The sequence below is a fragment of the Lissotriton helveticus genome, chromosome 2_1, assembly GCF_964261635.1.
Source record: "Lissotriton helveticus chromosome 2_1, aLisHel1.1, whole genome shotgun sequence".
NCBI classification, from domain to species: domain Eukaryota; kingdom Metazoa; phylum Chordata; class Amphibia; order Caudata; family Salamandridae; genus Lissotriton; species Lissotriton helveticus.
Genome location: NC_136059.1, coordinates 1,337,817,286 through 1,338,394,001, shown reverse-complemented (window position 1 = coordinate 1,338,394,001; position 576,716 = coordinate 1,337,817,286). Strand labels below are relative to the sequence as shown.

General features: G+C 44.8%; 1 protein-coding gene and 1 pseudogene across 3 annotated transcripts; both read left to right on the top strand.

The window, feature by feature from the left end:
• Positions 1-161,501: 161,501 nt before the first annotated feature.
• On the top strand, positions 161,502-531,905 carry LOC144818641 (UDP-glucuronosyltransferase 2A2-like). Of its 3 annotated transcripts, none has more exons than XM_078676264.1 (6): positions 161,502-162,243; positions 313,832-313,980; positions 392,545-392,676; positions 402,919-403,006; positions 516,323-516,542; positions 531,292-531,905. In XM_078676264.1, the coding sequence occupies exons 1-6, from the start codon at positions 161,502-161,504 to the stop codon at positions 531,566-531,568; spliced, it is 1,608 nt and encodes a 535-aa protein (XP_078532390.1). In that variant the 3' UTR covers positions 531,569-531,905. The 3 variants fall into 3 exon arrangements, with proteins under 3 accessions (XP_078532390.1, XP_078532391.1, XP_078532392.1); XM_078676265.1 differs by lacking the exon at positions 161,502-162,243 and adding an exon at positions 204,175-204,973; XM_078676266.1 differs by lacking the exon at positions 161,502-162,243 and adding an exon at positions 278,990-279,750.
• LOC144818642 (UDP-glucuronosyltransferase 2A3 pseudogene) lies at positions 279,012-279,572 on the top strand (annotated as a pseudogene).
• Positions 531,906-576,716: the final 44,811 nt, after the last annotated feature.

Sequence of the window (576,716 nt, the reverse complement as noted above, 5' to 3'; positions counted from 1 at the left end):
TCTGTAATAAACAGAATATCCAGTTTGTGTGCTGATATTAGTTCAGCCACATCTTCTCTATGTTTACACATAGATCTAGCGTTCACTAGTCCACATTTAGTGCGTGTGGCCTCATTACAAGATGCCCCTAGGATAAGTGGTGTCTGGGTAAGAGAGCGTATGAATTTAAAATTGCAATTTGGACAGGCGGTATGAATCAAGTTGGAACATTCTTCTAAGTTGAAGAGTGGGCATTCGTGCCGGGGCATGGTGTTGTTAATATCTAACAGATCGGAGGAAGAGTATTTGATTGACTTGCTAGGGTGGCATGGTAGCCGGTCAAGGGGTTGAGCGCAGGGCGCGGGTCCAGCGCGGACTGGCGCAGACTGGCACCCCTTTGGCGCGGCTTCGGCGCGGAGACGGCGCTCCCGCTGCGCTCTACCGCTGCGCTTCCGGGTGGCCATTTTATATCCTGAGCCCCGCCCCCAGCTGAGACACTAGCTCCGTTATGATTGGAGAGCCAGCGCTGAGGCGCAATGGAGCTGACCCTGCCCTCCACACAAACGGCACAGAGCCGCGATGGAACGGGGCTAAGGGTGGGAATAATACAACAAAAAGGGTGAGTAAAACGAGTGGTTTTAAAATATACAATTAGTTAATCAATTGCATAAGTGATAGGTACGTTTTTAAAAAGCAAATTCAGTCAAGCGTTTCACAGTGGCCAATAGTAGCGTACAGAGGAGGGTCCCCTCGCAATCTGCGCTAGCACAAACAAACCAGACAGAGAGCTGCCACCACCCTGCTAGTTAGTCGAGCGGCTCGATGTTGCTTCGACTTATATCCTGAGCCCCGCCCCCAGCTGAGACACTAGCTCCGTTATGATTGGAGAGCCAGCGCTGAGGCGCAATGGAGCTGACCCTGCCCTCCACACAAACGGCACAGAGCCGCGATGGAACGGGGCTAAGGGTGGGAATAATACAACAAAAAGGATGAGTAAAACGAGTGGTTTTAAAATATACAATTAGTTAATCAATTGCATAAGTGATAGGTACGTTTTTTAAAAAGCAAATTCAGTCAAGCGTTTCACAGTGGCCAATAGTAGCGTACAGAGGAGGGTCCCCTCGCAATCTGCGCTAGCACAAACAAACCAGACAGAGAGCTGCCACCACCCTGCTAGTTAGTTCAGTGCGGAAGGAACCACCGCTTGGTTAGGTGTTGAGGAGGCAGGGCGCGAGGAACACAGCAGGGGCACCGGACAGGTGCGTGAACATCTGGGCCTCCACAACAATCCCCGGGTGGTAGGGGTGGTAAGGAATTTCAGGGTCACGGGCCCAACAGCTTCTACACCACTTGGACTAACAGCTTTGGCGTCAGGGCCTGAGGAAGATGACAGTTTGCAAGCAGAGCAGGTCCTGTTGGAGAGTTTTGAAGAGGGGTTTTTCGTTGGGTTTAAAAGGGGCCTCAGCGGAGGCGGTGTCCAAACAATTTCGAAGTCAGCATTTTAACATATGGCAGGGGTGCATCACAAGTTGGACAAAGAAATCCGTGAGGGAGGGTTGGCAGGTCCTTTTGATGGCTGCCCAATGGATGATTTGATTGGATTCTTCGATTGGGAGGGGTGTTCCCAAAGAAGAATGGGGTCAGTATGGACTAAGATGACACCTATCGTGGCTTGAGGAGTTTTCAGTAAATATTTTCATGGATGAGGAGGCAGCCCCAGTGTCATATTTCCCAGTTTAAGTTGCTAGGTCATTGGTTGTGACCGCGGGCGCACCTACAGATATGGCGACAGGGTCGTAAAATCTGTATTTCACTTCCTTACCGTACATCCGGTTGATGGGGGTCTTCTTAGATTCCAGTTTGAAGGACGGTGGTATGTGGATCGGGCATTTCCGATGGGTTATTCAATGTCTTCTGCTTTGGGCTGTTCAATGTCTTCTGCTTTGTTTAAGTCTTTCAGCAACTTTTTTTGGGGGTATTTTACACAGCACACTGGTCCGAGGCTGGTAACACACTACTTAGATGTCTTCTTTTGTAGGTTCCCCGGGCTCCACGGAGGGCCAGGTAGCACTAGACCCTTTCCACGAGCTCTTGGGGGAGCTGGGGTTGGACCTTGGCACCGGAGGAACAATGGGGCCATGCTGACCATGTCATTCTTGGGCATGGAAATTGACTTATTAGGAATGCAAGCACGGGGGTCGATTGTTTAGAACCCAAAAATGTTGCTGTTGTTGGAAGGAAGGTGGGCACGCATAAATTAACACCTAAGGACATCCAGTTTTTGTGGGGCTATTTCAATGTTGCCTGTTGGGTAGTCAGGGCTGGCAGGATTTTTTGCAAGAGATTGGGTAGGGCGTTGTCAGGTCATTAGCTGCCTCTACACTATATCCACTTGTTGGCTGGTGTGTAGAGGGACATGCGCATGAGCTGGTCAATTTTGCATTCCTTTGACGGATTACTATGTTTTCGAAACAATGCCTTTCAGTAGGATGTTTCATATTTTCAGGACCGGCAGGTAGTGATGGGTGTGGTATATTCTGACATGGCATTTGGTTTTCGGGGTCGTGTCTGAGCGGTGGTATTTTGGTGGGAGGGGAGTTGACGTTTTTTAGCCTTTTTTCCTGTGCAGGTGGCTTTGTCGCCGAGGGGTGTGGAGGCGGCACTTTAGAAACTCTGGTTCAGGATTTACATCTTGGCAGCAGTGGAAATCCTATAAAAGGAGGCGGCTGTGGTTGTGCAGTTTGGGTTTTGGTTGCAGGTTTGTTCTTGGCTGCTGTAGGCTTTATATGGCGTTCCGGGCAATTTTTTATCCCTGGTGTGAACTGGGAATTTTGCTGCTGCTTGGTTTCATTCGCAGTGGAGGGGTTTTCTGTGTACTGGCTTTCTAGGTGGTTAGGATTCCGTCCGCAATTCCGGAACAGCTTTGGTGTGTATATAACGCAGGGTCTTTCCGCTGGTGGTAGGTTCTTTGTCAGCTCCTATCTTGCGCAGTTCTTTCTCTGGCCTGCGACAAAGGGAGGAGTCATGGGGGTGATCAGGGGTTGGTTTTTCAGTTTAGGGGCGTTGCCTGTATTTTGCAGGGAGGGTTTTTTGCAGTTCTCTTGTTTTATGAACAGACTTCTTTTCTTCTGGGGCCTTTTGGGTATACGAGCTCTTAGGTTATATTTTTCGCCTAGGTATATCCTGGCAGTAGGTTTTTCTTAGACTTGTTTCATATGTCTGGAAAGGGTTAGGTGGGGCTTCAGTTCGCAGGTATGTAGTTTTTGTTGGCTTGGGCTCTGGGACGTGTGTCTCTTCCCTGTGTGAAAGTTTTCTCTGGGCAGGGGTTTGTTCTGGTTCATTGGGGTGGCAAAGGGGTGAATTGGCCCTAGGTTAACCACGTTGTTGTTGTGGGGTTTGCTGTCACTCGAGGCATTGGAAGGCTGCCCATGGGTTCGGAGCATAGCAGGCATTAGATATTAGGCTTTTACTGTTGTTAGCAATGTGTTCTGGTCAGGGGGGGAAGCGTTTCTAGATACTTCATTTTCTCTACATAATTTTTGGCACATGGCTTTGTGAGGAGAGGGAGGCCTGGGGGGGGGTAGGTAGCTGCTACCCTCCTAAGACAAGTTGTTAGGATTTTACGTTCAGGTGAATCATTCCATCGGTTGAGCAACGGCCAGATGGGTTGTGGTCTGGCCATTTGGGACATAGGTTGGGTCGTTGCACCTGGCATTTGGAAGGGGTTTGTGCTGCCAGGTCTTCTCTTTTCGACGCTCATGTGGCTTGCATTATTCCTTAATAGTAGGTTGGTTTTTTAGGTTTTTAGTGGCCCCCCTTTTCTCGTCGGATTGGAGTGTTCGGTGCTGGTTTCTTTTGCAGAGTTTCGATTGGTTCCCCGTTTTTGGGGGGGAAGAAAAAAGGGGGAGTTTACCCCCCCCTTTTTCTGGGTGGCGGTTGGCTCTCATGTTGACATGTTTTTGCCAAGTTTATTTGTAATTGACAGAGGCAATCCAGGCTGAAAGGGTACGGGCAGACAAGTTCACGAGGTGGGCTCGTTAAGGTGCTTTAGGAAATTAGGTTAGTGGCAGGTTAATAGTCGTAAAGGTTAAGGTTGAAAGGTCAAAGGTAAAATGGTAAAGTTCAAAGGGAAAGGTTAAAAGGTCACACCAAAGGTTCAAAAGGCAAAGGTCAAAGTTCAAAGGTCAAAGTTCAAAGGCCAAAGTTCAAAAGGCCAAAGTTCAAAGGTCAAAGTTTAAAGTTCAAAGGGAAAGGCTGGAAGGTCACTCCTAGGGTAACGTTCAAAACTGAAAGGTCACAGTAGGTGGTACTGAATGGCAGGTTTTTAATGTTGTGTGGGAGAACCTTAGGGGTGGGGGTAGCGTAACATAGGTAACAGCATGTATAGTGAGGTTGTAGTTTTGTTAGGCATTAGGCCAAGGGCCTTGTAATTGTGATGTGCACCTGTTTCAATAAAAGCGGCCTTTTTCACACTATTTCGGTGTCAGTGTCTGTGTCGATCCCCATATTCCCCAAACAACCCATGGTCTGCGTCTGTACTGCACGCCATGTTCTTATCAGATCACTCACAGCTGAGGTGAGTAAATCAAACACATGCCAACACGGTGTCATCAAAGAGCTGGAAAACACCCAGAAATCAGCTAGGTGTCTCCCACTAGCGCCGTGTTGCAGGGTGGGCCACGTCAGGGTGAAGCAATTGCGAAATTATTTTGTAATGTTCAGGAAATTCATAACAGCTTGTACCTTTCACTCTGAGGCAATACAAATCTTTTCCTTTCAGTCTTGTGTGTAGTGGGTATGCCTCCATAAGGTGCTTCAAACCACTCAAAGCACGGTCAACACATAACAAAAGTGCAAAGAAGCTTCATTGCTACGATTTGTAGGCCTCGTAACTGCTCGACTTAAAGTACACTAGAAATACAGAAAACGGTCAATTCACCAATTATATCCTTACACGGCAAATGTCACAGAATTCACGCAAATCACAAAGGAGATTCCCAAATACGGCGGCGGTGGGGGTGTGTGGGGTGTCGGGTTGCACGGGGGTAGGGGGTGGACGTTAAAACAAAAATAAAATGAAAATTTACCTGACCCAGTCCACGCCGCCTCTGCGCCCGGCAGGGTCCGCGTCGCCCCTGTTGCTTCTGAACAGGAACAGGCATGCTCCCTAGTCCCTCCCTTCCTGTGAGCCAACCACAACGCTGCAATGACAGCGTTGTGATTGGTGGGGAGTTCCGGACAGCGCCCAGCCGGGCACCTGTAGGCAGGCCATTTTCTCCCCAGGGCCGACCAAACAGGGCACTCAGAGTGGTGCAAGCCACTCTTCCCCGACCCGTCCGCCCCACACCAGGCATACCCTCCCGCCTGCCTCCAACAAGGCACATACTCCTGCCTTCTGTTTTCTGGCAAACCAAAGGAACTCACTTAGGCAAATCAGTCATGATCCTGTGCCTCACGGGAACAGTCCAGCCCGAACTGCCAAGCCATGTCTTTCCTGGACCGGAATCAAGCATCCTGTGGAAAAGTAAATTTTGTCATGTTCTGTGTCCCTACGTGTCATCCATCATATGTTATATGTGCATGATTAAATATGCATATGTATTCCCTATGTTTGATTTAAAGACGCAATTATAGTTGTGTCCACCTCTAGTATGCCAGTTTCCAGTTCTCGTGAATACTACGAATATCAGGCCTATGTAAAGCTACGTTGCCACGTTTCTCAGTGTGCACGTTATTCCATTGTAAAGTTCCCGTTTCTAGGCCTCAAAAGGGCCTGGACACCAGATTCAGCTCCTGTCTCCTGTCTCCTGAAGCCCTCGCTGAGGAGCGATACAGCCCCCACCTGTATCCTCGACCCTTCACTTACTTCCTGCCTCGCAGTGCCCGGCTCAGCCTGGCTCTGCCTCTGAGTCTGCCAAGAGTATGTTATGATTCCAGTTATCAGTTCAGTCCTCCTTCTCTGCATTCCTAAAAGCTACTGAATCGCATCAATAGTTTCCGTCATTGTCTAGCCTTCACGTCTCCATGTAAGAGAAATACTGCATTTAATGGTCATTTAATATTCTTCATCACGCACTACATGTAGAATAATGCATGGTCCAGTCTTAGTGTCTGTTAGCCTTTCCCCTCCTGACTTCTAGTTTTATATCAACATGTTCTCTAAACATCAGATACTAGATACTGTTTAGGTACATGTCGCCCTGACTCTCCAGACTTCAGTCTCTGCTCCTAGCACAGAGTTCGAAGCCCCCAGCTTCTCCTAGTAACACGTCATTGCTAGTTTGCGCGCACCATCAGGTTAGAGGTCCCGGCTCCTCAGGTAGCCCCCTCCATGGTTTCCGCCCCATTCATGACATATTCTGTTACGTTTGCATCACATGTCTATGTATACGCCCTGTTACACCTCTTTTCACCCTTATCTTTCGCGACTACTACGCGTCACACCCTTTGCTCCACCCACTGCTACGCCTATTGCAATGTAATGCTATGTGTTTGCGTTATGTATATATGCTCATGTACTGTTATTAAAAGATTATTCCTTAGCGCGCTCATCCCAGATCCAGCCCCAGCAGCTGCTGGGCCCTGCCATCCTATTCCTATGCAGGTTGTCCTGTTCCTGTCCTTTATGCTGTAATAAACCTGCAAAACTCCTACTACCTCGAATCTTGACTCTTATTTATTGAGCTATCTGTTATTCATTTATTCATTCAAAAATAGGGTATTATTTATTTATTTACCACATAATGGCGCCCGAATAGGGACTTGCCCTTTCCCCACGCGTCGGTGAAGCCACGCCGACCCCCTGACCCTCTGCAGTCGTGACGGAACTCTTCTGCGCACCGGCAGATATTTCTGCTTCAAGTATCCCTCAGGCCCACGGAGGAGACGGAGGAGGCGGTCCAACATCCAGACGAGACGGTGGAGGAACGCGGCGAGTCCCGACCAGAGCCCAAGCCGAGAGTCCAAGGTTTGAGGTATCCGGAGGCCCACCCGTAACAGAAGTCCGAAGTTCGTCCGTCCGACGTCGAGGCAGTCCAGTCCAGTCTGAGGCCTTCCGTTCTTGCTGCCCGGTGAGTACCGTTACTGGGGTAGTATCTAGACAGGGTCAATCTGATTGACTCTGGTCCGTGGGTTGGTGGTACACAGACCCACAAACGAAGTGTCCACTTCGGTGGATGCGGGTCCTGACGTGTCTCTTTATGAGACCGGTAAGTTTCGTACTGTTTCAGCAGTGCATCTAGTTTCTGTTCCAGTCAGTTCTGTTCTCGAGAAAATTCATGTATTCTGTGTTCCGTATTCCAGGTAGTATTCTGTTCGAACTGTTATTTTTAAATGTTCTTCATGTATTTTAATGTCGTGGTATGAATGGGGAATAAGTATCGTGTTCATTGTGTATTGTATTGTGTCTAGATTACAGTCCAGTCATGCCCTTGTTTTCTAAGTTACGTCAGTTAAAAACTAGAAAGGGTCTGCTGGAAGCAGCAGTTCCAGTTCCGCCTAGGGACAGTCCAGGTCATTTTATGTATCAGAAGCATGGCATAAGTGCCATACTATATCTAGATTTATGGGTAGAGTATACCAAACAGTTAGAAGAAAAGTATAGATGGCCCGTATCGGGTACATGGGATGCCGAGTGCATCATGCGAGTAGAAGAGGCATTATGGAAAAAGAAAGCCAGACAGTCACAGAAAGATGCCATCGAGTTATGGCGCAAAGAAGCTCATAAAAGAACCGAAAAAGAAATCAGAAAGTCAGAATTAAGTAGAGAATCCTTAGAACGAGCACAAGAAAAAGAAATAATCGAGATAGGTGAACAAGTTAAAGCCGAACAGTCAGACAGACAGAGGCATGCTCTTATTAGGGGTATGTATACTCTCCTTGCCGAGGGCTTGCCAAAAGCGACCCCAGAGGCATCCAGTAATTTCCCGCCACCATTAGTTCCGACCAAGCTACGTCACAAACAGACCGCAGCTGATATTTTTATTTCGTCCTATTTGGACGACACAGTCCCAGAATATGCAAATCCTGTTCGCGCTCCACCAGTCCCTGTAAATCAGGCACTCCCTGCTTCTCCAGACACCGGGGTACCCCTTGCAGTACCTGCTACGGTCCCCCAGGTCCAGCCCGCCATACCAGTTCAGCCCGCATTTCAATTTCCTGCCACACTAGTACGAAGAGGATCAGTCGACGACTCTAGTTTAGGGGCCGCAGGGGGAGGTACTCCTCAAACCCCGCCGCCACACAAGCGTTTAACGACAGCCGAATTACATATGCAAGCGTCACAGCGTACGCCCAGACATCAGTCTGTAGCAGAAATAAGAAAAGCCCTTAATGAATGTGGCTATGATCCAGTCCCAGGAGAGGATAATATGGTTTTATATTCATTACGTGTAAGAAGGGTGGCCGAGTATCTAGTCACCCTACTGAATATGAAAGAAGATCTAGACAGAATATATCGTTTCATCCGTACAGGGGATGATCCAGAAAGCATTGGCGAAGTCATGTCTCAAAGAAAAGCTGAAGTCCAGCTCATGCTATTAAAGTTTCTGATTAATTGTCTAATACGAGAACAAGATTATCCGACCAAAGATCAAGCCGAAATGAGAACCCTGACAAAGTGGAGTGATAATATAGCCGAGGGTAAGCACAGAACCATCAGTGCTATGGAAAGTATGTACAAGAAAATCCGTAAAGAAATAATAAAGTTACACGAACAGCGTAAAGCAGCACAAGTAAGCGAGAAAGAAAGTAGCTCTGATCCTGAAGAGTTAGACGACGAGAATCCCGACAGAATAGCGTATGTAGGAAAATCTAGATTTCCAGATCGCCATTTACGCCTAGAACACAAGTCTATTTTTCATCATCCAGCACCAGAACAAGGTTCTCTAGAACAAGTGTTTCAAGCTACCGATCACATTCTGAAATCACGAATCGGTTACAGTGAGTTAAGTACCATGCATGAACAAGAACTAGCCCGATCGGCAGTCCGATGGACTACTGATTCTACCACTTTTCCAGACGAAATAGTGGCACAAATGTTTCTGAAAATGCCCCCAGCCGAGCAACGACTGGCGGGTATGTATATGATTCAGCACCTCATTACATTGTATGAGGGTCAACACTCTGATCCAGGCCCGTTACACGATATCCTGAACGAGTTACTCCAGTATAGATGGAAAGGTTTAGGTACCGATTTAATTAGTGTCATTCTAGAACAGCGTCACAAATATAGAACGTTTTTGAATCCGCATTTTGTTCATGTCTCACCCCCAGAAAGTAAACCATTTTACATGGAGAGACATAATCCGTTACGAGAAGTCCACCCAGTTAGAGGAACGGGTGGCGAACTAGAACGAGTGTTTGTTTACACTCCGATTACAAAGATGGAACTCCTAGAGATGAAGAAATTAATTCCCTGTCATGATAAAGATCCAGCAGGGTTCCATAGAGAATTAAAAGACATGCTCCGTATGGGAGAATACACGTACCCAGATATAATTAAAATGTTGAAAGTTCTGTTGCCCGCAGGGGTGTATGAAAAGCTCAAGGAAAAAGAATGGGAGGTGGGAGAGAAAAAGATCGATTGGGCAGTTCTAGAAGCCGAAGACAAGGCACGAGTACCAGGTACCGGTCTTGGAGCGAAATGTAAAGAATTACCGGAATTATTAATACAAGTTTTGCCTAGGTTATTGACAACTAGAAAAGAAGACTGGGATGCAATCTCAGCCTGTAAACAGAAACAAGACGAAGACATTAGTGATTTTTATTCCAGATTTGAGAAATGTTTTAGTATCAACAGTGGCCTCAAGACAAGTAGTGAGTCATACCCTCACCTTTTTGTTACTAAATTAGTCGAGAATTCAAGTCCACCAATTAAAAATCGAGTTTTGAAAGTCGAAAGTACCTGGCAAGCTAATACCCCGTCCCAGATGTTGCAGATGCTCCAATACCACCAGAATAGGATCAGGGAAGAACAAGAACACGAGAGAAAACGTATGAAAGACACGAAAATGAAAGTACTAGTTGCACAATCTGTTCCTCAAGATAGTCAGAAGAGGGGTCCGAATCAAGCCAGTCATCCTGCAGCTCCCGTTAAAGGGAACTGCAATTATTGTAAACAGCCAGGTCATTTTATAAACGAGTGTGCAGTTCTGAAACACAACATAGCCACTGGTAAGACTAAAGAAAGACCACGTCCGCCTAGGCACGAACAAGTTTCACAGACTCCTCAGCCACAGAATGCACAACAGACAGTTACTGTACCGCAGCCTATTGCTGCAACACAGCACGTTACACAGCAGATGTACCAGTATGCACAGTCTGAGTATCCAGAGTACCAGCCATATTCATGAAACAGCCTAGAGAGGGAGGTAGGCTTGCCTCTCATCGAGATACCTGTAGATCAAGAAGGTCCCTATGTTCACAGTCAAGTATTAGGGAAAGACAGAAAGTTTTTGATTGATACAGGGGCAAGTAGGACCACCATCAGTCACGCCGAAGTTCCAGGGGCTCCGCTCTCAGGCTCAAGAAATGTTTCCCTTGGATTTTCAGGAAAACCCATTGTAAATGAAATATCAAAGCCAGTTACTCTAGAAGTAGGTCCATTGTCCCGTACTACTGATTTGTTACTTACTAAGTCATGTCCAGAAAACCTATTAGGCATTAAAACACTGAAAGAGTTAGGTGCAGTTATATGCTGTTCCCCAGAGGGAATACGTCTGTTCCTACATGACTTTAAGGGTCACTATGTATTACGAGATTTTGATCCCAGATTGTCCAATGTTCCGCAGCATCTATGGGCGCAAGGTCCAACTGATGTTGGTTATATGCAAATCACACCCCATCGTGTGACTCTCAAGCCAGGTGTGGTGTTACCACGAATCAGACAGTACAGATTGCCACCTGAGGCTGTAGCAGCCTTATCCAAAATTATTGACGAGCTCATGGCTCAAGGAGTGGTTGTAGAAACTGACTCCAATGTATGCAATTCTCCGATCATTCCAGTCATGAAACGTACTGATCCAAATGCACCCCCAGTATATCGATTAGTGATTGACCTACGAGAACTTAATAAATGTATTATTCCTCAGTACCCAGTCGTTCCAGATATCTCTTCCCTATTGACAGCCATTGATTCCGAAGCCACGTTCTTTACTGTAATCGACCTCAAGAACGCGTTTTTCAGTGTCCCTATTCATCCAGACAGCCAGTTCCTTTTCGGATTTTGTTTAAATGGAAGGAGCTATATGTTCACACGAGCTCCTCAAGGTTTCACAGAAAGTCCTAGTATTTATAGTCAAGCACTTAAGAGACAACTAGACAACATTCACATGCCAACTGACACTGCCCTGCTCCAGTATGTCGATGATCTCCTGATCACAGCCCGTTCTGAACGTGCTTGCGAGCGAGCATCCCTTACAGTCTTGTATTTCCTAGCCGAGATGGGGCACAAGGTGTCCCCTTCTAAGCTTCAATTCTGTGTCCAGCAAGTGGTCTACTTAGGACACTTACTGTCCAAGAGGGGTAGGCAGTTGACACCAGACCGTATCCAGTTAATAGCGAGTCTTCCTCAGCCCAAGACCCAGAAGGAGGTACGTGCTTTTATCGGCCTCACTTCTTACTGCCGACAATGGATTCCTCAGTATGCATTTCTAGCCAAGCCACTGATACAGTTAACGACACAGGAGGCAGCCGTATCGACTGTACTCCCTTGGACATCTGAACATACACTTAGTTTCAATGAGTTAAAGAAAGCCCTATGCCAAGCTCCAGTTCTAGCGACACCGAACTACAGTAAGCCTTTTACACTTTTCGTCACTGAACGCGAAGGTACAGCATTATCTGTTCTCACACAAGATCAAGCAGGACAATACAAGCCATGTGCTTATTTTTCGAGCACATTAGATCCTGTAGCCCAGGCTCTGCCTGCATGCCTCAAGTCAGTAGCAGCCACAGCCCTAGCTATCAGACAAAGTGATTCCATAGTATTAGGACACTCCCTGACAGTACAAGTTCCACATTCCGTGGAAGTTCTTTTAAACCGAACACAGACTCAGCACTTGACAATTGCACGTTTAACAGGTTATGAATTGACACTGTTTCAGCCACACATAGAGATCAGACGCTGCAACGTTCTCAATCCTGCTACACTGTTACCATCAGTTACTTCGAATTCTGCCACACATGACTGTGTGGAAGTAGTTAACATTACGACAAAGCCAAGACAAGATCTGACAGATATTCCGTTACCAGACCCCGACCTGACACTTTATGTGGATGGTTCATGTATGAGAACAAGTGCAGGAGAACTAGTCGCCGCGTATGCAGTGACTACTGACACTGAAGTTATTGAAACACACCGTATTGACACCCTGTCCGCTCAAGCAGCAGAGCTAGTTGCTCTGACACAAGCCTGCATACACGCCAAGAACTTGAAAGTTAATGTTTACACAGATTCACGCTACGCATTTGGAGTTGTACACGACTTCGGAGTGCTCTGGCAGGAGAGAGGTTTCATGACTTCTCATGGAACCAAGATTCAGCATGGTCTCCTTATTCAAGCTCTGTTAGATGCCATACATTTACCGACATCTATCGCTATCATGAAGTGCAAAGCACATACGAAAGTTACTGACATTATTTCTCAAGGTAACGATCTAGCAGATCGCACAGCCAAGCTTACAGCACAGACTCCAGACATTCCAGTTAATCCGACACAGACACACACTCCAGATCCGACTACATGCATGACAGTTAAGGACCCTACACAAGATGTCATAGATATCCAGTTACATGCTACTCCTGAAGAAATCAAGAAATGGTCCGAACAAGGAGGGGTCCAGACAGATCAAGGATGGTTAACGAAGGGTAGAGCCACATGGTTTCTCCCCGACTCTATGGTTCAAGTCATTATTAATACTGCACATAGTCCAGCACATTTAGGAGAAAAAGCTATGTTAGACAGTATCCAGAACATTTGGTTCAACAAGAATTTACGAGCTGCAGCCAAGCAGAAAGTCCGTACCTGTATGATATGTTGCCAGTTTAATCCAGGTAAAAGTGTCCCGGTGGAACAAGGTGGATTCCAGCCCCCTGACCACCCTTTTGAAGTCCTCCAGATGGATTATATTCAGATGGAACGATGTCGAGGTTTCAAGTATGTCCTTGTAGTTGTATGCGCTTTGTCCAGGTGGACAGAAGCATATCCAGTCCCAGATTACACCGCCGCGACCACTGCCAAGCAGCTGGTTCGTGAGTTCTTCCCCCGCTATGGACTCCCTAGAGTCGTATATTCTGACAACGGCCAGCCATTCTCCTCAGAGTTAATGAAGCATGTTTCCCTTTTGTTAGGGTACCAGTGGAAGTTTCATTGTGTACGCCATCCTGAAGCAGCCGGTCTCGTAGAGAGACATAACCAGACTCTGAAAATTCGCATCGCCAAAGTATGTAAAGAGAAAGGTGTGGACTGGCTAGTAGCTCTGCCAGTCGCTTTGTTCTATATGCGCATGGTCGCACATTCCAGATCAGGTCTGTCCCCGTATGAGGTCGTATTCGGCCGCCCCCCTAACATGTGGGGTACTCCTAGACCCCGAAGTATTACCGATGTTTCAAGTAATATGCTGACAGATTACCTAGCTTCCTTGATGTCTGCCCTCAACTCTTGTCGTTCACAGGTTGCCGCCGCATTTCCAGACAATACCGAGGTGGCACCGCATGAAATCGTTCCAGGATCCATGGTTCTTGTCCGCAATTTTGACCGCTCAAGTCCGCTGGAGCCACGCTGGAAGGAGCCCCGACAGGTCCTCCTCGCCACCCGTACAGCCGTGAAGTTGGAGGGTCGCAAAGGCTGGGTGCACCTTTCGCACGTAAAGAAGTTTTATGGACTGAAACCCGTCTCAAAGAACATTTCCCAGGATTTGAAGGATTGCCAAAATATTGTTCTCAAGGACTGTCCCGCAAAAGACATTGCTACAAACCCTCCCCTGTTAGAGAAAACTCCGCAACAGGAGTATAAGTTGAAACTCCGGTCTAGTAAAATAAGTCAGCCAGTTTGATTGTCTAAGTCCTCCCCTAGGTGAAACGGTTAGACTGTTTCTGACATGTATAAAATAGACCCCCATAGTGAGAGAGTTAGTCAAAACTCAATTCGATGTATCGTTTTTCTATGTTTCATATTATTTCTCAGCATTATGATTTCCTGCACCAGTTACGCATTTTACCTGTATTTCCCAGTTCTTCATGTAAATAAGTCTGCTAATGCTACAGTAGAGCATACGTTTAGTGATCTACCTCCTCATGAGCTCTCTTACCGCCTCGCTATGCGAAATAATTCTTTCATCCGCATGTTACATTATTCACACCAGACCAGCAATGCCACTAATTGTTGGGTATGTGGTCGACTCCCCCCTTTCCAGACACCGAAGGGAGTTCTGCCACTTTTTCCTTATCCTTTTTCACATAATGGTTCGTGTGGAGCATGGTCCACGTTAACGTCATCCTCAACAGATATGTCTTTTCTTAACAGTACATGTTTTCCAGACAAGCAAGGTCTCCCCCATAGAACCGGGTTAGATCTAGAAAATGAAGTGTATAATTTAGGTAATTATTCTTCGAATTTCATGGTCCTGAATGTTCAGTCTGATACTACTCCAGACTTACCTGCTATTTCAGTACTGCCAGTCAAAGGCGAATTATGTGTCCGAAATAATGGTTCCGTACATGTAGGACATAGTGATTGTACTACTATTGTCAAGTATAGTGACAGTGGGAAATCTATTTTCAAAGCTTCACGTCATTCTTATTTTATTTGTGGTCAAACTGCATATGTTCGTCTGCCCCTCGATTGGGAGGGAACCTGTTACATTGCCTTCCTACTGCCACCAGTTTTCCTAGCCCCACCCGACTACCATAGGAATTCCCACCTAGTACATACAAGACCCAAGAGAAACCTCCCGATTGTCGATTATACTGAAACTACTCTAGAACAATATATAGATATCAATAAAGGTGTCTTTCCTTATTTAGGTACAGTTGTGAATAGTAAACTGATACGTAGATTAACCAGAACACTCGAAGCAGTAGTAATTGAGACTACTTCTGCTCTAAGTAATTTAACCGAAGAACAATCCTTTATGAGAATTGTCGTGCTCCAGAATCGTCTCGTCCTTGACGTCATATTGGCCGATAGGGGCGGGGCCTGTAGAGTCATCGGATCTAGTTGCTGCATTTTCATTCCAAATAACGCGCCGTCTGTTTATTCAGCTATAACCAGACTCCATAAAATTGCCCATCTGTTACACCAAAATCCAGGCACCTGGACATGGTCCGGTTGGTTCTGGAATACAATTTCCGCCTGGGGATGGAAAGTATTGTCCTTTCTAGGTATTGCAGTAGCGATCATATTCAGCTGCTGCCTCTGTATACAATGTGGCCCTGCGATTTGCGGCATTTGTGCTACCTCTTGTATTCCTAGTCCCAAGCCCCGTTCTAAATCCCGTTCCAGGATAATTCGAGACGAGCAAATGATACTGTATGAAATGATAGATGGTATCATGAATATTGATGTTTCCTGATGGAAACGTAGTGACAAGGAGGGAATGTGGAAAAGTAAATTTTGTCATGTTCTGTGTCCCTACGTGTCATCCATCATATGTTATATGTGCATGATTAAATATGCATATGTATTCCCTATGTTTGATTTAAAGACGCAATTATAGTTGTGTCCACCTCTAGTATGCCAGTTTCCAGTTCTCGTGAATACTACGAATATCAGGCCTATGTAAAGCTACGTTGCCACGTTTCTCAGTGTGCACGTTATTCCATTGTAAAGTTCCCGTTTCTAGGCCTCAAAAGGGCCTGGACACCAGATTCAGCTCCTGTCTCCTGTCTCCTGAAGCCCTCGCTGAGGAGCGATACAGCCCCCACCTGTATCCTCGACCCTTCACTTACTTCCTGCCTCGCAGTGCCCGGCTCAGCCTGGCTCTGCCTCTGAGTCTGCCAAGAGTATGTTATGATTCCAGTTATCAGTTCAGTCCTCCTTCTCTGCATTCCTAAAAGCTACTGAATCGCATCAATAGTTTCCGTCATTGTCTAGCCTTCACGTCTCCATGTAAGAGAAATACTGCATTTAATGGTCATTTAATATTCTTCATCACGCACTACATGTAGAATAATGCATGGTCCAGTCTTAGTGTCTGTTATCCTTTCCCCTCCTGACTTCTAGTTTTATATCAACATGTTCTCTAAACATCAGATACTAGATACTGTTTAGGTACATGTCGCCCTGACTCTCCAGACTTCAGTCTCTGCTCCTAGCACAGAGTTCGAAGCCCCCAGCTTCTCCTAGTAACACGTCATTGCTAGTTTGCGCGCACCATCAGGTTAGAGGTCCCGGCTCCTCAGGTAGCCCCCTCCATGGTTTCCGCCCCATTCATGACATATTCTGTTACGTTTGCATCACATGTCTATGTATACGCCCTGTTACACCTCTTTTCACCCTTATCTTTCGCGACTACTACGCGTCACACCCTTTGCTCCACCCACTGCTACGCCTATTGCAATGTAATGCTATGTGTTTGCGTTATGTATATATGCTCATGTACTGTTATTAAAAGATTATTCCTTAGCGCGCTCATCCCAGATCCAGCCCCAGCAGCTGCTGGGCCCTGCCATCCTATTCCTATGCAGGTTGTCCTGTTCCTGTCCTTTATGCTGTAATAAACCTGCAAAACTCCTACTACCTCGAATCTTGACTCTTATTTATTGAGCTATCTGTTATTCATTTATTCATTCAAAAATAGGGTATTATTTATTTATTTACCACAATCCTAGGACCAGTTTCTCGCTATCAGCAGTCTTCAGCCAGGATAGCTTGACTCCAGTGGCTTAGTGAGCAAGGGACCCACGTCTGGGGATAACCTTCCCACGTAGGGTGAACAGCAAAACACAAAAGATGATGGACGGAATTTTGCACAATGGCAAAGCATTCACCCCCAATCACAGATCTGGGTTTAATCCATCGTTATTTTGCTCACCAAGCCACCCCAGTTCAGACATAGCCAAATGGGCCTGCAGCACTGACTGTGCCACCCACAGAAGTAGCCTTTCAAACTTGTTTCAGACCTGTCACTTCAGGTTCTGTGTGTGCAGTTTACTGCAAATTTGATTTAGCATGGTAAACTACTTGCCAGGGCTTATACTCCCCTTTTATTACATATATCACCCCTAAGGTAGGCCCTAAGTAACCCTAAGGGCAGAGTGCTATGTGAGTAAAAGATAGGGCATGTACATTTCTGTTTTGCATGTCCTGGTAGCGTCAAACAACATATTTAGTTTTTCACTACTTTGAGGCCTACTCCTCTCATAGATTGGCATTGGGAATTCCCTTATACACTTTTAAGTGGTACTTTATGATCAGAGGGAAGAGCTTCTTCATGTTTCATATGTATAGAATGTTAATGATAAATTCCCCTTACTGGGGAAGTTGGATTGTACATTACTGTTTTCCAAATGCCACTTTTAGAAAGTGGACATTTCTCTGTGCTTATAACTCTTCATGCCTGTCTCCAAGACACATATGGGCTGAGTAACAACTACACTTTGTGCCTTCCCTCTAGACAGCCACAAACACAGGAAGGGCTGGGGGTGACAGATGACTCGTACATTCATCTGCATTCTTTTTAAAAAAAATATTTTTATTAGCATTTTCAGTGCAGAACAACAAAACAGGCATGTCAATATCTCTCCGAAGATCCAAACCCCGAGCCCCCCACCCCCCCCCGAGCCCCAATCCTCCACACATCAAGGAAAGTCTTAGCAACGCAAAGTCCACATCAATGTCTCTGGCAAAAGCGTATAGGACAGCACCCGCAAGTCCTTGTCCCACATGATCCCCCAACCCCCATCCCAGCAACTTTTCAGAGGCCTCCATCCAACCCATGATATTGGCGCCATTTCCCCCACACTCTCCCGAACTTCTTTGGACACCCCCGTGCCTTGTAAGTGACCCTCTCCGCAGCCATATGCAGGTCTAGGCCATCACGCCATTCTTCCAGTCTCGGGCATTCTGGGGCTCCCCACTTCCTGGCCACATCCCTCTTGGCCACCACTAAGGCCAGCACCAGGAAGATTAACTGTGGGCAGCTTACATCAACGTCGTTCGTCATTCCCAATAGGACCAATTTGGAATCCAGCTGAAGTGTGGTCTCCAGCACCGCTCCCAATTCTTGGAGTACTGCGTTCCAATAAGTCTGAATGGTTGGGCACGCCCAGATGGTGTGGAAGAAATCCCCTCTTTCAAACCCACAACGTAGACAACATGGATCTGGCGCCCTCCCCATTTTATGTAGTCTCACCCGATCAAAATAGGTCCTGTGGAGCACCTTGAGCTGTATCAGCCGCAGGCTGGATTTAATTGCCACTTCAGGTGGATGCATTAAAACAGTTCCCCAGTCCACCTCGTCCATTTCCCCCACCTCGCTTTCCCAGATTTGTCGCAGTTTTACTAGCCCGTTAGGTATGTTATTCATGAGTGTCTTGTATGTGAGGGAATGTGAGGGAGACCGCCTTTCGTGGTGGCGCGTACTCCGGAAGCGGGGCCGCCAGGACCGCCTCTGCCCTCCAAGCGTGCCTTAATTGCGTGTACCTGAAGGCTTGTGTGGGCCCAAGACCATATTCCCTCCTCAGCTCCGCAAACGTTTGCAATTCTCCCCTCTTTATCACATCGCCCAGGGTAGTAATCCCTATGGCGTCCCAGGCCCCAAAGCCCTTTAGTTTGTGCAGTTCCTTGAGCCAGGTACATTTCCATAGGGGTGTCTGACGAGTAGGCCTGCCCCGCCATCCTGTGACCCGTGTGGCGTGGCCCACGCCCCTAAGGTAATTTTTGTGGCTGGAAGCAGCCTGCCCCTACCCTTGCCGCCATACAGAAAGTGCATAAATGTATGTGTGCTCATCGTGTGTCTTTCCAGGGTGTACGTAGGGTGTTGTGCAGGAGCATGTATCCAGTCGTTTATTGGTGTGAGATGTTCCGCCCAGTAGTAGGCTTCTAGGTTGGGTAAAGATATACCCCCGTCATACTGGTGTCTCTGCAAGGTGGTCAGCGCAATTCGGGGCTGTTTCCCCAACCATAGGAACGTACGCAGCTCTGCGTGTATGTCGCTGAAAACCTGTCTCCTGAGGGGGAAATATTCATTCTGGAAGGCATATAGGAATTTCGGTAGAGTAATCATTTTAAACATGGCCGATCGGCCCAGGAGCGTCAACGGGAGGAGTCTCCAGCGTGCAGCATCCTCTGAGAAGCCGTTCACCACTCTCTGGATATTTCTGGCATATGAGAGGGAGCCGTCTGTGGTCATGAACACCCCCAGGTACTTAACGCCCTCCATTGTCGTCAGGAGCTTTTCGGGCAGGGCAGGCCAACTCTCCCTGACTCCAGGGTCATAGAGGACCGACTTATGCCAGTTTATCTGGTACCCTGCTCGGGCCCCGTATCTAGCCAGCTCCCCAAACAGCGCTGGAATCGTGCTATTCGGGCGTGTAACGTAGAGGAGGATATCGTCCGCGTACAAGGATATTTTCTCTTGTGCGGCGCCTCCCCCACCTATGCTAAACCCCGCAATGTCTACATTCTGTCGAATTGTACACGCAAGGACCTCTATTGTGAGCGCGAACAGCAGAGGGGATAACGGGCACCCCTGCCTAGTGCCTCGTTGTACCGGAAAGTCTTTAGACAGTACTCCGTTCACCCTGACTTGCGCTCTGGGGTCCGTGTAGAGCAGGTTCATCCATTTCCAAAATTTTGGACCAAACCCAAACTTAATCAAGACCCCCTCCAAGAATGGCCAGTGGACAGCATCAAATGACTTTTCGGCATCAAGGGATAAGAAAAGGTGGGGGTCCTCGTGGCCACAGACCTCCATCAGCCAATTATGTGTCCTCCTAAGGTTATATCGGGTGGCCCTGTCCGGCAGGAAGCCTGTCTGATCCAGTTGCACTAGGCCTGATATGACCCCCCGTAAGCGCAGTGCCAAGATCGTCGCCAGGAGTTTGACCTCCACATTCAGTAAGGAGATGGGCCTGTAAGACGCACAATCCTCTGGGGGTTTGCCTACTTTATAGATAGGCACAATTGTGGCTTGGTGGAGGTCCACTGGCAGCGTACCCTCCTCTAGGGCGTCGTCGAACAGGCCCAGCATGTGTTTAGCCAGCAGGTCCGCCGTTTTCTTAAAAAAGCCATTGGGACCCGGCGATTTCCCCACCCAGAGCCTGGACAGTGCCTTTCTGACCTCCTCTACAGTGAAGTTCACCTCCAGATCAGTGAGGTCCGCCTCCTCTAATTTTGGGAGGTCAATGGAAGCTATATAATGGAGCGCGTCCTCCGCCGTCCCCAACGGCCTGGCCTCATAGAAGGCGCGGTAGTAGGCTGCAAAAGCCTCCGCTATCCTTTCGTCCGTCTGTGCCCAGTTACCCAGCTCATCACGCACCTGTTCCACCCACCGTGCATCTCGTTCCTTCCTGCTGAGCCAGGCCAGTAGTCTGCTGGACTTGTCTCCGACATCATAAAGGCGGTGGAGCGTAGCCAGAGCCTGCGCCTTCGCCTCGTCTGTCACAAGATGCTTGTACTGACGTTGCATATCCAACAGTTGCCTGAGGACCTTCGAGTCACCCCCGGAGCGATACCGGCAGTCCAGCTCGCGGACCCGCCCCTCCAGCGCAGTCACCTCTTCCTCTGCCTTCCTTCTTTCGCCCGCTACTCTAGTTTGGGCCCTGTCTCGAAGGACCGCCTTGAGCGCTTCCCACAGTGTCACTCGGGATTCCACAGAGCCCACATTCTCCGCCAGGTACACCTTCACGTCTGCCCGAAGGCCACGGACTACGTCCGCATTTTGGAGATCTCAGGCTGCCAGTCTCCACGTATCAGACCTCGACTTCCTCGTCCCTACCCCAATAACAGCCATGAGGGGGGAGTGGTCCGAAATACCCCTTGCTTGGTAATCTATAGTGTCCGTGGCATGTAAAGTCCCCCGGGCCATAAAGATGTAATCTAGCCGGGAGTAAACCCTGTGTGCCCCTGAGAAGAAAGAAAACTCCGCCCTCTCGGGGTGTCGCCATCTCCACACATCCGTGAAGCCCAGTGCTACCATAGTCTTTGCTAGTAGTGTGGTTGTCGATGCCCTAGCCCCACCTCCCGTTCTATCCCTTGTGGGATAAATTACATCATTAAAGTCCCCCCATACTATTTGGATCGTGTCGGACGTTGCAATTAGTATATCTGCCACTGCTTTCAATGTGCCTGCTTGTAATTTAGGTGGAGCGTAGACCGAGATGAGCGTATAGTCTCCTCTCCTCCAGCGCCCCCTCACCCCTACGAACGACCCCTGTGGATCCACCCATGTCTGTGTAATGTGGAACGGAGTCTGTTTCCGGAAGAGGATTGCCACCCCCCTCGAGCCCGAGGTAAAGCCTGCATGTGCTAGCAGCCGATATTGCCCTCTAGCGAGGAAGTTACAACAGGTGCCCTGTAGGTGTGTATCCTGTAAGAGGACCGCATCTACTTTCAGTCTTTTAATGTAGTTATTTACCAGTCCCCTCTTTATTTTTTTGCCCAGGCCATTGACGTTCCACGTCAAAATCCTCAACCTCCCACTGGGTGTGTCATCTACTAACGGTGCCATCATCATCCCATCCCGTCAAAGTGTGGGCAGTGTCCCGGAGGTGCTATGGTACGAGCCCAGTGTGTCAGTACCCTCGGAGTAAAATGACATGCATACAACAATTCCCCCCTCAAACTCTCCCCCCTCCCAACGACATCAGCAATCAGTATCCCCCTCCATCCAACAAACCCAAAACTGGATGCAACTCCCCCCTGTCCTCCAACCCCCCACCCCACCACCTCCCCCCGTCAGTCCCCTTCCGGCCAGTGGGCACCAAAGGGACGTGCCCGGTGAGAAGGGTCTGTCGCCCACCCTCAAGAAACCCCCCCCTTTAGAACTCCAAACTCACAGAAAACTTGGAGACCCGAATTTCCTCCTCAAACAATCCCTCAAACCACCAGTCACTGTCCAACCCTCCAGAGTCAAAGTGATAGAAAAGAAAGAAGGAAGGAAATACAGGGACGGGTATGCCAACTTGCGTGCAGTCCGGTCTCGAGCCGGTATCAGCCATGTCTCATTAGTTCCCACTTCACGAATGTGAGTCTTGCAGATCACCTGAAGATGCAGCGGCCCCTCCGCTTGCTTCTTTCTCCAGCTCATTGATCGCCACCACCAGCGGATGTAGTGACGGTGTTTTAGCCCCTTCATCGCCAGAGGAGCGCCCACAGTTGTCCTCCTCTCCCTCAGATCTAGCATCCTGCAGGAGACAACTGAATCTGGAGCCGGTGCGTGTATTCCGTATCAGCGAAGACGAGTTTCTTCGGGGTCCTTGAGTTGTAGGATGGTCCGGGTAAGGAGTCGACTGTTGCCACCGCGTGCTGCGGGACCCCCTGGGCCTTTGGGATCTCTGTTGCCTCCATCTTGTATCCTCTGCTGGCCTGCTCGGTCCTGCCCTGCCGCCTGCCTCCGGATCTCGTCGCGGGGGACGCTCCTCCAGCCACTGCCAGGCGTCATCTGGATGTGTGAAGAAGTGTGATTTTCCCTGGTAAATTATCTTCAGCTTCGCAGGGAAGAGGAGCATATATTGCATCCGTAGGTCTCTGAGCCTCGCTTTTATTTGGTCAAAGGAGCGCCGTTGTCTCTGGACCTCCTGACTATAGTCCGGGAATATCATGATGGATACATTCTCCAGTCTGATTTCCCCAAGTCGGTGGGCCTCCCGGAGTATTGTGTCTCTATCCGCAAAGTTCAGGAAGCGGGCTATCACGTCTCGCGGCCGGGCCCCCTCCGGTGGTTTTGCAAGGAGTGCGCAGTGCGCTCTCTCTATGACGAAACAGTTAGAGAAGCGCGCAGTCGGGAAGGTTTTCAGTAGCCACGCATGTAGAAAGGCCTCCATGTTGTTCCCTTCGATTCCCTCTTTAAAGCCCACAAAATGAAGGTTGTTTCGTCGGGCCCTGTTTTCAGCATCGTCCACCTTCCACTGGAGGCTTTTATGTGATGCCCGGAGGTCCTCTACATCCTTCTGCAGTCCTCTGATTACATCTTCAGCATCTCCCACTCTTTTCTCCGCCACGGTCACTCTCTCCATCAGGTTACGAAAGTCCTGGCGCAGTAGCGTCACCTCGGAGCCCACCTCACCGATTTTAACCTCAAGTGCCGCACGGGAGGCCTGGATATCACTTCTAGAAGCCTGTATGGCTTCCATCAGTAGGGCTGTGTCCGAGCGTGGGGGGGACGCAGTGGCATCTGCAGCCGGCTGGCCTGTGGCGTACCTGTCGAGGGTTCCTTGCTTCTGGGTCCTGGCCGGCGCCTCCATTTTCCCCATCTTGTGTGTCGGTGAGGGGCCACCACCGTCCCCCACTCCTTCAGGCTGCAATCACCGGCCACTGCACACGAGGCACTCCACTTTACTCCACTCCCGGCCACCGTCGTGTACTCGAGGCCCGAGTCAATCGCCAGGGCCTCCGGGGGCAGTGGGCCCGAGTCGGTCCTCCACAGTCTACAGCTGGGGCCCCAGCAGATGACACCAACAGGGCCCCCGTTCTACAGCTAGGCCTCCCGCTTTGCGTCTAGGCCTTCGACGCACCACCAGACAGCACCTCCAATGGCCCGAGCCCCCAGGGTCCCCGCTGCACGCCCCTCCGGGGTGGGTTTGCCTGTCTCTCTGCCCCACTCACCGGGTCCGGTTCTGCTCCGGTTCCTTTGGCTGCAGGTGTGGAGTCCGCTCTCGGCCTTCTTCTGTGGCCGGTAGGCCTCACCGCCGCGGCCTCGATTTGCCTCTCCCAGCCCAAGCCGGGTCCACCTCGCTCTCCCGGCCGTGCGCTGCTGCTGGGAGTTAGCCCGGGAGCGCCGCTGGGCTGCTGGCGTTCACCGCCGGTTCCTCTGGCCAGATCCCCTCCGGGCGGGGAGAGGGGGCAGGTAGTGTGCTGGGGGCCGGTGAGCGCCCTTAGTGCCTCCTCTGCCTGGTGCCGGTACCCTCTTTGGCACGGATCGCGGCAGCTATCGCGTCGCGCCGTCCGGGGTCCTCTGGGCTTTTTTGATCGTAGTGCCATCGCTCTTCGGTTCCCTCAGCTGGCACGGGCTCAGGGACCCCCCCTTCACCCACCACCAGTCCGCTCCGTCGGCCTTTTAGGCAGTTGGACTCTCCGCGCTGCGATCGCGGGAAGGGGTCAGGCACAGGACCCTCGCCGGATCGTTTTCTATCTCTGGTGCAGCTAACCGGGTGGCACTCGGTTCGATTTCACCCCTCCAGCGTCCAGGAGCCACGAAGCGTGTTTGGCGGCTGTTACGGGACTTCTGGGCAAGTTAGAAGCAGTCGGATCAAAATCGGCTCGCCGTAGCTACCGGGAGAGTCGACCTAGTCGGCCATGTTGCTGGCCACGCCCATTCATCTGCATTCTTACAGCCTTCATGGGCAGGAAGGGGGAAAGGTGGCTCACACTTACATTTGAATAGGCTGTGTTCTGTTCTCACCCAAACCACGGATATGCCTCCGCCTCCCCTGGGTTAGCCTGGCAGACAGGACTCGGTTGAAATGCATCCTAGTGCGCTTCAGATAATTCTTTTGAAGTCAGCCCTGCATCAAAGGCACATTTAGGTATAAGTACTGGCTCCCTGGCCCTACCAAATCAGGCACTTCCGGACCTTTAAGTGAACCTCTGCCAGAAGGACTGCTGTGCTGCTTAAAGGATTCAACTGGACTGCTTTGCTGGAAGGACAGCTTTTCTGATTTTTGCCCTGCTGCTCCCTGACTCTGCTGGAAGATCTCTACCTTCCCTCCAATAGATCTCGAAAGATTGCTGGCTTCCCACCTGTTCTTCTGAAGCCTCAGTGACACAAAAGACTTATTACAATTCTGCTGGTGCTGCTGGACTTTGCTGTCTGTGAGTCCTCCCCTTGCCTGAGGCGCCCTCTCCAAATTCTGGGCCTCAGAAGTGGGTCAGCATCTGCTTTCTTCAAAAGTGATGCATCGTCACCACTGCACTGATTGGACCTGACACATCACCCTGCGATGCCAATACAGAGGCTGTTCGACTACAGTGGTTCTATAGCCTGCACGGCCGGATGACAGCACATTGCGCAGCTTGACGACGATGGATAGCCTTCACTTCAACGAAGCTCAACAATGTTGCAGTGACCCAACTCTGTGGAACAGTAAGACGCATCGAGCCCTCAGCGTTGACGCTTTGCTCCATGCAAAGTACTATGTCAGTGGGCTCTGCGTGGGTGCTGTAGCCGGCCTGCCCTCCATCGCGGTCAGCCTGAACTTTGGATTTGTACTGGTGTCTCCCGAACTCAAGTAACCTTTTGACCGCAAGTGACTTCTAGGCACCTTATAAAATTTAATCTTCAAAAAATAATATCTTGAAATTTACCTGATTGGATTTTTGTCATTCTGGTCTCATTTTGCTCAGATAAATATTCTCTATTTGTATAAACTTGTTATTGGAAAGTGGGTTATTGGTAGGAGCAAATGTGGGTCTGCCACTGGCAATAAGGCCACTAACACATGGGTCTAAGAAAATTATTCCTATGCTCAACCCTTGGTAACCTGGCTGGGAGCAGACAAGCTTAACTTCAAAAACAGGTATGTAAAGCATTTAAAAACACAATTTCAGTAAATAATTAAGACACAACACATAATAAAAATGCAACACCAATTTATAAAAATAGGTAATATGTTTAACTTTTAAATGACACTAAAATGAAAATAATGCACTCTAGGGAACCAGCGATATGAATTTTTAAAGATATATCACTGGGGGCGTGGCCAAGATGGCGACGGAGTAGGACGTGTTGTGTGTCCCCTCCGGCGCCCGGCCTAGCATAGCCTTGTTACAGCGGCAGCATCGGAGCCTCCTGTACCGGCAAATTGCACCCGGGCTCCCCCAGAGTGGGGTCTGGCGCTGGGGTGACCCCTGAGCTCCCCTGCACCGAGGGACACGAGCCTGTGTCGGCCGCACTACCCGGTGCCTGGGGTCGGCGCAGATCTCCGAGCTGAGAGCCCGCCTGAGGAGAGGAGCGTGGCGGAGCGGTTCGGCGACTGGTGTGCGGGGTGTTACCCGAGCTGCCCGGAAGGCGCCTTTGTGCATTCTTGACCGTCGGCGGCCGCCCGCCTAGCTCCGGACCTGGAGCCTCCGGATGGGGCGGAGCCTGGAGCCGCGTTGGCGTGCATGGAGGCGCGGCCGGAGGATCAACTGAGGCCGGGGATGGCGGCCTAGTCCGGAGGCGGGCGGCGTTGCTCCGGAGTCCCGTCCCTTGATCGGGGGCCGCTCCGCTGCTTCAGCAGGGGCGGACTTGCCCCCCCAGGTGAAGAGGTGACGCATACAAGCGGCGGTGCCGGTTTCAGCCTTCCTGGGCACCGGGGGACAGCCTGATCCGGTGGGGGCAGATAGACGGAGGGTGCGTCGGTACCCGAAACCCCTGCAGAGGCTTACTTATAGGCTCCTTGCCCAGCACCCACAGCACTGCAACGGGGGTCGCCTGGAGGAAGGGTGCGTCTGTTTGGAGGTGTGACTGCCTGGCGACCGGGCCCTGGAGGCGACGCTGATCCGGTGAGCGTTTGATATAAGGTGACCTGGACTGGAGCTGGTACTAGGCGGACTGGGGGGATAACGCTGCTTGATCTACGCGGCGATGGTGTAGCGGGACGGCATTACTGGACAACCGGCTCCCTTGGCGCTGCCACGCGTCCCCCCCCCCTGCGGTCCCCACTGGTGCACTGGACTGAAGGACGGCACTACCTAAGCATTTCTACATTTTGGCACGCGGGAAAGCGGCTGGTGGCTCTGTGAGTCTCCCTGGACAACCATTCCCGCCAATCCGTAGCGGAGCGCTATTCCGTCTCCTGGGGGCGAGAGGCTGAGGTAGTGATGGCCGCTAATGCTCGCAAGGGGAAAACTGGGAAAGAGGGGTCTGCTAAGGGCTCTCAAGCCCCGGCCTCCCCGGGCCAGAGTTCGTCGTCGGGGAGATCTGATGATGAGGCCCCAGCAACTAAGGCCTTCATGAAGGAGCTCTTTGCCTCCATCAAGGACGATATAACGGAGCTCCGCTCCCAGCTCACGTCGGATCTCCGCGAGGTGCGGAGGGATGTCGACAGTCTTGGGGACAGAGTGGTCACGTTGGAGGATCATGATCTTACTATGGCTAATGATGTCCACTTGCTGCAGCAGGACGTGCTCCGTCTCATGGAACAGAATATTGATCTGCAGGCCCACGCTGAGGACCTCGAGAACCGTTCCCGCCGGAACAACATTCGCATTAGGGCGGTGCCATGGGATGGTGAAGCGGGAGATCTCCGAGAGTATGTGCAGGGCCTCTTCCTCCAGATCCTGAATGAAGACGACATGCGTGAGATACAAATGGATCGTGTTCATAGAGTGGGCCTGCCCAGGCGGAACGGAGGTCCTCCTCCGGATATCCTCGTGTTTGTCCACGACTTCCAGGTCAAGGAAAGAATCCTAAGAAAGGCTTGGGACATCCCTTCTCTGCAGTTTTGCGATCATCGTCCTCAACTCTACCAGGACCTAGCTGCGTCAACACTCCAGAAGAGGCGCGAGTTCCGTCCCGTCACTGCCTATCTTCGGGAGCATGGTATCTCCTACTCCTGGGGCCACCCCTTCAGGATCATCTTTCGCTGGCAGAACAGGTTGGCGCAGATTCGCTCTCTCCGGGAAGCAAAGGCACTTTTGGGGATTGAGGAGGGGTCCCCGGCTTCGGGGCGTCGGAGTCCTTCGCCGAGGAGGAGGCGCCGTTCCTCGTCCTGGCACAGGGTGGGTCCGGAGAGCAACGGAGGGCCCGATCGCGCGGCTAGCCAGCAGGAAAGAGGGAACGTTGTGGCCTCTGTGGCCTCCGCCACGCTTCCGTCATCGCAACAAAGCTCTGGGGCTGCCTGAGCTTCAGCTGGTTTGGTTTGGGGCCGGAGGGGCACTGGCCTAAGGTACCGGGGTTCGTGTGTACTTTTCTGGAGAAGACACCCCGGTACGGGCCCTGGGGGTCGCCGGGATGGCGCCCCTGCCCCACTCCCAGTCCGGATGGGGCCTCTTGGAATATGACCCACTGGAACTGCTGTGTGACTTTGTCAGGTTCAGTGTCCTGAGTTCTTTTCTTATGTTGTTCTCTTGTTTACGGGGGAGGAAGGGGGGGGGGTCTTCTGGGGGGGAATTGTGCAGGGGGGCGTTGGTGGCGACATGCGAGAGCTGTGGTATGTGTGGTGTGTGTGGCCGGGCTGGAGGGGGGAGTCGGGGGGGTGCGTGGACCGGGCTGTGGGGCTGTTTGAGGTGCGGGAAGCATCCGGGTATGGAGCTGGCGCATGGGGAGAGGCATGGGGAGGAGGGATGGATCGTTGCCTCGGGCAATGCTTGTCGGGTGGCCTTCTGATTGTGGGGAGGGGTGTCCTGGAAAGCCTTCTGAAAGCTGTGTTTTTTTTGGTTCCACTATGCCGGTTAGTATAGGGACTTGGAATGTTAAAGGCTTGAATTCACCGCAGAAAAGACAGAAAATATGGAAGTATATCGTTGACCATCAGTTGGATGTGGTTGGGCTCCAAGAAACCCATCTGGCGCGCAAAGACGAACTGCGCCTGCGACACAAGGCTTATCCCCTGGTATACAGGGCATCTGCGGCTACGAAACATAGGGGGGTGGCGCTTCTGTTCCGCGCTGCTTTGCACTTCCAACCTATAGACATTCGCAATGACAAGGAGGGCCGCTGGTTAATGGTGAAGGGTCTGGTCTTGGGGCGGATGAGTACGTTTGTGGTGACGTATTTGCCTAATGCGGGCCAGAATCAGTATTTACAAGATTTATTGCAGAGAGTGGGTGATTTTGCTGAAGGCCACTTATTCCTTCTGGGGGACTTTAATCTGGTGTGGGATAGGGATGTAGATTGCTCTGGGTCTCATAGAGCTGGGGCGGGGGTGTTCTCTGCTTCCTCACAGCAGTTGGTGGGGGAGCTGGGACTGGTTGATGGCTGGCGCTTTTTCCACCCTACCACACGAGATTACACCTTCTTTTCACACGTACACCACTCCTACTCACGCTTGGATCATATTTTTCTTGGCCAGGCCCTCAGGGGGGACATTGTTGACGCCGCCATTCTTCCACTCTCGGTGTCTGACCACAGTTTGCTGGTGCTTAGTCTTCGCTGGTCGCCGTCCGATGGTGGGCATCGGAAATGGTATTTCCCGGCCTCGGTGTTAAGGGACGACGCCTCTTCCAAGGCGTTGCGGAAGGCCATCAGGGAGTTCTTTGACCTTAACCCCGTGTCCGACACCTCGGTGTACAATACGTGGGACGCCTTTAAGGCCTCTATCAGGGGTACGTGCTTGGGACTCAATGCGAACCTTAACCGGTTGCGGCGCAAGGAACGAGAGGACTTAGAACGCGAACTGACGCGTCTTGAACAGGCCCATAAGCTTAAACCCTCGCGGGTGACCCTCCGTCCCTTGACCGCGGTCCGGGGGAAATTGAGAGCGCACTACAACAATAGGGCTGAACTAACACTGTTGAGATTGGGCCGGCTATCCTACTCTAGTGGTAACAAGGTGGGAAGGCATCTGGCGCGACAGCTGAGGGACAGGCGGGAACGGGAATTTATCGGGGGTATTCGGGATGCTACGGGTGAGGAGCAACATAGGGACGAGACGAAGGCGGCCATCTTTGGCCGCTTTTATGCCGACCTCTACACAGGGGCCAGGCCGCGTGCGGAAGCACAGACGGAGTATTTGCGGAGTTTACCCCTTCCCCAGGTGTCCCAGGAGTGGAATGAGCTGCTGGGGGGGCCGATTGTCGGGGAGGAGGTTCTGGGGGCTATCAAGAACTTAAAACTACACAAGGCGCCCGGGCCGGACGGCTTTACTGCAGCTTTTTATAAAACGTACGCCGTTGATTTATGCGATTTTCTGGTGTCCCTTTTTAATGACATGGCAGAGTCTGGATCCTCAACTGGCTCGTTGACGGAAGCGGTGATCACGGTGCTGCCAAAGCCGGGGAAAGACCCCACTCAGTGTGCTTCATACCGCCCCATAGCGCTCCTCAACATCGATGCCAAACTATACTCCGCGATCCTAGCGCAACGGTTACAAGACTTGATGCCGGCGATTATTCAACCTGACCAGTCGGGCTTTATCAAGGGGCGTCAAACTCACGATAATACGCGCAGGGTGGTACATCTAATAGAAAAGGCTAATCGGTTCCGCATACCAGCGGTCCTGGTGGGGCTGGATGCCGAAAAGGCCTTCGACCGAGTGGACTGGGGCTTTCTGTTTCGTACAATGGTAGCCTTTGGCTTCTCGGAGAGGTTTATCACCATGGTAAGGGCTAACTTTTCCGACCCTCGGTCCCGCGTGACTGTCAATGGTCACATATCACTGTTTTTTCCGCATTCTAGGGGCACTAGACAGGGCTGCCCTCTTTCACCGCTCTTGTTCGCGCTTAGCATTGAACCCCTGGCTGTGGCGGTGCGGGAGCAGGAGGGGATTCGGGGCATACCGTTCACGGGAGAGCAACACAAAATCACGCTCTTCGCAGACGACATTCTCCTCTCCATAGCGGACCCAGAAGGCTCATTGCCTTGCGTCATGGAGACCTTGCGGCAGTATGAGGAGGTGGCCGGCTTCAAGGTAAACTATGGCAAATCCCATGTCTTGAACCTTACTCTCTCGGGGCCTGAGTTGGAACGCGTGCGCCCCCTGACGCCTCTGGCGTGGGCCGCGAGCTCCATTGTATACTTGGGGGTCCACCTGACTCCGACTGTAGGCGGGTTGTTCTCGGCCAACTTCCCGCAGGTGCTAGCGAAGATTCGAGCGGAACTGGAGAGATGGAAACCCAAGTTCCTGTCGTGGTTGGGTAGGATTCACGCGGTGAAGATGGTCCTCCTCCCTAAATTCCTATATCTATTTCAGGCCTTGCCTATTCCCCTGGACGGTGACTATTTTCGGCGCCTTAAGACGCAGATTCTGCGTTTCGTATGGCAAGGGGGTCGAGCACGTTTTTCTTTCTCGGTGTTGCGTTGTCCGAAATCCGAGGGTGGTGTGGGGCTGCCTGACCTACAGCTCTACTATAAAGCGGCGCAGTTGAGGGTACTGGTGGAATGGTCGCAACAACAGTCTGACAAACATTGGCTACATATGGACCGGAGCGTGGCGGGCAGGTCGATATGGGACTTGGCTTGGAAACCTAAGGGGGATCGACCTCTGAACGCTTATATTAGTACCCCCACGGGTACCACGCTTAAGGTGTGGGATACCCTCGCATCGGACGAACGCTGGACCACGTTCCCCTCGCCGTTTACACCGGTGCACTTTAACCCGGCTTTCCCCCCGGCAATTCAGGAGGGGCCCTTTGACGCTTGGAGAGAAGGTGGCTGCAGGGCAGTGACTCACTTATTCCACGGTCAGGATCCCCTCACATTTGATAACTGCATGAGGGATTATGGGATCCCCCAGTCTGATCGATATCGTCATGTTCAGCTGCTCCATTGGGCCACATCGCCGGGCATGCGGGAGGCAGCTACGAGACCGCCGTCTCCTTTCGAGGCCTTTATATTGCGAACGTCCGTCATGAAAGGAGTCATCTCCTTCCTGTATCAGCTCCTACTTCAATCAGCGATCTCGCCTAGGCCGAGATACATGGAGCACTGGGAAGGGATGATAGGTAGGGATATCTCCGACAGGGAGTGTTCGGCGTTATGGCGGGACCTGACAGCTTTTAACCACTCGCTCCAACTGCGGGAGGCCCACCTCAAGACCCTTATGCAATGGTATATGTGCCCTACTAGGCTCCACCGCATCTATCCCGCCACCTCTGACAAATGTTGGAGGGGATGTGGGCTCCTCGGGGACTTCCAGCATATCTGGTGGGACTGCCCAGTGATCCGGCCGTACTGGGAGGAAATCCTCTCGCACATCAGGGACATTCTTCAATTTCCCATTGAGGATTCTATGGCCTCTGTGCTGTTGGGCCTGCGAGACCCCGGTTTGGAACATCAGACGAGGGCAGATAAGAAAATCTTATGGCTTTGTATTGGCGCTGCCAAGATTACATTGGCTGCTGCATGGAAAAAGAAGGAGGCACCGGCAATCTCGCTGTGGCACGCTCGACTGTGGAGGCTGCTGGGCATGGAGAGAATGGCGGACATCTTCCTCGACAACTTCAAAAACTTCCAGTTTCAGTGGGGTCCTTTGGTCGCATTCCTCTCTAAGGGCCTGCCATCCGCTGTGTGCCCGGCTTCCCTACGGTCCCTGCATCTGTTTCAAGTTTAGTGATGTGCATGGAATGAGTGTTGAGATGCGTGAAGTCGCCACCACGGGGAGGGGTGGGAGGGAGGGGGGGGGGAGTTTTTCTTGTTCATGGTTTTAGGTTTGCTGAGGTACTTGCAGATGTAGCCATAGCTTGTGCGATTCTGATAGGAGGACTCGCGGGATGGAGGGACCCCTGCCTGACCTCCTCGATTCTAAGATACGCAGTCGGCCGCACTGACCTGGTCGTTGAGTCATGGGACTTGATGCTGGCTTCCGTTATGCTTATGTTGACTCATGAAACTTCTTTGCGCCCGTGTGGGCTCTGTATGGTGCCTCGGTACCCTATATGTGTTGTTTTGTTTCTCAAAAACTACAAATAAAAATTTTATAAAAAAAGATATATCACTTTATAGTGCTTAGAAACCAACAGTGCCCCTTTTAGTCATTTCGTTTTCTCTGACAGGGACACCATTATAAATTGGAGAATCTCACCAAATGTGCCACCTTCACTAGCAGGCGGGGTCCAGTTAGAACTCCTTCCTGAAGTTCTGCTTGCGGGTCCCAAAGTATCCAACACACAATCCAAGGTTCTGGAATCTCCAAGAGGGTCCTTGAAAGTGTGAAACTTCAATTGCGCAATCCACTTGAACAAAACCCCTTACAAATCCACTGGTACTCCAGGCTGGGAATTCTTTGTGGGGATGTCCAGGTGAGCTCTGTTAACCTGTAGCTTGCAGGGAGTCCACCCTTTAGTCCTTTTGCAGCACGGTAATCCACAGGGCTGCAGTTTCAGTTGGTGCAGTCTTCAGAGGCCAGGCCTTAGAAATCTTTGCACAGTAAAACTTCTCAGCACGGGCCTTCTTGCTTCAGTAAGTTTCAAGCAGCAGATCTGGAGGGCTCTGCCCCTCACAGATACTTATTCAAAATTCTCTGAGTCAAGCAGCAGCAGGTCACTTCTGACCAATGAGAGCAGGGTAACTCCTCATAGTTATGACAAACCCTGGACGTAGTTTGCGTAGTCGCGCTACGCAAAGCTACGCGAAGATGTAAAAGCTCTACGCGAGCTACGCATAGCTACGCAAGCGGGCGTAGTTGCATGTCGCGCCCTTTAGCGATGCGTTTTTCTTGTTCGGGAACGCATTTTGTGTGTTCGGGACACTGTTTGTGTGCTCATGCGATCGCCTATGTGCGCGGCCATCTTGTTTTTCAATTGTCCCCCTGTTCGCAATGCTTTATTTTCTGTTCCAGGTTGCGTATAGCGTGTTCGTGATGCGCATTTCATTTTCGGGAACGTGTTTTACTTGTTCGCAATGCTTTTTGCTTGCTCTGGGAAAAATATTGCGCGAACTTACCCACGCGGTCGCGACGGGCGCGGCCATCTTGTTTTTCACTCTATGCTATGGTTCTGGGCCTGCTTTTCTATACTCCCTCAATCTTTGCAATCCTTAGTTTTTTGCACAGTTTTTCTGATCATTTTTTATTTATTATCTATCCCTCTCTGTCCGTAAGTCTTTATTTTGCATTTTATTTCTACTTTTACTGCGTTTTTTTCACTTTTCTACTGTTTTATATTACTTCCTTCTTTAAGCTCCTACTTCTTCCCCTAATTTTATTTTTCCCTTCTAAATTTTTTTTTCCGCCTCCCACATAACACAGAACCATGGCTAAGGGTAGCACTACTGACTCCAAGGGCAAGGAGCCTGCACCCAAGATCCTCCTGCCTGCGGCAGACTGCACCCTGCAGGGGTGCAGGCACGGCAGCTTTTTTTGCGAGGCGAAAGTGGCCGTCCTTTTTTTTTTTGTGCAGCACCACCTCCCCTCGACTTTGGCAGCAGGCGGCAGGCGGAAGGCCAGGCTCCGGGCACCCTACCCAGGAGTGTCGCCGCCGGTGGGTGAAGGTGTGCCGGGCAGTGTTTCGCTGCTCAGTGGTCCGGTGCACCCATAACCAGCTGGCCCACCGGTGGTCACACATCTTGGACCGGGAGCAGGACCTGTTGGACCTGCTTGGTTTCGAGGTCATGGGGCTTGGTGAGTAGCTAATATATACTAGTAGTATAAGTATTGTGTATAATTTTTTTCCGAAAAGCAAGAATACTGCTGCTTACATTGCAGGTAAATTACATTTCAAAATCTTCTGTGATTGTAGGACACAGGTGCTCGGCGCTACTCTTACTTGTTTGCAACTTTGCGCTCGCTTGGGCTGATTATGTAAGAGTTTACTTTAGAGAACTTAAGTTAGGTAATGCTATTCCTAGAGAGACTCTAGTCCTTCCTTTGTCCTCCTGTCAAATAGACTTCATCTCATCCATGCATTTTTTAGGGCTAAAATAAATGCAGACTTAGTGAACAATTGGCCCGTCTGGAATAGGTGGGCTAGGTCAGGTGGTACTTAGGCTTAGTTAGTATTCTGGAATCAGAATGGAACACTGGATTAATGTTCATAAATAAGTAGATGGTCCGTGAATCCTGCAATAATACTACTAGTTGATCTGATTAGATAGGTCAATTTTATTGCGATTTTTGTTTCCTAAAATGTTTTGTTTTAGGAACATATTTTATTTGTTTCACAGCAGTCATTAATGTTTGTCTCTTGCTTTATCATATCTTTCACTTCCTAATTCTATTTTTTACAAAATCTCCTTTGATCTTGACTATCTGTTTCTAAATTCTTGTTATCCCTGCTTCTATGTTCTAACTGCCTCTGCTATGACTCTCTGTACTACTACTACTATTAGTCTGTCTGTAGCTAAGCTTGCCCAGTTGCCCACTCTTTACTTAAAAGGTTTTAAATAAAACTCAGATTGAACAATAGCTCAAGACACTGAGTCCAGTCCTTTGGGTTGTCCTCTTATAGTCTTCTTAATCTTGAGGCTTTGACAATTCCCACCAACAAAATGCCCAGCCAGATATTTGACTATTTTAATAGGATATAGTAAATACTACTACTGCTGTGGGGATTCTGCACAGCCACATACAGAACTATACACAAGAAAATAGGATGTTGGTGATGGGAGGTAGGACCTTCCTCACAACTCAGTCAGAACCCACAATCCCCTGACCGACTAGCTATAGTGTCTCATTAGGTCCCCCGAACCCCCACCCGAAGATACCCAATGATTACACAACTCAGAACATAACACCCTTTCGCTCACTCACTCGTGTAAGTCCACCACCACACCAAGAAATACCACAGAGTCTATGTGTAAGTTCAAAAGGTTTATTTTCAACTAACAAGCTCTGTACGTTGTTCTATAATTCAGTATACTACAGTCAGCTCCAACAGCAAAATGCATAAAATTAAAACAATAAACATTGTTACAAGTGCATAGAGAAGACATGAGTACTGTGCGAATTCTGGGAGACCCCTCGCCTTAGAACCTAGAAGTACTGGTTACATGTATCATAAGCTCTGCAAATCTCTGGTTTGTAGAAGGGAATCTTCCGCCTGTTATGAGAAAAATGGTGCACGTTAGATTGTATAATGCAATGCAAGCATTTCTCAGTCATGTCAAAAAGTGTAACATGTTATGGCTAAGCAATACGGACTAACCAGAACTCCATAACAAAGTGGCTTGTTTTTCGACCTCTTGTATGCAACGCTCAGACAGTAGCTGTATGAGCTCATGTGGGCTCAATGGCGTCTTACACAACAAGCTGCGAGCTAACGTGTGCAAAAGACATGAAGCTAAAATGGTTGCATGGCTCAGGCTAACTTTGCCCATAACACTACTAGTGTTTACTGACTCCACTCTAGTAGTACCAGATTTGGACTAGAGATGTATGTTGTATATGTATGTATTAACTTTTTCTTCAATCTTGCTAGTGAAAAAGAATAAATAGGGGGAGGTGTACAGGCATCTAAAAATGTGTAATGATTTTTCTAGACGTACCACCGACCACCAGTGCCGGAGCCAGTGGCAATGGTGATGCTGCCATTCCAGAGGGGGCAGGAGATGTGGCATCTGCAGGAGCTACAGGGGGTGAGCCAGCAGCAGTGGCGAGGGGTGGTAAGTTATATTCCTTACTTATTGACATTACACTAGCTGGAAGGGTGTTCACTTCACTCACTGTACTGTTGAGACTTAGTAAGTATGAAGTTGTAGTGAACATTATACAACGGTTGAAGAAGGTACCCTTCATTTAGAATTAGCAATAGCATTAGCAGTGTGAGTTGAGTAACCAATGGCCTCTTCTATCTGTCTCCCACTCAGCTGTGAAAGTTTTATGGAGAAGACTAAAAGTCAGATAAGATGACCTTGATGGATGTGTTGAACAACAATGAAAAGAAGGGTGGGAGGAGGAAGGGCGGGCGAGATGTAATATGACTGGCAGAAAAGGATACGTTGGAAGCATGCATAGGTGGCTGATAGGAATCAGATGCATGGGTTGTTGAAGGATGGGTGGAAGGTGAAAGAAAAGATGCCTGCCTGGGTGTGCGATACCGTATGGGTGGATACTGCATAGCAAGAATTGTCAGCGGTGTTTGGGTCAAACTCAAAGCCAAGGCAAGCAAGGAAGAATGCATGGGTGGTTGTTGGTGAAACAAACTAAGGTTTGTTGAGAGATTAGGAAGAATGATAGACATTTACTTTGAATGGATGGATGCCAGGATGTATTCATAATAGATAGCATAGGTGGAGACTGGCACTGGATGCAGAATCTTAGTTTGAAGGGAATGTAAAAGAAACCGCGCCAGAGTAGCAAAGCCGAGGGGAATATATGTTGTATGTTCCGAATACTCCCTTGACTCACAGTACTTTGCAAGGGTATACAACCTTTACCACGCAACTTTTACCACGACCTACCTTTACCACGCAATTTTTACAACGCAGGATCCATTACAACGAAGTACCATTACAACGCATGTATTTACAACGCAGTACCTTTACCACGCATACCATTACAACGTAAGTATTGGTAAGTATATAATTTTATCAAAAATATTATAAGTTTGGGTTTTTGGGTAAAGGGGTATTTTTAGGGTTTAGGGTCAGTTTTGTGTTTTTGGGTAAAGGGATGTTTTTAGGGTTCAGGGTCAGTTTTGGGTTTTTGGGTAAAGGGGTATTTTTAGGGTTCAGGGTCACTTTTCAGTTTTTGGGTAAAGGGGTATTTTTAGGGTTCAGGGTCAGTTTTCAGTTTTTGGGTAAAGGGGTATTTTTAGGGTTCAGGGTCAGTTTTCAGTTTTAGGGTAAAGGAGTATTTTTAGGGTTCAGGGTCAGTTTTCAGTTTTTGGGTAAAGGGGTATTTTTAGGGTTCAGGGTCAGTTTTGGGTTTTTGGGTAAAGGGGTATTTTTAGGGTTCAGGGTCAGTTTTCAGTTTTTGGGTAAAGGGCTATTTTTAGGGTTCAGGGTCAGTTTTCAGTTTTTGGGTAAAGGGGTATTTTTAGGGTTCAGGGTCAGTTTTTGGTTTTTGGGGTAAAGGGGTACAGGATAAATTAAATTAAATAATTAAATTAAATAAAAATAAATTAATTAAATTAATTAAAATAAATAATTAAATTAAATTGAATAAAAATAAATTAAATTACATTAATTAAATTAAAATAAATTAAATTACATTAATTAAATTAAATTACAATAAATTAAATTAATTAAATTAAATCAAATTAAATTAATTAAATTAAATTAAATTAATTTAATTAAATTACATTAAATTATAATAAAATAATTAAATTCAATTAAAATAAATTGATTATATTAAATTACATTAAATTAAATTAAATTACATTAATTAAATTAAATTAAAATAAATTAAATTCATTAAATTAAATTACATTAAATTAAATTACTTAAATTAAATTAAATTAAATTAATTTAATTAAATTACATTAAATTACATTAAATGTATTAAATTAAATTAAATTAAATTAATGAAAATAAATTAAATTAAATTAATTAAATGAAATTAAATTAATTTTAATTAATTTACATTTCAAAAAATATTATATACTTACTAATACTTACGTTGTAATGGTATGCGTGGTAAAGGTACTGCGTTGTAAATACATGCGTTGTAATGGTACTTCGTTGTAATGGATCCTGCGTGGTAAAAATTGCGTGGTAAAGGTAGTCGTGGTAAAAGTATGCGTTGTAACGTCATACATCCCTTTGCAAGCACATCATATATATATATATATTGTGTATGTATGTAGCTATCAAGCGCCTTCCTCCGACTCCGAGGACCACGCCCTACCTATGTAAATTTATTTTCGACTGTGTCAGCCAGCTTGCAAAGGGTGGCCTATCTGTTGGTTACACAATCAATCAAAACAAAGTACCTTATGTCGTCGTCCCATATATAAGCAATGATCATTGGATCAGATATATAATCTGACTTTTTGTAGTAGCCAGGGCAGGGTGAAAGTGAAATTGAGCAATTGCCCTTCATGTAACAGAGAGAGTATGGCCAGTGCCACCAATAGAAAAATATGAGCTTCCCCACCTGCAGATTGTAGTAAATAAAACTAACGTAAGTCTGCGTCATGACTCGTATGTTTGTCTTGGGCGCAAACTTAGCTGACTGAGCAGGCATGCCGGCTACCACAAGGTTAAGTAATTTCGCTAAACCAGAGATAAGAAGAAGACTGGTGTACTGGAGTCCATAGTGCTAGTATAATACCTGAAACTCCCACAAATGTTAGGGGCAGAGGAAGTGGGAGGGTGCTAGCTGCTATCCGGCCCGATCTCGGCAGCCCAGTAGTGATTGCCACCCGATTGGAATGAGTACCTCTGAATGGCAGAATGGATGTTCCATAACACAGGCCTCTCAAGTCTGGGGCTCTCTCCCTCTGTTTACCTGGAGTACCCTGAAGCTGCAGCTTTCACTTCACTGCCCCTTCCTAGCCAAAGCCTGCCCCTTGTGACCACTATACTCTGATCTTCTATCACAGCACTTCAATGGCATCGTGAGTAGTTTTCCACACTCTTTCTCTATCAAGACTTGCAATCCTGGAAATATCTCAAGCAATCTCGAGCAAAAGTCTAAAATGGTTACCGGCTGTTACTAACTCCAAGGTTAGAATCCCTGCCTAACCCCAAGATGGCTGCCACAGTTTTCCCTACCACCGGACTCCGACCAGGCCTTGAACACATCACCCATCGACCTAAATGGCAGCCCCAGCTCCTTCTCTGGTTTGTTTTTACTCCCTCCACCCCACCTCCTTCTTTTACCTCTATCCTCTAGTGGGGACATGCTCTTCCACTACTTGACTCTGTTACTGTAGCCCATGTATCTATTCAAAACGGTTTTTCCTGAACGTTGAGACCTGAGAAACGTGGCTGATGCCTGGTGGAGTTGCTAGACAGCTAATGAGGAGATTGGCCCTGGTTTCCCCCTTGACCGTCATCTACCCAGCCGGACATTGGGCACAGTTTCTCCTCATCTCCCTGCTTTTACTCCTTCCTCCCCTCCCTCCTACAACATTGTTTATGTGTACTGTACCTTACTATGCTCTTTTAACTGATGTAACTTTTAACGCAACAATCATAAATGTAGAGCGCTCTGATACCCTCTTGGGTCAAGTTCGCGCTATATAAAACTTTATAAATAAATAAATAAAGTAAATAAATAAAATAGATACTTACCACAAATGTTATGTACTGTGCTTGCTAGTGCTACTGTGCCACTGTGTGTTAAATTAATTTTGTGTTACTGTTTTGCTAAGAGTATTAGTTACAATATTTTTTCTTTCTTGATATAGATCCTCCTTCTCAAGAAAAACCAACAAGGAAGGAGTTTGCAGCCATGGCCCGGTGCCGGAAACTGGAGGCCATCTGCCAAGAGTACTGGCGGTTGGTGGCTCTGGAGGAGGAGGTGGCAGCAGCTGCAGCCTCCTCCAATGCCCCGGGCCCCAGCCAGGCCCCGCCTCCAGTGATACAGCGCCACAGTCAGGCAGGCGCCCGCTGACGCACTTTAACATCTAGCATTGCTGCCCCCCTCCCTGGATGTAACTGCAGGGCATTTCGCCGCCATATGCTCCTCCGAATGGCACGCCTAGAGGAGCACCTAGAGGAGCGGGTCAAGATCCTCGTGGACAAACACCTAAAATCCCGCCGTATCTAAGAACTATGACCCAGTGGATTACCCCTTTCTTATAATTTTTTTTGGTGGGTGGGAATTGGGCGCTGGGGTTTATTATTTATTATGGACATTGTTTGGACTTTTTTGTTTTGGACATTGGTTGGGGTTAGGCAGAGGGGTGGGTCAGGTAAATTATATTTATACTTAAACATACGATGTTAATGTTTTGTGGGGGGGTTACTGTTTTATGAATTTATGTCACATGGTTTCCTTGCTGCTGCAGGGCCGCAGCCAGTGTTTGATTTAAATAATCTGCTGATTTTGTAACACACAAACAGATAGATGCGGTACCCCTCACTGAGTTATTTGCCCTACTAGACTAGTACTGTCAGTCTCTCCTCCTAGTCCATTATACCTCCCCCAAACTTATCTTACCTGTGATTGATGATGATTAAGTTAGGCACTGCAATGGCTGCATGGTTTCCCAAGAGAATGGAGAAGATGCCACGGTTGTGGTGGTAGTAGTAGACACTGGCTGTAGCATTTACAAGAAAAAAGAAATGAGACAGTCACTTGCCTCAGAGAGACTGTGGGAGGAGTGGTAGAATGAAGTAAAGTACAGTACACAAGAAGACCGCCAAACAAACAATAATATTGCAAATGCTAAAGTAAAATAAAACATAATGTGGCGGGGACAGCCTAGTACAAGAAGTTACAAACTGTAGTTGTGTCGAGTCACTTAACACAATCGTAATTCATAACCTTTACTGCTGTGTGGTAGGATGTTGATGATGAATCCAATCAATGCCTGCAATTAATTATGATGTATTAGGTCTCTTTGGAAAAATAATTGACATGCACATAGACTGAGCATGGGTGGGCAAGCAGAGGAAGATCCTCACCCTGCCTTGAAATTGAATTAGTGTTGCTTTCAACACATCTGCCCCAGCAAGCGTGTGATCAATTGTTGGTGTACATTTAATGTATTCACACCTCCATATAAATCATACATTTTGATGAATGGATGGGAAGGGGGGTTTGGGGTAAGGTTTGGACACACAATAAAATCAAAACACAATCTTGGCAGACGACCATGATCTTATCCAATACATCTATACAGGGAGAAAAAGGAAATGCATGCATGATGAAGATAACTTGATGGTTAATGAGGAGTACTTACTAACTACTATTAGACAGTTCGAAAGTACAGGGCAGCAGTATATTAATATGCAATTTGCCTTGCCTGTCTGCCCTCAGAGAGACCCAAATTACATGATGTACCAGGCTTACTTTTGAAAATACCAAAGAAAATTAAAAAATAGTTGTAGAGATCAATTAGAAAATAAACAGCAACAACACACAGTCATAATGTTGGAAGAGAAAAAAGGAATCAAATTAATTAAAAGATGATGAGTGATACTAAAGTTATTGTATTCTCCTGGTCAAATTGTGGAAATAAATCTTTTCATTCCTCTTGGTCCTCCTTTCCATGGACGCTCCGTACATCAATCTTGGGTGCCACTGCCTGCCTGATGCAGATTGGTAAGGTAAGTGTGAGCTGTTTCTCTCAGTAGTATAGCACAGGGTAAAGGCCGGCCTGTAAGTGTAGATGGAAAAACAAAAGGGGTATTGAAAAATCAATGAATAAAAAAAAAGCATCAATTACGGTGGCGTGCAAGAAGAGAAGAGATAACACTTTCAGACTGAGGCGGCTTGGATACTTCGTGTCTACTCTGTTTACAGCATTAAGCTACAATAACAACAGGACAGAGCAGGCCTACGGCACCGGGCCGTGACCCAACCTCCATTTAGCTTAAATTTTGACAGAGCCAGACAAAGGCATATATAGCAACCTAGCAGTTTTAAAATTTTGACTAAATAAATGCACCGCTGTCATTCATACCACTACACTAGACTCCACCACTACACGGACATGTAGGTCTGCTGTGGTTATTGTTGAATTGTTGTGTCTGTTTACCTTTTATGCCACTTCATCAATCAATCAATCATCTCCGATCCTACTGACTGACTGCGAAGAGTATAGTATGTGGTCATCAATCATGATCATGGTGTCCAACTCAGTCTGTAGTGTACAGAGTGAGTCCAGAGTCCATATTCAAATATCCAATGGATCGCCCTGCAGTAGAAGTACAATTTTGTTATTAAACAATAAGTCTGTTTACAGCATTAACCTGAAACAGGACACATATACATCAACATAGTATTTTCCAAAGTAAGTAACTAAATCAATACATGGCTGTCAGTCATACCTCCACTACTACACTCGTGACTAGTACTACTCGACTCCACCACTACACAGACATGTAGGTCTGCTGTGGTTGTTGACTTATTTACCTTTTATGGCACTTGATTTGAAAATAAATGCCTGAAGTTATTATTCCATCAATCATCTCCGATCAAACTGACTGACTGCATGCAAAGATAGTATGGTCATCATCATGGTGTGGTACGTGTTGTCCAACAAAAGGATTCTATCAATGTGTGTTCGCTAGAGATTTATTTTTATTTTTATATTGTGGTTCTGTGATTGACTCTCTCTTAGGGTGGTAAAGATGAGAGCACAATGTGCTTGTTAAAATACCCCTCACACACTAAAAAAATCCAATAGTGTCATGCTTCATCATTGGGGTCTTCCCGTCCCTCTACGGGGCGGGGCGTGCTACGACCTGACGAACTACGCGGGAGCACTAGTGATGTGACAAGGCTATGTGATAGTGCAGGGTGGTAAGTGTCAGTGAAGTGTAGGGACCTAATAATATGTGAGATAAAAACAAAAGCTAAAAATCCTCTGGCTAGTGGAAAAAAACAATTTATTCACTTCCCTAGCTGGGGACGTTAAGAAGGGGGTTTTGGGGTAGAGCGATTAGCTACTACCTGGTCAACATGTTTCGTAAGCAGTCCCCTACTGCTTACTCATCAGGACCTTCTAGTGGCCCCTGGGACTTGTGGCGCTACTTATATGTCGTGTCTATAGATGAATCACAGTTACAATGGTAAAATTTGTGCTCTCCCTTTTTTTCCCTTTTCCCTTACAGAGACCTATTTAGGTCATCAATTTTGAGTTTTTACGCTTCCCCTGGGCCAGCTCATGCCCTGAAGCATAAAACTAACAGTTGATTTTTACTGCTAGTTTTTAGGACGACAGGCTTACTATACTTAGCAACTGAGCTAATTCTTTGTAGGGGCCACTAGAAGGTCCTGATGAGTAAGCAGTAGGGGACTGCTTACGAAGTGAATAAATTGTTTTTTTCCACTAGCCAGAGGATTTTTAGCTTTTGTTTTTATCTCACATATTATTAGGTCCCTACACTTCACTGACACTTACCACCCTGCACTATCACATAGCCTTGTCACATCACTAGTGCTCCCGCGTAGTTCGTCAGGTCGTAGCACGCCCCGCCCCGTAGAGGGACGGGAAGACCCCAATGATGAAGCATGACACTATTGGATTTTTTTAGTGTGTGAGGGGTATTTTAACAAGCACATTGTGCTCTCATCTTTACCACCCTAAGAGAGAGTCAATCACAGAACCACAATATAAAAATAAAAATAAATCTCTAGCGAACACACATTGATAGAATCCTTTTGTTTGTGCATATCTGATTGGAGGGTGATTCTATCAACACCTCTCTACTTCCTCCTGTGTTTTGGAACGTGTTGTCCAACTCCAACTCAGTCTGTAGCGACTCCGATGAATTCCATATCCCATATTAAAAAATTGCAACGGATATTGGCCTGCACCTGCAGTAGTAGGAGTACAATTTGGTTATTAAACAACAAGAAGTGAAACATTGACTGTCACTTGAGTCACTTTTAATTGGTAGATTAATTACTAGTAGAGTTCGACTTCATGCACAACATCAACACAAACAACAGAAATCGCTCAGAGTCAGCAAGCATCCAATGCATGCCATCATTCCCTTTCTTGTTCTTCTCTTTGGCTGTCAAATGCCTTGTTCTGACAGGTGTGTGTTTTTTCAACGAGGCAGTGGCCTCATTATTACACCGCATTCATTTTGAGTGTTAGGCGCTGTTTCGGGTTTTCTTCTTATTCATCTGTGGTACTTTGTCGCAGTTGAAGTTGGTTCACATGGTCTGCGCTGTGTTGATGGGCCTCAGCCTGGGTAGCGGTCATTGGTCAATTGAGATTGCAGAAAAGTCAGCAAGTTTCTTTGAAGAGTCTTGTCTTTCTCTGCCAAGTACCTTCTGTTCTGACAGTGGTGAGCTTTGGATGCATGTCGAGGCTGTAGCCTTCTGACAGTGATGAGGTCACTTTTGGATGCCTGCCGACTGGCTAAAGCCAAGTTCTGACAGTGAAGAGTTGTGGATGCCTGCAGAGGTGGTAGCCTTCGGACGTTGATGAGTTTCGGCTCGGAAATAAAAGGAGGATACCTACAGTCATGCGTCACTTCTTCTGGAGGGACTGTTAGAGGCAACATTTCTTGTACTATTCTCCAACCAATGTCTGGCTTGATGGAAATGTATTACTATTTAGGGTGAGTTAGGGAGATGGAGCAGGACTCTGAGGAGTGGAAAGTTAAATGCACAGAGGTGCAACTCCAATATGGAAATAAAAAGAGAAGACAGTGGTGATGGATTTGTTGTGATTTAATTTGAACCAGAAAGACAGATTCACACACAAATAAAGGAAGGAAGAAAGTAACAACTTGAAAGCCTAATTGTCAAGTGAGAGGAGCTTCTCCTCAAACCCTGGTAGTTCGACCAGAAGTAGGTAATCTAACACACTACTTTTGTCATCGAAGTCGCTCTCCTCTTCCTGCCGTGATTCAGGTATTTTGTACTCCGGTGGTATAAAGTTTTGATTCAGTTTGATCATGGTTAACCTCTCCACGCTTTTGGGCGAGAGACTGGTCCTTTTCTAAGTTACAATGGCACCAGCAGCACTGAAAACATGCTCAGAAGAGACACTTACGACAGGGGAAGCCATATACTTTATCACCAGCCTGCTGAGTACTGTCCATTGGCTTCTTTTCCCATACCAATACACAAATGTGTTTCGATCCATGAAGACCTCTGTTGGGTCATCCAGATAGGCCTGGACCGCCCACTCAATGCTCAGGGGTGTTCCGATGTGATCGGCCTCTTTTGCCTTTGCATCAGCACTGGACTTAACATACCCCTGCCGTAGAAACCAATCAGTTGCCGATTGTACTGTGGCTGATGTTCCTGTTCTTGCTGTTGTTGATGTTATTGGTGACTGCTGGGAGGCAAATGCACTGCCCTCAGGCTCGGAAGTAGAACTTGACTCCAGATGCCCTGTAGTACCTGTTCTGGCCTGGGGCGGGGGCCTCTAATTGCCAGCTGTTTGTTTTCAAAGTCAGTGGCTTGCTCAGCTATCAAAGTTTTGTACTTGGCAAAATCCACTTCTGAAAAAGGAATTACTGCCTTACCGTTCAGAAATACTTTGTACCGTGAATCCAAAATTGTGGCAATAATGTAATGTGGATGTGACATAATGTTATTTTGAATCCTTGTATTTTCACATAAGTGAACTGCTAAGGAGTCCACCAAATAATATGTGTCTTGTTTGTCATCCACATCTGCGTACATTTCAGACACCTCCTTCAGCTGTTGCATTAGCATATGCAAAAATGGGATAGCCTGGCCCATGGTACAGTCCTCCCTGCTGACTTCACGTGTGAGGACCTCAGAAGGAAGTAGCATCTCTGTCAGGCATTTAACGAGGTCCCATTGGCCCATCTCAACGGTCATGCCTCTCACAGTAGGATGCCCTAATCTTTGCATGACATAAGCATTGAGCGGTAAGTACTGCTCAAACAGACGATCAAGCATGTAATAAGTTGAGTTCCAATGTGTTGGCACCTCCTGGATGAGTGCTTTGACAGGCATTTTATGCTCATGTTGAATGACCCTCAGCTGCTACAGGGCTTTAAAAGAATGGCTGAAATGTGTGCATATTCTTATACAGGTGGCCAGTAAGTTGCTGACTTTGTATTCATTTTTCAGAAAGTCTTGAACAACAATGTTAATGCAGTGTGCCAAACATGGGACCCTGAAATAGCCACCATCTTTCATGGCCCAAACTACATTACTGCCAGTGTCTGTGGTGACAAAACCAATGTTAAGCCCTTTTGAGCACAGTCACACAAAGACCTTGCTGTTAAACTCATCCAAAATATTTGCAGCAGTATGATATTTCTCCATGGCAAACATGGCTACATTTGCATGTTTGCGAGTGGCCTGGAAAATCTCAGCAGCATCAACACCAGCAGATATCTGTTCTCTAACCCGCACAAAAGAGATCCAGTGTGCAGTGATGCACATGTAATCAGTGGCTTGGCAACTGGTCCACATGTCTGTTGTCAGGTTGATACTATGAACAGCACTCTGCTTCAAGGCTTTTCCAAGAAATTCCAGCAGGTCTTGATGTGGTGCTGGAACAGCAACCCTGACGAAATAGTAGCAGCTGGGAATCTGCCATTTTGGGCAGATCGCTGTCACCAATTCCAGAAAACCCACCCTTCAACAAAAAGGGAGAAGGTCCAGTGCTAACATTTTAGCCAGCTTCGCATTGTACAAACGTACTATTGGGTGGTTACATTTGTACTGCCCCTCCGCCCTAGTAAACATGCTGATAATGGTAGGCTGCATGGTTTTCCTTTCTGTTAGGCTCAACAACACACTTTTTTTCATTCCGGTTCTCCTTGGTGTCTCAGGCTGACTCTTACTCTTGTGCCACTGAGATGTTGGGGAGGATGTGGGTGGTACCACTGCACTGCTGGGGACCCGGCTACTTTGTGTACCACTTCCAGAGAGAATGTCTCCCTCTTCTTCCTCTCCCACTGTGATTGGATCTTCTACTCGTTTATCCCCACCAACAGCAATGGTTGCAGTTTTTATGCTGCGAAGATGGTCCTCCCAGTTGATCAAGTGGTGTTTTTTCAGATGAGTTATTTGGCCTCCGGTACCATAGTTTGTACCAAGCTTACCCCGACTAACAGAGGTATTACAAATGGAGCGTATAGCAATGTTCTCCTCCTTTTCGCGAACCATAAAGAAGTCCCAAACTGGGGAGATTAACTTTTGTCTCCAGCAGGAGGTGCTACTTCCAATGCTGGATGAACTGGAGGGTGTGCGTTGAATCTGTGCAGTACGAGTACCACTATCTACTTCAACTGAGGTGGTGGTTTTGCTGAATGTAGGTTGCTGCCGGACCTTTGCTAATGCAAATATGGAAGCTGTAGATGGTATTGGTGTTACCTGTGTAGGTGTTATCTGTGCCACATCCCTCACAGCAATTTGGGATGTGGCAATGTGGGTCTGCGCTGGGGAGGGAGTAATGTCCATGATGACTGGCTCATCATCATCCTGCTGTTGTACATCGACCTCCATAAGTGTAAGGCTTTCTGGATCCTTCCTTTTCCCTAGCCTGGTCTTGGGACGTGTCTCCCTCTAAGGCTCAGGTTGTGGCTTCCAAGTGGCATCTAGATCATCAGAAGAGATGCTTGGTGAAGAACTCGATGGACTAACACTCCTTTTCCTTGCTGGGGATGAGGAAGACAATGGATCTTCGTAATAAGTGGCTTCCTCTTTTTCTTCCACTGCATGAGGCTCGATTCCCTGAACTGCCCCACTTTGGGAGGATCAACTACTATTGTGGGCAGTGGTTGCGGCTGTTGTTGACCACTTATCTTTTGTGTTTCCTCCTGCGTTGATTGGGTACTACTTTGAGATACTGATAAGTTTATCTCAGGCTCAGCATCACTGGTTTGCACCATTGGGCTGGCTACCGCTTTCACACTCATGTGCTTGGGCCTGGGTTGGTGGGTTGGGCAGGGGTAATTTTGTTTTCCCAAAAAAGGTTTGGGGCGGAACACCCGACTTAAATGTTACTTCCTTCTTCTGTTCCTTCTTCTCAGCAACTTTCTTTGTCTTGGAGGACCTGGTACCTGCTTTCTTTGGGCCCATCTTCTTCAGATGTCAGCAGCACCCAGTTGCACAAGTTGCAGAGATGTCTGGTCAGTTCGCACGTCATGTCGTGTACAAAAGCAGGACATCTGTCTGGCAGTACAACGGCCGATGATGACAGACCCCTCCTCCTCAGTTTTTTGTGCACCTATAAGCAAAAAAATAGAAAAACATCTGTCAAACGTGGAATTTGTTGTGCTTAAATTACTACTAGTGTACTGTGTACACTCAGGAAGAATAAGAATAGCAAAGAACAACATCAAAAATACAAATGTAGTGGAACCTGTTTGGCCTTAATTTGTGCATCATGTGGGATAGATACATCATCAGGGACCTGCAGCTGGCAATGGGCATGGAAGCAGTAAGCCAAGAGGAACAATGGAAAGACACGCAGGCCTATGTGGCAAAAACAGCACACTACTAACTAATAACTACCACCACAAAATGGCCCCCAGCCACATGGTCACTCATCACAGGCACAAGGCCAGGAAAACAATGAACTCAAGCAGGCCTATATAACCAGACAAAGGATGCCTGTTAAACAACACAGCTTTAATGCAAAAACGAAAATCCACATGGCTAAAAAGGTTGGAAAGTTACACAACATTGACAACAACAACACATACACATGCAACAAAGTCATTTATTAAACACACACCCAAAAAGTGAACTACACCCCAAAAAACACATTTTGCAATTCAATCCAATGCCATCCATGCCATACTTTTTTTTTTTTTTTTTGGTGTAAGAAGTTTATTGCACATTTCATAGTACTTACAGACATGTTATCGCCTACAACCTCATCAGGCCGGCCATGTGGTTGTAACATCAGCAAATTAATTGTCCATGTACACAGCCCATCAGCCGACAGCCATGGGCTCGGCGGCGTTACATCAAACGTTGACTCAGTACTTAGAGTAGTGCTTATGCATACAGTTATTACGCTTGTCATCTTACTCTTCTCCTTTTTAGATTTTATCCACTCAGTAAACAGTCGAACCAAACACATAAAACTCTAAAGAAAACCTATACCCCTGTGTCACAGCATCCTTCCCCCTCTTTCAATACAGTATGTCTGCATTTCATTTCACTGATCTTGTTGTATACCATGCTATAAGTCATCAACAGTTTCTACCGACTCATGTTCTAATAAATAGGTGCGTAAATACATCCAATAATCTCTAGGACGTGATCTGGCTGGCAACTCTTCCTCATAAGTGACTAGCATATCTCGACAATATGTTAAATCTTCTAGCCAGTGTTTAGTCTTCGGTCCCATTTGGCTATTCCAATGCATCGATACCCTGCGCCTGGCCATCAACAGTGCTACCACGCAGAATTTACGCCTTTGTGCTCTCAGCTGTGGAATAATGCCTAACAAGCACATCTTGGCCTCGCATTGCAGTGACGTCCCAAGCATTTCACTAAGGGCCTGCATCACTTCCCCCCAAAAGCCTGCCACCCGGCGACAATTCCACGCCAGATGTAGGAAGTCAGCATTCTCCTGTCCACACCTTACGCAGCGTGAGTCATCCCGTAGGCCATATCTGAATAACCTCAGCGGGGTATAGTACATTTGGTGTAGATACTTGTAGTGAATGATCCTCAGATTCCCATTGGGTGTCAGCATACCCGTAAGTAGGCATGCCGTTAACCATTCGTCGTCTGTTAGTTGTGTGTCTAGTGCAGTATTCCATTTATCCCTCGCTTTCTCTGTGGTTCCTCCTACATCCCGCTGTAAGCTAGTGTACAATTTCGATACAATGTGAGAGGCCGATGGAGTGGTGAGTATTAACTGCAGGGACGCCAGAGTCTCAGGTTCATTTGGATAGTTCGGAAAATGTTCTTTCATCGCCCTCTGCACCCTGTAGTAGGTGAAGCTAAACAATAGTGTCGGGTTAGTGACATAGTCCAGTTTATCTAGTGTCTGAAATACCCCATCTTTGTATAAGTCGCCTAATTTATCTATCCCAGCGCATTTTAGTAGATCCATGCCAACCTTCTCCTGCGTTACTGAAAGTGCTGGATGGTGCGCTAGTGGAAGCGCAGGTGCATAAAGCGGCAAGCAGTTTGCAGCCTTTCCCATCAGTCTCCACGCTTCTGTGGTAGTGTTTACCGGGTTAATATCATGATCGTGTAGCCTAGGCCTTTTGTGTGTTAATATGCTTGTTAGTGGAATCGGGTCTGCATCACCTGCTTCCACCGCTACATGCGTCAGAAATGGTATTTCGTGGTACCAGTAATGCGCGAATTGCGCTTGAGCGCACAGGTAATAAAGATAAAAATCTGGGATCTTGAAACCTCCCTGAGCAAACGGTAGTGTCATAGTGTGTAATTCAAGCCTGGCCTGTTTTCCCGCCCAGAGTAGGTTAAGCACCAATTTCGTAATGTTGCGGAAGACCTCTGCAGATGGTTTTATTGGGATATTATTAAATAAATATAGGAACTTGGGTAGTAGTACCATTTTGACTATGGCTGCTCTATCCGCCAAAGATAGCGGCAGCTTATTCCATCTGGCGACTTTTTCTTCTAAGGACACGATAGTGTTACCATAATTAGTTCGTATGACCAGGTCCGGGTCTCTATGGAGCCATATCCCTAGATACTTGGTCGGTTCGTCAGACCACTCCAGAGGGTAGTCCAGTGTCGTGGGATGCGTGCTGTCTGTCAACGCTAATACTAGGGATTTAGACCAATTTATCTGCAACCCCGAGTGCTGGCCGAATTTGATATATTCTCTTAACAAGGGATTGAGGTGCTGTTCTGGATTTTTAACATACAACACTATATCATCCGCATATAGCGAGATGTGTATGGGCCGTGTCGGTAGTTGTATTGCCGAATAATGATGGTGTTGACGTATTTGGCAGGCCAGAGGTTCCAGTATCAACGCAAATAATAATGGTGAAAGGGGGCACCCCTGTCTGGTACCTCTACAGATCTTAATGGGTTCTGAGACATATTTGTTAATTCTTATTCGCGCTGTTAGGTTCATGTATAACATTGTAATCCACCCCAGAAAATGCCTGGGAAACCCATGCGTATCAGCACCGCATGTAGAAACGGCCAGTCTATGGTGTCGAACGCTTTGGCTGCGTCCAACAGCACCGCCACAGCCTTAATTTCTGGCGCCAAATAATGGGCTAGCGCGAATAGCGTTCGTGTGTTGTGCATGGTGGATCTATCCGGTATGAACCCGGATTGGTCCGGTCGTATTAACATGGGCATCAGTGGCTTAATTCTATCTGCCAATAAGCTTGCTATTATTTTCGTGTCGACATTGATGAGTGAGAGAGGGCGATAGGAATCACACTTATCCTCCTCTTTCCCAGGCTTCAACAGCGCAATAAGCATTGCCTCCAGCATTGATGCTGGTAGTGTCTGTGCCTCATGTGCCGCTCCATACAATCTCACTAAATGTGGGGCTAGCAAGTCCGCAAATTGTTTATAAAATTCCGCCACGAACCCATCTGGCCCCGGTGCCTTGCCATTCGGCAGTCTTTTAATAGTATCTGTGACTTCTTCAACAGTGACAGGGCGAGCTAGGTATTCTCGGTGTCCATCTGCCAGCCACGCAATTTCTACGTCTTCCATATATGACAATAATTCCTCTCGCGGTATCAAGGGGCGTGCTGCATATAGTGCACCATATGTGTCCATAAATTCCTTCTTTATTCCCGTAATGTCCCTGGTGACATGTCCCTCCCGGGTTCGTATAGCCGTGATATTTTGGGGCGTGCGACCTGAGCAAATCTTACCCGCTAGTGCTTTACCCGGCCTGCCTCCCTCCCCATACACTCTAGCATTTTTACGTTTGGATACATATTTAAGCTCGTCTGTTGCAAACTGGCGGTGTTCCACTAGTAATGTTTGTATGTCTCCCAACAATTTAGTATCTCCTGTTTGTGTGTATTTCTGTTCTAATTTGTGCATCTCGGTCTCACGTGTTTGCAGTTGTCGTCTAATGTCTCTCAATATGCCTGCGGAGTTACTTATGCTTACCCCGCGTATCGTGGCTTTGAATGCCTCCCACAGCAGACAAGGATCGTCCGTCGAGGGGCCATTCAGTTCAAAATATTCTACCATTGCTGTGTGTAGGGTGTCTACATATATGGTGTCTTGTAACGACGCAGCATTAAACCTCCAAGCGAATGGTGGCGGCTCATAGTGCGGGATAGTCATCTCAACCAGCACCGGGCTATGATCCGACAATGTTCTAGGCAGGTGCTTTATAGCAGCGGCCCATGTTGTCACTTCACGCGTTCCCAGCCAGTAGTCCAGTCTGGACCAGCTGTTGTGCACAGCGTTTATATGTGTCGCCACTTTCGCCTCCGGATGTTGAACCCTCCACACATCTGCCATGTTTAGGTCGGCTATGGCATCCTGTATCATCGCTCTTGCTCTGACATGTGGTTCTAGTGTGCCTGGGGTCCTATCAAGTCCGTCCCGTAGTGCTACATTAAAATCCCCCCCCCACAGCACGTGCTCTACCTGAAGGTCTGTAATGGTGTCCCACACTTTCCTAAAGAAACCTGGATCATCAATATTTGGGCCATATGTGTTAACCAGAGCCATCCGTCGTTGCCGCACGGTACCCACCACTACAACACATCTGCCTTCATGATCAGTGTGTGTGTAGTCTATCTTGAAATGTATCCCTTTGCGAACTAGGATGCTAACCCCTCTGGAGTATGATGAGTAATTCGAGTTGGTAACTGATTCTGCCCATCTAGCACCCAGATTAGAAGCATTGGTGGTTGCTATGTGCATTTCCTGCAGAAAGGCTACGTCAATATGCAATCTGTCGAAGTACGCAAACATTTGTCGGATTTTTTTGGGGTTACCCAGGCCCCTTACATTCCACATGATGAACGTTAAATCATGTGATCTAGTCATGTTGGTGTTATCGGTTGATGCCCTGATATGCCGGTGACCACCCTCATGTGCCGAGTGTCAGTATTTAGTCTCATCGCTAGATGCAAAAGGTTGAGGTTGAAATGCAGTATAATAGTCATTACATTGTGTTTCAGAAATATGGAGGTCGCCATGCCTCTCAGACACAGTGGTTGGATTCTAACAACTCCCAGTCCCCCCGTCCGCCCCCCTCCCACTTCAGCTCCCAAACTGTGCCAAAGCCTTCCCTTTATAACATTCAAAACAATTATAGAACTGGTATTGGGGCGCACCCTCTCGGGGGTGGCACCAGGTACACACATCTCCATCCACATAGTGGATGTGGACAGGAGGTAGCGGTCTAGTCAAAATATCGCATATATGTCCTTTTTCCCCATCTTCTCCATCTTTCAAATGACCTTTTTCTTATAATTCAACACCTCCATATTATTATTGCGATTGTCGTGCTTCAGTAGTCCAATTCACTTACTGATAGGTGTTCTAGACTATCTTTATCAATGCAACCAGTGGGATCTTGCAGCATTTGTCAACTGTTCATCCCTGCACTGTAAACCTGAGCCCATTTAGTCCTCATTCCACTAATTTCAGAATACCTTACCTAGGTTGGTGTCACCCAGCACCTCGCAATCTGGACCCATCTTCCCTTCACCCAGAAGTCCCATGCATGCTCAGTGTACTCACTGCGGGTGGCATCACCTCCAGCTCAGATAGCGGGCGCGGTCATGAATGTACTGCAAGGGGGTTCCTCCATACCGTGCGGTATCCGGATACAAGTACTGTCCATTGTCCCCTTATGTCCATAATGTCTGTCCGCACAAGCGCCAATCTGCAGCGTCCAATTGCGAATTTGTACTTCGTCCCGTCGCACATATTAGTTCTTAGTTCGTTCTCTCGAGGCTTCATTCGACATCGCTAGTATGCTCGTCTCGCTCTTGTGATTTCCTCCTTTTCCCTAGCTTCTTGATGTATTCCTGCGCCGCCTGTACCGTTGGGAGCACAACCGGTTTACCCGCATTCGTGATTTTGAGCTTTGCCGGGTAGAGCATTGCGTACTCCAATCCCAGGTCTCGCAATTTTTTCTTAACCGGGGCGAATTCTTTGCGTGCCATCTGCACTGCCATAGTGTGGTCTGGGTAGAATTCCAGTGTATTTCCGTGATGCGTGATTTTGCCCATTTCTCTGGCCAATCTGAGGACCGTGTCTCGGTCCCTGTAATTTAGCATGCAGGCTATAATCATGCGCGGGGCCATCCCTGGCTTAGGTGTCGGCGCCAATGAACGGTGGGCCCTTTCGACTAGGAAGACACTTGACAGTTTTTCGGCGCCAAAGATCTCTTTCAGCAATGTCTCGATGTAGGTCTCCATTTTGCCCGTGTTGGTGGATTCCGGCAGGCCAGAAATTCGTACATTATTGCGCCTAGATCTCGCTTCTTGGTCCTCCACCTTGGCTCGGAGGGTCTCCAACGTTTTATCAAATCCGCCACATGCTTTCAGTGCGTTCCTGGAGTCGTCTTCCACTTTAGAGATTCTCTGCTCCGCTTCTGCTAATCGTCCGTCATGTTGTTCTATTTTGGCCGCCATACTGTCTACACGTTGCACCACATTGTCAAGTTTACCATTCATCTCCTGGAGACTTTGCTGGATAGCTCTCAAGACTGCCTCCATGCCTGTATTGTCAGTCGCGCCCTGTTCGTCCTCTAGATCCGGGGTAGTCGCATTGTTCTTGGTCTGCTTCTTGGTTTCAAACGGTAACTTGGACTGCTGTTTATCCGGTTTACCCATATCACCTGAGCAAACTGGAGGACTATGCCTTAACGGGCTTACTGCTGTCTGGGCGCCCGTAGTGGATTGGTTCCGGCGGGCTGGTGGCCGTGATCCCGTTTGTGCAGCAGATCTACTCATCAGGTGGAGACTTGGTTCGCGTGTTCCTTCGTGCTGTTGCCTCCGGCAAAGAATAAAGGCAGCTTCAGTTCAGGCAATGATTTCCGGTGTTACAGCAGAGTAGCAGCGCCTGTTGGCAGATGCGTATTCAGCGTAGTGCTGTTTCGACCCAACTGCGCCTTATGGTCAGGGTGCCCTAATTGCCGCTTAGCTTCAGGGCCTTCTGAGCTTGAATAATGCAACTGGTTCGTAGTGCAGCAGCGGTCGTATCATGAATCAACAGTTACCCAGCGCTGCCGATGTGCTCCGAAGTGTAGTGTGCCTGCAGTAGAAGTTTCACCGTTTTAGTTGTCCAGGGTCACATCCCGTGCCCTCAGCTACATCTCCGGTCGATCCTCTGTCTAGCGCTGCCACTCATGCTGATGTTCATGCCATATGAGTTATGTATCTCCCTCAATTGCCTGCACCTCTCTTTCCTCTGCCCTCCGCTCCTCTGGTGTTTTAGTTCCCTCCTGTGTTTTGCGGGCCGACATGCGCTGCGTACTCCTCACTCGCTGTGCCCGCTGTGCGTTCCAGCGCCTCCGCCATTTTGGGTCCACTGGAACGCAAGTCTACTTTCGGCGTTCTCCCTGCTCCCCCGAGTTCACAGGCAGCGCGCTTACTTGTATGCCAGGGGGTCGCCTCGGCGGACCGCACATCAGGGCAGGGTGGTGCAGGGGAAGGCTGTCAGTCACCAGAGTCCGTGGCAGCTCCGATCGTCGGGCGCGGCCATTTTGTAATTCCGCTCGTCTTCGCCTCAATTTTCGCCGATATCTTCATCCGGCACCAGAAATACGTCCCTCCAGCACGCAATCATCGTGTGGGATGCATTCCGACGTTCATTTCGATCATTTTTCCAAAGTGTACCTTGCTCAATGGGGGTCAAAGGCCGCTATTTAACTCCCGTCCGGCGGAGCTGACTCTCTCAGCCAGCCATTCCGCAGTGCGCCCTCTAGCGCCCCCCATCCATGCCATACTTGATGTTTAAATTAAACAGATACCACAGAAACAGTTATTTCATGCACCCATGAGTACCTCTGGGCCTACTGGCTGAAAAGGCCTAACACACACCAATAAAGTGAACCCCCCCCCCAAAAAAAAACACATTTTGCAATTCAATCCAATGCCATCCATGCCCTAAATTATGTTTAAATTCGACTGACAACATAGAAACAGTTGTTTCATGTACCCATGATGAGTACACAAGCTTGGAGGCCTATGGCAAAAGCACAGTGGCTGGTCCCACAAAATGGATGCCACCACATGGCCAGGCCACCCACAACAACAAGAAAAGGAAGAGAAGACAGACAATGCAGGCCTATGGCAAAAGCACAATGCCTGGCATAACAAAATGGCCACCACCCACATGGCCAGGCCACCCACAATAACAAGAAAGGGAAGACAAAGGGCAGGAACAGGAAGTTGGAGACTCTGGGAAACTTCCTTCCTCTTTAAAAAAAATTTGTAAAAAAAGAAAAATGGTACTTGCTCCAAAAACTACAGTCAAATGACAAGCTGAGGAGTTTTTTGAGCAAAATGAGCAAAATCATCATTTTCAAGAAGGTTTTATGCTGCTCGAGAGATATTCTTCACCAGATTGCAAATTCTGCATGTTCGGCATCGCGATCTTCACGAAAAGTCGTTACTGTGCGTGCAACAACGCATATTGAGCGTGCGAGGAAGAAAAAAGTATAAGTCCGCGTTGTCGCACAGTGCGGACTTGCCAGAAGTCCGCGAGCTGAAAGCCCAGAGTTACCTACTGCCTGAATAGGCCTATTTATTTACAGAACACCATTGACTACAGGAACGAATGCCTCCGTTTACTAGCTGATGAAAGGAATTTCATCAACATAAAAGAAGACCTCACAGAACGATTACGTATTGACATCGCAATTCTCATTGAGGAATCAACGACAAATGATTGGCTAAGAAAAAAGGAAGCCAATTTCTTGGAGAACACCAATCCAGTTATCCCTTATTTCTACACGATTCCAAAAATCCACAAGTCTCTAGAAAAGCCTCCTGGAAGACCTATAGTGTCAGGGATAGGGTCTATCTTAGAGCCACTCTCTAAGTTTGTGGACGCCTTCTTACGTCCCATAATACAAAAAACAGACACCTATTTGCAAGACACAAAAGCGGTCCTCTGCTTACTAAAAGATCTCCCTTTTGACCCCACATCGAGCATACTCATTGGCCTAGATGTGGAGAGTCTTTATACTAGCCTCCCACATAAAGAAACACTCGAGATTCTAGAAGAGGTCCTTTTTGGGAACGATTGGACTTACCACACCCCAAGACATGTGGTCCTAGAATGTTGCAGACTGGCACTAACTAATAATTTCTTCAGGTTCCAAGAGAATCTATACCGCCAACAACATGGCACTAGTATGGGAAGCACTTTTGCGTCGAGCATGGCCAGGCTCTACGTGCACCACCTAGAAAAGCATAAGATACTGCATAACAACAACCCCCACATACAACATGTCCAATTGTGGAAAAGGTACATAGATGATGTACTATTGATCTGGAAGGGTAAAGAGATAGAAGCAACTGACTTCGTGGTTTGGCTGAACCAACAAGACCCATATCTAAAATTCACCTACACAATGAGCAGATCACACCTTGTCTTCCTTGATCTCAATATACTAGCACGAGAAGGAATTTTAGCTACCACTACCCATTTTAAGCCCACTTCCAGGAACTGTCTCCTCATCTATGCCAGCTTCCATCCTAGGCACCTAAAAGAAAACCTCCCATTCGTGCAATTTTTGCGCTTGAGGAGGAATTGCACCGACAAACAGGACTACAACTCACAGGCTAAAGATTTGAGTAAGAAACTGTTATGGCGTAATTACCCCAAACAATTGGTGTCCAAAGCAAAAGAGAGGGCCTCTAACAACAACAGAGGAGCCCTGCTAGAGCACAAAGCTAGAAACCCCACAGAAACAAAAAAAACTATTTGCATTACCACATTCAATGTTGTGTCGGATAAAGTGACAAAAATAGTCAAAAAATATTGGCACACACTTAACAGTGGGGGCCTGAACATACTGACGCCCATGTTCAGCCACAGGAGAGGGAAGAACCTTAAAAACCACTTGGTACACACTAGACCCATGGCCACTAATGAGGAAGAAGGGAGTGTACGAAGACTGCACCCACTTCCCCCAGGACATTACCCATGCAGCAACTGCAGTGTCTGCCACCTCACTTCAGTCACCAGGGTAGTGAATCTGAACTACAACACCACATGGGAATTGAGAAGTTTCACAAACTGCTACTCGACGGGGGTGGTGTACCTAATCACGTGTACGTATAACCTCCACTACGTGGGGATGACCACTAGGAAAGTCAATACCCGTATAGCGGAACATAGTAGTAACATACGCTGAAAACGTGCCACCACGAGAATGACCACACATTTTCTAGAGAGACAGCACACCCCTAATGACATGAGGTGGGTGGTACTTGAACATATAGAAAGTAAAGAGAACCTTGAAAAAAAGCTATAGGAAAAAGAACAGCGCTGGGTTTTCAGATTACGTACGGACACCCAGGGGTTAAATGACGAGATCCCCTGGGGCCAGTTCTGTTGAGCCTGTAACACCAATTGAGGCGACTGACCCAAAATGAACCCTTGACCCACAGAGCACTGAATAAAATCCATGCCCTTATGGTGGTACCTACATTGAAGGGCAATTAAGAACCAAATACCATTGAATCTCCAATGTGGTAATAACATTTGTACTGCAAAAAATCATGATCTATCGATCAACACTGTGCTTATGTACATCCATCGTACACTACATTCATCTTCCTAACTTTAAAGCGTAACAATTTACTACTGCAGATTCGCCACATACTGATAGCAACAAAGCCTCTGCACAATATATCCCCAGGATTACCGGAGTTTGAGTAGTTTCAATTTGTTAATTTATTATTTTAAGAGGATTTACCTAGTCCTGTAAATGTAAAAACGTACTATTAATTTGGGAAGCCTCCCCGCTGGGAATCGAACACCTGTAATAACAGAGGAATACTGTGAAGCCTACTTGCGTATTCCTCCATCATGGCCGCCACTGTTGCCATTTGCGGCCGCCATCTTAAACAACGTCGCCCGCAGTCTAGTCTTATTGGCGACTACGTGGTAGAAGCAGGAAGTATTTAGAACATCCCCCGCTGAAGACACGCTAAGATGCGGTCCAACGGGGAGACGAATAGGTCTGTAGACGCAAGGCTTCTCAACCAGAAGTAAGTGCTTTTTCCACCCACAGGTACCGACCATAGTCCGTTTCTTTGTTCGGGGGTTATCTCGACCAGCACTAACGATCAGTTACCTACCGATTTTCCCCAATTTACAGATATTCATTTCAGGGAAACCTCGCCCCCTTCACGTCCATGAAGCACAGTTTTGCTCAAAATTAAGTATGTGTTACCAGCCTGGGGTAACCATTCTTCCCCTGATTTTTATATGTGTTGTGTGTTCTCGCACCTCATGTTGGTTGTGTGTTTTTATTATGTATTTAACCACCATGCAGCACGTTTGGCCAGTATGTTTTACCTATTTAGGTTACAACTTCTCACTGAGCCTGGACGACTGCACGCACCATTAAGGTGCATTTCACTAGCATGGAAGTACATTTAACTGTGTACCCAGCATCTCTACAAGAGAGAGGGGGCTGTTACTTAACCAATTCTCTTTTATTGTTGCAGCCATACTACGTGACATAGCGATCGTATGTATAACTACGCATGCTTTATTAGTTGCAGCGTTTTTTGTTTTGATTTCATTTTTCATTTCCATATTTAGGTTTGATAGGAGTGGCATACGCAGGGCTGGTCCCTGTGTGGTCCTGATGAAGAGCTAGGGCTAGGCTCGAAACATGTTGATCTTACACTGAATTTCTAACCCATTATTAGTTAGTTTTCTCTGTGTAACACCCCCTTTTAGACATACCAACCTAGGAGCGGTAATAAAGTATTTTAGCCCACTAGCAAAGGTATTTTTAATCACTTTAATCCACTCCACCACATTGCGCACTACACTTAGTCTTCCACTTTAAGTGCTCCTACGTAGTTTCCGCAAGTCGCAGCACACCTCAGTTCATAGAGAACTGGGATGGCCCCAATGATGAAGCATGTCAACCATGGGGAAACCCTGGTGAGGAGACTCAAGAAAGAAATGTTTCTTTCCTGAATGCAATCTCTGATCAAATTGATTGGATTCCATATCCTTACCCTATGACTAGGTCCTCAAACCCGAGAAGTCGGGTTTCATTTGAAGCGTAAACGAAGGAGGACGGACCTAGCTCTGTATAACCCCTACCTCCCCCCTATTTGTGAACTATTTATTTAACACACACCAAAAAACTGAAATACCACACCAAAAACCACATTTTGCAATACAATCCAATGCCATCCATGCCCTAAATCATGGGTACTCACAAACTTTCTCTCGGGGGCCAAATTTACAGTGTGGTTTGTATCCGAGGACCGCACCGGTGGGGGCGGGGTCAGTGGGGGAGGGGGCGGGGCTAGAGCAACAAAAAATAAACTGGCACCATGAGGTTGATCACTAGTCCCTGCAGCGGAGCCACCCGACCCGGCATACACAAATCTCTCTCTCTCTCTCGTTATTTTTCAGTCTCTCTCTCTGTCTCCCTCCCTCTCTCCCTCCCTCTTCCTCCCTCTTTCTACCTCTCTCTTCCTCTGTCTCTCTGTCTCCCTCTGTCTCACTCACTCTGTCTCACTCACTCTGACTGTCTCACTCCCTCTCTCCTGCCGTCTCACTCACTCTGACTGTCTCACTCTCTCTCTGTCTCCCTCTCTCTCTGTTTCCCTCTACCTGTTACCCTCTCCCTCTCTCTGTTTCCCTCTCCCTCACTATCTTTATCTCTCCCTCACTCTATTTACCTCTCCCTCACTCTCCTTCCCTCTCTCTTTATTCCCTCTCCCTCCTTCCCTCTGTCTCCCTCTGTCTCCTTCCCCCGCCCTCACTCTGAGGTCTCCCTCACTCTGAGGTCTCCCTCCCTTGATCTGTCTCCCTCCCTCCCTCGCTCTGTCTCCCTCCCTCCCTCGCTCTGTCTCCCTCCCTCCGTCGCTCTGTCTCCCTCCCTCCCTCGCTCTGTCTCCCTCCCTCGCTCTGTCTCCCTGCCTCGCTCTGTTTCCCTCCCTCTACCTCGCTCCTCTGTCTCCCTCTCCCTCCCTTGCTCTCCCTCGCTCCTCTGTCTCCCTCCCTCTCCTTCGCTCTCCCTTGCTCTCCCTCTGTCTCCCTCCCTCGCTCTCCCTCACTCTCCCTCTGTCTGCCTCTGTCTCTCTCCCTCGCTCTGCCTCGCTCTCCCTCGCTCTGCCTCTGTCTGCCTCCCTTGCTCTCCCTTGCTCTCCCTCGCTCTCCCTCTCTCTGTTTACCTCTCCCTCACTCTGTTTCCCTCTCCCTCACTGTATTTCCCTCTCCCTCTCTCTCCCTTTACTTCTCTCTCCCTCCTTCCCTCTGTCACCCTCTCTCTCCTTCCGTCTCCCTCACTCTGAGGTCTCCCTCCCTCACTCTGTCTCCCTCCCTCCCTCGCTCTGACTCCCTCCCTCCGTCGCTCTGTCTCCCTCCCTCGCTCTGTCTCCCTCCCTCTCTCTGTCTCCCTCCCTCGCTCTGTCTCCCTCCCTCTACATCGCTCCTCTGTTTCTCACCCTTTCCTTCGCTCTCCCTTGCTCTCCCTCCCTCGCTCTCCCTCGCTCTCCCTCACTCTCCCTCTGTCTGCCTCTGTCTCTCTCCCTCGCTCTGCTTTGCTCTCTCTCGCTCTGCCTCTGTCTGCCTCGCTTGCCCTCCCTTGCTCTCCCTTGCTCCCCCTCACTCTCCCTTGCTCTCCCTCGCTCTCCCTCTGTCTGCCTCTGTATCCCTCCCTCGCTCTCCCTCGCTCTCCCTCGCTCTCCCTCTGTCTGCCTCTGTCTCCCTCTCTCTCCCTCGCTCTCCCTCGCTCTCCCTCTGTCTGCCTCCGTCTCCCTCACTCTCCCTCTGTCTGCCTGTCTCCCTCCCTCGCTCTCCCTCTGTCTCCCTCTGTCTCTCTCCCTCGGCCTCTGTCTCCCTCCCTCACTCTCCCTCGCTCTCCCTCCCTCGCTGTCCCACGATCTCCCTTCCTCTCCCTCTCTCTGCCTCTACCTCGCTCTGTCTCCCTCGCTCTCCCTCGCTCTCCCTCTGTCTCCCTCCTCGCTCTCCCTCCCTCGGCCTCTGTCTCCCTCCCTCGCTCTCCCACGTTCTCCCACGCTCTACCTCGCTCTCCCTCACTCTCCCTCTGTCTGCCTCTCCCTCGCTCTCCCTCTGTCCCCCTCCCTCGCTCCCCCGCTGTCTCCCTCCCTCGCTCTCCCTCTGTCTGCCTCTGTCTCCCTCCCTCGCTCTCTCGCGCTCTCCCTCTGTCTGCCTCTCCCTCGCTCTCCCTCTGTCTCCCTCCCTCCCTCCCTCGCTCGCCCTCCCTCGCTCTCCCTCACTCTCCCTCTGTCTGCCTCTCCCTCGCTCTCCCTCGCTCTCTCTCTGTCTCCCTCCCTCACTCTCCGGCGTTCTCCCTCGCTCTCCCTCTGTCTGCCTCTCTCTCGCTCTCCCTCTGTCTTCCTCCCTCGCTCTCCCTCTGTCTCCCTCCCTCGCTCTCCCTCGGTCTGCCTCTGTCTCCCTCCCTCACTCTCTCACGCTCTCCCTCGCTCTCCCTCTGTCTGCCTCTCACTCGCTCTCCCTCTGTCTCCCTCCCTCGCTCTCCCTCTGTCTCCCTCCCTCGCTCTCCCTCTGTCTGCCTCTGTCTCCCTCCCTCACTCTCTCGCGCTCTCCCTCTGTCTGCCTCTCCCTCGCTCTCCCTCTGTCTGCCTCTCCCTCTGTCTGCCTCTCCCTCGCTCTCTCTCTGTCTCCCTCCCTCGCTCTCCCTCGCTCTCCCTCACTCTCCCACTGTCTGCCTCTCCCTCGCTCTCCCTCTGTCTCCCTCTGTCTGCCTCTTCCTCGCTCTCTCTGTCTCCCTCCCTTGCTCTCCCTCGCTCTGCCTCTGTCTGCCTCTGTCTCTCTCCCCCTCTACCTCCTCCCTCTCTCTCTGTCACCCTCTTCATTTCACCCTGCCTGTGTGTGCCCTGGCTGAGACAGCTTCAAGGCACACACACACACACAGCCGCACCCGAGCACTTCACAGGTCTTTAAAAGACCATTCACATGCTAATGAGGCTTTGTTCACCTCTTAGGCCCCTGCAGCTCCACTCTGACTATGGCGGGAATCGCCCGCCTCCACAGAGCAGCAGAGTCTCTTGAGTCGCGCTGCCGCAGGGGTGTTTGCTGACACACTTTAAAAAATATATATATATTAAAACAAGGGTACGGTGTTTGGAGGGTCCGCGGGCCGCCAGGGAAGACTTGCCGGGCCGCTGTTGGCCCGCGGGCCGTACAATGAGTACCCGTGCCCTAAATGATGTTTAAATTCAACATGGAAACGCAGTTGTTTCATGCACCCATGATGAGTACCTCTGGGCCTACTGGCAGACTGGGCCACAAGCTTGGAGGAATATGGCAAAAGCACAGTGGCTGATCCCACAAAATGGCTGCCACCACATGGCCAGGCCACCCACTGTGAGAAGTTGGCCTGGCATATGCTTTCCACTATTCTAGTGGGCACCTTGCACCAGTCCGAACAACCCTTATTGATGGTAGGTTTAAAGACAACCTATATAGAAAGCTATCCTAGTGGTAGCTGTGGAGAGCAGCCTTCGGGCTAAGTCTTGAAGGAATGTCAAGCAGCTTGTTTTACCAGTCTATAATCTCATGAATGACCAAATGAAAGGAGAACCACGCGAAGGATATATATAAAATATATGTATTTATTCTAAACAAATCCCTCTAGTCTCTGTATGAGGCTAGAGGCAAAAGTACATTCAGTAAACTTAATTAGCACACAGTAAACTAGCACAATATATGTTGAGCCCTAGGGGCGACCAAACCATATATTAAGAAAGTGGTATAAGAACCACAACTGACATAGAGACAAGGCCTAGAGCCTTTAGAACCGCCGGGACCACCAGGAACCACCCAAGGTAGTGACACAGGGGACCCACGGGGGTCGAGTGCAGTGTTTAAACACAGCCACGAATCACCATTGACTTCAATGGGGAAAGTTGCGGTTGGAATTTTAAAGATTAAGGACACTTAGAAGAGGACTTTGAGCAAACCCCTTTACAACTAGGAGGTTCTAGAGTCAACACCCACGGGAGCACCGGAGTACGTGAGTTACATCACCCAGGGAAGCCAGGTGCATAGGTGTCTTTTCGTGTCGGGTTTCGTCGTCGATTTCAATGGCGATCTGCTGTAAAGTGCTGCTGGCGTCCAAGTGGAAAGTGTCCGAGTGGATCCAAGGGTGGATCGCAGATCTGAAGAACCTGAAAGCAGAGGGTACAGAGTCTGGGTCACTTGCCAGTGACCAGGAAGGCGATGAGCGGATGCCCACCGATGTCGGGTGCTTGCAGATGAAGAAGGTGAAACTTGACTCTTCAGCCACGAGGAGCAGGAGGCGTCAACGAAAACCAGGTTCTGGATTCAAGCTGTCCCACAAAGGATGTCGAGTGCTGCGGTGTTGGTTTCCGGATTGGACCCAACAAGAGTTGGCAACAGCAATCCATGCAGAAAGCAGGGATTGGCTTCGGTGCAGACCAGCCAGGTCTGAGTGACTCACCACTCGGTGGGAAGTCAGGGCACATCTGGAGCAACCCAGGAAGCCCAAGAAAAAGAAGAGTTACCTTTGTGGGGACCCACCAGTCGATGGACCAGGGATCGCAAAGGGGCTTTGAGCAGAAATGCTAGAAGTAGGCTCAAGGAACACTCATGGAGTGTAGGCCAACAATCTTTGGTGCAGATGGTGCTTGGGGCTTGGACTATAAGTATCCCAATGCACAACTTTGGAAAAGCTCGGGAAGTTGATGCACTAACAAATGTGCACAGTGTCCAGGAGTTCTGGTTCCATGTCACTCGTGAGGGCTGCGGGTCTCAGCTATGCTGGGATCTCGTGACAGCCTCTGAGAAGTCTGGAAGTCCATGTCCTGAGTGCCAAATACTTCGGAGTCGGGCGGGAGCTTCGGAAATGCAGACCAGCAAGATGCTTCTTTGGTGCCTGTTTGAACAGGGGAGTCACTCCTTCACCCCAAGGGAGAGCCTTCCGTCTTCTAGTTGTGTAGAATGTTGAAGTTCCAGGATATATGTATCAGAGTTTCGTCCAGGTGCAATCTGAAGTCCTAAGGACTGGGGTCCCATACATATACTAAGCAAGGGGGTTGGGCATACTCTGGGGACCCACCTATGGGAGGGTCTGGGGAAAGCGGTGGTTACACCCCTTTGCCTTTGTCCAGTTTCGCGCCGGAGCAGGGCCTGAGTGCCCCTGCGACCGGTTTGAACTGGGGTATGCACAGGGACACCAAGTGTGCCCCCAGCACTGTCTGAAAAGCATTCTCTGAATGCACCCACCAGGCCCCAATACACTAAAGCCTGTCTGGGATGACAGGAAACCTATTGTCCAGGCTTCCCCTGCCGGAGTTTTGTCCAGCAGCAGGAGGTCAGACCTGTGTCTGTGGCTGCAGCATCCATTTTGTGATGCTAGGGTTCTTTTAAACTATTACCGGTTAGACCAGTGTGTACATGTCTCTCCCTCTAGAAGGGTGGAATTCTAGCCCACGCCACCAGGACTGGCGGGGGGAGTAGGATTCCAAAGTGTTTGAAACCAAACACGACATGTTTCCATGCAGCCATTCCAAAGTTAGCATTTACAGCGAGGTTATAATGCACTTAAGGGTATATGGTCTGGCTGCATCACAGAACAGCTTCAGAGAATAGATTCCGAAAGCTGCAGAGGGGTCCTGCTCATGCGTGGGCACCCTCTCACACAAAACCAAGCACTCTGCCTTCAGGATTGATAAGGCCTGCCATAGGAGTGACTGATAGGTTTATAAGTGCCAGTGATTAAAGGTAGATATAAATAGCCAATATCTTAGTAAGGGGTGCATACACCACCTTAGCCAGGCAGCAGTATCAGTCCTGTAGTGCCATTTTGGAAGGCTTCCCAGGGGTGGCATTATACATGCTTCAGCCCCTGGTAGGCTTCTGGGGTACCTATGCCCTTAGTACCTTAGGTACCATATACTAGGGACTCAGAAGGGTAACCCAGTAACCAATCGGTAGTGTTCCTAAAGTACATGCAATCCTTTTAGGGAGAAAGCAGCTAGGCTGGGGTCCTGCCAGACTAAAGTTGAGAAACAGTGAAACACCCACACAAAGTGGGGGGAATCATAGTAAGCAGATCCTACTCTCCTACACCCACAATAACAAGAACCTAAAGACAGAAAATGTAGGCCTATGGCAAATGTACACTGCCTGGATGGCTCCACAAAATGGCCGCTAGCCACCCACAACAAAAACAAATGGAAGACAGACAATGCAAGCCTATTGCAAAAGCACACTGCCTGCCTTCACAAAATGGCCACCACCCACATGGCCAAGAGCCACAGCAACAAGAAGCATAAGCCAATGGGAACAAAGGAAAGACATACAGGCCTATATGGGAAAAGCAGCACACTACTAAACTACCACCACAAAATGGCCCCCAGCCACATGGTCACTCACAGTCACAACAGGCCATGGAAAACAATGAACTCAAGCAGGCCTATATATGGTCAGACTAAGGAGGCCTGCTATGCTAAACAACACAGCTTTAATACAAAAATGCAAAACCGAAAACCCACAGGGCTAAGAAAGGTTGGAAAGTTATACAACAAGCACAGTGTGGCTCACTGGTTAGAGCAGGCAGACCCTGAAGCAGAGGTCAGACCCGGGACCAGGGTTCAATTCCCGACGCGGCAGGGTCTCGAGCTCAAATGTCCACGGACTCGATAATTCTCGCTTCGGTGCCTGACCTAATCATGGGTTCACACTCTGCAACTCTGGGCATTAAGCTTGCTTAATCTCCACAACGGCCCCCCGCGGCGGGATGCCTGGCTTTCACCTTGGGGATGCCCTGTAGGGGCTATCTCACAGGGAAAAGCCAGGACGGGTTCCCAAGGCAAAGCGCTTAGAGACCCCTGGGTTATAAGCGCTATATAAATCCAAACATACATACATACACACATCCAACAAAGGTATTAATTTATTAACACACACCCAAAAAGTGAAATACACCCCAACCCACATTTAGCAATTCAATCCAATACCATCCATGCCCTAAATGATGTTTAAATTCAACAGACATCACAGAAACATGCACGCCTACTGGCTGAAATTACAATCAAAGAAAAACAACTAGGCCCCTACTGACACTACAGGCCACCCAAAACAATAACTTCTAAAAACGATGAAAATCCCCCAAAAATGTAGGTACAAACAATAACCCAAGCAAACAAACAAGTACACCAATTCTTCAACTTATTTATAAATCTCAAATCCAAAAGTCCTCAAATCCAATCCAATGATATGATGCAGCAAACAGACACAAAAAGTGATCCTTCAGCTCCAAAATCCAAATCAAAGTGAATAGCATATGGACAAAGCACTGGGAGGAGCCTGCTGGACAGGAACAGGAAGTTGGAGACTCAGGGGCACTTCCTTCCTCTTGAAAAAAAAGTAAAGGAAGAAAAAGGACGTCTTGCACAAAAAACTACAGCCAAATCACAATCTGAGGAGGTTTCATGATGCTCGAGAGATATTCTTCGCCAGATTGCAATTTCTGCGTGTTCGGGATCGCAATGTTACCAACACTGCCGCTGGAAGTCAGATGGTGCGTCCGCACACTCTCATGGGATCGTGCGGCCGGATACCAAATCTTGTGGCGTACACGAGCGGATAGGAAATCTCTTCAACAAACGTGAGCGCGAACTACGCGCGAGAATGCATATTGAGCACGCGAAGAAGAAAAACAACTACGCTACCTTGCAGATTGCGTAGTGTTCAGAAACTTAACGGTCTACACAAACCGTGAAGTTGCCCAAAATTTGCAAACTCCACAAGCGTAGCATAGTTCACCGCCCAGAGTTATTCGTGATCTATACTTGGTACTTACAAGACATGTCCTGAGGAATAAACCACATCAAGAGAATTACTGATCTCTGTCTCTTCATTTCCTGCATATTGGATTTCTCTACAGGATGCCCATGTAGTGTCACCAGAGCACGACGCACTACCAACGCAACTATGAATACCCACTTATGATGAAGGTGGTCTTCGGTAAGTCACAAGTTTGAATGTGGTGAGGCAGAATCATTCTTCTGAGGTCAGTAAATTGAGTATCATAAATTGGGTAGCAACCGTGTCTGTCATGTACAGCTTTAAGAAGTGTGGAATGAAACGATGTAAAAAAGTATATTTGACAATTTACAGGACAAAGTTCGTTGGTTTATTCTTATTAAAGAATCGCTGTAAAGCCAGTTGAACTTAAATTAGTTGCCTGCATTCATGGAACATTTCATAATCGTGGTGTGGCAATGAAAGCGATTTATGGCCCAGTAGCATACTTATCCATCCATGGAAATCCATTAGATGGATGAGTATGTAACTTACATGGGTAGGGTTTCAATGTTCTGTGTGTGAGACAGAGAAGTTCTCTCCTACCGTTTGGACTCTGTGGCATGGTATAACATTGAAAAGCGGGTGAAGTAAAGAATGCGTTGGCATTAGAAGCTAGCTCGTGTGTGTGTGAGAGAGAGAGAGGGAGAGAGAGCGTGGGAGGGTACATGTATGGACAGGGAAAAAAACGTAGAAATATAGGGTTTGTGTTTTTCTGTACTTTGTCAGTGGTGCTAACTTCCATTTGTTGAAAAAAACGTTCAGTTACTTGGTCCGAATAAAGATACCACTACTCACAAAATAAAGGCATCTTTAGTGGCCAAGCGGTCAGGCGGATGTGCTTGGACAGTTCGCGTTTTCCACCAGCTGTCCTGGCAGATTTCTGGCAAATGTTGCATATGTGTCCCTGTTTTCAGAATGGTCGATTGTAATTTAGGTAAGCCTCGTTTTTATATGTTGCAAGGTAGTCCGTGCTGCCAGCTCTTAAAATAAAGCAATTTAAGTAACACACGGCTGGGGTTATAATTGCATTTAATTTAGTCCCTTAGTGCCACGTCTTTGTTTCTGTGTTGATGAGTAAAAACGCACAGCGCGGGGACAGCACAGAAATGTGCGTGTTCTTGTTTTTTAATGTGCCTTCGTTCGCACATCATCGTGCCTACATAGGTTCTTGTGCTCCAGCGCACTTTTGTTTGGGTGTGTTAGTACGAATGTGCGATAATATTTGTGCATGTCGGCCCCTGGGTTTCTGTGCACACCCCTACATCTCCATTGCTCCCGCCTCCGTCTTCACGTTCTCCTTTAAGCCGAAGGCAGAGGGCAGAGGGTAGCAGGTGCATTATCCCAAGGGTTGCCCTCTTTGGAGGGAAGAACGGCTGCAGAGCTGCACACAAAAAAAACTCACTAGGTTCTCGGGTGTTTATTCTGGTCCGTGCAGAGTAGTCTATAGCCCACAGCAGGGTGTGTGAAGATGGGAAAATCGTAGCCGGTGACTGTCCTCCTGATTAACCCCAGCCCTCCTTGCATTCTACCCACCCAGCCTATCCGCCAAGTCCACAAACGAGGAGTGTCCTTCTTCTGTGTCTGAAACTGGTCCTGACAAACAGCGCCCCCACCCCCCTGAGACCGGTGCCTCGGCTCAGCTGAGTGAGGATAAAGCCAAGGCTGCACAATCATCATGTTACAGAGACTCCTATTCTCGAATCAGACCGTGCGACGAATGGCGAAATAATTTTTGGCACTTAATGCGAAACAATATTTAATAAAAGGCGATTTTTATGGCCTTTTCTTGTTCTGTGGCTCCACCTAGTGGTGCCATCTTAAGGTTTAATGACACATTTCGTATGATGGAATATTCTAACCATGGCAGCACTTGCCATTGCAAAATGGGGTCAGGAATTTAAATTACTGTGTTATATATTGTATTTTCGATTCTGACAGGAGAACAGAGTCAGCACTTAGTAAGAGCTGTGCGCAGGGTAACCAATATCCGCCATCTGTGCCAACCACACTGTTAAAGCTAGGTTCGTTTTATTCATAGCATCAAAAGGTTGAATACCTAAAATCCGAGCTGATTTAAAAAAAAAAAAATATATATGAATAACGTAATGTTTAACTGCACGATATTTGGCTGTACATGCTAGGTGTACTATCTTTATGCTGCATCTGACTAGACTCGCCAAGGATGAAACTGCATTGCCTTTAAACCAAAGAAACCCAATTGGGCGTTGTTGTAGAAATTGGGAAGCAAATAAGCAACAGAAGGACAAGTGATCTGGTGGTTTGGACGCAAACTCAGAATCCATACGATTGCTTTGCCCTTGTCTTCCCCAGTTGACCACACTGTGTGGTCATGGGGGCATCTCTTACCCCAGTGCCTCGTTTCCCTAGCTCACCAACAATTGGATTGAGTAGGAGGGTCAAGAAAATTAACTCATTCGGTTATTCATAGCGTCCTCTTGAGAAACTAGCTTATTTTTGGTGTGTCTCCTAACCCTCCTCATTATCAAGCATGGAGTGGTGTGTGTAAGGTGATTCCCACCCCTCTACTTGATGGTATATCTTAGGCCAGGGATGCCTGTTCTATTTTCCAAGGGCACTGGTTTATCAAATTTTGTCTTTAGGATATCTCCTATGGTGGGAGATTTGAGGCTCTCTATCTTCAAGAAACCCATCATCATTCCCACTTCGCGCCAGTCAATCTCTATCATACCAGAGTACAGATGAAGCACCCTATCATGTGGTCACATTCAGTGCTTGAAATGGAAAAGTAGAAGTGCAGGTACTCTGAACCAGAGTACCTGCTTGTTTCTCAGAAGTCCCGGTACTCTCCAATTACATTTATTACATAATTCTTGAAAAGTGCCGGTACTCTCCCTCTCAAAATAAAAAAGTGCTGGTACTCAGTACCGGGCAGTACCGGCCCATTTAAAGCACTGGTCACATTATAAGCCTGAATAGGAACACCACCATTTTACATGCTCACGTTTTTAAGTTGCCTTCTTTTCTTTAACACAATGACATTTGCCACACATTTGGTTGCGGGATAGTATTCTCTGAATTCGTTTTGCTTACATTTTCACTTCGTAGGCATATTATCATGGATGCAGAATAATCAAAATGCCAGGGGTAGTGGAAATTACATTACATGCCATGTGAGCCACTCCGATGATCTCACAGGAAGTGACATCACATGAACTGTGACCTGGTGACATCACATGAAGTGACATCACCTGCCCTTTGGACCCCCATGAAATCAAAGGAAGCAACAGTGCATGATCTTTGACTTGGCGCTCTCACAGGAAGTGCTGCATCTAATTTTTGGTTACTTATATCACACACAGAGGCTGAAAAATCTCTACAGATACAAAAGAAGTACCCTATAAACAAAATACTTCAAATCCTATTCACAGTACGTGATCAATTAGTAACATGGTCAGTGTGTCACTGGCAGTGCTTGAAATGGGAAAATAGTGCAGGTAGTACCAGTGCTTAATTTGTAAAACAATAAGTGGAGGGCCCAAACTTTTGCTGAGAAGCCTGTGGCCAGTGCTATTGTAAGTTGGTGTGCCGAATACCAAGTCTGCCTAGCCTTGATTCCACCTCTCAGGCCTGTTTAATTCAGCGCCAGGCACTCCCTGCCCTTTATCTCACTCTTGCATGCTCTTTTTCACCCCTGCTTTCTCTCACTGTCGCATTTTTTCTATCTATCTATTCTTACTTCTTCCTCCTTGTGTGAATTTCATCTCTCTTGTTCTAGGTCAAAGTCTGATTGAGAAAAATAAGGGCTAGTCCCCGAAAATGAGTGGCGGTGGGCTCCACCTGCAACCACTGGCTCAAAATAGGCACTGGCAGTGGCAGGTACCCTGTGCCAGAGTGTCTGCTTGTTTCTCAGAAATGTAATTTCTCTCCAATTAAAAATATTGCAGCTCTGCTGAGAAGTGCAGGTACCTTCCCTCTCAAAATAACCTGTCAGCATTGCTCCATTTAAAGTACCACTTTCATAATGCAAGACAGAAAGTGGCCCCCATACCGCAATAATAAGGGTTCAGTAGGCCTATCTTCCATTGATGCAGCAGGTGGAGTGGCACCAGGGGCAAGACGCCTCTAAGGCCCACTGAACCCTGATTATTGCTGTATTTTTTCCACACTGGCATTGGATTCACAGGTGTCTATTTATGAGCAATAAACATGCAGACTCAGGGATGGGTGGATAGTTCACAGGCTCAGGGGTGGGTAAGTAATCCTCAGGCTTGGAGGGGATGCAAGTAGTAGACAGAGTCCAGGCAGATAGGCAACTGGCTCGAGTGTGGGCAAGGAACATACAGGTTTAAAGATGGTTTGATGGTTTACAAGGTCAGGGAGGCAAGCAGCACACTGGTTCCACAATGGCAAGTAGCAAATAGGCATGAGGCAAGTAGCGCACAGGCTTGAGGATGAGGAAGTAGCAGAAAGGCATACGGGTGGGTTAGTAGTAGCACACATGCTTGAGACAAGTAGTGTACAGGTTCAAAGGTGTGTCATGGACCCATAGGGCAGATTGACATACCCAAGTACCGAGCCAGTGGAAATTATTCAATATTAGAGCAACACGCCTTCTCCAATTCTATACCACCAGGAAGTGCCTGCAGTTTATTATTTGTGAACTGAATGCAGTTAAAAATAGCTTATCAAGCAGCAGGTGAATCATAAAACAGAACAGCGCTTTATGCTGGATTAGCGGCAGGGCCTTTAGCATGGACGAGAAGCTGGTCCCAAGACCCTGGTGCCAATATTCTGAGAGGCGCATGGATCTGGGTGCATTAAGGTTGTTTCAACAGTGGAACCCCTGTCATCTTGCTACAGTCTTGTTTCTGTTGGATTTCCAAATTTAAAGTGGTTTCTAGGATTAAAGGGATTTTAGTACTTCATTATACTGTGGGCGATGTTTTTAACAGCCCATTAGCCCCCTTCCTTGCCCTCCCTTCATCCTCTCAGCCCTGGTGACACACACCAACACCCTTGTCAGCGTGAGGCAGCAAAGCTAACAGTGGTTTAGGTGATCTGTGGGAGGTTCAGAGATGTTTGGGTACAGAGGCGAGTCACTGCTCAGCCAGGGACTGACCAGTGAACACAAAAGGGGCCCCTGCTGCCTCATGGAATTCAATAGCACCAGCAAGGGTGCCACATTTCTCTCCGCCCAGGATGCTATCTTACCAAAGGCCTGCTCTGATTAGCGGCATGTGTCGGCCGAGAGGCAGTTGAGAATGTAGGTAACAACAGGAGTATCCAACTTTGAAGCTGGGAAACCGGGTTCGCGTCTTGGCTGGTCGGCTCAACATCCTCTGATTCTAGGCAAATCCCTTAATTCCGTGCCAAAAAAAATGAATGTGTCCATCTGTAATGCAACTGGTGCTCATGTAAAGCACTCTGATATCTTTGAGTCAAGTTCACGCTATATAAAACAAAAACAAAAAATAGTATTACGAAAAATAACCTAGCCAAACATATGAACTATATGAACAATGGAAAACCTTGCCAATTACCACCACCATATAAAGTCAATTGACCAGGGACCTCATCCCTTCACCTGAGCATAGAACTATTTAGTAGTTTGCAAAATCTTCATTAACCTGATTTGGGGGCACATAGCACGGGAAACAGCCATCATATCGCATGCGTTACAACGCATGCGATTACAACGCGGTCGTCACAACGACCGCGTTGTTAGATTGCAGTGCCATTACAATGCAAGTCGTTACAACGATTTGCTCTAGGGGGCGCTCTAAACTAAGGAATAGGATAATTTAATATTCCAACACCTTCCCTACTGTTGCACACACTGGAGTTGGAATAATAAATTATACTCTTTCTAAATCCAGCGCGCCCCCAGATCAAGTTGTTGTAACGACTTGCGTTGTAATGGTACTGTGATGTAACAACGCGGTCGTTGAAACCACCGCGTTGATGTAAAGGGCTATATTTCTTAGCACTGTTTACAGAACTGCCAACTTGTTGAACAAAATGAAACAACAGTGAGCCACAACACCTTGCATTGGCGACAACAGGCAGACGTTTAGATCAAGTTTAAAACACGCTTTACCCTGATGGTTTCCAAATCAATAAGGTATTTTCTCCAGAATGATCTTTAAAAATGAGCATAGCCTTTAAATGTTACTCTCTATGATTTTGGAAAAATTTGAAAGGCTGCCGCAACATGGTACTGACAACATTAATTCTCGGTTAGGAAAACAGAATTACCGGCCACATGCATCAATGTTCCCGTTTGCGAATTCTTAATTGCGAAAATTAAGGAATCGCAATTAAGAATTTGCAAATGGCTATGCATTAAGAAATCGCAATTTATTTTGCGATTTCTTAATTTTCCTTAATTGCGATTCACAATTTGCGAATCGCAATTAAGGATTCCCTTTCCATTGATTCCTATGGGCCTAGAGGCCCATAGGAATGAATCTGAAGGCATTCTCATTTTGCGATTCGCAATTAAGGAATCGCAAAATGACAATGCAATTTCAAGGGTGCAGGGGGGATCCAAAGGACCCCCCTCTGCACCCCTGAAATGTACCTTTAAGTAAATTTTTCACACACACATGCCCCAATGGCATGTGCGTGTGTAAAATGAAACTTTCACAAATGCACTTTTGTGCACTTTTGAAAGTTTTCAAAAATTACCATGAAAGTTAACTTCATGGTATTTTAACACTACCTATTTGCGATTTCGCAATTTAAAAAAAATCATGCAATGCATTTAAGAAATCGCAAAATTGCGATTTCTTAAATGCAATCGCAATTTAAGAAATCGCAAACAAATTGCGATTTCTTAAATTGCGAAAAAAGGAAAAAGCATAATGCATCCCAAAAAAGGGATTTGCATTCGCAAATGGCCGATTTTTGCGATTCACACCGTTTGCGAATGCAAAAACCCTTGATGCATGTGGGCATACGTGAATAATGCATCCTTACATTCTATTGTGTGCATCAAGCAATGGTGTGAGTGTACTTTTTCATATCCGCTGAATTGAATTTGTTTTGGAGCCCATAAAGCTTAAAATGGGAAACGTCTCTTCAAGTTTAGTAAATTAAAGCTGGAATTTCCTTGATTACACACACCAATTCAACTTTTGGAAACCTGCTTTGTAACCGATCATTTAGCATATCATATATCAGGAAAACACAGAGGCCCTATGTAATTATAGAGGTGCAAAGATTACATACCAGGCCGTAACAAGGACTCTGTTAGTCACTCAGTGAAGTCTGACACACGTGTGGTCACACAAGCCCGATTCCAAGAGAGAGACCTGTCGGGCAGGACAATACATCATGCCAGGTTTGTCACTGGTAGCAGTGCTTTCGAGCACTACTCGATTGACGGCCCTCAGGGCCGGCCTTAGGCATGTGCAAGCTGTGCACCTGCACAGGGCCACCAAACCCCAGGGGCCACCACGCCAATATATATCCTTAATATAATAATCCTCTGAGGATGGATACATATTTGCATGGCGGCCCCTGGCAGGGATTTTGCAGCCTCTGTATCTTTTCCAGTTCCGAACATCCTGACCCCCCCTCTTCAGTGGCCTCCGAGCTCCGCCCCGCCCGGACCCCCTCTTCCGGGGCCCCCTACCTACACTCCCTGCCCAGGGCCGCCATGAGCCTAGAGCCGGCCCTGCGGCCCTGCAAGTGACTGAGGCGAGGCTCACATACACAGCACAGCAGATGCATACACATGAATCTAGATGTCTAGGACTGCAAACCAGCTTGCCCAGGATCACCATAGCAATGATAGAGAGGATCAGTTCTGCACAGGCCTAGGCCGGAGTGCTCAGTCAGCTCGCAGGCGATCTGCAATTATGATGCAGTCACTCACAGCTCCCTTCAGCCATGCAATCAAGTGCCGCTCACACTGATTGAGTAATTTCCAGCCAGGGGTCACAAGTAAGGTGGCAGGGGTTGCAACAAGTGGCTTAGGTGTCACAGTTGCAACCCCTGGTGACCCATAATTGACGTCCATGCATATTATCAAATACCTTGAACATTCTGTACAAGGGCTAAGTTCACAATGCAAACTGTTTTTGTTTCTTATCGTCCATTCAGCAACTGAGCTATCACAATAGAATCAACATTTTCAGCCTGACTGGGACTTTGTCATGACAACATGGGTGGTATGACATCACTTCCTTGTTTAGTTAGAGTAGCATTTCGCTGGCACTGAGGTCACCTCATGCCGGAATTCCAGCCCAGCTGATTTCTGATTGTCTCTTGCGAGGGATGATGTCCACCTCTCCACCCAGACGGGCCCCTTGATGACACTTACCCACAGGTAATGGGGAGTTAGATCACCCTACAGGGATTTGGCAGTTTCACCCACCCTAGGCACACTAGGATTGGTAGGCCTAGGTAGGAGTACAATATAAAACAGTATTTATATGCTTGCATATATTCTCTGTAAACAGCACAATGGTTTAATTATTTATCTTCATCAGTCTCATAATGCTGATATCGCGATTGTGTTTCATTCTATTTATTATTGCAGCACCGATATTTTACTCAAGATTCACAGTGCTTCAAAAAATATTGAAATGTCATGTTGCATATTTCTTGTGCATCTCTTTGGTTATGCATGAGTGACCATACACAAAGGTTCTAGATCTGTTGCCACGATTTCCTTGAGGAGTCAGGGTTGTAATGTTTTAGGGTTGCGCATTCCATTTGTTACCTTGTCAGGTTTGGTGTACAGATGGTGCACTTTGAGCTAGTAGGACTAAGGCCAACATATCCAGATGGGGCGCCTAGAATCAGTCTTGCACAGTTTTGAAGTTTATGCTGTCCAACAAATGCACAATTTTACTGAGTAAGCATAAGCCATATGACAACCCAAAGGCTATTCTAGCCCTGGCTCCGCATTAATTTATCCCAAATCATAAACAACCATGAGTGCCTTTTCATTACTAGTTCTGTTTCAGCCTGCATTCTTTGCAGCTCTTTATTTATTGCAGCTCTTTAGCCAGTTTGAAAGCATGCTTAAGCTAACATTTAAACTTCTTGCCAAAGCACACATGGGTTTCATGCCTGCTGCCATTGCTGGGCACTATGAAGTGAAATCTCATCAGGAAGCTTGGTATTCCCTCCAAATATGAGGTAATATGGAGCAAGTCCAGTGGATTTATCCAGGTATTGTAGTGGTACTTATAAGTACTTTCAATACTCCTTGAGAAGGATGAAGAGCTTTTCTGGGAAGTCGGGTTGCAAAATTAAATAAAGCTTCTCACTCATGGAGATGTCATTATGTTCTTAGATTTGAATCAGGTTGCTGGGTGTCCTTTGGAATGGACGGCTAAAAAGGTGTTGTTTGTGGCACAAAATGTCTGGAAATGCCGGTGATCTGCGGGATGTTTGAGGATGTAGTGAGTGTAGGAAAGTAGGATCTGCTTCTCATAGTTACCCCCACTGTTTGCTTGATGTTTTACTGTTTTTGGCACCAGTCTGACTGGAATCCTGCTAATCAGGACCCCAGTCTGTCTGCTTTCTCCTTTATATTGACATACATGTACCTTGGTACACTACAGATTGGATATTGGGGTACCCTTGTAAGTCCCTAGTATATGGTGCCCATGTACCCAGGGCATAGGTACCCCAGAAGCCTCTCACAGGCTAAAGCATGTATTATGCCACCCCTGAGAGGCCATGCAAAATGAAACTACAGGTCTGCTACAGCAACCTGTGTAAGCTGATGGTTGCACCACTTACTTAGATATAGGTTCACTATATCTATTGGTCACTACGCTTAAAACGTATAAGCCACCCCTATAGCAGGCCTTATCAGTCCTGAAGGCAGGGTGCTGAGTTTTATGTGAGAGGGTGCCCCTGCATGAGCAGAGACTCTCTGCAGCCTTCGGAGACCATTCTTCCAGGTTGTCTGTGACTCAGCCGGACATATAGATAGAGGTGCATTATAACCTCGCGGTAAATGCTATCTTGAAAACGGCTGCATAGCAACATATCGTGTTTGGTATCAAACAACTTGGAATCATACCTCCACACTGGTAACCAGTAGGTATGGGGGGAGCTTCATGGGGTCACTGGTCTATCCGGTGCCAGAATTCTCGACCCGGTCAGCACAAAATGGATGCTGCCGACCAGAGACACATTTCTGCCCTCCTGCTTCTGAGCCAAGCTCGAGCAGAGGAAGGCAGCGCAATAGGCATTCTTTCACAGGGAGGTGTGACCACCTCCCAGACAGGATTTAGTGTATTGGGGCTGGGTGCACTCTGAGAGTGCCTGAAAGTCTGCACCTGGAGCACATTTGGTGTCCCTGTGCATATTCCAGCTCAAACCAGTTCTGGGAACCATTGGCTCCTGCTCTGGTGCAAAACTGGACAAAGGAAATGGGAGTCACCTCCCTTCTGTCTTACCCCTCCCCTAGGAGGGTCCCCTGAATCTGTCCAACCCTCTCCCGTGGGTACAAAAGGGCTTACTTGGGTGTAAGACTTTAGATTTTACGTCGACAAGATTCTACAAGAAGAAACCACTGACCTTCAACCGTCTGGTCACTCTGGACTTTGCTGGAGCTCAACTGGGCTCAACTTCTTCCCCCTTTCTGTCCAAAGCTTAGTCTGTGCCCTTGCTCCATACTGGCTCTGTGCAGGACCTGTGGTGCGCTAAAGACAACTGAAGAATCTCCATTGGGGTGAAGAAGTCACTCCCCTACCCTTCCAAGCACCTAACCGCAGCTGACTGGTCTGCTGCTACTGAGCTCCTGTGGACTCCGAAGATTTCAGCAATACAGGAGGTGGGTTTCTGAAGGTCCCTGAAGTTGATCTGCTCTCTCAGCAAGTTTGAGGCCAGTATCCCTTGTGAACCCGAACCACTATGCACCTCGTCCATTTGCAGTTGCATATGCTTGTTGGAAATTCCCAAGCTTGTGCATTGGACTTCGTGTAGTCCTGACCCTGAGCAGTATTTGCACCAAAGAACTCTGGCCTCCTCTCATCGAGTGCTCTGTGGGCTGGTACTTTGCAATCTTGCTTGAGGTCCCCTTGCGACACCTGGCCCTTCGGCCTGTGTGTCCTCCTGAAGGTCATCTTTATTTTTCTTGGTGTTTCCTGGTTGCTCCAGAGGTGCCCTGACACTCCATTTCTTGGTGAGTCCCCTGGACCTTGCTGGTTGACACCGTAACCTGCTTGACCTTCCTGCATGGGTTGCTTTTGCCAAGGCTTGTGGGTGCTCCAGCCGGACACAGACCGCTCAGCACTCAACATCCTCTGTGTGACAGCTTGCATCTGGCTCCTGGTCATACTCAACATCTCCTGGTCTTTGTGGCTGCAGAGTCAAGCGTCCCTTCTTCACACCTAAAGCACCCGCCATCGGTGGGCATTCGTCTACTGAGCCCCTGGTCACTCTGAAGTGAGCCAGACTCTGTTCCCACTGCTTCCAGGTTCCGTCCTTCCAGAATCCAAGCTTGGATTCCTCTGGACCCTCTTCACCTTCACGGCATTCCTTCACAGCCCTCCACTGAGAACAACAGCAGTTTCTGACACCACTTCAGACCTATGCACCCGGCTCCTCTGGGATACATAACTCTGGTACTACGGTATCCATGGGTGGGGTGGGTCTCTAACCTCTTAGGTTCCAAAGGGTTTTCTCGTAGTCCTCCTAGAAGGGTGCTAAAACTTTAAAATTGCAACAGCGACTTTCCCATAGTTTTGTACAGAGCCCGAGGTCGTGTTAGCACACTGAACTTGTCCTCTGTGGGGTCCCCAGCTACTCACCTGGGGGGTTCCTTGGGGTCCCAGTGATTCTACATGCTCCAGACCTTGTCTTGATCCCAGTCATGATTGTTATACCACTATTTTAGTATATGGTTTGGTCTCCCCCTGGAGCCCACTGTGTATTGTGCTGCTTACAACTGTTCTATTGATCTCGTATTGTGTGCTTTGTGTTCTATCCTTGTTGAGAGGATAGCAGAGAGTGTTATATTAATAAATACATCTTTTTATATAACTTCTGTGTGGTTCCCCATTCATTTAGTCATTCAGGAGGTGATAGTCTGGTAAAACAAGCTGCTTTCCATTCCTTCAAGATTGAGCCTGAAATCTGCTCTCCATAGCTACCACCAAGGTAGCTTTCTAAAGGTTAGCTTTGACCTCATACATCATAAGGGTTGCTTGGACTGGTGCAAGGCGCCCACTTTAATTAGTGGACAGCATATACCAGGCCAACTTCGCACAGTGGGTGCACAGTGTGCCGTGTGTTTGCCTCATAAGAATGGGTGTTGCAAAGAGTGTGAGAACAGAGGCAGCTACAAATGCAGGTATACCTGTGGAGTACGGCAAGATAGCTACATGCTTAGTTCAAACTTTGCTTTTGATTGTGACTCCTGAATGTTGAGTCTAGGATATTGTAAGACATTTATATAGAGGGACAGAATATTGAAAGGTAAGTATATATAGATTTTCTATACCTACCTTAATATCTGTGCAACTTGACGAGACATATATCGACAACATACTTAGGTGTTGAGTTAAGAATAGTAAATCCATGCTTCCCTCTGTGCACTTACCTTTCAATATTTTGTCCAGGACATTACTGTGCCAGGTCTTTGAGTGCACGACTTCTCGAGGTTGCAGACCTTTACAAAATGTTAGCTTTAATAGGAGAAAGCTCGTTGATCCTCTCAAATGAGCTTGTTTGATAATATGTTTGTAAATGGTAAATGGAGTAAAGGATGACAGATTGATGCTCATGGCGTTGGCAAGGGCTGATAGTGTATGGCATTAGGATTGGGTCAATTTTTGCCACCTCTTGCTTTTTTTGGTGGTCTACACACAATAAACAAGCCCTCCTATTTTGTCCAGTCTTTTGTCACAAAAATATATAATATGCCGTTTGTGTAGCCATTATTTGGCTTAAAACTGTGCGTGTACATATATATATATATATATATATATATATATATATATATATATATATATTCACTGAAAAAACTATAGGTTTCACACCAGTTATAGTTAGCTGAACATTATACTCATACAAAACCATTGAAATTCCCACGTTATAGTTAGTTGGACTCATTATAACTCGCCCGCCCGCAATCCACTGCTGATGATGTCACATATTACATCATTCATGACATGGTCAGTGACGTCACTGATGACATCACTGATGACATCTCAAATGACATCACTGATGATATCATCCAGTGTCTGTGTGTTTCTGTAAAGTTCTATACATCATTTGTGTGTTTCTGTAAAGTTTAAATATGTTTTACATATTCAAGAATGAGTGGGTGTATAAGTGTCTGGATGAAGGATTTAGTTGGTGCGTGACTGACTGTATGAATGAGTGATTAAATGTGTCTTACTGAATGCATGGGTTAGTGACTAAACTGTCTGAATGTGTGCATCATTATGTCTGTTGTTGTGTAAGCTGCTGCATGTGTTGATTAGTAGCTATATCAGTGGCTATATGGGTTATTGATTGGTTGCCCAAGTATTTGTATGTGAGGGTGAGTGTGTGTGGGAGTGGCTGGGAGGTGTGTGACTCTGTGCATAGATGTGTGAGCAGTTGATTCACTTGGTGTATGGGTTCAAGAGTGCATGTGGAAACAGCTGTATGGGCGGTTGACTGTGTGCATGGATGTGTTGGTGAGTGAATGGATATCTCAGTGCTACATGTCCAAGTAACTACATATGTAAAACACAGTGCATGTGAGAGTTGGCATGTATCAATGACTATACATGAGAGTCTGTGATTGCGTAAGTGACTGTATGGATCAATGTGTACTTGTATCAGTGATTCTAAAAGAGAGTAAGTATGTGTTAGTATATGTTTGAATAAGTAAGGTTATGTGTGTATAACTATATAGATGAGGAAATGGGAGTGTGATTGATTCTTTGCATGGCTGACTAGGTTTGTGAGTAACTCCATGGATGAGTGGCAGTGTGTGAGTGTCTGTATAGGTGTATGAGTGCATATGATAGTGTTGTATTGATGAGTGACTGTATGTATGAGTGATTGTATGGGTGAATGAGCGGATGTGTGTGTAGACTTGGGAATCAGGGAGTGTGTATGTAGTAACTGGTATTGGTGTGTCAATGGTTTCAGGAATGGTAGTCTGTATTCAACACTGGATGTATCAAAGGTTAGATTAGAGTGTGAGGAGGTGCATTATATTATCACATGGATGATGTCATCAGTGATGTCATCAGTGATGTCATTTGAGATGTCATCAGTGATGTCATCAGTGATGTCACTGACCATGTCATGAATGATGTAATATGTGACATCATCAGCAGTGGATTGCGGGCGCGCGAGTTATAGTGAGTCCAACCAACTATAACGTGGGAATTTTAATGGTTTTGTATGAGTAAAATGTTCAGCTAACTATAACTGGTGTGAAACCTATGTTTTTTTCAGTGAATTTCAAAGGTTTTTTAAATGCTAATTCCTAACTATAACAAATGTGAAACCTATGGTTTTTTCAGTGAATTTCAAAGGTTTTTTAAATGCTAATTCCTAACTATAACGATTGTGAAACCTATGGTTTTTTCAGTGAATTTCATAGGTTTCTTAGAAGCTAATTCCTTTGTATATCGAGTTTGTAACCTACGATTTTCAAATAAAATTCTTTTTTTAGCTGTTTTTTATAACTATTAATTATTATTATTTTTTTTTTCCCCCAAAAAAATTTCAAAGTATTTTTCATGTTGTTTTTTTTAAAAATCATTTTGTCTTGGAGCGCTCAGGGTGCACGCACCGGTAAGCTCACCCGAGAGGGCAGCGAGAGCGCTATTTCCGCGTGCGGAAAAAAAAGTATGTATTTAAACTAAATAATAATGCAAGACATTCAGTGGCATACTTATAAAATTTGTATTTTTGATTTTAAATAACCGTATTTTAACTTTAAATGCATTTCCGAAAAGCTAGCAAAACGTCATTCAGGCGCCCCCGGAAGCGCCTACGTACGTGCTACGTAAGCGCTCCCGGAAGCTCTCCGGTGCGCACAGCGTGAGCGCGTCAAGTCATGTGACCTTAAAATAACTCTTTTCATTGGTTGTTAACAGTTTTTTTTACAACTAATGAAAACCCCACCCATTTCCTTCACTACCTCTTTCACTTTGGAGACAGCAAGACCTGTTCCCTTCAGTTCTTCAATTTAGTGGAAGGAATGGCTGCCAGACCACCCAGCAGCAGTGAGGACTCTGATGAGTTCATCCAGGAGGAGCCTCCTCCGCCCAAGGTGAAGGAGAACTTTATATGGAATTTTTTTACCATACCACCAGGTGAAAAAAAGGTTAATGCACCAAAGGTGGAGTGTAAAATTTGCCAAACAGTTATTTCACGGGGTGACCCTAGAAGAAAGTACAGTTTTGGCAACTCCACAATGATCAGGCATGTTCAGAGGAGGCACCCCCAGAACTATGCCCGGGAGAGTGTCAGGGACCTGGCACGTAATCCCCCAAGAGATGGCGCCTCAACATCCACTGGAGGAGCAACAACATCATCCGTGAGAGGAAGACCTGAGCAGCTGATCCCCAACATTCAGCCTGTTTTCAATGATATCACTATCAAGTGTAAGCAGTGTGATGAACTGCTTTGCTACGGAGAGCAGAGTATTATGAACATTGTACGCAGAAGGGAAGACCACCGCTGCCCTCCCCAACCCTAATGTTTCCCTTTTTTGTTGCTCCTGTTGAGCAGTTTGACATTCCCTGTTTTTGTTTTTGTTTAAAAAAGAAGAAAAAAACCAGTTCTTTTTAGAACTACCTCCAATTCCCCAAAAAGAGCTGTATTCTTTACAAATTCAAAAGGAGTGAGTGAAGTGGAGTGCAGTGAGAGAGGAAAGGAAAATGAGTGAGGGAGCAAAGAAAGGGACAAGAGGGGAAGGGAAGTGAACTAGAGGGACTCAAAGAAGGTGAGTGTGGGAGGTGAGTGAGGAGAAGTGGAGTGAACAAGGGGAATGAGGATAAGTGAAGTAAACGGAGTAGGGGAACGGGGTGTGGAAGGGTAAGAGAAGAGCAGTGATGTTGAGGAAAGAGTGGTGATAGAGAGTGGATAAAGGCAAGTGAGCGTGAGACAAGGGGAGTAAGGGAGTGAGGAGACAGAGGAAGGGAAGTAAAAAGTGAGAGTAGAGGACTGAGTGAGGGAGGAAAGAAAGATAAGTGAGGGAGTGTGGCTGAGTTATAGGGAGTAAGCGTAACAGAAGAGGAGTGAGAGACTAAGAGGACGGAGAGAATAGAAGTAACAGAGAGAGAGTGAGGGAAGGGGAGTGAGTAAGTTAGAGGACAGAGGGATTGAGAGAAGGAGTTACTGAAGTGAAGTAAGGAGAGTAAGGGAAGGGAAAAGAGTGAAGGAGCGAAGGATGGGAAGAGAGAGGAAGGAAAGTAAAGGAGAAGGTCTGAAAGAAGGTGAGTGTGGGAGTATGGCTGAGTTATAGGGAGGGAGCGTGACAGAAGAGGAGTGAGAGACTAAGGGGACGGAAAGAATGAGGCTAACAGAGAGAGAATGAGGGAAGGGGAGTGTAGAAGTAAGAGGACAAAGAGAGTAAGAGAAGGAGTTAGTGAAGTGGAGTAAGGAGAGTAAGGGGAGGGAAAAGAGTCGAGGAATGAAGGAAGGGAAGAGAGAGGAAGGAAAGTAAAGGAGAAGGTCTGAAAGAAGATGAGTTTGGGAGTATGGCTGAGTTATAGGGTGTGAGCGTGACAGAAGAGGAGTGAGAGACTAAGGGGACGGAAAGAATGAGGCTAACAGAGAGAGAATGGGGGAAGGGGAGTGTAGAAGTAAGAGGACAGAGGGAGCAAGAGAAGGAGTTAGTGAAGTGGAGTAAGGAGAGTAAGGGAAGGGAAAAGAGTGAAGGAGCGAAAGAAGGGAAGAGACAGGAAGGAAAGTAAAGGAGAAGGTTTGAAAGAAGGTGAGTGTGGGAGTATGGCTGAGTTATAGGGAGTGAGCGTGACAGAAGAGGAGTGAGAGACTAAGGGGATGGAGAGAATGAGGCTTACAGAGAGAGAATGAGGGAAGGGGAGTGTAGAAGTAAGAGGACAAAGAGAGTAAGAGAAGGAGTTAGTGAAGTGGAGTAAGGAGAGTAAGGGGAGGGAAAAGAGTCGAGGAATGAAGGAAGGGAAGAGAGAGGAAGGAAAGTAAAGGAGAAGGTCTGAAAGAAGATGAGTTTGGGAGTATGGCTGAGTTATAGGGTGTGAGCGTGACAGAAGAGGAGTGAGAGACTAAGGGGACGGAGAGAATAAGGTTAACAGAGAGAGAATGAGGGAAGGGGAGTGTAGAACTAAGAGGACAGAGGGAGTAAGAGAAAGAGTTAGTGTAGTGGAGTAAGGAGAGTAAGGGAAGGGAAAAGAGTGAAGGAGCGAAACAAGGGAAGAGAGAGGAAGGAAAGTAAAGGAGAAGGTCTGAAAGAAGGTGAGTGTGGGAGTATGGCTGAGTTATAAGGAGTGAGTGTGACAGAAGAGGAGTGACAGACTAAGGGGACGGAGAGAATGAAGCTAACAGAGAGAGAATGAGGGAAGGGGAGTGTAGAACTAAGAGGACAGAGGGAGTAGGAGAAGGAGTTAGTAAAGTGGAGTAAGGAGAGTAAGGGAAGGAAAAAGAGTGAAGGAGCGAAGGAAGGGAAGAGAGAGGAAGGAAAGTAAAGGAGAAGGTCTGAAAGAAGGTGAGTGTGGGAGTATGGCTGAGTTATACAGAGTGAGTGTGACAGAAGAGGAGTGAGAGACTAAGGGGATGGAGAGAATGAGGCTAACAGAGAGAGAATGAGGGAAGAGGAGTGTAGAACTAAGAGGACAGAGGGAGTAAGAGAAGGAGTTAGTAAAGTGGAGTAAGGAGAGTAAGGGAAGGAAAAAGAGTGAAGGAGCGAAGGAAGGGAAGAGAGAGGAAGGAAAGTAAAGGAGAAGGTCTGAAAGAAGGTGAGTGTGGGAGTATGGCTGAGTTATACAGAGTGAGTGTGACAGAAGAGGAGTGAGAGACTAAGGGGATGGAGAGAATGAGGCTAACAGAGAGAGAATGAGGGAAGGGGAGTGTAGAAGTAAGAGGACAGAGGGAGTAAGAGAAAGAGTTAGTGAAGTGGAGTAAGGAGATTAAGGGAAGGGAAAAGAGTGAAAGAACGAAAGAAGGGAAGAGAGAGGAAGGAAAGTAAAGGAGAAGGTCTGAAAGAAGGTGAGTGTGGGAGTATGGCTGAGTTATAGGGAGTGAGCGTGACAGAAGAGGAGTGAGAGACTAAGGGGACGGAGAGAATGAGGCTAACAGAGAGAGAATGAGACAAGGGGAGTGTAGAACTAAGAGGACAGAGGGAGTAAGAGAAAGAGTTAGTGTAGTGGAGTAAGGAGAGTAAGGGAAGGGAAAAGAGTGAAGGAGCGAAACAAGAGAAGAGAGAGGAAGGAAAGTAAAGGAGAAGGTCTGGAAGAAGGTGAGTGTGGGAGTATGGCTGAGTTATACGGAGTGAGTGTGACAGAAGAGGAGTGAGAGACTAAGGGGACGGAGAGAATGAGGCTAACAGAGAGAGAATGAGGGAAGGGGAGTGTAGTAGTAAGAGGACAGAGGGAGTAAGAGAAGGAGTTAGTAAAGTGAAGTAAGGAGAGTAAGGGAAGGAAAAAGAGTGAAGGAGCGAAGGAAGGCAAGAGAGAGGAAGGAAAGTAAAGGAGAAGGTCTGAAAGAAGGTGAGTGTTGGAGTATGGCTGAGTTATACAGAGTGAGTGTGACAGAAGAGGAGTGAGAAACTAAGAGGATGGAGAGAATGAGGCTAACAGAGAGAGAATGAGGGAAGGGGAGTGTAGAAGTAAGAGGACAGAGGGAGTAAGAGAAAGAGTTAGTGAAGTGGAGTAAGGAGAGTAAGGGAAGGGAAAAGAGTGAAAGAGCGAAAGAAGGGAAGAGAGAGGAAGGAAAGTAAAGGAGAAGGTCTGAAAGAAGGTGAGTGTGGGAGTATGGCTGAGTTATAGGGAGTGAGCGTGACAGAAGAGGAGTGAGAGACTAAGGGGATGGAGAGAATGAGGCTAACAAAAAGAGAATGAGTGAAGGGGAGTGTAGAACTAAGAGGACAGAGGGAGTAAGAGAAGGAGTTAGTAAAGTGGAGTAAGGAAAGTAAGGGAAGGAAAAAGAGTGAAGGAGCGAAAGAAGGAAAGAGAGAGGAAGGAAAGAAAAGGAGAAGGTCTGAAAGTAGGTGAGTGTGGGAGTATGGCTGAGTTATAGGGAGTGAGTGTGACAGAAGAGGAGTGAGAGACTAAGGGGACGGAGAGAATGAGGCTAACAGAGAGAGAATGAGAAAAGGGGAGTGTAGAACTAAGAGGACAGAGGGAGTAAGAGAAGAAGTTAGTAAAGTGGAGTAAGGAGAGTAAGGGAAGGAAAAAGAGTGAAGGAGTGAAGGAGGGGAAGAGAGAGGAAGGAAAGTAAAGGAGAAGGTCTGAAAGAAGGTGAGTGTGGGAGTATGGCTGAGTTATACAGAGTGAGTGTTACAGAAGAGGAGTGAGAGACTAAGGGGATGGTGAGAATGAGGCTAACAGAGAGAGAATGAGGGATGGGGAGTGTAGAAGTAAGAGGACAGAGGGAGTAAGAGAAGGAGTTAATGAAGTGGAGTAAGGAGAGTAAGGGAAGGAAAAAGAGTGAAGGAGCGAAGTAAGGGAAGAGAGAGGAAGGGAAGTAAAACAGGAGATCTGAAAGAAAGTGAGTGTGGGAGTGTGGCTGAGTTATAGGGAGTGAGCGTGACAGAAGAGGAGTGAGAGACTAAAAGGACGGATAGAATGAGGCTAACAGAGAGAGAATGAGGGAAGGGGAGTGTAGAAGTAAGAGGACAGAGGGAGTAAGAGACGGAGTTAGTGAAGTGGAGTAAGGAGAGTAAGGGAAGGAAAAAGAGTGAAGTAGCGAAGGAAGGGAAGAGAGAGGAAGGGAAGTAAAGGAGAAGGTCTGTAAGAAAGTGAATGTGGGAGTGTGGCTGAGTTATAGGTAGTGAGCGTGACAGAAGAGGAGTGAGAGACTAAGAGGATGGAGAGAATGAGGCTAACAGAGAGAGAATGAGGGAAGGGGAGTGTAGAAGTAAGAGGACAGAGGGAGGAAGAGAAGGAGTTAGTGAAGTGGAGTAAGGAGAGTAAGGGAAGGAAAAAGAGTGAAGGAGTGAAGGAAGGGAAGAGAGAGGAAGGAAAGTAAAGGAGAAGGTCTGATAGAAAGTGAGTGTGGGAGTGTGGCTGAGTTATAGGGAGTGAGAGTGACAGAAGAGGAGTGAGAGACTAAGGGGATGGAGAGAATGAGGCTAACAGAGAGAGAATGAGAAAAGGGGAGTGTAGAACTAAGAGGACAGAGGGAGTAAGAGAAGAAGTTAGTAAAGTGGAGTAAGGAGAGTAAGGGAAGGAAAAAGAGTGAAGGAGTGAAGGAGGGGAAGAGAGAGGAAGGAAAGTAAAGGAGAAGGTCTGAAAGAAGGTGAGTGTGGGAGTATGGCTGAGTTATACAGAGTGAGTGTTACAGAAGAGGAGTGAGAGACTAAGGGGATGGAGAGAATGAGGCTAACAGAGAGAGAATGAGCAAAGGGGAGTGTAGAAGTAAGAGGACAGAGGGAGTAAGAGAAGGAGTTAGTGAAGTGGAGTAAGGAGAGTAAGGGAAGGAAAAAGAGTGAAGGAGCGAAGGAAGGGAATAGAGAGGAAGGGAAGTAAAACAGGAGATCTGAAAGAAAGTGAATGTGGGAGTGTGGCTGAGTTATAGGGAGTGAGCGTGGCAGAAGAGGAGTGAGAGACTAAAAGGACGGAGAGAATGAGGCTAACAGAGAGAGAATGAGGGAAGGGGAGTGTAGAAGTAAGAGGACAGAGGGAGTAAGAGAAGGAGTTAGTGAAGGTGAGTAAGGAGAGTAAGGGAAGGAAAAAGAGTGAAGTAGCGAAGGAAGGGAAGAGAGAGGAAGGGAAGTAAAGGAGAAGGTCTGAAAGAAGGTGAGTGTGGGAGTATGGCTGAGTTATAGGTAGTGAGCGTGACAGAAGAAGAGTGAGAGACTAAGAGGACGGAGAGAATGAGGCTAACAGAGAGAGAATGAGGGAAGGGGAGTGTAGTACTAAGAGGACAGAGGGAGTAAGAGAAGGAGTTAGTAAAGTGGAGTAAGGAGAGTAAGGGAAGGAAAAAGAGTGAAGGAGTGAAGGAAGGCAAGAGAGAGGAAGGAAAGTAAAGGAGAAGGTCTGAAAGAAGGTGAGTGTGGGAGTATGGCTGAGTTATACAGAGTGAGTGTGACAGAAGAGGAGTGAGAGACTAAGGGTATGGAGAGAATGAGGCTAACAGAGAGAGAATGAGGGAAGGGGAGTGTAGAAGTAAGAGGACAGAGGGAGTACGAGAAAGAGTTAGTGAAGTGGAGTAAGGAGAGTAAGGGAAGGGAAAAGAGTGAAAGAGCGAAAGAAGGGAAGAGAGAGGAAGGAAAGTAAAGGAGAAGGTCTGAAAGAAGGTGAGTGTGGAAGTATGGCTGAGTTATAGGGAGTGAGCGTGACAGAAGAGGAGTGAGAGACTAAGGGGATGGAGAGAATGAGGCTAACAAAGAGAGAATGAGGGAAGGGGAGTGTAGAACTAAGAGGACAGAGGGAGTAAGAGAAGGAGTTAGTAAAGTGGAGTAAGGAAAGTAAGGGAAGGAAAAAGAGTGAAGGAGCGAAAGAAGGAAAGAGAGAGGAAGGAAAGTAAAGGAGAAGGTCTGAAAGAAGGTGAGTGTGGGAGTATGGCTAAGTTATAGGGAGTGAGTGTGACAGAAGAGGAGTGAGAGACTAAGGGGACGGAGAGAATGAGGCTAACAGAGAGAGAATGAGAAAAGGGGAGTGTAGAACTAAGAGGACAGAGGGAGTAAGAGAAGAAGTTAGTAAAGTGGAGTAAGGAGAGTAAGGGAAGGAAAAAGAGTGAAGGAGGGGAAGAGAGAGGAAGGAAAGTAAAGGAGAAGGTCTGAAAGAAGGTGAGTGTGGGAGTATGGCTGAGTTATACAGAGTGAGTGTGACAGAAGAGGAGTGGAGAAGTGTGGCTCAGTGGTTAGAGGCGGCAGACCCGGAATCTGAGATCGACCGTGGACCAGGGTTCGATTCCCCGCCTCGGCGGGTCTCGGGCTCATAAATTCCACGGTCTCGACAATTCTCGCTCCGGTGCCTACTCGACTCACGGGGTCACACTCTGCGACTCTGGGCAATAGCTTGCTTAATCTCCACATCGGCCCCTCGCGGCGGGATGCCTGGCTTTCACCTTGTGGATACCCTGCCGGGGTTTCTCACAGGGGAATACCAGGACGGGTTCCCTAAGCAAGCGCGGAGATGCCCCAGGGTAAGTCCTGCGCTATATAAGTTTCATACATTTACATTTACATTTACATACAGAGTGAGTGTTACAGAAGAGGAGTGAGAGACTAAGGGGATGGAGAGAATGAGGCTAACAGAGAGAGAATGAGGGAAGGGGAGTGTAGAAGTAAGAGGACAGAGGGAGTAAGAGAAGGAGTTAGTGAAGTGGAGTAAGGAGAGTAAGGGAAGGAAAAAGAGTGAAGGAGCGAAGGAAGGGAAGAGAGAGGAAGGGAAGTAAAACAGGAGATCTGAAAGAAAGTGAGTGTGGGAGTGTGGCTGAGTTATAGGGAGTGAGCGTGACAGAAGAGGAGTGAGAGACTAAAAGGACGGAGAGAATGAGGCTAACAGAGAGAGAATGAGGGAAGGGGAGTGTAGAAGTAAGAGGACAGAGGGAGTAAGAGAAGGAGTTAGTGAAGTGGTGTAAGGAGAGTAAGGGAAGGAAAAAGAGTGAAGGAGTGAAGGAAGGGAAGAGAGAGGAAGGAAAGTAAAGGAGAAGGTCTGAAAGAAAGTGAGTGTGGGAGTGTGGCTGAGTTATAGGGAGTGAGAGTGACAGAAGAGGAGTGAGAGACTAAAAGGACGGAGAGAATGAGGCTAACAGAGAGAGAATAAGGGAAGGAAAGTGTAGAAGTAAGAGGACAGAGGGAGTAAGAGAAGGAGTTAGTGAAGTGGAGTAAGGAGATTAAGGGAAGGGAAAAGAGTGAAAGAGCGAAAGAAGGGAAGAGAGAGGAAGGAAAGTAAAGGAGAAGGTCTGAAAGAAGGTGAGTGTGGGAGTATGGCTGAGTTATAGGGAGTGAGCGTGACAGAAGAGGAGTGAGAGACTAAGGGGACGAAGAGAATGAGGCTAACAAAGAGGGAATGAGGGAAGGGGAGTGTAGAACTAAGAGGACAAAGGGAGTAAGAGAAGGAGTTAGTAAAGTGGAGTAAGGAAAGTAAGGGAAGGAAAAAGAGTGAAGGAGCGAAAGAAGGAAAGAGGAAGGAAAGTAAAGGAGAAGGTCTGAAAGAAGGTGAGTGTGGGAGTATGGCTGAGTTATAGGGAGTGAGCGTGACAAAAGAGGAGTGAGAGACTAAGGTGACGGAGAGAATGAGGCTAACAGAGAGAGAATGAGACAAGGGGAGTGTAGAACTAAGAGGACAGAGGGAGTAAGAGAAAGAGTTAGTGTAGTGGAGTAAGGAGAGTAAGGGAAGGGAAAAGAGTGAAGGAGCGAAACAAGGGAAGAGAGAGGAAGGAAAGTAAAGGAGAAGGTCTGGAAGAAGGTGAGTGTGGGAGTATGGCTGAGTTATACGGAGTGAGTGTGACAGAAGAGGAGTGAGAGACTAAGGGGTCGGAGAGAATGAGGCTAACAGAGAGAGAATGAGGGAAGGGGAGTGTAGTACTAGGAGGACAGAGGGAGTAAGAGAAGGAGTTAGTAAAGTGGAGTAAGGAGAGTAAGGGAAGGAAAAAGAGTGAAGGAGCGAAGGAAGGCAAGAGGAAGGAAAGTAAAGGAGAAGGTCTGAAAGAAGGTGAGTGTGGGAGTATGGCTGAGTTATACAGAGAGAGTGTGACAGAAGAGGAGTGAGAGACTAAGGAGATGGAGAGAATGAGGCTAACAGAGAGAGAATGAGGGAAGGGGAGTGTAGAAGTAAGAGGACAGAGGGAGTAGGAGAAAGAGTTAGTGAAGTGGAGTAAGGAGAGTAAGGGAAGGGAAAAGAGTGAAGGAGCGAAACAAGGGAAGAGAGAGGAAGGAAAGTAAAGGAGAAGGTCTGAAAGAAGGTGAGTGTGGGAGTATGGCTGAGTTATAGGGAGTGAGTGTGACAGAAGAGGAGTGAGAGACTAAGGGGATGGAGAGAATGAGGCTAACAGAGAGAGAATGAGAAAAGGGGAGTGTAGAACTAAGAGGACAGAGGGAGTAAGAGAAGAAGTTAGTAAAGTGGAGTAAGGAGAGTAAGGGAAGGAAAAAGAGTGAAGGAGTGAAGGAGGGGAAGAGAGAGGAAGGAAAGTAAAGGAGAAGGTCTGAAAGAAGGTGAGTGTGGGAGTATGGCTGAGTTATACAGAGTGAGTGTTACAGAAGAGGAGTGAGAGACTAAGGGGATGGAGAGAATGAGGCTAACAGAGAGAGAATGAGCAAAGGGGAGTGTAGAAGTAAGAGGACAGAGGGAGTAAGAGAAGGAGTTAGTGAAGTGGAGTAAGGAGAGTAAGGGAAGGAAAAAGAGTGAAGGAGCGAAGGAAGGGAATAGAGAGGAAGGGAAGTAAAACAGGAGATCTGAAAGAAAGTGAATGTGGGAGTGTGGCTGAGTTATAGGGAGTGAGCGTGGCAGAAGAGGAGTGAGAGACTAAAAGGACGGAGAGAATGAGGCTAACAGAGAGAGAATGAGGGAAGGGGAGTGTAGAAGTAAGAGGACAGAGGGAGTAAGAGAAGGAGTTAGTGAAGGTGAGTAAGGAGAGTAAGGGAAGGAAAAAGAGTGAAGTAGCGAAGGAAGGGAAGAGAGAGGAAGGGAAGTAAAGGAGAAGGTCTGAAAGAAGGTGAGTGTGGGAGTATGGCTGAGTTATAGGTAGTGAGCGTGACAGAAGAAGAGTGAGAGACTAAGAGGACGGAGAGAATGAGGCTAACAGAGAGAGAATGAGGGAAGGGGAGTGTAGAAGTAAGAGGACAGAGGGAGTAAGAGAAGGAGTTAGTGAAGTGGAGTAAGGAGAGTAAGGGAAGGAAAAAGAGTGAAGGAGTGAAGGAAGGGAAGCGAGAGGAAGGAAAGTAAAGGAGAAGGTCTGAAAGAAAGTGAGTGTGGGAGTTTGGCTGAGTTATAGGGAGTGAGAGTGACAGAAGAGGAGTGAGAGACTAAAAGGACGGAGAGAATGAGGCTAACGGAGAGAGAATGAGGGAAGGAAAGTGTAGAAGTAAGAGGACAGAGGGAGTAAGAGAAGGAGTTAGTGAAGTGGAGTAAGGAGAGTAAGGGAAGGGAAAAGAGTGAACGAGTGAAGGAAGGGAAGAGAGAGGAAGGAAAGTAAAGGAGAAGGTCTGAAAGAAGGTGAGTGTGGTAGTATGGTTGAGTTATAGGGAGTGAGCGTGACAAAAGAGGAGTGAGAGACTAAGGTGACGGAGAGAATGAGGCTAACAGAGAGAGAATGAGACAAGGGGAGTGTAGAACTAAGAGGACAGAGGGAGTAAGAGAAAGAGTTAGTGGAGTGGAGTAAGGAGAGTAAGGGAAGGGAAAAGAGTGAAGGAGCGAAACAAGGGAAGAGAGAGGAAGGAAAGTAAAGGAGAAGGTCTGGAAGAAGGTGAGTGTGGGAGTATGGCTGAGTTATACGGAGTGAGTGTGACAGAAGAGGAGTGAGAGACTAAGGGGTCGGAGAGAATGAGGCTAACAGAGAGAGAATGAGGGAAGGGGAGTGTAGTACTAGGAGGACAGAGGGAGTAAGAGAAGGAGTTAGTAAAGTGGAGTAAGGAGAGTAAGGGAAGGAAAAAGAGTGAAGGAGCGAAGGAAGGCAAGAGAGAGGAAGGAAAGTAAAGGAGAAGGTCTGAAAGAAGGTGAGTGTGGGAGTATGGCTGAGTTATACAGAGAGAGTGTGACAGAAGAGGAGTGAGAGACTAAGGAGATGGAGAGAATGAGGCTAACAGAGAGAGAATGAGGGAAGGGGAGTGTAGAAGTAAGAGGACAGAGGGAGTAGGAGAAAGAGTTAGTGAAGTGGAGTAAGGAGAGTAAGGGAAGGGAAAAGAGTGAAGGAGCGAAGGAAGGGAATAGAGAGGAAGGGAAGTAAAACAGGAGATCTGAAAGAAAGTGAATGTGGGAGTGTGGCTGAGTTATAGGGAGTGAGCGTGGCAGAAGAGGAGTGAGAGACTAAAAGGACGGAGAGAATGAGGCTAACAGAGAGAGAATGAGGGAAGGGGAGTGTAGAAGTAAGAGGACAGAGGGAGTAAGAGAAGGAGTTAGTGAAGGTGAGTAAGGAGAGTAAGGGAAGGAAAAAGAGTGAAGTAGCGAAGGAAGGGAAGAGAGAGGAAGGGAAGTAAAGGAGAAGGTCTGAAAGAAGGTCAGTGTGGGAGTATGGCTGAGTTATAGGTAGTGAGCGTGACAGAAGAAGAGTGAGAGACTTAGAGGACGGAGAGAATGAGGCTAACAGAGAGAGAATGAGGGAAGGGGAGTGTAGAAGTAAGAGGATAGAGGGAGTAAGAGAAGGAGTTAGTGAAGTGGAGTAAGGAGAGTAAGGGAAGGAAAAAGAGTGAAGGAGTGAAGGAAGGGAAGCGAGAGGAAGGAAAGTAAAGGAGAAGGTCTGAAAGAAAGTGAGTGTGGGAGTGTGGCTGAGTTATAGGGAGTGAGAGTGACAGAAGAGGAGTGAGAGACTAAAAGGACGGAGAGAATGAGGCTAACGGAGAGAGAATGAGGGAAGGAAAGTGTATCAGTAAGAGGACAGAGGGAGTAAGAGAAGAAGTTAGTGAAGTGGAGTAAGGAGAGTAAGGGAAGGGAAAAGAGTGAACGAGTGAAGGAAGGGAAGAGAGAGGAAGGAAAGTAAAGGAGAAGGTCTGAAAGAAGGTGAGTGTGGTAGTATGGTTGAGTTATAGGGAGTGAGCGTGACAGAAGAGGAGTGAGAGACTAAGAGGACGGAGAGAATGAGGCTAACAGAGATAGAATGAGGGAAGTGGAGTGTAGAAGTAAGAGGACAGAGGGAGTAAGAGAAGGAGTTAGTGAAGTGGAGTAAGGAGAGTAAGGGAAGGGAAAAAAGTGAAGGAGCGAAGGAAGGGAAGAGAGAGGAAGGGAAGTAAAACAGGAGATCTGAAAGAAAGTGAGTGTGGGAGTGTGGCTGAGTTATAGGGAGTGAGCATGACAGGAGAGGAGTGAGACTAAAAGGACGGAGAGAATGAGGCTAACAGAGAGAGAATGAGGGAAGGGGAGTGTAGAAGTAAGAGGACAGAGGGAGTGAGAGAAGGAGTTACTGAAGTGGAGTAAGGAGAGTAACAGAAGGGAAAAGAGTGAAGGAGCGAAGGAAAAGAAGAGAGAGGAAGGAAAGTAAAACAGGAGAGCTGAAAGAAAGTGAGTGTGGGAGTGTGAGTGTGGGAGTGTGGCTGAGTTATAGGGAGTGAGAAATGTCCAGCTAACTATAACTCCCCTGAAACCTATGTTTTTTTCTTAATTCAAAACCAAACTGCACATTTTAATTGGTTGTACATTTCAACACTTTGAAACTCACATAATATTCACCCATCCCCCCAGTGCTCATTCAGCCTGTTACCATGGTAACTCCCACCCAACTGAGCACACAGGTGAAAAGTTCATGATACTATGTTGCAAATGAATCCAGCAAGGGTGTTTGACTTCTCAATATAGCAGCTTATCCTGTGCAATGTTTCTTTCAATGACTTTTTCTTAACCATTAGAATTACATCTTTCAAAAAACAAAAGCATGCACCCTAATTTTCAGTGGAGAATGTTAAGAAAGCATCAATCATTTCTTGTTTTTCAAGTGCACTGAATCTCAACCACTTTTTTTTTCACAACTCCTACTTTCTAACTGCCATTTCATTTCCACAACTCATCTGAATACAAGCACATCTACCTTCAAGATGCCAAAAGTCTGGTTTGTGGGTCATATCTTTGTCTACTGGAGTGAAAAATGTGCAAGTAACAGAGGTATTTACAACCTTGATTTACCAAATGTGGACATTGTGTGGATTGGACAGAGAGGATTGAGAAGTCACCAATTGATACCATTGATAAAATCCTTTATACATCTACCACAGCCTGACCTTATAATTGTGCACTGTGGTGGCAATGACCTTGGCACTTTGACTGGGGTAGGTCTGGAAATGCTTTTAAAGGCCATCTTTGGGCAATTGATGTCACTTTTTCCAAAAACTGCCTTGGTATTTTCTAATATATGCCATAGTCAAAAATGGAACTGGTCCAACCAATTTTGTCCACAGATTGAGAAGGCAAGGAAACATGTAAATAAATCTGTTTCTGCTTTCCTCAGAGACTATGGTATGGGTTCCATTTATCACAACAACTTGTGTTACAACATGCAAGGCATCTATAGGAGAGATGGTGTACATTTTACAGATGAGGGGAATAGAGTCTTCCTCTTGAATTTGAGACTCTGCATTGGTACCTACTTGTAGGTGCAAAAAACACCCACATAACACAACAGCTCTTTTCAGGGCTACCCTACCTCTAAGTGACCAGCTGAACTCCTCGTGAAGCGGTTGCTCCTGCCCACCTCCCGACCTACAAGCGCCACTGCGGTATCGTAGCGCTGACTATCCACTGGCATTATCTTTTCTAATTGGCATTTTCATTCACTCCTGATTAAGCGCCCAATTCCCAGCGTAGCGCTCCGCATTTGCGTAGTTAATTGCAGATATTGTGTCCTACGTGTATTGCGCTGTTACTGCAGTTGACCATTTCAGGCTTTATAATATTATTTGCTGACCTGTGTGCATAGCGCTGCTGTTTTGAGTCCTCGCATTTGTTGATGTGTATTTACTTTGCCCTCGCATAGCGTCCTGTTGTTGTTTGTGAGCCCTCCATTTTGTTGTGCCTGCAGCCCGTCCCTCCCCCTTCGCTAACGCCTCCCAGCTCACCCTCCCACCCACGAAGCACTAGAAACTACTCGGCTGAGGAGCCCCTGTGACCAGCTGAACTCCTCGTGAAGCGGTTGCTCCTGCCCACCTCCCGACCTACAAGCGCCACTGTGGTATCGTAACGCTGACTATCCACTGGCATTATCTTTTCTAATTGGCATTTTCATTCACTCCTGATTAAGCGCCCAATTCCCAGCATAGCGCTCCGCATTTGCGTAGTTAATTGCAGATATTGTGTCCTACGTGTATTGCGCTGTTACTGCAGTTGACCATTTCAGGCTTTATAATATTATTTGCTGACCTGTGTGCATAGCGCTGCTGTTTTGAGTCCTCGCATTTGTTGATGTGTATTTACTTTGCCCTCGCATAGCGTCCTGTTGTTGTTTGTGAGCCCTCCATTTTGTTGTGCCTGCAGCCCGTCCCTCCCCCTTCGCTAACGCCTCCCAGCTCACCCTCCCACCCACGAAGCACTAGAAACTACTCGGCTGAGGAGCCCCTGTGACCAGCTGAACTCCTCGTGAAGCGGTTGCTCCTGCCCACCTCCCGACCTACAAGCGCCACTGTGGTATCGTAGCGCTGACTATCCACTGGCATTATCTTTTCTAATTGGCATTTTCATTCACTCCTGATTAAGCGCCCAATTCCCAGCGTAGCGCTCCGCATTTGCGTAGTTAATTGCAGATATTGTGTCCTACGTGTATTGCGCTGTTACTGCAGTTGACCATTTCAGGCTTTATAATATTATTTGCTGACCTGTGTGCATAGCGCTGCTGTTTTGAGTCCTCGCATTTGTTGATGTGTATTTACTTTGCCCTCGCATAGCGTCCTGTTGTTGTTTGTGAGCCCTCCATTTTGTTGTGCCTGCAGCCCGTCCCTCCCCCTTCGCTAACGCCTCCCAGCTCACCCTCCCACCCACGAAGCACTAGAAACTACTCGGCTGAGGAGCCCCTGTGACCAGCTGAACTCCTCGTGAAGCGGTTGCTCCTGCCCACCTCCCGACCTACAAGCGCCACTGTGGTATCGTAGCGCTGACTATCCACTGGCATTATCTTTTCTAATTGGCATTTTCATTCACTCCTGATTAAGCGCCCAATTCCCAGCGTAGCGCTCCGCATTTGCGTAGTTAATTGCAGATATTGTGTCCTACGTGTATTGCGCTGTTACTGCAGTTGACCATTTCAGGCTTTATAATATTATTTGCTGACCTGTGTGCATAGCGCTGCTGTTTTGAGTCCTCGCATTTGTTGATGTGTATTTACTTTGCCCTCGCATAGCGTCCTGTTGTTGTTTGTGAGCCCTCCATTTTGTTGTGCCTGCAGCCCGTCCCTCCCCCTTCGCTAACGCCTCCCAGCTCACCCTCCCACCCACGAAGCACTAGAAACTACTCGGCTGAGGAGCCCCTGTGACCAGCTGAACTCCTCGTGAAGCGGTTGCTCCTGCCCACCTCCCGACCTACAAGCGCCACTGTGGTATCGTAGCGCTGACTATCCACTGGCATTATCTTTTCTAATTGGCATTTTCATTCACTCCTGATTAAGCGCCCAATTCCCAGCGTAGCGCTCCGCATTTGCGTAGTTAATTGCAGATATTGTGTCCTACGTGTATTGCGCTGTTACTGCAGTTGACCATTTCAGGCTTTATAATATTATTTGCTGACCTGTGTGCATAGCGCTGCTGTTTTGAGTCCTCGCATTTGTTGATGTGTATTTACTTTGCCCTCGCATAGCGTCCTGTTGTTGTTTGTGAGCCCTCCATTTTGTTGTGCCTGCAGCCCGTCCCTCCCCCTTCGCTAACGCCTCCCAGCTCACCCTCCCACGCTCCGCCCCCCTCCATCTCCCAACTTATGTCAGTAGGACCTACGCGCAGCGTTCACGCGCAGCGCTCGCGCCCTAGTTGCGCCGAAGGTGCGCCAAAGGTAAGCCCGTCTGCGCCCGTCCGCGCCTGGACCGCGCCCAGCGCCCGTCCCCCTGCTCTATGCCGCTCCCAACTCCCCAGAGTAACTTATGATGCCGCTACTCTCCTCGCCCTCAACGCCGGACGCACCCCTCTTTGCTGCGCAGCTACCCCAGGACGCACCCACGGCCCATTCTCCTGCCTCTCCTGTAAGCTCAACTGCTTCAGGACCCTCACCAAACACACCTCCTCCACTCACAGCTCCGAACCCAACGACTTGAAATGCATCCTACTGAACACCCGCTCGGTCCACAGACATGCAACCGAACTCTGGGACCTAATCGACACTGCGTCACCTGACATCGCCTTCCTTACTGAAACATGGATGAATGCATCCTCTGCCCCCGACATCGCCATAGCCATACCGGACACTTACAAGATCATTCGAAAAGACCGCACTGATCAAACTGGAGGAGGCATCGCCATCGTCCATAGAAACACCATCAAAATTACAACCAGCTCTGACGACAATCTTGCAACCGCCGAACACCTCCACTTTCAGATCCACACCGACCCCAGGACCACACTTAGAGGAACCCTCATTTACAGGCCCCCAGGCACCCGATCTCAATTCAGCGACGACATCACTGACTTCGTCAGCCCGCACGCCCTCGCTTCAGAGAACTACATTCTTCTAGGAGACCTCAACTACCACCTTGACAACATTCTCGACAACAACACCACCACCCTTCTGGACAACCTGTCCAATCTCGGACTCAAACAACTTGTTGACACCCCCACTCACACAGCCGGACACACGCTCGACCCTATCTTCACCTCCAGCAAGCACATCTCCTTCGATTACACTACAGCTCTCCACTGGACGGATCACAGCTGTGTTCACTTCAGCTACAAAACAACCCTGACCCACAACCGTCCACAACCCATTCACCGAAGAAAATGGAACAAAATCACCACTGACCAACTCCTCACATCACTCAGCCAAAATACTCCCACCCTAGCAACGGACCCAGACCAAGCAGCCACCAACCTCAGGCAATGGATCACCCACAGTGCAGACGAACTAGCACCCCTGAAAAAACACCAATTGAAATCATCCAGCAAAAAGGCTCCCTGGTTCAATGATGACCTTAAAAAATCCAAGAAGACATGCCGCACCCTGGAGAAGAATTGGAGAAAAGAACCAACCTCAGACAACATGGCCTCCCTCAAGACTGCCACCCGCAAACACCACCAACTGATTCGATCCGCCAAGAAATCAGCATTTAAGGACCGTCTCGACAACAATTCTCATAACAGCAAGGAACTCTTCAATATCGTCAAAGAATTCACCAACCCTCCCGCAGCATCCAACGACATCATTAACTCCCAAGACCTCTGCGATGCGTTATCCTCCTTCTTCTACAACAAAATTGCCGACATCCACAACAGCTTCAAGAATACTCCCAATGAACAACTCACCCCACCCCCTTCAAATCCCACCCTTCCAACTAACTACCTTAACTCCTGGAACCCAATCACCATTGAAGACACCATTCGCCTCATGAACTCAATCCACTCTGGCTCACCTTCTGACCCCTGTCCCCACTACATCTTAAACAAAGCTGACTCCATCATCGCTCCCCAACTCCGCGATGTCATTAACTGCTCCTTCAACTCCGCCACCTTTCCAGAAATATGGAAACACGCCGAACTCAGCGCCCTTTTGAAAAAACCAACAGCAGACCCCTCAGAACTGAAAAACTACCGACCCATTTCCCTCCTCCCTTTCCCGGCCAAAGTCATCGAGAAAGCCGTCAATAGCCAACTCGCAGCCTTCCTTGAATCCAACAACTCCCTGGATCCCTCACAGAACGGCTTTCGAGCCAAACACAGCACCGAAACCGCCCTCATTGCGGCGACCGACGACATCCGAGCACTCCTGGACAACGGTGAAACAGTGGCCCTCATTCTACTCGACCTCTCCGCCGCCTTCGACACTGTCTGTCATAACACCCTAATACAACGCCTCAACAACATCGGCATTCAAGGAAAAGCCTTGGACTGGATCATATCGTTCCTAGCCGGGAGAACCCAGAGAGTCCGACTCCCCCCTTTTTACTCAAAGCCCACCGAAGTCATCTGCGGCGTACCTCAAGGCTCCTCACTCAGTCCCACCCTCTTCAACGTCTACATGAGTCCCCTCGCCTCCATCGCACGTCAACACAACCTCAACATCATCTCCTACGCCGACGACACCCAGCTGATCCTCTCCCTCACCAAAGACCCCAACACCGCCAAAAACAACCTTCACGAAGGTATGAAAGAAGTAGCCAAATGGATGAAACAGAGCCGCTTAAAACTCAACTCAGACAAAACGGAAGTGCTCATCCTAGGATCCTCCCCCTCAGCTTGGGACGACTCCTGGTGGCCTTCCGCTTTGGGATCAGCGCCCACACCCACGGACCATGCACGCAACCTTGGCTTCATTCTAGACTCCTCGCTCTCAATGTCCAGACAAGTCAACGCTGTATCATCCTCCTGCTTCAACGTCCTTCGCATTCTCAAAAAGACCTTCCGCTGGATCCCCCTCGAAACAAGAAAAACTGTCACCCATGCACTGGTCACGAGTCGACTGGACTATGGCAACACACTCTATGCCGGAATTACAACAAAATTGCAGAAAAAGCTCCAGCGCATCCAAAACGCATCAGCGAGACTCATATTAGACATCCCGCGCCAAGAGCACATCACCGGTCACTTAAAAAACCTCCACTGGCTTCCCGTCAACAAAAGAATTACTTTCCGCCTTCTTACCCACGCACACAAGGCCCTTTATAATCTAGGACCCGAATGCCTCAACACCCGACTGTCCTTCTACTATCCCACCCGCCAACTAAGATCATCCAATCAAGCCCTCGCGGCAGTCCCGCGCATCCGAAAAACCACCATGGGTGGCAGATCCTTCTCCTTCCTGGCTGCCATTACCTGGAACTCACTCCCCACCCACCTCCGCCTTACTCAGAATCACATCACCTTCAGAAAAGAACTGAAAACATGGCTATTCGACAAACAGTGAACCCCTCCCTCTAGCGCCTTGAGACCCTCTGGGTGAGTAGCGCGCTTTATAAATGCCTGAACTTGAACTTGAACTAAGCACTCTAAATTATTTTTTTACTATAATTTTTTACACTGTTTTTCCCCGTGGTGCGCTCAGGGTGCGCGTACCGGAGAGCGCACATGGAAACGCACCCATGCAATACCCAGCGAAAATTTAAAAACTAAATAATGGTCTTTTTTGCCCTTCAGGGTCCTTCTAGGCCCCCCTCAGAAAACCTAGGGGGTCAGGGGGTGTCTACCCTGCCCCCTTTTAATCATTTCCCCCTTTTTATTTTCACCTCTTGTGTCTCGATTCTACCGAGACACAAGATGGCGGACTCTCCGGACTGTTTAGAATGTTGACAGACACCCGAGAGCCAATCAGCTTTCCGTTCGCGCACTCCCGTAGTGCGCCGGGTGCGCTCCCCGGTACACGCACCGGTGAGCGCTCGTAGCCGCCTATAGATATATATGTGTTTTTGATGTTAATTTAAAAAAAAACACTTGAGCAATTTTCACCAAATATAGCAAAGGCACATCTGCGTACCAGTCCCTACAATTTAGCAAAGTTTGGCGTAATTCCGTTCAGCGGTTCGGGCTGTAGCCGTGTCAGAACGTCCTATGGAAATTAACATGGAAACTTTCAGGGAAGGAGCGGAGCGGAGCTGGCCCAAAGTTTGGAAAATTACACGCAAATTCCTCAACCGGCGCCAGAGTTATTCCCAATAGAATGTTGTGAGTTTCCTATGGTAGCTAGGTCCTAACTATAACTACCTACTGGCGACCGCCAGTAGGTAATATATATATATATATATATATATATATATATATATATATATATATATTTTACCTACTGGCGGTCGCCAGTAGGTATATATAGTTAGGATTTTTTTCCTATGGGATTTTTGAAAATTCTATGTCGAATAACTTTGGCGTTTGAGGACGGGATTGGCTGACATTTTCTGGAAAATGGAACATATTGTTTCTGAGCAGCCCCTGAAAATTTGGGGGGGTTTCGTCAAGGGGGGGCCGAGAAAAAAGGGGGGTCCCAAAACGCGTTTTTCCCATGCAATTTTCCATAGGGCGGTTGGACTCACTTTTAGCTCGAACGGCTGAATGGATTTCCACGAAACTTGGCAAAATTGTAGATATTGTTTGCCCGATGTGCCTTTGCTAGGTCTCAATATATGTGCTCCAGTGGATTTTGATAAATTAACGTTAAAAAAAATATATATATCTGTAACAGCGCTCCGGTTAGCGCCCCAGTTCGCGTACCTGACGCGTAACGGAACTTCGCGAATCGAAGCTGATTGGCTCTCCGGTGTCTGTCAACATTCTAAACAGTCCGGAGCGGCCGCCATCTTGTCTCTTGGTAGGATCGAGAGACAAGAGGTGAAGAAAAACGAAGGGGGAAATTAATGAAAGGGGGCAAGGTAGACCCCTCCTGACCCCCTAGGATTGATGAGGGGGCTATTAAAGGGTCCCGCGGGGCAAAAAATAAAATAAAAAAAAAATCAGTTTTTTCGCGGTAGAGGCGCTACCCGGTACGCGAACCGGGTAGCTAACCGGTAGCGTAACGGGAGTCCGCCATCTTGTGTTTCGGTCGAATTTTATCACAAGATGGAGGAAAAACAATGTGGGAAATGGGTATAAGGGGGCACGGGAGACGTATCCTGACCCCCTAGGTTTTCTGAGGGTGGCTGAGGAGGCCCATATGTGCGGAAAAAAACCCACATTTTTTTTCAACTTTTCGCGCGGTTAGCGTCCGGTGCGCGAACCGGGTAGCGCTCCGGAAAGCGTAAATCGTGAAAATTAGTAAAAAAAAAGTTGCATTTAAAATTTGTTTAGAGTGATCATAGTTAGGTTAGCTCTGAAAAGAGCTTTTGGGTCTGTGGTAGATTTAGCTACTTATAAGTAGGTACCAATACATAGTCTTAAATTCAGGATGAAAACTCTGTTCCCCTCATCTGAGAAGTGAACTCCATCTCCTCTGTAGATATCTTGCATGTAGTAACGCAAGTTATTGTTGTAGATGGAGCCCATTCCATGGTCTCTCATGTAAGCTGAAACAGACTTATTTACATGTTCCTCGATTTCTCAATTTGTGGACAAAATTGGTTGGACCACCTCCATTTCTGTCTTTGGCATATATTTGAATATACCAAGGCAGTTTGAGGAAAAAGTGCCATCAATTGCTCAAAGGTGTCCTTTAAAAGCATTTCCAGACCTACCCCAGTCAAAGTGCCCAAGTCATTTCCTCCACAGTGCACAATTAACAGGTCAGGTTTTGGCAAATGCAAAAAGGTTTTCACCAATGGTATCAATTGGTGACATCTTAATCCTCTGTGGCCAATTCAGTTGATTTCCACATTTTGTAAATTGAGGTTGTGTACATTTCTGTTATCAGCATACCTTTGAGCCCAGTGGATGTAACTATGTCCAACAATCCAGACAGAAAACATGGTGAGAGGAGGTTCTGCTGCAGTCAGATGAAGTGTGGGAATGAAATGGCAGTTGAAACAGTAGGAGTTTGTAATGAAAAAAACGGTGGAGTTTCTGTGCTAATGATTCAGTAGCAGTGATTGGTGCATTTTGATTGCTGAAAACAGAAAGTTAGGGTGCATGGATGAGTTCTTTGAAAGATGTAATTTGAGTGGTCAAGAAAAAATCATTTTATGAAAGATTGTACTGGATACGCAGGTGTACTGAGAGTTCAGAGTTCAATTGAAACATTGTTGTGTGAACTTGTAAACATGAGAGATCTTTTAGGAGGTGGTTGCTATGGAAAAAAGGCAGAAAGGGCAGAGGGGGGAAGGGTGTTGATTTGAAAAAAGTGAGGGAAGAGTTTTGATTGGGTGACATGAGAGATATGTGTGATAATTTACAGCATTTCTGTGCCTTTGTTGGTTGCAGCCTCTGGAGTGCATACCCTTTGCTCTGCTAAAGAAAAATTGGCGTGTGTCTGAGACTGTTTTGAAACTCAAAAAGTATTTGCTAAGGTGAGAAAAGATTCATTTAATTTAGATAGAGAATAGTATGCTTTAGGGAGAAAATTATGAAGAAAGTTGTGTATTTAAAATGTTGCTTTGTGTCAAGTGTTTTACAAATAGATTTTGTTTCTTTGAGTTTCATAGCCATGTTAAAAGTGACGCAAAAGTGGTGCAAGGGCCTTAAAAATACATTTTGATGTGTGTTAGGGCATTTTAAGTCACTTCACCATGAATCTGGGTGAATAATTTGGTTACTTGATGTGTTTAAGAACGTTTCTTGAAATCATTTAGGTTACTTGATATGTACTGATAGAGTTTCATAGTCAGCATGGGCCATATTTACAAGGCCTTTGAGCCACGTTCACGTTATTTTCCCCATGTTAAAAGTGACTTTAAAGGTGGTGCAAGGTCCTTGTAAATACGCCCTCATGAGTGCTTTGCAAATTTAAATCATTTCCCCGTGGTGCAAGGTCCTTGTAAATACGCCCCCATGTGTGCTTGGCAAATTTAAGTACTGACAGGGTGTGCTTGTACATAGGAGCTGTGTTGTGTTTTCAAATTATGACCAGAAAATCGTTTTTAAAAAAAAAAATGCTTTTTACATTTATGAGAAGGTCAAAATGGTGTCTGCTTCTTTAAATAAATATTTCACTTTCCACCATGAATATGGGAGAATAATGTCCTTGTTTGCCGGTTTAAAAACACGTTTCTTGAAGTCATTAAGGTTTCACAATATGTTCTGCAAGAGTTTCATAGTCAACATGGGGGCAAATTTACAAATCTTATGAGCCACATTCACGTCATTTTCCCCATGTTAAAGGTGACTTTAAAGGTGGTGCAAGGTCCTTGTAAATACGCCCTCATGAGTGCTTTGCAAATTTAAGTCATTTCCCCGTGGTGCAAGGTCCTTGTAAATACCCCCCCATGTGTGCTTGGCAAATTTAAGTACTGACAGGGTGTGTTTGTACATTGGAGCTGTGGTGTGTTTTCAAATTATGATCAGAAAATCGTTTTTTTTTTAAAAGAAATCCTTTTTACATTTATGAGAAGGACAAAAAGGTGTCTGCTTCTTTAAATGAATATTTCACTTCCCACCATGAATATGGGAAATAATTTGCTTGTTTGTCGGTTTAAAAACTCGTTTCTTGAAGTTATTTAGGTTTCACAATATGTTCTGCAAGAGTTTCATAGTCAACATGGGGGCACATTTACAATGCTTATGAGCTACATTCACGTCATTTTCCCCATGTTAAAAGTGACTTTAAAGGTGGTGCAAGGTCCTTGTAAATAAGCCCTCATGAGTGCTTGGTAAATTTAAGTCATTTCTCCGTGGTGCAAGGCTCTTGTAAATACGCCTGCATGTGTGCTTGGCAAATTTAAGTACTGACAGGGTGTACTTGTACATAGGAGTTGTGCTGTGTTTTCAAATTATGACATGAAAATGGTTCATAAAGAAAAGGAGTGCTTTTTACATTTATGACAATGACAAAAAGGTGTCTGCTTCTTTAAATAAATATATCACTTCTCACCATCAATCTGGGAGAATAATTTCCTTGTTTGTCGGTTAAAAAATCGTTACTTTAAGACATTTAGGTTTCACAATATGTACTGCTCGAGTTTCATAGTCACTATGATGATAATGATATACATTTAGAACTGTGTAGGAGGCATGGAGAAACTGAGGCTTCTGTAAGTGTCAAGGGAGGTTAGTAATGTACATTGCTCTGTTGCATACAGTCCTCATCTTCTGCGTACTCTTGGATATGCTAGACTACATCTGCACAATGAGATACCTAAGCTAAGGAAATACAGGTGATGTGATTGTGAAATGAGCAAAAATATTTGCAAGTTTTTCAATTATATCACCTGTGTTTCCTAACATTACGAATCACATTGTGCAGATGAGGTTTAGGCCTATCCAGGGAGACAGAGGAGGTCTGGCCTTTGTTCAAGAGTGCAGTGGACATGACTCACTTCGTTGGTTGGCCTGCACATGTATTATCTCCTCTGTACTCTTCAAAAAGCCTAAATTTCATCTGCAACCCTGAGTAGGCCTCACCTCAAACAAACCTCTGGATAGGCCACACCTTATCAGCATCCTGAACCAATCATTTAAAATGTTAGGGGCAGATTTATGATGGCCGTGCGCCTCTTTTGCGCCGCCGCTGCGTCACTTTTGTGACGCAGCGGCGGCGCAAAAGATGCGCTATGTTACGACATATTTACAACTTGATGCATCTAGGCAGATGTGTCACACTGTAAAGTCCTGCGCCACATGAAACCTGCGTCAGGTTTCATGTGGGCGTTTTGTTGCAGGGTGGGCGTTCACTGGCATGAAAGCCCTGTAAAACTAACACAGTGAAATTTACAAGATTTCACTGAGTCAGCTTTATGGCATTGCTGAATCAAATCCTTACGCCTGTTTGAAACAGACATAAGGAGTGACGCACCATGCAATGTGTGGCTTGCCCCTGTGCATTGCAGGAGTCATGTCGCGCTTGCGACGTGATTCCTGCAATGCGCTGCTTTTGCGGCACAGATGCGTGACGCATCTGTGCTGTTTTTGCCCCATGGTGCTCCGCATTGTAAATGCGGCACACCATGGGTGGCAGAGCAGCGGCGCACGTTAACTGGTGCATCCCTGGGGATGCGCCAGTTAACATAAATCTGCCCCTTTACATTTAAGTATGAGCAGGGGACACAGAGTCGGTGAGGCTTATCCAAGGTTAAGAAGAGATGAGTCCTGTTCACTGAAAACTTGGACATAGGCCTCACCTCCTCAGCATCGCTGGACATGGCTAAATAATATCTGCAAAATGTTACTCTTGTTAAACAATTTTACTATTATAGTCTCTGAGATTTGTCTCTTACTCTGCAACATCTCATTGTTGTTCTCTTTCTTTAAAGATAACGACAACATCAACCATGAGTGATAATGAGCAATCTGTTGATCTCGATCTTATCATTGAACTTGTCATTGAAACGTCAGTGGAAGTAGATCCGTTGGATGATTTATATCCTGTGGATGATGAAGAATATGATGAGGATGCTGATTTGTCAGAATTGTATGACATAGGGTGGGCAGCTGACCTGCTCGAGCCTATTACACTATAAAGACTTTTAAAAATAAATTTAAGTTACTGGAAATGAAAAGTAACCATGTTAACCGTTTTATTTAAAATTAAATACAACTTCAAAAACAGCTTGTGTGAAGTGTCTTTAATAAAATAGTGAAATATGCTAATAAAATTAGTTCAGATTCACATATAAAAGAGCACAGGTCAAATGTAGAAACATTCCATTTCTTTGCTACTATTTGTGAGTTTTAAATTTGTCAATGCACTAAAAATTATTGTATGTAGAATTGACAACTAGTCTGTTAATTTTTTGACGACTGTTATTGATTTACTGTTTGGTAATAGTGGTTAATAACATTTTTTATTATATTTTACCACAGATTCAACTGCAGATCATTTCAAAATTAAAACATGCCTTCCAGGCAAAGGAGGAGAAAGGCTACAAAACGTCAAACACAGCAGCTTACTACATGCTTGCAGCAGTCCTCTACAATAAAAACTCGTCAAGTCAGCAAAAAAGCTCCGGGTAAGACAACGAAATCTTTCCTAAGAAACATTTCCAGGAAAAAAAGTATCACTACAGAACATGTTTTAGTCCAGAAGAAGAGAGTCAATTTAAACAGGAAGGAAAGGCCCCTTAATAAAGTTAGTGGTAGAGCAGGAGAAAACTCTGTGAGTGCCGGTAGAAGGCACAATCAATTTAGGGACATTCGTACACGAATGTTCCGCAACAGGATAATTGTAAATTTGATGAAAAATGTAAAGAAAGGTCAACAGAAACTGGCTTTTTATAAGAATAAGAAAAAAGTTGAGAAAATTATTGATCAGGCTTTGGAAATGAAGCGAAAGTTATTTATTTTGGTAATCAATAGAATTAGGAAACTAAACAAGGCAATTTATGAATTCAAAACAAATAGTAGATGGAAGAGAATAGTTAATCGTACAAATTTTTGTGAAGTATTTTCAGGAGAATGGATGCATAGTTCAAGTTGTAAGGCATTTTTCAATGAGGAGAGTTACTTCCAGGACAATGATTTGGTGCATGCAGTTGACACCAGTGGTCGAGCATATGAGGTGAAAGACGGTTGTCCAGTTGAAAAGGAAAAACTTGTGTCAACAGAGGCAGAAGAGGTGTTAGGTGATGAAGTTTTAGGGAGTAGTCCTAAGGGTCCAGTGTACACCTGGAAGTGTAGTAGTATTTGCAGTGTGCGACAGGATTCCTTCAATTTGCTTTGTGATTTTGTACGGACATTTAATAAGAAAAGTTTAAAACAGAAAATGAAGTTGTTGCAGGAATTAGATCCATGCAGAGTGAGAGAAGTGACAGGTTTACATGGTCATTCACTGGCTTGTCTTTCCAGGAGAGTATGCCAGAGTGTTTTTCATCATTTCAGGATGCTAGCAGTCCATCATAATAAAGTGAGGAAATTAGTGAGAATGTTGTATTTTGCTAAGAGTCCAGCAATTAAGCTTAAACAATTAAGCAGTGCTCTTTTGCATGGTTCTGAAGTAGATGTGAAGAATATTTGTGAAGAAATTGAGTTTTGTTACTTTGCAAGTAAAGAGAAGAATGTTGAAATTGACCCAGAAGAAGAAGGTAATGTGGAAGAGAGTGTACAGATTTCCAGTACAGATAATTTTCAGAAGGAAATTGCCACGTTCCAGGTGAAATCAAGTGAGAGGCCTAATTTCACTTGTGTGTGTTGTCGACGCACTTATTATAAGAATCAGACTGAGTTAGTGGATTTATATGCAAAAACTGAAAGGGAAAATAAAAGTGAATGGAAGGATTTCGCAACATACTTGATGGTAGAAAATTGTTTTGATTTGGGATCAGATCAACGTGTGTGTACTTATTGTTGTAACAAATTAAATCAAAACCGGATGCCTGCTAGAGCGGTTTATAATAATCTGGAATTGGTTGACATTCCTTCTGAATTGAAGGATTTAAATACTTATGAATCTATTTTGATTCAAAGTGTCCATCCCTTTCAGGCTATTGTACGAATGGAGCCAAAGACAGGGAAATTGCCTCCATCAGATTTACAGAGAGGATTAAAGGGAAGAGTTGTTTATTTGCATCTAGATTTGAAGAAAAACATTAATACAATTGGAGTAGAGAAAGTGGAAGAGGAACCTCTGGTTATCTTAGTTAATGGGGTTCCGACAAAGAGTAAGAAAATCTGGCAAGATTTAGTGGATGTTAGGAAAGTCAAAAAGGCAACATTGTATTTGATGAAAAACAATAAGCACTACAAGAATGTATGTGTTGCAGAAGAGGAGGTAAGTGAAGAAGAGGACAGCGATTTGTGTGCTGGACAAATTGAGAAAGTAGAAGCCTCTAAAAATGAAGAAATATATGAACATTATAGTGTTCATCCTTTGCATTCCAAGGAAGTCATGGGTAATGCTATTGAGTTGTTTTAAATGAAACAAGCCAAAGGGAGTCCCATTAGTGTTTGGGAGGAAAGTTTGGAAGCTCGGTGTTTCCCACAGCTATTTCCAACAGGTCAAGGAGGAAGATATGATGAGCGACCTGATCAAATTCCTGCTTCTGAATACTGGACTTTACGATTGTATGCAGAAGATCCTAGGTTTCGTCAATGCATTCCCTATTTGTTTCATCTACTGTTTGAAAGTGATCTGTCTGGACTGTCATATGCAGTGAACCACATCTTGAAAAGTGGTGTACAGATGCAAAATATCTCGGCAAGGGACTTTATGGATAAAGTCAATGTGCAAGACAGTATTTTGGATTCTCACCTGATTAATCTCATGGCATGTCAGCGTGGTACTAATGAGTACTGGTACCGCCGTCATCGTGATTTAAAATGTATGCTGAGGAACTTAGGAACTCCCACATGGTTCCTCACTCTCAGCCGTGCCGAGTATGGCTGGGAAGACTTACTTGAATTTCTACGAGAGGCAAATGGAAACATTGAAAATATCGAATTCAAGACACCAGGAGAACTGTGCTCTTTGGATCCAGTGAATGTATGCAGGTACTTCAATCATAGATTTGAAGCTATGATGTCTTTCATCATGAACAAGAAAAATCCACCTCTTGGAGAGGTGTTGGATTTCTTCTGGAGAAAGGAGTATCAAGCAAGAGGTGCTCCTCATATACATATGCTGCTATGGATCAAAGATGCACCCAAATTTGGAACAGATCCGGATGACTTAGTGATGAGTTTCATAGAACAGTATTCTACATGTGCTGTTCCAAAGACAAAGGAAGACAAAAGCCTAAGAGAACAAGTTTTACGCTTTCAAAGCCATCGTTGTGGAAAGTACTGTTGTCGTAAATTCAGAAACAAGGACAAGTTCTACACAAAATGTTGTTTCGGCTTTCCACGACCGGTGATTTCTAAAGGAAGAGTGAACAGTTTGATGTCTTCGCTGCGACATAATGTGACGAGGAAATCACCCAAAAACACATACAATTTGAAAAGAAACGAAGAGTCCAAGTACATAAACGACTACAACCCAGTGATTTTGTCCATGTGGAATGCTAACATGGATATACAGTTTGTGGCTGATAACTGTATGGCTGTGGCTCGGTATGTGACATCTTACATCACAAAAAAAGAAAAGACAGAATTGAAGGATATGTGGGAGGACATTTCCCATGAAAAGAGCCTCAGTAAGAAGTTGTACAGTTTCAGTCTGAAGATGTTGTCGCATCGAGAAATCGGAGCTTACGAATGTTCTGACCGGTTATCTTCAGCAAGTCTCTATGCCAAATCTAGGAGTATCATTTGGGCGAGTCTTGGTCTTGCTGCAACGCGTAATCGAGTTCTGAAACCTGTACGGGAAATTGAGTATTTGGTGGAAAAGGAGCCAAACAGTACAGATATTTTGAAGACCAACATGTTGGATACATATTATCCAAATAGAAGCAGTCACCTCGAGAATGTTTGTCTGTATGAGGTTCTAAAAAATTACATATTCAAGAGGAACATCAAAGAAGATATTGATAAAGGAGTGTATGCTGTAATTGGAAGTGAGGGATGTCTGGTCAAGCAAAGAAAATGCCAATTGGTAAATCATCGAAAATTGAGTGGCAAATCTCCTGAAAGAAAAGAGTTTTTCTATTTAGCTCTTTTGCAACTTTTTAAGCCTTGGCGTGCAGAAGAGGAACTGCTTGGAGATTTCCTCTGTTACGAAGACTCTTTCAATGCAGCCAAGGAGACCATAGAATGTCCTGTTTTTCCAAAATATCTAGAAATGTTGAATGCGGAAATCGAGCAGGAAGCAACAATTGCAGCCGAGATTGCTAGAGACAGTTCTCAGGACAGTCAGAGTTCTGTTTCATTGAGTCAGGATCCACTAGGAGGACCAGTTATCGAAAATGAAGCTGCCACTGCCATGATTGAAGTGGAAAGAGCCATGGCACATGCTCAGGAGGATGCGGTTAACTTAGAAGATTTGGAAAGACAACTCAACGTTGAGCAGAGGAAAATATATGACGAAGTTACCAACCAAATTGATCATGGATTAAGTCATGAGAAGAAAGAGTGCTCATGTACGTCGTTGAAGCCTGTCCGACTGTACGTGAGTGGAGAAGCAGGAACTGGAAAAAGTTTCCTCATTAAAGCAATTTCATGTTATCTGCAGAAAAGGACCGAGTCATCGCTGTCTTGTGTTGTCACCGCTCCAACTGGGCTGGCAGCACATAACATTAAAGGGATTACTTTACATCGTCTACTGATGCTGCCAGTGGAGCATGATAACAAATTACAATACCACAAGTTATCTGGAGATGCTTGTTGTGAAGTTTCAAGAATCCTGAAGAAGATGAAACTTCTTATCATTGACGAAGTAAGCATGGTTTCTAATGTCATGCTTGCCTTTGTGCATTTGAGAATGCAGGAAGTTCTTAAAACAGAGTATGATGTGTTATTTGGTGGCAAACACATCATTGTTTTCGGTGATCTTCTGCAGCTGACACCAGTGAAAGGACAACCAGTGTTTAAACTGCTTACGCATGAAGATACCAGGAAGTGCCTAGGGAGCATTGGCAACGTTAACATATGGTTAAACTTCAATTATGCTGAGCTGCGTGAAAATATGCGTCAGGCGAAGGATGAAGATTACAAGAATATTCTACACGATGTTAGAATCGGGAAAGTGACCGAGCATGGGAAAGAAGCTTTACATGCACGATTACTGTCAAATTTGTATCCAGAAGAAGACGTTCTGCCAGAGAATATTTTTCGGAAAATTACTGAGAAGAAATCTGGAATATGTTTGATGCCAACTCTTGCAGAATGTGCCATCTTCAACAACAAAATGTTGAATTTAGAAAACCAAGAGATTGTGAAACTGGAAGCTATTGACAGAATAGAGCATATGGGAGCAACAATTATTTTGTCTGACAATTTGAAATCTAAATTGGATTCATTAGAGAAGACTATATCTAAAACTGCTGGTTTTGAAAAGACTCTGAATGTGTGCTTAAATTGCCGTATCATTTTGAGAAGGAATTTACATGTTGAAAGAGGTCTGGTAAATGGATCAATGGGTAATGTTGTTGATTTTGAGAAATACAGAAATAGAGATGAATTGAATTTTTTAAAAATTAAATTTGATGGCATTGAGGAAGTACAGCTAATTGGTCGTTGCTCTGCTAGGTTTTTGCTTGTAAAAGCCTTATATGTTCGCCGTAAGCAGTTTCCTGTTTGCTTGGCATATGCGGTGACAATCCATAAATCGCAAGGTTTAAGTGTAGACAGTGCATTGGTGAATATTGGCAGTTCTGTGTTCAAGGAGGGTATGGCATATGTGGCATTGTCACGAGTCAGAACTTTATCGGGATTGTACTTGATTGAGTGTGATGTCACAAACATTTGTGCGGATCTAGATTGTATTAAAGAATACTATAGGTTAAGAAGAGAGTATGCGCCACATTTGCCTCAATATCCTTTGTTTGAGAAACGTGTGGTAGGCCCGAAACGAAGAAATGTGACCAATAGTAGGGAGGTTGTAGCAAAAAGACGAAAAGTCGATGAACCCGAAATTATAAGCAGAAAGAAAATGGATTCTGTTGAAGATGTTGTTGGTTTTCAATTTGAAAATAGTTCTGGTGTCAACTGCTATGCTAATGTAGTGGTTAATGTTGTCTTTTCTCTAGAAACTTTAAAAGAACAGATTGTGATCAATTCGGATCAAAGTTTTTGCTGTTTGTTGAATTCTGTGTTAGAGAAATGTAGCACTGATAGAACAAAAATAGAAAGTGTGTCTGAAATTCGAAATCTGTTAGACAAATGTTCAGGTCAAACGCAATTCTCTCAATATATTCAGCAAGATTGTCAGGAGTTTTTAATGTATATGCTTCATGTATTGCAAGATGAAGGTGTAGATGTAGATCATCTGTTTGGCCTTTCTTATCAATGGCAGCATGACTGCGAGAACTGTAGGGTATCAAGTACTACTAGTGTAGACTCAGAAAGATTTATATATTTAACTTTGCCAGACAGTAAATCAGTGTCCTTTAATAAGCTAGTAAAAGCAGCCGATCAAAACATGGAGTGTAGCCAATGTAAGTCTGCAATGCTGTCCACATTATTTATACGAACATATGGCCAGTATGTCATTTTAATGTTCCAACGATGTAGGCCTGATGGAACAAAATTGACAACTTTAATTAAAAATGTTGTGGCTTCGCAGTTGTCAATATCAGGAAGGACTTTTGTAACTGTAGCAATTATATATCATGACTCTGTCCTTCAACAACATCAGTACATTACACAGCTTATTTGAAGTCTGGAAACGGCTGGTCATTCTGCAATGATTCTGTTTTAACTTTCAAAAAAAGATTTCCTTTTGACCTTAAAAATTCTTACCTGGTGTTTTTACAACCAAAATTTTAGGGAAGGAATCTCGGGATTTGCTCTGAGGAATTCAAAGCTGTTCTAATGGCTCCTACACTATCTGGCCTTGAGGATAAGTGTAGTACAGAGTGAAAAGTTATTTTTGAGTTTTAAGTAGTTCCTGAAAAAAAAGAAGGTTTTCTTACAGAAAGTGGTGGTCACGGATTAGTTAAAGGACAACAGAGTATTTCCCAAAGCAAACGGTGTTCTTACCATAACACTTGACGTCATGGAAAAATAACTGCACTTTGAATGAGTTCAGAAAAACTGTTTCTTTTAGTAAGCTAATTCAAGCAGCCAATCAAAACATGGAGTAGAGGTAATGTAAGTCTGCAATGCTGTCCACATTATTTGTACAAACTTTTGGTTATAATGTCATTTTAAAATTCCAACTATATAAACCTGATGAAAGTAAGTTTTCAACTTTAATTACAAATGTTGTGGCTACACAGTCGTTGATTTTAGGAAGAACATTTGTAACTGCAGCTATTATATGACATGATGGTCCTTTGACAACATCCGCTTATTACACAGCTTATTTAAAATGTAAAAAAAGCTGGTGTTTCGGAAATGATTCCCATTTGACTATGAAACAATGTTGCCTTTTGACTTAAAATATTCTTACTTTGTGTTTTCAGAAGAGAGAATTTAGGGTAGGTAACTGGCCTATAATGATTCTAGGAGTTGATATAATTTTATGTACTGTTTTAAATTGCTTTGTGATTAACAGTGATCAAGAGAATCAAATAATTGTAGTAGTCATAGAGGTAGTGTAAGTGTGCCTCATAGTAAGCAGTATCAGTGTCATAGGAAATGTGGAACATGAGTGAGCAAGAAGGGTGAGATATTACTAGTACAGGATTGTGAAAGTGATCTTGAACGTTTTCTTTCTGAAAGTTGTGGAAAAAGAAAATGACGGGATTTGCTTAGAAGAATTCCAAGAGTTATAAATGGCTCTTACACTATTTGGCCTTGAGGAGAAGTGCGGTAGAGAGCAAGAAGTCATTTATTGTATGTAACATATTTGTCAAAACAATGGAGCTTTTCTTTCAGAAAGTGGCGGGCAGAAAATAATAACAGCACAACAGAGTATAAGCTGTCATAGGACATCCTTCGACGTCATGGAAAGTAAGTTACTTTTGAGGAGTTCTGATTTCTGATTGGTTATGTTATATGGGTTTTTTAAACACAATCATTTTGATTGTGTTTTTTTTCCCCGCTGTTATATGATGAATACCTTCAACTCACTGTTTTTAGTGAAATTTGATATATTCTGAGAACAGCAAAAATAAACCATTTAACATGTATAATTAATTCTGTACTTTGTATAGTGAATTTTAATTTGTACTCGTCTTGTCTCATGCTCACTCATCTTTTACTACCTTCTATCAATCCTCTTTACATACTCACATTGCCTTTTGTTTTATTCTCTTTCACCCTTGTTCTCTAACTCCACTTATCTTTCAACCTTTGTTTCCCTATTCCAACTCTGCTTTTTTCTTTTCTCCCTTGCACCATTTTCCAGCTTTTAGACCTCCTGCTTCGCTTGTCTTTTCCATCTTTCCTCCCTTTGTTTTCTAAATTAAATATTTTTGGGTTCTCCTTTTTTGGTGCAATCAGTTAGTATAACTCACCCTCACTCATTTATCTTTCTTTGTTGCCTCACTCAGTCTGTATCTGACACTCTTTCCTTCACTTCCTCTGTCTCCTCTCTCCCTCACTCTCTTTTCCTTATTCACCCTTTCCTTATATAGTTTACCTTACTCACTTTCTTTTAGTAGCTTACACAACTTCAATTTAGTTTTCTCTTCTATCATTCTTTTCTGTCACTGAAAGTATCTTCCTTTTTTTCTCTTAGTAATTTACTCAATTACAATTTCTTTTTGTCTCTGACTGTCTATCACCGTTTCTTTCTTTTTTTTCTGCATGTTTATCTCTAACTTTATTTCTTTGTAAAATTGGATGATTTTCAATCTTTTCCCTTGTCTTTTCTAATTTTTAAATACATGTTTTAATATTTTTCAAATTTTTGTTCTTTCTTTCACAGATTGAAAGTATAAAAATAACAAGTGACTAAGTTAACGACAATTATAAGGTAAGTGTTTTGTACTCTTTTCGTTACATTTCTATCACATTTAACTTCTATTAGTTCCACTGCTTCATTTCTTTAACCCTCAGTTTCCTGCCTTTGCTACTTCCCTCATTCCTTTTTCTATTACTTACTTACTCTACTCCTTCCACTCCTTTTCTCAGTCCCTCTGTTCTCATAGTTCCTCACTCCTGTTCACTCACTCCGTCTCTATTACTCTCACTGTCTCTGACTCATCACTCTTTCACTACTTGTTCATTATGCTTTCTCCCTGTAGTTCAAGCACACTATGTTATTTACATTTCTTTGCTGTTTCAATTATTCCTTTTCTGTCACTTCTTCTTTTCTGCTTTCTGTTTTTTCTCTCTGTTATTCCACATGTTTTAACCTTAGTCACTGTCATACATCTTGTTTTATTCCTATTTACTTTCGCTCACTGTTTTCTTAACACTTTCCCTCAGGGTTGTTCTTTTAGTCCGGTTCTATCCCTACCTCTCATTCCACATCCTTTACTGTTTTTCTTCTTAATTTGAACATTCACTCACATTCTCTAAGAAACTCTTGTTTATTATTCTTCTACTCTCCTTTTTTTCTTTCACTTCCTTATCTATTTTGTTTTTCTCAATTATACCCTCTTACATCTTTTCTTAGGTAAATAGATCTATTAAACAGTATCTCTGTGTTACTCCCTCTAGCTGTCTTTCTTTTAACATTACTCCCTGTTACCTTCCCTTATACTCACTCTTCCTTTTTTTTTTTTTTTTTTTTTTCTGTTTCGCTTCCGGTTCGTGTAACGGCGCGTGAACCGGGAAGCGAATCAAAAGAAATAGAGGTTGCCAGAGTGCTAAACATTCTAGCAATTTTTTATAAATGGGAGGTAGTTCTGAAAAGAACTTTTTTTTAAATAGTTTTTGTTGTTTTATATTTTTTTTATTTTTTTTCTGAACATTTTTTTACTTTTTTTGTATTTTTTGAACGGTTTTATATATATATATATTTTTTTTTGGGGGGGGGAACGAAAATCATTCATTATAAAGGGCTCAACAGGAGCAAAAATAAAAAGATAATTTACTTTCTGGGGCGTTTTGGACATTTATGATTTTCAATAGCTCTGTTGATAAGATTTATGCTACTCTCCCTATAGCAAATTAATTTGCCGCAAAAAATGTAGACTTGCTTCATGACCCCGAAGTTCATCTGAATGTTTGGGACCGTCTCCCTCGCCTCTGGTCCCGTCACTGCCTCTTGGGTTGATGTACTGGCCACAGGAGGGGAGTTTATCTGCAGGTAACGTACCTGCGCAGCACTATAATTTATAGGGTGCCACCTCTCCATGTGCCGATGCATGGTGTAATTCCCGAAGCTGTATTTTTTATCAGTCCCTCTGGACAGAGCTTTGTCACAGATCAGACATGTGACGTAGCGGGCATTTACTTTTTTTTGGCACCGGGGAAATGTATAGAATTGCCAGATATAACTATCCTTCACATGGGACCTCCTTGGCTCTTCAGGCAAAAACTGTCTCCTCTCTTGCTCCTCTTCCTCTTCTTCCTCTTCTTCCTCATCTTGATTAAGGATGACCTGATGAGGTGGTCCTTCCTTCCTAGGAGGTGGTGGTGGTGGTGGGGGTGCACCAGCTGCAGCTACTAATGAAGCCATTTCTTATTAATCAAAATAGGTCTTCCTCTCACAAAGTTGAAAGTCAGAGTGAGAAAAAAGGTGGGGGCTTTCATCATTTGGGAAAAAAAAAATTCTAAACCAAAGAAAAGTGTTATTTTTAGGTCACATGACCTAGCCTTACATCATTAGGAAACCAAAAGTGAAATGAACCAATGAAAAGTTTTATTAACAAGTCACATGACCTGTTACGCTTACGTTACGTGCTCCGCGCCGCGCCCCGGATCGTTTCCGGGGTGCTGCGCTTCGCGCCTCGGTTCGCGCTCCGGAGCACTTCTGGGTGCGCTAACGCGGCGCGTCATAAGACGCATTACGCGACAACGCAATACGTCGCGCTTACGCGACGCGTCAAGATGTTGTTTTCTAACGCGGCAGTTGCGCAAACGGAACGTTTACCGGTTCGCGGACCGGGTCGCAGCACCAAATTGAGCTAACGGTGCGCGGACCGGTAGCGAAACAAAAAAAAAATTAAAAAAATATATATACATAAAAAAATTGTATTAAAAACATATAAAATATATTTTTCGATTTAAAGAAGAATACATTTTAAAGCTTTTGATATTTGCTATTAAAAAACCATTGAAATTCACTGAAAAAACCATAGGTTATAGACCATATATAGTTAGGAAGTAGCATTTACAAAACCTTGAAAATTCACTGAATGTCATCAGTGATGTCATTTGAGATGTCATCAGTGATGTCATTTGAGATGTCATCAGTGATGTCATCAGTGATGTCACTGACCATGTCATGAATTATGTAATATGTGACATGATCAGCAGTGGATTGCGGGTGCGCGATATATAGTTAGTGCAACTAACTATATATGCGAATTTCAATGGTTTTGTGTGAGTAAAATAAGGTTTTGTAAATGCTAATTCCTAACTATATATGGTGTATAACCTATGTTGTTTTCAGTGAATATATATATATATATATATATATATATATATATATATATATATATATATATATATATATATATATATATATAAACCTTTGTATTTGTCAGTGAATATTTACATAAATATCATATATTTTTCAGTGAATTTCAAAAGTCTATTTTTAAAGTATTATGTCTCAGTAATGTTTAGTTTTGTGAGTTAATAATAACAATAATAAATACATTTGTATTAGGAAGTAATCACAACCATAAAAGATAAACGAAGACATTCTGTAAAAAGAACATTACAGTTATAAATCGTTAAAAAGCTGTGCAAAAAAGTCCTAGTAACCGTCAGTCACATCTTGATCTTCTTGATCTAAAAGCAGGCCTCAGGAAATTTGTGACAACACAAAGGATATGATCATTGGGCAAAAGCTGTCAATGCATAAGTGCAAAGCGGGCTCGTCTAAATTTCATAGCTTTCAGAAGAGGTTTAAGAAACAATCTCCTGGAATAGCTAAAATATTTGCAAAAGAGGACAAAATGTAAGGTGTCCTGTGGAGACCAAGTGGCCCATTATGATGTCGGGCGGATTGCCCCCGCCAGGCTGGCGGTAGCCACCGCCAGCCTGGCGGGGGCAAACCGCCCGACATCCACATTCGTTTTTCCCCTCACCATAATAGTATGGCGGGGGGACCTCGGCGGACGGAAAGACCGTCCGCCGCTTTTCCACTCCAGTCGCCTTGCGGCCGGGGCGGAGAAGGAATAATATGGTTGCGGTGTCTATTAGACACTGCCAGCCATATTACGATGGGCTTGGGCAGGTGCCTTTCACGGAAAGGCATGCGGTCTTCACTTTGGGGGCCCCCTGCGGGCCCCCAAAGTGAAGGAGGGGTGGGGGTACCCCCCTGCATTTGCATAGACAATGCGTAGGCACCGCGCGGTGCCTGACGCATTGTGTATGCAAATGCATACATGCATTTATGGCATTGTGGCAGGCGGTGCAGAGAGCACCGCCCGCCACAATGTTATAAATGCAGGATGCGGCCGCCACTGTGGCGGCCGCATCCTAATACCACCCACGGGACCCCCGCCCTTATGGCGGGCGGTCCCTAGTCTCGATAGGATGGCGGGCGGACTAAGTCTGCCCGTCATCCTAATGGCCCCCCTAGTGTTGCAGCCACAGGGCCCTCTCATTTTCGCAGGTAAAAAACCAGGTGGGGACACCAGGAGGTAATGGAGCTGATTAAATCTGAATCGGGTTACTAAAAATCTATCAGAAGCGCTTGTAAGGGCCATTCGGTATTTCTCCATTCCCTTCACTGCTTTTACCATGACATGCCCTCTCACAGCTGGTTTCTGGAGCTCAGTATTCACCCTGGGTAATGGTGAATGGCTTAAAAACAGCTCCTTTACTATGCTCACATCCTGAGGCTTCAATGTGTCACATTTACAGCAAATATCTGCCCTGCCCAAGGCTTTACATACCGTAACCAGGGGGTTTTAAGAGCGTGATCTAGTGACAAACAGTCTGAAAGTATCAGTTAAACTTGGTCTGATCCCAAGACCATATCTTCACCCAACACAACAGAGGCTTCACTGCCACCAAATCAGCTAAATAATTTACTCCTAATTCTTCGCGTACAGTGAACGAGGGAGTACATTGTGGGATTTTCAAGGTTTGTCTCAATAACTTATTTTGAGCGAGCTGTAGCTTATTAGCCGCCATGAATCCCCAAACCTAACTAATGTATAGTATCTTGGAGATGCATATAGATTTTTATAGTGTTAAAATCACCCTTGGGGACCAAGAACCTAAACTGTGGGCATAGTTGGCATTAGCTCACATAGTTTTGTTCATATCACCCAATTTTCCTTCCATCAGTTGTTTCCAGTTAAGTTTTGCGTCAAATAAAATTCCCAGTTAGGGAAAAGCCAGGGAAAAGCCAGAACTTTTGCAAGAATATGAGCTTCAGCCATAAAAGGTTTCGACCGAGTTGCCCGAGATCCAACTTCGAAAACGTACGATTTTGTGAAGTTAGCCGTCAGGACCAATCCATCCATAAAAGAGATAAGTCCATTCATCAGAACTTGGAGGCTGATAGGTCTGTGTGCCATCAGCACTGCATCGTCGGCGTATAATAGGACTGACAATGCTTTCCTACCCACTCGGCGGCAATCAAACTGTAAAGTGGTCAGGGCGGCTTCTAGGCAGTTAATGTGGATGGTAAATAAACAAGCATTTACAATGCAACGGTTTCGCCTTTGGAAAAGTTAGAGCTATTGGCATTGGAAATGACAACCTTTTTATTTATGTGTTGGCTTTGACAACATAAATAAATGGCATTGTCATTTACAAAGCCAATAGCCTAATCTCTCGCAAATGCGACACCTATTGCATTTGCACCCACACATACACACAAAACCAGGTCACAAGCAGGCAACAGAGGCACACACAAAACTGGGTCACAAGCAGGCAACAGAGGCAAGGACCAACCTCCTTTAAGCTTAGGATGTCAAGATGAAATAGGAAGCATCCCACACGTAAACAACGATTTTTCAGTATCTATGAACGTAAAGAAAACAACCAGGAAGAAGAAATAGGACTACAAGTTATACATTTTTCTTCATTGCATCATCCGGGTTTCTCACTGAATAGAAAGACATAAAAATACTTTTAGGAGTTATGATAGACGCAAAGAAACTAGAATATTGCTTAGTCTGGAGAGGATGTCCTCATTACAGAAAAACCACCATCTGAGCCAAACATCACAGTCTCTGATAGCGTTGGATGTGATGACCTCCCACATTCATCTACCTCTGAACATCAGATTGCATATTCTTTTATTTATTGCAGCATTTGTATAGTGCATCTTTGAAGGTCTAGAACAATAGAGTTGTATTTTTGACACATGGTCTGGCTGCTAATTGTAAGGCAGCTCTGAGCGAGGCCGATTATGTAAATGGGACAGTAGCCAGTATAGCGTTCCTAGAGTCCCCGCCCAAGATGGTAAGTGTATGTACAGCAGTTTTAGGTTGGTCGGGTGAGATGAGTTTACTGCATATGAGATCACTGCAGGAGGGTTGCACAAGAAAGGGCCACGGGCGTGTGAGGTGAGGCCAGGGATCAGTTTCTCGTTTGTTTGTTCCACAGAAATTAGCCAGTTTCCCAGCCCCAAATGGCCACCATGACAGATTCCCTTTTGATAGGTGAGGGAATGTACTTGATAGCGCTGATGGCATAAACAACAAGCTACGATAAAAGAGTCTTGGGGGGCAGTGATGGTTAGAAGTGATGAGGTGAGTGCCAGGACAGATGGGACGAGCACAGAGTTGAGCCCCGGGACAGGTTTCTAATCTTAGGAGGGTGTCCTGTCAAACTAGTTTTCATAGATATTGGAATTGTCTTTGCAATGCCCTTTCTAAGCTCCATTGTGATATTGCTTAATAATTTAACTTGTTATATAGCGCTTCTTGCTAAATAAGAGGGGAGCCATTGCACAGCTGATGTCAGCGCTGAGCGTCTAAACTCTAATAAGCACAGATTCGGGTCCCCGGGGGCCGGCCCCTCTAGGTACTTTGCAGGGGGCCCCCTCAGGTTCCGGAGCCACTGCCTCGCGCGGGTACAGGAGCTCGCTTCATGTCCCTCAGATTCTGCTTTTATGAACCCCCATAGCTCCTCTATAAATATACACGTGCTGATACTCCCTTGGGAGGGCGCTACACGCCGCGCCCGCTACGCATGCAATTATTAACAGTATCTTATGGAGCCAAAAGAGGGCCATTCGTTCTCAGCTTCTGCTTTGCTAGAAAAATGTGCAAATAATGTCGTTCTGCAGAAGTGTACAGAAGCTAATGCTCCTTTTGAGGTCTCCACTCTGGACCGCGCATGCGCTGTCTTGAAAGAGACATGTTATATATACTTTGTGGGCGTCAGCCGCCCATAGACTTCCCATTTGCTGGCTCCTTCATGGCTCTCCTACCTTTCTCCCCTTTGTCCATGCATGCGTCATGCCTCTTCCTGTTTTTAGCTCTCCCCGAGAGCATGGATCGATTGCTCCCTCCCTCCTTAAGGAACTTTTTTTAAAATTGCATCCTTAATTACGACTCCTTTCAACAAAGGCCTTTTGAAGTTATTTCCCCTCCCGGGCTACAGGTGAGCTGTCGGATACGGAAGTTAGGCGCTGTAATACTCTATTTATATGCTGACGTTCCTGCACCCTCTCACCTTTCAAGGAAGAAAGGGAAACACTTTTCTCATGTGCCTGAATCAAAAAACTAATCTTCTTAACTTCGCTGGAAATGTGTGCCATTGTTTTTTATCTGTGAAGCTAACACTTCTTCCGGCTTCCACTGCTACAAGGAGTTTAAATACCCTGGGGTCAGGAGGGCACTGCTCTACGTCACACATTGCTGAGTCAACACCTGCGGATCATCGAGGCTTTCTGTAATTTGCAATCATTTGATCACAGTGTCCTCATAAACTGAAATGATTCCATACTTGTGACTCTGGGAGGGGCTAATCCTGGTCACAAAACTGTCCTTTGGGATTTGTAGTGGTGAGTCTGCCGCTGGTACTTTACCGTGACACTATGAGAGTCCGCACAGCTCCCTGCAGCAGGCACGCAGGCTGCTGAGCTATCTTTCCGTCCAGAGTGCACCACGCTGTGAAACAGAATGTCTTCTTGGTGCACGATCTTACGTGACAAGAGTGTCCGTCCAGGAGTCATCTGCACCCTGACTGTCTGCCTGCAGGAGACCAGTTCACACGGACGCACATCCATTCGCAGGCCTCTTGGCAGTGTGGAGGAGACATGCTTCCCTAGTGGTGTTGTACATGTGTGACACGGACAGCGGGAGGGGGGGGCGGGCACACGGACAGTGGGAGGGGGGGGGGCAGATGAACGGGCTCACGGACAGCTGGAGGGGGGCGGATGAACGGGCTCACGGACAGCGGGAGGGGGGGCGGATGAACAGGCTCACGGACAGCGGGAGGGGGGGCGGACAGCGGGAGGGTTAACGGGCGTGAAGCTAACACTTCTTCCGGCTTCCACTGCTACAAGGAGTTTAAATACCCTGGGGTCAGGAGGGCACTGCTCTACGTCACACATTGCTGAGTCAACACCTGCGGATCATCGAGGCTTTCTGTAATTTGCAATCATTTGATCACAGTGTCCTCATAAACTGAAATGATTCCATACTTGTGACTCTGGGAGGGGCTAAACCTGGTCACAAAACTGTCCTTTGGGATTTGTAGTGGTGAGTCTGCCGCTGGTACTGTTGAAACTAGGTCAGGGACAATCGATATTTGCCCGGCGGTATCGCCTCTTTAACCCACAAAATATTAGTCAATGAAGAGGCAGGCGCTGGAGACGGGAAGGCAGGAAACAAGGTTTATTTTCTCCGGAGGAGAACACATCAGTTCAGACAGCAGGTATCGTCCTGAGGTGCTCTAACCGCATCTCTGAGGCCTGGCCTCTTATACACAGTTAAATGAATTTTATTGCAGGTAACACAGTCTTGTAATGCTTTGAAGTATGAAAGGATATCCTCCGAATCTCCCCTTCAGGCCCGTTCCCACACACATTTACAGTTGAAGTCCCCACCCCGGTCACAACAGGTGATAATTATCGCGCAGCTGGACATTCCGCCGATTCATGGAATGTGGGGGTTTGATCGGATCTCATTGGGTGGGGGCTTTGATCAACTCGGGGGTCCTTTGATGAGGGAAGCTTTCTACTGTACGGGGAGGGGCAATAAACAGTATCGGCAGAGCTAGGTGTCGGCCTGGGAACGAGGGAGACAAACGGGCACACAGGAAAAGGGGGTTTGTATCAAAAGGGCCTGGGACCATGAAAGGAATGAAGGGAGGTGTCGCGCTGGGAACAGGATGGGGTTCTGAAGCAGAGCTGCGCTGAAGGGGGGTTTATGACCCAAGGCATGTGCGAGCGGGGGTTGTCAGCATGCGGGCTTTTGTGAGGGCGAAGGGCTATGCTGGGGGCCAGTGGCATGCAAAGGGGTGGTTCTGATCGAGGCACCTAAAATGGCGGGTGCGCACGACAAAAAGTGTGGCATCAGGGGAAAAGGCAAGATGGCGCAGATAATGTTTACCAAACCGTACTAATTTTCCACAGTCCTCCCTTTAACATATCCAAGACATCTTGCTGGCCTATTTCCTATTCATGTCTACTGTGGGGGTCATAAGAAAAGAAGTAGGTACCCAGGTGAAGGAGCTATAAACATTACATTTAAAATCTTTCGTCTTAGGAGGCGGGTCTATCGATAAAAACTCGTTTGCAGGAAAGTCATAGTAATGCAATATCGGACAAAAAAATGATTCTGTAGTGAGAGCATTGAGTACATTTCATAGCTACTTATAGTCGTTCGGAATGTAAACTGATAGGTCATTACATATGTAAGTTCTGTTCATATTTGGTTGGAGCATAATCAATACAATGGTGGCTGGGAGAGAAATGAGACATAGTAGAAACGATAATTAAGGGTATCAATGTTCGAAGTTAGTGAGTTCTCAGCATTCTTTGTCGTTTTCTGTTGGCACTGTGGAGCACCGGCGGTGGAGCTACGGGTCCAGCTCTATTCTAGGTCCCGCGTTGCAGGGCACGACCTTTTCCTCGCGTTTCTGGTCAAAAAGGTCCTTTTCGCCCTGTGTCCTTTGAGTTGATTGTCAAAAAGTTCAGATGGAAGAAATATGTGTGTGAGCAGTCCTTAGGGTAGGTCGGAGAAAAAGGGGGATGGAGCAGGGCCAGATCGGGAACAGACTAGGGGGACGGAAAATTTCAGGTAGGCGGGCTCATGACCGAGTTCAGAGAGCGGGGACTTTTCGGCATACGTTGGACATCGAGCAGGGGCATCAGGTCAGCCCTTTCCTCTCATTTTGTCGAAAACGGTGCCTCGTCCTGCAGCTCCTTACTGTCGCGGTCTCGCCTTGGCCAATGTCGCAGATGTTCCATAATCTGTAGTCAGGCCACGTGCTCCCACATCCGGTCCTTCTTTCCTCCGACAGTCGTACCCTTAAATGAGTTTGAAAAGACAGTCTTTAGAGAATTGGCAGAGGAAGGTAATCACATAAGTCTATTTCTCTCCCAGCTCCAGGTAAATGAGAAACGTCCGTTATATTGGGGTTCACAACTAACATATAAATGATTGATGATGGGCTTGCTGGATTTACTATAACTTTCCCTCGCAACTATTTCTTTGGTGTTTGTTGGTCGTGGTACGAGATCTGGTACCTTTTATTGCATTACAGTTACGTCAGTTCTTCTGACGGAGACCCACCTTCCTAGTACGAGCCTTACAAAGCTATACCGTTCTCCTGGGCTTTATATTAAAAAAAGGCTCAACGTGCTATCACCATGGTCTGATAGGTATCTTTCTGAGAGATGAACATAGGCTAAACATTTTTCATTCTATCACTGCATCCTGCCTTTCAGCTAAACATTTTACTTTCAACAGGGTTCATTGCAACGATTTCTTCACTTCGGTCTAATCTTAATTTTGCAAACATCGTTCTAGTTTCTACATGGCCTCTTACAACCTGACTACTTAATAAAAAAAACGGGGTTTTATGGAAAACAACTAGGGACATAGAAAACTGTGGTAAGGGACTATCGTCTTGCTTTGTGTTATAAGGGCATCATTTTAGCAGAAGGCCACAGTTCAGTTGGTAAGCGTTTAGTGATATTTCTCGAATTCCAAACTCTGTAGTTTGCTTATCAACAAATCATTTCTAGGAACAACGGCTGGCCTGCGTTAGTCGTAAATCGACCCATCTCTTACAACCGGGGGTGAAGGACAGTTTTAAAACTCTCGTCTGGGGCAGCTGATACAAAACTGGGGGTGTTCTGGGAAGATGGGGATGTTTCGATCACCTTTACTGTTTGGGTATTGCGACAATTCGGGACGGGGAAGGTCGCGTTATCTGAGGCATTTTTTTTTTATCATAGAAGCCGCTGACATGTAGTTCCCTTATTACGGGTCAGATTAGGGAACCTCAGTCGTCTTACCTGTCCTTTCCCTTATGGCCGATTCTCGGTTTCATCAATTTTTAGCAGAAAGGAGAGATAGTGACACGGCGTCAGGGTGATTTTATTTAGGATAAATTTTGTGCAAATACTTGCGGTATTTGGAGCCAATTGGGTGGTGCACTAGGGGTGGCGGTTTGCCAATTTAGGTGCTAGTCGTTCGGAAGAGCGAGAGAGAGAGAGAGAGAGAGAGAGAGAGAGAGAGAGAGAGAGAGAGAGAGAGATGTGCAACAACAGGCTAAATAGTACACGTGCGACATGGGGAGTGGCCGTGTATTTAAGATAGGCTATTCAGCGCATTACACAACATAAGACATTACGGGTCTGTGTTAGAATTTTGAAAGCATGCAGTTTGGGATGGACGAGCATTAGGCCGGGTACAGAGGACATGCATCGAGTAGTCCGCTTCGTGTATCAGACATGGCGAGGCTTCAGATCTTCACCATACCTCGGTCGTGATTCCGATGTGGCCTGTAGGGGGAGGAAAAGAGGGGAGGGGAGGGGGACAACATTCGAGCATATCAAAAGCACGGGTACGAAAGTCTTTTACTTACCTCATACTCGTCTTATCCCCTCGGGATGGAATCCCTGGGGTTTTTGGTTTCTGGAGCCAAGGGGGGGGTGGGGGCAGTGTGTCCTTATAGGCTGTGAGTAGGGAAACGTTAGGGAATCAGAAGCACTTAGTGCGAGGTTTCTAGTTGGTAGGTGTATTTAGCTATCGGGGTCCTTAAATCTCTTTCAACGCTGTGATGTTCTAAGGTTTATCAGTTCTTCGGACAACTCTGTTCCCTAGTACCTTTGAGTGTCGTATCTTTATAATATTCTATCATTTTACATCGTTTCACTTTACCCATCCTTTATATTCCATCATTTACACCGTTTCGCTTTACCCATCCCCAGAAGTCGAGGTCTTTCTCCATGCGCGAGTCCCTGAGTCAGTCGCATATTTGACGGCAGAGTATCGTGTCTTAGATTCGATCCTCCATCCGGGGCTGGGCAACCATCTTCTAATAACCTTAAAGAGAGAGCAAAGTAGGGTGCACAGAAAAACTCTCCCGCTGGTCCCACATTTTAAATAAAGCATGCAATACCCGTTCATAGTTTGGAAAACCTTTATTTGCACAATCGTTCAGCATGTTGATATGACAGTGTGATCGGGGTTGGCCGGATACGGCAATGGCTAAAGTGCGTACAGTAGGGGGGGGGCTATTTTGTAGGATTAAAAATATGTTAAAAAGGTTCATTCATTCATTTGCAGGGAACTAAAAACGTCTATCGAATAGTCGAGGGATCAAGGGGCGTTCATTTCATAATTGGAAGCACAGTTGGACTAGTTGCAATCAAATTTCCTATAGGTATACCATGGGTGTGTGTGTCATAAGCGAAGTTACATGTCAGTTATGATAATATCATAATGAATAGTACATTGAAAAAAACATTTTTCACGTGGTCCTGTTACATGTTCGTCGAGTGAATCCTCCCTCTTTTCCGTCAAGTGTACAAAGGATCATAACATATCTCGGAACATCGAGTCTTTTTAGCAAAAGAAAACACCACGAGGTGTTCATAAGTTCCTATTGTTACCGGCGCCATTTTGGGCGGGCCGGGTTAGTCCGGAAGTAGCATCAGGGAAAAATTTTTTCCTACAACCGGCAGTTGGACCAGAGTCCTTTTCGGCAGTTCAAGAATTCATGCTAACAGAAGGAGTGGCTATGTCATGCTTATTTCGTTAGCGATCAAGGCAGTTGTCCCTCACCGGAAGCCTGCAGGGGCCGAGGGCTCCGGGGACTTTTGTAGAATCTTCAAGGCTGTGGAGATGCTGTCGGATGTGGAGGCTCGTGCCCCGGTGGGCAAGCGCCCGGGTTACATTGCTGGTCAAAGTTACTCTAGCGGCCTAGACCCGCCTTCCAGCGGACCCAGACGCCATTTTGAGGCCCTGCAGCAGCTCCCCCCCTCGTCGAGCCTGCAAGAGTGGAAGAGACCTTTTTGGGGACAAAAAAAGAAATGGAACTCCGTGTTGTGGAAGCAGGACGCTCGGCTAGGGTGCAGCTGTGGTGCCCCCACCTGGGGGGGCGAGGGAGACTCGTTCGCGCCGTCTCCCTCTCCCGGTGCACTCCATGCCGCTCTCTTTCATGGGCATGCACGATGGCCTCTCCACATCCCGTGCTCCACAAGTCCCATGCCCAGTGCTGCGGAAGTATGGCCACCTGCGGCGCATGTTCGGTGCTGCGCAAGTACTGGGGCGCCACCATGGCATGTTCGGTGCTGCGCAGGTATTGGCGCCACCGCTGTATGTTCGGTGCTGCGCAGGTATTGGCACCACCGCCTGGCTGGAGGAGTTCGGCGCCGGGCCGGGGGCTGGGAAACCTCCTATCCGTGGAGGTGGGAGAGGCTCGTCCGCGTCGCCTCTCCCTCCCAGCCCGACCTGGACTAATTTCCGCGGAGATATGTACAAGACATCCCTCCCCCCAGAGTTGTCGCAGCCATTATTCAAGTGGCGCCGGGCGTGCTGCTGCTGCCATTACGGAGGAGAAAAGAAAGAAGTGTCCCGTCCTTCTCTGGGCCGGGCTTCCGGTGGATGTCGGCTGGACGCCCCTTGCTCTGGCCCCATGAACGGGTTCCTTGGCTCATCGGCTGCAGCCGGATCTAGTTGGCCCCCCAGTCCCTGGCCATTGGTGGCCGGACCGGGAGAGCATGTGGCGGGACTATCTGCAACTGTCACGTGCCACCGCGGCCGGACTGGGGGAGAGAGAGAGGGGGGGGGCGAGGACATAGACATCCCCCCCTCTACGGCTCTCCGGTGTGGTCAAGGCGATCCCCTGGCTGGGTCCCGCTGGCCCCTGTCTCTCCTCTGGCTCCACCCTATGTTACGATTTCCTGGCCGACTGTTGGCAGCAGGACCCGCCTTATATGGGTTGCTGCCGGCTGGGCGTAGCCGTAACCCTGCCCTACCTTGGAAGGTTCCAGAGTGGGGGGGGGCGAATGTTCTGCTGACTTTCATTTTCTACAGTTTACCGTTCTTGTTTCTAACGTTTCCTGTTGTTAGGGCATTAATAGGTGTTATTATTACGTATTGTTATTGTTTTTTGCTCGTTATGTTAAATAAAAGTTCAAGTTCATCAGTGGCCTGCGGATTTCGTTTTCCCATTCCTTTCTTTCCAGGTTGTTTCATGCTAAAGCTTCTGTTAACAGAAGTTAAGTAACACGGAAACACAGGCAGAGGGATGACGTAGATTCATGCATCACGTACACGCAAACTCAGACGGGGAGACAGTACAAGTATTATATACAAAGACCCAAGACAAACAAAAAAACAGTTATTGGCCAGAATTATCTTTTTCTGTATGCTGCGCATACTTATCGTTAGAGCAATGGGGTAGTTTTTAGTTATATGCCTATAAGGATGCGGAAAAAGGAGGTAGTAGGTTTTCAAACATTGGCAATATCCCTAGTCCTCTCGGCGAAGGATACTTGTGTAACCCTTACCTCGAAATACCCTAAACTTTTCCCTACTTGGCTAAACGTAAGAATGCTTGATCACGTGTGTACATTATTCTTTTTGCTTTATTCGGTGTTTGTCGTCCGTAAATTTAGAGCTAGACTGGGTTTCCCGTCTTAGCGTTGTTTGATCTATGAGGACTCGAACATGTCGCTGAAATCGGCCTGGCGAAATCTGTGCCATCGGGCATAATCGAACGTGGTGGTTCTATCTGGCCTGTCCATGTCAGTCTGATTCATCTTTGTCTCGCGCCTTTTCCCTTTCTGCCGGCCTGTTATTCCTGTCGGCCCTCTGCTCCTACTCCCGTTCAGTAGAGTCGGGCATTGGGCTTTCCAGTGCCCGGCATATCTACAAAAAGCACATTGGTTTTGCCCTAAGTCTGGCCGTCCTGTGCGTAATGTCGGGGGATTACTTTCGGGACGTTGTGTCCTGGGGTCGTCCTGTCGATATATTCCTTTACCTGCTCTGTCCTCGTCTCTTTTCTTTCGTTGCATTGCTTCTTTGCGCCACATACCGAGACTGTCGAGCATAATAGGCGTTGTCTTATTATCACGAAGGGCTATTTCTAACGTTTCTATTTTATCAAGATCGAAGGATCCTATCAGTGGCCACTGTTTCTCTTGATTTTCTTTGGTATACCTGTGCCATAGTTTACTATAGGCTATGGTAACTAATCCATAGTTTATGAACATGTCTTTATTAGGGGTGCCTTCCAGCGGAGCTAGATGATCCACCTCTAATAAACGGTCCGGGCTGAACCAGCTATCGACCAGTGGGGAGAAGACAGACATGACAGCTCACAACGAGGGACAAAAAGTCAGCACTGCCTATCTTATCACTGTGTGCAAAGACTAGACAGAATATTTCTATTCCACGTTGTTTGCAGGCAGTGAATACCTCATGAACCAATATCAAATAAACAATAAACGACCAGTGGGAAGAATAAGTAGATTCGCAAAAGGTCTGCGTCCTCTACCCTTTCACTATCTGCAAAGGGGAACCTGTTCTTTCCTGTTTGTAGACAGAGAATCTCCAGAAAACAATCCGCGAACAGTAGCTCGGGGTCAAAAACAGTTAATCAGTGTGGGAGAGGGAATCTCCCGAAAATAAGCCGTTAAATAAATAATCAATTCAGTGGGGGAGAAAGATAGGCGCGACGGCTGCGTTACCTATCCTTCACTGTTTGCAAAAGAGAAAGAGCCTACTGTTTCTCCGTGTGCAGACAGTGAATCTCCAAATAAGTCAACAAAGAGTAATACTAGTATTTTCTGAACAATTAAACAATTATTTCGTGATTCGTCGTGTCTACACGACCTTACCCGGACCATATGGACAGTTTCTTATCTTCCGAATCCAGCGCCCGATCGTCCTCTTTTCCTCGTATTCCTCGCAGCACTCCTGATGGTTCCCAGTCAGGACCGTAGATCACTCGAGAGAGGTCTGTTCGGAACCAGTGAAGTTCGGATGATCGGCTGCCAGACGAGGGTCTATTGGGCAAGAGCTCTCCCGATCGTTGCAGTCGTTCACTCTGTCGTCAGGACCTCTCCCACTGGATCCACGAGTCGCTGATGGGCCCCACGCTTGGGACGCCAATTGTTGAAACTAGGTCAGGGACAATCGATATTTGCCCGGCGGTATCGCCTCTTTAACCCACGAAATATTAGTCAATGAAGAGGCAGGCGCTGGAGACGGGAAGGCAGGAAACAAGGTTTATTCTCTCCGGAGGAGAACACATCAGTTCAGACAGCAGGTATCGTCCTGAGGTGCTCTAACCGCATCTCTGAGGCCTGGCCTCTTATACACAGTTAAATGAATTTTATTGCAGGTAACACAGTCTTGTAATGCTTTGAAGTATGAAAGGATATCCTCCGAATCTCCCCTTCAGGCCCGTTCCCACACACATTTACAGTTGAAGTCCCCACCCCGGTCACAACAGGTGATGATTATCGCGCAGCTGGACATTCCGCCGATTCATGGAATGTGGGGGTTTGATCGGATCTCATAGGGTGGGGGCTTTGATCAACTCGGGGTTCCTTTGATGAGGGAAGCTTTCTACTGTACGGGGAGGGGCAATAAACAGTATCGGCAGAGCTAGGTGTCGGCCTGGGAACGAGGGAGACAAACGGGCACACAGGAAAAGGGGGTTTGTATCAAAAGGGCCTGGGACCATGAAAGGAATGAAGGGAGGTGTTGCGCTGGGAACAGGATGGGGTTCTGAAGCAGAGCTGCGCTGAAGGGGGGTTTATGACCCAAGGCATGTGCGAGCGGGGGTTGTCAGCGTGCGGGCTTTTGTGAGGGCGAAGGGCTATGCTGGGGGCCAGTGGCATGCAAAGGGGTGGTTCTGATCGAGGCACCTAAAATGGCGGGTGCGCACGACAAAAAGTGTGGCATCAGGGGAAAAGGCAAGATGGCGCAGATAATGTTTACCAAACCGTACTCATTTTCCACAGTACTTTACCGTGACACTATGAGGGTCCGCACAGCTCTCTGCAGCAGGCACGCAGGCTGCTGATCTATCTTTCCGTCCAGAGTGCACCACACTGTGAAACAGAATGTCTTCTTGGTGCACGATCTTACGTGACAAGAGTGTCCGTCCAGGAGTCATCTGCACCCTGACTGTCTGCCTGCAGGAGGCCAGTTCACACGGACGCACATCCATTTGCAGGCCTCTTGGCAGTGTGGAGGAGACATGCTTCCCTAGTGGTGTTGTACAGTGTGACACGGACAGCGGGAGGGGGGGGGGAGTGGGCACACGGACAGCGGGAGGGGGGGGGCGGGACGAGGGGACCCAGATGGGGTCGGTGTCCCAGCGCGCATTTGCCCTTGTCCCCGGTTGGACCCCCACCCCGCAACTGTAGAATCGCTGCCATTGCTGAGTGGCAACACAGGAAACAAACATCCAACTCCCTCCACACCCCAACACTCATTTCTTAAGACACAACGGACCGCCTCTCTCATGTCGGAAAGCTGGACTGACTGCATTCCAGGCCTGCACGGTGCGCCGGGAATCCCTCAGTACGTGGGGTGCTTTCGCAACGACTGTACTTCTTTCGGTAACTCCTGTGAGAGCCGGAGTTTCCCTGGTCGCATTGGTGGTGTTCTCCCCTTCTGGCTACATACAATATGCCCCGGGGTGAGGAAAGACACGGCCTTGCCTCTAGGTTCATGATGGCAGCGCCAACCTGACGATCAAAACAGCAGATATTGTGTGCATACCGAGGCTGTTTGCTGTTCTTTCCGATTGTAATCTGCGACTTCTCTTGCACCACGTCTGTCATCATGTGATCTCGTAGTGTCTTTCTGACACACATTCTACACCTCACATAAACATCACCAACAGTGCTCACGTGGAAGAACAAGCACCTACGGGCACATCGGACAGCGAAAGGGGGGGCGGGATCGGACAGCGGGAGGGGACGGAGACACGAACAGCGAGAGGGGGGGCAGGAACAGGCACACGGACAGCGGGAGGGGGGGCGGGAACGGAGAGCGGGACATCGCGCAACCCACCCCTGAAAACGACACTTAGAAAAATGCCGAAAACAAAGCTTGAAAAAAAAAAATACAACCCGCCCACCGCCGAGATGACGCGCACAGAGGGGCGGAGAGGGAAGAAATCGCGGGAACGCCCACGAATCTGGTCCGGCCATGACGGACAGATCTCTGTTCCAATAGCTAGCCTCCATTTATGGAGCTAGCCAATGGAACAGAGGGGCGGATTCCAAGCCACACTGTTTCTAACTTTAAATTTCGCCTGCGCCGAAAAGCTGCGCAGAGCGCAGCCTTCGACGAGGCGAAATCTAAAAAGGGGCCAGAATGCAACCTTGGAGGACCCCCCTGATACAGCTAAAACCATCAGTAAGGCACCCCTTATGAATATCTGACTGCTGCCGGGGTGTGGGCGTGAAGGTTCATTAAGAGGGTAACTACAGCGGGCTCCACTCCCAAAGAGGTGAGTAAGTCCCACAGTTTCTCACCGTTCACCTAGTCAAAGGTGGCTGTAAGAGCCATAAAGCCCCAAAAAAAGTGCGCCAGGTTGAGCTACCATGTATTTTGACGGTAGTAGGTAGAGGTTGAGGCATTGGTCTGTAGTTAATTTTCAAGAGCGAAAACCTAACTGCGTCTCAGAAATTATATGGTTTGTATCGGCCCAATCAGAAAGCCTAGTCAATAAAACCTGACCCAGAACCTGAACTGTGGAGTCAATGAGGGAAACGGGGCAGTAGCCAAATGGATTATCCTTTTCCCCTTCTTGAAAACTGGAACAATGGTAGCAGTTGACCAAGAAGGCGGCATACCTTCCCTTGCTGCTGCATTTAGCACCCTGGTCAATACCGGGTCCCACACGTCTATGTTATCTCAGAAAGGGTCAGGTTGGATCCTGTCGGGTCCTGGCACCTTATTCTGGGACAATCCCCCAATGCCCAGACGTACTTTCTCCAAGGAGAAAGTAACTGGGATATCTCCCTGTCTGGGTTCTATCTCATTGGAGGATCAATTGCTATGTCCAAAGTTATACACTCCTTTTAAGTGATCAATCGATTGTTCTGGGGTAATATGATGGCATAGTCCAGGCCTTAATGGCTCTGAAAAGCAGGGTCTATTTATGACCCACCAGAAAAGTGAGCTATCCCGTTGCTCACTCACTTGGACTAGCTCATTCCATGCCTGTCTTTGTAACAAACGCCTCCGTTCTCTCAATGCTCCCTTGTAATTACTACGACAGTTTGCCACCCATGCTCTGTCTCGAGGGTATTACTGCAGGGATTTCTTTAGGAGGTGAACGGCCCAAGAACATTCGGCATCAAACCATCTAGGGTCACCAGGGGCAGGGCCAACCATGGGCACCATTAACTAACCAGCAATCGACTGGGCAATAGAAATAAAGGAGCTTAAGGTCGCTTCACCAGAGACTGAAAAGTCTAAGCAAGTTAGAATCTCCTGATGTGGGGTTTTAAATAGGGTACTATAAAAAGCCTTGGCATCTATCTGCCACAAGCATAGCCACCTCCCCAGGTCGGTTGAAGACAGTATGTCCAGGAGTGTTCGAGGGTGCTCAGGTTGGTTCCCCACCCCTTCAAGCACTAAGGCCAAGGGGTTGAGAAATGTGTAAACTGTTATGTGTAAAAGAAATGTGTAAAATGTTAAAAGAAAATGGGGGCAATCCCAGAAAGGCTGAAACAAAGATAAAATCAATGATCATAGCACTTCCCTTTCCTTTATAAGTTGGATTGACATAAGGCTTAGGGGGGTTTATCATCTTATCTAGAGTGAATGCGAGATTATAAGTTTTCAGAAAAGTATCCAATTCTGCACCTTCTGAGGTGAGCTCCAGGTGCGTACCCTCGTTAATCATACATGTTTGGGGACTGTAGACAGAAAAGTTGTGAGCATGTGATCCTCCTATCAAAATAGTGTATTCATCCCCATCAATGGGTATGTTTTCTTCATGGAAATAGCACAATACGAAAATGCTTAGAGTAAAAGTCGTTCTTTTTATTTGTGATTTTCACTTTCTTCCATCCATTTTCACTCACTCATGTTTGGGGACTGTGCAAAGAATATAGTGAGTTTGGGCACAAGTGACAATTAAAATCCCCTACCAAGATAAGATTCTCTTGTGTGAGGCCCTCTCCCCTTAGCAAATCAGTAGCGCTACTTAAGGCTGCGAGGTTTGAGGGCCCTTGCTACCCCTTTTTAGGGTTATAAAGTTGATTAATACCAAGCAAAGTGATCTCCCAGCTACCAGTTTAAGGCCCTGAAACACTTTAGAGACCCACCTTGTTGTCTTACTGGAACCACAGTGCTTGAGGGCAAAGAAAATAATTAATTAAGACCCCACTCACTCTTCCTGCTGTAGAGCCCATTGCCGGCCAGAAAAAGGTTTTATATCCATCTAAGAAGAAATTCTTCTCAACTTTTCACGTTTCCTGAATACAAATAATATTAAAAGATTTAATAAACAAAATCCACCTTTCAGCCAAAAACGTTGCTGATAGGCCTGCCACATTCCAGTCTTTCCTGGTACAAAAGAAGAGAGTTGTGGGGCCTGCAGAAGTGTCTGTGGCCCCGTAGGTAGATGACCTGCTGAGTTGATGCTCTAAATTTAGTGGAGACGGGACCTCGATATTTACCGCTTAGCGTGAGGTCGACGCTAGGGGAAGGTCCTGAGGTGTACTTTTGTTGTTGCTCTCTGGGAGTCAATCTGGGTCATTAAGATCTACCAGAGGAGCATAACGATTTAAAGAAGATGCCAGAGGCTCGCCCGAGGGGCATTCTAACCCACCACAGGCAAAAGGCTGAGCCCTGATTGGGATACTCTGAGAGGGTCTGTAGAAGAAGCCCAGTGGTAGAGGGTTAATACCGGATTCAGGTAAGTAAATCTGGAAGAGCACCTCAGAATATTTCATACCATTTCTGGATATCTGATGGTGACGATCACACAGTCTCTCTCATTACATTTCCGGGTAGGCCCTATCCAGGAGACCATCCGGGCCATCAGGATATGCCAGTGGTCTACAGCATTATGTCTAGCATGTGTGCCTAACCAGTGTGAGACCTTGTTGATCAATTGTCCCATTGTTTCCTGGCTGGAGGAGCCAGCCCGGGGACCTCTGTCAAGACTAAAGTGTAAGGCTGGAGGGAGGTTAATTACAGGTAAAGGAGGGCTAGTTTTGGCAGGGCCTAGGGCCTACTATAGGGGAGCTTTTGGGGAGATACTGGCTAGTGGAGGCTAATCCCTTACTACTAGGGCAGTGGTCTTCAAACTCTGTTGTGTCAAGCCCCTCCTGAGTACAATATTTTACAGTCAGGCACCCCCTCAAATTTTCATGACGGTGGATGAATCCAAGGGTGTGAAGGCTTACTGAATCTCTGGTCCATTGGGAATCCCACTAGGGCAAAAGCCCCATACATGTCCCCTCTGAAAAGTGCCATCTAGACCTTTCCCAACAAAGTACTATCCTAAAAACTCTCTACATTTCCACCCTGGGACAGCTCCTCCGCTAAGGTGGAGGAATGTTGTCCTACAGGAAAAATAAAATGATAATAACAGCATGTTATTATCATTTTATTTTTCAGTACTCCCCGTATGGGCGGGGTGGGCTGGAGTGCCCACGGCGCAGGGCGAGAAGTGGTGGCATGCTCAAGTTTGAATTACTGTTTGGCTGGCTGTCTTGTGCCGGCCAACCAGCCATACACACTTGGTATATTCTCCACCGGGCTGTGTTGCACACAGAAACTGGGTGAGGAACATACCCAGGCTCCCAGCCCCTATCTGAGCGCCGAACCACGGCACTCAAACCAACCAGGATGCTGCTATCAGCGGCATCATGTATGGTTAGGGGAATCTAGAAGTCTGGCTGCTTCCTGTTCATGCTTCCTGCATTGAAGAGGACGTCAGCCGGCAGGTACGTTTTTTTTTTCCTTTTTATCTTTTTAATCCCCTCCCTTCTGCCCCGTAGCAGCCGCTACTGATTTCCACCCAAGGTCTCACCTAGGCAAAGGGACACAATACAAAAAATAGTGGAGGGTCAAGAGGTATGGAATTCACAAGAGACGACTATGTGATGGAAGTAGTGATACTAGTTCACTAGACCGGGTACATCATTCATAGTTATTGAAAAATACCCATCAGTAGCTCCACAGAGTCTCTAAGACTTAAAAAGAGCGAAATATTAAGAAAATATGAAAAAAGGAAAAGGTATCACCTGGGTATTAGTGAAGGATCATTCTCCCAGCATATTTCTCTCCTGCACAATATGCTGGGAGAATGATCCTTCACTAATACCCAGGTGATACCTTTTCCTTTTTTCATATTTTCTTTACACAATATTAGCAGTAGCGACACAGGTCCTGAAGAATGCAGTGGATACCAGTGTGATCCGTAATTCCTGCTGAAACATGTCGACCAACCTGTTGGTAGCTATTAGTTAAAACTACCAATTTCGCTCTTTTTAAGTCTTAGAGACTCTGTGGTCTCCAATAAATAAGTACTTTCCTCAGAGCCATCTAATTTTAAATATCACTACTTTGCACCTTTGCACTATTTCACTTTTCCTCGCACTGCTTTTCAGTAGCCCCCTGCGACCCAGATATAACATCACTGGTTCCCATGTTGTCATTTATGACTAAACTCTTTTCCTATCCTTCATGGTTAGAAGGAACCCGGTATTCACCTGTTACAACGCATTTTTTACAACGCAATACTGTTACAACGCATTTTTTACAACGCAGGTACTGTTACAACGCATACTATTACAACTTATACTATTACAACGCAGGTACTGTTACAACGCAAGTACTTTTACAACGCATATATATATGTATATGTATTTAATTTTATATGTTATTTTATTTTAAATTAGGTTAGATTGTAGTAATATTAAAATAATTAAATTTATACTTAATAATTTTAAAATGTTGATTATATATAATTTTTAATTTAATTAATTAATTATAATTATTAATAATTAATAATTTAATAAATGAAAAATAATGTATTAATCAAATGAAAAGTATTTTTTTAAGTATTTTTAAGGTTAGATTGTAGTAATATTAATATATTAAATATTAAAATATATTTTTAATAATTAATTATTAATAATTAATACTTTAATAACTGAAAAATAATGTATTAAGCTAAAGAAAAGTATAGGATAGATTGTAGTAATTTTAATATATTTAAATTTATTTTTAATAATTAATTATTAATAATTAATACTTTAATAATTGAAAAATAATGTATTAATCAAAAGAAAAGTATTTTTGTAAATATTTTTTAATATAGTATTTATTTTATACTTTATTTTAGGAATTTGTTTATTGATTTTTTTGGATAGTAATAATTTATATGTTCATTTTAATTTGATATTGTTTATTATATTGTATAATTTAAATTTAGGAATGTATATTTAATTATTGTAACTATAATTTAGGGTAGTAAAAATTTTAATTATTATCACATTTTTATTTTATATTTGTATTTTTATTGTTTTAGTTTTTGTTTATTATTATTATTTTAATTGAAGTATTAATTAGTATGTATATATTAATAATTAAAAAACGATTTAAATAAATTTGAAAAATATTAAAATAATATTATTTTGAATTATTTTGAATTTTAGAAATTATTATATATGACTATATGTTTATTATATTTTATTTATGTTTTTAAAAATATATTGGGAAAAGATTATGTTCTATTATTGTTTAATTAAATTTAAAAAAAATGTTATCTACATGTAGACTTTATTAAGTATATAGTTTTTTTAATTAAATAATTTATAATCGATTTTGTTTGTGATATACTTATATTAAAATTTCCGTTCCCACGCTTTACCATTGTTTTCTATGGATACGTTTGTCCTTCATTTATGTCTTTGATACAACTAGTTATGTAGAGCGGTTGGGAATAAAAGCAAAGGAAACGAAAGGAAAGAGGAGGAAAAAAGCGGAACAGAAAGAAGAAAACAGGTATAGTAAGGAAGTATATATTTTACATATTATTTTAAAAGTTAAGATATACAGATTGAAATAAATAAAAACGTAGAGATATGTTTTTGTAAATAAAAATAACTTTTTATTACATACAAAAAATATTTATAAATTCTTCAGTTTTTAATACATTTTATGTATATTTTTCTAAATTTTAACATATATATGTAATCATATTTAAAAATAATATTTGTTTATAAATTGCAATATATTACAATGTACAGTAGTCCTTTCTTTATTGTTGCAGCATATCCTGACGTTATTACGTATACGCGTGCGTCGTCGGCCATTTTGTGGCTATCCGGAGCTGGAAGAAGGAGGAAGCAGCAGGACGCTGATCTACGACCAGGTAGGAAAACAATGTAATAATAAGTAATAAAGTTAAATAATAAAAGATTTACATTTATTGTAAGGATAAGTTAAGTAGAGGTTGCTCGAAATAAAAAAAATGTTAAAAAAACAACATGTCGCTACTCGTATTATTAGAATATGCCGATGTTGGGTCGGTGGGCGTGGGGAACATCGGTAAATATAATTAAAGTAAGATTTAGTTGAATTTTAGTAAAAAAACCTGAAAAGGGGTTTAGAAAAGTATAACAAATATTTCATAATGTATTTATGTATGCAAAGTATTAAAAAGCATTTTCGAGTGATATAACAGTTTGCAAATATTGAGTTTGAGAATGTTAGTTGCTATGTTGTTAAAATATCATATGAATGTGAATAAAGATATTTCCAATGTTTTCCTGGTGCTTTTCTGAAATACATTCGTATTTTAAGAAGATTATGATGTAGGGTTTATTTCCAAATCACTGATTGTCTGATTGATTATATTGGTTACATTTTAGTTGTTTAGTATTCATTTCGGAATTATTATTGCTTTGTTTATTCTATGAAAATTGGAAAGTAAAAATTTTGGAGCCTTTGTATATTGTACTATAGTAGTTTGAAAAGCATAACTGATGTTTATTGATTAGAATTTAATTAATTCGAAGTCTGTCTTTTTTGTATCAGGAGGAGTAGAGAATATAGAATTGATAAAAAATAACATGGAAAATTAAAATTAATTATTCTATGTTTGGTGAAATGTTGTAGGAATTAGCACTTGATGTGGAAATATGGAAATATCAATATATGGAATACATAAATATTTTAACCATTAATTTTATGGTGTGGTTTTCATAGAAGACTTTATGATAAAATAGAAAATGCATTTTATTTTTATTTGCAATGTACTTTTCTAATATTTAAAAATGTAGTCTCAAAATTTATTTCTTTGGGAAAATATTGGTTCAGCTATTTCTTCTAAAGTCTTATGTGAATCAAAAATTTAAAAAATATGTCATGTAAGGAATATATTTTTTAAAAAAATGTTACAAAAAAAAAAAAAAAAGAGGAAAAATGACCCAACATCAAATATTAAAAAATGTTTTTAAAAAAAATGTTTACGAATTGTAATTAAAAAAAAAAATATATTTTTGGTAGAAGCAGGAAAGTAATGTAAATTATACTTTAAAAAGAAAGGATGTTAGCTAGATTCTCAAGGTAATCTAAAGCCACACACAACGTAAATTGTTGTAGTAGTGCCAATAGTCGTTCAGACATATCCTTAGTTCTTTGGGTAATTCGTGAGTTTAGACTACCAGTGAGAGTTTGAGAAAGTCTCATTTCTTGGAAACTTTGCTCCTTCTTCAAAGTTTCCAGAAATGAATAGAAATTAGGGTGGGGTTTGCCAATTAAATGGTTGAAGGAGTTATGCCATCCCTCAATGGCATTATTTGTTTTTGCCTCTCCCTCTAGGCAACTCGAATAACAGTTCCACCACTGCACATGGAAACGTGGTTTCCTCCTGCGACCCGATCTGCCTAGGTGTCCAATCCATGTGTCTTCCATATAATTTAAAATGGGTGCCAATTTATCTTCGTTAGTTAAATAATAGTCTGAATCTGTAATTGCAGTGTAGTATTCGTCTACACTTTCGGGAGGGACAAAACAAAGAGCAGTTAATTTTTTTAATTCGACTTGTAGTTTGCTGTCCAATGAGTATTCAGTAACTAAGGGTGTTTTTTGTAATTTACGCCAGAATGCCTGGGAAAAGTGGAAAAAACACCCTTGAATTTGGGTATCCGTGTACAGTTTGGTGATCACATTGATCATACTCAATTCAAAATCGATAATAATTTTCCTAGGACTTTGGCTTGTTTTGGATTTAATCACAGATAATAATTCTGTGTAAGTTGCTGAAGTCTTATCAGGCAGCAAACTATATACTAGGGGTATTACACTGTTATTAATTTTACCATGAATAGTATAAATTTGGGTGAATGGATGGGGCGTGCTTTTAAACGTCCCATCCATCATCCAAATTTCACTTGATTCAAGTTTAACAAGGTTGCGTGGGGTACTAAAAATTAAGATGCGCTTAAGAGGGTTTTCGTTGTCATGTAAGAGGAAAGGTTCATTAGAAAAAGTAATAGTAAGTTCAGGAGGAATAATAATATCAGAAAAGGTATGAGGTGTGTTTGTTTGTGTATTACTTGCCTGCTTTTGTCTTTGTATAATTCTTCGCAAATTATGTATGTTAGGAATATTGCTAGCAATATGAGTAGGGACATGTTGTGCAACCTGTCTTAAAATTGATCCAGTGGATTCATTGCAGGTGCTTGCAATAGCCTTCATCTCGTTAACAGTTTCTCTGACATCAACTTCCATTGCAGAGGCAGAGTGGTTATGGTCAGTTGTCCTTACAATAAAATCATTGACCGTAACCGCTCTGCCGCTGCAACGAGTTGTATGGTATTGCACGCATCTCCAATGAATCCGTGGATTACTTAACCTATCCTTACAATAAATGTATCCTTGATGAGCTAGTAATTGCTTTCCTTTCCTGGATGGAATATACTTTGCAGTTTGTTGTTGTGAAGACATTTTCTGAAAAGAAAAAATTATTGTTTTAGTATTTGAATTATAGAAATGGAATGCATAAAATTAGTATGTAGTTTTGATTTTATAAAACTCTGATTTTAGTTTTTTTATATTGTATCTAGCACATTTTCCATATGCTAGCATTTCACTTATTGCTGTAAATTAGAAAACATATTCAGCACTTTTCCTACTGTTGCACTTACCTGGAGTTGGAATAGTAATTTACACCTCTACACTATCCAGCACTTTCCCTACTGTAGCATTTACCTGGAGTTGGAATAGTAATTTACACCTCTACACTATCCAGCACTTTCCCTACTGTAGCACTTACCTGGAGTTGGAATAGTAATTTACACCTCTACACTATCCAGCACTTTCCCTACTGTAGCACTTACCAGGAGTTGGAATAGTAATTTACACCTCTAGACTATCCAGCACTTTCCCTACTGTAGCACTAACCTGGAGTTGGAATAGTAATTTACACCTCTACACTATCCAGCACTTTCCCTACTGTAGCACTTACCAGGAGTTGGAATAGTAATTTACACCTCTAGACTATCCAGCACTTTCCCTACTGTAGCACTTACCTGGAGTTGGAATAGTAATTTACATCTCTACACTATCCAGCACTTTCCCTACTGTAGCACTTACCAGGAGTTGGAATAGTCATTTACACCTCTAGACTATCCAGCACTTTCTCTACTGTAGCAGTTACTTGGAGTTGGAATAGTAATTTACACCTCTACACTATCCAGCACTTTCCCTACTGTAGCACTTACCAGGAGTTGGAATAGTCATTTACACCTCTAGACTATCCAGCACTTTCCCTACTGTAGCACTTACCTGGAGTTGGAATAGTCATTTACACCTCTAGACTATCCAGCACTTTCTCTACTGTAGCACTTACCAGTAGTTGGAATAGTAATCTACACCTCTAGACTATGCAGCACTTTCCCTACTGTAGCACTTGCCAGGAGTTGGAATAGTCATTTACACCTCTAGACTATCCAGCACTTTCCCTACTGTAGCACTTACCAGGAGTTGGAATAGTAATTAACACCTCTAGACTATCCAGCACTTTCCCTACTGTAGCACTTACCCGAAGTTGCAATAGTAATTATTCTTCTAGCCTATCCAGCACTTTTCCTACTGTAGCACTTGCCAGGAATTGAAATAGTGATTTACACTTGTACATTTTAACAAAATTTTTTTAATAAATACCATGTGTTATTTATTACTGCTTATGCATGTTTTATATATGTATCTGGAAAAGTGTATTTCACTTACTCTTAGTTTTTTGGGTCTTTACTTTGAATAAATATGTTTTGGTTTTCTTGTGTTGGTTGTCCTGGAGGTTGGTCAAGTTTTGGTTGGAATGCAGATCTAAAACAAAAAAAAAGTATGTTTGAAAATGTGTAACACTTAATTTTGGAGAAGACTAATTTTTAAGTTTTCTTCACAGGCATGAGGCATTATATTGAAGTTCACTTTAGCACTTTCTCTGCACTTTATTTATAGCACTACTCATGTAAAGTGAGAAATGCTATTTTGGCGTCTGGATTGCACAGTTCTTTGTGTATTGTAGTGTTTATATGTATCTGGGATACCACATGATAATTTTATAGTTTATTGCACTTTAACTACTGTAGCACTTAACTGGAAAAGCATTGATTATTTAAGTTTATAGAGTTTCCTGCATTTTTTCGACTGTTTTGAATAGTAACTTACACCTCTAGCCTATCCAGCACTTTCCCTACTGTAGCACTTACCAGGAGTTGGAATAGTAATTTACACCTTTAGACTATCCAGCACTTTCCCTACTGTAGCACTTAACAGGAGTTGGAATAGTAATTTACACGTTTAGACTATCCAGCACTTTCCCTACTGTAGCACTTACCAGGAGTTGGAATAGTCATTTACACCTCTAGCCTATCCAGCACTTTCCCTACTGTTGCACTTACCAGGAGTTGGAATAGTCCTTTACACCTCTAGACTATCCAGCACTTTACCTACTGTAGCACTTACCTGAAGTTGCAATAGTAATTTACTCCTCTAGCCTATCCAGCACTTTCCTTACTGTAGCACTTACCTGAAGTTGCAATAGTAATGTACTCCTCTAGCCTATCCAGCACTTTCTTTACTGTAGCACTTACCAGGAGTTGGAATAGTCATTTACACCTCTAGACTATCCAGCACTTTCTCTACTGTACCACTTAACAGGATTTGGAATAGTAATCTACACCTCTAGACTATGCAGCACTTTCCCTACTGTAGCACTTGCCAGGAGTTGGAATAGTACTTTACACCTCTACACTATCCAGCACTTTATTTACTGTAGCACTTACCAGGAGTTGGAATAGTCATTTACACCTCTAGACTATGCAGCACTTTCCCTACTGTAGCACTTGCCAGGAGTTGGAATAGTCATTTACACCTCTAGACTATCCAGCACTTTCCCTACTGTAGCACTTACCAGGAGTTGGAATAGTAATTAACACCTCTAGACTATCCAGCACTTTCCCTACTGTAGCACTTACCTGAAGTTGCAATAGTATTTACTCTTCTAGCCTATCTAGCACTTTTCCTACTGTAGCACTTGCCAGGAATTGAAATAGTGATTTACACTTGTACATTTTAACAAAATTTTTTTAATAAATACCATGTGTTATTTATTACTGCTTATGCATGTCTTATATATGTATCTGGAAAAGTGTATTTCACTTACTCTTAGTTTTTTGGGTCTTTACTTTGAATAAATATGTTTTGGTTTTCTTGTGTTCGTTGTCCTGGAGGTTGGTCAAGTTTTGGTTGGAATGCAGATCTAAAACAAAGAAAAAGTATGTTTGAAAATGTGTAACACTTAATTTTTGAGAAGACTAATTTTTAAGTTTTCTTCACAGGCATGAGGCATTATATTGAAGTTCACTTTAGCACTTTCTCTGCACTTTATTTATAGCACTACTCATGTAAAGTGAGAAATGCTATTTTGGCGTCTGGTTTGCACAGTTCTTTGTGTATTATAGTGTTTATATGTATCTGGGATACCACATGATAATTTTTTAGTTTATTGCACTTTCACTACTGTAGCACTTAACTGGAAAAGCATTGATTATTTAAGTTTATAGAGTTTCCTGCATTTTTTCGACTGTTTTGAATAGTAAATTACATCTCTAGCCTATCCAGCACTTTCCCTACTGTAGCACTTAACTGGAGTTGGAATAGTAATTTACATCTCTACACTATCCAGCACTTTCCCTACTGTAGCACTTACCAGGAGTTGGAATAGTCATTTACACCTCTAGACTATCCAGCACTTTCCCTACTGTAGCACTTACCTGGAGTTGGAATAGTAATTTACACCTCTACACTATCCAGCACTTTCCCTACTGTAGCACTTACCAGGAGTTGGAATAGTAATTTACACCTCTAGACTATCCAGCACTTTACCTACTGTAGCACTTACCTGAAGTTGCAATAGTAATTTACTCCTCTAGCTTATCCAGCACTTTCCCTACTGTAGCACTTACCTGAAGTTGCAATAGTAATTTACTCCTCTAGCCTATCCAGCACTTTTCCTAATGTAGCATTTGCCAGGAGTTGGAATAATAATTTACACTTGTACATTTTACAAAATTTTTTTTATAAATACCATTTGTTATTTATTACTGCTTATGCATGTCTTATATATGTATCTGGAAAAGTGTTTTTCACTTACTGTTAGTGTTTTGGGTCTTTACTTTGAATAAATTTGTTTTGGTTTTCTTGTGTTGGTTGTCCTGGAGGTTGGTCAATTTTTGGTATGAATGGAGATCTAAAACAAAGAAAAAGTATGTGTTAAAATGTGTGACACGTAATTTTTGAGAAGACTAATTTTTAAGTTTTCTTCACAGGCATGAGGCATTATATTGAAGTTCACTTTAGCACTTTCTCTGCACTTTATTTATAGCACTACTCATGTAAAGTGAGAAATGCTATTTTGGCGTCTGGTTTGCACAGTTCTTTGTGTATTGTAGTGTTTATATGTATCTGGGATACAACATGATAATTTTATAGTTTATTGCACTTTCACTACTGTAGCACTTAACTGGAAAAGCATTGATTATTTAAGTTTATAGAGTTTCCTGCATTTTTTCGACTGTTTTGAATAGTAACTTACACCTCTAGCCTATCCAGCACTTTCCCTACTGTAGCACTTACCAGGAGTTGGAATAGTAATTTACACCTTTAGACTATCCAGCACTTTCCCTACTGTAGCACTTAACAGGAGTTGGAATAGTAATTTACACGTTTAGACTATCCAGCACTTTCCCTACTGTAGCACTTACCAGGAGTTGGAATAGTCATTTACACCTCTAGCCTATCCAGCACTTTCCCTACTGTTGCACTTACCAGGAGTTGGAATAGTACTTTACACCTCTAGACTATCCAGCACTTTACCTACTGTAGCACTTACCTGAAGTTGCAATAGTAATTTACTCCTCTAGCCTATCCAGCACTTTCCTTACTGTAGCACTTACCTGAAGTTGCAATAGTAATTTAATCCTCTAGCCTATCCAGCACTTTCTTTACTGTAGCACTTACCAGGAGTTGAAATAGTCATTTACACCTCTAGACTATCCAGCACTTTCTCTACTGTACCACTTAACAGGATTTGGAATAGTCATTTACACCTCTAGACTATGCAGCACTTTCCCTACTGTAGCACTTGCCAGGAGTTGGAATAGTAATTTATACCTCTACACTATCCAGCACTTTCCCTACTGTAGCACTTACCTGAAGTTGCAATAGTATTTACTCTTCTAGCCTATCCAGCACTTTTCCTACTGTAGCACTTGCCAGGAATTGAAATAGTAATTTACACTTGTACATTTTAACAAAATTTTTTTAATAAATACCATGTGTTATTTATTACTGCTTATGCATGTCTTATATATGTATCTGGAAAAGTGTTTTTCACCTACTGTTAGTGTTTTGGGTCTTTACTTTGAATAAATTTGTTTTGGTTTTCTTGTGTTGGTTGTCCTGGAGGTTGGTCAAGTTTTGGTTTGAATGGAGATCTAAAACAAAGAAAAAGTATGTGTTAAAATGTGTGACACGTAATTTTAGAGGAGACTGATTTTCATGTTTTTTTCACAGGTATGAGACATCATATTTAAGTTTACTTTACTATTTTCTCTGCACTTTATATATACCTGTATTTTTCATAATGTAGTACTGTTCAATAGTTTTTTTACTTGCTGCAAGATGGTAGAGTTTACTAAATTTTTATACAGTTTGATCTTATTCATATTATTTATTATTTATGAACAATTAATATATATATTTCGCAATGTGTTTTTTACTTACTTTTCAGTTTGGTTTTTTCAATAGTAGAAATGTGTCCTTCCACTGGCTGTACGATTTATTTTTTACTTGGATTGGTCTGTTAATCTGAAACATTTTAAAAAAAAAACATTATTTTATTTAAACCTGCTTAAAGTGATTTATGTTTTGCCTTTGAATAGTAGTGTTTAGTTTTATTTGAAATATTTAAATTACCTTTTAAAGCGGTGTTGAAATTTTTTATCTGTCCGATTATTTATGAAGAAATTATTTATATGTAGTATCTCTGTGAGGGAAAAATTTTTGTACAGTTTACTCCTACTGCGGCGTTTTATATTTAATTAATAATAAACTAATTTTTAAAGAAATAATGATGTACCTTATGTTTTTATGCGAAAGCGGGTCGCTTTAAAAAAACAATGAAATGTACACGGATTTTGTGTGTAAACGTTCTGAATAGATTTCTAAAACAAAAAAATTTTATAAATATATTAATAATACTGTATTATATTTAAATCACGTTTTATTCTTTTGCTTATTAATTTAAAAATTTATGTATCATGTTATTTAAGACGTATTTTGATAATAACGAAGTAATCTTTATTCATTTTTAATTAAAGCACAGAAATATTTTTTAAAAATTGCCTTTAAAAAATATATAGTCAATATTAAAAAAGAAGTTCTTTTTTTTTACATGGCTATTATTTATGGTGTTATCGTTTTCCGAACATATTACTTACTTGTAATTAGTTGGTATTCGTAGTATGATATAGTTTTAGAACTTTCGATTGGATGATAGGGTGAAAAGTTCACAGAGTGCAATCTCACGTCTGCTCTCTCGGGTAGTTGAGAATCAACTAATTTCAAAATGGTTCCTCACTACTATTTATAAGTTTGGTGTAGTATAGCAAAAATAATCGTGAAAATATGCGGTGGAAATCGCATTAAATTTTATATTTATTTATCTGAGGACATATAATTTAAAAATTCATTTAAATAACTTTATATTCCGTAATGTTTGCCGTTTTGGCATCCATTTTGGGTATTATGTTGTCGTTTGAAATCATTGAAATAATAGTAGGACTCATTATTATAATACTTATGCAAAATGGCGTCCATGAAAACACTATATATGTTTGTTTTATAAGAATACTGACATATCATGTAAAACAATATGAATGAGTATATTTTTGAATCGTACTAAGTCAGTAAGTAAATTGTTTTCATTTTTAGTTCTCGTAATACTTTGGAAACTACTGTACTTTGAAAAATATTACTCGAGTAATTATTTAATAAATAAATAAATGTAATTCGCGTTAATATGGTAGTTTTTCATGCCGTTTTTTTAATACACTTACTCACTCAAAACCCCTATTTTTCCTGCATCCCGTTGCCAGTTTTTATTATAAAAAAAAATTAAATATATATTTATAGGATAATTTTTTATAAATATGAGTATGAATTTATTAAATAATAATGATAATTAATACTCGAGTAATTATTTAAAAAATAAATAAATGGAATACGTGATTTTATGGCAGTTTTTCATGCCGTTTTTGTAATACACTTACCCACCCAAAACCCCTATTTTCCCTGCATCCCGTTGCCAGATTTTATTTTACAAGAAAATAAAAAATATATATTTATTGGTGAATTTTTTAAAAAGGGAGAGTACGATTTTATTTATTTATTTATTTATTTTATTAATTAATAATGAAAATTAATACTCGAGTAATAATTTAATAAATAAATAAATGGAAAACGTGATTTTATGCCAGTTTTTCATGCCGTTTTTTTAATACACTTACCCACCCAAAACCCATATTTTCCCTGCATCCCGTTGCCAGATTTTATTTTACAAGAAAATAAAAAATATATATTTATTGGTGTATATTTTAAAAGGGTGAATACGAATTTATTAAATAATAATGAAAATTAATACTCGAGTAATAATTTAATAAATAAATAAATGGAATACGTGATTTTATGGTAGTTTTTTATACCGTTTTGTAATACACTTACCCACCCAAAACCCCTATTTTCCCTGCATCCCGTGCCAGGTTTTATTTTACAAGAAAATAAAAAATATATATTTATTGGTGTATATTTTAAAAGGGTGAGTACGAATTTATTAAATAATAATGAAAATTAATACTCGAGTAATAATTTAATAAATAAATAAATGGAAAACGTGATTTTATGCCAGTTTTTCATGCCGTTTTTTTAATACACTTACCCACCCAAAACCCCTATTTTCCCTGCATCCCGTGCCAGGTTTTATTTTACATAGAAATTTTTTAATTTTTTAACATATAAATGCGTTGTAATGGTACACGTTGTTAAATGTTGCGTTGTAATGGTACTTTTCCTATTAAAGTACTATTTTGCGTTCTAATAGTACTCGTTGTAAAAACATGCGTTGTAGTAGTATTTACGTTGTAATATCCGCGTTGTAACGGTATGCGTTGTAATAGTATGCGTTGTAACATCATATATCCAAGGAACCCACATGATGAAAAGGGCGCCCAGGAAGAGCTACTGATGGGTATTTTTCAATAACTATGAATGATGTACCCGGTCTAGTGAACTAGTATCACTACTTCCATCACATAGTCGTCTCTTGTGAATTCCATACCTCTTGACCCTCCACTATTTTTTGTATTGTGTCTAGTTACTTTCGGGGAATGTAGTGCTGAGTGGTCATTAAAAATTTATCCCTGAGACCCAAACCCATTCTGATTTGTTTGATGCTCACCTAGGCAAAGCCCTATCTTGACTTCATCTGCAAAGCACCACCCAGACACTACCTTCAAAGCGATACCCTAACCCCATTCTTCCGAATGCCGCAGAAGTGTACTTCCCCAGGAGAAATGCCCTGAGCCGTAAGTGCTCAGGCCGCAGTAGCATCCTCACCTATGAATATTCCATATTCAACTATACTAATAACTGAATAACATATCTACTACTCAAATTACTTCATATTTATACTATACTAATTTTCAACACTAATCCTTTATGGGTTCCGGAGTGGCGTGCTACTCGCCAGAAAAGCGCTTCAACACCCATCAGGGGTAACAAGTGCTATATGAATGCTAATCTTTCTTACCCTTTTATCCATCCACTATCCTTCTCACTCCAAGTAACAGACTAATATCCACCACTGAAATTACCTCATATTTCACCATATTAATTCACCACTAATCCTTTATAGGCTCCCTGAATAGCATGCATCAACATGCGAGCGATAAATAAATACAAACCTTTTTTCCTCCTCTATCCTTCTGCTATCATTCCAAATCCAAATAACTGACTAACCTATCTACCACTTAAAATGTACTTGCATGTTTCACTATACTAATTCAACACTAATCCTCTGTGGGTCCCGGAGTAGCGTGCTACCCGCCGAAAAAGCGCTTCGACGCCTCGTCAGGGGTAGTAAGCGCTATATAAATGCAATTACAATACAATACAATACAATGTATGCTCCCTCAGTCTAAATTCCCTAGGCAGCAAGCAACCAAAAGTATCCATATTCATAGTTAGCTCCTTTGATTGCAGCAACTGGCAACTATATATTTGCGTTGTTCTGAAACTTGGACACAATCAAGCCACATAAATACCAACAACAAGGAAATAACTTGACTCAGGGTGAGGGAAGAGGCAGGACTTTCCTACCGATCAGGATATGGGTGACATGTCTCAATAAGTCCCTTTCCAGGCTGCAGTAGCATCCCCTGCCTCATTGTGTTCCAGGGTGCGTTTGTGAATTATGCGTCAGTAAGGAAAATGGCCACAAGTCACCATTCAACCATTATCCCAATCTGTTTCGCATTCATGATGCTACTTAACACATTTCTATTAGAAATAAAGATGCACCTGACTAGAAGTGGATTTATACATTCAAAAAACAAATTTGTTATCATTAAAAGCAAATTTGACAGAAACACGAATATCAGATTCAGCTTGTAAACAATTGCCTCTGTGCATATGTAGTGCACTTTGCTTTTACACACTCCTGAATTTCACGGTTTTGTGTTCACATACATTTTGTATGACAGTGATGAGTTCTCAGCTTGGCTTACTTCTTAAAAAAACCTTTGAGAGTGTAAGGAGTGAGTGAATGAAAGGTATATCTACGAAGTTTGGGGCACATTTTAGCAACGTTGTAATCTTGATCTCTTGACAGTATCTTACATTTTTTGAAATATTATTCAAAGGTTTGCACTGGTGAAGACAATGGCTCAAAAATCACTGGTGGTGCACACTTTTGCACCAAAATATGTATCAACTGATCAGTGTCAAAACAACACTTCCAGTTTTTGACTTTCTTTTTTTTTTGTCCTCATTTGCCTTGCCCTCCTTTCAGAATCGCCAACCACCTTGCGTGTCACCTGTCAGAAGAGTTCGGATCTTTGCCTTCTCCCATTTCAAGACACGAATTAATATTTCTGGCGGAAGGAGCATCCCAAAAGTATGAAGGGAGGAGTATAGAATGCAAGCATGCTATGAGTCCAACTCCATCTCAGTGTTTTTCAACTTGCTGGACCAACAGTATTTCGAAGGGGGCCCTTGTCCTAGGTCCATGGAGTCAAAGTAGGCATAATCATTGGACCCGGGAAAAAAAAAAAACCCGGGCCATCATCTCCACTGAACCAACAAGTCCCAAAAGGCCAAATTTCTTTTATTGCCAGGTCTGGCGAGATCCACTTTAGATGTTTCGTATAACGATGTTAACCAACCCGAGTGTAAAGGAGCCGTATTCTCCATCCAAACTTTACAAATTTGCCTCCTGGCCAGGAGAATCGCATAGAACAAAAAAGACCTAGCCTGGCCAGTTATGCCTGCCTCAAAGCCAAAGATGATTAGAGGCAGAGTGAGAGACAGCGAGATGTTTAAGATAGCGTTTAGAGACCTTATTACTTCATCCCAGAACCTGGCAATGTGGGGACAGTCCATGAACATATGGACATCGGATGCTTCGCTGTAGTTACATTTATTACATTTCTTTCCTGGGAGGAATTTCGACAATCTCAGGGGCGAAAGATAGGCCCGATGCAGCGTGAACAGATGATTTCGCCTGAGCCAGGCTGGTTTCACGATTTTATAAAGGAGGGTAAAAGATTTCAACCATATCTCCTCACAAGGGAACCCCATCTCTTCCTTCCACAATTCATCAGGGAGAGCCAGGTCCTCATCAGCCTCCTCCAACATACTCCAATACCATAGGGCTACCTCCTTGCACCCCCCTGACCGCTCTACCAGCTGCTGTTCCAAGCTGGATATCTTTCCCAAAGGAACCCCCTTCCTGGTCAACACCTTGGCCCAACTTTCTAGCTGTAGATATTTAAATCTAGAAAAGCCTGAGCCTACCAACTCCCGTAAACCCTCCCAGGCCCTCAACCTCCCTTCAGCCACACGCTCCCCCCATCTTACCACCCGGCGTCTCTCACCGGGATAGACAATCTATCTTGTAAGCATAATGGTAACCCAGGGGAGTCCCATACCGGTGCATAGTTAGAATAATAGGTCAGCCCTATTCTCTTCCTAATCTGAGACCAGGCTGTCCCCAGGGATGCTAATATTTTTTATTTGATCATTTAAAAAATGTCTGGTCCCCAAATTTAAATAAGAACCCGTGTATTGACAGGTCCGCTCCAATCAGCATGGCTTTAAGCATCGTCCCAGAAGATGTACCCACTGGTGTTTTAAGGAGCATTCTTGTGTGGGACAGCTGAAAAGCCCATGCATAATACTGCAGGTCCGGCAAGGCAAGCCCCCCTTTCTCCCTCCTCCTCCTCAACTTTTTCCACGCAAGCCGGGTGGACCTACAATTCCATACAAAGGAGTTGATTTCTCGCTGACTTTTATCCAGTAATTTAACATCACAGGCCAATGGAAAGGTATTAAAAATGAAAGTAAATTTAGGCAGAATAGACATCTTGATTAGGTTAACCCTGCCCAAGATTGTTAGTGGGAGTTGAGTCCATGATTTCATTAGCTTCTTACACTCATTGTGTATCCGCTCCAAATTGACTTGGGCAATGTCCCCTATTTCTTGTACCACCCATATACTGAGGTACCTCATAGATGTTTTCACCCCAAGATGTAAGTTGGGGATATTCCACGCCATGATCTCAGTTTTACTGGCGTTGATCTCGTACCCCGATATATGCCCAAACTCCTCCGCCCGCTTGATTACCACGGGAAATGCTTTAACTGGGTCTGACGTAAAAACTAAAATGTCGTCCGCATACAGTGCGACCCGCCTCTCCCACTCTCCAAATTTAAACGGTGGGATATTTTCATCCCCCCGCAAAGTCTGAGCAAATGCAGTTTTTGACTTTCAAAGACTTGCAATTCGTTCACCTATCTGCTCCACACAAGTCTTTTTTCACTAGAACATATATAGCTGTGTGAATTTTGCACGGGTTGGTCAGTGGTAAAAGTTTAAGACAGACTTCAACCAAATGTATGTAATGTGACCTTTATATAAATATTTTGTCTTAGGCAAAGATGGCACAAAGAGTTGGTAAAATTATTGCAACACATATAGAAAGCTTCTACAACTTACTAATAATTTTCGTTATGCCAAAGAGAGTTTGCCAAACAAAACTTGCCCCATACATTACCTCTATTCCACTGTTACCTTGATTTAATGGAACGCTTTTGTAGATGGTAATGGCCCTTAGACATTGCTTCAATTCCTGTACTCCCTGTAAAGGTTACATTGCATTGGGGGAGGGGGGAATGCAGCAGCTTTACGGCATCAACATGGGTGAAGATTTTGAATCTTCTGTCTGCTAAATGAGTCCTCTACTAGCCAAAAAAGATAATCCATTTGAAGACTTGTTTCTACTGGATGCCGGCAAGTCTTCATGGTCATGTAGCGGATGGGTTGGAAAGTCTTAACTCTTTGTAGGATGCCTAAGGCGCCATCAACCACTTTTGGAGGGTAGTTTTCATAGATACAACCCAGCCAAACAGAGTTTTATGCTCACCAGCAGCACATACACTCTGACGAATTTTGTAGACTTTGAAACAATGCAACCAAGGATGGAAGACTCTTAATGGAGTGGCAAAAGTTGATACAATCTGAGTCTGTGTTTGCCTGCTTCTGCAGCTGCACTACAAGGCCATCTTTCAGGCAGTAAGAGGATTCTCCTAAGAAAAAAAAGAGGAGTTCTAAATTCATAAGATTAAATCTGAGACTGGAAAAGGGTCTGCTGTGCAACTGGAGGGAATAGAGAGACTGTAGAGTTTTGGGTCAGTTCAAGTGTGGTTGAACTCTTTAGAGCTAGTAGCGGATGTAGATGTTTGAATACTTTTCAAATCTGTTAACACGGATGCTGATTTTCTTGACCGATTTTGTGATTTTTTTCAGATAAGAATGCTGCAAATCCATACATTTCAGGTCAATTGAAGGAGTGTTGCAGGTCGAATGCTATTTCAAGTGTGTCTTCTTGCTTCATGTTGTAGCATCTATTCACTTTTGTATTATATTTTGAAATCGTTCTATATCATGTTCATTGTCAATTGTAGAAAAGAACTGACATTAATATAAGAATGAGAGTATTCTGGCTTCAATTCTTGCAGGAAAATAGTGACACACATCTGCAATACTTTGTAGATTTAAGAGGACAAGTGATATATTGGGTTGTAAATTCCGAAATTCCTTAAGTATTTTAAATAATCTATTTCACTAGATTGTGCTTGCAGGGGTTTCCTGCTTTATGTATTCTGGGAAGGGACTTGTTGAACCAAAGAACCGGTCATTCAAGTGTTTTCGAGAGGTGCGTGCAGGATTTGGCAATCAGATCCAACATAAGAAGCTTTTTTAAGAGATGAGAACTCCTATTTCTAAAAGACTTATGAAAGCTCTGAAAGTGTCATTAGATATGCTACTTAGTCCAATTTGCAATCCAGGGAGCTTTCACTATCAAATTACTTTCTTTATCTGCAATAACAATATTCACTTTAAACCTATTTATACAAAGGTGCCCAGCTGACTGCACTCATTGCATTTCGGCTTCAAGGATGCCACAGCTCTGAGATGAACGACGAGGTAAGCATTGCTGAGCTTCATACACCTAAAAAGTCCACTTTCTTTGTCAAATTAACCAACTCTCTATATTCCATTCAGCATATTTTTCTTCTGTGCTTTCTGACTTTTTAGATGTGGACAATTTTAGCATGAAAAGTAGAGGTCTTTGCGTGTATAACAACTAAACGAGCTGTAATATTGCTATCCTGCCTTCTTTCTTCATAGAACAGACAGACAAACAGAAACAGTTATCCTATTTTCTTATATAAGGCCAAACCCAAGATCTCTTTGGTCTGTATCTTTTCACATCCTCCTCTCCAAATAAGCAGACATGCTTTACTCCATTATTGTTTTCATTCTCATTACCTAAGGTGAACAGATTTAAAAAATCAACAATGGGGTCATTTTGCAAACATAGAAGTAGGACTATAATCTTGCATCAACCACGGGGCACAAAATAACTTCAAGGTAACTGCATTCACAAAGATGGGAACACAGACAATAAAGCACTAAGGAGAATGTAATACAATTTTTACACACAATATCTGTGGGAACTACATTCCTTTCTGCTAAGGGCTGCTAATTAATTCTGCCATAGGACGTAGGCAAGCTCAATGTAGTGAAATTTCTTAACCACAATCCTCCTTGATGGAGAAATAGTTCCTTGTATTTCCCTTGAGACTATCCCTCTCTACTCTGCCACCAATAAAGTTCCCTGTTATACATCTTATTTTGTAGACTGAACTATTTGCTTACACACAACACAATTATGCCACACAGTGGGCTGGTTGTGGCTGCTCAAATTCTTGTGAGGCATGCAGGTGCCCAGGGCTAGTTCTTTCACCTATTGAATTCACTGATAAGGACATAGCAGCAACCAGCCCTAGAGAATATTTTAAGATTAAAGTGAGGAAGCCACAGCCTACAGTAGACAAGAATAGAAGGCGAGGGATCAATGAAGGAGAACCTGCAGTAAATAAGAGTCCCAACCCCTGACTGAGACTTGAAGAAACACAGGGAAGAAGGTGGTTTAAAAACACAGTGACACTGGGGTACTGAGGAATGCGGAGGATCAGCAAAGATCAAGGCAATCTACAGAGGAGATTGGCGCGCTTGTGGGGCTGCAGGGAAGAGCTAGAGGAGAGTAGTGGAAACCTTAAAGAAGTTGAAGAGGCAGAATCTGATCTAACTACACATTCCCTGTAGGAGAAGGCCTCAGCAAATTAGGTCTGAATCCCAGAATATGTTCCCTTTGTATACTTCCATAAACTTACACCCACCACAAAAACATATGTAGAGCCCTCTCATTCTCATAAATCTGTAAAAACACAGAACACTGCAAAGTAAAGCTTTTCTGATTCCATTGTCAGTATATTCCTCAATTTATATAATTGTCTCTACAGCACCTAGGGTTGATTTTGATTTTGGTGGAGAGGTTATTTTGTTGCAACTGATAAGAGTACCCTCTACACCAAACTCGGGATGCATCTGCCTAATTTAGATAATGTAATGTCATAAGTTAAGTTGTTAGAAAATATGCCTTTGGAAACATTATATGTGATGTTAATAAAATGGTGTTATTAACGTTGGCATTTGTGATGTCTCTTCTGATGTCATGTGTAAAGGTTTGTGCCAGTCATTAGGGAGGCTAAGTCATGGTCCTACATGTACCTTAATGTATTCATTATTTTACTGTTTTACTCTGGATGTTGCTAGAGGAAACAGAAATTCAATTTTGTAACGTAGTTCTTGTACATTAGAAACTTGAAATTACAAATACATAAACTAGTGTAGTAGCCCTTCTAAAATAGACGAAAGACCTACTGTACACCATCACATTTTATCAGACAACAAAAACCAGTTGCAGTCTATTATAAAAAGAAATCAGAACGAGATGATGCCCTAGACCGAGATGGAATCCCACCTGGACTGTTTAAAACAGATTTAAGTTATTGGTCTAAAACTTTCCTCCCACCACAGCTATTGTCTGACAAAGGCCGAAATCCCGGACTCTTGGAGAGGCTCCATACTGCATCCAGTTTATAAGAATGGTCCCTCCAACAACCCAATGAACTGCAGGGTGATAGCCCTTCTGGATTGGAGGCAAAATATTTAGCAGTACAATTGTTAGAAGACCTGGTAGCATGGGCTGTAGAAAAAGCACATCGCTCCACTAAATCAAATCAGTTTCCGACCCTGAGTAGGGAATTTTAATATTATAGCCGCTCTGTGGATATTGATAGAGGAGTCACAGAACAGAAAACTCCCATTATTAGCCTGATTCAGCGATCATAAACTTTGATGGAGTATCACGGCGTAAACCGTAATTCCCATTATTAGCCTGATTCATCGATCATAACCTTTGATGGAGTATCACGGCGTAAACCGTGGACCAAGCTCAACCACTTGGGAATTCTACCAAAACTACTACAAGCAATAGATATCTTTTATACAAACAGTTGGTTTCAGATAAAATTAGGTGACAGTTAAACATTATCAATGAAGATACCCGCACCTGACGGATTAAAGCAGGGCTGGCTATTGGCACACCTCCTCGTCAACCTATATATTGAAGACCTGAATGAGGCAATTAGCTTAGAGAACTGACAACCACCAAGACTCACATGTTTGCCACTTCCATACGTACAAAGCGCTGATGATATCGTCTTGCTAAGTGAAACTCAAATTGGACCACAGCATTTAATTTCAGCACACATGGTATGTATCCCAAACATCAGTGGAGATTAGCATAAATAAATCAAAGGGTGTCTATCGCTTTTTGGGGCAACAGGAGGAAAGAAGGCATCTGGTTCCTTAAAGAAAACAAAATAGCCTCCATAGAGACATATAAATACATATTTGGATGTGACCTTTAAAAAAAAGAAAACTACAAAGATCATCTGTTAACATTATGAGCAAATGCAAGCTCGATAACATATAGATTTAAAATCATAAACACAAAGATACATAGCTCATCATTTGAACCTCTTTTAAAGATTATAAAAGCAAAACTGCTATCCACAATAACATATGGAATAGTGGTTTTATGTTGGAAAACAATAAAAAAAAATCTGGAAATAATACAAGCCAATGTATAGCAAAGCATATTTAAGCTTCATAACAGCACGTTTGGAATCTGGCCTAAAAAACAACAAGTAGCCGACAAAGTGGCATTCATAAAACTCAGCTGAAATGCTCCAAATAACACATTAAGTAACATAATCTGGCATGAAATAATTAGATTTAAGCCAAACAATACATGTCACAATCACTTAAATACAGCTTTGGAGACACTCCAATCACACAATATATGGGTACCTGCAGCTACAACAAAGGCATTCAAAAGATTGGGGAACCTACGAGTGAAGCTAATATTGCACAACCAAGAAAAAGACGAATTTGCAAAGAAATCACATGCGTGGATGGTGAAAAACACGCATAACCAGAACAGGCAGCAAGGTTTAGCGCTCATTTTTCGGAGTGTCTTAAATTTAAGTTTTATCGTACCGTTCGGGTGTTTTGCCCACTGAAGATCTAATGCCTAAATGGGAACTGCCCTGGCCAACAGAAACTTGCCCACTGTGTGACTACAAAAACGAAACAGTACTACGCATTTAATGCACCTGACCAGAGTTATTAGACCACCAGAAAAAAGCTGCTTTGACCATATTTCAAAATATTGGAGATACGGACTTGCAGACAAGCAGTAATGAGAGTCCGAATGCACAACACACCAAGTAGAACTGTAAGCTTGTAAAATGTATGAGAATAGCAGCTACTAAGCTTGGAGCAATAGCCTAATCAGCATCCGACAGAGGGCCATCAAAAGACAATATTGTCACTACAAACAGGTCACGACTTTTATGCTTAAAGTACCACGACAATGACGTCTTTTTCTCCGCTATTTTATTGTGATGAATCTTTTAATCCTTTTAAATTGTATAAATATTATGTTTTATAACGGTATGAGTTTTTTGTAATGATTTATATTATTCGCACGTTATATGTGTTATCATTAAACATAAGCTGGTGTAGTCAGCAGTTATCCAAACTGAGTGGAGCGAGTGGGTAACAGCGAAAATGTAAAGTAAATACAGATAGGAGCAAACTTTTTCATAGTTTCAATTTCCCCTACAAAATCGACCTGTGAGTTTTGCAGGAAAACACAAACATCCTATAGGAAACCAATAGGGCATGTTTATGCTAACTTCCTGTAGGACATTCATTTAGTTCAGATGGAAATCCCAGTGCAAATTAGATTGATAAACTAAAAACACAACATGAGCTATCCTGCTAATTCATCCACCTTGGCAGTTTGCATGTTACATGGCACTTTGAGACACTGAGTAGACTTCATAATACAGTTACTTTAAGTATTGTAAGATGAAGCATATTGATGTCAACTAAACTTTATTTTATCTTTCTAGCACACTTTGATACCCAAGTCATAGTCCCTAAGGAGTCTGGCCTTTAGTTAATTGCAGAACCTCTTGTGTCCAAGAGGTGAGTCCCTTTGACGCTATAAACATCAGTGTTGCTTTGTAACTGACCATCAAGCAAAGAAAATACTCCTTGGCATCCCACAGTACTGATTATGGCTGGCATGGCCGGTGCAATAGGCGCTAAGAAGCAGGCCCAATTTATACTTCTTCAGTTGATGCTTGCTAGCACCGTTCTATGTGGGAACGTACTGATTTGGCCCACAGAAGGCAGCCATTGGTTGAATGTTAAGGTCATTATACAGGAGCTAGTCGCTAGAGACCACAATGTGACGGTTGTGGTGTCCTCCGCCTCGCCATATGTGAACCCGAACCACACAGCCTCACGGGTAAAGTATGAAATTTTCCAAGTTCCCTTTGGACAGAACTATGTGAATAACCTGATCGAAGACATTATGAGAGTCTGGATGTACGAAAAGCAATATCTCAATACTTGGCAATTCTACAAGAGATTCAGTGAAGTGGCTCTCCGACTAAATGACTACAACAGGCATATTTGCAACGCAGTGCTGAAAAATAGTGATTTAATGAAGAAACTGCAAAGAAACAAGTTTAATGTACTTTTATCGGACCCGGTCAATATCTGTGGTGATCTTGTTGCCCTGAAACTTGACATTCCTTTTGTTTACTCACTACGCTTCACACCAGCCTCAACTGTGGAGAGGCACTGTGGGAAAATACCGACACCGCCATCCTACGTCCCCGCCACTTTGTCAGAATTTTCCGACGTAATGTCACTGACACAGAGATTAGAGAATATGGTATCATATATTGTCCAAGATGCTGCCTTTCAGTCCATCTGGGGAGAATGGGATACGTACTACAGCAATGTTCTGGGTAAGTCTATGTTGAATTAAAACAATCAAATGTTTTGACAATGTTGAGTACTTTTGTATCACATCCACACCCCAAAGAAAATACAGGATATTCTTTTCTGGGCCTGATTACGAGTTTAGGTGTTATATATTGCAAGGTATGTTATGTATATGTTGCAATAAATAGCACCTATTACAAGTTATTGGGGAATAAGATACAGATTTTGTTGTTTCACACATCAAAAACCTGCATGATACAGTAATCACAGTAGGTTTTTCCTCTGTTAAATTTTGGCAGGTTTGACCTGCCAACATCTAACAAAGGTTGAGTTATTCAACGCCTCTGATGATTATTGGATGCATTAAATACTTTAATACCTGTAATTCGACCCAGGCGTAAACAGGGGCTTACGTATTGGTCGGAATATAATGAGCAACTCGTAATCAGGGCCTATGTGTTGAAGCAGGAGGAGTAGAACAAACCTGATTTGTCACTAGACCAGAACCCAGCACTAGTCCAGTGATGTTTGCCGTGGATGGTAAGTTCAAATGAGCCATATGCACTGTCTCACCAATGACAGAGCACTTTTTGGTGAATTTGTGAGGTATTTATGGAGAGTGCGTACTTTAAAGCTGAGGTGGCGCTAAGTACCACTTGATCAGTCTAAATGCCAATTATCTGTGGAAGATTGCATTGGCCGCAGTGCAATTGATTAATCTTGGCATACCAGTGCACCAGATGTATTCCAATCCAAGGATTTTTACAGGTCTACCTCTTCGAAAAACGTGCACACACAGCGTATGAGCGTACTGATGCCCCTTGCCATATATTTCAGGCCTCTGGGAGGTGCTAGCAGGAACATTTTGAAAATTGCTTCAGCAGGCGGCAGTAAATTGCTGTTTTTTGTAAATCTAAGGGACTGATTCCGATGTGGTTAGGAAAGCATTCCCACTAATGGCCGATTACGATGCGGTTAGGAAGGCCTCCTAATGGCATTTGCTCCTTCCAAATTGGATCGGGAACGTGTCTTCCCCACTGAGGGCCATATTACGATGCGGTTAGGAACTCCCTTAGAAGTCAATGGGAGTCCGACCAAATCGTATCTGGAAGCATCCGGATGCATCATACTCCATCGGTCGGACTCTCCCAATCCGAGTCGGTCAGAAGCCATTTCCAAACCGATTAGATCAGGAAGATTTCCTAACTGCATCAGAATCAGGCCCTAAGTGTTGGCTGCACTTTTTTTGTCAAGCTCTGCTGGGTGCTGTGGTGAGCTAGTCCCCTGAGCAGTGGCTGGACGGTGGGTGACCAACAATGGTGCTTTGGTTTTGGGAGATCGACCATTTCTAAAAAATGCATTTCATTCTTTGCAAAAAAAGTCTTCTTTTAAGGCAACTGTGAGAGCAAGACTCCCGGGAAGTTTTCCTTCTAACTGAAGTCCTGCTCATCACCCTCAGAAGGTTAGAATCTGTACTGTGTGGATTCTGTGTTATGAAATAAAACTTGCTATAAAACACTGGTGTTCTGTATAAACCCAGAGAACTAGTCCAGGGATCATTTATGGACATCAATTCATCAAAATGCCTGGGGTAGCGGAAGTGACATCACATGCCCTTTGACCTTCAATTTATTTCAAACACACTCATGCTTACACATACATATATATTCACACTTACATACACTCTCTTACTTGAACTCACACTCACCAGCAAGCTCACACATTTAAAATACATTTCAAAGCATTTTTTTTACTTACCTCAGCTGCCAGGGAATATCATACTTCAGGTAATTGTACTCCATTTTTTATTACACCAGTAGTGAGTAATGTTTCATTATTCACTATCAGGGTAATAAAGAATTGAGAGAAAACAAAGCAAGTAGATCTCCAACTGAGCTGCCACTGTGCTCCTGGCACTGATGTTGCCCCCTCTGAGGTCTGGGGTCAGAAAGGCAGAGCCAGGGGTTGCAAGGGCCAATCTGGGGCTGCAGCTGCGACCTCTGGCTACCTCTAAATGACATCCATGGAATTATTCAGAATCATTGATATGTTTGCCAGAATATCAGAGTGCAGTTCGTAGTGAAAAAAATAGGTGGCCTGCTACCAGTCTCAGGAGCAAAGACTCATGCTTATTGTGAAAGTTGTATGCTTAAGTGTGACACAAATTGTACCAGTTTTTAAAATCGGATTGTTTCTGCTGGGTTTCTCTAGGTATCAAAACACATATAAAATTAATGTTTTATAATATTAACACATATGATAATTCATATCAACAATCACCATCTTACCATAGCTGTATTGCAAATATTTTCTTTTTAACTAAATATGACATTTGAAGATGGGTGTAAGGGTTGAAAAACCAAGGAGAGATGAGGACCCAGATTTGCGTTACACACTTTTGTGCTGCAGATCACTGGCCTTTTTCATGGTACACAAATCAAAGCAATGCTTTACATCACTATGTGTCACTTTACACCATGTGATCACCCAGCAAACTTTAGTAAATCCACCCTTAGGTGTAGGATTCAACAGCTATCCAAAGTCTTATATTTGTTTAATTTCAGGCGAATTTTATTGAGCAAATTTTTCATAAACAGATGAACAGAGAAAAAAACAAAAAAACAATCAGAGGATACAAGGGTCCAATTTAAGGTATACACTTCAGGTGCGTAGAGTCCTGGAGGATTGATCGTGACGTGAGGGTCTAAAATACAGAGCGAAATCCAGGCAGCAGATGGTAAGTGAGAGCAAAACCACATATGGAAATTAGATAAACCCATAGGAAGTGTGATATGGCGTAAAATTAAGCGATAGAAGAAAAGTAAAGGAAGCAAAATAAAAGGGATAAGAAGGGGCACTAGTAGATATAGAGACAAAGCAAATGTATCAACATGTAAAATCCAAGGAGGTCCTAATGTTTATAAGTGCAGGTGCATTCCAGGTCATAAGCTCCTCTCAATCCAAGAGTTCAGTTAACAGTTTTGGAAGGAGATATTTTTTAACACTGTCCGCATTGTTGCCGTTGAGTGATCATAGCTCTAAGTTTCATTAAAATCCCTCCACCCTACCCAGAAAGAGGTTCTTTATTTTTCCAGCCCATAGAAATCAAATTCTTAGCTATCTAACGTGACTTCCAAGATAAGTGGCAATCAAGCAAAGCTTATCTACAGAGGGAATCATGCACCTGCAACTCTCCCTTCTTCACATCTTATTTCAATTGGCCACATGTGCAGGTGCATTGTAAAAATCGTAGATAGTCCAGAATTGTTAGGATTTGAAGTATACGGAGACGATAACTGAGAGCAAATCAAGAAGGACTTCCTTGAAACAAGAGGTAACATTCAAGATATAGAGTGAGCGCCTGATGCACCAAGGGCCTCAACGCTCCTGGCGGAGGCCCTTCAGTTGTGGGGGAGTCTCTTCACTCAGGCGGAATCTCCGCAATGAGAATTCTCATTGTCAAGAGTCCGCCTCAGGGGCGGAGAGTCCCCCAGGAGTGCGGTGGCCCTTTGTGAATCAGGTCCTTAGTGTGCTCCTCCCTCCCTCCTCTTCGGAATGTGGATTACGTTCCCTTCTAGAAAACAGTCAAGGGATGCCATGCTAATAGGTAATTACCCTCTACTGATTACATTAATAATTGTGAATTCCTACAATAGACTATATGAGACGGCAAGGATTCACTGGAATAGTCCATTATTTGTAGAATTAGAAAATTGCCGGATTTCTAAGTGTGAATTCATGCTTCAGTGAATTAAACATCTCATAGTTATGACCATGAAATCAATTACTAATGTACCAAATGTCTTTAGTTTACCATAAAACGCAAAAAGTTTCTTTAAAAAATGATTCTGAATTGGGGTGCCCCAAAGGTAATCTACTGCATAAACAGTGGAAATTGTGAAAACCCTGGCAGTAGGGGAGAGTAAAATCATTCAAAGGACCTGCACACCATGGAAGAAAACTCCCATAGTGTGAGGATCATTAGGTTTTGCTTTTAAAAAACAAAATGCTGTTTGGGGTTTTGTTCTTGAAGAAATAAAAATAAGTTAAAGGTTTGACAGGTGGCCGTCATGTTTGACGGAGCCATCCATCAAACGTTTAGCATATTTACAGTAGCCTGCCATGATGGCGGTTTCTGTCAATCATTAGAGTTCGGTCGGCCTGATGGAGTAAATACCACCCTACAAACTCTAAATCAGGCCTATATTCTGTAATGAGATGTTTTGTAAAAGCTTTGGGGCATATTATCAAGAACGGCGTTAAAATTATCGCCGGTTTAGCAGCACAAAACTGCCGCTAAAGCGATAATGGGCTGCATAATATGCCCTGGAGAATTCCAATAGAAGCCCAGGTTCACACCAGAACATGGACTTCTATTGGAATTCTCAAGGGCATATTATCAAGCCCATTATTGCAGTTTTCTGTCGCTAAACCGGCGATCATTTTTAAAGCCGTTCTTAGTAATATGCCCCTTAGATTCTGGCATTTATGTCAATACGCTCATATGCAATTAGGAAATGCTCAGTTATGAGTAGGGTGTAGAGAGTGCTTTCACAATTGTTATTACAGAGGTGGATTCTTCTGCAAAACCAAAATGTTCAACATAAACAACCACAAGACTCCCTACCGACTTCCATTTAATATGTCTCAGACCACTATGTTATCCCTAATCTTCATCAAAACTAATAGCTTTTATGTAATTGAAAAAAGCCATAATTTGATTTGTGAATTAAAAATTTTGAAAAAACATTGTTCTCATTTTCTGGCTTTTCATTTCTAAGAACATTGATCGGAAAGTAAAAAAAAATTTTTTTTTAAATAAGCAAGAACCAATTAAATTATAAGCTACCCATGGTGACATTTATTTACCTTACATTTCCACGCAGCTGAGGATCAATGATTGACCCTGCAAAGCTTCTACACTTTGTAATGCGTACATGCTAAAAATTAATGTTTATAATGCATTTGAAATATGCTGTTTTATTCTTTCACAAACTAGATTAATAAATCTCTTATTATTATTTTATCCACTTGTTTGTTATTAAGATGTTAGTGGATGTGTTAAATCTCCTGTACACTAATCTGAAGGATGTCCCACGTCGCCAACCTAGCATTTCTCTATGCCTCATTTGGAGGTGGGGCACAAAATGTTCTCTGATGGTAGAATATGGGCTGGTTCTGCTGCAAGAAACCATTGACCAGCAGTCCTTCTGCCTCATGGGCACATGCTTTACAGTGTTGGAAACCTCTCCTATGTGGTGTGGGGCTTTAAATGCTTTTATTTTCTTGTTTGTGTGCATCATGTGAACCAATTCATAGGGGCGTAGATTCACGGGGGTGTTCGGGTTGTGACACATCTTTAATAAGTGCATTCTTGGCTTAGTAGTTGGGTACGGGGGGCATGAGATGGTTCTGCTATGTCTGTGCCAGGTTTTCTCATTGTTCTCATTTCACTAAGAGTTTTTAATCAGTAGATTTTTTGGGGATCAGGAACTTAAATATATACAGTGACAGGTTTATCAAGTAAGGGTTAGTAAATCTGCACCCACAGAAGTACTCCTTGAATGGGTACAAATTTCCAATCTTTGGCATTTACAAACATTGACAGAAGTACAATGTTTGTGACACAATTCTCAGGTGTCAAAGTATACTGCTCGCAATCAAACACCCAATTGCTCAGGGTAGCATTCCAACCCATCATTTTTTGGCCACCCAGCCACTCCAGTTGACCATCTAACGCAAATCAATACTGAACCTGTTCTTCATGGGAACAGTCCATCCCCACCTTGACCATCCCCTTCAGCCTGAGGCCAACGGCTTTTGCAATTGGGAAATCTGATCTTTACACACCCCTAATCGCACAGATTAAGCAACACCTCTGCCAAGGAAGCCTTGTACAGGAAGAATGAAGCAAAAACTTCTGGGGTGTCAAGGACATTTGTTTTTGTTTTTCAAAAACGAAACAAAACATTAGGGCCATCCAAGCTTATGTTTTTGTAAAATACTACACCTAGTAGGAGCACATTCAAGAAAAAAGTTTTGTCAAATCTGCAGTGAGCCTAGAATATGATAGGTGGTCCACTAGCAGAGGTGCCCCACCCCAACCCAGTAGAGTAGCAGACCATTTGCCAAATGAGGCACAATAGTTTGGTTTAGTGGAACCCATGCAGTGCTTAAAAGACAGATGGCAGAGCACCCTCCACCTCAATGTACTCATTAAAGAATCCAGGGAACGCATTGGATGTGTCCACACCCTCTAGCCTACAGGCATTGTTGCAAGGACTACAGATTGTTGGCGCAGCTGCCTTACATTGCAATTGAAGAGATGACTCTACAGTGGCTAAAACAAATTGCTAATGTATAATGTATTTAGACACCATTCAGTTGTAAACACACAGTTCTGAATTCTCATCTCAGAGGATGGCCAACTGACATGCAGAAATAATATTACTGTTCTAATTATTCTACTTACAGTTTGGTCACATTTAAAGAAATAAATCTAGAACAGTTCGAATCTATCTAATAAAAACTTAATGACAAGTATTTGAAACAACTGATTTTAAAAGGAAAAATAGTTGTGGACTCCATATCGAATCCTATTTTGGAAGATAGCTTTAGTATTAACAAAAGCTGCGACAATTTCTAATAACCATTGAATAATAATAATAATAATTGAAAGTCTTTCCAGAATTGTTTTTACAAAAGGGAACTTAGAGAAAGGTTAGGCTAAAAAGATGTTTGAGATCATGGTGATCCTTTTAGAATTTCAACCACGACCCAAAACAGGAAGAAGGATGAAACAATGGAAAGAATGACGGAAAAAAGTGAAACTAAAGCAATAATAAACTAGGGTAGAAGGATGAAAGGGGAAGAATGAAGGGAGGAATTAGCACTCAGAAGAATTAACGTAAAAACATGATAAGGGCTTAGATGGTATCTCCCCAAATAATTTTTTCGACAAAAAGTATGAAGAAAAGGGATGAAAAGGAGAGAGGGAGGCAAAATATGGAAGGATAAATGCCTGAAGAAATAGCAAAGGAGGTCGAAAGGAAGTCATTGGGAAATACAGGATATACGAAATCCTTTTAGAAAAAACAACAGAGAGAACACATTTTCGAGATTAAATGCAGTCACACAATTAGGAAAAATCTTGTAAAAGGCAATTTTGAAAATAAAATATTCAATGAATTGGCTTCTATTAAATGGTGACTACCATTTTTTCTGAAATATCCATTAATTAAGAGGAAATGGTTTGTCGCAATTTGTTTTCTGCGAAGGTGAATTTAACAGGTCACGTACTGTAGTAATACGTATAGACAATGGTTTATAAGCAAAAGATGTGTTATATTTTATAATTGTTTCTCAATCTGTTTTCAGTAGGTTTGTCCTGGTCTAAAGATGTTAGGTACTATAGACAAAAGTAAAATCTGTTTGCTCCATTCCCTTTTGCACAACCACCAAAAACTGTGAATAGAAGCATGTGCTCCGTTTGTGCACAAGTGTAAAGTGTATTTCGCCTGGCCCCTTCAATGTTAAAGTGGACCGGCCTCTTGTTTTAGTCATCTGCTTGGTTAATTACGTGAAAAATATGCTTTACTTTATCAGGTTTGGCTTACCACTGATAAGGACATTCGAATTCTTCTACATAATGTATTATATTTTATTCATTTTGATGTACCCTACTGTTTTCCTTCATCTCAACCATTGACAACTTTAGGCAATCATTAGCAATATGATTTCAGGCATATTATTCACAAATATAAATGCCTTAAACATGTCCCCCTCCCCCCCAAAGAATACATAAATAGGGCCAATACTTTGTGGAAGTGTTCTTTTAACTTTTGATAACTTTTTGTTCAATGCACAATTTTCCACTCAGAGGTTTCTCCTTTCTAAGCTCATACTGGGACTGTTTATGTACATTGTCGCACTTCCTCCACAACCTCTGGCCTGTTTCGTTCATGTTTAAGGACGGGTTCTTTCTAACGGCGTGGGGGCTCCGCCCCCTAGTTGCTGCCTGCTTAATTTCTTCAATTAGATACATGCACAGACATCCTTTAGAGTTCGCCATTTGCAACCCCTGGAACTGCCTTTGCGACACCCATGTCCTAAAGGCAGTGGAAGGAAACAAAAGTTAAACAGGGCTCTCATGAGCCATGTTTACTTTCGCAAGGTTGCAGTTAACATGGACATCTGACTGTTTCACCAGTACATGTGTTCAGGATTAGAACACGGGCTGCACTGAAACAAAATGTCAGCAAAAAGGCGGCTTCTCTTTGGCGGTCTGTGAGCATGTAAGGGGAGAAAGGAAACTAGGTGCAGGAGAAACAAGAGTGAAAACAGAAGAGAGGAGAGGGAGAGAGAGAAAGAGAAAAAAAGAGAGAGAGAATAGTGGAAGCAGATAGGAAGAAGGCACTGTAGAGTGGCAGATCAATGACAGACAAAAACAGCTGTGTTTGTAGTTTATGTGTGAGAGACATAATAAAGAGACATCTAACATGGAGGAGATTAATATAAGAGCGATAGAGTGATACGGTGACGAGAAAGGTTGAGGCACATGAACAAAGTTAGAAAGACACAAACTATAACAGATGAGAAACACATAGTAAGAGCGATAGAAGAAGTTTTAGACAAGTGTGAGAAAAAAGTGATAAGGAGGTGGATGCTAAAAGAGATAGCAGCAAGTAGGTCAGAAAGAAAATTCGGAGAGGGAAGGAGACGTGGGTGAGAGAGGTGATTAAGAGGCAGGTTGGTGTGAGAGATCACTTGAATGAAGAGGGGAGAGGCTGGCGAAAAAGAGGGACTATAAAGAGACTAATGATATAGACGGTAAGACAGTGGGAAAGTTGTGATAAAGAGACAAATTAAGAGACTGCCACAGGTGAGAGAGGTAGGGGAGAATTAGAGCAGTGATATAGAGACAGGTGAGAAACAGATGGAGTGGGACATGGGCGGGAAACAGGTTACAGAGACTGTGAACAGAGAGATGAGAACTGCCATATAATTTCCTTTCCTGTGATGTCATCTGGGACAAAGGGCATGTAATGTTACTACCGCTATACCCGGCATTTTGGTGAATTGACATCCATGAATACATGCATCCTACCCACTGCAGTAAATATTGAACGTTCAGCACAGCTTCTGCCCCTCACCCTGCATGAGGGTCAGGCAGCCACAGCACTGACAGGCACATACACTTATTACCCATGTGCTGTGTCACAAGGTTTTCAGGGCTTGTGTGATTTCAGCCCTTGTTTCTGTGGCCTGCCCAGGTGTAGCAAAACACACAAGATGATGGACGGAATGTTGCACATTGGCAAAACATTCACCCCCAGTCACAGATCTGGGTTTAATCCATCATTATTTTGCTCACCAAGCCACCCTAGATCAGACATGGCCATATGCAAATCAGTCTTGGCCCTGTGCCTCATGGGAACAGTCCAGCCCGAACTGCCAAGCCATGTCTTCCCTGGACTGGAATTAAGCCTCCTAGGACTGGTTTCTGGCTATCAGCCACATCAGCCAGGATAGCTTGACTCCAGTGGCGTAGTGAGGACGGGACCCACGTCTGGGCATACCCTTCTCACATAGGGCGAACACCAAAACACACAAGATGATGGACGGAATGTTGCACATTAGCAAAACATTCACTCCCAGTCGTAGATCTGGGTTTAATCCATCGGTATGTTGCTCACCACCCCACCCCAGATCAGACATGGACAAATGCAAATCAGTCTTGGCCCTGTGCCTCATGGGAACAGCCAGCCCGAACTGCCAAGCCATGTCTTCCCTGGACTGGAATCAAGCATCCTAGGACCGGTTTCTGGCTATCAGCCATCATCAGCCAGGATAGCGTGACTCCAGTGGCGTAGTGAGCATGGGACCCACGTCTGGGCATACCCTTCCCACATAGGGCGAACAGAAAAACACATAAGATGATGGACGGAATGTTGCACATTTGCAAAACATTCACCCCCAGTCACAGATCTGGGTTTAATCCATCGTTATTTTGCTCACCACACCACCCCAGATCAGACATGGCCATATGCACATCAGTCTTGGCCCTGTGCTTCATTGTAGCAGTCCAGCCCGAACTGCCAAGCCTTGTCTTCCCTGGACCGGAATCAAGCATCTTAGGACCGGTTTCTGGCTATCAGCGGTCATCAGCCAGGATAGCTTGACTCCAGTGGCCTAGTGAGCACGGGACCCACGTCTGGGCTTACCCTTCCCACATAGGGCAAACAGAGTTGCCCTATGTGGGAAGGGTACCGCTTTTGGCCGCCATAAGTGTGGTAGGGTACGCTCAGACGTGAGTCCCTTGCTCACTTTGCCACTGGATTCAAGCAAGCCGGGCTGAAGACGGCTGGAATGCCAGAAACCGGTCCTCGGAAGCTTGTTTCCGGTCCAGGGAAGACATGGCTTGGCAGTTCGGGCTGGACTGTTCCCATGAGGCACAGGGTCAGACTGATTTGCATATAGCCATGTCTGAACTGGGGTGGCAGAGTGGGCTAAAGAACGGTGATGGATTAAACCCAGATCTTTTGACTGGGTGTGAGTGTTTGATTGATTCAGATGCTCCGTCCATCACCACCCCCTTTTGTAACCCTTTGGCTTTGGGCAGAAAACACTGGGCACCAGTCATAGGATATGTCCGTTGGCCAAGCCCTGCACTCTCCAAAATAGTACCACTACACAAGCCTTTTGGCCATCGACCGTAGGCACTGAAAATTGGGTTTGGCCTTCAATTATTCCTTCATCAATGCCCATACCTCTGAATCCACTATGCGTGTCCCAGCCACCCTACTGCCAGAGCAGAACTGCTGCGAGCAACTTGTGGCCAAGTGCTGTGGGTAAGGAGTGCAGGAAGTGACCTTTGGCTATGGTAAGTGTCCGGTTGGTTATGTACATAGCCACTGTGTGCCACCGAGACTCATTTCTGCCAAACTAGAACAATGATAAGAACAAAACCAGCAAAAGTCTGGTGTTATCTTGGACATTTTATATCTCCACTTGCCGGGTCGGTACCTGCAGATAAGATAATGTGCATTTGCATATTATGCCGTCATCACACACTGCTGAGGCCCATCTGCCATTTTGGTGTTGGCAATATGATACCATCCTGTGGTAATCTCCGGTTACTTCCGGCACTGGGTCCAAAGCCGGATGTGATCTAAATGGAACCATTAAAAGCCATTTGGCAACTGGAATTTCAACCATGGAGAAGAAAGTGGGGATGGAACGGAATCGTGCTTTCTATCCCGTCTATTAAACCCAAACTTAACAAACATGTATGCAAGAAGCAGGGGACAGTCTAATAAAGAAGACATATTTATATTTTTTTATTGAGACCGATTTTTTTAAACAATAGTGCTTCAGATACTAACAAGGCGAGACATATGAGCATATACAAATTTGGTGGTAATATATGGAATAGTAGTTGAAACACAATAGAATAACGCAAGTAGAGATATAGACAACTCACATTATGTAACAAAGTGTGATAAACTTCTAGATATTTACATTGCTTACACCTATGCAATTTCCTGGACATTAAGGCTAGTACCATGGACGACGGATTTATATGATGTGGGAAGGGATAATTGGAAGGGTTTATCAAGTGATACAGCCTTATAACTCCCGTTTGTGTGTTGTTTTAGCACGAGGAACCGTTCTAGAACTTCGAGAGTCAAGTGGTCGTTAGAGTGATGGGTGGCGAGGGCTCAAAGGAGAACATTGAATTATGATGATGAAGTTAGGGTGAGGATAGGGCCACATCAAATTAAGTGAGCACTGGGAGTGCTAAGTTAAGGCACAGTGTCTACCAGTTTTGGACTGATTGATCTCTTAAGCAGCTGAAGAGAGGAGCAGTACTATTTTACCACTTTACACAGCGGTAAATGGTTGCTAGTCAAGTTACATGAACTTTTAAGGCATGTGCTGCGTTTGACTGGAAATGTAGCAGCATTTGTTGACATATCTGAAGTAAAAAACAGAACCTAACACAATAACATCTACACAAAGCAACGCAAAAACTGGATCAAAACATGTTTAACAGAACACAACACAGCAACCGCAATATTACACAGCAATATCAAGTTGTAAGAATGCGCAACAAAACTACAGTAGCACCAATAACAACAGAACGAACACATTACTGCCACATAACATATGCACAAACATTATTGTGGCTTATTATCATCTTTAGAACCCTTTTTTAATAGTACAGTTGTAAATGTGCTTGAAGTGAGCAGTGCTTTCACTGACTACCAAGGAAATGAAATATCGCCAGCCAAAAATGTTTTGTGATCTGGCCTTAAGTGTTTCACATGCAAGTGGGTGTTGAAAATTGAGCAGCCAAAACAGAGCTGGTTGTGAAGAGTGGTTTCTTTTTTCAATCCAGGTTGTAATTTCTGAAGACCATAAGAAGGATACAGAGAGGAGCACAGTGAAGGGTTTTCAGGTCTTTAAAGACAGTGTCTATGAATCTTAAAAAAAGACAATGACTTGTGTAGAAATTTGTTATAATCAGGGCCACTGGCATTTTGAAATTCTGAGGCTGTGGCGTTTTCCACATAAGTAAAGATTTTTTGCATTTACTAAATAATCGATTATCTGCTGCATAATCTTTCTAGCTCAAGCAGATCAATAGTTACTTAAAACGTGGCAACACGTGTTACTGCGCAATGAAAGTCCTTTGTAAAAGTTGAACTGTCACATCTCTGTTGCTTATTGCTGTATTTAGGTGTCGAACGAGTACTAATGAGAGGAAACCTGAGCCTAGACAGTGTTAACAAGTGTCAAAATGACAAAAAAGTGAAGTCATACTATCACAAAAGGTTCCATTGCAGCGCATAATTTGCCTTCTCTTGTAACAAGATTTAGTCAACACATAATTTGGTCCAACCTTGCATTATAATTCCAGTGGCTCTGGTTATAGTGAGAAGGGGAGCGACGGTGAGGGGTTTATTTAAGTGCAACCCAATACCTGCACCCCAACCTGAGCTCTGAGTGGGTGGATGAGTGCACGGATGAAGGTATCATAGTTTTGTGCGGTTGCAATCGAAGTTTCAACGTAGTTTGCATCCGTCCAAGTCTAGGAGATGACAACAAAGTGGAGACAGTGTGTGAAGCAAAGTTTTGTTTCATGAGAGTGTACCGGGCAAATCAAACATTGCCAGGGATAGTGTGGATTTCCAATGTTCTCAAAAAGTCACTTGCAAAATACGGACCCTTTTTCAAGCCAAATCACAAGGGTGTCTTGGGAACTATCAAGTGCATTTCACACCATTTACACTACTCTCTCCCATAATTCATCTAGTACCTGACCCATGGCATCAGACAGTTGGCACCAAAAAGAATATTTGCGGTGAGCATTTTTTGTGCATACGATAAACCGCTGTATCATAGGATTACATCTATTCTCAACCCAAGTTGATGGATGGAGAGGCGGAATCCGAACATGAAAGCTTTCTTAAGTGTTCCCAGTGGCTCACATTACCAAGGCCAGAGCCGGGTTTCTGTTTACAATGGAAGAAGGGAACAGGATAGGGCAGTGGGCAAGGCCAGCAAACACAACCGGATTAATGCCGGGCACTGCAGTGATGCACTAGTTTGCAAACCCACCATGTGATATCAAAGGTGAAGTCTTGTAGGGTTGACCTGTAGATGGATATATATATACACCAGTCAATCAATTCACAACACGTGGACACATTCAAACTTCTCCAGAACAATTTTCACAGCATGGAAGCAATGCCAAGAAACGTGATCTATCACGTCAAGTGATACGAAGCGTGACCGATTTATGGTATGAGCTTAAACACTTCTTTCTGAAGTACACCTGGTGAAAATTAGAGCCTGTGAGTTAGCGCCACCTAATATTCCCAGCTGATCCCTCATCTGCACATTTCACCTTACTATTTGCTGCTCCTACCTCTGAGAACCTTACATTGATGGGTTGTTGGGTTCTCTATTTGAAAGAATGCACTCAGCACAGAAAAAAACAGTTTGTTCTAAAGTACCTGATTATAGTTTCATCTCTGTGAAATCAGTTGTGTTTCAGATTTAAGTAATGAAAAAAAACATGGGACCTCATTCAGAGTTTGGATGAAACGGACAATCTTCCAGTTTCTGGCAGAAACTCTAAATTGTTGTAGAATCCTCCTGCTGAATTTCCTCCAGTAAAGAGATAGTCTGAACACAAAGGCACATACTTATCACAGGATAAAATTCGTAAGGATTATTCTATGCACATTTGTAGTCATCTTTAATACAAACATCATGAAAAGCCACAGCAAAACCAAAGAAATTGATTTGGACAGTTTACAACTTTTACACCAAAGTGTAAAAGATAGGAAGATCTTGTTACATTTATATCATATGTGTGTGTCTCAATTGGGCATCAAATTCCAAGCACCAAGAGTAGAAGTCCACTGATCTATATAACCTGAGGACATGGCCCCCAACCTCCCTGTGGATATTCACCTATGTGGAGCCTACACATGCTGTTAACTGTCCAACTTTCTGTATTAGGAAGCAAATGAAAGTACAGGTGCCAAGCCGGAAATATCCCTTGTCAGCAAGCAGGACCTGAATTCTTGCTTATGACAGGATATGAGATCATTTGCTTTGGTTTTATATATTCACGTTTTAGTTTCGAAAACCAGACCATCTTGCTGAAGTCACTGCGTGTCCAGAGTTCAGGGATATGTGAATATTCTCTTGAGGCATCAGTCCCATGGGCTGCTATATCCCGAATCACGGCATCGAATCATGCTGTGCTGCCCCCCCCTTTACCCCCCTGGTACCCCTTTCCATCCCCCCTCTTCAGGCACAGTAGAACCACTTCCTGTCGTCAACTTCCCCTTCTCCCAACCCCCCACTCTACCAGATACCGGCTCCCTCACAGCCACCGCTCCTAGCCAACAGGACCTCTCCAACCTCCTCCCCTTTTTTCCGCCCAAACCTCCTACTCTCCTATGACTCCTCACAGTCCTCCCCTCTCCCTTCTCCCCACCGTCTTGTTCCGCACCCATCCCCCCAAACATGTCCATAATTCCTTCCCTTCGTGCAGCGCCATCAAATACAACTCCCCCTTCTCCTCTGATACCCCAACCCCCGCTCTCACCCACCCCCTTTCCCCACCTATGAACCCTATACCTCAACTCTCCTCCTGTCCTCCCACCTCTCCCTGCCTCCCACCACCTATACCACCCCATCCCTCTGCCATCGAGACACCCAACCATCCGTGTTCTGCCCTAATCTCTCTCGAAAATAAGATATGCTCTCTCATCACCTCCATCTCCCAGCTTGTAGCTTCCATTTCACTTTTAAGTTCTAAGATTTCAACTTTCCCATTCTCATCAACTCCTCTGGAAAACTCTCACCTTCCCACGAGAGGCACCTCGACCCCTCACACCATTATAGCTAAGCATAACCTGTCGTCCGCAAACATCGCTCACTCACACAAGCCTTTGAACGCCACCCTTCTTCAACCAGCACCTCCGAGTAACCCAATTACCTACTCCATTCCAACCATCTCCTCTGTCAGAACCAAGCATCCACCTAGACACTCCAGTGCACCCCCATATAGGTATAATATCCCTGTCACCCTTCTTTGCCCAAGTGCCCCCGTCACCAAAACAGTCTCGACAGAACTGCGCTGCATGCTCCACAACTGCAGATCTGCAATAAAACACAAACTCGAAATCTCTGATACCATCACCCTTCACAATATTGACCTGTTCTTCTTAACAGAGACCTGGTTCAACGATACCTCTCATTCCATGTTTGATCTCCTCCTACCCACTGGCTACTCTATTTTCAGGAATGACAGACCTATCAAAGTTGGGGGAGGTGTTGCAGTTATCTTTAGAAACTCCCTTCAACTCAAGGCTTTTCCCATCAGCGCATTCCGCACTTTTGAAAGTCTATCTCTTGAGCTTCAACTACACCACCGCTCACCCCTTAGATTCCATGTCATATACCGCCCACCTGGCAGTGGCCCTTCATTTATGGAGGAACTCACTGACTTCATCAGCGACCAATACGCACAAAGTGACAATCAGACCTTCGTGGGTGACTTCAATCTCCACTGGGGCTCCCTGCAAGACTCTTCCGCGAACGGGCTGGCCTCCTTCCTCTCTACAAACGATCTTACCCAACACTGCACAGAATCAACACACTCTAAGGGTTCTATCCTGGACCTTGTTATTTCTAAAGCAGGCATGCTTTCTATCGCTACCCCTATTCACGTAGACTGGTCTGACCACCTCCTCATTCCATTCTCTCTTCTCCTAGCACACTCTATCACTCTTGGCCAACCTAAGAGGGCTACCTCCTGGTTCCGTGACGCTAAAAACATTGACACTGCTTCCCTCTGTGAATCAGCTTTGCTGTCACTTCCAAGGCTAGACCCGAACCTAGATGTTGATGATCTCACTTCACAATGCCTCTCAGTCCTTGCAGTCGAAATCAATAGCGTTGCTCCTCTCCAAAGCAAAAAGAAAAGGCCCATTCCCTCAGCACCCTGGTTCAGCAAATCCCTATATGAAGAAAGGAAGCACCTAAGACGCCTGGAGAAACATTGGAGGCAAGCACCCTCCACCGATAACTTGTCCACGCTTCGTTCAGCAAGATCCGAGTACCACAAGCACATCTTCCTTGGGAAAGCATCACACTTCAGAACCCTCCTTGACTCAAAATAGACCCAAAAAACTATTTGATCTCATCAAGACGTCTAACTACTCTCCCCCAACCTCCAAATTGGAGGATTCTACAAAGAAAGCTGCTGATTTCGCTGTATTCTTTGACGAAAAAGTGAAATCACTTGTGGTTCAGGTCGCTCATCCTACCCCTCCAGAGGAGCGCAAATCACTAGCCATCTGGCAGAACTTCGACCCCATCTCTGAAGATGTCCTCCTCAAGTGCATCCTCGAAACAAAGTCCTCCAACCACTCGCTCGACCCCATCCCCAGTGCCTTTGCCATTGACTTCTATACCCTTTCTCTTCCCTATTGGACCACTCTGGTCAACCTCTCCCTCTGTCAAGGTTCCCTCCCTGTTCCCTTCAAATCTGGGCAGGTCACCCCTCTGCTTAAAAAACCCACTGCGGATGCGAATGACCTCAACAACTTCCGCCCCATCACTAACCTACCCTTTCTTGCGAAGATCACAGAAAGATGTGTTGCGAAACAACTCTCACGTCATATCAAGGAAAATTATCTTCTTGACAATTTTCAGTCCGGCTTCATCCAAAACTGCAGCACTGAAACTGCCCTGCTGCAAGTGATCGATGACGCGCTGAGAATACTAGACTCGGGGGGGTCTTGTCTTCTAATTCTCCTTGACCTTTCGGCAGCCTTTGACACTGTCAACCACAACACCCTCCTCAACACCCTTCAACAGAGAATGGGCATGGAGGGCACCGTGCTTAAATGGTTTGCTTCTTTCCTTTCTGATAGATCCCAAATGATCAAAATAGCGGACAGTCTTTCACCTCCTTTGGCGGTGGGTCAAGGTGTTCCCCAAGGCTCTATTCTTGCTCCCACATTGTTCAATCTCTATTTGGAACCTCTGGGAAATCTCCTAAGTAAATCTGGGGTCAAATATCACCTCTACGCTGACGACACTCAAATCTACCTCAAGGTTGCCTCCACGCACAATCTCTCTGTCCTAAGCTCTACCCTCGACTCCATTCATAACTGGATGTCAACACATCAACTGATCCTGAACCCCTCCAAAACTGAGTTCCTCCTCCTCTCCTCCTCACTTTCTCCTCCCCCGGTGCAATCATGAATGGACCAGATGAATCTGCTGAACACTAATCCCATCATTGTCGACAGCGCAAAATCCCTTGGTGTCATACTCGACTCAAAACTCAATCTACACTCCCACATTAATTCAATTGCAAAGTCTGCCCGATACCAACTGCGCCTTCTTTGGGGGATTCGTCGCTTCTTCCCGGTGCATGACCTCAAAACCCTGGTCCAATCGCTGGTCCTCTCCAGACTGGACTACTGCAATTCTCTTTTGACTGGCCTCCCCAAATCCCACCTATCCCCCCTTAAGTCTGTTCTACATTCAGCAGCTCGTTTCATTTATGGGGCCAAAAGAAGCGACCACATCACTCCCATGTTATCCTCCCTCCGCTGGCTCCCCATCGAGGCGAGAGCTATCTACAAGACTGCCTGCATCACCCATAAAGCCTTGCACTCCTCCTCTCCGCGCTACCTGGCGAATAAACTGAAACTCTCTGGAGGCTCTAGACCATCACGAAATGCGGAAAATCTACTGCTTGAACCTCCCACTTTCAAGAAGGAGAGATCGATGGCCCAATCCTTTTCAGGCAGCGCAGTGAGAATCTGGAACTCACTTCCGCCTCAGCTCCGGACCACCTCCTCCTCCCAAGCCTTCAAATCTGACCTCAAAGTTCTCCTTCTTCAAAAACATTTCCAAATGTAATTCATGCCCTCTCTGCAATCTGAAGGAAGCCCTTCAACGACTGAAAAATCTACTTTATTTGACTATGGAAGTGTCTTCCAAGTGTGTTCTTGTGGTTTGAAAGTCTGCCTCTTATTGCAGTATTGTCCTTCCTCCTGTGTCTCGGACTCGTGGGTGACTTGCACCCGTCACTCTCTCCTGTAACACACTGTTTTCTACCTCCTACATTTGTTTGTTTCGACACCTGCACAAGTGCCACCAGTGCCTACGTAACGTTTGTTCTTGTGCTGGAGTGTCCTCCATATATTGCAGTATTATACCTCTATATTTATTTTGTACACTTTTTGTAACCTGCACACGTCACTTTTTCCTCCTGTAATGCACCGTTTGCTACCTCTTGTATTTTGTTGACTCACGATTGTCACTTTGGTAACGCACCGTTTACTACCTCTTATACTTTGTTGGCGCACAATTGTAATTTTGCTTCATTTAATGTAACGTTTGCCTTTGTATTTTGCTCACTTGTAATGTTCTCATGTATCAGTTCTGTTCCTATTGTGAAGCGCTCTGACACCTTCGGGTAAAGTCCGCGCTCTATATAAAAATGCATAAATAAATAAATAAATAAATAAATAAATAAATCATGCCTTGGTTAAGCTACCTATATGACAGGACCAGGGGCGGCTGGTAGATTTTGAAAGTGGTGAGACGAAACAGTGTATTGTAGTATAACGAGTGCGCGAACGAGCCTGCCTGAACTTCAAAAGGAGGGTGCGGGGGGGGAGGGTGTTACCCCCGCAAGAACATTTTTCAAAGAATGGATTCAAATGGTGGCTTTTGCACCTCATATTTACTGTAAATTGTTGCAAACATGGGGTCCAAATATAGCATTTTAAAGCACAACCCCGCATCTGCCCTGAACTCTCCTGCCGGGGGCCACCACGGCAGAGAGCTGCTGGTTGCATTTCTCCAATCCCAGACTTCTCATGGCCTTGCACAATGTTGCTTTACTTTGGTGGAATTGCAGCTCCTCTCTAGTGACTGACTCCCACACTTACTTCCTGCACCCTGGGAGCTGATGACACCCTGCAGTATCATGATCTCCACAGAAACACTGCAAATAGTGCACCAGCACAGCCACTTTCCAGTTAAGTTGAGTGGATGACAGGTCTTGTGTGCCTGTAAGAATATGTGCGTGAGAAAGCATGCCTGTATTTGTGCATGTGAGTGTTCTGTGTGATCCCATACCTATGGGTAGAATGACTATTGGGGGCCGTGGCACACAAAGGCATAATAATTGCCACATCATAGTGTAGTAATTCAGAACGTTGGCCCCGATTCCCAGAACTAACTTAAGACAAAATCCTAAACTTATTACCATTTTGGTATTCACAGAAGGCACTTACTCATTTTGGTATTCACAGAAGGCACTTACTCATTTCGGTATTCACAGAAGTTAAGAGTCCTAACTTTAGGACTCCTATATGCGCTCTGTGAATACCCAAAGTCTTAAAGTTAGGCTTTTTCTCAGTTTAGGAGTAGTAAAGTTAAGACTCCTAACTTTAGGACTTCTAAATGCCTCCTGTGAATAGCGAAAGTCTTAAAGTTAGGATTTTTCTCAGTTTAGGAGTAGTAAAGTTAGGAAAGCCTTTCATTATCCACAGAAGGCATTTAGGAGTCCTAACTTTACTACTTCTAAACTGAGAACAATCCTAACTTTAAGCCTTCTGATATTCACAGAAGGCATTTAGGAATCCTAAAGTTAGGAGTCCTAACTTTACTACTCCTAAACTGAGAAACATCCTAACTTTAGGACTTTCGGTATTCACAACTTTACTACTCCTAAACTGAGAAAAATCCTAACTTTAAGACTTTCGGTATTCACAGAAGGCATTTAGGAGTCCTAAAGTTAGGACTCCTAACCTTTGAGAATACCGAAATGAGTAAGTGCCTTCTGTGAATACCGAAATGAGTAAGTGCCTTCTGTGAATACCGAAATGAGTAGGTGCCAAAATGGTAGTAAGTTTATGATTTTGTCTTAAGTTAGTTCTGTGAATCGGGCCCGTTCTGACTTGGGCAACCTAGCCCTTACACCATCCAGCATACTGACTGGCGGAGCACTGAGGCAATAGATGCAAAGCAGGAGGCCAGCACGGGATGGAACGAGTAAGGCCTGGAGCTTTGGGAGCTGGGCCCCTTAATTTCCTTCGTGTCTTTCTTCACAACATTCACACTTGCATGTACAGCCAATTTCTGATCATCAGACAACCCATGTGCAGAAAATTAATTTAATTATGCACCTTTCTACACTTTTTCTAATCGTAATAGTTACAGTACAGAAGTCGTTCATGTACTTTCTTTGAAAAACAGTTTGTAACAATTTGGTGCCTCCAATACGGATCCTAGCAGTTTTCAGTTTCACAGCTTCTAGCTAAAACCCTCTAAGTAGAAACATACTGGTCTCCATGCTTCCTTGAATAAAAGTTGTGTCTCTCAACACCGATTTTTGGCTCATCCATAAAACTGCTAGCAAAGTATTTTTTACAGCTGCAATAAAATTATTCCACCTACACAATTCCTCTCTTGTAAAAATGAGCTCAGATAAGTGCTAAGAATTACATAGTATGGCTAATTGTCATGCTGGAACTTTTATCTTACTATCCATTACTGCAAGAAAATTTGAAATACCCAGTCATCCTTCAATTTTATACTTGATGTCCAGGACATTGTAGAAAATATGTGGAGTATTGAACACCCTTCTTGGATGCCATATTCTATTGTATTATAAGTTAATGCATTTGTGCTTGTTTCAGGGCACAACCTATAGGTTACAGATGTGTACTTTATGTAACATAGGTCAGTGGGTTGATACACCTATGGGTTTTATTGTACTTTCGCAGACAGATACACTTGCATTGCATTTTCCATGGCATCCAACATCCTATACTTCTTAAAGACAGAGCTAGGGAGCAACATTCACGACTGGAGCTGGATGTACAGGCCACTCCCAGTCACAGACAGGGTGGCAGACATATGCTGCTCGCTTGGAATGGCTGGCGGCAGAGCCAGTTAGCATGAAATGGAAGGGTCTCCAGACAAGGGACACATACTCCCAGGCAGCCGGCCGTGACTAGATGCACAAAGTAGCTAATTAAACCTACCCCAGAGAATGGTTGGGACCCCCACAACAAGGACTCCAGGAGCTGGGATTGAATGTCAGGGTCATCGTCATAGCTTTGCATAAACAGGACAAGGCTTGTTTTTAAAGTTGATTAATTTCTAGTGTTATTGATTTAAGACCGGGCCGCATTTGAGTGGGCCTTTTAAAAGCATGATTTAACCGCAGCCTATATTCCCACATTTCTGACATGTGTGACTGGTCAGTCTTAAAGGGAGTGGATTGAGTGCCAGGGTTAACAGTTGTGACTCTGACATACAACAGTTCCCAGTGAACCAGTAAAAGGGAACAAAATGCACTGCTGATTGCCCGTTTAAAAGCAAAAGGTGTATTAGGGAGGTGGGGGAGCTGATACCATGTAGGTGCCCCATCATGTGTCTTTGTGTTGGTACATTGTGCAGGGACACTGTAAGGTTTGGGACATCATTACATTTCAAGATCCAGCTGTATCCCCCATATATTCCAGCTCCTTAAGTCCCTCCCTTCGCCTAACAGCCAGCATAATCACCTTCAAAAAGGACCTCAAGCTCCTCCTATTTGACAGACACCTGAGTAAATCACCCTCGACCATACCAAAGTATTCTATCAAAGCAGGGCCAGACTGGCAGTAGCGGGCACCGGGCATTTCCCCGGTGCGCCGTCAGGGAGGGAGCTGGTTTTGGGCCCCTGGGGGCCGTTTTTGTTGCTGTTTTTGTTACTGCAACCCCTGTCCCCCAGGGGGGCCCGGCCGAGCAGTTTGCCAGGGCCGGTGTCACTTCTTAGTCCGGCCCTGTATCCAAGTGACAAACTACCTTCATTGTGTGTCCCCACCATCTTATTCAATGCTTGAACCTTGTACATCCCAGTCCAACACCTGCGTTTGTCCTGGTCACAACTACCGATGCAATATGTCTGAACATAATTATTGTAACTGTAACTTGCTGTAATCTTGTATCATGCTTACCGCTGTAATGCCTTAGGGCCATGTCCGCGTTATATAAATTGCAAAACTAAATAAATAAATAAAAACTGTCTTTAACCGCATGCTTGCGGTGCAGATTCCCGCAGTGCGCTGAGTTTAAAAAAAACCGCGGTTCATGACGAGCTCAGCTCGTCATGAGTGTACGAGAGGCGTAACTCATGACGAGCTGAGCTCGTCATGAGCGTCGAAGGGGTTAAGAGTAGATCCAATGGGGGAAAGTTTTAGCTAGACAATGATACTACATATTGTATCTCTGAACAAGAACTGTATATACCCCACCTCTATTATAACAAAGAATGGCTATACATTCATAGTAGTATCAAAACATCTTATCATTTCATTAATTTATATATAAAAACTCTATTTTTGTATTTTTTTCCAATTAACAAAGACCTTATCTTATTTTTATATACATATTATTTTCAACAATACAGTTGTATATCCACAATCTGTGATAGACGTCAGAATGACGGAGGCAGTGCGGCAGATGTTAAGGGTAGATCCAACATCAGCTTTCGACAGGATGGATTCAGGCAATGGCTGATTACTTGAAAGGTGGTCTGGAGTAGTAACAAAGCAAAGAACATCATAGGCTTGTTTAACTGACAGCCTCAGCTGTTCCCTCTTCTCAGAACGGCCCAATGACAGGATTCAGTAGCAAGATCTTATCACAGAAAGGGTGAAATACTTAAAGAATCAGTCACACGTTACGCATGGTACCCCATACTACACGATTATCAAAGGATGAGAATAACTGTGCCTATTGTCGAGGTCCAGTTCGCCATAGACAGGGTCACTGGAATTGTGTAATTTTGAAGTTGTGTCATTTTCTGGATAATTATGGATTCATGACAGTTGCCATGTAAATCACCATCTGCTGCATAATTGTAAATTTCAATTAAAAAATATTATTTCTTGCTCAAAAAGAGAAAAAATCCCTAAAAGAATGTGCCATGCGTTGCTGCTCAGTGTCAGACCAGTTGCAGTGGTTAGCTATTAGTTGCTGATTGCTCTATTCAGGCATTAAACTGGTACGAAAAAGGTGAGCATTTGCCCAGAGAGTATTATTGTGAAATAATGTATTTATAACTAGGCATACTGGAAAGTCACAAAGTTCTTCCAGTTCTTGAAAGACAGAGTAGTACCCATGTGGACCCAAGCCCTCTGGTTGCAGTAACTCCACACTGCGAACATTTCGCAGGCTTGGGGTTAAGGTAAATTTAGAATTTTACATTTATGCTTTTTTCTATCTGAAAGCTTGGCTAGACCTCTTAATAAACCAGAGCTGCTCCAAGTCATTTGATGCATCTAAGGCACCCCAGGGGCCTGAATTTCTCAGGAGTAAGTTTAGAAGTAAATGGGAGTGTGAAAAAGGCACATCAAATGATACTATCTTTGTGAATCAAGATTTAGGTGTTTACGTCTCACCTAACAGCGCACTAGCGCTGTTGCTGCAAGGGGTTTTGTATACATTAACGTGGTTTTGATCCGCCCATTGCTTACAATTGGTGCGCTCGATCTTCACTCTTTTTTGCTGCCTTTTATTTGGGCATTCTAAAGCCATGCGCAAGTTCTGTTCCTTCGCTCCCTCCCACCCCATCCTGCTTTGCTTTTAACCATCTCGCCCCTCCCACACACCCACTTTTCTGCTGCCAATGCGTTTGTTTCACAGATTTTTACTACACAAATTTGGCTCAAGGACATCGTAAGGTTTCACAAGAAAATCATCTCTAATGAAGTAACTTTTTTTAAGCCACAGGTAATGAAGTGTTTGTGAAGAACCACAAGATGTTCCTGCCCATGCAGTCATTCGAGCATAGTTACCTGCTTCTAACCGCAACACCACATACCCACACAGAACTAGTCACAGGTGCGGGATTAGGATAATGGGAGACATTAGCAGCCACGGCCCGTATAGGGCTTTCCACCGGGCGGTGACGTAGGGCGGGGAGGGGCAGGGTGGGGGGTTGTAAAATGCGGGAAACTGACGATTTCAGGTAACGAAAATAGTCCCCTCATGGCAACAGGACCCCCCGCCCCACACATGGATACCCTACAAACATGGAATAATACACAGGACACAGTGTTTGGTTGGAAAGAAAATGTTGCAGGATTTTATTACATACAACATGTAATCAAGATGGGTTATCTTACGGGCGATCCAAGGGCAGGCCGCATTCTCGCCACCTGATGAGCCGGGCAGCACAGTGTGGAACCACCTGTTTGCTGCCCCATATGTTAATTAACTCACTCACGCCCCGAGGGGTGGAGCGCAACTAGGCAACCCCTGGTTGTACAGGCCCACAACCGTCCGAAGGACTACTGAGGTGCCGACACGTGTACCCGGACCTCCCATGAAGTCCAGGTGTTAGGCTCTGGCACCCCTATGTGCCTGCTGAGGTACAACGCCGCACCTCTCTGCTTCCGGATCACCCTGTAACTCCTCCTGCAACGAAAAATGAAAACGTTAAAAAGTTCAAGCAGTCCCACCCCCCATTGGCGCACGGGTAAGAGGTAGGGAGGGGAAGTGCGTCCTAATCGACCGTCTGTGCGTGGTGAGGGGCGGCAAAGAGGCCTGAACATGGCGAGGGGGACTTAAGTACCCCTCGCCCGGCCTGCCGCCCCCCGAAGCACGTCACTGGGCCAGCCCCGTTCCTTGCTGGACCCCTCCTACCCCAGGGAGGAGGGAGTACCTGCACGGAAAGGGGGGCGGGGGGGAGCCCCCCGGCGACTAAGGTGCCGCCCTCTTGATGGCCACCGGGTGGCCTCGGGCAGCTGCAAAAATGAGGTTTGTTGCGTGCGCTGCATCGCATTTGGCAATGCAGCGCGCACAACAAATTTTTTTGGTTTTTTTTTGTTACTTACCTGAAATCGTCCGTTTCCCGCATTTTACATCCCCCCGCCCTACGTCACCACCCGGTGGAACGCCCTATACGGGCCGTGGCTGGACATTAGCATGCAATTTGTCTGCTGCGTCTTTCTAATATCTGAACAAAGCCTGCAGAAGGGCAGCCTTCACAAGAGGTGATCCCTTTGGTGTGTCCAATGTTGGGTTACTACAGACCATGCTCCGTGTCTGCACCTTGGCTCTTCAGAGTCAGCCATTCATTGAGCTTACAATATTGTGCTTCTGGTAGGGATATTGATACAATTCAGCAGCTAGGGGACTCCAGCCAACCAACACCCTACCTTTGCATTTATTTTTTCCACTGGCAAAATGCGACTCATCTGTGGTTTTACCTTTCACTCTCTGCATCTTGAAAAACGGGAACACCAGCATTTTTATTAATTGTGTATGAGCAGTCCGAGACCATGCACTGACGTAAGGACGTAGTACTGTTTTTTCAAAAGTAAGCCATTACATTGATGCAGCATAATTGAAAAAAATCATAATACACAACACATTTATTGTCTGAACAAACAAAAAGCTTAAAGTACATGTTGCACATGTTAGACACAGTGATACATGAAACTGAGACAAGAGTAGTAGAAGCACCGTAAAAGCGTGCCTTAACGTGAGTTGTACTAATGTGAATTTCTTGAGCACCTGGTGCTTATTAACGAATAATGATGAATTGTGTTGTTAATAAAGTGATCTAATGTTTCTAATGCTCTTTTTGCTGGATTGCACCATTTAGAAAAGTTGGTGCGAAACTGTGTGGAATTGAAGTACAAGCGTGAAACTTTGTATATATCAATAATAGAGATTTTATTACAAGACCGGAGGCTACCGTTATACATATTTCTTTTACTGTTAACTCCAAGCAGCCACTTAGAAGCAATACATCATAAAACAAACAGTTCTAGAACAGAATATTCCTGATGTACAATGGTCCTTCATATAGAGTAGTCTGCTTCTTTTAAATACGGCTCCAGCCAGATAAGTACACCTTACTATTCGTTATTCTTTCATGTGTGTTGCCTTTCCACAGAGTTGTTTGATGTGTACTGCGTTTTTTTCTCAACTCTTTCGATGTGTACTGCTATGGCAGTAACTTCCATTAAATGTGTACCTTGATTAACCGGTTTCCAAATTATGGAAATCACCCCCTCCCGCCCCCTCTCTTCGAATCTTGTGCGGTACCGTCGACTCAAAGTCTTGTGTCCTCGGACCTAGGCTTTGCCCCCTCCGGAATCACTGAACCGTTTATTTACAATTGGCTACAGGGACTCACCCTTGCTGCCGCTTGGTCCTGCATTCTCGAGCACACTCTCTGCAGTGGCGTCACTAGGGTTGGTGTCACCCGGTGCGAGTAACTCATGGTGTCACCCCCTCACGACTCACCGCATGGACCTCCTCCGCTACGAGTCCGCCAGTGGACACAGCGGCTGGAGGGACACTGGAGCACGGCTGGCTGTAGGGACACAGGAGCACAGTGGCTGTAGCGACACAGGAGCACAGTGGCTGTAGGGACACAGGATAGGGACAGAGGTGCACAGTGGCTGTAGGGACACAGGAGTACAGTCCACAGTGGCTGTAGGGACACAGGAGCACAGTGGCTATAGGAACACAGTGGCTCTGATATTATTATTATCGCGATTAGATTATTGCAATGGCCTAATGGCCGGAGTCAAAAAAGCCACGCTAAAAAAACTACAGAGTGTGCAACATGCGGTGGCAAGATAAGTTCTCAAATTACCTAGAAGATCTTCCGCCTCTGCTGCGCTTCAGATCCTGCACTGGCTACCCTTGCATAAAAGGATCCTGTTTAAGATCTTGTTAACCTCTTTTAGAGCCCTTAATAAGACAGGCCCGAGATATCTTGCGAGACGTTTTACTCGCTATGATCCCCAGAGATGCCTGAGGTCGTCAGGCGGTAATCTAATCAACATCCCTAGATTCAAGCTTAAAACCAAAGGAGGAAGGACTTTTACAGTACTGGCTTCTAAGGCCTGGAACACCATGCCCAAGGACCTCAGACTCCTTGTACAGGAAAACACCTTCAGGAAGCATTTAAAAACCTGGATTTTCAGTCTGTCAGATAGTTTTGTAATGGCTGCCATTTAGATCTTATCATTTGGTTTGTACACGTGTTCAGCGCCAGGATGCTCCTTTCAGAGCGACAGTTAGCGCTCTAGAAATACCCCATACAAATACAAATACACAGTAGCTGGTTGAAGGCTTCGAGCCCACGCAGGGCGAGGAGCACTGCTGACGTACGGTGCGGAGCCCACATGCGCCTAGGAGCAAGGCTGGTAGAGTGTAGGACCCATCAAGGGCCCGGCGTGCGGCTGCTGCAGGGTCTGAAGTCCACGTGTGGCCAGGCGCACCACTGGTGGAGGATTTGGTGCCCACAAAGTCACAGGCCCACACAGAAAAGCTGTCTTTGAGCACTGTGGCCGGAGGACATTGCACCTGTGTGAGGCCAGAGGTACGGTGGGGAATTGTGTGAATTCTCAGCATGGTCAGGAGCAGAGGGGACCAAAGCTGCGGAGCCCGAGTGTCGCCGGCAGCCAGCGTGGTGGACTGGAAGAGAAGCGTGGGACCTGGATCCTGGATTATTGCTGTCTGTACAGGGCCAGGAGCACAGCTCGTGGAGGCCTTGGAGGCTTCAAGGGCCCGGAGCAGTGCAGGCCCTACAGATTTGGGCCTACGCGGCGACGGGGGCAGCAGGTGCGTCCCCACGCTGCCCCCAGGATGTGGTAGAGCCGCATCCCACAGCTGCTGCCCCTGAAGACGCTGAGGAGGCGCTTTCGAATGGTTGTGGCGCTAGGCCTGCTGATCCTAGGGTTTTGGACCGCCTACCTGCTGCACCAGGTGGCATCACCTGAGGATAACCCCATGAACCACAGTGAGTACCGAGGGGTGGGAAGAGGGCCCACATGTATGTATTGTGCCATATAAATAACGTTGTGCCTACTGCTGAAGGTTTTTTCTTCATGTTGTTTAGGTCATCAGGAGGAAGGTCTTACCTTGGGGCACCAAAAAACTCCCAGAGGCAATGTCTGCTCAATAACATATTGCTTTATTGTGGAGGCACGTGCAGACATGCAGCATTATATGCTCGGCATTCGTCATGTTCTAAAGCTGAACGTCCCAATCAGCACACCAACTCATCTCAGAAAATGCTTCCTTGTTGTGGCCTTATGTCACCAAATCACACTGTGCCCACTGCACTCAGTGAGATGTCACAAAACCCCATTCCTATTGTTTGTTTTCTTTGGGTGTCATTTTAGTTTGTCCATTGAAATGGCCACTAAATTTGCACATACATTCAGTTTTACTGATGAAACTGTATTGGTGACAAATGATGATGTGTGGAGCTTGAGTTTTTGTGACCATCCGTCATTTGTGCATCAATAAGTAAAGTGTTCTGATTTGTTTTAACCCTATTCAAATCTGTGGTTCCATAACTCTTCAGAACTAAATGGGATTTGTGCTTGGTTTTATCACAGGTGAATGTGTACATTTAATTTAAAGGTATCTCATTTTGTTGTGAGTTACAAAAAATGACAGCCTTCCCTTTCGCACTCCCTGTGCCTGGCAAGATTGTCATATAATTCACTTTACTTTCTCTGACCACAAAGTGAGAGAAGTTTGTAAATACCAATCCTCCACGTTGAAAAAAAACATAAGCAACAATTTGTCAGAAGTCAAATGTCAGGTCAGGTCCTCTATCTTTGAAGCATATGAAATGTGACAAGATAAATACAGAATGTACAAGCATCTTGGTTTATTGCTCGGACTTACTTTCAAGACCCACCAAAAGTAAGCTAGACCCTCCAGTGAGACCTGAGCCACAGTTTGGGAAATGCTTTGCTGCTAAGGCATGCAACCACAGGTAGGTGAACACAAATGGCAACAGACTATTTGTGCAGAGCCTCTGTGTAACCTGTCACTTCCTGTTTGTGTTTTTGTCTGTGCCCTGAATTTTTTGTCCTAAACATCTGGTGCTGCTTTTTTTGGTTCCTCAGTTTACAGTGCAAGTACCTTGCCACATGATGGCGTTGATGTGAATACCTAGTGGAACTGAGCTGCTGACCTAGGGAGCAGGGGTTGAATCCTTGTCTAGGCTTAGCAGCCTGTTTTTATGACCAAATCACTTAATCTTTCGCTGCTTAACAATGAAAAAATGTGTAAGTAGTATGGTTTTGTTGTTAAGTGCACTAATGTCCTTGAGACGGTTTTGCGCTATAAAAAAAAGCATAAAAAATGTCCAGTCTGAGGGGACCTAAAAAGAAGCATGCTCCACTGAGAGACCGCATACATTGTCTGTGTTTGTTTATGCATTCCTGTTTACATACGTTAGCTAGTTCTAATCAGACTTGCTGACTTTGTCAACGCTCGTTTTAATAGGTCCAGCAAAAGTAAAGGAACTGACTTGAAAATGAAATTTGCTGGAAACCCCATATATGCATGTGGTTACTCACGCCATAAACCCCTTAGGTATGCGGTGTTTACGTTTAAAAGGCATACGTTTCATGACGTTTTTACAGTGGGTAGTTTAATAACGAGGTGCATGGCACAGTGGTGCAACCGCCCTGACCTTTCTCAGTATCTATCAGCACATGTGATGCAGGGGTACTTGTGAGTGGGTGGATGCAGGGGTACTTGTGAGTGGGTGGATGCAGGGGTACTTGTGAGTGGGTGGATGCAGGGGTACTCGTGAGTGGGTGACATTCCCTTTGTCCGACAGCAGCCCTCGTGCTTGCTCTTCCCAGCCAGGGCATCCAAGCTGACTCCAGGTGAATCACTGTAATGTTACATGAACTGTAACTGCAGTGTGTGTGTTGTCTTTCGGGTACTACGAGCAGCCTGACTGGATTACAATAAACATCTTACCTTTTCAGACTTCACTGTGGTGGTGGCTGGGCCCCTACCATACGGGTTCTGCTTCTACAAATCGCCCAGCAGCACTCCTCCCCTGCCGAGACCGTCTCTGTTTGAGCTCGTGGTGGTGACGCACGTCAGAAGAGAACAGCGCGGGGGCTGGCCCGGGCCGTCATTGGTAGGGTTAGAAGATTGACGGCCCTGGGACCCACAAACTGGGGACGCCGCTGCCGCGCATCACACCATCACCACTATGGTGGTAGGTGGTGCGTGTGTGGCGCTGGCGTGCACTGAAGTATTTGTTTCTCCTGATTATAATTAAAGCAGAGCAGAGGCGAGGCTCTAGAGTTGTGCGCATAAACCAGATTGGTGTCACCCCCAAATCATGGTGTCACCCAGTGCGGACCGCACCCCCCGCACCCCCCTAGTAACGCCGCTGACTCTCTGGGACCTCTGGGACCGTCCTTGCTAACAGGACGCTTTCTCTCTTGTGCCTTCATGGCAATATACAAACGGGGAAACACCATCCTCACAACCAAGCCCTATACGCAAACCTTCCTGGCGTCCCCTTCAATGATCCCATCGGGAAAAAACATGAGTAATGACCCTTGACCCATTTCATGCCACCTGAGCAGCAAAACAATGATCCCAGGAGACAGTAACACCGCAGCAACCACAACACTGCCTAGGCAATACACAACCCAGCAGCTGATCGCTCGAGAGCTATCGTGACGTCAGAGAACTACTGCTAGATCCAGCGCCTCGGTGATCAGCTGTTGAATCATCATACAATTGCAAGTACTTTTATAAAACCTGCCTTCTTTGCAAGATGCTATACTAATATTTTTACTGGTGTTGCTAGCTCATTAAGAGCCATTTGTATATATATATATATATATATATATTTCTTAAAATTGAGTATAGCAATCAGGGAAAACAGAGGATTTTACCCTCACTATATGCTCCATAAACCCTATCATGTCTTATGAGGAATCTGATGACATGAATATACCTACCCCTAACATAAAGAGCAAAGAGTAAAGAAAAAATATTCAGCAATAAATGCACTCCTGCATGCGTGAAACGCTGAACCACGTTATGCCAACCAAAGGGCCTTAACTGATGAAGAAGATGGCATTATCGGGAGCCCGAAAATCAGAGAAGATGACTACAATAAAAAAGTGGGGCAAAAGACAAAAGAAAACTAAAAATATGGAATGAAAAAGCCCTATGAGCACATTGGGAGTTCCAAGCACCTCAAGTAACATGGGAGGTCTAAGCACCTCAACTTATAAAGGAGATCTAATCACCTCAAACTGTAAGGGCGCTCTAAGCACCTCAAAAGTATCAGGTGTCCTAAGCTGCACAACTTTTCAAGGTGTCCGAAGCAGCACACATCATCTAAGTGTTCCTTATGATACACAAAATGTCGAAATGGAGGTACAAGGGGACCAAAAAACAGACTTAATGGATGAATATATCCTTGACCTGGATCAGGATGACTTAGACTTTGAGATCCCCCTGTCAGAAGAAGAACTCCCTTCATCCTCCAAAGAAATTATAACCAATCCTCTAGGCAAGGAGATGTTCTCCCCATATAACATCAGGCACTCGAGGAGCGCATAATGGTGGCCTCAAGACCACATGGGCAAATTCATAAAGAGGTGGATTAGAAACCCCCTAGAGAGAGAAACAAACAATGTCCTAAGAGCTGAATGATCCAGACTGGTCATGCAAGTGAAGGTATGCCTAACACCTAACCTCGACCCAGAATTGATCAAATTCCTATTCAAACTTGGGAGAGACCCCAGAAAAGGCATGCAAAGGTCACTCAAGGCCAGCTAGGATTGTCTCCTTGATATACTAGGCCCCCTGGCAAGAATAATTGACATGGCGGAAGAAAGCCACTTCAATGGCACACCATTAAACATAAATCTACTCAGAGGGTGGAGCCAGAGAGCCCTGATCCTTCTAGGTAACACAAATGCAGGCATAAATGCAGAACAACTGAGAGTAGTCCTTACTAACATCAACCCAAAATTGGGCGACGTGGCCGACAAAGAGCCTTCAGCAAACCCTGAAGGCGTCCTATTTGGGGAAGACATGATCAAAACCTTAGATGAATAATGAATATGTCACAACCTTTAAATCCCTCAACAAGGCACAGAACAGTATGAAATGAGTATTCAACCCTAGTATTCTTTTACGGGCCGGGAGAAGGAGCCTTTCTATCAGTCAAGCCAGCCAAAAGCCCTACTACAGAAAGAGAGGATTCGCTAGAGGTAACCAAGCGAATAACCCCCCACCATTCTACCCCCACAGAGGAAGGTCCTCCCACTCCAGAGGATTCAGATCACGCTGCCAAGGGTCCAGCAATTTCCAGAGTGAGTACCAACATCCCTCATTCTTATTTTTCCCTGGGAAAAGTCGGAGGTCGGCTCAGATTTTTTTCAAAGGCTTGGAAGACAATTATACAAGACCCCTGGGTCTTCGAAACCATTCAAGGTTTCAAAATAGAATTTTCAGAACCCCCACAACAAACTTAACTTCAAAAGACCTAATACGTACCACAGAACAACAGAGAAAATTATGGAGGAAGAGGTAATCTCTATGTTAGACAAGGGAGCAATTGTAGAGGTACCATGGGCATGAATGACATTTGTAAGTACTCTCTTCCATGTAGATAAAAAGACAAAGGATGGAGACCAGTTATAAATCTCAGAGAATGGAACAAGTCCCTCATCTAAGGACATTTCAAAATGGAGGGAATCCACCTTTGAGGGACATACTACTAGAGAAAGATTGGCTAGTGACGTTGGACTTGAAAGATGCATACTTCATCATACCCATGGCAATAGAATACCAACCCTACCGCCGATTCAGATGAAATCATCGCCTATTTCAATTTCAGACTCTTCTCTTCGGCTTCTCTTCTGCCACCTGGTGGGTCACCAAGGTAATGAGAATCATAGCATTCTTCATGAGAGAAAGAGGGATATGACTGATTGTCTATCTCGAATACATTCTCATTATGTCCCAACACCACTATACTACCATAGTAGTACATCTCATAGAGGGCTGAGGGTTCATAATAAACAAGGAAAAATCTATCATGACTCCCTCCAGATCACTGGAATTCTTGGGATTCACTGTAGACACAATATAATCCCTCCTCTTACTACCCAAGAAGAAGATAACCAATATCCAAGCTATCTTTCCGGGACCATTACTTTACAGAGCCCTTCAGAGGGTAAAAGCGAAAGCCCTACAAGCTGGACTATGGTATGGAGACCAAGTAACCCTAGATCACGAGGCCAAATCAGAACTGAACGGATGGCTAGGAAATCTAGATGCCTGGAATGCAAAGCCATTTTTGAGAGTTCCCCAGAATTCATCCTAGAATGAGACACAAGCCTTTATGGCTGGGGTGCTTGTCTGCACAACAAGAGCACGGGAGTTGTATGGTCCTATGCAGAGAGCTCACATCACATAACCTATCTAGAGATGACAGCAGGCATGTACGTTCTGATGAGCTTCAAACAATCTCTTTGAACAGATCGGTTATACTAAAAATGGACAATATATCAGATGTGGCATACATAAATCATCTAGGGGTACAAAATCCACAGACCTATTGAATCTAGCAGAAAGACTCTGGATGTTCTGTCTGGAACACAAGATAGTTTGGAACTCAAGATTCTTTTCAGACCACAGCAACTGGAAACTCAACAAAAAAGTCTTCAGAACTCTCCATCACATCTCAGGCCCTCTGGAGATAGATCTGTTTGCAAGCAGACTGACATTCCAACTAAAGAACTATTTCAGCTGGATGCCATACCCTGGTGCTCATGCAGTCAATATTTTTCTTCAACCCTGCAAATGAATTTGAGCCGATGCGTTTACCCCCTTTGCAATGATCCAGAGAGTCCTCCAGAAAGTGAGACAGGAACAGTTCTCCTTAGTACTGGTAACACCCTTCTGGCCCTCCCAGGCTTGGTTCCAAATGACCTTGGAATTAGCCTGTGACATTCCCTTACTACTACCAGCTGAGGATGCCCTGTCAAATTCGAAATTATCAGAAGAACTAAAACAATTATCTACCCAAAGTCGACGCATGCAGAAAACCTTTTGTGGCAGATTAAAATAATATGATTCTAGAATGAGTGAACATCATGCGAAAGGTGTCAAACAATTCCCTATCTCTTTTGTGAAACCTTTTAAACCCATAACGTCAGCCTCAATAGCAAGATGGGTTAAATGTGCAATGCAGCTGGCTGGTATTGACCTCAAGAAATTTCAAGCATACTCAGTAAGTGGAGCTATGGCTAGTAAATCCTTCTGGAAAAGTGGTAAAATAGATGACATCCCTAAAGCGGCTGACCGGTCTAATTCTAACACTTTTGCCCAGCACTATTGTAAACCAATTGAACACGTCAGATGTGGTGTTACAAAATTACCAGCATGCATAATGGTAGCCTCTTGTCTTGTAAATAAATTGTGATTCTCCTAATAACATGAGAAGAGAATCTGGATTTTATTAAAAACACAGAGGCTAACATTATCCCACCCTTCCTATTCAATGGGTTGATAAATGAATTCTTAAACAAACGAGATGTACTGTTTATAACACAACCTTTATTCAATGCACTGTTTATAATGCAACCTTTATTCATCTTAGAGTTGCTATTCCATTTCATACAGCATGTAATTTACTGTTACTACTCTGTCACGTTTACATGACAACAGGGCATTTACACTCTTTCTTTTTTCAGATATTTTAAAATAACTGGATTGTTTTCCAATATTCCACAGACCGGAAGGAAGACATTAAAAAAGAATTCATCCTGTGACCCTACCATTAAGTTCTCGTTTTCTTCATTTGGAATATGCAAAAAAAGAAGCAAAGAAAAGTTACAAAGAAGACAAATTACCGTAATACTTTGCACTTAAAAAAGGTAGACTACTCTATGTGCATGACTAGTATACATCAGGACTGTTCTGTTCCATAACTGTTTGTTTTATGATGCATTGCTTCTAAGTGGCTGCTTGGAATTAGCATTAAAAGAAATATGCATAATGTTAGCCACTGTGTCTTTAATGAAATCCAGATTCTCTTCTCATGTTATTAGGAGAATTGCAATTCTATAGTTTATGAAACTATAGGTTGATACTTTTTATTTCCTTTTTCACCGGTTAGGCCTGTGTGGACTTTCAAACCTTTCGCTTCTCATAACTAGCCTGACCACGATTAAGGTCGGAACCCAAACCGCCTGACTCCTTGTCAGGTCTAATTCCGGCAGTTCAGACTGATCGATTATGATACTTCTGACACCATTCGGAAGGACTCCCATTTACTTCAATGGGAGCCTGTGTTCCGACTGACAACTGAGGCTCCTATGTGGAAAATGGGAGTCTGCAGGAAACCTTGCACCCACTGTGCATGGTTTTACAGGGTGTCCACTGGGTACCCCCTCGACCAACAATCGTGTTTGGTTACCCTAATTTCCACCCCTCATATCAGCAGAGAAAGATTCATCATAGGGTCGGTTCCATGTTTAAATTTCGATGTGAAAAATATCGATGAAGAAAATATCGATGTGATAATATCGATGAAGAAAATATCGACTCCCTATACTTAAACAGGTAAATACAATAATATTGACTCAAAAATATTGATGTAAAAATATAGATGTAAAAAATATCGACTTTAAAAAATAACATGACTTAAATTAAATTAATTAAATAATATTAATATTATTAACAGAAGACATTTATTTTAATATATATTTTAACTAATTATAACAAATAAACTTAATTTAATAAATATAAACAGACACAAATGTGTACATATACATATTTTTACTTAAATACATTTAATTTACTATTATCTTTAATTTAGAAACTTTTTTAATTATATCAAAATAAAATAAACACATATAAAAATTATTTCAAATAAAATAAAATATTCTATATTTAATTAACACATTAAACTATTTAAAAAAATAATACATACATTTATTACCCCAAAAAAAACATTAGTAGTTAAAAGGTTGGATAGCGAGGGGGTAAAAATTACTATTCCCACTCCAGTAAGTGCAACAGTAGGGAAAGCGCTGGATCGCGTAGGGGTAAAAATTACTATTCCCACTTCAATGAGTGCAACAGTAGGGAAAGCGCTGGATGACGGAGGGGTAAAATTTACAATTCTCACTCCGGTGAGTGCAACAGTAGGGAAAGCGCTGGATAGAGTAGGGGTAAAAATTACTATTCCCACTTCAATGAGTGCAACTGTAGGGAAAGCGCTGGATAGCGGAGGGGTAACAATTACTATTCTCACTCCAATGAGTGCAACAATAGGAAATGCGTTGGATAGCGTAGGGGTAAAACTTACTATTCACACTCCAGTGAGTGCAACAGTAGGGAAAGCGCTGCATAGCGGAGGGGTAAATATTACTATTCCGGCTCCAATGAGTGCAACAGTAGGGAAAGCATTGGATAGCGGAGGGATAAAAATGACTGTTCCCAATCCAGTGAGTGCAACAGTAGGGAAAACATTGGATCGTGTATGGGTAAAAATTACTATTCCCCCTCCGGTGAGTGCAACAGTAGGGAGAGCGCTGGATAGAGGAGGGGTAAAAAATACTATTCCCACTCCAATGTGTGCAACAGTAGGGAAAGCGTTGGATAGCTGTGGGGTAAAAGTTACTATTCCCACTCCAGTGAGTGCAACAGTAGGGAAAGCGCTGGATCCCAAAACAATAATAAAAAACAAAACCATCAACATGTTCATTAAATTAAATTTCCAATATTAATATAATTAATATATCAATTTAAATATATTATTATTACCAAGATAATACAAAATAATTAATTACACATTATTTAACACTATAATATCCACAACACACACCTAAAATTAATTACACAATTACATGTAATAATTACTAATTAATTAATGAAAATAATGTAATATTTATTAATTAATCAATACAAAATTAATTATTTACCACCTTTCACACCATTTACACTTATAAACACCACAACGCACACCTAAAATTAATTACACAATTACAATGAATAATTACTAAATAATTCATTATAATTCATTTTAAAATATTTAATAATTAATCAATAAAAAATGAATAACTTACCACCTTTCACACTATTTACACATATAAACATCACAACACACAACTAAAATTATTTAAACAATTAACATAATTCATTATTAATTGACTAATTGAAATTAATTAACAACTAATTATTAAACTTGTAATAATTATTCAATTAACACATTAATTATTCAATAAATGTTATATAATTAAATTACTTCCCACCGTATTCCCCTATAAACCCAAAACCTGCTGCGGAACTAAAAATGCAAAATTCTAATGTAAAAAAACTAAATTATCCACTATAAATTATTATTTAAATCTATATAATTAAATTACTTCCGACTCTATTCCCCTATAAACCCACAACCCGCTACGGAACTAAAAACATAGAATTAAACTTAAAATAAATTAATAACCAGTAAAATTCTAAAATATATAATAAAATGACAAACAATTCTCATTAAAAACACTAAAAGACATAACATTATTCATAAATCAATATTTTTGTAAACTATATTTTTGTCAACGATATTTATTACAATATTTTTGTAATTGATATTACTTACTTGTCAGTCGATATTCTTGTCAACTATATTTTTGTTGTCGATATTTCTTCCCCAAGATATTTTTCCTGCAATATTTTTGTCCCACGATATTTCTCCGTCGATATTCCTGCTCTGTACCCATAGGGTTATTGCTTTTGTGGTAAATGGAAATGCTGCAGATTGTCTAATCATAAAGGACCCACTTTCCCAGTAACCACTAAGCTCGAAGTGGCAATGAATTGGGCAGAGGCCCATGATCAAGCTTTATGTCACGGTGTTGACCAAAGTATCACCAAGCTTTACTTGGGTATTCTTTTACTATTGTTGCATACAGTATTTTCCAAATTAACGTTTGCCGCTGCATAGCATTTATTTATTAATTCGTTACCTATAAAATCGCCCTTTCTCCCTCTCCATAGAGAAGATGTATTCTTGCTGTAAATCTAAGCTTCGACCAGCAGATAATGTGTTTTGTAAGTAATGCGTTGCAGCTGTTGGCCAAAGTAGAACACAAAAGCTACCAAGAAAATCTGACTGCCACTAAGCAACAGCAGGGAATATCCAGCAATTTATTTCAAGCTTCCACAGAATTACATTGAGCACAATAGTTCTCTGTGCCACTGCACCTACCTCACAAAAACTACATAATCCCCTGGTTTGCTGCTGAGTCATGCAAATTCTTAGTCCTTTCTACACTTCCATCTTACATGCTCAGTTCAGTTTATTACAGGTACCACTACCTTGTGATATTTTAAACACGACACTCAGCGCAGTCATTATTTATAGATGAAAAAACGGAAGATCATGTTTTAATGTACATCGCTAATTAAAAGGGTCAATCAGGAATAAAATGTCTGCTTAATTGCATTTGCTTGTTTGCTTTTTGTTACTTCTGTTTATTTCATTTTCTTTTTTATGTGTGACAGTTTTAATTTTAAGGAATTGTCAACATGAGAATGATGAAAGGTTGACTCGACCCTGCTGGGAGTCCAATTTCGTTTCACAATTTGTTTTTTTACCGTCTCTATGCTATCAAATTAAAACAGGTAACCACAAAAAATTTATGTGAAACCACAAGAATTTTTTTTTCCTAAAAACGCATATTGTGAAGAAAAAGCAGCAAATAAATGGAACGTGTTTAATTCTCCATAAGGAGTAAAAGCGAAAGGTGTTAAAATAGATGTTTGGGAAATTATAGGTATGCTTCTGAATGTTTTCAATGCGGTGGCTATTAAAAAAAATCCCACCGTATGCAACTCCCTCCACGCAACTCCACACCACTTTACTCCACTTTATGCCACTCTACTCTACTCCACTCTATGACATTCTACTCTACGACACTGTACGGCAATCTACTTCACTCTATGCCCCTCCACTCTACACTGCTTCATTATACACCACTCCACGACACTTTATGCCACTGCACAACACTCCACTCTCCTAAATTGTACTCTACTCCAAACTACACCACTCCATGACACACTACGTCACTCCATGACACTCCACTATACAACACTCAACTCCACTCGACAGCACTCACCTCTACGCCACTAACTTTTAGCCATGCTGAAAAGCAGCTGCACTGGTGTACAACATGGCTTAAACTCACTGGCAAAGCCAATAGGTCTTCCATAGGTGAGACCTATTGGCTTTGTTTTGCCAATGCTTATTGTGTATAGTTGACACTTTTTGGACAAAAAGCATGTGCAAATTGCGTTTTCTCGCCTTTCTTTTCTATTGTTTTTGTTTCTCCTTCTCTGTCATCTCTCTCTCCTCCCTCTCATTCCCTCTCATTTCTCCTGCTCTCTTCCTCTCTGCCTTTCTTGTCTGTTTCTCTTACTTGTGATAATGAAATACTTCTTCATTAGTTTCTTTAGACAACAAGCCCCCACACCCAATGATTACCTCCTACGATTCTGTTGCTACCACTAGGCAAACGTGCCCCTCATCTCTCCAATCATAGGTTATAGCTAAATGCAGCACCCCCTCCTGAGGTCAGCCCTCCTCCTGAGGTCAGCGCCCCTCCACAGGTCAGCGCCCTGTGCGGCTGCACCAGTCACACTGCCCTAAAGCCGGCCCTGAGCCCCCACCCCTCCCCCTTTAAAAAGGGCATTTCTGTCAGTTAGTCCTCCCCCGTGTACTACAAAGCCACCTAAGGGGGCCAGTAGCATTCACTTATTTAAATTCACCCATTCACTGATTCTGTAGGAAGGGACCCAATAGTCCCTTTAACTGCATCAGTGGCCTGGTGTGCTAATACCTGTTCGGAAACCGATATGAGCAAAGGGCACACTGTTTGCAAACAGGCATGCAATGTGTGGGGAAATCTTTGCACAAAGAGGTTGCATCGCAAATTGCCCATTAATAGGACGTACCAAAACTACCTGCCTACATTTTTTTACCCAGGCATGTCTCTTTTTTCGGCCCACTATGAACAGCTGTGGATGCAGAGAAGATGGTGGACTTTAAGGTACAAAAAACACTACCACTGCATTTTCAGACCCAAACAGAAAATATTTTTTTAAAGCAGTTGATGAAAGGAACGTGTTGCTTTAGAAAAAATGTTTACCACTTTCGAAGACTTTGGGGTACAGGACAATGGGCCATATGTATCAACATGTTCTTTTGCGATTCTCAAATTTCGATTTTCCTTGAATTGCAAAATTGAGAATCACAAAATGCAATGTATGTAGGATTTGCTAATCATTTTGCGAATCCCACATATTCCTTATTTGCGAATCGCAAATTGAGATTCGCAAATAAGGAATACCTTCCCTTTCATTCCTATGGGCTAGGATGCCCATTAAAATGAATGGGAAGGCATTCTCAATTTGCGATTAGCAATTAGAGAATCGCAAATAGAGAATGCAATTTCAAGGGTGCAGGGTGTCAAAAGGTCACCCTGTTGCACTCCTGAAATATGCATGTCTGCACATGTGGCACACATACATGCACTAAGGGTATGTATGTACGCCACATGGCACTTAAAAAAATGCAAAATAGTGCATTTTAAAGTGAAATCGCAATTTACCACCAATTTGAAGTTGGTGGTAATTTGCGATTCCTTAAGGCCAAATCGCACTTTATTTTGTGCTTCTTACATTGCATTTAAGGAATCGCAATTTGCGATTCCTTAAATGCGATTCCTTAAATGCAAGCGCAAAATAAGGAATTGCAAAATTTGCAACTCCTTATTTTGCGAGTGGGTTTTTGTGTGCTACATTGCACACTGCTAATTTGCAATCGCAGACACTGAAATTCAGCGAATTTCAGCATTCGTGATCGCAAATCGGCTTCATACATATGGCCCAATGTCTCCCTGCGACCGCCAGACACGATTCCCAAAGGAAAGCTGTGCTACTCCTTTGAGAATTTGTTACCACTTTAACTTGAGTGCCAATAACTTTTCGGTAGTCGCAAAACATTCATACATTCCACTGGACTCATAATTAGGAGCAGCTGACCTCTTTACACGCCCCCTTCTAACTGTGATTTGTAACTGATTTGCAAAAAATGTCTTTGATACATCGAACCTCGCATTTTGTGATTTTGCAAGGGCTGCAATTTCGTGAATCACAGTCTGCGAGACTCAAAAATGCGGTGGAAAATTGGGCCCTAGGTAATATAATGTTTGAAATAGTGATTATAAAAAGCCAGATGAGAAGGACGTTGGGATCTGTGTCGGCCATGAAATTGAATACATCTACACATTTATTTTTGAACAATGAATACCTCTATTTTTTGTTTCAAAGTCGTAGGATGAAAGAATGTGCGGCTTCGGTGTCAGCTCATTAGAGAAAACATTTACAATGGTTGCAGCGTCCTAGTCAATCACAGAAAATTCTGAGAGGACTTTGCACGTGTTTCTTTCCCATGTGAGTTCAAGTTAATCATTACTTGAATATGTCAGCTGTACTCTGATATGAGTTACTTTCATATTGTTGCCCAACGTGCCACGGTTTCACTCATTATTTCAAGTCCTCAGTTGTGAGAGGCAGCAGGTGCACCTACTTGCAGTTAAATGTCTCGGAGATGGATTTCCGTGTTCCTTTTCATTCATGTCGGGTGCCTCGGGCAGGGCTTCTGTGGGAAGGTGTTAGTCTGGCCTACCGATGCCAGTCACTGGCTTAATATAAAATTCATCCTGGAAGAACTTGTTGTCCGAGGCCACCACGTGACTGTCTTGGTGAATCCAGCTCAGTTACTCATTGAATCAGACAAATCATCTCCTTTCAACCTTGAGTGGTACCCAGTCCCGTTTACCAAGGACATGGTGGAGGCTGCTATTGAAGACATGTTCAAGTTCTGGATTTATGACTTGCCTGACCTGTCCTACTGGGAGACCGTCCTGAGGTTTAAAGAATCCATATCCAACATGACGGCCATGGAAAGGCAAGCCTGTGATTCTGTGGTCTTGGACAAAGCACGGATCGCCAAGCTACGAGACGCGGGTTTTAATGTTCTTCTTTCGGATCCACTAGTCCCTTGTGGGGAGCTGGTAGCCGAGCTGCTGGGAATCCCTTTCGTCTACACTTTTAGGTTCTCCGTGGCCAGCACAGTGGAGCGGCTTTGTGGGCAGATCCCAGCCCCTCCGTCCTACGTCCCTGCTACAATGATAAGCTTCACTGACCAGATGTCCTTCGTGCAACGGGTGAAAAATGTGTTGTTTACCCTCTCTCAGGATGTGATCTACCACTGGCTCGTGTATGGAGACCTGAGTGACTACTACACTGAGGTCACAGGTAAGGAAGATAGCGATTGATGGGGGGGGTGTTATTAATTTAGCATGTGAAGTAGTGTAAGGGTGTCATGAGGCCTGGTACAAACAACAAACAATAGCTTCAGTCCACAACTGTGACTCTACCTCTGACCATGCCATGCCCCTTAGGCTGAGTAATCCGTTCCACCAGTCTGTCCCAAAAATCTGTTGAGTAAAAACATTTCTTTAAATGCTCGAGGAACTGTATCAGGACATGTTCATAAAGCACCTCAATGCCTGTGAGACAGACTAGCTGCCTATCCCAGGAAACCTAAAACCCGAAGTAAGGAGGTCCAGGTTATAAAGAGAAAGCTTATGGTTGTGAAATTTTGAAGACTAGCCAGCCATGTTGGTTCTTTTTTCGGCACTCTTCTTCTTCAGTTCTGCTCAATTGAGTGGTGGCATGTTTTGCTTTTTCATAGCATTTAGCCAATGTTTCACTTTTTGTTGCAGAATTGTGGTGGCAAGGAAAAACCAGCACATGTACACTTTTCAGTTGTGCCACATGATGTATTTGTAAACTGCATTTCACTGAGGTGACCGAAGATGTATCAAAATAATAATTTGGACTTTTCATATACTTTTCAGTGAATTTTATTAATGTCTTTTAGCTGTCTGTTTGAGGAAGACATCTTGTGGACCATACCAAACAAGCATTTACAATGCAATAGGTCTCGCCTTCGAAAAAGTTAGAGCTATTGGCATTGTAACTGACAAACTTTTTATTTACGGGTTGCTTTTGAAAACAGATAAATAAATGGCATTGTCATTTACAATGCCAATAGCTTAATCTCCCGAAAATGCGAGACCTATTGCATTTGCACACACACACAGAGCCACACACACACACAGACACACACAGAGCCACACACACAGCCACACACACATAGCCACACACACACACAGTCACACAAACACACACACACAGACAGAGCCACACACACACACACAGCCACACACACACACATATAGCCACACACATACACAGAGCTACATAGCATAATTCCAAGAGCCAATGTAGTTAACAAGCATAGTGTGCTCACACAATTAAACCTTTTAAGTGAACAATGGCGGCTGGTGTCAAGCAAGGAGAGTGACTTGGCTGTCAGCGGTCACAAGAGAGACGATCTGACTTCGAAAAATGGAAGAACATTTGTTTGTTTAGACAAGTTTCTCACTTACTTGGCAACTGAGGTCAGAGGGTGGTCTCCCCTGCCGCCTGGTCGGGTCCAAGAGGGCTCTTCCGGCCCGGATGGCGGCTCCATGGCAGGGGAGGGGGCGGCTCCTAAACCCAAGGGCTCTGTGGTAATCTTTTCAGTCGCCTCTTCCGAAGTTCTCCTTCCCAATTGGTACAGGAGAAGCAGGAAACCGCAGCCCAGCAGCATGGCTTTGAAATTATGGTCGCCCTAGATGTATATATAGCATGTAATATTCTCTCTGCATCGTCGATCAGCATAAGGTCTGCGTAATATCACCAGCTCGCTGTCAGAGGTTCAAATTTGGTAAATTGCACTGAATGTCATTTAATCTTATTTTTCCACCGAACTGTTTATCGTTTACTTTTCATTACACTTCACAAACTTATGCATAATCCCTGGAGAACGGGTTGAAGCAGCATAAAGACACTGTGACCCGAATTTCTACCAAGAGTGGCCCCCTACAGAGGCTCAGTCGGTTGAACGCGTGCTACGGAGGTCAGTGAGCAATCCTCAGCACATAATCGTGGTCCAGCAGGGCTGACGCCACAATTCAACCTTCTAGGGATTGAAGAAAGGAGTACCACAGCCGATAGAAAATATCTATAACTTAGGGGCCTATTAGGATGGCGGACGGACTTGCGTCCGTCCGCCACCCCGAGGTGGAGGGACCGTTCGCAAGGGCAGTAGCGTTCCCTCCATGCCAATTAGGATGTGACCGCCACCCTGGCGGTCACATCCTGTATCTTAAACATTGCAGCGGGTGCTGCTTCAAGCAGCACCCAGCACAATGTTAAAAATGCATGCATTGCATTTGCATGCACAAAGCGGTAGGCACCGCGCGGTGCCTGCCGCTTTGTGCATGCAAATGCAGGGGGGGTACCATAGGTACCATAGGTACCCCCCATGTGCACCACCCACCCCCGACAACCTGGGGGCCTGCAACGGGCCCCCAAACACCAAAGACCACCCCGAGGTGGAGGGACCGTTCGCAAGGGCAGTAGCGTTCCCTCCATGCCAATTAGGATGTGACCGCCACCCTGGCGGTCACATCCTGTATCTTAAACATTGCAGCGGGTGCTGCTTCAAGCAGCACCCAGCACAATGTTAAAAATGCATGCATTGCATTTGCATGCACAAAGCGGTAGGCACCGCGCGGTGCCTGCCGCTTTGTGCATGCAAATGCAGGGGGGGTACCATAGGTACCATAGGTACCCCCCATGTGCACCACCCACCCCCGACAACCTGGGGGCCTGCAACGGGCCCCCAAACACCAAAGACCACATGCTTTTCCACGGTGGATAAGCGGCCGTGGAAAAGCATGTTACACCACACATCCTAATTTGGCTTACGGTGTCTTGCAGACACCGCTAGCCCGGAGGATGCGGATTTACCGCCATCCTAATCGGCCCCTTAGTGTCATACTGGCATTTCTGCTAAAAGCAAAAACTTCAGATTAAGAGAAAGTTGGGTTTTTGAAAAAGAAAAACTGAGCACTCATTCCAGCCAGTTCAGAGTATTAATATCGCGATATCAGAATAAAATGTGCATATTGAAAATATCAGCCGATTTAAAGGATACAGTGTTTGCAGACCCCCTCTCAAAAATAAACAGATATAAAAAGGTACCCACAAATTCTGCATTTTATGAGCAGTGGCATTTCCAAGCCCAAGAACGATGCTCGCACTTTTCTCTACTTAAAAGGGAATATTTTGGGTGGTACAGCTGAAAGTATAGGGTGTGGCGGGGCGGCCAGAGCTGTTGACTCTGGAGCCGGGGATCCCGGTTCCAATCCCGCAATGTCCTGCAAGTCTCGGCAATTCACAAAACCTCCTCGTGCCCATGTACAGCGCCTAGATGCCCTCATCGGGGCTAAGCGGCGCTATATAAATCTACAACTTAAACCAGCTCCGGTACATGCATCCGTTACCTAAGCCACATTTTATATTATTGTTTAATTGCGGCACATGACGGCTCACTTGAAATTAAAATCTGATGAATTAAACAAACATTGGGAGCATAGCCGTTCCCTCACCTAGCACCCACCCCCTTGCAATCCCATCACGGCAGCCCTGCCACCAAAGATGGAAGCACCGCTCGTCAAGAAGTGACAGGCCTCCCCGGATTGCTGTGTAGCGACAGTCGCCGTCATTTCTCCATCCTGATTAAACGCCGCGTCAATATCCTTAACAAACTTCCGGGGCAACGAAAAAGAATGTGGGGTCTGCAATTTACAGAAGGGACATTCACGCATCAGTTTTTGGTGTTATCCATGTCCGAAAATCTCGAAACATAACTAAACGTGCCACCTGGTATTTATTGAAATGTTATCATGTTCCGAGTACGATTCAACTGTAATGTTTTTTTTTGTTGCAATTAGTTTACAAAATGAACACTTAGGCAAATAGTATAGCGCCCCATATCAAGGGCATTCAAATATGTTTGCCTATTTACTGTGTACAAAACAGGAGTAGAACTTACTCAAAATGGAGTTGTTAACTGTGAAGAACTTATAATGCGCCAAGTTATATATTAAAGAGGGAAATTATGGGCTATATCTGAAACAGCTGAAACCACAATACACAGAAGCAGCGAGCATTGCTTCTCTCTTTTCTCTTTCAGAGCCGTCCCAATCGGACGGCCTCAGCCTGACTTGCTGCTGGCGTAAAAGGTTTATTATCTTCTTTATGGGGCCATCTGTTTCGCCCCATAAAGAAGATAAGAAACCTTTTACCACAGCAGTAAGTCAAGGAAGCCAGTCCAAGTGGGACGGCTTCAAAAGAGAAAAGAATACGTCACTAACACCTCTTTTCCAATGGCTGGCCACCGTTTAGCAGGAACGGTGACGCCAGCCAATGGAAAAGAGGGGCGGGGCTTAACCTCGCTAGTGAAACTTAGTCTAACTCATTACATCTCGCCAGCAAGACTGCGCATGTGCGCAGCCTATGCTAGCCGAGACCTAAAAATCTTCAGTAGGCTGGGAGGCTGCCCATTGCTTACCAATGGTTGACTTTCTTGTCACTCTCAAATGAATGTCATATTCAATTAATTTCCTTCTTCTTGTGTTTTTCTCTCCCCTTGAGCATACCTTACTAACTATCATTTTGATCAGATGGCTGTATCCTTCAACTGCTCACATTTTTTTTCTTTAAGCACTTCACAGGACTGCATGAGTTTTTTTCGCTCTCTCTCATTTGCTTCTTCCCCCCTAAATACCCATCTTGTGAACTCTGTGTTGCTCCTTCCTCTCCTCACTTGCTCTCTCTTTTGTGCTGCTTCTCCTCTCATCATCCCATGCACTACATATTGCCTCTCAACCCATTCCTGTCCTTCCTCCTACCCCATACTGTTTTTGTATCACCCCCCACTCCCCATTGCTTATCAACCACTAGCATCCCACACCCACTCCTCTGTTGCTCTCTGTCCCTCTTGGTTCTTAAAATTAACTATTTTATTTCAGATTTTAATGGTGGTCTGGCAGCTCCTATTTGCTACTGGATCCTTCTGCTTTCAAAAAAGTGCTTTCTTGGAAGTAAAAATGAGTTCATTCCTATTTACTGCACCAAGCAGGGTTCAATCTCTTGGACCTTTAAATATAAACATAAATAAAATGGTGCCCTCCTTATACTGGAGGTATGAGCGTATGTCATCATGCATCTATCTTGAGCAAGAGGAGGTGACTGTTCCTTTACAGAGGGCGTAAGGTTGGAGTGGGTAAAGTGAGTGGTTCTTCCTTATTGAAAGGTATTGCCCTCACACACACTTGTGGGTGTCATGCTTCACCATCGGGCTTTCCTCCTCATGGGGGCTACACTGCAATGCCCCACAGGCCCCGCAAGAGGGCTTTTTGGCAGAGATCTTTTGTTTCAGCCGTAATGATGCATGCAGTGTGTGGGCATTCAATAGTCAATATAGTGAGAAAGAGGTGGTCTAATACTACATAAGAGGTACCCAGAGATGTATTTAATCAGGGGTCCCCTTGGTAGGATTCAAAACAGATAAGTGTAGATTGTCGAGGCAGTATTACGAAGAGTGACAATCTAGTATATAGTGCTTATAAGGTGAGGTCGACATGTTTCCTGCCTTCGAGGTCCAGGAGGGATCCATGGCATTTCTCCAGGACCAATGAAATCAAATTCCCTACCCTTATTCGGGGTGGGTATGTAAGTTAAAACCTGGGTTTTGTCTAAGGATCTCTAGAGGTGATAAAAAGGTCAATAGTACCTACAAGTAATCACCCTATTCCGATCTCCCATTCCAACCCAAATGAAAAGGACTTCTAGTACCTTAGGTCAGGGTAGAGGAATACATAAGTACTGCGGTGTAAATGTGTCCGATGTGGAAGTTAGCGTTTGAACTACCCCTCTCTCTGCCTGCTTGGAGCGTGTAACGACAAAGCTGCCAGGAGTGTATTGACTCATGAGCCTTCATGATAGCACACCTTTTTGTTGTTTTCTTGTCTTTGCTTTTTTTCATTCTTGCCAATTCTGCAGAAAAGTTTTTTTCCAATGCTGTGGCAAAAGTCAATGGGTCAAAAATGAGACAGCATTTGGCTCTGCCAATGCTTGTTTATAACAAAGTAAGCATTTTTTTATTGTGTTTTTTAAAAACAGTTTTCACATATATAAGTAAAAATTAGCTGGTGTCCATTACTCAATGGGCAATGGGAGGCAAGACCCCCAAACCTCAGAACTTCAATACCGCTACACGCCACAAAACACTTCTCCACAAGACACATAGTAAATTTGTTCGGCATGTTCTGTGAATGTGTGTCACAGCTGAATTCTCTGCTAGTACCATGCCACGAACAACCCAAAAAAGAGTACCCATTGGTGTAAACCAGTACACATCAGTTTATGTCCTGGACTAGTGTAGCAGGAACCAGTGGCTGAGAATTGGTCAAAAATACAGGTTTGCGAAGTTGCAAATTTCTTCTTTGTGGACTTTCTACAATTAATACTATGATTACTATCCATGGTTATGGAGTTTTCTGCATATGTGCTTTCACGTTACAATTGGAACCTCAATGACACTTGTAAGCTATTTCAAGAAAAAATACACCCAACATCTATCATGTTCAAAGTCGCAATGGAAACTGTTTCAAAGTTAAGACACGAGGAAACAGCACATCCGATTTCAGGGCAACTAGCACTTACAAAGAAATATTGTCAGTTGGGAGCAAAAACTATGTCAGGGCACAAATATCGGTAAAACAGACAATTCCGTGAGCTACAGCGACATCATTTTCACAACCCTAGTTAAAAGGACATTACCTCAGTTGCTTTCAGGGCTGAATGACATATTTACCAGTGGTACCTATCTGCTGCTGGTAGAAAACACTGCTTTTACACTGTGGGCCTCATGTATGGGTTTTTGCCATAAAGCAGCGCCACAGGCCTTCCTGCTGCGCGCACTCAGTGCTTAATTTGTGCAGGTGGTTTCCAGTGCTCAGCACTTAATTCAAGCACCGGCTCTAGTGACAGTTCACCATATGGTGGCGTTTGTCTTTTATTTTAAATTTTGAGATGAGCACAACAACCGTGTTTATACACACTGGAAATCAACCCGTTTGCTGCTGCCGTCGGCCAACGGCTGTCGCAAGCACTACCTCTGTAGTGCTGCACATGTCTGTTGGCTGACGCGGCCCCGCCCGCGCAAGAAATCACCCGCACCGTGGCAGAAGTTACGCCGCGTTTAGCGGGTTAAGTTAGGGAAAGGCCTTCTCTCAACGAAGTTAGGTCAGGATCCGCTAAACTATTCCTGAGCAACACAATTAAGAGACATTTAACTATCCTTGCAACATCTTCCCCCTGACTCCCCAACCTCGGAGCCAATAAGAATTTGCGGTGTTCTGGGAGCAGGCAGACTCCATATGTATCCAACGCCAATCAAAGGCTCACACAGGTGTGTGACTATGGAGATAGCAATAATCTGGTCCGCCTGGTACAGAAGGCTCTTTCCCATCGTAACACATCCAATAGGTCATAACAAGTATCCAATTAATTTCTAGGTTAAAATTGCTAGAACAAAGAATGATCTATTCTCCTCATACCCCAGTTTATAAAGCCCCTGCTATGAGAGGAAAGAAACGTGAAAACATTTTGAAATTAACATTAGAGTTACATTGTAAAACGTTAAAAAAAAATGTTTTGGAAAATCCAATGGTGCCATGTGACGCTCATACATGCCCTTAGGGCATGTATGTGCGCCATATGCGCACACATGTCATTTTCAGGGGTGCAGCAGGGTGTTCTTGAGACACCCCTGCACCCTTGAAATTATTCTCAATTTGCGATTAGCAAATTGCGAATCGCAAATTGAGAATAATTTCCCATTCATTCCTATGGGCCTCCTGGCCCATAGAAATGAATCTGAAATTATTCCTTAATTGCGATTAGCAATTTGCTAATCGCAATTAAGGAGTTTTAAGGAATCGCTAAAAAAATAGCGAATTTCTTCATACACACCATTTTGCGATTTCTAAATAGCAATTCCTTAAAAATCGCTATTAAGGAATCGCAAAAGGGTATGTTGATACATATGGCCCAAAGTGCATTGTTGACTCCTTGCTGCCCACTGTACAAACGCAAAGTTCAGATCATCAATAAATGTTTTCTTAATTTGACTAAACAAACAAGTAAGGTTTTGTCTATGGGCATGGGAACTGTCAAGTTTCTCCAGGATACAAATAAATGCAAAGAGTGTCCATTTCTTTGGCATTGGCATGCAGATTCAAATGATTTTTCATAGGCATTTCTGGCAGGACAAATCATAACTGAAGAAAAATAGTATTCAAAATTATCTTAATGATACAAAAAACTAAGGATTATACTACAAGAAGTGGCATATGTGAGGGGAATGTGATGGTAGGTCCTACCTTCCTCAGAGACGCAGTTAAGTGAATGCAACCATACCAGCCCTTAGACTGCATTAGGTTAGTATATTCATGTAACAATTTGAAAAAGACATTTGATTAAATTCTCCACCTGAAGCATCCCTATGCAAAATCCTATAATCCAATTCATGCTTCTCCGTAGGGTGAGAAACGGTAGGAGTGGGAGAGGGGTTAGGCTTGATAGGCCTAGTGTCCGCAGAGGAACTCAAACCTATTAGGAATGTACTCATAAAAAGGATAATAACCATGAGCACTACAGCTGCAATTAGGCTACATTGGTTCTTGAAAGGATCATCATTGTTTCTCTACTCTCAGACCTTAAAGGAAGAACTTATTTCCACTTGTTGTTTTCTACTTCTGTAAAGTTGCAAACCTGTATTGTTTCAAACAAAATATTGTATGCACAGTTGTCTTCGTGAGTCATCCCTAACCACACTTTATCTTCTTCTAAAAACCGTACTCCTCCGCAGGAGTGTTGACCCTAGGGAATCTTCAGTGTTCAATACAGTTTATAGGTACAGTTTGTTTGTAATCAGTAAGCTCATTCATAGATGTAGCTCACTTTTAATGATCGTGTTCAAAAGAATCCAAATGTAACAACCTTCACTGTGCTAGTCCTATTCATGATGGTCCTGCATACACTGTCCACTGATCTCCTGGTTCCAAAATGTTTGGATCAAGTTTCCTGTCAGCAAAGTATGTCCACTCAGGACATGAGTATCTCTGACTAAACACTTTAGTTCTCTTTGATCTCCTGACTAATGACTGTTTATTTTCACTGTTACTTTTTTTTCTTGGCTTTGTCTGCTCGGTGTAAGTTTGAGTTATGCTTTGCACAGATTCAGTCCTTCTCCTAGAATAGAACCCTCATCCAGTACTTCACTGGGTTGATTTGCTGTGGGTGCTATTGACTCATTTACCACAGGTTTGACACTCACCTCAATTTGACTTTGAGACACTTCTTGGCTTTGAAACTCTTGTAGACTTTATGACACATCGGTGCACTCTTCTACCCCTTCTGCTCCTTTGGGGTGATCAAACATTCGATTCTGAAAATTAGTGGTTGATGTCACCACTTTTTTGCTCTCTGAGTATGGAATCCATGCACCCTGTTAGGCATTCCACCACATTTGAAAGCTGTGTTGGTGACCAGGATCTGACATGCTTCTTCACCAGCACCAGTCTCCAGGACTGAGCTCATGACAATGGTCTTAGCTAGAGACAGCAGTTACAGCTTCAACCTGGTGCGTGACCAAATGCACCACATCAGCCAGTCCTTTGAAGTAGCTGAGAAACCTATCATCTGAAATGTTCACAAGCACATTAGCAGGCAGGAGTATCTCATGCTGCAACAATCCTGTCCACCGATCAGGGGTACAAGGATTTCTCCTCAACACTAGAGGCAGAGCATCTAGCCACTTAAGTGATGTAGACACATACACCTTTGCACAGTGAGATTTCAGCATGTCATTAACATTCTGGACTATGCCTGGCATTCTCATGACCTCATTATTGAAATGAGTTCCACAGTCTGACTCTAGGGAAACCGGGAATTTGAACCGGGGAATAAACTCACGCAGCAGTAGCTTGGCTACAGTGAGATTGTCATTCCTCTTAGTCTGGTACGCTTTTACCCAGATGGAATAAAATGCACACGACAACTAAAACATATTGCAGGCTATCACACAAAGGCATTTAAATAACATCTAGCTACATGCGGTTGAAGGGACCTTGTGATCTCTCTACATGACTCGGTGTGACTGGTGTTCTCCTTCCCACATTTAACTGCTGACATGTCACACACCAGTGACATAGGTTCTCGGCCATCACCCTAAAACTGGAGGTTAAACCAATTCTGCTTGAATGACAGCACAATAGCGTACCTCCCTATGTGTGTGGGACAGTTTCAATGTCTGACCATAGGTGACAATAGACTGTCTGGAAATATAGGTCTTCCTTCTGCAGAAAACCAAATCTTATCCTCATTCTTCAAACAACCTGCTCTGACCCATCCCTGCTGCTCACTATCTGGTGCTTCTTCCTGCAGCATCTTGACCTCCCCCAATGTATCAGCAACAGTTAACAGTAGGTTCAAGGCATTCATGCTTTCAAATTTATTTGAATAATCTCCATTGAAGGCACAGGACCCATGAGCACAGTCTTGGGCAATTTCGTCAGCATACCAATTTCCAGCAGTGACATATTTTTTTCCACTCCTGTGAGCTGTGCTCTTCACAACCACTACCCCAAGAGGCATTGCAAGGCCTTGAGCAGCTTTCTCACATATCTCCCATTCCTGATGGGAAATCTAGAAGATGTCATAAATCCCCCCTGAGCTCACAACTGCCTGAAGCCATATTGACTATCAGTGTAAATGGTAACATTCAATTCGTCTGGAACACAGCATGCTCTACTAATAGTGCCCAGTTCAGTCACTTGGGCAGATGTTACATCACACAACCAGGAGGCCTCACCTACACATTCTACTGAGCAAACATCATAAGCAGATCTCACATTTCCCCCATCATCTTTCAAGGATGAACCATCCAAAACAATATATAATCAAGCTTTGCAATGAGTTTGTCTTTAATATCAGGTCTTGGCTTGGTGCACTATTCAATCACATCGAGGCAGTCATGCTCGCCCTCCTCCACATTAATTTCAGGTTCAAGTAATGACAATGATGTAGCAGGATTTAGGCAAGATCACTGTTTTAATATAATATTGTCCGCTGCCAGTATGATTTGCTCATATCTAGTAAAACAACTGCTAGTTAAGTGCTGTGTGTTTTTGTGCATAAGGAGCACTTTCACTGAATGTGAAACTATCACTCCGAGAAGATAGTACATAACTATGCTCTCTATCTGCTGAAACCTGCCACACCCAGCCACTTTAGACAAGCCAGCATCCCTGCGGCTACTGGGTCAAGAGAGGTTAAAAAATAGGTGACCGGTCTTCTGGAGTCACCATGCATTTGCATAAGCACTGAGAGAGCACACCCTTCGGTCTCACTGCAATATAAAATTAACTCTTGACTATAATCTGGCATTCCTAGAGGCGGGGACTGCCAAAGACATTCTCTCAGCTTAAGGAAGACATTCATGCTTTTGTTGTCCCAATGTATTGGTCAGACACATCCTTGTGTGTCAGCCACTATAGAGGCTTAGCCACTAGAAAAAATCTAGGCATCCACCAGCAACAGTAGCCCACCATTCCCAAAAACATTCTGCATAGTGAGAGGGTTAATTTTCAGAACAGCATATATCTTCTCCTGCGACACCTTCCTGGCTCCGTTTTTTATATGATGCCCTTGATACAGGACTTCTTTCTGGCAGTATTAGAATTTGCTCAGAGACACATTATGTACATTTTCAGCCAAATAGTCAATGGTGTCTTGTTTGCATGCTTCTTGTGACATCAATGCCACTAACAAGTCATTAATGTACTGAATTAGGAAAAAATTGCACGGTAGCTTCAGAGTCTACAGATTCTTTTTCAAGATCTGGTTGATGATGGAAGGATTCTTTGTATACCCTTATGGAACTTATGGAACTCAGCACCATGCCAAAATCCTATTTTGGAACTGGAACGCAAAGAAAAACGGACTCTCTTTTTGTACTGGGATAGAAAAGTATGCCTGACACAAGTCAATCACTGTGAACCACTCAGCTTCACAGGGTATCTGAAACAGTATTACGGCAGGATTTGCTACCACAGGACAGCATGGGACAGCAATAATATTAATCTTTCTCAGTTCCTGGACAATTCAATACTTCACTCAAGGGGCAAATCATCTTCAGTCTTTGTGGGAAACAATCCAATGGTTGTCCTTTGTTTCGCCAATTTGAAGTCTACATCTTCTTCATTGTAACGTCCTCCCCAGCCTGGGTACCCACCAATAACTATGCCCCACACAGAGCTTAGCATTACACCTCTTTATTTCTCTGTGCTTAACTGCAAATTCATCATTCTAGACCAACCTTCTTTGAATTCCGTTCTAACACTTAGGTTACATCTACATAGAGTCCATCAGGAGCAAAAACACTACATCTCCCCCTCTGTTTACAATTTTTTTATAAAATATATATAGATCGACATATACAATTAAATCTCTTCAGTCAATATTTTTGGCGCTTTAGTTGTATGACCTGATCTTGTTCTTGGAAACTGGGATTTGGCATCCCCAATGTCCAGTACCTGCATCACCAATGTAAAGGTAACAGCGGTCACAGTTGTTTCAGAATCAGTTTCTCCTTCAACAGTTAAATCTGATTAAACAATTTGTTAAATGCCTAAAATGAGAGGAGTCTCTGCAATAGACTTTCCAGGGTGCTGGGCAGTCACCAAGTGTCCCTTAGTAGACACCACTTGAAAAGTTTTTGGATCAAATGGAGCATAAGATTTTCTTCACCCTATTTGTAGTGGGGCTGTGGATCTCCTTCCTTAAAGATGATGTTTTTGCATGTTGTCTTTTGTCAGCATACGCTTTCATCTTTTGTTTGTTAACCAAGTCCTTTCATGAGTTGCTCTCTCATCTTTCTTTCTATGATTGTTCATTGAAGTAAGTTGATGTTCACTGCTCTCCTGAACATCAATGTCGTAGGACTTTCACCTGTGGTCGAATGGGGTGTTGAACGATAAGATCTCAAGGTAGAATTCAACATAGTTTTCAAATCAAGCTTCTCAAGAGTAGCATGCTGCACTGCTTTCTTTAGCATACCCATATAACGCTCAACAAGTCCGCTGGTCTGCGACCACAGAGGTGTGCTCTTCTGATGCTTTACATTCAAATGCTCCAAGAAATCTTTAAACATTCGACAACTGAAAGGCAGGCCATTGTCAGACTTCACTATGGCTGGTGCACCCATGTCGCCAAGATGCCATCCAGTCTTTCAATTACTCATTCTTAAGTAGTAGATGAAAGATCTTCAACAAATGGAAATCGTGAGTCAGATGGTGATGTCCATTGTCAAGTGAACCAAAAAATTCAAGGAATATTCTCTCCCATGTATGTTTTTGGATTTCTGACATGTTCAGGGTGTGGGGGGTAGTTTTTGTAGGAAAGCAGCTGCATAGATGACAGGCTATTAATTCCTTTTCAACCCTGTCAACAAGATAAGAAAACCAGATCAGAGTGCTCGTTTTGTGGCAATGATTCCATGATGTCCTTAATGGGTCACTTCAATTATTTTCTGTTGCAGACTCCGGAATCAGAACTCTCAACTTTTGTAGTATAACTCCTGAGTTATGGACAGTTCATCCTTAATTTTTTTTATTTTTGATATAAGGTGGAGGAACGTCGCCCCACTGCTTTTTGCAGTGTAAAAAAAGGAGAAATACAATGATAATAACCCAAGGTTATTATCATTTTAGTTTTCCCCGTAGTGGCGCTTTATTGGGCTGGGCTGCTCTTAGAGCAGAGGAAGGAGTGGTTTGCACTCCCTATGTGAGCATGAGTGCTTGGCCAGCCCTCTCAGGCCGCCCAAAACACGCATGCGCACATACCATGTTCTCCATGCAGGCTGCATTACAGCCTGCGTGGAGAACATGTCCACCCCTCCAAACCCTGGCTGAGCACTGTGTCACGGTGCTCAGACCAATCACAACAGTGCATTGCAGTGTTGTGATTGGCTGCAGGGAGACTGGGAGTCCTTGTTTTTTCTACTTCCTGTCTCCCCCAAAAAGCCAGGAAGAGGACATAGGAGAGGCGGCGGCTAGTAATTTTTATTTCATGGAGATACACCCTAAGTCTTACGTATTGTACTGTACCTGAACTACTGTTCTTCAAATAAAAAGATTTTTAAAATACTTTTATTTCAAATCTCAGTCGGTGTGAAGATAACTCCATTGTGGTTTAAAGTCTGACCATGGCATTTCGCTTTTCTTAGATTCCTGAGAGGTACCGGCTTTTGCTTATGACTTTGCATATATCAACCTGAAATATATATAATCGTTTTCATTGAAGTATATATCATACAGAAGCTATTGGAGTAATACCTTGTTGATTCTATGTTTTCATTTATCTTCTGCTATTTGTCATGCCTACCAACAGGGGAAAAGTGTGGAAATGCTAGAGGACTCGCTAATACCGCCCCTGTGATACCTTGCATGACAAAGAAAGGGGTATGTAGAGACAGCATAAGTGCTTATCAGAACATTAGTAATATAACAGGATATTTATGATCCTTTTCTATTCCATTTAGTTATACCTATCACTACATAACTTGTTCCACTGTGAAGAAACAACGCATCAAGAGACGACTATCTATACAGTTATTTTGTTTGCAGGTATTGTTCTTGTTCTATAGAGAAGAGGGAAGAGATAATTACTGTGAGCTTAAGAAAGTACCTCTAACGTTTTCATCTCACTAACTGTGTGTTGTTTATTACAGATATGCCTCCCTGCTGATCCCTACCTTTGCTTCCCCCACTTGATCACTTCAATAGTCTGTGATGTAATATCTGTTAGACTTGAAGCTATTGAGAGGTGGACCCATTTAAACATCAAACCAACCTTGAGGACAGGTAAGAATTACAGAATAATCGGCCCACTCATTTTGTCCTCCAGGTTGGGTTAAGTTAGTATGGTCCCATTTGAGGAATTTTGGGCAGGCGTCAGGATGGGGCAGGTGTGAATGAGCCGGCACCCGAGCAAAACTCCCGGTAAGGTGCGGGCACCCTACGCCTCCAGCCCTTGGAGTACTTCTCCTTTCTTTATTAAGTCACGTTCAGGAGTGGTTTTGACTATTTAGTTGTAGCAAAAACTACAGACTTCCTAGTTTCTGGCCTGCACTGATCGTCCAGAGGGGGTTTACCTTTATACCACTATTCACGTGCACAAAACATCACACATAGTTTATTCGGTCCTGATTGAACGCCACAGATCTTTATGACCACATAGGCGTGAATCATGTTGACCTCACAGTTACTTGGGCACATTGCGCCAACAGGGGTAATTTCAAACCTACGGGTTTTTTATTCTGACAAGGGTACCATCACATTAAAAGTACTTCTCCTGGCAACCCTTAGTCAGTTTTAATTCCCTGCACACACTTTGTCACCATCCATATAGGACTCACCCCACACAACTACATGCACACAACGGCAGTTCTCTAAAGATCTCTGATAAAGTGACCCTTCAGGGGACCAGTAGGGCACTGCAGCGCCGGCCCGACGAGGAGCAAGTGCCCCATGATGAAGCATGTCATCCTTCGGGTGTGTTAGGGCTACAAGTGGCAAGACTTGCTCTTCCCTCTACTTGAGTGAGTCCTTGACCTAGGATCCCCTGCTCCCTTCCTTTCTTTCTTTCTCTTTAGAGTGGGTGAGTGAGAGACTTTCTGCACTACTCATCAGGAACAGTGTCCCCCCTTTTGTTGAATTCACCTTAGAGAACGTCATAGCAGCTCTTGATGCCGTCCAAATAGAAGTTACTGCATCACGAAATGAGACCACAGCTCTTCAGGCAAGAGTACAAAGGATCCAGCCGAATCCGTTTGAGGTAGGGGTTGGATCCCAAACTCACTCTAATCCCGTGGTAGTGGAGGTACCTACACCTATACTGTTAGCCCTACGAGGAAGGTTTTATGGGGATCCTAGCAAGGTTCAGGTGTTCCTTAGGCAGGTGAAGTTACATTTTACCTGTAAACCTAAAGCTTTTGTATTAAATGAAGCCAGGGTGGCATTCTTAATTTCTTATTTATCAGCAGAAGCAGCATAGTGGGCGGTCCCCTCGGTACAGAGAGATTATCCCCTCGTATACGATTGGGAGGCTTTTAAAATGGATTTTGAGAAAGTATTTGATAGGAGATCAGCGTCTCTTTTGCCGGACACGTGATTGCTTGAGCTACGACAAGGCAATAAAGATCTAGTGGTTTAGTTAATTGCCTTTTGGAGGCTGGTGGCTGACACCAAGTGGCCACCCTCAAAACAATCAGCAGCATACTATCAAGGGTTAAAAGAAGAATTAAAAGATGTTATTGCACAAGTGGACCCTCAACCAGCATCATGTGAAGACTTGATAGATCTCACCTTACGTTTAGACCACCGTTTTAATGAAAGGAAGGGGGCAGCCAGAGAAAAGAAAGGACCTACAACCAATCTGAACAACAAAGACCTTCAGAAACTCACTCACTCCCATCTCAAGAACCCAAGGAAATTGGGTCAGTGAGAGCATCTCTGACTTCGGAGGAAAGAGAAGATTGGCGGAAGAAAGGGCTATGCCTTTACTGTGGGAAGAAAGGGCATTTCATTTGTGACTGTTTATCCAGACTCAGAGGCCCTTGATCCAGAAATGGACAAACCAAGACCTTTGCCGGAATAAAGACGACGGAAAACTAAAGAGCTGGAGACATAGTGAAGAGTTACCCTTGAGCCATCTTAGCATCCCTTCTTTAACTCAACCTACCAGGTTGTCCCATGATCATTTATACATTGACGTTTAGATGCTTATTTTGAAGAAGTGGTCTTTAGTGCGTTCCATGAAAAATTCTGGAGCCACTGGATGTTTTATGGAGTACAATGAGGCCCAAAAACTAGGGATTAGTCTTTTGGGGAAGAAAATATTTGAACAGGTTTTTGCAGTAGATTGTGGAAAAGTAAATTTTGCCATGTTCTGTGTCCCTACGTGTTCCCCATCTTATGTTATATGTGCATGATCAATATGCATATGTATTCCCTTTCGATCGATTAAAGACGCAATTACAGTTGTGTCCAACTCTAGTATGCCAGTTTCCAGTCTTCGTGAAAGCAACGAATATCAGGCCTATGTAAAGCTACGTTGCCACGTTTCACAGTGTGCACGTTAATTCATTGAAAAGTCCCCGTTTCTAGGCCTCAAAAGGGCCCGGACACCAGATTCAGCTCCTGTTTCCTGAACCCTCTCCGAGGAGCGATACAGCCCCCACCTGCATCCCTGACCCTTCACTTACTTCCTGCCTCACAGTGCCCGGCTCGGCCTGGCTCTGCCTCCCAGTCTGCCAAGAATATGTTATGATTCTAGTTATCAGTCCAGCCCTCCTTCTCTGCATTCCTAAGCTACTGAATCGCATCAATAGTTTCCGTCATGGTCTAGCCTTTATGTCTCCATGTAAGAGAAATACTGTATTAATATTCATAGAATATTCCTTGCACACGCGCTGCATGTAGAATTATGCATGCACCAGTCTCAGTGTCAAGTAGCCTTTACCCTGATAACTTTTGGATTCTATCAACATGTTCTCTAAACACCAGATACCAGATAGGTTTTAGGTACATGTCGCTCTGACACTCCAGACTTTAGTCTCCTCTTCTAGTGCAGAAGTCATAGCCCCCAGTTCCTCCTAGTAACACGTCATTGCCAGTTTGCGCGCACCACTAGGTCAGAGGTCCCAGCTCCTCAGGTAGCCCCCTCCATGTTTCCGCCCCATTTATGACATATTCTGTTACGTTTACATCACATGTCTATGTATACGCCCTGTACACGCCTCTTGTTACACCTACTTTCTGCCTTATCTTTCGCGACTGTTACGAACCCCGCCCCCTGCTACGCCTACTGTACTGAATGTAATGCAATTGTTTTAGTATATATATGTTATGCACTGTTATTAAAAGCTAGCTGTTATCCCAGATCCTGCCCCCGGCAGCTGCCATCCTGTTCCCGTGCAGGTTGTCCTGTTCCTGTCCTTTATGATATATTAAAACCTGCAAAACTCCAGCTACCTCGAATCTTGACTCTTATTTATTGAGCTATCTGTTTATATTGTATCCAGTCAAAAATAGATCCGGTAATTAATTATTTATTTACCACATAATGGCGCCCGAATAGGGACTTGCCCTTTCCCCACGCGCCGGGGAAGCCACGCAAGCCCCCCTGACCCTCTGCAGCCGTGACGGAACCATCCTGCGCAGCGGCAGATATTTCTGCTTCAAGTATCCCTCAGGTCCACGGAGGAGACGGAGGTTGCGGTCCAGCATCCAGACGAGGCGGTGGAGGAACGCGGCGAGTCCCGACCAGAGCCCAAGCCGAGAGTTCAAGGTCCGAGGTATCCGGAGGCCCACCCGTAACTGAAGTCCGAAGTTCATAGTCCGTCGTCGTAGCAGTCCAGTCTAGTCCGAGGCCTTCCGTTCTTGCTGCCCGGTGAGTACCGTTGCTGGGGTAGTATCTAGACAGGGTCAATTCATTTGTCTCTGGTCCGTGGGTTTGGGTACGCAAATCCAACACGAAGTGTCCACCTAGGTGGATGCGGGTCCTGACGTGTCTCTTTATGGGACCGGTATGTTTCGTACTGTTTCAGCAGTGCATCTAGTAATTCTAGTAAGTTCCGTTCTCGAGAAATTCATGTGTTTCTGTTCTCAGTATTCCAGGTAATATTCTGTCCGAACTGTTATTTTAATGTTATTTCAATGTGTTTTCAATGTCGTGGTATGAGTGATTTGTTTTCTCAAGTTTTTATTGTGTTTATCGTGTATTGTATTGTGTTCAGTATTCTAGTCTAAGTTATGCCTCTGTTCTCGAAATTACGTCAGTTAAGAACTAGAAAAGGTCTGCTCGAGGAAGCAGTTCCTGTCCCGCCTAGGGACAGTCCAGGTCATTTTATGTATCATAAGCATGGCTTAAGTGCCATAATATATCTAGATTTATGGTCTGATTATACCAGACATCTCGAAGAGAAATATAGATGGCCTGTATCAGGCACATGGGATGCCGAGTGCATCATGCGAGTAGAAGAAGCATTATGGAAAAAGAAAGCCAGACAGTCACAGAAAGATGCCATAGAGTTATGGCGCAAAGAATCTCATAAAAAAACCGAAAAAGTAATCAGAAAAGCAGAATTAAGTAGAGAATCCTCAGAAAGAGCCCAAGAAAGGGAATTAATCGAAATAGGTGAACGAGTTAAAACAGAACAGTCAGACAGACAGAGGAATGCCCTTATTAAGGGTATGTACCCTCTTCTTGCCGAGGGCTTGCCAAAAGCAACCCCGGAGGCATCCAGTAATTTTCCGCCACCATTAGTTCCGACTAAGCTACGTCATAAACCGACCGCAGCTGATATTTTTCTCTCGTCCTATTTGGACGACACAGTCCCAGAATATGCAAATTCTGTTCCGCCTGCTCCCGTAAATAATGTAATTCCTGTTCCTCCAGCCACCGGGGCACCCGTTACAGCACCTGTTACGGTACCCCCGGTCCAGCCTACAGTACAAGTACCCGCTACATCAGTCACTCTCCCAGCCCGTACAGTACACACCGACGATTCCAGTCTAGGAGCCGCGGGGGGAGGTTCTCCTCGTACCCCGCCTCAACACAGACGTATGACGCTGCATGAGCTAGCGGTACAGCGTACACCCAAATTTCAGTCAGTTGCAGATATCAAGCGAGCACTTACGGAATGCCGTTATGATCCAGTCCCAGGCGATGATGATATGGTCTTGTATTCATTGCGTGTAAGAAGGGTGACCGAGTATTTGGACACCCTGCCGAATATGAAAAGTTATCTGGACAGAATATATCATTTCATCCGTACAGGAAGAGATCCAGAAAGTATTGGCGACACCATGGTCCAAAGAAAAGTCGAGATTCAGCTCATGATTTTAAAGTTTCTAATTAACTGTTTAATAAGAGAACAAGATTATCCAGGAAAAGATCCAGAAGAAATGAAAGTCCTGACCAGGTGGAGTGACCATATAGCCGAGGGAAGACACAAGACACTAGGTAGTATAGAGAGTATGTACAAGAAAATCCGTAAAGAAATAATAAAGTTACACGAGAAACGAGAAGCAACACAAGCAACCGAGAAAGAAAATGACTCTTCTACTGAAGAGGTAGACAGCGAGAATCCTTCCAGAATAGCGTATGTAGGTAAAACTAGACTTCCCGACCGACATTCACGTCTAGAACACAAGAAAGTTTCCTCTCTTCCAGCACCAGAACAAGGTTCTCTTGAGCAAGTATTTCAAGCTACCGATCACATTCTGAAATCACGAATCGGTTATAGTGAACTTAGTACCATGCATGAACAAGAACTAGTCCGATCAGCAGTCCGATGGACTACTGATTCTACCACTTTTCCAGACGAAATAGTGGCACAAATGTTTCTGAAATTGCCCCCAGCCGAGTAGCGACTGGTGGGTATGTATATGATCCAGCACCTCATTACATTATATGAGGGACAACATTCTGATCCAGGTCCGTTACATGATGTTCTGAACGAGTTACTCCAATATAGATGGAGAGGTTTAGGTACCGATTTAATTAGTGTCATTCTAGAACAGCGCCACAAATATCGAACATTTCTGAACCCGCATTTTGTTCACGTTTCACCTCCAGAAAGTAAACCATTTTACATAGATAGACAGCATCCGTTACGAGAAGTACACCCAGTTAGGACAGCGGATGGTGAAATGCAACGAGTATTTGTTTATACCCCTATCACCAAGATGGAACTCTTAGAGATGAAGAAGTTAATTCCCTGTCACGACAAAGATCCAGCAGGGTTCCATCGAGAATTAAAAGATATGCTCCGTATGGGAGAATACACGTATCCGGATATCATTAAAATGCTAAAGGTCCTGTTGCCCGCAGGGGTATATGAAAAACTCAAGGAAAAAGAATGGGAGGTGGGAGAGAAAAAGATAGATTGGACAGCTCTAGAAGCCGAAGATAAAATACGAGTACCAGGTACCGGTCTTGGGGGCAAATGTAAAGAATTGCCTGAACTGTTAATACAGGTCTTGCCAAGATTACTAGCCACGAAAAAGGAAGACTGGGATGCCATCTCAGCCTGTAAACAGAAACCAGACGAAGATACTAGTGATTTTTATTCTAGATTTGAAAAATGTTTTATTATTAACAGTGGTTTGAAGACAAGTAGCGAGTCATACCCTCATCTTTTTGTTACTAAACTAGTCGAGAATTCAAGTCCACAAGTTAAAAATCGAGTTCTGAAAGTCGAAAGTACCTGGCAAGCTAGTACTCCGTCCCAAATGTTACAGATGCTCCAGTATCACCAGAACAGAATCAGGGAAGAACAAGAACACGAAAGGAGACGTATGAAAGACACGAAAATGAAAGTATTAGTTGCACAATCTGTTCCACAAGACAGTCAGAAGAGGGGTCCGAATCAAGCCAGTCATCCTGCAGCTCCCGTTAAAGGGACCTGCAATTATTGTAAACAGCCAGGTCATTTTATAAACGAGTGTGCAGTTCTGAAACACAACATAGCTACCGGTAAGACTAAAGAAAGACCACGTCCGCCTAGACAAGAACAAGTTACACAGACTTCCCAGTTACCACAGAATGCACAACAGACAGTTACAGTACCGCAGCCTATAGCTGCAACACAGCATGTTACACAGCAAATGTACCAGTATGCACAGTCCGAGTATCCGGATTACCAGCAGTATTCATGAAACAGCCTAGAGAGGGAGGTAGGCTTGCCTCTCATCGAGATACCTGTAGATCAAGAGGGTCCCTATGTTCACAGTCAAGTATTAGGGAAAGACAGAAAGTTTCTGATTGATACAGGGGCAAGTAGGACTACAATCAGTCATGACGAGGTTCCAGGGGCTCCGCTCTCAGGCTCAAGAAATGTTTCCCTTGGATTTTCAGGAAAGCCAATTGTTAACGAAATTTCAAAAACAGTTTCTCTAGAAGTTGGTCCATTGTCCCGAACTACTGATTTGTTACTTACAAAAGCATGTCCAGAAAATTTGTTAGGCATTAAAACATTGAAAGAATTAGGTGCAGTTATTTGCTGCTCCCCAGAAGGAATCCGATTGTTTTTAAGAGACTTTAAAGGTCACTATGTATTACGTGATTTTGATCCAAGATTATCAAATATACCGCAGCATTTATGGGCGCAAGGTCCAACTGATGTAGGTTTTATGCAAATCACACCCCATCGTGTGACTCTCAAACAAGGTATAGTCTTGCCACGAATCAGACAGTACAGATTGCCACCTGAGGCTGTAGCAGCCTTATCCAAAATTATTGACGAGCTCATTGCTCAAGGAGTGGTTGTAGAAACTGACTCCAATGTATGTAATTCTCCTATCATTCCAGTCATGAAACGTACTGATCCAAACGCACCTCCAGTATATCGATTAGTGATTGACCTTCGAGAACTTAATAAATGTATCATACCCCAGTATCCAGTAGTCCCAGATATCTCATCCCTATTGACAGCCATTGATTCTGAAGCTACATTTTTCACTGTCATCGACCTCAAGAATGCATTTTTCAGTGTCCCGATTCATCCAGACAGCCAGTATCTTTTCGGTTTTTGTTTAAATGGAAGGAGCTATAAATTCACACGAGCTCCTCAAGGTTTCACAGAAAGCCCTAGTATTTACAGTCAAGCACTTAAGAGACAACTAGACAATATTCACATGCCAACTGACACTGCCCTGCTCCAGTATGTCGATGATCTACTGATCACAGCCCGTTCTGAACGTGACTGCGAACGAGCGTCACTTACAGTTCTGTATTTCCTGGCCGAGATGGGGCACAAGGTGTCCCCTTCGAAGCTTCAATTCTGTGTCCAGCAAGTGGTCTACTTAGGACACTTACTGTCCAAGAGGGGTAGGCAGTTGACACCTGACCGTATCCAGTTAATAGCGAGTCTTCCTCAGCCCAGGACCCAGAAAGAGGTACGAGCTTTTATCGGACTCACTTCCTACTGCAGACAATGGATTCCTCAATATGCATTTCTAGCCAAGCCACTGATACAGTTAACGACACAGGAGGCAGCCGTATCGACTGTCCTCCTTTGGACCCAGGAACATACACTTGTTTTCAGTGAATTAAAGAAAGCCTTATGCCAAGCACCTGTTCTAGCTACACCGAACTACAGTAAGCCTTTTACACTTTTTGTCACAGAACGTGATGGTACTGCATTATCTGTTCTCACACAAGATCAAGCGGGACAGTACAAGCCCTGTGCTTATTTTTCGAGCACATTAGATCCAGTAGCCCAGGCTTTGCCTGCGTGCCTCAAGTCAGTTGCAGCCACAGCACTAGCTATCAGACAAAGTGATTCCATAGTATTAGGACACTCCCTGACAGTACAAGTTCCACACTCCGTGGAAGTTCTTTTAAACCGAACACAGACTCAGCACTTGACAATTGCACGTTTAACAGGTTATGAACTGAAACTATTCCAGCCACACATAGATATCAGACGCTGCAACGTTCTGAATCCCGCTACACTGTTACCGTCAGTTACTTCAAATCCTGCCACACATGATTGTGTGGAAGTTGTTAACACTATGACTAAGCCAAGACAAGACTTGACAGACATTCCATTACCTGATCCCGACCTGACACTTTATGTGGATGGTTCATGTATGAGAACAAGTACAGGAGAACTAGTAGCCGCGTATGCAGTGACTACTGAGACTGAAGTTATAGAGACACACCGTATTGACACCCTGTCTGCTCAAGCAGCAGAGCTAGTCGCTCTGACCCAAGCCTGCATACGTGCCAAGAACCTGAAAGTAAACATATATACAGATTCACGTTATGCATTCGGAGTTGTACACGACTTCGGAGTGCTCTGGCAGGAGAGAGGTTTCATGACTTCTCATGGAACCAAGATTCAGCATGGTCTTCTCATTCAAGCTCTGTTAGATGCAATACATTTACCGACAGCTATTGCTATCATGAAGTGCAAGGCACATACGAAAGTTACTGATATCATTTCCCAAGGTAACGATCTAGCAGATCGAACAGCCAAGCTTACAGCTCAGACCCCAGACATTCCAGTTAACACGACACAGACATCCACTCCAGAACAGACTACTTGTATGACAGTTAAGGACCCTACACAAGATGTCATAGACATACAGTCACATGCTACTCCCGAAGAGATCAAGAAATGGTCTGAACAAGGAGGGGTCCAGACAGATCAAGGATGGTTGACGAAGGGAAAAGCCACATGGTTTCTCCCCGACTCTATGGTTCAAGTCATTATCAATACCGCACATAGTCCAGCACATCTAGGAGAAAAAGCTATGGTAGACAGTATTCAGAACCTTTGGTTCAACAAGCATTTACGAGCTGCAGCCAAGCAGAAAGTCCGTACCTGTATGATATGTTGTCAGTTCAATCCAGGTAAAAGTGTCCCGGTGGAACAAGGGGGATTCCAACCTCCTGACCACCCTTTTGAGGTCCTCCAAATGGATTATATTCAGATGGAGCGATGTCGAGGTTTCAAGTATGTCCTCGTAGTTGTATGCGCTTTGTCCAGGTGGACAGAAGCATATCCAGTCCCAGATTACACAGCCGCGACCACTGCCAAGCAGTTGGTTCGTGAATTCTTTCCTCGCTATGGACTCCCTAGGGTCGTGTATTCAGATAACGGCCAGCCATTCTCATCTGAGTTAATGAAACATGTTTCCCTTTTGTTAGGGTACCAGTGGAAGTTCCATTGTGTACGCCATCCTGAAGCAGCCGGTCTCGTAGAGAGACATAATCAGACTCTGAAAATCCGACTTGCCAAAATATGTAAAGAGAAAGGTGTAGACTGGCTCGTAGCTCTGCCAGTCGCTCTATTTTATATGCGCATGGTTGCACATTCTAGATCAGGTCTGTCCCCGTACGAGGTCGTATTCGGCCGCCCCCCAAATATGTGGGGTACACCTAGACCCCGAAGTATTACAGATGTTTCCAGTAATATGCTGACAGATTACCTAGCTTCCTTGATGTCTGCCCTACACTCTTGTCGTTCACAGGTTGCCGTCGCATTTCCAGACAATACCGAGGTGAAACCGCATGAGGTCATTCCAGGCGACCTAGTCCTTGTAAGGAACTTTGATCGTTCAAGTCCGCTGGAGCCCCGTTGGAAGGAGCCACGACTTGTTCTTCTGACCACCCGCACGGCCGTGAAGTTGGAAGGCTGCAAGGGGTGGGTCCACCTGTCCCACATCAAGAAATTCCATGGACTACGAGAAAAAACATTTGCCAAGGACATTTCTAAGGACTGCCTAAAAATTGACTCTGAATCCAAGCCTCCCCTGTTAGAGGAAACTCCGCAGCAGGAGTATAAAAAGAAACTCAGGTCTAGTAAAATAAGTCAGCCAGTTTAATTGTCTAAGTCCCCCTCGGGTGAAACGGTTAGACAGGCCCCTGACATGTATGAGATAGACCCCCATAGTGAGAGAGTTAGTCAAAACTCTATCAGATGTATCGTTTTTCTAAGTTTTATATTGTTTCTAAGTCTTATGGTTACCTGCACAAGTTATGCATTACATTTATGTTTTCCAATTTCTCATGTAAATAAGTTTTCTAATGTTACAGTAGAGCACACATTTAGTGATCTGCCTCCTCACGAGCTATCCTATCCTATTGCTATGCGTAATAACACGTTTATTAGAATGTTACACTATTCACACCAGACCAGCAATGCCACTAATTGTTGGGAGTGTGGTCGACTCCCCCCTTTCCAGACACCTAAGGGAGTTCTGCCACTCTTTCCTTATCCGTTTTCACATAATGGTTCGTGTGGAGCATGGTCCACGTTAACGTCATCCTCAACTGATATGTCCCTTCTGAATAGTACATGTTTTCCAGACAAGCAAGGTCTCTCCCATAGAACAGGGTTAGATCTAGAAAATGAAGTATATAATTTAGGTAATTATTCTTCGAATTTTATGGTCCTGAATGTTCAGTCTGATACTACTCCAGATTTGCCTGCTATTTCAGTATTACCGGTCAAAGGTGAATTATGTGTCAGAAAGAATGGTTCCGCACATGTAGGACACAGTGATTGTACTACTATTGTCGAGTATAGTGACGGTGGGAAATCTATTTTCAAAGCCTCACGTCATTCTTATTTTGTTTGTGGTCAGACCGCATATGTTCGTCTGCCCCTCGATTGGGATGGAACCTGTTATATTGCCTTCCTACTGCCACCAGTTTTTCTAGCCCCATCTGATTATCATAGAAACACACATCTAGTACACATTAGACATAGAAGGGAGATCGAGTCCCCAATTGTCGATCAAACTGAAACTACTCTAGAACAGTATCAAGACTTCAATAAAGGTTTCTTCTTCTTTATAGGACCTATCCAGAATAGTAAGTTAATCCGTAGGTTAACCAGAACCCTTGAAGCAGTAGTGAATGAGACTACTTCTGCTCTAGGTAACTTAACCGAAGAGCAATCTGCTATGAGATTTGTCGTGCTCCAAAATCGTCTCGTTCTTGACGTCATACTGGCCGATAGAGGAGGAGCATGTAGAGTCATCGGATCTAGTTGCTGCATTTTCATTCCTAATAACGCGCCGTCTGTTTATTCAGCAATAACCAGACTTCATAAAATTGCCCATCAGTTACACCAGAATCCAGGCACCTGGACATGGTCCGGTTGGCTCTGGAGTATAATTTCTGCCTGGGGATGGAAAGTATTGTCATTCCTAGGTATAGCAGTAATGATCATTTTCAGTTGCTGCCTCTGTTTACAATGTGGCCCTGCGATTTGCGGCATTTGTGCTACATCCTGTATTCCGAGTCCTAGTCCTAAATCCTGTTCCAAGACAATTCGAGACGAGCAAATGATACTGTATGAAATGATAGATGGTATCATGAATATTGATGTTTCCTGATGGAAACGTAGGGCACAAGGAGGGAATGTGGAAAAGTAAATTTTGCCATGTTCTGTGTCCCTACGTGTTCCCCATCTTATGTTATATGTGCATGATCAATATGCATATGTATTCCCTTTCGATCGATTAAAGACGCAATTACAGTTGTGTCCAACTCTAGTATGCCAGTTTCCAGTCTTCGTGAAAGCAACGAATATCAGGCCTATGTAAAGCTATGTTGCCACGTTTCACAGTGTGCACGTTAATTCATTGAAAAGTCCCCGTTTCTAGGCCTCAAAAGGGCCCGGACACCAGATTCAGCTCCTGTTTCCTGAACCCTCTCCGAGGAGCGATACAGCCCCCACCTGCATCCCTGACCCTTCACTTACTTCCTGCCTCACAGTGCCCGGCTCGGCCTGGCTGTGCCTCCCAGTCTGCCAAGAATATGTTATGATTCTAGTTATCAGTCCAGCCCTCCTTCTCTGCATTCCTAAGCTACTGAATCGCATCAATAGTTTCCGTCATGGTCTAGCCTTTATGTCTCCATGTAAGAGAAATACTGTATTAATATTCATAGAATATTCCTTGCACACGCGCTGCATGTAGAATTATGCATGCACCAGTCTCAGTGTCAAGTAGCCTTTACCCTGATAACTTTTGGATTCTATCAACATGTTCTCTAAACACCAGATACCAGATAGGTTTTAGGTACATGTCGCTCTGACACTCCAGACTTTAGTCTCCTCTTCTAGTGCAGAAGTCATAGCCCCCAGTTCCTCCTAGTAACACGTCATTGCCAGTTTGCGCGCACCACTAGGTCAGAGGTCCCAGCTCCTCAGGTAGCCCCCTCCATGTTTCCGCCCCATTTATGACATATTCTGTTACGTTTACATCACATGTCTATGTATACGCCCTGTACACGCCTCTTGTTACACCTACTTTCTGCCTTATCTTTCGCGACTGTTACGAACCCCGCCCCCTGCTACGCCTACTGTACTGAATGTAATGCAATTGTTTTAGTATATATATGTTATGCACTGTTATTAAAAGCTAGCTGTTATCCCAGATCCTGCCCCCGGCAGCTGCCATCCTGTTCCCGTGCAGGTTGTCCTGTTCCTGTCCTTTATGATATATTAAAACCTGCAAAACTCCAGCTACCTCGAATCTTGACTCTTATTTATTGAGCTATCTGTTTATATTGTATCCAGTCAAAAATAGATCCGGTAATTAATTATTTATTTACCACAAGATGGCAATTTGTTGGATTTTGGACCGATCTGTCATGGTACCGAAACGCTGTCTATCGTCTATAAATCCATACATAATGAGACTGTCTTTCAGCATTATTCAATCTCCACAAAATGGGATTATTTTTGGATTACCCTGACTTCGTAAACACAATCCAGAGATCAATTTGGGTGGAAAACAGTTTGAAATTTAATTCCAGCTACTGTCAAATTAATTGCTTGATGCCATCAGAACCACCTGCCAGAGCTTTGGCTAACATCTATCATATTGCTACAGCGACTGAGAAAGAGACTATCCTGCCTTCTCAATATCAGGAATATGCATATGTTTTCAGTGACAAGATGTCAGAAGTCCTACCACCACATAGGCAATATGATTACCAAATCGATCTCATACCCGGAGCTGTTGTGCCTTGCGAATGGATCGATGCGCTGACGTAACCAGAAAACGAACATCTACTTTGTTATTTAGACAAATACTCACACCTTGGAATCATACGACACTCAAAGTCCCCAGCCGCCTTTCCATTGTTCTTTATACCCAAAGCTAATTGGGAGTTAAGGACCTGTATTGACTTTCATGAGCTGAATGCCATCACGGTGGGGAACCGGTATCCTCTCCCGCTCATACCCGTAATTTTGGAACAGGTGAAAAAGCGGTGGTATACACAAAATAGGATTTTAAAGGAGCTTACCATTTTGTGTGCATGAGAGGGAGATAAATGGAAGACTGCATTCATAACCAAATATGGACTGTATGAGGATGTGGTAAATATGGTAATGCTATTTGGATTGTGTAATGCTCCCGCAGCGTTCCAGCTTTTTCTCATTGACTTGTTACAGGTGTGTCTGGATCGATATGTGGTAGTATATATCAATGACATTCTCATCTATTCCAACAGTGATGAAAGCCATGTACAACATATGAGTGCAGTCCTACATACTCGGCGCCAGCATCTTCTGTTTTGTAAGCTAACATAGTGTGAATTCCATGTATCATCGGTGGAGTTTTTGTGAGTAATGCTTTTGTCGCATGGACAGGAGATGGTACAAAAGAAGGTGTTGGCGGTGAAAGAGTGGCCGGGCCCACAAATGGTTCGAGACGTCCAGTGTTTTTTGGGATTCACCAATTTTTACAGGGGTTCATTAACCAGTTCTCTCATTTGGTATCCCCTAATACTAAACTATTGCGGAAGAAGACGACTTTCCTTTGGACAGAAGAGGCACAAAAGGCATTTTATGAGCTGAAACAAGCTTTTGTTTCTGCCCCTGTGTTGACTCACGCATCCTAATAGAACTTTCATTGTGGAAGCAGATGCTTCGGAAGTAGCAGTAGCGGCAGTGCTGTCGCAACGGGACCAAACCACAGGACAGATGCATTCCAAGGCCTAAAAGTCAGGAAAATTGAATGAAGCAGAGAGGAATTATTCGATAGCCAAGAAAGAATAATTGGCACTCAAAGATGCTTTTGGGGAGTGGAGACATTGGCTGATGGGGGCCAAACATGTTGTTACGGTATTCACAGATCACCGGAATTTTCAAAATTCATGCGAGCAGTCAGACAGTTTACACCACGCCAACTAAGATGAATGCTATTTTTCACAAAATATAATTTTGTAATTACTTACAGACCTGGCAATGAGAATAGAAAGGCGGATGCTCTCACAAGGCAAGATACAGTAATATAAATTGAATTGATACCTGAAAGGGCTATAATCGATCCTCAGAACGTGCTTTGTGCTATTCATTATGACCCTTTTTTGATCCAGGTGGCTCGGGGTATCCAAACATTTACATGGAGATCATGGTTGAAAAGACATCTGGAATGGCAGGTCAAAAAAGGATACCCATCCGAGTCCAGCAGGTATTTATTCCAAACACAACCCTAAAAAAACAAGTATTTCAATGGTGTCATGAGGTTTCATGTGCGGGACATAATGGCATAGAAAAAACTCAAGGGAGAGTGATGCGTCAGTTTTGGTGGCCTAGTGTACATATGGACGTAGTGTCGTGGGACAAGAAATGTGAGGTGTGTATCAGAAATAAGACAGACACCATGAAAAAACAAGGTTTCTTGTGTCCTCTTCCAACACCCACTATCCCTTGGGAAAACATATCATTGGACTTTATTGTAGGGTTCCCAAAAGATATGGGGTATACCACAATACTGGTGGTAGTGGACTATTTAATGAAACTAGGTCATTTCATTGCATGCAAACAACTCGCAACGGCCGGGCAATAAGCCCAGTTGTTACTGGTGCACATTGTGAGGTTGCATGGTCTCTCAAGAGTTATTGTGTCAGACAGGGGTTCACAATTTACTGCACGGTTTTGGAGGGTGTGGTGTCAAGCTTTACATATATCAGCTGCCTTGTCCACTAGTTACCATCCTCAGATGGATGGACAAATTGAGCAGCTCAATCAAACCCTAAAACAATACCTTAGGTGTTATGTGGATAAGAACACAGAGGCGTGGGTGGGATGGTTGTGGTTAGCGAAATTAGCGTATACCAGTGCTTCACATGCTTCTCTCCATAACTCCCGTTTTTTCTACACATACGGTTTTCATCCAAGGTTTATCCCGTTCTTTCATCCAGTAGAAGCTCAAGCAACACCTAAGGTACAGAAAAGAATCATGCATATACAAAGAACTTTGAAAGCTACACAAAAACAGTTGCAACAGGCCAAGACCGCATACAAAAAGCAAGCTGATAAACACAGAAGGCCTAGCCCTCTGTAGAAAAGAGGGGATAGAGTATGGTTGTCCACAAAGAACATACAGTTTAAACGGTATAGTGTCTTCAACCCTAGATACATAGGTCCTTACAGGGTGGTAAAGATAGTTAATCCTGTTGCTGTACGATTGGCATTGCCTTCCAGCCTCCGCATACACCCTGTTTTTCATGTGTCTCTTTTGAAACCTTCTCTTGTACCAGTAAAGAAAAAACCTGACCCAATCTGGGTAAGCAAAGAACAGGAATATGAAGTCAAGAAATTAATCGATTCTAAAATTCTGAGGAGAACATTATGATATTTGGTATCCTGGAAGGGTTATGGGCCTGAGGAAAATTCCTGGGAACCATCCTCCAGTATACATGCAGCCAGGCTGAAAAGGGAATACCATCAAAAGAACCCACAGAAACCTTGTCCATGTCAGTGTTCCCTTGAAGAGGGATGTACTGTCAGATCCCATCGAAGCACAACGCGCACACGCTAGAACATTGCCATCGGGGCAGTGCAGAGCTGCTGATTATTCTGTTTGTAGGAGGATTACAGCCTCCTACGGCTGTAATCCTGGCGAGCCGGTCCGGTAAGGGCGCCTGTGGCACCGTTCCTCCGTTGTTACATTTACTAGTGGGCTTGAGTGTTAATCCTGAGGTTCGCGAGGTCGTCTCACGGACCTCGTTCTAGGCTGAAATCTTATTCATCCTTCTGTTGGCGGTTCTTTGGAGTGGCCCTTGCAGAGTGGGGGAGTTGTTCCTTAATCCTTGTGGGATATTTAGACATCCCGATCTCCCTTCTGCTGGTGGGTCTTTTGTGAGGCCCTTGCAGAGGGGGGATAGTCAGATCCTGGCTCTAAGGGGATTTTTTGGCATCCAGTTCTCTCCTCTGTTAGTCAGTCTCGGCGGAGGCATTGCAGAGGAGGGGAGGAAGTGAAAAGTGATTTATTCACTTTTCCTTGCATTTGTTTCTCTCCGTTGTCGAGTCGAAGTCCTAGACATATGCGGAGGGGAATATACAGGGGCCAATCATAACTAGTATTTGTGAAGCATTGCAAAATACTTTTATTTCAAATCTCATTCGGAGTGAAGATAACTCCATTGTGGTTTAAAGTCTGACCGTGGCATTACGCTGCTCTAAGATTCCTGAGAGATACCGGCTTTTGTTTATGACTTTGCATATATCAACCTGAAATATATATAATCGCTTTCATTGGAACTATATATCATACAGAAGCTATTGGAGTAATATTCTATGTTTTCATTTATCTTCTGCTATTTGTCATTGGGGAAAAGTGTGGGAATGCTAGAGGACTCGCTAACACCGCCCCTGTGATACCTTGCATGACAAAGAAAGGGGTATGTAGAGACAGCATAAGAGCTAATCAGAACATTAGTAATATAACAGGATACTTATGATCTTTCACTATTCCCTTTAGTTGTACCTATCACTACATAACTTGTTCCACTGTGAAGAAACAACCCATCAATGCACGACTAGCTTTACAGTTATTTTGTTTACAGGTATTGTTCTTGTTCTATAGAGAAGAGGGAAGGAATAATTACTGTGAGCTTAAGAAAGTACCTCTGACATTTTCATCACAGTAATTGTGTGCTTTTTATTACAGATCTCCCTCCCTGCTGATCCCTACCTTACCTTCCCGCACCTCCTCCCTCCGCACGCAGTAGCCAGACAAAGGTCACGCTGCCCAGAGGTGCTCCCGTCGCCAAGGCAACCCCGCCTCCATCAAAGGGTCCTGGGATTGCAGGTTGGTGGGAACAGGGGAAAAGATCAGAGGGGGGACTGGACTGGCTCAATCGAAAGGGACGGGGGAAAGCCCAAGATATATGGCCTATCCGGTCCAATCTGTTACCCTGCCCTAAAACACACTCGCATTCCTGCGGCAGCACAAAGACCCTTTCAGGCCGGGACCACCTCAGATTATTTTGTTTTACCTGTTTCCCATCGGCCAGGAACACGCATAACATTTTTTAAAACAAAATAGTTTTAGCGTTGCACAAGGTAAACCAAACGCTACTTCGGCATTAGTTTGCAAATTGCTTAATAGCGATGGAATAAAATCCCAAATTGAGCCTGTATATAACAAGACAAAAGTTTGCATCAGCATTAAATGAGCGGGGGGAGATGAGAGAAGAGGGGGCCTGTGCAATGCATTGCGGGAGCGAGCCAGAGGCACCATGGGTTTATAAGTTAATTACAAACATATGGTGTTAAGCTTGCTCCCGCAAGGGAATCGCCATACGTGCATGCATTGCCATTGAAGGCAATGGAACGCTTGCACGTTTTTGGCCGAAAAGGGGAACCAATGGCTAAAGGTCTCTTTTCTATGCAGCGCATGCGCGCTGCGTAGACGAGACCTGAAAAGGGATGTCATCCAATTTGGTATGTCGAAGGAACAGACATGCTCCTTGTATTGTGTAGCTTCCAAGAGCATATCCGGACAACTTGTGTGATATTCAATGAAACTTTGTTGTAGGATGTTCTGCGCAGACACGCATAAATCCCATTCAGCCAAGATGCCAAGTGCAGCAGCACGTGCCATGTTGCCATTCTCAGAACAAGCGCGCTCATGGGCCTCTAAGGGACCCATTAACTGGTGAAAATCCGGGACTGTACATGTCGTATTGGAGAGGCATAAATCCAAAGCCCAATAGAAAGGGCACCACTGACAGTAGAACACAGGTTGCATGCAAGTGAAGTAGGCAAAGCGAAAGCCAATCCATAACTTATGCTAAGCATCGCTCATGGCAAGCATCCAAAAAGTTGTTGCATTCAGTCATGGCACAGTTGCAATTGGCCTGGTCTGTTCATTACCACAATATGAGCAGCCATTGCGTTGTACAAGCAGAAGGATCAGTATTCCAACTGCAAGTGCCAGTAACAAAGTAAACCCTCCGAAGACGCTAGAAAAGATAGAATGAATATAAGCTGGTATTACTCCAAATATCGTCTGAAAACAAGTCATAAGGCCGAAACCCACATTCTTAAAAAAATTAGCAAGGCCTTTGGTGTCAGATGCATTAAATATTTGGTGTATAAGCTCACCAAAGTGAAGTGGGAGGTTAGTGTTCAGAAGTGACTGAATCTCGCTAGATGCCCTTGCCACCTGTAACTCGGAGGTCTCTCAAGCTGAAGTGAGGGCCACTTCTTGTTGAAGCAATAGTGCTTTTAGCCTCCTCAATTTGTTGTAATCTGTTTTCAAAGTTGGAATGGAAGGTCAAATTGAACTATCTACTTTCCCATGCGGGGTGGAAAAAGCACATTGCTACAACAAGTAACACGTTGTGAAACTGTTACTAAATACGGAATACCTGCCCGTAAACCACAGCAGTCGTGATTATTCAGAATAAGATCACTGCCATTTGAAAGCAATGTAAAAGTGGAAATTATTGATGGGGCGGGAGTTCCTCTAAAAAAACAAGCAAGATTAGGCTCTGATACATTACAAGCGCTGTGCAACTTAACATGTTTACAAACCAGGGTCTGTCCTACGGTAGAATCGCAGTCCTCCCCTATTAGCAGTTACTTCCTTATCATCCCGTTGACATCTGTAAGTGAAAGGTAGGGACCTTAATTCATGGAGAAATGAACTACCCAGGGGCTCAAAGCGACCTATCGGAAAATGCTGCATACATGACTTAAACTGAAACAACTAAAATGGGAGAGATATTACTCCATGAATTAACCAAACAGCCAAGTCAGTCTCCGCCACAGAGAATGGCAAAGGTTACAACCGTTCAATGTGGAATAGCGTGTAAGTAGCATCTTTCATGGACATAAATTGCTGTTTATCAGTCAAATTAAAAGGTGAAAACAAAGCAAAAGCATTTAAATAATCCCACAGGACTTTTCCCATTTTGAGAGTCTGTAATGTCCATGCAAACTGCATTACTGATCTCAATTGATTTTGACCATGATACATCATTTTGAACAATATCAATAACAGATGAAACAATATTATCCAAGGTGTAAATGCGGGAAGACAATGTACAGATGCTACAGTTGACAACAGCAAGAATTTTTTCTAAATTTGCCTGTTTTATTTGACACAGACATAAAGCTGCTTCTGCCTGCAAAAGTTTCCAAATTTCATTATAAGCTGCATATAGAAATCTTTTATTTCGAGGGGCTCTGGGACCTAAGATAAAATCGCCAAATTAATGTCGCTCGACAAGAGTGATGAATGTTGTTTTACTGACGACGAAATTAAATGTTCCAACCATTGTTGGCATAATTTACCCACAGAGTATGTGGTGACTGTGTTTGAATTTGGAAAATGAGAATCTGGTCTGGTCTGCGTGAAACCAGGAGTTACATTATAAAAACGTAATTGGCATTTGTTTGAACTTGTAGGCCAGACCAACCAACTGGATTGGTCAATTTCAGAAATATTAAAAGTGTCATTGCGTAACAAAGCTTGTAATACCTCGATTCTATAGTCTGTGCGCGCCAATTGTCATATTCTGCTAAAGTGGGGATTGATCCCTAAGTTTTTTAGAACTCCCTTGGATGTAGTCAGACAATATTCCCATTGAGTGTAATTAACAATAGGTCGTAATGTGCTTGTTTTGTGTAAATAATGATGCCCATAATGTTGATAACATAATTAATCAGCATAATTGGCAGAATTTAAGTACAAATCTTCAGCATCAAAAGCAGCATAATATTTCAAATCAGAAAACAATAAATCTACAGCTTACACATCTCAATCATCAGAATATATGTCCTGTGTTACCACATCTCCTAAGACGACGCAAAAGACGTATGGTATCTTAAGGACTTCCGTCGGACCGTGGACTTCAAAATCTACTTTATCCCATAAAATGCCATTTGCAACTGGGAAAGCCGAAATGTTAACAAGAGCTTGATCACGTTTCATGATATGGGACGATGTGTGTGGGGCCAAAATTCCATCAACCAAATTCACAGCAGGGTGTTCTGGCAAATAATGACCATTGATCAGTAAGAAAAACACAGTCACAAATCCAATCGACATGAAGAGGAAACTTAGGATAAGTACCAACCTGATATAGGTCCATGGTGAGACCAGGTAAGTCTTTTTGAACCAAGAGATAAAAATACACAATTTTGTTGGTGGAAGTGTCAAACTGGAAGATGAAGAGGATGAGTCAGAAGAGAGGATGGCATGAACTCCAGAGTAACCGCTTGCAGTTCTGTTAATTAGAGGTGGTAGTGCTGGGTCAGCCTGATGTTGTCAAGAACTGATCGGCACCTCACTATTCGACTCATCTGTAGGGTAAGTATACTCGGCGTCTGCATTGGAAGATGGAGCCAGGACAGATAAAAGGTCAATAGCAGTGTCTGTCACTCCCTCACCCACATGGGCATTAGTGGAAGAGGATGAAGTCAGCGGATTCAATGAAATTGTGTTGCACGAAACAGCAGGCGTGACACTATTCACAATCGGCCAGATGGTTAAACTTGACATTGTCTACTGAGATGTATCTGTTGGCTTTGCAACCAGGTAAAGATGGTAAAATGACTGTACAAGTACCCTTCAATCCAAGTACTGTAACTGGTGCACGATAAGAGGGTCAAATTATTTTTTGTTCTCCAGCGTTTATCGTTCCAGCTCTCCAGTCTTGGGAAGCCAGCCAACTACCTGAATCAGCAGTGTTGCATCATTGGAAGAGGGTAAATGTTCAGTTGTGTAGCTGGCACTGGTCTTTTGTAGGTCCTGTAACATAGTAGAATGATTATCTACATCAAACGTTGCCACAACCGCCACAACGTCTAGACCATCAAGGTCTGGCACAAACATTTTAATGCCAAAGAGCATTTCGTATGGGGTCTGCCCACCTAGAGATCTTCTAGGGAGAATATTAAGTGCATGTTGAACCCCATACAAGTGGGCCAGCCAGTTCGTGCCAGTATCTAGCTGTCAAAGATTGCTTTAAGTTATGGTTCATTCACTCCACTAAGGAATTGCCCTCAGGCCTATATGGAGACGAAAACTGTACCTGCACCCCATTGACATCATTGCGTCCTTGTATGCCTTAGAGGCGAACGCTGGACCTTGGTCAGAGTGGAAGGTGCCACAGGCAAATATCCCGTCAAAGACACGCAATTCTCTAGTGACATTTTGAGCGTCAGCACTGCCTTGTGGCCAAACCCAAAGGAATCTAGGGCACCAATCTACTGCAACTAAAATATATTTATATGCAGTATCAGAGGAGAATGGACTGCAGTGATCAAGATATACACAGCCAAAAGGCTGATTGGATATACACAGATGTGTTTGTGGTGGGTCACGAGACCCTAGATGGCTTAATTTGTTGACAAATGTCACACGAAAGTACATAATTACAGGTCTGTTTATATAAACAATGCCGCCAGTAACATTGCTGTAAAATAGAAACTGTCGCTGAGACTCCAGCATGTGCAGAAGCCATGCCTTCGCGTGCGGCAACGATCAAAGCACGTCTGCAGTCCATGTTGGGAATCAGCCGTTCCCCAACATTTGGAATTTAGCATAAGGAACTTGTGCGGGAGATAAATGATAAGAATACTTTGAAGGTAAGCCCTGAGGAGGAGCAGTTCCATCCTTCATAGCAGCAATATCTGCCAAAATGTCATTATCAATCTTAGTCATGGACCTTGTAACTGCTGCAACGTACCACATGGGTACTGCAGATCTTGGCCGCTTCATCAGCCAAACAATTACCAAGAGCATGTGCTCCCACACACTAATGGCCAAGAGCAGCCGCGACCCGTGGAGGGAGTTACGGTGGGGCAGGCAGGCGGGGCGGGGGAGGGGCAGGGTGGGGGGTGATAAACACCGGAATATGGATGAATACAGGTAAGTAAACAATTAAATTAATAAAACGAATTTCATAGCGCGCCCTGCATTGCATTTTGCGATGCAGGGCACAGAACAAAGTTCATTTTATTAATTTAATTGTTTACTTACCTGTAATCCTCCATATTCCGGTGTTTATCACCCCCCACCATGCCCTGCCCCGCCTGCCTGCCCCACCGCAACTCCCTCCATGGGCCGCGGCTGGCCAAGAGTATGGATAACATGTGTAGGTGGTAGACATTTTTTAAGTTCCGCCACTCGAACCCAAAGCATTTTATGCTTTATTATGCTGCCTTTAGAGTTTCTATAGTTATTTTGTGACCAAAAAAACAAGCTGTCATTAAGAGACTGGACACAATAGTAAGAATCGCATATAATACGAGTATTCACATTAGGATCAGCAAACTCAAGAGTGAGAACAAGAGCACGCAGCTCCGCCAATTGTGCTGTGCAGTCCCCAAGTTCTTGTGTATGCACTATGGAAGACTTACACTCTCCGTTGAAAATCGTTCCAGCCACTGCAGCGCAAGCCACTGAATAAGCATGTTTAATACCGATGGCCGGTTGAGCCTATCCATCGGTATAGATGATACATTTGTATTCATCCAAAGGTAGCAGGGACAGAGGAGGAGGATGAACATGTTCATACTGTAAGAACTCCTGTGTCTGAAGAGAAGGATCAAAAATAAACGTGACGGGAGGAGCTACGCGCGCATCCGTGATGGCCGCCTGAGCCCAGGGCTCCTGAGACCCTCGCCACCTCCCGCATTTATCCTGAATATTATCCTGCCAACGTCGATGGGCTATTGAAGACGCAACCCAGCTGACATAATAGCTGTTTTCAGAAATCGATTTGGACTCCGGGAACCGTAACTATGACATCTTGAACTTTTGTGGCCTGCCCCACGAACTCCTCCGGGCCCCGAGTGGTCTGAGTACCCAGGCTGTAATTCAACAACAACGGCTTGCGGGGTCTTGGTTGCTGCCTCGAGTTGACTTTCGGTTTTATTTTTCGGTTTTCACCCTCTTGCATCTCTATCCTGCCTCGATTGCCTGAGTTGCGCCCGGACTCTGAGTCTTCACTGTAAGCCTGCGACAGCGTGTATGTGGTTGTCGCCATATGCCCGCTAGCTTTGCTTTTGGTGATATCGGTGGAAAACGCACAAACCATTTTCACCAGGTCCAGGGCGCTTCTTGGAGGCTTACCTCCCGACATGGCGGGCAAACCCGACAGCAAGAAACGCAAAACCAAGACCCCTCTCCGAGGGGGTGCCTTTCAAACGAACGTTATGGACTGCTATACCCAGCCTAAGGTGTCATCCGGCGGGGCAAATAGGAATCGGGGTGAAGTGACCGAGGACCCCGCCATGTTGGCTGATCTTACATTGCAAGACGTCATGGACACCATCACTGGTATGAAGACTTCTATGGATCAACAGTATGAGGCCATCGCCCTCAAGCTTGACACAGTGGCCATTGACGTCAACATTATCAGAATGGACTTCTCAAAGACCAACGAAAAGGTAAAATCCTTGGATTTAAAGACTTCCAGCCTCACTACGGATGTCTCTGACCTACAAACGGAGGTTCGTAATCTCCGATCCTCTAATGACCTCTTTAACCGTCGACTGGAGGATTTTGAAAGCCGGGCGAGACGCACTAACGTGCGCATCATTGGTGTTCCGGAAAATTCCACAGCCTCTTCCACGGATCTCCTTGTTGAGGACCTCATCCTCACCCATCTTGCTCCTAAAGGCCTCAGCAAATTCTTTTGCACACAGAGTTCCGGGTGGTCAGCCGAAAACCGGTGCCCCACCGCGTCCGATTATTGCTAGAATCTTCTACTTCAGGGATAGAGACGCTATCCTGCAGGCTTCGCGGACGGGTGGCCCGGTAAAGTGTTAGAATACCACTGTGAGCTTCTACCCGGACTTTACACAATCTGTTCAGAAACAGAGGATGGAGTTCCAAGGAGTGAAGCGGAGACTGAGAGACATGGGACTGAAGTATGCGATGCTTTTCCCGACCCGACTACGGATTGAATATGAGGACCGGACATTTTTCTTTGATCACCCTGAAAGAGTGAGTGACTGGCTTGATGCCTTGCCTGAGCGCCGAGATCGCACAGAACACTCCGGTGGAGCTGAGGACGGCCAACCTGAGCAAGTATGAGCGGAAGCTCCCGGATCTCTGACACTGTTAACGATATGTTACTGTGGTTTGACGTCTCCTGTGTTTGCAAGACTTATGTGTGTATCTAGAGGTGGCGAGGGGATGGGACTCTTTCCTCCTCTGGGTTTCTTTTTGTAGATTAGTTCTATGTTAGGGTGACAGGCACACTGCAAGTTGGGGTGGCTTCTGAGTCTAACGCAGGGGTGCAGGGTGGGGGGGAGATCATTTTGGGGGATTGTGGGGGGAGGGTGGGGAGTGTTTGGGTTGTGTTTTGGTTCTTTCTCAAGGCAACGTATTGATTTACTATTTGATCCGGGTTCTGCGCTGTCGGTGGGGAGGACTCTGCTACCGTTTCGAGTGGGGGGGTAGGGGGTTGAGACTTCTATATTGGAATGTTAACCAATTGGGGGATAGGATAAAACAGGGTGTGGTGTTGCAATACTTGAAACACTTCTCCCCTGATGTAGTGTTATTGCAGGAAACACATCTGATTGGGAATACTTGTCATGCTATGAATAGGCGGGGGTACCACCTTGCTGTCCACGCTGGTTTCACCTCCAGTTACAGGGGGGTGGGTATTCTTGTTCGGAACTCTCTTCCCCTTGAGGTTGACAATGTAATATGTGACGACAGAGGGCGCTATGCTTGCCTCACTGGTAGGTGGGAGGGGAAGACCATCACGCTGCTTTCTGTGTACGTCCCCCCTGGTTTGCAGTCCTCGACCTTTGCTGATTTGGGAAGGGTGGTTTTGGGACTTCCTGACTGTATGTTGATGGTGGTTGGAGATTTTAATTCTGTTGTTTCTGGTGTAGAGGATCGCCATCCCCCCCGGGATCTCGCGAGGTCCCAGTCATAGTTGAGTGGCTTTCTGGAAACGCTGGGCTTGATTGACTGTTGGAGGGTGATGCATCCGGGTCGGGCACAGTTTACCTTCCATTCGGGTGCCCATGGTAGCCTTTCCAGGTTGGACTATGTCTTGATGCCGGCAGCACAGGCCTCATTGATTAAGGAGATCAGACACTTGGCTCGGGGAATTTCGGACCACTCTCCCTTATGGCTTCATATGGACGCTAATTCGGGCACTGGGGGTCGAGTGGCTCCGATTAACCCCTGGTATCTTCACAACCCTAAGACCCGTGCTGAACTTGTCAAATCTCTAGATCACTACTTTCTTGAGAATGAGGGATCGGTGTCTTCTTCTGTTTCATTGTGGGAAGCGTTTAAGACGGTCCTTCGTGGACATGCCTTATCATTGATTGCTGGTGCCAAGAAAAGCAGAAATGAGGCAGTGGTCCGACTTGAGGCTGATATTACTGAGCTGGAAGGAGAGTTGGAGTTGGGGGTTACCCGTGATAAACTTCATGTCCTCGGTCTCAAACAGTCTGATTACAGGGCCTTGGTGACCGATGCCGCTAAACTCATGAATAGGGAGCAACAGGGGCAGCTGTATGATGTGGGCGATAAGGCTGGGAAATTGATTGCATGGTTGGATACAAAGGAAAGAGCGTGTCGTGTGGTTCCGATGATTGAGAGGCCTGATGGAATGCGTGTGACTGACCCGGTTGAGATAGTTGACTGCTTCGCTGATCATTTTCGGGAGGTTTATTCCCCATTGTCTGATAGGCCCGAGGAAGACTCTCATCAGTTGTTAAAGGATATTTCGCTGCCGTGCCTATCGGACTCAGATAGGGAGCTGATGGATGCGCCACTTTCTGTGGATGAAATAGCTCTTGCCATACGCTCTCTTCGATCGGGGAAGGCTACGGGTCCCAATGGTCTTCCTATTGAGCTCTACAAGCTGCGTCCGGATAGAATTGCACCATATCTTCGCGATATGTTCTTGGAATCGAGAGATACTGGCTCCCTTCCTTGCGATCAATGTCTTGCATCGGTAGTAGTGATTCACAAAGAGGGGAAGCCACGGGCTTGTTGTGCGTCCTACAGACCCATATCGCTTCTTAATGCGGAGCCAAAGATCCTCGCTAAGGTATTAGCAAACCGTCTGATAAATGTGATCAGTGATTTGATTCATCCGGACCAGTCCGGGTTCATCCCACGCATCAATACAGCACTGAATTTGAGACGCTTGCATGGCGCTCTCGCGAGAGCCCCATATCTTCGGAAGTCGGCCATCTTAGTCTCCCTTGACGCCACGATGGCTTTTGACACCGTGGAATGGTCGTATTTGTGGGCCTCTCTTGCGAAATTCGGCTTTGGTCCTGGCTTTATTGGCTGGGTGAAACTTCTATATGAGGTACCGTTGGCGCAGGTGGTGGTCAATGGTCGGGTATCCAGCCCCTTCGCTCTGGGAAGGGGTACTCGACAAGGATGTCCGTTGTCTCCACTTCTCTTTGCTCTTGCCCTGGAGCCTCTGGCTGCATGGTTGCGCTGGGAACCATCGATGAGAGGTATACAATGGACCCCTGAATTTGGACGGAGAAGTGTGGCTCAATGGTTAGAGCGGCAGACCCTGATGCAGAGGTCTAGCCTGGGACCAGGGTTCAATTCCCCGCCTCGGCGGGTCTTGGGCTCAAAATTCCACGGACCTGATAATTCCCGCCTCGGTGCCTATTCCAATCATGGAGTCCCACTCTGCAACTCTGGGCAATAGCTTACTTAATCTCCACAACGGCCCCCACAACGCTAAGGATGCCTGGCCTCCACCTTGGGGGTGCCCAGGGGTGGACACCTCACAGGGAAAGCCAGGATGGGTTCCACAGCGGTATTCGTACAAGCGCCTTGAGACCCTTGCGGGTGAGTAGTGCGCTATACAAATATCAATTTACATTTTACATTTGAGGATCGCATATCGCTTTATGCGGATGATATTTTGTTGTACCTCACTTCGCCCCAAAAGTCACTGAACGTGCTGTTTGATGTGCTGACTTCATTTGGACGAAATTCGGGCCTCGTGATTAACTGGTCTAATGCCTAGATGCATCAAACAGAATTGCATTCGCAAACGGTGCGAATCGCATTTTTTGGCCGTTTGCGAATGCAATTGACTAATTTGGAATGCATCATGCATTTCGCAATTTTAGGAATCGCAACCCTGTTGCGATTTCTAAAATTGCGATTGCATTTAAGAAATCGCAATTAGAGATTTCTTAAATGCAATGCATGATTATTTTTAAATTGCGAATTCGCAGTTTGGAAGGGGTAAAATAGCATGAAATTGAACTTCATGCTAATTTACCTAAAACTATCAAATATGCACAAATTGCATTTTTGGAAGTTTAAATTTACACACACACATGCCCTTGGGGCATGTGTGTGTGTAAATTGCATTTAATGTTACATTTCAGGGGTGCAGGGAGGGGTTCTTTGGACCCCCCTGCACCCTTGAAATTGCAATTTGAAATTCGCAAAATGTGATTGCCTTCCCATTCATTCCTATGGGCCTTTTGGCCCATAGGAATCAATGGGAAAGGTTTTCCTTAATTGCGATTCGCAAATTGTGAATCGCAATTAAGGAAAAATACCGAATCGCAAAAAAAAAGGCGAATTGTTCATGCATTGCCGTTTGCGATTTCTAAATTGCGATTCCTTCATTTTCGCAATTTAGGAATCGCAAACGGCAACAATGATGCATCCCTGTATATACGTACTCGCGGGTGGCGCCCCTGTATTGCCGCGTGGTTGTCCCCTTCAGGTTACAAATGCGGGTTTCAAATATTTGGGAGTTTTTATCACTTTGGACTCCGTGGTCAGATATGACCGTAATTTACTCCCTCCGCTACAACGATTGCGATCTGACATGGTGGGCTGGCGCGGCCTTCCTTTGTCCCCCCTCGGGCGAGCGGCCCTTTTCAAAATGATATCTTTACCGCGGTTTTTATACGCGCTCCAGAATACGTTTGACGCAATTCCGGCAAAATACTTCCGGGAGGTGGAGAGTCTACAAAGACAGTTGACTTGGGATGGGCGTTCCCGTATCGCCCTCCCTAAACTTACGCTTCCCTGGTATGACGGCGGTGTTGCTCTTCCAGATATCAGGCGCTATTACTGGGCCTCTCAACTGAGTGCGATCAATCACAGTATGTATGGTCCAGGTTTAAATCCCGCATTTGAGATGGATAGGTGGCTGTTACCGGGTGGGAATTATAGCAGGGCGCTCTATTCTAGATCGACGGTTCGGACGCTTACTGGACCTACCAAGATAGCGGTGCAGGTGTGGCATTGTGAAAATGCGGCAATGGGGTGGAGCGATAGACTAACTCGAGCGACCCGTTTTATGATTCTTGCAGATTGGGAAGTTTGTGGAGGACGAAAGGCTTTGAGAAATGGGATATGATTGGCATCAGTAGAGTGGGCGATCTCTGAGTTAAGGATAAGATCAAGACTCTTGAGGTCTTGAAGGCGGAATATGAGTTGAGTGATCGAATTTTTTTTCGCTATTTACAGATTCGTCATGCGTTGAGTTCTGTTTTCCCCACTGGGACTGATATTCCAGAATCCTCCCCGTTGGAGGATCGAATACTTGACAGATATGTGCCCGACAGCACGATTTCTTTGATCTATAAGAAATTAATTAATGATCGGTCGGACCTGATAACGCATCTAAGAGAGATCTGGACCAGAGACGGCTTAATATTACACGATGAGGACTGGCAATCCGCGATTTCCTCACCCAAGGAGGTCGCGAGACCAGCCCATCTTCGACTGGTCCAGCTCAAGATTTTGCACCGTGTTTATGTGACTGACCCGCGACTGATTCGAATGGGTTATTCTGTAGATGGGTTATGCAACCGTGGTTGTGGTCAACTTGCCACTTTCCTTCACATAATTTGGGAATGTCCAGAGGTTGCTGCGTTTTGGAATAGAGTGCATGCGGTTATGAAAGGGGTCACGGGAGTCGCGATGCAACCTGAAGCTAGGCGGTGTTTGTTGAATGTGTGGGAACTGAATGATTATGACGTGGCTCAGACACGATGGGCGACCCTGGCCAACATGATTGCCAAAAGAGACATTGCACAGTTGTGGGGCGCTCATCGCCCGCCTACGGTCTCGGTATGGAAGGAGAACATGGATTGGTGTATGTTTCGAGAGAAGACGTGTATGTGGCGCGAGGTAGGCCCAAAAAATGGGGTAAAATTTGGAGTCAATGGAACTCCTACAGAGGAGATATATGCACACCACCCCTTCCTGATGTTCCTGACGTCCCACACTCTCCCTGATCTGACATTCCATGATTTGTTCTAATTTTCATGTTTTAAAATCTTGAGTCTTTTCCCCCGATTCTGCACCCCCCTCTGACTCTCGTTAATGGACTTGCATTATGATTGTATTGCCTTTTCCCTCCTGCTCAGGAACGCACCTGCACTGTATTGCTCTTTTTGCCTTGTTTGTTTGTTTTCTTTATATACAATAAAAAGAGTTTAAAAAAAATAAAATAAACGTGACATCAGCCGATGTCAATTATGCAGCCCATTGTATGCTTCTAAAGCAGGGAGAGGCGTGATCATAAGAATGCGTTTACCTTGCGCCCGAGAGCGTGCTTTCAGAATTGCCATCTGTACCGCTGTCAAAACTTTTTCAGTATTGGAAAACCGCATTTCAGCCAGTGTGTATAAATGTGATTTGTAAGCAATAGGTACTGTGACTCCCTCATTGAACGTCAAGTAAGTGAAACCAACCTTCCCCGGTACTATACAAAACACCAGGTTCATGGCATTGTCATGCGTCAACAAGTAGTTGGTGGCAAGCAAGTCTGTTTGTAAAGATTGTAGAACTGAGGTATGTTCCGGAAGCCAGCTAGCTGAAGAAAATTTTGGTTGTATCAACGCATAATTGGGAATTGTGGTCGTGGGGTGTGGCGGTCCGGAATAACAGGCGTGGAGGCCGGATATAGTGGGCGATAGTTCCCCTGGTTTTATTAGCTTTGTACAACAGTTCGTATAACGTTCAAGAAGGAAACACAAGGATGAACACGCAGGGATGGGGTCCGGGTCTTCTCCTTCACTTGGTAGCGGGACCTCAGGGTCTTCGGTTGGTGGTCCCGGTGTCCTCGGAGGGCATAGAGAGAAAGAAAGAAGGGCTGTTAGTCCAACTGGACCGGAATGGTCGCCTTGATACCGACACCGGGTTGTGGGGGATGAAAAGAGACTGTGAGGAAGGAGGGGGGGTACTTTTGTAGATAGGTAGGTAAGGTTGGGGAAGACAAAGAAAGTGCTTTGTGAGGGGTAGGTGAGGGTTCTAGTTACAACGGTGTCCGTGTGAGCTCGGTGCTGCTGTACAGGATATATATACAGTGCCTCTCTGTTCCCGAGGTGGTGATATCCTTCTATATACACATATTTACACTATACACACGACTCTACTGGGGCCACAATTACTAGACATGGAAGGATGGTACTCACATGTCCCGCCACAACTCTTCCTAGAGTTGCGGCCGCTCTCCAGCCACCTCCTGCGGACTCCACCAGTCTTCACTCCACACGTCCTCTTCTTCTTCCGATGTCGCCATCTCCAATTCTCCGTACGCTCGACTCTCCTGCCACGAGTTCGCCGTCTTGAACGCTCTTCTCTCCTGGGCTCCATCTTTTCCGTGTTCCGGCTCGGGGACTAGGGAAAGACTTCCGGGGTCACGGGGTGGTGCTTCTGGTTTGTCTCCGGCTCCGATTGGCTCCTGCAATGAAGGACAGAGCGGTGGAGTCCCGGTCGTCAGGGACGCCTCAGGGTCGTTTTCTGAAGTGGGGGATCGCACTGGAAGGGACCCCGCCAGCGAGAGGGGGACGGCCCTGGTGGGCGCCGCATCAGCGAGGTAGGGGACGGTCCCGTATCACATCCCCTTCCCCTAGCAGTCCTTCTTGTATGGGTCGGAGGGGGAGGGTGCCTGGAGAGATAATCAACGTTTCCTTGATCTACCCCCTTACGGTGTAGGGTCCTGAATCTATAGGGGTGCAAGGACAAGAACCACCTGAGGACACGGTCGTTGTGTCCTTTGTTCCTGGCCATCCACTCGAGTGGGGCATGGTCTGTATACAGTATGAAGTCTCGTCTGTCCAGGTAATATCGGAGACTTTCAATAGCCCATTTGATGGCAAGAGCTTCTTTTTCCACTACTGCATAATTTATTTCCCTGGGGAGGAGCTTCCTACTCAGGTAAAGGATGGGCCTTTCTTCCCCGTTCCTGTCTCTTTGGGAGAGAACGGCCCCCAATCCCTGGCCTGAGGCATCGGTTTGGAGGATGAATGGTTGCGAATAGTCGGGTCTAACAAGTACAGGATCAGACATAAGGGAAAGCTTGAGTTCGTTAAAAGCCTGTACTAAGTGGGGTGAGGGGTTTCTCAGGGTCTCCTCTGGGTTAGCGGATTTTTTTAGCAAATCTGTTAAGGGTGCAGCTGTTTGGGAGAAATTAGGGATGAATCTTCGGTAGTATCCCAAAAGCCCTAAGAAGGCTCTAAGTTCTTTCCGGGTTTGGGGAAAGGGAATGGACTGAATGGCAGTTATCTTGTTGTTTTGGGATCGGATGACACTTTCACCCAAGAGGTAACCGAGATATTTCACGGTTTGCGCCGCCAGGGTGGTTTTGGCGGGATTGATGGTGAACCCATAGGAACGCAGGGAAGAGACTACCTGTCGCAAGTGGTGTAGGTGTTGTTCCCAGTCGTCACTATAGACAATGATATCATCTAAGTACGCTCCTGAGTATCGGGAATGGGGCAGCAATACCTGGTTTATGGCTCTCTGAAAAGTGGCAGGGGCGCCATGAAGGCCAAAGGGAAGGACGGTAAATTGAAACAGCCCGTCTGGTGTGGAGAAGGCTGTCTTCTTTTTGTCTTCTTTTTTTAATGGTATTTGCCAATATCCCTTGCAGAGGTCAAGCGTGCTTATATATTTGGCTCTCCCGATACTTTCTACCATCTCGTCTACACGCGGGAGCGGGTAGGTGTCGAAGCTGGAGATTTTGTTAACTGCACGGAAGTCAATACAAAATCTTATCGAACCGTCCGGTTTAGGGACCAGTACAATGGGAGAATTCCAACTGCTGATGGAAGGCTCAATGATTCCCATGCGGAGCATTTGGTCCGTATCTTGTTTGATGACAGCCCTACGGGCTTCTGGGACTCGGTAGGGCCTTTGGCGTACGATCTTCCCCGGATCGGTCAGAATGTTCAATGATGGTAGTATGACCGGGGTTGGAAGAGAATACCTTCTGTAGGGGCGATAGGACCTCCCGAAGGTCCTGATTCTGGGTTTCAGTCAAGTCTGGGTCTATACAGTTCTCATAAGAGAGATCCGGAGAGGGACCCAAGCCTGCTAGTACCGGTCGGGGTCCCTCCCACAGTTTGAGCAGGTTAATGTGATAGATCTGGGTCGTACCCCGAACAGGATCTAACTCAATCTCATAGGTAACCGGGGTTACTTGTCTCAGAACAGAGAAGGGACCTTGCCATTGACCCAACAGTTTTTGGTCAGAAGGTGGCATTAGCAGGAGTACCAGGTCTCCTACAGCAAGGGTTCGGGTTTTGGTACCTTTGTTGTATTGATGTTTCTGGGACGTCTGGGCTTTTTCCATATTTTGTCTAACGATGTCCCTAATTTGCCCCAGATGGGTCTTGAGATTCTCTACATATTCATGGAGGGGTCTTGTTCTATCTGGTTCAGCCTCCCAGGCCTCTTGAGCCATATCCAGAAGGGTTCGGGGAGGCCGCCCATAAAGGAGCTCGTAGGGCGAGTATCCGGTGCTACTCTGTACTTTGCACCGGATAGCGAACAGGGCTAGGGGTAACATTTCCTCCCACATTTTGGTCTCTAGTGCTAACAGTTTCCTCAGGGTGGATTTCAGTGTGGCGTTGTATCGCTCGACCAACCCGTCGGTCTGAGGGTGGTAAGCGGAGGTCCTAATCTGCTCGATACCTAGTTGGGAACACACCTGTTTCATAAGGGCGGAAACGAACGGGGTCCCTTGATCCGTTAGGATCTCTCTAGGGGAACCAACCCTAGAGAAGATCGAGATCAATGCCTTAGCTATGTTTTGAGTGGTGTGTTGTCTTAGGGGCACGGCCTCAGGAAAACGGGTGGCGTAATAGACCAGGACAAGGGCGTACCGGCAACCGCTTCGGGAAGGTAGCAGAGGGCCTATAATGTCCATGCCCACTCTGCTGAAGGGAATGTCGATGAGGGGTAGGGGTTGGAGAGGTACTTTGGGGGCCGATATCTGCTGTTTCTCTGACATACTGGGCATTGGCGACAATATATTTTAACCTGTTGGTAAGTACCTGGCCAGTAGAACTTCTCGAGGATGGATTGGCTCGTTTTCTCATCACTGAAATGACCTCCCAGTAAATGGGTGTGGGCAAGAAATAACACTTTGTCGCGAAAGGGCACTGGGATTATTAGTTGGGGTGACTGGAGGGGCCCGCCTTTTCTGTACAGGAGACCGTTTTTTTTGAAGAAGTAAGGACCTACTTGTAGGGGGTCCTCATTGTCCAGGCCTCTTCCCCATGCATCCTGCAAGACAGGATCCTCTTGCTGAGCGGCGCGGAATTCTCTGTCCGTCTCCCAGGGATGTTCATCAAGGTGAACCGGATAAGCCATAACGTGACTTCTTTTCTCCTTTCTTTTTTGGGTTTTTGTTTTCCTTAGCTTAGCGGGGGTTCCCGGGGATCTTGGGACATGGGAAAAGGGAGCTTCTGACCACCATTTCTCCAAGGAGGTCGTTGTGTCCAGGAGGAGGGGTGGAAGGCCAGAATAGTCGCTCCCCAGAATAGCTTGTTCTGGCAGGTTGGGTATGAGGCCAACTGTGAGTAGGCTTCCTGGATCCGTGGAATGCTGGACTTGCACTCGCGCAGTGGGATAGCTTTTCGTGTCGCCATGCACACATCTAATAGCTGCAGACCTGGTGGTAGGACCCACCTGTATTGGTAACTCCTGAGGCTGGATGACGCTCTGCCTGCAACCAGTATCTGCAAGAGCCAGGACAGGGTGCCCATTGATCCTTACAGGGCAATGGAATCGTGGAGGTGTAGAACCCGGAGTTATACAAACAAGGTTCCTGGCCAGTCCCACGTCCATTGGCTCCTCCTTCTGGGGGCACACTCTGGCAATGTGGCCGAAACCCCTGCAGTGGTAACGGATGTACGTCGTTACAACGCATGCTTTTACAACGCATGCCTTTACGACGCAAGTTTTACAAAGCAAGTCATTACAATGACTTGCGTTGGGGGGCGCTGGATAGTGAATAGTTTAATTTACTATTCCAACTCCAGTCCCCGTGGATAGTAGGGAAGGTGTTGGATAGTAAATTAAAACTATTCCCTATCCTAGAGCGCCCCCCAGCGCAAGTCATTGTAAAAGTTGCGTTGTAATGGTTGCGTCGTAAAGGTACTTCGTTGTAAAAGTTGCGTTGTAAACGCTGTTCCCCGTGGTTATACTGTGGTCCGGGAGGGGGTGCCCTGGGTATCACAGGATAAGGCAAAAGAGGGACGGGCTCCGGTTTCCGGGGTAGGGGGGGTCTGTGAGGTCGAGATCCGCCAGGGTGTTGAAACCGTGTGAGGTGGTCGGCTTTTCCTTTCTGGAAGACTTGTGCGTGACTGTAAGCGCTTGCAATCTCTATAGCAATCTCCAACGTGAGACTTGCGTGTTGACGGACCCACTTCTGGGTGGCTGGATGCAAAGAGGCCAGAAACTGTTCTAGATAGATTTTGGAGAGGATTTCCTCTTTTGTTGCGGTTGCAGGCTTTAGCCATCGGTTAGCCAGATCTCTAATATGGACAGACAGAGCCCGGGGAGTTTCTTGGGGACCTTCCTTGGCCTGACGGAGCTTCACTCTATAAGTTTCATAGTCAATGCCCAACCGTTCCAAAATGCATCTCTTGATGTCCTCATAAGGTGTCTGTCCCTGGATGTTGGCTTGTTGATAGGCTGACTGTAGGTCTCCTGTCAGCAGGGGTCCCAAATATTGTCCCCAACGATCAAGGGGCCAAGAAGCCGCTTGGGCCAGACGCTCAAAGTCTGTGAAGAAATAGTCCGGGTCTTCCCCCGGTACATATTTTTGTAGAGTCTTTGTTGTCCTAGGACGTCAGTGAGTCTTCCCATCGCTTGGTATTGGGCGGTTCCTTGCCCCTTAAGAACATCATGTAGTTGCCCCCTATCGTCTTCGGCCGTTTTGAGGAACTGCTCCATCATCTTCTCCAGCTGTTCCTGGGTCTCTGCCAATTTCTGTACTGCAGCCTCCATGCTTCCGGTGAATCCCACTTCTGACACCAACTGTGGTCGTGGGGGTGTGGTGGACCGGAATAAAACAGGCGTGGAGGCCGGATATAGTGGGCGATAGTTCCCCTGGTTTTATTAGCTTTGTACAACAGTTCGTATAACGTTCAAGAAGGAAACACAAGGATGAACACGCAGGGATGGGGTCCGGGTCTTCTCCTTCACTTGGAAGCGGGAAGTCAGGGTCTTCGGTTGGTGGCCCCGGTGTCCTCGGAGGGTATAGAGAGAAAGAAAGAAGGGCTGTTAGTCCAACTGGACCGGAATGGTCGCCTTGATACCGACACCGGGTTGTGGGGGATGAAAAGAGACTGTGAGGAAGGAGGGGGTGGAGGGGTACTTTTGTAGATGGGTAGGTAAGGTTGGGGAAGACAAAGAAAGGGGTAGGTGAGGGGTAGGTGAGGGGTCTAGTTACAACGGTGTCCGTGTGAGCTCCGGTGCTGCTGTACAGGATATATGTACAGTGCCTCTCTGTTCCCGAGGTGGTGCTATCCTTCTATATACAAATATTTACACTATACACACGACTCTACTGGGGCCACAATTACTAGACATGGAAGGATGGTACTCACATGCCCCGCCGCAACTCTTCCGAGAGTTGCGGCCGCTCTCCAGCCACCTCCTGCGGACTCCACCAGTCTTCACTCCACACATTCTCTTCTTCTTCCGATGTCGCCTTCTCCGATTCTCCGTAGGCTCGACTCTCCTGCCACGAGTTCGCCGTCTTGAACGCTCTTCTCTCCTGGGCTCTGTCTTTTCCGTGTTCCGGCTCGGGGACTAGGGAGGGACTTCCAGGGTCACGGGGTGGTGCTTCCGATTTGTCTCCGGCTCCATTTGGCTCCTGCAATGAAGGACAGAGGGGGGAGTCCCGGTCGTCAGGGACGCCTCAGGGTCGTTTTCTGAAGTGGGGGATCACACTGGAAGGGACCCCATCAGCGAGAGGGGGGACGGCCCTGGTGGGCGCCGCATCAGCGAGGTAGGGGACAGTCCCGTATCACAGGAATGTAAGTCCTTCCGAAATTCAAAAATCCCAGCAGAAAGTGAAGTTTCTTCAGTGTAGAAGGAGGTCTCAATTGTGCATATTTCTCCAGAAAGTGGAGGGCTAACGTCCTACCTTCATTGTTGAGCTTATATCCCAAAAAGAGCACCGCAAAATGTGCGATGTGTGATTTTGCTAAATTAAATTTGTATCCATAGTCGGCCAACGACAAAATAATGTGGTCGACTCGGACCAGATGTGGTATCAGTTCATCGTCTGTCAAATAAATATCATCAACATACGAGAACGCATTAGGGTCTATGTATGCTATGTAGCAAAGACACAGCACGTGCAGCAAAAGCACCAGGGTTATTCTTAGACCCCGTAGGCAAACGTGTACATTTTTTCTGATTTCCGCGGCGGTGAATGCTGTCCAGTCACTGCTCTCAGGAGCCAAGTTGTGACTATAAAAAGCATTGGAAATATCCAGTGTAGTTTTATATTTTTTACAGATTAGTTTATTCACTAACTCAGAGCTGTGTGTGTTTTGTACCACAAATGTATGACAATGACTATTCAAATTTCAATAATCTAAGACAATGCGATAAGATCCATCAGGTTTTGATACCGGAAAAAGAGGATTATTCATCAGTGATACGCAAGATTCAATCACACCCTGATACTCCAACTGAGTCAGAATATCACAAACAGGAGCCTTAGATCCTCGTTTGATTAGATATTGTGGCTGTGACATAGACCGTAACAGGATTTCATGTGCTGGGGAATCTCTAACCCAGCTCACCTGATTACGGCACACTGCCGGGGCAAGGGCCAAAGCCCACTCAGCTGCAAAAGCCTTTGCATGCTCCTCAGGAACATAACACTAAAAACTCTGAAGTATTACGTCATCCCCTTTTTTTCGAGCAAGTCCAGTCTAGAATACGTGTTCTCACCCTCTGAGGCATATTTCACTGTTAAAGCTGCAACTTTCTTCTTCTGATACGGGGGTCAAAAACGAGGCTTCTTGTTTGGCTTTAACATCAAACTGCCGAAGTAGATCTCGTCCCTCCGGTGCAGGCTGACCTCTGCCATGATCCTGGTGTTCTCCACCACCGACTTGAGAGCCCGATGTGTCCTGTAAAGAACGAGGAGAGCGCTGATCGGGGACTTGAAATCTATCAGGAGTCTTAATTTGTGCGCTGTAGCGCAAGTCATAAGTACACTCAGAAGACTTGGGTGTCGGTGAACCAGCACGCAAACCCAGCTTCTATTGTTGCTGCCCCTGTTTCTTATTTCTCCAGTTCCTTTTAGGAAAGGACGGGTGCCCATCTTTATCAGTCTGGGCCTTTTGTTGAGCTTGAGTTGGATTTTGTGGTTGAGTAAAAGGCTTGATTCCCAGACTATTGCGCCCTATGGATTTATAAGCTTTAGCAATAATCTTCGGCAATTTGCATGGCTTGTTTGCCACAGCCTCCAAGTGCTGTGTCACTTGTAAGCATACAGCATCACCCTTAACATTAGCAAGGATCATATCGCAAACAATGTCGAACACCCCCACCAGTCTCATTCCCAACTCCAGGGCCGCTTTGGACTTATGTTCTTCCTGAACATGCTTAACCACGGATGGGAGAACGGTAGTTGAGGGGGTGATGAAATACATTTAATATACCACTGCGAACACTTTACCCAAAGTGTTACAATCACCTAATACGGGAGCCAGACTTTTCGGTAGACTTATTGTCAAAATCCTGTGTTTCTCCACAGGTATGGTATTTGGAAAAACAGTTAAGAGTTTCACAAATGTGTCTCCAAGTCAATAAGGAAGTTCATCCTTATTTTGGGGATGCTTGCACATTACAAAATTAACCATCAAAGGACTGACGGTCACACCACCAGGTGCAGGTGGTTGCGCAGCAGCCCCAGGTGGTCCCACCTGGAAGTTGCGCTACATGAACTGAATAACTGCCCTATGCGTACGTATCAAGGAAGTATGTAATATACGGAGTTCAGCAATTGTTGCAGTTGTTAGACAACGTGGGTGTGGGGTATACCCAGCCAAGATGGGCCTGGGGTCCCTTCAATCGATAAAGGGCCTAAACGGACCAGAGTTATTGGGTGTGGAAGGGCTCCATTAAACCATATTTGGTGTTGCCAAGTTGTGAATGGAACCTCAAGAATACTATAAGGTATATATTCCTGCTGAATCGCGGTGGCAGAATACTCATGAAACAAATTATCTGTCCCATTGACTGCCGGAAAAGTGACCCAAGAATAGAATACCTCAAAGTGGAAGGCTGGATCTGCCTCCACAATGAAGATAGGCGCAACCCCTGCATCAGGTACTCCGTATTGCTGTAAATAAGCCCTGAGCGGTGCACGGTTAGGAGCTGTCATGGCAACCGCCATAATCAATAGTATAGAATAACAACCTATGCGTGGTAGTGCAACAAAGGGTTAAAAGAAAGAGAAAGACCTTTTAAAATTCAAGATTGAAAAACCTATATAAAATATCACAATATAGGAGGTTACACCATCACACCTGTCTCCGGAAACAGAAGTGAGGGGATTGTGGACAAGCACAAGCACTACTCAGGAGTCTCGTAGATCAGAACCAGACCAAACATTGGGCGCCATGTTGCGGGGATTCTGAGCATACACAGAACTATGAGCAGGAAAGCAGGACCTCGGTGTATAAGGATTGTACCTTTCTACCACCTTAGAACCCAAAATCACAAAACCGACTAGCTATAGTATCTCATTCATTCTCCTACATACTCACAAAGCTACAAAGGATTAGAGAACCCTGAACACAACACTCCCAACTCTCTCAGGAATTGCGGTAGCAAGACATACACTTTCGCTCACTCACTCGTACTTGTCCACAAAAAGGATTGTTAGAGTCACTGTATGGTTTAAAATGTTTATTTTAACTATTGTGCTCTATAATGCAGTATACAAGCCACTACCAGCAGCAAAATGAATAAACCTAACACAGTTAACACCGTTACAATACCATAGAATATGAATGGGGATGTCATTATTTATAGACAGTGAAAAAAGGACAATAAGGCCTAACCACCCTCCCCTTGGTAAGTTAAAGTTTATGATATAAAGGAAGATCTCTGGGCTTCGTCAGCAGACCCCATACCTTAGAGCCTAGATGGTAGCTTTACACTATAGGAACAGCATAGCTCTTCTCCAAGGAAAGGTTTCCCTTCAAGTGTGTGTGAACAACATGCAACCCAGTAATATAAAAGCATGAGCTCTCCAGCAGTACAGCTGTGTGTAGCATGTTTTGTCTAGGTAATAGGGACTGACCAGAACAAAATAACAAGGGGCATGTTTTTCAACCTTGCACATCGTGTTCAGACTAAACTCCAGGAATTGCAGAGAGCGCAGAAAGCAGACTGTTCTCATGGGAAAGGCACAAACCGAGTCGTGCAAAATAAAGTCATGTAATAATGTGCGCAAAAGCAGCATCATGGCAGCAGAGCTCATGTTAACTTAGCAAAGTCGAGAATGACCCTAAGGGCCACATAACAGTGGACAGGCCGGCAATATATGTATAACCGTAAGGCTAAATCAGATCTTCTGACATCGATTAAGGATGGTGCAGATAGGTCTGTAACCCAGGCAAGGAGAAGGGACTACAAGCGCCTAATCACCCATGCCAAAAGTGAATGGGAACACGAAAAATGGGAAAATCTCACTACACTATTGGCCATCAGGGACTCCCGTAAATTTTGGCGCACTGTTAACACGGGGTCAGAGGAGCTAGCCTCGGCAATTAAACCTAACATCTCAGCTAAGACCCTGCAGGATCACTTCCACTCCCTTTACAAGGTTGCCGATGATGTCACCAATGATACTCTTCCTAATATTAACGCAACAGTGGAGGGGGATCTCTTCACAGAGATGGAAGTGCGAGCTGCCATCGCAGGGCTGGCATCAGGCAAAGCGCCAGGATTGGATGGCCTGCTGGGTGACTTATTCAAGCAGGAGCCTGACGTATGGGCTCCCTACTTGGTCCTGATATTCAATGCTGTTTTAAGGGGTATGGAGGTCCCCTGTACTTGGCTGGGCGCAGAGATTGTCCCCATATTCAAGAAGGGATCACCTCTGCTCCCAGCCAACTACAGGCCCATTAGCCTCATAGATGTACCCCAGAAGCTATTTGGTAGGCTGATATTAGACCGCCTCCAAAATTGGATAGAGGAATTTACCATTCTTAGTCCCTATCAGGCGGGATTCAGAAGAGGGGTCTCTACTATGGACCAGATCTTCCACCTGAATCTCCTGTTTTGGAAGACTGCAGTCATCGAGGGCGGTAGCTTGTACACGGTATTCGTGGACTTGCGAGCCGCCTTCGATTTAGTACCTAGAGATAGACTCTGGACCGTATTGTCGGAGCTGGGCATTCCGGCTGATATCCTGACTATTCTGATAAGATTACACCAGGGAATCTTTGCACGTGTTAGGTGCGGAAGAAATGGGGCACTCTCGGGCAGGTTCCCCGTTGACAGGGGGTGAGACAGGGTTGTGTGCTTGCGCTGACCCTGTTCTGCCTCTTTGTCAACGGGGTAATTGCCCACCTGACCAGGATGGGTGACATTAACGCTCCCAAGTTGAACGGCAGCAGGGTGCCCGCTATTATGTGTGCGGACGACACCCTGCTGCTGTCCAAGTCCCCCATGGGAATACAAAGGGTCCTGGATGGGTTCTCAGCTTTTTGTGTGGAGCGGGGGCTTGAGATCAATGCTTTAAAAACTAAATTCATGATTCTCAACCCCACTCCCTCAACACGCCCCAACCCTACTATAGGTCTATTAAGACTTGAGAGGGTTCTCACTTTTGAATACCTGGGCGTAACTATCAATCAGGATATGACGTGGGACACGCACCGGACGAAGGCTAATATGAAACTGGTCCAGTTAACGGGTGGTATTTGTAGGATGGCAAGTAGGTCGACATATAAACCTTTTGGTGCCGCCCTCGAAATCTACAAAATGCAGGCCAGAGGGGCAGTTTTATACGGAGGGGAATTGTGGGGTCATACTTCCGCTCAAAATCTGCAGACTACTGAAAACAAATTTATCAGACAGCTGGCGGCATTACCGGTAAGCACCCTGCTTCTCCTGCTGAGACTCGACTTAGGTCTCAGACCTATCTCGGAGGAGCTGGGACTAAGACCAATAACCTTTTGGCGCCGTATCTGGAGTACGCCTGAACTTATGAACTACAGGAACGAGCTCCAAGAGATTCTCTGTCTACCCAAATCAAGTCAAATCCCATGGTTACGGTACATCAAACAAACATGTGAGATACTAGGTAGACCAGAATTATGGCTAGATCCATGTAATGCATGCAGTAGGATCCCACGTAAACTCCTTTCGAGGGATTTCCACGAGCTGAAGCTATCAGCCACAAAGGGGAATATACGGGAGGAGTCCCTGACAGATCTGTTCATTAAATCTAAAGACTTGTACCATCTTGAGTGTGTGCTACCAGAAAACTATTTATGCAATGGTGCTATGGCACACTCCCCATTAGGGCATTCACAAATCGCTGGGCCCAGTCACCAACTAGAGAACAGTGCCCGTCATGCTTACATCATCTGGAAGATGAACTGCACATTATATTTTTATGCAAGGCTTACCAAAGATCTAGGAAATACTGGCTTGCTCCCCTTCTTAAAAACTTAGGCTTCAGCCGATACCTCCCTGCCTACAGAATTTTAAAGACGGATCTCTCACCTCTGACTGTGTTTGCGGTAGCAAAATTTTTAACTGCGATGTGGCACATCCGCTCCCGCTTTTTGAAATATGAGGTAGATTCGGGATAAATTAACTGTATTGATGATTTGTAATTGTAACATATAGCAAATGATTTTAATACGCTCATTGTAATGTTTTTTAATTATGTTTACTGGATATCATCTGTATTTTGACTGAAAATTGTTTGTATTTCTTTTATGATCTAAATCGATCGAAATAAAGATTGAAATGAATGTTTAAACGTACCCTCTTGACCACAGCCTCTTATTCAGTGTCATGTAGATACCCGTCCTGTCTTGTGTAGCAGTGTTGTCGAGTTATATCACCTATGTAGGCGGCATAGCTTGGCCAGATGAAAACCTGCCCTTTTCGCTATTACCTTTAGGCCCTGCAACGTCTCACTCTACTCCTCATCATCCATTTCTTCCAAACCCACCACCCAGTTGACCCTGAGGGAGCCCAGTGTGTCTTTAACGTTGTTCATGATTTTTTTTTATGTAATAGGGTAATGGCCTTTTATGGCATAGGGTCGACCAGCAGCCTGCCTCCAAGGGCGGAAGACTCTTCCACCTGAGGTCCCCCCAGCAAATGTACATTTGGGCGTGTACCACCAGTATATAATGATAGTATTCCAAGTTTGCTAAGTGGAACTCTGCTTATAGTGACTGAATGGGAAAGGTCCCCGTCCCCTTCCAAACATCCCCTAATCGGTCAATGACAGCATCTACCAGCATGAGAAGCCCAACAGGCCGCACACTCCAGAAAGCAGATCACTGTCCCAAGGTGGGTTTGTTTTGTCACCCTCCCCACCTATCCACGAAACCCAGGGTTGCTGACCACTCCTCTGTGAGAAGTGGGCCTGGAATATGATGTTCACTATTCTAGTGAGCACCTTGCACCAGTCCAAACAACACTTATGGTGATGGTTGTAAAGTCAACCTTATAGACCAGCTATCCTAGTGGTAGCATGGACAAAAGCAGTCTTAGGCTTAACTCAAGAGGGAATGTGAAGCCAGCTGTTTTACCATATGCTATCCCTTTAATACCAAATGAAAGGACACCACACAGGTTATATATTTAAAATATATATGTATTTATTTCTAAATCAATCCTCTGAACTCTTTATGAGCACAGAAGCACAAGTGCATAACAAGTAACTTTATATAACATACAATAAGTTGCACAAATATGGATAGGCCCTGGTGGCCCGCTAAATCATATACTAAAATAGTGGTATAAGAACCACATCACGAACAATGGAAAGGGTTAGGGCCTTGGGAATCGCTGGGGCTACTAACAGTTGTTATGGAGCAGGAGGCCCACAGGATGCGGGTGCCGTGTCTAAATGCACACGTGTGCACACATAGAAGTCAATGGGTGCCTAAAGTTAGAAAGTTAAAGGTTTAGGAGTCTTCCGACTGGACTAGAAGCTAACCACTTGAAACTAGGACACTAGGAGAGTTAATCTTCACAGGAGCACCGCAGTACTCGCGTTACCTCACCCACAAGAAGTGGGTGCATAGGTCCCAAAGTGTGTCGGGTTTCGTCGTGGAGTTCTATGGAGCCTTGGAGAAAAGATGCTGCAGGCGACCAGGAGAGAAGAGTCCGGTTGGATCAAAGGGCGATCAAGGATGAAGAGTACCTGAAAGCAGAGGGGACAGAGTCTGGGTCACTAGCCAGTGACCAGGATGGAACCAGGAAGGAACCAGGCGATGTCGCGAAGCAATCAGGTGATGTTGTGAAGCTTGTCTCTGCAGCCACGTGGACCAGGAGGTGTCGATGATGACCAGGAGCTGGATACTGACTGTCCCACAAAGCCTCTTGCTGTTGGCCATGTCGGTTCTCGATTCGGAGTCAACAGGCCTTGCCAAATGCAACCCACGCAGGAATCAAAGATGGCTTCTTACTCAGGCCAGCAAGGACTGAGGGGCTTCTCCTTCACAGGGAAGCAAGGACCAGTCTGGAGCAACCAGACCAGCAGTGTAGATTTTGGGTTTCGTCGTCACAGAGGCCACTAGCCAACAGGCAAGTGACCGGACAGACGCGTCGAGCAGGAAAATGCAAAAGGGCCCCGTGCAGCACTCGGTGAGTGTGGAGAGGTGATCTACGGTGCAGTTGGTGCTCGGGGCTGGGGCTTCTCAATCCCCAATGAACAACTTCGAGGGTGCCTCAGAAGTTGCACGGAAAGCAATTCGCTGGCTTTCCAAGATGGCCGGTCCCACGTCTCGCTTCACCTCCATGGGTCTCAGCTTTGCTGTGGCTGTGGATCGGGCTGACGGAAGTCTGGTAGTCCGGGTCTTGTCAGGCTCTGTGTTCGAGCTCCGACGGGAGCAACGACAAAGCAAACCGTTGAGCGCTTGATGGTGCCTGCTTACACAAGGTGGTCACTCCTTGACCACAAGGGAGATTCTTCAGTCTTCTACGTCGAGTAGGATGTCGAAGGTCCAGAGTTTCGTATCAGAGTTTCAGTCAGGATATATCTAAAGTCTTGGGACTCAGCTCCTACCTGTATACCAAATCTAGGGGCTGGATTACCTGCTAGGTCCCTCCTATGGGTGGGACCCAGGAAGGGGGTGGTTACATCCCTTTCCCTTTGTCCAGTTTCGCGCCAGAGCTGGGGCTGGAGTGCCCCAGCACCGGTTTGAATTGGACTATGCATGGGACACCTTGTGTGCCCCAGGCAGTGTCCCATTTCATTCAGCCCTCCCTGCCCCAATACACTATAGCCTGTCTGGGGTGGTGCTAGCACCTCCCTGTGACAGGAAACCTATTGTCCAAACCTCCCTCGCTGGAAGGACTCCCAGCAGCAGGAGGTCAGACTTGTGTCTGTGGCAGCAGCATCCATTTTGTGATGCTGAGGCTCTGGTTAACTTTAACCACGATTAATGGAAGTAACATGTCTTCTCCCTCTAGAAGGGTGGAATGCTACCCCGTCAACAGAACTGGCGAGGGGGTAGTATTCCAAAGCGTATGACACCTTACACAACATGTTTTGATAAAGCCAAACCAAAGATAGCATTTAACCGCGAGGTTCATAATGCAGTTAAGAGTATATGGTATGGCATTATCCTAGAACAGCTATAAGGACATGGTTCCGAAAGCTGCAGACAGGCTCAGCTCATGCTAGAGCACCATCTCACATAAAACCAAGCACTCTGCCTTCAGGATTGTTAAGGCCTGCCATAGGAGTGACTTATAGGTGTATAGGTGTCTAGATATAAGGTTAGATATAGGAATACTATATCTAAGCAATGGGTGATTACACAACCTTGCCCCAGCTGAGTTATCAGCCAGTTGTGTCAGTTTGGATGGCCAGCCAGGGGTGGCATAAGATATGCGGCAGCCCCTGGTAGGCCTTGGGTGCACCTATGCCCTGGGTACCTATAGTACACTGTACAGGGACTCACAAGAGTGACCCAACATCCAATTATGTATGTACCTAAGGTACAAGGAGTCCATTTTAAAGAGAGAGCCCTGATTAGCAGGATCCCAGGCCAACTAAGTCGAAAACCAGCTAAACACAAGGCAAAAAATCTGGGGTAACCATAGTCAGGTATCCACCTTCCTACACAACCCCCCACCCCCCCAAACGAAAGGAGATAAGGCTATCCTTGACCAGGTTAGCCTATATTGCCTAAGTGGCCATATAAGGAAGTACCTGCAATAGCATGGTTACCCCCTGTCTCATGGTCCACTAAGCAATCCCTCACCCTAGGGGTATCAGAGGGTCTCCACCATAGGGAATCTCTACCTGTGGTGTGTTTTGGCAAAGTGAAAGGCTGGTGTTGAGATGGAGTACTGAAGTGAGGCTCCACTAAAGTAGGGCTCAGCTTCCTCCAATCACTATCCACCATGGGTGCCTTTCTTTCCATGACTGAGTTGCACTGTGCTCTCAGGGTCAACCTCTGGCTGCCTACAGCTGGAGGCTGGGTCCCTTTTGTTGGCTTACTGGAGGGACAGGTCAGGTTTGGGGCCTTGGGGTCCCAGGTTTGGCTGTGCCCAACAGTGTCCATCTGGGGGAGGTTCCTAACTAGGTGTAAGGGAGATCCCTCAGGAGTTTTTGTAATTTTCACCTTGCTAGGGCTGCTAGCTTTGGTGCCCCTAATCTGCTGATGGGGGTGTTCTTGTGGACAGGGGGCCCTTTGGGGTCCACTGGCCTCCCTGACCTCTACAGCCCTGGGCTGACTGAGGCAGGGCAGAGAGGGGCAGGTTACCCGCTCCAGACTGGGTCCCACCGTGGAAGGGTCCACTGACATCAGAGGCTCTGTCAGGCCAGGCCTGGCTACCTCTGGGACAGTTTCTTCAAAAGGGGTAGGGTCAGTTCCCTGGGGAGGCTGACTCTCACCTATTGTCTGGTGGGAGGGAGACTTTTCTTCCTCCCCAATGCTCTCTGTCTGAGTGGAGTGATCCATAGTTTCAGGCTTCACAACACTAAAATCTGTTTGAGTTTGGGCTGTGACCATCACAGCCCTACCAACCTTTCAGGAAGGAACTCAGTTTAGGTGTGGGCTGTGACCATCACAGCCCTGCCAACCTTTTCAGGGAAGTCTGCCTGAGCTTTGGCTGTGACCATCACAGCCCTTCCAACCTCTTTAGGAAGGAATTCTGCTTGAGCTGGGGCTGTAGCCATCACAGCCCTACTAACCTTTTCTGGGAGGCCTACCATTTTGGAATGGATTTCTTGTTCTACCCCAGCCCAGGCTGAGATCTCTAGATCATTTCCCAGTAGACAATCTACAGGCAAGTTTGTAGACACTGCCACTCTCTTTGGGCCAGTGACACCTCCCCAGCTGAGATTTACTACTGCCATGGGATGATCTTTCTGCACTCCATCAATGTTGGTCACCTGATAGGTGAACCCAGGTAAAAGTTGTCCTGAGGGGACTAGACTGTCAGTCACCATAGTGATACAAGCCCCTGTGTCTCTGTCGGCTTCAACTTTCTGGCCATTGATGTGGGGCTCCTGTCTGTACTTGCCCAAAGTGTTGGGACAAGCAGTGATGTTGGCAAACCCCATGCCATCTTCACAAACAAGAGTAGCTGTGGAAGGGGACCTGGTTAGACCAGAGTCCACCTGAGTTCCCAAAGTAAACCCAGCCAAATTCTTGGGGGCACTCCCACCACCTGGGGGATTACTACTAACAGTAACAGGAGGTCTGGGAGTATTACTTGGGGGGATGTTTTCCTTATTGTTGGCCCTTGGGCAACTGCTGTCAGTTTTCCAGTGGCCTGGCTGTTTACAGACATGGCAATAAGGTTTCTTAGGGTTCGAGGAAGTGTTTTGGGACCCACCCCCCACCATTGGAGTTTTGGGGCCCTGTGGAGGACGTGTCTTTTGATTTATCCTCACCTTTCTCTTGAGGCTTGGTAGAATCTTTCTTCTGGTCACCACCTTGATTCTTAGGCCTAATCCTGGTTCTGACCCATTTGTCTGCCCTCTTACCCAATTCTTGTGGAGAGGTCAGATCTGAGTCCACCAGGTGCTGGTGTAGAAGCTGGCTTTGACAATTACTAAGGATCTGCTCCCTCATAATCAAATTATACAATCCTGTAAAGTCCTGTACTTTGCTGCCCAATAACCAGCCCTCCAGAGCCTTAGTAGCACAATCTACAAAATCAGTCCCGTCCTGAGTCTGTGTCTTTTGAGTATCCCTGAACATCAACCTGTACTGTTCAGTGGTTAAGCCAAACCCATCAATCAGAGCACTCTTCAAGACAGTGTAATTGTTAGCATCCTCATAACTAACTGTGAGGAGCTTATCTCTACCTTTTTCTGAAAAGGAGAGCCACAAGAGTTCTGCCCACTGACTTTGGGGTACCTGTTGTACTTTGCAAGCCCTCTCCAAAGCAGTTATCCATTTGTGGATGTCATCCCCATCTTTGTAGGGGGGCACAATCTTACTCAGGTGTCTATTGTCATAGGACCTGACTTTCTCCTTAGGGATGTTGTTGCCACCAGTGGGTTGTGACCCACTCAATGTCTGCTCTTTAGCTAGGGCAAGCTTCTCTTTGGCAATGGCAACTTCTAGTTCTTGCCTCTCAATCCTTAGATTAACTTCCCTCATCCTAGCCTGATGCTCTCTCCTTTCAGGAGAGGTCATCCTTCTCTGAGCAAGGGTATTGGATCCCCTAGAGGCATTAGAGTGATGGGAATCACCTGAGTGAGACCTCCTCCTCTCATACCCCTGGTTAAGTCTACTAATATGTCTGTATGGGGCTAGCCCAGTGTCAGCCCCATATAGGCTTAGGTTAGCCTGGCTAAGTCTCCCAACTTGGACCTGGCTATCTTGGAAAACTTCTTCTTCAGATTCTCCCTCCTGTTCATCTCCTTCTTCACCTACTATAGTGGGGTCTGATGCATCATCTGTAGAGGGTAAGACCTCTTCTGCATGAACTGAGGGACCCTGTCTAGAGGCCTTCTCAGCATCAGCCCTCTCTAGGAGTTCTATTAGGTGGGGGATGGTAGTGTTGGAACCCTGTTTCAATCTCCTTGAGGTACACATGTGTCTCATCTCTTGGAACTTGAGCATTTCATATCTAGAGGGTGCCCTGGGAGGGTCACCTCCCACAGGGAGTGTTATACTTGGCTCACCTGTGGTAGACATGATTCTAGTGAGGTGTGGTGTGTGCACCTACCTACACTGTGTGTTTTCCTACTAGAACCTCTCTAGGCGTTGTAGTCAGGGTGTGCTAGGCCCTTTGGTCTACAACAACTAAGTTCAGTAGAACTTATGTATTCTAAGTCTTGTTATATGTACCTCTGGTACCTAATGTGATCTTTCAAATGATATCTCAAAGATTACAATTGGTAAAACAACAGCAAGCTCAAATCCCAACCGCTGCACACCAATGTGAGAAGTTGGCCTGGTATATGATGCTCACTATTCTAGTGAGCACCTTGCACCAGTCCAAACAATCCTTATGGTGATGGTTGTAAAGTCAACCTTATAGACCAGCTATCCTAGTGGTAGCATGGACAAAAGCAGTCAATTCAATTCAATTCAAATTGACTTTATTTCGGATATATTGCAATCCATAAAAGTACACAATAGATAAAACATAATAAAAACATCACAGTAGTCACAAAGTCAATCTTAAATTACATACACTCAAATATATCATAAAAACGAGTGCATTGACAGAATCAGAATAAAAAGTGCAAGTAATGTCCAATACAGAATATACAAAATAAAGTGCGATAGTGCCATAAACTGCAGTTAATGCACATTTACTCATCCAGACAATTTCTTAGTCTCATAGTCATTTTTAAAAATTCTAACACCTGAAGAACACTATCAGGATGCAACAACTGTAAGTACACAAGGGCGGGTCTAATTTGGTTAAAATTTAATTTCTTTAAAAGAGTAACCAGAAACCGCTTACGGGGATATTCATAAAACGTACATAAAAATATAAAATGCAGCATATCCTGTGGAGACTTCCCGTCGCAGCCACAGGGAGCTGCTGGTTTCTTAAAAATGTCCGACTTGGGTCTAATTAAAAGCTGATGAAAGATGTTAAACCTGAAACGGGTCAGCAAAAATTTTTCATGGGTGGTGAAGGAGCATGTTAGATACAGGCTCGGGTCTTGGGTCTAATTAAAAGCTGATGAAAGATGTTAAACCTGAAACGGGTCAGCAAAAATTTTTCATGGGTGGTGAAGGAGCATGTTAGATACAGTTCCATTGAATTACAGGTACTCAGCATAATGTACGTTCTAACATTAGGTTTCAAGAGCTCAACTTCATCTCTTACAGCATTACGGTTCAGGTAAAAAGCACTCTTAATTGCAGCAACATCACCCTTAACTATGTCCCCCGGGTTATCAAACAAATTTACTCGGCCAAGCTTCAAGAATTGAGACTTCAAATATTTGAGCCAGGGCACTCGCATTGCGTGGTCAAGCGATAAAAGATCCTCCACTATCAAGTGGGTCAAAGGGATTGCATCACTTAACCATAATTTTACCCAGCACAGCAACGGTTTTAGTCCAACTATGTCAGATAAATGCAAACAGCCAAGTTCTTCATGAGCAGCTAAATTCGGTGTGCTCCCAGGGACACACAGCAGACGCTTTAAAAATTTATTTTCAACTATTTGAAGTTGTTCATAGTTTGTGTAGCCCCATATCTCACTTCCGTATACTGCAGTGGCTATGGATTTAGCGTTATATAATTTCATCATGGCCACATTTGGCTTTTTGCCCAGTTTAGAAGCAAGATTGAAGATAGAAGCATTTACCCTAGACATTTCCCCCTTTTTCTTGGCCAAGTGTGGGGCCCAACACATCTTCGTATCAAATAAGACCCCCAGGTAGGAAAACGACTGGGTGATGGGTATCGGAACATCATTCAATTTAAAATTGAACTTCTTCTTTGGTTGACGGCCAACATGCATTATGAAAGATTTTGTATTGTTGACCGTAAGGTCCCTATCAGACATAAATTTGTTAAAACCATTCAAAAGTGCCTGAAGACCTAGTTCTGTTCGTGAGATTAAGACCGCATCGTCGGCATATAAAAGCAAAGGAATACCCCTCGCACCCGCCCTTGGACAATCAGATTTTATCTCCTGTAATTCAGCCTCCAGGTCATTTATATAAAAATTAAAAAGATAAGGGGCCATAATGCACCCCTGACGTACGCCTTTATTGATTGGAAAACAACCCGTGGTTTCCCCAGTCGAAGAATACCTCACGTTGGCTCTTGTTTCATTGTGCAGATCCGCAAGGAACTCCACAATACCCCCATCTATTCCCTTCTCCTTCATGGTCCTCCACAGCCTCCCCCTGTTGACACAGTCAAAGGCTGAGGAGAGATCCATGAAGGCAAGATGAATTACGCCCTTCTGAACGACCGTATATTTATTCAGAATAAGGAACAGATTGAGACACTGCGTTATAGTAGAACGCCCCTCACAAAAGCCATATTGAGAAATTGTCAGAATGTGGTTCTCATTCGACCAACTTATTAGGCGTTGAAGTATAACTCTCCCCATGATCTTCACCAATGAATCAATTAGGGATATGGGTCGATAGCAAAGTGGGCTTCCCCTATCTCCCTTCTTGAATACAGGAACTATAGTTGATAGTCCCCAAGATTCTGGACATCCCACAGTGGCCGCAGCATTAAATACTGCGACCAGAATGGGCGCCCAGAAAGCTGGATCCGACCTGTAAAGGTCAGGGGGTATTCCGTCAGGCCCTGGTGCTTTATTAACAGTGAGGCCCATAATGGCTGCCCGAACCTCACTTTCATAAAAAATAATAGGGCTAACCCTGTCGCAGGGGGCATCAGTCATAGAGCTAGCATTTTCAGAGTAGTATAGACTTTTAAAATGGCCTTCCCATTCCTCTTTGGATATACAGCAAACAATTCCGTCCCCGGGGTCCTCGGACAAGAAAGGTTTCTTAACCAAAGCCCAGAATTTGGTGCTGTTATTCAAGGTAGAGGGGTCAAGCAATTCCTCCCACGCCTCTTTCTTCAATAGCTCCTTACGGGAGATAGTAATAGCCTTATATTCCTTTCTACAGAGTTTTACAACCTCCCGATCCTAAGAGCAGTCTTAGGCTTAACTCAAGAGGGCATGTGAAGCCAGCTCTTTTACCATATGCAATCCCTTTAATACCAAATGCAAGGACACCACACAGGTTATATATTCAAAATATATATGTATTTATTTCTAAATCAATCCTCTGAACTCTTTATGAGCACAGAAGCACAAGCGCATAACAAGTAACGAATATAACATAGAATAAGTTGCACAAATATGGATAGGCCCTGGTGGCCCGCTAAACCATATACTAAAATAGTGGTATAAGAACCACGTCACAAACAATGGAAAGGCCTAGGGCCTTGGGAATCGCTGGGGCTACACTGGACTAACAGTTGTTAGGGAGCAGGAGGCCCACGGGATGTGGGTGCAGTGTCTAAATGCACACGCCTGCACACATAGAAGTCAATGGGTGCGTAAAGTTAGAAAGTTAAAGGTTTAGGAGTCTTCCGACTGGACTAGAAGCTAACCACTTGAAACTAGGACACTAGGAGAGTTAATCTTCACAGGAGCACCGCAGTACTCGCGTTACCTCACCCACAGGAAGCAGGTGCTTAGGTCCCAAAGTGTGTCGGGTTTCGTCGTGGAGTTCTATGGAGCCTTGGAGAAAAGATGCTGCAGGCGACCAGGAGAGAAGAGTCCGATTGGATCCAAGGGCGGATCGAGGATGAAGAGTACCTGAAAGCAGAGGGGACAGAGTCTGGGTCACTAGCCAGTGACCAGGATGGAACCAGGAAGGAACCAGGCGATGTCGTGAAGCAATCAGGTGATGTTGTGAAGCTTGTCTCTGCAGCCACGTGGACCAGGAGTTGTCGACGACAACCAGGAGCTGGATACGGACTGTCTTACAAAGGCTCTCGCTGTTGGCAGTGTCGGTTCTCGATTCGGAGTTAACAGGCCTTGGCAAATGCAACCCACGCAGGAATCAAAGATGGCTTCTTACTCAGGCCAGCAAGGACTGAGGGGCTTCTCCTTCACAGGGACGCATGGGCCAGTCTGGAGCAACTAGACCAGTGGTGTAGATTTTGGTCTTCGTTGTCACAGAGGCCACTAGCCAACAGGCAAGTGACCGGACAGATGCATAAAGCAGGAAAATGCAAAAGGGCCCCATGCAGCACTCGGTGAGTGTGGAGAGGTGATCTTCGGTGCAGTTGGTGCTCGGGGCTGGGGCTTCTAAATCCCCAATGCACAACTTCGAGGGTGCCTCAGAAGTTGCACAGAAAGCAATTCACTGGCTTTCCAAGATGGCCGGTCCCACGTCTCGTGTCACCTCCACGGGTCTGAGCTTTGCTGTGGCTGTGGATCGGGATGAAGGAAGTCTGGAAGTCCAGGTCTTGTCAGGCTCTGTGTTCGAGCTCCGGCGGGAGCAACGACAAAGCAAACCGTTGAGCTCTTGATGGTGCCTGCTTGCACAGGGTGGTCCCTTCTTGACCACAAGGGAGATTCTTAAGTCTTCTACGTCGTGTAGGATGTCGAAGGTCCAGAGTTTCGTATCAGAGTTTCAGTCAGGATATATCTAAAGTCTTGGGACTCAGCTCCTACCTATATACCAAATCTAGAGGCTGGGTTACCTGCTAGGTCCCTCCTATGGGTGGGACCCAGGAAGGGGGTGGTTACACCCCTTTCCCTTTGTCCAGTTTTGTGCCAGAGCTGGGGCTGGAGTGCCCCAGCACCGGTTTGAACTGGACTATGCTTGGGACACATTGTGTGCCCCAGGCAGTGTCTCATTTCATTCAGCCCTCCCTGCCCCAATACACTATAGCCTGTCTGGGGTGGTGCTAGCAGCTCCCTGTGACAGGACACCTATTGTCCAAGCCTCCCTCGCTGGAAGGACTCCCAGCAGCAGGAGGTCAGACTTGTGTCTGTGGCAGCAGCATCCATTTTGTGATGCTGAGGCTCTGGTTAACTTTAACCGCGATTAATGGTAGTAACATGTCTTCTCCCTCTAGGAGGGTGGAATGCTACCCCCGTCGCCAGAACTGGCGAGGGGGTAGTATTCCAAAGCGTATGACACCTTACACGACATGTTTTGATAAAGCCAAACCAAAGATAGCATTTAACCGCGAGGTTCATAATGCACTTAAGAGTATATGGTATGGCATTATTCTAGAACAGCTATAAGGACATGGTTCCGAAAGCTGCAGACAGGCTCAGCTCATGCTAGAGCACCATCTCACATAAAACCAAGTACTCTGCCTTCAGGATTGTTAAGGCCTGCCATAGGAGTGACTTATAGGTGTATAGGTGTCTAGATATAAGGTTAGATATAGTAATAGTATATCTAAGCAAGGGGTGATTACACAACCTTGCCCCAGCTGAGTGATCAGCCAGTTGTGTTCAGTTTGGATGACCAGCCAGGGGTGGCATAAGATATGCGGCAGCCCCTGGTAGGCCTTGGGTGCACCTATGCCCTGGATACCTATAGTACACTGTACAGGGACTCACAAGAGTGACCCATCATCAATTATGTATGACCCTAAGGTACATGGAGTCCACCATTTTAAAGAGGGAGCAGATAGCCTGGGGCCCTGATTAGCAGGATTCCAGGCCAACTAAGTCGAAAACCAGCTAAACACAAGGCAAAAAATCTGGGGTAACCATAGTCAGGTATCCATCTTCCTACATCCTCTACCACTGTCCTAGTATGTATTAGTAGGATCTGTCTCCGGCCTTTCTTGCAAAGTAGTGCAGGGTAGTCTCTGGGGCCCATCGTCTTCCTATCCACCCATCCTGTCAGTTGGCACATAGCCACTCATGTATTAGCACAAGATGGGAGTCCCAATAATATTTAAGGCTGTCGGGTACAGCCAGGCCACCATCATACACTCCACTCTGGAGCCTGTGTAAAGCTATTCTGGTACTCTCCCCATCCCAGAGAAGAAGGCAGACTTCCTGATCTATTTTGTGAAAGAAGGTCCGCAGCACTGGGAATGGTGCATTTTGCAGGATAAATAAAAATCAAGCGAGGACCATCATTTCATACATAGCTATCCTGCATATTAAAGAAAGCGCCAGTGTCCGCCAGTGACTGAAATCCCTCCGGAACCTATCTAGGACTTCATATAAATTCCTTCTCAAAAACTTTGTGGCATCTCGTGTGACATATATGCCTAAATAGTTAAACCCTTTGAGCTCCATCGATATCACAGTCCCCCTTGGCAAGTCTGGTACCCCACTCACCAGAGAGTACAGGCATGATTTATCCCAATTAATATGGTTACCAGTGTGGTCTCCAAAAATACGAAACACCTGTAGTACACTATTGATAGACATTTGTGGATTGGTGAGGTACAGCAGTACAACATCTACATATAGAAATATACGCTCCTCCCAATGACCCATACCGCTAATTCCCCCAAATGAACGGGTCATTACGAACCCAGACAGCCAGCGTCTCCAGCACAAGCAAGAAAATCATTGGGGATAGTGGGCACCCATGTCGGGTTCCTTTGCCCAAGATTAAAGACTACAACATTGCACGATTGATTCTGATCCTCGCCACTGGTTTCATATAGAGAGTCGGACCCAAGCACAGAATTTAGGACCCGAGCGCAGGCTTTGTAGGACAGTAAAAAGGTAGTCCCTTTCAATACTATCAAACGCCATTCTCGCACCAAGGAAGAGTAGCGCCATCTGATCTGTATGGGATTCCCATGTCATGTGCAACACACCATACAGGTGTCACAGATTGAGCTGCGTTCCTTTATGGGGCATAAAACCGGACTGGTCCAGGTGGATTATTGTGGAAATTCGTTTGCGAAGCCTGAGTGCCTGCACCTTTGCTAGAGCCTTAGCCTCGATGTTTAGTAAGGATTTGGGCCGATATGATGAGCATTCAGTCTGGATTTGTGTTTCTTGGGGAGCACTACAGTAGTCATGCGTTGATCAAGTGGCAGTTCCCCTTCCCTCAGTGCCTCCTAGAACATTGCCAACATATGTTCTGATACTTTAGTGGACATTCCATTGTCTAATTCGACCAGTAGGCCGTTTGGTCCCACTGCCTTCCCAGAATGAAAGGCTTAAGGAAAGTTAGGAGTTTGGTCTCTGTAATATCACCATCGGGCCTCCCTGTTTTCATACGAAAGGGGTTGGGCCTTAATGTCTTTGAAGAACTCGATGCAGTCCTCCGCCGCTACCCCAGAAGTGGGTGTATAGACCACCTCATAATAAGAAGTGAAGGTATCTGCAATCTCAGATGCGGACCCACTGTGTTCACCTGCACTATCTTGTAGCTCAAGCACCCAGCTCCTACCCTGATCCCTCTTCTCCAGCCATACCAGTAGTCTGCCAGCCTTATTCCCAACTTCATATAACAAGCGCTGGGTAGCAAGGGCATGCATTCTGGTCGCTCTGCCCGAAATCTCAAAGAACTCACTTTGCTTGAGTCATAGCCTGTGGCCAAGCTCCAGATCAGCGTGATCAAGGCTTTTGCGACCTAGTTCTTGGATCTCCCATTCCAAATCATCTAAGGCAGCCCGTTAATTTTTCTTTATTCCAGCGGTCATAGAGATTGCCTATCCCTATATAACTGTCTTAAATGCCTTCCAAAGAACTCTGGAGGAATTGACTCTGACATTGTCACAGAAATATTGTTCTGACACTCCCTTAAGTTGCACCATCTTGGTCTTGTCTTTGAAATACCAGGGACCAATTTGGGGCACGGCAACCCTACCACGTATCTGACCACGAAACGTAGAATCTACCGGGAAGTGGTCGGAGTTGCCCCTTGCCTTGTGATGTGCCTGGCTAAATCTATGTGCATCCATGTGTTTTCTGAAGAGTTAATCTAGTCAAGAGTTGCTGGAGTTCGCCTCTGAGTAGAAGTATACTGCCGCTCAAGAGGGTTGTGTTCCCGCCACAGGTTGACCAAGCCGAAAGTGTCAAAAAATGCCAGCAGAGAAGGGGCTGAACCACCCCCTCTGCCTGTCTTGCTCTTTTGGCGATAGGGTCCATTACTGCGTTCATGTCGCCCCCCAAAATGAGAACACCCTGTGGCATTCCCACTATTGTGGAGCCTAGTTCAGGTAATGTAAATGTAAATGTAAATGTGGGTGTACTTGTAAAGCGCACTGCGACTCCATGAAGTATCCTGGCGCTGAAGACCGCTGGGGAACCCGTCCTGGTTTTCCCTGGGAGATGGTCCCTTTCTGGGTATCTCCAAGGTGAAACCAGGCATCCCCGGCATCTGTGGGAGGCCGTTGTAGAGATGAGGCAAGCTTAATGCCCAGAGTTGCCGAGTGTGTTCGCTGGTTAGAGTAGGCACCGAGGCAAGAATTATCAAGTCCGTTTTGACCCTGGTCCACGACCCTGTCGCGTCGGGAATTGAACCCTGGTCCCGGGCCGTTCTCTGCTTACGGGTCTGCCGCCTCTAACCAGTGAGCCACACCACTCCACTCCACTCCATGTCTGTGTGTGCATCCTCTGCCGGATGTAGGTGGAGCAAAGGTTCAGGTATGACCCTGCCAGTTACAGTCTGTGCCACAAACCTCCCGGAGGGGTCGTACCACATGTGTTGTGAAATATATGGGAGCAACTTTTTAACAATATTCCCACCCCTCTGGAGTCAGTGGTGAAACCCCATGTGCTCTCAGGGTGAACTCCATACTATCTAGTGCCTGGTAGCTATTGCCCTTCAGATGGGTCTCTTGTAACAATACTATGTCCGGGTTGTGTCTTTTAGATATTGCAGTGCCATGGTTCTCTTAATCTTACTTCCCAGTCACTTTACATTCCAGGTTATCACCCTTAAAGTGTTTTGGAGAGGTGAATTTCCCTTAGAGATGTACATTTTTAAGCCTGGGGCTGGTTTTGGTGAGATAGAGGATTGCCATACTATAGCCAAGTCCACAGGGTCCAACAATGGTAGAACAGGAAAAATATCTTACTGAGTGGGCCCTGGCAGAAGTGGTCAGCTTGAGGGCCACCAGATGCGACCCAAAAGCGATAGACATTCTAGCTTCCACAACGGAGATGCTGGACAGGTTCACTAATATATAACAGAATTTTCCCTCCCATCAATAGCCTTCTGTCCCTAAGGTGGGATTGAAATTGTATAGAAATATGGGGAATAGGGTTCTAAATCCCTGAACAGAGGGATGAGAGATAGAAATGGGAAGAAATGGTCGAAGGTCGATGTGGAAAGATGGAGAGAGGAACCGTGGAAGGTTATGAGGGCTCAGGCCCTACCATGGGAAAATATAATGTTGTACTGTTTCTCTTTTGTTAACAGTACAACATTCATATTGAGATGAATTTAATGTATTGTGTTTCGCATTTATTTTTCCCTTATATCTCTATGGAATATTTCACATTTATATCTTGTCGTTGTGATCCTTTTTCTTATCTGCAATTGTTCTATATTTTCAAATGCATCTTTTTAAACTCAAAGATGGTAATCATACAATATGTAAAGCGCATGAATGATCTATGGTATTCACTGTTGATTATGGAAACTTAAAGTATAACTTTAAATAAATAAAGACTAAAAAATATCGACTGGTACATAAACAGGTCAGTTTAAGTATTTCTTTCTTCATTTTTTTTTTTTTTTACAAAATTGTGACAAGCATTTTTCAAGCAACTTCAATTAGATTTGCTTGTTAGAGCAGGAATCAGTACAGTATGTCGAAAGAAGTGCAATAAATTATGTTAGATACCAGTTGCTCCGTGGAAGTAGAGCAATGTCCATCTAATCCCCGCCTTTACCTTCCAGTGGAAACTCAAAGTACCAGGAAGTTCATACCAGGTTGTTATGGTTTATTACCGGACTCTGTGTTTCTGCTGCAAGCCTGGGAACAGTCAAACTGCCCTCTGCTCCTCCGGCTTCGGTCCAAGTTCTGCGTGTGTTGGGTGGAGAATAGCCTTTCTTTGGAATGTGTGGCGCTGCCATGGCTCAGAAGTGGATCTTACCACTGGCTGTGCTCGCGCTGTGTGGTGTCGGGCATGTGTTCTGTGGAAAGGTACTGGTCTGGCCAGCTGATGGCAGTCACTGGATAAACCTCAAACCCATCCTGGAGGAGCTTACGCGACGCGGGCACGAGGTGACGGTACTGGCGCACGCGGCTTACGTGCTCATCAATGTCACCCACCCTGCTGCGCCTTTTCACTTTGAGATGTATTCAGTTCCACTCACGAGGGAGAGCAATCAAGCCATGGCAGACGACTTCATGCAGCTGTGGGTCAACGACTTGCCTACGCTTTCATACTGGGAATCCTTTTTAAAAATGAAAGAGTCCATGTCCAAAATAACTGCTCAAAAAGAAGCGGTCTGTCGCAGCGTGGCTCACAACAGAGAACTACTAAGCAGGCTGCAAGGAGGACGGTTTGATGCACTCCTTTCAGACCCATTCGCCCCCTGTGGGGAGCTGGTGGCCGAGATGCTGGGAGTCCCTTTTGTTTATACCATACGATATTCTATAGCCAACACCATGTAGAGGCTGTGCGGGCAGGTCCCGGCTCCTCCGTCCTATGTCCCCGGTGCTACACTGGGGTTCCACGACCGGATGTTCTTCAAGGAGAGGTTGAAAAATGTGCTTTTCTACCTCCTTCAGGATGCAGTGTTTAATCATTTCATGTGGAGAGAATTGAGCCAGATGTACAGTGACGCATTAGGTAAGAATGCTGCTGCTTTGAGATCTCCCAATAAGAGCAAGAGGCGTGTCCTAACTCAACGACAGGTGTTAGGTGGGAAACAATTGGTTTCTGCCCTGATATGTTATGGTGGGGCAACTCCGTGCTTAAATAAGGGTATTAACCTACCATGCGTTTTTGGGCTATATGGGCAATATGTTGTGTGTTGCTTTTGAATCTTTTTTATAAACATTTGAAAGCTGAGAATATTATTGGGAAAAGATACAACACGTCGGAGGTATTTGTGAAACTTTCTACACGTCGTGCATGCTTTGTGTATGTTTTTCTCCACAATTGCCCCATTCGCCAGTGTAAGTTTTCAATTTGAAAAAAATTTGAAAACCTGGTTGTTTTTAAACTAATCCTTCCTTTTCCATTCCTAGAGAGTTTACGTTCCAGGACAGCCCCAAGACACCCCAGGGTATTCGCGCGCTTTAGAAGTTTCATTAACATTAAATTAACATTGTTACCCTCTGCAGGACATCGAAAATCACACGTTTTTTTCAGTTTCTGCGCCAAATATTTAAAGTTTGTAAAGAAAAATTTTGCACACCTTTAGTGTGCTCTGTGGTGATGTATAGGATCTGGTCAGCTGCACAGTTTTGGTTTTCCATAGTGTCAATATAGGCAACTCACCCCAACAAGGAGACATAGCATGCACAGCAATAAATAGCCACATAAAACTTGTTTGTGGGAAAACATTGTGCTGCAGGTTTATTTCATACAGAATTATGCCAGCGTGGTGGGTTAACTTACAGGTGATCCAAGGGCAGGCAGCGGTGACTAACCTAAGCTGCCCTGCCCGCCTGATGAGCCAACTGCACTGTGTCCAACCCAATCGGTGCTACCATTTTGTGGGGTGTATCCCCCTTAAATACAGTGGACCACCAGTTCATCCTTTACTCACGCCTTTTTAGGGGCAGAACGTGTCCAGGCCAGCCCCGGTTGCTCACGCTTACAACCGCCCGAAGGACTAGCAGGGCACTGTCGCTTTCCTCGTGGGTCCTGTCGTAAAAACTACTGGGGTTGTTTGGCTTCTGCACCCCTATTGTGCTCCTGAAGAGGGTACCCTATGTACCATTCTGCTTCCGGATCACCCTGTAACTCCACCTCCAACACAAATTGACAAGTTAACATGTTTGCTCCCTGGCTATGCACCCCAGCCATCACGCCGGTTATGCAGTAGGGAGGGAGACGGCGTGACCAGGAGGAACCAAAAGGACGGTTAGATGGACGGGGGCAGGTATAAGTACCTTGCCCCCACCTGCACACATGCCGGAAATGGCGCATGAATCTGTGCCGGATTTAGGGGACCCATGGGAGGTCCATGACACTAGAGAGGGTCGTGCCTAATGTGCACTAAGGTGGCCGCCCTCTTAGGTGGTACACTGCGTGTGCTGCGGGCAGCCTCAAACTTTGATTATGTGATATTCGAAAATGTCTGTGAGTGTGAGTGGGACTCAAATGGCAGCACAAGCCCAGGTCAAACTCGAATGTTGAACTATGGATATAGAAAGCAACGCAAAGCCCGACAGCTGTTGAGTGCTGAAAATATCTGCTTTAGGGGAAAGCATATTATTCAAGTTAGCCGATTGCTGCTCAAGTCTGGCCTAAAGCGCAATTCATACCAAAAACGAAAATTTCATGGCTGGAGTTTGTTTGCAACCACATCCTCCCACTGAAATCTAGGGGTGGAACAGACATACATAGGGCCTTATTTATGAAGGACTTGCGCCGCCGGTGTGTCTCTTTTAACATGGGAAAAAGTGACGCACCGGTGGCGCAAGTCCTTCGTAAATAAGGCCCATAATTTCTTAGATGTTATTGAAATTAATTTGAAGTGTTACATTTGTCACGCTCTACTGTGTCTGTCTCTCTGCAGCAATTACCATTCTTGCACGTGTTGCTGCTGCATCCCTTTAACTCTACCTATATTTGTGTTCCTAGCTATTCCTCATCTGTTCTCATAATACACTTGTGAACCTTTCTTTGTGTTGTATTGTAATCCCAATTTTATGCTGCTTAATACCTCTGAAAAACCTTAGAATCGTAGCGCGCTGCTGCAGAACTCGAACTTAGGCCCATATTTACTAACATTTTGTGTCATGGTTGTGCCAGTCTTTTGACGCAAAATGTTAGTCAAGATTAATTAAACCACACAAGGGCAGATTTCCGTCATTTGCATCTTTGTAAAAAAAAAGTAATGCAATGTGGCGTCTTGTGCTTTGTTACATTACACTGCTTCGGGTAGGCACTACATGGGTGGAGCAAGGGTGTTCTCATGCTCCATCTATTTATTTTGACGCAAACCCAGATTTACTAAAGGCAGTAAACCAAGGTTTGTGTCAAAATGGTGCACCTCCCCAAGCGAGGCGTAACAAGGAAAAATATCTTATTTTTTCCATGCGTGCTACGCCTCTAAGCAGCACAAAAACAGTAATGGCTGTAACGCACACACCCTTGCGCCATGGGGTAAGGGAGCATGGGTTGGTGCTGGGCAACCACAAGTGTGCCAGCGCAGGGAGAGAGCTGGACAGCGCCATATTTTTGTAAGTATGACGCAATTCAGCTCTTTCACACAAGGCAGTGCTGAGCTACATTGCATGAACTCTTAGTAAATCTGCCTCCTAGTGGTTATTGCCTTTTGCACCAATCTATGCATTAACTAAGTTTCCTTGTGATGGTGATTATATTCATTGATTGATAAGTGAAAAGGAAGTGGACACATTGTTTGTATTGCATGTGAGTTCATGTAAATGGATTGAAGAAGAATAGATGAACTTGAGGGGCTTAGTTAACTGGAAGGTTGCATGCAAGTAAATTATTGGCTTGAAGTGAAGAGGTTATTGACTTAGTGAGGTGTTGTCATTTTACGGGGAAACATACAGAGCAACAGTCTAGACATGAGGTTTAGCGTAGGATGGTTGAGAAGAGAAGAGCAAGAGATTGTGACTAAGGGGAGATCAGATGATAGAAGTTAAGCTCAGTTTCATTCATGGCTCTGTCACCATATTGAGAGCAGAAATGGTGCAACAGTCATTGCATATGAGATGGCAAGTTTGATAATGTACTATTTGTAAGGACAAGAAACAGGACTACTGCTCTTTTTGCCAGTGTCGAGGGAAACTCAGCTCGAGGGCCTACTGGAAATATTGAAAACGTTTATTATAACAACAACTAGTTAAGGTGTGAGTCACAGAATTGGGCACGAGAGAACACACCAGCACACAGTGAGCATAAACGCCAACACAAACATGTAAGAAGAAAACATGTATATACGCTCATTTACAAGGTTCCAATGAAGCTCACATGATGCAATCCGAAACAAAAGGGGAGGTTGTGCAGGTGCAGAGACTGTCATGGGATAGTGCACATATACATTTTCAATGATACAAAATTGAAACCATTCTGTGGCTGAACAAGTAATTTGAGAAATCACACTTACTGGAGTCAGGCCTGAGAGTGAGACTGTACACGTCAGAAATGCCACGACTTGGTAACTCGGTTAAGATGAGCAGAATACAATGGTGTCTGTGGTCACAATGGCACTTTAGGAAAGTGAGGAATCCGTAGTTAGGGGCCTGTATGTTAGATAGTACTGTAGATGTTCTTTCAGTGCTGTGTCACATAGTTCTGAGAATGTTTACTGCTGATGGGACTGGTTTTCAGTTCAAGCAAGTTGGAAGTTAGATGGATGGGGTCCTTATACTATGGAGAATAATTCCACTTTCCGTGGTCACTTTTGTGAAAGACATTTATCACAATAAGTAAACACGTTTCACAACCTCTCACTTTTGCACACTCTTGTGTAGTCCTTTCAAAACATTTACTTAGTATAGTTTGCTTACTTCGGGAGACATTTCATCATCTTTACAATTTAAAGATTGATATTCAGAAGTACTGTCATCATCATCATTGCTTTCGGGAGTTATAAGAAAAAGGAGGAGGATGCAACTTTGTTTTTAGTAAGATGATAAGTGAGCACATACAGACTTTTATAAGTAAATATAGTAAGATTAATGCCTTAAAAACAATTACAATAATCTTGATTATTTTCATTCTAAGACCTCCAAGTATGCTCTTCAACAGGACCAGATGCCGCATCCATCTAAAATGCCCCCTCTCTTTTATTTTGTGTTATTCTATCTATTATCTTATCTATTATCTGATCATGTATTCTTAATGAAGCATTTGGTTTATACGAACAGCTTTCTGAACATGCACTGGCACAGACCCCAGCTTTGCAGCTAAGACAAAATCAAGAGCCATTCTGGTTTGCAAAATGGCAGTTCTCTCTGCTTGTAATTGTTCTGAGATTTACCGCTTAGCAAGTGCATGTGAGTTTTCAACCTTCTACAAAACCTTTGTGATAGTGAACTTTATGTATGGTTTGCCTGTTACCATACATAGGGAATACGATGGTGAAGAAACAACCAGTCCCAGATACTGTCCTTGGTATTCCTTTATGGTAAGGTGAATTACCGTGTGTGTCGTATGGCTGAAATGGTGTAAGCTGTATGCTAAGATCCGGACCATTCTTTGGGCAGACATATATAGGCTCAGTTACCACAGACAAAATAAGTACCAGGTTGCACTATAGGAGTAATAAAAAAACTCTTGAAGGAAGTTCAGAAATTAAATTCATTGAGTTCAGAGCCATCCTTAGCAGGGGCAACACATCTCAGTCACATTAGTCCATGTATATATTGACATTTCGAAATTCACAACTTGTTCATGGGTAGTTTCAGCAATGTGAATAGCAAGGGACATCATATTTTGGTTAGGGAAATGTCAAATATTGACTGCCAAAGTGATAGAAAAAGTACAGTTATCACACAAATTTGGAAATTATGCACAGAGGTCTTTAAGAAGCTGGTGTGACCATCTTTCTTTAAACAAAGCTCCATTTGCAGACAGTTATCTAGGTGTGCCTGATGATCAAGCAGGGGTTAACCAGCTCGTAATCATTCTTCTGATTTCCAGATATTTGTCAGTGCTCTTATTTTTACTGAGGGAATTTCCAGCTAGCAGCTAGTAAGGAAAAAGTAGTGTCACCAACTGTTTACTTTATTATAATGTTTGAATTACTAGAGCAATGCTAGCCTAGAATGTATATTCCTACATAGAAAATATTTGGCTATTTTTCTTCACAACATTTACTGTTTATTGCCTTGTTCTGGTACGCTATGTTATACTGATTTATAAAGTACACTAATCACTCGAGAGTGTTTCCAGGTGCTTGGGCAGGTGTGTAGGTTTGTGGTCCCCAAGGTACTTATACGAAGAGCCAAGTCTTCAGCTTCTGGCAGAACTCAAGAAGCGAGGAGGAGGCTCTGATGTGTTGAGGTAGGTCGATCAATGTCTTTGGTGCGATGTGGGAGATTGAGTGACCTTCATTTTTTTGGTTGATGTGGGGAATGTGTGCACTTGAGAGTGACACAGAGGTGTGATCTAGTGGTCCAAAAAAGGACTCCAAAAAAGAATGTCGCACCCACGAAAAAACCTAGCGCCTCAATCAGACCGACGAGAACATGTCTGCTCTCAAGAACGCCACCCGCAAACACCACCAACTCCTCCGCGCAGCAAGAAAATCATCCTTCAAAGACAGGCTCGAAAACAACGCCCACAATAGCAAGGAACTATTCAGCATCGTCAGGGAACTCTCTAACCCCGATGCTGAAAACAACGCCATCCCCCCCTCTCAGGATCTCTGCGACTCCCTCGCGGCTTTCTTTCACCACAAGGTCGCCGATATTTACAACAGCCTCTCGACATCCAACACAAACCCACCTCCGGAAACCGACACTGACAACACCACCATCCACACCTGGAACCCAACCACCACCGAGGAAACCACCCGCATCATGAACTCCATCCACTCAGGATCCCCATCCGACCCATGCCCGCACCACATATTCAACAAAGCCAAAAACATCATCGCACCCCACCTACGAGACGTCATCAACGCATCACTCACCTCCGCCACTTTCCCCGAAAACTGGAAACACGCTGAACTCAACGCCCTCCTAAAGAAACCTACAGCAGACCCCACCGAACTCAAAAACTTCCGGCCCATCTCGCTCCTCCCATTCCCCGCAAAAGTGATTGAAAAGATCATCAACACTCAACTCACCACCGCCCTAGAATCCAACAACTCACTCGACCCCGTCCAGTTCGGTTTCAGAGCTAACCACAGCACCGAGACCGCCCTCATCGCAGCCACAGACGACATCAGATCCCTCAGCCCCACCCTCTTGAACATTTACATGACACCCCTGACGAACATCGCACGCAAACACGGACTCAACATCATATCCTACGCCGACGACACTCAGCTCATCCTCTCCCTCACCAACAACCCCACCTCAGCAAGAACCAGACTACACGAAGGCATGAAGGAAGTAGCGGACTGGATGACAGACAGCCGGCTTAAACTCAACACCGATAAGACGGAGGTCCTAATCCTCGGCCCTACTCCCACCGCCTGGGACGAATCCTGGTGGCCCCCCGCCCTGGGCAGCACTCCCCAACCCACTGACCACGCTCGCAACCTCGGCTTCATCCTGGACTCGTCCCTCTCCATGAACAGACAGGTCAAGGCAGTGACATCGGCATGCTTCAACACCCCCCGCATGGTCCGCAAAATCTTCCGCTGGATCCCCACCGACACCAGGAAGACCATCACCCACGCCCTCGTCACCAGCCGCATGGACTATGGGAACACTCTGTACGCCGGCATCACTACCAAACTACAGAGGAAACTTCAACGAATCCAGAACGCAGCCGCACGACTCATCCTGAACATCCCCCGCCACCACCACATCTCCGGACACCTGAAGAAACTTCACTGGCTCCCAGTAAGCAAGAGGATCACCTTCAGGCTCCTCACCCACTCACATAAAGCCCTTCACAACCTCGGACCAAAACTCATCAACCACCGCCTCTCCTTCTACTGCCCCCTCGCACCCTACGCTCGACAGGACAAGCCCTAGCAGCCGTGCCCCGCATCCGCAGGGCCACCGCCGGGGGCAGGTCCTTCTCCTACCTGGCAGTAAAGACCTGGAACTCTCTCCCCAGCCACCTGCGCACCACACAGGACCACCTCTCCTTCAGAAGGCAGCTCAAGACCTGGCTTTTTGAGCACTGACCCCCCCCCCCCCCCAGCGCCTTCAGACCCCCACGGGTGAGTAGCGCGCTTTACAAATGCAAATGATTGATTGATTGAGTGAAAGCATATGAGGCTGTTCAGGTATTCTGATCCTGTGTTGTGTAGGGATTTGTATGTGTGCATAAGAAGTTTGAATTGGCTGTGCTTGTGAATGGGGAGTCAGTGAAGCTTCCTGAGATGCGGTGTGATGTGGGTTCGGCATGGGAGGTCAAGTATGAGTCTTGCAGTGGTGTTCTGGAGTCAGTGTAGGAGTTGTTTGGCGATTCCGACACAGAGAGTTTTGTCATAGTCCAGCCTTCTAGTGACGAGTGCTTGTGTAACGGTCAATCGGATGTTCTGTGGCAACCACTGGCTTATTTTACGCAGCCTGCAAAGGATGTGGAAGCAGGAGATGCACACTGTGTCCACATGAGGTATCTTGTTGAACTTGTCATCTAGGATGATCCCTAGATTTCTTGCGAGGTCTGTGGGTGTGGATGTTGGTCCAAGTTCCAACAGCCACCAGGTTGTGTCCCATGGGAAGGTCTTGTTGCCATGAGGCCAGTACTTCCATCTTGTTAGAGTTCAGCTGCAGGCAGTTGGTTTACATCCAGTCTGTCCTGTGGTCATGTAGTTGGTGAAGTTCATTCTGGCGGTGGCTGTTTTGTCCATCAGGAGAGGATGAGTTGAGTGTCAATGACGTTGGAGATGAAGGTGATGTATTGTGATCAGTGATGTTGGAGAGTGGTGTCATGTATATGTTGAAAAAGGTGGGGCTGAGGGGCGATCCCTGTGGGATTCAACATATAAATGTATTGGTCTCTGATGTGAAGGGTTGCAGCCTGACCCTTTGGGCTCCTCCTGTGAAGAAGGAACGGATCCATTTGAGAGCGGATCCTTGTATGCCAATCTCATGGAGTCTTCTGATGCAGGTGTTATCAGAGACAGTATAGATGGCCGCAGAGCGGTTGAGCAGGATGAGGGCTGCTGTTTCTCCTCAGTCCAGGATGAATAGGTGGTCGCAATGAATGCTGTTTTGGTGCTGTGGTTCTTTCTGAATCCTGCTTGAGTGTTGTCTAGAAGATGGTGCATTTTGAGGTGGGTCGTGAGTTGCTTGTTGATGGTCTTCTTAATCACTTTGACGGGGTATGGAAGCAGGGAGATGGGTCGGTAGTTGCTCAGTTGATTTGGGTCGTTGTGGCCTTCTTGAGGAGGACGTTGAAGTTTCCATTCATCTGGGAAAGTGACAGACGTGATGGAGGTGTTGATAATGGGAGTCAGGGTGGTGCTGATTGGTGATGGTCATAGGTTGTAAATGTGGTGGTGGCATGGGTCCGTTTGGGCACTTGAGTGGATGGTCCGCATGATTGCTGCAGTGTCGCTTCTGGTGAGGGTTGTCCATTCCGGCAGGTGGCCGTCTTGGTTGGATGGAGTAGGTTTGCAACGGGTTCTCTGGGGTTGAGTTAGTATGCAAAGTTGTTGTAGATTCTTCCGATTTTGCTGTGGAAGAAGTTCGATACTCTGTTGCATTGTTGTTGGGAGGCAGCAATTTTTGGTGGCAGTGGCTGAGGGCGAGGTGAAATCCTTAATGATCAATATCTTCTTAAAGCTGTTCGAGCTTCCTTACGATCCGGTCTGTCATATGGCCGTTGGGGTCATTGTCGATATTTCTAAGTTAGCATGAGCTCTGCTGCCAGGATGCTGCTTTTGCGCATGTTATTGCATGACTTTATTTTGCAAGCCTCTGTTTGTGCCTTTCACATGAGAACCATTGCTTTTTCAGTTCTCTGCCTGTTCCTGGAATTTAGTCTGAACACGGAGTAAATGGTCAATAAACAATGCCCCATGTTATTCTGTTCTGGTCAGTCCCTAGCACTTAGACAAAACATGCTACACAGCTGCGGCTGCTGGAAACTCGTGCTTTGATATTATGGGGTTCCATGTTGGTTTAATACACACAAGAAGAGGGACCTTTCCAGGGAGAAGAGCTATGCTGTTCCTATGATGTAAAACAACCATTTAGGCACTAAGGTATGGGATCTGCTGACAAAGCCCAGAGATCTTCCTATATATAATAAAACTTCTTCTGTCCAAGGGGAGGGTGATTAGGCATTACAGTCCTTTATCCACTGTCTATAAACAATGACATCCCCTTTCATAATCTATGGACTTGCTACAATGCTAACTGTTTTAGGTTTATACGTTTTGCTGCTGGTAGTGGCTTGTATACTGCATTATAGAGCACTATAGTTAAAATAAACATTTAAAACGATAACAGTGACTCTATTCTTATTGTGGACAATTCCAAGTGAGTGAGCGAAAGGGTACGTCTTGCTACCGCGATTCCTGAGAGCGCCGGGAGTGTTGTGTTCTGGGTTGTCTAATCATTTGTAGCTTCATGATTTTGTAGGAGAATGAATAAGACACTATAGCTAGTCGGTTCTGAGATTTTGAGTACTGAGGCGGTAGGAAGGATCAGCCCATACACCCTGAGGTCCTGTTTTCCTGTGCATAGTTCTGTGTATGTGCTTAATCGCCGCAACAGGTCCACTAGTTCATTTTTCTTGATCTTTGCTGGTGATAGCATTTGATGCAGCCTAGTAGGTAGTTCTGTCGGTGTCGTGGCTTGCTCTCCTTGTGAGTGATACATAATTTTTTACATGAAGATCTTCTTGTGACCGCTTGGCAATGCAGAGTCTTCAGAACAAAGGGGATGCATGTCCATAAATTTAACATATAAAAGAAGTCTTGCCCCTGAGTTCTGGATTCTGTTATGGAGTCTTCTTTTTATTGTTAAGAGGAGGATTCCATGATACTGTCCATTTCCATCATCCAGTATTGAAGAATGAGTGATGACCTATTGTGGAAATCCTAAGTGTGGAAATATGCAATGAAGTGGCCTCATGATGTAGAAAGATGATTTGGTCAGGTTACCCACTCTGTCCGCTTTATACAGAGTGCAGAGCCCATAACAATTCCAATATTTTATAGTTCTTTAGACAGCTTTGGGAGAGGACCTCATGCATCTGAGCCGAACGCTCGTGGACTATAACTTTTCCATATCTATGTGTGTGTACTTTGGTTTCTGATGGATTTAGTTTAAGATACTTCCTTGTCTACAGATATGAGACAGTTCTTGATTTTTTTTTTTTTTTTTTTCCCAAAAACCTTTATTTGAGCAAGCAGAGAAAATACAAGAATGGGCCTACAACCTCACAGGCTGGCCGCTAACAATAAGGCACAAGGAAGAAGTAGAAATGTACTCCCGTGATCAGGCACAAATCAGGTACAAGCATTACTCCAAACATATCACAGAGCATATTAATTTTCAGTTTTATAGATAAAAACAACAAACACTAAAAAAGGCGAATGCATAGTAATCAAGGTCAGCCCAAAGAACGGAGGGGATGGTCAACAATCAGGAGTACCTAACACGAGCCATGAGACTCTAACAAGGTCGGGGGGGGGAGCAGCGGGGAGAACCAGAAATTCACAGAACAGTATGAAAATGTTCCGGGAACGCTCGCCTAGGGAGACAGGATAACATCAGTAGTGCCAACAATGGGAGGGGTACAAATATCCCCACGATATTCATTCCACTGGCCCCAAATCTTCGTCCACGCCCTGGGTCTGCCCCTGGCCACATATACAGTCTTCTCACGAAACATGGACCAGTCCATGTTGTCCTCCCATTTCGAGACCTCAGGGGGTCTGGACGCGCCCCAGAGTTGCGCAATATCCCGTTTCGCAATCATGTAACCCAAGGTAGCCCATCTGGTCTGGGCTACAGTATAGTCGGTGGGCTCCCACACATTCAACAGACACCGTCGTGTCTCCGGCCGCAGGGCAACACCAGTCACAGCAGTCATCATCGCAAGCACAGCAGTCCAGTAGGCCGCCACCACTGGGCACTCCCAAAGAATATGTAAAAAAGTAGCACTTGACCCACAACCACGCTTACATAACCCATCCGGGGAAAAGCCCATTGTCACCAGACGCGGACCAGTGACATATACGCGATGAAGGATTTTAAGTTGAACCAAACGGAGACGGGCAGGGATGGCTACCTCTTTCGGAGAAGAGAGTGCCGATTGCCAATCCTCGTCGTCCAAGTCTAACCCATCGCCCACCCAAACCTCCCGAAGTCGGACCAATAAGTCTGCCCGATTATTGATCAGCTTCTTATAAATCAGGGAAATAGTGCTATCAGGCAGGTGACCATCAAGGACACGATCCTCGAGGGGGGAAGACTCGGGCAGGGTCTCATCAGGAGGCAGGACTGAGGCGAGGGCGTGTCGGACCTGTAGATAGCGAAAAAATTCTCTACCATTCAAACCGTATTCCGCCTGGAGGGTCTGGAATGACTTCACACTACCCTTCGAACAGACATCACCCACCTTACATATCCCAATCATATCCCAGCGGTCGAAGCCCTTAGTAGACCAGAGGCACCCCAAACGTTCAGAGGCGTAAAGCGGCGTCGCCAGTGTCATTCGATCCTCCCATCCCAAACTCACATTCGCGGCTCGCCACACAGTAACTGCAATCCTGGACGGGCCCACAAGATGGCGCCCGGCTGTTCTAGAATAAAGCGCTCTATTAAAGTCCCCACCCGGCAGCAGGAGTCTATCCATCTCAAATGCAGGATTACGACCCGGTGAAAACATCACGTGATTAATAGCAGACAACTGGGAAGCCCAATAATATCTCTTGATGTCGGGGAGCGCCATGCCCCCGTCGTACCAAGGGATGGTGAGTTTCGCGAGGGCAATACGTGGACGCCCGTCCCAAATCAATTGCCTTTGAAGACTCTCAATCTCTCGAAAATAGGTCTTGGGGATGTCGTCATAGGAATTCTGGAGCGCATAAAGGAACCGCGGCAAGGACATCATTTTAAACAGAGCCGCTCTACCCAGCGGAGACAAAGGAAGCTTATGCCAACGGGCCACGTCCAGTCGCAATCTAAGCAACGGGGGGAGGAGATTACGCTCAAATCGGAGTGAGGAGTCCAACGTAATGAAGATCCCTAAATATTTGAAGCCAGACTGGACCACCTGGATAGGAAGTCTGCTCGGCAATGGGGGCAAAACACCCGAAAGAACATACACGCAGGACTTGGCCCAGTTAATAACGAGGCCTGAGTTGGCACCAAATGAAGTAAGTACATCAAATAAAACAGTCAGAGATTTACGCGGGGAGGTGAGATATAAAAGAATGTCATCCGCGTAAAGCGAGACGCGGTCCTCAAAGTCCGGCGACCAACGAATCCCTTTAAGCGAAGGCTCCCACCGAAGCCATGCAGCTAACGGTTCCAAGGCAAGCGCAAAAAGCAAAGGAGACAAGGGGCAACCCTGACGGGTTCCCCAGCCAAGGATGAAAGGGGTCGAAACTCTACCGTTTACCACAACTTGTGCTAAGGGTTCAGCATATAATAACTTGACCCAACCAATAAACTCAGGCCCGAAACCAAATTTCTCAAGAGCCGCCCAAAGATAAGGCCATTCCACAGTGTCAAAAGCCATCGAGGCATCCAACGATGCCAAAATGGCCGGCTCCGTCAGATGCCCCGCCCTCGCAATCGCACCGTGGAGACGACGTAGGTTAAGAGCCGTGTTGCGATGCGGGATAAATACGGATTGGTCCGGATGGACCAAGTCACTAATGACCGTCAGGAGGCGGGTCGCCAGGAGTTTCGCCAATACCTTGGGCTCAACATTCAGCAAGGATATGGGTCTATAGGATGAACAAAGGTCCCGCAGCTTACCATCCTTGGGGATGACAACTATCGTGGCCAGACGCTGATCATATGGGAGAATACCCCGTTCCCGGGACTCCAGAAACATGGCGCGAAGATAGGGCGCCACTCTATCGGGACGTAGCTTGTACAGTTCAATCGGCAACCCGTTCGGGCCCAATGCTTTACCCGAACGGAGTGAACGGATGGCAGTAGCTATCTCATCAACAGTAAAGGGGGAATCCAACGCTACACGATCCAAATCGGAAACACTGGGAAGAGCTATATCACGCAACAGAAGGCGAGAGTCAGCTACATCCCTCACAGACACAGGGGTATAAACCACACGAAAATACTCAGCAAAACAGTCAACTATTCCAATCGGGTCCGTCACACTCGCACCACTCAATGACTGAATCACGGGCACCACTCGATTAGCTCTCTCCTTCTTATCCAACCATGCCAGTAATTTACCCGCTTTATCCCCCACGTCATACAAACGACCCTGTTGCTCCCGAAACATCAGTTTAGCAGCATCCGTGACCATAGACTTATAGGCAAATTGTTTCAGACCCAGGGCGTGGAGTTTCGCAGACGTGACACCCGATTCCAAAGCAGCCTCCAGTGCAGAAATCTCTCCCTCAAGGTCCACCACCTCCCGATTCCTCGCCCTCTTAGCTTCAACAATAAGGGAGAGGGCCTGCCCACGAATCACCGTCTTAAAGGCCTCCCACAGGGACACCGCAGAGGAAACCGACCCCTCGTTATCCAGAAAATATGCATCCAAAGACTTAAGCAAAAGGCTGCGGGTCTCGGGGGAGGTAAGGTACCACGGGTTAATAGGAGCCACCCGGCCCACCGCCTCCACTCCAATCTCAAAACGGAGCCAGAGCGGAGAATGGTCAGAAATGCCCCTGGGTAGGTGTACAATCTCACGCACCGCTGGCGACTGAGCCGCAGGCATCAGGAAATAGTCCAATCTAGACAGACTCCCATGGGCCCCAGAGTGAAAGGTGTATTGAAGCTGAGTAGGATGCAAAAGCCTCCAGCAATCCACCAAGCCAAATGTATCCAAAAACCCACCCAACCACCGTTGGGCCGCAGGAGTATCTCTAGGGGGGTGGCGATCGTGTAGACCGGAGAACACAGAATTAAAATCACCAGCCATAAATAGAGTACTATCAGGGAGGTCCAACAACACACGGCCCAAATCGGAAAAGGTAGAAGTCTGCAGGCCGGGGGGCACATAAACCGTAAATAAGGAGAGGGCACGACCCTCATAGCGACCCACAAGGACAGCATAGCGCCCCCGATCATCCAGAATCACATCATCAATAGCCAGGGGGAGGGAAGCCCAAACAAGGATACCCACACCCCTAGAACCCGAGGAAAAGCCCGAATGTGCCACGAGGCGATAGCCCCACCTATTCATCGCATGGCAAATATTGCCCACCAAATGAGTCTCCTGCAGGAAAACAATATCCGGAGATAAGCGTCGTATACATTTCAACACCACACTCCGTTTGATACGATCCCCCAGACCGTTAACGTTCCACGAAACAAATCTCAACCCGCTACCCCCCATCCCACCCAGCAACGCCAAAACCCCCCACCAATGAGCATGACACAAGAAACATCATCAAATACAGGATAGAGTCGCCTTGAAAACAGAACACACAAACAACAAACTTCCCTACCACCCACCCCCCAACCAACATAAGAACACCCCCCACCCTGCACCCCTGCAAAAAGCTAAAAAGCCACCCCAACCTGCAGTGTGCCTGTCGCCCAAGAACCCCCATTCTACACAAAGACCCCGGAGGAGGAAAGGCTCCGTCCCACCCGCCACCCCGATCAAGACCAATAACGAGAAAAAACATACAACAAATCACATACACAGTAGAGGAACGTAGGCATACAATCCTGGAAAGAGTGATCCAAAACAAGGCCCCAGGCAAAGACGAAATGTTCAGCTCTCTACACCCCCTTCAGCACCGCCCGGGTGGGCCTCGGACTCAGTCTCAGGAGGTCGGTCAGGCAGAGAGTCCAGCCAGTCATTCACCGCATCCGGCCGATCAAAGAAAAAAGTTCGGTCATTGTACTCAACCCGCAGCCTGGTCGGAAAAAGCATAGCGTAGCGCATCCCCATGTCCCTAAGACGCTTCTTGGCACCACGAAATCCCATACGCTGCTTCTGGACCTGTTGGGAAAAGTCCGGATAAAAGTTCACCGTGGCATTCTCAAAGGCCACCGGGCCCTTCACACGTGATGCTTGCAGGATAGCGTCCCGATCCCTATAGTGGAAAAGTTTTGCAACAATAGGTCTCGGCGGGGCACCTGGCTTACCCTGGCCCCCCGGAACACGATGTGCACGCTCCACTGTGAAAAATGTACTCAGTCCAGATGGAGAGAGGTGGTTTTGGATCAGGTCTTCAACTAGGAGATCAACCGAGTGGGGTTCTGGATTCTCCGGAACACCAACCACGCGAACGTTACAGCGACGTGCCCTGTTCTCAAAGTCTTCCAAGCGCCGGGTCATGAAATCGTTCACCCTACGGAGATTGCCAATCTCCGTCTGTATCTCAGAGACGTCTGCCGTGAGGCTTGATGATTTGAGGTCCAATGATTTCACCTTTTCATTGGTTTTTGAAAGATCGGCTCGAATTAAGTTCACATCAATGGCCACGGTGTCGATTTTGTGGGCCAGGGTTTCATATTGTTGGCCTATCGACTCCCTCATGCCCGAAATGGCGCCCATGATGTCCTGCAAAGAAGGCTCCGTTGACGCATCCACGATGTGGTCAGACGCGCTGGGACCGGGCAGGGCAGCTCCGGGGGACCCCTTCGAGTGGGTATAACGGTCCATGACGTTAGATTGGACCGGACCCCCGCGCAGAGGTGTTTTCGTCTTCCGTGTCTCCCGGTCCCCTCTGCCCGCCATCTTGGAGATGCGTCACAAGGAGAATCACCAGGGTCAACGGACCGGGCACCAGAAAGTGAGGCCTCGGGACCAAAGGGCCGCAACAAGGGTACCACTAGGATAGGGACAGCCAAATAGGAGAATAGTCCAGCCCAAGGCCCGACAGCCGACTCGTACCCAGGACCCAGCTCTGGCCCGACTCTCTCGCCGATGTCCCAGTCTGAGGCAGAATCGAAACCGAAACTTAAGAGGGGGACCCACAAGTCCAATCCCCCTGCCGTTGTTGTTCAACTCCAAGACGGCCACTGAACCTCACCCAGTCTCGGGCGTACCTCAGGGTCGGAGCCCAAAAGTTCGAATCACCGTAACTCCGGCACCCGGTGTCGAAATAAAATTCTGAAAGGTCCAGGTAGATCAGCCCAACGTCCTCTATACAAATCCTCGTGAAAAATCAGGATTTGTTCAGGATATTATGCCGGGAGTGGCGGGGGTCCGGGGAGCGCTGTGCTCACACGGCCATCTCGGATGCCCGCCAAGCTCCTCCTCCAGTTCTTGATTTTTGAGCTTCTTATGTCCTTTGGGAATTCAATTTTGAGAATTATTTGTTGATAAGATCAAAACTATTAATAATCCCGGGCAAATCATGTCATGAAAGGTTTAAGATGAGCAATGATGATGTACTAGAGTGAGGGGCAGAGTGCAAAAATACTGTGAAGTGTAATTAAAACCATCTCATGGTGGGCAAAAATTGTCCTTTATTCTGGTGCCCCCCCCCCCCATTGGATAGAGTTAAAACTTTTGAGCGGACAGGAGGCAATGTGGTTACCCTATCGTATATGGTCAATATGGTTGTGCCTAAATAAATTCATAAAAATTACAAATGCATTTGTCAGGACCAGGAGATATGTGTCACTTTGCTATTGTTCTTAAACAAAATGTGAATACCAGCCACTCATTAGACTTGGGAGTTATCAGAGTGGCCCAATTGAGCAGTAGGGGCAACCTATAATACTGAAAAATAAATTAACAGCAATTATTCATATGATAATCTTTTCCTTATAAATGTCCTCTTAAAATAAGACAGCATATGAGGTGTATCAGTGTCAACAATGTCCTTCAGCAAGAACCAACACTCGTTTCAAAGGGTAATGTGGAGAGAGTAAGCATGTGGTTAATCTTACCCTGAACGTGTCTAAAAACCTCTGCTTTCCGTCATCAATCCCCACTCATATTACAGAGTTGCACATGTTTAACAAATAAAAGTTATTGCGACCACTCATCCTGATTCTTGAGAAAGTTATAAAAATATTGTCATCTAGGTCAACTATTCTATGTTCTACACATGACTAGATGGGGGTTATAATGTGTTCCTTGACCCTCTTCTTCCTGTCACACACAGTCTTCCTAATTAGGGGGAGAGATGTAGACAAGGATTATGTAAGACACCAAACTAGTAGATATTGTAAGGCAGTGTCTCATTCTCCAGTACTTTGAAAATATTAAAATATAAAAGTCCAAATGTGGACTATAATCATGCCTATATAACATTATGCAAGCATATTGGGAGAGCTTCTCAATTTCAAACTACACAGATATCTTGTGAATCGTGAGTCCGTAAGAAATATACTCCTACTATGTCGCAACGTCACAGGAATCTAGTGCATGTGAGATGGTATCTCAAAGCGATTCATCTCTATTGCGTCCTGAACTAATGCAGGCATAGTGGAGGAGCCTTCTAAATAGGGTGATGCAGCTAACTCAAACTTCTATTGCTCTCATGCAAAGCCCACCTCGTCCGCTTCGGACAACATACTAAATCACAACAACCACACAGGTTGAATAAAATACCTTCTCTGCTTATGTATCTCAATCTGTGTGTGGGGCTGGAGGAAGGCATAAGAAACATCAGGTCCAATTCACAGAACTAACTTAAGACAACATCCTAAACTTACCACCAGTTTGGTATTCACAGAAGGCACTTACTCATTTTGGTATTCACAGAAGGCACTTACTCATCAATGAGTAAGTGCCTTCTGTTAATACCAAAATGAGTAACTTACGTATTATGAGTAACTTACTAATTTTGGTATTCAAAACCAAACATACAATGTATACATTTACTTATTTTTCAATATACCAGTTTTTGCTTTTAAAAAGTTCTATTTAGGACGATTACAACATTCCAAATTTTGACACTTTAACATTCATTGCCATTTCCTTTATTCTTATTTTAGTCCCTTTCTCTATGCTCTAATAAACCTGTCTGTGCCTTTGAAGGTACAGGATGCCGCTCTGTATACCAAGTGCGGGACCGCTTCAGTTTCCATAGTTATGGTATCAACGCTAGCTTGTATGTAAAAAACAAGGACCCCCTGAACAGAGATAAAAAATTCCTAGGATAGGGAAATAATATATGTGTAGTAATTCCTAGGCAATTAGAATAAAAACAAAGGGAACTAGTATGTGAAAGGGGAGGACATTCAACACAAAAATTATTAAAATCATATAATGTTTAATAGGCAACTACGAATTATACAATTATCACTCAAATATAACATACATTACAATATAAAATACACATAATTGTTGAGACTAAAATTAAACAAAAAAAGACAATAATCAATATTCAATAAGACATAAAAAAGGTGGCACGTACAGGTAAATTATTCAATAATGAACGTTGAGAGAGGCTAGTTCTGTTCTCAATTCTCGAGTGGACAACCAAGTCTTTGATATTTTTATTTCTTTTATGCGCAAAGAGTGGTTTAGGCAGTGTGTTTTTTCGATGTCGGATTACAATTTAAAATGTGCCAGTTACTGTTAATGATCTGCTTGACACGGTCATTTAGAGTAGAATGTTTAATGACACAAACAGGTTGGTCATTACTTTTCACTTCATTGGGTTTCAGTAGGGCGTTGCGGTCATAGAATCTCGCTCGCTTATAGGAACTCCTCACTAATGTGTGTGGATATCCTCTTTCAATGAATTTCTTCCTCATCTCTAACGCTTGTGTGTCAAAATCTTTAAGATTTGTACAGTTCCTACGAACTCGTAGGAACTGGGAGAAAGGAATACTATCACGTTGACTTCTCGGGTGGAAGCTGGTAAAATGAAGTAACGTATTTCGGGCAGTAGATTTAACAAACAGATCAACTATTAATTTGTTATTATCGTTTTTTATCAGTAGGTCAAGGAACTCTACCTGATGAGTATCATATTTGGCAGTACATTTGAGATTGGTATCAGCCATATTGATCCATTCAAGGAATTCCAATAAGGAGTCTTTCCCATTGGTCCGGATAAAGAAGATGTAATCAATATATCTGGACCAATGGGAGATGGATTAAAAAAAGGGGGCAATTTCATTGTATTACTACACACAACATTTTAAAAATAATTTTTTTCTTTTGTTATATGTTACAGAATTTTGTGTGCTTCTCATGTGCACGTGGAGCTTGGCCGCAACGCTCTGACTATTTAGTCGTGAGTGGCGGAAGTCACAGGCAAGTCCCACAACTCTGGTGGCCTTATTGCAGGCTAGAATGCTGGCAATCACCCTTGACAAAGTAAGTGTAGGTTATGATGTCTAGCAGAATTTTGGGACCCTGCGCCAGGGGAATTCCTGGGAGAAGGTAAGCATGGAGTGGCCTGGGACCCGACGATATGAACGCATATGCATGTAATAACCCCCTCACATCTCCATACAACACACGGACAATGTGTGGATTCTCTACTGCAAAGAAAGAGGCATCTGTGGAACCCCCCGTACTCCATAACAAGGGTAGTGAAGCCAGTTGGAAACGCACTGAACAAGAAACTGAAACGCCTTAAGCCACACCTGTAATGCTTTGCAGCATTGTGTGCAAGTACCGGGACACATGCGTTATAATACGTACATAATAGAATGCTCAGCAGTTTTTGTTTCACATGTTTGAATTTGTAGTAAAATCTCTAATCATTAGCTCTAGCGAATACAGGCGGACAACATCCAGCACTACCTACTGGCAAATTCAGTGCAATAATGCACAATGTGTATAGCAGATAATCACGAACTGTAATGTAAAACCGGGAACAATAATTGATCAGTAGTACTGCTTATCACCCTGTATATGAATGGAAATGCTATAATTTTTATGTACAAGCTGATTTATATTAACAAGCTTCAATAAACCTTGACCTTGAATTACGGGGCAGTGCTGGCGGTCAGATCCGTCTGACTCACCGTAGGGCAGAGGTCTTCAAACGTTTTTGCTCAGAGCCCCCCTAGACAAAATGTTTTGAGGTCGGGCCCCCCTCCAAAATGTATTGCAAAGATTGGGGAGCAGGAGGGGCATGGCTGTGCGCAGGGGGCAGGGCTTACGAGATGATTTCAGGAGAACTTTTTCTATAGCTTATGAACCGCACTAGCTATGAGATTTATAAAACAGCAAATACATCAAACAAAAACATTTATTATCCCAAATATACTTATTCCCATAATTGGGGTGTTGTGAGCCCCTCACACTCTTGGACCCCAATGCAACTACACCTGCTACACTAATAACTGCAGTCCTGAGTAGCAGGCTATCTCCTCTGCATCCTTTACCTCTTCCCCACCATGACGGACCATCACCTCGGTCCTATTGCTAGAAAGGAAATTAAACCGCCAGGCCCTTTTTTCTAAAGGTACAAAGCCATAATTGTGATGCAGCAGGCCCCTTAAACCCCTGGGCCCCAGTCCTGCTTCATCTGCTTCCTTAATGATAACCAGCAGTGGCCACTTACACACCTGGCAGCAGTTCAAGCTCCACTAGTCAATGGTTCTTTTAAAAAAAAAAAGAGAGACCACGTATATTGTCCCCTTCTTTGGAGTATCTCTTTGAAGAAAATGTCTCTAGCCATTTGTAAACATAAAAATGAGTTCCCATACAGTGCTCCCTATTCTGGGCATTCTCTTTGACAATACCTACGAATCTCAATCCTTTCCTCTGTCTCCTAGACCATTACTGATTAAAGTGAGGCCCCAGAGGTCGAAAGGATTAGGGATCTGCATCTGAATGCAACCATGCTGGCCTTCTACCTGCCACCCCATGGACTCGGATTTAACACAAAAACTGCCCCTGAATGGTTAATGCTGACTTTGAGGAGCCTCTGCCTGAAAGTGAAAGGTGTGGTGGTAGTGCAGAAAGTTAAAGAAGAAACCCCCGTTAATTGATTAAGTCCCTTAAAGTCAGGGCCACTGGACTTATGGGTTTTTGCAGCAGCAGCGTTTTCCACATAATTATGAGTTAGCTACATAATCCATACTCTGCAGATTCCAACAAAAAAACTTGATTCTAGCTCAAATGAAACAAAAGTTACTTAAAACGTGGCAAAGTGTTCGGGAGCAGTGGAAGGACCTTTGCAAAGATTGACCGGTAATCTTGTAGTTGCTTATTGCTGTATTTGGGTGTTAAACTGGAACTAATGAGGTGAAATATTTCCCTTGACAGTGTTGCCATGAGGTAAAATGACAAAATAATGAAGTAATGCTAACCACATAACGTGCCGCATTGTTCCGCATAATTTACCTGTTCCTGCTGCATAATTTAGTCAAACCTGCGGCATAATGTGGTAATCTCCTGATGAGTTATTGCAGCAGCTCTGCTAAAAAATTCATGGTTGCAAAGATTTGAATTTCACGTATTTCTAAACACACCAATTCTCTCACCCCAATCCCTTGCTACCTTATTCTCAGCAGGAAACAAGCAGAAGTTACCCTGATGTGCACCCAATGTCAGTTGCAATTAAATACACTGGGGAGTGTGGTAAAACCAAGTACAATTCACACTTGCTGAGATTGCATTCAGATATGGCGCACTGTGAAAGGCCTAGTGTTATTAACAGTTGTAGAAGAGCACCCAGAAAAGGCAGTATTTAATTTTACAGAACACTGAATATAATATTGCTCTGTTTTGGTCATAAACGTAAAAAAAAGAACGAAAAAATTTGACATAGTATAGACATGGATGATACAAGCAGCAAGAACATGGAAGCCTTGGCGTATGAAGAAAGAAGAAAGCCGGTAAATATGTGATATTAGTTTTCTACCAACAAATTAGTATGGTGGATGCAGCTCAATTTACTCAAGTCAGTCATTTTCCAGGTTAGTTTAATCACACTCCAATTATTCCACTGGTCAAATGTTTTCTGTCACGAATGGAAAACCTCTGGCACACGTTTCATTATTTTTGCCAATAATCAGAAAATAATTTTTCTTTTATTTTGAAGAGCCCAAACAATGCTCACAAATGAGGGCAATGGTCTCCTAAACGAAGCGCAATGGCTAGAATATTCTCATGGAGTAACAATCTTCCAGACTGTCGCCAAATAACCATAGACACATTTGTTGAAAGTAAAACACTGTTTTTTGGTAGATTTTTTAAAATGTGTTATCCACATGCAACAACTGACTGTGGGCCTGATTGTGCCCTCCAGTGCTGGCCCTCTGGAGTGAGACAGGACATGCAGACGAGGCCTCACGGTGGCCCTTGAACTCGATCTTACCGTGCTGCCAACTCGCAGAGCCTTCAAAACAATCGCTGATGACGTGCACTGGCAAGGCAGCTTGGACTTGCTGGTGAGTGCTCCTCTCACAACATGCAGAGGATAAATCTTCTCTAAACAGCTGCACCACATTAAGGGGGACCTATAAAGACTATTCGGCACTAAATAGCTGGTTGATCTGGCTTTTTTTTTCTTTTTAGCACATTCTTTGACCCTGCCAGCACACTCCCTGACCCCCACCCCCACACCACTGATCACAGTTCACACTTCTCGCCGAGTAAATGAAGACAGCCTGGAAATGCAGCAAATTACCATCGCTGCACTTCCAGGCCATCTTCATTTACATGTACTTTCAGAGGCATTTGCGCCCCCCTGGGAACCCATCGGTGCCCCCCCAGGGGGGCGCGCCCCACAGTTTGAAGACCTCTGCCGTAGGGTGTTTTTAAAATTCCTTTCTAAGCGTCTGACGAACAGGTGCTGGTGCGAAGTGGCATATTAACTGTGTGGGAGCAGTGTGTTTATCGTGGTAAAAAGGCATTTAAATAAAATATTTTATTCTAACTAAATTACCTGTGCCCATCGTCCCCGTTCCGCCGTGGCTTGTGCCGTTTGTAGCGGAGTGACTACCCGTGCTCTGATACACCTTCTTCCAACTTCCGGTGTGCTGACTGGTAAGCTGGTCGGTGGTCTAGTTGCGCGTCCTCCCGCACCTATTTTAACACGACTGGGGTGCGAACGCGCAGCGGCGCGCCGAAGCACCAGACGCCGCCAGAATCCCTGCTGGTTGAGGGTTTTTGTTCCTAATAATTACTACAATTATGGCTCATATGTGCTACACCAGGGATGAGCTCGTGGCCCTAAGAAACCCTTCCAGCTCGGCTGTACACACTGACCTTTTGTCAGGTAATATGACTGCTTCTATCCATGAGCATATCCCTTCCAAGACATCCACTGTATTTATTACCAAGGCCAGAGCCATAGGGGAAGCCCCTCCACCCTTGAAGGCAATATACTTCAACGCACGATCGATATCTAAACATGCGTTAGAAATCTGGACTCTCTTGGATCAAGAGAAACCAGAGGTCTGTTTCATGACTGAAACCTGGTTTCATGAACACTCCGCCCCAGATATTGCCACTGCCTTTCCTTCTCACTATAAGTTAGCGAGGCGGGACAGAGTAAGTGGGAGAGGAGGGTGTCAGGATCTGAAACCCGGTCCATTACGCCTGCCTAAGTGGTGGTGAACTACATGTTCCAGAAGTCCTGGCGGCATGGAGGCGGGAGCTATATATTCAGTCTGAACCCGGAAGTCGGGTTGTATTGGATTTTGTTCTTGTGGGATTCGCTAACGGTGCGGCTGCCCGTTAGCCTCTTGGAGACCGTGGTGCTTCGCAGGATCGGTCGCGAAGACACGGATATCTGTTCGTTTGACCCCGGCTGGGTCGGGATCTAATACCGCTATAGCTGAGGAGCGAGTCGGCGGCCTCCCTACTGGTGTGTTGTGGTGCTTCGCAGAGTTCGTTCTGCACGAAGACGCATCCACCATTGGACCAGTGGTTCATGGACGGAGGGGGCGTGTCGGCTGACACGCTTCTGTGGCGCTGTGGTGCTTCGCTGTTTTGATCGCGAAGACACGGACGCCTGCTATCGTCTTTCTGCATTCAGGGAGGTAAGACTTGGGGAAGCCTCCTGAGGAGTAGCGTTTTTATTTCAGAAGGGGAGCCTGTTAGCTGCCAACAGAGGAGCCCAGTAACACTGTAGACTCCAGAGGTGACTGGTGGTAAGGCGTTGAGGCTAACCTCTCCTTAAGAGCCTCCTTGTTTTTTCTTTCTTTGTTTCTTATTTTCGTTTCGGGCTCTGGTGCAAATACTTTGGATACCATTCCTTGCTTCTGTGACGGAACAGAAGGGGGGGTGTTTGTGAACCTTTGTTGGTCTTGCTGAAAGAACCGGTGATCGGCGATGCCTGATGGTTTTCATAGAGCCTTCTGGGTGTGAGTCTCTGGTATGTACTAAGAGGGGACCGATAGCATGAGAGGCTAATGACAGGAATGAAGAAAGGGAGTAATTTGTGCTTGTGTCATTGTAGGAGACTCTCAGGGGCTTCACGCAGGAGAAGAGCGTCAGATGACAGCGTTGGTTATTCCGCACTGGTATTCTTAGCAAGGTACGAGTAAACACAGAATAGAGAATACTAGAATAGAGAGGTGTCCTAGAGTGTTTGTAACGGGTTCTTCCTTTGTCTTTCAGATTGACACCTCCCAGGCCGCACCATCCCGGCCTTTCACATTTTCCCTGGCCAGACCGCCTCTAAGCTCTGGGTACATGCTTGAACTGAGCTTGGGGAGGTCTGGAGGTAGACCCTTTGAGCATCACCCGGATCCCGAAGAGCTCTGAGGTTCCTGATAGAGGAGGCCTAGCTATCGCAACAACAGGTTCTTTAGAAGTTAGTATTATAGATGCTCTGTCCCTAGATAGGGCTGAAATACTACTTTTTAAATTAATGTCGCAATCTGCTAGGAAATGGACGGGAGCTCTAGTGTATAGACCGCCTGGTTACAAGGCTAAATTTGTGAACCAATTAGTTGAATTGATCGCCCCTTGTGTGATGGGAGCCGATAATTTCATTCTTATCTGTGATTTCAATTATGATGCTGAACTGGCGCATGGCCCCGATACTGACCAGTTGATGACATCTCTCCAGACCTTGGGTCTGGAGCAAATGGTAGTGGGACCTACCCATCAGGCCAGCCATACCCTTGACTTGCTGTTTATGAACTGTACCAGGATCATTATGGACCAACCGGCACAGCTGTTGTGGACAGATCATTATCTGTTACAGTTCAGTCTCCCTGCTGAGGAGCCGAGAATAAGACCATCTAACGAAAGCGTCATGACTAGATCTTGGCGCAAAATTACATCTGTCTCTTTTGCTAATGACTTCAAAGCTGTAGCCGCACCAAATATTAATGACATTGAGGGAGCGATCACTGACTTTGAACAGGCAATTGCAAATACTTTGGATAAAATAGCGCCGTTTTCCCGAGTGAAGAGGAAGCATAAACCGTCGCCCTGGTTTACTGCAGATCTCAAAACTCAAAAAATAGCTAATAGGAAGGCGGAGCGCCTCTGGAGACAAACAAAGACTGCCACAGATCTAGACAGGTACAGAGAGAGCCACCATACATATCTAAATAACATCAAAGAGGCTGGGAGGATAAATAACGCTGCTAATTCAAGCAAAGAACTCTATAAAATAATGAAAGAGTTCACCACCCCTGAAAGTATCCAATCCTCTGTGTCTCCTTCCCAGGAGTGGGTTGATAAATTATCCTCCTTTTTCGACGATAAGATCAGGGCGATATACCGTTCCTTCCTGCCGGAGGATGGGACCTACTCGCAAATAACCACCAGAGGCGATTCACAAACCGCCCTGTTGACTGAATTCCAACCAGTAACTAGGGAACAGGTCGCGGAGGTTATTGTTAAAATCAAATCCGGATCTCCTACAGATCCGTTCCCCCCCACGAATGATCAATATCTTGGCTCCCTCTCTGATACCTAGGCTCACTAAGATATTCAATCTTTCTCTGAATCAAGCCATCGTTCCTGCCAGGTGGAAGAAAGCCCTTGTCAGGCCTATTTTGAAGAAGCCTACATCGGATGCTAGTGAACTAGCTAACTATCGTCTGATCTCATTGTTGCCTTACTCTGGGAAAGTTCTTGAAGCCTTAGTAAATAGACAACTAACCGGCTATCTTGAAGGACAGAATATGCTAGATCCCTCTCAATCAGGGTTTAGGGCAGCACACAGCACCGAGACAGCGGTAGTCCAAATGATTGATAACATCAGGCTTGCCCTTGACAAGAAGGAATCAGCTATTTTGGTGTTATTAGATTTATCGGCCGCTTTTGACACCATCTCCCATGACATCTTGTTACAACGGCTCTGGGAGATGGGGGTCCGGGAGAAGGCCGTGGACTGGTTTAAGAACTATTTGAAAGGCCGGTCGACCTCGGTTCACCTTGGTCTTAGGGCAGCATGCAGTAGATCGGTGTGTTTTGGAGTACCGCAGGGCTCCATTTTGAGTCCCATGCTCTTTAATCTGTATCTGACTCCCTTGGCCAAAATAATTAAACTGTATGGCTTTGAAACGGTATCGTATGCCGATGATACTCAGTTGCTGATAACATTCGGCCCTGACCCCTCAGACACTATCATCAGGTTCAAGAAATGCATGACCCACATTGATAACTGGATGGGTCAAAATAAACCGCAACTAAATAAGAGCAAAACAGATATAATTCTGTTTGGCAGAGCGGAAGATCATTGGTCCAGTGACTGGTGGCCACAATCACTGGGGCCCTGCCCACCACCAAAATCAACTGTTTGCAGCTTGGGGATCACCATCGACAATAAACTGTCGATGAAAGCTCATGTGGACCGGGTTGTGGGTACCTGTTATGGAATCTTGCGCAATCTGCGTAAGATTTTTAAGTGGTTACCAATTGATTCTCGTAAACTATTGATCCAGGGACTAATCATGAGTAGAGTAGATTATGGTAACTCACTATTGGCTTGTATAAATGGCAATCTCTATGCCAAGCTATAAACCCTTCAAAACACTGCTGCCAGACTCATTTTGGATCTACCCAGGAGATCATCCTCCAGTGCCAATTTGAAATTTCTACACTGGCTACCAATTAGGCTGAGAGGCAAATTTAAGACTCTTTGCCTCATACACCAGAGCCTCTACCATTCTGGCCCAGGGTACTTAGGTAATAAATTGCGGAAATACCAACCGAACAGAACCCTGAGATCTAGTTATAAATATCTCTTAACACCATTGAGAGTGCACACCACGAGACAAGGTGGACGGTCTTTTTCTTATCTCGCCCCTCATCTCTGGAACAGGCTCCCCCCACACATTTCTTCCATCTCAGATCACATGTCCTTTTGTAAGGAATTAAAAACCTGGCTATTTCCCAAGTAATAGCTTTTGATGACCCTCACTGTGTCTGCAAGCGCCTTGAAACCTAACGGTGATATGTTGCGCTATAAAAGACCGTATGACTATGACTATGACTAAACAGATGCTTAAAAAAAAGAGGTCTAGCAGGATCACCTTTATCTCACTGGCTATAATTGAATGTCAAAAGAACAATTGATGAACAGAATGCAGAACAATGTCATACATTCACCTCAGTACAGAGATCTGGGCCTAAATCCATCGTTTTTTGCTCACCCTGCCATTCCAGTTGGGACACAGCCATATGCAAATCAGTCTTGACCCTGTGCCCAATGGGAACAGTCCAGCCCGAACTGCCAGGCCATGTCTTCCCTGGACCAAAAACAAGCATCCTAGGACTGGTTTCGGGCTCACAGACCTCATCAGCCAGGCTTTCTTGAAGCCAGTGGCAAAGTGAGCAAGGGACCCACGTCTGGGCATACCCTGCCAACTTACGGCGATAAAGCAAAACCAAAGGGGATGATGAACAGAGTGTTGAACACTGCAAACACTCACCCCCAGTCAACTGATCTGGGTTTAATTCATCATCATTCTTTAGCTCACTCCGCAACCCCAGTTCAGACTTGGCTATATTCAAATCAGTCTGACCCTGTGCCTCATGGGAACAGTCCAGCCCGAACTGCCAAGCCATGTCTTCCCTGGACCGGAAACAAGCATCCTGGACCAGTTTCGGGCTTACAGCCCTCATCAGCCAGGCTATAGTAGTGCATGTGGTTTCTACGAAGCACCATGCATAAACAGCACGATGCATGACTGAGTAAATGCAGTACTGCGCACATTCTTTTACTATTTCATTCATGAGCCAGATTACAAAAAGTGATGCCTGCTATAGACATTGCCCTGCCAACAAGTAACAGTGCATGTTTAGTCACCATGCACCATTTAGAGTGCCTCACGGGGAAGGATTTTGTCTGCACATTTGAGCAGTCTGCATGAAGTTGAATGCAGAATCACGAACAGCGGGTGCAGTCATCTATCCTAATGGGCACTATGGTTCCGTCTTGTTGTGACCATTTGCATGATGGTTAAAGCACACTGTGAGTGCTCAACCCGTAGTTGGATTGCCTACCTAAGTGCAACTATTTGTGTGTCTCCCCCTTTATTTCCACACAGAAAATTGAATGGAGTAAGTCGAAAAATACGTAAGTTACAAATTGATATATATCTGCATGCCTTAGCATTTATGTGCACTTGGTCCTGAAGAAAGTCATCCTGAACACTCGGGTGGCATTGTTGCTATGGCTGAAACATGTCTACCGTTTCAAAGGATGTGGGAGATCAATAACTCCTCGCCAGACATCCACAACTGTTTTTAACCATGTCTAAGTGTGACATAATTAAATTATATGCCACTTCTGGTTGGTAACCCAGAAGGCAATTTTAATGCACACCCTCATCTTCTTTGACAAAAAGAAATACTCTGAAAAAAAACAAGCTCCGCTGTAATCAGGTGTTGAAGCACACCTGTGACGCGCTAGGTGTTTCGGGTGGGACCCCAATGATGAAGCATGCCACCAACTAGGTTGGTGGATAAGGGGTCTTTTAAAAAAAAAAAAACGAAATCTGTTTTTTTCAGTCTGTGTGAGGGATACCTTGAAGGACTTTGGTAGCTTTGCTCGCTCCACTTTTTTATGGATATTGTGATGGGAGGGCTTGATCACCTTCTCTCTTCACACTCTCCCCTTTGTTATTCTGTCTTGTATTGTTATAACTGATTACTTTTTATCTCAAAAAACTATTGACAGGTAAATTGAATGCTAAAGCCATTTGAATACCTTCCTTTAAAAATCTATTAACTCTTTACACTGAACCATTAGAGGAAGGATTGTATAAGGGTGTATTTTATTGCTTTTTACGTTTGTTTAGAAAATCCACATTTTTTATTAAGTCAATTGTCTACCATTGTCTGACACTAAAATTCGTGGAATACCTTTCATAGCAAAAATTCTTTGTAAAACATCAATAACAATTTATGTGGTTATGCTAGAGCTAAACTCACGGTGTACCCATTTTTTTTTCACAAAGTATTTTATTGTTGACATCCAATATAATACAAGGGCCGCATGGAGCGCCCACAGCGGAGACATAGGGTGGCAAATATATGAATCAACATTTTCCGTAATGAGAGAAGATTGATTCCGCGAAAATTACAATGCAAAAAGGACATAACAGAAGAAGCAAACAAAAAGGAAAGGAAAACAAACAACTGTCCCACATTACCTCCATTCAAGAAATATAAGGATCTTATATACAAAGAAAGCATCTGCCATCTATGATCAAATTGGATACCAGCCTTGCGTACATGCCGGTGGAGTAAAATCAAGGTACTGGTTCCTCAGCATCGTGCGTGGTGGCGGCACCCTCTGGCCTCAACAACTGGGCGTTCGAGGCCCATACAGAAATCTAGACCCCCCTCTTCCACACCCTAAGTGACCGTGCAGATTCATCCTTCCAGATCCTAGCGATATCTCGTTTGGCCACTGTGAGGCCCAGAAATAGGAGATGCGGTTTATATCTATTTCCACTTATGTCCTCTTTAATATGTAATAGGGCCAGCCTAGGTGAGGACACAATAGCCCATTCCAGCACCTCGGAGAGGCATGTGAACAGCCCCCTCCAAAACGTTGTCAGTATTGGACATGTCCACACTGCATGTAGGAAGGTGCCCTCCATGGACTTACAGCGTAGGCAATGTGGGCATGTAAAGAGTCCGGCAGGTCATAATCTGTGTCTGGTATAATAGGCTCTATGAAGATATTTAAACTGGATAAGGCACAGACGGGGGGGCGATTGCTGCATCACTTGGGGATGCCAGGGCCTCCACCCAATCATCCTCCTCCAGGGGGCCCAGATCATGCTGCCAAGCCTTCCCAGTTTTATGTAGTGTGGTGGGGTGTTTTTAATGTGTGTGGTATATTTTGGTGATTTTATGGTCTCCCAGATCGCCCATAATAACCTTTGCTTCAAAGGGGTTAAATTCAGGGATCTCCGTCAAGTGGGACAGGTATGGGAGAAAGGCATGTTGGAATTGTAGGTAGCGATAAAATTGCGTGCGTGGGCATATCATATTCAGTTTTTAAATCCATAAAGGACTTGAGGGTGCATCCATGCACAACTGTTCCACCGTATCTATACCAATGACCTCCCAGCCCCGGAAGCCCAACAGGCACAACAACTGTGACAGTTGTCCATTGTTCCACACTGGAGTTTCCCTTGTGAGTCTCCCCCACCAGTCCATCCGGCGGAGCGTCGCCCTCCAAATCCTAAAGATCGTGTCGGTAGCAGGGGGCAGTGTGGAAGCGATGCCACCGAATAGAGAATCACATGTAGGTCATTGTCCCGCAACAACCAGCACTCAACCGCATAGGCTGGGTCGCCATACCACCATTTGTTGAGGACAAGTAAGTGGGAGGCCATGAAATAGGCCTCCATATCTGGGGTAGCCACTCCAGGCCCCCGAAGAAGGGACACTGGTCCCGAAATGCATCGGGCCATTCATCTCAACAATCGTCGTAATAATGTTAATAACACTTGTATGAAGTACAATACAAATGTATGATCAAATGTAATTTTGCCACAAAAATGATTGAATGTAAAGTTTTATGATTTAAACTTGAAGAGCAATCCAAAGATAAGATGGATTCACTTGAATAAATACAAAAAATGCATGAATTTTTTTTTTCAACAAGAGTAGAGTACAATCTTTTAAAACTTGAAGAGGAGTTAAAATATTAGCACTGCTGTGCGATCAATAGGGTTGTGATATTCTATCACTAACCATTTGCTCTGATAATTATTAGTTACCTAGGGACAGGCAGCCCTATGATACTGACCAGCACGCCATAGTAGGAAAACTTGTTCAAAAAGATAAATAGACGACTCGAAACATCTATTAAAAGGAGTGCCAGTGGCCACAATTTGTTGTTTTTCATAAAATGCAGCCTAAACTGTGCCAGATCCGGACCTGGCGGCCATGACAGCGAGTTCCAACCTCTTGCCCCTATAACCTGACTGTGCCAATCTCTAGTATATAACCGGCAGGGGCAATGACTCACACACCAGCTAAGTTAACCAGGGGGTTAGAGGCAGTGCGCCCAGTGGGGGCGAAGCAACAGCAGCCGGGTGATAAAATCCGAACTACGTTGCCTTGCTACAATGGGGAAGCAGGAGGCAAAACAGCCCAAGCTCACATTTTCGAACAGATGAGCCATCAGAACGACAGAACAAGATCCAGAGGGGAGTTCGGACAGCCCAGCTGAGTCTCAAGTCGAGGATCATGGCAAGGACCTCCATAGGTTGATCAAAGAGATGCGCTCTAGCCTCCGTACCATAGACACAAAACTAGATGCACTCACATCACAACTAGATGACGTTAAACAACAGGTTGGGTCACACGAGACGAGGCTGGACGTGCTGGAAAATCACAATTCGGACTTTCACGAATTTCAGGTCGAGACAAAAGAACAGCTTCTGCACATGGATAAAGTACTTGGCCTGATCAGATCAAAGAACGAAGATTTAGAAGCTCGTTCCTGCCGGAACAACTTACGAATTACCGGAATACCAGAAACGACCGCCATATAAAAAATGGAAAGCTTCATTGCAGATCTGCTTCATGAACTGTTCGACCCGAACCTATTGACGGTGTTTGCGACTGAGCGAGCACACCGCAGCCACCAGTGGGGGCCACACCTCGGCCTATATTGGCCAGCATTGTGAACTATCAGGACGCGACCTTATCCTCAGACTGGCAAGAGAACGTGGAACCATTGTTCACAAAGGGAACACTATTGCCTTCTACCCAGACTTCATGCCGGCAGTGCAGGCGGCACGTAGTGAATTTTTACCAGCAAAAAGAATCCTGCTGCAGGCCAAGGTTCCATACTCGCTGTTGTACCCCGCTAAGCTCAAAGTGTCATATGAAGGATAGGTTCATTTGTTTACAGATGCCAAATCCACACTGAAATTTGCTAAACATGTAGGGGAGAAGAAGAAGCCGGTGCAGAGTACGAGTATCGAGGAGGCCTCCGGTGGCAGGCTAAGTGACAATGATTGAGCATCACCAGATTTAACTTTGAGGCATATAAGTGTTGCTTCCTATATTCCTTATGATTGTTATCACTTGTACTTAAACAGTTGTATTGTTGCTTCCTAATTCTAGTCGGTTGGGGATGAGCCTTCAGTGGTGGTTGCGCACTGTGCTAAATTTAATTGTAATTGCCCTCCACTTTACTCTCGGCCACCCTGCGTATTGCAAGGGTATATGCCGGCGACATTGCGCCCCCAGGAAGATGTCCCGCTGGTTGTCCTGCCCTACTCAGGGCAATATTTGTATCTATAGAATGTCTGGTGGGGTGGGTACTACACAACCTGTTTGGGGGGTTGGAGTGGGTGGTGGGAGGAGGGATTGGGTTAATGTTATCTTGTTGGTCAGTTTAATGCGTCACAGTACAAATGTCTTTGCCCGGAAATTGTGGATCGTATCGTATTCATGCTCTATATGTTATAATGCTTGGTGGTCATTTCAAGGCACTGCAATTTCATTCAGAACTGTTATTGGAGAGATAAATGTGTACAGGGAGTGCATCAGAAAATTATGCTGGCTTCTAGAGTGTGTAAGATGACAAATTTGAATTTCATGACCTGGAACATTTGTGCTTTAAATGATAACAGGAAGGTACGGTTGGTGCAAGCTTATTTAGTAAGACACCACATCGATGTGTGTATGCTGGATGTATGACGTTACAACGCATACTTTTACAACGCCTACCTTTACAACGCGTTTTTTTACCACGCATACCATTACAACGCATAGCGCTTTGGGGTGCTGGATAGTGAATAGTTTAATTTACTATTCCAACTCCAGTCCCCGTGGATAGTAGGGAAGGTTATTGGATAGTAAATTAACCTATTCCCTATCCTAGAGCGCCCCCCAGCGCAATGCGTTGTAATGGTATGCGTTGTAAAAGTTGCGTTGTAATGGTAGGTCATTGTAAAAGTTTTGTTGTAAAGGTTGCATACCGTGTATGCTACAGGAGCCCCACCTGAACACCTCCACATCTAACAGGTTACAACACAAATGCTGGGGACATGTTTATTCCTCGATATATTCTAACTACTCACAAAGGGTGGCGGTACTGATTAGGCGGGGATTGGATTGGAGGGAGAATGCATCACACTTAGACCCAGAGGGCAGGTACATTATAATACAGGAAGCCTTGGGAGGAACTAGGGTGGTTCTTGTGGCAGTCTACGGACCTAATGTAGATTCCCCTGAATACTTCCAAGAACTATGGGCCAGGGTTAGAGCGACTGAATGTGGTACCATAATCTGGGGGGTGACTTTAGCAATACTTGACGACACACTGGACAGGAAGGGACATTCTTGCTCCCTACACCCTAATGCAACGGTGGCCCTAAACGCAATCATATCCGATGGCAACTTAATAGATATTTGGCGTCACAGACACTGGAATGTGAGAAAAGGTACATGCATTTCGGAATTCCATAAGGCCTGGTCCCGTTTGGACTTTTGGTTGGTGTCCAGAGATGTGGCGATGTGGAACTGTGAAGTTTCACACCTCCCGAGATCCCTATCGTACCATGCCCCAAGTCTGTTGCGCCTCACTTTGCCCTACACTCCCACTAATCTCCCTATGAAACGGTCAGCATGTATGGCTCATTAAATATTTGTGAATTTTTTTCAGGCAAGCCAACAACCTTCTGTGAAACAATGGGAAAAGCGGAAATTTGGCTGATCAGAACATATTGGGATTTTGAATATCCTCGCCCACTCCTACCTAACTTTGAGTTTGTGGGAGGACTTCACTGCCAGCCAGCAAAGCCTCTACCTGAGGTAATGTAGTTACAGTGATTCATTCATCTGTTTGGCTAGTGGTAACCAGTGTATGATGTGTTAGCTAAGTTCAGTGGCAGCTGATGACATTTTAAAGTGGTGGGGCATAAAAGCCTGTCCCAAAGTTGAAGGACCATGCCAGACTGTTTAAGGGGTTGGAGGATCGGTGGGTTCTCCCCAATAAAATTCAGAAATATAAAGGGTAAAGTGAGGTGTAGTTAAACATTATAGTGTTAAAAGCCTATTTTGCAGCAGCAGCAAATATGGTCCCAAGTGCAATATTATACATATTGATACTCAGTCACTCTTTACATCTGTCTTTGTTTGCCCCTAGCCTAAATGTGCACTGTGCATTATTTACCTTGCCATCATTATCCCACGTCACTGTTTGTCCCTTTCCTGACTTAGTGTGCACCTGTAGCACCATTTAACTATGTCTGCTCCATGTCATTGTCCGACCCATCACTGTTTTGTCACTATCCAAAAAAGCACCCTCTCACAGTTTATTCCTCCTAGGTTTGCAACATGTAATTTATTGCCCCATACCTGTGTATTCACCCTGTCGCTGCTTGGAAGGTTCCACCCTGTCCTTGTTCGCACCATGTCACTGTGCATCCCTTCACTCTTCGCCGTGTCCTACTTTGCCACTGTGATATTCATGCAAGCCAGAGCAGACTCAGCAGGGCTACACAACAGAAGATTTATTCAGCTCGTTGCATGTATAGCTCTCCACATCTTATCTCCTCACATAACTGACTGCAGCTGTCAAAGCCCCAACCCTACCTTCCAATTCTACATTCTACACACGTCAGTCATTCCATAATAGAATGACAATACATCGGTACATCATTACATTTCTCCCCTCCCCCTTTTTGTTAAAAACAGAATAACAAAAAAAGAAGAAAGAAAAAAAATCAATTTTTTTCTCAACAACATTAACAGTGTTCATATTGTTCTAAGCAAACATTAACAGTATTCAATTAACCAATGTGATTTCCTTGTTCCTTGAAGATTTTCTAACCAGAATATTTTGTTCTAAATGATTATACGTTTGTGTTTTTTCGTGTTCATTAGCTCTCACTTCAAACCTTTTGAAGAAAATGTTGTTCCTTTTTACTTTTCTGCTTTCATCTCGTGCTGTGACTGCTGTTGCATGAAATTTTGTTAATTCCAAAGGAAAAGGGTGAAATCTCCTTTGTGATTTCCTTATCTGCTGTTGTTTGACCAAAACCAAATCTCCCACATGATAATCTTGCTGTAGAAAAGTGCCCTCCTTTTGCATGTATTTTTCTTAAATATCATTTTTATTATCATTTTTGGTAATTCAGTCTTACAATACAAATTTTGGACCATGTGCATTAATAACATATTCAATGTAACTATTCTGCATACAGAGGGGAAGAAGGAGAACAAAAGAAGGCTAAAAGAGATCCTACTTTGCTTCCACGTTCAATTCTTAATCATTACTTCATACATAAGCTCATTCCTTATAAACTATAAACATGCTTCTGGAGTAATAATGTTCTATGTGGGGAACTCGTTGTGTTTGCTAATATTATCTCAGGTATAGCCTTTTTAGTGTATTATAAACATAGTGAACCAAAGCAACTACTTCTTCCTTTGGTCAACACTCACTACATTCCTCAATTGCATATTTTATTCATAGGTCGAGCTTCATACCTGCATCGAGGGAACCGGGGATGGGAGGTGGTGTCCCATGCAGATATCCCTGCTGCTCATGTTCGAGATCTCTGTGTATGGCATGTATCTTATGATCTATTCGGTTGGCGTCTGGTTGGTGTTAGTCCCTTCTTCTACTTCAGGCAGGGGGTCCCTAGTAGGGTTCTCATCTTCCCCGGAACTTTGGGTTTCCCACGCCCTCACTACTTCAGCCCAGGGTTCCACCAAGAGTTTGCGTCTTTTGCTAATTTTGTCCTCAACGCCCTTTCCTCAGCCCTGGCCCAAGTCGAAACATCATTCTCCCATTCAGACATTCCAGGGCCCCCATTTGCAGGCCATCAGAAGGCAATTCGCCGTTTTGCTAGAAGCAAGGCTAGGTCAACAAGCCTGCCCAATGTTCTGGGCTTTATGCCTCTAGAATAATCCTAACAGGCAGATTTCTGGGCAGCACGTCATGGTGCTTGCCAGGACTCTATTCAGGGTCTCTATGATCTTTAGCCAGTATTTTTGAGTCACTGTACAACTCCAAATCATGTGTGCAAAATTGGCATCTAGCTCTTCACTGGGTCAAGACTGATTTGCATATGGCTGGGTCCAAACTGGAATGGCATGGTGAGCAAAACAACGATGGATTAAGCCTAGATCTCTGTACTGGGGTGAATGTATGACATTGCTCTGAATTCTGTCGATCAATTTTTCTTTTTGCATTTGTCACCCCGATTGGGACGTGTATGCCCATACGTGGGTCCCGTGTTCTTCATGCCACTGGAGTCAAGCTATCCTGGCTGATGAGGGGTGAAACCCTAAAACCGGTCCTAGGATGCTTGTTTGCAGTCCAGGGAGGACCTGGCTTGGCAGTTCGGGCTGGACTGTTCGCATTGGGCGCATGGTCAAGACTGATTTGCATATGGCTGGGTCCAAACTGGAATGGCATGGTGAGCAAAAAAACGATGGGTTTTGACCCAGATCTTTGTACTCAGGTGAATATTTGACATTGTTCTACATTCTGTCCATCAATTGTTCTTACAGCTCTTCATTTCTGATCCTCTACCCCATATATAAAGTTGAGCCTTTGTGGTGTGAGATAAGTTATATGGAGTATATTGAATGGAATAAGTTTAAAATTGGCATTCCTGGAGATCTTCTTGGGACTCCCTAAGGCTTTCTTCCATTCAGCACAAGTCAGGGGCCTACCAGCCAGAACTTCCCATTTCTCTTGCAAGTGGGTCAGAGGCAGTTCTGTCAGGGCCATTATCGCAACATAAAGCCATTTTACCAGATGTCTGGCTGAACCAAGTGTCACCATGGCCTGGAGGGCCGCATGCGTGTTGGGTTCGTGTGTGTCTCTGCCCCAGAGTTTGGGCAAAGTTGCCCGGACATTGTGATAATTTAAGAACTGTCCTGGCAATAGTTGATGAGATTCTAGAAATTCTGATAGGGGGATTAATTTTCCATCCTGATGACAGTCCTGAACAGAGGTCACCCCAGCTGCTACCCACTCCCTCAACTGGACTTGTGTGAAAGGGGAACCGTCACCTATCCGTGGTAGACCTATTATTGGTAGGTCTGGTGCATAAAGGGGTACCCCTGCTGCGCGTTTTGTACATGTATCCCAGCATTTTAGGGCTACTTTCAACAGCATTCCCATATTTTTTATCTTAAGTTTGGGATTTAGTATCCTGGAGAGTAGTGCCCCATGAGGGGATTGTCCTGGCAATGCCAGTGTCTCCACTCCCCTCCCGTCCAGCCATTGGGCTAACCACTGAAGTTGTGCCGCTAGATAGTATGCCTCAAAATCCGGAACACGCAGTCCCCCCTTTGTCAGGAGGTTGTCTTAATACAATGAGGGATACTCTATTTCGACCACCATCCCAGATCAGGTCCCTCAACAAGATGTCCATGTCCTTAATCCATCTCTTTGGGGTCACCACGGGCAAATTGACAAAATAATATAACAGTCTAGTTAGTATAATCATTTTGGAAAACGCTATTCTGGCCGTAACCGAATGTTTGAGGGCTCGCTAGAAGGACACAGTTGCCTTTAGTGGCTGAAGAGACCTGCCCAGATTCCCTTCCAGAAAGTCCGTCTGGCCTGGGAAAACACCTGAATGCCTAGGTATTTAAAGGAGCTCGGAGTCCATGTGGGTCCCACAGGTAAGTCTATAGGTCTGGTCAGTTTGGGCCTCACCATGAATATTTGGGTGTTCCAAGTTTTGACTCGGAGCCCTGACAACTCCGCAAACTCCTCTAAGATATGAATTGCTCTCAGTATACACTGCGTTCCCTCCCGGATGAATAGTAAAATGTAATCTAAATATAATGAGATTAAATGCACTGATCCGTCCAATATTATTCCATGGCTCCTTCCCTCACGTCTGAAGCATTCGGCGAGAGTTTCTATCGCCAGAGAAATGAGCAGTGGCAACAGCGGGCAGCCCTGTCATGCCCCTCTATATTTGGAATAAGGTGAGAACACCACTCCGCCTCTGCGCACCCTAGCCGTGGGATCTGAATATAACAAGCGAACCCATCGCAGCCACTCATCTCGTAGTCCCATTTTCCACATCACCTGCAGCAAGAAGTCCCATTGTAGTGAATCAAAGGCCTTTTCCAGGTCGACCACCCTCACCACGGCGACTGGATACCTTATCAGGTGAAATAATATGTGGTACAGCCTTCTCAGATTGCTAGAGGTCGATCTGGTCGGGATAAACCCAATTTGGTCTCTGTGGAACAGTCGCTGCATGCGTGGCAGAAGCCTATTGGACAACACCCTGCTGAGCAATTTAAAGTCGAGATTCAGCATTGACAGTGGACGGAAGTCAGCCGTACCCACCAAACCCGATTTATTTTTGGGCAGTGGGACCACCAACACTTCTCTGGTGGAAACTGGGAGGCAGTCCACCTGCAACACAGCAGCGTACAATTTCTCAAGATGGAGGGCCAGAAACCTTGCATACATATAAAAAAATTCCACTGGGAGAATGACCGGCCCTGGTGTCTTCCCTTTTGCCATTTCCTTAATTGCTGAACTAATTTCCTGTGTGGTGATTGCTGTCTCTGGCTTTTCCGTGTGGCCTGATCTACCCCTTGTAATCCCAAATACTCCAGATAAATCACCCTCTTTTCTTCCTGTACCTCCCCTGGCCTCCCAAATAGTTTAACATTATAGTCTCTGAATGTATCATTGATAATTTTGGGGGAGAAGATTGTCTGTCCCTCAGGTGTTAGAATGCTGGGGATTGGGTAACCCTTGCCTTCCAGCCGAATCAGCCATGCACGCAAATTCCCAGCCATCCCCCCTTCTACATGCTGCTTCTCCTGTTATGTTCGGAAATCTAGGAATCTCAACCAATCCCTGGTTTCATTGTATTTGCTTTTTACGTCTGACAGTCAAACAAACAAACAAACTTTATTCCGTTTTCACTTCTGAAACGATAAAAGTACTCTAAAAACCATACATGTTGTTAAAAAAGGATTACAAAAAATATATACAATCGTCATGTAAAAGACAAAGCTACCCTGAGAATCTCATACAGTACATAAAATAAGTTATAAAGTGCATATACACTAGATCATAAAGCGTAAAAAATAGTTAGAAGGCTAATTCCAGAGAGCTCCTCTGAAATATATGTGTCATCAAGATAACTAGAGTAACAAGCATTGGAAATGCGATAGGTCTCGCAATAGATAAGTTTGAGTTTTGGATATGTAAAATGTCAAAGTTATTTTGTTTTGTCTGAGTGGCGTTGCGCGGGTGAGTGGCGTTGCATGGGTGAGTGGTGTTGCGTGGGTGAATGGCCTTGCGTATGTGAGTTGATTTTGTTTTGTGTGAGTGGCGTTGCGTGGGTGAGTTGCGTTGCGTGGGTGAGTGGCGTTGCGTGGGTGAGTGGCCTTGCGTGTCTGAAAGTGGTGCTGTGTGGGTGAAAGTGGCACTGCATGGATGTGAGTGGCTTTGCGTGAGTGAGTGGTGTTGCTTGGGTGAGTGGCGTTGCGTGGGTGAGTGGTGTTGCGTGTGTGTGGTGTTGCGTGTGTGTGGGGTTGCGTGTGTGGGGGGATTGGGTGTGTGTGGGGGGTTGTGTTTGTCGGGGGGTTTTGTGTGTGGGGGGTGTGTGTGTGGGGAGTTGAATTATTATTTACCTTGCAACCGAGCAGCTTCTGTTCACAAGCTTGAAAGCAGCAGTTACATAAATCGAGAGCTGCAGCATGCCCATGGCTCGCCAGTGCATGTTGCAAAGGAAACAAAGCATAATGTATTCGGATGCATTACAAAGAAAGCCGCATGTAAAATCCAGACCCTCTCTTGCCACAGTGTATTAAGGCAGCACACAGAGAGGGAAAGGGGAATATTTTAACCTCCTCTGGGCTCATGGAAGAAAAAAAATGGGAATCAAAAGGCGCGTGTCCCATGACATACAAGCCATTTCGTGTGAAAATGCATCAGCTAAAAGGCAGGGCACTGACAGAAACACGAACTTGCCAACAAACACGAGCCTGCCAACCAAATGTAAATATTCTGCGTGCAGTGGAGCGCGAAGAGCAGCACGAAGAGCAGCACGAGTCTCTTATGTAAAATAAATACGCTGTGAGTAGTGAAGCGTGAAGGAGACCTCGAGCCTTCAAACTGAAAGGGAAAAGGCGCGAGGATCAAAAAGCGACGAATATCTCAGGCTGGAAACACATTATATATTAGTGACAGCAGGGGAGCTCGAGCCTACTAATTAAATATAACAAAGTGTTTAGGGAGTCACGGCCTGCGGCCGTGAATAAGTGACTGCGGGGGGGGGGGGGGGGCGGGGAGCAGAGCCTTTGATGTGGCCTGGCGCAGGAGAAATGCTGCTGCTGCTAATTAAATATAAAAAGTGTTTAGGGAGTCATGGCTGCCGAGAGTAACAAGGCAGTGCTGGGAGGGGGGCTGCGCACCAACTGAAGTGCTCTGGTTGCACGGACTGCGGCCGTGTGAAGTGATAAGCCTTTGAAGTATGTCACGGCGCCTGAGGGGAGAGCAGAGAGAAGAGAAGGCTCGTGCGGGCAGAAAGGACGGCCGTGGGAGGTGGGAGGAGAATTCGGCATGGCTGGAGAGGGGGAGGGGAAATGAAAATAAAGGCTGTGTTTGCGGGGAGAGAGAGGGGAGGTGCTGGTGTGGGAGGAGTGCTGCTACGGCCTGGGGGAAGCTGGCTGGGGAGGGGGAGGAGAAATGAATGTAAGGCTGTGTTTGCGGGGAGAGAGAGGGGAGGTGCTGGAGCTGGGGAACAGAGTTTATGGCCCAAAAGCGCGTGCCTGTGGCCACGTGAACTTCAAGAAAACTGCAGGAACGAAGCCCTTGGTTTGACGAGGATTTCGAGCACTTGAATTCTCTCTCCCTCAATGCGCTTGCGCGCATTGTAGGTCACGAGACCTAAAAAAACATGCCCTTATAGCTACAGTCATTTAATCCAAGCAGGCTCTGAGCTTCACTGCTGATTTTAGAAAATTTAAATTAAGAACAAATAAAACAGAATCTCCATGCAACAGTTGTAATTAAATAAGGGCTAGAAGGGACTTGTTTAAATTCCAGCCTCCTTAAAATAGGTATAATAAAGGTTTTCCTGGGGGGGAGGGGGGTCGCATAATGCTTACAAAATATTAATCAATGAAGAATGTCCTGTGGAGAGTCACCGTCACAGGGTTCTAAAATCTGGCCTCTACTACTCCCCCGTGACAAGGCCAACAGGAGATGAAACAGATTCAATCAGAACTTGGTCAATAAAAGAAGTTCATAGGTGCTATAAGGTCCCAGGAGATATGGCTCAGTCAGTTGTGTAATTTTCAAAATTAAAAATTTGTGAACACAGTCTTTCCTCAATTCCAGCTCTTCCCTCTCCGGTTTCCTTAACCTGGAAAAGGATTCCCTAACCCACCCCAGGTCATTCTTGGTTGCTGATTCTGGATTTGTAAATAGTTCAACTTTTCCCAATCTTTCAAAGCTGCTCGGTTGTGCACTCCTTCAGGATCAGACGTCTCAAAGTCGATCCTTCATTCATCCAAATTTTTAGCCAAAATATTAGGGGGCATAGAGCCAATAAATTTCAGAGATAGGAAACCTCCAATTCTTTGTGTACCACCATATTGGACAAAACCCGGGGCACACCTAACAAACACTTCAAAAATGAGTTCTCAGCTACTTGTAACTCATTCATGGACCCCATATTTCTCTACCATAAGCGACTTGATATATCTTTAAAAGAGCAGCGATCGGTCTCCTACCTAATTTTGAAGTGAAATTTAGGACACCTGTATTTGCAAGCACAAGGTCTCCCTTTTTTCTCTGTTTTAGCTGGCCCCATTTCATTTGCTCGTCCATTAGGACCCCCAAATACGAGAAGACTTCCGTGCAGGGGACTTGAGCGGCTCCAACCATAAATTGAAAAGGCTTTTTTGGGCGGAGTCTCACCTGCATCACAAAACATTTTGAATCATTTATTGACAGGTCCAGATTTGCCATAAAAGAGGAGAAGGAAATCAGCAATGTTTGCAACCCCCTTGCGGTCCTAGATAAAAGGACCGCATCATCTGTGTAAAATAAAACAGACAGGCCACATCTACCTACCTGCGGATAGTCTACCCTTGTCTTCGTTAAAACTTTATCCAAATTATTAATATATAAATTAAACAGAAAGGGGGCTAAAATACACCCTTGGCGTACTCTTCTTATTGCAAAATTACTGGAAACCTTTAAGTCTTGAGAAAATCTAACCTGCGCCTTGGACGTTTGACAGTCATTTCTTGGCCTCCTCATCTCTCCCAATGTCCCCATCCAGTGTCTGTATTTAGGCATCCAGCGTCAGGAGCTCCTGATTAATCTCCTGTCTAGCACCCACTGTTTGGCCCATGCATTGCCCCCTTACCACCATCTTAAAGACGTCCCATTCTATCAAGGGGGTGCTTGTAGTGCCTTGGTTCCGTTCAAAATAAGTCGAAATGGAAGGGGACAGCTGCTGCCTGAAACAGTTGCCCTTAAGTAAGTTGGGGTCTAGACTCCATAATGGGATGGGGGCCCTTTCCGGAATTAGGGCGAATCTCAAAAGGAGAGGACTATGGTCCGATATGGAACGCCCTAAGTACTCTGTTTTTTTTAGTTTTTTTTTTTTATCCTCATTTTGCGATTGTATAGATAAGGAGGTTTCTGGAGTCTGATGATCTTTTTTAGAGACTTTGCCTTCACAGCCCCGTCACTTTCCGAGGTTACCTTTCGGGGTGTATCCCTTTCGTTGTTTGATCCATCAGTTTTTTCTCCACTTACCCTTTATCGTTTCCAATAATACCATTGGTTGGTCGGGGGGGAGCTAGCCAATTTGACTACTCGGCAGAAATCATTTCTACCTGGTATTATGGTTTATCGCGTTAATCATTGGATTTGTTGTTCATGACCCGGTAAGTGGTATTAATTACTTTGGAAATACTGCTCCCAGATTTCCCAGAAATTTGTTCTCTTCGTGTATCCCCTGTTTCTATCAAGGTTGTTGATTTTAATGGTATAATTTAACCAGTTTGTGTAACTTGGAGCGACCGGTTTAACCCAGTTAATGCAAATTTCTCTCCGAGCTAACAGCATTAATACAAAAAGTAAACTTTCCTGTTTTTTATTTAACTTATTTCTGTCATCACCTGTATTTCTGTGTATCCCGAAAAATATTAAAGAAGTACTTACAGTTATGTTGGTTTCTAGTATCGTATTCACTGTCTTACCAATCTCTTCCCAATAGTTGGTTATTGCGGGGCATTTTTGAAACATATGTATATCATCTGCACTTGCTTCTCCGCATTTGGGGCATAGCTTAACGTTGGATCCTTTAAATTTAGACAGTTTCTTTGGGGTCCAGTATGCCCGATGAACTGTAAACAGGTGATTCCTCCTTAATGGTGCTGATTTTATACAGGACCAGCATTTCCCCATAGATTCTTGCCATATCAGTTGTAAATCTATCTCTTGATCCGATATGTCTTTTCTCCAAATTTTTTCCGGGATTGTGAAATCTTCCTCTCCTGATTCAATAAGTGTCCAATACCACTTTGATATTTCTTTTCTTATTACTGTGGTTCCTATCATTTCGCTTTCAAGTGTTTCATTTCCGGTATTTTTCTCTTGTAGTGACTTGGCCCAATTTGATAGCTGGTAATATTTGAATTTTGATATCTTACCATCTGTAAGTTCATATAGCGAGTTCCATGGGATTATCTCATTTCCTTTTCGAATTTTTCCCCATAGTATTATTCCTGCTGTTTTAAGTGGCACTGCTAAAGAATCGTTTAAGCATTCTGGTGACCCTGGTGAGTCCCATATTGGTGCTGTTTCATTGTAATATGGTATATTTACTGAAATTCTTATTTGAAACCACAGTTTAGCGGCGTTATATAGAATCTTCAATTTTATCTTCTTGAAAATTTTTGGATGAATTTGAACAAGAAGTGGTCTGTTTTTTCAGTCATGTTTTGCAGGAAACTTGGGTAGTCTTGATACTTCCTCAATAGTGGTCTAAAATTCTTGAATTGGAAGGACCTGTAGTACTCAAATAAATCAGGACTAGCTATCCCACCTTGATCTTTCTTCCTCTTGAGTTTACTCCAGGCTATTCTCGTGCTTTTTGAGGCCCAAATAAAACTTGCGATTTCACCCTGAATCTTCTTCATGAGTTCTTTTTTAAAATCCAATGGTATGGTATTGAAAAGGTATGTGAATTTTGGGATAATAGACATTTTTATTAAGTTGGATCTCCCCAAAAAAGTTAATGGTAGGCTTGACCATGTTTTAAGTAGTTTTCTCATTTCTTTAGCGATTATTGTTAAATTTAGTTGCGGGACTTTCTCCACTTCTTTTACCAGGGTAATTCCTAAATATTTTAGTTTGTCTCTACTATACGGTGTGAGAGGATTACAGTTCCAGCTCATTGCTTCAGTTTTTTCTTTGTTCGTCAAATAGCCTGAGACTTTACCAAAATCACTCATCATCTCATCCAATGCTTGATAGGCACTTTCGTAGCTTGTTGTAAATACCATTAAGTCATCAGCATATAATGCTACTTTCTTTGACCAGTTTTGATATTTAAATGCAGAGATCTGAGTATGGTTCCTAATCAGTGTGGCCAGTGGTTCAATATAAAGATTAAAAAGTAACGGTGACAACGGGCAACCTTGCCTTGTGCCGCGTTGTATTTTGATGTTGTCACTCAGGTTGCCGTTGATTATTATTCTAGCCCTTGGGTTCTTATATATTTCTTTTACCGCATGGGCGACACTTTCCCCCAGTTCATAATTTCCTATAGCTTCGTTTAGAAAATCCCAATTTACCCTATCAAACGCTTTGGCGGCGTCGTAGGTAATTATAGTAAGGGGGAGTTTTTTAGAAGAGGCGATATCAATTGCTGCGAATAACTCATGAGTAATTTCATGAATTTGCCGTCCTTTTATGAATCCCTTCTGATCTAAATTAATCAAACCAGGCATAACTTTTGCAAGTCGTTTTGCTATAACTTGTGTGAAGATTTTATAGTCGCAGTTAAGTAGCGATATTGGTCTATATGACTCACATGTTTTTGGATTTTTCCCGGGCTTTAGAATAACACTAATTATCGCATCGTTCCAGGTATCTGGAATTTTTTTGTGATCTATATATATGTTGTTCATTAGGTCTGTTAGTTTATTGATTAGGTGCTCTTTTAATGTTATATAGAATTCATTCGGAAGAGCATCTGGCCCAGCGGCCTTTCCTCTTTTTAAATTGTTTATCACTTCTCTAACTTCCTCCGGTTTAATCCTTTGATTTATCTCTGTCTTTTCTTCGTATGTTAGTTTTGGGAGATGAACAGCTTCTAAGTACTTACCGATTTGCTCTTTGGTTGGGTTTATGTCTTCTTTATATATACCAGAGAAAAATTTTGAGAACTCCTTTCTTATTATATCGTCTTCGAAGGTTTCTAGTGATTGTTCTGATGTCTGGATGCATGGTATATTATTCCTAGATTGTTCACATTTTGTTTTCCATGCCAATAGTTTCCCGCGCCCTTTCCCGTATTCATAATTTGCTAGTTTACTGTTTTCCCATTTTTCTCTCACAATGTTTTCTAAGTAGTTTGCTAGCTTTTCTTTTAACTCTCGATGTTTTTTCTCTAGCTCTTCTTTTTTACCTGGGGAGGTTTCGTTCTCTAGCTGTAGCTCCGCATTTTTGATGTTTAATTCCATCTTTTTGATTTCTAGTTTTTTAGCTTTTACTTTATGTGCTCCTAAGCTAAGTAATTTACCCCTTATCACAGCTTTGTAAGCGTCCCAAGTTATTTGTTTTGAGGTGCCTGTTGCATTATCTTCGAAATAGTGTGATGAAGCAATTTCTAGCTGGCTGATGTATTGTTGGTTATTTAATAAAGATCGATCTACTGTCCATCTAGAAGGAGTTATATCCTTAGGTAAAGATAGAGTTAGTTTTACTGCTGAGTGGTCAGATAAGTGTGCCGGAAGGTGTTCAATATTATTCACTATATTTTGTAAAGATCTGTTTAAGAGAAAAAAGTCTATCCTTAATTTGTGTCCTAGTTTTTTATTGTGAAAGGTAAAAGGATATACTTTATCTCCTTTTTGTGACCACATGTCTTCCAAGTCTAAGTCTTTTTTGTATATGCTTAGCCATTCCCTCATCTTGGGTAGGTTGAGGTGTTTGTTTGGGGGTGATCTATCTTTTTTTGGGTCCAGTATTATGTTGTAATCTCCTCCTATTATTATGGGATCAGATGTTGAAAGAAGTTCCGAGTATAGATTTTGAAGTGGTGTAGAATCATCTATATTTGGGCCATAGTATCCTGCTATGTTGAACAAGTTGCCTTCTATTATTATTTTCGCTACGGCCCATCTTCCTTCACTGTCTACTGTCTTGCTTATGACTTTTGCCTTTAAGGATTTTTTAAAGATAATTGCTACCCCCTTCACGTTACAGTCTTGTGTAGTATATATACAAGTCTCCACCCAGTTTAATCTTTTTATTATCTGTTCCCACTCAGCACTAACAAGGTGAGTTTCTTGGAGTATAATGATCTCACTCTCCGTCTCCTTTATATATTCCAAAAATGTTCTCCTTCTATTATGAGTTCTTAGTCCGTTAACGTTCCATGAGGGAACTTTTACTATTTTTTGTTTCGTCATTTCTTTTTTTTAAAAGTTTTATAGAGGGGATTGTGTTAAGGCAATCTTGTGTGTACATCCTTTTAACTCCAGTTTTTGATTTATGAGGATATTTTTTCTGATTTTTTTCCCTAGTTTGCTCCCCACCCGTGTATTTCTTTTTACATTATAGTGTTTCTGCAAGGTTTGTTTCTCCCCCCCCCCCCCCCCCCCCGAGGAAGCCTCCCTTCTTCTTTTGGATGGAATTTTCCACCCGATTTGAGCTCCGGTTCACCATTTTCTTAGTTAAACTTGTTTTAAGATTTTCTTCCTTCCTTCTTTTACATTTTTCTGGAGGGGTATCTCTTTGAATTAGTTTGTTTTTTCCCTTTGAATCTGATCTTTTATCTGAGTTATGAGGTCTTCTACTTCTTGAGGTTCTCTAATATTGTGCATTTTGTTCCGCCACATAATTCTTAATGCTGCTGGAAATTTCATCTGGACAGTGACCCCCAAAGTTTTCAACTCCTGCATGAATTGTCCCAATTCCCACTGCCTATCTTGTGTGGCTTTACATATATCTGAGCGAATTTTGAAGGACCAATTGTCTTTGTTTAGAGTTCCATTTTTTAAACCCTCACTCAGTATCTTTTCTTTTAGGGTATAGGTCATAAAATTGACCAAAATTTTTCTTGGATTTTTCTTTTCTTTATTTTTCCTGAAAGGATCCCTATGGACCCTCTGAATGTCCTCCATCAAATCGCAGCTTTTGGCCCATGGGAAAAATTCTTCAAGAAGAGAGACAATGAATTGTTTTATATCCGATCCTTCCACATTTTCCGGTATATTCAAGATCCTAAGGTTATTTTTTCTCCCTTGGTTTTCCAGTGATTCCAGCTTATCTTTAGTTGTTCTCTCGCTGTCTCTGAGTTTTCGAATTTCTTTTTGATTCGTGCTGACCTTTTTACTAAGGGTTTCCACTGCTGTCTCTACTGCGGTAACTCTCTCTCCCAAAATATTTAATTTTTGATCCAGACCTTCGCATACTTCACGTATTTTGTTTTGGTTCTCCTCAGAGACAGAGAATTTTTCTGTCATTGCTGCCATTATTTTTTCAGCGAACACCTCCATGACCTTTTCTGCTGTGACCGCTGTGGCTGTTTCTTGCATTGTTGCTATTACTAAAGTTTCTTGCTCTTGTTCTATAAGTTTCTCTGTGGGTTCGGTTTGTGACAGCAACAGTGTAGGTGGTGGTAATGTTTCCTCCATTGAATGTGCAGTTATCGGAATTACGTTAACTGAGATAGTTGGCCTTTCCCTTCCAGTGCTCTTTGAAGTCGTCTCACTACTCGCATTACCTAAGTCCTTCCTATGTGTAGGTAATCTATTTAGGTGAACTCCGGTGTTTAATGAGGGTTCAAAAGGCTCACTCTGTATAGACGAATGGCCGCCTCTTACTTGTACTGATTGTTGAACCTTAAAATAGGATCGCAATGAAGGAGTGACTTTAATTTTTTGGTTTGCAAGCAGCTTTGTTTTCGCAGATCTTAATTTAACATTTTCAGATAGTTCTGCTGATTTAGGTAACGCTCTCTGTTTTCGTTTAGTTGTTCTTGGTGATATACCTTTCTTTTGTGGTTCAAACTGCGGTACTAAGTTGTGATTCCTTAGGCAATAATAGGACTTTCCCCCTGCTTCCAGATCTTTGTCTTTTCCTATCTCAGTTATTGCACTTGTTTCGAAGTCTCTTTCTATTTTCCTGGATCTTGTATTGTACACCCTCGTTTTAGGCTGTGCTTGGGTGTGCCCCTCTTCTTTGCTTTTTCCAGTGTCTTCTTGATTAAAGCACCCTGCAATTAAGTCTGGCGCTGTTCTCTCCAGTCTATCTGCCCCACCGATTGGTAAGTTTCTATTTATAATATCCTCTGATTCCCTGTTGACCTGTGGGATTGAGGGCAATACTTTCCCCTCAATAATCGGTAGTGCAGTGTTCTTCTTAGAGTTCATTAGCCAGAAATGTTCTGATTTTACAGCTTTCAAGTTGCTGTTGATAACATGTTTTTTGGTTTCCCCCTTCAGCCCCCTTACTTTTTGGTTTCGATTCCAGCCCTTAATCTGGTCAAACGGGGTGCCCTGCACACTCGACACACTCGGCTCACTGACCTGAATGTAGCTCTGTTTGTCTCTTTCTCCCCCGCTGATCCTGCCGCTTGTGCCCCGGAACTGGAAAGAGACTCTCTGGAACGCCCTCCGGCAGTTCCACGTCGCTCTCCGCGCACTCACCCAGGCTCCAGCGCTCGAAGGAAATTGCTGCGGGGGTCCCAGCTTCACCGGCGTGCTTGAATTCAGCAGGTAGTTGTTTACCATAACTCTCGTGTCTTTTCAGGTAAAAGCTCCGTTTTAAATGTTGTTTTCCCTTTTTCAAATCCTTCTGTCGGGGGATTTTCTACTTTCTCGATTCCTCCCTTCAAGAGTCCGTAAAGCAGCTTATGCAGGGATTAATCTTTGGTTTTCATGAGCGGTGTGTCGGAGCTCCCGACCGAGCGTGTTAGCCGGCCGCCATCTTCCTCCCTTCTACATCACACACTATTGCCACAGTCTACCTACCTGCGGATAGTCTACCCTTGTCTTCGTTAAAACTTTATCCAAATTATTAATATATAAGTTAAACAGAAAGGGGGCTAAAATACACCCTTGGCGTACTCTTCTTATTGCAAAATTACTGGAAACCTTTAAGTCTTGAGAAAATCTAACCTGCGCCTTGGACGTTTGACAGTCATTTCTTGGCCTCCTCATCTCTCCCAATGTCCCCATCCAGTGTCTGTATGTAGGCATCCAGCGTCAGGAGCTCCTGATTAATCTCCTGTCTAGCACCCACTGTTTGGCCCATGCATTGCCCCCTTACCACCACCTTAAAGACGTCCCATTCTATCAAGGGGGTGCTTGTAGTGCCTTGGTTCCGTTCAAAATAAGTCGAAATGGAAGCGGACAGCTGCTGCCTGAAACAGTTGCCCTTAAGTAAGTTGGGGTCTAGACTCCATAATGGGATGGGGGCCCTTTCTGGAATTAGGGCGAATCTCAAAAGGAGAGGACTATGGTCCGATATGGAACGCCCTAAGTACTCTGTGTTTGTCGGCATAGGCGTCAATTGCCTAGAAGAGAGAAACATGTCTAATCTGGTGTGAAGACCATAAAGAGGTGAATTAAAGGAGTATTCCCTCAGTTGTTTGTAGCCTTCAAACTTCTAAAATCTCCCACCCGGACATCCCTTGCCATAGGGACTTAGCTGTCATTGCTATCGTTGTACCCCGTAAAGGCGGCGTGGATTTATCTATGTCCAGATCAACTACACAATGATAGTCTCCCCCCCAGGATCAGGTCGCATGATGCCATTTTCGATAGTGGTTTAGAAAGCTGTAGCAAGAAATGAATTTGATCTTGGTTCAGGGCATAGGTGCTCTCCACAGTTATTTCTCGCCCCTTCAGTCTCACCTTCACTAGCACATATCGCCCTTCTGAATCGATGATTTTGTGTGTTGCATGAAAGGGGGTGCCAAGCTTATTACACACAAGGGTCCCCCTAGCATATGCTGAGTAGATTGTCACAAACAGCTGACCCTGCCATCTATGCTTGAGTCTGGCAACTACTTCTGTTGTCAGATGGGTTTCCGGAAGTATCACTATCTGCACGCCTCTGCGTCTTATGTAATTAAGGATACTCGAGCCAGGTCCATGTCTCCTCTGGTGAGTTGCAAAAGTGGGTGGTGCCAACCAGGATAATCCTGAGCTTTACCAGGAAGACCAGTGAGTACTGCAAGCCGGCCTCTTAGAGGGCCTTCTTGGCCTCAATAAAGGATGCTCGCTGCGCCTCCACCCTGGCTGTGAGTGAAGTCCGGTAACATCAATACTTCGCTGTTGCCCAGGATTTAAGAACCGTGAGCTCGTGCTCGTTGTAGGATCGCATCCGTATCCCTATAGTGTAAGAGTTTGGCCACCACCGATCGGAGGGGCCTCCCCGGGGCAGGAGCATGCCCAGGGACTTGGTGCGCTCTCTCTAGAGTGAAGAAACTTGGAAAGGCAGTTGGGGAAATTTCTTCTCTCAGCCATTTCTCCAGGAACGTCAACATGTCTGTGCCCTCCGGAATGCCCATGGTCTTTATATTGTTTCTTCTATTCTGCCCTTCAGTGTCCTCCCCTCGCCGTTCCAGCTCGGTCACTCTTGGGGAGAGGTCATCCAGGTGCGAGGTCCCTTGCTTGTGTTCTGGTAGGAGTTCGGCAACTGTAGTTTCAACTTCTTTGACCCTGTCGGACAGCTTACGGTGCCCAACCTGCAACAGTCCCAGCCCTACTGACACTGCTCCTATAACTTGTGTCAGCTATCACCACTAGTACTTTGTCTAAGTGGAGGTGCAGTGAGGTTTCTGTGACTGCAGGTTCTCCGCAATCTTTCTCGGAGGGCAGTGGGGACGGTTTGCATGTGTTGGGCTGAGTGTTCCATGATTTGCCCTTCAGTCTCATCATCTTGGCATTCGCTATTGAGAGTATTGCTGGGGGAGGAGGTTCAGGTTCTCGTTAGCCCCCTATGACTTTCTGTGTTCACACCCATCTGAGGATTTCTAGGAATTTTTATCGCTGGTGCCTCTTGGGATTCAGTGGCCACAGGGGTCTTGGTGCCCAGCAATATGGGTCAGCGTTAGCCTGTGTGTGTCTCCCAGTTCAAATTCGGTACAGCACCACTAGCGCCTTTCCCAGTATTTCAGGGCTCGAGTGCCCCTCCAGCACTGGCATTTTCCTCTCTCGCTGTTAGCGCTGCACCCAGGGGGGCCCTTACTCAATTCTTGGTCCAATCCCTCTTACCTGGGCCCGGCTCACCTTATTCCTTGCTCCGGGGTTAATTAATTACTTGTGCCACCAGCCAGATTCAGTCTTTCCCCCAGCCGGGCCCTATAATTACTGGCCTGGCCTAGGTGCTAAACACGTAGGCCTCTGCCTCTTACCTAGGGCCTTCCAAGTAATTGTTTGTGCCGCGGATCTCCTGGGGGTCTCCTGAGTTCGTTTTTGGCAGCGTCTTCTGCCCCTCATTGCTTCCACTATTCTGCAGGAGTCTCTTCCTCTTTTGTAAGAGGCATTCGGTCCCTCTTGCAGTCTGGCCCTCTTCCCCCGGGGGCTGTGCACCCTATTCGCTGCCACCGGACTCACCCCGGGTGGGAGCCTATGAGTGCCCGAGGATCAAATCCTTGTCACTCGGCATCTCACCTCCTCCACTGCAGCCTCACAGCCTATTTGGCCCTGCTGAGTCATGCCCGCCTCTGCCAGATGCCTATTGTTAGAGCTCCTCGCTCAGGGCCAGCTCCGATGATGTGTGTCGGACCGGAGATATGCTCCCCTGGCCTTCCTCCTTCCTCGGTTTCTCTGTCCGTTCCAGGGCACCTCACTCTCTTGCAATCTGCACCTTGATCCACCTTTTCGCACTAGGATCGCTGTGGCCTGGCACGTTTCTGCGCTGAGCCGAGCGGGGCCTACCAGTAGGCGTCTCTTTCCTGCTGAGTCTCCGTCTTCTTGGACCTGTGGCCCTCGTCTCATTCTCGGTTCGCCTCTCCGTGGCCCCTCAGCATCTTAAGCTCTCTGTTTCGGTCTTCCTGCTTCCGTAACATTACTGATTAAATTTGTCCCCTTTAGGGGGCTGCACCATTGCCCAATAACGCATTAACAAAGGATATTTACATGACTGGATCAGAGCATCGCTATTAGGCGACCGCCATGTTGGTGTTCCCAGTCATGCCCCCCTCCTTTTGCATGGTTGCCCCCACTTTTTGCCAAGGTTGATGTGCTTTGACCGAGTGTGCCCTATGTCCCTGCCAACCAGATAGCCACAGCTTGTGTTCTTTCCCTAAAAATGTACTGACACAAACCCAATTGACAACTCTCTAGCCACATGTCCCTTGGTAAAGAAACCCGAGGTACTAAGGGTACTGTGTCCAGGGAAGTCCTCTGAGGGCAGCAGCACTAATTGTGCCGCCATTAGAGGCCCTGTACCTTTACACTCACACACTGCCATTGCAGGCTGCATGTTTGGATGCAGAACAAAAGCGAAGATTCGACCTGGCCCACATCCCTGTGAGCCATTCCTATAAATCACTGTCCTGGCCCAGGGAAGCCACCCGTCTAGCTGGGTGCACTGTGCCAGTGGTGAGGGTATGGGTGCATGAGTCCTGTACCCCTACAGTGACCAAGTCCATTCTTGGACATTGTAAGTGCAGTAATGCCATAAAGAGTATATGGAATGGGAGGTCGTCATTACAAACTCCACAGCAACATAATGACATTCCTGAAAACTGGGAAGTTTGGTATCAAACTTCTCAACACATTAAATCCACACTGATGCCAGTATGGGATTTGATGAGAAATGTACTCAGAGTACATATTAGAGTTGCCCCCTGAAAGATGACCTAACCTAGTGTCTTAGCTGAGTGACTGCTCACCAGCTGCCACCACCAGACATGTTTCTAGACCTCTGGGTCGAGAACCTGCCGCTCTCGGTGCACTGAAACAAAGCACATCCTGGGGCGAGGTGCCAAACCATCCCCAGAAAGGGCTGAGTCCAGGAAGGGGAAACTTCAAAAGCCTGCCGCCTTTGGTGAGCTACCCCAGCCATTTTCTGCTTACAGCAATGGGCCCTAACCAGTTCTGACCCCCACTTTGGGCAGGAGATTTGATCAGAAAATTAAGACAGGAAGAGAGGTATTAATTATAATAGCTGCACATAAGACAGAACATGCCTGTCAAAGAAATTGTAGGAGTTACGTATTTGATTACACACTTTTAGTTCTTATACGAGTTTGAGTTTAATGACAGCGAGCGTGGACTAACAATTACATACCCCAAAACAAATATTGAAATTACCGGGCGTAAACTTCAAGATGACCACAGTATATTCTAAATGGAGTGATGCCCATAACGGTATAGAATAGACCCATCATGAACCGTTATCTCTAATTTCAGGACTAAATTTATCCTGATCTACACTTGATCGATCGTTCATTGAGAACACACGAAAGCACTCCAAAGTTGGAATTAACCTTCCAACATGGTTGATAAACCTCCCACCAGGGACATATTCCAATATGGCAACCGCCCTCCCTTACCAAATAGTGAGATACTCAACAATATTTGAGGGCGTTGTTTATGTTTAGCGGTAGATTTAAGGTGAACTAAGATGGCGGCCAACCACCACGCCGATACACCATTTGCCCGCATACTCTTCGGACCCAATAGAGGACGGGGAAGAACGTTACTGGAAGAATTTCACTAGTAAATTTTATACTCATCCCGTTTCAACTTTCTTAACCTGCTATTTACGAACAAGGACGCTTTAACTTTACTTAGCTTTAACCAATGCCACAGAATATAGTCTAACCAAAGGGGATGATGGACCGAGTGTTGAACATTGCAAGCACTCACCCCCAGTCAACTGATCTGGGTTTAATCCATCATCCATGGATTCAAGCTAGCCTAGCTGATGATGGCTGATTAGCCAGAAACCGGTCCTAGGATGCTTGTTTCCGGTACAGGGAAGACATGGCTTGGCAGATCGGGCTGGACTTTTCCCATGAGGCACAGATTCAGACTGATTTGCATATGGCCATGTCTGAACTGGGGTGGCAGAGTGAGCTAAAGAATGATGATAGATTAAACCCAGATCAGGTGACTGGGGGTGAGTGCTTGCAATGTTCAACACTCCGTCCATCATCCCCTTTGGTTTTGCTTTGTTCACCCTAAGTTGGCAGGGTATGCCCAGACGTGGGTCCCTTGCTCACTTTGCCACTGGATTCAAGCTGGCCTGGCTGATTAGCCAGAAACCGGTCCCAGGATGCTTGTTTCCGGTCCAGGGAAAACAAGGCTTGGCAGTTCGGGCTGGACTGTTCCCATGAGGCACATGGTCAGACTGATTTGCATATGGACATGTCTGAACTGGAGTGGCGGAGTGAACTAAAGAATGATGATGGAAAGCCAGATCAGTTGACTGGGGGTGAGTGCTTGCAATGTTCAACACTCCGTCCATCATCCCCTTTGGTTTTGCTTTGTTCGCCCTTAGTTGGCAGGGTATGCCCAGACATGGGTCCCTTGCTCCCTTTGCCACTGGATTCAAGCTAGCCTGGCTGATGACGGCTGATTAGCCTGAAACCGGTCCCATGATGCTTGGTTCTGGTCCAGGGAAGGCATGGCTTGGCAGTTCGGGCTGGACTGTACCCATGAGGCACAGGGTCAGACTGATTTGCATATGGCCATGTCTGAACTGGGGTGGCGTAGTGAGCTAAAGAATGATGATGGATTAAACCTAGATAAGTTGACTTGGGGTGAGTGCTTGCAATGTTCAACTCTCTGTCCATCATCCCCTTTGGTTTTGCAGAATATAGTCTAGCTTAAACCGGTCATTCACTCTAATATGTGACCACCTAGTGGTTAACAGATTTTCTGACCAAGCAGTAATACTTTCTTAACCTGCTATTCATGGATATGGACGCTTTAACTTCACTTAGCGTTAACATTTACCACAGTATATAGTCTAGCTTAAACCGGCCATTCGCTCTAAAATGTGACCATCTATCCGTTAACGGAATTCCCGACCAAGCAGTAATACTACGATAGTTTATATCTTTTGACAATTTGAAACTGTCCATGCAATGGATCTACTTACCTGATTGTTCATGGACTTGTATGTTTCATACTCCTTATACGTGACCATCTATTAAATATTGTCAATAATACATTGGCATTTACTTGCCTGACAAGAATAGTACGCTTATTAATGCGCAACTACTATTATATCGGTGACCTGACAACACCTACTTATCATTTATTATAGGTCGCCATAATACTATTGCCCTAGACATAAGATGAAGAGGCTATGAGGTAAGACAAACTATAGTATACCAATATGTTGACGGGTACTCATGAGATAGTGCGGACTAAATAAAATATATTGCCCTTTGCAGAATAAATGTGACAATCATGTGGAAACCCCCAAATTGAACATCTGCAACAAAGGTCAAAATACACAGATTGAGTATGAGATCCCCATCCCCGCACAGTCCCTAAATCACATTTAGATACATAACATGAAAGACATACATGACTAATACTTTCTAGTTGATCTCGATTAGAATACACTTTTTTGCATGATTCAGAATGCATTTCCCATCACAAAAACGAGGCACGGCACTAATATAGGTTGTTACCCATCAGATTATGTACTGAGCACAATAATTAGCACTTACACAAAATCTCAAAAGCTTTACACCACAGTCTTGGGCGAAATTCTGGCGGTCATCTGACCCAAGTGACGGATAGAAGAAACTATATAGATACTCCTCCTGAATCAAATATGCCTTTGTTTTAGATATATAGCCCTGACGAAGTCTGTTGTGATTGGAACAGCAAAAGGTGAAACACGTGTTGGCGAAGGACCGTGTCTAATAGGATTGGAATAAAAGACAACTGAAACCACAACCTCACCTCTGGATTTCTGTGTGCTTAGAGAAGACTTTTTTGTCTGTACATTTTGGACTCTGTCCAACTGAGAAGGAATGGATAGCTCTTTCTCCTCCTGAAGCACTAGAAGATATATGAACAGTGAAGGAACAATTTCATATACTCCCCATGAGTCAAATATGGTTGAGTGTGCCTGCTAAACCCTACCATTGTTTTGATTGTTTATCATAGGAAGAGAGGTGTGCCCACCTTTGCCGACCCCACCCCTCAGGTGGGGGAAGCAAGTGAAGCACAACTTTCAGTCCCTACCATCTCGCAGATGGGGGTCCCCACCAACCAGAGTGAGGCCTATGTGCCCCTTACACTGGAGGGTGGCATAATGGGGGGGTGTACCCACCCCAAGGAAAGGGTCCATTGGCCTGACCTGTCCCTACCTGTAACACCCCTATATTTAGTATTTAAGGGCCACTCCACACCTTGCCTCCTCAGACCAGAACTGAAAACAAGAAGAGAAGAAAAAGGACTGAACAGCCGTGCGGAGAGAAAAGAGGAGGACAACTACTGACTTGGTCCTAGCTCTACCGGCCTGTCCCAGACTCAGACTCCTCCAACAGAACCTCGGTGTGTCCTGCAGCCAGCAGTCCTCGAAAACCCGGAGAACCTGCCCTGCCTTCAAATGCCAAAAGGACTTTTATCTCCCGTGAGCATCAGACTTGCTCCAAACAAACTGACTCTTACTGTGGCCGACCCCGTGAGTCACCTCCACTCGGCTCCTGGCAACCCGAGCCCGAGTGAATCAACCTTTCAAGGATCTCCTTCCAGCAATCCAAGCCTGGATCATAGCGACCCCCAATAAGCAAGCTCCTAAGAAACCTGCCTGCAGTCATCAACTGAGGATCCCCCTAAATCGTGACTGAAGGCGAGCACCCCGACCGACTCCATACCGAAGTGGTCCTAAAGAACCAACCGTGACAGTCCGACCGACTCCGTCATCAACAAAGTGGACCTGAAGCAGAAACTCCCAAATACCCCATTTGCCTACAGCTGCTGACCAATTCGGAGGGATCCTTGGCCAAAACCTGCAACCACATCCAAGATCACATCCAACACCTGTCAGCCCCTGTGCCGCTGGCGGTGTAGTTCTTGTGTGGGCCTTTTGGCCTCCGTGCTGTCCCTGATCCCAGGTGCCTCTGAAGGTGTGACTCGAGTGACCCCTTACACTGAATCCTACACAAGGACCCGTTAACCCGGTTCTGCTTTCAGAGAACTAAGGGGCATATTATCAAGGACAGGCGATACATTATGCTTTATGAATTCCGATCGAAGCCCATGTTAGATGTGAACACATCTAACATGGGCTTCGATTGGAATTCATAGAGCATATTATCAAGGCCATTATCGCCGCTTTATCGGCAGTTTCCTGCCGATAAAAGCGGCGATGATGTATCGCCTGTCCTTGATAATATGCCCCTAAATGTGGCTCGTGATTGCATTATAAAATTGTTACGAATTTGCAGAAGTAGTGACTCTATTTTTCCTTCCCTCAAGAAATGAACCAGCCTGGTATCTAGCGATACCTGGCTGTGTTAGAAAAGTAATTACAGAGTAATCGCCTGTAAATCGATTCACTGCATTTGAATGGTAGTTTAACTGCATATGTGTTGGAAAGTATTGCTATACTTACCTGTACCAGGCCTGGCTTGATTCAAGAAAATAAAATGCAACTAAATAATATTTTTATACAAACCAATTATTCTGAGTTCAGTACTTACGTGTGTGGAATCATTCCTTGCATGAGTGTGTACAATAAATGCTTAGCACTACCCTCAGGTAAGGCCTTACTGCTTGACCACACTACCACAAATATAGAGTAAGGTACTATCTACTTTAACCTCTGCCTACCTATGGGGATCCACTGGACTCTGTGCATTCTTATATACAGAGCCAGCTTCCTACACTTTCACCTGAGTATTTTTCTTGTAATCTGCCCATAAGTGTGTCCCGTGCTCTCAATGCCACTGGAGTCAAGCTATACTGGCTGATGACGGCTGATAGCCAGAAACCAGTCCTATGATGATTGATTCCAGTCCAGGGAAGGCATGGCTTGGCAGTTCGGGATGGACTGTTCCCATGAGGCACAGGGTCAAGGCTGATTTGCATATGGCCATGTCTGACCTGGGTGGTGTGGAGTGCAAAAAAACGATGGATTTAGGCCCAGATCTCTGTACTGGGGTGAATGTATGACGTTCTGCATTCTGCTCATCTATTGTTGTTTTTGCATTTGTCACCCCAAGTGGGATGGGTATGCTCAGACGTGAGTCCCATGCTCTCGACACAACTGGAGTCAAGCTATCCAGGCTGATGATGGCTGATAGCCAGAAACCGATCCTTGGATGCTTGATTCCGGTCCAGGAAAGATGTAGTGTGTTTATCTAGGTACCTATATCGATACTCCTATTTCTGACCCTTGTCCGGATAATAATTCACTAATATCCATACAACGGCACAGAATCCCGTTTTCAGATTAAGTCATAGCGCATGCTGTCACATTAAGCAAGCACTATTCCTCCAGCCCCCTAGAAAGCACACCGAGTTCTCAAAACAAACCAAACCTCCAGCAGACCTGGGAAATCCCCCGCAGCTATTGTTTTGATTTCGCTCGAGAACTCCTGTAAAGAATGCAAGAACGACCAGTTCTTATGACATCCTTACTGACGTATTATGTCCATCCTTACGTCAAACACGGCACCTTTCAGGTATAAATATACCAACGCTGCCCTAAGCAAGACACGGTGGTGATGAGCTTGGAGCAGCGCTACTTGCCGGAGAGCCCAGCTGATGCAGGAAGCCCACGGACGCTGCCCCTCCCTTTTGACGCGCTGAGAGAGACGCTGCCTTTTCTCCTGCCGAGAAATCCAGCCTCCGGCGTTTCCAGCTTACCTTCGCGGGTAACTGGGATACCGAGTCCTGAGACAGAGATACCAGCCCTCCTGCCTTCTAAATCCCAGGTACTGAACTGACTAACCCCTTACAGAGAATTCTTGAGTCAGATTCTTGGCAAAGCAAACTTAACTTAAACTGCTACTTATTTACTCCCGCCCACGTATTAGGCTTAGGTCAGGTACACCGGGGTAGGCGTAGTTAGAAGCACCAGTTGAGTACGATTAGTCAATGTATATATGTATGTATAACTTTTATCCATTTTAAGTATGATATGGCTAAGAAACCATATCAATGCTTTTACAGTATTATTTTATAATCCTGCTTTTACTGTATGCACTTTACTTAACTATAAGTATTGCAATAATAGCGATTCATTTCTCTTGTATGCGAAAAGAGACTGATCAATAAATAACACCTTTTTATTGAACACGCCCGTCTCTTCTTTTCTCTACAATCTGGTGAAACTAAGTATGCACGTATTGACTGAGTAAAATAGCTGTCTTTTGTTTTCACACGACTCTAGAGATATACTCTTGATTAGGGAGAGCAAAGTTGTCATGTTCTATGGTTGTCAGAAACTAAATCCCTTCTTGTCTATCCAGGGAGGTTAAACTCCTCCTTGCCTATTCGAGAAAGTTTCTAGTGAACTCTGAGCTAGCTGGCACACACAAAACTTTAAGTCTAATATCGACAGTAGAAGACCTAGTTAACCTCTGTCCTACGTCTATACTATTGAAGATATTATTCCAATGCGCAGAGCCTATTGGGATAATAGGAACTACACTACATGGCGCCCAACGGTTTGGATAGGCGATAAATCTAACGCAAGGCATTAGAGTAACTCAGTCGTGCTTTTTCACACAGACCCTTTCTCCCGTAATACTCCAAAGACGTCTGGAGTGGGTCAAAGGTTAAATCCGCCAAACTTAGTAGGAGGAGACTCCTATGTATAGTTTTTGGTTTATTCAACGTTGAAGGATACACTGTTCCAAAATATTGTGCACCTAATCTTTGTTTCCGTGGAAACCTGATCTGCAACAAAAAACCTTCCTGTCAGTAAAATGTCAGACAGAGAAGGAGAAAGGGAGGCGGCTAGAATAGCAGCTCAACTCCTAAAGGAAGACACAAGTCTCCTGCAAACTGACCCAGGTGCAATAATCATCCCGGTCGGCATAAGAAAAACTATAACTTTAAAACTTATAGAAAATGGAATGACATCAAGAGGTGGTACAGTCATATTCGTAATTGAGGCACATGAATATCGGCAGACAGAGGTATTCTATTCATGGATAAACTTTCCAGCAGCAAAGCTGTAACAAAGGAATTCCACTATTACAAGATAGAGGAACCTCCGGATGAGTACACTCCTTTCGAGGAGGTGGAAATACCACTAAAATACCAAGAGCACCTGCTCTGGTTTAAAGGCGCCCTAAAACATAATGATCACATCACCAGGCTCGGTCCACTAGGTAGACCAGGAGCAACGTGGCCGGTTCTAGCCAGCTACACACCACATCCAGACATTGAAAAAATGTCAATACCAGAACTTTTAACACAGTTAAAACAACTGATTAAAATACACAGACAATTAGTCCAATATGTAATGCGGACTTCAACAGTCCAACCAGCTATTAAAATTCCACAGCTGACCCCTCATCAGGGGAACACAAATAAAATCACACCACAGAACATACAGTCCTGTCTAGGTAAAGTACCCATTAAAAGGGAACAAATTCCATTCTGGTTAGCACAAAAAATCACTCAAATAGAGGCAGTATTTCCGGATACCACCCCTGTTGAGAAACACAGAATTCTGACTATCTGTCTTCCAATGGGGATCGCACCACATGTGGAGGACTGTGATACTAGGGGTACAGTCTTTGCTTCCATTTACACAAAAACACATGGTGTTCCATCCATGGCGGTAATACCAGAGGTGCTAAAACAAATTCAAAATGAATACGGTCCAGAACCTGCTTTAACTCTGGGTATGAAATTACTGAAAGACTTCAAGCAGGTCTCTGCAATATTACTAGCCAACATAAAGGGGGAAGCAGCAAATGTTGCGATCCGCCAGAGATTGAAAGAAACAGATATAGCAGACCAACCATTTGAACTTGCCAGAATCATAGAAAAATCCTATGAAGAACTAGGAAGAGATAGTTTGGGTGGGAAACCAGTGAAACCCCAACTAATTGAAAATCCTGAAAAGGTATTTATTAAAAATAATCTAAACACTTCAAAAAAGAGCTGGGATGGAAATAAACAATCCACTCCCAAAGAAAAAAAGATTCCAAACCAGAGGAAGGTCTCCGCGGCGGAGAGAAAGATCTCCGGATCAAGGACACAAGTCTCCCCATAGGGAGCCCTCTGAGAAAAAATACAACCTTAGAAATAGGGATAATTTGAAGAAACCTGATAGATATCAAGATATTGATACACGTCCATCTCGATCTTTTCAGACTTCCTCGCAGAAATCGGAAAGAAGAGGACGGTCAGAACACAGGGAAGAGCACGTCAAGTCCAAAGACAAAGAACCTGCTCATCAAAATAAAAAGTTACAATTTCCAAAGAAAAAGGTAGCCAGCATCAAAGTAATCAAACATGCCGAGGATCCTGAGGACTCAGCTGAAAAACGGAGAGTGGGCTCAGACAATGCTAGACAGCGCAGCAGAAGTGAGCATAGCTCGCAAGATCCTGATGGATCATCTGGAGACAGTGGACACGAATGAATACATTCAGGTGGAAACTGCAGATACCAGAGTTAGCAAACCTCATAAACTATATGAAATAGCATTACGTATAGAGGGAGATAAGACTAGGAAAATAAGGGGTCTATTTTGGGATAATCTCTCCAAAGGCTATGACATCCTTTTAGCTGAAAAAGACTGGCCACCGGAGTTTGTCAGGGAGTGCCCTCATGGCGAAGAAATGATTATGCCTGCCTTCTCAAATCATATTCCAATTCATAAAAAATATTCACTTGCAAGAAAATGGGCAGTAGCCCAAGCTCCTGCATAATATAAAAACCATGTGGGATGGGATGAGGACTCTCCTCCTCACAAAATCCAGTTAAAATCTCAACCAACTGCACAGAGGCAGTACCCAATTAAGCAAGAAGCTAAAAAACAGGTCAGGGAGATCTTAGATCAACTTGAATACCAGGGGGTGATTGAAACTTGCACCTCACAAATGAACAATCCTTTGTTTCCTGTCTCCAAGCCAGATGATTCATATCGTCTTGTTTTGGACTACAGACACTTAAACTCATGTTGCAAGACCTTTGCAGTACAAAATTCACACAGTGCAGCACTAATGAATAGCATAGTGCGCAAAAAATACAAAACAACATTAGACATCTCTAATGGATTCTTTTGTCAAAATATAGCACCTGAAAGCAGATATTTGACCGCGTTCTCAATAAACGGCTCGTAGAAAAATTTCTGTTGTTTGCCCCAGGGGTTCAAGAACAGCTCAGGATTATTCTCAGCGAGAGTAACAGAGTTACTACAAATGTATGATGATGAGGCATTATCTTATGTCGATGACATCTATCTAACAGATGATGACTTGGATACTCACTTGAAAAGAGTGAACACCATAATACTTGGGTTCGCAGCAGAGGGTTACAAATTCAACTTCAAAAAGTCAAGAATTGCCCATCCAACTGTCCTATTTTTAGGATATGAACTATCAAGTGAAGGCAAAAGTCTGGCAGACAATTTCCTAGAGAAATGTGCTGTAATCCAAGCACCAAGAACGCTGAAAAACTTACAATCAATTCTAGGTTTCCTGAATTTCAGAAGAACTTACATTATAAATTACGCAGAGAGGGTTAAACCTCTCTATGACCTAATAATAAAACCAGATTTTAAAAGAATCAATTGGACTCAAAAACAAACAGAAATTTTGAGATCCTTACAAACGGACATGTTAGTTAAAACAAAACTACAAACACGCGATAACACACGCAACCTTGTGATTCGAGTCATCCCAGGAAGATGCGGATTCACATACCTAACCTCTAATGAGGGAGAAACGGTACCAATAGCATACAAATCCCATTTGTACACAGAAGCTGAAAAAACATTCAGTATAAAGGAAAACATTGTACATGCGGTCCAAACAGCTATAGCAAAGGAAAGAGCCCAGGCCCAAGGCAGAAGTATTACTGTTATAACAGCAGAATCAGCTTTTGAGGCATTAACAAGCCCATGTAATTTACCTATTATGGCATTAAATCCAAAATGGATACAATGGGAGAATTCCCTTGCTACAGACAAAATAAAATACTACTTTGGCCCGAACATGAAAAAATTAAAAAATCTAGAATATGAAAGAGAATATCCTCTGCCAATCGACATTCTGCCCATACGACAGTACGCCTGTGTAATATATACAGACGGACATGCTCAACCCTCAGTTTGGGGAAAACTAGCCTATAACGCCACATGCGAGATTGTAAAAAACGTGTGGCGCGGAGGTAAATTGAGACCTCTGGTAACAAAATCACACTCGGTAGAAAATAATTCAGAACAACAAACTGAAATAATAGCGTTAAGAATGGCGTTAGATAATGCCGATCGCGAATTCCCGACACAGTGTGCGATTCGTATTACTGCGTCAAATCATACATTAACGATTTACAGAAATGGATTCAAAACGATTACAAAGATGACACAGGTGCCACAATCAAGCAAAAATCGCTTTGGGAACAAGTAGTTCTTATACAGAAAGAACTACCAGAGACTCACGTCATACACTCACTGAGTCATCAGCGTGATGGCGTTCACGTTGCAGGGAATTCATTGGCTGAAACAGCCGCAGCGGAAGCAACTAAATCGGCTTCCGTAGCTACAAAAAAGCGTTCAGGAAAATACATTGACGGGGAAACAATGCTGGCGGTGAAAACGTCATCAAAAGGCGACTACTCAGCGCTACCCATCAACTATCCACTCAATTATACATACATAATCGATGCAAACTCCGTTCCTTTTGCTCAAATCCCTGGAGTGGGGGATATGGTAATTCCAAACACGAACAGGAGAGTCTTGTTAATAGCAGACGCACATATGAGTGAGGGTCTTAGACACCTTAAGGATTCTCTGGAAGAATTACAATCAACATACTGGTGGCCAGGAATGAGCCTGGAACATCACATATTTGTAAAAAAAACTGCCCAGACTGCAACAGAGATCGCAGTGGCGACCGAGACGGTGTATTACCATGGCGTTTCGCTCCAGATTGGATTCAACAATAAAAAGAAAAAACCCAGTATGATTAATGCGTCAAATTAACATATAGAGACTATCAACACTTAAAATGTAGACCCCAGCTCTCGGCTGACGTCTGAACTGTTATATAAAGATTTGCGAGTCTAAAATGGCATATACGCATGGAGCATGCTACATTCTGACCAAATGTCCTGCTTTTAGCTCTCGAGCTTATGGGGGGGCATGGCCGGAATGGGCATTGCATTGCGGTACTCTTGTCCCTTTCATCCTGAGGGAAACGGAATTGTGGAAAGAAAAAAACGTTACATAAAGCAATCTATAACGACAAAGGTATTAGGTTCGGGAGCTGGGTGGGTCAAACATCTAATAAGTGTCCAACGTAGTCTTAATAATCTGCCAAGAAGTTCTCTGAGAGGTCTCAGTCCGTACGAACTATTGTTTGGGACTAGAATGTTAATCCAGGACCTCGATAGTCAGACTTCAGTGGTGAAAGAAAAATGCTTTGATATCAAAGATCGTTTGGCTATTTTACAGGACTTAAACGAAACAAGAAAAGACCTGAGCAACATAAAGTTGAAACAACAGCCAACAACCACTGAAGAGAAACCACCTGTCCCAGCAAGGCCTGTCTGGATTCCAAAAATCGGGGATCTGGTCAGAGAGAAGATCGCGGTAAAGAAGGAATTTGGGCCTTCTTACAGAAAAGCAGTACCTGTCTTGTCTGTCAACGGGACAAGATCAGTAGTATTACCGCCCCTTGCTGGTAAAAAGGAGAACCGAGTTGTATCCATCGACCTGGTTAAACCACAACCATGTGGCCGATAACAAGTAGTAAGCCAAGTGGACTCCCAAGAAGTAGTAGAACACCAAAGTTTGCTACAAATACAGAGGTTCAAACTGAGAGACTAATCACAATTGATAAACCTACAGTGAATCAACAAGGACTATGCAACAAAGCCATGGAACTTAAACCTCTTGAAACCCAAATCAAAATCTTACATCAAGAAACACCAATCTACAATGATGTAACCATTGACTATGCTAATGAAACAAAGCAAATTCCAAAAGCGAAAAGGAATCCAGAAGCAATTGAAACAATTGACAGAACAGCATCAGGCTACTTCATCAACTTCGATGATTTTTCTGAGGATCCAAGTGAACCTGGGGAACAGCCAACACCAAAAACTTTTAAAGACAAAATACAGGAACTCTTTCACCAATTAAAAGAAACCTATCTGATTTCTCCATGGATTGAACTTTGGGTGGCACTAGGAGTATTCATCCTCATACTTTGGCTCATCATGGTACTATGCTTGGGACATTTCATTGAGGGAAAATATGTTACAATGGACACAGCAAGTCAGAATATCAACTTGGTCCTGAAACCACACAAATCTTCACACATCTAGAAAAGAGAACTTTCTTCAGTGAACTTCACAGCCAATCCTATACCCGGTGGGGTAGCATGGGACAAAACTGATTACAAAATCTATGGTCCGGTTGAGCTCCTGAAGTATCCACATCAATTCAAGATTTCATTAAGTGACTTTGTAAAACCAAGCACATTCGCTGATGATTGGGACTTAATGATATGATGTCTGATCTAGTGTTGTCAGCTAAATTTACAGAACATGATTATTTACAGGGTTCATCTAATTATGACCAGATGTATTGTTTTAACCACTATGGTAACCATTATCTGCATAAATCTGCTCAACCTAGAAATGTTTTTAATTATAATCAATGGGAACATTGTGCAACTCCACCGAAAGGCAGTTCAAAAACATTTTATGAAAAATGTTCATATTTCTCAGGGTTTAACACAAGTGATGCAGAAACATTTTATTTCAAACTGTTAAATAAGACAGGAATGAAAACCATGCTTACAAATACAAAATTAATCTATTCAGAATCATTTTTTGACAAAATGAATACATTCGGTTTTGATTTCTGGAACAATAACATTGAAACAAAGACAATCTGGGGTACAAGAGATTGGCAGGTGCAAGGTATAGAATCATTATTTAGAGCCTGCATGATCCCAGAACAAATTATATTCTTGAATGATACAATTCAACAGACAACCTGTCTTGGCCTAGCCAAAATTAAAGATTTAAACATACCATCTATTCCAAAGCCAACACCTGACAGTAATAGCACTACAGATGTTGAGATAGACGTATCCCATATTTTAAACCAAAACAGAACACATCCTGAATGGAAAAAATGGTTGATCTGGCCCACAGACACAAATAACTGTCAAGATAGATTCCTGAACAAAATACAGGGGGTTCACATTGACCAGGCCAGACCCTAGATACTCCCAAAGACAACATCCAGGGATAGTAACTACTTACAGTGTAGGGAAACTCTGCCTCGAATGGCTACAAACATCCACACTGGCAGAAATTAAGCAACACTTGACTTTACTTAAAGAAGGTGCTGACTTGCGTGATTTCATTATGGGACCACGCAAACAGCGTCAAAAACGTTTCATAGCGGCCTCTATATATGCAGCTTACAACGAAGCTTGGAAAGTAACTCAAATTGAAACAGCAGAGAAAATACGGGAAATTGACCGTGTTAATTTGGAAAAATCACTTATTGTTGTGGACAATGGGTTAATGACTCTGTCTTCCAGAATATATTCACTGGACAGTATTGTATCTTCTGCAATCGATATAATAGAGCAAGACTTACTGATGTTGCAACACGGTCAGTCCCAATTACGTTCTATTGTACAGCTTGGCTGGACATTACAAAATCTGCGTTCAGGCTATGTGCCTTGGCGTTTAATCAACACACCGTCATTATTCAGTATCTTTAACCTTACTGATACACAAATCAGCTTGGCACAATAGGGTGCTGATTATACAATTCTGAGCATTGAAAAACTTGAGAGATTACCATTGACAATGTAAGAACGACCTGTCATTGAATGGTTAATACACGGAATCATAACTATTCCAATAACGACTTTCCAGTTTTGGTACTGCCAAAAATATATACAGGCAGGCCAGTATGAAAGGTTGGGTAAAGGATACATTAAGTCAACATGGAACTTACCTTATACACACACATGTTATAGTAATAAAGGCCAGAGTGTATTTCTTAGTGGTAATAATTGTGAGACATCACTAAGTGGAATACTTCTGTGTAAAGGTATAAGTTTGCATGGGGCCTGTGAAGGAACTTCAAATAACCTTTCATGTCACCAGCTCGGCACACCTGCAACACAAATAGAACCATTCTTTGAAAGGCTTTCTAACGGGAGTTACATTCTAATTGTAGATCACAGATGTTGTGGCTTGCTGCCAGGAAAACCTTATCTGGTAAGCGTGACTTACATGGTCATTTGCTGTGAGCGAGTATTGTTCCCGAATGACACCCCAGACAGGGAGGGAAGGTTATGGCCCAGTTTGAAAATCACTTCTATTCGAATTGATACTTTAAGCAGAATGAAGACTGTGCTCCTACAGACACCAACCCATTTGACGTCATCAAAAGAAACGTATGATCTCCAAGTTGCAAGGACAACGGGAGAGATACATGCATTGTTATCAACAAATTGCCCCCTACACTTCGCAGAAATGCTAAACGAAATCTTAAACATTTCTGATACAAGTGGTATCGCGAGTGTATTTAAGACAGTTTTTTCGGGACTGTTAACCACATTCAAAGCAGTCCTGGGTATTTTTCCAAATTTCGTCCATTCCATCTTTGGCGGACTTCCACTCCTGTTGGGACTCGTAGCAGGCATTTTATTTTTGCTACTCTTGCTTCGTTATGGCAAGCCGTGTCACAGACAAGACTCCAGCAACAATGGAAGAAACGATCCTAGCTATACGCTACCGGGACCGCATAACTAAAGTCCTTGGATTAGCCCGGCTACGAGATCTAAATATGACCTGGTTTCTTTCGTTCAGACCCATATGGCAGAATTCTGTTATGCCTGTATTGAGATGCATGCTATGCGGCGAGGAATGCGTGTTGGACACCTGTCTTACACTACAATCAGAAGTACCATTGGATGCAGATACTTTGTTGGGTCCAGTAAAGGCTCATGCATTGTGCTGTCCCCAGCGGCTACCTATCCTGATGACGGCATTCGTGGAGACTTCACCACTACGATTGAAGGGTAGGGAAGTACAGGATGAGAGCAGCATCGACCAGGTACGACCTTCTGTGAGCAGTTCTGATCAAACCATCCTTGAAAGCGAACATGCGCATGACTGCATGGTAGCGACATTTTCCAACCTAGTCGAACTTTCAGCAGAAGCTGTAGACTGTTTTTTCGAGAGTCTGTCTGAAATGATGTTTTCACCCGAACAGAGAGAATAACTTTAAACAAACGAACACACAGCGTTCCCTGAACTCTGAAGTTGGCCTTCAGCTTTTGGAAAACAAAGCTACTGTGAACTATTGTTTTTTTCTCTCCCCTGAAAAGCGAAAACTTTTCTCCCAAGCCAAAATATTTACCTTTTTTTTTTTTTGGCACTTGTCTTCTGCTTAAAGTAAAACTATTCCTAGAGAACAGAGCTTCTATTTTTAGGAAACTCTAAAGACATTACGTTACCTCAACCTCTAGCTTATTTACAAATAATTGTATTTATATGTGATGAAGTTGCCTCGCACTTTTCTTCTGTATTAAGAGCCATTTCATGTGTAATTTTCGCAAATCATTCATGCTGATATATAATGTGCATCTCCTTTTTGAATGATTATACTGCTTGAATGCATACAGTACCTATACTCATTTTCGTGTATTTCGCTAAAGCCATTTTTAAATGCAAAAAATGTATTTTGGGGTGGTTCGGTATACACATGCAGTATTAGTTATGTTTACTATTGCTTAGTTAGTAAATATGGACATAAAAGCGTGGAGTGGGTGTAGTGTGTTTATCTAGGTACCTATATCGATACTCCTATTTCTGACCCTTGTCCGGATAATAATTCACTAATGTCCATACAACGGCACAGAATCCCGTTTTGAAATTAAGTCATAGCGCATGCTGTCACATTAAGCAAGCACTATTCCTCCAGCCCCCTAGAAAGCACACCGAGTTCTCAAAACAAACCAAACCTCCAGCAGACCTGGGAAATCCCCCGCAGCTATTGTTTTGATTTCGCTCGAGAACTCCTGTAAAGAATGCAAGAACGACCAGTTCTTATGACATCCTTACTGACGTATTATGTCCATCCTTACGTCAAACACGGCACCTTTCAGGTATAAATATACCAACGCTGCCCTAAGCAAGACACGGTGGTGATGAGCTTGGAGCAGCGCTACTTGCCGGAGAGCCCAGCTGATGCAGGAAGCCCACGGACGCTGCCCCTCCCTTTTGACGCGCTGAGAGAGACGCTGCCTTTTCTCCTGCCGAGAAATCCAGCCTCCGGCGTTTCCAGCTTACCTTCGCGGGTAACTGGGATACCAAGTCCTGAGACAGAGATACCAGCCCTCCTCCCTTCTAAATCCCAGGTACTGAACTGACTAACCCCTTACAGAGAATTCTTGAGTCAGATTCTTGGCAAAGCAAACTTAACTTAAACTGCTACTTATTTACTCCCGCCCACGTATTAGGCTTAGGTCAGGTACACCGGGGTAGGCGTAGTTAGAAGCACCAGTTGAGTATGATTAGTCAATGTATATATGTATGTATAACTTTTATCCATTTTAAGTATCATATGGCTAAGAAACCATATCAATGCTTTTACAGTATTATTTTATAATCCTGCTTTTACTGTATGCACTTTACTTAACTATAAGTATTGCAATAATAGCGATTCATTTCTCTTGTATGCGAAAAGAGACTGATCAATAAATAACACCTTTTTATTGAACACGCCCGTCTCTTCTTTTCTCTACAATCTGGTGAAACTAAGTATGCACGTATTGACTGAGTAAAATAGCTGTCTTTTGTTTTGACACGACTCTAGAGATATACTCTTGATTAGGGAGAGCAAAGTTGTCATGTTCTATGGTTGTCAGAAACTAAATCCCTTCTTGTCTATCCAGGGAGGTTAAACTCCTCCTTGCCTATTCGAGAAAGTTTCTAGTGAACTCTGAGCTAGCTGGCACACACAAAACTTTAAGTCTAATATCGACAGTAGAAGACCTAGTTAACCTCTGTCCTACGTCTATACTATTGAAGATATTATTCCAATGCGCAGAGCCTATTGGCATAATAGGAACTACACTACAAAGACATGGCTTGGCAGTTCGGCCTGGACTGTTCCCATGAGGCACAGGATCAAGGCTGATTTGCATATTGCCATGTCTGACCTGGGGTAGTGTGGAGTGCAAAAAAACGATGGATTTAGGCCCAGATCTCTCTACTGGGGTGAATGTATGACATTGTTCTGCATTCTGTCCATCAATTGTTGTTTTTGCATTTGTCACCTCGAGTGGGATGGGTATGCTCAGATGTGAGTCCCATGCTCTCGACACCACTGGAGTCAAGCTATCCAGGCTTATGACAGCTGATAGCCAGAAACCGGTCCTTGGATGCTTGATTCCGGTCCAGGAAAGACATGGCTTGGCAGTTCTGGCTGGACTTTTCCCATGAGGCACAGGGTCAAGACTGATTTGCATATGGCCATGTCTGAACTGGGGTGGCGTGGTGGGCAAAATAACGAAGGATTAAACCCAGGTATAAGACTAGGGGTGAATGTTTTGCCAATGTGCAACATTCCGTCCATTATCTTGTGTGTTTTGCTGTTCGCCCTATGTGGGAAGGGTATGCCCATACGTGGCCCCTGTGCTCATTACGCCACTGGAGTCAAGCTATCCTGGCTGATGACGGCTGATAGCCAGAAACCGGTCCTAGGGTGCTTGATTCCAGTCCAGGTAAGACATGGCTTGGCAGGTCGGGCTGGACTGTTCCCATGAGGCACAGGGTCAAGACTGATTTGCATATGACCATGTCTGAACTGGGGTGGTGTGGTGAGCAAAATAACAATGGATTAAACCCAGATCTGTGACTAGGGGTGAATGTTTTGCCAATGTGCAACATTCCGTCCATCATTTTGTGTGTTTTGCGGTTCGCCCTTGTGGGCAGTGGCGTAACACAGGCCCACGCAGCCCCCATGGTGCGGGGGGGCCTCTAGCTCCAAGGGGCCCACTCGGCACTGCACTGATGCCGGAGTGCTCCTGATTGAGCCCGGAGGGGACCCCTCTAAGTATTGTGCAGGGAGGCCCCCTCACTTTTCGTTACGCCAGTGCTTGTGGGAAGGGTATGCCCAGACGTGGGTCCCAAGCTCACTACGCCACTGGAGTCAAGCTATCCTGGCTGATGACGGCTGATAGCCAGAAACCTGTCCTAGGATGCTTGATTCTGGTCCAGGGAAGACATGGCTTGGCAGTTCGGGCTGCACTGTTCCCATGAGGCACAGGGTCAAGACTGATTTGCATATGGCCATGTCTGAACTGGGGTGGCGTGATGAGCAAAATAACGATGGATTAAACCCAGATCTGTGCCTGGGGGTTAATGTTTTGCCAATGTGCAACATTCTGTCCATCATCTTGTGTGTTTTAACGCTTTACGGGGCCCTGAGCATTATCGTCGCTGGGTGCTAGAAACTGCCTCTTTCATCCTCCCCCCTGGTTTAAGTGTGCTGCCCGGGGGACAGACGAGATGACTTAGCACGGGACCCCACCACATCTGAGGGGTTTTTGTTTGAGCTCGCCGCTTCTGCCTGGCCTGTAGTGATGAAGGGCCCAGGCCCATGTACTGACTGACCCCCTGCAGCCACGCTGAGCCTCGCCAAGTGAGCCGTCACCTGCCTTGATACCGCAGCTCCCCCCTTCTTGGCTCCTTCCTAAGGGCTTCGCCTGACTGCCTGGGAGAGAGCACGGTCAGACATCTTGCACGACCAAAGCTGTGCAGTACCTTGGAGCCTCCAAACAATTCCTCCAGAGCCCGGAGTAATGAAGGGCTTGGGCCTCCACACACGCAGCTTCCCTGCAACCACACTGTATACAGCGCGCCCCTGGGGTCTGAACCACGAAAGCAACCGAAACATCAACTCGCAGGCTAACATCGTACTACTGGGTCCTGGGCATTGTCGTGGCTGGGCGCTTGTAACTGTGGTTCTGAAAATTCTGGACTCGTGTAATAAACTTTGTCGTAGCATGACGATTTTTATATCAAAAGACCGTGAATGGCTAGTACACTATGTACAAGCATTTTCGTCATATTCGAGAAGCGATTTCACCTCGAAATCGTCATTTTCGTCCTGAACCCTTGGCTTCCATTTTGTGTACGCCAGCCATTTTGTGAGTTGCCCTCACATAGGCTTATAACTACAGCCAAATTCGATATCAAAGGACACGTACACCTTATTTGACTTTTCTGTGACCTGGGCAAGCTGGAACCATTGCCCCAGGCCAAACCTGTTCGGTCAGTTCCTCTCCCAGTGGCCGAACGAGATAGCATCACGGCACAACATGCCATAAACCCTTTTCATCGCACACACACCCTGCCTAATCTTGCTCACACCTGCCCCTGCTCTTTTCTCTCTTGCTTTATGATGAGGAGGTGCCCGTTTTTATTGGGGGTCCACCGATATCTGATGAAAATGTTGAGCCTTGCCTGGTAATTTGTTGCGGGCTGGACAAACTGAAATGTGGGCTTGTCATCATGACTCTGCTTTTCCTTTGTAGTGAAAATATGTGAATAGTCTACTGTAAATCTAAGAATGTTTGCCTGGAGCTTAATATTTTGTATAAAAAGAGAAGCCTGGCTTTGTAAGATTGAGCAGTCTCCTGAGAATATACACACCGTGTTGTTGTACTTCTAGGACGCCTGTTACTTGGTTGCAGCCAATAAATTCGATCTTTGACTTCACCTAGAAGACTCTGAGTTTCTGTGTCTGAATCAGGAAAGTACCCGAGGTCTTTGGGTGTACCCTGACACCACTGGGTTACCGGATCGGTACCGGTTCTGAAAAACCCAGTACCTCAGCTGGCGCCCAACGTGGGGCGATTCCAGCGGTACCGGTCCAAGCCTGAGGTTCGTGAGGAGCTTCGTGTGAAAATTCTGGAGGAAGGCCGCCACTTCATCGACCCCTGCATGTCGACGTGGTCCGAAAGTCTTTGCTGCGAGGTTCCCCGCTTCCCGACGGCTACAAAGGACTGCTGCCCTGGCTATTGCCCTGATTTGGACCCTTGATGTTTGGTAGAGCGAAACGATAGACGAGTCTTCTGGTGACGTCATCGATATCTCAGTTAAGTATAAGTGGAGCGTCTCCCAGTCCTTAGTTGGTTCTTAGTTTTGGGTATCCCTTCGGGATCTTTGATTTGGAACTTGCAAGTACCAAAGCCGAAGGACTCGTGTATTCACGAGAATATCGTAATCGATAATCCTTTGAAGTTTGAAGCTAGTCTAGAGAGCGAAGATGCCTGGTCTTAGCAGACTTGGAAATTTGTTTTGTTGTGGTAGTAATAGGGATTCCCGATTGGAGGACTCGTGTCCGGTTCCTCCGATTGGAACTCCAACTTATGAGCTGTATGTGAAACATGGAGTAGGCCCCATCACATATAATGAAGTATGGATCAAATACACCAGAAAAGATGGTGTTTTAAAATGGCCCCAATATGGTAGCTTTGACACGGAAATCTTAGATAACCTCGAAGTTAAACTTTTTAAGAAGAAAGCCCGGCCGGCAATGTTTGACTCTTTCCGCCTATGGCGTAAGGAAGCCAAACAGAAGGAAATTAAATTAGCGAAGAAAAATAAGAGAGAAAGGGGTATTTTGATAATGCAAGCTGCTATGCAGTTTAAAGACAATGAAGAAGAACAGATGAGTGAGCAGTTGCACAGGCAACGTAAAATGGTGATTGATAAATGTTATCCTGTTTTGCCGCCTCTTCAGCAAGATGCAGCAAAAGAGCTTGAAAAAGATCCCTTAATGGCGCATTTGTTGAGTTCGCCACCCCCTTATGCGCAGAATGCTACAGCACCTCCGCAACCTTTAGTTGCGCAACCCGTGATTGCACTGCCTCCACAGCACCCACCAGCTACTCTTCAGCTGGCTCCTGCTCCTCCGGTGCAGCCTCCTGAAGGGCCACCGACTTTTACATCTGCTCTTCCTATACTTCCTACAACTTTGACTACTATAACGACTACCACTCCTGGTACTCCTCCTGACACTGCCTCTGCATCTGCCTCGTCTCACCCTGCTTTCCCGCTTGTCTTTTCATCGACTTCTCCTTCTGTTCGACAGAGAGTGGCTAGTACTGTTACTAGTATTCTATATCCTTTCTTTGGAGCAGCAAGTCCGGCTCCTGTCTCTGAGCATAAACAGTTGCGTAGTCCACAGCCTGATTCTAGGGAGAAGGAAACATTGAACCATTTGGCACATAGATGGATGACTGACTCGACAAGATATGGTCTAGAGTCTGTTATGGATGTCTTCCATCAGTGGGAAGCATCAAAGCAGAGATACGTTTTTGAGAAAATGTGCGTTTTTCTATGTGAAGACTTAGAGGAAAATGATTTGGACTCTAATCCGCCCGAGTTGAGCCACGTACGGTTCGAATTTTCAAAAGGCACAATTGTGGGTTCAGATGTTGAGAAAGCAGTTGCGACGTTGTTGTCGCTTAGGACTGAGGGTGCTTCTAAGTCGTTGTTTGAGTCTGATTCTTCTGTCAAGAAGAAAGGAAGACAATATCCCATGAGAGAAGTTCCCCCATAATGGAGGGAAGGGGACCTAGTAGCTAACCCACCTATTCAGCCTCATTTTCAGCGTGTGTGGGTACATGTCCCATGGAAGCGAGCTGAAGTTTTGGCCCTTAAGCAGACATTGCCTGATCCCCGTAAAAATCCCGCAGGGTATTACAAAGAGTTGTCACAGACTGCTGGGTCATGTATCATGAATTTAGCGGATATAGACATGTTGTTTGGGAACGTTGTTCCACAGCCTTTATGGGGAAAGATTCGTCATACAGATCATGATCAGGAGTTGGGTGACTAATGGGCTAATATTGCTGCTGCAGATGCCCTACAAATTGGTGGTGCTAAGCCTGAGCCTTTAGTAGCAGAACTTCCTGGTAAGATCATTGATTACATGAAAACTATAATGCCTGCGATGCATGTAAATTGGGATAAGTTGTCTGCGTGTAAGCAGAAGAAAGATGAAACGGTGTCTGATTTCTTCACCAGGTTTGAAGAAATGTTTGTCGACCACAGTGGTCAAGATATGAGCACAGAAGGTGGTCAGCGACTGTTCGTCAATAAATTTGTGCACAATCTGCTTCCCGAGTTGTGTAAGAAGTTAAAAGATTCAGAGAGTTCTTGGGCAGTTTCCTCTTCAGCACAGATATTGGCTACTGCACAATATTATGAAAATCGAGATAAAGATGAAAAAGATAGAGCAGAGAAGAAAATTAAAGAGTTGAAAACGAAGGTTCTGTTGCAGCAAGCATATCCGCCACATGGTGGTGGTGGCCAGAATAATGGTGGTCAGAGTAACTATCAGAATAATTATCAGCAACCTCAACAGTTTCAAAGGCAAAGAGTAGAGTATACTCAACCCCGTGTTCCTGTAGGTCCCAACCAGTGTTCGTATTGCAAGGAAGAGGGTCATTTTAAGTATAGTTGCCCTGTCTTGTTACAGCGCGCGAATGGTGTGTCAAACACAAGAGGTAGAGGTGTTCAGCAAGCGCCTAGAGGTAGAGGACGTGGAAACGTCCCTCAGAATGCACGTCCCCTTCCGCCTCAAAATTCTATGAATAGTTTTGATCAGCAGAATAACCCGTCTGGTAGGACAGCTCAGTACTATGCTTATGATTACTATGCAGAAGATGAGAATATGGAAGGTAATGGTTGCTAGGACAGCCATAGACAAAGAGAGGGAGTTGTTTCAGTTCCAGTAGATCAGAGTGGACCATACGTCGAGGTGATTACATCAGGTGTGTCAGAACCTTTTCTGTTGGATACTGGTGCTACAAAGAGTTCTATTATGCACTCCAAACTCCCTGGCGCACCTTTGTCTGGCGAAATGAATGTTTCTGTAGGTTTTTCTGGCGCCCCGGTTAGGAACCCGATTTCTAGTCCTATGTCCCTTTCTGTTGGTCCTTGTGAATTCGAAGCACCCCTTATTCTGACAACAGGTTGTGGTGAAAACTTGTTGGGATTGGATCTGTTGAAAAGATTGTATGCGACTTTGTACTGTTCTCCTTCAGGAGTACAACTTACTTTAAGTAAGAAAGTGGTTTCCTCAATGTATTTGTCAAGGGATAAACTTCCAACAGAATTGTCGTTTCTTCCTGATATTCTTTGGGCTACTGGTCCTAATGATGTGGGTCTTTTGGAAATACCACCATATGTTGTAACATTGAAAGCCAATGTTAAAATGCCATGAATTCCCCAATACAAAATTTCTAATGAAGGTGAAAAAGCTTTGCTAGCGATCGTTTACGATCTGATTGAAAAACATGTGATTGAAGAAAGAAGAGGCAACGTTTGCAATAGCCCTGTTCTGCCTGTTTTGAAATGTACTGATCCTTCCCAGCCACCTGTTTACAGATTTGTGATTGATCTTAGAGAGGTGAATAAAATAGTTGTGCCACAATTCCCAGTTGTTCCTGACATTACTGCCTTATTGACTATGGTTCCAGCTTCTGCCACCTGGTTTTCGGTGATTGACTTGAAGAATGCTTTCTTCAGCATCCCGATTGCTGAGGAGAGCAGGGATATTTTTGGCTTCAGTTTAGGAGGACGAAGCTTCCTCTTTAAACGCGCTCCCCAGGGCTACTGTGAAAGTCCATCAATATATAGTCAAGGTCTAAAGACACAGCTTGATACAATTGTTTTACCTGAAGGTGCTACACTTGTTCAGTACGTCGATGATTTGCTTGTCGCTGCAGATACTGAGGAAATATGTAAAAAAGCCACGTTGTCATTGTTGCGTCATCTGTGTGATTTGCATCACAAGGTGTCCCTTTCCAAATTGCAATATTGTCGACAAGAAGTGACCTACTTAGGTCATCTCTTATCGAAGGAGGGAAGGAAACTGACCCCAGAAAGAATTCAGGCAATAGCAAAATTGAGTGTGCCAAGAACACAGAGAGAACTGTGTGCTTTCTTGGGTATTACATCGTACTGTAGACAATGGATACCAAATTTTTCGTTATTAGCCAAACCTTTGGTGGCATTAACGTGTAAAGATACACCCAATCCCGTTCCTTGGTCTGAAGAGTGTCAGAAATGTTTTTCTGAATTGCGCACAGCATTATGTTTGGCTCCTGTGTTGGGTACCCCCTACTACAGTAAGCCCTTTACATTGTATGTCCATGAGAAAGAAGGTTGTGCATTATCAGTGTTGACACAGTTGTTTGGAGACAAGCAGTGTCCATGTGCGTATTTTTCGTCGACTTTGGATCCGGTAGCTAAAGCATTGCCGAGTTGTTTAAGAGCAACAGCGGCAGCAGCTGTTTCTATTCGACAGTCTGCTGGTCTAGTGATGAATAACACGTTAATTGTAATGGTTCCACATGCAGTGGACACGTTGTTAAACAGAACCAAGACACAGCACTTAACTAGTGCTCGATTGTCAGGTTACGAGTTGACATTGTTAGCGAGTCATGTGCACATAAAAAGATGCAACACTCTTAACCCAGCTACGTTGTTGCCAATTGTAGAGGAACTAGATGCTTCAGAACAGCATGATTGTCTTCTTAGAACAGAAGAAGAAACGAAAGGGAGAATAGATCTCCAGGATACTCCTCTTGCTGAATGTGATGGTACATTGTGGGTGGATGGTTCATGTTTCAAGCTCCCGAATGGTGACACGACTGCAGCATATGCTCTCACGACCTTGCATACGATTGTTGAAACTGCACGTATTCCACATAATTCAGCTCAGGCAGCAGAATTGATTGCACTCACGAGAGCATGTGTGTTGCCGAAAGGAATGAAAGTGAACATCTACACAGACAGTCAGTATGCGTTTGGTGTGGCTCACAGTTTTGGACGATTGTGGAAAGAGCGTGGGTTCCTGACTTCGCATGGAACTAAGATACAGCATGGTCAGTTGGTGAATGAGCTTCTTGAGTCACTTACTTTGCCCTTGCAAGTTGCGATTGTGAAATGTAGCGCTCACAAGAAAGTGACTGATGATGATGGTCGTGGAAATGCATTTGCTGACGAAATCGCAAAAGAAACAGCGAGGAATGTGATGAGCCGAATGTATGTTGCAGGCCCTGCAAGATGGGTTGGTGATGTTGGAATGTGTGAAGACACGATAGAGAGTGTGAAGTCTATTCAAGCTGAGGCTACAGAGAAAGAGTTGAACGTGTGGAGAGAAAGTACGGGTAGAATGGATGCAAATGGTTGTTGGGTTGAATTGTCAGAGCATCAGAGATGGTTGCTACCCGATGCGTACGTGCTTGCAGTGGTTACAATGGCTCATGGAATGGCTCATATCAGCGTGAAAGGGATTTGCAAGTTGTTGGCTCCAGTATGGCAAAATGCAGGAATTCCTAAGTGTGCAGAGAATGTGGTCAAGAATTGCATGGTGTGTCTGAAATACAACCCTGGTAGGGGAACACCAACTCCAGCTGGTCATTTTACGCCTCCTACGTATCCGTTCGAGGTTTTGCAGCTAGATTTTATCCACATGGAGAGGTGCAGCAACTTAAAATACGTACTCGTTGTTGTTTGTGCCTTTTCAAGATGGGTGGAAGCCTACCCCCTAAAGGACAACACTGCCTTGTCCACAGCTAAAGCCCTTGTGAAAGAATTCTTCCCTAGATTTGGAATGCCTAGAATGGTCTGGAGTGACAACGGGAGTGAATTTGTGGGTCGAGTGATGAAGAAAGTATGTGAAGGGCTAGGCATTCAACAGAAGTTCCACGCTGCAAACCACCCCCAATCAGCTGGACTAGTAGAATGCTATAATGGCACGTTAAAGCTTAAACTGGCCAAGATTCAAGCGAGCACTGGTCTTAAATGGCCTGACGCTCTGCCCTTAGCACTCCTATCCACCAGAATGACTGTGCATTCGCGAGTGGGACTTAGTCCCTATGAAATTGTTTTTGGCCGCCCGGCCAACATATGGGGAGTGCCAAGGCCCACAAAGTTCAGTGAAATCGAACACCCTGTTTTGCTTGACTATTTGTACGAATTGACGGCTAAATTGCTTGTTTTACATCAACAGGTCCATGACACCCTGCCTCCGGTCTCTGAAACTCCAGGTCATCCCATCAACCCTGGATCCTGGGTTCTAGTAAAAACTTCCAGCGAACAAAGAACGATCAGCCCAGGTGGACCGGACCGCATCTCGTTCTTCTCTCAACAAGATCAGCTGTTCGAGTGGAGGGGAAGAAAAACTGGATCCACGGGATCCACTGCAAGCGGATCCCTCTGCCTCTGCCATGCGACCGGTGGGTCCAGGAGGGTGTCGCCGACTCAGAGACTGAAACTGTGACACGTTTTCTGCCTTTCAGAGATGCACGTGTAAAAGGAACTCTTACTGAACAAGAGAGTGACAATATTTTGCAACCAGCTGTATCACCGTCAGTTCGATTGGACACTACAGAACCTGAACTCCTTTTCCGAGACCATACCATACCTGGAAAGCAAAGATACAATCTGAGGTCGAGAACTATGGACAAATAAAAACAAACTTTCTTTTTCATTGTTATTTTTGAAAGCGCAGCTCTCCCATCTGAGAAACTTGCTTATTTTTGTTTTTCGAACCGCCATCCGGGTTCCGCTGCTAGGGCCGTGATTGCCCAAAGTCTTTGGGGTGCAGCTGACGACGTTAGGTCGACAGTTCTGGTTGGTCTAAGGGAGTTGCCCTAGACTGACAGAAGCATTCCTTAGCAGAAACAACCTACCATCGCGGGCAGCATTGTATAGAGGATGGAGTTTTTCGAGATGGAGAGACCTGCCAAGGAAACGTACTTTAAAAACAGAATATGTAAAATGATGACAAAGAAAAGCTTTTTGATATTGTGCATTTTCATGTTATTGAGTGTTATGATATTTTTGATAGGATATGTTCTTTTCTCTTTTCGAGTAACATTTGCACCCACTACATCGCCTATACCTCCTCTTTCTACTGTTTCCTCTCATTCTTTTCAACCCCTTCCTGAACATGAATCAGCTAGGAGATTAGAGTTTATTAATAACTCCTTCGTTCAGCTTTTGCACCAACACCAACTAGTAATAAACACAACTAACTGTTGGGTGTGTGGTCTTATGCCTCACACCACGGATAAAGGTATCCCTAATCTGGTCCTGCCTTTCAGCCATAATGGTTCTGTGTGGGCATACAGAACAATGTTCATCTACGCACGTGAAGTCCACCCCCTACGTTCTGTAAAAGACAATCCCAAGAATAGTGCTCTAGTTAAGGGTATAGTCGACATGATTGAGGAAGAGATTTCTTATGAAACTACCCCGGAAGATGAGACACTTGCATATATAGGATGGAAAGTGACCGGATATGGAGCTACTCTGAGTGTGAAGCAGCAAGCTAAGAGATCTTCCCCGATTTGGATTGTACCCCATCAGGGTCACCTATGTCTGCAAGGTACTGGCAAGAATCCCAGAGCTCAGTTAGGGAAGAGTGTCTGTACTGAAACATATGTTTTTGGGTCCCAGACTTCCCCTGCGTTCTTAGCAGCTAAGGGTACATATTTCATCTGCCATGATAGAGCATATACATGGTTGCCCCCTGATTTTTCGGGCACATGTTTTGTTTCATTCCTGTTGCCTCCCACCTACACAGCAGCGGCAGATTACCACAAGATAAGGATAGTTAGAGGTGTCTTGAGTAAAGAAGACACTGCAGGACAAGAATTTGGGGACTTCGCAAAGGGTTTTCTGCCGTTCTGGGGACCAATGGTTAACAGCAGGAACATAAGGCAATTGACAAGGGTGGTCGAGTCCACCGTAATTGAAACTGCTGGTGCCCTTAGTAACTTGACTGCTGAGCTCCAGTCGGATCGTCTTATGACCCTTCAGAACAGGGTCGTATTAGATGTCATACTTGCAGACCGAGGTGGGGTATGTAAATTGATCCAATCGAGTTGCTGTGTTTTCATTCCAGATAACGCTCCAACAGTGTACCAGGCCATCTCCAAACTGCATAAGATTTCTGAATCTATTCATGTGGATAAAGGAGATTGGTCGTTAATGGGATGGTTCTGGGAACTGATATCCGGCTGGGGATGGAAAATTCTGATGGTCATTGGGATGGTCTTAGCCATTCTTTTCCTGTTCTGTCTGTGTGTGCAGTGTGCTCCTGCAATATGTGGCCTCTCTGCTACATCATGTGTAAGGAAACCTGTATCAAGAGACGAGCTAAGTACTAGGATGATGTTACAGCAACATCTCAATGACTTTAGGAATATAGACCTGGACTCAGATTAGCATGAGAATAGGTTAATTGCCTATGTAAGGGCAAAAGGAGGGTTTGTGGTTCTGAAAATTCTGGACTCGTGTAATAAACTTTGTCGTAGCATGACGATTGTTATATCAAAAGACCGAGAATGGCTAGTACACTATGTACAAGCATTTTCGTCATATTCGAGTAACGATTTCACCTCAAAATCGTCATTTTCGTCCTGAACCCTTGGCTTCCGTTTTGTGTACGGCAGCCATTTTGTGAGTTGCCCTCACATAGGCTTATAACTACAGCCAAATTCGATATCAAAGGACACATACACCTTAATTGACTTTTCTGTGACCTGGGCAAGCTGGAACCATTGCCCCAGGCCAAACCTGTTTGGTCAGTTCCTCTCCCAGTGGCCGAACGAGATAGCATCAAGGCACAACATGCCATAAACCCTTTTCATCGCACACACACCCTGCCTAATCTTGCTCACACCTGCCCCTGCTCTTTTCTCTCTTGCTTTATGATGAGGAGGTGCCCGTTTTTATTGGGGGTCAACCGATATCTGATGAAAATGTTGGGCCTTGCCGGGTAATTTGTTGTGGGCTGGACGAACTGAAATGTGGGCTTGTCATCATGGCTCTCCTTTTCCTTTGTAGTGAAAATATGTGAATAGTCTACTGTAAATCTAAGAATGTTTGCCTGGAGCTTAATATTTTGTATAAAAAGAGAAGCCTGGCTTTGTAAGATTGAGCAGTCTCCTGAGAATATACACACCGTGTTGTTGTACTTCTAGGACGCCTGTTACTTGGTTGCAGCCAATAAATTCGATCTTTGACTTCACCTAGGAGACTCTGAGTTTCTGTGTCTGAATCAGGAAAGTACCCGAGGTCTTTGGGTGTACCCTGACACCACTGGGTTACCGGTTCGGTACCGGTTCGGAAAAACCCAGTACCTCAGCACTGCCTCTCTCCTTGTCCCCCCTGGATTGAGTGTCCCGGTCGGGGGGGGGGCAGCTGAGGTGTCTGCGCGCAGGAAACCCATTGAAGTTGGGGGGTTTTGATTGCTCTTGGTGCTTCTGCACGGGCCTGGAGTGATGACTGACTGAACCCTCGCAGCCCTGCTGAGCTTCACCAAGTGAGCCGTTGCCTGTCTTGACACCACCACTCCCTCCTTATCTGCTCCCTCCTAAGGTCTTTGCCAGACTGCCTGGGAGAAGACGCAGTCAGCCATCTTACACGACCAGAATTGAGCTACTACTGGGGCCCTCCAAGCACCTCCACCTTAGCCCGGAGTATAGAAGGGCTTGGGCCTTCACTCAAGCAGCTTCCCGGTCTGCACACCTGCCTGAGCCCGGAGTATCAAGGGGCTCGGGCCTGAATGCGGGCCACCCTTTGGTAATCACTTTCAGATCCTGCAGCTGGGGGGCGCAACCCCCAACGTTCTGGGCTGCTCCCTCTTGATCTCCCTCCCGAGGGCCCCCTGACAGCAGAGTACCCCATCGGTGGTGGTGGAGTCCCTGTGCTGGACGCTAGCGAGAACTCCTGCGGCTGGGCACCCACCCGCCCACGTCATGCCCCAAAACAAATCAGGGAAAGCTGTGGTACAGCCAGCCCCAAGGACACGTCAGTGGCAGATCTGTGGGCCAAAACTACTCCAGCGACTACACAGGAGGATTCCACGATGGCCGCCAAGCCAGGGACCGCTGAAACCAGCCCCATCCTCCAGGCCTTCATGGCCAACTAACTCCAGGAGACAAAATCCGAAATCAGCTCTCTCAAACTGGAGGTCAAAACCTACCTTACGGACATTCGGTGTGATGTTACTGAAATCGGCACAAGAGTGGAAGACCCAGCACTCACAAATGGAGGACCAGGAAGAGCTCTGGAGCCACGTGACGGTACTTGAGGAACAACATGTAGAACTCCAAATTAAACAGGTGGACTTAGAAAACAGAAGTAACCGGAATAACCTCCGCATACGGGGAGTTCCACACGGAGCGGAGGGTCAGGACTTCATGACCTATGTTGCAGACCTCATCCAGGCGTTCCGCAGAGACGACAATGCCTCTTCTCCAACGCTGGACTGGGTGCACCGAGTTGCACCACCACATGGGAAAGCCAACCTCGTTCCTGACATACTGACCCGGGTCCATTTCTTAACGGAGAAAGAGGCGATTCTCTGGGCATCTCGGACTGTTGAAGAGTTGATGCATGAGGGTCACTGCATCCAAATTTTTCAAGACCTCTCCCGCTCACCCTGCACCGCTGCAGGGACTTCCAACCTGTGACTGACAAACTGAAGGTGTCCAACATTAAATACCAATGGAGCCCTCCCTTTGCTCTGATCTTCCAATGGGAGGGAAAGCGCAGGTCTCAGAGATCCCTTAAGGAGGCCTCCCAACTGCTCCGCATCTCACCTGGACCTCGGCCCTCTACCCCTACCTCTGCAGACTCTGAGTCCCGGACTCCTCTGCGTCCAGAGTGGTCAACAGTACAGCCTCCTCGCACTAGAGCCTCTAAAGCCAGCGCAATGGTATTCCAAGACAAACAAGACATTAGCCACCATATGAAATCAATAGAGGCCTCGCAATCTTCGGAGGGAGGGAGCTCAAAGTCGGGGCCTCCCTCCCCCTCTGGCTCAGGCACTGGGATGGTGGTCCCTTGATGGGATGTACTTTCTTTGAAGTCAGAGGGAACTGCCTTTTCCTCCTACCGACCCAGCCTCCTGCCTCCTACGTGAATGTTTGACTTTACTGGGGATGCCCTGGCACTCTGGTCATTTCCAATGTCTTGTCGCCTGGGGGCTGTCCACAGACCCACCCCTGCGACATGATCCACAGCTGGCTGCCACCCTCTTGAGCATCCGTAACTGTTGGGACTCTTTCTGAGCCATGCAGACTTCTGCTGTTTTGCTCTCTGCTGTGCTGCACAGACATGGTCCCGTGCTACGCTAAGGGGTTTTGAGTCTACTCCTGGGGAGCACCCTGTGCCTCTCCGATGTTAGTGTAGCAGGCCAGCCAATGGGGGGTGGACAGCGGCTGCTCTCTCAAACCTAATGGCCCACCCCGCCATTTCCTTAGTATCTATGGGGAGTGACTTCCTCAGAGCTGCCCTGGGTCACACCACTGGGCCGCTCCTGGACTGGTCTTCTTTGTCCCAGTTGGCCTCTCCACTGTTTGACATGTTGTATTTTTCCTACCCCTGTCTCTCTCACTCTTTCCTTTTTCTATTTCTTCCGTATCTGGACTCTTGGGGAGCGAATAAACAAACATCGGGGCACTCTATCTCCTTGGCTGGGGATTCTGGGGACATGGAAGGGGGCCTACCGTGTCTCCTGATGGCGGGCAATTTACCACCCCCCCCCTACCTCACCACGACCACCACTTGCTCTGTGGGAATTAGACTCAGGGAGAGAGAGGTGTGATGACCTGCATACCTGTCAGCGCTTCACCTCACCTGTAATGGTCCATGACACATCTTAAATGTCTATCCCTTAATGTAAAAGGCTTTAACGCTCCTAATAAGAGGATGGCAAATAAGGCGCTACCTTCTACTGCAGGACCCAGACGGTATTTTCCTCCAAGAAACTCATCTCTTACACGCTGACGCCATGTGCATGTCCCACTCCAGATACCCCACACAGTTCTGGGCCCCTGCACAGAGCAAAACAGCAGGGGTAGCTATTCTTTTTAAAGCAGGCACTCCCATGCAGGTCACTCGAACAATGCGCGATAAGGAGAGACATTTCCTAAAACTTACACTTGTTATGCAGGGTAAGCCTCTCATGATGCTTAATGTTTATTTTCCCAATCATGCACAAGACACATAACTTCAGGACTTGCTTCGGACCTTACTCTCCCAGGAGCCTATCATCCTCGCCGGTGACTTTAATTTAGTATGGGACCCCAGCCTGGACCGTACTTCCTCATCTTTCCAGCGAACAGGTGCCATGTCTGCCGCGCTCAAACAAGACTTTGAAGCTTTGGGCCTCATGGACGCGTGGCGCTTCAGGGAGCCAGAGGCACAGGATTATACTTTTTATTCCCATGTCCACCGCTCTTACTCCCACATAGATTTTTTTTTGTTTTCCCAATCTCTCATTAGTTCTTTGGAATCCGTAACGATCATTGCTATATCCATTTCTGACCACACCCATTTAGAAATTACTCTGGTGGGCATGGGCAGGCACCCCTGCTCTGCTCCTAGGTGGTGCCTTCCTCCTCATGTCCTTTGGGACCAGGTAGACATGGCCGAAATACGTTAGGCAATACAAACATATTTTGCCACTAATGACCTCCCGGACACCCATGAGCATGTCCTATGGGACGCCTTCGAGGCCACAATTCGAGGCACTATTACTTTCATCTCCATCGCCCACAATCGGAAATCCTGCCTGGTGGAAAATAAACTTGCTCGCGACATCAAATAGCTGGAGCTGCAAAGCTATAAGGCACCTTCTACTCAGACACGGAAGCAGCTCGCTCTGGGGCCAACTTAAAGCTCTCCGAGTCAACAAGGCGGAACACTCCCTTCTAGCCTTAAAACAAAAATTCTATGGTGGAGTTAACAAGGTCGGTTCCATACTAGCACTTCGTCTTCACCTCCAGGTGTCCCGTGGCCATATTTCCAAGATCGCTCTGCCTGGGGTGGAGTGGGGTACCTCGGAACAAGCCAAACAGCAGGAATTTGGTGCGTTCTTTTCTACTCTCTATGGCCGGGGCGATACCTGTGTGGAACATATAGACCCTTTCCTAGCCCCCTGCCCTTGGACGCCACTCAACCCCTTTTTCACCCAACAACTGGAAGAACCCATCATGGCTGAGGAGCTCCAAAAAGCGTTAAAAAACTTTCCTAATGGGAAATCTCCAGGCCCTGATGGCCTTACATTTCCCTTTAACCGTCTCTTTCTTCCGGAGCTTTAGGCCCCGTTCTTGCGTCTTTTTATTTTCTTTGCAGGCACAATGTCTGTCACACCGATGAAGGGTGGAGCAGAGATACTGCTTATTCCCAAGCCGGGGATAGATCCAACTTCATGCGCATCATACCGCCTCATTTCATTGTTAAATATAGACGTTAAAATATATACCAAAATCCTGGCCCAACGTCTAGCCCCCATCTCCCTGGCCTAATCGAGCCCGACCAGGTGGACTTCATCCAGGAGTGCCAAGGAACAGATAATCTTCGTCATGTGACCCACTTTGTGAAAAAGTCAGATGCCGTAATATGCCGGCTTTCCTTCTCTCTCTTGGCGCTGAGAAGGCTTTCGACCGGCCCAACTGTTCCTTTCTCCGAGCGGTTCTGCAGCGAATAGGTCTGGGCTCGGTCATGATTGCGTGAATTATGGCCCCATATGGTGCACCATCGGCGCGGATTCGAGTCAATGGTCTCCTCACCCCACCCCACCCCTCTCCGTTCACCGGGGCACCCGGCAGGGGTGTCCATTATCACCTCTACTTTTTACTCTTGCTGTGGAGCCCCTGGCAATAGCCGTCCGCCAATCGACCGAAATTCAGGGGCTTTGCTTGGTGGGTTTGAAGATAAGATCGCCCTCTTCGCTGATTAGCTCCTCTTGACACTTACGGAACCTGCGAGCTCTATACCCACGCTACTTGATGTGCTCTCCCACTTTGAGTTGATCTCTGGGCTCCAAATTAATCTTGCCAAGTCACAGGCGCCTAACCTTACCCTTTCCCCCGGCAGCTGGAGGACCTGGGGTATGTTATCACCTTCCAATGGGCCCCACTCTCCATCCACTATCTAGATATCAATGTTACAGCTACTCTAGACTCGTGGACGCAGGTGAATTGGCCGGCTTGTAGAAACTCCATACGGGATGAATTCCGCCGTTGGAAATCGCTCCCCATTTCCTGGATGGGCCGCCTCAATGTAGTTAAGATGTCAATCCTTCATAAGGTGCTCTACCTCTTTCAGGCGCTCCCAACACCCATTCCCCAAAGGGACACCCTGAGGCTTCAGCTGGAGGTTACTCCCTTCATCTGGGGGGTTCGGGGTAGACAGTGTTTTTCAACAAAGGTCTTAATGCTGCCACGAGACCGGGGAGTGTTGGCTTGTCCCGAGTTTGTCTACTACTGGGCATCGCACTTGCGCTATATTTCGGAATAGGCAGTTCACAAAAGCAAAAAGCACTGGTTCCACATGCACAGGGCCGTGGCCTGATGTCTGCTGTGGGATTTAGCCTGGATGCCGAGAGGTGCCAGACATCATAGCGCTTACATTTCCACCCAACAAGGACTGTTTCGGAGATCTAGGACAGAATAGGGTTGACCCGAGGCCTCACCTCCTTCCCCTCTCCTAATACACCCCTGGCGCTTAATCCGGAGTTTCCACCTGCTCTGCATCCCTCCTCCTTTCCTGTATGGGCAGCTGGTGAGTGCTGTATCATAGCACAACTATTTGAAGGGGGAATTTTTAAACCCTTTGAGCAATGCAGGAAGAATTGTAATCTCCCTAAAATAGCGTGCTACGAATACTTTCTCCAAAAGATGTTCCCCGGCTTTGCTTCTCTCTGCTGGCACTGTAAGGCTGCCCAGGGCTCCTTCATGCACATATGGTGGTCCTGCCCCGTCATCAAAATCTATTGGAAAGAGGTTCTGAGTCACATAAGGGGGGCAGTGGGGTTTCCTATACCGAGTGACCCGGGATAGCAATTTTAGGGCTCCGTCCGAGATCCCTCAAAGCCATGACACACTCGGACTGGTGCTTGATCTTCCACATGCTTACTGGTGCAGAACAGGCTATAGAGCTTCACTGGAAGAAGGCCTTTACCCGCCCGTCCTCAGTGTGGCTCACTCGACTATGGCATGTCATGGCGATGGAGCTCCTCTCTCATAGACTGACCCACATGGATGCTAAATTTGAGCACACTTGGCAATCTCTAGCTTCACACCTCTCTAAACTGGAACATGCCCAATCTGTTCCCCCTCGCTTGAGAGCCCTCCAATTCTTCATCAACCCCTTACTCCCAAGGGGAGAGCCCTGTGAGGACGAGACCGGGTAACTGGGGGAAGAGTCCCGAACCCCTCCTGCGATATGACCGGATATGGTCCTAGGCCCAGGGCGTTTGCCCACCCTTCCCGGGAGCTTCCCTGCACAAAGGAGACGCCACATCATTCAATCTCCCCTCCTCTTTTTTTCTCTCTTTTCCTTTCTCATTCTTCCCCCTCTACGTCCTATATGGTGGGATTCTGCCCTCTATTCTCCTCCCCCTTTTGTTTTGCAGGCCAGCAGATCTGGGGGTCTCCCCCGACCATTAGTTGCGGGCACTATTTTATACCTGTATACGCTGGTGACCCTTGGTACGACAAACACAGCCGGTCTGTGCCGCACCTGGGCAAACCTTAATGAGGGGCTACATTATTTTAGGGCTTACAGTGTTAGCCGATAACTGCACTATCCTTACTGAGGTACCGATAGGTGTTCTTTGGGGACCTTTGCAAGCTTAGTATACTCGCTCCCTTGGGGCTCCTATTGTTTAGTGACTGTTAATACTCTGCATTCTCTATCACATGTGGGCCTCCTGGAGATGCAACTGTGCTAGTCCAGCTAGTTTAGCCACAGGTTTTCATGTGACCCGTCTGCTTGATCCGTACTGTTGCTACAGAGCTGGGTGGGGATCACTAGCATAACTTTTGTAATGTCAACTGCAACCGGCCTCCGGCCCTATAGCCAATGGTATGTACTGTGCACCATCCATTATAGCCTCATTACTCTAAGCCAATGATGTATACATTGTAATTTGCCTGCCATGTGCTGCCTCTTAATGCTTACTTCCTGGTGATTGTTGATGTTCGTTCTCTTTGTTATGTATAAATTCAATAAAAGAGATTTAAACAAAACGTGCACTTCCTCTTTGCTGAATACATCTCCATATTGTACGTTTTCTTAAAATTTCCCTGGACAAGAAACAGGATGCCTGGCTCCTCACTGAAAAACTCTAACATTTGACGGACTTAATAGAGGCTTTTGTTGCATTTTGTTGTACTCAGTGACACACATAATATTCCCAGTTGCCCCACTATGAAGGAAAAAAAGGAACTTTCTGGGAACCAACCATTACATCCACAGATGTTTTTCTTATATTTTCTCTTCCTATAAAATTAATTTGCTTAACCCCATTCTTTTCGCACATCGTGGATAATCTTTCAGGTTCTGATTCGTCGACATAGTCATGTTCAACACTCTCCATCTGTCTTACATATCTGGCATTCCCTTTATTTTGTTAATTCCAACTTTTAACATTTTCTGTTTTTGTCACTTTCAAGTCTACATACACTTGACTTTCCACATTCTCTGTATTGTTGTGCAACATTACAGCCTCCATCATTGTTTGCCCCATTAGTAATATTGCACTATGCCACTCTTTGCCCTACCCAGAGTTCACCCCTGTTCTTTGTACTGTCAAACTCTAATTCAGATCCCTAAATCTACTTCCTGCTTCTATCTAGCTGGGACACTTTCTACAGCCTTCAACCTGACATGGAAATCTCTGTGTGCTGCTGCAGAACACGTAGAAATCCTTCATGTGATGTGTCTTTTTTCTCCTGCTGGGGTGAATAGGCAGACACTAGAGTGCTCTAAGGTGAATCTTTTCATTGTCAGGAAACGTTTCATCTGTCTGTGCCTCTACCTATCTCCACCCCTCCCCAAAGAGGAGTGAGGTGGGTTGACAGCCACTCTGGATGAGGACAAACAAGACCTTGAGGCTAAATAGAATTCTTTCTCAGTGTGAATTAGTGCATACCGGGTGTAAATGGCTAAAACACAGCTCTTGGTGGAGCTCAGAAGGCTTTCTTTCTTGTGAAAGAGTTAAGTCAGGTATCTGCAGTTGCACACATGCATCAAATATTATCCATGCTTATAACAATTAAATCATTTCATGGCAAAAAATATCACACTGGCAACAGTGTGATTCATTAAAACATGATTGTGTTAGAAAGTCTACCATTTTTGCATGATTTGCCGGTGTACTATTATTGTTTCAGTTATTTAAAAAAAACACCTTGGCTTCTTGGATTTTTAATCACTAGGATCAAAAGAGAGCAACTCAATGAACTTACATCACAGTTCTTTACAGTATGAAGTGATTTCTCATTGGTACAGGAGGTCTTTGTAAGAACATGAACTTGATTGAGCAGAGGAGACACAAATGAATGCAGGGACACTCTGAAGCAAAAGGACACAGCACACACTCTTTGAGGGTTATGGAGTCCACTGTAACCTTCCATCGACACACTATCAGCTCTGCAGTTAGGGCTACCAGCCTAAGGTTTCCCCAAAAGCATTCCACTAGAACATTGTGCCCAGTATAACTCTGACACACTTGAGTTTGTGCTTTTTTGTGTTTCACAGCTCACTGTAAATATGACTCTGTGATTCATAGTACTATAAAGATAATTTAGACATTAGCAGACAAATAGTATGCTCCCGTTTATCCAATGCTTTTACGAAAATAATTCTGAATGAACGTTTTGTAGGGCATGTGCAGATAAACCATATGTGTGTGAATCTTCTGCATGAAAACGAAAAATGTTCGACTCACCTGCCTTTTAGGAGAAAACATATTTGCAGCATTAACCCTGGACCTGTGTTTCCAATATCCACGTTTATGTCTGACATCCGCTTTGATATTTAATGAGTGGCACAAACCTGCACTGTTCTCCATTCTTTCTGAGTACAGACCCGCAACTTTTGTTTTCCACCTGACCAGCCGATCCTGACGATGCTATTTAGAATATAAACATAGATTATTTAATAGGGTGTGAGAATGGCGTTAGGATTGGCAGGGCCGGCCAACATAGCGCTGCATCGGAGAACAGTGGATGCCATCTCTGTCCACCTGGCTCTCTAATACAGTGCTGGCTCAGAGATCTCAAATTGTGCAGGCCAGGTAGGCTGTGCCTAATACTTGTGCTGTGCCTAATACTTGTCAAGACTGACATGCGCACTTTCAAATAGAAGCCCTTGTTACTCATCTGAGCAGTGCAATGAGGAGGACTGCACTTCCTCCACTGCGTGACTGCAAAGTTTCCCTAATTACTCGACCTAAAGTAAATATGGGCTAATTAAAAATATATAGATGTCTTATAGTGTCTTTCACAAGTCCATGGTGGTGAGGCCTTGATCCAATGCCCGATGAGGAGCTTCCACTGGCTAAGTAATATCCAGACTGTACAAATGGCCTTATAAGAGTATTTATGTTTTAACTTTTGCCCCTTCAGACTATTACTTTCTGACATGCATTATCATATCTTTGACCTGAAAGTACTATAGAGCAAGAAGCGCAATGTTTAAAGACACAAGTGTTTCCTTATTGGGTACTCCTTGTGTCAATAGTGTGCTATGTGGGTATCCAGCGTGTATTTGCTTTGCTTGGAACCCAACATCATATAACCTCATTCTGAAGTGTTCCCTCCTGGGGAAGAAGTCCACTTTAGTCCAGAGGCTCTCAGGAATAGAGTGGAATTCATTTCCCAACCAGTAGTGCGCCAGGAGGCGTGTTTGCAGAGTGGTGGAGAAAGGGGGCATGGCCTCCGACATCCTATTAGCGACCCCGCTGTGTGGGACTTTACTGAAGGTAACAGGAGGGGTTGTTCACCCCTAAGGACCTCCTGGAGGCAAGGGGACTTCATCCCCCAACCAGCAGGCATTTGCAGGGAGGTGGAGAAAGGGGGACAGGGCATACTGCGAGTTGCCGGGCTTTAAAAATAAATGTTTTCTATTTTTAGGGAAGGGGGCTGGGTAGCGTCCCTTCCCTGGACAGATTTTGCCCCACAGGACCCCATCCCCTGGGGGCAGGCATTTTTAGGATGGGGAGGAGGGCTGCTTGGCCCCCCTCCTTGGGCCGATTTCGGCCATAGGGGACCCCGTCCCTGGGGCCTGGTCTTCCTTTCTTTTTTTATTTGTTATAATAAATACAGGGAGGGGGGCCTGCCCCTTTTATGTGTTATCTTATTTAAAAAAATTGGAGGGTGGCCATGTGGGCCCCCTTGGGACGATTTTGACCTCGGGAACCCCAATCTCCTATGGCCTGGCCTCTATACAGGGTGCCCTGGTCCCACCCAGGGCACACAGTAATTTTGTTGGGGACCACAGGGGGAGCCTGAAGGCCACCGTGGTCCTTGCCGGCTCCCTGCATCCTGCGGGAGCCAGCATTGCTTTTGACAGAGGGAGCTGCTGAATATGCAGCTCCCTCTGTCCAAAAGCAATTCTCCTCTGCTTTCAGTAAGCGGGAGCATTTTTAATGATCTTGCTTGCTGAAAGTGGAGCAGTGTGTGCTATTGCTTGGCAAAGCAAACACCAATGTCCCAGGGGTGGGCACTACAATGGACCACCTTAATTATTCTCTTTTGGGCCCCAGGGAGGTGGCAGTCCTGGGGGCAGAGGAGGAGCTGTGTGGCTCCACCGCAAATATATTATTTCTGCACTGGGGAGGTGGTGGTCCCCGGGGCTGCGTGGGAGGCCATACGGGCTTCCCCACATTCTTTAAAAAATAATGTATATACCCTGAGGATGTGGTGGTCCACAGGGATGCGGGAGGCTAAGCGGGCCCGCACATTTGTTTATTTCAGTGTACCAGGGAGGTGGCGGTCAATTCAATTCAGTTTATTAAAGTTCTGGAACTCCCATGAGGTCCACCTAATAAGATACATACCAATTAAAACATAAAGTGCAATAATAACCTGTGACAGTGCAATAATGACAAATCAGTCCGAATAATTTTTTTTTCAACACATAGCAATTTCAAGGAGTAAAGTTTGGAATTCAGCAGCCAACAATGAGGGAACAGGGCATATCCTGAATTGTGCAAATAACAATTAAAAAGCAACTGGATCATGTGCAAATTTTACAATTAAAGTTAAAAATTAAATATGCACAAGCCTTTAAAATGGTGGACAGAACAATGCAAAATACATTTGTAAATAAGAGAGGATATTACAACTACATAGTAAGGCAACTGCTCAGAAATTACTTCCCATTTGAAAAATATACAATTAAAATATGTACATAAATTCCTTTAAAAAATTGAGCAGTTTTGCACAAACTGCTTCATTTTTGGGACTAAAAAGAAAGTCGCGAGCTGAAGCTACATCCTTAACACCATTTTGTAAAAACATCGGCCTAAGCCAGCAATGATGATTAAAGGCCACTACTGGACAAACAAACAAAACATGATCCAGGTTCTGAATGCTCAGTTCACAAAAATGTTTTCAAATTCTATTTTTCGAATTCTGGGACCAGTGTGCTGTTCTGTGATATAAGTTCCAAGTTAAATACTTCTGGGGAAGTCTCGGGAAGTTGTCCTGGCTATTATCTTTAATCTCTCTTTAGTATTACAGAACTCAATATCTCTATTAAAACTGATCTTACCACTTAAGTTTTTTACAAAGGTTTTAAATTTTACTAGCGGGAGGGAAACAACAGATTCTTCCTGAACACAAAAAATGTTTAGTGCTAGAGAGAAGTCTCGATATGAGGAGTTTCCCCCCCCCCCCACCACCAAAGATTTTGTGAACAAGATTCACTATTTTTTAACTGGTATCCCCAATGTAAAACTCTGGAAACGCCTTGGATATAGGTGCTTATCAATCTAAATTCCGATTTAATAGCAGCTGATAGAACTAGCGTATTAAAATTACACAATTTACGTAAAATCTGTCCTTCTATCATCTCTAAAAAATTCCAATCGTTTACACGGAATTATTCAATAGCATAGAGTAAAGTTGATGGAATTTTTGATTTAAAGACCATCAGTAGATGTAAAAAATGCCTTCTACCAATTGTACTATAAAAAATGCACAGACCATTAGCATGGGACATAACTTTAGAGGAGCTGTGTTCGATATGAAGATTATTCTTCGTATTGCTTGCTAATATTTTCCCTAAATATAAATATGAATCAACCACCTCCAACTTTTCGAGACCACTATGCCAATTGAATTTACTTGATTTTCCACTTCTGTCCCCTTTCATGATTAAAATTTTACTTTTGGAAACATTGATCTTCAAAAAATGAGCCATCGTATAATTCTGTAATGATGACAACTTTTTGTTTAGCCCTATAGGGGTAAGATCCATCACTACTATATCGTCTGCATAAAGGAGACATGCAAAAGGACGGCTGCCTATCTCTGGAGCCTCACCCACTCGCAGAGAAAGACAGTTGGGTAAATCTGTTAAATATAAGGAAAATAGTAGCAGGGCTAATAAACAACCTTGTTTCAAACAATTTTCTATGGGATTTACAGATGTTAATCCTTGATTTCCTCCCATTAATACCTGACACCAGGTTTGAGAATGTAATGCGATAATTAAGGACAACAGGGGAGCAGGCAATCCCATATTATGTAATTTCTTCCATAGTAGCAGCCGGTCTACCTTATCAAAGGCCGTTGAAAACTCTATGAAGGCCATGTAAACATTAGACCTATGAGATAACGTATATTTCTCCTCTATTAATTTGAAAATGGTGATATTATCCAGGGTGGAAAGATTGTTTCTAAAACCTGCTTGTTCTATAGGGAGGACCTTATTCTCCATGACCCATTCCGTGAGATGATTGAGAATACTGCATGCAAATATTTTCCCCACTGCATCTAATAAAGCTATTTGCCGGTAATTATCCGGATAAGTTCTAGGGCCCTTTTTGTGTAGGGGGATTAAAATACTTCCAGACCACGATGGAAATTTCTTCCCCTGAGAATAACAGAAGTTAAACAGTGGGACTAAAAACGTGGCCCACAAAAGTGGTTCCTTTTTAATTACCGTCATCGGAATTTCATCTGGACCCATTGCTCCTGAAGATCTAATTTTTTTTATAAATTCAACTATGTCACTCAATGAGTGTACATAGTTGGATATATAAGTTTCCAAGGGGACAGGGCGGCGGGGATGAAACTGGGAGAATTAGAATTTGCTGCATAGAGTTCTATCAAGTGGATTCTCCAATCCTCTTCTTCAACAGGAATGGGAAGAGATTTTACTCTTGTGCCACAGCAGTCAGCAATTACTTCCCAAACATTTTTGGAGTTGTTTTTGGAGGCTGCTTCTTTTAACTGCACCCATGCACCATCTTCCTTTATTTGTTTCAGAGAGTGTTTTTTCCTCTGCCTTTTTCTCTTTAATAAGTTGATTAAATTACATTGTTCAATATTCAATTCAATTCAATTCAAAACTTCTTTATTCGACTGAAGATAAAATCAGCCATAAAAGTACATAAAAAAAAGAAAGATAACACATATATGAACGGTTCATGATTTAAAAACAGTTAGATATAAGACAATAAATTGCGATGTACCCTATCACTACTCATCCAAATGTGGCAGTGCGATTCATTAAGACACTAGTTATCCTTCCATACTTTTCCTAAATCTCAGGGCTGTTTTTAAAAAATTGATTACATATAAAGTGCTTTCACAGTGCAGCATTTTAAGATAAATTAGTGCAGGCCTTATTTGCACGAAATTCAATTTTTTAAGAAGAGGTTTTAAAAACATTTTTCGAGGTACGGTATAGTATGGGCATATGAATAAAAAGTGTGCCAGATCTTGCGGAGACAGATTGTCGCAGCCGCAAGCTGGCAGCACTTGCCCCTTGTGGGCTCCACTGGGCACAGCTAGCAGCAAATGAAAAAGGTCAAAACGAAATCTAGTCATTAAAAAGCGCTCATATCTAGAGATGGCCCAGGATAAATATGGTTCTATTTGAATACATGTTTTACATAAAGTATGATTCAACACACTGCCCTTCTTTAGTTCAGTCTCTTCCCTCGCCAACTGACGGTTCATTAGAAAAGTAGTCTTTACAGATGTTACATCATGCTTTGTTACTGACTGTGGTGCTAGGAAGAGGTCCAACCTGCCCAGGTTTTGAAGACAGTCACGAATGTACTTTATCCAGGGTATTTTTAATTTCCCATCCCATGTGAGAGCTTCAGATAGAATGTTCTGAGTGAGAGGTATTTCATTGTTCAGCCAACTATTTAGCCAGCACAGGAGGGGGTTTACTGCAATTTTATCCTCTAAATGTAACATGCCCAGTTCCTCGTGGATAGAAAAGTTGGCCGTGCTTTTCGGTAAACATAAGATTTGTTTTAAAAAGTTATTTTCTGTGATTATTAGGTCGGGCACTGGTAAATACCCCCAGAGGTCACTCCCATAGCAGGCAACTGATATGCTCTTGGCTTGATATAATTTAATTAACGCAACCACAGGTGTGTTGCCCATTTTGCGAGCAAAGTCAGTTATTGCCGCGTTAGTCCTTATCAAGTCTCCTCTCTTTTTCTTTAATGCTGGTCCCCATGTAAGTTTACTGTCGAACAGTACGCCAAGGTAGGAAAAAGATGTTGAGTAGGGTATTTTTTCCCCATTAACAGATAAAGGGTAAGTCTTCTTGGGCCCATATCCTACCTTCATGATGAATGATTTGGCGTTGTTAATAGAGAGGCCTCGAGAGTTCATAAAATGAAAAAAGGAATCCAATAAAGTTTGGAGGCCAAGTGCAGTTCTTGAGATGAGGACGGCGTCGTCAGCATAGAGGAGGACGGGGACACCCCTTTTACCTATATATGGGTAATCCGTGTTCGTTCCTAGAAGATGCTCCTCTAAATCATTTATATATAAATTAAAAAGAAAAGGCGCTAAAATACAGCCCTGTCGGACCCCTCGATTTATTTTGAAGTCTTTGGTCACTTTTAGGTCTTTAGTGTATCGCACATTTGCTTGTGTATCGCTATGAAGATCGGCCAAGAAGTTGATTAGATTTTTTTCAACCCCCATTTTCAGCAAGACATCCAAAAGTTTATTTCTGTCGACACAATCGAATGCCGATGAAAGGTCCATAAAGGCCATATTGAGTATACCATTTCTGGCCAGTGTATATTTGCCACTAATTAGGTATAAGTTCAGGCATTGTGTTATTGTGGAATGTCCTGGTCTGAAGCCATATTGAGCTGGCGACATAACATTATTGTTTTTGGCCCAGGTTGATAACCTATTTAGGATGATCCCACCAACAACCTTGGCGACAGAGTTAATCAGTGAGATTGGCCTGTAGCAAGCTACATTACTTCTATCTCCTTTTTTGAACACTGGTACAATAGTTGAGGCTCCCCAGGACTTAGGGGCCTTGGTAGCGACTCCAGCGTTGATCACTGCCGTGAGGATTGGAGCCCAGAAGTCAACGTTGGATTTAAATAGGTCTGGGGGGAGGCCATCCGGACCCGGGGCCTTGTTGCTGGTCAGGCAGCGAATCCCCCTTTCCACTTCTTTGTCTGTGAATATCAATGGAGCTTCTACAGGGAATTTTGGGACTTGCGTTTGCTGTGTGTCGTCGCTTTTAAAGATTGCACTAAAGTGAGAGACCCAGTCACTTTCGGGAATGGAAGTTCCAATTGTAACAGCATTCGGATTGTCAAACATAGGTTTGTTTATTATGCTCCAAAACTTGGAACTGTTGCCCAGGATAAATGGATCGAGTAAAGATTCCCAGATGCGCACCTTAATATCTTTTTTACGTGATACCAGGGCAGATCTATAATCAGAACGTAATGTTTTGATTAAAGTATGATCCCTTGGTTTGTTCTTTAGAGCCATTTTAAGTTGTCGACCGGCTCTTGAGCATGTATGATCGAACCATCGTGGCTGTTGATTGTCTCGACCCTTCATAGGTACAGAGAGCAGTTTACCCACACTTTTGGTCAAATCAGCGAAGGCAGATAGTATAAGATCCGGGGGAGTGATGTTAGAGGAACAGATGATAAGTTCTTGAGCACAACTCGTTTTAACTGTTTCAAGTAAAGCTTCACTGTTTATTGAAGACCACTTTAGTCGTCGGTTGCCATTAATTAATTTTAGAACACCTGGGTCTTTGCGATTTTTACTAAATTCAAACAATCCGCTTTTAATTTCCACTGAGATCGGATTATGGTCACTATGGATATTTTCATGGATGTTAAAATTTGAAGCTGTAAATGCCATATCAACAGAGAGCAATATATGGTCGATAAAGGAGCCTTGTTCTGAACCTTTATAGGTTGGGGTTTTGTAGATAAAGGAGTCCTCTTTCAGGGTCATCGCGTTTCTCAGGTCTAGGCCGTCTATTAGGTTATTCAAATTTGAGCCACGTGGGCAATGCACAAAATGAAGGCCAGATCTATTTCCACAACCCATGGAACCCAAGGATGACATTGTGGGGTGACCACAGATAGGATTGGTGTCACTACAACGCATGCTTTTACATCGCATGCCTTTACAACGCGGTTTTTACCACGCATACCATTACAACGCATAGCGCTTTGGGGTGCTGGATAGTGAATAGTTTAATTTACTATTCCAACTCCAGTCCCCGTGGACACTAGGGAAGGTTATTGGATAGTAAATTAACCTATTCCCTATCCTAGAGCGCCCCCCAGCGCAATGCGTTGTAATGGTTTGCGTGGTAAAAGTTGCGATGTAATGGTAGTGCGTTGTAAAAAATTCGTTGTAACCGTGCCACACCCCACAGATATGCACATTGAAATCACCTACGATTATTTTGTTCCGAGGTATAACTGCCAGATTGTCGTGAAGGTACTCGTGGAGTTTGACGATATTACAGACACCTAAAGGCGATGTGGCATTATAGAAGTTAACCAGAGTTAGTACATTTTTGCCTTTTATTAACTCCAAGACCTGTATGTTGATATTGTCTTGACATCTGTTTTTTATCTGTATCACTAGCGAGAGGCTGATGAATGTTGCCAGCCCCCCCTTTGCCCTTCCACTAGTTGAAGAGAGGGCGGGAACGAAGAAGCTTTGGAAACCTTCAATGAAAACATTATTGTTGGTAAGCCAAGTTTCCTGGAAGCACAGTATGGTAAAGTTTGTAACAAAGGCTATCCAGGAGTGATCTTTGATTTTTGAGGCCAGACCTGCAATGTTCCATGATAAGATTTTGATGGTGCTAAAGTTGTTAAGTGAGTTCCCCGCCTCAGCTATCATGTGTGGTGATAGGGGCAGATGCAGGTCAGCAAGCCTTTCGATATCTGTCTGGGAGCTACTATCGCTTTGTGGGTGGTTTAGGTGTGTATTATTATTAATATTAAAAAGGCCCGTATCAGCGGAGAGGGGGGCAGGTTCACCTTGATGAGATAAACTTTCAGAGTTAGATATTATCATTTCTGTATCAAGAATATCTGTATGTACACTGCAGGTAGAGTAGGTGTTTTCATTAACAGCAGGTTTTATTAAATTAGAAGGCACAGCGAATTTTATTTGGTTACTTGAAGAAATGGGAAATGAAGCGGATACCAGTCAATCTACCTCATCAAGGTAGTCACTGTCGTAGTTATAAAGAACTTCATATCTGTTTGAAGTTGGAATGTAATTTAAGTTATGGGTTGGATGCGACCTTGTATGTGAATGGTAGACAGGTTCTAAATTCTCGAACAAAGGATATGTTGGATAGTTATAAGTTCTGTTTTCCCAAGAGTGAGCATATCGGTATGCGTCTGAGTTCGTAGATCTCACTTGACTGCGGGCTGGGACAGGGGGCCATGTTTGAGGGTAGGTCTCAGCCACCGGAGGCCCATCATATCCCTGGGGACGTTTGGTGTTATATCTAAGACCATCGGGGTTACGAGGATAGAAGTAACTTAATCCCATTGTACGAATCAGGCTGTCAGTAGAGGAGCTCCTCCAGTTGGCAATAAATTTGGCAGCTCCCCTATCTTTAAAGTTGATGGTAATACAATCTCCCTCAGTTGATTTATATCTAGTACCCACCCAGTCTACTCTCCTAACTTGGGAAATTGTCCCTGTTATATGAGAGGGGAGTGGTCTATGAGTGGTTAGCCACTGCATAACCTTGTTCTTAAGTTCAATGTTAGATTCCCTCATGTTTTCGGCTAACTTGGGTACCCCAATCATAACTATTGTGTGGGCATTAGATTCGGGGGGGAGATTTATGTGTGTAAGCGTTCTTGACAGCCTGGGTGTGGGGTGGTTTGTCTCTAATACATTAGTGGGATTGTTTCTGGATGGGATGCTACGGTGCTTAGATGTTTCGTTATTGGGTCTTGTTGTAGCTATAGGAGAACTCTCCGCAGCCCATTCACTATCTTCGTGATCCACGAGAGCAGGAATACACTGCGCATTATTTGTAGGCGCTATCAGGGTTGACGTTTGGGTTACTTGTTGTACTATGGGTAAGGTATTTACGGTTGGGGGGCCCTGTTTCTGTATTATAGCCTGTTTAGCAGGGCTGGCCACGGAATTACTATCGTTGGGATGTTTATGTTTCGGGTTGCAGATGTTAAGATTTGTGCTCACTGGCACAAAGGTAGAGGTCGTGATGGGTGCTTTGAGCATCTTGAGAATTTTAGATGAAACTTCATTCTGCGCTCTTTCAAATTTCCCTAGAGCCTTCTCTATTTTAGCTATCTGGTTGTTGATGGGGTGTAAAAGAGATTTAATCAAATTTTCAATATCAGATAGGGATGGCACACTCTGTATGGGTGCTTCGATTATATGACCAGTCTGCTCGTTAACCTGAATGGTCTCTGGTTTGCGAGTAAAGACTGGATCAAGAGAGGGAATAGGGGAAGACCCTGTTGGGATATTGACAGTAAGTTTTTCCCTGGTCAGTTTCTGCCATAAGTCTTTAATTGATCTCTTAGACTTGCCTACAGGATATTGAATGTTTTTCTTGAGCTGATTGGTCTTACGCTTTTTCTTTGCGCACTTCTTCTTGTGAGGTGATTGATCAAATGCAGGCAACGAGACAATTTGACTAGCTATAGACTGGCTCTCTATTAGCTGGACCTCGGGATCTGGAGAAGATGTAAGCAAGTGGTTTGTGTTATTTCCAATATTGCTTAGAATTGTGGGGCTGCTCTCATTTGCGATCATTGTTGGGCACGTTAATAAGGGTTTTGATGTCATATCCTTCCTTTGCGAGTTTGGTAGGTCTGAGAACGATTGCATCAATAGTGAATCTTGTGAGTTAGAGCTATTATCCATAATGCATGTATTATTAGTGGTGTGTAAAGATAAATTAGGAAAACGCATGTCTGGGGTCAATGAAAGACGTCTTTCTGTGTGCTGGATAGCGTTCGCCACTACACTAATGGTTTGTTGCAGCATTTTGTCAATAGCAGTTATGGTTGGTAATGGAGTACTCACAGGTTTCAGTCTCGTGGTTGATCTAGTGGCCATTGGGGTTTTTGGCACTTTCGTCATCCTCTTGTGGTGGATGTGTAACCTCCCGGATTCAACTTGTGTAGATCCTTTTGGTGGCGATGTTTCCTGTGCGGATGTTAGGGGGGAGGCCCGTCCCGTCTACTTCGGTCCCCTGAGGGCCACAGAGGGCCCGCCCTTTGCCCGGGCTTAGCCCGGCGCGGCCCCGCGCGCTCCCGCGATGCGGGAGTTGTAGTCCGCTTTTATTGGCCTCCTGGCGCGCTCCGCCTCAACGCGACGTCCGGTCGCGGAGGCCGCTGGGAGTTGTAGTTTTCCCACTCCCCCACTCGGCGGCAGCGCTGATGGTGGAAGGCTGCGGCGGGGGGAGGAGACAGGCAGCGGTTGGAGCAGCGTTGAGGTCAGCAGTGACGGCGTTTTAACTGGGGCTCTCAGTTAAATGTGGCAGCGTTTCTCCCTGGGCTGGCGATAGCAGTTAATGCAGGTACACACACCACGGCAGGTGAAGTCCTCTTTTATTGGCCTCCTGGCGCGCTCCGCCTCAACGCGACTTCCGGTCGCGGAGGCCGCTGGGAGTTGTAGTTTTCCCACTCCCCCACTCGGCGGCAGCGCTGATGGTGGAAGGCTGCGGCGGGGGGAGGAGACAGGCAGCGGTTGGAGCAGCGTCAAGGTCAGCAGTGACGGCGTTTTAACTGGGGCTCTCAGTTAAATGTGGCAGCGTTTCTCCCTGGGCTGGCGATAGCAGTTAATGCAGGTACATTGTTCAATAGTAAAGTTCAGGAACTGGGCCCTCACCAATTTATTGATATCCCTGTTTAAAATAAGCATTGGATTAGCAAATGAGATCTCTGTTTTGTTGGAACGCGCGATGATTTACTTAATGCAGCCAAAGAGCCTATATTACGGGAAAAAACTTCCAAAACATCAATTTGGGGCGAATCTTGTTCGGACATAACTAGATGGTGCTTATCTTTTATCAGAGCTGTTAAATGCACTTTTACTTTAACTGTTATTTGAGCGTTCCAGTGAATTCTACCATTTTTAACATTAAACCCTACAGTACTGCCTTTAAAGTTCCAGGGGCCTACCTTAGCACAGGTATAATTGAATTTAAAACAGATCAAATTTTGATCGCTAAAATCAATTCCCAAAACTACCATACTTATGAGATTACAAAAAAAATCAGAAGAAACAATTAGATAATCTATGATAGAATTCCCCGTTGGGTCCTTATGAGTATAGTTTGCAGGAATATTGTTTTCTAACCTCCCGTTAGCACTTATAAGGTCTAAGCTTCTCAGCGCACAGGAAACTCCGGTCTGGATTGAAATCAAAGTAGCGGTCCCTGGAGCTGACCCGCATTTGTATACTTCAGTGCCCCGGGGAGGTGGTGGCCCCCAAGGATGCGGGGAGTCGGGCGGGCCACCTGTCTCTGTATAATTGAGTGCCCCGGGGAGGTGGTGGTTACCAGGACTTTTCAAAAGCCTGGGGGGGGGGCCATAAGCCCCCCTTGTTGATTGTAAAACACCCTGGGATTTGGCCCACCCAGGGACCTCATAAAAAAGAACGTGCGACACCCTCTCACACACCTGTACAGCCACTTACACATCTACTCATACGCCAACCCACCAGACACTCACATGCCCTCTTATACACCCACACAACGACTCACACACCCACACACTCACACATCCAGTCACACATTCATACAGCCACTTAAGCACCCTCTCACACACCCATTCAGTCACTGATACATCCACTCAGAGACACAGAGAACCACTCACACACCCACTCACAGTCCCATACAGGCGCTTACACACTCATTCAGAGACCCAGAAAACCACTCACTCACACACCATTTACATACTTATACAGTCACTCACACACCCTTTCACACATCCATGCAGCCACTCACACACCTACATAGCCACTCACCTCCACACCCACTCACACACTCACTCACCAAGGTATACCCCCACGCAACCACTCACACACCCATACAGCCACTCACACATGCACTCACAGACCCACAAAACCACTCACACAGGCCCACAAAACCACTCACACACTCACTTACCCAGTTACCCACCCATACACCCACTCATACACCTATAAAGCCCCTCACACTCCCACTCACAGACCCACAAAACCAGTAACAAACCCATTCAGCCACTCACACACCTACTCGCACACCCACACAGTCACTTCCACATCCACTTATACACGCACATAGCCACTCACACACCCACTCATATACCCATATAGCCACTCACACATCCACACAGTCACCCACACAGATAGTCACAGACCCACATAAAGGCAGTGATACACTTATAGAAGTTGCAATAGCATATGTTTGTATTCAATTTGATCCACGGATCCATACAAATCTTTTTTTTTAAAGACAAAGATTTGGTCTAGTGCATTTATAGAAATACTACATAAGTATAAGTATAATAAGAATAACTGTGTGAATAAAATGTATTTTCTAAACTTGTATAAATGTGTATTAGTAAATTGAACTTATAGGTGAAATTGTAGTACAATTTATATTTTAAAAAAACAGTGAAATCCACTGACAAACCAAAGGTTACAGGGACATTATAGTTAGGAAATAGCATTAAAAACCTTAGAAGTTCATTGAAAAAACCACAGGCTACAGCGACATTAAAGTTATGAAGTAGAATTTTAAAAAACGTTAGAAATTCACTGAAAAAAACAAAGGTTACAGGGTCGTTATAGTTAGGCTCAGATTTTACACACACAAAACCATCTAAACTCAGCAGTTATAGTTACCTGAGCGAACCATAACTTACGTCCCCACAATGCACTGCTTATGACCTCACATATTACATCACACATGACATGGTAGAAGACTAAACAACCATTTGTGGTGTGATTCATGTACAGAAGCAAGATGGTGAAGTAATTTCTGTAATCTTGCCTACATAATATTTCCTTGTATATCTCAGTAAATTTACTTGGTTGAAACAGAACAGTGATTTGGTCATAACTTTCATTCTCAAGGATCAAGCAACAAAGAGTGTCATACATTTCTAATCACTCTGAGGGATTTGTAATCATCATGGGTTACAATGAGTGACCTTTGATGATTGGCTCTTAGTAGAATAACAAGACATGATTTACAATTGTAATTTGTCATGTTATGAACTAATTGTGAAGGTCTTTTGTGACTCATGATTATGCAGAACACTTCCATATCTGACATGTTTATTAGTGACTGTTGGTAAAGCTTTTCATTGTTTTTATTCAGCATTTTCGTTTGTTTACAATGATGGGCATATGCTTCTGCCTTCCACAAATGATGTGCTTGGGTGTGTATTCATACTGGCAAGGTGTAGAATCACACTTTTTCGTTATTAGTCCATGTACAACATGTGATCAGATTTGGAAGTGTGAAATGATAATTAATATACATTCTATGTCTTACTACTTCATTCACATCTAGTGATTAAGGAAAAAAGTACTTCATACATTTTTCCTGTGTAACATTCTATAGAACCTTGAGGTTTTAGCTCTTAGATGGTGGTAATTTAATGCTAGGGGCATTATACTGGTCTACGGAGTGCCCCATTCCATGAAGGGTCAACAAGCCAAGAGGAGAAGTCTAACTTCAAGAGGCTGGCATAAAATATATTTTATAAACTATCATTGACTCTTCTTAAAATGTAAGCGATTATTTCACGGTCACAATTCTAATATTTGTATTTGCTAATGGTTTACTTATAATTAACATATTTGCATGCCATACTTTAAATTCTTAATTAATGTATAATAAAGATTTCTAACTATATGTTTGTGGTATCATATACTGGACACAAAAAAAAGTAAGGGACCCTTTGTATATAACTTAACCTGGCAGGGTTTCTGGCAGGACTGATGCAGTCTTGACACTGACCAGGTTCCTGTGACTTTGTCCATGGAGGTTAAAGAGAACCCCCTGTCTTTTTTCCCAGCTCTACAGGTTACCCACATGGGTCAAGGGTTCATAGAAAAACTCACAGGGTGGTGGTGGGGCAAGATACATCCCATTTGGCTCATAACAAGAGCAAGTAACGAGACATTTTATTGATGGCACATTCGAAGAAAGAAAGCATGTGTGGACAATGGATACACTTTAGTATTTCAGACCATACGGTTTGTGTGTAAACCTCTTATTCCCCTAAATAGGTCCATCAAGAGAGTGTCTCATTAGGATAGAAATTCTAATTGAGATGGTTTGGGTGTAGGATTCTCAGTATGAGACTGCATTTTTTTCTTTGATGTGTGACATATAGTGGTTCAGGTGACGCAGGATAGCAGACAAAGGGCAACCAGTTGAAACCAAGATGGAATGAATGCCAAGGAAAAGTTAGAAAGAAGAACAAGGTGTGTCTGAAAATAATCTTGGATCATTTTTCCTCTTAAAGACAGAACTGTGGAGAAAAAATAGGGCCATATGTATCAAGCAAATTCGCATTCGCAAAGGCCGAAATTCGCAGAATTTCGGCCTTTGTGAATGCGATGCTTAATGGCATGTATGAATGAAAAATGTATTTTTTTATTTAATCTTTATTTCGGCGATTTGCCATAAGAGATAGACATAAAATTGATACAAAGAAGGGGAAACATCACTGTTACACCAAAATCGAAATAGCACATAATACGGAAAAGAATACGTCACATGTTCTGTATAACAATCCAGTGAGTCACTAAAAATTCAGTAAAACAGTCTAAAATGTTACTAATTTACAAATAAAAACAGTATATCAGATAAAACTAGAATCTTACATATAGTGACATAATACAGAAATTGTGGGGCAAACTAGCACAGACACGGGGCTTAGGGATCGGATACCCTAGAAATTAGGAGCAATCTCTTGTGCCAAACTGCTTCTAGAAATTTGGCCATTGCAAACACAATTGGTTTTGATAAGTCAGTTTTGAGAATTCTGAAGGCCTCAGAGCATTTGCGAAAAGCTTGATTTTTACATAGGGGAATTACCCAAAACCTTCTGGCCGCAGTGTAGGCAGAACAGAAGAAGACTAGATGCAATTCATCTTCAAGCCTACAATTGCATCCAGGACAATTTTCCAGGGACTGCTGCTTCCATTTACTCGTTAATGCTCTTAGCGGGAGAGTTCTGTACCGCCATTGGGGGTATAACTTCCTGGCCAAATTTGGAAAGATGTCATCAAAAACTAACTCAAACTTGTAAAAGTCTTTCACCCCAAGAAAGGAGTTAGCCAGAGAATCTTGGCGTGTAGCCTGTATGTGGGATGCCAGGTTACATGCATAAAAGGTTGCCACCAGTTGTTTACGTGACAAGCCTTGGCATGCCACTTCAGGATCGCTCCACAGGGACGAAAGGCCCAGCCGGGCAAATTCAGTTTTTATATATTTGAACCACGGAATATTCTCTATAGCAGGAAGAGCAAGGATTTCCAGCAATTCCTGCCTATAATTGGCTAACTCAGGAGTGGACCATAATCTTCTCCAAAAAGTTAGAGGTTTCACACCCACCACTTCGTCCAAGGGCTTCAAACCTAGGTCCAGCCTGAGAGGCAGGAGTGGTGTGCTTACCGGTAACTTTAGGAGTTGCCTGAGAAACTTATTTTCTAGAATGACCAACTCAGTCAGTCAGTCAAAATACTTTATTGTGACCAACTCTTTTCTGCAAGCATGTCCCCAAAGTTCACTACCATAGAGGATTGCTCCTCTGGCCTGGAGTCTATAAATCTCCAACGAGGGGGCTAGCGGCCTAATAGATGATCTATTGGAATTTACTAGCCTAATTTTTCCCCCTGTTAGTTGCGCCAATCTGACCTGTGACTTAGCCTGGTGATCGCCCCATTCCAGTTTATCTTTAATGGTCACGCCCTGATACTCAAACGTAAAGACTCTTTCTAGTCTATTCAGGCCTATAGATGGATTAGGTCGTGTTTTTTGGGGGGGATTAAAGATCATATACTTTGTTTTCATGGCATTTATTTCGAGACCATGCTCCCCACAGAATGCCTCAAACCCCTCCAAGATGCGCTGGATCCCCATAGGGGATTTCGACAGCAGCAGGGTGTCATCCGCAAACATAATTGCGGGCACCCTGTTGCCGCCGAGCCTAGGTGCATCTGTGTTGGTGACATTGTTTAAAAAATCGATTACCCCGTTGACAAAGAGGCAAAACAGGGTCGGTGCAAGAACACAGCCCTGCCTTACCCCTCTGCCAACGGGAAATCTTTCAGAAAGACAACCCATCCTCCCGCACCTTACCTGTGCATAATTCTGTGTATGTAAGCAAGTGATGATGTCTAGAAGAGCGTGGGGGAGGCCAAGTTTGGCAAGTACCGTCCAGAGTTTGCTCTGCGGAACCAAATCAAATGCCGCAGGGAGGTCGACAAAGACGGTATATAGGGTACCCCCCTCCACCCGCACCGTCTTCTAAAAGGGAAGGGCCAGCCGAAAAAGTTTGTCCGTGGTTGACACCTTACTCCTGAACCCCGCCTGGAATGTACTTAAGACTGAATGGTCCATCATCCAATCCTGAAGGCGGTCAAGAATCAGCCTCGCAAAACGTTTTTGAGAGACATCAATGAGGCTGATTGGCCTATAGTTGGCTGGGAGCAGAGGAGAGCCCTTCTTGAAGATAGGTACAATCTCTGCTCCCAGCCAAGTAGTAGGGACCGCCATTCCCGCTAGAATTGCATTAAAAATTACTAACAGATATGGAGCCCAGACCCTAGGTTGGTGCTTAAATAGATCACCCGGGATCTTATCTAATCCGGGGGCTTTTCCTGATGGCAATTTGGATATTGCATTGGAGACCTCCCCTAAAGAAAATTGCAGAGACTCAACGCCTTACAAGGTTAAAGAATGCACAGTTGACCCACCGGGGGAAAAAAGGTGTTCAAATGAAGAACCGGCTTGAGGCTTGTGCAGGCCCGGGCCGACCTCTTCATAAAGACAGCGGAAATGATCTTCCCACACCGAAGCCGCAATGTTGGCCTCAATAGCTTGAGTCGGCTCGGCTGATCCTGTTCTCACTATCTGCCAAAATTTGCGGGCGTCCCTAGCCTGGAGAGAGGCCAACATATTTTCCCAGTTGGAATAGTCCCAGTCCTCCTTTGCTTGGTGGATGGCTTGCTTGAGCTCCGCCCTCCTAGTCCTAATTACCTCTGTGTCCCTGGGGTGCTTCAATGCAGCGAGCAGTTTGGCCTTTGCCTTCCTGCAAGCTGGATTGAACCACGAAGGTCTTTGTGCCCTGCAGAGCCCTTTCCTCACAACTGGATTCAAGAGTTCCACAAGGGTAACCACCAAGTCCGTATGGAGGGTGCCCAACTTAGAGAAAAGTTCTTCTGAAGGGTAAAGATTAGCGATTGTCCCTACGCACTCTAATGTGGGGAGTATACGCGCATAAAGCTCGGAGATGTGGTCGGGATTATCCAAAAGTTTGGTCCATCGGACTCTGCGCCTATTGTTAGTTAAAATTAGGTTATTATCTGGTGATGCCTCAACCAACTGGTCATCCGTAGAACCACTGGGCGAAACCAGCGAGAGAGTCAACGCATTAGGATCGCTGTCACTTCTTAGGACTACTTCAAAGTCCAAGACCTTATTCCAGTCCGAAGTCTGGACCAGAATGCAATCCAAATGAGACTCCTGCCCGGGCTTGTTAAAAGTTGCCCTAGGAGGAATGTCACTCCTAGACCTGCCATTACAAGCCCTCAGGGAGTTACTGAGAGTAAGTGACAGAATTTGTGTCGCTAGAGGAGTCCATGGCTTAGCAGGGGGATCAACTAATTGCGGTATTCCCCACTGGTCATCCTCCTCCAGGATTGCTCCCTCCATTATCAGAGTTAACGGCTCAAACTGGCAATTAAAATCTCCCCCCACCAAGATCCTAGCGCCCTTTGGTAATTTTGGCAGAAATGCAGAGAGCTCCTCAAAGGTGGGTGATGGCCTTATCATCCTTGGGGAGAGGGGTTGGCCTAACGGCTAAGGCGCTCGACCTCGGACCTGGGGAACTTGGTTTGAGTCTCGGTAACGACGCCAAAAACCCCCTGTGATTCTGGGCAAATCACTTCATCTCCCCGTGCCTAAAATGAAAGTATGTCCTCATGTAACGTAACTGGTGCTATGTAAAGCGCTCTGATAACTGATTCAGTTCGGTTCAAGTTCGCGCTATATAAAACTCTCTAAAAAAAAAAAAATCAAAAAAAAATCATACCCACCGGTCTGGAGTATACGTTTATCAGGGCAAGTTGTATATGGTTCGACCATTCCAACAAAACGCACTGAACATCCAGTGAGTTGGTTTTGAGGGCCCTAGCCTTGCATCCTAGGTGGGATGCCACCCAAATACAAAGGCCCCCCGAGGGCCGTCCTCTCCCCTCCCATTTGGCTGAAATTGAGAAGGTTGCATAGCCTGAGCGCCATTTGTCCTCCCGCGCCCATGTCTCCTGAAACATGCAGACATCTTGGGTATCAATAAAAGCCCCCCAATCAGGGGAGTCTAATTTGCCCTGAAGCCCAGCTAAATTCCAGGAGAGAATAGACAAACTGGATGAAATATATTTGATTTAAGGAATCGCTAAAAATGTGATTCCTTATCTTGCGAAATTGGCCAATCTGCGATTATTCTGCAATTTTGTACATTTGCGAGTTTTCAGTTTGCGAAATTTGCAAATGGAAATTCGCAAATGTAGCAAATCGCTTAAAAATCGCAGTATTGCAAATTTCGCAAAATAATGAATCGCAATGATATGTATGAAAAAATCGCTAATTGCGATATTCTAAATTTCGCAAATTACAGAATCGCAATTACTACCAAGTAGGAGCAGGTGGTAACCAGGTGCAATCTATTTAAGCAGCACCAGAATTCAAAACACTGTTTACCACAATGGCGGGGCTTTACATCATAGCTAGGAGGATGCGTTTGAGAGCTGCAGCACAGAGGAGGATACGCCAGGAGAGGATATTCCGTTTGCCCATCAGCATCTCCCAGCGCCTTGAGGAGGAGCTCTACACCCATTACAGGCTGGAGGAAGACAGCATTAATGATTTAATTGCAGAACTCAGGGGCATATTACCAAGCAATAGCGATAAAGCTATTGCTTGGTTAGAGACAAAAATTTACCGCTGAGCTGCGGAGATTTTTATGCAAATAAACCTTGGTATTACCAAGGTTTATCGCAAATGCGATAAAAATCGGCCTCAATGCATGAATATCGCTGAAAAGTCAGCGATATTCATGCATTACTGAGCTAATGCTCTTAGCCATGTTATCCACCTCCCATTGGATAACATGGCTAAGAACTGCTCAGGGCAGGTGTTAGCTTTTGGAGATATTCGCGCAAGTTGGTAATAGGAGATAGCGATGTTAGCGACTGTTTCAAGTCGCTAACATCTTGGCACGCCCACTTTGCATGTCATTAGTGATAAATATCACTGACATGCAAAGTGGGGCCCAAGATGGTCGCTATCTCCTACTAGCTGTCGCTAACTGGTGTTAGCGACAGCTAGGTAATAGGGAGATAATTTTATCTCCGCTTTCTTGGCTTTTAAAGCCAAAAAAGCGGAGATAAACCCCCTTGATAATATGCCCCTCAGACCCTACCTTGAACACTCCACACGCAGGACAAATGCCATCTCCACTGAAATACAGGTCCTGTGTTCATTACACCTGTTGGCCTCTGGAAGTTTTCAGGGGGTGATTGCTTCAGCAGGAGGGGTGTCACAAAGTGCCCTTTCGCGATTATTCCATGCCTTCCTAGATTTACTTCGCAATTTGGGCGAATCCTACAGGTTAAGGAATCGCACTTGGGTAAATCGCAAATTCTAAGGAATCGCTAAATATTTGCGATTTCTTTCATACATACCGATTTGCGAATCTGAATGTGCGATTCGGTAAAAATCGCAAATTAGGATTCACAAATCGGTACTTTCATACATATGGCCCATAGATATAAAATGCATAACATAAGCATTAAATCAGTTAAAGTTTTTTCCCCTTTATCAGTTAAAATTAATGGCAAGTGCATTTCAAAGCATAAAAATGTGTCATTTTCCCTAAAGACATGTCACTAAGTAGAGCTGCTCCTCAAACTCAGCAACACTCGCAGAAACACTGGGTCATTAGATGCCTTTTTTCCTTTTTCCTGCTTAAGCGCTAATTATTATTTTCTTGTTGACTGCAGTGTGTTTGGTGTTACTAGCATTGACTTTCACTAAATTTTGAGGCTTAATAATTCAATGGGATTCATGTGCAGGGCTTGCACCATCTATGGGATACTTCAGCCATATTGACAGAAGGGTGATATAGAACATTCTCTGATTCCTGGAGACTCTTTCCACCAGAGGGTAAGTATGACTGAAGAGTACTTACTGACCGATTCGCCTCTGGATTTAGAATGTGCTCTAGAAATTGAAGCTATTTCTATTATCAGTCTACTTTAACTGACGCCCTATCTGTCCTCCATTTTAACCGATTACCAATTAAAACTGAGTCATGTGAATGTATAAAAGATGTTACACTCTCGCCTTTTCTTGTCTAACAGGAGATGGAAAACTTTGTCCAGAGTTCCGGGGATCATGGAATTGTGGTATTTTCTCTTGGCTCAATGGTCAAGAACCTCACTGATGAAAAAAGCAACATGATTGCTGCGGCTCTAAGCCAACTCCCTCAAAAGGTTTGTTAATTAAATGAATGTATTGCCTGTACTTTCTTCAATATTTCTTCAATATTTGTATATCTTTTGGATAGAACCTGTCTTTCATTCATCAGTGGGGGAAAGCCTAAGAAACAGGCAAGTGGTGCTACGCCATATTAAATGGCGCAGGGTGTACTACTTTCTTTCAATATTGATAACTTGGGACATTTCGGTCTCTGGTGACCCAGATGGATAAGAAGTTTTGACATTTACATCTCGGCCCTAGGTATCAAAGATGATTAAAAGAAGCAATGCCTTCTGCTGCACTCTGCCGGTCCTGTTCCCAAAAAATATGCACAATAAAAAAATCCCTAACAAAGCAGTTTTCATTTCAAGTTGAAAAATAGACGGGGATAATGTAGTGTAATTAAGCTCGTTTTTAACCTTAAACGACCACGTGAAGCACTGGCCCAAGCTCTAACTACTGGTATCTGGTTCTCAACTTACCCACTGGTTAGAAGCTTTACATATTCCGATAAAGAACAGAGGGGCATATTACCAAGGGCAAGTATCGCCGCTTTTTCGGCGACTTGTGCCGAGAAAGCGGCGATACTGCTAGAGCCCTATTAACAAGGGCATTTTAAAGCCTGGCGCAAGCCCACTTTGCATGTCGGCGATAAACATCGCTAATGACATGCAAAGTGGGCGTTCCCACGTCCGACCACATGTAAAATGTGGTTGGAGGTGGGAACACCCTATTACCTAGGCAGGCGTTGGGAGAGGGAGACCTGCGATAAACTCGTTTATCGCAGGTCTCCCAACGCCTGCACTGACCAGGTGTTAGGGCATTGATAACATGGGGGAGTGGATCATAAAGCTGATTCCACCCCCCCATATTATCAAGGAACACATTAGCGCGTGAAAACAACGTTTGTTTTCATGCGCTAATGTGCCATATCGCCGACTATCGCCGGATTTCAATTCGCCTACGTGATGCGCATTGATAATTGCGCGCTAAAAAGGCGATGAAATCCGGCGATAGCCGGTGATATGGGGATGTGCGTTTACTAACGCACTTCTTGGCAATATGCCCCAGAATTTTATATAATTATAAAATCTATTGCTTTTTATCACACAACCCCAAATAATCACACCTTTGTGCAAACATAAACACTATTAAACTACATCAAACTGTTAATTAATTCAAACGATTTACATTTATCACATCTGTTACGGTTTTCATCCAGAATGTAGCTGAGAGAATCCCTAATTGCTCCAGCCTCCTAAGTGCACAGGTAAGAGAGGTCCTCTATCCAGGAAATGGAGTAAGGATATAGCAAAAATGTCTGCATACAGATGGAAATTCGGCCATTTTTTTTACAGTATATGTACAGTCACTAAACAGATCTGGGATACTAAAACCCAGTGATGGAGAGGATACGACACACTGCTAGCATATTGTAAGGGGCGTCACCCTTTTTCTTTGGGAAGGCATAGGATAACCTGTTTATGGAACGAGCTAGTGAAGAATTCCCTCTTCCTTCCCTAGTCTGTCAATAAACATCTGTAGTGGCAGCCCCAATCTAGCAGGCAGTGTACCACCATTTGGGCTTTGACAAAACCATTAAGTTTGAGCCCACTACAGTTACCTCAAATGTTTACATTGTTTACACCCAAAAAACAACAATCCATTAGTAGAACGGGAGACATGGAATTTTTAAGGTTTTGTATAAATCAAGCGCTAAGAAGAAAAAAATGCCAATCACGGTTATCTGGTCGCAGTAGATCTGGTCCAAGTCACTAGTTCAGGTCAACCTCGATCAAACATGGGCCAGACAGAGGGCTGAGTTGAGTCTGCTGGCAAAGTACCATGTGGCCTGCGCATCAAGATGCATAGTCCTTGCATCGAGTTACTTAGCCCCAGTGATATACTGGCTTTCACATGGGGGGGAACAAAGAAGGAATTGTTTGAAGAAATATATATACATCATTAGACAATACAGGCTAGGAAACAAAAATGTTCAACCAATGTTATTTAATCACATTGGGAATGCATTTCCATGAACAGTTTTAAGAAATACCTTACAAAGTATCACATAAAAAAGTGTGGTGTCCAGGGGGTGGAGATGGAGGGGTGAAAGAAGATTGTTAGGTAGTAAGTGATGGGAGAGAACGTTTTGTGATGGTGACAAATATATCACATACAGTTTTGGTATATATTAGTCATATACCGAATGGTCATAGTCCACAAAATATGTACAAATTTGCCATATAACATGAAATCACAGTTTATTTATCACTGTCGATTATGCTGTAAAGTCGACCCTTCGACCCCTATTGTCGTAGGTATCTGGAACCTACTACCGGGGTCTTACTCAGGACTGGTGTGAAGTGAAAGGGGGTGGGAACACCTAAAAAGGAAGCGAGAGACAGTGTGTGAGTACCTGACATATACTTAAAGAAGGGAAAAAGAATTCCCACATTTTGGGCAAGAGATTGGCAGTACCTGGATATCTGGGATAGCTACTTGGGCAGGTGGGTCTTCTAGTCTTAATGCATTGTGACTGTATAAATATATAGGAGTGTATATTTTTGATATTGTGGATAAAAAGATAAAATGTAAAACAAAATAAAAATATATTTTTGGATACTATTTAAGCACTATGTTGATTGATTTAATGTAAGATCTCCTGATACAGCTTTCAACATTTATACTTGCCATTAGCTTGTGCTTTTCCCCTTGGACTAGGGGGATGCCGCAATCTATTTTTTCCACCCAAAGGTGGTGAGCCAATGGCCAGTGGTGAAGAGGATTGTAGATAAGGGGCAGCCCTGACATGTGCCGTGGCTTACTGGGAAAGGGGCCAAGATTAGATGGCCAATTTGTTAATGGGAGGCAGGGGAGGTATATAAAAGTTTTGTCTAAGCAAGGAGTCATCAACTGAGGCCAATTGTTCTTAATTCCCCAAAGAGGTAGTCCAAGGACAACAAATCAAATGCTTTGTCTAGATCCAGTATCAGGCATGCTGCCAGGAAGTCTCCTAGCCATGCCTAGTCTATTATGTGGAATAGCCTTCTGCTGCTTTATGACGTTTTGTGCCCCAAGATAAACCAATTTTTTGATCGGGGTGTACAATGATGGTTACAATCCAGAAGTAGTGGGTAGTGAGTATTTTCAGGACTATTTTGTAATCTGTGCCCAGAATGGCAATCAGGAGGTAGGAGGACATGTGGTTGGATCTCTGTCCGGTTTCAGGAGGGAAATTAGGAGGAATTCCTGTAGGCATGTCAGGAGCGCTCCAGTGATAAATGGCTCATTGAACGTGTAGGACAGTTTCAAGGCATGATGAGCAGAGAAGCGATTGTAATATTCTAAAGGGTATTTGGACAAAATATCAAGTAAGTAATATCGACTGAAACAATTATCGAGTAAATATTCTGACCGAAATATCGACAGCAAGAATATCGTGGACAAGAATATCGATTTTAAGGTAAGCAATATTGATTTTTAAAATATAGAAGTCATTAATATCGTTTGCAAAAATATAGTTTAAAATATTGATTTTTTTATTAGTGTTATGTATTCTAGTATCTATTTTAAAGTATTTGTGTGCATGTATTGTTTATGTTTTTTAATATATGATAAGTTTGTATTAGTTATTAATTTTATTTTAATTTAGTTCAGCGTTTTTTAGTTCTGTAGTGGGTTGTGGGTTTATAGTGGAATGGGGTGGGAATTAACTTAATTATGTTAAATTAATGATTAGTTGTGAATTACTATTAATTAATTAATTGATAATTAATTGTTGTAGTCATGCAATTTATTTTAGGGGCGGGTTGTGGGGCTCATGGGGTAAAGAATGGGAAGTATTTTTTTACTTAAATAATACTTTGTTGATAATAAGTCATTATAATTGATAGATCATTTTGTCAAATGTTTAATTAAATTTTTTGGGGTGTGGGTTTTGTGATTTTATGGATAAATGGGGGAAAGTAAGGTATTTTGTAGTAATTAATAATTAGTTGTTATTTGATATTAATTAATTGATAAATATTGAAATCGTGTAATTCATTTCAACTGTGGGTTGTGGGGTTTATAAGGGTAAAGGGTGAATTAATTAATAATTTGTTGATAATTAATTTATAATAATTATGTTGATTAACAAAAAACATGAGGTGTGTGTTTTGGGTATATAAGGGTTAAAGGTGGGAAAGTAATGTATTTACAATAAATTGATAAATTGTTATATGTTAATTGTTTAATTACTTTTTTGTGTGTGGGTTTTGGGTTTATAGGGGTAATGGGTGGGGAGTAAATTAATTTTACTTACTTTATAATTAGTTGTTAAATACTATTAGTTATTTATTTGAAAATTAACTTTAATTGTGGAATTATTTTTTAAAGTTTAATTTTAGGTGCAGGTTGTGGGAATTATAGAGGTAAAGGGTGGGAGACATCGATGAATTTTTATGTATTTTAATTTGTTTTAATTAAAAATATTTATTTAATTTATAAGGTGAACAACACTTACAACGCAACTTTTACATCGCAGAGCCTTTACAACGCAACCATTACAACGCAAACTATTACAACGCATTGCTCTGGGGGGCGCTCTAGGATAGGGAATAGGTTAATTTACTATCCAATAACCTTCCCTAGTGTCCACGGGGACTGGAGTTGGAATAGTAAATTAAAGTATTCACTATCCAGCACCCCAAAGCACTATGCATTGTAATGGACTGCGTTGTAATACTTACGTTGTAAAGGCATGCGATGTAAATGCATGCGTTGTAATGTCATACATCCAATTTATAAATAATTATGTTAATTGTGCAAATAGTTTTTTGGGGGGTTCTAGATGTCGGTTGTGAGTTCTGTGGTTTTATAGGGTAGGAAGTAACTAAATTAAATATAAGTAAGGTTTTTGTTAATAAATATTTTCTAAATAAAAATATTTATTTGTATAAAATGTTTTCTTTTATTTAATATAATATTTGTGGGTATTTGTGATATGTATTTAATAATATAATATGTTTTATGTTTTATATTTTTTAATATGAAATATATTAAATATATTTTTTATTTACTTTGTTTTTTAAAATATTCTTAGTTTGTTTATTTCCAATCCAACACTTTCCCTACTGTTTTACTGACTGGCGTGGGAATAGTAAATTTCATCCCTCCACTATCCAACACCTTCCCTTCTGTTGCACTCTCTGGAGTGGGAATAGTAATGTTTACCCCTCAGCTATCCAACACTTTCCCTACTGTTGCACTCATTGGAGTAGGAATAGTAATTCCCTCCCCCTCCCCCCCCCGCAATCCAACACTTTGCCTACTGTTGCACTGACTGGAGTGAGAATAGTAAATGTTATCCCTCCGCTATCCAACACTTTCCCTACTGTTGATCTTACTGGAGTGGGAATAATAATTTCTTACCCCTCCGGAATCCAACACTTTCCCTACTGTTGTATTGACTGGAGTGGGAATAGTAAACTTTATTCCTCTGCTATCCAACACTTTCCCTGCTGTTGCACTCACTGGAGTGGGAATATTAATTTTCACCCCTCCGCTATCCAACACTTTCCCCACTGTTGCACTATTCAGAAAAATTCTGACTAATGTGAGAAGGTTTAGTGTCGCGATAGAGTGGGCCTACTAGAATTTCTCGAGGCAGCTGCCAGGTAGGGACTGGAGGATGGGGTGCACCCCAGTCCATGTCGATGATGTGGGCGACATGGTCGGAAATGACTCGGCCTAGGTAGTCTGAATTAGTTAGTCATGGTAGTGTAGTTGTGGAACATAGAAAACGAAAACGGCAGACATATAAAGCATGTGGGACTGAATAATGTTAGTATTGTCAGGGTGTGGGTTGTATGTTCTCCAGACATTTTGTAATTACCATTGCTGGATCCAACGGGAGAATTGCTGTAAGTGTGGACAAGCAGGGGTTTGAGGAAGTGGTGGGTGGGATTTATAGAGGTAACAATCTAGGACACTGTTAAGGTTTCCCCTTAACACCCAGGGGCTACCCACCCATTGGGCTAGGACCCTGGACAAGGAAGTCCAAAAAATAGTTTGTTACAAGTGGGTAAATACAGCCATGGAGTATTGGATCACCATCCGAATAGCCCTTGGAGAAGACGTATCTCCTTTCCTTGTCAATGAGTGTCATGCGAGTATGGAAAGATGTGCTATGGCAAATCCAAAGTAAAGCGCCTCATGCAGAGGTGGAAGATGTTATGCCATAAATCGTACACCTTCGGCTTTTACTGAGCCACTGGATCTCACTGCTAGTGGAATGAATCTCCTGAAGGAACTGATTTGTGCTTTTTGTCATTTGATGTAAGAATACACGGAATAACGATGGCGCACCGAGTGCATGCCCCATATGATAAGTGTTAAGAACCTGGCGGGACACCATAAGGCAGTGTCATGTGGACAAACCATGGACTGGTGTGATAAGGAGTGGTATCCCATTCCCTTTACCCTCTCCAGCACATGGGAAGGGGGGTGTTGTATTTATCGTGCTGCGGGGAGATCAACCATAATAAACAGGGACAGAAACTCAAATATTAACAAGAGCCTACAGCCACTGGATGTGCACCCAAACCGTCTATTGTAGATCAGCCCACAAAAAGAGGGGTGGTAGAAAATGGCAACCATGATATGGGGAAGGGGGGCATCGGGTGGTCGGCAAAGAGTCCACACTATTAATAGTCCGGTTGAACAGTTCATTTTTGATGGGTTTTAGAGTGGTACGATGATGATCTGATGTTTTGTGAAAGCCACAGTGGACTCATATTGAAAAAATTGGGGATTCAGTATTATGCTATAGTTCGTGGAAAGCTTGGTGACCAGGGTGGCTCTCCACAAGGCCTAGCTCTCACTGTAGTGGGCAGCGCATCTGGGGTGAGAGATCAATAGATCAGGTCATCAACTGTTTGTAGATTGATCAAAGGGCCGAGAAATAGAACTGTATGGCCTGAAGTGCTTGAGGTGTTTCCATCCTCGCTGATGGCAGAGCTTGAATCCATATCTGGTGGAGGCGACGCCTGGCGTATCACAAGCGCCACTGCAATGGCTGACTGTTGTTTGCACCTCAGCTTCTTTTGCCAGGGTACATCATTGCCTCCCTGGGTCTGTTTAGATGGTGACTGCCTCAGTATCATCGCCATTTGGTGTGGTGCACAATGTCTTTGTCCATGGATGAGCATGCACCTCCTTCAAGATGGTTCTGGATCTAGTCCCAGGCTGATGTGGGCTCTGTAAAGAAGTAGGCATGCTGGTCATGGATGTGTTTTAGTTTTGCTGAAATTAGTAAAGAGTAGTGAACATGAAGGTCTCAGAGTCGGTGCTTCATGCTTAGGAAGGAGGAACGTTGGTGTTGTATCAGGATGGTGTAATCAGAAAATATTGAGTTCGTACTGTTTTCTTATTTGAGTGGAGCTTTCTGCCTAGCTGTCTGCAGGATGGCATCTCTATTCATGCAGTGAAGGCGTCGGGCAACAACGGGGTGAGCAGGATCTCTCGGCCGGCAGCGTGTGTGCCCCTTTGAGGGAGAAGTGTGGAGACAGTGATTGAGCCGTGGTGAAGGATTTCACCCAATCTTTCAGAAACACAATCATCATGCAAGAGCTCTCAGCCCCTTCTGGAAGTTCAACAGCCCATACATTATTGCTTCGAACTCACCCCTCTGCATACTCGGCTGTGTCCTTTCAATGAGGTCATGCATACATTTTTCTTGATCTGCCAATTGGAGTTCAATGTCGTTCCATATCAGTCACCTTGGAGGCTAGTTTTCACTGATCATTGTGTACCAGACCAAATTCTGTGTGGAGCTCCTCTATTTTTATTTCCACGGAGAGGTCTCAATTGCAAGGAAGGTAGGATTCAATTTATCAGAGGGGTTCTGGAATTGGGTTAACTGCAAGTGTACCAATTTGGTACGGTCTGGGAACTGAGGGTGGGGAGGGGGGGCGGGAGTGCACCTTTGTTGGTTTTTGACGTCCCATTGCCGATGGTGGTGGTAGAGACACTGTGGGAGCAGCAGGGGGGAATCGCCAGCTCAGAACAGTCGTGCCCATCTCTGCGCTCTTGCACTGGTGTCCCTCCTGGCTGTTCAGGGGTGGGGTGAGGGAGGTCAGTATGGGCCCTGCTGAAGGGGAGCTGGTGAGGTCAGCTGGTTGGAAAGTGTGGCCCTTAGCTGGTAGTATCGAGTATCCCCAAATATCTGCAGGGCCAAAAGGCTATGCTTAAGGTTGGCAATGGTATTTGACCAAGGTGCTCTTGTGCAGGTCCCAGGTACATTTAAAGGAGGGGGTTATTTGTGGGCCTGCGGTGCGTGGCAATGATGATAGTCTGCTTTCCAGATAAGACCCCACCTTGGTCTTTAATGCAGGAGGCAATCTTCTGCCTGCCCTCCTGTTCGATGTGTGGGAAGGCCCACCTCTGCCAAGGGCCCCCCCTCAAGTGGGCCCAGGAGAAACCTCTCTTCTCCGCCTTGCCCTACTTGTATTGTTCCCTAGATTCTCTCGCGCTGTGGGTCCCCCTTATGGATTGGCCCGCGTGGTTCACATGTGTAGCCCCCAGTGCTCATCTCATGTTTGTTTGTGATGGCTTCCTCGGCAAGATGCCTCCACAGTCATAGAAGCTGTTACTCCTTTAGACTCCACTGTGGCCCGTACCTCTCATGCAAGTGGACGGCCCGATGCCCTATCTATGGTACAGGTGTAGACACTGGCAGCGATCATGAGGGGCATGTGTCTCTTGTAAGTGCCACACTGCTCTCGGCGTGCTGCTGAGACCCTTAGAGGCCCTGGCTGCCTGGGGAAGGCCTTCTAGCACTTCCCCAACAGTGTGGGTGTAGCCGCTACAACACTCTGCTGGCGTGCTCACCGACCAGGCCAAGAGGAGTGTAGGGGTCAGGTTCAGTCTTTGTTAGTTTTTTCTCGGTCCGTGTTCAGTTTCCCCAGCCTGTCTCGAGCAGTGCTCAGAACCCGGGTGTAAAGCAGACCCCACGTCATGCGGTGCTGCTCCAGGCTCGGCGACATTTTAGGTCTCTCCCGTTGCAGCTCGGCAGTCATGACTGGCAGCTGCCACCATCCCACTTTGTTTGGCGCAGAAAATTGCATTGGTTGTGGTTGATGAAGCTCGGGTTGGTAGGACTTTGGTGGATTTCTCTGCCTGCCGGCCCGGAGCCTAGCTAATTGTCGTACACCATCTGTGGCGGCTCAACTCTGCCCCGGTAATAAGGGAATCCAATGATATCCTATGGGAAAGGTAGGCCTCACATTAGTGAAAAACAAATGTGTGATTTTTTCACTACCATGACATGTAAACTATATGTCCAACTTTTAATTACAATGCACCCAGCTTTATGGTCTGCATAGGACTTACATGTATTAAAAAGGAAGGTTTACGCCTGGCAAAAAATTTATTTTGTCAGTTTGAAATGGCAGTTTAAAACTGCACACACAGTTTGCAATGGCAGGCCTGAGTCAAGTTTAAAGGGCTAATTGAGTGGGTGGCGCAAGGAGTGCTGCAGGTCCACTAGTAGCATTTAATTTACAGGCTTTGAGTATATGTATTACCAGGGTGAGGGCAAAAGGTTTGGGGAAAGACCACCCTAAGGCTGAAAGGTCTAACGATGATCTTAATTTGAAAGATAATGTTGGCTTTGAGCCTTATTTATTATGGGAAGTGTGAAGGTGGGAGAGATCGCTTTTATTTAGTTCCAGGAAGGGCACTATTCACTACTTGCTTAGTTTACCACAGTTTTTTTTTGGTGCACCTCACATGGGAGCCTGTCCCTGCAAAGGTAATTCAGCACAAACCTGGTACATTTTGTCTTTTTTTGTAGATTTTATGAATATTTTACTACGCAGTTTTTAATACCAATATTGAGGAAACCTGATTTTACACAATGCAGGGTGGCTTTAAGCTATTTAGAGCTGTTACGGAGTGAAGATGTTTGTTTCGCAGTTGGGTCCTTTTTTAAATGTGCTGTTTTTCCAATGAACGGTAGAGGCGATTAAACTGTTAGAAAATGTCTCAAAAGTATTGCCTGCTTGTATGTTTGCCTTTGTTGAAATGTATTACAATTTTACTATCATGCATGTTTCGTCTACTAGTATTTCTGCCAGCTGTTTGTTTTAGCCCTTGATTTTTTATGAATTATTGCAACTATATGAGAGTTTTAATCTTTAATCTCTGACTTTTAATCATGCCTCTCGTTTGCGAATGAAGAATTGACTGGTTGACTCAATTTTCTTTCGAAGGTGCTTTGGAGGTACAGCGGGAAGAAACCACACACACTTGGGACAAACACAAAGCTTTATGACTGGATGCCCCAGAATGACCTTCTGGGTGAGCAATTATCTCAAATGATCATTGTGGTTGTCATTTGTTTTGTCTGATTCTATTAAACATGTGAGTATGTGTGTTATGGATTATACAAGCAGAGCTGCCTTTAATTAGAGGACCAGTCCTATGGACTTGACTCATGCCTGTGGAAGAGGTTGGTTGTAAATTGATGAGTCAATGGAAGACAGGTCTCGGAATGGAGCACATGCTCCAAACCCCACACATTTAACCACAGCACTGGATCTGAAGGCTAGTAACTTGTTTTTAATGCACAAGTAAGTTGCTGGTTTTCTATGAATGTCTGGGTCCGGCACTGATAGTCTCGCAATGAAGCATTACAATTTGAAAATAATCATCTCTAAGCGAACTCGATCCTGTTAAAATCAATTCCCACCAGTGACCGGAATGCAGTCTTTTATATGATGTGTTTATTAGATATTGTTAGATCCATCAGTTTCTGGCTGGCTAAGACGCATCACAGCCAGTCAGAACCCACCCTTCCAAATAGAATGAGTACGATACTCTTTTCCGATCACCTGTGCTCAGCCTCTGGTAGCTTGGCACCAAGCAGTCAGCCTTATCCTCAGGGCTCAAGTGTAAAGTGTTGGCACAGTACCCCCCTCGCAACACACTACATTCGCCACAAAAAGACTCTAAACCATATGTATAAAACACCTGTCTCTATATTACACAGAGACACTAAAAATCAAAATGAGACACACATTGTATATAAACTGTACAGATATACGCAATTGTCAAGCACCGCTATTGAAATCAAAATGAAAGACATATTGTATATACACCTTACAGTTATATGTAATGTAATTGTCAGACTTCCCCATTGCAGAAAGGTCCAACAGTCACTAGCTTCTGACTACGCCTTGTTATCCAGTCCCTCAGTCTCTCAACCCCACCAGCCAATGATATACGTTGCCCACGCTGGCGCCTTGCTGACTAGACAGTCAGAACCACCTAGCATGGAAAGAAACAGTTACTTAGTTTTGTTCATCTGGATTAAACCTCCAGGCACCTGACGGCACCTGCACGAGTGCAGGATCACTATCCCTCCGGTAGACAAAAGGTTGTGACCCAGGAAACTGTGCTCACGGTCTGGAGAAATGGTTTCCCCTCAAGTGAAGGTGTGACCTGCCGTAGAACCTCAGCAGTATTCTGCAGATGCCCACAAGGCACACAAGACCCAGCGAGTCTTGTCTCAATGTTTTCCAGAGCAAGGCACACTATTGCTTGGTCAAGGGAGAGGGAGCCAACGACCTTGGACAAAGGCTGCTATGTCAGGCACTGTCATCCTCGAAATCTGGAGGCTGAAGACAGTCTCAGCTCCCAGCTCAGGTTCCCCCTCAGACATCACACACTCTGGAGCACAAGCCAGCACATGTCCCCTTTGTTGCAAGCACGGGTCCCTCGGACTCTGAAAGCTTCGCTCCTCACTCCTCAAACTCCTCACATCCCGGCTCCTCAGATGGTGGCTAATCTTTCCACACACACTTCTCTTGCACAGCCAGATGATGGTGTATGTCAGGATGGTCCTTGTCCCAACCACGATCATTTCCACCTGTCTCCGCCACACCTAGTGCGGTCCTTATGATCTCGTTGAGCCAGTGAGATCCTTTGTGTCCCTGGAATCTTGTGGACAGGAGGCCGGCTGAACGGCCCTTGGAGAGTACTTCGAGACCCAGCAAACAACAGTTGGCAATAGCTACAGGCCAGCAATGTCCAGTCAAAATCCACCAAGTGATAATCCCCTTCTTGGAGGACGACAAACTCCAAGCCATCACTAGCCTGTGGATACTCCAGTTGCAGTCATTCCTGCCCTAATCATTCCTTGTGTCAATGTACCAGTATAGAAGCCGCGTAATATGGATCCAAATCCAAAGTGTCCCTACTTTCAGAGGCCAAAGTCCCAGTAGTTATACCCAGCATGGCCTTTGAAGATACAATCAGCTCAAAAGGACACTTTTGAAATGCACAAGCCCTCTCTAAATTTTGTCCTGTTTGCCATCCTTCGGCGGGAGGTTTGATCGCAATCTTTAGTGGACCAAGACCCTGCCTCATGGAATGCAGGTGCCAATTCCATCCCCGCGTAACCGTCCCAGAAAGGCCCTTCAAAGTCAGAGGTCCACAGTTTCCAGTGAATCCCTAGTTTACGGCCCTCTATTAGGAATTCACAAATGTGGCTATTTCCCTAGCCCCCAGTTGTGAATTAGGAGACAGGCCGCCAGTCACACAGCGCCACAAACATCGAGATGCTCACTTTCCCAAAGTGACATTTCTTTCAGTGTAATATTGATCCACTTCCACTACCAGAGAGGATTCACCATTACAAACGCATCAATACCAAACACCATACTGTTACTATTCTGACCGTATAATGCTAGGGAACCTTACCCTACATCTCCTCATGCTAATCCAATGCGAGAAGCAGGACCCATTGTGTCATTCATGACTCTTTCAGGTAACACATACACACACCTGCCCAACCACACCCAGAAACCGCACTCTATCACTAGGGAGAACTCTGATATAGCAGGAGACATGCAGCACCAAACACTTAGCTTTCTGCATGCTACTTGAGAAACACTTAACCGAGCATACAGGCCCCACCAGAGCAAACCTCTGGCCCAATCGATGAGCTACCTCCGTGGATGGCACCACCAGCACGGCAGGCCCACAGAGGCACATTCAAGCTGTATGCCCCTGGCATAGGTCTTACCCCATGAGAAGGGACTTACAGCTAACTTGAATCAACCAATCATATATACACCAATCCACAGTATGTATATGAGGGGTCAGCGCTTTAACACTGCACGACAGTGCCAAACATGTTCGCGTCATAATGCTCGCATCCAGAGCAGCAGAAAACTGAGAAGGAGAAAAGCAAAAAGTCGAGGGAAAGCACTCTAGAAATAACCATTTCGAACAAATATAAACTAAGGATTCAACCAATCTTCATTAAGAAAGCAGTCTAAAGTTTATAACAACAAGTTACAATTTAGCACCCTATTTTTCTGGCACCATCTAGACACTTGACTGCCTGTGTTTAGAAACCTCAGAATCAGTCGCCATTGTGGCAGTAACTGTGCTGAGATGGTAAAACACCTTATCAGTCATTCTGATAGTTCTCTTGCCATATTAACCTCTTCATCCTATGAATTATGAACTCTTTAACCCTTATGTACATATACCTGTCAGTTCATGTAGGCCAGCTTTCCTGGATTACCTACCACCACGCGACAGCAAGCACTTGAGTACTTCACCAGATATTACCTTAAGTGCAAATATAAAAACATCACTGCTGGGTTTCTGGCAAAGTTTAAGAAATTCCTGTTAGAAAAATAAATAAATGTAAGGATGCCTCTGCTCCCCGATAAGGATGCCCCTGCTCCCCGAATCTATTCTCGCTGTATATTGTATGTATGTATGTATGTATGTATGTATTTTAATGCTTGTTAAGCGCAGCTGTCACCCAGCGGGTATCCTGGCGCTGAGATCAATTCCACCATCAATTCTACAAATTATTCTGCTCTAGGGAAAAGAAAGGTTTTAAGGTCCTTTTTAAATAAAAACAAATTTTGACTGCTCCTCAGTTTTAGAGGTAGAGTGTTCCACATTGTGGCGGCCGTGAAACTAAAGGCGCGGCCGCCCATTCTCACTCTGTTTATTCTAGGGACTTTCACTAGGAACGCTGAGGCGGATCTCAGAGGTCTGGCAGCCTGATACCACGAAAAAAGATTTTGCAATGGTATTGGTCCTTGACCATGCAGTGCCCCAAAAACCAGGCACATAGCTTTGTAGGAGATCCTCTGCTGGACCGGCAGCCAGTGCAAAAATGCCAGAGCTCCCGCAGAAGACGCCGAGCGAGGTAGGGATAGGGCTAATTTAGCCGCCATATTTTGAACCCTCTGTAATTTATGGACCAAGACCTTTGGGGCTCCTAGAAGTAGTGCGTTACAGTAGTCTAACCTACTGAGGATGGTACTACGCACTACTTCTACTCTGGCATCCCGCGGAAGAAGCGGCAGTATCTTCCGTAGAGCACGGAGCAGGCCCATACATGTCCCAACAGTCCTGTTCACCGAGGCATCCAATTGTAGGTTCGACTCGAACATAACTCCCAGGTTGCGGGCCGAGTCTGCTGCCTCCACCGAGCCTGGAATTGAGCTAGGCCAAAAATCTTCCGGCAATGGGCGAGGTAGTCGGTCAGAAGAGCAGTGCAATATCTCCGTCTTTGTGCCATTGAATTGGAGTGAATTGGCTTGCAACCACTTTGCTGTAGCCGACATACACTGATGGAAGGTGTCCCTCGACACTGCCTCTGAACCCTCAAAAGAAAAAATCAATTGGGTATCATCGGCGTAGTTGATGACTTGAATGCCGGAAGATCTTATAAGTTGTATCAGGGGGCGGAGGTACAGATTAAAAAGAATTGGACTTATCGCCGAACCCTGGGGGACACCCTGGTTCACCTGACGTGTAGCAGAGCGGACATGTTGATCCCCTTATACAAAAAATGTTGGTGTCTGAACAGATCACTCCGGTGATACTCAATGGCCATACTACCAAACTTCTGGCATACGCTGATGACCTGGCAATTATAACAACGGCTCCCCAACAAGCTATGGCCGAGATATGTCAGTTGGCTAAGGACTATGGTGTACGGTCAGGGTACCGCCTGAACGAGGAAAAAACACAGATCATATGCACAAATAACATCACCAAGCTGGATCAAAGATATGTGGAATCAGCTGTGTATTTGGGGGTAAGGGTAAATGCTAATGTAAATAAGATTATTGTGGATAACTATATGCCATTGATAGATTCAATTGAAAAGGAGCTTAAGAGGATAGATATATTGCATTTATCACTGATTGGTAGGGTAAATGTATTGAACATGACTATGTTCCCTAAACTCCTCTATCTGTTCCGGGCCATTCCATTGCTATTGGAAGAGGGGATGATTAGGAAAATTGAAGCAATGTTTATCCGTTTTATCTGGCAGTATGGGGAAGTTAGGAGATCGATTGCTCACATGTCTCTACCATTTGAAAGGGGTGGCCTGGCGATGCCTAATATCAGGATGTATCATTGGACATTTCTTTTGGTTCAAATGAATGTATTGTTTCAATATGATCTGGAAACATTAGAATCCCCGCCAGGCATTCAAGTGCTTCCCTCTATCTTTGAGCTCTTAGTGGGTAGGAAGGCAGTAGGGTTACTGATGCGCGAAGTTGACCGGAAGTACTACAAGAGAGCCAGATATAAGATTCTGATGGGGGCATGGGGAACATGGAAGTCGGTAAGGACATTTTTGAATATCCCAAAAATTCATGTCAATATTGATCTCTGGAAATCAAGTACCTTTGCCCATCTAGGTCAAAATAGAAATAGTCTTCTTTGGAGGGAGCTGGGAGTTAGGTGTCTAGGTGATGTCATGTTAGGCAATGAGATTCTTGGTTTTAATGTACTCCAGCAAAAATTTGGGCTCCCAGCCAGCCAGTGGCTCCTATATGGGCAGATCGCTCAAACACTTCGCTCATTCAGGCCTAGGTTATCCCTTGTGTTGAGCAATCCAATTTGTAGAATACTTGAAAAAGGGAGGTAGTAAAATTAGAATAGGGTATAATAATCTTCTACAAGAGCTGGAGGATGATATGGAAAAAACAGAAACTACCCTAGCTCAAAAAATTGGTGACCCAGATGTGGATTTAGATTTAGCCCTAGTTCTGAACAAGAAGATTTTTAGGTCCTCAAATTTGAGGGCCCAGCACTATAAGACCCTTTTTAACTTGTATTTTACCCCATCAAAATTGTTTGACTGGGGCGTAAGAGATAATGACAGGTGCCCCAGGTGTAATATGGGTCCAGCAGATTTGCTCCATATGTTTTATAACTGTCCGAATTTAACACCGATTATTAGGGAGATACAGCTATTTTTAGAGGGGCTGCTAGAACAAAACATCGTTCCATCCCCTACCGTGGTTTTAGTAGGCACGGACGGCAAACTGAAGGCAGAAGGTGGGGGCGAAGCCCTAGTTTTTATATCAGTGGCTATATTGCGTTTATTAATTTCTGCCGGATGGAAGGATACTACAGCACCCACATTTCAGCAGTGGTTAACTAGGCTTTTAGGAATGCATAATATCGAGGAGTGCCTGTATGATTTTAAGGGAAAGAAAACACGAGAACTGGGTAGAAACATATGGGCCCCAGTCAGGAAATAGAGGGATCTAGACAATGAAAATATAAATTGAATTGTTTATGAGATTGGACTGTTCTTATGCCTACCCATGCCTACCTCAGTGTTTTCTTTTTAACCCTGTCTTTTTTAACCTTTTGTATTTACTATTTATTGTTGTCATTGTATTTATTCTGATTGTGTAATGAATTGATATATGTAATGATTTTTACCTCAACACCCCGAAACATCTCAAAAAAATTAAATCATTAAAAAAAAAGAAAAATAAATAAATGTTCTCCTTTTAAATATTCCTCAACAACTAATAAGCAGTGTCAATGTTCACTGATGGCTCGAGACAAAAAAACATTTTGACCACTGAGTACATAGCACCAATCAGAGCATGGAGGTGTAGGTTGGCCAGGCTCATGATGCCTGACTTCTAAAGAAAATCCGCTATGTCTCACTCAATACCAGCAAACCTGACATGAAGGGACCCTTTCACAAACACCTTAGTTTTATCCTCCATCCATAGCCCTTGAGAAACGTACCTATGGTTTATGGTAGTGGAGGGTATTAGTCAGGTTCCAGGTGAGCTCTACGCAATATTGGGGTCTGAACTGCAGGGGGCATGGATGCACCCAGCCCGGCCAGCTAGCCATAATGGAGTGCAGTATTGATGTAGAAAGTTTGGTGGGATGCATAGCTGGGCGTTTTGACATGCTGAACCCCTGATGCATGTGGGAGGTAATGGTGTTGGCTATCTCATCAGAGGGACCACAGTTGGCGGACTCTTAACAGATTGAGCCATCTCACCCCTTGTTGTATTGTATTGTATTCAATTCTGTTATAACATTTATATGGCCCTTACTAACTTGGTATGGGATAAGGAAGTTCTTGCCTATAAGGGTAGAATTCTACACCATGTAAGATGTGTGGTTGGAACTGTGTTGTCTTTGTTTTGATCCTGTGTGGGAAGTGTTTCCAAGTTGTGTGGTTTGACCATGTGATAACCATCTGATATGGTTAGTGTGCTGTGGGATGCAGCATTTAGCAGTGTGATGGATAAAAAAGTGTGAAAAGAAAAGGAATGGCTTACGGTTTTTAGTAAGCTGGCAGGTTTGCAGCTCCCTTTATGTTTTTTTTATGCTCACAGCCTTCTAAGCTGGTTACCACACTGGGTTGTCTATTGTGAGATTTGTAGTATAAAGTTTATGGTCCTGAGCAGGCACAGGTTGGAGGGAGAGGTGGTGGAGAGATGTGCTGGTATGGTCTTTGTCATTATTATCTTATTTATGAATGTCGTTGTGAGAGGTGAAGAAAGGGTCATAGTATGTAGCTAGATGGATCCAGCAGTGGTGTACTAAATTAGAGTCCTCTGTCAGTTAGCTGTTTGTGGAAGATCTCTTCAGTTAGTCCATTCCTGTCCAGTTTGTGATGGGTGATTTATTGCTTAGGACTGGTATACTACTGGATGATGGCCATGACCCATTGGGGTTCATTGAGTGTAAGAGGTCAAGCAGTATAACAGAGGTTTTATTCAGCCTGTTTGAACTACAGTCCTCTGCCCGACTGCTGAATATTATGGTATTGGTATTAGTCAGTGGCCAAAGAATTATATATGAATTTAAATTACTGTATAATACCAAGGCTAGACATAGTTCAGCTCCTCATAACTTACCTGGACATAGAAAGTTGTCTGCTGGTTGGGCTGTTGAAGGAGCAATTCTACCTTTGGGTTGTACCACAAACGTATGGGATGATGTAGTTATTTTGGAAGCAGCCATGATTTCACCTCTTGTAAATGCTTCTGAAAGATTTGAATATTGGCTGGCATTAAGTTCCAGAGCTTAGTGGTATGTTCTGTCAAAGCGGTGCCTCCTATGGATTTCTTAACCACTTCGACGCTAATGACAAAGCCAGCTCGTCATGGGCGTTACCTGCCCTGCGCTCATGACGAGCTGGCTTTGTCACAAACAAGCCATTTACTCCTTTCTCAGCGCAGGGCAGGTAAACGCGGTAGCGCTGAAGGTGTTAAAGTAAAGTGGTATTATACTAACTGGTACAAGCCTGGAGCTCAGTGTCCTATTTGTCTTGTATTTTTTTTAATCTTGTAGGTATAGTGGTAGTTTTCATTGGGCTTCTCAGTGGAAAATGCAGAGAACCTTGAGCACTGCATGTCTAGTCACAAGCAAGAGTAACTGTAGGACTGGAGTCATGTGTTCCATTGGGCAGAGGCAGAGAAGGAGTCGTGCATCAGCAATTTAGATTAGTTGTATTTTGCATATGATTAAACTATAGGCTGTTGGCGTAGTGAAGCTTGGCGATTACGAGTGTAAGGATAGATTGTCGCATTTGTTGGTTTTCAGACTATGAGAAGATGTGTCACGTTGTTTTCATTGTGTAATTGTTGCTCTTTGTGACCTTGTTGATATATGGATCATGCATAGGTCTGAATCCGTGGTTACCCCTCGGTGTCTGACCTCTCTTGATTTTGTTTAGGGACTTTTTAACATATTTTATTTATGTAATTTATAACTCTTGCATTATAAGGTGTATCATCAACAGGTGGACTTACTTTATCTACGTGTGTTGCCATCTCCTTTTTTTTGTTTTATATTGTTTTTTTTTTTTTTTCTTCGGTTAAAGAAGCATGAACATGGGTAAGGGGTCGACAGTGCAGAACCAGAGACATCGCCAGTTATACATCAGCATTACACGTGTTGCATATGGAGGCAGCAGAAGAGCACAACATTTGTTGCATATAAAAGTGCTACATGCAGCAATGAACAGACATAAGGTTACAATCAGAAGTCCAAAGGCATGGACGTTTCAATGCATGGGCACATTACTGAGTGTAAATGTAAATGTAAATGTAAATGTGTTTCGATTTATATAGCACACTAATCACCCAGGGGTCTCAAGGCGCTTGCTTAGGGAACCCGTCCTGGTATTCCCCTGTGAGATACCACGGCAGGGTATTCACAAGGTGAAAGCCAGGCATCCCGCCGCGAGGGGCCGTAGTGGAGATTAAGCAAGCTATTGCCCAGAGTCGCAGAGTGTGACCCCGTGAGTCGAGTAGGCACCGGAGCGAGAATTGTCAAGTCCGTGGAATTTTTGAGCCCGAGACCCGCCGAGGCGGGGAATCGAACCCTGGTCCACGGCTGATCTCAGCTTCCAGGTCTGCCACCTCTAACCACTGAGCCACGCTTCTCCATGCTCATGGGTTTCTTACTGCAGGGTTCATGTGGCATTGATATAGGCAGGAGTCCGTCTCAAAATCATCAACAAAAGAGTACATCAAGGAAAAGAAAAAGAAGAAATGGAGGGAGGGACGGAACATCGGAACAAACCAGCGCAACTTGGGTCTTCTGAGCCCTCTCCCATCTCCCCCAGTCCCTGGCATGATCAACAGTGTATACACTTCCCATCGACGAGCCCACCATACCCTACTTTAAGTGAGGGGCTGGTATGGTGCTATCATCCTGCTAGGCTTATGCAGAGCGTTAGGTTAGAACTCGGTATCCGGTTCGCCTACTCTCACTGCAGCATCTGCGTGGTCTGAGGCTGAGTGGTGTTCATTTTGCAAGTCATGTAGTATTGCTAGAGATCGCGGGTCACCCGACCAATAATTTCGCCACTTCCGGCTTCGGGCCCATATATTTCAAATCACCATATACATTGATCGGATGACGTCACAATCTTCTACCAATAATTGTGAGTTCCTTTTCTATTTTCTAGTGTACCCGACTTACCATCCACTGTTACGGGTACCTATGACCACAATGGATCAGGGAGCTAGCTGTAAAAGGAAAGGCAGTAAAATACAAACCCGACATGTGAACCTGGGATTTATTTCATGAAATGACCACGGACAACTGAAAGTTTTAAAGATTTTATCTCAAGTTAAATTCTTTAGAACATACACTCCACTACAAGGAGACCATCTAAAATCAAATTTGCAAAGAGTACATAGCTGCATAGAAGAACTATAAGGGCAATCATTTATGTTTAAAAGCTAATGCAATAGAAAAACCAACTGAGAGAGAAATTAGACTAATTCAAGGTTTCTTCAGTAAAGTTTTGTGAGAGAAAATTAGAGACCATATTAGGAAGTAACAAACTGCAATGGCGAAAATAATTTCTAAAATATAGGGTAACATAGGAAACACTTTATGAAAATAAATGCATACGTTTCATGAGATGCAATGAGTTGCGGAGAGCATGGAAAAACTTATCATATGCAAAGATATGTCTTTATTGAAGCAAAGACAGAAAAATAGAAAGGTGCAGTTTCAGGAGATTCAGAGCGATATTTACCTAGACTGGTGTGAAAAACCAAACCCTGGCCACGGGTCAGTTAAGGACAGGAAAACCCTCAAGGAAGGATACCCCTCAATGGACAGCAGGTGCAGAATGGACACCCAGGACAGGACAGGAAACCCTCAGATTAGGATCAGGACAGGACCACCAGGACACGACCAGCACCCGCAGTTTGGAAGCAACGCCTGCGCTCCACCCTCTCTGCAGCTATCGATCAGAACCCCGATTGGGTCAGCGAACTCCCAGCAAAGTGCTCCGCCAGCACTTTAAGGTTTAGTAAACCTTAGTCTATGGTCAAATTTCGGACAGAGTGCTCCGCAGCGCTCTGTATCTTCAGTCACCTATTGAGTGCGTTGGGTCAGTGACAGGTCAGCTATTCGGACAAGTCGGACAATTTCCCTAGGTGAACCCAGGGTAGATATACTGTTTTGGGACAGGGTACCACCCCCCAATGTTGCAAAGTGTCAGAATCCCCAAATTTTGATTGGTCCTAAGGTAGGATTTGGTTAACACACCAATCAGAACAGACTATTCTAAGGCCTATTTTGCATGTTAAGGTGCCGCCTAGCAAGATTGGGGTTCCCACGAGAAGTCGCAGGGAATACAATGGAAAGAATACAATTTGATACAATAGGGTACAATCTAGATGCTCTTGCTGGGTGAAGGTGCACGTTCCCATGCTGGCTCTGGCATCAACCTTCTTTGGCTTGGTTTCAATGCCACCGCACCATCGATTGCTTCTGCGCAGAAGTACCCTCCAAGATGGACTCCCCAGCCCCATCACCCCTCAGTGCCGAGGAAACATGAAAAGTAAGCGAAAACAAATTAGTACATAGAAATAAATGAATGTATTCCACATCGTGACTTTATACTTCAGACATATCATCATAAAATATACTATGCAATTAGACATTAGTAATATATACACTGACACGAGAGCATCTGCACGAGCATCACCACGTTATCACGAAAGCTGTGTATTACGCATGCGCACCCTTTCCCTCCAAAAACTATCTCTACGCCAAGTCACGTGAGTGTGACTAACGCATGCGCAGAAATGAAAAGGCAAGCAGCGGCCATTTTAGGGACAAGGATTAATCGTATTAGTAGAACACATAGGCAAGCGTCTCTATGATACCCACGCACATTAAAAATACATAATATTAGTAAAACAAACAATTGAAGTTACGAGATTATAATAGATTTTCGAGGTTCTTGACTCGAGCAAGTCGCGATGCGAAATCTTGCTCTATCAATCCCCTCTTTGATGATATTTACTATCATCACAAAAAATGGAACCAGATGCCAACTTTCTTTCATACTTTGTACAACTCTATCTCTTCCAACATGCGATTCAATTTTTCCTTCTCATTTTTGGTAGGGTGAGAATTTTTCACCCTTTTGTAAATCTGATTATTTATTTCCTCCAATTCAAGCTCATCCGCATTCCGTTTCACTCCTCTTGCATTCACTTGATACTTCTTAGTATGTCTTCTGCATTTGCAACAGACGAATATGAAAAATAGGATAAGACCTATAATTCCAATTGGCATCAGTACTTTGAACAATAAGCTTCTACCTAAGTTAGCAAACCAGTGACCTACATTTGAGAGACCATCAACTAGTCTCTTCCAGGCACTGTCAACCTCGAGTGGTTTGAGTTCCTTTTCCAAATTAGTAATGTTTTTCACATATCTTTTGAGCTGCACGCTTTTGTCCGGAATGTAAGTGCAACAATGTTGCGCCTTCAACATCCGGCAGACTCCGCCCTCTTTTGCTAATAAGGTGTCAAGAGCAAGTTTGTCCTGTAAAACCATTGATCTGATCGCAACCATTTCGGTATTGACCAGCAGAAATCCATGAGCTGTATCAGTAGACAGCACATCCACTACTGTGGACAATTTGCAAATTCTGTGAGTGTTCAGAACCACTCCCACTCCAGGTATCAGTGCACTAAAAATACTACCCATTATTTCACCTACGCTTTCTCTTTTACTACGCACTAAGCCATTAGTGTTTTCATTGCTTCCAGCAATTTCATTCACATGGTATATTTTCGGGAAGACAATGCCAAAGTAGCAGCTTCCATACCAGTGATCCGGCAATTTGAAATAAGCCTTGTCTCCACATATATAATAAATTCCAGGAAACACAGGCTCTGACCCATTTTTGAAACCCCAACCTCCAATTACCTTGTAATTATGCTCACATTGACTGGAACCAATAAAAATGTTATTATAATAATCAGTCTTCTTGCGGTGAAGACAGAGTTTCCCTTTCTTCTCGAAATCCAGCAACAGAGCAGGTCCCGCTCCACCAGTTGAGGTGCTTTCCATGTTCTCAGCCCATTTAGGTGTTTTCTGCCTTTTGTCATTAGCCTTTCTTTGGAAACTCTCCCTTCTTTTCTCTGCCATGTTTAAAAATATTTTCTCTTGTTCATGCAATGAACAGGTCAGGTTTTCTCTGTGTGCTTCAGCTATGTCTATATTGCCTATAGTCAAAAAGTAGTCTCCCATATAACGTATTACGTCACTTTTTATATGTACAGGATTCAGATTTCCACGAATGGGAAGTTCAGAAAAGATCACGTCATTGTTAGAGTAATAATACTGTAACGATCCTCTTTTGTAAAATAAGCTTGCTAAAATACTACAGGAAATTCCATATGTCAGGGGCAAGTGATGGTATGTCACGCCTTCAGCTACAGAGGTAGGTAGCTTCATGCAGACATAGCAATCCTCTATCTCCATAGTCTCTACATAATGTACTAACAAGTTTGCGAAAACATTTGAGTGTGTCTGATTCCTAACTCCGTGGTAATGTAGTCCTTCCTCATCTGATGCATCTAAGTCTCGTTTTGTCTGTCTGAGTGCTTTCTCACGTCTTTCTTCACTTCGTGTTGTCAGTTCTTCAGTGTCAGTAATCTGTGTAGGGGAAATATTAGTATTTTTACTAACCATAAAGGGAATAAAACTGTTAGTCCTATCCAAATTAATATTACTATAACTATACTACATATAAATATTTTACAGCATGTTTTGCAACAACTGCGACTAGGCCTTCCATTCGTTCTTGACTCAGACATTTTGGCTCAGAAGAAGTTTCTCAACCCCTCTTTGTAAGTTTACACAGGTAGCTTACTCGGTGCAACCTCAGGTGAGCTCGTCTTCCTCTTCTGTAGAGTATTCAGCAACCTGTTCCCCGTCGCTTTCGTCAGTGATATCAAGTTCCTCAAAATTTTCCAAGATTAAGTAGGTCCACTCTGGGTCCTGATATTTTTCGTTCTGTCTTTTTATTCGCTCACTTCTTCTCTTGGAGCTATCTTCAGGTATTTCTGCAATTCGGGGACTTTACTTATATCTGCAAGTTTCTCCTGGACTGTTTTTATTCTTAATTTCAGTCTCTTAACATACCTTGGCTCAATGTGCTTCTTTTTCTTTAGTCTTTTCGCTGGCACTGCGATCGAGCTTTCTCCTAATGCTCTTTTATTTTCACTTGTCAGTGGTGCTTCGGTTTCTGTTTCTTCCCTTTCTGTCTGACTAGTCCCAGGTCTTGTATCTATTTCTTTTGCCTGGTTACTAAGCTGGCCTGGTTCAGGTGAATTTTTGATTTTGCTTTTGAATGTCTCTATTTCTTTGTCCTGAACACGTTCTTCTAATTCTAACTGATCCTGTTCAAGCACTTCGATCCCTTGATTTTCTTCTGCTCGAACTATTACACTATGTCTAGTCTGTCCCTTTTCGATTTCAGGAGTCAGTGGAGGGGTGTCAATCACCTGATCTGTCCCTGTCTGACCATCTTCTTCGTCCTCAGACTTGATGTGAATCTTAATGATCTGAGGGTCTTCGCCTGTGCCTTGCTCGACCTCTCTATTCCACTCTCTGTCTTCTCTTATTCGCTCTCTTGTTCTGAGTGGGTCTCCAGAGAGATCGACTATGGGTATCCAATCCTCTGGCCAGATTCCCGGCAGCTCGTCATCAGCTACTTCTGGACCAGCCTCCGTTGGATGTTCAGCAGTACTGGTGTTTGGCCACACGTCATCAGCTACCTCCAGGCCAACGTTTATGGGACCCTCCACGGGGCTGGTGCTCGGTCGTCTGTCGTCAGCTATTTCAGGACCAACATCTGCAGACCCCTCAGCTGGACAACCTTCTGCTCCAGGCTCCTCATCAGGTATCACCTTCTGGGTATGGCTGGCATGGAGCCACTTGGGAACGCCGGCGCACTTCACAGCGGTCGTCGTTACCAGGGTTACTTGCCGCTTTTTTTCCCACCTTGGTGCAAGGCAACTCGAACGAGTGTGCTTCTTTATTTTAACCCAGTCACCAGGAATCAATTTGTGAACTGGTGTTGTCGGGTTGGCGACGGCGTCTGCCCCAATCTGGCGAGAGATAGAACGCACTTGGTCACCCAGTTGCTTGCAGTATTCAAGTACCAAATCATCAGAAATGCTTAACAGTTTGTATCCTGGTACCCATGCTTGTCTCATCACTCTTCCCATCAAGATCTCATGGGGGCTCAGGCCTGTTCTCCGATCTGGAATGCTTCTGAGTCCCATCAGAACAAGAGGCAAGGCAGCTATCCAGTTCATGCTAGTGGAATCACATATTTTTGCCAATGTTTTCTTTATGGTGCCATTTATTTGTTCTACCACTCCAGAAGCCTCTGGATGATATGCACAGTGCAGCTTTTGTGTGATCCCAAATGCTTTGCATAGCTGAGCCAAGATTTCATTCTGAAAATGTCCGCCTCTATCTGAGTCAATAAAGACTGGAACCCCGAACCTCGGTACTAGCTCTCTCAGCAACATCTTAGCTACTGATATGGCATCACATTGGGAGATTGGGTAGGCTTCCACCCATTTTGAAAACAGGCAGACAATGACAAGGACATATCTCTTTCCCTCACAACGGGGCATGGTAATGAAGTCAATTTGTATTCTCACAAAGGGACCCCCTGATCTCCCAATTTTCCCCAGCTCAACTACTGTTTTCTTGCCAGCGTTGAACTGCTGACATGTCAAGCACCTCTGGCAAAGGGACTCTGCTACCTTCCTGAACTTCTTGTTGTACCAAGTCTGTTGAAACACCAGAACCATGGCATCCCTACCAATGTGTGATCCTTCATGTATCAGTCTGGCCATTGGGGCAAGTAGTTGTCTGGGTAACACAGGCATACCATTCGGGCCCACAATGACACCATCCTCACGTCTCGGTCTACAACCTTGTTCCTTCCACTTCTCTTTCTCCTCCCACGGCGTCACATGCTGCCATTCTCTCACTTCATCCCATGTAGGCACTTCTTCAAACATCCTAAGTTGGCAGCTGTTTCCAGCCCCACCCCGCTTCGGATTTATTCGCATCTGATCCATGGCGCATTGTTTTGCCACTCGATCAGCAAAATCGTTTCCCAAAGATACAGGGTCAAGGCCCCTCTTATGAGCAATACACTTGACCACTGCCAATTCTTTTGGTAACTGGATTGCCTCTAAAAGGTCTTGAACCACTTTTCCATTTCGAATGGGGGTACCTGATGAAGTCAGGAATTCTCTTTGTAGCCATAACTGGCCAAAGTCATGCACCACCCCATAACAGTACTGGCTGTCAGTATACACTGTTATTCTCTTGTCTTTTCACAATTTGCAAGCTCTTATCAGGGCGATCAATTTGGCTACTTGTGCAGACTTTACTCCAAATAAATAAGATGCTTCCTCAATTTTGTTTAAAGTGACCACAGCATAAGCAGCACTTAGGCCCCCCAGTTCATGCCTCAGGCACGAACCATCTACGAACCATTCCTCATCATGCACAGGCAAAGGAGTTTCTTTAATGTCTGGGCGAGGTTCAGTACTGAACTCAGTCAGATCAATGCAGTCATGCTCATCATCTCCCTTATCTTCCATTACCATTGATTCAGGGAGTAGAGTGGCGGGGTTTAAAATATTGCATCTGGTGATGACAATGTTTGCAGCACCCATGAGAATCCTTTCATATTTAGTCAGCCGACTAGGTGTGAGATACTGAGTTTTTGTGCGAGTCAATAGGATCACAACTGCATGTGGAACGTACACAGTTACCGGATGTCCCATGATAATGGATTCACTTTGTTCCAAACTGGTGCAAGTTGCAGCTACTGCTTTTAGACACCCAGGTAATCCAGCAGCCACTGGATCCAGCGTGGCAGAGAAATATGCCACAGGCCTTCTGGTCGTGCCATGTTCCTGAGTCAGGACTGACAATGCACAATTGTCACGAGTATCACAGAATAGGCCAAACTCCTTGGAGTAATCAGGCATCCCTAGTGCAGGAGCTGTACACAGACAATTTTGTGAAAGCTGTTAAGCTCTCGTCATTCCATTCCACTGGGTCCTTCGCTCCTTTCTTTGTCATCTGAATCAAGGGCTTTGCAAGGACTGCGAATCCCACAATCCATTGCCTGCAGTAACCTACAACTCCGAGGAACATTCTGATTTCTTTCTGAGTACGGGGTAACTGCATATTTTGAATTATTCTGACTCTCTCTGAGGTAACTTTTCTTATGCCTTTTTCTATCTGGTGTCCTAGATATTTCACTGATTTCGAGCAGAACTGTAATTTTTCAGGGGCCACTTTATGTCCCTTTTCACTCAGGTGATTCAGTAGGGCAATGGTGTCAACCACGCAATCCCTATGGCTTTTAGACGCCACTAACAGGTCGTCAATGTACTGGACCAAAACGGACTTTCCAGGTAAGACTAAAGTTTCAAGACATTTTTTCAAGATCTGATTAAAGATAGAGGGGCTTTCTGTGTACCCCTGGGGGACCCTATTCCAGACATACACGTGACTGTTGAAAGCAAATGAGAAAAGAAATTTGCTGTCTGGATGCAATGGAATCGAAAAGAATGCATGACATAGGTCTATCACAGTGAACCATTCAGCATCCCAGGGGATCTGATATAGAATCACTGCTGGGTTCGGGACAATAGGGCAGCAAGGAACCACTATCTTGTTTACCTTTCTTAGGTCCTGAACTACTCTGTACTTGCCATTAGGCTTTTTGATGCCCATAATGGGTGAGTTACACGGGCTACTCATCACTTCCTGTATTATGTTTGCTTCTAGTAATTTCTGTATTTCAATGGCAACTCCTGCTCTTACTTCTGCACTCATTCTGTAAGGTTTGGTATTGGGGTACACTGCATTTTCTTTCATGGCTATTTGTATGGGGTCTACGTTTTTCATTAATCCTACATCCTTTCCTGTAAAGTCCCACACTTCTGGTTTCACTGTCTGTTGGAGTTCTTCAGGTAAGTCCTGTATAGTCATTCGTTTTATTTCTGAGTCAGGTCTAATTAACATTAGTTTGTAGATACCATCCTCGTCTGGGGTTTGTATTTCGACGCCTTTTGGTGTGCAAAAGATAGTGCAGTTCATTTTGCACAGCAAATCACGTCCCAGTAAGTTTACCGGACTGGTATCACAGACGACAAATCTGTGCATTTCTTTAAAGTTTCCAATTGAGATCTCCATGGGCTCGGTAACAGGTGTACTAATCAGTTGATTAGATACACCCACTACTTGGATTCCTTCTCCCGAGAGGGGTAGGTTTGGAACGTCCACTGTTCTTACAGTAGAACGGGTAGCACCAGTGTCCAACAGAAAGGTGACATCATTTCCATCAACCTTTCCTTCAATGTATGGTCCCGACTGGTCCACCGGCAAGGAGGCGCCAAGTACGCACTCCTCGTCCTCCCCTCTCAGGCCCCGTCAGTACTGGTCGTCACAGAAGAAAGTGTCATTCAGTAGATACTGCGAAGTTGCTGTATTTCTATTTTCATTGCCTCCCCAGATTTCTACGTCATCACCCTGTGGTGTTTTTCCTTTAAAAATAGGTTTTGGCGCTCTGGGCACTTGGATCGTTTTTACCTGCTGCTGGGTCTTTCTTTGTTTTTCATTCTGCGTCTGTGGAATTAAATCAGGTGTTTGGGCATTATCATCTTGCAAATAGGGACACTCGTCTCTCCAATGTCCAATTTCCCCGCACTGATGGCAAGGAAATTTCTTCTTAGCTTCCTCTCTACTCATTTTCGCTCTGGGCTTTCCTCCACCCCCACCCCCAGTGCTTAGGTTCGGGGTAGTTTTGTTCATCTTGTTTAACTGCTTTTCCTGTTGTTCTGCGAGCTTTACTTGAGCCCACATCACCTTCTTCTTGAGAGCCTTTTTCTTTTCTGCCATCTCGTCCTCACAGTACTTTGCGTACCGTAGGACCTCATCCATCTTTTTAGTATGCCAACAGATTTTATTATCCTTTATCCATTGACAAATTTCGGGCCTTAAACCGTTTACAAACCTGTAAATGAAGTGTGTCATATCCTTCATCTCGATGTTATCTATATCACTGTATGTTTTGAACACCTGCAACAGCCTTTCATAAAAGGAATGCACTGTCTCGTCTCTTTCTTGCGTGGTTCTATCTATCTTGGTCCAATCAGATTCCTTTGCGGGCACTTTTAGTTTCAGATGCTGAATTACCTGATCATATTTTCTAATTACTTCCTTCGATGGTTCTCCTGTTTTTTCATCTCTCGCGTATTCCTCACTAGGCCAAGCTATGGCTATTTTACATTCGGTCCACAGATCCACAGGGACCACTATGTCGAAGAACCCATCCAGGTCCTTCCACAGGCATTTTTGCACCTTTACGAATCTTTCTACCTGCCTATACCAATCCACGGGTTTTTCTCGTAATTTCGGAAAATCATTAGTAAAGGATACAATATCCTGTCTGGACCATGGAACGTGCACATATTTTCCACCTGGTACTTCACGCATAGGGCATAACTGTTCTGGTTTGTCAGCTTCCTTTAGAACAAATTCAGGAGTTGCCTGCCTAGACCTGGCCTCATCCTTTTTCTTGGTCCATCTGGCTTTCCATCTTTCCACATCTCCCCATTTTTGTAATACTGTCAATAGTTCTTTGACCTGTGCTTTCTTCCCTGAAACATTCAAGTTTTCCAAATCCTTGTCTGAGAAATCTGCCCTATATGGTTTCTGCAGAGGTTTCGATTTTGAAATATCTATTCCCATGCTAGCAGCAGTGTCTGTCAGTTTTTCATGAAGTACTCGAGTATTTCGGGTGAGACTCTTGCAGATAAACAGCATTTCGTCTTCGGAGTAGGTATTTAATCTGTCTAATCCTACGTTTCCTGCCATCAATTCCTCTATTTCTATTCTCAGCTTGTAGAGATCTAAAGGTTTCGTTGGGGACGCTTGTTTTTCAAATTCTTGACTCCATCTTTCGATTTCTTCAGGAGTCACCAATGTGACACTCTTAGTGCCCGAGGTTGATTCCATTTGAATTTCCCTCGCATTAAAAGGATTATGTCTTTTCTGTATCCTTTTTCCGGCATTTCTAACGGGCAGATCTAGCAGCGAGACCTCCGACTCGCACTCACTTGTTTGGTCATCTACAATTAAGGGTTCTGGTCTGGCTGGTGCAATGACAGGAGTAATTAGTGGAGTTTTCGGACTCCCTTGACGGTCCCCGTACAACGGAACTACCGGTCCGATAGTTACTGGGATCGTCAAGGCTTCAGGACTTGTATTTAGCTGTGACATTTTCTGTATTATCTCAGCTCTCTGCTTTGCTAGCGCTTCTCGCTCTTTCTCTTCTAATAACCTGTCCAAAGGTTTGTCATGTAACACCTGTGGGGTTAGAGTGGGAGCATAACTCGGGGCAGTGGGATGTGTCTCACTCGGTCCTCCACCATAATTAGGTCTTGGGAACAAACTTCCTGTGCCTAGAATCCTCTGCTCTTCCTCATCCTGTGGCTGTAATAACGGTATTCCTGAACCTAAGGATCTCAGTTCACCTCCGTAGGGGGGACGAGAACAAAAATCTCCTTCACGTGAATATCCCGTCTCCCCACCAACGGGTCTCCTGGGGTAAATACTTCTGGTTTCTACGGGTCCTAGATTCTCAGTATAAGGAGGAATTAGATAACCCCCTCCTACACTTGCGGACCTGACCTCTTCCCTTTGTAGAGGTCTCCGGGGAATCCCCTGCACTCGAAGGTCGGTGTCCTTCATTATAAGGATTCAAAAGGGGGTGGTGATGGACAGAGTATCTGAATTAAGCCGAACACTCCTACCCAGTCAAAAGATCAGGGCTTGATCCATCACCGTTTTTTAGCTCACTGCACCATCCCAGTTCAGAACCTGGCTACATGCAAATTAGTCTGACCCTGGCCCAGTGCATCATGGGAACAGGGCAGACCAAACTACCAAGCCAATTCTTTACTGGAAAGGAAACAAGCTTCCAGGGACCAGTTTCTGGCATTACAGCCGTCTTCGGCCCGGCTTGCTTGAATCCTGATGGTGCAGTGAGCAAGGGACTCACATCTGAGCATACCCTTCCACACTTGTGGTGGCCAAAACGATTCAAAAGGGGGTGGTGATGGACAGAGTATCTGAATTAAGCCGAACACTCCTACCCAGTCAAAAGATCAGGGCTTGATCCATCACCGTTTTTTAGCTCACTGCACCATCCCAGTTCAGAACCTGGCTACATGCAAATTAGTCTGACCCTGGCCCAGTGCATCATGGGAACAGGGCAGACCAAACTACCAAGCCAATTCTTTACTGGAAAGGAAACAAGCTTCCAGGGACCGGTTTCTGGCATTACAGCCGTCTTCGGCCCGGCTTGCTTGAATCCTGATGATGCAGTGAGCAAGGGACTCACATCTGAGCATACCCTTCCACACTTGTGGTGGCCAAAACGATTCAAAAGGGGGTGGTGATGGACAGAGTATCTGAACTAAGCCGAACACTCCTACCTAGTCAAAAGATCAGGGCTTGATCCATCACCGTTTTTTAGCTCACTGCACCATCCCAGTTCAGAACCTGGCTACATGCAAATTAGTATGACCCTGGCCCAGTGCATCATGGGAACAGGGCAGACCAAACTACCAAGCCAATTCTTTACTGGAAAGGAAACAAGCTTCCAGGGACCGGTTTCTGGCATTACAGCCGTCTTCGGCCCGGCTTGCTTGAATCCTGATGGTGCAGTGAGCAAGGGACTCACATCTGAGCATACCCTTCCACACTTGTGGTGGCCAAAACGATTCAAAAGGGGGTGGTGATGGACAGAGTATCTGAATTAAGCCGAACACTCCTACCCAGTCAAAAGATCAGGGCTTGATCCATCACCGTTTTTTAGCTCACTGCACCATCCCAGTTCAGAACCTGGCTACATGCAAATTAGTCTGACCCTGGCCCAGTGCATCATGGGAACAGGGCAGACCAAACTACCAAGCCAATTCTTTACTGGAAAGGAAACAAGCTTCCAGGGACCGGTTTCTGGCATTACAGCCGTCTTCGGCCCGGCTTGCTTGAATCCTGATGGTGCAGTGAGCAAGGGACTCACATCTGAGCATACCCTTCCACACTTGTGGTGGCCAAAACGATTCAAAAGGGGGTGGTGATGGACAGAGTATCTGAATTAAGCCGAACACTCCTACCCAGTCAAAAGATCAGGGCTTGATCCATCACCGTTTTTTAGCTCACTGCACCATCCCAGTTCAGAACCTGGCTACATGCAAATTAGTCTGACCCTGGCCCAGTGCATCATGGGAACAGGGCAGACCAAACTACCAAGCCAATTCTTTACTGGAAAGGAAACAAGCTTCCAGGGACCGGTTTCTGGCATTACAGCCGTCTTCGGCCCGGCTTGCTTGAATCCTGATGGTGCAGTGAGCAAGGGACTCACATCTGAGCATACCCTTCCACACTTGTGGTGGCCAAAACGATTCAAAAGGGGGTGGTGATGGACAGAGTATCTGAATTAAGCCGAACACTCCTACCCAGTCAAAAGATCAGGGCTTGATCCATCACCGTTTTTTAGCTCACTGCACCATCCCAGTTCAGAACCTGGCTACATGCAAATTAGTCTGACCCTGGCCCAGTGCATCATGGGAACAGGGCAGACCAAACTACCAAGCCAATTCTTTACTGGAAAGGAAACAAGCTTCCAGGGACCGGTTTCTGGCATTACAGCCGTCTTCGGCCCGGCTTGCTTGAATCCTGATGGTGCAGTGAGCAAGGGACTCACATCTGAGCATACCCTTCCACACTTGTGGTGGCCAAAACGATTCAAAAGGGGGTGGTGATGGACAGAGTATCTGAATTAAGCCGAACACTCCTACCCAGTCAAAAGATCAGGGCTTGATCCATCACCGTTTTTTAGCTCACTGCACCATCCCAGTTCAGAACCTGGCTACATGCAAATTAGTCTGACCCTGGCCCAGTGCATCATGGGAACAGGGCAGACCAAACTACCAAGCCAATTCTTTACTGGAAAGGAAACAAGCTTCCAGGGACCGGTTTCTGGCATTAGTCTGACATGAGTCCCTTTCTCACTGCTCCATCAGGATTCAAGCAAGCCGGGCCGAAGAGGCTGAAATGCCAGAAACCGGTCCCCGGTAGCTTGTCTCCTTTCTGGTGAAGAATTGGCTTGGTAGTTTGGTCTGCCCTGTTCCCATGATGCACTGGGCCAGGGACAGACTAATTTGCATATAGCCAGGTTCTGAGCTGGGATGGGGCAGTGAGATAAATAACGGTGATGGATCAAGCCCTGATCTTTGGACTGGGTAAGAGTGGTCTGCTTAATTCAGACACTCTGTTCATCACCACCCCCTTTTCTGCTTCATTATAAGGAGGCGGACTTCTCATGCACATGTCATCTAATAATTCGTCATCCGATTCTCCGAGGGGCCCCCAGTGTTTGGATTTCTCTGTCCTTTTCCCCTCCCCAGGAGGATCTTCTGTTGGCATCATGGGAAACAGTCCCTCAACAATCATACTCTGCCTCCATTGTTTCATCTTTTGGGCTCGGGCTTCTTGCTTCAGTTTTGGATAAAGTTTTGTCAATCCTTTATCCAATCGGGGCTTGTCCCTCTCAAAAGCCTCAATCTCCCATTCCTCTAGTGCTTCGTACTGCGTTAATCTAGGTCTGGGATGTAAATCATTCATTCGGGTTCTCAAATTAAAGAGGATCCTGCTGTTAAATGTTCCGTCTAACGGAAACGCCAGTACTCCGTCATCTTTCGTGTATTCTGCCCAATTTTCCAACCATACACAGGTATTGTACCCTTTATCGAACATCATGAAAGATGCAGGAGTATTTGGTGGCGGAATGACAACACCTTCTCTAGTTTTAATCTGCTTATCTTTCTCGAAATAATTCTTTACTTTATTTATAAGGGACAAATTTCTCTTGTTTCCGTACATAATGTCGTGCTTTATGCCTTTAAACTGATCTCTTTCAAATCCCAAATCTCTCGGATCGGGTCTAGTATGCGGTCTGTACGAGTGCCACATACGATTCCTACGCTTAACTTTGTTTACAAAATTACTCCCTATCAGAATGCGTCTTGTAATTCCGTGCGACCAATGGGGCGCACGAGTTCAATAATTTCGACCAATGGGTGCGCGGCCCTTTCGCGAGACAGTTCTCACGCCTCGGCGCTCACCCCTCCTTTATAATTCCAGCTCCGTTACCAGCCTGCTGCGTCTACCAATCCCAGCGCGGCACGGAGTGACGTCAGAGCGGCTTCGCGACTGACTCCCTCCTTCCCAAGGTAACGGAAACTTTCTTACTTTCTAAAGTGCTTAGTGCTTGGTTATTTTACAACAATTACACATTCGCCACCGTGCTCAAGTGTCTAGATAGAAAGAAATTTTTCACTGCAAGTAAACTACTTCCATTTACTTTTCACTTACTACGGATAGATCTTCTCTGCCTACCCTTCACTCTAGCATCGGAGAACCTGTTACTCCCCTAGACTCATCCACTTTACCGGGATATATTCGAGACTAAGGTTTCCCCAGCGAGCCCCTTTGCTTTCACCCAAGCTCCGATGAACCTGCTACTCTTCCGATGTGACCCTAAATAGGTTTATGCCACAATGGGAATTTTGCCAATGAACCTCGTTACTAACATTTATTCAAACATGCATTCAGAAAAAACCCTAGTTAGTGCTTCCAGTTCTGCCTAACCTGCACCAACCTTCCTTAGAGCAGGTGACCTCAACACGAATGGATTCTATTCACCACTCGCTATTCAATTCCCCGGGGATTCCCAACAAAACATTTAACAATTACGGACGAAATAGGTTAATACATATATCAATACAAGGAAAAAAACAATTTAAAACATCTCATAATTTTTCTAAAGCAAACATTTCAAGTGACTGATCAGATCCCCTGAAGTGCCTACTTTTGTAGCAGCATCAATATACTAGCAGCTTCCGACTTAGCTAGACTAATTAGTCCTGCCTCACCTTTAACTATTCCCTAACCATAACTCTGCTACCAGAAAATTACTGCTAGAGATCGCGGGTCACCCGACCAATAATTTCGCCACTTCCGGCTTCGGGCCCATATATTTCAAATCACCATATACATTGATCGGATGACGTCACAATCTTCTACCAATAATTGTGAGTTCCTTTTCTATTTTCTAGTGTACCCGACTTACCATCCACTGTTACGGGTACCTATGACCACAATGGATCAGGGAGCTAGCTGTAAAAGGAAAGGCAGTAAAATACAAACCCAACATGTGAACCTGGGATTTATTTCATGAAATGACCACGGACAACTGAAAGTTTTAAAGATTTTATCTCAAGTTAAATTCTTTAGAACATACACTCCACTACAAGGAGACCATCTAAAATCAAATTTGCAAAGAGTACATAGCTGCATAGAAGAACTATAAGGGCAATCATTTATGTTTAAAAGCTAATGCAATAGAAAAACCAACTGAGAGAGAAATTAGACTAATTCAAGGTTTCTTCAGTAAAGTTTTGTGAGAGAAAATTAGAGACCATATCAGGAAGTAACAAACTGCAATGGCGAAAATAATTTCTAAAATATAGGGTAACATAGGAAACACTTTATGTAAATAAATGCATACGTTTCATGAGATGCAATGAGTTGCGGAGAGCATGGAAAAACTTATCATATGCAAAGATATGTCTTTATTGAAGCAAAGACAGAAAAATAGAAAGGTGCAGTTTCAGGAGATTCAGAGCGATATTTACCTAGACTGGTGTGAAAAACCAAACCCTGGCCACGGGTCAGTTAAGGACAGGAAAACCCTCAAGGAAGGATACCCCTCAATGGACAGCAGGTGCAGAATGGACACCCAGGACAGGACAGGAAACCCTCAGATTAGGATCAGGACAGGACCACCAGGACACGACCAGCACCCGCAGTTTGGAAGCAACGCCTGCACTCCACCCTCTCTGCAGCTATCGATCAGAACCCCGATTGGGTCAGCGAACTCCCAGCAAAGTGCTCCGCCAGCACTTTAAGGTTTAGTAAACCTTAGTCTATGGTCAAATTTCGGACAGAGTGCTCCGCAGCGCTCTGTATCTTCAGTCACCTATTGAGTGCGTTGGGTCAGTGACAGGTCAGCTATTCGGACAAGTCGGACAATTTCCCTAGGTGAACCCAGGGTAGATATACTGTTTTGGGACAGGGTACCACCCCCCAATGTTGCAAAGTGTCAGAATCCCCAAATTTTGATTGGTCCTAAGGTAGGATTTGGTTAACACACCAATCAGAACAGACTATTCTAAGGCCTATTTTGCATGTTAAGGTGCCGCCTAGCAAGATTGGGGTTCCCACGAGAAGTCGCAGGGAATACAATGGAAAGAATACAATTTGATACAATAGGGTACAATCTAGATGCTCTTGCTGGGTGAAGGTGCACGTTCCCATGCTGGCTCTGGCATCAACCTTCTTTGGCTTGGTTTCAATGCCACCGCACCATCGATTGCTTCTGCGCAGAAGTACCCTCCAAGATGGACTCCCCAGCCCCATCACCCCTCAGTGCCGAGGATACATGAAAAGTAAGCGAAAACAAATTAGTACATAGAAATAAATGAATGTATTCCACATCGTGACTTTATACTTCAGACATATCATCATAAAATATACTATGCAATTAGACATTAGTAATATATACACTGACACGAGAGCATCTGCACGAGCATCACCACGTTATCACGAAAGCTGTGTATTACGCATGCGCACCCTTTCCCTCCAAAAACTATCTCTACGCCAAGTCACGTGAGTATGACTAACGCATGCGCAGAAACGAAAAGGCAAGCAGCGGCCATTTTAGGGACAAGGATTAATCGTATTAGTAGAACACATAGGCAAGCGTCTCTATGATACCCACGCACATTAAAAATACATAATATTAGTAAAACAAACAATTGAAGTTACGAGATTATAATAGATTTTCGAGGTTCTTGACTCGAGCAAGTCGCGATGCGAAATCTTGCTCTATCAGTATAGTGTCCTAGTTGGCGGCTATATGAATCTTACGTAACCCCAAAGTATCTTGCCTGTGTAATGCGACACTCTTGGCTTGGGCCCACCCTGGAAGCGACTGTCCCCCGGCTATCACAGGGGGAGGCTCAGGCAATTTCCAACGTCTTGTGATTAAATGCATAGCTATGAAGAATCCCAAATCAAGAAGGTGCAATGTGACCTTCTGCCTCTTTCTTCTGCGAAAGAGACAGAAGATGTACGCCACCCACTTGTGCAATTCTGCATGGCCCGTGCAGGCGGTCAACCAGGTCGTCATGTGTCCCCAGTAAGTGCTGACAATCCCACAACATGTGTAGGAGTTTGGTCTCTGGGAGAGGACATCTGGGGCAGTGGGCATCAGCTTGTTGAAAGTATCTGTTAACCTTAGCCAGGGGTGAGGTAGGCCCTTTGCATTATGTAGCATTGGATGAGCCGGTAGCGAGCGTTCCAAGGGACATGGACCGGGCTCTCCAATACGGAAGCCCACTCTCTATCCGTGCATGGACGGGCCAGATCCTCCTCCCAATGCCGACTCGGAGTTGCGAGTGGTATTGCCATGTGTTGGTGTAACAAAGCTGCAAACCATCTCATGAGATGCCTACCTGTCCCCATAACATACAGCTATTGGAGCGTGAGGTGTGTGTGAAGTTCCCTCGACATGTCCTCCCACTTGCCACCCAGCGCCTTGAGCAACGAATGGTGCAATATAAATTGGCACAGAGGTAGTCCCTCCTCTTCCACTAATGTGTCATAAATTACTAGAGCACCATCTCAATAGAAGTCCCCCAAGTGTGTATAGGCCAGCCTCCAGTCAAGCAGAGATGTCCGCAGGCGGGGTGGTGATACCGCCCCTGGATGTGCCTAACAAGAGTATAGCTGGTGCATACTGGGTAGTGGATCGTGTAAGGTACAGGATGCAATGGTAGTACTTATACGGAAACCTGAGTAGCAGTGACTTGGATGGATTTTCGTGAGTGTAGGGGTGAAAGAGTCAGAGTATCAACGATAGGGTCTAAGCCTTGGGCAGCATGGCAGTGTCTGGGATTTGCAACCCTGCCACTCACCAAGCCGCCCATTGGAGCTGAGAGGTAAGATTGTTCTGCTCCTAGGATATTGCAGGAAGCCCTTGGCTCCTCGAACGAAATGGCCTTATCCTATCCCCAGAAGTACATTATTCAAAATGGGCAGGGAGGATACTGCGGCATGTCAAAGACTATATGGGCAGTAAGGCACATTTTTTCACCTACTATGGGAATGTCAAAAGATCAGATCATATTGGGAGGCTGTGATAACCACAATGACAAAGGTGTGTGGGGCTGCCTTACGGCCCGAGACAAAATGGTGTCTCTTCAACATATGGGAGGCAACTGATCTAAATCGCACCAACCAAATATGGTTAACACTAGGAATAATGATAGCAAAGTGCAACGTTGCTAGGCATTGGGGGTACAGGTTGTACCAACTCCTGAGGAGTGGGAAAGAGACATGGACTGGTGCATGATTGCCAAAAGGGAGGTATATGAAGGTAGGGGTTGCCCCTGGAAATGGGAACAGATCTGGGGTAAATGGAACACTCATAGGGTGGGTACCTGACAAGCCCCTCTATGCGCCCCAACGGAGCTGCCATGTGTGATGGGGGTGTAACGTTATCGATAACTCTGATGGTGAAATTGTGGGGACGCACTAACTTTACGATTGAAATTGGTACACTGTATTGTGACTTAGGCTGTGAAAATGCATGACTGCTATGTAAAAATGACTGCATTCTTTTTGATTTCTTACTCATAATAAACAAGATGTATAAAAACAAAATATTTGGTACTGCAAATCTGTCTTGATCCATACGCAAGTACAGCTTTGACAATGCCACCCTACAGTGGGACTTGTTCCAAATTAACTCTCTCAGGGTTCCCTCAAGTGAGCGGAAGAAAGGAGGTGGGACATATAAGGGCGGATTAGTGAAATAAAGAGTAGTCGAGGCAGGGCCTCCAGTTTTTAGTAGAGCTACGCGACCCATGACAGACAGCGGAAGTGTGCTACAGAATGACATCTGGCACCTGATCGTGGTTGTCGCTCTTACAAGATTACTGTCTAACAGGTCAGCTGACTGATGGTACACTCTGACCCCTAGGTAGTGCCATACCACCGGAGCACCGCTAAGGACAAACGTAGGGTCAGGGTATGAAGGCGTAAATAGAAATAAGCATTACCTGGCCCAGTCAACCCGCAGAGCAGAAAGGGCAGCTAATTCATTGAGTGTCCATACCAGTGTATCATGATCCAATTGCATATCCCGAATATGCAGAAGAAGGTCATCAGCATATAAAGAGATTGTGTGGGTTTCATCTCCCAGTAGAATACCCCATTCTGCGCTTTGGGCCTGGATAGCCATGGCAAGTTGTTTGATAGCTAAAGAGAAGGGTAATGGAAATAGTGGGTACCCCTGCCTATAATGATGGGGTCTGATATATAGGAGCCTGTCTTGACTCTGGCCAACAGTGTGGTGTAAAGCAGTTTAATCAGATGAAGGAAGCAACTCCCAAGACTATAGTGAGGCAAGGTGTTAAACAGAAACCCCATTCCAGCAAATCAAAGGTCTTCTCAAGGTCCAGTTCCAGGCAGCTAGAGTGTGGCCAGCGAAGTATGGAATATTTTGAGACCAGAAAGAAGTGTTGCAGATTCAACAATGTGTTGCAGGCTGGAACAAACCCATTCTGGTCAGTGTGGACCAGTAGTGGGACCAAAGGTGCCAATCGGTCTGCTAGGACCCTGGCCACGATTTTATAGTCAGTATTGAGTAATGCCATGGCATCTCTGTCCAATTTATGTAAGGAGATGAGTAGGGCCTCACCTAAGAATTTGGGGAAGGAGGAGGCTAAGAGGGATGTTTAGTAGAGGGTAAGTAGTTGAGGGGCAAACATAGAAGCATAAGCCCTATAATATTCAGTTGATAGGCCATCCAGCCCGAGGACTTACGTGTCGCTAGGGCTCTAATGGCTTCACAAATCTCAGAGAGTATGATGGGCTGGTTTATTTCTGACCATTGATCAGGCGTGATGGTGGGCAAGTGGTGTGTGGAAAAGAAGGCCTCGAGGCAATCTGGGCCAACTTCCATGATCGATGTGTAAAGAGAGTTGTAATGATGCATTAGTTCAGCTTGTGTTTCATGTTGGGTATGGAGGAGGTGCCCCATAGAGGAGGTCAGTGAGAAAATAGGATGCCTAGGCTGATCCTGTTGTATCGTTCATGCCAATAGGCGGCCCGCACAGTCTGATGGGTGTGAGAGGAGTGTGCAGTGTAGTTCAGACAACAAAGCCGCTCCAGCAGTCAGGTGTGCTCGCATCGCGCCTCTGCTAGTTGCTGGGTGTAAGTCTGGCAGGCGTGGCTCCTCCGTTAAGGTGAAGGAGCATAGCCCCACTGCCTTGCAGCAGTAAAAAAAGGAAAAAATAAAATGATAATAACGTAATGTTATTATCATTTTATTTTGTTCTCCTGATGCTGTAGCTTTGCTTGAAGGAGCCGGCGGGGCTGCAGAGCACCGGAGGAGTTGTAGAACCCTTCTGAGTGTGCAACAACTGTTTTTTCTGCCCCCTCGAGCTGCCAAAAACAGTCATGCACACTTTCCCTGTTCTCCATGCAGGCTGCATTACAGCCTGCATGAAGAACATGCCCAGGCCCCCAGTCTAAGGCTGAGTGCCAAACCACGGCGCTTAGACCAATCACAATGCTGCATTGCAGCATTGTGATTGGTCAGGGGAGCCTGGGTGCTTACAAATCACAATGCTGCATTGCAGTGTTGTCATTGGTCAGGGGAGCCTGGCTGTTTTCTGGAGTCCGAGGGGGGGGGAACGGACTCCGGGCAAAATAAGTGTACTTTTTTCTTTATTTAGGAATGTGCCTCATGCGCTCCCCCCACACCCTTCCCCTCGCCCACCTCACCACCCATGAGCTGCGCCGGCCACCACTGATGTCTGGTCAGTCACCAAGCATGTCTCAAGTTGAAGGACCATACACTCAATGCATGTTAATTCATCATCTAATTGTCTGCGAACATTCCAGGTTAACCGTAAGCAGTGCCCCCTGATGGTTACCTTAAAGACATCCCATTCAATTGACCTATAAGTGGCAGAGAGACGCACAGAAGGGCTGTACCTCTAGTGCTGTCGGTTGTAGGCACCATGTGGGAATGGCAGATATGCTGTCCCCCATGCTAGTTGTAGGAATTGAGCGTTGTGGTCCGAGTGTGTGCACCCTAAGTATTCTGTTTGTTGGATAGTTGTTGGAAGATGGGTGGTCAACCCCACGATTCAGTCGAGACTCAAGTCTAACATGTAAGTTGTGTAGCGAGGAGTAAAATGAGTAAACGCGAGTGTTGGGGTTGTGGGCATGCCTGATGTCAACAAGTTGCCAGTACAGGACACCCCTAGGTCACGGTGCCTCTGTAGGCAGAGGGCGTAATGTTGCAAGCCCGGCAGATTCCACCCAGTCCCACATCTCCTCAGTAGAGTCAAAGTAGTTAGTGGACTCATCAGCTGTCATGCAGAGACTGTTGGGTAATAAGAACAAATATCGTATGTCGAGTTCCCGAAGATGCCGCTTGACCGAGAGAAATTACCTCCTATGACGCTTCCCGCCATAGTATAGTCAGGAAAGATCATGACAAAGCAGTTGTCCACTTTTATTTCTTGCAGCTTACACACTTTGCATAAGATGGAGTCACGGTCCCTGTAACTGAGCAGACGGAAACAAAAAAGACCTGAGGTTGATGCCCATTGGTTGGTGGCGGGCAGCCATGCGATGAACCCACTCAACAGAGAAGAGGGGGGGAGTGCTCCATCAGGAAGCAGGGTACGTATACAGTTCTCAGTGTAGGTCACCATGTTGAGGCCCTCTTCTTCCTCTGGAAGGCCAACCACACATATGTTATTCCTTCTAGATCGTCCCTCTGCGTCTTTCGCTCTGCACTCTAGTACGAGTACACGGTTCACTAAGGTCTGCACTAGTAACAGAGATTTGCTTGCTGTCAGTTCGAGTTCAGCCAGCGGGTGCTCAGCATTATGTACCTTGTCCACCGATTCCCTTTTGTTTTCATGTAATAGGGTGAAGTCTGCCCTCACTTCATCAATTTTTCTTTCAACTGACAAACGTATCGGCTTGAGAGATTCTCCAATGTTCTCCACCACCTGTAGTACAGTGTGTAGTTTACTGCCCAGGGACACAATTGAGTCCGGTGGTCCTGCTGTTGTGAGGTCTCCTGGTGGAAGTTCCATAGCTGATGGTTGTCGTAGTGTCACAGGTTGGGTTCCAGAACGGGGGCAACCTTTGACCAACTGGTGTGCGTTGAGCACCAACGGGCCCAAGGTCGTGTTCGCACACGCAGCATCTCCACTATAGCCACTGGAAGCCTGGGAGTATTGGTAACAGCACCATCAGACAGGGCCCGCTTCCATGTCCCATAGCGTATGATGGGGTGCTGCAGCACGAACAGCCCAGGGAGCACCAGAGAGGTGTGCTCATCAAAGAGCATATGAAGAACGGTTGCCTATGGGGCCCTCTTACGCGTGCCAGATGTATCAGTGGCACCACAGCACGAGAAGCCCAGGTCACTGGTTGATTGTTCTTGTGGAGTAAGGACTCAAGAACCTGGAAGTCCGACTGAGTGGTGGTTATTTTGAATTTACCAATCTAACATGGTGGATGTCCTGGCAATAAAAAGCATCGGCAAAGTCAATAGGTCTCCCTTTTTGGCTTTGCAAATGAAGACCTATTGGCTTTGACATGGTTGTGTGCTAATGCTGTTCCACATAAAAAAAAATGCTTGCTTGCTGATGCTAAACAGAACCTGAAAACAAAAAAAAGAAAGAAAAAAGCAGATATGATATGTAAGCATGCATATGTCAATATAATGATTTACACATGTGCATGCATCACCAACACAGCATGCATATGGCAGGGCGCTGCTGCCATGTTGTTTATTTTAATTTACAAGTCCAATATAGCAGTGCCTACCTTGGAACGATAAGTTAAAAAAAGTGAATGAAATGTGCATTCACTTGTCTTTTAAGAAATGGATGTCGCACCAGTAAATGACAACTCCTGGACCATCCCCCCAAAAAAGAGACGCTGCAAGGAGAGGGCGGAGAGGCAATGGTAGAGCCAGTGGGTGGGAAATGTCAATACTGCCTGCTGTGAAAGAGGGAAGCAATGGAGGGGCTGAGCTAGTGGGGGTTTAACAAAAAGGTTGAGCGGGAAGGGGAGGGATAGAAAAGCAATATGTTTGCTTGGGTAAGGATAGGGATGGGTTGAAAAAAAAGTTTTAAAAAGCTTGGGAGCTGAATAAAGGAAGGAGCCTTCCTTGTTTGTAGTGCTGTAAAGCTTATATTCAACAATTTCACAACTAAAGCATTTGTGAATTAGGAGCCAATATAGTTTTTTTTTTAATTCTCAGAGATTGGAGTCATGTGAGGAATTTAAGCAGGATATTGGGTGCTGCATGCTGGACCAACTTAAGTGTGTATACTGTCTAAGTAGTGAGCCTCAAAGAAATGCATTGGCGTAGTCAAGGTGGGAGCCAACAATAGCCTGAAGAATATTAAAATCGGTGTGTTCGGGCAAAAAAAGTAAATATTTGAGTATATTTTCAAATGAAAATAACACATGCGGCATATACCTTGGTACTTTGAAATGTAAACACTAGTTTATCGTCAAAGTAGAATTACAGTTTTTTGACAGTTTAGGAAGGAATATTGAAGTGATGCAGGGCATCCGGCTACTAAGTGGACCCCCACCTCTATTTTGTCTTTGTTGATGTGATTCATCCAACCAACATGCTCAACGAAACAGATCCAAACGTTACAGTGTGCCATTTCCTTGCCTAATCTCAGAAATAAGCTAGGTGTCATTACCATAGCAAATGAGAGAATGTTCTAGGCCTCACTAGCGAACCTAATTCAGAATAAATAATGTATGGATACGACCCATAGACATTCACAAACATGATTCCTTATCGAGGAATGGTGTGATAGCACCATCGCACCGCCTGTCTCTAATACAAGAATGAGGCGATCCAGCTCAAAGTTCTCCTTCTAGGACACAGTATTAAAGGCAGAGAGAACTCAAGGTGAATCAGTGCACCTATGCCTCCCTGATCCAAGATCATGTTAAGCTCATTCGTACTGGCCATGAAAGCGATCCAAGTTCAACAGAACAGTTAAGATCCAGTTTAAAGACGGTCTAACAATGAACTCTCTGAAATAAAGAACAAACTTTGAACATTTACTTCTTTGTGTGCTAACCAGTGCTTAATTTGCAAAATAATGAGTGCCGGTGCCCAAAACTCTGATCAGAAACCCGGCACAAGTGCTATGAAATTCTGGTGTGCCGAATACGAGCCCTGCGTAGTCTTGATCTCATGTCATGCATATTTAATAAACAACCAGACACTCCATGCCCTTCTATCACATTCTTGCAGTTTCCTGCTTTCTCCCTTTGTGAATCTGTCTTTCGCTTGCTCCTTCTTTCCCTTTTTGTGTGTTTTCCCACACTTGCTCTGGAAAAATAAGTGACGGTTCCCAGAAATTTGTGCCTGTGGGCCTCACCGGCAACCACCACCTCAAAAGAAGCACTTTTACTATTATCATAGCACTTAAAGAGTAGCAGAGACATGGGCCATTAATTCCTTAAAGTTTCAGCATCCAGGGGGCGTGGCATGGCTGCCTACCAAGATGGCCGTGCAGCAGTGAAGCTCCAGAGCCAACTGCCCTGATCCTGTGGGTCGCGGCATCCATCCTCACTCTTTTAACTCACATCGGGGAGGATGGAATGCCCGGGGCCTAACTGGACCTGCTGGGGCTGTTGGATGCACATTTCACCCCTTAGAACCACAGTGGGGGTGGCGGGACCCAGACCACCTTGGAGGCCCCTCAGGCACTGGGGCAGCAGGCGAGCCTGGGGCCAGGGCTGCAGAGTCCTGCTGGGCCTCCACCCCCGCCATACCACATGCGACTGCAGCCGGACCATCCCTTACCCAGAACCCTGAAGGACGTGGCGAGGCGCAGCTGCTGATGATGATGGTGCCGAGCATTGTCTAGGCCTACTTTTCTTTTTGCTCCTGCTTGCCTTGCTGCCTCCAGGTGCCCACTGGGGTCTTGGTGCTTCCGCTGGAGGCCAGCCGGCCTGAGACATGACTTCTTAGTGGCTCCTGGGACCCGGTGTGGCACCTTGCAGTTTTCTTCCTCACTGGAGTTCTGTGAGAGCTGTACCGCCGCCGAGACAGGCCTGGGGCCTCGATCTTCTAGCACCTCCCTTGGCCTGCTGCCGCTGGTGAGTGCCTGGTGCCTTTCCTACCTGTGGCTTGACTATCTTTGCCTGTGGGGAGGCCCGTGGTTTGCTTGGTGCTGGGACGGTCGCGGTGGGTGCTTCCAGATTGGGTCTTCTCCAGACCGCACCCTAACCCTCTCTTACCTTCTGATCTGCCCGCTGCTTGCCTTCCGAACCTCTGGGCCCTCCCTGTGGCCGCTGGCGCCTGACATCGGCCCCCAACTCACCTGGCTCGGCCTGATACTTACACTCCCGGGGCCCCTGACAATTACGACTTGGCAGCTGCTTCCTCTGTCTGGGGGAGCCGGGGGTGCCTGCTGTACCTACCTGCCATGCTTTTGGACTCTCCGCGGATGCCTTGTCATGGGTCGGGGCAACCACAAGCAGTGCAAATTGTCTTTTCACCGGTCTAGGACGGCAGATTGCTGGAACCATCCCTCCGACCTGGATGACGACCAGGACTCCGCAGCTCATGCAGACCCTCCGGAAGGGGTGGCCTACATCCTTACTGAGCTGGGCACCGGATTCCATGCCATTGATGCACACTTCAACACACTCCCTTCCCGCATGGACTGCTTGGCCGAGTGACTTGACCGGCAGGGCGCCTGTCTTGATGTTGCTGAAGAGCGTATATCCACTGTCAGGGACTCCACTGCCTCTGTATCCAAGCACCTGGAAAAGACTGGAAGACTTCTGAAAGCAGTCACCATTAAAAACATGAACTTGAAGGTGGACTTTCAGCGCAACAACAGCCACATTATTGGCCTGGCCAAGTCCACCAACATGGGCCGAACGGAGCAGTTTGTGGAGACCCTGCTCTGTGTGCTGTGTCTACAGACCCTGGTTGAGATATGGGTGAGACACTCCTAAGGCAGGCTTTACAGCCCAAAGGCAGGTTGCACTATATCCCATATGTGGACAAATCTGCCCGAGCAGATGTGGTCCCTACAATGTCTAAGTCCATTCATATAAACACACACCCCTGGAATGTACCTAGTGTACGGAACAACAGGCTATGGGCTCTCAATGGTAAGTGGGCCTCCAACCTAGTATATGCACACAATTTTAGCTACCCAAGATTTATTTTCTATCTTGATAATGTACCCCTCCCAACACTACTCAGTAGGTGTGTCGGACATACACAGAAATGGGACGGGTTGTCCTCACACACCACCAGGCATCATGCTTCATCATAGGGCAATTCACACTTTCCAAAAACCCATTTTGATGGAAAGCGGGCCTTTACCTGGAGTTAGGGAGGCCATTCTAACTAAGAATGGACCTGTGATCAAAGTGTTGTAAAAACCAATGTGGCATCCTAAAACCTATGAATTCACTAGATGTGACACTTGGTATTAAAAATCAATCTTCCTCTCAACTAGTCTGGTTCTTAAATACCTGTAAATAAACAAAGATATTCTTTACAAATCCATAATTTGAGATAGGGATACATTATAATGCATGTTTGATTGTAGCAATGCAACATTCACATGATTATGTGGCTTTGTAGCACTTCACACATGAGGTAATTATAAAAGCATTTCCCTTCCATAATTGTGAGACCAGCTCACAACCTTACCCTAATGCAGGGCCTTCCATGCCCCATGTAGTCACACTCTAAAGTGTAATAGAATAGGAGGAGGTTCAGAAACTTTACAAATGATACATACTTTCATTGGCAATCGAACATATCCAGGGATATCATATCCCTACACTCATTCAATCTCTTACTGCGTTAAGGTGCATCCCACGTAATAAGCCTAAATGCATCCGCTCCTTTCTCCCAATGTTGGCACAGTGGAGCGAAGGGTGTGCTTTTAAGCACCTGCGGCTGGAGGAGTCAGATGATTTAAAGCCGATGTGTCCTCATTGGAAGTGCCCATCATTATGCAGCTTCTGCAATGGGTGTTACTGCCCTGAAGCCTGGTGTGTCCTCGAAAGTTTACCTGGGGCTCAAGTCATTACGCGACGTCCCATGGCAGGCGCTTCTTACCCGCTGGCTCACAGGTATCGTAGTTCTGGGTGTCGGCGCCACAGGATTACAGCCGGCATCCGAGAATATGCAGATTTCAAGGCGGACTATGGACTGTAGTGCAATTGATGATATTATTAATGTGCCCCAAATAAATAAATAGTTGGTGGTATTATTATACATTATACATAATCACTTTGGGCCATATTAACCTCCTGCTTACGGAGAAGGCACAAGGCAGAATTGGCTAGGTGGATGATGGAATTACAGTGTCATATACTTGCTTGTGATTATTTACTCACCCAGACGTTTTCCCACAGTATGAATATTCTACTGAACCCACATCTATTAGGGGTGAGGGATGTTGCATGGTTGAAATTGTTACTTAACCAAACTTTACCCACAGTATGAATATTCTACTGAACATACATCTATTAGGGACTAGGGATGTTGCATGGTCGGAATTGTATACTTATACTTGTATTAGTATTGTCATTTTCTGTGATACTTATACTGGTATTAGTATTGTCATTTCAGGTGAGTTGTTGCCATGGGATTTCATCATTCAGTCCTTTTTCCCACTACCTCAAGAGGTACACCCATCTTTGCTTGCAGGTCAAAAGTTTTTAATGTGGGTCTGAGGTCTTAATGTTTACTTTCTCTAGGACAACTCATGTCATATCCACATCTCTGTGATTCTGATCAAGGTAGTGGTCCATTCTTGGACATTGTAAGTGAACAGGAAAACCATACCAAGTACATGGCCTGGACACTCGTCATTATGAATTCCCCAGCTCCATTATGGTTTCAGTGTACTCCAAGATGTTTGGTACCAAACATCTTGTCTTAAACTCGCACTGATGCCAGTGTCGGTATTATTAACAAGTGCACATAGAGGGCACCTTAAAGGTGCCCCTTGAAAGAACCTTACCGACTACTAGTGTGGTTGCCGACTGGTCTCATGCAGCCTACCACAGCTAGACTGTTTCTAGCCTCCTGAGGTGAAAGCCTTCTCTCTCAGAGGCCGGGGACAAAGCCGGTTCTGGGTGGAGATGTTCACACCTCATCCAAGAAGGAACTGTCTTCCAGGGCTGGAAGCTTCAAATGCCTTGCCACCTTTGAAATGCGACCCAGGCCTCTCAAGATATTGGAAGGATCCAACCCCCCCTGTCTTGACCCCACTTTTCGTCTGGAGGACAGGCAGGACAATCTGTTAGAAAAGGAGGTAGGCCCAGACCTAGACAGCACCTATCTATCTAAGAAGAAATTTGTCATGCTGTAAAGTGTCAAAAACAGCTGAAAGGTCCAGGAACAATCATGCAGCTGCACCATTTTTGGCAAGTATGTTTTTAAGGTCATCCCAACTGTGATTAAGGCAGATTTGATCCCTCTTCCTGGACAGAATCCTAATTGCCAATCTGACAGGAGTTTGTTTTCTTCTATTAATTATGGGATCTGGTGAAAGTTTGGTCTTTTTATATGTTTGCTAAGGAAAGGCACATTGGAGACTGATATGTAGTTGCTAGGATCTTGGGGTTTTGAGGGTCCAAGTTGTTCTTCTTCTGTAGTGGGCCTATGTATGCCTTCTTTAATATCCCCGGGAAGGATCCTGTTTTGAAGGAGTTGGTGATACATAGACTGGGATGGATGTCAATGTTAACAGAAAGATTTTTTTGAAGATGTGTGGAGGACAGGGATCTGCAGGGCAGCTGCCTGGGCTGCTCATGTTTATTAAGTCTTCAAATTCTGAGGTTGTCATTTTTGGACATTGAAAGCTGCTATGGATGTAAGTATCTGCTGTGATTCTTGTTGGCTGTATGGGGGAGATGTATCTTTGTTGTTAGAAAAGATCCAGTGTATCTGCTTTGTTTAGGAAATGCCTTGCTAGTTTATTGTAAAAGTCTTGTTAAAGTGGGGTGGAGGTTTGACAGCTCTCTGGACTGTGAAATTCCAATAAAACTGTGTGGAGTTTCTTGTCTGGGCATTTGGCGTTGTCAATCTTCTATGAGTAGTGGGTTTTCTTGGCCTTCTTTATGTATGATTTGGACATTCTGTTGTGTCTGTGTAGAGACATTTACCCTTGGGGGTTCTTGAACTGCACCTATCAGTTTGTTCAAGTTTTTTATACCCCTGACAGAAATCACTTGCCTTCAAAGGTGGTATTAGACAGCTCAACTCTAGCCCTATATTTTCTGCCAGGCTTAAAGTGATGTCCCCTGCCTGGCCTCATGAAGGTGAGGCCAGCTGAAAAGAGAGTTTTCACTACAATGTGCACCCTCCCAACTAAGTATAAATGTGGAAAAATGGCACAACATATCAATAGTGTGATCGTTGGGGACACTGGAATGATAACAGAGATAACAATTGTGGTGCCCCGGACACTGTGGTTGTCAGAACAGAAAGCCATGACTGAACCATCAAGCAATGTTCACAATTACACTGAGAGGGGAGGGCTGGGGAGAAGAGTGCTTTTAAAGTATCCGGATGTGTGATGCCTTTGTTTTTTAACAGTGCTCTATTTTGTATTGTTCTTTTGACTGAAAATGTCAATAAAAAGATTGGGGAAAAAAAGAAATAGTGTGATCTTGACTCCAAATTCTGGCTCCTCACTGTGCTCCATGTGGAGGGCTTACACAGGCTCAGTTTCCTCCAGATATACTGATTTTACTGCAGTTGTATGTACCACTGAGGGGAGGAGAAGTGCTTTAAAGGGGCAGTTGCCTTTGTTGCAGTGGCAGCTTTTTCATTTCTTCTTGGTTTCTTGTTTCCTGGTCCAATAATGACTTCACTAACTTACTCACTTCACCCAGATTCTATACTTTGCCCACAGAGGCATTGTTCCTCCGATGGACATTGTCAGCCGCAGTGGGGGGTGAAAACTCAGGGTGTCGAACTGTTGACCACTCAATGACGACAAATAATTGGTAGCCATCTCACAGACTAGAGATCAATTTTAAGCACACTAACCTCAGAACCATGCTATAAACATAGAGTACTGGCAATTGAAAGACCAAACCTCCTAAAGAAGTTCAATCTAACAAGAATTATACATACTAGTAGCTCTGCTGTGGCTACACAGAACAAGAAGCAAAAGAAACTGATGTTCTGAAAATGATCTATGACTCCCTCTATCATGTATTAGAAATCAGACCATTTGTAAGCACAGTTTCTATGGAAATAACATTAAGACACAATTAATGAAGACTCAGACAACATTTTGAAAATGTGGTCATTGTATTAAAGATTCAAAATCAATGCATATAAGTAACATTTTAAGCAGGTCAGTCATGAATCTTACAGGTCGTAGTATAAAACACACATTTAGTCAAAATACATCTATTGCTGACTAAAAGAACCCATGAAAAGATTGGTTCATGTTATGGTTTCCTACCACTAACAAAGGTGAGAGGATAGTTCAAAAGAGTTTTCTTAGCATGGGCACTGGGATCAGGTTAAAGTCCACTAAAGTAAGGTACCTGGGCATCAGCAAGGGAAATGGAGCTATAATCAGGACATTTCAGGTCTGGTCTCTCAGCAGACAGTTCCAAATCATCCAGAAGGCAAGTTCATCAGCAAAGAGAAAAAAGCAAGGGCAATGGTAAGTCCGGCACTATGGTAAGTAAGTAGGAAATCGAGAGAGAGATTCCATCCCTTCTGCTTGGAAAGTCACTTTTTACACTCTAAATAGTTCATTTGTAACATCAGTTGTCACCATACGATGGTCTGATCATCATGTGACCATTCTTCCGCTCACCAGGTACAAGATTGATAGTCCAACATATTTTACCATGTCGTTCATGAGAGACAACTGTCCATTTCGTCCACACAGGATAGTTGACAAAGAGTTGAATTACTTTGTTGCTGTTCATGTTTCGAGTCGAAAGGTCAAGTCAAGTCAAGTCAATTCAGCTTTATTTGGTGTAAATAATATCACCATAAAAGCATTCTATTCAGAGGAAACAGTTACAATTGCAATTTTAAAAACCTAAAAATATACAATCAAAAGATAAAATCTACATTTCATAATCAGACAGTATGTCGAGCTGCAATACAAAAAAGTGCAAAAATGCAATCTGACCAATAGCAAGAAAATATACGAACAAGGGGTACGATCAACGATTCATAAGCATTCAGGTACATAAATTGCAAGGTATTCAAGAATATAAGAATAATTCTGTCTCCATATCTTCATACACAATGGAGAACAAGCAGGATAGCCTTTGACATATAAAAATTTATAAAGTGCATAGTGCTATTGTATGTACCACAACTACGTGCAGTCATCTGGTTATTCATACGACAGTGCGTCCACATGTGCATAGACCTTTCTTCTCCTTCATGCGAGTTGTATATACAAAATAACTGCATTCGTGATTTTCTGATTTTCCAGGCTACATACAAAATTGAAAGCATGTTTATAATAAAAAAGCATCTTAGATTAAAACAAGTTTTAAAATGGATTTCCGGATATCCAGATAAAAACTACAAAATAGTAAAAAGAGCAACCTAGATTGTGGGGACTTTCCGTCACACGGGCAATTCGGAAGTTCATGGCACCACTTTTCCTGTTTGGGGAATGCTATTAAATAGTTAAGGGTGCCAAACCTAAGCCTTGTCAAATAAAATCTGTGTTATATATTTCGCACCTGTATTAAATAGGTGTGTGTGCCCCTTACAGAAGAGATTTCCCTGTAGGAATTAACGCTATGTTTTTGACTAGCTTCAACCTCCCTAGCACCTTCCATAACATTCACATAACTTGTCTTCAGGTCTCTTTTACTATAATCTAAAATTGCTGCTGGATTCTTTCTATCAATATGCATCCTACAGCGTGCCAAAAGGGTATGTGTATGCTCAAGCCAGGGAATTTTACTACTGTGATCAAGAGATAAACAATCTAAAATTAGATCCTTTGTGAATTTAGTCTCATCTTTGGCCCATATTCCTTGCCAAAGAGTGAGACCAGCCATTGAATCAGTCAGGATGGTAAAGATAATTCTTGATGTGGTATATAAAACCCGGTGGAGCTAGGGCCTGCCAGCAATATTTTAAAGAATGTATTTTCGTGGATTTGAAGAGGGACAGTGTTGGCGCACCCCCATTGTGCAGCCCCATAGCAAACACCTGTGGCACAGTTACTACTTTACAGGGTGAGGATTTCCCGCATGGGTTTGTTTCCTATTTTGGCAGAAAACCTTAGAATGCCCTCAGTGGTACTTAAAATTTTCAGATTTCACAATTCCATATGTGTGTTCCATGTACCATTCCTGTCAAAGGTCAAACCCAGATATGAAAAAGTTGAGCCTCTGTTAATGGCTACCCCTCCCACATGATGATGTATGTTCTTCAGTTTGGAACTCCCGCATGTCATAACAAATGTTTTTTTAGATTTATCCGAAGATCTTTTTCAGACATGAACTGGGCAAAGTTGTCTTTTATACGTTGCAGACCATTAGCTGTCCTTGATAACAGGACAGCGTTGTCTGCATAAAGAAGAACGGGGTTCGGGCGTGCCCTAACTTTTGGTACATCTGCGACCAGGTTTTGTAAAAAAGGGTCTACATTATTAATATATAAAGAAAATAAAAGGGGCGCTAAAACACAGCCTTGCCGGATTCCGCGTGCTACTCTGAAATCCGGATTGCATTCCCCCATTGAACGGAACCGCACTCTGGAACTTAAAAAGGTGTAAATCTGGGCTAAATATATAATTATATCATTAGAGGCACCTAGCGCCTTCAGTGTCTGCCATAATTTAGCGTGATTAACAAGATCAAAGGCGCTAGTGAGGTCGACAAAACAAAGGTGCAAAACCATGTCCTTAGCTAAGGTATACTTCCCTATCAATAGCTCCAGATTGACCCATTGTTCCACAGTCCCAATACCCAATTTATTTATTTATTTATTTATTTATTCAGAGTTTTATATAGCGCGAACCAGATCTTTACAGATATCAGAGCGCTTCACAGAAACAGGGGGTGAGGGCAAAAGGAGGGTGACGCAACATAATATTGGGTACAGTATAATCTTCAATGGCATGATCGGATAGCAGACATGTGCTGATAAAATACCAATAAACAATCAGGTAAACGATAATATAAGACGGTGCAGAGTCTTTGATCCAACTACAATAGAGATCAGGAGAGCTTAGGCTATAGGGATGGCTTATACCAATTTCTAAGAGTTACAGAGAACAATGGGTAGGGACATCAACTTTCAGCAAGCTAACGTGTACAATATAGTAATAGGTAGTGAGTGAGTAGCATAATAGGATCGCAATCAAGAAGAATATGATATCATTAGACATTAGACAATCAGGTAGCCAATGATACAAAAGCGGTGCAAAGTCTCTGATCAGCTACAATAAAGTTCAGGTGAACTTGGCCATAAGGATGGCTTTCACCTCTTTCTTGAAGAAGGCAGTGGAGGATATAAGCCTGGTTTCAGGAGGGAGTGCATTCCAGATCCTGGGTGCCATTCCTGAGAAGGAGCGTTTGTAAGTTTTTTCCTTCCGGAATCTGCGAGGTTTCAGGAGTAGATTTTTTGTACTTCTATTGGATCTCGAACCTCCTGATATAGTCACCTTTTGAGTGAGGTAGTTGGGTGCCTTGTGGTGTACGGCCGAGTGTGTCATAACAGCAATTTTCAGCTGTATTCTGGCTTCAAAGGGCAGCCATTTCAGGGATTTCAAGTCAGGGGATATATGAGAGTGTTTTCTTGAGCCAGTAATGAGTCTCGCGGCAGCGTTCAAGGAGGCTCTTAGGGGTGCAGTTGTTGCTAGAGGGAGTCCGCTGAGGGCCACAATTCCATAGTCTATGCGGGGGATGACTAGGGCTTGTACAGCAGTTTGGAAGTCTTTGACTGGGAGGAAGGGTTTAAGTTTCCTCAATGTGTTGATTTGGAAATTAGCTCCTTTCGTTCATTTGCTAATGTGCTGTTGCATGTTGAGCTTTGCGTCAAGTGTGATGCCTAAGGATTTCGCAGAATCCACGATGGTGGGTCGGACATTGAGTGCTGTTAGGTGATTGAGCCAGATTTGGGTGGTGGTAATTTTCGCAGGGGGTGATATCAGGAGGAACTCAGTTTTCAGAGCATTTAGTTTGAGGTGATTGTCGGCCAACCACGATTGGGTGTTTCTAAGTGTGTAGTTCAGGAGTTTGATATCATCCGGGGATTGTACCTTTAGGTAAAGTTGAGTGTCATCGGCATACATATCGAAGTGTACATTAGATGCTTGGAGCAAGGTGGCAAGTGGTTCCATGATGAGGTTGAACAGTGCGGGTGAAAGGGAGGATCCTTGTGGAACGCCTAAGTCTACTGGCACAGGCGAGGACAGCACATTGTTGATCTTGAACTTCTGAGACCGGTTATGTAGGAAGGAAGAGAACCATTTGAGAACAGTCCCGGATAAGCTCATTCTAGTGTTTAGCAGCTCCAGTAGGTTCTCATGTTTGACCGTGTCAAATGCTGATGAGAGGTCGAGAAGGATGAGGAGGCATGAATCATTGCGATCAAGAATTTGGAGGGCGTCATCAATTATGTTTGTCATGGCCGTTTCCGTGCTATGTTTCGCTCGGAAGCCTGATTGATGAGGGTTGAGGAGGTCAAACTGGTCAATGTGTTTTGTTAGTTGGAGTTGTACACATTTTTCCAGCAGTTTGGCCAAGGTGGGGATATTGGTGATAGGGCGGTAATTGTTTAGGTCAGACGGGTCAGCTGTAGGTTTCTTGAGTATGGGCGTGACTTGCCCCACCTTGAGGGAGTCAGGGATGAGACCTTGTTGAAGGGAACTGTTAATGATTTTGCCCTTTCTGAATCCATACTGGGCCGCAGTCAAGATGTTATTATCGTTGGCCCAGTTTTCTAGCCTTTCCAATATTATTCTCCCCATCAGTTTGGAGGTGGAGTCAGGAAGGGATATGGGATGGTAGCAGTTAGCCTTCCCTCTGTCCCCTTTTTTAAATACTGGTACGATTACACTTTCCACCCAGGATACAGGCAGCACTCCCCCTAAGGTGGCATTAAAAACGTTTAATAAAATTGGAATCCAGAATTCCATGTTAAGTTTTAAAAATGTCGATAAGAACCCAATCCGGTCCTGTGGCTTTACCATTAACACTTTGTTGTAAGGTGGATATTATTTCATCTGGCGTTATAGGGGATAATGTTACTGGCTCCACTAAGATGTAATTGGCATTATTACTCTTGGTTACTTTCACAGCATCAGGATTAAAAATGCTCACGAAGTGCGATGTCCAATCTCCTGGAGGGACAACAGTATCAATTTTTACTGCAGTATTCACCCTGAAGAAGGGGTGGTCAATTGTTTTCCAGAACAGAGCTACATCTCGTGTCTCAGCAGCCTGTATTAGTGTATTTAAAGCCTCCTCACGGATCTTTTGTTTCCTTTCTTTCAGGGCATTTTTATAACTTTTCCTTAGAAACGTAATCCTCTTGGTCTTAATTTCAGGGCCTTTTTTAAATCCCTGTTCAGCCTTGAACAAACCTGATTGAACCATCTAGGGTTAAAATCACAACCATTCTATCTCCTCTTGGAGGCAAGTTGCTCTTTGTAACAGCCGGGTTTGTTGAGGTGCTATCGGAGCATGTATCTAAATCTCTCTGTTTTTGCCCCTTAAGATTTTCCATAAAGGAACTAGGGTCAACAGCTGTCCACCGCATGGTAGTTCTGGTAGCCTTACGAGCGTAAGGATGTGCACTTGAGCACTCCTATAGGCAAACTCAATTGCTGCGTTTAAGCACGTAGAAAGTAAGCAAAGGATGATTAATAAATATTCTGATTTTATTCAATCAGTAAAATAGGTCATATTTCTTCATATGATCAAAAATAGTTCCATCGGGTGAATGGATAAATTCCAATATTGATATATAATCACAGGTGGCAAGCTTAAATCAATAGCATCATGTCATGAAGAACACCCCGATGCATTTCGGGCCGATGGCTCTTCTTCAGGGGGCATGAATCTAAGGAGAAATAAAAATACAAGCATGTAACATGAACCCGAGGTGGAATAGCATCTACATACATAATGTATGCTCCAGTTAAAATTGCGATGCCATAGTGCACAGGACGGAGACAACCACAAACAAGCATTTACAATGCAACGGTTTCCCCTTTGGAAAAGTTAGAGCTATTGGCATTGTAAATTACAAAATTTGTATTTATGTGTTGGTTTTGAAAACAGATAAATAAATGGCATTGTCATTTACATTGCCAATAGCTTAATCTCTCGCAAACTGTTTAAGTAGCTGACAGTGAACAGCACATGGGTTCATTATAAAATAAAAACAAAAAAATACTGATATAAAGATTATATATTCTTTTAAAAAATAGAGTGACACTTGGGACGTCACAAACATCGTTAATGAGTAAGTAATTTGTATACATATAGTGCCTTTGCAATATGGTGGAAAGCAATGCATGTCTTTGTGCAGATACAAAAACTGGAAAAAATAGAAAGGTGCTTTTAAATGTGTGGTTATTTAAAATAAATCTGGAATACTGTGGTTAGACCTTGCATATTTTAAAAAAAACAAGCAAAGATTAACCCCAATTATGTCAGTCTACCTCTTCGGACAGTGGACACTCAAATTACTTTCATATTTCACTATACTAATTCACCACTAATCCTTCTTAGGTACCAGGGTAGTGTGCTACTCACCCAAAAAGCCCTTCAACAACCCCATCAGGGGTAGCATGCAAACCTCTCCCCTCTTCTATCCCTCCACTATCCTTCTCAATTCAAATAACTCACTAACACATCCACCACTCAAATTACTTTCATAATTCACTATACTAATTCACCACTGATTCTTTATGGGTTCCGGAGTAGTGTGCTACTCGCCGAAAAAGCACTTTGACACCTCGTCTCGGGTGGTAAGAACTATATAAATACAATTACAATACAATACATACATGTCATGGTGCAGCAGGCCTTCCACCAGGCTGTGACACTGAACTTCCATTTATACAATCTACTTAGCTAAGAATGAAAACTGACATGTATGACAAGCCAGACCAGGCCTCGCTTGAATACAATCAATGGTCGAAGGCATCTCCTGGGGCAGCAGATCTTCAACGTGCTGTGGAAATACCAAATGCAAATATACAAACAGCTTGGCAAAGGGTAGGCCACATAGCCCGCGACCACTTCTGACATCTCTACATCAGTTTTATCAGTAAACGAGATTATTTTTACCTCCCCCTGTGGATCAACCCCTTAGCCCTAACATCCCCAGTAGTGCGCGTCGAGAACCTTCAAGATACAAGCATGAAGGTGGCTGATGGAGAGCCCCATCTCCGTCAAGGGCATTAGCAGTTTCTCTGTCACAAGAAAAAGTGATGTAAGTGTACCTCACATAAGAGCAGGAGCACTGGAATTATGTACCTCTGTGGTAGTGGCATTTTCCACATTATGTATTCGCTGCATTTCCCACATAATCCATCATCTATTGCATAATTTGCAGATTTAAAAAAAATGCTTTTAGCTCCAATGGGTCAAAAACAACTAAAACGCTACCACACTTATTTCAGTGCAGTGGCAGGACTTTAGTCGCAGAGAAGCAAACCACTTTATAATTGCCGATTGCAGTATGTGGGTGCTAAACTGATATTTATAAAAGGTGAATTAAAACTGCTTCAGAATATGCCTCATGACGCCGCATAATTTTCCTTTTCTTGCTGCATAATATAGTGAACTCTGATGCTTGAGTTGGTCTTCCCTTGCCACTTAATTCCTGTGGGGCAGGCATTCCCTTTCAAGCAAATAGATTTGATTTAAATTGCTGATGGTTGGTGATTTTCAGGTAAAGAACGGGCATGCTAAGAAGGGGAACTTCGCTGAACAATGCGGCCTCAGCCCCCGCCCAACAGATTTTAGAACCTTTTAACCCGACCGGGAAAGATGTGCGGTTAAAGGAAACACGGGAACAGCTGTTCATGCGTGCATGCATCAGCTCAGCCCCGGCTTCCTTCCTGTTTGAAACCCTTCGTAAAGAAGGTGCTGCAAGAGAGTCCCGATGAGCGCAGCGCCACCCGCGTTTAAGCCATGAGAGCACAGGTGCTCTCCTTGAACGAGGAAAAGTTCGGGTACTCAAGCGGAGTAAATGAAAAGGTGCCGGCCCAATTTTAGCACTAGATACTTCTGCCAGAACTACCCACTTTGGAATTGAGATACCTGGTTCGAGTCTCAGCTTCGCCTCTTACATCCTGTGATTGTGGACGAATCACATACTCTCCTTGTGTCTAAAAGAATAAATAGCCAGATCTCCTGTAATGTAACTAGTGCTCATGTAAAGAACTCCCTTGGGCCGAGTTCCGCACTATTCGAAATTGCTGCATTTTGAGTTCCCGGCAGACCAGTCTCATCCATCCTCCGTGGAAGAAGGGGCCAGAGTTACCCATGATGACCACACCCACCGTCAGCGGTGCACGGCAGAAGTCAGCCTTCAACAAAGCACGCGCAGAAATACATAAATCAGTTGCTGGATGTTTACAAAGAACATTTCCGGTGAGGCCTCGTTCGACAGACACGAGGATGTTGTTTCTACAGTCTGCACCGTTAACACGTTTCGAGTAACAGCTTTTGAAGTGCTAAAAGATGAAATTCACCTCGCTTGACTTTTCCATCACGTCCCCGTGTTGCTTTTGCTTTCTGTCCATTTTGTCGCTGTTTACTGCCACCTAGTGGTCGTTTATGTAAACGGGAGGCAGAGAAACAACAGCATGCGATTCCAGGGCTTGTAAAGTAAACAAGAAACCACGCATCTGAAACATTTAAAAACAAGTCAGGTCCTGGGCCGGCCAGCCAATCACAGCGCGGCCCGGGGAATGACGTCACGGGGGTGTCCCGGGCCGGCAGCCAATGACAGCGCGGCCCAGGACAAAGGGGCTGGACTTAAAAAAAGCCCGAGAAATGCCCCCGAATCGCGTTTTCACGAGAAAGCGTGATTGACAGCCTCTGTCTCCCAATGGCTAGCCTCCATTTATGGAGCTAGCCAATGGAAGACAGAGGCGGAACCAAAGCCCATATGTAGGATCATGAGATTTCGCCGTGGGCGGAGCAACTGCTACGCAGTTGCAACGCCCAGGGCGAAACCTAAAAACGGTGGCAGTAGTGAATACTGGACAACAGAAATAAGAGCGCGGTGTATTATGTGCAAACATGGTGAAAAAGCGAAGTGAAACCGGGAAATCAACGAAAAAATGCAAACGTGTGTAGGAGCCTGTTGGAAACATTAAAAAGAGAAACGTGGTGTTGTGTGTTAAATCGGGTGTCATACAGGATGAAAAAACCAGGTGATAAAAGAACAATTTCGGGAGACCGTCTGTGCCAGAATGCGGGACAGACCACGTAAAACAGCAAACCGGGTGCGAGTGGTTAAAAAACGTATCACTTTTAAAAAGGTGACAGCCGAGGTACATGCGGGGTGAACGATAAAGCCAGAGAGCTTACCGTGCCTAAAAGGTTTAAGGACGCCTGCTCGAACGACGTGAAGTTTTAATTTCCAAGTCTAGGAAGTATCGAGGTGGTGTGCGAGCCTGCGTATTAGAGCGATTGTGACCAACATAAAAAGAGGACTGGGATGTGTATGACGTGTCGTGTTACAATAAAGAAAAAAAACGTATGGAAGTGCCATTATTAACCCGAGTCCTGATATTTGAGTCCATAGCGTTACCTCTTTCATGGCGAGTCAGGGTAAGCCTCAGGGTCAAAATTAGCGGTTGATGATCACTTAGAAGACTCTCACAAATCAGAAGTTTTTCCACCAAGTCCCCACAATTTGCCGAATCAATAAAGTGATCAATATTAGATGATGACCTAGCCCCCATAAATGTTTGTAAGTTTGTTACTCTAACAGAGAATGTAACTAGATTATATTTATGAACAACATTGTTAATTGACTCCCCATAGGGCTCATGTGGAAAATGGGGGATTCGGTCACCAAAGCGGTCACAAAATCCACAAGGTTCTCCTGCTTCAATATCACATTTATCACAATTAAAATCACCCGTCCAGACTAACAAATAATCCACTCCCACTTCCTCCAAAAAGTGGTCAAGAAACTTCTTCCAATAGCTTAATGACCCTATCTCTTGTTTTATCAAAAATATTGTTATAAAAACTGATTACAATAATAGACTGTTTTCCCTAAAATTGATAAAACTCTGATGTAATGTTTGCTTTCTTTAGATTTAAAGGTGATGTTATCGCGATTAACGCTGCTAGGCCACCTTTAGCTCTCCCGGACAGGCGTTGGTACACACAACCTGAAAGCCATCAATAAAAATGGGCTCAGTATGCCAAGTTTCCTGTATTAGGATTAAGGAACATCCCTCTAGCGTTTTTAGCCATACTTCATCATCAATTTTATTTTTATTCCCTGCAATATTCCATATCATGATACAGAGGGACTCGTCAGATCGATTTAACAAGCATTTGCAATGCAATAGGTCTCGCAGCATTAAAGTTTGAGTTATTGGCATTGTATATGACAATGTGTTGCATTAAATTTTTAGCAAAGTCTGTATTGGTGTATAAAGATGATTTGCAAGATGATAGCTGTTGCAAAATATTAAGCAATGTTGGCGATAATATTATATTATAATAATATTGTAATTTACTGTTGTACTTATAAGCATATTGGTAGCGCATAGTGATGTTGTGGTGCCCCTGAGTGATGCTGTGGTAGTGCCGAGTGATGCTGTGCTGATAGGATAGCTAGTGAGGGCGAAAGATAGATAGAGGGAGGGCGAGAGAGAGATAGAGGGAGGGCGAGAGAGAGATAGAGGGAGGGCGAGAGAGAGATAGAGGGAGGGCGAGAGAGAGATAGAGGGAGGGCGAAAGAGAGAGATAGAGGGTGTGCAAGGGATGGAGTGTGGGGCGAGGGATGGAGTGTGGGGCGAGACAGTCCCATTGTTCGGGGTGTCCACGCGGAGCGGACATGTTAGCACGACTCCCCCCTCTACGTTTCGCAACCAGCTCTTTTCATCTTACACTTACAACCCTTTTCCATTCACAGCCTCTCAGGCACCACATTTTTCAAATAATTCTTATTTTAAAATGTTTGTCGAGACACACATTTCTTAAAATGCGTCTTTATAACAAAGGAGTAATTGCATTCGGACACAGTTTACGTGTCTCCTGGATACGGAAAAAAATGGAATTTTGCCTCCAGCTCCCTAGAGCGTAAATTCACTTAGAAGCTCTCTGTAAAGCCGCGGGGAAAAGCCTTAAAATAAGAAAGCCAATGTTTATAAAAATAACAGAAGAGAGGAAACGGCACAATAAAAAAGACACGTGCTCATGCACTGCATAGTGAGGGACACTTCGAGGCGCACCCCAGAGCTCTCCCCCCCCTCCCAAGAAAAAAACACAATAACAGTATAAATAGTATAACACCGAAACAAACTCTAAACTCAAAAAGTAAAATTCCTAATTGTAATGTTAAAACGGATCACGGACTACCCTTTAAATATTAAAAAAAAAACTTTTGATTCCAAATATAAAGCTTACAGTGCGGAATTTGAACTTAAAAATGTGCTTCTTTGAAGGCAAAATGCGCATTTTCAAAGCCGTGAATTGTATTTTGAAACAATGCGTGTGCATTCCCCAGTGGAAAAGGTGCATTTTCAAGAGAACCTGGCATTTCTACAGTAGAAAGGTGTGTTTTTGTGCGTGGCTTGCTTGCGCAAGGACGAAAGGTGTGCTTTGAGGCGATGTTGCAGTGCAAGGATGAAAGGTGTGTTTTTGTGCGATGCTTGCAGTGCAAGGCTGAAAGGTGTGTTTTTGTGCGATGCTTGCAGTGCAAGGATGAAAGGTGTGTTTTGGGCGGTGCTTACAGTGCAAGGATGAAAGGTGTGTTTTGTGCGATGCTTGCAGTGCAAGGATGAAAGGTGTGTTTTGGGTGATGCTTGCAGTGCGTTCGTCGTAGGCGAGACCTAAAAATAGACTTTCCCTCTTTTCACTATGCACTAATGCACCATAGCCGCACCTAGCCAGAAGTGCACCAGTGTGTGAAAAGCAGGACACAAACTAACAGGCTTTTCCAAGTGCGTTGTACCCATGCTCTGGGGATTCTAGCGCCTATTCAGGAAATACTGAAAGTCGAGGAGCTTGCAAACAGAGCCTTGCAGCAGAGTGTGGTGGAATCTTTATGCAACAAACCATGCTTTCGTCTCTATAGGTTGTTGAAGTGTCACCACTCACCTGTGTAGAAGTGCGGGATGGCACGGGCATTCAACGTTTTTCTCTGGGGAAACACCTTGTTTGTTTCCAAGCTCTTGTGCTCCGCTTTTCCAAGTGCTGTGGCAAAGACAAATCAGCAGGTCTGAGTCTGATGTCTCCAATCTCAGACAGTCCGGAACTCAGAAGCTGTGGGGTGATAACAGCTCTGTACGGAGGTGCCCAGGAGCACACTGTGTGCTGGTGCGTGTTTGAAGGGACCCAGCCAGTGTTTCACTTGGTAGGGTGCCCTATCCTAGCATGCAGTGCAGTGCCATCAGGGGTCCCGCAGTTCCCTGTTACAGTCCCTGCATGCTCCAGTCCACGCAAACCCAAATCAAAGCCACGCCCTCGTCATTGACTGCCCGGTGGGCACTCCCTCGAGGAACCCGGGCTCCTGGAGACGGTTGCATGGTTTGTGGAGTGGCTTTGGACTCCGCACGTTAAAGATGTGTGCGACACTTAGGAGCATACATGCCAATAGACCCGATTCAGGCGGGAGAATACCGATTGTTCAAGCCAAAAATGGCTTTATTTTAGCTGTCTCCCGCCTGAAAGGGCACTTTCTACAATAAAAGTCCAAGGGGGATTTTCATTCTCCCTATTTTTTATTTTAAATCTCCCACGTACGTCCCTGTCCTAAAATGTTGGCATGTATGCTTAGGAGATGCTTTTGAAACGTCCTTCAGAGCTCATTTTTGCGTATTTTGGGCCCCTCTGTTTTTGGTTGGCCTCAATGTACATCATCAGTAAAGTACCTGCCGGCTGTCAGTCAGTGCCAGCCACTTCTGCCTCTCTGTACTACTTCGTCTGTAAATGAATGAATACTGGAGCCCAGAGCGAGTCAATGTCAGCCGCCCAGTACCAGTGCCGTGCAGGCTTCATTTCACACAAGGAGTTCCCTTTAATCCACTTCCAGACACTGCCCCTTTATCTCACAATTGCAGTATCCTTTGTGACGAGGGTTCCGCCTTCCTCTTGCTCCTGTGTGTGGTTGTTTGCTATCAGTAAATGTTTGATTAGAAAATGTAAGCGCCGGTGCCCCCCACCGGCTGAAATTAAGCACTGCTGTTTCTATCTTAACCTACGCGTGTCTCTTGATCTGATGCTTGTTCCCACATCATTGCATCTTCATCCTCCGGAGCAGAGTGATTCACCCTATTTGGGAGCTAAAACTCCCCCTCCTCCTTTCATCCGGCCTAGGAAGACACTTACTGACTCGCATCCCTTTAGGAGCCGGGAGCCAGCCTGCGGCATGCACAGTAGGAACCCTTTCTGCCTTGAAAAGCAGCATGGATTAATGAATGAATGAAGGATACGCTGGAGCCTACGCCCAATAGCCAGGCTGAGGTCTCCTCTTTGTGGGTCTGGCTGCAGATCGCTTCAACTGTGCTACCTCGCTCCAGCACACAACACAAAGCAACCCATACAGAAAGAGGATTTGGGTTTCCCACGTTCCCATTGGCTTCTCGGCTCTTCAAGTGAACGGATTTTATTTGTCTTACCTCGTGGACAGAGCTCAGCCAATCAAATAAAGGCACAATATCGAAATTACTAGGGAGAGCAGTTGGCCTAACGGCTAGGGCGATCGACCCCGAATCCGGAGAACCCGATTCGAGTCTCGGCAATGACGCTGAACAACCTGTGATTTTCGGCAAATCACTTAATCTTCCCGTGCCTAACAAAATAATTAATGTGTCCTCATGTAATGCAACTGGTGCTATGCAAAGCGCTCTGATACCTGGTACCAGGTCAAGTTCGCGCTAGATAAAACTCCGTAATGTTTTTAAAAAAACAATTACGGTTCTCCATTCTCAACCAGGCCTTTTCTTATTTGCAGTAGAAACGTGCCCTCAATACACAGATAGAAACTTACTGGGAAATGCCTCTAGTTTCTCAGCTGCCTCACTGAGGATCTGTTTTAGCGCAAAGGCGGTGGCGGAACCAGGCACTTTACAAACGGATAAATAAATTAGTAGAAACATGTAATTTTAAAGGTGAATTTCAACCGCCTTGTCATTTATTCACTCATACATATACATGTCATTTATTTCTTCTCAATGGCTCGCTCTATAGGTTTTTTGAACGTTTTTTGCATCGTCAGCAATTATTTCCACCTTTGCATTGTGAAACTCTAGTCGGAGAAAGGCTGTCGAGGCTCTTACCCCCATAGTCATACTTGATTTGATGACTCTTTGTTGTCTAAATGTTTGTGAAAATGCACTGATGCACAACTTCGGTTTCTGCACACGTTGCCCCCGTTTGCTCCTTTCTTACATGTAATACCTCTTGCACACATTTAAGTATTAATGACTATTATGGTTTTGTGACCGTCCATTTTTTTCTTTTTGACATTTCGGTGATCCTTGTAATCAATCCCCTGTTGACCGGAAGAGTGAGTTGTTTAATAAAGAACTGACTTTGCCAATATGCAGACTCTATTTATCACCAGCTGTTCTGTCCAATAATCACCAATCAGTCAATCGATTTGTACAGCGCAGAGTGACGAGAAGCCAACGTGAATCCGCTAATTAAAAATACATGGCGGCTGGGGTGAGAGCGGAAGGAATAAGCGTGGCGAAAAATACAACGGAGTGTGAACGCTGCCTGTTTATGAGCGCCGCGCGCCCCTCTGCAGACTACCCCTGCATTCCAGAGAGGCGCGCAACGCGATCCGGTCTGGAATGCAATTCTGTGGAGACAAGACCTGGCCGCGCGCACAACGTTATCCTATGGGAAAACGCTGCGCGCGGTCGCTCTCAGACTGCTGAGACGACGACTATAGTTCTCGCTTGCGAGAACGCGCTTTCAGCGCGTTCGTCGTAGGCGAGACCTAAAAAGGAACCAGTGTCTAACTGAGAGTGAAGACCAATTTCTGACTGGTCACAAATTGATAAGGATTGGTCTGTGCCCCCCCCCGGGCCCCCTTCAAAACATATTCACTTACTTCAGCCAGGGACTGGTTATACACTGGAGTGTGAACCTGCCCCAGAAACTGTACCATGTACCCCTTCTCAGCTTGTAAGCTAGGGTCAACATTTAGGGCCAGATGTAGGTAGCCAAATCGGCCGTTACCGACCGGTATTTGGCTTTTGACATGTAGGTGGGTCGGAATTTACAGAATCGGTATATTTACCGATTCGGTAAATTTCCGAATCGGTAATTATACCGATTCTGTAAATTCATATGTAGGTGGCACAGTTTGCAGTGCCACAGGCCCTTAGGATTTCTTATTTTACCACCCAATCCTATTGGGTGGTAAAATACCGAATTCCAGTGTACATGCACATCTGTGCATGTACACCTATGCCATGTGACACACAGACATGCCCTTAGGGCATGTATGTGTGCCACATGGCACACAAACCTGCATTTGGGGTGCTACAGGGTGTCAAAGTCACACCCCGTTCCCCCTGCCAGGATTCGGTATTTACCGATTCTGTAAATAATCAATCAATCAATCAATCATGCCATTTGTATAGCGCACTACTCACCCGGGAGGGTCTCAAGGCGCTTGGGGGGAGGGGTATGCTACTGCTCGAACAGCCAGGTCTTGAGTTGTTTCCTGAAGGCGAGATGGTCCTGGGTCAGCCGAAGGTGGATGGGGAGGGAGTTCCAAGTCTTGGCAGCCAGGTAAGAGAAGGATCTTCCTCCGGCGGTGACTCTTCGGATGCGTGGTACGGCTGCGAGGGCGAGGCTGGTGGACCGTAGCGGGCGGGTGGGCGTGTAGAAGGTCAGGCGGTCATTGAGGTACTTGGGGGCCAGGTCGTGGAGAGACTTGTGTGCGTGGATGAGGAGCCGGAACGTGATCCTCTTGTCGACGGGGAGCCAGTGCAGGTTCCTCAGGTGGCTGGAGATGTGGCTGCGTCGGGGGACATCCAGGATGAGTCGGGCGGAGGCGTTCTGGATGCGCTGGAGTCTTTTCTGTAGCTTGGCTGTGGTTCCGGCGTAGAGGGCGTTTCCGTATTCCAGTTGGCTGGTGACGAGTGCCTGGGTGACAGTCTTCCTGGTCTCGGTCGGGATCCAGCGGAAGATCTTGCGAAGCATACTCAGGGTGTTGAAGCACGATGAGGAGACGGCGTTGACTTGTCTGGTCATTGAGAGGGAGGGGTCCAGGATGAAGCCCAGGTTGCGTGCGTGGTCGGTTGGCTTGGGTGCGGTGCCCAGGGCTGGGGGCCACCAGGAGTCGTCCCAGGCGGAGGGCGAAGATCCCAGGATGAGGACTTCCGTCTTGTCCGAGTTCAGTTTCAGGCGGCTGTCCTTCATCCACTCGGCGACGTCTTTCATCCCTTCGTGTAGGCAGGTTCTGGCGGTGTCGGGGTCTCTGGTGAGGGAGAGGATCAGCTGGGTGTCGTCGGCGTAAGAGATGATGTTGAGGTTGTGCTGGCGTGCGATGGCTGCGAGAGGTTTCATGTAGATGTTGAAGAGGGTGGGGCTGAGTGAAGATCCTTGCGGGACGCCGCAGATGACTTCGGTGGCCTCGGAGCGAAACGGGGGGAGGCGGACTCTTTGTGTTCTTCCGGCGAGGAACGAGATGATCCACTCCAGTGCCTTCTCTTGGATACCGATGTTGCTGAGGCTCTGGACTAGGGTGCGGTGGCAGACCGCGTCGAACGCAACGGAGAGGTCCAGGAGGATGAGGGCCACTGTTTCCCCCTTGTCGAGCAGGGTCCGGATGTCGTCGGTGGCTGCGATGAGGGTGGTCTCGGTGCTGTGGTTGGCTCTGAAGCCGGACTGCGAGGGGTCGAGGGATCCGTTCGGTTCGAGGAAGGCGGTCAGCTGTCTGTTGATGATCTTCTCGATGACTTTAGCAGGAAAAGGGAGGAGCGAGATGGGGCGGAAGTTTTTGAGATCGGTGGGGTCCGCTGTAGGTTTCTTCAGGAGGGCGCTGATCTCGGCGTGCTTCCAGCTCTCCGGGAAGGTGGCGGTGTTGAAGGAGGCGTTGATGATGTTCCGGAGTTGGGGTGCGATGGTGGAGTCGGCCTTGTTGAAGACGTGGTGTGGGCAGGGGTCGGTCGGTGATCCGGAGTGGATGGTGTTCATCGTGCGGGCTGTGTCTTTGGTGGTCACCGTGGTCCAGGTGCGAAGGGTGGCGGTGGGGGGCGTTGGTTCGACGGTTGGGTGCGTGGGTGGGGCGCCGAAGCTGTTGTGGATGTCGGCGATCTTGCGGTGGAAGAACGAGGCGAGGGAGTCGCAGAGGTCTTGTGACGGAGTGATGTCGTTGGTGCCGGTGCTGGGGTTGGAGAACTCCTTGACGATAGTGAAGAGCTCTTTGCTGTCGTGGGCGTTGTTGTCCAATCGTTCCTTCAGGGATTTCTTCTTGGTGGTGCGGATGAGCTGGTGGTGCTTGCGGGTAGTGTGTTTGAGGGCGGCCATGTTGTCGGTGGTCCGGTCGAGGAGCCAGGCTTTCTCGAGGGTGCGGCAGGTCTTCTTGGAGTCCTTGAGGTCGTCAGTGGACCAGGATGCCTTCTTGCTTCTGGGTCTGCTGGGAGGGTTCTTTAGTGGCGCGAGGTCGTCGGCGCAGGCGGTCAGCCACTGTGTGAAGTTGCGGGCTGCTTGGTTGGGGTCCGTTGTGTTGGCGGGTGGGCTCTGGCTGAGGGAGGTGGTGAGCTGGTCTGCGGTGATCTTGCTCCAATTCCTGTGAGGTACCTGTTGCGGGTGGTGGTGGGTTGTGGATCTTTTGAAGCTGAAGTGGATGCAGCTGTGGTCGGTCCAGTGGAGTCCGGTGGCGTGGCTGAAGGTGATGTACTTGCTGGAAGAGAAGACGGGATCAAGCGTGTGGCCGGCGTAGTGGGTGGGGGTGTTGACCAGTTGCTTGAGTCCGAGGTTGGCGAGGTTTTCCAGCAGGGCGGTGGTGTTGCGGTCCTTGTTGTTCTCCAGGTGGAAGTTGAGGTCCCCGAGGAGGATGTAGTCAGTGGAGGGGAGGGCGTGCGGGCTGATGAAGTCTGTGATGTCTTCGCTGAATTGTGTGCGTGGTCCCGGGGGTCTGTAGACGAGGGTGCCTCTGAGGGTCGTCTTAGGGTCGGTGTGAATCTGGAAGTGGAGATGTTCGGCTGTGGCGAAGGAGTCGTTGGCGTCGGTCGTGATGCGGATGGTGTTCCTGTGGATGATGGCGATGCCACCTCCGGTCTGGTTGATGCGGTCCCTCCTGATGATCTTGTACCCGTCCGGGATGGCGATGGTGATGTCGGGTGCAGAGGAGGCGTTCATCCAGGTTTCCGTGAGGAAGGCGACGTCCGGTGATGTAGCGTCGAGGAAGGTCCAGAGTTCCACGGCGTGTCTGTGGACGGAGCGGGTGTTGATCAGGATGCACTTGAGGTGGTTGCTGCTGGTGTTTGTCTTGGCGGGTGCGGGGCAGGTTCGGAGGCAGGTGAACTTGCAGGTGCAGCAGGTGAAGGGTCCGTGGGTGCGTCTCGGGGTGGCTCGGCAGCAGGCGTGGGTCCGGCCGGCATTGAGTGCGTTGAGAGTGGCGGCGTCGTAGGTCAGTCGGGTCGTCTTGCCTCGGCGGGGAGGGCCAGGGGTCCTGGCGCTGGGCGCGGTCCAGATGCGGACAGGCGCAGACGGGCTTACCTTTGGCGCTCAATCGGCGCTCCCGCTGCGCGCGTCCGCTGCGCGGTCGCTCTGGGGGCGTCATAAGTAAGGAGCCGGGAGGGAGGAGCAGCTGGGTGGCGGGAGCGGGGCGGCGAATGGAATCACAGGGGGGCGGGGCCGCAGGGAGGCAGCGGCGGGAAATTCCAAGAAGCAGCGGGCAGCGGGAAATTCCCAGGAGCAGCGGGAAATTCCCAGGAGCAGCGGGCAGCGAGCGAAGGAATCTGCAGGCAGGAGGCGGCAAAGGCAGGCAGGAGCGGCAGCAGTGAGTGGGGCGACCAAGGAATCAATGGGAAATACCGATTCGGTATTTACAGAATCGGTAAATACCGACTCTTACAGAATCTGTAATTGTAAAATTAAAATTACCTACATCTGCCTCCTTCCAATTTACCTACTCTTAAATACCAATTCGGTATGATTCGGTATTTAAGAGTCGGTAAATCGGAATTACCTACATCTGGCCCTTAACTCTTTGCAGGTTGCCATAGGTTCAAATTTCCCAACTCGCGGGGTAGCCAACCCCCCATGTTCCCATGATTTCACACACAAAGAAGTACAAAGGATCTTGTCCTTTTAGGAACGTAGTGTGAATATTTTAAAGAAAGGAACATTGCGAGAATATAACAAGAGTACATCATCCCATGCTATGAAATAATGCAGGCCTAAGGGAAAAGGCTTTTATGCATTTTAAAGTCAGTATTTCTTACTTAGTAAAAAATAAACTCATAATTAAGTTCAAGAATAATGAAACATATCATATAGAGAAAAAGTCACGTTTGTCAGTAAATATTTCAGAGAAATGTTCAACTCTAAATGTGGCCTACTACCACAATTTTAAAAGTACATATATGCAAACTATTCTAAAATATTACTATAATAAAATCTATTTAGGAAATCTAAGACTCTAATAATATCAAACATTTATGCTGAAAGTTTTAGTCATATACAATATAACAATTTTTATTTGCACCAGTTTTTCTTTTGCTCTGGTGCATTACAATGAAGGCAATAGAGATGCTAAGTTTCATCATTAATATTTGCACAATCATGTGTAAGACTCATTTGGTGAGGGGCATGGTCTGGCCGCAGCCGAAGATGGCCGTCTGACTTGTGAGCTCTGCTGTGAGGGGGGCCTCAGACGGAGACTTTCCACACATGGCTAGAAGAAAGACATTAACGTTTTAGGAGTTTTGTTAAACCAGGGAAACAGATGGGCTGACTTTTGAAGCATCTGCGACACGGCTAGTGAACAACGGGAGCTCCGTGTTATGTAAGACTTTAGGTTTGTGGTTATGCCTGCAGCCGGCTCTGGAGTTTCGAAGGCTCCAGCCCCCAGTATTCCATTGCCTACAGCTGATTTCCCGGCTTCCCCGTGATGCACGCACTTTCACACGTGCGCTAGACAGCATTCCTCAATGATGACGCGCTGCTTCTGGGCGGTTTCTTTCCTTTTGTAGCCTGAATTCCACAGAGGCGTCAATCGTCTGCGCACACAGTTCCGAGGTGGTGAGTATTAATACCGCTGTGCAAACCTTCGACGATTAAAGCGCGAGGCCGCCTCTGAAGAGAAGTTATATTTCACTGTTTCAAATAGCACACTTTCATTTTCCCTTCTGACTAACACACAAAACACCCTCTCCTCTCCTACGCAGTTGAGCTTGATTCTTTGGTGAAGTGGATATATTTAAGCTTCTGTTTTACTGGCAAAATTCATAGCTCCATTTGGGAGGAGTGAACACCGAGCAACTGACATTATGGCATAGTTGAAATATGCAACTACATACATGCCAACATTTCAACTTCGATAAGAGGGAGAAATATTCGCGGGTGGAAAGACCTGAATAACGCGTAACACGAAACGGGTCAGGCGTAACACAAAATAGATTGCAGGCAGTGGTGGCTGGTGACATTTGAAAGTTGTGAGGTGTAAACATCTGTGGGAGTGCACTGCGGCGAGCAAGGACAGCTTGCAAGCCTGAACACCTTAAGGACGGTTCGGGTTGTTCACCCCCCTGAGAAAATTTGGAAAAGAGAGTGGGTAAATGGTGCATTTTCAAGCACATTTGAGAAACAAGAAGGTTAATAAAGCAATTGTGAAAGTGCAGTATACATTAATAAAGGGATGTCATATAACAACATGTAGATAGAAATGTTTCTGAAGCTAGGCCCTGCCAGTGCCACGTACGTCTGAGCAATATATACGCTGCGTGACAGCAGGGCCTAGCGTCAGAAACATTTCTATCGTAAAGTCCTTCCAGCGTGTGACCTGCTGTATGCGTAGGATCGCATATGAATTGTTTTAGTCCAAAGCTAGCGAGGATATCTAAAAAATGAACAGTGTCTGCATTATTGTTACCCTCCAAGTGGAGATTGAAGTCTCCGAGGATGGTGAAACTATCCGTATCCGAGCAGGATTCTAGGTAAGTCTGGAGGGAGAGGAAAAACGGGGATCTGAGGTCAGGGGGCCTATAGACCAGCAAAGGTTTACAAATTATTAGATTTTAATAGGAATGACATTGCCTCCGCGCCCACTAAGGACTCCGCAGTGATCATAACTGAGAAGAGGGTGCGATAAATAATCGCTATTCCCCCCCTTTCCTGTCAACGTTGGCAATAACATAACCAGTAGGTACCGCGAGTTGCCAGTCAGGATCACTGCTTTCATTGGCCCAGGTTTCGGTAAGAAAGACAATATCAGGGTCCTCTACTTGGATGAGACATTCTAGATAGGGTTTATGTTTCACCATAGATCTATTTGAGGTAGAGAAAGCTCTTTCTACATAAACTCTAGGCTTACCAGTCCTTTCAAGACGGTTGTTGTTACTGTTACTTGTGGTGGTTATTTCAACGTCTTTCCTATTGGAGGTCGACTCCTCAGCCCTCCGGCCGCATCGATTGCATCACAGAGACAAAGGAGGGATGGAACTAAGCAGAACCTCATGAAAAGAACACGTACCAGGGTTAAGCTGCAATAGTTGATCCCGTGCGAAACGGGCAGGGGTCCTGACACCGGGCAGATTTTGGGCACAGACGGGCTTGCCTTTGGCACGCCTTCCGTGCGCCGCTGGCGCGCCCGCTGAGTAGTCGCTGCATCCGGGTATTTATGTCGAGGGAGGGAGGGAGGGAGGGCCAAACAACTAGAGCGCTGCTCTATGACCAATACACTAGAGCGCTAATCTTCAGGCGTGTCAGCACAAAATGGCCAGACAACACCAATAAACTAGAGCGCTAATCTTCAGGCGTGTCAGCACAAAATGGCCAGACAACGCGTTAGCATTCCAGGTGAGATGGCAAGTTCGAAGAATTATGCTTCAATTTAAAAATGCAGGAAGACAAACAAAATATTCAGTATAGAATTAAGATTTCCACTAAAAAGCCTGTCAGAATACCCACACCCTCTTTGCGGTGTATCTGCTTGGTTATTGCTGGCGCGGTGGCTGCATCCGGGTATTTATGCCGAGGGAGGGAGGGCCAAACAACTAGAGCGCTGCTCTAAGACCAATAAACTAGAGCGCTAATCTTCAGGCGTGTCAGCACAAAATGGCCAGACAAAGTGTTCGCGTTCCAGGTGAGATGGCAAGTTCGAAGAATTATGCTTCAATTTAAAAATGTGGGAAGACAAACAAAATATTCAGTATAGAATTAAGATTTCCACTAAAAAGCCTGTCAGCATACCCCACACCCTCTTTGCGGTGTATCTGCTCAGATGAATCACTGAAGCTATACAGGAAGATGGCAGGGCCACTAATAAAGGGACATGCTTTTTATTCCACGCACTAGCGATGGCTCTGACATTTTGGTCGAGCAGAGAAGTTGGGATTAATCTATAACTTTTCGAGGTTCACACTGTGCAATTCAGCTACCAGATGGGTACTATCTTTAACATCAAAGGTTAATGCTTTGTCCTTAATTCTTGGAAGGGGAGATTAGAGCCTGTGCAACAGGCAATCGGCATTTTATTTTTAGCAGCTGCACAATAGATAGTGCTAGTGCAACAAAATCAGTCCCAAACTCCTATTTTTGGTTTGTGCTGTGTAAAACTGCCAAAAATAACATGTTGATATATGTCCCAGACTATAATCTCCACCTCCAAGAATTAAGGAGAAAGCAATGATCCCTGATTTGCTAGTTGCATGCCGTGCAGTTCAGCCAGCCAGTAGATGAGTACCTGCCTCTGATATTAAAGGATATTGCTTTCTTAGAGGGGAGAACCAGAAAATGAACAGGGAGAGCTGAGCCAAGAGTGTGGCTTGGCTTTTAGGGCTTGTGCACGAGCTGAGCAGTGAGAATGTTTGCTATGTACATCATACAACAAACATCATGTAAAATATGACAAAATCTCTTCAAAATTCAAAAAAGTGAATTTCTCTAACATGTAGAAGCTTTAACATTAAAACGTCATATTACAGCACTGTACTAAAGAAATACTTACAAGTGATAGTTTTGAGGCACAAACCATTAGTGAAATAAGAGGCAAGTCATGTGTCATGTAAAACCTGTCAACTGCCCAGATTAATTTATATTCTGAACTCACATATTTGAAAATGCTATCATATGCGATCTTGAAGAAAAATTAGTTTTGGTGAAATAAAGTATTTGCCTCAGATCAGACAATTTAAACGGCGAAACCACAATTTACAAATCAGCCACTAAATAGGTATTTATTTGTCTTTACTTATGCTAATGCTTTGGTTTTAACCTTTGTTCATTTTTCATGTAGCATGAACTGACCCAAAGGTACTAGAGCGCCTTACATAAGCACCAGCTGTATTACACAATGTCGCCATTTATTGTTTATAGGCATGGGGAGATTAAGTGATTTGCCCAGAATCACAGGATGTTGAGCCAATGCTGGGACTTGAAACTGGTTCCCCAGTTCCAAAGAATGCAACTCTGGCCCTAACACCACATCTGGAGTATAGGGAGAATGAGCATTTCATTGTTGGCGCTAACAAAAACTGAGTTCTAAACTATGTTTTTGTAAGCACTATGTGAAACGGACTCAAAAAAAAGTTACTCCCCCCCCCAAAAAATTTGAGGACAAAGAGTTAAGCTTTAATGTAAGAGGTAATTTTTGGAGAGGGAGACTAGTGTGAATGAGATTGGCATCAACATTTTAATTTTCATCGTTTTACAAAGTTCAAAGAAACACAGGGTTAATAACCTTGGTTGAAACATATTTTTTTCTCCCAGGGGCAATTCATGGGTTTCACTTGTTTTGAATTTTTTCTTATCTTCACGTGTGTCAGGAGCACAGAAAAACACTATGGCTGGCAAATTGGGAGTGTGACAATATTGCAGGAGCAGGTTTCTGACAGTGCCTACTTCGAGTCACAGGAAACGAATCTCTAGGGCCTGCTGAAGCCCACCGAGGAATACTTTTATGCTGGACGTAGCCAGGCAAAATTACTTTCGGAGTCATCACCCCTGGGCCTGCCCAAGGTCACATTTCTGCCAATAGCTTTAGGACGGGCTCCGGTCATAATGTATTGGCAACTTCAGGTGGCGGGGGAGAAAGGGCAGAGAGCAGAGGTTATTTCCGAACTGAATTTAGCTCTTAAATTATCTCGAGCCGATCATTCGGCAATCCGCATGGAATCGGGTTTTTAAATACAAGAATCGGGAGGCGGGAGACTAGCCATCAAATCGGTAGTCTCACGCCTGAATCGGGAGGGTTGGCATGTATGCAACTATATTGTTACTATTTCACACTTTAGCTCTCAAATTTCACCAGATTATAGAGGTGCACAGGAGAAACTTTTTGGCCTACATACGCAGTCATTGTTTGAAAGGTCGCTTCAGTTTAGGAGACGTTATTACTGTGTTCAGGCCTCCTCAAAGGGAACTGTTACAAGAATCTGTCATCATCGCCTCAAATCTCTCTAAAACCCTCAAAATTATCTGAATTAAAATCTGAAACATGGCAAGTTGTTCAAAAGGAAGATATTAAGAGTAGAATTGAAATTTTGAGAGACTGCCACATAAAACCAATAAATTACATGTGACAAGTATAAATCAAACCTTCCTTAAGTAAATAGCAGGTTGGAATTCTCCAATATCTGAAACGGAAGATATGAGATAAAACATTAAAACTGATCTATACTCAAATCCACGCAAAGATATTTTGTCAGAGGAAGCGATTGTACAAGAGTATAATATTCCTGCCAGAAATTCACACCAACAAATAAAATATTCAACATAATTTTCTAAATTGGATCATTTTTTAGCTTTTGTTGTTGCTCTGCCTCTCTGCATTAACTTATTGATCCAATACATTACCTTGTGATTTCTTTAAACAAAAGAAAGGGGTTGAATGTCTACTACCAAACACGGAAGTAAAACTTCTAAATGACCCCTTTTTGCGGACGTACTCAAACAATCACGGAATATGTCTACAAAAGCTACCCCTTCTACAACAGAACGCTCATCACAGATTAATCCAACAGCTCAAGAAGAAACTATGGACTGTATACTAGAAGAAATTTCTGCTGTCAGCCGACGACTAGAAGGAATGGATTTAAATATATCCTCTTTAGCAGCAGAAACCAAATCAATAAGAGCAGATATTGCTGGCTTTTATGCAAAAACGGAAGGGCTTGATCATAGACTAACAGTCGTTGAAGAGTGTCTAGAATCAGTACAAAGCAGAGATCAAGAGAGGCTATATATTCGTAGTAAAATGATTAACTTAAAAGAGCAACACAGGAGGGATAATGTTTGTTTTTTCGGTTTTCTGGAAAACATTGAAGGTTCGAACGCTAGAGTATTCCTCCGCAGTATTCTTCCAAAGTTAGTGGGCATTGCTTTTGATCCTCCACTGGAAATACAGCGTGCATATCATATTGGCCCATTGCACAAAGAATCTGCATCTCATCCACGACCTCTTATCGCCTGTTTTTTAAGAAATGACCAGACAAGGCAACTATTAATATCCGCACGCACTCATGGTCCATTCACTTATGACGGACATGAAATTCGAATGGCAGCCGACTTCTCCAGAGAAACTAATGATCGTCGCAAGGCATTCCTTTAACTGAGACCTCAACTACGACAAATGGACATCAAGTATGGTCTCTTCGATCCTGCCCACTTCCGCTTCACCAAAGATGGAATTTCTAAAGATTTTTATGATCCTGAAGACCTTTGTCGATTTATAGACCGATGGAAGCCACAAGATATGAAAACAAAGCATCCTATCCCAGAATTAACACAACCCAGCTACTCCATACAAGCATTGGGCAATGCATGATGGAATACTAACAATCCTAGTCAATGAGGCAGAGATATCGAAAGGTCCATTTGAAGTCATGAAGACCAGCTCTTCAAACTGTATCTACCTTCATCCAAGAGTAACATAGGGATAAATCTTGCTCCCCGTTAAATCTACTTTGGATGCAGACTGTGGATGAACTGGAACTTATTTACAACCCTGATCACAATTATAGTTATGTTCACATTTGTTTCCACCTAGGCAAATTAAAGAATTTTATGAACTCAAAATATTGAGAAGAACGAAGATGTCCAGGCATCAGATAGCTGAGTATTATACATATTGTTCTATTCTTATCATATTTATTACATTCATTGTATTAACTTTGGAAAACGGGTTTTAACATTTCGTTTCTTTTCAACATAAGCTCACATATTAGATATTTTTCATATTTATGAATTTCAGGATTGTCTTTGCCACAGATCTATATGGAGTAATTAATGTTAATGTTATTGTTGACAATTCAATTTCTTATTATCCCGAGTGTATTACTTACATTACTTACATATATTCAAATCCTTTTAACTCAATTGTTAAATATTATGTTTTGATATTACAACATAATGATATGTTTTGTCACTAATACTACACAATTTGATCTATACATTGTAACTGCCTATTGGTTTTTATATATATTAATCATTGTCCTGTCCTCCTGATGGGGACCCTCCTTGTAGCGATGTTCCAGTGTGTCTGGACCCACGGTTAAAAGTTTGAGATCCCTTGTGCCATTTAATGATTGGCATTCCCTCATTCCTAATCCTATTACCCCTCCTTTTCCTTTACTCATATTTTCCCTTTTCTCTTCAATGACTTACGTTGCGTAACATCATCTTTCTGATTCAAACTCAGCTTTAAGCATCTACACCCTTCTTGCTTAACACTTATCATTTCCATCTTTGGTCGATCCATTGACCATATAATTCCTGTTGTGGATCAGGGTATTCCCTCCTACCTATCACTCATTCCCCCTCTCCTCTCACTTTCCTTGCTTCGTCTCTCTTTTCTTTTCTTTTCTTTCCTCTTCTCTTCTTTTCACATCTCTTAACAAAACCTCACAAATTCTTCTGATATATTTTGATATATTTTGACATCTATAGTACCCAATTATCACTGATTGTTTTCCTTTCTTTGTTTGATATGGTTATCTCCCATGCCCTCCGAGTAATAAATTGGAATGTTCATGGACTAACAGATTATTTCAAAAGGAAAAAAGTACTTTCTTATTTGCAATCAAAACATGTGGATATAGCTCTACTTCAGGAAACACACCTCAACACTAAAGAATCTGAAAAATAGCGCAGAGATTGGTTGGGAAAGGGGGTCCATAGCAGTAAAAGAAGAGGAGATAATCCAGAAGCGAAACCTCCTCGTGGATGTGGAGTTGCAATTCTTATTCGTAAATCTGTTCCGGTGACAGTGTTAAAAACCTGGACGGATTCGGATGGGTGGTGCGTCTTTATCAAATAAAAAATTGGTGAAATTCATATGTGTGTTGGTTCAATTTATGCTCCCACTGGAGCCAAAAAGTAATTCCTTCTTCAGTTGAACCCCATTCTAACTGAGATAGGCGCTTCACAATTCCTTATTGGTGGAGACTGGAATTTGGTGTGAGATCCAGTTCTGAACAAAACAGGTCCTTTAGACAAGACTAATGCGGCAGGTAGAGCTTTGATGAATGATATATTGGCAGACAACGGCTTTGTAGATCACTGGGGTTGATCTCATCCAGCTGATACAGAATATACCTTCACTTCTCCCACTCATGGTACACTTTCCCGTCTTGATTATTTTTTGATGTCTCAAAATGCGGTGCAGTTGACACAGGAATCTCATATTTTAGAGGCAGCACTTTCTGATCACTCTCCAGTCCTTCTTTCACTGGAAATTGGATTAGCCAGACTGGGGCACAAGCCCTGGCAAATGAACATACAGCGTTATAGAACCCCTAAGGGAAAATCTTTATTACAACCTCATCTCCAAGATTACATCTCCATCAACCAGGGATCCGTTAATTCAGGTAGAACCTTATGGGCAGCAGCAAAAGCTACTATACGCGGCCGACTCATGAGAGATGCTGCACAAGCTAATAGACAAAATGCTGCCAGACAGAAAGAATTGGAGCGAGATATAGCATCCTATACCCGTCAATACACAAATAATCCTACACTTTACCATCTTAAATATTTGGAAAATGCCCTAAATAATCTTTTTACCTCTAAAGCAGAGTTTGCTCTGCAAAGAATGAAAGGTAGACATTATGAACAGGGAGAAAAAGCAGAGAGGTTATTAGCAGCACAGTTACGACAAAGAGAAGCAGCTATGGCGATCCGGATATAAAATCAGCTAGAGGTAATACACTAACTAGACCTCAAGATATTGTTAATGAATTCCCTCTATTTTATAAATCTCTGTACACTGCTGAGATTCATGCTGAAGATGACACATTAGATGCATTCCTTACATAGGCAAAATTACCCTGTCTATCGGATGAAGGCAGAGAGTTATTAGAGGGAGAGATTACCTAAGAGGAGATTTCACATGCTATAGCCAACTTACCTTACCATAAGGCCCCGGGTGAAGATGGTTTCCCTGCAGAATTTTATTGTTGGGCGGGATTGGAGGTGGTTGATTCTCTTCAGCCTGCATTTCAGGATGCCGAACATCAGGCCTCCTTAGGTCTTTTATCTAATAAATCTATAATTGCTGTACTACCCAAACCTGATAGAGATCCTTTACTTTGTGCCGGTTATCGCCCCATATCCCTATTAAATTGTGACATTAATATCTTTGCTAGCGTCCTTGCATCTTGCTTACGTAAAATCTTACCCTCTTTGATTCATCATACACAAGGTGGATTTGTCCCAGGACGCTCTTCTAGGAACCATCTTCGCACCTTAGCCCACACACTATGGTCTGCCAAACGTCTTCAAAATGATGCATTAGCCTTGTCACTTGATGCAGAAAAGGCGTTCGACCGTATTGAATGGGATATCTTTTTAAAGTGTTGCAAACATATGGTTTGGGTGATCAATTCATAGCCAAAATACGTCTATTATATGATAACCCTACTGCACAGGTAAACTGCGGGGGCTTTGTGTCAGAACCATTTCCAATCCGTAGAAGCACTTATCAAGGCTGTCCCCTCTTACTGCTCCTCTTCCTTCTAGCTAGGGAGCCTTTGGCAGCCACAATACATCAAGATACTAATGTTACAGGCATATGCCTTCCGAAAGGAGAATCAAAAATCTATTTGTACGCAAACGACATCCTACTTACACTCACATATTTTCCCAATTCTTTATCGTCTATTCTCCAAATGATAGATAATTTCTCCTCCTTTTCTGGTTACAAAATTAATTGGGACAAAAGTGAAGCATTAACCATTTCAGATGGGACTACAAAAGTCGCTATACATGGATTTCCTTTTCATTGGCAACTTTTGCGCCTTAAATATTTATGTATATTAGTGAACAAAGGCCTGGACAAGATGAATATAGATAACTTAAACCCCCTCATTACTCAGATTCAGCGCGACATTAAAAATGGAAAGCTCTAGGACTTTCAATGTGGGGTATAGTAGAGTACAATCCATTTAAATGGTTACTCTCCCACGTTTCATATACATCCTTGGTATGCGATCCCTTGACCAGCGTGTGGCGCTATTTACGAGTAGTGTGTGTGCAGTAGCAGTCTGTTCGTTTTTACTCTCCCGTTTTTGTATTTGAGTTTATTTTAATTTTGGGCACTTATTCCTTGATTTTAAAATTGCCTGGCCCACATACCCTCATCTCTGTCATCTCTACTTGCACCCTAATTGGTACAACTCACCGCTCTTTGCGGGTCCTTCGCCCTGTCTCGAGGCGGCCATCTTTGGTGAGTGGGAGCAGCGTGCATCAGTCCTTTCTCTACCTTGTTGGTTGAGTATATAGGTAGGCAACCTCGGTCAGCGCGGTCCTTGACCAGCGTGTGGCGCTATTTACGAGTAGTGTGTGTGCAGTAGCAGTCTGTTCGTTTTTACTCTCCCGTTTTTGTATTTGAGTTTATTTTAATTTTGGGCACTTATTCCTTGATTTTAAAATTGCCTGGCCCACATACCCTCATCTCTGTCATCTCTACTTGCACCCTAATTGGTACAACTCACCGCTCTTTGCGGGTCCTTCGCCCTGTCTCGAGGCGGCCATCTTTGGTGAGTGGGAGCAGCGTGCATCAGTCCTTTCTCTACCTTGTTGGTTGAGTATATAGGTAGGCAACCTCGGTCAGCGCGGTCCTTGACCAGCGTGTGGCGCTATTTACGAGTAGTGTGTGTGCAGTAGCAGTCTGTTCGTTTTTACTCTCCCGTTTTTGTATTTGAGTTTATTTTAATTTTGGGCACTTATTCCTTGATTTTAAAATTGCCTGGCCCACATACCCTCATCTCTGTCATCTCTACTTGCACCCTAATTGGTACAACTCACCGCTCTTTGCGGGTCCTTCGCCCTGTCTCGAGGCGGCCATCTTTGGTGAGTGGGAGCAGCGTGCATCAGTCCTTTCTCTACCTTGTTGGTTGAGTATATAGGTAGGCAACCTCGGTCAGCGCGGTCCTTGACCAGCGTGTGGCGCTATTTACGAGTAGTGTGTGTGCAGTAGCAGTCTGTTCGTTTTTACTCTCCCGTTTTTGTATTTGAGTTTATTTTAATTTTGGGCACTTATTCCTTGATTTTAAAATTGCCTGGCCCACATACCCTCATCTCTGTCATCTCTACTTGCACCCTAATTGGTACAACTCACCGCTCTTTGCGGGTCCTTCGCCCTGTCTCGAGGCGGCCATCTTTGGTGAGTGGGAGCAGCGTGCATCAGTCCTTTCTCTACCTTGCTGGTTCAGTATATAGGTAGCCATGTCAACGCGCAGCGGTCACGCGCAGCGGGGACGCCGAATTGACGCCGGAGTTACGCCAGAGTTCAGCCCGTCTGTGCCCGTCCGGGCCCAGACGGGCCTAGGGCCTGTCATCATGCCCGTTCCTCTGGCGCCTCCTACCAACAGGTTACGATATGGGAGGGATGTTCTTATCTCCTATCGTTCGCCCCACCCTACCAGTTGTTGTTTTGCACAGGAGGGAACCTTTCCTTTCCTACCGTGTAGAGCCTGTCTGTCCGGCCAGAATTTAGTGGCGGGGAAATCCGCCCTTTCCATGGCTCTATTAAACTGCCGGTCCTTGCCGAGTCATGCCATTGAAATTAATTCACTCATCTTGGATCACGAGCTCGATGTGTTGTTTCTTACCGAGACTTGGCTCTCATCCAGCTCCGGCCCTGATATGGTCAGAGCACTCCCTCCAGGTTTTCTTATATCCCACCTTGATAGACCTATAGGGAGGGGAGGAGGCATTGCTATCCTTTTCAGAGACACGCTGGCTTGTAAGATTCAGATCGGAGGGGTGACTGATTGTGAGAGCTGTCAGTTTTCCCTTCGTCTTTCACCTACAGTGTCCTTGGCAGGCTTGCTGATTTATCGCCCTCCTGGACCCTTGGGAAATTTCCCTAACTCTCTCCTAGAAACTACCGCACTTCTTGCTTCCTCATCTGCCAATTTTGTCCTTCTCGGGGACCTCAATATCCATCTTGATGACCCCACCAATGTCGTGGGTGTAGATCTTCTCGAGGACCTCAAATCTTTTGGAATCAATTTGGCCAACTCGGGCGCAACCCATGAGAAGGGCCACTTGCTAGATCCCATACTTTCAAATCTGGACTATCTCAATTCATCTCCGGCTCTTGCCCTGCCTTGGACAGACCATTTTTTGGTGTCCGCAAAGTGGCAATTTGATAGTCCAGTAGCGGTGGCCCCAAGGGTTCAAATCTTGGAAAGAGCCTGGTCGAGGCTCATAGTTGATTCCTGGGCGGCACACCTGGAGGCTACGCTACCCCCTCGGGGAGTCAACCCGATCAGTGCTGATGCCAATTTTTACATCTGGCTCTCGGACTCGTTGGACACCCTCCTTCCAAAAAAGAAACAACTTACGAGGGGGAAGAGAGTGGGTTCGGCGCCTTGGTATTCGTCTGAATTGAGGACCCTGAGGAAGGGATGCAAGAGGCTAGAGCGGTCCTGGAGAAGAAACTGGAGTGAAACGAGCCGGAAACAATATCGTGCGGCTCTGAGCAGTTATAAATCTGCTATTCGGGTGGCAAAATCGGGATTCTTTGAAGAGAGAATAGGCTCTGCGGTCAACTCTTCCAAAGAGTCGTTCAGGGTCATAAAGGAACTACTGAATATCCCCGAACCTCAGGTCATCCACGAGGACCCACGCAAAAAATGCATAGAATTGGCCTCCTTTTTTAAATCCAAAATCGACAACATACTGGCTTCCCTTCCCCGCCAGGGGGAGGCTTCTTCCTTGGATGATAACTTCAGTTCCCAACTTAGGATGCGATCAGTGGAGCTGGCCTCTCTCGGTCCGGTCACTACGGAGGAAGCTCTCTCGGTTTTGAGGACCATGAAGAGTGGTTCCCCGAAAGACCCAGCACCTATTAAATATCTTAAACAGGTGGCTTCTACCATCGGCGGCCCAGTGACGGACCTTATAAACTTGTCCCTCACTCAAGGGATAGTCCCCCCCAGTTGGAAAGGGGCGGTGGTTAAGGCTCTTTTGAAAAAGCCTAACCTGGATCCCGCCGACCTCGCCAACTTTAGGCCGATCTCCTTGCTGCCGGGTATTAGTAAGGTGGCTGAGAAGTTGGTAAACAGTCGCCTGTCGGACTTCCTGGAAGCTAACTCCCTCCTGGGCGATTCCCAAACGGGTTTTCGTCCCGGTCAGGGGACTGACACCGCCCTGTTGGCGGTCGTGGAGAATGCAAGGAGCATTTTGGATTCGGGGGGATCAGTGGCAGTGATCCTCCTGGACCTCAGTGCTGCTTTTGACACCGTGGACCATCAGGTGCTTCTCCAACGGCTGTCGGGGGTGGGGGTCACCGGTGTGGCTCTCAAATGGTTTGCTTCCTTCTTGGAAGGTCGGACATTTGAGGTGTGGGAAGGCCATGAAAAATCATCTACAATCCCTCTCCAGTGTGGGGTGCCACAGGGCTCTTCATTGAGCCCTACCTTATTCAACATTTACATGGCCCCCCTGGAGAGTGTGGTACTGCCGCTGGGTATTAAAATCATCAGCTACGCTGATGATACTCAGCTGGTGGTTGGCCTTTCCCAGTCGGCGCATCATCCCGACCGGCTGCACTCGTGTCTGGAGAAGATCTACACGTGGATGTGCAGCTCAGCGCTAAAGTTGAACGGCTCCAAGACGGAACTCATGTTGCTGGGGAACTCCTCTCCATCTTTGTCCCCCAGCAGCTGGCCTGACTGTCTGGGACCGGTACCCACCCCCAAGCAGGAGATCAAGAGCTTGGGGGTGTGGCTGGAGCGGGGCCTTTCGTTTAAAACGCATGCTAAAAAGACTGCTGGCGTGTGTTTTGGCCTGCTCCGCTCAGCCCGGAAGATCTTACCTTTGCTCCCAGCGTCCACTAGGAGGCTTCTCATCCAGGGATTGATCATCTCGCGGCTGGATTTCAGCAACGCGTTATTCCTGGGTGCACCTGAATCTACCCTGAACAAACTGCAGCAAGTGCAGAATGCTGCCGCCAGGCTCTTGACGGGTCTCCCCAGGCGTCAGTCTGCTCGCCCGGCGCTGAGGGCTCTGCATTGGCTCCCTGTTAGGGACAGGGTGAAATTCAAATCACTCTGTATAGCCCATAAAGTTCTGCATGGGGTAGGCCCACCTATTCTGGGGGAGATGGTCCAGCCTTACAAGGCTCCTCGCTCTCTTCGCTCCGACCATCAACATCTTCTTCAGGTCGGGAGGGTGAAGAGGGCTAGAACTGGTGGCAGAAGGTTTTCGATAAATGTGGCCACTTTGTGGAATTCACTGCCCCTACAACTTCGTTCGGAAGCTAGTCTTCTCCGGTTCCGCAAACTTTTAAAGACGTTTCTGTTTTCTGCTTAAACCCTGCATTATTCTTTGGTAGTGTTATTATCTGGCGAGCGCTGGGATGCCTATTTGGTAACCAGGCGCTATACAAAACTCAGAATAATAATAATAGTATGCTCCCCATTCATATTCCTCTAACCATACTACGTTCAATAGATTCTATGATAAAATCCTTTGTATGGAACTCAGCTAGACGTCGTCTAGCAGCACTGAAATTAAAGGCTCATCATTCCTATGGAGTAATAAGCTTGCCATCAGTGGAACATTATGCCTGGGCTGTCCAAAAACCTGCACAACCACAAATTAAATGCCATTCAAAGAAAGGAAAAGGAGAGTGAAAGAGTCATTTTTATTTCTTCCTGAAGGGGATAATACAATGTAACTTTGTAATATAAGGTATCAGTAAGAAAGACTGGACTAACATTATTCTGCTTGAGTTTTGTTGTTTAGGGATGTCACTAAAATAATGTTTCTTCTTCCTTTTTTTCAGTTTTGTGGTCTTTAGTCTAAAGAGACAGGGGTTGGAAGCATATTTTAAGTGTTGTGTATTTATTTTATAAACTGTAGAGAATCAGGAAATATCAATATCATATTAGATTTTTTGGGCTACGTTTGAGTCTTTCACTGATAGGAAAAATGTAGGTTTCATAAGAATCTTTCCCAATATGTAACACCACATTTACCCACAGAGAATGGGTAAAAACCCTTGATACATCAGCCCCCTTTTCTAGTGAGTCAGTATTGATAGTTGGTGAATTGCCAAACAACCCGGGCTTTAAACATTCAATGCAAGGTATAGTGACATGTATTTGTGAAAAGAGTGCAGTCACAAAGCATCTGGGATACTGGTGAAAACATGACACCAGACTTTTAGAAAACATGGAACGCAGTGTCACTTGGAATGCTGCTGCAAAAAGTTCTTACCAAGTTCAACAAAGATTGAAGTGATTTTGTTTGTGCTTACCGTGATTGAGCCATGTATACATGAAAAAGTTTGGTTTGACACTCAAAATCGATACCTGAGCTGAAGTGCTTCCCTTTAAGAGATCCTTGCCACTTGTTAAATGGTATGCTGAAAGCATCTTTACAATCTTCAGAGTTAATGAAGAATGCTATTGACATTTTAGTCCATTCTGGTGCACTGTTTTGTTATGCACGGAAACTAAAAGGCAAATGTTGTGCTTTGTGTAGCATCAAAGAGAGAGTCATCCCAATTGTGTCACTTAGCTGGTGGTTCTCAGTCCTAGAGGCTACGAATGCTATATTATCCATGTGGCAGAACGTTTGCTGAGTGATGATTAATAGTGCTTTGAAAAAAATACACTCAACTGCATTATTAGATTTTTACAGGAAAGCATGACTGCTGTAGTAGACATGATGAAAAAAAATAGAGTCTGAAAACACCCTTATCCATCAAGTGTTCGGCATAATTGGTGTAGATGTGAAACATCTCCTTGAGAGTAGGCTGGGTGACACTTTTAGTGACTTTGGCACTGCAGCATATTCCATGTTAGAGTGTTTGCCACTTGGTAAGCAAAGAAATGTTGAGGATCAATTCAGGAACTTTTATTTTACAATGTATGAGAAATAGCCCTTCATAAACCATGGCATTTGAAGTCAATGAAGTCTCACTGTGGTACTCTGCACAAGTTATAGATCCCTTCCGTAAAGGGACTTTTCTCTGGAGTTTCTGTGGTGATGTGTCATACTGATGTCACTTCGAATGTCCTGTGACTGATGTTCTGAAGAAGGCAGTTGTTCCCTGGATGCCTAAGCTGTGCCAGCTTCGGTGGCTCTCTCCTTCCCAATAAATATCCTACTGCATACCCAGTGTCCTGTACTTCATTACACTGGCGACAGAGGACGGGTGAACGACCTTCACGGTAACATTCTGAAACCCTAAGGCTTGGATATCCCTGTGATTCTGCGCTACGCTGCTGTTCGACGTTACTCACAACTTCCTTCCACCTCGACTTCTATGTGAGTACATCTACTGTTAATTGCTCATGGACTTTAATTTCCGAGGGAGAGCCACCGCACAGCTTCACGTTATTTCAATTACCAACAACTTAAACACAGTACTTTTTCCCTTTCGGACTCAACGCCCATCTTGCAATTATTTTTAAAATGTGAATCCTGCCTTTGGCTGTCATGACGAACTTTCCGACTGTACCACTGAAAGTACTTCGAAGTTCCTGTCATCCCAGACAGCGCTAAGCCGTTTCTTTCTCTTCTCATTGTGGCCTCTGCACGATGTTTCCTCTATGACTCCTTGACTCATCTGATGATGCATTGGAATTCTATGTCAGGACGGAGGCGAGGATTATGCAGTCCTTTCTTCTCTTTATTTAAAATAGCAAATTTAAAGTGGACCAATCAGAAAACTTTATAGAAACTTCAACTCCCATGAACACATGGGCCACAGTGTCCATAACAGCCGCCATCCAATCACGATGTCGTCCACTGTATAACTGGTCCTGACGTCCCTTCCTCTTCCTCTTTCTTCTCTGCTCGTCAGATAAGTCAATTTCATATCTTTCTGACTTCGGTGGTATTTTATTGTTAGAGATTCGTTCAGCGATTTGTGCTTGTGCTTTACTGATTGTTTCTTGAAGTGTGCTTACTAGCGCTGTTGAGTCGACAGATTTCATATTTTTCTGACTTCTGTGGTATTTTATTGTTAGAGATTCGTTAAGCGATTTGTGCTTGTGCTTTACTGATTGTTTCTTGAAGTGTGCTTACTAGCGCTGTTGAGTCGGCAGAGTGACGGGCGCCAGGCGCTGCTTGCGCCGTTACTGCCGCTTCCATCGCGGACCGTGTGAGGCGCGCCCTCGCGTTTTTCCCGGCTCTGTGGGGCGCCGTGATGTGAGGAGACGCTGCGCTCGCGGTCTTCTTCTCACTTTGCGGCGCGCTGAGGCGATATACCTTTCGCCTCACCAACCCTCGCCTGACACCCTTTGAGGTGATTCTTAACCGCGCTTTGCGGCGCGACGCCATCTGGTGGCGGTAACAGGTACTGCACCTGCATTTTTTGGCAGTTAGGTTGCGAGAGCATCGGCGAGGGGGCTGCCCTATTGTATTTTAGGATAAGGGCGTTTGGTGCTCACACCCTCACATTATGCAAACCTCAGAGCAGGCAAACCCCCCACTCAGGAGGCGGACAATTTATGCATCTCCCAGCCCTTGCCGCCGGCGGTGGGTCGCGCGCTTTCACAGGCTCTGTCACGGTGCTGGCGCCCTGGCGGGAAAGAGTGGTCGCCCTTGCCCACGGTTTTCCCGGGGTGTTTGGTACCGCAGTGCCCGTCGATCGCGGACCTAGAGGCGCGCAGGGTGAGGGAGGGAAATCTGCTAAACGTCACGCGGGGCACCTGGAGGAGTTGACCGCTTGAGGGACTCCTTCAGTAAGAGTGCGCGGACGTTAACACATGTACCCTGCCGGGAGGGGTTCTTCCCCGGAGAGGATGGCGACGAGGTCGCCCCGGAAACAGACCAGGAGTATGGTTTCCCCGTGGAGGGAGAGGGTGTTATTGATGAGGACTCCTCAGAGGATGAGGAGGAGTATTCTGATCGGCCTTTAGGGGGCCCAGGAGGGTGACGATAAGACCTCTGACATGTTGACCCGACAAGGATTTACCACCCTAGATCGTCGGTATGGATCCCTGACCCTAAGATGGCGGCGTATGTCGCGGGTAAAGTTCGCCAACCCCTGGACAGGGAGGTTTGGACGCGCATGCGGGGTGAATGCCCTCGCCCGAAATTGGAGGGCAGGGTGGCTGTCACCCGGACATTGACGAAAAGCTCTGCGCGTTCTTTGCGTAGTTCATGAAGGATCCTAAGAAGGGCTTAGATCGTTCATGGCGCAACTGTCAGGATAAGCTTCAGGACGCTGTGGGCCCCGTGACTCAGAGCATCCAGTTGGCCGAGAGGGCCAAGGTGTCGGGGACGGCGATGTCCACGGAGGTCGTGACAGGTTGGGCACAGCGAGCCCTGTGCTTCTTGGGTAATGCGAACTACGCATTGGCGGCGGAGCGAAGGAGGTCACTCCTCATAAAGATTGACCCTAAGCTCGGGGACCTAGCCACTTCAGAAGCAGGGCCTATTGCACAGGGCAAGCTGTTTGGCGAACCCTTTATCAAGGAATTAAATAAGTTCGTCACTACTTTTTCCGCCTTAGACAAGGCTCAGACGTCGATTAAAAAGATTTTTCCATACTGAGGGGGAGGTTACAGAACCACTTTCACAACTGGTGTAGGATCACTTCAGACCCTTGGGTTCTCCAGACAGTACGAGGGTTCCGGATAGAGTTCTACGGTACCCCCGTCACAGGACTCGCCCTCGCCCCCTCGTTTTTCTCTTCGGAGGACAGGGCTCTGATCGACATCGAGGTGTCAGATCCCCTCAGGAAGGGAGCGTTCTGCACGGCAATACTACACCCTGCGGGGTTCTGGAGCAACATCTTCTTAGTTCAGAGGAAGGATAAGGGTTTTCGCCCAGTATTCTATTTACGGGAATTTAACGAGTGGTTGGTGTTCCACCACTTCAGGATGGAGGGAATCCATCTGCTCCGCGACCTTCTCCTCCAGGGGGGACTGGATGGTTCGTCTGGACTGGAAGGACGCCTACCTCACGGTATCGATCTTCCCGCCATATCGGCGGTTCCTCCACTTTCTTTGGAACGAAACAGTCTCCGAGTTTCAGGCTCTGCCCTTCGGCCTATCATCGGCCCCATGGTGCTTTACGAAACTCCTTCGACCGGTGGTGGAGACCCTACGCGAGAGGGGCGTTCGGTTGATCATATATCTCGACGATATACTGATTTTGAATCAATCGCCAGTCCGGCTCTGTCTAGACTCAAACATGACTATTGCGCATCTCCAGCAGCCTCCCTCAGTCTCCCCCCTCAGAAGGTACCCAAAATCCTCAAGGAACTCTCCCTAGGCCTCCGCAAGGACAGATTTCCCTTCGGCAACTGGCTCGCATCGCGGGTCTCCAATCCTCCTCGATCCAGGCGATCTTCCCGGGACCCCTACATTACAGGGCCCTTCACCGACTGAAGGCGCAACACCTCAGGAAGGGCCTCACGTACTCCAAACTCATCTCCCTCACGGAGGAGACGAGAACGGAGTTGCGTTGGTGGATCGAGCACATGTGTGCGTGAAAAAGGGGCGCGCACTGGGGCGACATATCGATGGAGGTCGATGGTCGGAGGAGGAGCTTCAACTTCACATCAGTTGTCTGGAACTCCTGGCGGGTTCTTTCGCGGTGCGACCCCCGACTCCGACCCAAGTGTCGTGCTGCATTCGGCTGCGCATGGACAATGTGTCAGCAGTACAGTATATCACTCGCCTGGGCGGCCCTCGGTCTCGGGCCTTGGCAAATCCGGCGAAGGACTTATGGCATTGTTGCCTGGAGAAACAGATTTCAGTGCCGGCGGAGTATCTTCCAGGCAGGCAGAATTCGATTGCGGACGGGCACTCCAGGCACTTCCGAGATTTCAGCGACTGGCGTCTGGAACGATCGATCTTCCACGCTGTGATGGCCAGGTGGGGTCCATGCTCGATGGACCTGTTTGCGTCTCGGCTCCACAGACAACTCCCGAGATTCGTGAGTTGGAGACCGGACCCGGAGGCGTCTGCGGTCGACGCGTTCTTGCAGGATTGGGCACGGGAACGGGTGTGTGCGTTTCCCCCCTTTCTCATGATACCGCGAGTGGCGGCTCAGGTTCGCCGTCAACAAGCTTCCATGTTCCTGGTGGCGCCCTTCTGGTGGGCTCAGGCGTGGTTACCCTCTCTGTTGGAGCTGTCATGGGATTATCCGATTCGGTTGCCCTCGTTCCCTTCGTTGCTTTCGGGTCCTCTGGTGATTCAGGAAATCTTGCACCTCATGGCTTGGAGGATTTCAGGGGACGTTGGCAAGACGGACGCCTTTTGGCGGACGCTGAGGACCTCATTCGTAGAGCCTGGGCTCCGGGAACTGTCAAGAGGTACCGCTCGACTTGGCAGCGATGGCGTCGTTGGTGTCTAGGAAGACACGCCGATCCCGTGGGGGCGGACGTTAGCCACATTCTGAATTTTAGCGGAGTTGGCTCACTCAGGTTTGGCCTACCGGTCTATTAATTCTTTCAGATCCGCCATTTCGGCAGGGCATGCCCTCATCGATGTGAAGCCAGCGGGGGAGCACCCTTGGGTTTGCAAACTAAGGGAAGGTGCTAGACTGTCTCAGCCCCCGGAACCCAGATACGTATTCCTCTGGGACGTTAATATGGTTCTGCGTTTCCTCTGCTCCTGGGCGGACAACCAGTATCTCTCCAGGAAGGAGTTGTCGGACAAGTTGGCGATCTTGCTAGGTCTGGTCTCATGCAAGCGCGTCTCGGACGCGAGGGCCTTGGTCATTACTGCACGGGCCTGCACCCCAGATGGGGTCACCTTTACGGTGGCTAGGAGAACCAAGACTAGCATCAGGTCGGTATCTTATCCTATTTTTCCGGATCAGCCCAAACTTTGTGTGGTGAGGTAACTCAAGACGTACGAGGACATGACGTCGGAATATCGCCCTCCTGGGGAACGTCAACTCCTCATTGCACTGCAGAAGCCGTTTAAGGCGGTTTCCTCGCCATCCATCGCCAGGTGGGTCCATTGGATCATGACCGAGGCGGGGGTGGATGTGACCAGATTCGGAGCTCATTCCACGAGGGGAGCAATGGCTTCTGAGGCCATTCAGGTCGGCGGCCGGTTAGAAGATATTATGGCCGCGGCGGACTGGTCTTCCGAATCCACATTCAAGAGGTTTTATTTCAAACCCATTTATGGCGCTGCGGAGTTGGTGGTGGAAAGGCTTTAAACCTGCATAATCCTCGCCTCCGTCCTGACATAGAATGAAAAATTTCCTAGCTATCGTAACGGAAAGTTTCAATTCTATTAAGGACAAGGAGGCGAGGATTATCCCCCCCGAGACTTGCTGGTCTCGCCCGGCCCTGGACCTCCGTAAATTCAGTAAGTAAATTTTACAATGGGGTTTGAATATGTTATGCTGTTGTGCCTTGCTCTGTCATGCTTCTATTGCTATTTGGGGTTCATGACCAGGCCTGTTCGCATGTGTTTCTAACCTTAAATTCCCCATGACATGTTTACTCAAGTGTTTCTGGTATGGATCTCTTTGTGTCGCTTTTCTATGCTTCCGTACACGGAAAGGGATCAGGATAACGGTTTGTCTTGTGTTGGTTTAGGACAAGACCAGAAAGATTGATGAACGTCCTCGGGATCTTTCCTCACAGAGAAGAAGAGGAAGAGGAAGGGACGTCAGGACCAGTTATACAGTGGACGACATCGTGATTGGATGGCGGCTGTTATGGACACTGTGGCCCATGTGTTCATGGGAGTTGAAGTTTCTATAAAGTTTTCTGATTGGTCCACTTTAAATTTGCTATTTTAAATAAAGAGAAGAAAGGACTGCATAATCCTCGCCTCCTTGTCCTTAATAGAATTGAAACTTTCCGTTACGATAGCTAGGAAATTTTTCATTCTCCGCTTCTCCTGGAGAAAACCTCACGTCTCTGCCTTCACATTCCACACGTCGCTCTCCTGACGTATTGAGTCATTATCATTCTCCTGCGCAGTGTTCCACTCCATGATTCAGCATTTCTACGTCGTGTGAGAATTCTACGCTCAGAGAATTCTGTTTCTTTCACGCTGACACACACAGCTGCTTCAGTGTTTTTCCAGTCGCGCTGACACACACAGCAATTTACAGTGTTTGTCCAGCTTGTTCACACAAAAAAAAAGAGAAATTCGAGTGAAACTACGCTGACACACACAGCAATCTCTTTACCACCTGGGAACTTTATTAGTTTTGGAAGCTTATCAGCTATTCATTAGCACCATCTTGTGGCCAAAGTTGTTTTTACACTCAAGTTATTATTTTTTTCTTCCAACTTACTCACAATTTTCAGCCCATTTTTCTCTGTTAATCAATCATGCAGAGTGTTATACCTCCAGCTCCTTTTCTACAAGATCCTGGTGATCCGCCCTTAGAGTGGAAACTGTGGTACAGGTCTTTCAATGCTTATTTAGGAGCTATTGATGGTCTTAGATATAGAGCTGAGAGGAAGAAGAACCTTATGTACTATCATTTGGGAGTAGAAGGACAAAATGTCTTCGATCATTTGCCTCCTTTTATACAACCCGAAGGTGGGAATCTGGATGAATTTGAACAAGCTGTTGCACAATTAGACAAATACTTTACTAAAACCAAGAATTTAGTAGTTCACAGATACAAATTTTTCACTAGGACTCAAAAATCTGATGAGAATATTGACAGTTTCATAACTGCTTTAAAAGTTCTAGCTAGTAAATGTGAGTTTGAAAATTTGACATCTCAATTGATAAGAGATCAGCTTGTTGCTCGTTGTTATTGTAAGAAAACGCAGCAAAGGCTTCTTACTTGTAAAGATCCTTCGTTAGATAAGGCTGTAGACATTGCTAAGAGCATAGAGACTTCTATTGACGATATTAAACAGCTTGAAACTGCTCTATCCAATTCCACTGTTTCCGGTGCAGTTGCCTCTAAACAACTTCCATCCATTGACAGGCTTCCTACTCCTCTAAACCAGAATACCACTCAAGGTTATGTCAGAAGACCATACGGGTTTAGAGGAGGTAGGAATTTTGTACAACATAGACAACAATTCAATTCAAGAATGTTTTGTTATAGATGTGGCTCAAACCAACATGTTTCCTCTTTCAAAAATTGTCCCGCATCCAATCAACAATGTGGTCAATGTGGCAAAATGGGTCATTTTGCCAAGTTTTGTATGAGCGGTAAGAAAAGTAATGTTAGGTGTGTCATTGAAGACAGTGAAGAAGATCTTGTTAATAATATGCAAAATGATTTACAGCATGTTGACACTAAAAATGATGTTACCTGTCAAAATTATGTTGTTGTAATTAGACAACAGTGTAAGAAAGAAGAGATACTTCATGTGCCTGATCCTGAAGTTGACGTTTGCATTGGTCGTAGTCACATCCAGCTATTAGTTGATACTGGTGCTCGTATAACTATTGTCTCACATGATAAGTTTCTTAATTTTTGGAAGGACAAGTATCTTCTACCACCAGATATCCTTACTGTAGCTTTTGAAGGAAGCAAAATTGAATTACTAGGTTATTTTTGGGAAAGCATTACAGTTTTTGGAGTAACTATCAAAGAGAAAGTTTATGTGGCAAAAAGAGGCATAAATGTATTAGGTCTTTTGCACCAAGCTGAATTTGGTTTAACTATTAGACCTGGTAAAACCAATCCAGTTTCAATTGATCTGAACAAGAACATTTCAGTATCGCATATCTATAGCGTATGGGAGAGTAAATATAGCAACATTTTTGAGGGTCGCTTGGGTAAAATCACAAACTTTCAACATTTTATTAAAGTTAAAGAAAATGCTTGTCCCGTGAAACATAAGTTACGCAACGTACCTTTAAGCATCAGGAGTGATCTCTCTAAACATTTACAAAGCATGTGTGACCAAGGAATCATTGAGAAAGTTGAATCTACCCTCTGGCTTAGTCCCATTGTTTTAGCTAAAAAAAGGTCAGGGGATTTAAGGATGTGTGTGGACCTAAGAAGCCTCAATGAAAATATCTGGGTTGATGGTTTTCCCCTTCCTCGCATTGAAGAACTTATTGCTAAAGTTGGGTCATCGTCGTGGTTTTCTAAATTAGATCTCAAAGCAGCCTACCATCAGGTTGAGCTACATCCCCAGTCTAGACATCTGACTGCATTTGTCACCCCTGATGGAGTTTTTCAGTTTTGTAGATTTCCCTTTGGGCTAGCTTCAGCAGCTGCCATTTTTCAGAGACTCATGACTGAGATGTTTTGTGACAATCCCAATGTCGTAGTTTTTCAAGACGACATCCTTATCTTTACTAAAACTGAAAATGATCATGACTTCGCCATTGACCAAGTCTTTAGCACTTTGGAAACTAGAGGGGTTACCTTACAGAAGAGCAAATGCATTCTTAAAGTAAAAGAGATTGAGTACCTCGGTCATGTTATCTCTAAAGAGGGCATTAAACCCAGACCTGGTTTAATTAAAAGTATTGTTGAAGCACCTCCTCCACAAAACAAAGAACAACTTTTGTCTTTTCTTGGCCTCTGCGAATTTTATGCGAAATTTATGAAAAATTTTGCGAAAACCACAGAGTGCTTTAGAGAACTACTTAAAAAGGGTAATGCGTACATTTGGTCAGAAAAATGTGAGGAAGGTTTTCGATTCATCAAGGAGCATATTCTCAAAGCTCCTGCACTTCAGGCTTTTGTTGAGGGTAGACAAACTGTGGTCACTGTCGATGCCTGTGAGTATGGACTGGGTGCTGTTTTGTCACAATATTATGAACAGAAAGAACTTACTATTGGATTCGCATCTAGAACACTCCGACCTGTTGAGCGGAAATATTCAGTCATAGAAAAGGAACTATTAGCCTGTGTTTGGAGTGTTGAAAAATTTAAATCTTATCTATGGGGCAGGTCATTCATTCTTAAAACGGATCATCGACCCCTTGTTGATATTCTGTCTGGTAAAAATGTGAAACACACCACAGCTCGTTTAGCTAGACTTTCTACAAAACTTTTAGAATACTCGTTTAGCATAGAATACATTCCTGGTGGAAGAAATTCCAGGGCCGACTGTTTATCTAGATTACCCATTGAGGACACTGATGAGCAGGAGTGGGAGTGTGAAATTGAAGAATGTTTTGTAGCTCATATTAGTCAAGATAATTTGACCTTTAAGGGAGATTGTTGGGCACTTGAAGTTGACAAAGATCCCATTCTTAAAGAAGTTGTTGGGTTAATTAAAAAAGGATGGCCAAGAGAAAAGTGTCTTTCACCAGATTTACAGATGTTTTGAAAAGTGAATGATGAACTTTCGGTAGAAGGCGGTAAGATTGTCAGAGGCAACTAACTGGTACCTCCTTCGTGTTATCGTGAAAGGATTGTGTTGGCTGCACATTCTGGTCATCTCGGTTCTACCATTACTAAGAGGAAAGTTAGAACTGATTTTTGGTGGCCTAAAATGGATTCTCAAATTGATGATTTGGTAAAACAATGTTCACGATGCAACACTAGTGATAAAGTACTAGTACTTGAAGGTACAAGTTGTTCTCCTGTCTCTCCTCCTGAAAGGGCATGGCAAAAATTAGGAATGGATTTCTTAGGACCCTTTCATGTCTTACCTTCGAACTCGAAGTATTTTCTTGTCCTGATTGATCATTTATCTAGATGGGTTGAGGTTGAACCTATTAACATTCCTAACTCTAAAAGTGTCATTAACTGTTTAAATTCGATTTTTCTCAGAGAGGGCTATCCTGAAGAAATTCTTACCGACAACGGTGTGCAATTTGTTTCTGAAGAAATGAATTCCTTTTTACGTACCTGTGGCATCAAGCACACTAGAACTCCCCTTTATCACCCACAGAGTAATGGTAAAACAGAAAGGTTCAATAGAGTTGTAGTTGAGTGTGTGCAAGCAGCCTATAGATCAGGATGCTGTGTGTTTCAAGCAGTGAAAGATTTTATTTGGTCATATCGCACCTCTCCTCATGTTTGTACCAAGGTTAGCCCTTTTGAACTCATGAGGGGAAGAAAAGCTCCATCTCAGGTTTACCCTTTCTGGATGGTGACGTCATTTCAGCATGACTTTGACATGAAACACATGTGGGACTCTGCCAATCTAAAGTCAACTGAAATGTCTTCAAAACATTGTCTATCTATTCCTGTAAAACTATCCCAGGAACTTTCTATTGGAGATTGGGTTAAGATTAAGAATCCTGTGTCTGTTAAAAAAGGGTTGTCTAAATTTTCTGCTTCTCAGCAAATTATTGATATTCGTAAAAATGCTGTCAAATTATCCAATGGAAATTGGTGGAGTACTTCCCGTGTTGCCAGAGATCCCAGTGTTTCATCTGTTCCTGGTTTTTCATCTACCCCAAGCTTTTCTTCTGAAATTGTTAAAAATGACAACAAAAGTATGGGAAGTAGTGGTAACACTAGATTGAGCAGTAGGAAATGTAACAGACCTCTATATTTAAAGGACTATGTTTAATTTCAAGTTTTTTTTTCTTCTAAGTGTCCGTAATTGTATGCATATATCTCTTGTTTCTCTCTTCTAGCATCCATGATCTGTTAGTTTTTTTTGTTTCTGTTGTTGAAGGGGGAGGTGTGGTGATGTGTCATACTGATGTCACTTAGAATGTCCTGTGACTGATGTTCTGAAGAAGGCAGTTGTTCCCTGGATGCCTAAGCTGTGCCAGCTTCGGTGGCTCTCTCCTTCCCAATAAATATCCTACTGCATACCCAGTGTCCTGTACTTCATTACAGTTTCAAAGATGCTGCTTCATTTTTGACCGCTTCAATAACTCTGAGGTCATATGCGCCCAGTTCAACGCATATGTTGCAGAACCTGCCACATAGAATCACAATCATCAGGTGCACCAGTATTGGCATGGATAGCTATGTCAGTGGTCAGAGTTAGCAAATTGTATGCAGGCTACTTTTGGCGTAACCTGTCTCAAGTGCCAATGTTGAGAGGGCCTTTTCACAGATAAAAGTTTACATGGGAAGGAAAGAGCAAGCGGGTATGACCAAAGACTCACTGAAGAAGTATTGTACGGTGTACTACGATACGTTTGATTTGTAAAACTGTATTTGGAGCTTAATTACACTGTATGTACATTGTCTATATACCGTGCACTACCAGTGCAGAAAGCAAGCATTAATAAAAGCAAAACGTTCCGTAAACACGGGAAAAACACTGCTTCTGTTGTTTTTAATGGCGCGAAAATGTGTAACCACTGATGACCACTGTTTTTTAAGGTATTGCAATCCTCTCTGGTGGTGACCTTAAGAAATGTACACAATTACAAGAGGAATTTGGTCTATCTACCCTACAATCTGGGAAATATACGCAGCTTCAACAATGCTTACGAAGAAGCTTAGGATTGCATCCTTGGTTGCTACAGGCTTCACCAGTAGTAACATATCTCCATACCTGGCGAAAGTACAAAGGAGTTATATCCAGTTTATATGAAGTACTCATATCCCATCTTTTTTCACAACCTCTATCACAGGAATTCCGTACCAGATGTCAAACCAAGCTATCAATTTCATATAAAGATGATGAGTGGATAGAGATCCTTGATGATTTAAATAAAAGCACACGTGAAGCAAGGCAAAAATGTTGTTTATTCAAAATTCTCCATGATTGACATTGGTCACCAACAAAGTTACATAAAGCTGGTTTACTTTCTCATGCTAACGGCTGGAGATGTAATAACACTGCTTTTGACATATCCCATATAATTTGTGAATGTCCATTGCTACAATCTTTTTGGGAATATGTGGGTAAAACTTTACATACTACAATGCCATTGCAACTTCCACTTACCTCTTCCACTATTCTTTTACATGATACACGTCAATCACAAACACTCTCTAAACCTCTGCGTCGACTTTTACATTCAGCTTTAGCCACAGCAAAATCTGTATTTAATGGCAGTGGAAATCGCCTAATCCACCATCGCAGGAAGTATGGATGGTAGCTATGATTCACACAGCTTCTTACGAACGTGTCATATATAATCTCCAGATCAGAGAGGCTAGAAAGGCTTACTCCAGGACCCTCCAAATTGCGAAGAGGGACTGGGAAGAAAAATTCTGGGCGGATCTATTGGCCGCCAGTAAAAATAAGGACGCAAGAGGGTTTTGGAACTTGGTGGGTGCCCGCAATAGACCCAATGGCATTCTGAGGACCTGTAACATCCCTCCCCAGAACTGGTCGAAACACTTTGGGTCCCTTTATGCTCCTGTAGAAGGCCCCTTAAATGACCCAGCCCCGCCTCCGTCTCGCTAGGGGACGTTACTTTTGATCTGTTTACAGGTAGGGAGGTAGAGGAGGTTATGAAGTGGGTGGCACCACGGAAAGCAGCAGGACCGGATGGGCTTCCTGGCGAACTCCTGCGTGCATATCCTTCTGATTGGGGCATAGTAATCGCTGCCCTCCTAAACGATATTCTAAAGGGTGGCCCTGTACCGGATTCATGTTGTCCCTATTTATAAAAAGGGTTGCAGAAATAGCCCAGGGAACTATAGGCCAATAAGCCTGATTGATTCCACGCAAAAGGTGGCAGGAAAGGTAATTTTGGGAAGGATCCTCAACTGGGTGGAAGAAAATAGAGTGCTATCTGACTTCCAGGCTGGGTTCCGATCAGGAACGGGGACCATTGAGCAGGTTTTCAGATTAGCACTCTTAAACTGGAAAATCGTGGAACTAGGCAAGGGCAGTCTTTATTTGGCCTTTATTGACCTGAAGACTGCCTTTGACCTAGTCCCTAGGGAGGAACTTTGGAGGGTGCTTCAGGGATTGGGACTGCCCCCCTACATTCTATCCCTACTCATTAAACTCCACACCAGTAATTATGCCCAGGTCCGATGGGGGAAAAATGGGGAAACAACGGACAGGATACCGGTCTGTAGGGGAGTCAGACAGGGTTGCGTACTAGCTCCCACACTCTTTTCGTTGTACGTCAATGGTGTGGTTGAGCATCTCCAGCAAGAACCAGCGGATGCACCCTGTCTGGGGGGAGTAAGGATCCCTACTCTGCTGTTTGCAGATGATACTCTGCTTATTTCAAAAACTCCCCAGGGCCTACAGAAGCTATTGACCCGTTTCCAGGACTTTTGTGTATCCAGAGGTCTGGTTATTAACGTTGATAAAACTAAATACCTGATTTTGCACCCCCCAAGGAAAGTAGGAAGTCCGCCTGTTTTGAATACCGTCCCCTTGGAGAAAGTCTCCGAATTTGACTACCTAGGGCTTCGCATAACTGACAATATGAACTGGTCCGCCCACATTCATAAGATGGTACTTAACCATAAAAAGGTAGGAGGTGCTCTGCTTAGGGAATTCAGAGCATCACCGAGGCAAGTGGTGAGTCCTGCAATTGAGATCTATAAGGCCAGAGGTGTAACATCAGCATTGTATGGGGCAGAGCTATGGGGTCACTGCAACATGGAGTCTCTAACTAAGGCTGAAAATAAATTTTTGAAGGACCTCCTAGCCCTCCCCTCGAGTACCCCGACAGTCCCGGTGCTCCTGGACGTTGGCTGTAAGAGTATCAAAGATCAGGCTCGCCTTCGACCACTGCTTCTTTGGTCCCGCATATGGAGGGTCCCGGAGTTAAAGTCCTATGCCGACGGGCTGGCAGAGGTAATGAACATGGGAGGCTGGGCCAAGATCAAGTGGCTGAGGGACACTAAAAATCTTTTGGGGGAGTTGGGCCTGTGGGACTGTTGGACTTCAAAATCTGCTCCACCAAAGGCTGACCTCAAAAAACTTTACTGGGACTGGGTCTCTGGCAAACTCATCAGGAACCAACACCATTGTAAACTGACTGCATCATTTTTGGAAATAAAGGATGTGGCAGTTTTTGAACCCTTTCTGGACTTAATCACCTTGCCAGTTGACAGGGCCCTGTATCTAAAATTCAGGGCAGGCACCCTTCCGATCGGGGCCTTTGTAACAAAATGGAATGGTGCTCACCGATCGCCCTTCTGTGCCTTTTGTCCATCCAGGCCAGAAACGGTAGCACATATATTTTTTGAGTGTCCGGACTACATTAAACCTAGGAGGCATTGGCTTAAACCTCTTTTAAAACGCCTGGGAACGCGTAGGCATTTGGTTGCACTTCGCATCTTATTGTCTGATACCGCCCCTCTAATAGTATGTGCTGTTTCTAAATTTTTAAAACATTCATGGTTGATTCGTTGCAAGAGACTGGCAGTTTCAATTTAATTCACTTTTAGCTAATTTATTATTGGGTTATTCCCATTTTATCTGACTTAGTTTTTAAATGTCGAAGTACATATTATGTTTTAAAAATGTTTTTTATGTGTATGTATGCTTTCAAGATATCTTGCATATCGAATAAAAGCTTTCAACCAGTATATATAATCTCCAGGACCAGACGGATTTATTTCTTCAAGTATGGGTACCTTTCCTAGGCCCAGGAAATGATAATGTTTAATTTGTAGTTAATAACCCAAATCAATCAGTGATAATGTTGAATACTAGTGGTTGCTTTCCTACATATTACATATCTAATAACTATTATCCTTTCGGAGATTATTTTCATTCTTCCGAATTAACACTTGTATGTCATTATGTATTCATGTGTATATGTGTGTTTGTAGGTGCATACAGGTATATGGGTATATATATATATATATATATATATATATATATATATATATATATATATATATATATATATATATATATATAAATCCACCTTTTATCCTTCCCTACTTTCACATGGTTATACTTGTAATGTTTTGATTCATCTACCCTATACTTTCTATATGTATTTTTATCTATTTCTATATCGTGGTCCTTCTACTATTATTCTTTCTTATTACCCTTCTCCCTCCCCCTGATTCCGCAACATTATAACAATTATACCAATGGGACCGTGTAATTTAGTATTTTTACTACCTTACACCTTTTATAGAAAATAGGCAATAATGTCATAGTAAGAGATTTACTATACTTCACTTTTCTTTCCTATGAGGTCCTGTCTTTTCCCTTCCTTTTTTCCTTTAGTCTAGCTTATATTTTCTACAGAATGGTAAGTATGGATGTATGACGTTACAACGCAGGCTATTACAACGCCTGCCTTTACAATGCGGTTTTTACATCGCAAACCTTTACAACGCATAGCGCTTAGAGGTGCTGGATAGTGGTAAGTATAATTTTATATTCCAACTCCAGTCCCCGTGGACACTAGGGAAGGTGTTGGATAGAAAATTAAACTTATTCCCTATCCTAGAGCGCCCCCCAGCGCAATGCGTTGTAATGGTTTGCGTTGTAATGACCGCGTTGTAATGGTAGTGCGTTGTAATAGTTTCGTTGTAAAGGTTGTTCACCGGTAAGTATACACCCAGAATTGTTAGTTACTGTATTTGCTCTATAAATAGCATTAAAATATGCACAGTTTCAGGTTATTGTAAAATGTTAACACTCATAAGGCATATTTAGTCCATATTTCATTAGTCATATTTATCCTAAAATGTTTTTAATACTTATGTGCTTTATAGGGATTCATTGAAGATATTTTTCATTAGATATGTTTCCCAATTATAAATCACCGTTTTGTAACTCTTCACTGTAGGTCAGTCCTGATGTTTATTTTCTTGATATATGTATATTTATTAATTCTTGGACTTTCTTGTCTTTCGTCCCTTTTCCCTTCTCCCCTCCCTTCCTTCCTTTGAGCTTAGTACCTATTTACGTCTTTATATATTTATATAACGTTATCAATCTTTAAGAGACTTCAGTCACATTTACTTTCATTAATATATTTGATTATTTATTAAACGTGACTGAAGTCACCGAAAAGTTTTAATAAAAACTTACAACACAAAAAGACTCATTTGGTACATGACTGTGCTGCTTCATATTAGTAATTTGTGTTATTATGCATCATAGAAATCATTTTCCATCAATAATCTTTCATAATTATTTCAAAATAATAGGGTAATCAGTTAATAAACATTTTTAATTCATCATTCTAATAATCCTTCTATAGCTACAAATCCAAGCACTCTTTTATGATGCTGGGGCATCAGCATTTCGAAAGTTCAATGTTATTTTTCTAGAAGTGTGCAAAATGCACATTAGAGTTTCATTGTCAAAATAGTTTTTTTTTTCGTGTAAAGAATGATCCTCTTTTATGCTGCATCAGGCCCCCATCTGATGGCGAATCAAGCCTTCACACTTTACCCCACATCATTCCAAAGAATTAGTTTAGGAGGTGCAATAGTTTTAACCAGTTCCTTGCTGAGGATGGCACGGTTCCGTCCTCAGTCATGTTGGTCGTGTGCTGAGGAGGGAACTGTTCCGTCCTTTGCACACAACCAGGAAATCCCTCTGCTGTTCACAGCTGAGGGATTTCCTTTTTTGTTTTTCAGCCTCAGGAGCTGAGCCATTTAAAAAAAAAATCAGCCAAATGATGATCGGCGCGCAGGGCGTGCTGATGTCATTACAGTAAAAGTGAAAGTGAAAGGAGCCAATCAGCTCATTTCACTTTCACTGCTTCAGTGCTTGCAGCACTATCTCTTCCCCCAAGCACCAAATCAAACGGGAGAGGTATCATTGGAAAGGGGAAAAAGCTCCCCTTTCCAATGGGACCCTTCCCTACTGGATCCCTGCAGCAGAGATCCACCACTAGACACCAGGGTGGGGGGGAGTGGCCGCTTGGGCTATGGCCTTTACTCCCCACAACATTCTTTGGAACAAATTCGATCTTTCTACCCCGCCTGGGGGATAGAAAGCCCACTAGGCTGCAGGGATTTTTTTAATATGTAGAGGTTGGGGCTGCCTAAATTGAGCATGCCAATGCCCCACCCCAAACACCAATGGGACAGTCTTTCTGCGCCCCCTAGGGGGCATATGGAGGTTATTACCCCCTATCTGCCCTTGGGGAAGAATGCCCACTGGACACAGGACATTTTTTTAAATGTTATTTTTATCAAAGAGGGCTGGGGCTTGCCTATAATGGGCAGGACCATGCCCTCACCCAAAATAAATTGGGACAAAAGTCATTTTGCCCCTCCTGGGGGGCATATGGGGGCACTATCCCCCAATCTGCCTCCAGGGGGACAGAAAGCCCACTAGACACCAGGGATTACTTTTTTTAATATGTAGGGGAGTTGGCTGCCCAATATGGGCATGCCATGGCCACCCCCAAACACAAATGAGACAGTCTTTCTTCCAAATGCAGTTTACTACCCTAGATCAGCCTCTCAGAGGGGCAGAGAGCCCACTATACACCAGGGATTAATATTGTTTTAATAAGGGGGGTAGGGGCTGCTCAAAATGGCATTGGCCATGCCTTCACCCCAAATAAATGGGGACTGAAGTCTTTCTGCCCCCCATGAGCATATGGCGGAAATAGCCCCAAATCTTTCTCACTTGGGGGGGGGGGGCAGAAAGCCCACTGGCACCAGGGACTATTTTTGTTCTTTGTGTAGGGGTAGTGCAGGGGTGGAGGCTGCCCATAATGGGCATGCCAATACCTGACCTCCCAAAACAATTGACACAGTCTTTCTGCCTCCCTGGCAAGCAAATGGGGACAATAGCCTCCGATCTGCCCCCCGGGAGGGGGGAGTTGGGGCAGAAAGACCACTAGGCACAAGGGACTATTGTTTTCTTTGGGTAGCAGTGAGAGTTGCCTAAATTGGGCATGCTGATGCACCCACTGCTACCCAAAATAAAATAGGCACAGTCTATCCACCGGGGGCAGATATGGGCATCAACCACTGATATGCCACCCTTCCCTTCGGGAGCAGAAAGGCCGCTAGGCACCAGGGACTTTTTTTTTGTTTAGGGGAGGAGGTTGCCCAGAATGGGCATGCTAATGCCCCCAGCCCCCCAAAAAATGGGCACAGTCTTTCTGCCACCCACCTGGGGGTATATGGGGGCAATAGCCCCCAATCTACCCCCCCTGGGCAGAAATCCCACTAGGCACCCAAGAATATTTTTTTCTTAGTGTAGGTTTAAGAGCTGCCCAGAATTGGCATGCCAATGCCCCCACTCCCCCCCCAGAAAAATTGGAACAGATCTTCTGCCCCCCTGGGAAGCATATGGAGGCAATAGTCCCCAATCTGTCCCCCAAGGCAGGGCAGAAATCTCACTAAGCACCATGGACTGTTGTTTTCTTTGGGTAGGGGTGGGGGCTGCTCAGAATGGGCATGCCAATGTCCCCACCACCCCCAAAATAAAATGTACTCAGTCTTTCTGCCCCCCTCAGGAACATATGGGGGCACTATCGCACGATCTTCCCCCCAGGGGAGCAGAAAGCCCACTAGACTAGGGCCTTTGCTCCCCCCAACCTTCTTTGGAACAAATTCGGTCTTTCTACCCCGGCTAGGAGGTAGAAAGCCCACTAAGCACCAGGGATAATTGTTTAGGTCTCGCGTATGCAGCATGCATGCGCTGCTTAGGAAAATACCGTTAGCAATCGCTTCAGCTTTGCTGCCAAAAACGTGCACGCATTGCATTGCTTTGAATGCAACGTGTGCACGTTTGGCAGTTTGACTCCATTACATTTTTAAGAGTACAGGTGTACTATGACCCGCAAGACGTGCTAGAGTGAAACTTGGACGAAGGAGGCTTCTGTGCCCATGATTACGAACAATATTATGATGCAGCACAAATGCAGTGTTAAATGCGGTGGCTTGTAGCAGCGACGTCCCTTGAATATGTAGGCATTTTAGATGAGCTTGCAGGAAGACCATTGTTGCACAGGCTCTTTGAATGTTGTCCTATATCTGGAAGCGCTTCGCAGGTGACTGGTAGCATCGTATGCTCTATGCTCCCAGTCTTCTGCTCTTGGCCATACCGGAATGTGCAAGCTTGAGGGCAGTGCATCGAGTCCAAAACTGGGAAGAAGCGGTAGTCACAACCTGGGCGAAAGTGGTGACTGAAGAGGGATTCTGTGCAGGTTTGAAAGGGAGGAGGGGTGGAATACCACAAAGGCCATTACACACCTATACCCCACTTTACAGGGCAGACTGGCTGGGGAACATGCAAAGCTACTGGATTGTTGCAAATTTACAGTTGGGACTGATATCACAGATAAAGAGTGGGACCAATGCCTGCAATCGGTCAACAGATAACTCGAAAATTGCGGTTTCACCTCATTCAGTTCCAATACCTGCACTATGCATATCTCACACCACAAGGGATCAGCAGGAGTTTTCCGCCTGAGCCCCTAACACATGCCTGAGGTGCAGGTCAGATGAAGCTGGCTTCCTTCACATGGTGTGGGTGGGCACGCGGATGTGTTCCTTTTGGGAACAGGTGACACAACTGGTGTTAGAAGTGATGACTTGTTTTTTTCCCCGCCGTTACTGCTTTGGTGCTTACTTGGTACAGGGCATATAATTAAAAACAAGCATTGGCATAGCCAATAGGTCTCACCTTTGGGACCTTATAAGTATTTAGTTATGCAGCACAATATCTTTAGTGCAACAACATCATCTGTTGCATGGCTAAACACTGATAAGGTCCCAAAGGCGAGACCTATTGGCTATGCCAATGCTTGTTTAATATGTAGGGTACAGGCTTCCCAATAGGCATGCCAATGCCACCCCCAAACACCATTGAGACAGTCCCTCCCGTGGGGCAGATGGAGGTGATTACCCTCGGTCTGCCCCCCGTGGGGAAATAAGCCTATTAGACAAGAAGGATTTTTTTTTTTATAAAAGAGGGTTGGGGTTGCCCACAATGGGCATGCGAATGCCCTCACACTCCCCCAAAAATTAGCACAGTCTTTCTGCCCCCCATGGGCATAGGGGTGAAATAGCCCCAAATCTGCCCCGGGGGGGGGGGGGAGCCAACTAGGCCCCAGGGACTATTTTGTTTCTTAGTGTAGGGGTGGGGGCTACCTAGAATGGTCCTACAGATGCCCCACCCCTCACAACAACAATTGGCACAGTCTTTCTGGATCCATGGTGGACATTTGTAGACAATAGCTGTGTGTACTGGTGTTTGGCTGGATGTGTGTATACTGGCATTTGCTGGTGGTGTGTGTGGACTTGCGCTTGGCTTGCGGTGTTTGTAGACTAGCGATTGGTGGTGGTGTGTGTAGATTGGTGCTTGCTTGGCAGTGTGCGTGGACTGGTCCTTGGCTGGCGGTATGCATGAACTGGAGCTTTGCTGCTAGTGTGTGTGGATGGCACTTGGCTGGCAGTGTGCGTGGATGGTGCTTGGCTGGCAGTGTGCATGGATGGCGCTTGGCTGGTGGTGTGCGTGGACTGTCTCTTGCCTGGCGGTTTTGATTGCGTGGATCCTCCATCATTTTCTTACCCAGAATCCTCTGCAAATCTCTAATTTAGCTAAAACGTCACATTTACCTCACGTTTCTGTGTGAGAAAGTTGTAGGATCACTGCACTGCCACAAATTTCCTACAACTAAGCGTTCCCCTCATTCTCAGCATAAAATTGATAGCTCACTTGTGTGGGTGCCCAAAGCATAGTCAGCCTAAAAATGTATAAAAAACTGCCCTTTTAGACCTGCTTTGGTTACCCCAATCTCTACACATTTTTGGGACTAACCTGTCTCAGGCACTTGGCCTACCCGCATAAGTGAGGTATTATTTTATCAAAAGATGGAAGGGAATGCTGAGCAGTAGGACATTTGTGTTGGTGCAGTGATCCCACAACTTCCCCACAGAGAAATGTGAGGAAAATGTGATTTTTAGCTAGATTGGAGGTATGGAGGGGATTCTGGATAAGAAAACATTGGGGAATCCACTCAAGTCACACCTCCCTGGACTACCCCAGGGGACTATCTTTCAGAAGCGTCTGTGTTTAATGGGTTTTCCTAGATGGCGGCCGAGCCGAGGACCAGAAATGCGGGTCATCCTATCTATCACAAAAAGACCTGGTTTTGCAAGGGGGTCACCTGCGATTTTGGCCTGGGCCTTGGCGACCATCTAGGGGAATCTACCAAACCCAGGCATTTCTGAAAACTACACACCTGATGGAGTCCAGGGAGGTGTGGCTCGTGAGGGTCCCCCATCATTTTCTTAACCTGAATCCCCTGTAAACCTCAAATTTAGCTAAAAAATCATATTTTCCTCACATTTATGTGTGGGATGACCCTACCGGCACAGATATCCTACCACCCAGCATTCCCCTCGGTCTCCCGATAAAATTATATCTCACATGTGAAGGTGGGCCAAGTGTTTGCGACAGGGAAGGGCCAAAAATGTGTAAATATTGAAGGGGCTCCAAAGCGTGTTAATAAGTGCAGTTTTTTTATGCGTTTTTATTGACTCAGCTTTGTAAATGTTTATTTTCAATAGACACAATAGTCAACATAACAGGAACATAATTTATTTCGGGGCATAAATCACACTTGGAAATATTATTAGCAGTACTAGGCTCAACCGTGTTAAAATGACATCAATAATATGCACACTAGGGACAGATCCTCTTCTAACCACCCTCCAACAACCTTATGCGGTGTAACACGTTGTCAACCCCAGGACTACCATAACAATTCTTATAATTCAATAGCACACAGTTAGAAGGTGCACCGCGAGTCACAATAATATTAGAAATATGTGCATAGAAAGAATTATGGCACGTTTTAGCAGCACCACTGGCCGAGGCCGCTCGTGTTAAACCAGTGTCTAGCATAGTGTTCTTCTGGCAAGAAGTCAACATGTAAAACAACACCGCCGGCCAGTATTGTGAATCACAGATGGTCTGCAGACTGTCACTCCCACACACACAGTTCGCACCGATATGCGGTGCAACTGGTACCAGACAAGCCCGTACTGAACACGCTCACACACATACGCACTCAGCACCCTAATGCGGTGCAACTGATACCCAGTAGGTTAATTGATAGTACACTGCAGACACCGGTGCCCAAGCCTCCTCCACCTTCCAGCTCACCCTGACTGTACTATGCCCACAGATGGAAGATAATGAGCCCTCTCCCTGGATACTAGGCTGCATGTGACCAAAGTCACACTTAGTCAGGGTCCCAGGGAACCAGATGGGGATAGGTCACAGGACTAATTAGTAGGCAGTGGACGTATGACGTTACGACGCATACTTTTACAACGCCTACCTTTACAACGCAATTTTTACAACGCAGGATCCTTTACAACGAATGTCTTTACAACGCATGATATTACATCGCAGATGCCTTTACAACGCATGCCATTACAACGTAAGTATAGGTAAGTATATAATATTATTTAAAAATGTAATTAATTAAAATTAATTTAATTTATTTTAATTTAATTTTTATTTTACTTTAATTTTCAATTTTCTTTAAATATATATAATTTTTTTAAATAATGTAGGTTTTTTAAAATAATGGGTGTAATAGTAGGGTAAGTGCTGGATAGTGTAGGGGTAAAAATTACTATTCTAACTCCAGGGGGGTGTAATAGTAGGGTAAGTGCTGGATAGTGTAGGGGTAAAAATTACTATTCTAACTCCAGGGGGGTGTAATAGTAGGGTAAGTGCTGGATAGTGTAGGGGTAAAAATTACTATTCTAACTCCAGGGGGGTGTAATAGTAGGGTAAGTGCTGGATAGTGTAGGGGTAAAAATTACTATTCTAACTCCAGGGGGGTGAAATAGTAGGGTAAGTGCTGGATAGTGTAGGGGTAAAAATTACTATTCTATCTCCAGGGGGGTGTAATAGTAGGGTAAGTGCTGGATAGTGTAGGGGTAAAAATTACTATTCTAACTCCAGGGGGGTGAAATAGTAGGGTAAGTGCTGGATAGTGTAGGGGTAAAAAGTACTATTCTATCTCCAGGGGGGTGTAATAGTAGGGTAAGTGCTGGATAGTGTAGGGGTAAAAATTACTATTCTAACTCCAGGGGGGTGAAATAGTAGGGTAAGTGCTGGATAGTGTAGGGGTAAAAATTACTATTCTAACTCCAGGGGGGTGTAATAGTAGGGTAAGTGCTGGATAGTGTAGGGGTAAAAATTACTATTCTAACTTCAGGGGGGTGTAATAGTAGGGTAAGTGCTGGATAGTGTAGGGGTAAAAATGACTATTCTAACTCCAGGGGGGTGTAAGAGTAGGGTAAGTGCTGGATAGTGTAGGGGTAAAAATGACTATTCTAACTCCAGGGGGGTGAAATAGTAGGGTAAGTGCTGGATAGTGTAGGGGTAAAAATTACTATTCTAACTCCAGGGGGGTGTAATAGTAGGGTAAGTGCTGGATAGTGTTGGGGTAAAAAATACTATTCTAACTCGGGGGGTGTAATAGCAGGGTAAGTGCTGGATAGTGTAGGTGTAAATTTTTTAATTAATAATAAAATTACTTAAATTAATTTTTTTAATAAATGATATTTTTTTTAATATATTAAATAATTAATATTTAATTATTTAAAAAATAAATAATAATTAAATAACATTTTTATTATAATTATATACTTACCTTTACTTACGTTGTAATGGCATGCGTTGTAAAGGCATCTGCGATGTAATATCATGCGTTGTAAAGACATTCGTTGTAAAGGATCCTGCGTTGTAAAAAATGCGTTGTAAAAGTAGTTTGTGATAAAAGTTGCGTTGAAACGGTTGTTTCCCGTAGGCAGTCATCAAAGGGTGGTTTGGCAGCAACTCAAGAGGTTCACCCACAGGATGAGGAGCAGAAGTAGGCTGAGGGCAATAGTTGGTCCTCAAAAGGGTTCCACAAGGGCCCTCTGGGACCAGCCAGCCCAGTTCTGCAAAGCACAGGGGGGTCACACAGTCTCTTGACCCACTTCCAATCTTTCTCAGAAGTGTTCCTCCAGCCCAGTCAATTACTCTCACCACCCAAGCCCAAGCTGGGCAATACTACCTGGCAACACTATGTCGTCCGGGACCGGGTGAGGAGAGGGCAGTTGGTCCATCACACTGAGGGCCAAAAGGGAAAAATCGACGAATGGGGAATGAGGCAGGGGAGCATTTTGAAAGGAGGAGGCCCCCCATCAGATACATGTCAATCAGAGTCGCACTCAGGCAATACGGGCACAAACGTCCAGTGTGGGTTGATTCAGGTTGCACCAGGCCGAACGAGGTCACACACAATGAAGAGTTGCAAAGTCTCTACCTCCTTAGAAATGAAGCACAGCGTTCATTGCCCATTGATATGGGTCGCACCAGCCAAGTCTGGTCACACACAATGAAGAGTTGCAAGTTCCGTACCTTCCTGGAAATGAGGCACAACGTCCGGTATGCACACCAGGCCTTTCCAGTCACACATACAGGCACAGGTTTAGCAATGCTTCTTAAGGTAGAATGAGGCACTATTGTTGTTGCACTCACACCTCTGAGGGTTGCAACCTGTGAATCGGACACCGTGCCCAATGAGCATGCAGTCGGCGTGTCGCATGAGAAAGATGCTGCACAATCAATGAATCGGGCCACGCTGGATTTCCTAACCATTAAATCCAATCCCCACCAATAAGACTTATGTGTGCTGAGGTCCCCACGATGCAGGGACCTCATGCCTTAGATGTGGGTAAGACGTCTGGGGCTCTGCACAAGGCAATCCGGTCACCAGGCACAATTTTTAGTTCCATGCTCACGCAGCACTACCAGTTGGGAACCAGCAGAAGATGTGGGCACTTGAGAGGGCACCCCTCTCCACATGTTACAAGTAGGCTGTGTGGGTCCCTCATAGGAAATCTTTGATGACCCTGAGACCTTCGAAAGAAGAAGGGGCACGCCAACAAGCCATTGGAGAGCACACTTCAGGATGCCACAAAGCAGCAGGTGGTCAGCCCAGGCCAGCCACTATTCAGGAAGGGAACACGGTCCTTTTCAAAGGCAGTAATCCTCCTTGCACACAACAGATTCCTCTGGCAGTCTACACCACTCAGTTCCAGGACGCGGAGAACTGTTTGTTGTAGCGCCAGAGCCCGAGCGCCTAAAGGATTGCCACGAAGAAGAAGGAGTGCTGACCAAGTAAAGCCTGCCTGCTGCCTGCAGCGTTCCCCTCCCGCTGCCGCAACCGAGCAAGAACCGCGGCCGCCGAGCGGAGGGGGACACCAAAACTACACCCCCCAGCTTTCCTTGAGGCACCAGACTCCCTCCCATTGCGCCAGGCGGCGCATAAAGGTAGCGTCACCCCGGCAGAGCGGGTGACGCGGAGAACTGTTTGTTGTAGCGCCAGAGCCAGAGCGCCTAAAGGATTGCCACGAAGAGGAAGGAGTGCTGACCAAGTAAAGCCTGCCTGCTGCCTGCAGCGTTCCCCTCCCGCTGCCGCAACCGAGCAAGGACCGCGGCCGCCGAGTGGAGGGGGACACCAAAACTACACCCCCCAGCAGGCCTTGCGGCACCAGACTCCCTCCCATTGCGCCAGGCGGCGCATAAAGGTAGCGTCACCCCCGCGTCGCGGGAGCGCGCGGGAGTGCCCGGGGCGAAGCCCGGGCAAAGGGCGGGCCCTCTGTGGCCCTCAGGGGACCAAAGGAGATGGGACGGGCCACCCCCCTAACGCTGCACCACCCCCTGGATCAAGGTGACTGAGATCCTCTTTTGTTTTTCGGTTTTCCGCTTTATTAACCGTTTTAGTAGCTAAAACATATATATACTAATTTAAATACGGATTATTCTTTTAAAATGACTAAAGTAAGAAAGACTCCTGTGGCCACAAGATCATCCACCAGAAACAAGACCATACCATCCACACCCTTGCCGACACTAACTGCTATAGACCTAATGTTACAAAAAACTATTGGAGTAGTTGCAGATGCTATCCAAAATACGGAGAGGCGTCTTTCATTAACCCCGGATTTATGTTTTCCCAACTTATCACAGCACACTACTGCAAACTCCACCGCAATCAATAACATCACGGACTCTTCATTCAATCAGGAGGAATCTCTCCTAATGCAGTCTTTTACAGGGTTGCCAAGTGGTCAAAAAAGCAGTAAGAAAACCGTTCAAATGTCATCTCCTATAATTGTAAACAGCCTAGAACAAAGCCCCTTACTTGTTTCCAATTTGGGGGGCATTGATTGTTCTCCTCAACCCGGAATATCCACTTCAAGCTTACAAGGGGGTACTTGTGTTGAAGGCTCACCAAATGTCAATGTAATATCTGTTGACAAAACACTATCCCCAAATAAGAGAAAGCGCCAACAAAAGAAACATGCAAAAACTAAATCTATAGTAAGGACAATTTATAGACCATTAGGTCTCCACAAGCCATCGGCTAAGGATGTCTGGTTAAATTTCAGGTTGGCCAAAGCACCTAATGCCACACGAAATCTTACTTCTATACTTGCCACTAAGAATACAAGTACATTAAACGACATACAGGTAGATCACATTAAGACTTACTCAGTGCAATCAAGCCAGACTGAAAAATATAGTGTAGTGGACAATAAAATACCAACTGACCTGGAAGAACTGTTTAAATCTTTACTACAACCTTTGTGTGATAAAATCACCTGCATAGAGCAAACCTTAGCGAAATTTGAAAAACAACAAAGAAAGGATACCTCTAGTATTTTGAAGATCCTTTCCGTGTCTAAACTAAAGGAAAGCTCCACACCTCCTAAAAGTAATCTTAAACAAATAAAGATTCAGAGGACACAAACCAATTCTATTGCCCAAAGTAGTAGCTCTGTTTTGACACCTTTTTTACCTGTAAATACTTCAGTGCAAAACACTTTATCACCACCACAAGCCAATAATAACATAGATACAGCACAACCCCTGGATTCCTCACCCGAGAGCTATACTCCTGACACCGATGAGAGTGAATGGGCTGCGGAAGATATATCCTCTGAGCCTAGCGGTGGCCAAACTGAGCCACAAAGGCCAATAACCATACAAAACACTGCTTCTGATACACGTCCTAATCAAATACCCACAACAATAAAACTAAAAAAAACTACTCATATTCACCTCCCACCTGACTCTCATCGGTACACCATAATAATGATTGGGGTACCACAACTCGAGACAGGTAAAACAGAAAGCTATGGTGAACTGAAAAACAAAGTGAGCCATTGGCTAACTGCTCATAGACCAATTCCCCCATATCTCAGTGGTAAAATAACAAATGTCAGAAGAGTGGATTGGGTGGGAAATAGATTTAAATCCACCGAGGGTGATTGTGTTGTAGTTAACTTCAAGGATGGCCGTACGGCAAAGTTTATAACGGACTGGAAGGACAGTTCCATTAGCAGCCTGATCCGCACTATGGATCTGAGTTATTTTTACCCCCCGAATAACCATCCTCCAACATCGGTGCATTCTTTCTCTACCGCTGAACATGTAAGAGCCCCAGATAACTTTCACCAACATTACAGTGGGATAACACCTAGAAATCAAGGCCACTATATCGCAAAGGAGCAGCATCAGCAAAGAAGGAATACATCCTGGGAACCCAGAGAGGTTAGATACGCAGGTACTTATCCAGAGAACTGGGAGGTTGCCCAGGGGACGTATTATCATCAAGAACACCCCCAATTCATAGATCCAAAAATCTATTATAATGTACCCGTCACTAACAGGTTTGATGCTTTTTATAACCAAAGTGATCTGGAGGGGGTTGACTGACTACAGGCTGGTCCATCTATATTATTGCCTGCGAATTCGCAGAATCTGATTTCACAGAACCTAACCATGAACAAGGAGAGGCATACAAACAAGCCATAGTAGCCCCCCCTTTGATGTCAAAGCTAGACAACCCCAGTAAGCTATTGCCAGCCATGGTCAATCCACCCAATAACAATAAACTTCCTGTCTTGCCTGAGGCTCATAACCCCCCCTTGGCCAACCTAGAACCAGACCTGGCCAGCACTGTGAACTTGGGGGCGATGAACATAGATACAGCCAATCCAATGATAACTCCAGTTAACAGAAAAACTGTCATAGAAACAGTATCTGGTGACTGTAGTTTAAGCCTAGTTTCTTGGAACATAGCCGGCTTGGCCGATAAATTACGTGATCCCGCTTGGTTAATATCTGTTAAAAAATACACAATTATATGCCTTCAAGAGACATGGATGGAGGATAAAAATGTCCATATTGAGGGCTTCCGAAGCTTTGTTATACCTGCAGCTGCATCAACCAGGGGTAGAGCAAAGGGGGGTTTGGCCATCTTCATCAATCTAGGTCTGTGTTGCAAAATAAGTAACTGTTATAATGCCAATCGGAACATTCAGATTCTTGAACTAAAGAGCGGCAGAAGTGTTTTGACCCTGATTAATTTTTACAATGCTAACGGTAATGGTGATGTAATATTGTGTCCTTAACAGAGAAATTGAGAGAAATTGCATGCATTGTGTCACGGAAGTTGTTGATTGCAGGTGATTTTAATGTACACCCATGTGGTAATCCAGGCCTCACCCCAATGGGTTCTTTGGGATGTAATAATATAGAAGGTTTCCATTTCGCCCATACCAGGGGAGGCAAGAACTTAAACGATCTAGTGAACGAAAACAATTTAATTGTAGCCATGTCTATGGTTCCTGAAACAAAGGTCTATGATGTTACAACTTTTAAAGGACCTGGTCAGGGATCTTTTATAGACTATATACTGGTTTCCCCAGATCTCGTAACTTGGGTCTCGAATTTCACCATTCTTTCGAGCGCTCATAGTGATCACAATCCCCTAACTATCAAACTGTGTGGGACTTTATTCAAACAACGCATGCCCCGCATTGATCGGGGAACGATGAGCTGTATAAATGGCAGACGTCGTATAAAATGGACAATGGTAAACCAAGAAAATGTTTACTCTAAAATAAATAAAGTTTGTGAGGAGGAATTGTTACCATGTATATCTTCATACTCACCTCCTGAGAACATCTTGTCTGGGTTTGAGGCGTTAGTTTTAAAAATTGGCCCTATGCTAACAGCACCAACAAAAGGACAATGTGATAATAACTCCAAATGGTTTGACCATAATTGTTCAAAGGCAAGCAGAGATTTGAAGAATGCTCTAAAAATCAAACCCAGAGACTATGATCAAATAAGGAATCTCCGATCGATACACAAGAAGGCATTAGCCGCTAGGAAAAAAGAAATTAAGGCCAACACTATAGAGTCTCTCCTTGACCCCTCAGTGTTGGGGAACAGCAGTAAGTTCTGGCAAATTATCAACAAACCTTTGTTTGATAATCCTAATGATACAGCCCTTGGTACTAACATCTCTGAGGAGGAGTGGGTGTCCCATTTTAGCACAATTTTTAAAAGTCATAAGCAACGGGAAGAAAATGTCTTTGTAACTCCATCCGATAATTTTTTGAGCTTTTCAGTTAACGAGATTGAAAGGGGTATCCAGGGACTAACTAGCAATAAGGCCCCGGGCCCGGATGGTTTACCCCCGGACCTCTTTAAGTCAAGTATTTCCTTCTGGGCTCCCGTCCTCACTGCTGTAGTGAATGCAGCAGTGATCTCGGGGTGCCCAAATGTGTGGGGGTTATCGACCATAGTCCCTGTTTTTAAAAAGGGCGACCGTAGTAGCCCATTATGTTACAGGCCGATATCCCTAATAAATTCAGTAGCCAAAGTGGTAGGAGGAATAATCCTGAACAGGTTATCTACATGGGCTAAAGAAAATAATATTTTATCATCCATACAATACGGATTCAGACCTGGCCATTCGACAATTACACAGTGTCTGAACCTGTACATGATTTTAAGTAAGTATACCCTGGCCAAAGAAGGAACAGTCTATATGGCATTTATGGACTTATCGTCCGCCTTTGACTGCGTGGACAGAGGCACACTATGGGCTACCCTGATAAAAATGGGCGTAGAGAGGAATCTTGTTAACTTTTTGGCCGATCTGCATTCGGACACAAGAGCCAATGTCCGTTACTTCCAAGACCTAAAAGTAACGGGCAAATTTAGAATAAATCGGGGTGTACGACAGGGGTGCATCCTGGCTCCATTCCTCTTCAATTTGTATATCAACGAATTGGAGGAATTTCTTCTAAAAATTGAAGCAGACTACCCCTTTGTAGAGCGCAAAGGGGTTCCTGTGCTGCTTTATGCAGATGATGCTGTACTCATTTCTAGAACAGCAAATGGCCTTCAGAAACTACTAAATTCCTTCTTTAAGTTCATGGAGTCCCGTGGATTAAGTATAAATAACTCTAAGTCCTACGTTATGAAAATAGGTCAGGGTATACGGAAAACTAATTCTTTTTGTATAAATGGGGAGAAAATCCCTACCACCAACACCTTTTCATACCTTGGAGTCCTCTTAGATCACAAATTATCCTGGGGTCCCGCAGTCATCAAAAAGAAGGGTGAGGCAACACGTGTAAATGCGGCCATTCTTGGCTTTGCGAAAAAAATCGGAAATTGTCCAACGGCCGCCCTGCTCAAATTATACCAGGCAAAAAGTGTTGCTGTCACCAGCTATGGAAGCGAGCTTTGGGGCTACTGTAAGATAAAGGACCTAGAGGTTACAGAAAATAATGTTTTGAAAAAGATACTGAGGCTACCAAGGGGCACTGGGAATTTCTCGACACATGAGGAGCTGGGTGTCCCCTATTTAAGTGACAGAATTGCATTGAACCCGGTACTGTGCTGGTTGAATTGTTGGCTTAATAAAGATATACCTCTCACCCAAGCTTTGTTAAAAGAAGCCTTAACACTTGATGGGAGGTTTCAAGTTCCGTGGTTGAAGTATATAAAGGACTGTTTGACGGCAATTGGCCGGTCTGATTTGTTCTTTGCCCCCAATTTGATTACGAAACCCGATGTTATATTTGTAAAAAATGCTATGTTAATACTAAGATGCTTAGACAGGGAAGAGGTTGAGCTACAGAAGGACAGTGTTAGGAAACCCTTACTACTCAAAACCTGTCCACAAATGGAACCCTACTTGTCATGGCATATGACTGGCTACGAACGTTTTCTGTTAACAAGGTTTCGCTTCGACCTATTTCATCTCTTACTGGCGGTCCCAAGCGGGGCACATCGGGGTGAGAAGTTGCCAACTTGCGGCTGCGACGGGAAGTCTCCGCAAGACTTGGCACACTTTTTATTTACTTGCCCTTACTACACTTTACCACGGAAATTATATCTTAAACCATGCCTTAAAAAATTGAACTTTACTCAAATCAAACCCGCACTTTACTATCTTCAATTGCTGAATTGTGATTGCACTTTATTTGTCTGTAACTTTTTAAAATCAGCCATTACCTTTAGGAAAAGTATGGATGGATATTTATGCTGCTAATGCTCTAGATACTTTTAATTTTTATAACGAATCTATTTATGTTTTTAATGTACTTTTAATAATGTTAATGCTCATGTTGCCCGCTGCTTTCTCTTTTTTACCTTTTACTGTGTATTGGACTTCTTACTTGTCAAAATGAATTATCCGGATCGTTTTTATTGTTTGTCGATGATATGTACTTTTATGATTGTAATCTTTACAATCGAATAAATTTATTTGAACTGAACAGTTCCAGGTTCTCTGGTTTCATGTCCTGACAAGTGTATCTCTGCCCTGCTGAAGTATGGCACCAGTAGTTATACTGTAGTGTGCCTTTGAAGTTGGGGCTGGTTCAAAGGTTTCCCTTTGAACCACAGATGTCTCCCCCATATTTCAATCCAGTCTGCCATAAAGCCGTGGAATGCACATATTAATTTTTAGTGGGGTCATGATCTGGCTTCAGAGGCCAGGTGTCAAAACCTCTTCCTCCAATCTATCCTCCAGGCCTTCATGTGGCAGAGGTCTGTCATTCCAGTTGCATGCCCATTGTTTTATAGCTGTCACTGGGGAATGCCCAGATGTGCTCCCTCAGCCTCCAGTGCAGACTGGAGCCACGCACAAAGGCACACACAGAGTTTTAGAGCAGAGAAATGCCCATGTTCTAGAAATGACATTTCTACGCTGGTCATTACAAAACCACTTTTACCACTGGAAAGGGGTTGTCATTGCGACTCTAATGATAGAAAACATTATGAGGCTGCTCCACTGCAATCCACTATTGCAGGCTGAAGTTATTTAAACCCTTTCTCCATGTTAGCCTACGGGAAGAGCAAACCTCAAACGCATATGGGTATCCTTCACTACCTGGGCAGAGAACACACGTGTGTACCTGCCCTGCCTTTCACCCACCACTCGCCTCACCCCTTTAGATGTACCCTCGAGGTGCTGTAGTGGTAGTGAAAGGTCCTCTCAGGATGGCTAGTGATTTAGAAAACCCAGCCTGAGTAGAAGTGCAATGGCGCACACACAGACCTGCAATGGCAGGCTGGACACATGTTTAAGCACATCATTGGTGCAAGTGTGCACACCTGCCCGCAACGGTAGTCCTGACCTATGTTTAGAACCATCAGGTAAGCACCACTTCCTAACATGTGTAGGAAGGGCACACACACTTTCACACTTCATTTGCAGTAGGAAAGAGCCCTAAGGTCACTACAATAGAATCAGCAACATCCGGGAGGAAAAAGCAAAACGTTTAGGGAAACACTACCTGAAGAGTATCAGGTCTAACAGTTTCCCTAGATGGCTGCCGAGCAAGTTACCCCCTTGCAGAACCAGGATGTTTTGTGATAGATAATTTTGATGTCTCCACAATATGTTTTCAGCCATTTCCTGTTGTGAACAGTAGGCCTACCCACACAAGTGAGGTAGCATTTTTATTGGGAAACTTGGGGAATGAAACTTTGTGGCTCCTCATAGATTCTAGAACTTTCCATCACAGAAATGTGAGGAAAATGTGTTTTCGTAGTCAAAGTTTGAGGTTTGCAAGGGATTCTGGATAATAAAACTTGGTGAGAGGCATGTAAGTCAGCCCACCCGGTTACCTCTCGGTGTTTAGTTTTTAAAAATGTACAGTTTGCTAGGTTTTTGTAGATGTCGGCTGAGCTGAGGTCTAAAATCCACAGCTAGACACATTGCAAAGAAAGGGTCAGTTATCAGTGGGAAAATGTGATGTGTCCACGTTGTTTTTTGGGCCATTTCCGGTTGCAGGCACTATGTCTACCCACACAAGTAAGGTACTGTTTATATCGTGAGATTTGGGGGAATGTTGGTTGGGACGTGGGATGAAGTTTGTGGCTCTCTACAGATTCCAAAACTTTGCATCACAGAAATTTGAGGAAAATGTGTCTTTTTAGACAAACGTTGAGGCTTGCAAGAGATTCTGGGTAACCGAACCTGGTGGGAGCTGCACAAGATACCCGATTAATTCAAGCATTCCATCCAGCATTTTATGTTTTCCTCAGTGTGACTTGGATGTGCCCAGATGTGGGTACAGTGTTTACTGTTCCACAAGGCTCAATCTATACCTTACTGAAGATGCCTAACTAGTCTGATACCAGTCTGGGGTTTATGGTGTTCCTCTTCTGTGGGGACCTGCTCTAGTAGTTTGAACTAGACTTTTGCCATTAGAACAGGACCAAGGCTGACTTGCACATGGCTAGTTCCTTCCTGAGGTGGCTTGGTGGGAAAAACAATAATCTAGGATACAACCCCAGTAATTACCAGTGGCTGAGATTAATTCAAGCATTCCTCAAATGGATTATTAACCAGAACGCTGTTCTGACTCACTGTTGCCCTTCCTTCCTTCCTGGTGTTGTGTCTTAATTAACCCATGTGCTCTGTCTACTTTCAGTGGCTTGACCCATGGTGGGAGGTTGTAGAAATAATCAAATCATGTGTAGTTTGTGCTATCCCTCTCACCTTACCCAGGGGTGCAAAGGGGAGAATTTTCCTCCTGCTCCACCCACACTGATGAAGTGCAGAGGGAATGGGGTTTGTAACCCCACCCTCTTACCCAGGAGTGAGGAGGGATAATGTACTTCCTTCTCCCCTCACCCTGCCTAAGAGGAAAGAGAGGGGGGAATAAACATAAAAAAACAATAGCAGGTGCCATCTTGGCACCCCTCCCTGCACCTTTTTCAGAATAGAGCACAGGAGGGGGTGTGGGGTGACCCGTCCATGCATTCAGTTCACAATACTGAAAAGAACACCGGAATTGACTCGCTCCACCATGACTTGCAGCAATGTCTAGGTCAGGGAGGAGCAGGCCTAATGTGAACAGTGCACAGGGGCTGGTGGCAGGAGACCCGCATCAAGACAACGTGTTCCATTCATGTGTTATTCTGAAGTCAGAAATTGATTATTCAGCTCACTCATTCTTTAATCCATCTTGTTAGAAATGGGATTTCTGGTTAGCTAGGGCAAGCGCCTGAGCCAGGCAGAAACCACTACTCTAGTCAGGGCAAGGGAGTTACACACTGAAGATAACCCCTGCTCACCCCCTTGGTAGCTTGGCACGAGCAGTCAGGCCTATCCCAGAGGCAATGTGTAACGCGTTTGCACTACACACTCACACTGCAGCGACACACTAGGCACACCACAAAAGAAACTCCACACAAAGTTCTATAAAAATAGCCTTTGTATTACTCTTAAAACACATTATAGCATAATCACATATATAAACTGTGCCACCTGGCACTAGGTACCACTTTACAAGGGATTATATACATTACAGGGCCAAGTGGGCCACTGTCATAACCATTAGAACCTACAAGTAATAAACAACCAGTAACTACTGGTAAACACTGAACTTTGTCTAAACACATTATGCATACCTCCTCAATTACCAGTGCACCACAGTAACACTAATAAGGTGCACACATCACCTCAGGGCCCTATGCCCAAACAAAACATAGAGACGATCTCCAGGCCGTCTGGCCTTAACCTTCGGGAGCTCATCTTGGGCTCCCCCGCAATGCTCTTTGTCCCAACGTCAGGGCTTTCCTGGCTGCCAATGCAGCCCTTAGATACGGGCACAATCCTCACATGGGGCGGGAGGGCAACTCAGCCTTGTCGTCCCCAACCATGTGTGCTCCAGGTCGCAGCTGCTCGCGACCTGGCGGTGCAGCTGTATAAACAAAATAGGCACCAACAGTGTGCCTTTCGAGCCCCACTCACCGGGGCTTCCCTCCGTGGCAGGTAACATCCGGGAACAGGGAGAACACATCAGCAGGGAGCCCGCGAGGCTCCGGGCGTTCCTCTGTGTTCAGCGAACCTGCAAGGCTCCGTCTTCAGTTGCAGGGCTCCAATCTGCATGGGGAGCTCTACCCACCGCCAGGCACCAATACAGCTGGCTTCCTTTCCTCCAGCGGCCTTAAGCCTTTGAGTCTCCGTCCCTCCTGCCAGCCGATGCCGCAGACAGTCAGGCTCTGCCTGACTTTTGATTCACGTTGCGGCTATTTCTCACTGCAATGGCCACAGGAGCCCACTTCTGGTTGTTAGGATCGTGGCGCCATGGGCAGACACAGCCTCGAGGCACAGCCCACACATAGGCTTGGGGAACAGGTGGGGCTCTCCTTGCCCTCATGAGAGCCCCGCCTATGGTCAGGTGTCCTTCTGCCTGACTTCCGGTTTGCCACTGAGCTTGTTTACAAGCAGAGTGGGAGCCCCCTTCTCGGGCTCCTGAAATACAGTTGCAACGCGCTCACCACGTGTTGATGTAGATGAGCCCATGCCCGGGGCTCAACACCAGGACTCCTGACCTATTCTGGCTCAAGTGCAGGGCAATGAGCAAAACACGCAGTGCTCAGCCAGTCTCACACCTGCAGACATCAGCAGGGAACAGGCAGCACTTCTCTCCAAGAAGTGCACAGGCAGGCCAGCACACCGGGTCTCCTGGGCAGAACAGCAGATCCTTCAGCTGCCAAGCAGGGCAGCAGGCCAGTCTTCCGGCGGCGGTTCCTCCTGGCAGGCCGGCAGCCTACCGGCCACAGGTTCCAAGTAAGCACCAAGCAGCACATTTTACATGAAGTCAAAGTGGCATTTCTAAAATAGTGACAATAAATCTGTGCACATCACCTCGCAGCATTTATCACCACTATTTCAAACATACCAAACTTGATCACGCTACACCTCTCAGATCAGGAATTACCACTGAAACACATCTCAGGGAATCCCCAATGCATTCCTACGAGAGGGCAGCCTCACAGCAGTGAGAAACCAAAATGGCTGCTTGTCACTACCAGGACATGCCACATAGTTAGGGCACATGTCCTTCCTTTTACCTACAGCGCACCCTGCCCATCCCTATGGATGCTAGGGCCTACCTTAGGGGTGACTGATCTGTAGTAAAACACTTTATGTGCCATGTCAAAGCGGCAGTAAACTGCATGTGCAGGCCCTGCAGTGGCAGAGGCCTGAGACAGGTTTGGAAGGCTACTTTGGTGAGTGGTGAAAGCAGTGCGGCAAGCCCACCAGTAGAATTTAATTTAGTAGCCCTGGGTATATGAGATACCACTTTACAAGGCACTGACAGGTAACTTAAACACGCCAAACAGGTGTAGACCAATCTTACCTCGTTTACCATTGAGAGCACATGCACTTTACCCTGGACAGCAGTGATAAAGTGCCCAGAGTCCTAAAACCACCAACACCAGGTCAGAAAAAACACCAAGAGGAAAGCAAAATGTTCAGGGATGACCCTGCAAAAAGGGCCGAGTCTAAAACATCTTATTTGAAAGTAACATGTAACTCAATCAGTGAAACTTCAGGTTTATCCATTTGAGGCAAAATAATGTGATCAGTTAAAATTTCTAGACTTTTTAAAGGGATTTTTTTATTAGATTTAGGACCATCGACTTTGTGTGCATAATGGTTCACAATTAGATGCTTCAGAGATTCATGTGATTAAATTTTAGAAGTGATTCAACTGCTTTTTAGATTATTTAAAAGTTTCAGAATGAAGAAATCACTGATTCCGACATCAATGACTACTGTAATCTATGGGTAGTTTTATGAACCTATTACTTACCAGTAATCTTCATTTCTCTGAGTCAAGTTATATGTGTCCCACTCCATAATCCATCCTCCCTCTCCTTGGTTTGTACCTCCAATATATACTCGCCAAAGAGGGAGAAGGGCCTTAAATACTTCAGAAGAAACAGAAAACATATTTAAAGCATAAAATGCTTGGTAAAGAAGTTGTCTGGAGTGCAGAGGCATCTCGCCTAGTAATGACTGGGACGACGATTACTTGGGTAACGAAGATTGCCAGTAAGTAATAGGTTCATAACAAGATCAGTTGAGGAGACATCCTGCTTTCCGCCTCCTACTTTTCTGCACTCTCTAACTACTTTGCCGCCCCCCTACCCCCCCACCCTCCAGCCCTCACCCCGGGATCCGTTATTGGTTGAACTGCACAACCTGTATAATCGAAATTACTCTGCAGGATAAAATGACAAGGTGCAGTAGTTCACATGTTTTACCTATAAAAGTAGGGCCTTACAATAATATTTCTGTATGTTGCAAGTTGTGAGAATGAGACAGTGGTATCACAATGTGGGCAGTTGTACACTACTTGACTACTTTTTTCTTGCAGATTATGTTGGAAAGTACGTTCCTTCTTTGAGGGAAAAGAGTCTGTGGTATATTAGTGATGTCACAAAAAGTGTGGCAAGAATTAGTAGCACATTTAAGATTCAGCAAATTAGTACAAAATTGTGTTGCACTTGAACTGTTGTGTAAAAAATGTACTTCTTTTATTCTTCAGGTCATCCCAAAACCAAAGCATTTATTTCTCATGGTGGCACTAACGGAATCTATGAGGCAATATACCATGGCGTTCCCATGGTTGGCATTCCACTCTTTGCTGATCAACCTGATAACATGGCGCACATGAAGTCCAAGGGCATGGCAGTCGTCTTGGATTTCAACACAATGACGACGCAGGATTTGGTGGATGCCGTTAATACTGTCATTGTGAATTCAACGTAAGTGTTTTTGAGTACTCTCCTAAGCGTTTAACAAAGTTAGGGGCATATGTACAAAAAATGTTGGAGCGCAGAGTTGCGCCAGATTTGGCAGCGCCGCACTCTGACATTTCCAAAACGCAGGTATGCACCATATTTATAATAATACGGCTCACCCCTGTGTTTTTCCTAGCGCTGGAGCTAAAATTAGCTGCCAAGTGCCAACGTAGACATGCTTGCACCGTAGTGTGAGGGTTCCTGCGTTGCAGGTAATGATTCCTGCACATAACAATCCATAATGGCGATTTGTTACTTCTATATGTTCTGCATTCTGCTGCTCACATAAAAGTAACAAAATGTAATTATTTAATGATTGTTTATGTACAGGAAGGGCCACCAACCTGCACATAAACAATCAGTAACGACATTTTGCTCTTTCTATGTGTACTGCAGAATGCAGCACACATAGAAAAAGCAAAAAAACGAGGAGAAATAAAAGTATCAATCAATCAATCAATCAAAGCATTTGTATAGCGCGCTACTCACCCGGAGAGTCTCAAGGCGCTTGGGGTAGGGGGGTCCGCTACTGCTCGAACAGCCAGGTCTTGAGTTGCTTCCTGAAGGCGAGGTGGTCTTGGGTCAGGCGGAGGTGGATGGGGAGGGAGTTCCACGTCTTGGCAGCCAGGTAGGAGAAGGATCTTCCTCCCGTTGTGGCTCTTCGGATGCGGGGGACGGCGGCGAGGGCGTGGCTGGTCGATCAAAGCTGGCGGGTGGGAGTGTAGAAGGTCAGGCGGTCGTTGAGGTATCTTGGGCCTTGGTTGTGGAGAGCTTTGTGTGCGTGGGTATTTCTCCTAGTTGTGCCATTCTAACGTTTGCTCTTGACTGGCGTTAGTTTTTGGCACTGTTTCAGATTTACATCTCCTTGTAAATCTGGGGCAGCGTAAAAAAGCAATGGGTTTTGCAGTGGAATGCCCACAGCACCACCCATTGCATGGCGCTTTTATTGAGGTACCTACGTGAAAGGCTAGCATATTTACAAAGCAGCGTTAAGCCACAAAAGGTGACTTAACGCCACTTTGTAAATATGGTGCAGGGCATAGCGCCACCTGAGCATTAAATAAATGGTGCTTCAGTGGTGCTAGGCGTTGTACATATGCCCCTTAGTTTATTAGTCTTGGTTAGGCTTCTGCTAACAATTAGGCAATGTAAATACCCATGTGTTCCTCTGCTGTGAATCTGATTCTTAGGGTTATAGAACAGTAAACTGGTGCAGGCAGTACCAATAGTGTCAAAAAACAACAACGGAGAATCCAGGGTATGGGGCAATAGTGACTGCACTTATCTGTAATGTAGTCTTATGTATTCAAATAGTTTGGGTGCCTAGGACCTGCAGCTAAGTACCCCTAAACTTCCAAGGGAATATACCCACAAATTACAATCAAGCACAATGATCCAGCACTCTCCACAAAAGGTCAATAGCAAACGAATATAATGAAGTGTTTCTAGAATCTGTTCAGCAGGGCTTTAAAAGTTCTTTATTCTTATTCTTCAAACAACACGTAGCCAACGCGTTTCGTCCAAGAGGACTTCTTCAGGGCAGCAAAGTGGTGAATCTGACTGTGCTGTTATACTTCTAATCTTGACCCCGATAACAAATATTCATAGAGGGCAGCACCTTATAGATTTACGTGTACATTCCTTCCTATATTGGTTAGTCCGTCTATACTTAATAATTTTATAGTTCCTGGGATATATTATCCAATCATCCAGTCTTTACGCGGGGATAGTCACCTCGCTATATTAAGTAATATCCGTAATGATCCTCCATATATTTGCTCAAAAATTTCCAATCTGAAATATGTTCCAAGTCCAATTTTCTGTAGCGTTTAAACTCCCCTTTAGTCAAGATAAAGCGCCGTCATCTCGAATCGCGTGTTCGTCCTCAATATCGTAGATAAAATCAGATCGGAAATTTTTTAGCAAATATATGCCTATCCAGTGAAGGAGATCAGTGAAAGCGACTGCTGCAGTCTTCTTGGAGATTCTCCATCACGTCACCCAGCGTGATCGCTCTGCCACGTCACTCCCATATGGTTCCTGTGTAAACCGCACCCACACTGTCTCCACCTTCTCCTCTATGATTACCTTGCCTCTTGCAGTCCACTGGGAGGTACACGAGCATAGCGGCACTATGGCATTCACTCAAGCCTGCTAAAGTAGCTTCTGAGGAATGTCCCTCCGGAAGACCACACCTGCCGTTTCTTTGAAGTCTTGTCTGGTGCTTCCAATGTGTGTTGGAACACAGTGTCATCAGATCTATGGAACTTTCCAAGCAGAATTCACACGTCTTTCACAGGCAACCGTTGGGGGATTTTCTTTTCTTCATTTACGTTTTAGTTCTGTAAATGGTGACTGAGTTTTCCTAACAATTTCAGGTTGACTTATCAACTATATTTATACATTATAGAACTTAGTTGATATCCCCCCCGTTTGTATTATTTATTGGCTCATTATACCTCACTTTCACCAGCTTGCAATTCGATCCTCCTCAAAAGTTATTTGCACACTAAAGGAGATCCACCATTTATATGGAAACAGTGGTTAGGGAGTTCCAAACCTATTTGGTGGCCATTGATGCCCACAAGGTGACCCAAAGTCGAAACACCAGATGAAGAAGAGGAGTATGATGATTTTGAAGAGGTATTGATGACACTAGAGAAAAGATTTAAGCCCACCATAAGCATTACACTGGAACGCTATCATTTTGATGCCAGGAAACAAATAGAGGGAGAATCATTTGATGAATTCATCCAGCGGTAGCCGGCACAGGTAAGCGATGTAGGGCAGAGGAGCAAGAGGCGGCAGGAGGGGAAGTCGACAGACGATGGAATAAGTATTATTAATTTATTTAATTATACGTATTACATTGTCTGTCGACTTCCCCACCTCCCACTCTGTCCCGCCCACCGCACTTACTTGTGCCGGCCACCGCTGAATTCATTTCAAAAACAATATGTGACTTTGGTGAGTCTCCAGATGAGATGATTCATGATCAGCTAATGGTCAATACTGATTGCAAACATATTCAGGTGAAACGGTGAGTTACAGGCGACCCAACTCTAGATGAAGTTATCAAATCAGCTAAAGCTATTGACCAATCTGCATCTTGGGTGCAAGAAGTGAATGATGATAAAGCATTAACAAGAATAATGAGATCTGCAGCGTGATGAGAAAACCGGGAAGACAGAAGGGATAAACCCAAAAGAGGTGATGGAAAACTGTCATGATTCAGGTGCAGTAGCTCATCACATCTAGCCTCATTCAGGAATTGTCCCACCCTAGGAAAGGAGTGCCATGTTTGCGAGTGTACAGGGCATTTTGGTAAAGTATGCAAAGAGGGCAAATGATCATTGAGACCAAGGGTGGCCCAACTTTCAAATGATGCACTGTGTGGAAAATGAAACAATGGAGTCTGAAATGAAAACCACACACAGGATGATTCAGTTTAGCCACACAACCAAACTAACCTGGACGGACCACAGCATAGTCCATTTCACCATCGCTGTCACACGACATGCCACTGTCACACCCACCGCCCGCTGCAGCTGGTACACCATCACCATATCCCAGTGGACAACCACTATCAACACCACCACCCTCCGCACATCCAACAATGTCAATCAAGCAGCTGCCAGCCTATCCGAATGGATCATCAATAACGCTGGCTCTATTGCATCCATCAAAACCCACAGCAACAAAAGAACCAACAAGCAAGCCAACAGGTTCATCTCCGAACTCATAGCAGAAAAACGCAAATGCAAACCTCTGGAGAGATGTTAGCTCACCGGCAGAGACCCAGGTGACCATGCAGGCTTCAAAATAGCCCTCAAATTCTGAAACCATTCCAAAGGGAAGAAAAGAAAGCAGCATTCGCCACCCACCTCCAGTCCACTAACTGCACCAAGTAACTATTCTGCATCCTCAGCGAATTCTCCTCCGCTGATGCCGTCAAAAACACAACCCCCCTTTCCCAGTCCCTCTGCAACTCACTTGCCGACTTCTTCTACAGCAAGATTGCCAGTATCTACAAAAACGTTGAACCCTAGTCACCTAAGCCAGACCTCCCCGCTTGTCCCACCAACTCCCACCCCGTACATGTGCTGTTTCGAGGTCGAGCCAAAGAATAAAGAATTTCAAACACTCATCAAGCTTACTATCATCTTTACAATCGTGGCGATGTGGCAGCTCAAACCACTGGGAACTTTCTCCTTTAGTCACCTGACTTTCAGAAGATTGCTGAAAACCGTTACGAGCATCACACAAGTAAACTGGGTTCAGGGGTGTTTGACTCTTGTGTCCTTGGAAGGCACTTCAGTGTAAGTGGGTCAGTGGGAAATTGTGAAATGTACAAGACCCAGCACTCTTACCTAGAGTACCGTTAAGTCCATTGGGCAGCCCGTGAGGAGTAGAGCATTGAAGACACCTCCACAAGCATTAGATGCACACCGCATCTCCATCGCCTATGTCATAAGAGACTGTGCAAGAGGGACGCTCACAGAAGCAAGAGGGACGTGAGCACGTCCCGTCATGCAGTGTGGGCCATCTTGGATTGGGCCAACACTGTTTGGGGTGTGGCAGCTCTGGTGTAGGCTGGCACTGTGTGAGTAGGGGCAGCTCTGGTGTTGGCTGCCTCTGTTTCACACCAAGAGTACCATCCGGTGACATACACACCAAGCGTATCACCCTGCAGGTGAAGTTCCTTTGCAGTTCAGTGACACACATACTGTATGGGAACACGTGTGATATACAAAGGCTCAGCATCAATGGAAAAAAAGAAAGGCAGCCGGTGACAGGCACACCTACATTACACTGCGGGCAAGTCGCAGCGAGGTACTTTAACAGGGTGACTCTGCACACCTATTGTGAGTACTCTTCTTTTTGACAATTGGGGGACACACACCTTCTGGACGGTCATGCAGGTCGATTTGAGGCATTTTACTACAGTGACACAAATAGCTTATTAAGTGTATTATTCCGCCATGGCCACTATGAATCTGGCAGCCCCTCAGCCTTTTATGGTAAAAGTGGATGAGGTAAACAGTTTAAGGTGAGAGGAATGGAAAGATTACTTTATTAACTACATTGACATGTTTGAGAGTGAGGATATGTCTCCTGAGAGAAAGGAAAATATATGTGTGCAGTGCCTGGGACCTGGATGTTTAAAGGTATATACTTGTATGGAAAAGAAACCCTGCAAGGTAGATGAAGGAGACCTGTTTACTCAGGCACTGATTGATTTAGATGTTTATTTTGCACCACCACTGTGTAAAGCTATTATGAGGTACAATTTCTTTCATCACAATCAGGGTACTAAATGAGAAAATAGAAGAATATGTAGCCGACTATAGGAAATTGACATTGTAGTGTCATTTTTGGGTAATGGAAGATGAATTGGAATGGGACCAAGTCATCATGCACTATAATAATCCTAACTTACAGGACAAGTTGTGGGTTCATGAGGATTCTAGTTTGCAGGAGGTTACAGCCATCATTAGGATGTCTGAACTTACCTCTAGATGTGCAAAAGCAGTGCTTTCGACAAGTAAAAAGAAATGTAGCAATGAGATTGTTAATGTCCTCAAGGGGAAGGATTCCCACAAAAGTGATTCCCGAAACAGTAACCTTAAGAAGGAGAAAAGTATGGGGAAATAGAATACAAAGGGGAGGATGACTGATTTGAAGGGAAAATGTTATCATTGTGGGTGTACCTCCCATTTAGCACATGATAAAAAATGTCCTGCTTTAGGACAGAGATGTGTGACATGTGGGAGCACAGGTAATTTTTCTCGTGTGTTGAATCTTAAGTCTGTGAAGTTTGTGGTCGATGAGTACGATCAAGAGGATGAGAGGTCTGGTTAGAATGGAGATGACTCCCAAGTTCTAAGCATACAAGATGAGGTGAACCGGCAAGAGTATAAACAAAAAGAAAAAACGGTGTGTAAAGTGATTGTTGGTGGAATTCAGATGTCTCTGGTAGCAGATTCCTGTTCACTGTATTCTATCATTAACAAAAATACATGGTCTGAACTATTCTGTGAGAAAATTGGTTCCGAGCAAGAGAAGCCGGATGTCTACCCACAGAGCTATACGGGTGAAGTAATTGACTCATTGGGGACCCTTTGGCGATACTTGGCTGCCTGTACCTGGATTTTGGAAGAGCGCAGTGTCTCTGCTTGCTCTAGCAGAGCGGACTCCCTTCACGACTCCCTTCACGACTCGCCGGACCCGCTTCGCGGGTCCCGCAGCGCGTCATTTGTTCTAGGAGGCTGCTGGCTGCTGTGGGATCACTGGGAGGAGTGCGGGGAAAGGCGATATCACCAGCGGGGCTGCGAGCAGATAGGCAGGGACTCCAGCGTCCAGGAGTCCCTGCGCGCCCAATCTGCAACACCTGGGCTGCTCTCCCCGCTGGCCACGCCCCCCGCCTATCAGCCTATGAGCACACGGTAGTAGAGCTATAAAGTGTACAGAGCCTCCGCTTCGCGGGAGCGACCGGGAGAAGCCCGGGACAATGGCGGGACCGTCTGTGGCCGTCCGTGGTCGGTCAAGGTTGGGTTGGGCTCAGAGTCCTGCAAAAATGATTTTCTGTCTCAAACTGTCTTCCTCGTATGGTACACATTTGTATTTCTACTACCTACCATAAGGGAGGGGGCCCATCGGTATCCAATAGGTAGCATAGTGGACCTATTTATATTTTACTTTTATATACCTTCTTACTTAGCCTCTAAATATGCCATTAAGATCTGGGAAAGAACGTTTAGTCCACATACAAACCTCTAAGGGCGTTGTTTCTGGTCCCCTTGATGCCTTTATCACTAGAGCAACTGGAATTTTGGAGAAAGAAATCGAAATGGTAGAAAAAAGACTGTCCCTTGATCTAGTTACCGGGAAGCGTTCTTCAATTGGTGCTCTAGCCCATGCCAAAAGCCCTGTCTCTCATGCAGCTTTTAACTGCATTTCTACCTCGGAGACAGAGGCAATAGTCCATGTAGATGGTGATGGGGTCACCATATCCCCACCCCATGATAACAGGGAACAGAAATCCTATGCTAATCAGACAAGAGATGGGGATGATAGTCAGTACATTGAGGATGACGAATATAGTCTGTCCAATGCATCCCAATCTTATGTTCCTACTCCCCCCAATTTGTCTGAGCTGCCCCAAAATAGCCCAAATCCAACATCCCGGAAAAGAAAACATGTTTCGAGCCCACAGGGGGAAAAGGTCCAAAAACAGCCCAAAATCGATGTTACTAACAGTGTGAGCTTATCTCTTTCTCAGCCCCCTCAAGGTTTCCCAACGGTGTATTGTCCCTCATTAGCTCCCCTGGGGTCATCAAACCCTTGCCCAACCTGTCTTAACAGTGATGATATTCTGCTGGTCAAGATGGAGGCAATATTAAAAACCATACTGCTTCCGGTCCAAGAGAGAACAAGGTTGATGACCGCTAAAATAGATGCATTGGAACTAGCTGAAAACACCAATTTGGGTCTTCTGCAAAAATTAATAACGCCTACTACTGGGGTGGGGGCCTGTAACCCAACATTGGGCAAAAATCAACCAGCGGGTAAACCTACAGTGATCCCTGCAAGCAAGTCCGTATTTTTAGGGACATCCGCTGTTAATAACAAACCCTTACCAGGGGCAAAACCCGCTGCTACTTTGACCACCGTTAGTAGAGCTCCCGGAAAGAATGTACCAAGGGATAAACACCCACCTACTATTAACCAAGCCCCAGTGAAACATCCATTGCCGAAAGGCATGTCAAAACAATCTAATAGTACCCCAGTACAATTACCTAAAATGGGTAAAGACCAAAACAATTTCCAATCCTCTAGGTCTCAGATGATGGATAATCGAAAAATACGTCCCACACCTCGAGTTAACTTACCCCCAGAAGCGTCCCAATATACGATCGTTTTAACTGGAGTGGCCCCGCTAAGAGATGGCATCAAAGAGACCCAAGGGGACTTGCGGAACAAAGTCATATTTTGGTTAAATAAACATCGCCCTCTCCCACCCTCATCCCCCACTGAAATCCTCTATGTAAGGAGAGTAGACTGGGTGGGTAAGGGCTCAAAAGACTTAGAAGGGTACTGTATCTTGATTTCTTTTAAAGACCCTTGGGTGGTGGACCGAATACGACGAAAAGCCAGATTTGCCCGTCTAGGTGACGTTCAAACTTTGGACCTTGCCTATTTCTATCCCCATACACACATGAACTACCCAATGGGCCCTAATCAGTGGAAAGCGAGAGAGGGGAGGTTTCAAGGGCCGATAACACCTCACCCTCAACAGTACCCCCCACTCTTTAATCATTTTGGGGCGCTGTCCGATTTAGAATGGATAGATTGACTGTGTTCACCCAGCCCGTTATTTAACCAGATTGATGAGAGCAGGGAAGAAGCACAAAATCCAACCAACCATTTTATGAAATTAAACTCGGATAACCAGCTCACGTCCTACAAAAATGTAAACATGTTGGTTCCGCCAGTTGGGGAAAGGGTGTTAATTCCTAAAACTGAAGAATATGGAGCCAGAAAAAAGCCCATAAGTGCTAGATTATCTAATCCCCACTCCCCTCCCTATCTAAGTAATAACCTTGTAGAACTTGACACATCGATATCAAATATTGTGTCCTGGAATGTAGCTGTAGCAAAGATTCGTCTGGACTCTGAGGATTGGTTAGAGTTCATTGATAAATATGATGTAGTGTTACTACAAGAAACTTGGGCTACCGCACCTATATACAAAGCTGGGTTCATAAACTTCTTTAAATCCGCAATAAAGAGTAATAAAGGCCGCGCCTCGGGGGGACTGACAACGTGGGTCAAACAGGCTTGGGGCTATACAACTACAGAACTTTATGTGGAAAACCCCGATATCTTGGCTATTAGGTTGAGCAAGGAAGGCGGCCAGGACATGCTTATTATTAATATCTACTCTCGAGGCCTCCCTGGCAGCCGATGCCCCCAGCTGGTGGGTGCCTTGGACAATCTTCTGGCTGGTTGGAACAAGGGAACATTTATCCTGTTAGCTGGTGACATAAACTGCACTATTGAGCCGCTTTATCTGGCCGAGGATAATTGGGGGTTTGCAGAGGATGCTACATGGAAAATACCGGAACTAATGCACAGAAAACCTGTTAAAGCAACGGAGGCTGCTCTGAGCTGGACTGCTTTTTGTCTCACCTGGGGCTTAAGGGCCGCAAATGGACGCACCCAATCGGACCTTGGTGCCAACTTCACATTTGACAATGGTTTGAGAAAAAGTCGCATAGACTACATTTTTTTAAAAATGGAATTCTGGAGCTTGATAGTTGATATGGAAATTGTCACGCGTCCTGAAAGCGATCATAATCCTCTGTCTTTGAAACTAAAACTGTATGATGTGGCGAGATTGGCAGGACCAGCTCCTAGGGGGCAAGGGGCTGTAACCTTATCAAATCATCGGAGGAGATTGAAATGGTCCACAATTTCAGGTGATGTAACTATACAGGCCAGTATAGAAAATGTGGTGAAGCTTGCACTAAACAAAATGATGACAGAGGTCATTGGGAGGGGACACATTGAACCAGATAAGATTATGGGCATGCATGATCAATGTTTTATTGAGCTTAAGCAACTTCTCTCGAAACCATGCAAGAAAGGTACTGGGCGTCCGCAAGCCACCAGAGCAAATTGGTATAACAAAGACTGTAGGGAGGCCCATAGTACGTTAATTGAGAAAGTTAAATCTAGAAACATGAGCGCTGTAAAGGAGGCTAGGAAATGGTATAAAAGAGTACAGTGGGAAGCAAAGAGGGCGTGGGAGGATGATTATTGGGCGGATCTCTTGGATGCCAGCAAGTCTAATAATCAGACTAAATTCTGGGACATCGTTAAATGTGGAAAGGATGGTGACTTCCGTACTCCATCCAATCATGTATCCCCTGAAGCCTGGATAACCTATTATTCTTCCCAATGTTGTTCAGAAGTTATCGATCCTCCGCCCATCTTGAATTTGTTATATGTAATGCCCCCCTGTGACACGATCCTGACCTTTACCGAAACAGAGACAGAGTTAGCCCTAGGCTTAACAAAGCGGGGGAAAGCCCCTGGGTTGGATCAAATTCCAGCCGATCTGTTTAAGGCCAATACTGCCCTTTGGGTACCATACCTAACAAACATAGCTAATGCCATAGCGAGGGGTGCTTGTATCCCCAAAACTTGGAAGGGGGCTGAGATTCTCCCCATACATAAAAAAGGAGACAGATCTAATCCAGGCAACTATCGCCCGATTAGTTTAATCGACTGCTTCCAAAAAGTCTTCGCCCGTATGATTCTGGCCAGAGTGCAGGGGTGGATGGACCTTGAAAATATACTGTCCCCGATGCAGGCGGGCTTTAGATCTGGTACAAGTACCATTGACCAGGTGTTACGATTTTGTATGATCTTTTGGAAGGTTGTCACGCTTGGCGGTGGTACCATCTTTGCCGCTTTCATAGATCTGAAGTCAGCCTTCGATCTGGTACCAAGGGGCAAATTATGGCAGGTATTGAGGGACCTGGGTATGCCTGGTGAATTAGTGGAGATGATTATCAGACTACACGAAGAGAACTACGCCAGGGTAAGGTGGGGAGTACAAGGTCAATATACGGACTCCTTTCCAGTAACACGAGGAGTTCGTCAGGGGTGCGTTCTCGCTCCCACCCTCTTCTTACTCTTTATTGACCAAGTAGTCAAATTCTTCATGTCCACTCACACTGATGCCCCATCTTTGGCAGGGACCAAATTTCCTATGTTGATCTTTGCCGACGACACCCTACTCCTATCCAAGACCCGGGGAGGCCTACAGCGGGCTTTGAACGGTTTTGAGGAGTTTTGTAAAAAAAAATGATCTCCAGATAAATGTGGGTAAAACCAAGTTTATGGTTTTATCCAGGAAAAACCTCATACGTAGTAACGTACAAATGAGTGGGGTCAACTTGGAACAAGTTGAAACCATGACGTATCTGGGGGTCACCTTGGACCGTCGTCTGTCTTGGAAAGATCAAATAGCGACCCAGCAGTTGAAACTCGCTCAATTGACTGGATGTCTTCTGCGTGAGCAGAAGAGATCCATCACAAAGCGGGTCATTCCGGCCCTGAGAATATATGACACCAAAATAAATACAGCCACACTTTACGGGGCAGAGTTATGGGGGTTTATGGACCTTTCCAGTCTTTATAGAATCCAGTGTAGATTTCTTCGGAACCTGGTAGGGTTACCCCAATCTACCCCACTGATTCCCCTCTGCCATGATATGGGTTGCCTGCCAATCATGGACATGGCCAGATTTAGAGTAGTGTCCACATGGAGGCGCTTGTGGACCTCCGAGGATCTCGTACTTTTTGCAAAGGAGCTAGCAGAAGTGACGTCCATGGGGGGTTCTGAACGAATCCCATGGCTTCGCTCGGTGAAAAAGAGTCTGTATGATATGGGCATAATACATTTGTGGGTGTCCCCAGGTACTAATATTTTTCCATCGAAAAAAGAATTTAAGGAATTATTTTGGGCCTCAACCCGTCTCTCCTTGGTAAACGCTTCCAGCTCTGGGAGTCTAACGGGGCGATTTCTAAGCTTTAAGTTGGATCCCGCCCGAGAGACTTACTGGGATTCTATCACCAGACCATTGGACAAAAAACTCTATTATCAGTTTCGGGTGGGCGCACTACCTTTGAATTCTTTCATTTCATCCTGGGGTAAAACCTCTTCTAGCTCTTGTAGCTGGTGCCCAGATCATAAAGAAACCGAGGGTCATCTACTGTTTGCCTGTCCCCAGTATTTAGAACCTCGTTCCAAGTGGCTAAAACCCCTATTCAAACGACTACCCTGCAGAAAATCTTCCGATGCAATAAGGGCCCTGAAAACAAACACTTCTGAAATCATTGTGATATGCTTGGCCAAATTTTTAGGCTGGGCTTGGGCAATCAGAGCTAGAAGGAACCTATCTTCTTCCTAATTATATTTTGAAATGTTTTGCCTTTATTGCTTTTCCAGTTTCAGGTTTATTTATGTCCTGTGAAATCGACAAAAGTTTAATAACTTTTTAATTGTGATTTTAGTCTTAGTGTAAATTTAATAATATGTTTATGTGCGTTCTCATATAATTTCTTATATACAGTGGTGGTTTTGTTTTGTTTTGTGAATGTTTTCATTCTGTCTTTTATGATTTTATTATCGAAATAAAGACACTAAAACCTGAAACCTGACTCATTGGGTTACGGCAAACTGTTGTTTGGGCTTAAAGGGAGGCAGGTTGAGTGCTAAACCGGTCTGTGTGCGTTGCAGTGGTGGGATCAGGGGGAACTGGCATTTAGCTAGACCCCAATAGTCCCGATCCAGTCTTTAGTGTGGGCAGAGAAAGGAAAGGATGTAGTAAATTTACAAGGGCCTTTCCTAAGGTTTTTACTGATTCGGTGAGGGAACTTAAGGGTTTTACTCACAAAATAATTCTGAAAGAAAATGCTCACCCCTGCATACCCAAGTTAAGGAACATCCCCATGAGTGACAAGGAGGAGGGGTTGATAATGAGCTTAACAAATTGGTGGGAGAGGGAGTAATAGAGCGATTTGAGTCATCGGATTGGGTCACCCCCTTGTAGTCACAAGAAAAGCGCACAGCCGCATTCATTTATATGTGGATTTAAGGGAACTTAATAAGAACATCTAGGAGGACATGTTCACCCTGCCCCGGATTTCTGAATTGTGTCTGTGACTAGGAAGATGGAATGGTTTTCCACCATAGATTTGACTTCTGTATATTATCAAGTCCCCTTACACAGGAGCAGTACACATCTCACTACTTTTGTCACCCCCATAGGTGGATAACAATTTAGGCGGGTACCTTTTGGATTGGTGCCAGCCGCCGCCATGTTTCAATGCCTCCAAGATAATATTTTGTTTATGGGCAAGAATAGGAAGAACAATGGGGTTTTGCAGGAGGTATTAAAACATTGGAGCTATATGGGATGACATCTGCGGAGTCCACGTGCGGGTTTTCTAGGAACACTGTAACGTACTTGGGACACGAGATCAGCTCTAAAGGGATAAGTCCCAAATCTGAGCTAGTTGATGCCATTAGTTAGGCCCCGGTCCCCCAAAGTAAAGATGAGGTTAGATCTTTCTTGGAAATAGCTGAGTTCTATGCTAAGTTTATTACCAATTTCTCAGATTTTTTTACCTATTCAACATCTACTGAAGAAGGAGAACAAATGTATATGGACGGAGGACTGCCAAAATTGTTTTGAAGGAATTAAGAAGAATATTTGCTCTGCTCCAGCCCTTCCAGGTTATGAAGTTTCATCACCACCGATGTAAGTGATAAAGCACTGGGTGCGGTGTTGTCCCAAGTGCAAGACGGTTGTACGGAGGGTGTTGTAGCCTTCGCATCCTGTGCACTTACCCCAAAGGAAGAAAAGTACTCTGTTATTGAGAGGGAGACTTTGGGATGTGTGTGGGGGCTCAGACACTTTAGACAGTTCATTTGGGTGAGTAATGTTACAGTAAGAGCTGACCACAAACCCCTCACAAAAGTCCTCACTTCACAGGGCTTAAGCAATGTGTCACCCAGAATTTCATGCATGTCTATGGAGTTGGTAGATTTAATTTATGAAGTTAAATATGTGCCTGTGGTGCGCAACAGGATTGCAGATTTTTTAAGCCGGTGCCTATTACTGATGGTTAGCAGGATGAAAAATGTATGGGAAAATTAGATGGTGGCTACTGTGTCTGGAGAAGAACTACAAAGTATTGGTCATGAGGAATGGACCAACGCCATAGCTCATGATGAAGTACTACCCACAGTTGTAAAGCATCTCGTAAATGGCTAGCCAGGGAAATCATCAATACAGAAGAATCTCATTCCATTCTGGGAAATTAAAAATGAACTATTTGTTAAATGTAAGTTGTTACTAAGAGGAGGCAAGTTAGTTCCACCGAGTACATTCTGTGAATATGTCATATACCTGTGCCATCAGGGTCACAATTTCGGGGAGTTAGGATGCACTAAAGTTGACTCTTGGTCACCAAAGGAGGTGAGGAATTGCATGGAAACAAAACAAGTTAAACATAAGCATACATATGATCATACACATGGGGTAAAAAAATGTTGCCTTTTTGTTGGGGACCTAGTGAAAGTAAAGGAAGTAAGGTATGTCTCCCGTAGATGTGCTTTGTCGAGGTCGAGCCGAAGAATAAAGAATTTCTTTTCAACCACTCATCAAGCTTACGATCATCTTTACATGTTACATCTTTTATATGTCCAATAACATATTGTGTACTATACAACATTTTATTATTGTAATGGTGGTTCCCTCCCTCTTTTCCCTCTGTAAACTTCACCTCCGCTATCCAGCGAAATGGTCTGTCCCCTGGAACATTGGTGGTTGAAGTGATATAGTCAGTAATATTACTAGCACCATTTTATATATGGATGTCCTCTCAGAACATACTCAATAAAAGCTTTATTCACCATTTGGTTTGCGTTTTATCACCCTTTCAGACAATGTTTTTCCTAACTGTAAGCCTCAGCATGTTTCAGAAGACATGTACAGCCTTGAGTGATATTTTTAAATGACAAGAATTTTAAAAATTGATAACTGAAAAGAAGTGTAATGAAAACATAAAAAGGAATGGTTTTAGAAATAGTTTTGTATACGGTTGAATCTGTTATCCTTTGCGTCTTTTATAGATATAAAGAAAATGCATTGCGGTTATCAAGGATCCACCACGACCAACCCATGAAGCCACTGGACAGGGCTGTTTTCTGGATTGAGTTTGTGATGCGTCACAAAGGAGCGAAGCACTTGCGCCCGGCCGCCCACAACCTGACGTGGTACCAGTACCACTGTCTGGACGTCTTCGCCTTCCTTCTCGCCTGCCTGGTTACTGCTGTTTTCATCGTTATGAAGTGCTGCATGTTTTTATGTGGGAAATGTGGGAGGATCGTAAAGAAGAAAAAGGACTGATTTTTTGGGGACCTAGTTTTATTTCAATTGCACCTGTGATAGTTTTATTTCAATTGCACCAGTGATCCAATTTTTATAGAGTGAGCTGAAAAAGTACAGACAATTAGATATTTTTTATAGTAAAGAACTCACTTTGATTAAAATTATTCCCATCCGTACAGTTTTTCTATTCCACTAAATGCCCACAGGATTAGAAATTATATTAATGAATTTACAGTAAAATAAAAAAGTTTGAAGCTTAGTAAGTACTTGGAAGGAACTATGAAAGAAATGTAATAACACTCTGTGAAGGATGTTGTTGAAAAGTAAAAGGTTTCCACCACACAGTTTGATAAAATTGATGTCTCAGTCTAACTGATTAGAAACAATTACACAGTCATACCTCCATGTCAACCTGTCATTTCCAATTTTCCATGCACAGGGACATACAGCAATAGTTTTCCTTCTTACGCACTATGTATCCCTGGGGCAGGATACCTCAAATTCTGCGTTGGTAGGTACCCCCGGAACTGGAGCGGTCATACATTCTGGTCCTCTGTGTCCATCTGACACGGGGACATAAAGCATCTTTATGCAGCTACATTATTTGTTCCTCCATCCTAGACAGGAGGACCAGAAAAACCTTAATGTGAGTCTCACTGAGTAATGAACCACACGTGCAACAAGAGGTTGCATGCCATACTCTGGAAGTGTTTTACATCATGCTCTACAAATCCCTTGTTAATCTGGGGGGTCAGGGGAGGTAGCATGCTTTTTCTACTCCCCCGCAGCATCGGCATCAACTACCTCCAAGGCCTCTGCCCAGAAGTGGGAAACTCCTAGTCTGGAGCGGAGGCACAAAAACAGGTGAAGCAAAAACTAGTAAATGTGCGAGCAGCTAACAGGTCCATTCTTTCCAAGTCCCTTTTTGGATTCGAGTAAATGTTGGCCTGTGTTGACTGGAAACATGAGGCTTTCAGCAGTGGTATAGGGGCAGCGTCCCACTATGTGGTAAACTATTGATGCAACGGAAACATGGGGTAAACATATATTCACCACACGTAACCTATTCAATAACTGTTAGAAATTTCACCTATGTAATTATGATTTTGCCCATAACAATATCTGGTCCTCCGATAAACCTTTTGAGAGTTGACAGGGATCTGACAATTGTTAAGACTGATTATACCCCCCTTATGAGGACCTACAATAAAGGGAATAGTCTAAACAAATTATTTGTTATATACACAAATCGCATTAATTTTGATAATTAATAAATGACAAACTCAATTTAAGTATTCACTTAGCTTTATCTAGTTTTTTTTGTAAGCAAATATAATGGTCATACAAAGTCACAGTTTTTAAATATAAATCATCATGCAAGATGGTAATTCACAGTAACATCCCATTTAGATGAGCATGAGTGAGTGGATAGGAAGAGAGACAAAAGAGTATTGTAACAAATCAATGCAAAAAGATTATCTTATGAACCTAAAGAAACACTATAGGACAGCATTCTAATAGTCCGAAAGCTAGCCCTCTGGTTGGAAGGGAAGGCTGGTGGAACCTCACAAAGATATGAGGATCAGAGTTAAGGGGTAAAGTTTAGTCAGCTTCAGCCAATAGAGCTTAAAGGAAGCAGCTCTCAGCCCACACGTCTGCCTAAGCCGCACTGCGCACCGCCGCACCATCGCACTACAGAGAGAATTCTAACACAAATAATCATACCCTAAATGTTAAAGTACTTCCCTAAATTAGTAGCAAAAAGCAAGCAATTCACAGTTCTCATTGGTTCAGGAGCATGGGGTGTTCAGTCACACCACTTTTGTCGCACCTCACTTTCAAAAGTTCTTTGTTATGAGCCGTGCGGTCATCTTCGTCCTTCAGCAAAGGAAACTACCATATTCCTCTTCCTTGACTCGCACACATTTCAAGACAAGTAGCAACATCTACTCGAACGGTTATCCATAAAACGAAACATTTCCCCGGACAGAAGGAAGTTCCATACGATAGGCCAACCACGGAACCGTAGACAAGTAATGAACACAATATTCATAATGAAGAACAAATACATTTCTCTGCAGCAGCCTACGTTAAAAAGCAAATTAAATCCGAACAGTGGTTCGCTGTAAAATGTGCAGTTTCTCTAGGAGAAATAAACAGATTCAGCTATTTGTTCACATGTAAACCTCTATTAAATAGATTAATTGTTAGTCTTCATATTGTTCTAATATTAACGCAAACATTTTCAACAATTTCTCTATGCAATTAATGTTATTCGTATAAAACTCTTTTCACCAACACGTTTCATTCATGTTACACATAAAAAACAGAACCTTTTTAACATTATTTCCTTGCTATCTCTCATGCAGAAATCATTTGTGGACCACAAGAACCATTTATCATTTTCCTGCATATCTCTCGATTCTCTTCCCCAATACCCAATGTTAATATTTTCTCTGTTAATTTCATAACATGTGTTATTATTTTTACACAAATGGAGGTTTATGCCGAGCAGGTTTTATTTGAAAAAATCCTGCTCCATTACTATGTTCCCAGGCATTTACAGAGAGAATCCAGGGGTGCTCCTATCCATCCTCTTCACCTTATATAGACGAAGAAGTGACACGAAGAGCCTTAGGGACTTTGCATTCTGGTGGCTCAGGGGTCAGGTTCTCCCTCCCAAAATGTGCTCAATCTATTTTTGGTGCCCAGAAGGGTTGATGACGTCCAGGTTGTGGGCAGAGCCCAAGAGCACCTTGCCTTTACAGGTCTTAAGCTAGAGAAATAACTAGCTTACTGGAATATTATTGTCTCATGCTTCTACAAATTCCACCAATCGGATTCCAGCAGCACCCATCAATCATTCCCAAGCATAACCCCTTAGGCTATCCCCCCTCCCTGACAAAGACACGTTTCACCCCCAAATATGTTTCTTGGACCATCTCTGCAAAACCGTTCACATGCTTCAAACCAGCACTCTGTATTGTCACTTATACACTTTCCATGGAATGTAGCCCTGTACACAGATATGGTTAATTCCATTCACAGCAATAAAACTATATGTATTTGGTAAGCCATATTCCTACATTATCCAACATTGAGTCTCTAATGCCAAGTGTGCTAGTAAGTGTGAGGAGTAAGTCTGGGCAGTGAAATCCGCTCTGCTCGAGGAGTTTGCGGAATTTTTCGCACTCCACGTTACGCGGAGCTCACGGGGTTCCAAAAAACTCTGCTTCACGTTGCGGAGCGGAGGTTTTTTCTTCGGTGACATTTTTCCTCATTAGCGATCGTCAATATGAAGTTGGCGAGGGCAAGCGTGGAAAATCAACCTTCCTGCAAGATTCCTCAATGCGGGCGGTGAGATTTCTCATAGAGAGTGGTCGTGTATGCCCGTGACCGCTCGCGTTGAGAAACCATCCGTTCGCATTGAGAAAGCTGCCGCTCAAGTAAAAATCTACTTGAGCGGCAGAAAGAAACAGCGTCCACTTGCGCAGTGCATGATGCCGTTCGCAATGATTGCACTGTGCGGACAAGCACCTGGCACTGAAAATCACCACAAACTGCATTTATCTAGTGCACTCCGCTGCTCGCGGAGCTCCAAGTAGCGCAGCGGCGTATTTTTTGCACTTCGCGGAGTTCCGCGTAGCGAAACTCCACGAACTACACCCAAGCTTAGTGAGGAGTTCATGCCAATAGTAGTATCCTGCATTTATGTGTGGTCAAATATTACTACTAATAGCAGCATGCTCTTTCAGAGTGGAGTGAAATGATAGAAATGTGTGGAAATTGGTTTATCACAAATTTCTACCTTTGCCGCTTATTTACAGCTATGAGTAATACTACATGACACTCGACAACAATGGGAGAGATAGGGAAAAAGAAGACACTCTCTCAGTCCCCAGTTAAATGCAAATAAACAAGAAAAGAGAGGTCAGATCAATCTCTGAAAAATCTCTGAAAACCACAAGTGATGGAGTCAAAACAAGGTTCACACACCCACTTTGGGTGGTAAAGAAAGCCCTCACACACCGACCTAGTCAGTGTCATGCTTCATCATCGGGCCCCACCAAAGAGGCCGAGTGCCTCTTCGGTGTGCTACGACGCCAGAAAGACTGCGGAGCTGGTTGTGTGGGGAGGGCGTGCTATAAATTACAGTGAAGGTTAATAGTGCCTTGCAAGGGTATCAAAAATAAATTTTAATAAGTGATCCCTAAGGCACAGAACAAGGAGTATTATGTGTCTGAATTTAGCTGCCAAGGTATTAGGGTTGGTTAAATTCAGAAAATACTCATATTAATCTTAGTCAAATACTACATGACGCCATTGAAATTACAACCAGAAAAAGTATTTTGGTAATCGAGAACCATAAATCTAGGAAACATGAGATACAACAGGCACAGTGCAGAAACCCATTAGGGCACACATTTTGCAACATATTTAGGTCTGGTGTTAGTCAAAACCTTTTCGTTTTGGTAAAATCTTACTTTCTTTAGAGTTTTTCAGCCAGCCTTCTTCATCTATTGGCCTGTTGTTGTGTCATTCACATTTGTATTCTGCTCACTACAGCATACAGCATGGGACAGTGGGTTAGCCCACTTCAGCCATTGGCTAACTTCAGTGTGCATGACAGCATTCTGCTCTTTCATAAGGAGCTGAACCACATACCAAGTAGTTCCTTTACTGCCGTGGACTACTGTGACCACTTTTTGAGACCCCAAAAATATTTTAAGTTTAAGCCAATTTGTATTTAGTTTGGTGATGGCCCAGCAGTTCCTCCAATAATAAGGTTGTACAAAAACTATGACAAAAACAAACCAGCATTGTCGCAGCCAAAAGGCTAACAGACACGGCTTGCTTGTTCTTGGATTCTAAATTCTGACGTAATTCTACACCTCCGAAAAGGACTCATTCTATTGCCGCACTGCTGTGTTACCACAGGCGTTGAGCCAGCCCAAAATAAGTTGCTTTCGTTCTAACTTATAGATTTATTTTGTTTAACTTCAGTCCAAAAGAAAATGGTAACAAGGACAAATGTGACAGCAAATCTGTTCTGGCTCAATTGGTCACAGATGCTTAATTTCAAAATATATTATTCTGGGGTAAGACCGCTGCCCCAGAGATTTATGCATGCCCAGAAAATCTATGGGGGTAATAATAATGGCAAACTAACTCTGGTGGTTGATGCAGTTGCTGGAGGCATTTGTGTTTTGTCTAGTCACAGTTTGACTCATAAATAAGCATACAGGGTTGATGTGTCTCCTGCAAACCATATTGTGTAATATGCAGATCACAGAGTTTTATTGTATATACATAGGCAAGTACATTACTGCTTTTAACACTCAGATTCTTTTGTTACTTGCAGTTCATAAATTGCAATCCTCCTAAACGCCTATGTGCTATTAGTCAGAATCAAGAAGCTGTGTGCAAATGGCAACACGTGGTTTTAGAATCTTATTAGTTTTTTCTCAATCTCTCATTATTATAAGGTTGCTAAAAGGGTTCCTTTGGGTAGTAATAAAGTATTTTTACTACAGACAACTCCAAGCAATATGTTACATTTTAAATGTTGTCTTTTTGTTTATCCTGACCATGCACTCATAACATATATGTCTACAAGTAAGGACGGTATGTGTCTCCTACACCTTGTAATCCCCATTGTTTTATGTAACACATCCTGTGAATTCCACACATTTGATATATTGTCAACGTATAATGTGTCTAATGTATGTGCGTGATGTAAAGTGCTTTGACACGCTACAGTGGCATGAGTAGCGCTATTAATTAATTAAATTAAAAGTTAATTAGTAAGTGATTATTAAATTGCTATTTGCTTCCCTATTCGGACAGACTGATACAACTGATATTCTTATAGCCCATGCAAATTGCTCATAATCAGGTGTTAAGCCAAAATCTGCCTCCTATGTTTCCCTTCAGTATTTGTGAAGCAATAGCAAGCTGTCTGTCTTTGTTTCCCCTCATTGTATTGGCATCTAGGTGGTAGGCTACAGGTATCTGCTGTAAAGAGCATACACGAACCAAAGGAGGGCTGGTGACCCCTTAAACTCAGCCTTAGTTTTGTGCCGAGCTGGAAGAAAAACAAAAATGGCCCTTTAACATTTGTGAAGGTAACTGCTGGTAACAGAAAGGAGCGAATGTACAGGCTCTGGTGAATGTGTCAATTGATAAAAAGGTAGCAATAGATAAACCTAAATTCATAAGAATAAACCCCCCCCACACACACACATAAAAGACAATACAAAATTAATACGTTTCTATAGACTCCTCATCTTTTATTATACGAAAATATAAAAACACAGGCCTATTTATAAACATAAAAAGAAATCTATAGTCACATTGAAGATTTAAATGTTTTTACATTTATAACGGGCAACCATCCCAATCCGATACCAATCCCAATATTAAATAATTTATCATAACCAAATCCACAAAGTGGGGTTGCAGAAATTGTCAGTTAAAACAGGATTTAAACGTGTCCATTATAATGTAGTTCACATTGCATACCTCTCCCCCAAACTCCTACCCGCAATCTACCCTACTAAAGACCCCAGGTGTGTACGCTGCGGGCATTCACTGGTGGACTTCTTTCATGTGGTGTCGAGCTGTCCTCTGATAGTACATTTGTGGGATTAGGTCCTGGGATACTTGTGTAGGGCCACGGGCTGGGTGATTCCTGGGGAGGTGGAGCACTGCCTGCTGGGGCTGGTGCCTACTAGGAAAAATAGGAAACCCATCAGAAAATGTGTGATCCTTGAGCTGACACTGGCCAAACAACTCATAGCCATTTGATGGCTGGGTCCAAGACCCCACTTGATTGTTGACTGGCTGCGAGATGTGACGGATTGGGTTGGAGCAGAGGAAAACCATATGAAAAAGGTGAGACGAAATGATAGACTGGAGCACGACCTGCTTAAGTGGGGTGGGGGCATGATTTGTGACCTGGATGAAGACAGTGTCACAGCCACCCTTGTTGCAGCTGATGCGTGTGGTGGGGGGAGTCCCAGAACGTGTATCTCACGTGCACGGTGGAAGTGTGGAATGCTAGTGAGGTTTGCTATCCAGTGATATTGAGAAGGTTGCTTGCAATGTGAGAAGTGCTGAGGAAGTTACTTTTTGCCACCCTGAGGCTTCCGAACAGGGAAGATGTGATGATGACACTGAGCAAACCATGAGGGCGGGTGGGATAAAAGTCAAACCTGATTGTTCAAGGGTTATTATGTTGTGTTTTAATAGACTCAAAGGCATGTGACATTATAGAGTAAAGATACGGATGCGCTGATCACCCATCCCATGTTGATAGTATTGTTGGGAAGGGATGTGTCATTGGGCTACACTATGCTGTGCTTAGTTGTTGAGCACTCTGTGGAAGTGTATCTAACTGAAATGGCAATAAAAATATATCTAAAAATATCTAGATCCACAAATTAATGGTTATGTCCAACCCTAGTTATATTAGTGGAGTTCAAATACTTCAGGTCGTTGTCAGTGCAATGATTAAATCAAGCGACAACCCAATCCTGCTCTTAATCACACTCAAATCTTTAGGGACTTGAGCCGACAAGTGCTTTGTGGCATTGTGACGCTTCCTCAGGGTTCTCGGATGTACAGCCATTGTAATGCTTGTACTATCGAGTACAAGCATTAACATGGTTATACATATGGGAGTACTTATGGATCAGAAAAGGTTACCAACCTAAAAGGGTTTAAGCCAAGAGCAGGGATAAGACATCATAATAACCCTTCATGGCTGAATGTGTCCTGGTGTCAGCAAAATACAAAGGGACACATATTCCATATTTTACTGGGTCCAGTCTAGATCCAGGTTCTGGATCACCAATAGCTGCCAGATCTAGGATCTGGCTGGATCTTCCTCATTTGTGCATGGTGCAAAATAAAGATGGATTGGGATGCGGCCCGTGTAAATACTTGTGGCTGACATTAATTCAAGCATTCCATCCATCACTTTTTTTAATACGTTGATGTGTTGTCCTAAATGGAATGGGTATGACCAGACATGGCTCCCTTGCACACTGTGTCACTGGAAACAAGCTATACCCAATGATGAGCATATACCTAGGGCGAAACCAGTCCAGGAAGGACCTGGCTAGGACTTTTTCTATTGAAGAAGAGCCTAGACTGATTTGCATATGGCTGCGTCCAAACTGAGGTGGCATGGTGTACAAAATAATGAAAGTTTGGGATGAGGCCCGAGTAATAAACAGGGGCTGAGATTAATTCAAGCATTCCATTCATCTCCTATTTGTATACTTTGATGTGTCACTCTAAGTGGGATGGGTATATCCAGACTTGTGTCCTGTGCACACTTTATCACTTGAACCAAGCTATACCTGGCTAATGAGCCCATATTTTCAGTGAAACCATTTCTGGGTTGCTTGTGGGCCGGTTCAGGTTCAGGGAAGTCCTGGCTTGGCAGTTCGGGCTGGATTGTTCCTATTGGAGCAGGGTCAAGACTTAATTGCGTATAGAGGGGTCCAAATTGAATGATGTGCAAAATTTATTATTATTATTATTATTTTATTTTGCGATTTCTAAAGCGCCTGGTGACCCGTAGGCATCCCCGCGCTATAAATCTATGTGGACCAGGAGAGGGGGGAGGAGGGAAATGGACTATTTGGGAAACAGGAAGGTTTTAAGTTTTTTTCGGAATAGAGCGTGACAGGATTCCAGGCGTAGACTGCGTGGAAGAGAATTCCATCCTGTGGAAGCTTTGACCGAGAAGCGGCGACCACCGGTACGAGCCTTCTTGAATTTTGGTACAATGGCCAGATGTTCGGCGTCAGAGCGAAGGAGTCTGGGGGCTTTGTAGGGGATAACCATGTCTTTCAGAGCGGCCGGACCAACCCCATTGATGAGCTTATGGGTGGTGCACAAGGCTTTAAACTCTACTCTCTGGCGGACAGGGAGCCAATGTAGGGCCTTTAGAGCCGGCTTGGCTGAGGCTCTGGGTGGGAGGTTCATAATGAGCCTAGCCGCCGCATTTTGGGTGCGTTGGAGTTTAGCCAGGGTGAATTCCGGTGCCCCAAGATAGATGGCGTTACTGTAGTCAAGCCTGGCTAAGATGAGCCCCTGGACCAGTAGTTTCCTGGATGGGAGAGGGAGAAGAGGGAGGATCTTGCGAACAGATCGCAAGAGACCGAAACAGGTGCCAGCTGTTTTGATAACCTGAGTCCTCATGGTGAGGTCAGGTTCCAACCATACTCCTAGTGTTTTGATCTCTTTTTTTGGTGTGGGAACTTCACCGAAGGCGTCCGGCCAAACTGATGGAGGGATGGACGACCATTTATTGCCCAGGAGCATGATTTCGGTTTTTGCACCATTCAGCCTCAGGGAGGATTCACACATCCAGGTGTGGATGTCCTGGAGACAGTTCAGCAGGCTGTCTGGGTGGTTATCCAGGTGGGACAAGGAAACGACGAGTTGAGTGTCGTCAGCATAATTTATTATTTTTATCCCGTATGGGGTCACTACATCTTCTAGCGGGGCCATGTATACATTAAACAGGGTGGGACTAAGCGATGATCCCTGGGGAACTCCGTTCTTGAGTGATAGTGAGTCTGAACGTGAGTTACCGTCCCACACCTGAAAAGAGCGGCCGGAAAGAAAGGATTCAATCCATGCTAGTGCAGTTCCCACAATTCCTGCCCTGGCCAGGCGATGTAGAAGGACACGGTGGTCCACCGTATCAAAGGCGGCACTGAGATCCAGGAGGATCACTGCCACTGATCCTCCTGAATCCAGGATACACCTTGCCTCCTCGATGACGGAGAGGAGGGCAGTGTCCGTGCCATGGCCGGGCCGGAATCCTGTTTGGGATTGGCGCAGAAGATTATTTGTCTCAAGAAATTGGGACAATTGCGTATTCACTAGTTTCTCCGCAATTTTGCTGATACATGGGAGCAGCGAAATAGGTCTGTAATTGGCCATGTCGTCCGGGTTAAGTTGGGGCTTTTTCAACAGGGCCTTGACAACCGCATTCTTCCAGTTGGAGGGCACCGTTCCTTGGGAGAGAGAGGTGTTAATAAGATCCCTGATGGTGGGGGCTATGTTGGTCGACACGGTTTTCAGGAATCTAACCGGGGCTGGGTCAAGGGGGGATCCACTTTTCATTTTATCTAGCGTGGAAGATACCTCGGTAAGGGAAACTGCTCTGAAAGTGGACAGCCGTGGGCTATTGTTGCAGGCCTCTATATCCGTGTGGATAGGTGGGCTGGTGGTTGGAAGGGAGTCCAATATCCTCGAGATTTTGGAGTCGAAGTAGTTGGCCAGGTCCGTACTTCTGTCTGGAGGAGGGGAGTGAAAGGAGGGTGTTATTGGGATATTTAATAGTTCTTTAACTATCAGGTAGGATTCTTTTGACGAGTTGGTGGCGTTTTTTATTCTGCTGTCATAAAATGCAGCTTTGGCTAGCTTAAGGGCTGATTTGTAGCGTCTTACCGAGCTGTGGTACATGTCTTTGTTACTATGGAGCCAGTCTTTCCTCCACAGTCTCTCGGCCTTTTTACACTCTTTGCGGAGAGCTCTTAGATCGGTGTTATACCATGGGGCATGGCCCTTAATCCTATTTTTATTCTCCCGATTTTTAATGGGAATGATGCTGTCCAGGGAAGAGGAAATCCAGTCTCTGAACTGGATATCCGCGGTGGAAGGATCAGCCGTAAGACTGGGGGTCGTGGCGTCTAGGGCATTAGCCCAGTCTTCCACCAAGAGTCTGGCCCATGATCTGTCCTTGGTGTAAGTTGTAGGTTTTTGGGGTTTCTTGAATATCCCTGGTAGGTGGGCCGAGACCAAGAAATGGTCCGTCCACGGGAGGGGAAGGGAGTTTGTGAATTGAAGAGAAGGAATGTTCGATAACACGGGGAATAACGATGGATTGGGATGTGACCCCCAAGTAATTACTTGGTTAAGCAGACAAGATTGAGTTTGTGGTTTTGTATGTGTAGTTTATTTCAGCGAAAGGCATTTTGTTGATTTCGTACCACCAGTTGTGTTATCATTGGTCAGTTGCCATTCTATGTCATGCTGTACTTGGTTGACCTTTGCCATAGCCGTGTTGTGACTGGCTGGTTGTAGCTTGTTTGTTTTTGTGTGGTTTGTGTATAGTTTGATCAGGAGAAATGGTTGCTGTTTTGAAAAAGCCTACAATTGCTAAGGTGCCTGGTATGGAAGATGAAAAGATTCCTTCTGAGGATTCTCCTGCATATGAGATGACAGACATGGGTTTTCATACGTGTATGTGGTTGAAAGATTGGCATGAGATGACATCTTCTGACAAGAACATGACCTTTCTACCTTTAATGTCAGAAAGCTTGATTATTTGAGGTTCGTGATGTGCGAAATAAGGACACAACTAACACCTGCACAATTTGAGGTGTTGTATGACTGACATTGAGTGGCTATTAGGATGGAAAGGAAGAGAATGAGGACACAGGCAAAGGAAAGGAAAAGAATGAGGACACAGGTTAGGAATACAGTGAGTCAACGGTTGTAGGTCAAGTCGAACATGGAGAGAAAGGCATGGCGAAAGGGTATGATGAAGAGTGTGGATGTATTTCCTGCAATCATTAGTGAGGCAGACAAGAAGAAAATTGAGAATCAATCCGATAAATATAAAAACAAGAAAGGTAAAAGGCCAAAAACATGATTCTGATAAATGATCAATTAGACTCAATACCTTCACCTTATACTGATGATACACAGACACCGAGATGGTCAGCACATGATATGAATGGAGGAAAACCAAGCATGGACATGGATGTAATAGCAGTAGCAAGTGCACTGTCTGAGAGTGCCCTAGGATCAGCTTCACCTGGTTCTAGTGGTATTATTGATACACCTACTGCTGATACAGTTATCCCAATTGTAGAGGATATGAGAAAATGTGCCATTGGAAGCATGAATGCAAACTCAGATCTTATCAAATATTTGTGTTCCTCAGATGCAGCAGAATGCAAATCGGATGACACAGTTTAGTGTACCAGCTTAACAGACCTCTTTATAGATTGAGTAAAGTCAAATTCAATGTTATTTGAATCTGCCTGTGGCTCCAGTGTTACAGCAAAACCGGAGAAACAAAATGGCACATTATCAGAGATCAAGTTTTCAAAAAATCCTTTGATCATAAATGGTCAGTACCCTCTGTTGACACAGAATATAACTAATTCGCCATTACGGTGCCTGAGGAAGAAGGAGGACTGCATGCTTGGTGCAGTTCCAGAGTGGCCCCTATGGAGATGGTGAGGTGAATGGCCACCCTGTGTCATTCTTGATGGATACTGGTGCTACCCACTTCACAGTTTACTCCATGGATGGCCCAAGTCTACCCACGTGAACAGAAGTCCAAGTAGTAGATATCTATAACAAACAGAAAGCCAATGGGGTTTCGGCAAATATCCCTGTAAAAATTGGATCTATCGAAAATGATCATATTTTGCCCTTGAACTATCTTGTGCATAATGGACATAGAGTATCACTTATAGAAAAGTACACCACATTGAGAAAGGGAGAGGAATGTTGAAAAAATGGAAGATGAGGTTGCTAGGTATAGCGCTCTTGAAACTGTAATGATCAATATGAAAGAGCAGGAATAATGTAAATCTGTAACTGAATCATATTTTGTTGCTGAATCCAGTATAAGCAACATTGGGGGAACTCAGAGAGCTTCAGGAGGATGTACCAGACAATGAAAAGAAAAGATGGAAAACAACTGGTTGTAAGAAAGATTTCAAAGATATTTGGATAACTTCTTGGAATCAATATGTGTTTTTTTAAAACAAACTTTATTAAGCATTTCTTGTATATCCTCTTACATTTCTGTTTATGCAATACAGCTTTGAAGGGATTCTGCAATTCCGCAATTCCAGTGTTTTCAGAGTGTTACTACCTTTCGTCAGACATATAATCAGACAGTATGGCATGAGTATATCAGTGTGTCATTATGCTGTTACATCTCTTTAGATTTGTGTTGTAGTTGCATCACTTACTTCTCATGTATTGTTCAGAGTGGCAAGACATTTCAATCTATAGCACACCTTCTATTTCTGCAAACAGCCAACAACCCAACTCCCTTCCTACCCCCTCTCTCACCTAGGCGTGCCTTAGTGTGATGTGCCTCAGTAGGTCCTGTCCTATTCAGGTTTGTTTTGTGAATTCTTTAAATAAATGCCCAGTTTTTCTCATGCTTGGGTAATATATAAGTGACCACGTTTAGACTCCTTCTCTTCCATCCCCTCCCTGCTCTACCTCATCAGTGTCATTAGTTGGGTTCATCAGCAGTGTCACCAATGCTTCCCATACTCTGGCTGTCTCTAAGGATCCCCAGCCTCTTCTGGCCTCACCTAGTCTTACCGCCCCTTCATATGTTGCATATCTCGTAAATTCTTTTTTCCATCGTTCCACCCCAGGTCCCCCCTGAGCTTTTCAGTTCCTAGTGATCTCTCTTTTGGCTGTCAGGAATGCCTGATCTTGGAACTTACTCGTTATTTTAGTTTTTGATGTGTGAGGGAACCAGTGTAAGAGACAGTATTCTGGTGTTACTTGTACTTCTTTTTCTGTTATCTCCTTCTGTCAATGTTGTCACTGTTCTTCAGAAATTCTCTAACATAGGGCAGTCCCAGAACATATGCAAGAATGCAACATTAGCCGCCCCACAGAGGGGGCATAAAGCTACTCGGGTCCCAAAGTGCTCATTGATACTTGCTGGCGTGAGGTAAGCCATGTGCAACAAGTAAAAAGGTATTAGTTGGAACCTGGCAATTCTAGTAACCCTTGTTGCTCTGCCCACTAATATGTCCCATGTTTTCTCCTCTATATCAGTTCCCAAATCCTCTTCCCATCGTTCCCTTAACTGGGTGAGTGCGATCAGTGTCTCATTCCTGAGTCATCGGTACAAACGAGTAACCGCTTTAAAAGTCCCGGAGGCTGACACCACATACTGGCAGCCTCCCTATGTTGTTGGTTCTGAGAGACCTTCTCCCCAATGTTTTCGTATTGCCTTTGTGAAGGCGTTATAAAGTAAATAATGACCTCGAGGTATGTCATTCCGCTCACTAAACTCGTTGATTTTGTAGTAGGGATCTATCCTCATAAAGCAGGCCCACAGTGGTCACCCCTGCCTCCGCCCATGTTTCTAGACCTCGCCAATCCCCTCCATGTGGAAGTGCCATGCAGAGGGTTAGTGTAATCTCCAGGGTGTATGGTTTTTTGTTTTAGTTCTCCGTTGGCTCCTAACCCAGCATTAACGTAACACTTTGATTTTATTAGTTTCACCCCCCCTCCATGCGGGTAATCGGAGCACTATGTTAGACAATACTCTTAGACTTGGGATTGTGTCATCTGGCTGGTTAGCACCTGTCACCCTCCCAGCCACCCATTTCGTCAGCCACTACAGCTGTGCTGCAAAATAGTAATTTTGGAAATCTGGTAATGCTAAACCCCGTTGATTGCTTTTCCTAAATTACCTTCCAAGAAATCTGCCCGGTCACGGTAGTAATTAACTCCCAGATAGGGAAGATATCTATTCTCCCATGCTACTTCCACCTCTATCTGCGGCTTCTCTCGCCCGCTGTAGTGGGGAAAAGGCACGACTTCCTCCAATTGAGCCTAAGTCCTGATACTCTTGTCAATGATGCAAGCAATTCTCCTGCTATGTCTCGGTCGTCCCTCGTGTTCCGAAGGAATAATAATCAGTCAGTAACTTGATTACGATCACAAGGATCCTGAAAAGTATACAGCACAACAGAAACCAGAATGTACAATAATAATGAGATAAAAATATAAAAAGTTACTAAGACAATTACACAATTTACACATTTTAAAACTCCATGGGAAAAAAGTGCATTGTGCACTAGCAGCCAATAACAAGTCTGATTGATCAGAATTAAAGTGCTTAGTGTGCTGGGTTACAGAGCCAATAGAAACAAGATCTTAAACAATTACAAAAAGGTTCGGACAAGCCATTCCTTATGGGCAACAGAAAGCTTCAAAAACTTTCAGCCTGATTCATGTACGGGCCGTTTTGCGTGGCCCTAATAGCGAATCATAGCGACTCGCTATTGAGGACACGCAAAACGGCATTCATGTAGGAATTGCTAAATAAATAGCGATTCCTACATGATCTCTATTTGCGAGTAGAAAATTGCTACTCGCAAAAAAAGGAATAACTCCCCATTCATTCCTATGGGCCAAAAGGCCCATAGGAATGAATGGGGAGTATCCCTCATTTGCGAGTAGCAATTTGCTACTCGCAAGTCAGATAGCGATTTTAAGGGTGCCAGGGGTGTCCAAAGGACACCCTGTAGCACCCCTAAAATGCACATTTGAACAAGTGTTGCGCAGACACATGTCCAAAGGACATGTGTGTGTGCAACATGCAACTTAGAAAAATGCTTTTAAAAGCATTTTTCTGAGTTTTTGCTATTTACCGAGAGGTCTGACCTCTCGGTAAATAGCGGCCCAAAAGTGCAAAATCGCAATTTTTTTTGTGTCATGAATAGCATTTGAGGAATCTCTATTAGAGATTCCTTAAATGCCATTCCTCGCAAATATGCGAATTCTTACATAGCGATTATTGCATTTGGGATTGTAAATACCAAATGCAAAAATCGCACTCGCAAAGGGCCAGATTCTCAGAATCTGGCCCTTTTGCGAGCGCTTTTGGCTACATGAATCAGGCTGATAGTTCCTTCGCTTGATCCAAAGTGCATGCCAACATTTAGAAAGACCAAACACAATAGGTTGTCTAGTATCAGTGCACAGAGCTTTTAGCATCTCTAAGTAATGACCATGTTCTACTAGAGTACATAACGGGAGAATCGATTTTTTCCTCAGTAGCCAGTAGGACGGGCAAAAAAAAAGTAAGTGGACAATAGATTCCGGACTTCCTCGGCATGTCGGACAGAGATCATCAAAGGTAGTACTGCTTGACCATTTTGAACAAAACAGTTTGGTAGGAAGTGTTTTGTAATGGAATTGCAAAAAAAGCTTCCGTGCAAAAGAGAACAATTTCATCAATACTTGGTTCGAAGGATAAGAAGCATTTAAATGTAAAAAAGTCTTTGGTCAAGCTAGATTCCGGGACTATGACGTCCTCTGCTAAAATAGTTTCCCAAAACAGTTCCTTCTTTCTTGCTCTTGAGATTCGTCTCATACATTCCGGGTTTGTCCAAAAAACATCCATGCCCAGCTTCCCCAAGATTTCTGTATGGCAATAAACCAGTTAATTTGTGACGCTTTGGGGAATCTCAGGAGATCTAGCAGAGTATCTTGGTATGATTCAAGCTCCTCCACAGTCCATAGTCTAAACCAGAACATTAGCAATCTATAATTTGCCTTGTGTATGTAGTTCTCTATGTGCCAGATCCATGTACAAAGGTATAATAAGATGTCGGCGTACAGCGCTATATGCTGGATACGGCACATCGCCTCTATGCCCCTATATTGAAGACCCGTACTGGCCCTAGCTGTGAGGGACTTCATGGCCAGAGCAAATAACAGTGGGGAGAGAGCGGGCATTCCTGCTGCATACCCCTCCCCACCTAATAGCTATCCAATATCATGCCCCCAGTTTTGACTCGAGCCCTGGAGTCCGCAAATAGCAGAGATGTCCACTTTACAAACCCAGGTCCCAGTCTGAATCTCTCCATGACCCTGAAAAGGTATGGCCATTCTAGGCAATCAAAGGCCTTTTCACTGTCAACTGCTAAAATGACTGCCTCCTCCATATCATAGGATTCTGCTTCTAGAATTCGCTACAGTCTTCTAATATTCATTGCAGTGTTGCGAGTTGGTATAAACCCTGCCTGGTCAATATGTATTAGGTCTGCCATATGTGGGAGGAGTTGTGTGGCTATTTTACTCAGTACCTTATAGTCGAGATTCAGCATTGAGAGCTGTCTGTATGCTGTCTTGTCAGTTGCTGGCTAGCCTGGTTTTAACAGCGGGAGGATCTATGCCTCCCTTGTGGAGCCCGGTAATGACCCCCCTTGATTTGCTTAATTGAACACTTCCACCAGCCGTGGTCCTAAAACATCTACATACATGGAATAAAACTCGGCCAGGAGGCCATCTGTGCCCTGAGTTTTGTTCCTGGCCACGGCTGCAATAGCCACCCTAACCTCCGGTAGCTCTATATCTCCTCCCAGCAGTTCGGTTGCCTCCTCAGAAATGGTGGGTAGGCCCTAATGACCTATGAAGTCATCAATATCAGCCTCTGAGCACACTGTCCTACTCCTATATAATTCAGCATAGTATTTAAAGAACACCTTGTCTATAGGAGTCCCCTTCCTGTTCGTCCCTGATTTCGAGTATAGGCGAGCCCCTCTTAGCCGGATTCGCTACCCATGCTAGCATCGCCCCCGTCTTGTCCCTCTTGGCATGGGCTCGAATCATGTAGTTATTATCATTGAAACAACAAAGCCTTTCAACATGCTCCACCACTGCCTCTTTGGCTGCCAGGAGCTGTTCTTGAAATTCCCTATGTTCTGGTCTTATTTTTTCAAGTTCCCTAAGGTTGGTTTCCGCTTTCAGTGTGTCTCTCAGGATTGTCCCCCATATCCCCAACACTTCAGAGATGCACTGCTTTATAGGCATCCCACTCCACCATTGGATTAGAGGCGGTCCCTGTGTTAGTCACAAGGTATTGCTCTATCGTCACCCTTATTGTTGCCTGAAAAACCTGGTCATCTAGGGCCTCTCCCTCGTGCACTGTAGTCCTACTAACAGGGGATTGTGGTCGGATATCGTCCAGGCTAGGTACTCGCTTGTTGTCACTTGTTCATGCACGTCTGGGGAGCAAAGAATGGCGTCAAGTCTAACATGCAAGTCATGTAGATAAGAGAAGAATGAGTAGTCCCTATCCCTTGGGTGAAGTGCCCTCCAAGTATCTATCAATCCCCACTGGTGTTGTCATGCTCTGCGTGCTTCGGCCACAGGAACAATGGGGTAATCTCTCTGGGGTTGATGGGAGCGATCTAATTCAAAGTCCGTGACACTGTTAAAATCCCCACCCAGAATCACTGAGCCGGTCAAGTGTGGTGCCAACGTCCTAGAAAGCGCAGCGAGAAACGAGGGTTGATCAGAATTTGACCTGTATATACTCCCAGTTGTTATGTCTCTTCGTCTAGTTTGCCTATTAGAACTATGTATCGCCCTTTGGGGCCTACTATGTGTCTGGTACACTGAAATGGGACTCCTGCTCTCACCCTTAACAGTACTCCTCTTGCGAAAACTGAGTACTTTGTATAGGTCACCTGAACTCTCCACCTTCTCCGTAGGGCTTCCCCTTCCTTAGCAGTGTTATGCTTTTCCTGCAACACCGCAATATGTGTGCCTCTTCTAGTCAGGTATGCATGGATTTTATGGCGTCTAGTCATGGTGTGCAGCCCTCTCACGTTCCACGAGAGGCATTTAAATTCTACAGCGGCACCAATAAGGTTGGTGTTTGTAATGTCCTAAACTTTATTCTACTCCAGGCACGCCTAGCCTCAACTTAAAAACCCCTTAAAAAACAAACTCCCCAACATCTCTTCCCCAGGAGAGGTGACAGTCCAATACCCGTCCAAACTCGATATCAGTTGGTATCTTCTCACAGAGACCCTGCACAATTGTACTCAGGGGTAAATTTTCGACCAATACTCTCTGGATCTCTCACCACCATCTGAAAGAGTGGGAGAGTTGCCCCCCACCCCCCTCTCGTTACTGTAAGATGCCCCCTTCAACTTTATTGTTTGCCCCGTATACAGGCTGAAAATGATACAAGATGTAAGGGCTATGGTTCAGCGTCTCATGTCATTTCTGGGTTTCTCAGTTCAGATGAGCTCATCTATCGACTTGGGGGTGACCTTTGGAAGGTCTGTTTCAGAGTCCTCCGCTGAGCTAGAACTTCAGGATCCGTCTGGTGTTCTCTCGTCAGTGCGATTCCGCATAGACTTGGGACTGGAGTCTGCCTGAGTTAGTTCTGCAACCTCTCAAAGGATTCTGTGTCTTTCCTCTCTGTCTTCCGCTGAGGATGGTGTGTTGGCTTGATCCTTGACTCCTTGTTTCTTCTGGGAGGTTGACCCTGGGGAGTTCCCCCGTGATCCCTGTGTCCGAACAGTGTCAAGCTAATTCCACGCGTCTTGGGGAGCTTGAAAGAATTGGGTCCCCTTCGATGTGACTACCCTCAGCATTGCGTAAGGGATCTGAATTGCCTGAGTTGCCTTTTCACCGCCAGAAAGGAGGTTCGCTGTCTCTGCACTTCCCTCGTGAAGATTGTTATCTTATTGTTTCCAATTTGTAGATTTTGCACTGCCGGGTTTGTGACAGAATAGGATCTTGATCCCTAAAGTGAAGCAGATGAGTCACAACTGGTCACTGGGGAGCACCCGGTTCGGAGGGGTCGCCCCGGGACTCTGTGCACCCTTTCCAGCACATAGAAGGAGATAGGCCCTCCGGGGCCACCTCTGTCTTCAGCCAGTTCTCTAAGTATAGTACTATGTCACTACCCTCTTCGCGTTCCAGGGTCCGAATAATACGCATGCTGTTTCTGCAAGACCTTCCTTCGCTGTCTTCTGCTCTCATTTCCAGGGTCCAGACACTGCTCATCTCTTCTGCCAGCAACTTGTTCAACTCGGAGACCTCCACCGGGATATCCCCCATTGTGCGTTCAGTGTTTGTCACTCTTTCTGCCATTCGGCGATGGTCGTCCTTAAGTAGGCTTAAGTCAGTGCCAATAGCATCAATCTTGGTCTCAAGGGCCTCGCAAGATGCTGTGATTGCTTGCATAATGTCTGCCAACGTTGGCCGGGCCTGGGTAGTTTTGTTTGATGTCCCACCAACGTCCTTCTCCTCGTTCATCAGATCCTGTCTCTTGCCAGAATTCATGCTGTCTTGCACTCATTTTTTAGGTATTCTCCCCATTTCTGGCAGGTGGGGCGCATTCCTGCTTAAGTGGGTATCTGACTGGTGGGGGTGGTGGGACCATTGCATCTTCTATTGTTGTCCTCTAATTGTGTGGCTCCGCGTACTTGAGACTAATTCAAAATATTTATTCGGTTTAAAAAACCATACAAAATAAAAATTAATAACAGATCGGACATTTTAGTTGACCACAGTTTACATTAATCCACCTCATGCTGAATCGTTGACTAGGTAATAAAGATTACATTTTCATTATAATGTAAAAACCAATAGCTCAATGAGAAGCAGTTAAAATACAATAAAAATATTAATTGAATTTCGGAGCTGTACATTTAAAACAGAGAGTAATCTAGATTCCAGGCAGAGAAAAAATACTACAGATGCTAGAACACTACATTTCCTTCTCCCTTCTTTCCCCTTCCTTTCATCCTGAATGGGTTCGAGGCAGAATAAAGTGCAAATTCTGTAAAGTGCAAAAATGCGTGTGATTCCTAAATATTTCAACATAGACTCTGTTACAGAAGTAAATGACAGGTAAGTACTAATAAAGCGCATATGAGTGCTGGAAGGACCTCATGAAATATTACTGTGTTAAAATGCCATGCCGTTTTTCATTCTTACTAAATTAACAGCAAATAAGAATCTTCTGACACTAAAAACAATTTTCTGTGTAGTGTCAGTTTTTAAAACTCTTAACACATCAGAACAGGATCTAATTCCCAGATTCCTACATATAGGCTTGATCCACTTTTGCCTTGGAATAGCATATGCTGGGCAAAAGAACAGTATATGGGGGTCGTTTCTGATGTACTGAGTTGACATAAATGGCAAAGATCATCATGAGACTCCCCATTACTAAAACCCCATTTTACTGTATTAGGATGCACTTGCAAAACACCATAACTGTACTTCATGTACAAGTATTTAGCAAGTTGGGGTTGATCTTCATCCAGATATGGCTCAAAGAGCGGAAGGGGTTTTGACAAAAGAAACTGACGTGGCAACCTACCAATTGCAGAACTATGGGATGCACTATTTTGTATGTATTCCCAAAATGCAGTTTTCGAAGTTTTTTTAACAGGGAGTCATTAGGGCCGGTATTTTCCAAAAATGGTTAAGCCCTAGTTTATAGAACCATGTATCCACATGCTTAACCCACAGAAGGCTGGTGGATTAATCAAACCTTAAAATCTCTTCTAAGCCTTCTTTATACTCAGTGAGCTCTGGAGTGCTCCTTAGCCGCACCCAGAATAGCAACGGTCTTAACATGGCTTGGTGGTCTATATGCTTTAGGTTCAGGTCAATAATGATAGGGTTCATGGGTTTTCTTACCGGAAGGCGTACAGCATCCTAATGAACTTATTTTCTTCCCCCGCAAACATGTTCCTGAAAGTAACCCCCCAGAGTTATGCACCATACAAAGTAGTAGATTTTACCTTATATTTATATACTTCGAGACACTGCCTTGCTTATGCTTTCTGATGTTTTTTAGTATAGGTGCAGAATTTTGTATCAGATTGGAACTACTTTTTTGCAGATGCAGGTACTATGTCAGTTTGGTGTCTAATGTAATAACTAAATAATAAAAATTCGGCACGTATTCTAATCTCTGTTCTAAAAATGGTAATGTTCTTCTTGAATGATTTGTGTGGTTTCACTGTCATATATTTTGTTTTATTAGAATTAATTTTTAGGCCTTTCGTAGCACAATAATTGTTAAATGAATCCAATAGATTTTGGAGGCCCTTCGGGCTTTTATATAGTAAATGACGTCATTCGAAAATAAAAGAGCCGGTACACTCACCCCACATAACTTCGGAGAATCGTGACTACACCCCAAAATATATTTTGGGGCATCGTTTACATATAATGAGAAGAGGGTGGGTGCCAGCACACAGCCATGCCTTACACCCCTCCTTATGGGGAATGTGTCAGTAAGTTCTGCCCTTGGTCCCCATCTGACTTTCGCGTAATTATCTTCATGTAGTCTTATTAACTGGACATAAGGGCAAAAGCAGCCTTCAGATCTATAAATGCTATGTACAAAAGGCCTTTCTTTAAAATAGTATATTTCCAGTCCATGCAGAGGAATCTAAACACCTGCTCAATTGTACTAGTTCTATCTCTAAACTCAGCCTGGTATTGCAATAAAATATTATTTCCCTCTATCCAATCGTTAAGTTTTGATAAAATGTGCCTGGCATAAATCTTTTGTGCGATGTCAATGAGGCTTATGGGGAGATAATTTGCTGGATCTAGGTGGTCCCCCTTTTTAAAAATAGGAATAATTTCTGCCCCTTTCCAGGACTCTCGTAAAGGAGCTCCTGCCGCCATGGCGTTACAAAGAAAGTTAATGTACGCCCCCAAACAGCTTTGTCATGCTTCAGCAAGTCACCCGGTATTTTATCTGGTCCTGTGCGTTCCCAGGCTTGACTGCGTCAATGGCTGCCAACGTTTCCTCTAGATTAAAGTATGGGGCCGCTCGCCAAAGAGAAGCAACTGTTACAGCGTTCTGATCTTCCCCTGCTACTGGAGTAGCTGAAAAGGAGAAATACTTGGTACTGATCTTGCCTGACATCGTGAAAACAACTTTGTGGCCGCAGAGGAGGAAGAGGCGCCGGCCCCGGGACTGCGAGGACCAGCAAACAACACCCTCTGCTGGATCCTCTTCCCGCGTGAGCCGCGCCCCCTCCCAGTGCCACACCCCCAGCCAGCACCGATAACTTCTCGCGGCCCCCGCTTCGTGGGGGCCGCTCGCCAAAGAGAAGCAACTGTTACAGCGTTCTGATCTTCCCCTGCTACTGGAGTAGCTGAAAAGGAGAAATACTTGGTACTGATCTTGCCTGACATCGTGAAAACAACTTTGTGGCCGCAGAGGAGGAAGAGGCGCCGGCCCCGGGACTGCGAGGACCAGCAAACAACACCCTCTGCTGGATCCTCTTCCCGCGTGAGCCGCGCCCCCTCCCAGTGCCACACCCCCAGCCAGCACCGATAACTTCTCGCGGCCCCCGCTTCGCGGGGGCCGCTCGCCAAAGAGAAGCAACTGTTACAGCGTTCTGATCTTCCCCTGCTACTGGAGTAGCTGAAAAGGAGAAATACTTGGTACTGATCTTGCCTGACATCGTGAAAACAACTTTGTGGCCGCAGAGGAGGAAGAGGCGCCGGCCCCGGGACTGCGAGGACCAGCAAACAACACCCTCTGCTGGATCCTCTTCCCGCGTGAGCCGCGCCCCCTCCCAGTGACACACCCCATACTCCAACACACTACATAAGTAAACCCAGCCTCGCGCACGCGGGACGCGCGCGGGGCGAAGCCCGGGCAAAGGGCGGGCCGTCTGTGGCCGTCCGGGGACGAACGAGGACGGGACGGGCCACCCCATTTCGATTTACGCTCTGGACTCCATGAGTAACGGAAACAACCAGCAAACATCCAAGGTGAGACGTGTAGATTAATAATTGAATCACTGAGGCGTAGATACAGGCACAGGAGCCTGGAATACTATTCCATTTTTAGCAAAACTCAAACTCACTCTCCCAACAGGTCCTAAATCGTCACCCAAGTCAATCTCAAATTTTTTTTCCCGGAACAAGGGTAATCTTATAACTTTCAGTGGATTTACAGGTTACCTTAATGGCACTAAAAAAGTTACGATCACGCACAATATATATGAGACGAATGGGCACTGAGGAAGCTGTTAAAAAATCCTCCGATAAAGCATTAAAACATGGACAACTATCTTGTACTCCAGCTATAAATAAATACTTTTCCGCTTTACCTCCGAAAAATCACTCACTTATTATCACTTCTGAAGTAGGAAACAAGTCCGATCACATGGAAACTATTGACGAAAAACAGTCTCCACCTTCCATTCACCAACGCGAACACAACCAAAGCGACTTAGCTTCAGGGAGCAACCAAACAAAGATCTCACTAGCTGAGGATCTTCAAAAATCGGACCACGAGATGTCTCATTTAATACCCCTAACTCCTATAAAACCTCTGGATAGTCATATCTGCCTAGAGGATTCTGTCTGTAATATCACAAAATCAGTAAACGATAAATCAGAATTACCATTAAGCCAAAAACAGCCATTCACCAGTTCCCCTGAAAAATCATCTCATCATTACTCCGACCATGCGTCTTTTCCTGATCCCTTTTTCCCAAATTTAACCTCTGCAAACTCTGTAACTCCCTTGTCAAAAGCTCTTTTTTCCCTGCAGGAAATCTTGGAATCGGTCCTTACTCATCTAGGTCAAATCCTAGCAAATTCTGATGACACTCTCGATGTACAAATAGGTATACTTAAATTCCTAGTAGAGGAAAAAAGGAAAAAAGACCTAATTAATGTAACGATAAAACAACACGATACAGATAACACGCTACATCTGGAAGGCCATCCAATAAACCGAACTATAAACACATTGTCTCCAACAAAACGAGAAACAAGTTCACAAACATCGGAAGTAGTAATATTAGAGACAAAAACAAAGGAATCAAGGAAAAATAAAAAATCTTCTATTACTTACTCACTTAAGAGATTATTCAGAGAAGATCCAAAAAATACAACTAAACAGTACCCCATTTTTTCAAAATCTACAAAACAAACTGACTTATACCCAATTGCCCGTGATAATGACGCTGAGATAACCACTGTCCATATTGATCCTGAATTAGACCAAAAGGAGAAGACTCCTAGCACTAATGGTCCTGAAGACGCTGGGGGGAATAAAAGGAGAAGAAAGCCACCAAGAAGAATCCACAAAAAAAAAGGGCGTAAACTCAAATTCCAAGAACCTACTACTTCCATTAAACCCGCAAAGGGCCAAAATGCCGTATCAATCCCTTTTACTTCGATACTGGCGGAACCTTCAGTTACTCAAACTATATCGAATGTGAAATCTTTGAATCCAAAAGCTGAAGCTTATCTCCCGGCCCCATTATTTAAAAAAACTGGGCCAAGAATCAATGCAGCAAAAGATATAAACGACAGCAAATCCCAGTCCGGGGAAGGAATACCATCTAAGCATGTAATAATTGAAGAACTCTTCCCCACAGACAACCTGCCACTAAACCGAGGCAGAATAATCAATCTCCTTCAACAAATACCAACTTTACAATCCCTCACAAGTAACGAAATAGACTTGGTGCTCTTTCCTAATAAAGAAAATAATAAATTAGCACTGGTATCATTCTGGTCACCAGTACTCCCAGGAATAATCATCAGAGAGAAGGAAATCCTACACAAAAACGGCTATGATGTGATTCTAAGATCTGAACCTAGGAAAAACATACATAACAACGGATTAAATGTACTATTTAATACTGTTACTCAAAGTAAAAGCCATTTCTCTACTAACTGGGGAGATTTCGCACCAAATGTTACGGGAAACGACACCTTAAAAATTCAAGTAACTCAAGGTGAAAGGACAGTATGGACCCATGAATCAGAAGGAAGCGACGTTGAAAAAACAATAAAATCTTGGGCATGGATATCGGAGACTTTAAACTGTAAAAAACTGTTAACCTTCAACAACATTCGGTTTAGCAAATGTCTGAAGATCACTACATGGAATATGGCCGGGAAAACTGCTAAAAAAATGACAGAGGCCACAAAAAATTATCCAGACATCCTGGCCCTACAGGAAACGTGGTCAACCATAACCTTCTTTCAAAAAGGATACTATGTTTACGACATTCCTGCAAAAAAATCCAACCGGGGCCACGCAAAGGGTGGATTGGCAATTTTACTAAGCGAAGAATATTCATGGTCTCAAGAAAACATCGATACAAACTCTGACAATTTGCAGTGCATTAAGGTGGCATTGAAAACTCAATCAACAGCTGTCCATAATACAATATTGCTCTTTAACATCTACGCCCCTCCCAGTAATAATCATGATGCCCTATTCGATCACATTATGGAATCTATCATCCATATACTCGACGATCGCTCCTATATGCCATACCTAATAATGGGCGACTTGAACGGGAAAATCTCAAACAGTGAAATCGGTAAATGGGCAAAATTGTTTAAAGAAGAATCTTTTGAAATGTCCCTCCCACAACTCCCTAAGGGTAACAAATCAGACAAGAGAGGCAGGTCATTACTATCATTCCTACCCAGTATAAACGGGACAATCCTTAATGGCAATACTGAAGGAGACATACCGGCCTCACATACCAGACAGGGAAACGGAACTTCTTCTACTCTTGACTATTTAATCTGTGGGATGGATACAAAGGAGACAATTACTCACCTGAATATCTACTTCACAGAAGAGAGCGATCACGCTCTTTTACATTTAACAACTCTCTGGACGGCTCCCACCACTTTCACAAACCAGCCAATATTCCATAAATCTGCAATCGAAGTAAATACATCCCAGAGGCGGATTTATTGGACCTCTGCCAACTTGGATTATATAACCGCATTAGTTGCTCATACCCAATTGCTGACCAACATCCATTCAGACGATCCCATAACGAATTTTGAATATATAGTCTACAATCTTAAGAATGCGCTCGAAAATAAATTACAACAGGCTAGTTACTTGAAAAGCAAAAACAACAATAAAAATAAAAAATGGAATTCGCCAACTGTAAAAAAAGCTCAACAGACTCATTCGAGCCCAGTATCTGAATTTCTCTACAGCAACTAAGGTGGAAATCAACAAACTAAAAAATCAAATACGTAGAGAGAAAAGCAAACACAAAAAGCAGGTGCAGGACTGTAACTGGGTCGATATCCAATTAGCAGCCAAACATCGTAATCAGCGTAAATACTGGTCTCTGATTGCTAAAATGACTGGATCGAAAAAGAAGCTTGTAGCTATCCCTGTCTCGCCGGAGGACTGGGACATATACCTGCGCGACCTTTATAAATCTAACTCATCTCTCTCTGAAAGGAAGGTTCTAGACAATAATACGGAAAGTAATGACATCAAAATCACTAAGACTTCGGCAATCTCTATCGCCACGAATATAAGAAAAGCAAGAAGCACGGGCGCCTCAGGCCCTGACCAGATCCCTATCAAGGTCTTCCAAACAGACCCCAAGGAGTGGAGCCAGATGCTCTCTCCTCTGTTTAATTACATCTTCGACACTGGCGAAATACCGAAGTCCTGGCAGGGAAGTACTATTATCCCAATTTATAAAAAAAGGTAACAGAAACATAGCCGGAAATTATCGTCAAATAGCGCTGATGGATGCTTCTGGGAAAATCTTTGCAGCGGAAGTATTGGACCGATTAAAAACCTGGGCCTTTTCTCAGGGATTAATACCCATGTTTCAGGCAGGATTCCGACCCAATCATTCTGTTATCGACAACATAGCAATATTTCAGACCATCTTAGACAAATATACAGTAGAGAGATCACAACCTTTATACGCAGCATTTATTGATTACTCCACTGCCTTTGACCGAGTGGACAGACCTACCCTGTGGAACAAATTAAGGAGGATGGGAATCCCCGAACCATTACTTCAGGTGATTGTTAATCTTCATAGCAATACAGGGTGCCGAGTACAAATGGGGAGCGAAAAGGGCCTGACTAAAATAATACGCACGTCCAATGGCCTTAAACAAGGGTGTCTTTTAGCACCGATTCTATTCTCTTTGTACTTAAGTGACTTACCCTTCCACCTGCAACAAGGCTCCAGTATGCCTCCGAAGATCGCCGCCCAACGCATACATGCTTTGTTATATGCGGACGACATAGTAATGTTTGATCTTACGCCTTTTGGATTACAACGTCTTCTAGATATTTTACATAATTATTCGAAAGACAACTTTTTAATTCCCAACATAAATAAAACCAAAGTGGTTTCATTCTCCGGAAAGAAAAAAGGTGTTAAGTACTGCTGGAAGCTGGGCGGAGAGAAGTTAGAAGAGGTTGAGGAATACACCTATCTAGGCAGGATATTCTCACATAACACGAAAAATATTAAACAAATAAACCATCTAAAAAGGAAATGCGATTTACACGCTGGGGCCCTTTCGAGACTGTATTCGGCCACTGGTAATAGGCATTTTTCTGCATTTATAAAAGTTTACAGAGCAAAGATTCCCCCTGTTCTGTCGTATGCCACCGAACATATCGCCATAAAACAATGGTCTTATATGGATTTAAAAGAAGGCCAAATACTAAAGAAAATACTGAAAGTCTCTACATCCACACCAGTGCAGGCGCTAAGACTTGAATTTTCGATTACTAGCGCTTACGCTACAGCTGTAGCAAATATTATCAGGTGGGCTTATAACCTTCTCCACTCTAAAGAAGGCTCACTACGATTTTTGTTAAAGATCGAGACCTTTGAGAATGATACTTCACATTCTATCTTTTCTAGAAATATGACAGCGGCATTTCAATTAGCAAAAATTAGCTCTGAAATTTTGTTAACCTGGTCACCCTCACAACTCAAACTTTTCTTAAAATGTTTTACCCCCAAATTGAGTTTTGATCTTGACCACCTACACTGTAACAATTTATCTTTGTACAAATCTTATACCGAGTCTTTGGAGTACAAGCATGATCAGCCATACCTAGGCTTTTCCCTTACTCATGGTGCAAGGAGATCTATCACGATGATGCGTCTGGGCATATTACCCGTGTTAACTTTTACTTCAACTTGGAGCCCAGGCAGATCCCCGCTATGCACTCTTTGTCAGGGGGGTAATCAGAACATCGAGCACCTCTTATTCATATGCCCAAATGCCAAAGTTGTAAACGCACGGTCTACATACCTAGACCCTATTTATCGGACATGTAGGATTGTTACTGCAAAAGAACTGTTACTTGTATGCAAACGGCCTCCGAATGAATTTGTCTGCTATAAAATTTATACATTTTTAAAACTTTCATTGAAATTGTATTGAACTGTAAAGTAAATTGTATACTTTTTATAATATTTGTGGTCCTCAGTTGAGTACCAAAACAAATAAAAACCTTTTTGACTTTGACTTGACTTGTATGGGGTAAGATTTTGCCCCGTTTTGGGTGAGTGCAGGTGTAATTTGCATGATTCTATGCTGTGTGTTAGTTGTTTCAGTGGCAACCTCAGTGTAAAGCTTTATAAAGTGATTCACCCAGGTGCCTGGATCCAGAAAGAGAACCAAGCTACTTCTCCCTGTTTTATTGCCATTGGCTACTAATCTCCTAAAGCTTGCATGGTCCTTAGTTTTACCTGCTGAAATCAGTTTGGACCAGATGCTATCCTCCCATGCCCTCTTTTTTTGGGTTAGAATTATTTTATACCTTATCCTTTTATCTCTTAGTGCCTCAGTGTTATTAGATGTTACTGCCAGAAGCACCTCCATCTTTGCTTTACGACACTCGCTGATATACCACTGATTGGTTGAGGTAATGGACTCTGCGTTCCCCACCTTGTTGTCTCTGGGGGCTTTAGTCATAATCAGCTTTAGTTTATCTGACATGGTTTGGTGAATGTACACTATGGGAATATCAGCAGGGGTAGAGTAATATAAGGATAAATGACTTCTGAGAAGGTGTTATAAATCTTTGCCGTAGCCTTGGCTTTTCCCACTATTGATGGCCATTTCAGGGATCTACGATTGTTTCTAACTATCGGTTGAGTAGGGATTAGATTGTTATCATTGGTTCTCGTATTTATAGTTTCAAAGAGAGTGCTTGCTATTGTTATGCACAGCGGAAGGTGGCCGCTGTCGTCTCTAATATCAATTTCTAAATCACGTATGCTTGGCCAGCAGTTAACAGATGCCAATATATAATCAATGTTGCTCTTGGTGGGCCCCCTATTGAACTCGGTCTGTCATACGGCAACCTGCCATTGCACAGCCTCAGTCCCTGCCCAGCAATTAATCAGATAGGTTGTGATACTGCAACTGTGCATGGCACTGCAGGGCCAGCCTCTAAAGAGGGTATGTTATTTGCCATGTCCTCATCTTCAGAAATAGTGTCTAATCCCATTACTGGTTCAAAATGTATGATTAAAAGCTCCACCTATGATTACCATAGCCCATGGGTCGATTGTACTTAGAAACTTATCAATCTGCTCAATCACTGGTGATTCCTTACTAGAGGTACTAAGTCTATTATACATATTTAACATATATATTTCAGTTTTATCATGAATTAATACCTTTATCCCAAGGGATGTTTCTACATTTAGGTAATTTTTATCCATGTTACAAGGCCACCCGACGATCTGCCTCTTACTGAAGGGGAGGCACAAGTACTAAATGTTTTATACCCAAGTTTATGCGGGCTTGTTAGTATCCAAGTTTCCTGCAACAATCAAATTTCACTCAGGTTAACATTCTCCTGCCATTCTAAGTCTTTTAGTTTTTGCTTCAGACCAGCTGTATTCCAAGATATCAATCGCAGTTCGGGTGTATTATCTCTCCGAAAATGAGGGCTGTCTTGATCGGAGTCCGACCCTTTTTCTCCTTTATCTATGTTCATGGTATTGAGGGGAGATTTTGATGAATTAACATTACAGATGGTGGAGGGCCCTTCACTTCGAATGGATGGAGGGGGTGACATTAGCTGTCAATCAATTGACTCCATGTTTTTATGCGGAACATCAGAATTGGATAATGATCTACAATTGGCAGAATTAACATGACCCCCTTTTAATATGTCACTGGAATTATGTAATCTGAATCTCACTGGGCTACAAGGGTGTGGTCCTGCTCTTAAGTAAAGTGCAACAAGCCTGTCAGCTATATCTTTTGTTCTTAATGTAATAAGCATGGTATCATAGGGTAACATTTTGCTGGATAAACGTGCAACCTCCAGTAAATCTGAATGTATTACCGATAGACAGTCGCGTTTATATCGGATCCAATGTATGACTTTGTTTTTCAGCGACTCTTCGTCCTCCCTATAGGAGGAGAGGCTAAGCTGTGGGACATTGGTCATGAACACTCTCCAGCCAATTTTCCTATGTGTGGTGTTAGTCTGCCTGCGCTCAAAAATGGCTAGTAAATGCATCACTCGTGTGTGGTGTCGTATGAAAATCCTGCTCCCATATTCTGCTACCTCTGCCCATACTGTGCCAGTTATTGACTCCCCCTCCATTTATTTTGCATTTGGTGTTTTAGTCAGCAGTGTCCCTCTGCTCTCCCCCTCTCCTGTTAGTCCCACCCTCTGGTCTAACTCCTCCAGGGATGCGATTTGTCCTATTTTCCCATCCTTGTTTTTCCTCATTAGTCTTGTACGGTAGACCTAATTTTGTGCCTTCTGGTTGTTTACCAGATCTTTGCTCCTCCTGTTTCCCACCAGCTATTGTTAGGTCATAGAATCTCTGTTTGTTTGTGACTATGTGTCGGGGGACGGTCTGACCCTTCTCGCAGTTTATGCAGGGTTTGTCTAGAGTAGCTACCCTAGCTGTGTATTTGTAACTGATTAGGTTTCCTATTATTTTTTTAAGGTTAACAACCTCTTTGGTTAGTGTATCTACTTTACGTACAAGGTCAGCTATCAGTTGCGTGTTTCTATTGGTTAGTGTTGGCCTGTATTACAGGACCTTTTGATGGATCATGTCATTCGCTAGCTGCTCCATGGGTATGATTAGGGTGTGGTGTCTGTGTATTTGTCTTGGAAGGCAGTAGCAATAAATTAATGATCTCAATATCTCTTCCTGGTACTGTGGCTGGGATGAAAAACCTAATTGTACACTCAACTGGTATCAAAGACTCTATTCCTTTCTCAGATTTATTTAGCTCGACTAGTATGCCAGTCTTCGGTTCCTGATGGAGATGATGGTCACTTTGGTTGTGGGACACTTGTTGGAGGGAAGAGTATCTATTGTACAAGGCTGGTGCTTAGTAGTAGCCAGCCCTTTACGGTGGCATTCTCTAGTTGTGAATTTATTGGACATTTAGTATAGAAAGCAGTGATTTTTTCCTTTTTCTTACTAATTGATTTGCATTTATTGTTTAACATTGATTCAACCTCTTCGATCAGATTATCTATTTCATCTACAGAGCAGTTTTCAGCTGCGCTCTTCCTTATTTTAGAAGATTTGCCTTTAGCTGGCCCCTCAGTGACCTTTCTTGGATGAGTAGTTTGAGCTAATAAAAGTGTCCACGGTTATTCTTAGAAATTACTACTTTTCCTTGTCTGTAGCACTATACAGGGGCAGAATTTTACCAAGTGGGAAAAAGGTACTAGACAATAAATACTGAAGAGCAGTGAGAGAAATAAGATTTTTTTTAAAGGGGAAATTTCAGGCAAATCATTTTAGTTGCACCTAAAATATACTGATTGACACCAATATATCACAAATTGAACACCCAACCTTGCAACCCACGGGACATAAATCACTACATGAAGTGAATATCTAGATATCAAAGCTTAGAAATCATCCGAGGGCCTTGCCTCACCTCTTTTAGAGCAAGTGTTGTTGACCAAATGTGTTCCCTGTGGCTTGATTGCAAGGGGGGCGCTTAAGGACTTTCCTTTGATATTTGAGAGGGGTGAAATAGGCTAGACTCACTGTTCTGTTTATGTATTTTTGGTTTGGAATAGATGTTTGCAAAAATGATTCGGAGGTACCAACAACATTGAATCACTGTGTAAACCACGGACATTTTTGCGTATTGCTTCAATCTTTTTGTACCCTTTATATTTATATCACATAAATTTGATCAATGAAGAAATCACACCCGTTTGCATAAGTATCATTTATTGATCCTTTGGGAAGAAATGTAATATTGAAATAGAGATTGTTTAACTATTTGTTACCGGCTGGAACCTTGATATATCATTGCATGAATTATCAGACTAAGTGTGAACAAGTGAATCCCTTGTAGGCACTTTTTCCCTGTTAATACTTAATTCTCCCAAACCTCCAAGGGTTGATTGGGTTGCCAACTCTCTCTTTTTATATGCGATGCTGGCACCTCCCCCTCGTCTGCGGCGGTGGGAAGAAGTGGTGTTACAGCCTGGAAGTCGTAGTCCTCACTAGGGTGTGTAGAATCTGGGCAGTGGGGCCAGCAGCTGATGATGGTACACCCTGGTACAGCGGTCCCACCAGACTGTGTAAGCAGAGTTGAAAATGCCCCCAAAGCGGCCTATCGGGAGACCCAGCAAGGAGAAAACAAACAACAGCGTACTTGAGACTCACTCTCCTTATGTGGTCTTGGTGCCGACCCTTCAGGGAGCCAACTGCTGCACCGCAGTTGCCTTAGGCCTCCTTCCTCTAAGTGTGTTCCTGCTTGTGATTGTGCAGCCGTGCACGCTCAGGTGTCTCTCGGCTGCCAAGTTCTGTGGCTCGCTCCTCTTACTTTGCTGCAGTGGGGCCTGTTTGCTTTACTGTCTGTTAAATGGGGACTAGTTGCCACCACTTGATTATCACCTTGAAATCGTCATTTACATTCTAAACCCTTAGCTACATGTTGCCCTTTACATAGGCCTTAATCCAGTTGAATTTGATTCCACAAGGACACATACTCCTTAATCGACTTCTCCCTGACCCCAGTACAAGTTAGAACCATTGCCCCAGGCCGAACTCGTTAGGTCAGTTCTCTCCCAGTGGCCGAGCAAGATAGCATCTAGGCTCAACCAGCCATAAAACCATTTCAGCGCGCACACCTGCCATATCTCGCTCACATCTTTTCTCCACTCCTTTTCTTCACTTGCTTTATGATGGGGAGGTGACCGTTTTTATTAGGGGTCCAGCGATATCTGATGAAATGTTGGGCCTTGCCGGATGATTTGTTATGGGCAGCACGAGGTGAAATATGTACATGTCATCATGACTCTGCTTTTCTTTTGTAATCAGTAACTATAAATGAAATACCACAAATCCAAGGAATGTTTTGCCCAAGGCTGAAAATTATGTATAAGAAGAGAAGCCTGACTTCGTGAAAGTGTGCAGTCTCCTGAGAATATACCCGTGTTGTACTTCTAGGACCTGGTTACCTTGGTTGCAGCCAATAAACTAATCTTTGACTTCACCTAGAAGACTCTGAGTTTCTGTAGGTCTGACTCAGGAGAACCCGAGGTCTCTGGGTGTTGATCCCCTGGCACCGCTGGGTTACCGGTTCTGTGCCGGTTCTTAAAAACCCAGTACCTCAATTGGCGCCCAGCGTTTGGGGCGATTCCAGTGGTACCAGTCAGCCTGAAGATCGTGAGGAGCTTCGTGTGGAAATTCCGGAGGAGGGCCCACCACCTCATCGACCCCTGCATGTCGACGTGGTCCGAAGGTCTTTGCTGCGAGGTTCCCCGCTTCCCGACGGCTACAAGGACTGCTGCCCTGGCTATCGCCCTGATGTTGGACCCTTGAAGTTTTCGGTAGAGCGAAACGCTGAGACGAGTCTTCTGGTGACGCCATCGATATTTTCAGTTAAGTATAAGTGGAGCGTCTCCCAGTCCTTAATTGGACTTACTTTGTGGTATCTTGGAGATACAAAAGGTTTTTATTGGTTCTTGCAAGCACCATAACCGAAGGACTCGTGTATTCACGAGAAATATCGTAATCGATAAATCCTTTGAAGTTTTGGAACTAGACTAGAGAGCGAGGATGCCTAGTCTTAGACTTGGGAATTGGTTTTGTCTATACGTTAAACATGGGGTAGGCCCCATCGTTTACAACGAGGTATGGATTAAATACACTAGGAAAGATGGAGTTTTAAAATGGCCCCAATATGGTAGCTTTGATTCTGAAATCTTAGACAACCTTGAAGTTAAACTCTTCAAAAAGAAAGCCCGGCCGGCGATGTTTGACTCTTTCCGCTTATGGCGCAAAGAAGCCAAACAAAAAGAAATTAAATTAGCTAAGAAAAATAAGAGAGAAGGGGGACTTTCAGTAATGCAAGCTGCCGTGCAGTTTAAAGATAATGAGGAAGAGCAGATAAATGAGCAGTTGCACAGGCAACGTAAAATGGCAATAGATAAGTGTTATCCAGTTTTGCCGTCTCTTCAGCAAGGGACAGCAAAAGAGCGTGAAAAAGACCCATTAATGTCGCAATTATTAACTTCACCACCCCCCTATGCGCAGAATGCCACAGCACCCCCGCAACCTTTAGTTGCACAAGCTGCGCCTCCGGCTCTTCCACAGCACCCACCAGCTGTTCTTCAGCTGGCTCCTACTTCTTCGGTGCAGCCTCCTCCAGGCCCACCGACCACTTCTGTTTCACCTGTGTTTTCTACGATTTTGCCTACTATACTTTCTACATCTCCTAATGCCCCCTCTATGATTTTGCCTAGTACCACATCTATTATTCCTGATACCTCTTCTGCCATCTCTACCCCCGCCTTATCTCACCCCGTTTTTTCATCTGTTTGTCCTTCAGTCTCACCTTCCATTCGGCAGAAAATGGCCAGCACTGTTACTAATCTTCTTTTACCTCTTTTCGGGTCGCCTGCTACGACCCCTAACATAGGAAGAAGACAGTTGCGGAGTCAACTGCCTGATTATCAAGAGAGAGATTCCCTGAATAGTTTAGCTCGGAAATGGGTCATGGACACTGCAAAATATGATGTACAGTCTGTCATGGAAGTCTTCCATCAATGGGAAGCAGCGACACAGAGATATGTGTTCGAACAGATGTGTGTCTTTCTTGGCGAGGATTTAGAAGACAATGATCAAGAATGCATCCCGCGAGAGATGTGTCGTGTACGATTTAAGTTTGGAGAGGGTATGATTGTAGGTCCCGATGTGGAAAAGGCAGTTGAAATGCTATTATCATATCGAAGTAAGGGAAGCAGTTCTGGGTCACCATCGGAATCTAGTGCATCTAGTAGGAAAAAGGCACGACAATACCCTATGAGAGAAGTTCCACCACAGTGGAGAGAGGGTGACGCGACAGCTGTCCCACCTGTCCTGCCCCACTTTCACCGCGTATGGGTACATGTCCCATGGAAGCGAGCTGAAGTTTTAGCACTCAAACAAACACTACCAGATCCGCGTAAAAATCCTGCAGGGTACTATAAAGAATTGTCGCAAACTGCTGGGTCATGTATAATGAATTTGGCCGATATCGATATGTTATTCGGGAACGTTGTTCCACAGCCTTTATGGGGAAAAATTCGTCATGTAGATCATGACCAGGAATTAGGTGACACGTGGGCTAATATTACTGCTGCAGATGCACGACAAGTTGGTGGTGCCAAGCCTGAGCCTCTGATAGCGGAACTACCTGGTAGAATAGTAGATTACATGAAAACGATAATGCCTGCAATACGCGTAAATTGGGATAAGTTATCTGCATGCAAGCAAAAGAAAGAAGAAACTGTTTCAGATTTCTTCACCAGATTTGAAGAAACATTCATTGACCACAGCGGTCAAGATATGACCACAGAAGGTGGTCAGAGATTGTTTGTCGATAAATTTGTGCACAATCTGCTTCCAGATTTGTGTAGGAAATTAAAAGATTCGGAAAGTTCTTGGGCAGTCTCATCTTCAGCCCAGATATTAGCTACCGCACAGTACTACGAGAATAGAGACAAAGATGAGAAAGATAAAGTAGAAAAGAAAACTAGAGAACTCAAAACGAAGGTTTTGCTACAGCAAGCCTATCCGCCACGTGGTGGTGGTAATCAAAATAATAATGGTCAGAATCACTACCAGAACACTTTTCAGCAGCCTCAACAATATCAGAGAAACTTGCAAAGATTCGATTACACTCAACACCGCGTAGGTCCCAACCAGTGTTTATATTGCAAACAAGAGGGTCATTACAAATATAACTGTCCTGCCCTACCACAACGTGCAAATGGAATTTCTGGCGTAAGAGGTCGTGGCAGTCAGCAAGCGCCTAGAGGTAGAGGGCGTGGAAACGCCCCTCAGGACGCACGTCCCCTTCCACCACATAACTCTATGAACAGGTTTGACCAGCAAAATAACGTATCTGACAGGACAGCTCAATACTACGTTGATGAGTATTACACAGAAAATGAGCAATGGGAGAATAATGATTGCTAGGACAGCCTTAGACAAGGAGAGGGAGTTGTTTCAGTTCCAGTAGATCAGAGTGGACCTTACGTTGAGGTGATTACATCGGGTGTGTCAGAACCTTTTCTGTTGGATATTGGTGCTACAAAGAGTTCTATTATGCACTCCAAACTCCCTGGCGCACCTTTGTCTGGCGAAATGAACGTTTCCGTAGGTTTTTCTGGCGCCCCGGTTAGAAATCCGATTTCTGACCCTTTATCTCTTTCTGTTGGTCCTTGTGAATTCGAAGCACCCCTTATTTTGACAACAGGTTGTGGTGAAAATTTGCTAGGATTAGATTTGCTAAAAAGATTGTAGGCGACTTTGTACTGTTCTCCCTCAGGAGTACAACTTACTTTAGGTAAGAAAGTGGTTTCTCCCATGTATTTGTCGAGAAATACACTTCCAGCAGAATTGGCACTTCTCCCAGATATTCTTTGGGCTACTGGTCCGAATGATGTAGGTCTTTTAGAAATTCCACCATATGTTGTAACATTGAAGTCGAATGTCAAAATGCCACGAATTCCCCAATACAGAATATCCAATGAGGGCGAAAAAGCTTTGCTAGCGATTGTTTACGAGTTGATTGAAAAAGACGTAATTGAAGAAACACGAGGCAATGTTTGCAATAGTCCTGTTCTGCCTGTTTTAAAACGAACTGACCCTTCTCAGCCACCTGTGTATAGATTCGTGATTGATCTTGGAGAAGTAAATAAGATAGTGGTGCCACAATTCCCAGTTGTCCCCGACATTACAACGTTATTGACTATGATTCCAGCCTCTGCCTCCTGGTTTTCGGTGATTGACCTGAAGAATGCTTTCTTCAGTATCCCGATTGCTGAGGAAAGCAGGGATATTTTTTTTCCTTTAGTTTAGGAGGTCGCAGCTTCCGCTTTAAACGCGCTCCTCAAGGCTACTGTGAAAGCCCCTCAATATACAGTCAAGCTCTGAAAAGTCAGCTTGACACAATGGTTTTGCCCAAAGGTGCCACTCTCGTACAGTACGTGGACGATTTGCTCATCGCTGCGGATACTGAGAAAATCTGTAAAATGGCCACGTTGACATTACTGCGTCATCTATGTGATCTGCATCACAAGGTGTCACTTTCCAAGCTTCAATATTGCCGACAAGAAGTGACCTACTTAGGTCATCTCTTATCGAAGGAGGGAAGGAAAATGACCCCAGAAAGAATTCAGGCAATAGCAAAATTGAATGTGCCAAGAACGCAGAGAGAAGTACGCGCTTTCTTGGGCATTACATCGTACTGTAGACAGTGGATTCCAAATTTTTCGTTATTAGCCAAACCCTTATTGGCACTAACGTGTAAAAATACACCCAATCCCATTCCTTGGTCTGATGAGTGTCAGAAAAGTTTTCTCGAATTACGCACAGCATTATGTTCGGCCCCTGTGTTAGGTAACCCCAACTACAGTAAGCCTTTCACATTATATGTCCACGAGAAGGAGGGCTGTGCATTGTCTGTGCTGACTCAGTTATACGGAGATAGACAGCGGCCATGCGCCTATTTTTCGTCAACTTTGGATCCGGTAGCACGAGCATTGCCAAGTTGTTTAAGGGCCACAGCAGCAGCAGCTGTTTCTATTCGACAGTCTGCAGGTCTAGTAATGAATAATACACTAATCGTGATGGTCCCGCATGCAGTAGACACATTGTTAAATAGGACCAAGACACAGCACTTAACTAGTGCTCGACTGTCCAGTTATGAATTGACGCTACTAGCGAGCCATGTGCACATAAAAAGGTGCAGTACCTTGAACATAGCCACATTGTTACCAATTGCAGAGGAATCGGATGCTTCAGAACAGCACGATTGTTTCCTTAGAACAGAGGAAGAGACGAAAGAGAGAGTTGATTTGTTCGACACTCCTCTTGCTGAATGTGATGGTACATTATGGGTGGATGGTTCATGCTTTAAACTCCCAAATGGTAACGTGACTACAGCATATGCTGTCACAACTTTGCACACAGTCATTGAAACTGCGCGAATACCACATGGTTCAGCTCAAGCCGCTGAACTCGTGGCACTAACGAGAGCATGTGTGTTATCTAAAGGAATGAAAGTGACTGTCTATACCGACAGCCAGTATGCTTTTGGAGTGGCTCACAGTTTTGGACGATTGTGGAGAGAACGTGGGTTCCTGACTTCGCATGGAGCTAAGATTCAGCATGGTCAGTTGGTGAATGAGCTTCTTGAATCACTGACGTTGCCCCTGAAAGTAGCGATCGTGAAATGTAGTGCTCACAAGAAAGTGACTGATGATGTTGGCCGTGGAATTGCATTTGCTGATGAAACTGCTAAGGAAACTGCAAAGAATATGTTGAACCGAATGTATGTTGCGAGCCCAGAAAGATGGACTGGTGATGTTGGAATATGTGAAGACACGATAGAAAGTGTGAAGTCCATCCAAGCTGAGGCCACGGAGAAAGAGTTAAGCATGTGGAGAGAAAGTACAGGGAGAATGGACGCAAATGGTTGTTGGATTGAATCGACAAAGCAACAGAGATGGTTGTTACCCGATGCATATGTGCCTGCAGTGGTTACAATGGCTCATTGGATGGCCCATATCAGCGCGAAAGGGATTTGCGAGTTGTTGGCCCCAGTGTGGAAGAATTCAGGGATTCCCAAGTGTGCAGAGAATGTTGTCAAGAATTGCATGGTATGTCTGAAGCACAATCCTGGTAGGGGAACCCCAACTCCAGCTGGTCATTTTGCACCTCCTACGTATCCGTTCGAGGTTTTGCAGCTAGATTTCATACACATGGAGAGGTGCAACAACTTAAAATACGTGCTCGTGGTTGTTTGTGCCTTCTCAAGATGGGTAGAAGCCTACCCCCTAAGGGACAATACTGCCTTGTCCACAGCGAAAGCCCTTGTGAAAGAGTTCTTCCCCAGGTTCGGAATGCCTAGAATGGTCTGGTCTGACAACGGAAGTGAATTTGTGGGTTGTGTGATGAAAAGAGTGTGTGAAGGGCTAGGCATTAGGCAGAAGTTCCACGCTGCAAATCACCCCCAATCAGCTGGATTAGTGGAATGTTACAATGGCACGCTTAAACTTAAATTGGCCAAAATCCAAGCGAGCACAGGTCTTAAATGGCCTGACGCTCTACCCTTAGCACTCCTATCCACCAGAATGACTGTGCATTCGCGAGTGAAACTCAGCCCCTATGAAATAATCTTTGGTCGGCCAGCCAACATATGGGGAGTGCCTAGGCCCACGAAGTTTAGCGAGCTGCAACACCCCATTTTCCTTGACTATTTGTATGAATTGACGGCTAAATTGCGTGTTTTATATCAACAGGTCCACAACACCTTGCCTCCGGTCTCTGAGACACCGGGTCACTCCATTGACCCCGGTTCCTGGATACTTGTCCGCAACTTTCAAAGAACAAGAAACGACCAGCCCAGATGGACCGGGCCTCACCTCGTCCTCCTGTCTACAAGGTCGGCTGTTAGGGTGGAGGGGAAGGCCAATTGGGTCCACGGGATCCATTGTAAGAAGATACCCTTCCCTCTGCCACATGACCAATGGGTCCGGAAAGGAGGCACTGACTCAGAGCGCACAACTTATGAACGTGTAAAAGAAGCTAATCCTGATTGTGAAAGTGAGAACATTTGTCAAGAAACTGTGCCACCACCAGAACAATTGAACTCTGTGGAACCTGAACTACTATTTCTGGACCAGACAGTACCCGGGAAAAGACGCTACAATTTACGTCCAAGAAAAACAGACTAAAGTAAAAGTGATTTTTTATGATCCGAGAGAAAAGCCTATGGACTAATAAAAAAAAAAAAATGTGTGCTTCCCCAAATCCTATTTTTGAAAGTGCAGATTCTCCCATCTAGGTAACTTGCTTATTTTTGGGTTTTTTCGAACCGCCATCCGGGTTCCGCTGCTAGGGTCGCGGTTGATTAAAGACTTTTGGGTGCAGCTGACGACGTTAGGTCGCTGGTTCCGGTTGGTCCAAGGGAGCTGCCCTAGACTGACGGAAGCATCCTTTAGCAGAGACAACCTACCACCGCGGGCAGCACCTTAGAGAGGATGGAGTTTCCTGATGTGGAGAGGCCTGCCAAACAAATGAACTTTAAGCAGAGACTTTTTAAAACAATGACGAAGAAAAACTTTATAATAATGTGTATTTTTATGCTTTTCAGCGTAATGGTCTTTTTGATAAGCTATGTTTTATTCTCTTTTCATGTGACATTTGCGCCCACTACATCACCCATACCTCCTCCTACTGTTTCCTCTCATTCTTTCCACCCTCTGCCTGACCATGAATCAAATAGGAGATTAGAGTTCATTAATAATTCCTTCATTCAGTTATTACACCAACACCAACTTGTAATGAACACAACTAACTGTTGGGTGTGTGGTCTCATGCCCCACACCACGGATAAAGGTATCCCCTATTTGGTCCTGCCATTTAGTCACAATGGGTCAGCATGGGCATATAGGACAATGTTCATATATGCACGAGAAATCCAACCCCTACGTTCTGTAAAAGACAACCTCAAGACTAGCGCCCTAGTCAAAGGTATAGTTGACATGATCAAGGAAGTAACTTCTTACGAAGATACCCCGGATGATGAGATACTTGCATATGTAGGTTGGAATGTGACCGGATATGGCACTACATTAAGTGAGAAACAGCAAGCCAAAAGATCGTCCCCTATCTGGATCGTACCCCATCAAGGTCACCTGTGTCTGCAAGGTATTGGCAGGAATCCCAGAGCTCAGCTAGGGAAGAGTGTCTGTACAGAAACGTATGTTTTTGGATCTCAGACTTCCCCTGCCTTTTTAGCCGCTAAGGGTACTTATTTCATCTGCCATGATAGAGCCTATATATGGTTGCCCCCTGACTTCTCGGGCTCATGTTTTGTTTCATTCCTGTTACCTCCCACCTACACTGCAGCGGCGGATTACCATCGGACAAGGGTAGTTAGAGGTGTTTTGAGTAAAGAAGACACTGCAGGTCAAGAATTTGGTGACTTTGCAATGGGTTTCCTGCCGTTCTGGGGAGCCATGGCTAACAGCAGAAACATAAGGCAATTGACAAGGGTAGTTGAATCCACCGTGATTGAAACTGCTGGTGCCCTTAGTAACCTGACTGCTGAGCTCCAGTCGGATCGACTTATGACCCTTCAGAACCGGGTCGCTTTGGATGTAATACTTGCGGACCGAGGTGGAGTATGCAAATTGATCCAGTCCAGTTGTTGCATTTTTATTCCAGATAATGCTCCGACAGTGTACAGGGCCATCTCCAAACTACATAAGATTTCCGAATCTATTCATGTGGATAAAGGAGATTGGTCGTTAATGGGATGGTTCTGGGAACTGATATCTGCCTGGGGATGGAAAATTCTGATGGTCATTGGGATGGTCTTAGCCATTCTTTTCCTGTTCTGTCTATGCATCCAGTGTGCTCCTGCAATATGTGGCCTCTGTGCTACATCATGTGTAAGGAAGCCTGTGTCAAGACATGAGCTCAGCACTAGAATGATGTTGCAGCAACATCTCAATGACTTTAGGAATATAGATCTGGACTCAGATTAACATGAGGATAGATTAATTGCCTATGTAAGGGCAAAAGGAGGGTCTGTGGTTCTGAAAAATCTGGATTCATATAATAGTACTGGACTCGAGAATAAAAACTTCGTCGAAATAGGACGAATTTGGTATTAAAAGACCGAGAATGACGAGTACCTCAAGTACATGTATTTTCGGCGTATTCGAGTGACGATTTCACCTTGAAATCGTCATTTACACTCTAAACCCTTAGCTACATGTTGCCCTTTACATAGGCCTTAATCCAGTTGAATTTGATTCCACAAGGACACATACTCCTTAATCGACTTCTCCCTGACCCCAGTACAAGTTAGAACCCTTGCCCCAGGCCGAACTCGTTAGGTCAGTTCCCTCCCAGTGGCCGAGCAAGATAGCATCTAGGCTCAACCAGCCATAAAACCATTTCAGCGCGCACACCTGCCATATCTCGCTCACATCTTTTCTCCACTCCTTTTCTTCACTTGCTTTATGATGGGGAGGTGACCATTTTTATTAGGGGTCCAGCGATATCTGATGAAATGTTGGGCCTTGCCGGATGATTTGTTATGGGCAGCACAACGTGAAATATGTACATGTCATCATGACTCTGCTTTTCTTTTGTAATCAGTAACTATAAATGAAATACCACGAATCCAAGGAATGTTTTGCCCAAGGCTGAAAATTATGTATAAGAAGAGAAGCCTGACTTCGTGAAAGTGTGCAGTCTCCTGAGAATATACCCGTGTTGTACTTCTAGGACCCTGTTACCTTGGTTGCAGCCAATAAACTAATCTTTGACTTCACCTAGAAGACTCTGAGTTTCTGTAGGTCTGACTCAGGAGAACCCGAGGTCTCTGGGTGTTGATCCCCTGGCACCGCTGGGTTACCGGTTCTGTGCCGGTTCTTAAAAACCCAGTACCTCAGACCTGTACTGTTGTTGCCAACTCGTTGCGCGTTCTCCGTCCTTGCCAGCGGGTCCGAAACTTCATCTGGCCTCTGCAGCAATATCCCTCTTACCAGGTTTCAACTGTTAATTCCAACCCCAGGCACATTATTCTTGTTCTAGCCGTAGGAGAAATCAGCTCGACTTGTCTGTCTGCTCTGTCTCAGGGGAGCTTGCTCCTCAGTTCTCGGCACCATCTTAGGCCACCATGAGGTTGTGATAGAGTGCGCAGGTGACCCGACTAGTAATTTTACCATATGCACACTTGGACCCATAAATTCAATTTACCATATTTATTCTAATCGGGTAACCTACACTCTACTACCAGTAACCCAGTTCGTTCCTACCTATTTCCTATTATACTCGACTTACCAATCCTTGTCACTGGTACCTATCACAATGGATCAGGGAGCTAGCTGAAAAGATAAGCAGTCACCAAAAATACAATATCATTTATAATATTTGTACTCTTTATAATAACCACAGACTCAGGAAGTTTTGAAAACCTTTATCTGGTTCTCATCAAAGTCAGAAAGCATGAAATTCACAGCAAGCAAACTATCAATGACCAAAATCATGAAAATCGTATAACCATGCAGAAAATAGATTATGCCAACCATTTAGAAATCTAAAGGGAAGGTAAGAACAGGGAACATACTAGTATGAAATTTCAGAAATTAGACTAGGGATAGTGTGTCTACAGGACGGGGAAAAATAAGGAACATGCTAGAATGTCACAGTTTGAGCACCCCTTGAAAGGTGAATAAAGGAAAGGAACTTGATTTATAATGACAAAAAATTGGTAATAACCATGTAGCTAGAGGGAAGGTAAGAAAAATGGAACACGCTAATAATTCAGAACAACTACTTTAATTTGGCTAAAGGGAGGGTACAGAAAGGCAACATCTATTTCACGAACAGTATTTCACAATTTTCTTAAAGGATGGAAAAAATGGAACATGCTAAAAGAACAGTTCAGATGTATGACTTTATTATTTGTCAGGACAGGGAAGGTAAGAGAAAGGAACAATGTGAAATTTAAGACTTTAGCTATTTCAAGAAAGGCAAGGAAAGGACGCAAATGTGTTTCCCTCGCAGATTTATATTTACCTAGAACGGTGTGGAGACCAACCCTGGCCACGGGTCAGTTAAGGACAGTAGGAACCCCAAAGAATGCAGTCGCCAGTAGGCCAGCAGGTGCAGAATAGAAACCCAGGACAGGAAAACCAGATTCGGATCAGGACAGGACCACCAAAGTTGAGACCAGCACCCGCAGTTCAGTTGCAACGCCTGCGCTACACCTTCTCTGCAGCTATCAGTCAAAACCCCGATTGGGTTCTTGAATTCCCCAGCAAAGTGCTTCGCCAGCACTTTAAGGTTCCCAAAACCCCGATTGGGTCTGTGAATCAGTCTGACAGAGTGCTCCGCAGCACCTCTGTTTCGATCAGCTATTGAGTGCGTAGGGTCAGTGACAGGTCAGCTATTCCGACAAGTCGGACAAATTCTCTAGCTAAACCTAGGCTAGTTATACTGTTTTCGGGTCAGTGTACCACCCCCCAAACGTTGCAAGTGTTAGAATCCCCACTTTCGATTGGACAAAAGAAAGGACAGGTCATCACACCTCCTAGGATTTGACTTTCTCTAGCCCCTTATTAGAATGTTAATACCCGCCCACCGAATTTCGGGTTCCCATGACACATGCTCCTCACATAACAATGGTGAATTTAACTTTGCATACAATGTGTACAATTTAGCTTCTTCGACTAGGTGAGAGAGCCTCTTCCCAGGCACATCTTGGCTGGGAC

Bases quoted from the DNA above. Each gene is read 5' to 3' on its own strand.
- LOC144818641 (XM_078676264.1), top strand. From the start codon at position 161,502: ATGGCTGGCATGGCCGGTGCAATAGGCGCTAAGAAGCAGGCCCAATTT. The intron at 313,981-392,544 runs GTAATGTAGTTA...CTTGTCTAACAG, and splicing joins CAGCAAAGCCTCTACCTGAG to GAGATGGAAAACTTTGTCCA. The intron at 392,677-402,918 runs GTTTGTTAATTA...TTTCTTTCGAAG, and splicing joins TAAGCCAACTCCCTCAAAAG to GTGCTTTGGAGGTACAGCGG.